This window comes from Podarcis tiliguerta (genome assembly GCF_965153285.1).
Source record: "Podarcis tiliguerta genome assembly, chromosome: 6".
Taxonomy (NCBI): Eukaryota; Metazoa; Chordata; class Lepidosauria; order Squamata; family Lacertidae; genus Podarcis; species Podarcis tiliguerta.
The window spans coordinates 8,383,814-8,917,676 of NC_139539.1; the positions used below are offsets into that span (position 1 = coordinate 8,383,814).

The following is a 533,863-nucleotide window of genomic DNA, read 5'->3' on the forward strand; positions in this document are numbered from 1 at the left end:
ATGTTACTCCTTTGGTTGATAGAGTCTCCCATATCAAAAGCTCTTATCTTACTATTGACCCAAATGAGGGCACAACATCTTCAAACTAGCGTCAATTAGAGAACCCACGGATTTCTGTGATTTTCCATTCTGATTACGAAACCCACACATTTTCCTGTTGCTGACAGGGTTCCCAAATAGACAGTGGCCAGATGTGCAATTAAGCCAATTGCGCAGACCATGTTTATTCAGATTCAGACCTGCATCATAATGCTCACAGCAATTTTGATGCTTTTGAATTGGAAATGTGATGGGCAATGAATCCTGTTCTATAAATAAATAGGCATGTGATACGCAGCTACGATTGGGATCCGCATTGCAGAAAACATCGTATCTGCCTCTCTATTCAGTCCTTGAATTTTGGGGTGCAGGAGCTAAGCACCAACCCACACGCCCCAACTCTCCACCCCACTCCCCCAGATTGAAACACACCATGGTCTCTTTGTAGCGCCGCTATAAAAACAGTAGCTAAGGGGGCAATCGTGAAAGGGAAGTGGACCAGGCTCCCTTTGACCCTACTGGAATTCAAGCAACTGCATCCGTTGCCCAACATGCAAGTTACCGGATTTTTTGCTCTATAAGATGCACCAGACCACAAGACGCACCTAGTTTTTGGAGGAGGAAAACAAGGGGGGGGGGGAAATTCTGAATCTCAGAAGCCAGAACAGCAAGAGGGATCCCTGCGCAGTGAAAGCAGCAATCACTCTTGCTGTTCTGGCTTCTGGGATAGCTGTGCAGCCTGCATTCGCTCCATAGGACGCACACAACATTTCCCCTTACTTTTTAGGAGGGAAAAAGGGAGTCTTATAGAGCAAAAAATATGGTAATCCACAGAAAGGAAAATTTTGCACATCTCTAGCTAGCACCAGCAATCAGCTCATATGTGTGGTGCTTCGAGACAGTGCACACATTCTGATCCACAAGCAAGCAAAGATGCTTTGAAATGTGAGGCCTGTGTCAAGCATACTTGCCACTATAAGTCTTTCGCATTGAAGTCAGGCCCAGCTCACTAGCTTGCAGAACCTGGCTAGTTTGATCAAATCAAAGCTTTTTGCAACACCTCAACTCCCCACCAAGTAAATTAAGAAGACCTTTGCTAAGTCGGAGCTGCGAGATAGTCCTAGGCAGGGCCGGATTTAGGTATAATGAGGCTCTGCTTTTCCTTAAGATATCCCTATTTACACTGGAGAAATGTTGGAAGAAATGGAGTTAAGCGAAATCCTGAACCAAGGAGATAAGTAACAACACAACCTTTAGAAGACATCTGAAGGTAGCCCTGTGTATGGAAGCTTTTTAATGTTTTATTATGTTTTCATTTATGTTGGAAGCCACCCAGAGTGGCTGGGGCAACCCAGTCCGATGGGTGGGGTATAAATAATAAAATTATGATGGTGATGGAATAGGATGTCCCTGTTTTCATTGGAGAAATGTTGGAGGGTATGCTGAAGCACAGGGATGCAGGTGGCGCTGTGGGTTAAACCACAGAGCCTAGGACTTGCCGATCAGAAAGTGGGTAGTTCGAATCCCCATGACGGGGTGAGCTCCCATTGCTCGGTCCCTGTTCCTGCCAACCTAGCAGTTCGAAAGCACGTCAAAGTGCAAGTAGATAAATAGGTACCACTCTGGCAGGACCTAATGGTCAGGGGTCCCTTTACCTTTTTTATGCTGAAGCACGTGCACTGTTTCCCCCCCATGCTCAATTTATTTGTGTGTTTTTTTGAGGGTCCATCAATGTTGCGCTCAATCTTTGCAGGATGGATTTTCAGGTGGACACACATATGCCACGTAAACATGGAAATTTCCCAACCCGGCATCCCAGTTTGGCATGAAGTTCTCCTTTCCCTGCCCCCCCCACCTCCCCATCCAAGGTTCTCTGTGCAAGTCAAAACTTGTACCAAGGCCCGTCTCAGACTTTCTGCAAAAATCACACCGGCAGCCTCGGTATATTTTGACTGCTGACAACTCCAGGCTGCAAGTGAGACAGACACAGACTCGAGCCTTGTGTAGCCGTGCCAGAGGAATGATGCCCAGAGGGGGCTTTGCCAGATAAACCTGAAAGGGGAACATTCATCCAGCGGCAGAGTCCCCACAATGCCTCATGTGAACACCACCCTCTTCTCAATGGCAGGCTTCATCAGGGTGGACTTTGCTGGAGAACCCAAGCCACACCCCTTCTGTCAAGAATGCCGAGCCGCTCTTGGGCAAAGTTCTACCATGAAAATGAAAAAGCCTTCGTGTATTCATGCCCCGCATTCCATCCTTGGTGCATCGCTCACTCCCTTAACTGCTAGAAGACACCAGTTTGCATAGGTGCCAACTCCCTGGGGCCCCCGTGCCCATGCACCCACAAATTTTCCTATGGAGGAGCCAGGCATCCACAAATTTTGGTGCCAACTTGGCTCTGCAACTGTGGGTGCCAGGGGCCGTGGTGCCCTGCAGTGTGCATGGCCCTGGCACAGAAATTTGTGGGTGCCCGGCCCCTTCATGGGGAAATTTGTGGGTGCTCGGGCACCCAGGGAGTTTGCACCTAGGGCCAGGGCCATGCATGCTGCGTGGCACCCATGGCTGTGGGACCAAGCTGGCATTCCTGCCAGCTTGCTACAGTATGCAGTAGTAGATCATCAGCTTATACTGCTGCTGCATCTGTCTCCCTCTTTTATACATAGCAAAAATGAGCAAAGCAATTAAGATGGGGCCCTTAGGAGCTGAAGGTTAGATTACTCTTTCTGCTGAAAATTGTATTGTACATAGCAGCCCTTGAATTTAAAGCTATGAATACTCTGGAACCCAAGCTAATGCATGCTCCAGCGTTCCTCTGTAACCTTCTACTGCACTTTGCTTATCAGGGACTAGTCACTAGTCAATGTGCTAAGCTTTGTGACAATGCATCTGTTAGGAGAATCCATGTGGCAGCGTGTTTAGATTGCTTTTGTAGTATAAACACTAACAACTGGGACACACTGGCCTGCGAGCGCTCCAATTGGAGAACAGCCTTTACTAAAGGTGTCATGGGTTTTGAAGACGCTCGAACTCAGGATGCAAGGGAGGAACATGCTAAGAGGAAGCCACACTTGGCAAATCCACACTGTGATCAACTCCCACTCAGAACCTATGTCCCCACTGTGGAAGGACGTGTGGATCCAGACTTGGCCTCCACAGTCACTTACAGACTCACTGTTAAGACCGTGTTTATGGAAGACAATCTTACTTGGCTACGTGAGAAGAAGAAGAAGAGATTGCTGTACTTAGGGCCAGTAGGGGAGACCTAGTCTCAAATCCCTACTCGTGGAGTTCGCTGAGTTACCATGGATAAGTGTGTACTAGCACTCAACCAACCATTCTACACAGAGTCATTGTGATGATGGGCATATCTAGCTCATAGTCCAAGTAGATCCACTGAAATCAGTCACGATGACTAACTTGACTCCACCACTTTCAATGGGTATGCTCCAAGTATGAAGTCAGCTAGATACTTCCCCATGAGAGGAAGTGGGAGAGCTGTGGAGGCCATCATCAACTTATTGGAGGAAGATAATTGCAGAGAGATGTTCTTGAATCCTCCTCCAAAATGTGTGTGCTGGAAGCCAGCAAAACAGAATCAGCGAAAGAAAGGCTCTCTTGAAGCAATAATCTGTGATCCAAAGGCCAAACGTCTTTGGTCCAAACAATTAGAAAGCCATCGTTCTTCCACTTAAACAGTGGCTTTCGAATTGTTTGGACCAAAGAGGCTTTTGGATCACAGATTATTGGTTCTAGAGATCCTTTCGATGGCAGGTTCCCAAATGGACTTAAAGTTTGTTTAAAGAGTTAACTTGGGCCAGGAATATGAATTCATTTCCACAAGGCAGCTGTTTCAAGGCACCAAATTGAACAGCCACAGGGGAGTGCGCACATGCACTTGAGAAGAGAGTCCTCAAGTGGAATCAGAACTGAGAAGTGCACAAACCGTGATGGATAATATAATGGTCCATGAGCTTCTGCATCAGCCGGATGCCTGTTTCTCGGTCTGGTGCTTCTTTGTGGTCAATCAACCAATCGGTGAGCTCCTTGGCCACAAAGCAATTGGGGTAGGTGCGAAGGTGGTAGCGCCTGTCCTTAATAAGCTTGCCATCGTGGAGTCGAAGCCTGGAAGGGAAACAGAAAACAGGTCAAGAGCTGGATATGGAGAAATGTAAGCTTCTTTGCTTAGTCAGGAATAATCAGATGTGCAAATATAAGATGGGGACACCTGGCTTGACAGCAGGACATATGAAAAGGATCTAGGAGTCTTAGTAGACCACAAACTTAACGTGAGTCAACAGTGTGATGCAACAGCAAACAAAAGCCAATGCTATTCTAGGCTGCATCAACAGAAGTATAGTGTCCATATGAAGGGAAGTAATAATGCCACTGTATTCTGCCTTGGTCAGACAACACCTTGAATACTGTGCCCAGTTTGGGGCATCACAATTTAAGGATATTGACAAGCTGGAACATGTGCAGACGAGGGCAACCTAGGTGATCAAAGAGCTGGAAACCAAGCCTTATGAAGAACAGTTGAGGGAACTGGGTTTTGCCTGGAGAAGACAGATGTGTGATAGCCACCTTCAGATATCTTAAGGGCTATCACATGGAAGAGGGAGTAGGCTTGTTGTATGCTGAGCCAGAGGGTAGGAACCAAATGGATCCCAATCGCAAGAAAGGTGATTCTGACTAAACATTAGGAAGAACTTTCTGATGGTAGGAGCTGTTTGATGGTGGACTGGACTGCTTCAGAAGGTGGTGGGTTTTTAACCCACTGGAGAGTTTTTAAACAGAGGTGGGATGGTGTCAGGCTTCAGGGAATCAACTTCCTCTTCCCTTTGGCAGTAGATGAGCAGAACAAAGAGAAAGGAGTCTTCTTAGCAGTTAGAACTTTAATGATCACAGCGAGAGAACAAAAAATCCATTTCCTAGGAATGAAGGTGCTCCCAATTAAGGGTTCCACCCACTTCCTCCCTAGTCACCCACGTCTCTACCGCATCTTGCAACCTAATCTCGTAACCACTGTGCTTTCTTTGCTGCCACCTTATCTGCTCTTCTTGACCTTGGGCTGAGCAGATGAATGCTTTCCAGAGACAGTGAGTCTTAACTCTCTCTCCCCCAGTGCTTCTTCTCCATCCAGTATTTCCCAGCTTCTGCCTTCTGAACCATGTCCCTCTGCAAACCACCGTTCCAAATCTATACTGTCCTGCTCCTGGGAAGATTCAGGAGGAGGCTCCCACCATTCCTCCTCGGTACAGCCCTCCTCAGCACAGTCCCCGACAGATGGCGACCTGTCTTGGATTCATTAGCTGTGATTCCTTCATTGCAGGGGGTTGGACTAGATGACCCTCAGGACCCCTTCCAACTCTCCAATGCCAGGATTCTACGGTGGAAGTTGGAATATGATGTTTCTGCACTTGAAATCTGAGCGGCAATGTCCTTTTGCTGCTGCTGTGTTAACCCTGGTGGAAACACGTCTGACTGGTCTTTGTTATGATGCCCTCTCCGGGACTCAATTAGTTCTGGCAATCACTAGTGTTGACGGAGGCTTCATATCAAGGTCAACTGTGCTGAAAAAACTATTTTGGCAGTTTCCAAAGGCCGTTCCCCTCCTCCTAACACTTTTCTTGACATTGATCACTGCACTAAACGTTCCTTCCTGACTTGCTCCACTTGCTCAAGGCCTACCCAGCTCTTACTGCCGTTTATTTACTGAGTTTGTTTAGAACACTGGCAGATTGCTTTACTAGTAAATGTTCTCAGACTGATGGAGAAAGGCAACAGGAGGAAGACATTGCAAGGAAATCAAACGCTCACAGTTATAGGGCGGTTTAAAGAAATAGCCGTAAGCCAAGCAGAACCTCAGAGCAGCTCAGAAGACTGAACTATAGAAGAACAATAGGTTTTGACTCTCCCTTCCAAGGATGAGAAAGGGGTCACACATCTCCCCATGGAAGGCTTTTCCAAAGCTCTGGGGATGGAACTGAAAGCTCATGCTCCTTACAGAGGCCAACCTGTTACAAATTACAAGGAAAGAGATCCCAACTAAACATTAGGAAGAAGAACCATTTGGCAGTGGAATAGGCTACAGCGGAAGATGGCAGAATCGCCTTCATGGGAGGTTTTTAAATAATAATAATGATAATAATTTTTTATTTATACCCCGCCCTTCCCGGTTCAGAAAACCGTGCTCAGGGCAGCTAACAATAAACATCACTTAATTGATGCAACAAAAAACAGCATAAAATACAGTATAAAATGTGAATAACAATAAATTCAGAATTCAAAAATCAACTTAGGGGGGAAATCCAGCCAATAAACATTAGATGATCACCAGGGCTAGCTGGCTAAATTAGTCCTATTTGGGCCAGTGAGGAGACCAGGGGAGAATTAGCTGTGGGATCCCAGAGTGGGCAATCTTCATAAAATGGGGAGGGGGAGGGAAGGAAGGGGAATAAAAGATCAGGCTAAGTTCAAATTGAAGGCCAGGCGGAATAGCTCTGTCTTACAGGCCCTGCGGAAGGAAGTTCAATCCTGCAGGGCCCTGGTCTCATGGGACAGAGCATTCCACCAGGTGGGAGCCATCACTGAGAAGGCCCTGACCCCGGTGGAGGATAATCTGACTTCCTTATGGCCCGGGACCTCTAAACTATGATTATTCATGGACCTTAAGGTCCTCTGCGGGACATACCAGGAGAGGCGGTCCCGTAAATGCGAGGGACCTAAGCCACAAATACAGGTTGTATCCAAATACGGGTTGGATGGCACTCTGTTATGGATGCTTTAGTTGAGAGTCCTGCGTTGCAGAGGGTTGGACTAGATGACCCTCAGGGTCCCTTCCAACTATACAGTTCTATTGCTCCCCATCTCAAAATCAAATCAAATCCTTCTTGTAACCCAGATTTGTCCCAAGCCTTTGAGGAGATTTCACCCCTCCCATATCCAAGAATCTCCTGAGGAGTCTGCTGATTCTGCAGAGAGGAGGAGGCGTGTTCTGCTCTCTACTTATTCTGCTCCAGCACCACATCAAAGAGTCGGTCAGTGAGTGAGTCGGTCAGTCAGTCAGTGTGTCGGAGAGAGAGACTGAGTGTTAGAGATCGTGTGTATAGATAAGGTTGCTGCTAAGAGCAGCTGCAGACACTCAGTGCGGTTTAGCATTCATTTATGCTTAAGCTTTTTTAGCTCTGTATATAGTTGTATAATAGTTGTAGATAGAATAAAGAAGATATTCTACAGAGCTGCTCTCCGAGTTGTTTATATACTCTGCTGGACTCTGCTGTCCTCTGCTGTGCAACAACTGTCTACTTGTGGAAGTGAATCCGGTGCTCACAACTCTAAGCTGTGAGTCCACAGCACTTTGACCTGTTCCTGTGCAGAAGGTGGTCTCTGGAAGTGCTACCCAGCTCGCCTAGCCCAGTCGGGGCTGAAGTGGATGAGTCCAGTTAGTGGCACTGGCTCAAGGGCGCTGCTGACAGCCTTAAACTCTTCATTTTCCCTGATGAGTTTTTGAAAACTTGCCACACTTATGTGACATTTTGAGTAGTTCTCCACTGCCTAGCTGTGGATTTTGGAGGGGTTTTTCTTTTCTTTTTACACGTTGCTCCTTTTGCTTTATTGAATCCATCTGCCAGTTGCCAACGCCTTCTTTGCCCTGCTGCAATCCAGTAAGTTTTCCAGGCTTGACGCAAACCCTCAGCTTCAAAAGCACCTCTAAACACATCAGAGCCAAATTTACCTCTCTCTCTGCATGTGTTTATGAAGCCATGACCATGGGAAAGGGGGCACAGAAGTGGAATCTATTAGATACGTCTTGCAGAGCCTCTCAAAACCCCGGAACCTAGATTAAAATAGCGTAAGCAATGGCGTAACGTTGTCAAGGTCACTAGGAGAACAGAACTACCCTTGACAATCTTATTCACAGGCAAAGTCTCAGTGCATTAAACAAATATCACAAGATATCTGATACCAGAAAAACAGCCCGTAGTACTCGTTCAAATATTGTTTTTGTTTAAACAAAGGAAGACTGTGCACCCAGCAAAACACCGCTGTGCTCTCAGAGCAAAGTTTGAGGACAAGTTATTCCTGACAATTTTCTGGGCCTTCACTCCATTTCATGTTCACAGTTCACTGTCTGTGTGCGCACACATACTTGCACATTTGCACATAGGCCCCATCTGCACTACATATTTAAAGCAGTATCATACCACTTCTTGGGAGAAAAGCGATGACAAACCTAGACAGCGTCTTAAAAAGTAGAGACATCACCTTGCCGACAAAGGTCCATATCGTTTTTGAATGTCTTATGTAGATTTTTTCAATTTCGTTGTTCTGTACGGGACAATGACAATAAAGATTATCGTATCGTGTCATAAAGCTATGGCTTTCCCGGTAGTGATGTATGGAAGTGAGAGCTGGACCACAAAGAAGGCTGATGCTTTTGAATTATGGTGCTGGAGGAGACTCTTGAGAGTCCCATGGACAGCAAGAAGATCAAACCTATCCATTCAGAAGGAAATCAGCCCTGAGTGCTCACTGGAAGAACAGATCCTGAAGCTGAGGCTCCAATACTTTGGTCACCTCATGAGAAAAGAAGACTCCCTGGAAAAGACCCTGATGTTGGGAAAGATAGAGGGCACAAGGAGAAGGGGACCACAGAGAATAGAAGATGAGATGGTTGGACAGTGTTCTCGAGGCTACCAGCATGAGTTTGACCAAGCTGCGGGAGGCAGTGGAGGACAAAAGTGCCTGGCGTGCTCTGGTCCAGGGGGCATGAAGAGTTGGACATGACTAAACGACTAAGCAACCACCACCACCACTTTAAATAGTCATGGCTTCCCAAGAAGAATCCTGGGAGGTGTAGTTTGTTAAGGGTGCTGAGATTTTATTGGGGGCAACAGGAAAGCTCCTCCCCACATCACTGATCACATGGTGGGACGCACACACACTATCTGAATGACAATGTCCAACAACTTTCGAAGGCCCAGCCCCCTTGAATATTATATTGCAAGTCCCTAGGAGTCAGATCCCATGATTCCCATCACAGAGCCAAAATTCCCAGAGTTCCCTGGGAAGAGGGATTGATTACTAAACCATATATCAGTTATCCCTCTCCAACATCAGAGAGGCTGATCTGAGTGGCTTCTCTGTCAGTAGAGCCTGAGACTTTTAATCTCAGGGTCGTTGGGCAAAAGATTCTGGCAAGATTGCAAGGGGTTGGACTAGATGACCCTCAGGCTCCCTTCCAACACTACAATTCCATGATGCTATAATCACACATACCCCTGCCACAACAGAAATCTGATGTCACGGCCCAGCCAAAGTTGATAATTAACTGTTGGTGTTCTCTGCTAGCCCTCATATGAGTGTTTAACCTTAATCATGTGATTAAGGTATTCAACTGAAAATCTCCATTTTGAAAGGGAGTTGCCTTGGTTTTTTTGTTCCCAGAAGGTCAGAGAAAAATGTGATAATGATGCCTCTCTAGGAGTACAAGGCCTTAGGCTGGATGCAGGCTTATGCAAGCTATGGGAGAGACTGAGTTTTGCTGTGATGGTAATTATATATTTAAAAAGAAGAACCTATGCTTGAATATGCATATGCTTTATACAATAATTCAAATGTATCATTGATTATTTTTGTATCTGCTTTGAAGTAGTTCTGGTTAGCAAAACTTTGAATAAAATTTATGGGTCTGGACAATTTTCCCCCCAAAAGGAATCAGCTTTTATGCGTCCAGTTGCTTCAAGCTGTGCAATATTCATATCTGCAATAGGTCGATACGATACGATACAATACGATACAATATCTTTATTGTCTTTGGGTTGTGAAGTTTCTACCAACCAGTTTCATTTCCATTTTTATTAGCTTTATTGTGGTATTGCATCTTTGTGTTGTGCAGTGCCTTGGCGTATTTTCATGAAACTGCAGGTTTATTTAAATAAATAAAACAAAAGCCCAAGTGAAAGCAATATGCACATGTATTTTGTCTGCACATTCAGGACTTGGGAAACCCATGCCAACTGGAGGCTCCCTGGTTGCGTAGACTAGAGATGCTGGAAAGTTTTTCCCAAGCAAAGCTCAGATAAGAACTGCAGTGTATATATATATATATATATATATATATATATATATATATATATAGCATAAAATCTATACACCGCTTGACTGTAGAAAAACCTCAAAGCAGTCTGCAAAATTACTGTTATTATTTATTAAATCTATATACCACCCTTCAGCTGAAGATCTCAGAGCAGAACACAGCATAAAAATGCAAATTAAAAATACGTAATAATAAAAGAGCAAAAACAATACCCCCCCCAAAAAAACCCCACATTTAAAAGGACATAGAATGTTAATCAGTCAAAGAGCTGGTTGAAGAGGAACGTTTTCAACTGGTCCCTAAAGATGTATAAAAACAACAACAACAATTTATATGAAGTGTTGAAAGCGGCCTTGCATTTGACTGCCCGGACAGCATCAACAGCACAAATCAGCATGAGTATGTAATAAAATAGTAGGTCTGGTGGGGCCCAAAATTACAAATACAGTGGATGCTCGGGTTGCGAACGTGATCCGTGCGGGAGGCACGTTCGCAACCCGCAGCGTCGTGTCTGCACATGCGTGGGTTGCGATTCGGCGCTTTTGTGCATGCGCAAAGACCATATAACACCGGTCTTGAAAGACCTACATTGGCTCCCAGTACGTTTCCGAGCACAATTCAAAGTGTTGGTGCTGACCTTTAAAGCCCTAAACGGCCTCGGTCCAGTATATCTGAAGGGGCGTCTCCACCCCCATCGTTCTGCCCGGACACTGAGGTCCAGCTCCGAGGGTCTTCTGGCGGTTCCCTCACTGCGAAAGGCCAAGTTACAGGGAACCAGGCAGAGGGCCTTCTCGGTAGTGGCGCCTGCCCTGTGGAACGCCCTCCCATCAGATGTCAAAGCGATAAACAACTACCTGACATTCAGAAGACATCTGAAGGCAGCCCTGCTCAGGGAAGTTTTTAATATGTGACATTTTAGTGTATTTTTCATCTTTGTTGGAAGCCGCCCAGAGTGACTGGGGAAACCCAGCCAGATGGGTGGGGTACAAATAATAAATTATTATTATTTATTATTATAAAGCACAATTTAGCGCTTTTGTGCGTGCGTAACTGCCGAAACTTGGAAGTAACCCGTTCCAGTATTTCCAGGTTCCAGCAGTTCTGTAACCCAAAAAAACGCAACCTGAAGCGTCTGTAACCTGAGGTATGACTGTACCCTTCTTTCATTTCCTTTCCTCGTTCCTACAAAATCTTCCTTCGTAACTACTTAAAAAGAAAGAACGTCAAGCTGAAAGCAGTCTGCAGGATTTTGTTTTGTGTGCAGCACTTAGGTTTCCAGTGGCTCTGTAAACAGTAAATATCATTATTCACCAGAAGAGAGTCTACTGCTATATTTGCTTCCCAATAAAAGCACATGGAATGCGATCTTTCCAAATCCTTTCCCTGCCAACAGCTGGCTTGAGCCAAACCTGGTAAAGATGAGTTTTACATGGGCTGCTTTTGACCCCAACCCAGCACACTCCCTCCCGCCACCTGCCACAAAATTATAGACCAGGACAATCCTCCTCCGTTCTACAGCAGAAGGCAGTCATCACGGCCTGTGTTCACCTTGCCTGCACCTACAAACACCGTCCTCAGGCAGTGGAGTCGCCGTCCTGAAATGCCCTCTATGGTTCAGAAAACCCACAAGCATTCTTCACACTCGACAGCTTCTGGAATTCCAGCCATGATTTCTGTTTGACAGACCTGGTTCGCGGAACGTTTTTGACTTGGCAAGGGTTGACGTCCATCGGGGGCCTGCTCAAAAGAGGCCTTTGCAAAATAATTCTGGCACTGAAGTAGGGCTACCATACATCTGGATTTTCCCGGACATCACTGGGATTTCAAAGGTGTCGTTGACGTCCAGAGGGAATTTCCAAAAGGTGGTGCTTTGTTCTGGATCTTAGAAAATTGAATCAAAAAATCGTGGGGTGTTTTTTTTTGGGGGGGGGGGAGCTCAACAACTTTCAGGGTGTCCTGGTTTTTACTTTTTGAAATATGGCAACCCTACATTGAAATAAATTACCAGGCTTCTAGCCCTCATGAGAATAGCATTATATGTATTTTTATATTTTTGTATTTTATTTTGACAAAGTAATAATCATAAATAAATAAGAATAAACATGTCCACCCCACCACCAAGACCAGGGGTCTGCAACCTTTAAGACAAAAAGAGCCACTTGGACCCATTTCCGAAGAAAAAAAAACCGGGAGCCGCAAAACTCGTCATTATAAAAATAACTTTTTTGTCACTTTTTTAAATTATTTCTTTGTTTGACCCCTCAGAATTACTCCTCCTCATAGAAATAAACGTTAAATTAACAAGTTACCTTTTTGTGTGTGTGTGTTCTTCACTCCCCTTTGAAACAGTGACCAGCGTACATGCCCCCTTTCAATGCAGTGACCAGCGTACATGCCCCTTACAATGTAGCAGGCGGGTGGGTGGGAAGGTGACGTCGGGATGGTGCTTGACTAATGCACGCACCGCCCCCATGTGACATCACAGCCAGTACAGCGCCCGCCACAGTGGGGAGTGTCGGGGCGCACAATGCACCTCCTCCCCTCGCTAGTATCCGCCCCGGAGCCGCGGCAAAGGTGTAAAAGAGCCACATGCGGCTCCGGAGCCACAGGTTGCCTACCCCTGACCAAGACCATTCCATAGGAACTATCCAAGCTCCCAAAATTTCAACACTTCTTGTGATGGTTTGACCAGCGTTGTATTTATAAACCTGCAGATAGTGCCTGTAAAAGTATTATTAGGAAAAACTTCTTTTCCACATGATGCATAATCTTAAACCCTTCCCCTTGCTCACCTTTTTTCTAAATATCCCCAAATTTTGCCACCTTTCTTCTCAATCCCCTTAATCAGTTTTGTGCCTCTTTTCCGAGCCTGTTCCCTTTCTATAATACCCTTTCCATGGTGATGCTGCGAAGTGCAGCTGCATCAAATGTTACTCTAACGGAAGTCTTTATTTTCAGCTCCTTTCCTAATGATCCCTAGCATGCAATTCATATTTTTCACAGTTGCCGCACAGCGGGTCAACATCTCCATCGTCAAGTTTGTTGCTGTTGCTGTTGTATCTGTCTTGTCTCGAGAGGCAATGGAGTGTGCCTCCAGGGGTGAAGTCAAACTGCTGTGTTAGCAGCACCAAAGCGACCTTCCATAGTGTGCAAGCCTGGGCAGGGTGTACAGAGGTCCTGGGCTACCCAGATGACAAGACCCTCCTCTAGGCCTAGCTGGTGTGGTCCAAAGGAAAGCAGAGCAAGACGTTTGGCACCAGCTTGGCTGCAGGAGTCGCCGGAAGGAAGCATACAAGGCACCATCCAAACATCTTAGGGACTACGCTCAGGATTGGTTTAGAGTTTGCTCCGTATCCCATGCCTCTGTCAAAGATATCTCACAAGGTAGCAGAGGTTCAGGACCAGAGTTTTCCTCCTCCTAGATGGGCTACCTTACCAGGTTGATGGAGGATAGGACTTGAACCAGTGGCTTTAAGCTACAAGATTCCGACAAAACATTAGGAAGCACTTTCTGACGGCAAGAGCTGCTTGATAGCAGCATGGTCTCCTTCAGAAGGTGGTGGTCTCTGTTTCGATGGAGGTTTTTAAGCAAAGGCTGGACGGCCACCTCTCAGGGACTCTTTAGCTGTGATTCCGGCATTGCAGGTAGGTGGCCTAGATGACCCTTGGGTGCCATACAATTCTTACAATTCTATGATGATAATAAATTAAGTCAAGTTGCCGCTGTGAGTTAAACCAAAGAGCCTAGGACTTGTCGATCAGAAGGTCGGCGGTTCAAATCCCCACGATGGGGTGAGCTCCCGTTGCTCTGTCCCAGCTTCTGCCAACCTAGCAGTTCAAAAGCATGTCAAAGTGCAAGTAGATAAATAGGTACCACTCCGGCGGGAAGGTAAACGGTGTTTCCGTGCACTGCTCTGGTTCGCCAGAAGCGGCTTAGTCATGCTGGCCGCATGACCCGGAAGCCGGCTCCCTCGGCCAATAAAGCGAGATGAGCGCCGCAACCCCAGAGTTGGCCACGACTGGACCTAATGGTCAGGGGTCCCTTTACCTTTACTTTAACCTTTATTGGCATCACATAAGAACATTCAGAATACATTTAAAATAGATAGGCCAGTGCCTGTCTTTCTTTTATGCTGGCTAAGCATTTGTTTTTCAGCAGACAAAGATACCTTACTTAGTGAAGTTTTGTCTGACTCCTTCCCTTCCCCAGGGCTACAACTGTTTTGCACAAAGATACGGCAACTCAGGCTTTCAGAGGATCTCCTGGGCACTGTGGCTCTCCCAGTCACCAAGACCATGTTAAAAACTAGGCTGTGGGACATAGATCGCCAGGGACTAATCTCAGCTGCAGGGAACAATGCTCCCCTCTTTATTTTCTACTCTCTGGGGTGCGGGAATTTAATCTTAATTATTTTTAAAAAAATTTAATCTGCAAGAAAAAGGGGCCTTTTCTCTGGCTAGGTTCAATTCTAATCCTTCTAACCTCCTTTTGGGTAGGTTTGTGGGTTTGGCAGAAGGAGATAGGATCTGCCCATGCGATGCCCACCTGGTGGAAACTCTAGCTTAACTGTAAAATGTATGATGATCTCTGCCAACAATTTCCATGTATTCCAACCAGAGACGGAGGTTATGTGCTTCTTATTACAGGGGAGAGACCAGGAGCTCACCAAGACAGTAGCTAAGTTCCTCTATTTGATTTTTTGTCGCTGAAGTATGCTACAGGATCCTGCCCTTGCTGGAAACCCTCAGAGATGAGGCAGATTGCTCGCCCCTTCTGCCCTTTGGCGGGTGACTGTGCCATGATGATAATAGATCAGGGACCACCTCGCATTTAGTCAGTGTAATCACCTTGCCGACCAAAGTCCGTATAGTTAAAGCTATGGTTTTCCCAGTAGTGATGTATGGAAGTGAGAGCTGGACCATAAAGAAGGCTGATCGCCAAAGAATTGATGCTTTTGAATTCTGCTTCTGGAGGAGACTCTTGAGAGTCCCATGGACTGCAAGAAGATCAGACCTATCCATTCTGAAGGAAATCAGCCCTGAGTGCTCACTGGAAGGACAGATCCTGAAGCTGAGGCTCCAGTACTTTGGCCACCTCATGAGAAGAGAAGACTCCCAGGAAAAGACCCTGATGTTGGGAAAGATGGAGGACACAAGGAGAAGGGGACGACAGAGGACGAGATTGTTGGACAGTGTTCTCGAAGCTACAAACATGAGTAGCGGGAGGCAGTGGAAGACAGGAGTGCCTGGCGTGCTCTGGTCCAGGGGGTCATGAAGAATTGGACATGACTAAACGACTAAATAACACAACAACAAACCCTCCTTTTGCAATTGTGACTTACATTTGCACAAAGGTTTAAAAGAAATAAAATAACAGAGGCATCTTAAGCCTGGGATCTGTCTCTCTTTGGCTGGCTTGCAACCAAGTACTGGAAAGTGACAGCCAGCCACTTCCAAAAGGGGGAAAAAGCAAACGAATGGGGATGCCTGAAAGAGAGAAGGCTCAAGTGCAAAGAACATACCTCAGTTGCTCCCCTGCGATCATGACCTCAGCTCGGTGATGCTTCTCTGTTGCTTTTTGCTTCAGGATGCTGCCGAGGTTTTCCATCCCGTCCGGTCCTTGAAAGCTGTTTGGGGAAGCCGGGTGGGACGACAGCTCCATCTCGCAGGCTCCTTGGCAGCTAGGGCTGGCTTCCCGCCACCGGTGGCTGCTTCTCTGCCTTTCTGTTTACAGTGGAGTTTCCTGCCAGAGTCCTCTTGTTAGCACTTCATTTGGAAGAGCCAGTTCAGGCTGCTTGAAGTTTCCTGGGAAAGCAGAGAGAGAGAGGGAGAGGGAGAGGCGGGACCGTACTGAAGGAGGTTGAAGGAGGCCTGCCCTCCACTTTCCCACAGATGCTGCTCCACCTTAAGTTGGAAACAGGTAGGTACACAGGAAGTGAAGAACAGATTCCACCCCCCAGAGAAGAAGGGCAACACCTAAGGTCTTTTGGGGGGTGGGATGCGGGTGGCGCTGTGGGTTAAACCACAGAGCCTAGAACTTGCTGGTTAGAAGGTCGGTGGTTCGAGTCCCAGGAACGGGGTGAGCTCCCGTTGCTCGGTCCCTGCTCCTGCCAACCTAGCAGTTCGAAAGCACGTCAAAGCGCAAGTAGATAAATAGGTACCGCTCTGGCGGGAAGGTAAACGGCGTTTCCGTGCACTGCTCTAGTTCGTCAGAAGCGGCTTAGTCATGCTGGCCACATGACCCGGAAGCTGTACGCCAGCTCCCTTGGCCAATAAAGCGAGATGAGCACCGCAGCCCCAGAGTCGGTCATGACTGGACCTAATGGTCAGGGGTCCCTTCACCTTTACCTTTAAGGTCTTATTATTATTATTATTGGTTTTCACATATTACATTACAATACAGATGTACCAAAGCCAACACCATTTCCTCCCCATCCCCCCATACATTTACATTTATATTTCCTCAATCCATCATATTATTCTTTTCTCCCTCCTCCCACTTCCCTCCGCCCCCACACGATTTCCTCCACATTACGCAATTTACAATAATCTTTGCATTCTACAATCGTCTCAAATCATCTATATATTCTTATTATCTTTCCTTACTAATTTTTCTTCCATCCAGTACTTCACATTTTAATCTAGGTATATTAACGTATCTTCTTTTGAGCAATATTTTGCCATATATTCATCAAAACATTTCCACTCCTTTTTTAATTTTTGATTCGACTGATTTCTTATTATAGCAGTTAATTTTGCCAAAGTTAAATGTTCCTTTAGTTTATAAATCCATTCCTCCTTTGTGGGTATAGTTTGTGACTTCAACCTAGCAGCAATCACTATTCTATCAGCTGTACTTGCATATAGGAAAATCCCCGCCCCCGTGGTATCACTTCATCTATCAATCCAAGGAGATATGTCTCTGGATTCTTTGTTCTTAAGAGCAGTCCTACACCAAAGGATCCATCAGCCTCCTTGATGCAGCTGAGAAGGCCTACACAGTGGCGTAGCGTGGGTTGTCAGCACCCGGGGCAAGGCAAGTAATTTACGCCCCCTAACCCATGGATTTGCACCCCCTAACCCTAACCCCCAGATGTTGCGCCCGGTGCGGCCGGCCCCCCCTGCACCCCCCACGCTACGCCACTGGGCCTACAAGAAGTGCATGAAAGACAACAGACCTTCCCCACTGTTGCTCTTCCCCAACAAAGAGGTAAACTGCCCCCGGATATGGAGGTTCCATATAGCCAATCAGTCACTGTGTCTATACCTTCATGTGAGAAAGCAGTGAGGCGTATGGCCATGCCACTCTTACAGGAGGGATCCTAAAGCCATCAATTCTTTTCGTGATGGCTTTGGCTTAACCCCAGAATTCTCTCTCTCCCCCACCCACCCACTTGCTCAAACCAAACCTAAGTACAGTGGTACCTCGGGTTAAGAACTTAATTCGTTCTGGAGGTCCATTCTTAACCTGAAACAGTTCTTAACCTGAGGTACCACTTTAGCTAATGGGGCCTCCTGCTGCCGCCACGCGATTTCTGTTCTCATCCTGAAGCAAAGTTCTTAACCCAAGGTACTATTTCTGGGTTAGCGGAGTCTGTAACCTGAAGCGTCTGTAACCTGAAGTGTCTGTAACCTGAGGTACCACTGTACATTGCTCCTATGCATCCAATCCTTATTTCTCCCTTTGCCGCTGCTGTTACCACCAGCGAAATTTGGATCTTAGGTGCAGGGACCCATATTCTGGCTTATATTCTGGGCTCTCCAAAATGCCAATTACTATTATTTTTTACATCAATTGCACTGTACGGACACAAATTAAGTAAGCGGGAACACGGGTGGGGGGATGGGGACAAGGCATGTGCAGTACGTGATGTTATCTGAGCAAGGTTTTCAATCACCAACCTAATATAGCAGCCCTAATAAACCAGATGCCCAGCTTAATTGCATGAGTAGCTGTGAGAAGTGGTCAACATTTTCCTTGCCAGAGCAGCAGCAATGAGACATGAATAGCCTCCATCAGCAGCGACAAAGAAAGAAGGTTGTTAATCCACATCTGAAAAGCTTTGGGAAATCTGAAAATGATGCATCCTATCTATCTATCTATCTATCTATCTATCTATCTATCTATCATCTATCTATCTATCATCTATCTATCTATCATCTATCATCATAAATTTTTATTTATATCCTGCCCTCCCCAGCCGAAGCCGGGCTCAGAGCGGCTAACAACAATAAAAGTAACACAGCATTCTAAAATCAATTCATTCTAAAATCAATTCAGAATCAAATTAATGGCAACCATTGGGCTAGAGTTCTGTGAGGATTACCAGAGGAGGGGGTCAGACTGTGCCTTGGCCAAAGGCCAGGTGGAACAGCTTGGTCTTGCAGGCCCTGCGGAAAGATGTCAAGTCCTGCAAGGCCCTAGTCTCTTGTGACAGAGCGTTCCACCAGATTGGAGCCACAGCCGAAAAAGCCCTGGCTCGGGTTGAGGCCAGCCTAACCTCCCTGTGGCCTTGGACCTCCAAGATGTTTTTGTTTGAAGACCATAAGGTCCTCCATGGGACATACCAGGAGAGGCGGTCCCGTAGGTACGAGGGTCCTATCTATCATCTATCTATCTATCATCTATCATCTATCTATCTATCTATCTATCTATCTATCTATCTATCTATCTATCATCTATCTATCTATCTATCTATCTATCATCTATCTATCATCTATCTATCTATCTATCATCATCTATCATCTCTTATCTCCTGGCTTTCCTTTCGAATGAAACGAATCAGCTAGACATTCTTGCTGGCCTTAGATTCTGAGTGGCACATATAGAAGATGGTCCTGCCTCAGACCAGGGTGGGGCATGTATTTTGATACTGAACTTGGTGACCAGATCTGATAATACAACTTGCCAGAGCTGCCAGACATCCCACCGTGATGGGGTTCTTGGATTTAATAGCTTATTTGCAACAAATTTATCCTAGAATCCTAGAAGTGTAGTGTTGGATGGGATAACAATGGTCATCTAGCACAATTCAGGAACCACAAGCTAAAAGTGGCCACCCATCTTTAAAACATCCTTTAAAAACCTCCAGTGAAGGAGAGAGAGCCCACTACTTTTCAAGGTAAAGGTAAAGGTATCCCTGACCATTAGGTTCAGTCGCGGATGACTCTGGGATTGCGGCGCTCATCTCGCTTTATTGGCCAAGGGAGCTGGCATACAGCTTCTGGGTCATGTGGCCAGCATGACTAAGCCGCTTCTGGCGAATCAAAGCAGCACACGGAAATGCCATTTACCTTCCTGCCGGAGTGGTACTTATTTATCTACTTGCACTTCATGCTTCCGAACTGCTAGGTTAGCAGGAGCAGGGACCGAACAGGAGCTCACCCCATCGCGGGGATTCGAACTGCCAACCTTCTGATCAGCAAGTCCTAGGCTGTGGTTTAATCCACAGCGCCACCTGCGTCCCTTCACCTTTCAAGGTAGCCCATTCCAATAGCTCTTACCGCCAGACAGTTCTTCCTGATGCTTAGTCAGAATCTCCTTTCTCATAATTTGAATCCACTGGTTCGGACACTACCCTCGGGGGCAGCAGAAAACAAGCTTGTACCCTCTTCCATGTGACAGCCCTTCAGCTATTTGAAGATGGCTATCATATCACCTCTCAGTCTTCTCTTCTCCAGGATAAACACACCCAGCTCCCTCCGCTGTTCCTTGTGATGCTTGGTTTCCAGACTCTCTCTCATTTTGGTTGCTTTCCCCTGCACAAGCTCCTTCCTCCACACACACACACACACACACACACACACACACACTGCTTTCTTGAGCTCCACATGGCCTACCCTCTCACACACCAATTAAAATAACTAAATAAATAAACACCACGCCAAATCTCCTAACACACACCTTCCAAAACTCACCTTTTTCAAAAGGTGGAAAGAGCATCTCTCCAAGTTTGTGACCTACCCCTATACATGGAGCAGATTCTCAACACAAGAGGTTTCAAAGAAAGGAACGCCCGTGTTTAGGACAGTAAGATGAACCAGGAGTGCATTCTATTTCTTCTCTTATTACATCAGAGTTCAACAGGCTGCAAATCTTCCAGAGGAGTAGGCATGCTTGCTGTGTTTGCTGCAATAGACTAACAATAATACGCCATAGATTTCCAGGCACTAGGGTTCGCTTCATCAGAAAGCTTTATGCTGTTCACCTTTAAGGTGCTGCGTGACTTTTAGGTTGCTTTCACTGCTAAAAAACTTTTCAGACTTTCCTCTATTTCCAAACTTAATAAAAGCGCACCCTCTGGTGGGTAGAAAGAAAAACGACAGTTTCAGACAAACCATGATAGTCCCCCGCAAACCATCTCATGCCCTTTCTTCTTCACAAGTTGATGCAGCTCCAGATTCTGCCAGAAATAATTGTTATTCCCATGCAAACTGCCATTTCACTGGAGAGCAGGATAGTAGAAGGCAAAGCAATAAAACCCAGGTTCAGGAGTAGCGAGATGTGATTCTTGTGGTTTCCAACAAGCGGCAAATTCCAGCTGAAGCCTCCCAAACCATGTCCAAAACCAGCTGCAGGAGCTTGAGCCTATTCTAAAAGCCTTTACTCTCGAGGAGCGTCATTATTTGCAAAGAGCCCTTTACTCGGGAGTCACACAGGGAAGTTAAGATTCTCAGGCAGAAACTCCGCTGTCAACCAGCTGTCTGGTGAAAATGCTTTTGAGGTCCAAGGTGACTTCACCTCCCCACAATGTGAAACTGAATTCCTTGATTCACGCACCACTCATTCATTTTTTTTGCTGCAAAACATGCACACGGCAACCAGAACACGCTCAGGAAAACATGCCACACATCCTGTGATCCAATAGGGCTAAAACAGCACACATCTTTACCGCATTTTTCGTTCTATAGGGCACACTGGACCATAGGGCGCACCTAGTTTTTTGGTGAAGAGTGCTTTCCTGTCACACAATCACTGGAATCCAGCAGTGAAAAGTGTGAGGGCAGCACTTCCTAAGGATGCTCACAAAATATTGGTCTAACTATACCTTTCAACATGGGGAAGGGCAGTCAGACCCCTGCTTTTATGGGACAACCCTGCTCCCAATTCTCAATGATGCAATATTACATGAAGTTTTAACAGATGAGCATCATTGCAAGAGAAACACAGGAAATTGAGAGTCCTGGTGAAAAGATGGGGTTGTGGGGTGGATCCAGACAATAGGGCTACATCACATAAGCAGCCTTTTAGGACATATTCATGTTGATCTCCCAGTCAAGTCTCCATCAGCCGTTCAATTACTTGCAATTCTACTCCCCTGCCAATTTTTGTATTATCTTTTCTTTTCAGCCACATTTCAATTGCTTCCTGCTTATTCAACATTTGCACAGTAATTTCTTTCCTAAAACGGAAAAATTGGGAGCTCTCCAAATCATTTAGCAACCTATAGATGGAAGCTCCCAGAGATTTAGCAAACCTCCCTACAAAGCTCAGCAAAACCCATTGCTTCCTGTGCTGCTCTCATGGAGCATGTGAACCATCTTCTGGAATTTTCAAGGCATTTGAAAGCCACCAGCAAATCAGCCTATTTTCAGTGGATGTGCCTTTCAGACTTCTTGTATTCTTTGAAGCCTTTCAACATGGAAACATCTATATTAGGGTCAACCAACACCTGAGCATGTAGAGGAAGCTGTACTTTGTAAAAGTACTTGAGCTTAATGAAGAACATTAGTTAAATGGCTGAATTCCACCAACCCATCAAAAAACAGCCAGGTAGCCATTAACTAACTACAGTGGTACCTTGCGTTAAGTACTTAATTCGTTCCGGAGGTCTGTTCTTAACCTGAAACTGTTCTTAACCTGAAGCACCACTTTAGCTAATGGGGCCTCCTGCTGCCGCTGTCCCGCCGGAGCACAATTTCTGTTCTCATCCTGAAGCAAAGTTCTTAACCCGAGGTACTATTTCTGGGTTAGCGGAGTCTGTAACCTGAAGCGTATGTAACCTGAAGTGTATGTAACCCGAGGTACCACTGTACTGAGAGTCTGGTGCAGTGTGTCAGTGAGGTTTAGTGTTTAGTATGCTGGATGACGAACTGGGAGATTAGGGTTTAATGCCCTAACTCAGCCATGAAGTTTGTTGGGTGACCTTGGACCAATCATCGACTCTTCGCCTAACCTTGAGCTCCTTGGAGGAAAGGTAGAATATATATGCAATGTAACAGAAATAAGTAACACTCAAGTCCCAGCAACACAGTATTAAGAGTGATTGTGCAATTCTATTTAAAAATAAAAGACAGGATGGTGATAGAGCTTCCACAGGGCTCATGGTTCAATCAACCCAGTCAGATGGGCCGCATATACATAATAAAATTATTATTATCATCAAGACAACAGGTATCATTTTTGTCTTTATTTCCAAAGCAAAGTCAGTCTTCAGGCAACGTGAACTGCTTTGTTCCATATCTCTTGCTTTATTGTTTTATTTTGCTTTTAAGATGACACTGTAGGTTCAAGTTCAGTACCACTTTACAGAACAAGGAATAGTGCTCACAGGTCCTGTGAACTTCACAAATACACAGCAGGAAAACTGAAAGGCTTCTCACGTCCCACAACTCCCCACCTCTCTTAAAGAGAGACCCAAAGACCAGTCATTCCAACCTAGAATGCAAAGGAAGGTTAAGAACCCCAGACATGTCTCTCAAAGCCATCCTTCTGTACTCAAAAGCTTTGGGAAGAATCCTTCACTGGTACTTTATTTCTGTCCCATTTAAGTCAAGTGTACAGAGAGGCTTTCTGGATCAAAAGGAGGTTCACCTCACAGTTTTAAAGTTATTGCACAAATTACTACACCAATACATAAAAAATTTCTACCCATGGAATGTTAGACGAGGGTGGGGGGTGCTCGATTCTTGGAGGATATGAAGAGATCCCAGCAAGACTGTACAGAAAGAGGTCTTAAATCGTGAACCCCAGCACTACAGACACCTGGTTGTGTGATTAAAAACGCCCACCTTTACAAATGGCTCTTTATTGCCCCAAAGATGAACCTGGCAATTTTGCTGGGGCGCTGCCCTACTGGCATGCGGAAGGGCTTTTGGTAGCCCACATGGCTTGCTTAATTGTTCCATCTCGCAGATTTCCAAGAGCTGAGGGAACCATTTGGAAAAAGTTAGAACGGAGTGCCAAACCCCCATATTATTAGTTAAATCCCTATAGCCAGACAATGGAGTCTAGCACCCACGTTCACACACGTTTTGTGTATTTTCCACTCTAAATCACATCTTCCAAAGCATTTGCGCAGCGCAGGAATGCAGCATCTGAATTGGCACTGAGAGAGGTCAGCGCAGAGGTGGCTGGACCTCAATTCAGAAAGAAAAGGCAGGATAAAGCAGCTCAGGTGCCATTTAGGACAGGTGAGTAGTCTAGAGACTTGGTTCCATTCATGTAGCCAGCCCAGCCCACGCTACTTAAATGATGCTGTACCATGGGTTTATCTCCTATTGCCAAGCACTGTATTAAACAGAAATCATAAAGCTGGGTTTTTTTCTAGTTCTATTTAAGCTTCTTAGGAATAGGCATGCAGGCCAGGTATCCCCCTGTAGTGTTTCCTCACACATTATTTTTTAAAAAACAGCAACCCATTTGCAACTGCCTCATTCTTGCTTGAGAGATACCATGTGGTTTTTAGGGTTTGGGGGTAGATCAGCATCGAAGGGTGTTGTTTCTTCTCCCTGAAAAAAGCCTTTAAATTCTCATCAACCCCCCAAAGAAGCTAAATAAGCAGCACATGCAGAAAGGAAGCATAGTGTGAAACTCTCTGATTCCTAGTCTAATACATTTGCATTGAATGGCTTTTAAAAACTGATTTCTTATAATGCAATTAAGCTTTTTCAAATAAGCAATGGCTGTGCTGTTTCTGCACACATCTTTCAACCTGCAGTATAGAGAGATTTGAAAGGTAGTTCATAGTCAGAAAAGTGAGCTGAGGGTGGAGGAATCAACCCTTTCAAAAGAAAGAAGTAACACAACAGGAGAGAAGGCCTATATTCAATGCTGCAATCACTATGCCAATTCAGATTTTGCTCACTGGAGCACCATACCCTTTCATTAACCTATATGATTGCCTAGGCCAGATTTGCGGTCAAACGCATTAGCTTAAAAACATATTTCCAAGCCCACCGGCTCATGCATACATGCTAGGCATCAATGACATTTAAAAACAAAACTTTTGATTTAAAAAAAGATTCCCTGCCACAGGCAATCAGTCAAGTGGTCATTCTTAAGGCTACAACAGATACAGCCTTGCTGAGCTTGTGACTAAAGGTGAATCAAAAGCAGCTTCGTCCCTCCCCCAGCAACTGCATGCTACCCTTCTCTGTAAGAATTGATCATGATTTCGGAAGAATAAATAGGGCACCTTGAGCTCTGACATCAAAACCTTTCCTGTGCATTGTTTTACTAAGATGTCAGCACCACCAATGGTGCTTTTAAGAATGTGACTGATGAAATGTTGATCTCGAAGGGTAGATACATCTGAAATGACAAAGTATTACAAGAGCAGAGAAAAATCTGCTAGGTTTGGAGAAAACGGTGAGAACAAGAGAGGAGGTGTATTATTATTTTTTACAAATATAACATTCATTTGTTCATACAGACTAGGAACGTATGAATATTTTGGGGAGTGGCAGAAAATAAGAGTAACAAAGCAATTCAAGATGATGCAGAGGAGTTAATATTAATTCAGGTTGACTATGTCAGCAGCGAGCTCAAACTACATTTTCCCATCCCTGTTACTGTGGTGCTTTAATCAAAAGATTTGCCAGGTCATGGGCACAGCAGATCTGCAGAGCACATGCATTGGCTCTGAGACTCGGGCAGTAAACATGTACTAAAGAGAGCAGATAAAAAGGGTCAGGTATAAATTTACGCCAGCCACTACATGTTCAACATGCAATTAAGTTCCCATGATGTTATCTTTAGAACAGGGAGGGGAGTAAAAAAATACCACTCAATGGGTTACGGTGTTTACAAAAAATGTCAGAACCAACACTAAAGAAAGGCGTTAACTCTCACTGCGCCCTGGCTTTTTCCCTTTTTAAAGGAGCCGTTATACATGGCCAGAGATTTCAGAAGAGGACACAGGAGTCTGTCTGGCACAGGGAAGCACCACGGCTACCACAGACTCACTGAAAGGGCGCTAGACTGTTGAGAGCAGAGGATGGAGGAGCATAAACAATGAAAATACTCGAAGAACATTTCAGTTGGCAGCTTGAAAGGCTAGTGATTAAGTACGGCAGAACAAGCCAACAAGGTCATATTTCTTTACAAAGTAGATACTGACATACTGAACAATACACAAAAATCCTAGGAAACTATTAATACTTAGTGGGTAAGTTCACTGTGTGTGTGTGTGTGTGAACAGTTATATACAGCAGACAACCTTAGCTGACTTCTGGAGGTTTAAGTCTGTGCAAAAGCTTACCAGAAGACCAGGCTCAGGTCCACGGAACCCCAGAAACAGTCCACCTGCCAATGCAGAGGTGTCCTTGGGCAGAGATTCAAACATTTGAAATGTAGGTTTGCAAGCAAAATTTCCACACTGGTATGGGAGGAGCCACCCACCCCACTCTCCTGCGATTCTGGTTTCCACACTGGAATTCAACCAATTACACCATGATCCCAAGTTTTCCAGGAGCTTCTCACAACATTAGCAGTCGTGCTATGCTGTAACACATTACAAAGGGAGACAGATGACAAAGGAAGATCTATTGACCACAAGCATCAATAACATACGTAAGACCTGTAGAAATAAATACCTGAATTCTTCTCAAAAGTCATGCAAAGCAGCCAACATGATGAAACTTACAACCTGACCCCTCTTGATTAGCTTCCTTCTGATTTGTTTGTCTTTGTTTTGGAGGGGGGGGGGGAAGGGAGAGGAATCTATTTTGGAATCTTATATACTGATTTTATCTATAAATGCAGTCAAAGTACCAAACTCATGTTCGGTCGCTCAAGAAATTTGCTTCTGTCATTCACAAGTTCTGTTTAACTATCTTGTCTAATCTTTCCAAACACTTCGTCATTTCTGATATCAGGCAGTTCTGGTAAAAACCAAAAAGAGCAAATGGAACCTTCGAGGGAACAAAAACGATGTGACATTTTTCATTTAATTTTTAAAAAAGAAATGGAAACTACCAAGGGCAGGAAAACGAAGTATCTTCCTCTTGACTCTCCAAGAGTTCATACGGAAGAAGCTCAAGCCTTGTTTCTTCTGCGACAGAGATTTAGCTGAATAAGGTAAAGAGTTATTGTTTTTCCTTTCACACCTTGATAAATCTAAAAACTGCTTCAACAGCGTCTTAATTACCATTTTGTATTGTTTCAAACCCACCCTGGCAACTTCAGTCTCAGTCCACTAATCTGCAATCAGTCCAGTAATCTGCAATCAGTTGAAGATACACTCATATCAGCTTATCCAGAAGTTCTCCAGAACTTCACCTGAAATTCCAATGAGAAGCTGGGCAATCTCGCAAGACTACACATGCAGCATTGTGCTATGAAAGTATGCTTGCATGGGCTTACTTCCTCCAGGCTCTCGCTTTAGGAAGTCGGCATGCTCCGCATACAACAGCAGCATGGTGAGAATATATCTAAGAATGCACAAGGTCATTTCCATGGGAGAGACACGTCTTCATATGGTAATTACAAGAATCTACAAACCAATGTCTTTTTTGTAGTAGTTGTAAACAGGAGTGGAAAGAGAATGGAACAGTAAGCATGAGGTTTAAACAGGCCCAAAAATGACAAGGACGTTAATCCAGTTACATGGGAAACCTTTCCATTAGAAGTATGACTTTTCCCTCTGCCATGATGGACAGGGATACAAGTCCTACCAGTTCTGGTTATCCCAGCCTTCTTCAGCCGCTGAAGAAGATTCTTTTGTCGTCTTCTTAGGGGTCATTTTGGTTTTGCCCTCCCCGGCTGCATTCTCCCAGTTGGTCTCCCAGTTTTCCCAGCTGTCACTGTTACTGTTCTTGTTATTGGAGACTGTCCCCGACCCCCAGACATCCCAGCTATCAGAGCTCTTCTTCTCGGTAGAATTGTCCACATACGTCCAGCTGTCGCTGCTTGGGGACTTGTGGGTTTTGGGCGGATCCGAATTGCCAAAGGTCTCCCAAAAGCTTTGATCCACTGCATTGTTCTGGTAGCCTTCACCACTGCTGTTCTGGTAGCTGTCACCCTCTGGCGGCCTTTAAGGAAGAAAACACAGGAGAACGGAAGACTAGTTCATTTCAGCACAGGATAGATCAGAAGGGCTGCTATCGTGTTCAGTCTCGCATCTTGATCTGCTGTTAAGCTACACTATTCAATCTCCACCTTGGAAGCGAAAGCTCGAAAACGTAGCTGTATGTGCATGTGCTTTTGTGTAAAAAGGTAAAGGTACTCCTGCCCGTACGGGCCAGTCTTGACAGACTCTAGGGTTGTGCGCCCATCTCACTCAAGAGGCCGGGGGCCAGCGCTGTCTGGAGACACTTCCGGGTCACGTGGCCAGCGTGACATCGCTGCTCTGGCGAGCCAGAGCTGCACACGGAAACGCAGTTTACCTTCCCGCTAGTAAGCGGTCCCTATTTATCTACTTGCACCCGAGAGTGCTTTCAAACTGCTAGGTTGGCAGGCGCTGGGACCGAACAGCGGGAGCGCACCCCGCCGCGGGGATTCGAACCACCAACCTTTCGATCAGCAAGCCCTAGGCGCTGAGGCTTTTACCCACAGCGCCACCCGTGTCCCGTGCTTTTGTGTAGGCTCTACCATAGCCCCAGCTAAAGCCAACTTTGGAGTCATTGAAATGTAAATACTGCAGGGAGGCAACACTATGCTATCCATGATGGGATGGGATGGAAATACCCTATAGACAGCAGTGATGAAGTTTAGGAGAGGGATATCACGAGTTGTCTGGTTTATCTAAAAATAAACTGTGCGTTCCATTTCACGTAATAAAAATCTCTGATTAGTTTACATAAAACTACAACAATTACATTCAATAACATCTCCTATTGACTAGATTAAAAACAAAACAAGTGCATATATCACAAATAAAACAGTGCAGCATACAAAACAGGTTTTCTCAACCTCTCAATTTTTAATTCTCTTAAGTTTTAAAGAATGGTGTGAGACCATAAGCAAGCATATTTGAACATAATGGTTTCAGGAGAAAAGGTGCCAGTTGTTTCAAGTCGTGTTCATGTTTTAAAATGCTGTAAACATGTTTCTGAGCATTTGGAAAAGGTCAGAAGAAAATGAATAAGGGACATATAGGACTAATAAAAGGGTTTTACACCCACTGGATTCTAGAAGGATTATCGTTTTGAAAAAATGGAATACAACCATGTCCGTGTTCTTTGGCCATGGCAGCTGCCAGTCAAAACAGATATGAGATATAGAAGCCTGGAGGGTACACATCTAACACAAATACACAAAGAGGGGTACCTTTCAGAAGATTCATCTGATTTTCCAGAAAAGAAAGTGGTAACATCTCGCCATCCCTTACTGCTTGCTCCCTGGACCTGTGAAATAGAGATTGGGGCAAAATGGAGAAGGAAAACCCAAAGGTTGGTGTGGTGGAAGAGCGGCAGAACCAGCGTAATCACCTGCCTCTGAAAGTGGAGCTCTAGAAACTAGAAGACACTCTGCTTTGAGCCACTGAGTCAAAGGGAAAAGACTCTTAGCAAAATAGGCCAAGCCTTAAAACGTTAAGATTAGCTGATAGGGTCAGATGAAGAACCTGAAAAGCTGCCACTTAATGATTTTTCTGCCTGCTGTAACAATTTTAATGCAGTGCGGTAGATGCCATAGGGATTTTAATTTGATTTCAATTTCTTTTATTTATTATATACAGTACTGCATTTCATTGTATTACAATTTGAATTCCAATTTGTAACACAATAAAATAAATAAAAGAAGCAAACAAATGTAATTAGAAGCCAATATAAATGTCTTATCCAACGGATGCGCTGTCTCTCATCTTCAACCACAAATCCTAGGGACCACCTGAGTGAAGTTTGCAGGCCACCAACTCTCCATGGGCCAGAGTTTGGGAACCTTTCATATAAGGGATGAACACAACATGTTCATGAAAGGTGAGCTCACAACTGATACCAGAGCTACGAAAAGTACTAACTTTCCAAGGAAATTTACACACTGCTTTTCTTAAAAAAGCATCAGAGCAATTTTAAAATCAAAGCATTCAAGAGAAAAATAGTTTAAACTAGGAAGCATCAGCACTTACCGGTTTTATTAAGCATTGGCAGCAAAAACAGAAGAAAGGGAGAAGGCACGTATATTAGCAAAATTTAGAAGTCTTTGTATTCAATTTAAGCTGTTTCCATATTCCTTTGCAAACTTTATGGCTGGTTATTGGCCCACCCATTGCTACGTTTCATAATGAGGAAGAGAATTTGTTTTAGAAATGCATCCTGTGAGCTCACAGCAAAGTGTTTTTTGTCACATCAATGGTACACGTACCATTTATGAAATACCCTTTACTAGATATTAAGGGAATCTGTTTTCACACATGAGCGTGGTTCAGAGATTGCTGTAACATTCAATGATTTGTTCAGCCACAGCCTAAATGTCGGCTCCCTGCATGTGAGGTCATAGTCAAACTGATTTCCATGCAAAACAGATGCAACCCAATCACTTTCAGTGACACGTGTGACTTGGGCCTAAATAAACAACAACAGAATAGACAGCTGTTTTGTCAATGCTGTGTTGCTGCAGGAGAAATTGCTTCTAGCGCTGGAGCACAACATGCCTAAGGAATATGGAGACTGGCTTAATTCCTGGCCTCCTATCCGCTAGGAAGGCCACATCGTACCTTGGAAGCCAAATGCGAGACTCCCTGGGAAACATCATCCATAATTTTTCCATCTTTTACCTACATGAATCAAGATGTCCAAAGTTAGGCGCAGAACAAAATGATGCCACAGCTACCTGAGAGAAATGCTACTTGCACCAAAAGTAAACACAAATCTTTCATTCCACAGACAATGAGGTCAGGAGAGTTTGCTACTTTTAAAAGGTTATCTGCTAAGAACTCTGGAATTAATCTTCCTTGGGGGACCCAAAGACTTTGGATGCAGCATACTAAGCAATCAAGAAACCAATGGCACGATGAGCACTTACTTTAAAAAGTGAGGCAATTCTTACAAGTATAATCATATGATTTTTTATATCATAAATGCATTCCTTATTTAGAACTTTACACATTATTCAAAGCCCCTCCTAAGATGTCTGATGACATCTAAAATAATATCTAACTCGGTTCAAAAGTTTGCAATTGATGCAGCACAGATCATAATCCTCAAAACTTAATTATTCTACCTTTAATTTAGCAATATTGTGTCTTTAGAGGAGAACTGCCATTGATGGACCAGGGGCTGAAAAAGTCCCTCGTTCTCAGCCGAGATCACGGTGCCCCAAAACTACGCATTTTTTGACACCGTGCTCTCGCACAGGTTACAAGACTCATGCAGGAGCGTGGCCCCAAAGTTTTGCACTGGGACATGTGGGAGGGTATGGTGGCACCATTCACATAACCAAAACTACCACAGAGATACCAACTTTTTCAAAAGTAGAGGGTGCATGGTTTGGCTTGTGAAAAACAGGGGGTCTGTAGTACTTAGCTAATTGGGAACCACTGGCCTAGAGTAAAAGTGAATAATCTTAGGGGTTCAACAAGATAGAATACCACCAGGGTTCTGAGTTCAACTCTGCACTCGTTGCATAAGCTTTTGCATTTTATTTATTTTACCCCACTTTTTAAAAATTTATTTTAGCCCCACTTCCTTGTCTGCAAAATGGACATAACCTGACAGGTTGCTATTAATAAACAGAGACTATAAAAATCACACTGCAGAGTCTGAAATTCAGAAAGCTGAAACACCCAACTGAATCATATTCATGGGAACAACCAATACTTGATCAAAATGGAATTATTTAACATGATTCTGAAAATATATTTCTCTGTACCATTTTTCCCAGCCTCTCGTCCCTCCAGATGTTTTGGAGTACAGCTACCGTCAGGGCTCTCTAGCATGGGCAAAGATCAGGGATGGCAGGAGCTGCAGTTCTACAACATCCTAAGCACCAGGTTGGGAAAGCCTTCTCTGCACGCCATGAAATATTAACATAGGCTCCTTTTCAGTATTTAGCTCACCTGTGATCTCTGGGAAACGTGAGAACAGCAGCTTGCGGAGGGGCTTTTTAGCAGCTGCCCCAGCCTCAGGGATTAGGATCCCCAGTAACATGGGCTAGTGCCCATGTTAGGGTATTCAATTAAGTGTTCAAACGTGTTCCAAGGCTCAATCATGTCAGGCATTTGTGAAAATTTCTCAGTAATGCCCCATATTATTTATCTATGGCATTTTCTAGCTTTTGGAGGGCTTGATCTGCAGCGAGCTTTGCAACCCTGCCCCCTGTGTTAAACTAGCTGGATCTTAAAATACCACTTGTATTAAGATGAAGGTTTAAAATTGGATTGTTAGGCATAGAAGGTTTCATGGACGTGCATGAATAAATACTAAATAATGAAACCAAGAGGGGGAGTGGAGGGAAGTCAAGCAAGATTATGGTTTTAAAAAAACTAGCTGGATCTTGGGGAACCCTTCAAAGAGGGCCTAGGGAGGTATGCTGTTGGAAGGAGTGGCATGATCTGGCCAAAGAGTGCTGGTGTTTGGGTGTTGTTATTGTGTTGGACTAGGAACAGGAAGACCCAGGTTCAAGTCTTGACTTGGCCAGGATGGGGTGACATTAGACCTGCCATGTTTTCCCTTAAAATACCTTACCACACAGCGTTGTTGTGAGGATGAATCACTTAAGCCACCCTGAGCTCCTTGGAGGAAGGGCGGGATATTATGATAATAAATAAACAAAGCGTTTGAGACAGATGAATTAAACGGCCAAGAAGGATGAGGGGGGAATATCAATGACACATCCTTTTGAACTGGACTCTCAGATCTTTGGCTGCAAATCTCTTGAAGTACAGTGGTGCCTCGCAAGACGAAACGAATCCGTTCCGCGAGTCTCTTCGTCTAGCGGTTTTTTCGTCTTGCGAAGCAACCCCATTAGCGGATTAGCGCTATTAGCGGTTTAGCGGCTATTAAAGGCTTAAGGGATTAGCGGATTAGCTGCTAAAAGGCTATTAGCAGCTTTGTTGTTGTTGTTTAGTCGTTCAGTCGTGTCCGACTCTTCGTGACCCCATGGACCAGAGCACGCCAGGCACTTCTGTCTTCCACTGCCACCCGCAGTTTGGTCAGATTCATGTTTGTAGCAGCTTAGTGCCTTAGAAAAAGGGGGTGGGGAGCGGGGAAAAAATCGCAGGAACTCGCAAGACATTTTCGTCTTGCGAAGCAAGCCCATAGCAAATTCGTTTTGTGAAGCACCTCCAAAACGGAAAACCCTTTCGTCTAGCGGGTTTTCCGTCTTGCGAGGCATTCGTCTTGCGGGGCACCACTGTGTAATGCCAGAACCTGGTTTTGATAACACCAACAGGGAAGTGTTTTTTAGACTACGTCGGGGAGGAATTGTACTGCCACCCTGTGGGCACACAATTTCACACGGGAGAAGCTCATGTTGTGCAAGAAGGAAAATGGTATTCAGTTCCCATCACCAATGTACTCATTTCCAAAGTTACCTTCTCCTGTGCAGGTTTGAGGACATTTTCATTTATACTCTGACCTAACTCTGAAGCCTAGTTAAAAGTAAAACAAACACAAAAGTCAGTTACACTTTTCTTCATAGGAAACATCTAACATGTACTGCCACGGAAAGTAGCCACTAGACTTTCAAAGAAAAGGAAGGAAGGAAGAAAGAAAAGACAAAAGCAGGACAGAGGAGCCCTGAGCTTTGCCTGGTACAAGCGAGAGAGTGAGCTTTAAGCACACAATGCGTATTCACAAAGAGACAGGGAAATACACTGAGATGTACAAGACTACAGGGCTGTTTCAGTATCCTCAAACTGGTTCCTTTAAGCAAGTCCCAACAGACCAAAAGAAAATACCCTTGCTAAACCAAAGGTTACTTTAGGGGTGAATGTGCTGCCACTGCAGAGAGGTCAGTTCCCATGCTGCTCCAGCAACACGCAAGAAAACTTCACTCAAGTGGTTTGGTCACACTGTGCGATTACTCGGATGTAAGAACAAAATATGGCCCATATCATGTAGGCATTAGCTTAAAATTATTGCAGTGGCATGGGAGCTAACCACACTGAAGCTACTGGGTGATCACAACCACTGCACTACGGTAACATGAAGTCAGCAAGTTCTTTTGGAAAGAGAAATGCAACATACTCTGAAGTTACGCAAGCAATGGCAAGCCCATATGAGAAGATTTCCTGTGGCTGGGTAACACAGAAGACCTGCTCTTCCCAATTCCACAGCCTAACTTTCATGCTCTTTGCCAAGATGCGCAAACATAACTTGTAGAAAAAACAGAAAAGAGAAGCAGAAGGCTTTTGAACTAGAAGTGAAATGCAACTGGAAAACTTTGTGTGATTTTGTACTCTGGTGCCTCAGGTGTGGCCTGTTAGTCCAGAAGATGCACTTCCTTTGCCCTGTTCTGCTTCTCTAGACCTATAAAGTGTTACAACTAGAAATACGAAATGGTGCGAAATTGTACCCAGTTAATTGGGGGAAGACGGAGGGGGGAAGGGAGAGAATGAATTATTGGTTAGAGGTTAAAAAGAGAAGGAATACAATTGTGGACCGGTAACATTATGTTTATGACACTCAAGCTGACCCTACAGTAGCTGCTTTGGGGAATATGGATTGGAACAGATGACCCGTAGTCCCTTTAGACCAGGCACCCCCAAACTCGGCCCTCCAGCTGTTTTGGGACTACGGTTCCTATCATCCCTGACCACTGGTCCTGTTAAGCTAGGGATGATGGGAGTTGTAGTCCCAAAACAGCTGGAGGGCCGAGTTTGGGGGTGCCTGCTTTAGACCAAGAACATTCTACTCATCCTTCAGTTGTTTCCCAGAATAATGTTATTTCTTGCTGCTATTTCTGATTGGATGCTAAGTATTATGGAGGAACACAGTTGCACTTCTTCTCCTGAATCTTGTCTTACTCCGCAGAATTACAGGGGGAAATCCCTTCTCATCTTCCTGCCTAATACCACAGTCTCCTCATCTAATCTGTCACCACGTTAAACTGGAAATGAAAACAATTAAAGTATTGGACTAACATGGCTGGCATCTTCTTTACCTTGAAGCTTTGCCCTTTATCTTCTTTGCCCTTGAAGCTGTCCCAGAAACTCAAGCGGGTACAGAATGCTGCAGCGAGGCTCCTCACGGGGTCTCTGCCATGGGAGCATATTCACCCAGTGCTTTTCAAGCTGCACTGGCTCCCGGTGGAGTACAGGGTCAGATTTAAGGTGCTGCTTTTGACCTTTAAAGCCCTTCACAGCCTAGGACCCTCATACCTATGGGACCGCCTCTCCCGGTATGCCCCACGGAGAGCCTCAAGGTCCATAAATAACAACACCCTAGTGGTCCCGGGCCCTAAGGAAGTTAGATTGGCTTCAACCAGAGCCAGGGCCTTTTCAACTCTGGCTCCGGTCTGTTGGAACGCTCTGCCTCATGAGACCAGGGCCCTGCGGGATCTGATTTCTTTCTGCAGGGCCTGTAAGACAGAGTTGTTCCACCTGGCCTTTGGCTTGGAGCCAATTTGATTCCCTCCCTCCCTTTCTTTTTTCTTTTCCTTCTCCTCCTGCGATGAGGCTACATTTTAATATTTTAATGTTCCATTATTTTAATGTTGTATTTTACTTTTGTTTTTAAGTTGTAATCATTCATCTTGTTTTTATTATTGCTTGTAAGCCGCTCTGAGCCTGGCCTTGGCTGGGGAGGGCGGGGTATAAATAAATTATTATTATTATTATTATTATTATTATTATTATTATTATTACCTGTTACCATGCCTGATGATACTAACAGGAGTGTGTGGAAGTTCACAGCCTAAAGTCTGTCTAGTCAATGCCCTTGTTTATTATGAGGGCCAGTGTCTGGTTCAATTCACAGAATATGTACAACTTACTCTCCTGACAATATGCAGCTGATGGAATTGTTAACCCTGTGAAAGAGACAGAGGTTTGACAGATCTGTGACTGAATGCTGAACACCCTTTTCCTCATGAACATCTATTGCTAACTGTGAAGTTACCATGTATAAGAGAGTGCTGGAGGGGAAATAGTTAAATAGGTTGCACAGACAGGGCCCAGGGGGGCAGAGTCAGTGGGTCTATAAAGGAGTTCTGGGATGAGTTCTGGGAGTTAGTTCATTGGGAGTTGTGGGTGGGTAGTTGGTTGGTTTGAGTGGGTTGGCTCGTTGGGAAAGGCAGTTGGTAAGAGAGAGACAGTTAGGGCAGTTGGTCCTTGAGTGTGGGGTGGTAGCAGAGATAGAGAGAGGAACATAAGACTAAGGAAGTAAAGAGGAACACTGTTTGGAATGCTGTAATAGTTTTAAGTCTGAAATAAAATACACTCTTCTTTATGAATTGAAAAGCTGACAGACTGAAGTGATTTTACCAGGGAGGACCTGGTTGGTGGCAGTGGATTAGTGGTGTACGGGTCAATAGTCCGTGAGACGACCGGGGGCTCCGTACTAACACCACGCTAACCTCTTTTCCAAATACTTCCCTAATGTAAATACAGTTCTGGATACACCTCAGCCCTGATTGCTCATCCCATAAACCCACGCGTTGAGCGAGCCTTTGACATCCAACATTTACAAAATAGTATGGATTGGAATATATACTTAGGACTCTTGCTTGATGCAGCCTATTTTAAAACAAGCTGAAGGAGACATTACAGAAAGATGCAGACGACACCGTTCAACAAAAATGACTTGATTTCAAAGTGAGGGGGGTTAAAGTGAAATTATAAAAGACAGCTAGCAGCAAAATGTACAAACTCAGCACAGAAACAAAGCACCCATGCATGAGAATTGAGGGGAGGGCTTTACCGGATCTGCCTGCTGTTTGTGGCCCCAAAACTTTAGACCCAGGCAGCACAAGAGAAGAGAGCAAGGGAGGTAGAAGAAGCAGCTTTTAGCAAAAGATCTAATGTACTCGTTTGTTCCTGGCAAGAAAGCATGATATTTATCCCAACATCAGTGCCTTAACGACAAGCAAAATGTTTAGTTTCTCGATTACCACGCCGAACTAAATTGTCAAAAATAAACAAAAATAAAATTATATAGTCAGGGCTGAGAGTGAGAGTCGGCTTGTAAGCACGAGCTAGGAAGCAACAGCTCCAATTGTTAATTGGGAAAATTTCGCCATCATGTATCGACTGAGAAGGCAGCAATGCTGCTGCGGTGGCTTGTCAGTAGGGCTGGTAAGTTAACTCCAGTGTAGCGTTTTGAATAAATATGCATGTTGATACTAATATGATATTCAACAAGGTTTAAATAAGGATCTATGACTCCCGTAAGAAGGCAGGAAAGGAAAATCAAGTCAATATCAAACGTTATATATTTTACAGAAGGGGAAAATATCTGCAGGCTTTGTGTTCTGCCAACACCTGCAAGGAATACTGATTTAATTTTCCCTTGAAAGACACACCATTTTAGCTTGCAAGGCGGTTTCAGTTAAACAAGAATTAATTTCACTGGGCATGTGAATGCACCCAAGGATATAGTCCTCATAGAATCCAAAGCCTTTGCTTTGCACAACGTGATATAAGTGCAGCCAACGCCTTTCTACAAACTGCTTAGGTTTGTTTTAGTACAAATACGCTGTTGTAGAAGCTGGTTTCTATTAGCGTGTTCCCTTCACCAACAAGGCAAGCACGTCAGGAACATGCAGGATTGCCATTGAGAAGGTAGCTTGTAGATGCTCACACAGATATCATTTGTATAAACCAGCTTCTCTGTGTGGGTATTACACACATGTAAACACCTCAGTTCCTCTAAACAGCACCATCATCTGAGCAACTCTCAGCTGTGACTTTATGGCAGTCCCACAGAGACTCCAGCATAGTATCAACCAGCCCCAAGTTATGATCTATGCAAATTGTGCATTGCTTAGGAGGCAATTCAAGTCTGGAGGCTATTGCTTAATAGAGAGGCAATATCTGAGGTTCTGCAACACTAACTGCAGGCTACATAATTTTACCTGAGGAAGCTGTAATCCGTTTCCACATTACGTACACTGCATAACCTACAATTCCCCTCTCAGTAGATTTATTTACTTCTAATGAATTGCTTTCCGCCGCTCCCTTAGGCGAAATGCTTGACGTGACAAAGGAGTAAATTCTGCAGCCATGGGCTAAAATGTAAAATATGCATAAGCCATAAGTGGAAAGTGAATTAACAGAACCCCTGTTCAATTTAGATGTATGACACAACATTCTCTATTAAAATAAGAAAGGACACATGCCTGATAGCAACAGTATGCTGTCTCGGTTTTTTAAAAAGCAACAGTTGATGGTGCAAAGTGCAAAGATGATGATTGGTTTTATAGGTTTTTAGAGCTAGCCAGTTGTAGATATTCTGCAACTTGGTAGTAAACCACTAAATAAATGTCTGATGAGTCAACAGGTGCAACCTTTGTTTTCTAGTGTGCTTCAAAACATACCTCATCTGCTTCCTAACTTAAGAGTACATGGCGCTTTCATCACAATACCTCTGACACTGGAACCTAATTTGCAGTTTCTCAGAGAAGATCCGGGAGATTGTAAATATTCCAAGAGAATTCAAACTGCTGAGGAAAAGAGAACCAGTGAAGATTTTTAGTGTTGGGTTAGCCACATAACAGAAGGACTTGTGAAAATCACCTTTTGAGTTGCTTGAGATCCAAATTTGGTAGCCTGTTAATAGAAGCAAAAATTATTTGTTTCAATGTTGTTTCAATGCACAGACACTGATGATGTGGACTGCAGCGCCACAAGATTCTTCTGTTGCTTTACTGCAGCAACCTAACATCTTCCCCTCTTGACATTATAATGTTTTTATGTTGCTCAAAATCTTACAAAACGCCTACCACTCTAAGGAAGTTTTAAGAGCCACTAATCTCAAAACTTTGCTTTGTTAGGATCCTTCCATATGGGAGACTTCTAGCATTACCCAAACACTGGTCCCATCCCCCCGCCCCGCCCTCTGCTGTAAGCTATAGGCAGAAAAACAACTGAATTTCCACACTTCAAGGTTATTGTGTGTGTACACATCCTATGTTCTGCCTACGTGTGATAATGGCCATGTGGGTTTTGAGGACCCCATTCGCCAGAGAAATGTTCTCTAAAATCATTTTGCCACTAGAAAGGAAGTCTGCACCTCCAAAAACAATTGTGGAGGGAGATCTTCTCCTTTGCCAGTACAGAAATGCCTCACACCAGCCGAGGAGAAGAAGAGCACTATGCTCCTCTTTTTCCAGCTTCAGCTTGCTCTTATAAGTAAAAAGCAGGTGGGGGGGGGGGACTGGATAAAAATTAGATTTACTATCAAGGACAGCCAAGATGCTCAACCACTTTAAAGCATCAATGCCGTTTCCAAAACATGCCTTTCTGAAAATTCCACAAGTAATTTCTTATAAATATCAATTAGCATGGTTTCTCTTTTTTTAAGGAGACTAGCTGAATCCATAAAAAGTAGCTGTAACAGCAGCTATCAGACCTGAAAGCTAAAACAAATCTCCACCGTAAAAGGCAATATTCTTCTGGGTATGAGAATCTATGAAAACACACACAGAGAGCGAGAGACAAATTAAGGGAAGGCTGTTCCCTTCATGCCCAGATTGCGAGCTTCCAAAGGCATCGGGCTGGCTGTGCTGGAAACAGAATGAACCAGAAGGGTTCTTGTGTTCTTGACAGGATATTGGTTGACAGCCAAGGCTGGCTCTGCCATGCGGCAGGGCAAAGCAGCCTGGTCTATGAGGTGGCTAGATGAAAGCAGGAATTGGTGTATGAATGGTGCAGCAAGACTTGTTTGACCTGATGAGAGGGGTGTCTGAACTCCTCTTCAGACAACACTGTTTGCAGCCTGTAATGAAGATTATTTTACAATGCAGCAGTTTTGAGTTCTCAGGATGGATTCAGTTGACCTGATGTCTCACATGATGATAGCAGTCACCCTCCTGCTAGGATGGCCATTTAAAGCTTTCACCACACAGCAATTCCTCAAAAGCACTTATGTGGGAAGATCAGGTGAATGGGTGGTTAATGAGCATCTGAAGGCATCCTTAGCAGAATGGAGAAAGCAACAAGCCGAGCCCATCGCTGCAGGTGTTTGGTTCCTTTTAGGTTTTTGCCTGTAAAAGGTCAGCTTCCTAAGAGAAACTCCATTACACAGAGCAAGCTGGATAACTTCATTTGCTGGATTATAGTGTTTACTTACACCTTCTTTAGCTGCAGAAGCAAACTTGCTCGCTCCAGATGTAAAACTACTCCACCCCTGAAAGAAGAAGCAGAGAATGGTTAGGCCTGCTCCATTCTTACCAAGGTAAAACAAACAAACAAAATGTTTCTTTCAACAACCAAGGCCAGAGAAAATCTAATAACCTTTCTGTATCAGGTGTGGGGAACCTCTGGGCATTGTTCGCCTCCATCTCCCACCATCCCTAATGACAGACAGTATTGGATGGAGCTGATGGGAGTTGGAGACCAAATGTCTGGAATGCCTCTGGTTCCCCACCTTTGCTCTGCATCGTAACAGCACAGACTCATCCACCTTGTCATATACGCTACCCCAATACCCAGTAAACTCAGCCTCTTTGTTTGAAAGTGCACAGCTCACAAACTTGCACAAAGGCCAAAACTGGTAGCCATAATAAAAACGTGCAACCCTTGCTCGATCCATGGGCGTCACTATAGGAAGGTAGAAAGGTGGGGCAAAATAAGGGAAAGATCATTTTCTTAATTCAGGGGAGTCGATGTAGTTTGGAAAGTTTCCCTGGTTTGGAAAGTCACCAGCTCTTAGCTTCAAGTTCAAGCAAGTTCTACAAATCATGATTCCCACTCTCTTGTTTTCTTCTTCTTCTTCTTCTTTTTCTGGACTAACCATACACAATGACACTGTTGATTTTGTAAAATGGAGCCACAACAAGTAGCTTTTTTCTCCTGCCCGGGAAGCCTCCTGCCAGTTCCATTCTCCCTGTCTGAAGCCTTTATGCAGGTAGAGGAGGCCAGTGACATTTCAGAGTGTACTCTTTTCAAATGCATTGAAAACCATTTTGAAAAAGAACTGGTGAGTTGCTTGTCACTGCAGTGCAAACGAATGTTTTGAGAGGGTAGAGAGAACAAAGGAGAATAATCCCATATTACTTGACTTTAAGATGCTGTGCCAGTATTTCTAGAAAGACCAGCATGAAGGCAAGAAAGGTTAGCACAGCTAAACATTAACGAAATCAACACTAGCAGCATTGTGGCAAGAAAGCAAAGCAAGCGGATAAATTATCATTTTGATTTGATTACTATTCCGATAAGCAATCAAGCACACCATTAGTCAAGTTGTCCACTGTAGTTGTTTTCTATGATGCACGGTTATTCATTTCTTAGCATTATACTCCAAGTGTTGAAGTAATCTGTCTAAAATTGCGCTCTGTCGTCTCTACTTTTTAAATTGTTGTTTCAGACATGATGTAATACGGGGAACCTTGGCTTGCTTAGTGGCAACAGAAGAGTGAAAGAATAAGAATGCATCTTATATCAGCGTATGCACAGGAAAAGCAGCTACTTACTGAATACAAAGAGGACATGGCATTATTGAGAAAGTCATCTTCCTTTTTGGGAGGCGTAACTGTGTTCCCAAACCCCACATAACGATTTTCTTGACCCCTGAATCAAAGCACACAAGAAAATGAGCAAAAGGCATTTATAATCAAAAGACACTACTGTGGAAAAAAAGGAGGGGGGAAGAACATAAGCATTCTATAAACCAAATGAAACATAAAGTTACATGTCTGAGCTCAAATACAGGATATGCCTTAAACCACTACAGTGGTACCTCGGGTTACGTACTTAATTCGCTCCGGAGGTCCGTACGTAACCTGAAGCTGTTCTTAACCTTTAGCTAATGGGGCCTCCTGCTGCTGCCGCGCCGCCAGAGCATGATTTCTGTTCTCATCCTGAAGCAACGTTCTTAACCCGAGGTACTATTTCTGGGTTAGCGGAGTCTGTAACCTGAAGCGTATGTAACCCAAGGTACCACTGTATAAGCAATTGATGCAAGCTTTATCTACAGGGTTGATTTACCTATATTGTTGGAGGAGAGAGAGGAATGTTTATGGGTCTCCCTGGTGAGATGAGGAGGAGGAGGAGAACAATTTATTTATACCCCACCCATCTGGCTGGGTTTCCAACAAATCCTCACAAGTTCTCTTTCATGGGCAAACAACTTAGGAAAGGCCCATCTCTCACTGTTTTTTTATAAAAATTATTATTATTATTATTATTATTATTATTATTATTATTATTATTATTATTATTATTTTCCCCAGAGGGCGTGAGAGAGACTCGTGCTGGCTTTGCAAGAGTTCTCCGTGAAGCAACCATCCTTTCCCCCCAGCATCTTATGGAAAATTCAGTGGAGGGGAGCTTTGTGCAGAGCATCCAGGACAGGGGTGGTCACCACAGGGGAGGGGACAATCACAGTTGGCAACGAAGGAGCCCTATATTTAACGGAGAAGTGATTCTTACCCTTGATAGGAGCCAAAATCATCATTTAACCAATCTTCAAAGGCTTTGTCAGAAGGGGCACCAGCATTCTGGGGTTGTCCAGCAGAGCTCCTGCAAAGAAAACAAACAAACCCATACATCAAACATTATTATGCCATAGTGCATGTGGCATGTAAATTAGCAAACCTTGCTAAGAGAAGGTATAATCCTGCAAACATCTCACCACATTTGTGGAATGCAACTCCTCCCCCTCTTGGTGCAGACACTTACAATTTCAGGATTAAGTAAAAAACTTAATTTTTTTACCCAGCCATTTGTAGGTGACTAGGAACGTTAATGGTCTAAGTGCTGTAGCCCTGCAACCTGGAGTCTTATTAATGTTATTTTGCCTGCCTTTTTGTCATGCTGATTTATACTTTTGATTGTTCTAACTAATTTTTGTATGTAATTTATGCATCATAGTTGTGCTGCATCTCACTCTGAAATAAATTTGAGATGAAGGCCAGGTTAAAAAGACTCTTGATGAATAAACAAAAGAAGTCTGCCTTCCTACATGCAATGCAAGAGTGGAAGAGCATGATCAAAAATAAAATGAAGCACCTTGGTCAGCTTCTTAAAGACTAACATCAGCCCCATTTCTTCTCCTATCTCCCTGGTAACAGGTACAAAAATGTAACAGCATGGCCCATCCCCCTCGATGCGATGTTGCAGGTAACCATAATAAAAGGTAAAGGTACCCCTGCCCGTACGGGCCAGTCTTGACAGACTCTAGGGTTGTGAGCCCATCTCACTCAAGAGGCCGGGGGCCAGCGCTGTCCGGAGACACTTCCGGGTCACGTGGCCAGTGTGACATCGCTGCTCTGGCGAGCCAGAGCCGCACACGGAAACACCATTTACCTTCCCGCTAGTAAGCGGTCCCTATTTATCTACTTGCACCCGGGAGTGCTTTCGAACTGCTAGGTTGGCAGGCGCTGGGACCGAGCAATGGGAGCGCACCCCGCCGCGGGGATTCGAACCGCCGACCTTTCGATCGGCAAGCCCTAGGCACTGAGGCTTTTACCCACAGCGCCACCCGTGTCCCTGGTAACCATAATAGCCACGCGCATTCTCCAGTATTCACCTCCATCATTAGTCTAAGCACCTTCAGATGGTTAACATAATAGCCTTAGAACAACCACACACTGTGCAAGATAAAGAGATCTCTACCGGTGAGCTGAGGACAGAGCAACCTTGGGCTGAGGTGGAGTCCAGTTTCTGGCAGAAGAAGTTTCAACTGACCATTCTTTACCTTCCGCTTCTGCTGCCACCTAAAAAGAATAATACCTTAAAGACACAAAATCTATTCGCTACTGCGCAGAAGACAAAGAGAAAAGGTTTGATGTAGCCTGCTTCTAAGCAGGGGGGAAAGCACCACAGAAAGACTTTCCTGAAGCAGGGAATGGAAGCAGATAGGTTTGTAAGGCCCAAGAAACAAGCTATTCACATCCAAAGTGTAAATAACTTGCTGAAGTCACTACAAGAAATGGCAATAGCCATCTATTTAGAAGACCCTTTAAAAAGGGACTAGGGAAATTTATGGAGAAGATGTCTATCAATAGACATTAGCCACAGAGATAAATGGAACTGCACTGTTCAGCGACTGGATACTAGACACAAGAGATATAACCAGCAGGAAGGGGCTGTTGCCTCCCTATACTGTCTATAAGCTTCCCAGAAGCAGCAGACTGACATGAATGCTGAATGTTCCAAGAATGCTAAAATTATTGTTTAATTACATTTACCTTATCTCTGAAGAGCGCAGCTGCTTTACTATTGTATTTCTCTTGCAGCGACCAGCAAGGATCGTAGTCCTCTTGAGTCTCTAAAAACTCCCGGAATTTACGGTTACCACCAGCCTTCATTTTCTCCAGTTCAATGTCCTTCCACTTGTCCATTGTGACAGAGCGCACAAAACTGAGAACCAGAAAGGCAACCGTCACACCCCATTGTTAATATCATTGTGCATCAGCAGCTTTGTACACCAGCAACAAAAGCTTTCCCGAATAACTTCTGTATCACCAGGGGGGGCAGGGATCAGTTTTAGACTCCTAAGTGAATTATGTGTATGTCGCTACTAGGAGACACCTCTGTTGAAGTTAAAGCTAGAGCATGCACACATGCACATTATATAAATAATCTGATGTTGCTCTGAAATGTAAAACAAAACCCCAAAAATAAAAATCAGACACCAAGCTGGATCCAGACATAGTAATGCCTGGAGCAGACTGCTGTGTCACCTGAAGCAAGGATCATAGTTTATCCCTATGGCTATAGTTTAAGGAAGCCCGTTTCACAACCCAATTTGAAGGTGGCTTGCGTTGAGGATACTGAACTTAGGGATAAACCACAATCCCTGCTCCAGACAAACACAACAGGCCAAGATCCAGGGAGCAAACACTCTCAAAGTCCTTCTCCCAGCTGTGTAGGAGAAACGAAAGCACTGAGCCCAAGGCTCGCTGCAGCCCCTTCCGGCTTGGGCATGGCAAGCTAGCCGTGGTTCCGTGTGGGATGTGAATGCAGCCAATGTGTTCCAATATATACATTTTCATTTACTTGTTTCATCACCAACGAAAACCTATTTGTTATCACCACTGATGACTGACCTGAGATGAACACCCAAGCCTCTATGCTTTCCTGAGCATTCCAGACAGATCCAAATTCCATAGGTCACACTCACCCACTGAGGGTTAAATGCACCACATTCGAAACAAACCTGCAATAAAAAATGGGGGTGGGAGTTATTTCTGTTTTCAGTAGTTACTCCAGGTGAGCAGCTCAGAAATGATATCTAAACGTTATTTAGAAGTAACGAGACAAAGCAAACATTGCTTTTTTCAAAGTGGTATACAGTGGTGCCTCGCAAGACGAAAAGAATCCGTTCCGCGAGTCTTTTCGTCTTGCGGTTTTTTCGTCTTGCGAAGCAAGCCCATTAGCGGATTAGCGCTATTAGCGCTATTGACAGTTTAAGGGCTATTAACGGCTATTAAAGGTTTAAGGGATTAGCGGTTTTGCTGCTAAAAGGCTTTTAGCAGCTTAGCGCTTCAGAAAAAGGGGTTTGGGAGCGGAAAAAAACCTCAAAAATTTTCGCCAATTTTCGTCTTGCAAAGCAAGCCCATAGGGAAATTCGTCTTGCGAAGCGCCTCTGAAAACGGAAAACCCTTTCATCTTGCGGGTTTTCCGTCTTGCGAGGCATTCGTCTTGCGGGGCACCACTGTATTAAGATACCAAGAGTATTAACGTCTGCATTTCTCTTACATCTGTATTTCCCACATAAGTCTGTCTACGCATTAAAATCTTCCTTGGAAACTCTTTTCCAGGTTCCATGAGTTCAAGCAGGTGGTGGCAGGAGATAAGAGCTGCTCTGTGGTGGAATCTCAGCTCTGGAATTCTCTCCCCATAAAGGTTCACACAGCACCAAGTTTACGATGCTTTTGTCACCAGGTAGAAAGGTTGTTTTCATCTTGCCAGCCCTTCAGTTGGCTTTGCTGCTACTATTGCATTTGTATTTTGTTTTAAATGTATTTCTTATTTTTAATTTTCTACTCTCAAGCTCCTCTGGAGATCTTTGAATAGAACGGTATGAAGCAGCTAAAGCAAATAAATAAAACGGTACTCAACATATATAATTAGAGCTTTACAGGCTGCTCTGTCTGCTAACTTATTTGGAGTAGAAGCTGCAGGCTGCCATTCAGTCTAACACATTAATCAAATTATTCATATTAAAGTGCTTCAGTACTACTCACACCAATTAAGACATAACATCCAGCCAGTGGCTTTTGGAATCTGCCCTGCAAGAATATATCTACATAGAAACATTCCAGGACTGCCTGCTGCCAGACCAGCTTGTCCAATTACCAAAATTGCATTCAGATACACCTCTCTGGGTACCCACACCTATTGCTACCCAACTGACTTAAAAAGGGCTTGTCTGCGATACTTTGCCATCTGTGAAACACCCCTATATTTATTTTTGAAAAATACGTGTATACCACAATTCTATTTAAAAAAATCAAAATAAATATATACAATAAAAAATATAAACCTTTTAAATCAGAGATCATCAGCTAGTACATAGGATAGCATAGATGCCATGTTTTTAGTCCCTATGACACCAAAGACCTCAAGTCTTATAATATTTTATTGGTTCTTAGCATTAAATGCTGCTGATCTCATTCTTTTAGCTGGTTGCAGTTTTTTACAGTGCAATTCTGTGCATGTTTCCTCAGAAGCAAGTCTCACTGGTGTACAGTCATACCTTGGAAGTCGAACAGAATCCATTCCGGAAGTCCGTTCGACTTCGAAAACGTCCAGAAACCAAAGCATGGCTTCTGATTGGCTGCAGGAAGCTCCGGCAGCCAATCAGAAGCCCCATTGGACGTTCAGGCTCCAAAGAACATTTGCAAACCGGAACACTCACTTCCAGGTTTGAAGTTCAGGAGCCAAAACATCCAAGTACCAAGGCATACGGGATCCAAGGTACGACTGTAAATTGATCCTACTGATTTCAACAGGACTTACTCAAGAAATAGAGGGGAAAAGTAACACAGCCTAAGTTTCAAACTGTACTTTGACTTTTCTAACCAAATTACAGGACATCATATTATATAAAGAAATAAAATCTGTTGCATGAGGTTTAAGAACAATCTTGCAAACAAGCACGACTGAACCCCATCAATGATGATTTACTTCTTTTATTTCGATAAACTTGCTCCAACATACAGAAGTCACTGTGCGAGCATGAAGTTCTGCTGCAATAGGGCCCAGCTACCCAAAAAGACACTACATGCAGGAATTCTTGAAATATTTATTTTGCACATGCAGATATCATATGGTTTGATCAGGACGACAGGGCATTTTATGACAACTGGTCCAGAAAGAGAGTTCATAAAGGCAAATCTGTACGCTAATATGAGCAGCACACAAAAGGCAAGTGTCTAACATGAGGTGCAGATGACTCACTGCTGCTGAATCATAAGCGGCTAAGGGGATACATGAAACTGCTTACATTGTTCTCATCCTGCACTCTCACTTCTTTAAGGACCTTCCTTGTTCTTGGACTTGCCATGGCCCTGCAACAGAGAGGAAAATAAATTAAGAGATCGGATATAAAACTACATTGCAACCCAGTAGAGATAGCTGTTGCAGAGATGCCCCTAAGATCCATGGTTTGTAGCAAGGAGGCTGCTCGGTGGTGGTGGTTGGGTGGATATTAGCATTAACTACGATTCTCAGCTTCCAAACAAATGATCATGTTAACCAGGTACCATTGAAGCCCATTTGAAATAGGTGTGCCAAAAAATGGTTTTGGGGGAACCATGGTAAAAATATCCATGAGGTACCTGCAACGCCAGACTACAATGAATCATAAGCAGTACTAAGTGCAGATTTCCAAAGCTTGGGTGGCCATTTGCAAGCCATAGTTTAAGGGGACACCAGTATAATGTTTGCACTGTGGAGTCTCTGTGGTGTTAATAATGTTCCATCTCTTTTAAATTATCCTGTACTGGGATTATTGCGGAACTGGGACCAGGAAAAACTAACAACTGGAGAAAACAACTCCAATTAAATGCTTCAAAGTCATAGAAGTTACTGGTAGAATGAATCAGTTTTACACCATACTTCACATTTTCAAAAGAATTAATCTTTTACATAATAAACATTATTCTGAAGTGAGGTATGTTCTCAGCAAAGGAAAGTCAATACAGTTTTAAGCTTCAGGCAGCGCCTTTCTATAATAAAACCTTCCCATTTATATTACTTCTACTGTCAAGTTTTATGCGCTGCTCTAGCTACTACTACCTTTTCCTTGAAAAACCACAGTGACATATAGCATTGCAGCAAAATAACCGGCAAAGCCAGGAACTAATGTTTCCCAGCCAGTTTCCCAGTGTGATTCATGAGGAAAGTTGTACAAATTGAAGGAGCACATTATTACTGAGTGAGGAAAGGTTGTTTCTTTGCAGGCTTGCTTGCCTTTCGTGCAAGATTTGAAGTAGATATTCCCTTTAATTGACTGTCACAGAAAATGCCATGCCATAAGGCACAGGCAGCCCCAACAGTATTTGAAGGCACCCTGTCGGCTCAAGTTGTCATGGTCAATAATCAGGGCTTGCAGAACTGGGGTCTTGCCCCACCCCAAAAAATGCAGGAGGAAGGAGCAGGACAATGAACGAGACCTTACTCTTTTTGCTCCCCATCTCCCTGTCCCTGTAATTTGAGGACCCCTAACTGAAGGAGGGGGACGCGGGTGGTGCTGTGGGTTAAACCACAGAGCCTAGGACTTGCCGATCAGAAGGTCAGCAGTTCGAATCCCCATGACCGGGTGAGCTCCCGTTGCTCGGTCCCTGCTCCTACACACCTAGCAGTTCGAAAGCACGTCAAAGTGCAAGTAGATAAATAGTTACTGCTCCGGTGGGAAGGTAAACGGCGTTTCCATGCGCTGCTCTGGTTCGCCAGAAGCGGCTTAGTCATGCTGGCCACATGGCCCGGAACCTGTACACCGGCTCCCTCGGCCAATTAAGCGAGATGAGCGCTGCAACCCCAGAGTCGGCCACGACTGGACCTAACAGTCAGGGGTCCCTTTACCCTTTACCTTTAACTGAAGAAGGATGGGTTCAAGGAATCAAACCTATAGCAACCGACACAGAGAAGCCACTAACACATCACTTGTGTTCTTTTAAGACATTCCGACTGCTGAGAGCTTTTGTCTCCATTCTATTCTTTGCCAGCATGGATATTCCCTGGTAGTAAGAGGGATGTGCATTTGTGACAATATCTGCCTATAAAGGGGGGCTGGAGGGAGAGCTCTGGTTCCTATTTTTCTGCAGACTGGCTCCCTACCTACTGTGCATAAACTGTAATCGCTGTCTGCAGTACACATAGACCCTAGACGTTATGAATATACGGAATACAGTGCTGGAGGTTCAAAGCTTTTCATTATATTGCTGAAATATTTACAGCATCCCTGGATGGAAAGTCAATATTATTATAGCCCATATTAAAGATGCAGAGAAAGGGCTACCGCTGAGTAAGAACAGTTTGCCTAAACTACCCAGTGGGATTGTGGCATAGGAGAAGTTTCAACCAGGAACTAATTCAACCAGTAGCTAATTTCTTGCATTAGTTCACAAGAGATTAAATTTTTTAAAAAATCTGGGATTTAAAAATGATTAGAAGCTTACTTTTTCCTGCTCTTAAATAAAGTGGGCTGTTCCTGAGCAAAAGGAACTCTGTTTTGCCTTGGAGATTGAGAGGATGCAAAGAGAGTTGCACCGTCTCAGAATGAAAACTGTATTGGCTTTCTCCAATCTCCCCATAAAAGGAAAGTGTCAGGCAGGGAGAAGAGAAAGGAGGGGTGCAGTTTTCCGACAGGTATAGCTTCCAACCAGAGGAATCTGGAATCTGACATGTTTCACTCCCTCGGAAGGAGCACCTATGCCTGCAAATTTCATTCCATGTGGTCAAGATATAAAAGTTATACAGTGGAACCTCGGGTTACGTACCGTCCTCCTTACGAACGCTTCGGGTAATGAGTTCCGCTAACCCGGAAGTAGGTCTCCTGGTAGTGAACTTTGCCCCGGTGGAAGTCGCGCAGCAGAAGTGGGAGGCCCCATTAGCAAAAGCGCGCCTCAGGTTAAGAACTGTTTCGGGTTAAGAACGGACCTCCAAAACAATTTAAGTTCTTACTGGAGGTACCACTGTACCCATTTGGTCATTTCCTTATGTAAGCCAATGGGGGAGACAAATGAAGCCATGGATCTTCAAGGAAAGGCATTGTGGGTTACGCCTGAAGCAGTCCCTAGTTGAATTGGTCTCCTTTCTGAAGTGGAATCCAAACAAAATCTGGTCTTTGATGCACGCTCATAGCTACCTGTCAGGGAACTGCCATCGGAGCCAGAGGGAGAGGTTGGGAGGAGGAGCAGGTTGGGAGGGCTCCAGAGGGATTCCGGAGGGAGAGAAGCAGCACATCTTCTGGGGAAGGAAATCAGCGTAGCACCAGTGGAGGAGGGGGCAGATGGGGGAATCAGCGAGGTGGGTCCTCTGATGCCCACACCCTCCCTGCGCAGAAGGCTTCCGCGCAGGGAGAGTAGGCGGAGACTAAGCGTCAAAGAACTTTTATGCTGGAAGAAGTTCAAGAAACGCCCACTGACGGATTCTGCCAGCGATTGAGACAGCCAGTGGCTGTCCAGACAGAAAGGGTTCACTCAGGCAACCCACCCAGGTGTGGCGCCGATTTACGCACGAGCAACCCCTAGAACCATTACACTACCCTATGCCAATCAATGTTTTTTTTAAAAAAATCCCCATAATGAATAGTGACATCAGGGAATAAAGACAGCTATAAGACACAATTATTGGCTTGCACTGCAACTATTACTTGAGGAACAAAAAAAATCAGATCCCCCTCCCAACCTGCTTATTAAAGTTGTTTTTTAAATACACACACACGGGGGGGGGGGGGGAGAGGGAGAGACAGCTCAATAGACAGAACCACCACCAACTCTCTTTCTTTCATTAAATCAATAATTTGTTCATCTTCTTTTTAACCCACTGCATTTGCCACCCTGATTTTAAAACTAAAGCTCTCTTTTTTTCAAAGGAACATAAGATGTGTGTACAGTTTTTCCTACACTGAGCACACTCCACGAACAATACATAGCACATCTGCAGGATTTTCATGGATCAAAATATCCAATTTTGCCTATGCAAGGAACATCATAGGTTTGTTTTTTTAAAAAAAAAATGTGAGAGAAGTAGCAACTCCACTATTCAACAGATGTTATATTGCGCAATTCGGAATGAGCGAGCAATTAATGAATATGAATGGGACAAAGTATAGCAAGCTGACTGGGTAACAAATCGGAACAGTCCCATCCAACGAAGCAGTCAAAATAACAAATCTGAAAGAAGGGATTATTTGTGGGCACATAACTCTTTTCTATTGGGTAATCGTTAAGACTATAACTCTTCCCTTATCATTTGCCATCCTGGCTGTGGCTGGAGAGCCGCAGGTTTAGGATAACAGAATTCGGAGAGGAGCAGACTTCATGTTGAGTCACAGGGATGTGGAGAATCAGCATAAGAAAAATGATAGCAGATAAAACGGGGCTGTTGCGTGGGAAACTGTCTGTTGTCTGCTGAGGGCTGCAAAGTTGAGGGCTGTTGAGAGGTCACATGCCAACATTGGATAAGACCAGAACCAAGAGTTGGCAGTGCAATATTGGGGGGGACATAATACAAAAGCGGCAGTCAGTTTGCTGTCAAGACTGATTTAACAGCTTGAAGACAAGAATAACTTTAATGATTTTTTAAAACTGCTTTTAATGGTGATTTATGTTTTATTGTATTAAGACAGTTGAATATGGATCTTTTTATAAACAAACATAAATAAATGAGTGCTTCTCTCAAAACCTCTGCTAGCCTAAGAAGACACAAAGCTCTCTTTGATTATTTTAGGGACTTATGTTACCTGGCTTTGGGAGTGGAGGCGTTCTCTCAAAGGTGGGATAAAAATACATTAAATAAATAGTTGGAAGAACTTATCCATCTCTTGTATTAAACTAGGGAGATTTGTTTGGATCTAATTCTAATTATAAGGTATTTTTTTCTGACTTATCCTGTTGACTTGCACTTCTACACATCTTCTTGCGCTCCCTGGGCATCTACAGAACGGTTGTCATAAAAAATGGGACACAATATATATATATATTTTCCTGGAAGGTTAAGCACATTTCAGACTACATTAACTAACATATTAAATTAACAGAACGATTCAAGAATGCTTTACATTAATGTGAATTAAATAAGAGTGTATCCACATCTGGCAGGCTCCGGTTAGATTCTGGATATCTTAATTTACTACACATTAGAATGGTTATTTCCAAATGGTGGTTTGCAGGAGCTTCGTGGGTGGGTTGCTAGGCTGCTCTCAGTGGGCGTCAAGGACAGTGAAGCACAAAAGGAGAAGAGGAATGGAATGTCTCTGCTTGGTGGCGGGGTTAAAAGAAGAGTACTAAACAAAGGCAAAAAAAAAAAAAATTCTTTGGAGGTAGAGTGGGTAAAAATGTTGGGCAACTATATTGTTATAATGCAAACTATGTCTGCCCTCCACCTGCTGTCCCAGAAACCTATTTATCCCATCAGCTTCCAGAAGAATGGGCAGGCATCCTTCTTATAACTAAAGGATAACAGTTAAGATTTGCCTCTGCCATCCCTTTTACCCAAGTGATGGAGATACAGTGGTACCTCGGGTTAGGTACTTAATTCGTTCCAGAGGTCCGTTCTTAACCTGAAGCACCACTTTAGCTAATGGGGCCTTCTGCTGCCGCTGCACCGCTGGTGTGCAATTTCTGTTCTTATCCTGAAGCAAAGTTCTTAACCCGAGGTAATATTTCTGGGTTAGCGGAGTCTGTAACCTGAAGCGTATGTAAGCCGAGGTACCACTGTATGCTTTCTGGACAGTTATGGTGTTTCAAGAAATTAGGAACATAAGAAGTGGCCTTATATAAATTAAGATCATTGGCCCATCTAGGTCAGAAGTGTCTACACTGAGTGGCAGCAGTTCTCCACGGCTCGAGACAGGAGTCTTTCCCAGTCCTACTGGGAGATGCCAGGGATTGAACCCTTTTGCATGCAATGTGTGTGTTCTGTTATTGGGATGCAGACCCTCCTCGTATGAGTTCAGAGCAGGCTGCATCAGAGAATCCCATTAACTCCTTCCCTGAGGATCATTTCACTGTCCACATATTGGAGGGTCATGCTACATATGGTCTCCCCATTGCAGAAGTCATGGTATGGGCAATTCACAGAATCAAAAAGCATCAGTTCATAGAATCATAGAATTGGAAGAGACCACAAGGGCCATCGAGTCCAACCCCCTGCCAAGCAGGAAACACCATCAGAGCACTCCTGACATATGGTTGTCAAGCCTCTGCTTAAAGACCTCCAAAGAAGGAGACTCCACCACACTCCTTGGCAGCAAATTCCACTGTCAAACAGCTCTTACTATCAGGAAGTTCTTCCTAATGTTTAGGTGGAATCTTCTTTCTTGTAGTTTGGATCCATTGCTCCGTGTCCGCTTCTCTGGAGCAGCAGAAAACAACCTTTCTCCCTCCTCTATGTGACATCCTTTTATATATTTGAACATGGCTATCATATCACCCCTTAACCTCCTCTTCTCCAGGCTAAACATGCCCAGCTCCCTTAGCTGTTCCTCATAAGGCATCGTTTCCAGGCCTTTGACCATTTTGGTTGCCCTCCTCAACAATTCATCAACATGATGACACTCATGTGCCCTGGGAACCAGTTTGGAGATCACAGTTCTTTGTATTCAATTAGGCACCATATTTCTCAGTTCATACTTGTTAGATCACAGAATCATCGCATTGTACAGTTGGAAAGGACCATGAGGGTCGTCTATTCCCAGCCCCTGCAATGCAGCAAACTTTTGCCCAAGGTGGGGCTCAAACCCACAACCCTGTAATTATGAGTCTCATGCTCTACTAACTGAGCTATCCCTTTCTAAGAGCTATCCCGACTGAGCTATCCCTTTCTAAGAGCATGTATTGACAGCTGTCGTGGATCACAGGACATACTTTCAATTATACTTCCCACTTCATGAGAGGATTAGGCAGACAGGAATAAGTGACTTCATCCAAGAGCATCTTTAGAATGTGAAAATGGCTCTACACAAAATGTAGACAGTGCAGGTTACCCTAGCAATGTTGTCTGCAGCATTAACAATGCTTGCATAGCATGCTTAAGATGTTCTACTCCTCTTAATTACATGTAGCAAGAGTGTAGCATCTAAAGTATACTGGGATAACACTCTATTTCTTACAAGTTAAGATGCAGTAGATTTTGTCTTCTTACAGGTAATTTGTAAATGTGAAACATGTGAAAGTGAGCCTTCAAGGCAATAGTAGCTATATGCCAATAAAAGAAATGTAAGAATACAAATAAAAGGTCAATTTTAAAACAAAAAAGGAAGACATTTTAAGATGCTGTACTGTCTGCATGGTGTATAAAAGGATTTGCTAGGCTATGCATCTGTTTTAAAAAGAAACTAGACTGACCTATATACCAATTTGAGGCCATGTCCCTTTCTAGCATGCCTTCTTATTTGCCCTCTTGCTAATGGTGATAACCGAAAGTCTAGATCTGTTCCAGAAAGGAAGCTTCACAAAATAAGTGTCTGCACCAGCCCACATATTTCTGACACTTTATCTCCCCTTCTGGAGCCACTTATGATAAGGTTGATTGTCACCAACTCTTATTTTTGAGCAACCAGATCTTCAAAGAATCCAATGCTTTTTGGAATCAAAAGCCAATGACTAGTCAAAGAAGTGTCTTAAACAGCACTTCCACTTGCACAGACAAGCTACTCAAGGTTCTACTAGCTAATCTACCTTCTCCAAACAGAAGATTCATTGAACAACAATGCAAAGGAACATGGGAAATTGGGTAGCAAACTGACTTATTAACACAATCCTATCATACACGAAGCACCAGTTTTGGGGTGCTGCCCCAATGCCTTACTTCAGGTGCTTCGAAGAAACTGGAAGAGTTGCAAATGGCTCACTCCTTCTCTTTCCAAGTTTCCAGCTCTCATTTAGATAGGGGAATGTGCAGGAAACCTAGTGTTCCATTTCAGCACCCAGAATGGCCGTTGGTCATATTCTAGCATGAACACATGGAACCTGGGGGCAGGGAAGGACAACATTGTTCTTACAAGTTTTTGTTGATTTTTAGCAGATAAACTGCATGGATACACCTAGACAGTGAAGAAGAATCCACTGAATAGCCTGAACGCACTAAAACAGAATTAATCCAGAGTGCAGAACTGATCCAAAAATGTCTACACAAGAGCCCCAATAAGTCAATATGAGTTTCCAAAAGGAGCAGCAAGCGTAAGAAGACGGAACTGCTTCTGTTCATATATTTCTAAGTGAGATTTAAAAAATAAAAATAAAACTGGAACACAAATGTTGCAGCCCATCCTCATGCATTTTTACCCCCCTGGGGGTCCCCACTGGGACTTATTTTCAAGATACACATAAGATCATAGAATCATAGAGTTGGAAGAGACCACAAGGGCCATCGAGTCCAACCCCCTGCCAAGCAGGAACCACCATCAGAGCACTCCTGACATATGGTTGTCAAGCCTCTGCTTAAAGACCTCCAAAGAAGGAGACTCCACCACACTCCTTGGCAGCAAACTCCACTGTCAAACAGCTCTTACTGTCAGGAAGTTCTTCCTAATGTTTAGGTGGAATCTTCTTTCTTGTAGTTTGGATCCATTGCTCCGTGTCCACTTCTCTGGAGCAGCAGAAAACAACCTTTCTCCCTCCTCTATGTGATATCCTTTTATATATTTGAACATGGCTATCATATCACCCCTTAACCTGGGCATCCCCAGTTCAGAAGTGAGAGATGAATAAGGAAGAAGAGAGAAAATACTGTATCAATGTTGCCTAGAGGTTAGAGTCATGGCTAATTTTGAGCCAGACACCATCTTCAGCACAACCTAACTTACAGGGCTGAACCATGTGCAATACACTGAGTTTTTTGGAAGAAAGAAGGGATGGGAAAAGGATTACTAAATAATCTTAAGACATTATGGGCATCTGCTCTAATGGAACCAGCCAGTGCAGGTGAGACAAACTCTGCCACCCTTCCCAAGGCTCCTGAACATAGTATCACTGCTTAATCAGACCAAAGGGCCTATGTAGTCTAGCATCCTATTTCCCAGGATGCCAAACCAGATATCTGTGGGGAGTTCACAGGCAGGACAGAGGACAGCAAACAGTACTGAAGCGTCCTGCGTCTAATTCTGGAGATAGCATGCAGCCATCAGGACTAGTAGATATTGACAGCTTTATCCTCCATGAACTTGTCTAATCCCCTTCTTTGGTCATCACTGCATCTTGTGGGAGCAAAGTCCATAGGTTAACCATGAAATGTGTGAAATAACACTTATTTTGGCCTGTCCTGAATCTCCCACCATTCATCTTCACTGAATGATCCTGGGTTTTAGTGCTGTACAAGAGGGAGAAAAACCTCTCTATCCACGTTCTCCACACCATGGATGTCTTCCCTTCCCTGCTCTACTTTCCTCTCCTAACACCACCCCCCCTCTCCAAATGTTGCAAGCTTTCCTTATAGGAGAGCAGTCCTTGGATCATTCTGAATATCCATTTCTGCACCTTCTCTAGGACTGCAATATCTTTTTAGCAGTTCTGCCACCGAAGTGATTGCACCAAATTTCTGCTTAAAGATAATACTGGTAGCCTTGTATTTCATCCCTCCTCCAATTATCAATCCCTTTTTACATGCTTTTTACATCTGCCACACACTTCATTCTTTCCACCACGACCTCAGGATCCTTACTGCTCAGTCAGTCACCTCCATCACCTATCAGTGTTAAGTTAGAAATTTTTGTCCCAATGTGCATACCTACACTTACATATCTTTTATTTCATTTACTTCTTAAAATTTATACACTGCTTGATTGTAAAAACAACAACCCTCAAAGCAGTTTACAAAAGCTAAAACAGTAAAATCAAGGAAAACTTACAACACTACCTTAAAACATGCAGAAGTTTAAATACTGACACTGACTGAAATGACCTCAACTTTCTAATCATCTGGGTAGTCTTGTTTAAACAGGAATGTTTTAGCAGGTGCTGAAAAGAGTACAGTGAAGATGCCTGCTTGATCTCAATAGGAAGGAGGTTTCAAAGTGTAAGCACTTCCACACTAAACAACAGAGTTCTTACAAAAATGGAATGGGCATTATATGGCATCTGTAGCTGTGCCGATTCTGCCAACTGAAGTGGTTGACTGGGCGCATGTAGGGTAAGGAAACCTTGCAAGTAAACTGGTCCCAAATTGTTAAGGGCTTTGTATACTAATAGGAACACCCTGAGCCTGGCCCTGTAGCAAATGAGCAAGCAGTGAAGATCTTGAACATCTTATTGCCCATTCACCCAGTATGGAAAGCTCTTTTCTTCTTACCGCCCCGAGCAACTTGGCAACAGCAGCAAACGTTTCCACCTCACTATTCACCTCAAACTCCAGTTCATTAACGAAGACAATTTCCCAAACTGATCCTTGTGGAAACCCGCATCTTACATCCTGCTTAGAAAAGTCCAATTTAGCCAACTGCCTTAAAGCCATTTTTGGCATTAAGCAGTATATATATTTATACATCACCACCGCCATCATCATCCCTCCATTGTGGGAACTGCCTGTATACATTCCTACTGTCTGCTTCCTGGTTTTTAACTGGTTACCATCCTCTTGCCCCATGACTTTGAAGCTAAACAATGATGATGAACCAGGCCTTTTGGCTGATCAACATCCCATAAACTTGTTTGTGGGATTGGGAGGTGTTGGGCGCTTATTGGTTTGATTTGCTCCTCTTCTTGTCTTTATTACATATTTTGTGCTTTTATCTTGTATTTTTATGCTGTTAACCACCCTGAGATCTTCAGAGAAAGACCGGTCTACAAATTAAATAAATAAAGGAAATGATGATAATGATGAAAGCCAGAGTGGCACAGCGGTTAGATTGTCCGACTAAGACCTGGGAGACCAGGGTTTGAAGCCCATGAAGCTCTTGCTGGGGCGACCTTGGGGGAATCAGTCGATGCCCCTCAACCTACCTCACACAGCTGTTGTTGTTGTTGAGGCTAAATGAGGAGATAACCACGTAAGCCGCCTTGAGCTCCTCAGAGGAAAAGGTGAGGCATCAGTGCAATAAATCAAGATCATAATAAATAAATAAATGATGATGATGATGATGATGAAAGCGGAGCCCTCTATACCCTCAATCTGCAGCGCGTGACTCTTCAGCTCAGGGTAGCGGGTTCGAGTCCCACGTTGGGGGCAAAAGATTCCTGCGTTGCAGGAGGTCGAACTAGATGGCCCTTCGTGGTCCCTATGATCCTATGGAAAGCCAACCCCCTTCACCCACCACCACCCCACACTCTTGGGAGGGGCAGGAAGCGATTCCCTCCAGAACCCCACCAACACCAGAGTTCCTGAGGTAAACCAGAATTCGAACTCAGGGCCAGAGGGGTTTTAAAAATTATTATTATTATGGAGGGGGAGGGGGGATGCCAACCGTCACCCTCGAAGATGAGGATGTGGCCTGAGGTAGAAATGGGGGGGACGCCTCTCTCCCCTCCTTTTCTTCTTCTTTTAAATAATAATAATAATGACGATGATAGCAATAATGATAACTATTTGCTCGGCCCTCGGGTTGTACCTGGCGGGTTTAGTGGCGCGGCGGGTGCAACGCAGTCGCTACCAGTCAGTCAAGCCTCTCTCTCACCCGGCTTCGGCTTCTCTCCCTCAATGAAAAAAATATATATATATATTTTCCCTTCTCTTCTCACAGCGCAGGCGCAGCTTCCGCCATAGCCGGCTACGTTGCCACTTCGCAAGGGATTCTGGGTAGTCCGAGGGAGGGAGGGCGGAAGCGGAGGGATGTGGGCAGGGCGGGCTCCTGAGGGTCCATCCGCGCCTGCGTGCGTACGTGGGCGAGAGACGCTTTGCGCCTGCGCGACTCCGCGCTCAGCCTCTTCTGCCCCACGCCTCCTCCCCCTCGATATGCTAATGAGCAGCTCGACTCGGCTCCTGCTTAGAGTGCTAGAGACGCCCGAAAGCCACGGCACGCTCGTTGATTGACAAACGCGCGCTGAGGAGAGAGAAAGCCGGGAGGAGGAGAAGGAGGAGGAGAAGAAGCGGTCGCTGCTGCTGATTGGTCGCTGAGAGCGAGCCGGGAGAAACGCTCTCATTGGAGGAGGCGCACGCTCGCGCGCTACACGCGTGTTGTTCCAGGAAGGCGGATTCACACGTGGAGTTTTAGGACCGCGATTTAAACAAAACGGGACCCCGTTATATCCACTCCCGTGTGTTTCAGACGACACTCGATGATACTTCAGGAGCTACCTAATGGTCTTTCTGGCCGTTATTATTATTATTATTGTTGTTGTTATTTTTATTATTATTGATTTAATTTCTATACCGTCCTTCATCTGGGGATCACAGGGCGGCTTACAACATGAAAACACAAAAATAATCATAAAGATGATTATAGGACAGAAAACAGAGGAAGATGGAAAGGAATTGCTGAAACAATTGACAGAAGTGGAATACAAAAAGGGAGGTGTGAGGAGGTCGGTGAAATAAGTGAATGAAAGACAAGATATTGAAATTGTTTGAGTGTTTTAAACTGTTTTTGTTTGGTTTTGTTAGTTTAATGTGTTAGTGTTATGTAGTGTCTTTGTATTGTTCTTTTTTGTTTTTGTTTTGTTTTGTAGTGTTTAAATTGTTCAAAAAGTAATAAATATTATTTTTTTAAAAAAAGAAAACACAAAAATACATAACATAGGAACAAACAAAACCATAACGCCTCATACATACAGTTTTTACACAAGGCAATAATTGTTAGGAACAATGAAATATACATTCCTTGCCCTTGCATTAATCATCTTTGCAGTTTTGTCTAGTTTCCACTTCCTTCCCCAGTCTGAATTGCTCCTCTTGTGCTGAGTTTTAGCTTATAAAGGTGGGGATATTATCTCTTTAATTTTGTTGAGCATGGAATGCACTGTTAGTGCTCCCATACATAAGACAATTATACATTGCTGTAAAACAGTTGGATCTTCTGCATTTAGGCTTCAGAATTTGATATAAAGGGGGAAATGAAGAAATAAAAGCAAATGGTCTTGCTTTATTCATGTGAGTAAGGGGGAAAAAACCTTTTTCTTTTCAAAACTGTCAAGATCTGGTATCATCTTTAGAGCAAGCCAAGTAAGCCATGGCTTTGGGCCTCACATCCTTGCATTGATAACAGCAATTGCATTGATTATGCAAACAAAGCTTTTTGCAAGAAGTGCTTTATTTAGTCGTTTTTCATTGCATCTCTTCAAATATAATGGTTTACCAATTATTTTCATTACCCTATGGAAACCAAACCCGGGGTCTGCACTGGCACCCCTGAAATCTCTAACCACTCGGAGATTGGTCTGCACTGGTTCATTGCGGTTTTGAAAATGCATTTCAGTGCATTTTAATGTTCCTTGCAAGCCGCCTTGGAAGGATTTGAACCTGAAAAGTGGGGCTATAAATAATGATAAGAAATAAATACCCGAGAAAGAACATGTGAATGTTCAGGGATTCACCGGAGATAAATGCCAGGAGCATAATCACACATCCGCCGCTAATTTCTTTTTAATTGACAACTTTGAAGTCTGCAGAGGTTTTGCCTAACGGTCACGTCAGCAGCCAACAGGGACAACGCCAAACTGCTCATTTTCAGTGTGTTCCTGTCTTGCATATGCTTAGCTCTGCTGCAGCCTCTTCGTCTTCCTTGGGATACGTGGGAGATTTTACAGTCACTCTCATTCATGCTAATGATGCTTAACATCTGTAGCTGCCTCCTCCTGCCAGCGAGAAGGAAACGGACTCCAAAATATGTGAACACTGGAGGGAGCGGTGAAACATCAGGCACGCGTGAGATGTTCTGCTAAACAGAAAAAAAACGTGCTGCGGTTCCGATATATACATTACATTGGAGTGCTTAATTAGAGTCATGTTTCTGGAACTTTAGGGAGGCAAAGTACTTTGTGTGTGTGTGCAGATGCAGATGCACTTGAAAATGTTTGCTTCTATGGGGCAGAGGAGAAAATAGAGCCCCCCTTTTGTTTCTCATGCCACCACACTGAGTGTGCCTCTTGTTCAGCATAATCATCGAAGGGTTAGATTTGGAGGGACCCAAACTCAGCAGCTGAGTACCATGTCCAGGGGATATGGGTGGCGCTGTGGGTTAAACCACAGAGCCTAAGACTTGCCGATCAGAAGGTCGGCGGTTCGAATCCCCGCAACGGGGTGAGCTCCCGTTGCTCGGTCCCTGCTCCTGCCAACCTAGCAGTTCGAAAGCATGTCAAAGTGCAAGTAGATAAATAGGTACCACTCTGGCGGGAAGGTAAACAGCATTTCCGTGCGCTGCTCTGGTTCGCCAGAAGCAGCTTAGTCATGCTGGCCACATGACCCGGAAGCTGTACGCCGGCTCCATCGGCCAATAAAGCAAGATGAGCGCCACAACCCCAGAGTCGGCCACGACTGGACCCAATGGTCAGGGGTCCCTTTACCTTTACCTTTTACCATGTCCAGTGCTCTCCCCCCCCCCGGGGGGGAACTCAAGTGTACAGAGTGCCAGCCCCATTTGTCTCTCTTAAATGTTAATAGTGTGGCACTTACTGGAATAACTTCATGGTGAGTGCCAGCACCATTTTTTCTATTAAAAAAAAAAGTGCTGGACCACGTCCAATCCTTGGCAAATCGAGTTGTTTTTTTAAAAAATGGATTGGGTAGCAGCAGGCGATGAGATACACCCTCTGCCAGAGACCCTCTGATTTGCTGCGAGTCAGGGTAAGCAACACCGAACTAGATGGATCAATAGCCTCACCTGGGACAGATCTACACTCACGGTTTTTAACGTTAAGTAAGGGTTTTGATAACGTATATGGACACATGACATCCTACTTTTAAGGTTCATAATGCTTTACTAAAATCCAACACCAGGGGGCTCAGCAGAGCAATCAGCAGCAGGGAGACAGTGTTTTGATGGGGGGGCAAGGTAAAAAATGCTTTAATTAAGAAGTAAGCCCTGTGACGGGGCGTGGGTGCTGCTGTGGGTTAAACCACAGAGCCTAGGGCTTGCCGATCAGAAGGTCGGCGGTTCGAATCCCCACGATGGGGTGAGCTCCCGTTGTTCGGTCCCTGCTCCTGCCAACCTAGCAGTTCGAAAGCACGTCAAAGTGCAAGTAGATAAATAGGTACCGCTCCGGCGGGAAGGTAAACGGCGTTTCTGTGCGCTGCTCTGGTTCACCAGAAGCGGCTTAGTCATGCTGGCCACATGACCCAGAAGCTGTACGCCGGCTCCCTCGGCCAATAAAGCGAGATGAGCGCCGCATCCCCAGAGTCGGCCACGACTGTACCTTATGGTCAGGGGTCCCTTTACCTTTACCTAAGCCCTGTGACGTTTTAGCACGAGATATCTATTATCGTTCTAATAACATCAGTGTAGATCCAGCCCCAGTATAAAGCGCTTTCATAGGAACATAGGGTTTCCCCCCCACACTGCAGGAGTGTTGTTCCACTTCAACAAATACCTCTCCCCGCATGACCTCAGTATCTACTCCATATCTATGCAATGATGCTACCCACACATTCAAAGTGCAGAGGTGGGATAGGAATGCCTGACTCCAGGAGTTACGGAAAAGAACCAAAGCGACACAGGGACACAGCTTTCAGCCTCCCCTATGTGGATGGGTGTTTTAGCCTCACCTGAGTGCTGCTGCTGTTAGAGCTTAGGTAGGTGGCAATTGTGGAGAGGGCCTTTTTGGCACTGGCTCCCTACCAATGGAACAACCTCCTTAGACGTGTTAGGCCAGCACTGATGTTTTTATTATGATTTAGGGAGCAGATGGAGAGCTTTTTGTTTTCCTAGGCAGATTGTGGTTCTATCTCTTTGTTATAGTCATTCCGTTTTTGCCTTCTGTTCCCACTGAATGCTTTTATTGAATTGTTTGGTTGCATGCTCGTTTTTTCCACAATTAAACCACTGACTATTCTTTTAAAAAAATATATGAAAAGCAGCATGGAAATATTTTTAATCAAGTTAAAAAATGCCTGGGTGATGCCAGTCAGGTTTAGCTTGGCCCTGAATAACTCTCTTATTGGCATAAGTCCAAATTAGCAATGCTGATTTGGCTGAACATCCCTCTCTCTCAGACTGAACACTTCATACACATAGCCTCAAGGGAGCACTGTTGGACAGCCTTTCTCATTTCTCTCTCTCTCCCCCCCCCCCCCCCAATTGTTTTTCCCTCTCATGCTCTGCCTTGGTTAATTTACCAGCCAAGAATATTCATGCACGGTCTGGACAGCTAAATCAGTGGCCGTGATCAAAATTGCCCCCAGTCAATTGGCAAGCGCTGATGGTGCTTTTCCACAGGAGTTATGATTTACAAATTGTCTGGAAAACACGCAGCTAGTGCTTGGTTAGTATATTTGACAACAATTCTTCAGCAGCTCAAGAGGGAGGAGGAAGCACGTTAAGGAACGGTTGTGGGTGTTCCACCGCGGGGTGCTGAAGCCCCCATAACCAAGGCAATTCATGATGGCTAGGCATGACATGGGGGGCAACTGATGGGTGTTGCACTTTCTCAGATCTCCTGCAGTAAAATATGCCTGGATGGAAAAGGATGAAAGAGGCAGGCTCTGACTACAGAGGGCTGCTTTGTACAAACAGTGTCAAATAATATTTCAGGAGGGCAGATTAAGTCTGCTTCGCTTGCGGCTTCCCATCGCACAAGGAAATCACGTTGGCTATTTTTCATTGGCGTTCCCCACAATAAACAAGCTAAAAATGTGCAGGGACATTTAGAAGAAAAAATATTTAGAAAAGATCGTAAGATAATGTGAGCCCAGAAACCCTGATTGGCTGTTCTATGGCACCTGTACACAGGTGTTTTAAAGAAGCATGCTCCCATTTCCATTTTATATGCTGTAGGATATAAGATTGCTGCATAAATCATGGAGGTACTTTAACGCTAAGAGGTGCTAGTTTTCACTGAGTTTCAAGCGGGATTTGAACTTGGGTCTCTGTGAAGGCCGATGATTTGGCAGGAGGTATAGCAGGGAGAAAAACAGTCTATGAGCAGCATTTGTCCAAAGCATCTGTGTGGGTTGTTTCATGATAATTATTCTTCAGGATCAGGTAGATTTCAAATCTTTTGCCCCACATTGGGCAAAAAAAATCCCACATTGCAGTGGGTTGGGCTGGATGACCCTCGTGGTCTCTTCCAACTCTAAAATTCTATGATTCTATGATCCCAATTCCCAGCAGTCCCTGCCAGCAGGTGCAGGCATCGGGGATGGTGGGATATGCAGTCCAATGAAAGATGAAGGGCCAGAGGTTCTGCCTTATAGGATCCTCGGCTGCATCTGTTTCCCATAAGCCTGAAGTTGGATTGTGGTTGTTTAGTCGTTTAGTCGTGTCTGACTCTTCGTGACCCCATGGACCAGAGCACGCCAGGCCCTCCTGTCTTCCACTGCCTCCCGTAGTTTGGTCAAACTCATGATGGTAGCTTCAAGAACACTGTCCCACCATCTTGTCCTCTGTCGTCCCCTTCTCCTTGTGCTCTCAATCTTTCCCAACATCAGGGTCTTTTCCAGGGAGTCTTCTCTTCTCATGAGGTGGCCAAAATATTGGAGCCTCAGCTTCAGGATCTGTCCTTCCAGTGAGCACTCAGGGCTGATTTCCTTCAGAATGGATAGGTTTGATCTTCTTGCAGCCCATGGGACTCTCAAGAGTCTCCTCCAGCACCATAATTCAAAAGCATCAATTCTTCAGTGATCAGCCTTCTTTATGGTCCAGCTCTCACTTCCATACACCACTACTGGGAAAACCATAGCTTTAACTATAGAGACCTTTGTCGGCAAGGTGATGTCTCTGCTTTTTAAGATGCTGTCTAAGTTTGTCACCACTTTTCTCCCAAGAAGCAGGCGTCTTTTAATTTCGTAAAATCTCTTACTGCCTCCATTTCTTCCCCTTCTATTTGCTAGGAGGTGATGGGACCAGTGGCCATGATCATAGTTTTTTTGATGTTGAGCTTCAGACCATATTTTGCGCTCTCCTCTTTCACCCTCATTAAGAGGTTCTTTAATACCTCCTCACTTTCTGCCATCAAAGTTGAGTCATCTGCATATCGGAGGTTGTTGATATTTCTTCCGGCAATCCTAATTCCGGTTTGGGATTCATCCAGTACAGCCTTTCACATGATGAATTTTGCATATAAGTTAAATAAGCAGGGAGACAATATACAGCCTTGTCGTACTCCTTTCCCAATTTTGAACCAATCAGTTGTTCAGAAGTTGGATGTTGTTGTTGTTGTTGTTTAGTCGTTCAGTCGTGTCCGACTCTTCGTGACCCCATGGACCAGAGCACGCCAGGCACTCCTGTCTTCCACTGCCTCCCGCAGTTTGGTCAGATTCATGTTTGTAGCTTCGAGAACACTGTCTAACCATCTCGTCCTCTGTCGTCCCCTTCTCCTTGTGCCCTCCATCTTTCCCAACATCAGGGTCTTTTCCAGTGAGTCTTCTCTTCTCATGAGGTGGCCAAAGTATTGGAGCCTCAGCTTCACGATCTGTCCCTCCAGTGAGCACTCGGGGCCGATTTCCTTAAGAATGGATGCGTTTGATCTTCTTGCAGTCCATGGGACTCTCAAGAGTCTCCTCCAGCACCATAATTCAAAAGCGTCAATTCTTTGGCGATCAGCCTTCTTTATGGTCCAGCTCTCACTTCCATACATCACTACTGGGAAAACCATAGCTTTTACTATACGGACCTTTGTTGGCAAGGTGATGTCTCTACTTTTTAAAATGCTGTTTAGGTTTGCCATTGCTTTCCTCCCAAGAAGCAGGCGTCTTTTAATTTCGTGGCTGCTGTCACCATCTGCAGTGATCATGGAGCCCAAAAAAGTAAAATCTCTCACTGCCTCCATTTCCTCCCCTTCTATTTGCCAGGAGGTGATGGGACCAGTGGCCATGATCTTCGTTTTTTTGATGTTGAGCTTCAGACCATATTTTGCGCTCTCCTCTTTCACCCTCAATAAAAGGTTCTTTAATTCCTCCTCACTTTCTGCCATCAAGGTTGTGTCATCTGCATATCTGAGGTTGTTGATATTTCTTCCAGCAATCTTAATTCCGGCTAGGGATTCATCCAGCCCAGCCTTTCACATGATGAATTCTGCATATAAGTTAAATAAGCAGGGAGACAAAATACAGCCTTGTCGTACTCCTTTCCCAATTTTGAACCAATCAGTTGTTCCATATCCAGTTCTAACTGTAGCTTCTTGTCCCACATAGAGATTTCTCAGGAGACAGATGAGGTGATCAGGCACTCCCATTTCTTTAAGAACTTGCCATAGTTTGCTGTGATCGACACAGTCAAAGGCTTATTAATGTGATGTGCTTATTGAGCCAACAGATCGCTGCAGAGTAAGTGTTTAAGAGCAGGGGGAAAGCCCTTTGGTTTTGCAGGATTCGCCATGTTCTTCTCCTTAATTTCCCTCGACAGCCCATGCCTGCCATGCCCCGTGGCTTCATTTTTCAGGAGTATTCGCTTGGAAAAGTCTGAGGATTCCATTACAAGGAAATGTCAGAAAACCGTGCCCTTTCCCTTATTATTTTCCTTAGCCTTCTTCGTCTGATTCACAATATCCCACACCCCACAGAGAGATTTCTTGTGTGTGCATCCCACTCGCTGCTCTCGACTCTCACAGGGTTGGAAGGATGCGAGTCAACAAACATCATTTTGTTAGAAACCGGCCGTTCCCATCTTCCAAGACTGATACCTTATAAAAAGAAGAAGTTATTCGCACAAACAGGCCCAACACCTCTCTCTGGGGGCTACTATAAAATGTTTGGGGAAACTGCCAAGCTATCAAACACTCAATTCGTGTTAGTGCTACGTGAAACTCGTTGTCTGTATTGAATTACTAGCTGGTCACACTCTGCAGTGTATCTGCAGTAATGCTCTTGGCTTCTCCTACTGCGTGAGCCTAAGTCTTCCAACACTGGCTGTGACAGCTGGCTTTTACATTCCTTTCTTGTAGGGAGTGGGACTAAATGAACCTCGGGGGGGTCCCCTCCACCTCTACATTTCTATGATTGTATGATCATATACAATCGTAATGAAACCTCAAAGCGGGATAGCAATCGCTTGACACAATATTGGTGGAATCTACACACATATTAAAAAAACGCTGTGGAAATGGTTTTTTTGAAAACGTTTTGAAAAACACATTGCATTTGGCATAGCTCACTATCGCCATCTAGTGTCACATGTGTATATTGCACCTTGCAACACATTTAAAATGTTTTATTGTAAACGTCCATTGTAAAGGTAAAAGGTAAGGTAAAGGACCCCTGGATGGTTAAGTCCAGTCAAAGGCGACTATGGGGTTGTGGTGCACATCTTGCTTTCAGGCTGAGGGAGCCAGCATTTGTTCACAGACAGTTTTCTGGGTCATGTGGCCAGCAGGACTAAACTGCTTTTGGCACAACAGAACACTCTGACAGAAACCAGAGCGCATGGAAACACCATTTACCTTCCCGCCACACTGTACCTATTTATCTACTTGCACTGGCATGCTTTTGAACTGCTAGGTTGGCAGGAGCTGGGACAGAGCAACGGGAGCTCACTCCATATTGGGCATTCGAACCGCCGACCTTCTGATCGGCAAGCCCAAGAGGCTCAGTGGTTTAGACCACAGCACCACCCACTCCCTATGGGGTCCATTGTATACTATCCCTGCAAGCTAACCAGAACAAATCCTCTTTAAATGGCTTTTGGTGTTTCAGTGACCTCCCCGCAAACAAGTCAGGATCAGTGCTCACCCAGAAGGAACCGTAGCCCTACCTGCAATGTGAGCGTGAGGATGATTGTGTGGTTTCAAAGAAGGATAGAACTTTCTTTATGTATGCTACAACAGCAGCAAGAATACTCATCGCAAAGTATTGGAAGACACAAGAACTACCCACTTTGGAAGAATGGCAGATGAAGGTGATGGACTATATGGAATTGGTGGAAATGACCGGCAGAATCTGAAACCAGGGAGGAGAGTGGAGGAAGATTGGAAGAAGTTTAAAGACTATTTACAGAAATATTATAAAATTAATGAATGTTAGAATGATGTTGGATTGAGGTTAAGGGGTTTTTAGTAACAACGGTACGAAGGTATATGTAAAAATGGAATGTTAACAGGTGAAAAATTAAAGGCATAATATATTAAGACTAAGATAAGGATAAGGTAGAGGGAAAGGATTTGCTGAATAAATAAATTGAATTGGAATGCAAAGAGGGGAGGTTTGGGGAGGTCCGTGAAACAAGCAAATGCAAGACATATTATGAAAATTGAATTGTTTTTTAACTGTTTTTCTTTATTATTTTTGTAATTTTTTTCTTTCTTCTTTTTTGTGAAAATCGAGAGTGAGGATGATTGTGATTCCGCCCCTGCAGGGTTGTTGTAAAGATTACCCAAACTACACTTATCCTAGAAGAACCAGTCAAACAGAAAGGAGGGAATGAAAAAAGGAGAAAAGCTCTGTGTGGGTGTGTTGGTCTTCCTGCTAGATTCAAGCAGCTGAGCAGCAATTGGGTTTGTGGGGTTTTATCCATGACTGCGTCTGTCTCATGCGCAAGTCCCCACTTGCCATTGTAATCAAGCCATAAATGTCACTCCTGTGCCAGGTGAGGAGACCTGCACTCTTATGGGCTTCAAATGGGGGGTGGATTTTTTATTCTCCCTGCCACATTGTCTTCTCTTTTATTACTGTTTGCTGATTTTCAATATCCAGCCAGCTTGAATTAATCTTGTTGTGTTAGCCTTTTGGGGAGCCTTTGCTGAAAGGAGGTGTGGAAATCAAATAGCAACACACATGTGAATGGGCTCCTCAGCCCTGTTCCCGTGTCTGTAATTTAACTGTTTTTAATAATGCATTTCAAATTGTTGTATAGAGTGGGGAACAACTCTTGCCTCATGTTTTCATTTCTGCTTTACATTTCTCCTTTGTGTGTTCCGTGTTCCGTTTGTCATTTTGATGGGCAAAGGCATCTGAATTATTTTATTTTTCTGCTCTTTTATACTCCTGCCATTTGATCTACAGGTCTCTCCTTTCTCTGTGTCTATCTCTTCCCTATCTATTCATTTCTCGTAGCCCACTGGGTGAATTGATTCCAGCAAGTGTGTTCAATTTAGTTTGATGTTTTAGTAATCAAATAAAAAGGTATCACCTCCCTTCTTGCTCTTTATTGCTTATCTCTCTCTCTCTAAAAATATATTTATTCAGGAAATGCAAAGGGGTTTACAGCAGAGATGCTATGCTCAGATTCTCTGCCACACCATCAATTTTGCAAAAGGGAAGACTGCTTCATCAGTCATGATTCATGAACGTAAGTAAATTTGACATTTCTATCCCATGAGCTACGGTGTGATCCAAGTACTACTGTAGGTTTCATCGGATCAGGCAATGGAAAGCCCTGGCAATTCAAATCAGAGATTCCGAGAATCACAGAACCACATAATTGTAGAGTTGGAAGGGACACGAGGGTCATCTAGTCCAACCCCCTGCAATGCAAGAGACTCCATCTCCTCCGAATATTGCGAAAGAACAATGTCAATCAACATTTGATGATCTCCTTCTACCGGTCCACAATAGAAAGTGTCCTTTCATACTGCATTATGGTGTGGTATGCTGGTTTGACACCAACTGATAGGAAGTGCCTACAGAGGGTGGTGAGTACAACACAAGATATTATGGGCTGTCCCGTGAATCCGCTGGATGACATTGCAGAAGAACGTTGCCTCAGGAGAGTGAGGAAAGTTCTCAGGGATGATTCACACCCTGGACGGCACTTTCTTGATCTCCTGCCCTTAGGCAGAAGATACAGAAGCATGATTAGTCGCACCAACAGGGTAAAGAACAGCTTCTATCCATGTGCTGTTAGGCTGCTGAATGAAAAGATAACAACAGGGCAACTGACTTTCGGGTTTGGTGTGTGTGTGTCAGTAAACGAGGGGAATTAAGGCTAAAAGAGCTGAGTGGGGGGTGCTTGTGTAATCTCACTGTATAGAAGTTGTACAAGTGACAATAAAGTATTTCAAATTTCAAAGACCACTACCTGGTAAAAGTCATCATGATGACCCTGATGTTGGGAAAGATGGAGGGCACAAGGAGAAGGGGACGACAGAGGATGAGATGGTTGGACAGCGTTCTCGAATCTACCAACATGGGTTTGACCAAACTGCGGGAGGCAGTGGAAGACAGGAGTGCCTGGTGTGCTCTGGTCCATGGGGTCACGACTAAATGACTAAACAACAACAACAATATGCTATATGGTAATTCATGGACCTAATAGGTATCTAAAGCTATTTACACATTGAGAATGTAAGCACCCTATATATAGAAATGAGCAAACTAGGGATATTTTAGGGAGCAGACTAGCAGGCGGGGCCCATTACTTACATCATAGGAGCCTACACAACACAAAACACTGTTGCTGTATGTAGGTTTTTGTTTTTTAACTTATATTTTGGAAATGTACATCCAGATTTTTTCCCTTTAAATTTTTTGGGGGCCCCCAAGAGAGTGGGGCCCTAAGCTATAGCTTGTTTAGCTTATACATAAATCCAGCACTGTGCTGTGGTCCTTCCCAACTCTATGATTCTGTGATTCTATGGTTTATCATGGCTAGTTTCTATTGATATCCTTATCCTTCATGATTTTGTCTCATCCTCTTTTAAAGCCATCTCAGTCGGTGCCTATCGCTGCCTCCTCTGGGAGCATAGCAGCCAAGTCTTGGGGCCAAGATCCCTTCTCCCCCCCCCCATAAAATATTTGCCCCCCATAAAATATTTGCCATAAAATATCACCCCCTCCAAAGTCTATGGGCATTCAAATGATGTGTGTGTGCTGTGTCATGTGACTGATTATGTGGAGTGGGGCTTACACTCCCCCCCCCCAATATTTTTTTCAAGTTGCCCACCCCTCACGTTTGGGAGCAAATTCCATCCTAGTCCAACATTCAAACCCCTACACCACACCAGCTAAAACAAAAGGGCAAAATACATTGCGGCTTACTTGGAAGCTGTCAAACTAGTTGTACAACATTAGTTTGTACAATTAAAATGACAACCATTGCTATTGTAGACACAGTTTCAATTCAGTTTCAATTCACACACACACACACACACACACACACACTGCTTTTTTCTAATAGAAATGTTTACAGGAACTCTCATTTTCCTACTCGTATTTAAATACTGCCCCTCAATGAGGCCAAACTTAAATTCACAAAAAGTTTAGGGGTATGTGTACCCCTGCCTCACCCCAGAAAAAAGCACTGTGTGTGTGTGTACATATACACATATATTTCCATACATATGTTGTTGTTGTTTAGTCGTGTCTGACTCTTCGTGACCAGAGCACGTCAGGCACTCCTGTCTTCCACTGCCTCCCGCAGTTTGGTCAAACTCATGCTGGTAGCTTTGAGAACACTGCCCAACCATCTCGTCCTCTGTCATCCCCTTCTCCTTGTGCCCTCCATCTTTCCCAACATTAGGGTCCTTTCCAGGGAGTCTTCATGAGGTGGCCAAAGTATTGGAGCCTCAGCTTCAGGATCTGTCCTTCCAGTGAGCACTCAGGGCTGATTTCCCTAAGAATGGATAGGTTTGATCTTCTTGCAGTCCATGGGACTCTCAAGAGTCTCCTCCAGCACCATAATTCAAAAGCATCACTTCTTCGGCGATCAGCCTTCTTTTCCATACAAATATATAGCTCTAATTCTGTTTAATTGTTTCTTAACGGTTATTTCCCTCCCTGCCCCACTATGTTTTTAGCTGTTATTATTTTTACCTGTAAGCCGCCTAGAGTCCCTGTCAGGGGGGAAAGGCGTTGTATAAATGTATTATAATAACAGTAGTAGTAGCAGCAGCAATTTAATTGCAATTAAAATGCAAATCAGAAAACAATGGGGGCCACTCTCGTCTCTGCGAGGCAGCTTCGCAACCAATCGCGGGGAAGGTGGCCACCTCCGCGTGGCATGGCCCTTTTAAGAACCCACTCCCCCCCCACCCGCGCTCCCAATCTCCCACCCACTCATCCATCCATCCAAGGTGGAGGTTCCCTGGCGGGGGCTCTTTCACAAAGCGCCAGGAGCACCTCCCTGGCTGCTCGGAGCAGCTGTTAGCTCAGCTCAAGCCCGGCTGCTTCCCAGGGTGGGGGGAAGGAGGAGGGGAAGAAAAGAAGAAGAAGAAGAAAGTCTGGAAGAAGGACTCAGACGCTTTGCGGGCTCTTCCTCTCGCAGTGCAGCGCCGCTGAACTTGGAGATGGTAGCCGGGAGGTCGTGGTGAGGCGCTCCCTTGGATGAGGCGCAGGCGGGGTCCCCCAAGGCTCGGGAAGGATGGCGTGTTGTACGGGGCGCTGCACCCTGATTTTCCTCTGCACTTTACAGCTGGTAAGTGGAAGCGGCTGGCGCGCTGGGGGAGAGGATGCTCCCGGCGAGAACTCCTGCCTCCGGGGTGGTACCCAGGCAGTGGCATAGCGTGGGGGGTGTGTGTGTGCAGGGGGTGCCGGCCGCACCGGGCGCAACATCTGGGGGGGGGGGCGCGCTCGCACTCGCAGCTCTCTGGGGGCGCAAATTACTTGCCTTGCCCCGGGTGCTGACAACCCACGCTACGCCACTGTACCCAGGTCACTGGTACAATCAAGGGTGTCGCTGGCCGAGTTTCGTTCTCCCTTTTGGGGAGCGTCCCATGGAAACAGGTGAAGCGGGCTTCTTCGATGGACCACATAGCTCAGTGCTGTCTACACTGGCTGGCAGCAGCCAGGAAGGGGGCTGAAGGTGGCAGACCTACATTTTTGGAGCTCTGAAGCTTGAACTGCTAAGGTGGTCCCTTTCCCAACCAAGTGTTATCATCTTCGGTGGGGTTGTCCCATGGCAGATCTCCACTTTTTTAAAACTACTAGATCTCAGGTTTGGATTAAAATGGCTGTAGTGGATTGTCTCGCAGGTCCAAGTCACTGGTGTGATTAGTTTCCTAGTAGATCCATCCTCGGGGTGGGGGGGTCCTCCCCCAGCCTTACCAGGAGTTGCTGGGGATCGAACCAACGATTTTCTGCACGCAGTGCATCAGCTCTGCCAATGAGTTGCTTCCCTTCCCGTATGCCTTTTGAGTCAGTTTGTTGAATTTCTAACCTGTCCCACTTCTTGGGCTTAGGGTTGAGTGCAGCCTTCTTATTTTCCCTAAATGAAAGCAATAATATTAAGAACAACAACAATAATAGGATAATTCCTGTCTTCTCAGCTGCCCTCACTTTTCTCTCTAAGTTTGCCTTGTGCAACCAAAGCATGTCAAGTTATCAGGCTGGTGTGCAGCACCTTGCAAAGTGTGAACAGTTCAAATTCCATACAGTTTTAGTGACCTGTGTGCCTTGCAGCCATGGGTGTGATGGTGCAACTCTGACCCCTTCAAAAGGCTGCCTCCAATTAATCCGGACTAACTCTTTCTCGAAGTTGCTCCAAATTTGTTTCTGTGGATTAGGAAACTGGATTCTGACATAGGGAGCCATATCGTTACAATGGCTTCAAGCGGATTAGTTCCCCCTTAACACGCTTTTAAGGCAACTTTTAACATTCCCTCCCATCGTGGTCACTGAAGAGCAGTGAAATAAAAGCAGGTCTCCCTTTTGTAGGGCTGGAGGAGATTCTAATTCCGGTTAGTGATGGTCCAATTTATCACTAAGGTTCATGCTGTTCTGGATTAATTATGCCACAGGTCTCGTGTATATGGCAGGCAGCTAGGCAGGCAGGCAGACAAGCAAGCAATGGATAAATAAATAAATCCAGCCTTGCAGATTCTGTGCACAGTGGTTAAAATGTTGTAAAAGGGCTAGCAAATCCCTGGTAAATCATTTCAGTACACACCACCGAAAGTCAATCCTATAGCCTCTTGCATTTTTCCTCCATCTGCCTTTCTCAGAGACGAAAACTGCACAGCATGAAGAGACATTAAAAATATTCAGGATAACAACAAACCAGAAAGATTGTTGCATGCCAGGTGAGGTCCACACCACCACCGCTGTTGACATGCGCTTAAGCTGGTTGTTGAGTGGCCCTACAGAACTAGTGGCTTTCAGAGACAATTTGGCTTCCTAATTTTGTTGCCTTTTCATCCCACTTCTGTCCTGTTCCAAATTATGGATTGCTACATGGAAAACCCCAAACCTGGTTCATTTTGTGTGTGCACGATAGAGAAAACTTTCCATTGCTTTCAGCTCTGAAAGGAAAGGGAGGTCACACAGACAAAAGACACCTGGCTGCCAAATTCTTTCAAAAACCCTTATCCTTGAAAACTGGGTTTTCAACAGCTCCAGAAATGACTGACTTCGCATCCACCTCGTTTTGGTAATAATGTGCTCATGCTGTTCGCTGTTGTGGCTTACAGATGTTTTTTCCTTCCAAGTTTTAAAATGTAATTTATTTATTTTTTGGATGGAATCTCCCTGTTTCCCTGACTGTTGGGGAATAGGAGCGGTCTTGGCTATTCCGCTTGATCTGAAACTGGAATTGGAACGGCCAGCCTTCCCCCCCCCAACCCCCCCGCTATCTGCTAACTGCTGAAGTTCCACACATAGTCTCTGGAATAGTCATGATGAGCAAAACTGCCAAAGGTCATAATTTATATTGAGTAGCATATAAGGCTCTATTGAGTGTGCTAATTCTTTTTCCCTGCTACAGCATGTGCTTGGCCAGTGAGCTGGGATGTCTGCCAGCCTGAAACAAACAGCTTAAAGCATTCTCAGCGTTACAGATTGCAAAGTACAGTTGGTGGGGGATTTCGTCTCTCTCTCTCTCTCTTCGAGGGCAGGGGGACAAATTCTTGTCTGAGCTGTGCAGGGAGGCCAGCTCTCTGTTGAAATAAGGCTCCCACCCCACCCATTTAGGCATTCCACATACTTGCCCAGCACTGGACAGCGATAAACAAAGGTTTGGCTGTTTTATGATTGTCTGCGGATTGAGCTTGTAGCTGGAAGTTTCCCTACATGTCAATTTCTAATAGGAGACAGGGTCTTTCTCGCCTTAAAAGGGCAACGCGCTCCGTTTGTTTCATTGTGAAGTTGGCACTGCTCCTCCAACGGGCTTCGTTTGAAAAACAGACTCTTTAGGTCTTGCTTGGGAAAAGAGGGACGTTAAACAATCAGGTTGTAAGCTCACGTTGGGAAAGGTTTCAGCTGAAATAAGGGGCTTTCGGGGAATAGAAGCGCAGAGGAAGTTTTAATTGGGACTGAATTTATGCTGATGGGCTTGTGTCTTCCGTTGTTCATCGTCACCAGTGAGCTCAGACGGTTTCTTCTTTTTGAAAACTTTAAATGCTGATATAAAATTTGGGTGCTTGTTCAATGTAATCACTATACTTCTGCAGAAAAGTACACACGTTTGCGTTTCATGCATTAAAATCAATCAAGAACTAGTGCTCACTGTAGTGAATTGTTTATTTATTTGTTTTTAAGTGCATGTTTATCTTGGCTCATCTTGCTGTTTAAATATCATCGTTGTCCTTTAATATGCGCTTTTGCATCATTGGGGCTCCTCTTTAATTCCTTCCCCACCCCCCAGTAATTATTGTTGCTGGCCTTCACTTTTGACAAGCGTGGGAGTTCTCTGGTATCCAAGATACTGAAACAAAGAACCCCAGGCATGTTTTATTTATTTATTTATTTTGAAGAGGGAGAGGGAGGGAGAGACCCTCCCCCTTGAAGAATCAGCTTGCTGAAGCCAGTTTTGGATGCTCCATCGCCTTAGAGACTTCCCACGGCATTTGCCTCGGCGAAAACGGGGAGGTAAAAAAATAATAATGCAAAGTTGGGGGGTTTCTAAAGCACGCTATCTAGCATCCCTGCCCATGACTCCCACCCACCCACCCCCCACCCCACGCTCTCCCCCCGCTTTCTCTCCGAAGTGTGAGATCACAAGTTATTGGCGAAACTCCCAGTGAGTTACTGGGTGAAACGATGAGATTTTGCCTGGTCTGTTTCCAATTGCTCTGGTTATACTGTGTGACATCATGCAGCTGGCCAGCGATGGAACCTAATGGGCGCCATCCAGCACATGTTGATGGACCCTATGAAGCATATAAAAAAAGAAGATGTCCATGCCCATTCATAAAGTATAATGAGATGGACCCTTTTTGTTCATCGCCGTGGCTTTGTTTTTTTAGCTTGCTGCTTTGAATTTGTGGTGTCCCATTGCTCTTCCCGGAGAACAACGCTGTGAAATCACTTGAGCCAGCGGGGAGGTTGGGTGCTGGGCAGCACTGTGTTAATGGTTAACTTCCTTGGCACCCCCCTCCCCCAAAACACAATTCTTTCCACCACCCCTCCTTGCCTTTTTCCTGGCAGGAGACTCTGCAAGTCTTTCTCTCTCTGTCTTTCTCTGAATAGTTTCCCTTCTGCATTTAGGTCTCCTTTGAAGAAGCTTTCTATTAGTATTACAGGAACTAGCACTCTTCAGCCCTCTGGTCCTTAATGGATTTTACTGCTTCGGCAATCAGCTTCACAGCCTCCTCATTGTTGCATTTCCCTTTTAACCCCCCCCCCTCCTAATTCCTGGTCTATACATGTATAAGAATGAATGGGTGCCATGCCTCTTCCGGTAGGGGTGCATCTGGCAAGGCAAGCTCCATGTGAGGTCAAGGAGAGTCCACCAAACTTTTCAAGGTTCAGGAGAAGGCATGCTGTGGTACATGCATCTTTTAATTTGGCAAGGGAAGCTCACTTTGAGGTCAGCGGAAGCCCATCAAACTTCTCCAGGTTCAGGAGAAAGACAAATGGTCTCCCTGTTATCAAGCTGAACCTTTGATGCACTCAAAAAGCAGCAAGATGTCTTTATAGAGCAACATTGGAAAGGACACACCCTGCCCTGCCCCAAGCAGGGTGGGTGGCAAACGCAGATTTCAGAAAGCAACCAAGGCCAATCCAAAATTGGTGGAGCTTTGTATATAACTTTTGCAAGATATACATAGGAAGCTGCCTTCTACGAAACCAAACCATTGGTCCCTCTAGCTCAGAATTGTCTATATCAGGGGTGGGGGGCCTCTTCTGCAAGCTGCCAATCACTTGATGCCATAGTGACATCAGTTGATGCTGTGCTTTGAAGTCCCAACTGCTGGGGCTTCAAAGTGCAGCATGGAGCTGTTTGAAAGTGCTTTTGCAAACAGCCCTGCTTTGCTCATTGACCTTCTGAAAACCGGTATAAGCAACAACACGGTGTTGTTTGCAAAAGGGCTTTCAAAAAGCCTTGCCTTAAGATTTGGGTTTGTGTGTCTGTTCTGAACTTGGGAACAGGTGTGGGCAGCCAAGCTGAGCAGGGTTGCACTTTCCGCTCACCAGCTGGTAAGCAGAGTCTACAAACCTGCCGACTCCAGGGGTTTGTTTCACCAGAACATTCCCCACATTCCATCCAGGCGAAAACACTCAAGGAGGCCGTGAAGCAAGGGATGTTGCCTGGAGGCAGGGAAGTGTGGGCTGGAAGGAATTCCAAGGGTAACATAGAGAGGCCTGGAGGGCTGCATCCAGCCCCTACACCTGAAGTTTCTCAACCTATCTGTACTGCCTGAGATTGCAGGACAAGGCCTGTATGATATGGAGGAGAATTTGAATTCCCTCCACCTAGAAACCTAGATATCAGGGAGAAGGTGTCTAACCTAGTCTTTTCTGGTCACGCCAGATTTTTTTATGAAAAAGGAATTCTGCCCACCCTTACAACACCCCAGTCTCACACTTGAGGTTTCAAAACAGATGAAGCCATGCCGCAGAATATTTCCTGCCTTATTTGCAGGTTTTCTACCTGCATGGAAATGTTGGCATGCAAAGTTCCATTCCAAGGTGGTATAGCCCTACTAGAAGGTTGTACCAGCTCAGAAACCACACACACACACACACACACACACACACACACACACACTTCAAAACCATCACCTTTCCTCTGGGTTGCATCCTGCTGCTCAGCTCTCCAGCTCCATCCCACTTGATGTCTTCTCATTTGAGCCAAGCCATGGATACATTTGCTTCTTAACTGATGCCTGCTAATGGTTTCCTTTGTGCCCCCCCCCAAAAAAAAAGTGGGAGGAGGGAGGAACAAACCCTCTGGATGGTACATAATCCAGACTTAAATGGACTGAGCCTACGGACTGCACTGACTGCATGACCCCCTTTCTCACACAAGGTCCCATCTGCCACCTTCACTCCAGGCTCCCCACCATCCATCTGCTTGGAAACCAGGTGCCTATGAGCACAACAGCATCACGTGGGATGTTTGGAGGAAAAAAACGGGGTGGGAAATCCCTTGCTACTAATTATCAGCACACACAAGCATGGTTTTCAAATAAGTGGCAGCTTTTGCAAATTTGGTTACAGTAACAAAGGAAAGTACACCAGAAGTAGATTTTGTTACACACATATAACTATGGTTGGGAAATGAACAGGTGTATTATCATTGGCAGTTAATTTTGGGTCTTCCTCTAATGGTCAGAGACAAATGTGGTGATGTGTTAATTCCGGGGTGTGGACCATATCCAGCTCCTAATATGCGTGTTGAGTCAGGCTGAGGGTATGTAAACCCCCTACGGGTCTGAAGTGTGGGGTTGTCTCTTCCAACACCCCAGAGAATAGGAGGACATAGGAAGGTGCCACATTCTGAGTCAGATCATTGCTCCATCTAGCTCAATATTGTCTACTTTGACTGGCAGTGGTACCCCAGGGGTTTAAAGCAGAAGTCTTTTCCCAGACCTAACTTGGAGGTGCTGGAATTGAACCTGGGATGTTCTGCATGCAAAACAAAGACTCTTCCACTGAGGATAACATGACTGGGGGGGGGGGGGCACATGTCTCACTTTTGAAGGGATGTCCTGTCCAAGACCAATTTAAAGATAGGTGAGCATAAGATGGACAGCAAATTAAGTAGGCACAAAGGTCACTTCCACCATGGTGAGATGGATTGTTGTTGTTGTTTAGTCGTTTAGTAGTGTCCGACTCTTCGTGACCCCCTGGACCAGAGCACGCCAGGCACTCCTGTCTTACACTGCCTCCCACAGTTTGGTCAGACTCATGTTTGTAGCTTTGACAACACTGTCCAACCATCTCGTCCTCTGTCGTCCCCTTCTCCTTGTGCCCTCAATCTTTCCCAACATCAGGGTCTTTTCCAGGGAGTCTTCTCTTCTCATGAGGTGGCCAAAGTATTGGAGCCTCAGCTCCAATGGATGTATAGCATTTCTATTTAAATTATAGTAATTATTTATGTCTTTGCACCTATACGTATAAACTAGCCCAGACAACGTTTAGGGACACCTGCACCCTCTCTTTCAGCAGCATGCAAAAAAAGAATTGCAAAGATAATTCTGCTTCTTTGCATACATTAGGGTGCTAAAAGAGCAGTGCTCAAGGAAGTTCTTGGTTCATATAGCTCAGGCTCTCATCTACCGTGATGCTCCAGCTAGCAGGACTAGACCAGCCCTGCAGATGGGAATCAAAAACGCATACCTCTTGACGGTATAGAATGTAAAGGCAGAAGAATCCTGGCAGCTGTCCATGAATATTGGGTGCTGATGCCAGGCCTAGGTTTACATTCTGTGCAGCTAAAGAGAAAAATGTGCATTCTCCACAGTGCACAGCAGGGCATTGGTGGTCTAAACCGCTGGGCCTCTTGGACCTGCCGATCAGAAGGTCAACAGTTCAAATCCCCACCACGAAGTGAGCTCCCGTTGCTCTGTCCCAGCTCCTGGCAACCTAGCAGTTCAAAAGCACACCAGCGCAAGTAGATAAATAGGTACCACTGTGGTGGGAAGGTGAATGGCGTTTCTGTGCGCTCTGGTTTCTGTCACGTTGTCCCATTGCGCCATAAGTGGTTTAGTCATGCTGGCCACATGACCCGGAAAGCTGTCTGTGGACAAACACTGGCTCCTTGGGCCTGAAAGTGAGATGAGCGCCGCAATCCCATAGTCACCTTTGACTGGACTTAACCATCCAGGGGTCCTTTACCTTTTATAAAGGGAGAAGTTTCTTTACACCCTATCCTTCATCCGAGTGACTTGAAGTGGCACACACACACATTTGTGTATGTGCATGCCCCTTTCTTTTATCAACACAACAACCCCATGAGTGAGGTTGGACCCAGCTCAGCTCAGCTACTTGGCTGGGGGCGGTTCTGAATGTGTGGCACCACTGTTCTAACTCAGTAGCCACAACATCATGATGACTTTTACCAGGTAGTGGTCTTTGAAATTTGAAATACTTTATTGCCACTTATACAACGTGTATACAGTGAGATTACACAAGCACCCCCCACTCAGCTCTCTTAGTCTTAAATCCCCTTGTTTACTGACGCACACCCACCAAACCTGAAAGTCAGTTGCCTTGTTGTTATCTTTTCATTCAGCAGCCTAACAGCTCACGGATAGAAGCTGTTCTTTACCCTGTTGGTGCGACTAATCATGCTTCTGTATCTTGTGCCTGAGGGCAGGAGATCAAGAAAGTCCCGGCCAGGGTGTGAATCATCCCTGAGAACTTTCCTCACTCTCCTGAGGCAACGTTCTTCTGCTATTTCATCCAGCGGATTCACGAGACAGCCCATAATATCTTGAGCTGTATTCATCACCCTCTGTAGGCACTTCCTATCAGTTGATGTCAAACCCGCGTACCACACCATGATGCAGTATGAAAGGACACTTTCTATTGTGGACCGGTAGAAGGAGATCATCAAATTTTTGTCTCTGGGCAAAAAAAGCACACTCATTAAATAAAAACGAACAGCTTCACCAAGAGCTTGGCCAGAAATAAATCGCTTCTCAGGGAGAATCTCTTTAGGAGCCTTAAAGGGTGGGTGGGGTGGGGGCTTCAGTCCTGTAATGGCTCATTCACACATGAAGGTTACATGAGTGACAGCTCACACAAACAATTTTTTCATTGACGGGGGAATGTGAACCTGTGGATCTTTGTTGATCTCTTGGCTTTCAGTACCATTGACCATGGCATCCTTCTGGAGCAGCTGTCCATGTGGGGAACAAGAGATATTCCTTTGCAGTGGTTCGCTCTTACTTGGGGACCTGACCCCAGAGGTTGGTACTGGGGAAATCTTGTTTGGCCCTTCAGTGTGGGGTTCTGCAGGACTCACCCGCGTGTTATTCATCACCTGCATGAATTCATTTTGAGGAACCACCCAGGGTTTCCGAGGGCGTTTTCAGCAGTGCACTGATCGTCTGCAACCCTATTTCTCATGCTCATCGCAAGCAGTTGTAGCAGTGGATGTGCTGAACCAGTGTCTGGCTGCATAATGGCCCCAGATAAACAGAAGCTCAATCTAGATAAGACACAGAGGCTATTAGTAATAATTAGTAAATTCAATAGGACTTAATCCCAAACAAATGTGTATAGGATTGCAGCCTCATTTCATTGGTCCTGGGGTGTACTTTTTAATTGCAGTGTGAGGAGAATTATAAATGAGGGGTGTGTGTGTGTGTGTGTGTGTGTGTGTGGTGTTTGTGTGTGATGTGAAGCTTGCATAATGCCAACTCTGCCAGCAGAACTCTCACCAGCAGAACAAGAGGCAGATTAAAGGGTCAATTTGAGCGCCCCCCCTCTCTTTCTCTCCCTCCCTCCCTCTCTCCCCCCTCCTTCTACAGTCAGTTAGGGGTTGATATGATGGTGCCTGATGGCTCCTTTCCTCTGACACAGAGCTCCCTCCCCCTCTGTGTTGTCCTCCTCCAATTTTCCTGGTACTTGCTGTGGCTGGACTGTTGATGGGGATGGACTACCATGGCTTCGAACTATAATGCCTTAAATGGCTCAGGACCGCAATACCTCAAGGACTGCCTCTTTCCATATGAACCTACCCGGACCCTGAGATCATCTTCTGAGGCCCTTCTTCGTGTGCCTCCTCCATGAGAGATCCAGAGGGTGACAACACAAGAATTGGCCTTTTCTGCAGTGGCTCCCAATCTGTGGAATGCGCTTCCCAGGGAAGTTTGCCTGGCACCTTCATTATACACCTTTAGGTGCCAGGCAAAAACATTCCTCTTTAACTAGGTCTTTGGTTGATTGAATTGACATCCTATGCCCTTGAGGGAAGGGTTATCGGGTTGTTGCTGTTTTTATTTTGATTTCGTATTTTGTGTTTTTTATATTCTGATTTTATCCTGTGAACCGTCCTGAGACCTGCACATATAAAGGTAAAGGTAAAGGGACCCCTGACCATTAGGTCCAGTCGTGGCCGACTCTGGGGTTGCGGCGCTCATCTCGCTTTACTGGCCAAGGGAGCCGGCGTACAGCTTCCGGGTCACGTGGCCAGCAGAATTAAGCCGCTTCTGGCGAACCACAGCAGCGCACGGAAACGCCGTTTACCTTCCTGCCAGAGTGGTACCTATTTATCTGCTTGCACTTTGACGTGCTTTTGAACTGCTAGGTTGGCAGGAACAGGGACCAAGCAACAGGCGCTCACCCCGTTGCGGGGATTCGAACCACCGACCTTCTGATCGGCAAGCCCTAGGCTCTGTGGTTTAACCCATAGCGCCACCTGCGTCCCCCTGCAGGTCTAGGGTGGTACATAAATTCAGTAAATAGTAATAGTAATAGTAATAATAATAATAATAATAATAATAATACCGTCAGCATATAACTCTGGTGGCCAAAAGCTGGCACTGGCTGCATACCCTCCAACATCTTGAGTCCCAAAACCAGGATGTGTGTCTTCCTGCATCTGATTCTGTGAGAGTCATGTGACCCATGTGAAATCATTGAGCTTCAGTGACACTTTGTTCAGGGCTGTGCTCACACGGCATCCCAAAACACACATTTTGGGGCACCACGCTTTTTAGAAGGTGACATCTCAACACAAGAAAACAGGATGTTCGTTTTTTCCAGGACACTCCCAGGATATGTGGCTGCCCATATATTACTGGGCCAGGTTCAGTGGTTTTGTACTAATTTACAAGGCTAATAATAATAATAATAATAATAATAATTTTATTATTTATTCCCTGCCCATCTGGCTGGCTTTCCCTAGTCACTCTGGGCGGCTCCCAACAGAACATTAAAACAAAATAAAACTTCAAACATTAAAAACTTTCCTAAACAGGGCGGCCTTCAAATGTCTTTTAAAAGTCAGATAGTTGTTTATTTCCTTGACATCTGATGGGAGGGCATTCCACAGGGCGGGCGCCACTATCGAGAAGGCCCTAGCAATTTAGGGTTCAGGTAATGTTACATGTTGGGTTTAAGCCCAACTACTGAGAACTTTGGGGGAGTCCAATGCACAGCTTTTAACCCTAGAAGCCATGCATTCATTGTTGTTCACCTGTGGATCTCCTTTCTGTTCAAGATTAAGTTAAGAACCTATGTCATATAACAAATACTTTCTTATTCCAGGAAGCACTTTAAGTGTTTATTCCAGGAAGTGTTTCCCTTGGTTTCATGTTGACTTTTCACTCTTCCGTCTTCTGTTTGCCTTCTTTCTACATGCCATGGTTATTGTTGTTGTTTAGTCGTTTAGTTGTGTCTGACTCTTTGTGACCCCATGGACCAGAGCACGCCAGGCACTCCTGTCTTCCACTGCCTCCCGCAGTTTGGTCAAACTCATGCTGGTAGCTTCGAGAACACTGTCCAACCATCTCGTCCTCTGTCATCCCCTTCTCCTTGTGCCCTCCATCTTTCCCAGTATCATGGTCTTTTCCAGGGAGTCTTCTCTTCTCATGAGGTGGCCAAAGTACTAGAGCCTCAGCTTCAGGATCTGTCCTTCCAGTGAGCACTCAGGGCTGATTTCCTTCAGAATGGATTGGTTTGATCTTCTTGCGGTCCATTGGACTCTCAAGAGTCTCCTCCAGCACAATAATTCAAAAGCATCAATTCTTCGGCGATCAGCCTTCTTTATGGTCCAGCTCTCACTTCCATACATCACTACTCATGCCATGCTTAAGAAACGCTAATGAGGAAGCAGCCTACAAATAAAGAAATGGGTTGAAAACCACCCCCAAAGAGAAAACATAGGGGTGACAAGTTGCAAGGAAGAGGGACAAGGAAAACCAGCTCAGTCACGATCTCCGGAGCACATGAGGCAACTGACGTGAAGCAGCCTCTTGCTTACCAGTGACTCTTGGAGCAATAAAACGGCAAATCTCCAAGGTGCCGTAAGACCACTTTTACGAATCTAAATAAATAATGATTATAATGATCAGCAGGTCCGGAGGCCTCAGCTGGCGCAGAACAACATATGGTGACTCCCATTAACTTTTGGATCACGCACCCGGTTTCCAAATGGCCTCTTTCAAAGCTGCTCTCCTGTGTTTGGTTACGCTCCTTTGTAATCATAACAGCGGTCTCCCTCGTGAGTTTGCTTCACTGTCTCGATATGTATTGAGTAGCTGCAGATTCACGGCCGGGTGTATTCCCTTAGCGAGGAGAGCCGAATGCAATGTGTGTCAGGAGGCCAAGCTTTGATACGTCTCTGTCCTTGACCTTTCCCCTTTCCCTGGGCATTGTCTGGGGGAGCACGGGGCATGAATTCAGGTGGAGGTCAAGATTCTCTGCTTCCACCGGCTGTCTTCCTTGAACCGCCGTCACACAGCAGCTGTCACTGACTGAATTGCCAGTTTAAGGTGCCCACTCTAGTGTTTAAAGCCCTACATGGCATTGGCCCCAGGTATCTGAAATGCAAGGTCCGGATAGTTAAAGCTATGGTTTTCCCAGTAGTGATGTATGGAAGTGAGAGCTGGACCATAAAGAAGGCTGATCGCCGAAGAATGGATGCTTTTGAATTCTGGTGCTGGAGGAGACTCTTGAGAGTCCCATGGACTGCAAGAAGGCTGATCGCCGAAGAATTGATGCTTTTGAATTCTGGTGCTGGAGGAGACGTAATCAATTGAGTATCATTTACACACTTAATAGCAATTATATTTGCCGCACACAGCACTGTTTCTGTTCTGCCGCAGTTCCACTTCCACCAGGAACCACGTTATTCCTCACACTGTCCACTGTGGCAAAATTACACAACTTACCCAATTTGCATAATTAATTATGCAAATTGGGTAAGTTACATCACCTCTGCATTGTTCCACTCCATTAATTTCAGTGAAAAGGAAATGTCATCCGTAACATATTTGCAGATGGAAAGCAACAACAGTGAATACCGACTGCATTCACTGGACGGATTTCCATTCTGGACGTGGCATGAGTTCGCAAACACCATCAATTTCTGCTCCTATTTCTGTTCTATTTGGAGTTGTCTGGCATCCCATCCAGAGGTGGTGCAGATTGTACCTGTGTCTTTGAACCCTATGCCCAAGGATATGAACGCTGAGCTGTGCCTCCCAAACCACATAAGACACTTCATAGTCCATGCAGAAACCTGCTTGCTGCAGGGCACCAGTTCCTCATAACATTGGGTGTGCATTCTGGATCTAGGCCACTTTAGGAGTGTAAATGGGGCGGTTCAAGTCTCCCCTAAAACCGCACTTGGCTGTGAATTGTGCAACTGATGGCAAGAGAGCAAAGGCGTAGTAACAGAATATGGTTTTCAACAAACGTCTGGGACAAAAAGGGGATTGTATGTCTTTCCAGCAGATGAATAATGTCCCCTTTGTTCCGTTTCCTAGATGACAGTTGACACTACAAGTAGCAGGATCCATTCTGTTGCCAAATATACATTTGCAATCTGTGAACTGGGATGGAGAAAACTCTTGAATGAAAAGCTTGAATAAAGGGAAAAAAGAAGGTGATGGGCCAATAAATCTCAGAATTGGAGTTAATTCACGTGATTAGCACAGCAGCCACTGCCAACTCAGCGCCTTCCCAATATTTTAGACTTTGTTTATTGCAAAGATCGGTCTTTGGCAGAAGTGGGTTTGTGGTGCAAGACATCCCAGCCAACTATTAATTGTGTAACCTGAATTTCCTGGTATGTGATCGAACTGTTATGTACTGAGCTGAATCCTAGAACAATAGGATCCAGAATGCAGCAGTCTGACTGGTCTGCAGGAGCCAACCAATCCAGCTCCAGCTGGAAGTTAATCAGCGACCTGATTGGCCTGCAGGAGCAGCCAATCAGGCTTCTGGAGGAAGTGAATCCGCAACCTGATTAGCCTACAGGAGCAGTCTGGAATTAGCCAATCACGCGGCGCCCATTGTGTAAATAATGTATATATAGCTAGACGCTTTGGGGAAAGCTTCATTCATTGCTACTGTGAGCTGAATAAAAAGCATGAAATTCACACTCAACTCTGAGTATATTTCAGAACCCTTCCCCAAAACAGCAACAGTCTGGAAGTACCTTCTGTCCAACTCATAGCCACTGTATTCCACCCAGCACTGGGGTTCCTTAGGACTGTGGTGACACATGAAACAGATCCTGCAAGCCTGAGGTCTGCCCATCCCTGAAATTACACATAGAGTTGTTTACAGTTCTGCAATAATGGAAGGAGGAAGGCACTCAGGCATAAGATCATAAGAGGCAGCTGCTGGATTAGGCCATTGGCCCATCTAGCCCAGCATCTTGCTCTCAAGGTGGCCAACCTTATGCCTGTGGGAAACCAGCAAGCAGGATTCGACCCTAAGACCACTCTCCTTTTCTGTGGTTTCTAGCAAATGGTATTCAGAAGCGTTACTGCCTCTGGCATCAACAGCCCCCTCCTCCATCAATTTGTCGAATCCTCTCTTAGATCTAAGAGCATAACTTGAGCTATTTGCAGGGCTGTGTGTGAAATAAACCTAGATTCTTTTCCAACAAGCAAAGCTGGCCTTCATTAGCTGTAGCCCAAAGGACATCATAGAGTCCAAAGGACATCATAAGGGACGCAGGTGGCGCTGTGGGCTAAACCACGGAGCCTAGGACTTGCCAATCAGAAGGTCGGCGGTTCGAATCCCCGCGACAGGGTAAGCTCTTGTTGCTCAGTCCCAGCTCCTGCCAACCTAGCAGTTCGACAGCACATCAAAGTGTGCAAGTAGATAAATAGGTATTGCACCGGTGGGAAGGTAAACGACATTTCCGTGCGTTGCTCTGGTTCACCAGTCATGCTGGCCACATGACCCAGAAGCTGTACGCCGGCTCCCTCGGCCAATAAAACGAGATGAGCGCCGCAACCCCAGAGTCAGCCATGACTGGACCTAATGGTCAGGGGTCCCTTTACTTTACCTAAAGGACATAAGAGTTTGCTGGATCAGGCCAATGGCCCATGTAGTCTGGCATCCTGTTCTCACAGTGGCCAACTTGTGAGATGCCATGTATAGCAGGATCCTCCATGAATTTGCCCCATCCTCTTTCAAAGCCCACCCCCCCTTCCTTATTATAATTTCAAATATTCCAAAGTAGAGACCTGGAGTGGAGAGCAGGTTCTAGGAAATAAAGCTGGGATTAAGAATAAAGCCCTTATTATGTTTTTGTCTCCTTTAAGAACCTTACGACAGGTTTGGCCTGCTGCCCACTCGTAAAGAAGTCGATTCGCTTTTGAATAAAACATGAGTCAGCTGATTTGGGGGGGGGGGGGACTGCTAGCCTGGATGACAAACACAGGGAATGGGGCTTGTGAGCGAGCGAGCGAGCGAGGGATGGACACGAGGGACCGTTGTGAACAGAAACTTAATTGGAGTGTTTGTTGGTTAGAGGCCAAAAAAGCATACATAATAATGGACTCGGGAGTCAAGTGTGCTGTTGAGAGATTCAGAGGAACCAAAACAAATTGCATAGCATGACAGGGGAGATAAACGACGCTCTTCACTGAATAAGCAGTGCTTAAACAATGCCACGTAAATGTCCGTAGTTACTAACAGTCCTCCTCTTAGCTTCTCGGAGGAGCTGGCTACATGTTACACCCTGAAGTGTGCAATAGAATCCTAGCTTCTTCTTTTCTTTGTCTTTGAAGGCAAGACTCTTCAGCCAGGGGTTGTCACGGTCCAGTCTATCAAAGTCCCAGCTGAGGACGTCTGGACTGGGGGCAAGGTGGCGGGGTGGGAGCAGGAACAAGAGTCCAGAAGCCAGGGGTCAGGAAGCAGGGAGTCACGAAGTCAAGGGTCTGAGGGCCGAGAAGCAAGGAGGCACGAAGTCAAGGGTCTGAGGGCCGAGAAGCAAGGAGGCACGAAGTCAAGGGTCCGAGGGTCGAGAAGCAAGGAGTCATGAAGTCAAGGGTCCGAGGGTCGAGAAGCAAGGAGTCACGAAGTCAAGGGTCTGAGGGCTGAGAAGCAAGGAGTCCCGAAGTCAAGGGTCCGAGGACCGAGAAGCAAGGAGTTATGAAGTCAAGGGTCCGAGGGTTGAGAAGGAAGGAGCCAAGGTCCGAGGTTCAGGAAGCAAAGAGCCAAATGCAGCAAGGAAGGAAACGTGTTGCTGTGGCGAAGAGCCGAAGGGAAATGCTGACCTTATATCCCTTCCCGGCTCTTGCCACCAGGTGCAGTGAGTTACCAAGCATCCTCACCTGTGCGGCTGCTCCTTGCCTCTCCAGAACAAACTTAGGAAGGCCCCAGTCCTGCGAAGCCCTACTGGTCACAGGGCCTGGCTCCTGCATGCACTCCTGCCAGGGGTGAATGAAAGCAGTGAAGAAGGAATGCAGAAAGCTATCTTTGTACCCAGTAAGAGTACTGGTCTATCTAGAGCAGTGGTTCCCAAACTTTTTGGGGGAGTGGCCACCACATCCTTGGGTTCCATAAACTCATCCTCTGTGCCCCCTACTCTACCCTATATGATGCGTTTTTCAGAACAGTGGTTTGCCATGAAGGAAGATACCTGAAGGAGCGTCTCCACCCCCAACTTTCTGCCTGGACACTGAGGTCCAGCTCCGAGGGCCTTCTAGCGGTACCCTCACTGTGAGAAGTGAGGTTACAGTGAACCAAGCAGAAGGCCTTCTCGGTAGTGGCACCCGCCCTGTGGAATGCCCTCCTGTCATATGTCAAGGAAATAAAACTTTTAGAAGACATTTCTAGACATTTGAAGGCAAGCCTGTTCAGGGAAGTTTTTAATGTTTGATGTTTTATCGTGTTTTGATCATTCTGTTGGAAGAGGCCCAGAGTGTCAGGGAAAACCCAGCCAGATGGGTGGAGTATAAATAAATGATGATGATGATGACAGCATAAAATTTGAAGCACTAATAACGGATTGTGCATTTACTCAAAATCCAATGAAAACTGTTTAGTTTGATTAGTTCAACAAAATGGTGAACTTGGTCCAGTGATACCAGCTTTTCAGCGCCATTTACACCTCAAGCTCCCCAATGCATCTTAGTGCCACCCTAAGCAATCCTACCACCCCCTAGTGGTTGGTATCACCCACTCTGGGAATCTTTTAATGTTTAACAGACCACTGTATTTTAATACTCTGTTTGAAGCCGCCCAGAGTGGCTGGGGAAACCCAGTCAGATGGGCGGGGTATAAATAATAAATTCTATTCTATTCTATTCTATTCATCACTGATCTAGATCAAGGGTGGGGAACCATAGGGACCCCTCTATCTTGTCCTCTGGACTCTGTCTCAGGCCACCCCTGCTCTCTCCAGGCCACACAAAACATACGGTACATGTGTACATATACATTTATTTGTATACTGACTTTCCATAGTTTCATACCCATCAAATGGCCTGGAAAAAATGGGACATTCTGATTTTTCATGCGAGATCACAGTGGCTATTTTGGGTGACACGCTTTCGCCCTGGAAAAAGCGCTTTTGGGGGGCCGCAATCTCGCTGGCATACAGTCCCTGGAAGGTTGTTCAAGAGGGAATGTGTCCCTCATTCTGTTAAATGTTCCCCATCTCTGGTCAAGGCAAGCAGTAGCCTTGCTGCAGTTGTCACTTGTTTTCTGTTGTCACCTGTTGTTTTACCCCCTCCCTCTGGTCAAAAGGACTGAGCAAGTGAATAACATTGAAGTAGAGAATTGCAATGAAGAAGTAGAAAATTGCTGTCACTTGCTTGCCCCACCCATCTTCTGCTTGGTGAGCAAATAGCCAGGAGTGATGGTGTTTCACATCAGATACATCTTGCTCAGGGACCACAAATACTGAAGTTGGCGGTGACCTTTTTCACCTATGTACACCTGTCCTGTGACCTGGTCTGGCTCTTCTCCAGACCAATGAGGTTTTGAAGAACAGCACACAATCTGAGGGCCCCTCCAGAATGTTCTTTATATTATTTCTTGTGTGTGTGTGTGTATTCTGCAACATGCCGTTGATGCAATTATAGTGCATTTGTGGGGGAATTATAGTGGACCACCACCCATCCTTCCTTCCACTTTATTAGTTGTTCTGTGATGCTACAACATTATCAGGCTATTTCCACCTGCAGGGGCACTCTTGCACTAAGGTAAAGGTAAAGGGACTCCCGACCATTAGGTCCAGTCGCGGTCGACTCTGGGGTTGTGGCGCTCATCTCGCTTTATTGGCCAAGGGAGCCGGTGTATACCTTCCGGGTCATGTGGCCAGCATGACTAAGCCGCTTCTGGAGAACCAGAGCAGCGCACAGAAACTCCGTTTACCTTCCCGCTGGAGCGGTACCTATTTATCTATTTGCCCTTTGACGTGCTTTCGAACTGCTAGGTTGGCAGGAGCAGGGACCGAGCAACGGGAGCTCACCCCGTCGTGGGGATTCGAACTGCCGACCTTCTGATCGGCAAGTCGTAAACTCTGTGGTTTAACCCACAGTGCCACCCGCGTCCTACAGAGCAACAAAAGCGGGACAAAATATATATATATAGCAGAATAATTGTGGTATAAAAAGTTACAGGAAGTTTTGGGATATGCACTGATTGGAAGCGAAGCACTGTGACCCCCCCCATAAAACTTTTGCAGGGGCAAACAGTATTGAAAATGGGATTACATAACACCGACTGCCAGTGAAGCAATTCAGTCCAGCTTGCAGCTTTTGGAGGTGCAAAAGGTATTGAAAGTGGGATCACGTATAACCACCCCATACCATCATGAGCACAAATAATTGGGAATGAACAATGAACAGACTGTCTGGAGGTGCCCTGAGTGATGAGGCAGGCAAATAGTTTCTGGAAGCAAATGGCTATGTAGAAGAGAGAAAAGAGAAGTCAAGGATATCCCTGACTCTGAGTTATCAAGGCCCAAACCGGAGACATAGGAGCAGCCCCTGGAGATAGAAGTTAATTGGGGGAAAGGAGTGGAGGAGGGTGAATGCAGTGGTCCTCAACCTGTGGGTCCCCAGATGTTGTTGGACTACAACTCCCATCATCCCTGAGCTCTGGCCTTGCTAGCTAGGGGTGATGGGAGATGTAGTCCAACAACATCTGGGGACCCACAGGTTGAGAAAGGCTGCGAGTGTCTGTGCTGTAATTTGCAGCCAGCTCCTCCTGATATGAAATCTAAAAGCTGTGTGCACTGTCTTCTTGGTACCCTCCACCCCTCATTATTAAATACACTCTCACTTACCTAGAGATTGAAGCCTGTCACCTGGATGAGGCCAGGCAAACATGGAGACTTCAGGTTAGCCCTGGAGATCTGGCAACTCCAGGCTGAAGCAGGATGCAGCAAGGCCAGAGAAGGGAATGTGGCTGTCATAGCGGAGGGAGGCGCATGACCAGAGCATGAACCCAGTGTTTTTGCCAAGGGGATGGAAAGGAAGAGGTCAGGAGCGAGTGAACTCTCTCTTCACGCTGGCTTGTGACTTCCTAAACCAAAGGGAAACCAGCTTGTCACAGCTCAGCATCCCCATCTTGCATTCCCTTCCCCATCCCTTGAGAAAATAAACACTGCTTTGCTGTATGTGGGGTGTTACCTTCCCCACTTGCCAGCAAAAACAGAATCTGGGCCTGCCTGAAATGCATAGCATACATTTATTCGAGGAAATAACAAAACTGTTGCTTCCTCTGTGCGTACTTCTGCCTCTCCAAAAGAAAGCCAGCCAAGCCTTTGTTACAAAATCCTATATCAAAAAAGCTAAGATCTTGTTTTCCCAAATCTGATCCCAATATTTATTCTTCCTGGTCTGAGAATAATTAGAGGCAAGTGACCCCAAATATCCCAATTGTACATGGGGTGGAATTTTGATGCGTGTGTGTGTGTGTGTGTGTGTGTGTCCCCATCCGTCCGCCCATCTGTCCGCCTGTCTGTCTGTCTGTCTGTCTGTCTATAGCTTCATTTGGCATTTAGGTATAATGGGGAGTTCCAGCTGTTAAGGTTAACCCTAACCCACAGAACTACAATTCTCAATGTGGTTTAATGATCAATTCCTCTTCCAGGATCTCTGGGAATTGTAGCACTGTGGGTGGAGTAGGGGGTCTCCTAACAGCGCCACTCACCCACAAAAAACTACACTCCCCAGAATTCTTTGGGGGAAGCCATGACTGTTTAAATGGTATGAGGCTACTTTAAATGTACAATGGTTTCTTGATTTACGAACTTAATCCGTTCCGGAAGTCCGTTCTTAAACCAAAATGGTTCTTAAACCGAGGCACACTTTCCCTAATGAGGCCTCCTGTTGCCGGTGCCCTTTCACTGTTCAGATTCTATTCTTAGACAGAGGTAAAGTTCTCAAACCAAGACACTATTTCCGGTTTTGCAGAGTTTGTAAACCAAATCGTTCTTAAACCGGACTGTTCTTAAACCGAGGTACCACTGTATAAGTCCAGTAAGTATCTTCCTTTTTTGGTGATGCGTTTCCTCTTTGAGGTTGAAGCATTAAGTGTCCACCCAACTCATTATCTAACAATCTCAGCCCACCAGATGAGTTGCATTGCCTCTGTGACTGTATTGCAAACCACTGGCCAGGAAACAGTCATTCTGGGTCTCTTCCATCTCTTCTGTGGCTTCTGTCAAGAATGGATACATGGAGCTTCTCAAGAGAAATTCCAGCTGTGCTATAAAGGACATTTTTCTGTGAAAAATCCCTGAGATTTTTCTTGTCCTTGCCTCTGAAAAATGAAGACCACTTTGCAGAACTCCAAATATATATTGTGTAGTGGAACAATGCTAGGGCCAGGATTGTGTGGATGATACAAAATGGTAGCCAGGCTACCAACACAGCTGTGGCAAAACAAAACGAGACCCTAAGGAAGGAAGAAGCTATGTTGTGCAGATGCCTGATTATCGTCTTCCAAAGCAACTACTCTATTCAGAACTTTAAAATGGAAAGCGTAATGCTGGTGGTCAACAAAAGAGGCTTAAAGACTCTCTCAAGGCAATTTTTTAAAAAATGTAGTATAAACACCGACAACTGGGAAGCACTGGCTTGCGAGCGCTCCAATTGGAGAACAGCCTTTACCAAAGGTGACATGGACTTTGAAGACACTCTAACTCAGTACGAAAGGGAGAAACGTGCTAAGAGGAAGGCATACTTGGCAAACCGTCACCATGATCAACTCCCACCCGGAAACCAAAGTCCCCACTGTGGAAGGATGTGTGGATCCAGAACTGGCCTCCATAGTCATCTATGGACTCATTGTTAAAACCATGTTTGTGAAAGACAATCTTACTCAGCTACGAGTGATCACCAAGGAAGAAGAAGAAGAAGAAGAAGAAGAAGAAGAAGAAGAAGAAGAAGGTGAACCACAGTCTGTGCATTTTCATTCTACCCTGCATGCACCACTGTTTCCATTCAGCTGCAGTTTGTCTTCTCCCCAAAACTCTTTTATCCATCTCTCTGTCTTTAGTGGTAAAATTAAGTAGCTTATGCAATTTTTGTGATTTATTGCACAGCTTGCCTAAGTTACGAAAACTACATTGTCGTTTCGTTATTTCGTCCCATTCATTTTGGTGCAAATGGGAGGCAAAGCGTGATTGATTGCCTACTGCTTGTGGACTGAAAGCAGCAACCTGGGATCCGCTGTGTGCAGAGCAGATGTTCTGCTACTGAGCTCATAGCCTCCAGCATTTCTCCAATGAAAATAGGGACGTCCCATTTCATCACCATCACAATAATTTTATTATTTATACTCCGCGCAGCTGACTAGGCTACCCCAGCCTCTCTGGGTGGCTTCCAACAAATAGAAAAACCATAATAAAACATCAAACATTTTTTAAAGAAACTTCCCTATACTGGGCTGGCTTCAGATGTCTTCTAAAGGTTGTATAGTTATCTCCATGGCTTGGGCATAGCATCGCTGAAGCCCTTCCACAGTTTACTGAATAAGGCAGGTAGCTGCAGACACGAGAATGCAAAAGGTACATTTACGGCCAAACTATGCATTCCGATAAACATGCTCTTTAAAACATGCTTGAACTGGTCACTACAGGCAGCACCTCTGGGGCAATTGGGAGCTGACCTCCTCCCCCCCTTTAAAAACATGTTTTTCATATCTTGCTTTGCCCTTAGGCTGCAATCCTGTGCATTCTTGACCAGGAGTAAGCCCTGCTAAACGTTGCAGGGCTTGCCTGTGTGAGTGTCTGGAGGTGGTTGGAGGATGGATGGCGGCTAACAGACTGAGGTTGAATCCTGACAAGACAGAAGTACTGTTTTGGGGGGACAGGAGGCGGGTGGGTGTGGAGGACTCCCTGGTCCTGAATGGGGTAACTGTGCCTCTGAAGGACCAGGTGCACAGCCTGGGAGTCGTTTTGGACACACAGTTGTCCATGGAGGCACAGGTTAATTTTGTGTCCAGGGCAGCTGTTTACCAGCTCCATCTGGTACGCAGGCTGAAGAAGAAGAGTTTGGATTTATCCCGCTTTATCACTACCCGAAGGAGTCTCAAAGCAACTAACATTCTCCTTTCCCTTCCTTCCTCACAACAAACACTCTGTGAGGTGAGTGGGGCTGAGAGACTTCAGAGAAGTGTGACTAGCCCAGCAGCTGCATGTGGAGGAGTGGAGACGCGAACCCGGTTCCCCAGATTACGAGTCCACTGCTCTTAACCACTACACCACACTGGCTCTCACCACACTACCACTACACCCTACCTGCCCATGGACTTCCTTGCCAGAGTAGTGCATGCTCTGGTTATCTCCCGCTTGGACTACTGCAATGCGCTCTACGTGGGGCTATCTTTGAAGGTGACCCGGAAACTACAACTAATTCAGAATGTGGCAGCTAGACCGGTGGCCGCCGAGATCACATAACACCGATCTTGAAAGACCTACAATGGCTCCCAGTATGTTTCCGAGCACAGTTCAAAGTGTGGGTGCTGACCTTTAAAGCCCTAAATGGCCTCGGTCCGGTATATCTGAAGGAGCATCCACACCCTCATCATTGTACCTGGACACTGAGGTCCAGCGCCAAGGGCCTTCTGGCGGTTCCCTCCTGCGAGAAGTGAGGTCACAGGGAACCAGGCAGAGGGCCTTCTCCGTAGTGGCGCCTGATGCCAAAGAGAACAACAACTACCAGACTTTTAGAAGACATCTGAAGGCAGCCCTGTTTAGGGAAGCTTTTAATGTTAGATGTATTAGTGTATTTTAATATTTGGTTGGAAGCTGCCCAGAGTGGCTGGGGAAGCCCAGCCAGATGGGTGGGGTATAAATAATAAATTATTATTATTATTAGTAGTAGTAGTAGTATTAGTATTAGTATTATTAGTATTATATTGCAGGGCTTGCTTCTGAGTAAACATGCATGGGGTTGCCCTGTTAGTATCCTATGTGGAAACCTCCCTTAGCTCGTATCAAGGGCAGGGCAGAAATGTTTTATTATTATATCAAGGGTAGCAATCTCGTATTGGGTGTGCCCCCCCCCTGCAAATGCACACTTTACTTAGCTAGTCTCTAATGAATTCCCTTCTTTTGCCTGACATCGGTTTGATTTGTAATGCAAATTAGCAGGCCCGGCATAGAGACGAGAGCACTGCAGGGTTCTAATTACAATTTTCATTAAGCTCCCGTCTGCTTCGAACATCCAAGCAGTTCTGGGGCTGCAGCAGGAGCAAGAGGAAATTAAAGTAGCATCATTGCTTAGCTGCAGAGGACAGAAAGGGTCAGCCTTGCCTAGCTGGCTTGGGAGGAAGCAAACCTGAATCTGTCACTCTGCTACCTCCCTGCCTTGTGGACAGAATCCTGGAGGGAAAAAAATCAAATTTCATTGGCTGATACCTTCCCCCAGCCCCCACATGCCCTGAATGCAGAAGGAGATTTATATCAGAAATTGGCCCGCTGGTGTGCTTTTTTAATTTTTATTTTTAAATCGAGCAATCCATTCTTGACCTAATTAGGAGGATTAGGCCTTCCAGTCTTGCCTAAAAGCTGCAAGGGCCAATCTTTGTTCCTGTAAAAGTAATTGACAGGGTTTGGCACCTGCCAGCAATGCACGGCGTGAAAAGAGGATCAGGCCCTTCCTTTTCTGGACTGAAGGTTTGGCAAAAGACGGGAAACTTGTGGCCATTTCCAGAGGGGACGCTCTGGGACAATTTGCCTGTTACTCCCAGCAGCGTGGAGAATGGTTTAAATTGATCCATGTGGCGGCTATCAGCTGTGATCAGCAGTGTGTGCCTTAGTGGCTTGCCACACTGTGTAGATTCCTCTCCTCATTGCTGCAAACACACTCCTCCGTTGTCTCCTGAGACAGGAGGATGCCAACAACAACTGGGAATTAATTGTTGTTGTTGTTGTTGTTGTTGTTGTTATTATTTATACTCTGCCCATCTGTCTGGATTTCCCCAGCCACTCTGGGCAGCTTCCAACAAATATTAAAATACAGTGGTCTGTTAAACATGAGGAGCTTCTCTAAACAGGGCTGCCTTCAGATGTCTTCTAAAAGTCTGGTAGTTGTTTTTCTGTTTGACATCTGGTGGGAGGGCATTCCACAGGGAGCGTGCCACTACTGAGAAGGCCCTGGTTCCCTGTAACTTGGCTTCTCACAGCGAGGGAACTGCCAGAAGGCCCTCGGAGCTGGACCTCAGTGTCCAGGCAGAACGATGGGGGTGGAGACGCTCCTTCAGGTATACTGGACCGAGGCCATTTAGGGTTTTAAAGCTCAGCACCAACACTTTGAATTGTGCTCGGAAACGTACTGGGAGCCAGTGTAGGTCTTTCAGGACCGGTGTTATGTGGTCTCAGCGGCCGCTCCCAGTCACCAGTCTAGCTGCTGTGTTCTGGATTAGTTGTAGTTTCCGGGTCAGCTTCAAAGATAGCCCCACATAGAGTGCATTGCAGTAGTCCAAGCAAGAGATAACTAGAGCATGCAATACTCTGGTGAGACAGTCTGCGGGCAGGTAGGGTCTCAGGGTTTCATACTTATGCTATCCCAGTGAGCCTTGGGTTCAGATGTCTATGGAGCCTCTTGTGTTCTGACGTTGTTCATCTAAAGAAAGCGGGAGGCTGTTGTGTGCTAGGGGAACAAGCTCCTTCTTCTAAGCTGCAGGAGGAGATCCCACTTGTCCAGATCCACAAACTGGTGCCTGCAGCAAAATGGTGCTGTACGCAATCTTACTCTTCAGGATCCCAGCCAGCCAGCTATGCTCTCTAACAAGATGGTCCTTGGCCCATTCTCTTATCCTCTAGGTTTCCTTTTTTGTTACTCAAAAGGCAGTCAGTATCCTGTAGCCAGTGAGCTACTACTCAGTCCTGATGACAGGCACGAGCCAGCAGTAAATCACATGAAGTAAGTGAACTTTGACGTGTAGGTGGGTTCCCACAGTGATAACAGCAAGAACCTTTATTGAACTGCATAACTGGGAAACGGGCAAAGCAACTACTTATATACATTTCTGAAAGCCTGGGCCATGCCCACTCCCAATGTGATTGACTGTCTCAACTTCCAAGCTGCTCTGGTCAGACCTCACCTGGAGTACTGTGTCCAGTTCTGGGCACCACAGTTCAAGAAGGACACTGACAAACTGGAACGTGTCCAGAGGAGGGCAACCAAAATGGTCAAAGGCGTGGAAACGATGCCTTATGAGGAACAGCTAAGGGAGCTGGGCATGTTTAGCCTGGAGAAGAGGAGGTTAAGGGGTGATATGATAGCCATGTTCAAATATATAAAAGGATGTCATATAGATGAGGGAGAAAGGTTGTTTTCTGCTGCTCCAGAGAAGCGGACACGGAGCAATGGATCCAAACTACAAGAAAGAAGATTCCACCTAAACATTAGGAAGAACTTTCTGACAGTAAGAGCTGTTCGACAGTGGAATTTGCTGCCAAGGAGAGTGGTGGAGTCTCCTTCTTTGGAGGTCTTTAAGCAGAGGCTTGACAACCATATGTCAGGAGTGCTCTGATGGTGTTTCCTGCTTGGCAGGGGGTTGGACTCGATGGCCCTTGTGGTCTATTCCAACTCTATGATTCTATGATTCTATTCTATGAATCACGACTCAGAGTTCAACGGCCAATGGCAGAGGCCCAAATCTTGAAGTGTTCTGTGATTGGACATCGTGTATTGAATCAGAACACAGGTGCTCAGAGTCCTTAGTCCAGACTCAAGCTCAGGCAAACACAGGCCACTGACTACATAACAAACTCTTTACAAACACAGCAACTCTTCTTTGCTAGGTCCTAACCCATGGGTAGGCAAAGTAAGGCCCGGGGGCCGGATGTGGCCCACTCGCCTTCTAAATCCAGCCCACGGACGGTCCGGGAATCAGCATGTTTTTACATGAGTAGAATGTGTGCTTTTATTTAAAATGCATCTCTGGGTTATTTGTGGGGCATAGGAATTCATTCATTTCCCCCCATCAAAATATAGTCTGGCCCCCCACAAGGTCTGAGGGACAGTAGACAGGCCCCCTGCTGAAAAAGTTTGCTGACCCCGTGACTTAACCCCTAGGAAGCAGCTGCAGAGACTGAATGTCTCCCCACAGCTGCCTAACTCCCCTATTATCATTATCATTATTAAAATTAAACAGCTTTCTTAATAAATACAGTCTCTCATTCAGAGTGTTTTCTCTCATACAACTCTTTCAGATCTTGCCCAAACTCTCTGGCAGTCTTAACATCTCTTATGTGTAGGTCATTGTCACTCACATAAGTTGAAATTTCTGCCCTCACCTTTCCACACTTTACTTTTTCTGCCTCTTCCGCTGGTGCAGATTTTTCACAAATCCATTTTCACAAGCTCATTCTCCATTCGAAATTTCCATAAAGATAGTTACTTGAAGTGAGAACAGGCACAGCAGGTTCTAGGGCTTTCAGAACATTTATATACCCCTTTCTCTCTCTCTGTGCCAGACTGGGCCCATAACCAACTGTTGAGAGACAATTGACAAAATCAATGCTCCTAGCAAACTGGGAATATCCCATCACCCCATCAAGTTTAGGATATTTCACTGTTCTTCTTGCTTTCAGAAACATAAGTGGCTCACGTAAAAGTAAACTAAGCTTTAATAATAAACAATAATTTAATAATAAAGAAAACTGCAACGAAATAGCATGATGAGAGAAACTCATGAGGAAAGTCTGAGGCAAGAAACAAGAAGAGAGGGGTGTGTTATTGGGTTGTTGTTTTCATTTTGATTATGTATTTTGTGGTTTTATATTTTGTTTTTGTTCTGTGAACCGCCCTGAGACCTCCGGGTATAGGGCGTGGTATATAAATTCAATTAATAATAATAATAATAATAATAATAATAATAATAATAGGCATCCTTAATGGAACTCACACTGATAGGTGGGGCTGATTCCAGAGCACCAGATACCAAGCACGCTACTATTTAAACATGGCCCCAGTGTTTTTCTTACAGCTATGCTTTGCAATCCTTGGGCTTCTGCCAAGCATGTCTTAGCCTTCCGCTAAGGCTTCTGTCACCGTGGTCAGCTCTGATCTTGGGGTGGACCCGAGACATTTTGTAGCTTGAGGCAGAGGACAAGACGGTGCTTCCCTTCCAGGTACTGAGTCCAGCCACACTGGCAGTTCAATGCTGGCAATGGGGCAGCATTTCCCACTGTCCTTGAATGAACCAGGCAGGCAGAAAGGCTTAAAGGGAGGCTCTGTGGTACACACTGCTCAGTGCTGCTGCCTGCCTCCCCACACTTGCCGCCTGAGGCAGCTGCCTCATCTTGCATAATGGTAGGGCCGGCCCTGGTTCAGCTGACACACTGACCTCGGATTGGCAGAGGCACTTTCATCAATATTATTAGGGCTCCGTGCTTGAATTGAAGCACACATACAGCCTTTCCTGACTTGTGGGAGAAAATGTGTTGGTTTTGTTTATGGCATTTATATCCTTTCCCACCCACTCCACTCCCAAGGAGCTTAAGAGGGCAGACATGGTTTCCACCCTTCACATTCAATCCCTACAACCACCCTGTGAGGTTGGTTAGGCTGAGAGGCAGTGACTTGCCCATGGTCCCCTAGGGAGGTTCATGACTAAGCGGGGATTCAAACTATGGCCTCCAAGATCCTAGCCCAAGATTCTAACCCATGCACAGGCAAACTCGGCCCTCCAGCTGTTTTGGGACTACAATTCCCATCATCCCTGACCACTGGTCCTGTTAGCTAGCTAGGGATGATGGGAGTTGTAGTCCCAAAACAGCTGGAGGGCCGACTTTGCCTATGCCTGCTCTAACCACTCCACCACCCTAGCCCCATATGTACGTTAGAGCAGGCATAGGCAAACTCCAGCCCTCCAGATGTTTGGGACTACAACTCCCATCATCCCTGACCACTGGTCCTGTTAGCTAGGGATGATGGGAATTGTAGTCCCAAACATCTGGAGGGCCGGAGTTTGCCTATGCCTGCGTTAGAGCACCTCTATGAGCCTGAGAGCCCACGACTGGGCTGGTTACCTCAAAAATTCCTATTGCCACCTAAAACATGGCATATCATGTTTTATAACAGCATGGGATAAAAATCCAAGCAGATAAACTGCAGCGAAATAGGATACAGGGCGTAACCGTGTTGGCCGTTTGATGAATTTCACTCACTCCCACTGCAAATGATTCTATCCTAAACAAACCGCATGCGCTGAATTTGGCTCCCGCAAGTTGAATCTGTGCCGCCTCCTAATAAAATAAATATTCCAACACTTATCCCAAATTTGTAACACTACCCCCACCAGAAATAACGTCGAAATGCCTGGTAGATTGCCTTGGCTTACGTCCTGGAGTGCCTGATTAAGCAGAGTTATAAAGGGATTATTGTCTTGTCGTCTTGTGTTTAGCCAGGATATGCAAGCTGTGTGAAATTGCTGGCTGAAACAAGTTCAACATCCTATCGCTGTTCAGATGGGTGACTTCCCAGAATGACTCAAGGCTGAGATTTATTGCTCCTTCTTACCAGGTTTTGCAGAAGCTGGAACTATCTGTCTGACAAAAGGGGGGTGCCTGAGAGAGGTTCTCACACCCCTTTCATTGCCCAACTACAGCACAACAGCCCTGCAGCGCTACCAGTGGGTCTTACTCTCCGGTAGTCGCTGCTACTACCCTCCCATTTACTCCTGCAATATCAGATGGGAAGAAACCTGGGATGCACTAAAGCAATCGCTTTTTTAAAGGTTCAGCTGGCACCAGTGGCGTAGCGTGGGGGGTGCAGGGGGGGTTGGCCGCACCGGGCGCAACACCTGGGGGTTAGGGTTAGGGGGCGCAAATCCACGGGTTAGGGGGTGCAAATTACTTGCCTTGCCCCGGGTGCTGACAACCCACGCTACGCCACTGGCTGGCACCTTTGTGGTTTACTCAGAGTGTAGCAGCAGCCCACACTCTCTCCGAATCTCTCCCAGACCTCAGGAAAGCATGCTGGTAACTTATAGCTTCAGTCCTGAACTCCCAGTAGCCCTGAATGCTGAGCGAATAGGCATGTGGGGATTCTTAAACCCCAAAGCTTAAGCAAACACATGCACTCCAGAGGTCAGGTTAAAGAACTTTATTAGGACTCAAAGGTAGAGGGGAAACAAGCAAAGGGGGAAAGCAGAATCAATATAAACCAGAACCCCGTGGCTCTAAAACTGAACTAATCCTGGCCTGTTTGCTGTGCTCATTCATGTTTAACCCCAAAGAATCAGCAAGGCTAGTCAGCTTCATAAGGATCCTGTCTTAGACCCCTAATTTGGGAAAGGGAATTGGTTCCCCTCATGTTGACGAGGGAACAACGGTTGCAAGAAGCAGCTCAGCTTTTTATAAACTCTTCCCCCTTTCATGCTTGGCCCTTTCTGGTCAGGTATCTCACAGCTTCTCAGGTAAATGCGCTGTTTGCCTATGAAAGGGCTTGGCAGGAGATACGTGGCAACTTGACTTAGGACTCCTTCACACTTCCGCTTATCCTGTGCCCAGAAAGCACAGATCCAAGCAATTTTGCCCTTGTGCCACTGCTTTCCTCCTGAAAAACCTGCTCTTTAGTGATAAATTGGAGCAAATGTCAATATGGGAGGACGGGACACCAATTGACGTTTGCTCTGATTCAGCAGTAAAGATCAGGTTTTCCAGGGGAGAACGCAGCAAGGCAAAGACAGATCTGGCTGAATTTGTACATGTGAACATTGAGGGGCAAGGAGAGAATGAAATGTCAACCCTTGTTTTGCATACACGGTTCAGCCCAGTTTTTTGCTTTAGATATGTGTTATCACTTCGGTAAACAGAGACATCACCTTGCCAACAAAGGTCCACATAGTTAAAGCTACGGTTTTACCAGTAGTGATGTATAGAAGTGAGAGCTGGACCATAAAGAAGGCTGATCGCCAAAGAATTGATGCTTTGGAGTTCTGGTGCTGGAGGAGACTCTTGAGAGTCCCATGGACTGCAAGAAGATCAAACCTCTCCATTCTGAAGGAAATCAGCCCTGAGTGCTCACTGGAAGGACAGGTCCTGAAGCTGAGGCTCCAATACTTTAGCCACCTCATGAGAAGAGAAGACTCCTTGGAAAAGACCCTGATGTTGGGAAAGATGGAGGACACAAGGAGAAGGGGATGACAGAGGACAAGATGGTTGGACAATGTTCTCGCAGCTACCAGTATGAGTTTGACCAAACTGCGGGAGGCAGTGGAAGACAGGAGTGCCTGGTGTGCTCTGATCCATGGGGTCACAAAGAGTTGGATACGACTAAACAAGTAAACAACAACAACCACCACTTTGGACATTTTTGGGGAGGTGGACTGAGATCTTAGGGATAAGTGCAATGGAGCCGTTCTGTTCTGTAAACGTTCCAGGATTCCAACATCAGGGCCAGTTCTGCCCTGCTTTAATTCCAACTGGAAATTCAGATTCTGGGATGTGTCTGGTGGGAAATTCAGATTCTGGGATGTGTCTGTCACGGCTAAAATGGCCGCTGTTTCTTTAATGCGAATAAAGCTGGGTCAGCATGACTCAGCGGCTTGCAGCAAGTTGTATATATAAGTGAGAAATGTTAGTTTGTGCTGAGGCTGGTGTTTGGGTTGGTTGGTTGATTGGTGCTGGTGTGTATAGTTATTCAGTTGTGTTTTGCACAAGGACGTTTAAGAATAAAACTCTGCAAGGATATTCTCGTGGACCTTTTTTGTGCCGGCGAGGAGACAAAGGGAGGTCAGAACCCTTTCCTTCTTTTTTTTTGCTTTTTACAAACACTGACAGTGTCCACTGGGATCTCCTGCAGTGGTGGAACTATGCAAATCTTGGTCTGCCTTAGTTGGCGCCTTGCTTCGAACCACTTAATGGAACCGGTTTAAATTAAAGCAGCAATGTAACCCTGCCCTAAATCAGCAAAGAGCAACCCTCCATATTGGGAGTTGTTGATCCAGTAGGCAATCCATGCTTTGGGCACGACTCACTTTGCTGTTGGTTGCAGAAATGGGTCAACAGCCACAGGCAGCCCTTTTTAACAGTTGGGCTGGTAGAAAGCTCATTTCCGTCACCAGGCATGAGAAGATGTCTGCCTGAAGGAACCATCCTGAAGGGACCATCAGCCTCTCTCTGCTTTTATTTCTGTTTTGCAATTTTGAATGTCAACAGCTTCAAGGTTTGAGAGCATCCATCTCCCAGGAAGAAGACAGACCGAACCTAATATGGAACGGTGTTTATTTTATTAAATGGCAGTGCTGACCAAACATATTTTGGAGACGGAGTGGCAAACAGCCCCCTCTTGCTCAATTACTCTTTTGACCTCTCGGAGCTGGAGAGAGATGCTGGGGTGGAAGTTCAGAGCCCCCAAGGTATGTTTCCCTGACAACCGTTGCTGGAAAAGAAGGAGGGGAAGGGAAAAAAGAGAGATTTCATAAACTCAAGCAAGTATTGGGCAAGGAAGCCATGACCTTAGGCTCTGCTGGGTGGCTTTTGAGCTGGGAATGCTTATGGAAATGATGGAGTTGGGGGGAAAGCACTAGACTTTGCCAAGTTTAAACTGGCAAGTGTGGGTCCCATGTACACAGCAGCAACTGAGAAATGGCGACTGGCCTAAGGTCATGTGCCGAGCTCCGTGGCCAAGAGGGGGTTTGAACCCTGGTCTCTCAGGGGCTAGCCCAACACTCTCACAACCAAACCACACTGGATTGCACGGGTGTCTGAGCTGGCTCCAGGTCCCAGCTCACAGAGGACCAACGCTAGCCGGTAGTAATGTACAAAAGTCTTTATTGAAGTACAGTTTCCATTCTCAAGCCGGAGCGCCCCAGCTCTACGTCTAGGGTTTAGACCGGCGAAGCTCCATCTGAATCTCCGCCCCCTGTACACCAGTTTAAGATTCTAGCCTTACTCCACCTCTTCCGTCTCTCCTTTCTCCTCTGGGTCCTGCTACCCCCCGGGGTCCCTTCCTTCCTGGATTCTTCCGACGCAGACGTTGACCCCCCTGACTCCTCCCTCTCTCTTCGGCGGGCTTTGGGACCTGGCTCCCTATCCGGGCTGCCAACTGCGCCGCCCTCCTGTACATTTGAACTTGGCGCGCGCGCCCAGCCTTCAACCTTCCTCTCGACCGTTTCCTCGCTCCCCGATGTAGGCGTGGCCAGTCCTGCCTCCTGTCCTCCTGCTGGCAGCGCGCCGCCTGATTCCGATGCCTGGGACTCCTCCCCCCTACTGCACTCTGGTGTGGACGCTGGTCCTGATTTCCAACTGCTGCTCTCTGAGTCCCCTCTGGCCCCTTCTTCCTGGGGTGTCCCCCTAGGCACCCCCCTTGCCCCTTTCTGTGAATCTTCCGATTCACTGGAAAGACTCAGAGACCTCGGACCGCTGTCATCGCTGCCATTTCCTCCCCCTCGCTCTCCATTTCCTGTGCCTCTGCTCCTGAACCCCTAACAACGGGTAATTTCCCCTCCCTCCAATGCACACCCTCATTTTGACACTTTTAAATGGATTTCTGAATAGTGTTATCATTCCACAGGCAACAGCACATTTTCTGGCATTTTCCCTGTTCTTGCTGAGTTGGCACAGATAACCTAACGTCCCTGGCTGTAATTCATAGTTAGGCTGTACTGCTTTCTCCTTAAGCCTCCCTGCCTTATCCAGGCCCCCCCCCTGCCCCCCAGCATGCAATGCATAAAATGAGGTGTGGGGGAGTGACTAATTGGTGCTAAGTGATCCAGGGGGATGCCTTATGCTGGAGTAAGGAATTGCACGCATCTCAGTTGTGACAGTTGTGTCGAGCTTTGTTCTGGAATGCTGGTGAAAGAAAACCCCTTTATTTATTTATCTTTTTAAAAAAAAATAGAAAAGAAAAATGCAACTTGGCTCCCACGTAATTTGTCAAGCCACTGTTAAATCTTGGCACCTGAACCCCGCAAGCCGCTAGGACTCTGAGTAGCTGCATTTAGGGATCACTTGTCTCAGCATCCTCCATCTTTCAAGAGAGCCGATAAAAGTTATTGATAGATCATCACTGGCCAGGGGAGCAGAGGCCTTTAAATCAACCTTCCCCAACCTGGTGCTCTCCAACTGTTTTGGATGACAACTCCCATTAGCGCATGGGTAGGCAAACTAAGGCCCGGGGGCCGGATCCGGCCCAATCGCCTTCTAAACCTGGCCCTTGGGTGGTCCGGGAATCAGTGTGTTTTTACATGAGTAGAATGTGTCCTTTTATTTCATAGAATCATAGAGTTGGAAGAGACCACAAGGGCCATCGAGTCCAACCCCCTGCCAAGCAGGAAACACCACCAGAGCACTCCTGACATATGGTTGTCAAGCCTCTGCTTAAAGACCTCCAAAGAAGGAGACTCCACCACACTCCTTGGCAGCAAATTCCACTGTCGAACAGATCTTACTGTCAGGAAGAGCAGCTAATCAGCCACAAAGAAACACACACCCTTTTGCTCCTCCTTTAAATGCATCTCTGGGTTATTTGTGGGGCATAGGAATTCGTTCATTTTATTCCCCCAAAATATAGTCCAGCCAAGGTCTGAGGGACTGTGAACCGGCCCCCTGCTGAAAAAGTTTGTTGACCTCTGCATTAGTGCATGGGCTGATAGGAAGCTTCTGTCTAGCTTAGGGAGGGAGGCGCAGAGCTCACGCTGTCGGGACTTCACTCCCCCCAATTGCCCTTGCAAGCTGCCGTCTCTGGCCGTAACTGCCCCCCTACGAAAAACTTCACTGCATGCCACTGGCGACTGTTTTGCCCTCACTAGGCACCTAGTTGAATGGGTGCCACAGCAATGACTTAGAACAGAAGGCAAGAGGCAGGGGGCACCAATTTTGGGTGTCCCATAGGATGCCTCTGAAATTTGAAAGCCCAAATTCCGCCACTGACTGTAGCTTCCAACTGAGTGATTTCCCCCTTCATCTTGGCCCTCCCAGCTACAGTCCCTATTTGAGCTGGGACTTCTGCTTTGGCTCCATGTGTGTTATTATGACGTAGTCCCTGGGTGCCCCCAGGACACTCCTTTTCTGCAGGAGGCGGTCAAGCGCAAGCTGTAAATTTAGGCTTGTGCCGTTAAAAGTGGATTAAAGCTCTGTTGCAACAAATCCACCTTTCAAAAAGCAACAACGGGCTTCTTGTTGTTAGGGGAATGATGGGGAAATGCACTGAGGATTAACGGGAAGGTGTAAGAAAATTAGAAAAGCCCTGATGGGTGAGAAGAAAGGCAGATCTTGTTCAGCATTCTGTTTTCACATTGGCCAGCCAAATGCAAGCAGGACTTTAGTGTAATGATAACTCTTCCCTCCTGTGGTTTCCAGTACCGTGGTACCTTGGAAGTCGAACGGAATCCATTCTGGAAGTCCGTTCGACTTCCAAAACATTCAGAAACGAAGGTGCAGCTTCCGATTGGCTGCAGGAAGTTCCTGCAGCCAATTGGAAGCCACGTCGGACGTTCGGGTTCTAAAGAACACTTGCAAACCGGAACACTCACTTCCGGGTTTGCGGCATTTGAGAGCCAAAGCGTTTGACTCACAAGGCGTTCGGGATCCAAGGTGCGATTGTAACTTGTATTCAGATGCCTACAGTATCCCTTTCAAGACTGGAGATGTATAAAACCCCCCACAAAAGATGAATGCTCAATAATCAGGTCATCTGGATGAACCCTATGACTGAGATCAAGAAGGAAACAGATCCGTTCTTATAGTCCTCCTATCTCTCGAAAAACCAACAAGTTTGGGCCAGTTTTGCCGATGAATTTGCTTAGCTGATCCTGTTGAGCTGTCTTGAGTACACAACTCATTTGAGTCATTCTGTTTGCTATTGCCTGTGGACCTTGAAGAGTCTCTTTGCTTCTTTTTTTAAAAGCCAGATGGTTGCTCTTCCCTGCCACTCCCCCGCATCCCTGTTGCTAATTAATAGAGTTGGAGCATTAAGCACTTTAACAGATTTGTCCCCTTTGCACTAACATCAACCGCAGGCCTCAAGGATCGCTTGCAAAGGATTATCCAGGCTGGGTGTGTTTCCATGCATCGGTGACGTTGCTGTGCAAATATGGAATCTGGAAGGGAGTTTGGGAAACTGTGCCAGATTCTCCTATGGATATTTCTGCACTCACGTTCCAGATGTCTCTGAAGATGCACATCTGTCTCGTTCCTCTCCACTTTCTGAAGTTTCCTTTCCTGACAGTGCAAGGAGAATTGTGGTCAGAGTGGCCTCAGGGAGGGAACGGTAATAGATTGGGGGCCACACAGTCTTTTGCCTGAGAAGTAAATGCCCCATTCCAAACACATCGTACCATTAACTTAGGAACAGTAATGGTCACTTTATGGTCATGGTGGCAAAACTAAGTAGACCAGCCCCCTCCCTCTGTTCTCCTCACTTGCCTAAAACATCTGAGTATTAAAAAATGACATTTCCCACCAGAAGCTACCAAACACTGGCTGCCCAGAGCAGCAATCTTGCCTGGACAGACAGCTCTCTGACTGTGATGGCCTGGGACTCGGACTCGGACTCGGAACCAGAGGAGTCTCAGTCTGCACTGGATCCTTTGCCTCAGGCATGACCTGAACCAAGTCTGGGGCCTGATCCTGAAGAGTCCCAGTCTGCACAGGTTCCCCTGCAACAAGCACCAGCTGGGCCAACTCAGGGGCCGGAGCCTGCCCTGGCTCCAGATGCGGGGATTACCTCGTCGCCTCCAGCTGGGCCATCACTTACAGCTGCTCCACTACCGGTTGGGTCAAGGGAGGCTGAGGCGGCTTCTGGGTCTAGTAACCCACCGACATCTCACGAGCTGCAGAGACTAAGGTCTTAGAGAAGGAGAGACCTGAGTACTCGCAGGAGGAGTGCTCACCTTCGGGTGAGACAGGGAGGTGAGTCGCTGGGGGATCAGGACCGGCCGCTACCCCGAGAAAGATAAAAGGCTGTCGGACCCTGCCCCAGGTTGCAGGAGCAACATTGCTGTATGCTAGATACTGCCTGAGATCCTGTACCTGTCCTTGCCTGGGTTCCTGCCTCATGTTCTGCCTTGGCCCTGTTGGACTGACTCCTTTGGATTCTGGACCAGTCTTGGACCGCGTTTCATGGGTTACCCCCGGGCCCAGCACAGTGACAGAGTAGAGTTAATCTCTCCCTCCCCAAGGCAGGTTAAGTTTTTCTTCCCCAGCTATGACCACCCCCTCTCTGAATACATCCTTCCTCTTCTGGTGATGCATTTAGACTGGGTTGGGGGGAACTCTGGGGAAGAAGAGTCAAATTACACCCCACCTCTCCCCACCTGCATTTTATGTGAAGGCTCACATTTAAATGCATGCTGTTACAATTTGATGTGCATACTGTTGGTAATGTATTAGTTCCTCTAACGAGTTGCTGACTCCCCACAATTTCCGCTTTTTTCATTGAATGCAAAAATCAGCCATGTAATCTCATACTTTCACTGCTGAAAATGTGGATATACTTGTAACAGAGCCAGGTTGCTCATCGGAGCAAGACAGTTTGAGCATATTGCACAGATCCTGGTTCAACTGCACTGGCTACCAATTTGTTTCTGGGCCCAATTCAAAGTGCTGGTTTTGACCTATAAAGCCTTAAATGGCTCAGGACCCCAATACCTCTTTCCATATGAACCTACCCAGACCGTGAGATCATCTTCTGAGGCCCTCCTTTGTGTGCCTCCTCCTCGATAGGTCCAGAGGGTGGCAACATGAGAACAGGGCCTTCTCTGCAGTGGCTCCCTGTCTGTGGAATACTCTCCCCAGGGAAGTTCGCCTGGCACCTTCATTACAAAGCTTTAGGTGCTTGGCAAAAACGTTCCTTTGGTTGATCCAATTTATATCCTATACCCTTTTAAAATATTTTTTTGTGGGGAGGAGTGCTACTGGGTTGTTGCTTTTATTTTTATTATGTATTTTGCGATTTTATATCTTGATTTTATTCTGTGAACTGCCCTGAGACCCCCCTGGTATAGGGCGGTATATAAATTCAAGGAATAAATAAAAATAATAAATAAATAACACACCTAACTTCACTCCAGGGATCTAGGGTTGCCAGGTCAGGAGCATCCCAGACTGAGATTTCAGGGCACAGATCTGAGACCCAGCCCCTGGTGATGTCAAGGGAGGAGAGCCCTGGTAATGTCATGGTCATGGGTCCTGGAGACAGAGGTTAAGTGGGAATAATGATAAGGAATAATAAATAATGATAACGCCTTTTATGACCATAAAAGACCCTCTCATCCATCTGGAGAGTCAAGTCCAGCACCTGCCACCAGGAAGGGGCAAGGCAAACCTGGAGACTTCAGGTCAGACCTGGAGGTCTGGCAACAGCTACATGAATCAGTACTGAACCTTCACCCAGTGGTGTAGCGTGTGTTGTCAGCACCCGGGGCAAGGCAAGTAATTTGCGCCCCCTAACCCGTGGATTTTAGTAGGGGCAGAGAGCTGCGAGTGCGAGCGCCCCCCCAGATGTTGCACCCGGTGCAGCCGGCCCCCCCTGCACCCCCACACTATGCCACTGCCTTCACCCCATCTGCATAATCACAATCATTGTGACAGACTCTGCTCCGCTCTGCCTGCTGCTTTCATTTAGCTTATCAGAGCCTGATCTGCATTCATTTAATCACAAAGAGCATGTTTATGGAGGTAGGATTTTTCCTCCTATTACGGATATGCAGCTAGAAATAACAATAACCACCACAATAATAATAATATTATTTTTTCCCCAGACACTCTGGGCAGCTTCCAGCGAAATGTAAAAAATAATGAAATGTCAGACATTAAAAACTTCTCTGAACAGGGCTGCCTTCAGATGTTTTCTAAAAGTTATGCAATCCTTTTATCTCCCTGACATCTGATGGGAGGGCTTTCCACAGGGAGGGCGCCACTGCCGAGAAGCCTGATTAAATTACAGTAGGTTACAGGAACAGGTCAAAACCTACATTGGCGTTCGCACAGTGGTGCAATGGCTAAAAGTGTTGTGCTAGGACCTGAGAGTTCAGGGTTCAATTCCCCATTCAGATAAAGAGGTTCACTGGCTGAGCTTCGCCTCTGGATGCCGGACCAGATGGGCCAATAGTCTGATCCATCAGGGCTTTAAAAATGCCTCTCTGAAATAAATCTGAGAAATAAATGATATTAGAGTGAGGTCCCAGTAACTAAGGACAGTCACAGTATTTGCAATCTAATGAACTAATAACTTTGCATCTCCTAAATCAGGGGTCAGCAAACTTTTTCAGCAGGGGGCCGGTCACTGTCCCTCAGACCTTGGCTGGACTATATTTTGGAGAGAGAAAATGAACGAATTCCTATGCCCCACAAATAACCCAGAGATGCATTTTAAATAACAGCACACATTCTACTCATGTAAAAACAGTGGCGTAGTGTGGGGGGTGCAGGGGGGGCCGGCCGCACGGGGCGCAACATCTGGGGGGGGGCGCGCTCGCACTCGCAGCTCTCTGCCCCTACCTGGCTCACTCACTCTCTCTCTCACTGCAGTGCTGGCTGTGCGAATCCGATCCGAGCCGCCGGGTCGCCGCCCACTGTGGAGGGGAGGGTGCCAGGCGTGTGGTGCGGTGCGGTGCAGAGAGAGAGCGAGGGACTATCTGGGGGAGGGACAGTGCAGTGGGGGGGGGGGGCGCAAATTACTTGCCTTGCCCCGGGTGCTGACAACCCACGCTACGCCACTGTGTAAAAACACCAGGCGGCCCCCACAAATAACCCAGAGATGCATTTTAAATAAAAGGACACATTCTACTCATGTAAAAACACGCTGATTCCCGGACCGTCTGCGGGCCGGATTTAGAAGGCAATTGGGCCGGATCTGGCCCACGGGCCTTAGTTTGCCTACCCATGTCATAAACCTCTCAGACCTCTGTATGCCAATTTATTCCAGTCAGCAGGTGCAGACTTTGGTCTTTCAAATTTCAGTGGAGCCCTGTGTGAGCCCAAAATTTGGTATCTCCTGCCTCTTGTATTCCATTCTGTGCATGCACTACGTCATAGTTGTGACACCCCACCCCCCCACCCAGTGCAGGGGAACCAGTCACGCTGCCCTAAACCCACCTCTGCAGCCAGCATGGGCACTTATTCCCTGGCCCTTGCCAAGATCAAATCCTGGCATCACAAGCTGCAATGCTGTCTGTGGGCAGGGGACAAAATGAGTAATCAATGCAAGGCAAACCATCTAAGGAATGGCTACATGGCAGAAACAGAAGGGAACTGCCCAGCTGAGTCTGGCAGGTACTGGGCAGTAGTCAGGTAAACCTAAGAAGAGCTCTGCTGGGATCAGACCAAGGTAAAGGTAAAGGACTGCTGGACAGTTAAGTCCAGTCAAAGGCGACTATGGGGTTGCAGCACTCAGCTCGCTTTCAGGCTGAGGGAGGCAGCATTTGTCTGCAGACAGCTTTCTGGGTCATGTGGCTAGCATGACCAAGCCGCTTCTGGCGCAACAGGACACCGTGATGGAAGCCAGAGCGCATGGAAACGCTGTTTACCTTCCCACCGCAGCAGTACCTATTTATCTACTTGTACTGGTGTGCTTTCAAACTGCTGGGTTGGCAGGAGCTGGGACAGAGCAATGAGAGCTCACTCCATTGCGGGGATTCGAACTGCCGACTTTCTAATCGGGAAGCCCAAGAGGCTCAGTGGTTTAGACCACAGCACCACCCGTATCCCTATGATCACACCAACAGTCCATTTAGTTCAGCATTCTGCTTCCTGCAGTGGCCAATCAGGCATCTCCAAGGATATCATAGGCGGGGCTTTGGAGGCAGGAAGCTCCCAACTGAGCAGACTATCTCAGGAACTGGGAGGTTTCCTTATAGCCAAGTGGCTTCCCCTGGTAACCTGCAGCAAAATCCTCATCCCTTCATGCATGCTTTAAAAGTATGGAGCTGTGGTGTTCAATTAGTTAATTTTAATCCATCAGTTAAGAAGTTGCCACCGATTAAACAGACAGCAGACTCTATTTTTTCCATGCAATTAAAAAATGCAATTAAAAATTGCAGATGGCAAGATGTCTAAAGAGGCCTACCTCCCTTTCTCTCGTGTAGGAGGGCATGAATGCCTTCGATGACGGCTACGATGAAACATAAAGAAATAAAGAAAGCCTCCGGCTTCAGAAGCATTGTTTTAGTGCATGCAAATTTATGCACATTTAATTGACAGATTAATTAAGTAAAACTATGCCAAATAATTGATTAAGAAAAAATTCAATCAGGTTTCCGTCTTGTTTAATAGGAGTTGTTCTTTTAGAGGAGCATATGCTCTGATGTTTCTTGTGAGCTAGATAATGATTTGGTTGGGTTGCCCTCCCAACGCACAAGGACAACGACACTTCCTGGAAAGTAAGGAAAAGATCTTCATTCTGGCTGAGAGCAGTACAGGCACAAGGGCAAGCAGAAGGGACAGAAGTCAAGATTCCATGGCACATGAACAAGGCAAAATACTCAGAACCAAATGGAAGCTATGGAAGTGTGCGGTGACAGCTTCCTCATTGATGGCCCAGCGCTGCCAGGCTGTCCCCACCAGGGGACACAACACTTACCCTGTCCTGGCCATCAGCAACCTGCGCTATGCCACTGGGGAGAACACAACCCTTATGACTACTAGTTTTTGATAGCCTTTTATTCCGTGAATCTGTGAGATCCTCTTTTAAAGTCATCTAAGTTGATGGCCACCAGTCCCTTTTGTAAGAATGTTTAACTACATTCTGTGTAGAATCTAGAAATACAGTGGTACCTCAGGTTACATAGGCTTCAGGTTACAGACTCCGCTAACCCAGAAATAGTGCTTCAGGTTAAGAACTTTGCTTCAGGATGAGAACAGAAATCGCGCAGCAGCAGCAGGAGGCCCCATTAGCTAAAGTGGTGCTTCTGGTTAAGAACAGTTTCTGGTTAAGAACAGACCTCTGGAACGAATTAAGTACTTAACCCGAGGTACCACTGTAGTTGCTGCTTTGGATCATGATACTCTTTGGTCCCAGCGATTGCAGGCAGGAAGCAAAGTCAAGCTCACTTCTCGCAAAATCCAGAAGGCATGGGGTTATCTCTCTGTAACATACACCGCTGAAGGGTTTCCTTGCTAAATAGGTAAACTAATATATGGACGGGCTGGTGCTTTATCTACATTTATGGGCTCAAAGTAACAAACAAAGCCAATTAAATGCCCGATTGGATAAACTGATTGTGGTCACGTGTCCTCCAGCCAGCCAGCCAGAATCCGGGACTCCTAAATGTCGCCGCCATTTGTGCTTTGATCCTTCTAATGAAAGATTAAGGGCTTAACACATTGCCGCTGGCTCTGATGATGCAGAGAAAATTGATTTTGAAATGAATAATAACCTTCCAGTGCCACTTTCCCAGGTATGGGACTTGTTCATTCAGTAGCTCGCGTGCTTCCTGCAAGATTGCTGATGGTACCTGTCTGGCTGTTTAATTAAATTGGCTCCCTTGGAGTTGAAGAATGCGGCTTTCAAAGCTGTCAAAAAAGAAGAGCGAGAATGATTGTTAGCTGTATCCCGCAAAGACGAGAGAAGAGGCAGTGGGCATAGATCCCAAAAGTTCTCCTGCATGAGTCTATTAAACAGAAGGGGTGGGTGATACTCAGACAAGACACATGGAAATTAACAGACATGGGTATCTAAGGTGCATTGGGTTGAATTCAACATGGCATAATTCCATTTCTTCCATCTGTGCAAACATCTCTGTACTCTGAATACCACTACTGTTCCTGGCTATTAGGACCTCTTCTCTAGGCATCATGTTGCCTCTTTGTGTGTGTGTAGTGTGTAGTCAATCCCATTTTTTTTTGCAGCAACCTCCCCGCCCAAATCCACCCGGATGCAAATCACCCTCAAATATTTGCAGGTTCGCAATACTGCAGAATGAATGCATTGCACAGGGAATTGGCACGTGTTCATACTGCCCTGCTGAATTTATTGAGAGCATAAAAAATGTTTTAGTTTCTTTGGTACACAGTCAGTCTTGGCGTATGGTGAACTTTCAGAGGATATGGGGGAAAGGAACTAGGCAGAGTTCTCATCCAGAGGTCCTTCCTATGAAGCATTCTTCCCCAGCTGCTGGCAGAAAACTTAAGAGTAATCATTCTGATTTGCTTGCATGCAGCTTCTTCGACATCGCCCAATGTTGCCGTGATCCTGAACTTTCAAGTACATTTCCCCATCTCTTTCCTTATCAAAAAAAGAGCTCTGCTTCTTTGTTGCACAAGAGTGCCCAAATCCACTTCAATTGTATAACCTAAATTTGATGCGTATGATTGTATTGTTTGCACCAAACCATGGCATTCGTTCCAGGGGAATGATTCCAGTTTTTTTGAAAAACAAGCATTTTCAAAGCAAGCCTCCAATTTGCAATTATTCATCACAGGATTGTAGAAATTGTAGATTTGGAAAGGACCCAAAGGGTCATCCGACTCAAGCCCCTTGCAGTGCAGAAATCACAGCCTCCTTCTCTTTCTTTTCCAGCTTGCTGCCTTAGAGAGACAAGTGTTTGATTTCCTGGGATACCAATGGGCTCCAATTCTTGCCAATTTCCTCCACATAATCATTGTCATCCTTGGCCTGTTTGGTACAATCCAGTACAGGCCACGCTACATCGTGGTGGTAAGTAGCAAAGTTCTGTTTGGGGTTGTCGTTTTTAAGATTCCTAAAGATGAATTTAAGACTAGTTCTTAAAAACCAGGGGGTGGTATTTAATGGAACATTGGAGCTAGCACAAGGATTAGGTCTAGTGCAATGAGATTTCCCCACTCTCCTCTCCCGGTGTGTGCCTCATGCCATCTCCAAATCTTTGAAAATATATGGATCCCTGTGACCCATGTATATAGGGTAAATAATAAAAGAATCAGCTGAATGCCTGGATTCAAAAAGCAGGGCTAAACATACACTCCAGCAAGAGAGAGCTACAGCAGCAGAGTTTAAACTCACAAAGTCAAGCAACACAGTGAAGCATTAGGAATCTAGGCTGTTAAGCCTTTTGTACATCCTGTTTAGTTGCATATAGCACTTTCCCCATTTTCTATTCCTCTTGCAATGAACAGATCACACTGTTAAGTAAGTTTAAAATGATTTACTTACTAAATGTAAAGGTCTGGTTTATGCATTATTCCATGTAGCAGCAAGGAAAGCACAGGTAGATTACCCTTGGATGCAAAATATAACCTATAGTTTCAAACATGCGGTCTGAACTTGGAGCAAGTTTAGGCACACCCATCCTGGTAGGTTACTTGGTGCTGAGAAAGTGAGGGAAAGGAAATAGAAACAGCTTCACTTCCTCCCTTACAGACCTAGCTTCCTAAGTGACCTAGCTGAGTCTAGGAAGAGTGCTCTCTGATCTTAACACTTTCATGCACTAACTAGCAGCAGCTTAGCTGGGGGGGGGGCAGGGTGCACTGGGCACCACTTACCCACGGGGCAGCACTTACATCGGGGCCTGCAGCACACCTGAGCCACATGTCTCTCCTGGGAGTGATGCAGTGGCTCGGTAACCTGCGGGCACTGCACCACCCTGCAGCTGAGAAGTAGGTGGCAGGCGGTCTCCATGCAGACTCCACCCAGAGTGCCTTGCCCCCTGGGCATGGGGCACACACGCAGGGTGTAGCTAGCTACCCCAGATGTCTGAGTGGTTAGCTACACCGCTGCTAACTAGCACTCATGAGTAGTTATGTTTGACTGCAATCTCCCACAAAATGTGCTCTGGAGGGTTGGGGGAAACTCCAGAACAGATTTAGGGGAAGGAGACAGGGGGAGTGTTCTGTTGCACAAGGAGAAATCCTTGCGCTGACGGAACCTTGTCCTCAGCGCTACCTTGAATACATCCCAGGGTTCAGCTCCCAGGTCCCTATTTGCCATTAAACTACTACTTGGTTAATTGGGTGATAAATTCCATTCTGTCATATGTCCTGAGGACCGAAGGGCAGCATTCCACAGTGCTGCCAGCAGCGGGGGGCAGGGGGAGAATGAAGGGAAGAAAGAAACTTATTTCTCCCCCATTCCCCACTGTCAATGCATGTACAGAGCGAGCGAGAACAGTTTGGGTGAGCTGCAATGGGTGGGTTGGCAAGGTTAAGGTTAGTGGTGAGTTCGGAGAGGGGGAAGCGGGGTGCTGAAGTGTAAAGGTATGGAGGATGGTGAGGGGTGGGGTGGGGTTGGAGGGGGAAGTGAGCAGGCATGTCATCTTGCAGTGTACACACACACACACACACACGTGTACAGTGGGTTTCTGTGTCACATTAACCTTGTTAGTAGTGCACATAGTTCTCTTCATGGGCCCATAACCAGTTTGGATCTTTCCTAGATACAGTGCGCATATGGATCACAAGACTTTGGCCACCGGCTGACAGCGGGACAGCTCCGATCATCAACAAATCTGCCCTTTCACTTGCTGCTCCTAACAGAGTGTGCATAATTTATTTTAATCAGGCTGCTTCACTTTATTACACAGCCTTTTGGATATAAATTAAATTATTGCACTGTTAATGGGACGAGCAGCCACTGCCCTAATTGCCAGCTTGAAGCGTGCTGCCCTGTGCAAATGTCTTTTATTAAGGCGACCAATCGTGCCTCACCAACGCTGGCTTCTGCATTCTGTGATGGAAGGCTGGCCCTTTGATGCCGTTGCTCAGCTCCAAATAGCTGTGGAGCTAAATGTTCCTGACTTGGCGGGTCAGAGCCAGGCAGTAAGTTCTCCTTGCCCACCCAAATGAAAGGCATCTTCCCCCCAGTTATCTGAGGTGCTCTGTTTCATTTCGGTGGTGTTGAAAACCTCCTTTCTGGAATGGGTCCATGCTATTTACTGTCTTTGAAGCCTCAGGTGCTCCTCGTGGTTTCTGGAAATCTATATCAAGGAGGCTTTTCTGCCTGACAGATGATTTGTATATTTTTAAAACCCTCTCTCCGCCACCCATCTCCCAACCAAGCCTGGGTTTATCACTGCCAGTTATCGAAGAGGGAGATTCCTCATTGACCGGCATCATTGCTCAAGTGGTAAAGTCCACCGTCAATGATCTTGGCAAGCAAGGATTGCCAGTCAATCTATTGCCGCAAGGCTACAAACAAGCACAGAGTTTATCTCTGGACACAATGAGCACATCGGTTGCATCACCCTCTGGTCTGTAGCTGAAGGACAGGCTGCAGTGGATCACCATCAGTATGGGAGGAGGAAGAAAGAGGTCACTATAGTGACCTGATTTGGAATCCAGGGGATTCCACATGTACGCTAGGGATGTTGGAAAATTCTGGCGGAAACAGAAACAGGGGCAGAAATCGCCAGCGTTTCTTGACTTGTCCCAAGTCCAGAATGGAAATCAGTCCAGCAAATATGATCAGTATTCACTGCTGCTGTAACTTTCAGACCTCAAATGATATGTAATTGATTATACCCCCCCCCCCCCGGACACATATTTGCACCGTGCTTCTTTTGCTTTGAAATGGATGGGTTAGAATAACATAATGACATGGCCACTCTAATTAAGAGCTCCTCTCACACCGACTGCTGTGAACTGCCCTTTGCAGCAGCACCCAGGGGGGTCATTGTTGCTACCCAATGCTAAGTCTTTGTTCTTAGTTGAAATCCATCAGGCCACCAGAAGCACAGAGGGCTCTGACTTTGTTGATGTTCAGATCGTGGCGTTGAATGTTCTGCATCCGCGGCACCAGCTTTGGAGAGCTTGTGCTCGTTTTGCTTTTTCCCTCTTCTGCAACTTTGACTTCTTTCTCTTTCTCCACCCAGTATGCCATCTGGACAGCCATCTGGGTCACTTGGAACATCTTCATCATCTGCTTTTATTTGGAGGTTGGCGGACTTTCGAAGGTGAGCAAGGCTGGCGTCCGAACGCAGCCAGAAACTGTCCAAGGGAAGGAGGGGGCAGAGAAGTGCCAAGAGGATTGAGAAGAGGGTGTGGGATGGAGACACACAAACACACGAACAGAGGGGAGGGGAGCATTCACATCAAAGTGTGGCCCGAGAGGGCCTTGTCGGACAAAACGCCGCCTGCACACTTTCAGATTAAGGGTAGAATGGAAAGGGGAGGGCCAGAGGGGATTAGATTACTCTTCCATAAACTGAATCCAATTCAGTGCTTTAATGCCTCTCCAAAAAAGGCTATCAATCATTGCAGGCTCCTAGCACGATTTGGGTGGAAAATTAATTTCCTCAACTCTTTCAATGCAGATATAACGCTCCTATTTGGGTTTCTGTTGCCCTTACATGTCTCTCTACCCCTTTCATTCCCTTTAAGCGCTTGTAAAATCCCAGAAATGGAGGGGAACGTCCCGGTTGCACTTAGAAAGTGCGTTATTCCATCCTGCACAATCCAAGAGCTTAGATTTGTGGTAAATTTGGGCTCAAGGCCTTTGCGAGTTTTCGCTTGTGGTTCCTGCCTTTCTGTGCTGTTGCTTGACATGAGTGAAATGTGTTGTGTTTGGGGCAATGGCCTCAACAGTATGTAGTTGAGCCAAGGCTACTACAGTACCCTGGACAGCTCCAGAGTGCTGTGCTGGAGACTCGGATGTTGTTTCAGCAGCACTCATCTTCAGACTAAGCTTACCTGGGAGGAACAACTCTATCTGATGATGATAAGAATTTACTGTTTAAGGACCTACCAGTATTGGAAAACAACTTGTAGCTAAATTCTAGAGGCATGGTGGGATAGCCCCAGCCACTCTGGGCAGCTTCCAACACATATTAAAACATCAAACATTAATAATAACAATCTGATCCAATATGAGAAGTCACAATAACTTTAAAATAAACAACTTATATCAAATAAAGCAATATTCAATAATTCATTAGAATCTAATAGTAAACAGTAAAATTAAACACCAGACAATAATTTTTTTAACAGTTTACACTTATCTATAATCAATAAAAAATAATGGCAAGTCTCCCTGCATAAAATGTGGTATGTTCCTGTTGTTCAACGGGGTGCGCTCCCGTTGTTCGGTCCCAGCGCCTGCCAACCTAGCAGTTCGAAAGCACTCCTGGTGCAAGTAGATAAATAGGGACCGCTTACTAGCGGGAAGGTAAACGGCGTTTCCGTATGCAGCTCTGGCTCGCCAGAGCAGCGATGTCACGCTGGCCCTGTGACCCGGAAGTGTCTTCGGACAGCGCTGGCCCTTGGCCTCTTTGAGTGAGATGGGCGCACAACCCTAGAGTCTGTCAAGACTGGCCCGTACGGGCAAGGGTACCTTTACCTTTACCTTTTTTCCTGTTGTACATTTAAGCAGTCTCCATGTAGATTTGCACATCAAAAGGCACATGCTTTAGAAACTCTTTTGGGGACAAGCAGAAGGAAGATATTTGGGAATGTCTTTGAGGAGATACACTCAGATACTTGCAGGTCCATCTCCACAATATTGACCTTACCTGTGGAGGAGTGAGAGGCGTAAAAAAGAAATCTGCATAAAACTGATGCCACTGTCATGGCTTCCCCCAAGAACCCTGGGAATTGTAGTTCATTGAGGGTGCTTATGATCCCCAGAAGGGGAAAAGTCTGATGAAGAAGGTTTGCGTCTGGTGCCAACCTGGTGCCCGCCAGATGCCATGCTGGCTGGGGGCTGGTGCAAGTTTTCGTTTAAACCATCTGGAGGAAGGCGGACCTTGGGGTCAATATGCTTCAGTAGGTTTCCCGTTCTTCTTTCTGTCTTTCTTTTTAATGAAATGTGGTGTGCTCCACCTTTCATTCACATGTGACCCAAAAAAACCCCACTCACCCACCTGCTGGAACCCTAAAGGTAAAGGTAATGGGACCCCCATACCGTTATTAAGTCCAGTCGTGACCGACTCTGGGGTTGTGGCGTTCATCTCGCTTTATTGGCCGAGGGAGCCGGCGTACAGCTTCCGTGTCATGTGGCCAGCTTGACAAAGCTGCTTCCAGCGAACCAGAGCAGCGCACGGAAACACCGTTTACCTTCCTGGCAGAGTGGTACCTATTTATCTATTTGCACTTTGACGTGCTTTCGAACTGCTACATTGGCAGGAGCAGGGACCGAGCAACGGGCGCTCACCCCGTTGCGGGGATTCGAACCACCGACCTTCTGATCGGCAAGTCTTAGGCTCTGTGGTTTAACCCACAGCGCCACCCGCGTGCCTGCCGGAACCGTAGTTTGGTCTAAATAGGCAGCTGGTGAACTCTCAACCCCTGGAGAGAGAAAGAGAGAGAGGCTTCCTTTTGCTCCACTCTAAGTCTCTAAAAAGGAAGAATTATCCTATTTTTCTGCCTTCCCTTCTGATCTCCCGGGGATTAGATGTTTAAGGCAAATGCATTCTGAATCCTCCTTGCTCTCCTCCTCACACACACCCTGCTCTTTTACATTTAATTTCTGACAAAGTAGCTTGGCTGTCTCAGCGGCCGGTTAATTTGTAGTGACAGAATGCAAGGAGGTGCAGCGAGGTGGAAAGAATGGAGATAGTCAACTGGCAGCTGGTGGTAACGGCTGCCCATTTGAGTCTGCAGACAGGTGATCAGCCAGGTGGAGAGAAAGGTGTGTGTTTTAGGAGGGGAGGAGCTGGAGTTCAAATTGCTCTAATTGGTTTCATAAATATCTACTGCAAAGCTGGTGGGGGAGAGAAAGCAAACCTCCATAATTGCTTCTTTGAGAGAGCCTCCCCAATGTTTTTTGGGTGTGGCAGTTTTCTGGTTTGTTGTCCATAAAATCACAGTACTGCATACCCTCCAACATTAATAATAATAATAATAATAATAATAATAATAATAATAATAATAATAATAATATATTTATACCCACCCACTCTGGGTGGCTCCCAACAGAATATTAAAAAAACGATAAAACATGAAACATTAAAAACTCCCCTAAACAGGACTGCCTTCAGATGTCTTCTAAAAGTCAGATAGTTGTTTATTTCTTTGACATCTGCTGGGAGGGCGTTCCACAGGGCAGGCGCCACTACCAAGAAGGCCCTCTGCCTGGTTCCCTGTAGCTTCACTTCTCCCAATGAGGGAACTGCCAGAAGGCCCTCGGAGCTGGACTTCATTGTCCAGGCTGCATAATGGAGGTGGAGACGCTCCTTCAGGTATGCAGGGCTGGGGCTGTTTTCTCTGATGAAAACAGGGACGTACTATTCTGTGATGATAATTTTACTATTTATACCCCACACATCTTACTGGGTTGCCCCTGCCACCCTAGGTGTCCTCCAACATATACAAAAACATAATAAAGCATTAAACTTTTTTTTAAAAAAAACCCTTGCCTATACAGGATTGCCTTCAGACTGCTCAGGGGTCGGATACCTCCATACCCTCCAACATTTCTCCAATGAAAATAGGGACATCTTAAGGAAAAGTGGGACATTCCAGGATCAAATCAGAAACCGGGATGACTTCTCTAAATCAGGGATGTTCCTAGAAAATAGGGACACTTGAAGGATTTGGTACTGTAGGGTTAGAAGCATCTAGCCCAATCCCTGCAATGCAAGGAATCACATCTAAAGAATCCTTTGAAAAACCCCCAATAACCTCTTAATTCCTTGATCCAGCAAGGATTAAAATCTAATGGAGGATGCCATTGTTGAATTAGCCAGGTGAGGGTAAGAAAGGATTCTCTTCCTCCCTGTTTTATCTTCACAACATCCCTGTGAGGCAGGTTAGGCTGAAAAGCGGGAACAGTGAACTCCATGGCTGAGTGGGGATTCGAACCCTCATCTCCCAGGTCATAGTCCGACACTCTTAACAATTACAGTGGAACCTTGGGCTATGGCAGGGATCCGCTGCAACCCAAAAATGACACAACCCAAAGTGTCGCTTCTGCGCATGTGCGCACATGATTTAGCCCTTCTGCAAACCCGGAAGTAACCCATTCCAGTACAGTGGTACCTTGGGTTACATACTCTTCAGGTTACAGACTCCGCTAACCCAGAAATAGTACCTCGGGTTAAGAACTTTGCTTCAGGATGAGAACAGAAATCGCACGGCGGTGGTGCGGCGGCAGCGGGAGGCCCCATTAGCTAAAGTGATACCTCAGGTTAAGAACAGTTTCAGGTTTAGAACGGACCTCCGGAATGAATTAAGTACTTAACCCGAGGTACCACTGTACTTCTGGGTTTGTGCTGGTCTCAAGCCAAGGATGACGTAAGCTGGAGGCAACGTAACCTGAGGCTCCACTGTACACCGCATGAGCTCTCTTCTCCAAACTTCTAGTTTATTCAGCATTTCTCCTGATTCGGCTGCAGCCTTCTAAAACCAGGCAAGGTTAAGCCGATTGGCTTTAGCTACTCTCACTCCTACACTCACCTAGTGGAGTTATTTTGGTCCAAGAGTCCTCTCATTGCCTTTCCCCTTTGCTCACATTTTCTACAGGGGGACAGGATGACATTTGAAAACGTTCTTCCTGCGTCCTGTCATCCCTTCTGCAGATGTCATATCTCCAAAGGAGAAGGGAGCGGGGAGCAAAATCTTGTCTGCCAAAACTTTGCTAGGTGGACGGCAGAAGAATGGACAGGTTGGCTGGCATATTAATAGATCCTTTCTTTTTCCTGCCACTGGCATCTCCCCAAAGGTCTTGATGACGTAGGTTTCGAGGGTTTTGAGCAGAGCTCTCTCAAAAACGCAAGTGCATTTCCTCAAACAGCTGCAAACGAGATGGAGGCGAGCACAGCTGTGATTTCCGGACATGCTGTCGATACATAAGACAGTGTTTTGGTTTCCCTCACGGCACCATTAGCATACATTCTGATCTTTCTATTCCATTGATCCCTGCCACGAAGAGACTTCCATGTACATTTTGATGGCAGAAAGACAGCAAAGTAGTACGAATCTTTTTGATGGTTTGCCCAGCCTGGTAGGAAAGAGCAAATAACATAAAAGGTAAGCAGTGAGCTGGTCCTTTTTGCAGAATGGAGCCGAGCATTTTGCTGTTCCCTACTAGATTGCTGCAGACTTATAGACAAGCCATGCAATCTAATTCAGGGTCCTTCTGTGATGCTAGAGTATGGTTACCAGATATTTTTCAATGAATCCAGGACACTTTTTTCTTTTTTTGAAGCTGAGTAGCAACAGGGAGTCAGTAGTGGGGATGCTGAGGCAAAAGACTCTGGGCCCAAGCAGCACACATGCATATTGTATAAAGGTGCAAAGCCCTTCTTTCGCACCCTGTGAAACATAAATGTGCAGTTATTTTATTTTATTTTATTTTTTAAAAAAAGTTTTTATTTATACAACAAGAAAAACAAACAAACAAAAAACACAAATACCAAATTATACACAAATTACAAAAATAACCATAGACACATAATATTCTTAGCAAACAATAAAACATCTATTGGTCTTAACACTAAAGACCCAACCTCCCGTCTATGCCATACTTCAAATTCATATTACTTATTGCCAATACACTTTTTTTTTTTATAATTAAACTTATTCTCATTAAATCTAATTTCTTATATCTACCTTACAACTATTACTGAAGTTCCTCGAATGCTGCAACAGAATTTAAACTACTATATTAATTTTTCAGATATTCTTTAAAAACCTCCCATTTAGAAACAAATTCCTGTTTGGATTTATTCTTTATTTTTTCTGATAAACCATCTAATTCAGCATATTCTGTCAGCTTTTGGATCCAATCTTGAATAGAGGGGATTTCATTACTCTTCCATTTTGCTGCGATCAAAACTCTTGCTGCCGCCGTGGCATATAAAAAGATACCCTTCCTCTTTTGTGGAATATCCAAATCTGTTATTCCCGGGAGGTAGGCCTCTGGTTTTTTATTGAAAGAGATCTTTAGCATTTTTTGCAGTTCTGCATGTATACTCTCCCAGAATACCTGTATTTTCCTACATATCCACCACATATGGAAGAATGTTCCTGAGTCTCCGCATCTCCAACAATTACTTGATACATTTTTATACATTTTTGAAAGCTTCCATGGTGTTAGATACCATCGATGTTGCATTTTTTGAAAGTTCTCTCTAATCGTGTAACAATTTGTGAATTTCCAATTGATCTTCCATAAATTTTCCCATTGGGCCATGGTTATTGAGTGGCCAAAATCCTGGGACCACCTCACCATTGCCACTGTTACCTCCTCCTCCTTGACTGTCCAGTCAGAGTTTTTTTAAAAACTGGGCAATGGCGCGCTGCCCGCCTGTTACTCCCGAGGGCCCCCTATCAGTCAAAACAGAGGGGGAAGGGGGCAGGAGATGTGTACTGCTGGACGTCCCCAGTTCCCCAGTGATAGCCATACAATTGGTCCATATAGTCCTGCGTTGTCAACAATGACTGACAATGGCTCACTCAGGGTTTCAGGCAGGGGTCTCCCCTAGCCCAGCCCAGAGATGGCAGGGATTCAGCCTGGGGCCATTTCATAGCTCTGCCACTGAGCTATGGCCCTAAAACATCAGAACTAGGGGGATGGTGTGTGTGTGTGTGTGTGATGTGCAATTTAAAGCACCAAAGGGATGCTAATCCTTCGCCCCCACCCCCATCAATCTTATCTCCCTAGGCTGTAACTAAAATCACATTCGCACCAAACATTTAAAGCACTCTTATGTCAATTTGACAGTCATGGCTTAAAGAATCATGTGAATTGCAGCTGGTTGAGGGTGCTAGGGACTATAGCTCTGTTACAAACAAACTACAGTATAGCTTCCATGGGAGTCACTGTTTTAAACAGGATATGAGGGTGTCACAGGCCCATGTCACAGCTTTTGCAGTTGCTTACAGACCCTCCAAGTGCCCCTGTTTTCCATAGCCAGTCCCCGATCTGCAGAAGCTGTCCCAGTTGCTGATTTCATCCCAGAATGTCCCACTTTCCCTTAGGACATCCCTATTTTCATCAGAGAAATGTTGGAGGGTATGGAGTTATCTGACCCCTGAGCCATCTGAAGGCAGCCCTCTATAGGGAAGTTTTTAAATGTTTAATGTTTTACTATGTTTTTATATATGTTGGAAGCTGCCCAGAGTGGATGGGGCAACCCAGCCAGATTGGTGGGGTATAAATAGTAAAATCATTATGATGGAGAAGGATGTCCCTATTTTCATCAGAGAAATGTTGGAGGTTATGTGCTCATATGAAGGCTTCATAAAGTACAGATTAGACATATCCTGTTCAAGTAATGGGTTCTTTTGGGGGAAAGCTGAACAGAGACCTCTAGTGTCCTTTTATTCCACGACTCAATAGCAACATCATATCCACAACCACACTCACCCCCTGAACCTGTTTTTTGCCTAAAATCCAGCCCCGGAAACTCATTTGCCCGTGTCTCCATGTTTGCTGTGCCTCCAACACATGCAATCGGTAAGAGCTTCAAGCCAGAATAAAATCTATCCCCTTGCCAGCCCAGCGAGACACAGCCGCTCATGCCACTGGGAGATAAAAAATGACGGTCTCCACTTTTTTAGCTGATAATAAATTTCCTCGCCTTAAAATATGCAAAATTATTCAACCGTCGAGCTCTCCCAGGACTTGCCTGGCTGGACTCAATTCGTCTGGAGGGCTATCAACACGGCTTTCTCTGGTAATTAATGAAAGGGAAGGAAGGAAGGAAGTAGTGAGTACAGGAGTCCAGCTGCTCTTAGACCCACCCAAAAAAGAAACGCAAGGTGTGTGTGTGTGTGTGTGTGTGTTTGGAAAGGGGATTAGGTGTGTGATGCATGGCTAATAGTGTGCATGGGTGACAATAAAGAAAATTGCATATTATTTTCATAATCTTACAGATATGCATTCTTGGTCTGCTTTCCTTTCATCCAACCTTGCCTCTGCATTCAAGACATGAGTCATGTGATCCCCCCACAAACCCCTGTCTGAATGTCAAATGAAGTTGTCGTTGGAGAGGGTGCTGCAAGGCTCTAACTCAGGGGATGGGAGAGGCCCTTAGCCTTGCATACGGTGGGTCCCAGATCAATCCCAGACATCTCCAGGTTGGGATGAGAAAGACTGCTGTCTAAGACCCTAGAAAGCTGTTGCTGGTAGCCATTGCAATGTTCAGGTCCTCTAAATCTGGCCCTGGTGATGGAAAAGGGGAAACCTCCAAGCTGAGGGACAGTGGACCACTGAGTTACACTTACTGGCGAGCAACTGCAAGAGAGACCTATTGCCTTCAAGCCTTGGTTGATGAGAGAGAGAGAGTTTGGATTTGATATCCCGCTTTATCACTACCCACTACTATCAAAGCGGCTAGCATTCTCCTTTCCCTTCCTCCCCCACAACAAACACTCTGTGAGGTGAGTGAGGCTGAGAGACTTCAGAGAAGTGTGACTAGCCCAAGGTCACCCAGCAGCTGCATGTGGAGGAGCAGGGAATTGAACCCAGTTCACCAGACTACAAGTCTACCACTCTTAACCACTACACCACACTGGCTTTACAACATCTAGAAGTCAGATGACTCGTCTAGAAGTCAGACCCATTGATACATCTAGTTCTGTATTGTCTCCACTGAGAGGCAGGTGGGTTTCTGGGTTTTCCATCTTGGAAATGGCTCTCCCGTTCACTTCAGTGGAGGAAGCTGGTGCTTGTAGATGCCTCGTGTGCATGGAAGTTCAGATCTGCTCCCTCCATTGAAATGAATGGGGGAAAGCTTGCTTGCGCAAGAGATCCCCGTGCTAATGAAACTTCAGGTGGGTTGAAGATGGCAGTGTCCAAGCAGGAGAAAAGAAAGCTAAGGTGGGAAGATTGCAAAGGGGAACTTGAGGATGGTCGCTCTAGCCTCCCAGATAATGCTCTCTTTACTGACAGAGGTCAATAAGCTATTTGCCTTGAGTGCTTTCGCCTATTACTCTCCATCAGTGCAGGTGTCCCCCGGAGAGTTGCAGCCAAAGATCCTGGTCAAAAGAGTATATTAGTCTTAGGGCACTGAGAAAACAACTGACTCAAAGCAGGGAAATGCTTGTAATAGTTCATTAAAAGAATTTGGGGCCAGAATGGTTCTGAAGATTGCAGAATCATAGAGCAAATGGAAACAAATTGGGAGGGGGGAGGAAACTCAGGTGTTGTTTATTTATTTAAAACATTTCTGCCCTTCCTACCCTTTAACGGACCTACACCAGTGTGGTGTAGTGGTTAAGAGCGGTAGTCTCATAATCTGGGGAACCGGGTTCGCGTCTCCGCTCCTCCACATGCAGCTGCTGGGTGACCTTGGGCCAGTCACACTTCTTTGAAGTCTCTCAGCCCCACTCACCTCACAGAGTGTTTGTTGTGGGGGAGGAAGGGAAAAGGAGAATGTTAGCCGCTTTGAGACTCCTGAAGGGGAGTGAAAGGCGGGATATCAAATCCAAACTCCTCTTCTTCTTCTTCTTCTTCTTCTTCTTCTTCTTCTTCTTCTTCTTCTTTGGGCTGGGTTCAAGTCCTGTATGTTGGCTTCCCTGAAGCACCGTGGTGGCTGCTGTGGGAACAACATCTATGAAGTTGCTTTAGGCATGTGCAAAATGCAGACAAGTGAGGGCCACTTAGGAGGGGTGGGGAACCCCAGACCCGGATGCCAAAGGCATCCTTCCAGTGGATTCTCCCCACCCCAGGACCCCATTGGGTGTTCCTACCTGGCTGGACTGTGTGCTTAAACTCTGATAATGCCTCTTGCTTGCCTTGGTGGAGGACAGAGATGCATTTATGTGTGTATGTCAGGGCTGGCTCAGCTGCAGGTCAGCATGGAGACTCAGAGATGAGCAGTGAAGTTGGTACTTTCTTCAAGGAAACGGAATACAAACAGAGAAACCTCTGGGCAAGGCTGGTTCCCAGTAAAGTAGTTGCCAGAACTGACGACCTGTGCCTCCCACTTCCCTCTACGTCTCCTCATCGGCCAATGTTTTCCAAGCAGACGTCAGCTCCATTGAGGGGGGGTCTTCTATGCTCTTTGTTCTGCTACATGCAAGGCCCTCCATGCCGTTGGAGATAAGCAAGGAGGGGAGCTGAATACAGCAGGCAGGGCTGTCTTAAGCATAGGTGGCACCGGGGTGCAAAGATCCACCTGGTGCCCCCCCCCCAGGATGCCCAGTCCCAGGTGCACAGGAGGGCGGAGCCATCCGGCCACCTCAGCGTCTCGCTGGCTCGGCCGCCCCCAAACTCGCAGCACAGAGCCACCCACAGCAGAAGAGCCTGTCGCGGCGCTCCAGCCGACGGGCGGGCTTTTCCATGGACTCAACTCTCAGGCCCCGGACTCTTGGCCTGGCGCCCCTGAGAGCCTAGCGCCTGGGTGCCCCGCAGCCCTAGCACCTATGGGTAAGATGGCCCTGACAGCAGGACTACAAGGCTCCTGTGAAGTTGCTGCAGCCTCTGTCCCCTGCTTCTCCTCCTCAGCCGCTTGTCCTGCATCTGCAGGGCTTTCTGCCCCTGCTTCCTCTCTCTCACTCAAGCCTGTTGCTTGTTCAGCATCCAACCATTCTGCATCCTCTGACCTGTCTTTGGTGTCCCACCATCACTTGCCCATAAGTAAATGCATCCCTCAGGTTGTGAAAGGTCCCCTGACCTAGACAAAACAGTAGCCATCCCTTCCCTTTCTCTGTCCCCACTGCAAGGTGTAAGTGAAATTTATTGTTTTTGCTTGGAAACACTTTTTGGAGATGCCAGCCTTTAAATGGATTAAACTCATTGGATTATGGAGAGCATTGAGTCTTGGGCTCGGAGTGATTGATTCAGCTGCCTCTGCCAATTGCAGAGGGACATTCATGAGCGGCACGAGGAAGAGGCAAGACAATTAAATGATCGCAGCTTTATCTGCAATATAAAAGTAATCTGGCCGGGGTGCTTGCAGGGCGCATTATTTATCTGCCGCCCGGAGTGAAAAGGTGTTTGGTTCTTTAAGCTGCGTTGAGTTAAGAGATGTTAACTGTACCTCATTACTCTGGTTAAGAAATCCTTTTGCAAGCTGAGAAATACTGTACTGTAAGCTTTATCTCCTACCAATACTTCCATGCTGGGAAACTGGAGCAAGCACCTGAAATGAGCAGAAACTCTACGTTTGTGATGCTGAAGACAGAGAGGGCCTTTTCAAAGAGCATAGCTGTCAAGCTTCCCTTATTTGGCGGGACAGTCCCTTATCCCAGTGCCATGTTCCGCTGCTGTCCCTTATTGATGATGTCCCTTAAATAAGCTACTGAAGGTAATGGGGCCCTTTCTATGTCCAGCTGTCCTTTGTCAACAACAAATTGTTGCTGTTTTTTTGTGTTGAATATATGCTATATGGTAATTTATGGACCTAATAGGTATCTAGGGACGCGGATGGCGCTGTGGGTAAAAGTCTCAGCGCCTAGGGCTTGCTGATCAAAAGGTTGGCGGTTCGAATCCCCGCGGCGGGGTGCGCTCCCGTCGCTCGGTCCCAGCGCCTGCCAACCTAGCAGTTCGAAAGCACTCTCGGGTGCAAGTAGATAAATAGGGACCGCTTACTAGCGGGAAGGTAAACGGCGTTTCCGTGTGCGGCTCTGGCTCGCCAGAGCAGCGATGTTACGCTGGCCACGTGACCCGGAAGTGTCTTCGGACAGCGCTGGCCCTTGGCCTCTTTGAGTGAGATGGGCGCACAACCCTAGAGTCTGTCAAGACTGGCCCGTACGGGCAGGGGTACCTTTACCTTTAATAGGTATCTAAAGCTATTTGCATGCAACAAAATATGTAATTTATCAAAGTATTGTTGATCCCTTATTTTGGCTGCTGATCCCTTATTTTCGAGGCTGCCGGTCCCTTATTTTCAAATCTGCAAGTTGACAGCTATGGCAAAGAGAGTGCCCAAACTTCCCCAACCTGCTGCCCTCCAGATATTTTGGACTAATGCATCCATCAGCCCCAGCCAGCAGATGAGAGTTGTAGTGCAGAACACCATACCCTCCAACATTTCTCCAAGGAAAATAGGGGCGCCCCAAGGAAAAGCTGGACATTCCAGGATCAAATCAGAAACTGGGATGGCTTCTGTAAATCCGGGACTATCCCTGGAAAATAGGGACACTTGGAGGATCTGGAATATCCTGGTGACACCAGTTTGTTCCTATTAGGAATTGGTGTGTCCTTCCTATTCCTTGCAGATTCCTGAACTGTCCCCAGCATATAAAGGTAAAGGTAAAGGTACCCCTGCCCATACGGGCCAGTCTTGACAGATTCTAGGGTTGTGCGCCCATCTCACTCAAAGAGGCCGGGGGCCAGCGCTGTCCGGAGACACTTCCGGGTCACGTGGCCAGAGTGACATTGCTGCTCTGGCGAGCCAGAGCCGCACACGGAAACGCCGTTTACCTTCCCGCTAGTAAGCGGTCCCTATTTATCTAATTGCACCCGGGAGTGCTTTCGAACTGCTAGGTTGGCAGGCGCTGGGACCGAGCAACGGGAGCGCACCCCGCCGCGGGGATTCGAACTGCCGACCTTTCGATCGGCAAACCCTAGGCACTGAGGCTTTTACCCACAGCGCCACCCGCGTCCCATCCCCAGCATATAGTCAGCTACAAAATCGAGGGAAGCAAACATGGAACCGAGCAGGAAGGTGGGGAAAGTGCAAGGGAACCACATGATAACTGAAGCAGCAGAGGAGAGATGATTTGAAATTCTGCAGGGAGATGTACATTAAGCAGCTATTGATCATGCCAGGGGTCAGTTTCTTGGAGTAATTTGACCCAAGAGGTTAATTGTGACGGAGGTCAATAGAAGACCTGAATGTGCAATGCATCAGAATACCAAAGGGAATTGGCAAGAGAATTTATGGAGGATGCTTAGTGCTCGTGGCGCAGAGGAAATTAAACCAGTCCGTTAGGAAAATATTTCTTATGACTCCAGTTCTGGCTTGTCAGCTCGCACGAATGCAGTTGGTGTGTTTCCCTCTGTGAGTACACAGTATGCTATCTTTGTAGTTGGAGATGGAGGAGAAATTTAGTTTTGTTTGTGTGAGAATCTGTTTAATTTGCACTTCTTGAACCAGCTTGCGAACCATAGCCTTTGAAATTCACACTTTCCTGAATTTTGTGATCCAGCCAAACAAGATGTTTAAAAGTGCATATGTGATGTGCATAAAACATATATTAGGCAGAACTGCATGCCAGGCTGCATTATATACCGTATTTTTTGCTCTATAAGACTCACTTTTTCCCTCCTAAAAAGTAAGGGGAAATGTGTGTGCGTCTTATGGAGCGAATGCAGGCTGTGCAGCTATCCCAGAAAGCCAGAACAGCAAGAGGGATTGCTGCTTTCATTGCACAGCGATCCCTCTTGCTGTTCTGGCTTCTGAGATTCAGAATATTTTTTTTCCTTGTTTTCCTCCTCCAAAAACTAGGTGCATCTTGTGGTCTGGTGCGTCTTACAGAGCGAAAAATACGGTAAATGGAAATCACTGCAAAAATGGGCATATTTGTCAAAACCGAATACAAAAAAAGTGTGCTTTTAAGAGAAATCTGCAATAAAGGGATGGCAAATTTCCAGGAGGATTTTATAAAAAATAAATAAATCGCAAATTGCACAGAAATATGAGGCAGGATTCACCTAACTCGCCCCATCAGCGGAATCTCCATGGAAGGACTTTTGCTTGTGCAGCCTTACCTACTTTGCAGGGTCATTGTGATGATAAAACGGGGAAGGGACAGAACATGTACATCACCTTGAGATCCTTGGATTAAAAGTTGGGACATATATGTAATAATAAATAAATAAAATGGTACATGGTACTTATTTTTATTGTTATATTTTTGTAACCTGTTCAGGACCTTTTGGTGGGCTGCAAGTACAAATAATTAATAAATGAATAATGAATGAATAGCATTTCTAAGGCATTTGCAGAGGGCCTTCTCGGCGGTGGCACCCTCCCTGTGGAACGTCAAGGAAATAAACAACCATCTGACTTTTAGAAGGAATCTGAAGGCAGCCCTGTTTAGGAAAGTTTTTAATGTTTGATGTTTTATCCTGTTTTTAATATTCTGTTGGGAGCTGCCCAACAGAGTGGCTGGGGAAACCTAGCCAGATGGGTGGAGTATAATTAATAAATTATTATTATTATTTATTATAACCCTTTGCTCTCTTTAACTGAAGAAGCCAGGGTGCGGACCTGTGCAAAGTGAAAATCGATTCAGCAACAACAAGAGATTGGAAATGTGAACTCTTTAATTAGATTAGTATTCTGGGTTGTTGTTTTAATTGTGTGCGTTTTCTCCCTCTGCAGGACAGTGAGCTCTTGACTTTCAACATCTCACGGCACCAGTCCTGGTGGAGTGAAAACGGTCCTGGATGTGTAAGGAAGGAGACTCCCATGGCCGGCATCAAGGGCTTGGACAGCCATTCCTACGTCTCCGTGATCGGTTGCGCTTTGGAATATCGCTACATCGAGGTCATGCACAGTGCAATGCAGATTCTGGTGGCGGTGAGTGACGCCCTCAAAGCCCGCAAATCTGAAACTGGGCCTGTTTCAGCAATTCAAAACGGCCACGTTTGGATATTGGATATCCCAGGTGCCAATTTCAATGCAATACTGTCATACCTCTTCTTGCGAACACTTCATGTTGCATTTTTCCGGGTTAAGAACGCGGCAAACCCAGAAGTGTTTACTTCCGGGTTTTGCTGTGCATGCAGAAGCGTTCTGAGCGGTTTGCACTGCACAGAAACGTTCTGCACGGTTTGCACATGCACAGAAGCACTCTATTGCACTTCGCACATGCGCAGAAGTGCTGCTCTGGTTACGGACTTTTCAGGGTGCGAACGGCACCCCGGAACGGGTTGTGTCTGCAACCAGAGGTGCCACTGTATATGGGGGGGGGCAGGTAAGTCCTGCCATTCATAATCGGTCGCAAGATGCAGCTTATGCACAACATTTGAATGGCAATGCCCATTAACTTGTGGCTGGGGGCTGGTCCCCTCAAATATTTCATTGGGGGAGCCAAAGGGACCTCAGCCCCTAAGAGTTGGCTCCTTTGCTAGATATTTAAAAGGCATATTTTGAATTCATGTTTCCAGTGGGTTGTGCCACATGTTCTCTTGTGTGTGAAAGAGAGAGTTGTGGGGAGAGAAAAAGGGAAAGTGAATAAATCAGTTTGTATTGCAAGCTAAGCCAAACCATGGCCCAGTGTAAACCAAGGGTTCAGGTTCCTGGTGTGAAGTTCATGGTTGCTATGCTGCTGCTCCACTTCTGCTGCTGCTGCTGTGTTTCTTAGGGCTATGCCACGGTTTGGGGTAGCATCACATATCAACCCCAGGCTCATAGTTTGTCTCATTGAATCGTAGAATCGTAAAGTTGGAAAGAATCCCAGGGGTCATCTAGTCCAACCCCCTGCAATGCAGGAATCTCAACTAAAGTCTCACTCCAGAAAAACAACCAATGGGTGATCCATGGTTTGTTCTTCATTTACTGCTCATGGTTTGTCTGGGGGAAACAAACCACAAGCCTGAGTTTGGACGTAAGGTAAAGGTAAAAGTAAAAGACCCCTGGATAGCTAAGTCCAATCAAAGGTGACTATGGGGTTGTGGCGCTCATCTCGCTTTCAGGCCAAGGGAGCCAGTGTTTGTCCACAGACAGCTTTCTGGGTCATGCAGCCAGCATGACTAAACCACTTCTGGTGCAACGGAACACCGTGACAGAAACCAGAGCGCACGGAAACACCATTTACCTTCCCACTGCAGTGGTACCTATTTATCTACTTGCACTGGTGTGCTTTTGAACTGCTAGGTTGCCAGGAGCTGGGACAGAGCAACGGGTGCTCACTCCATTGTGGGGATTCAAACCACTGACCTTCCGATTGGCAAGCCCAAGAGGCTCAGTGGTTTAGACCACAGCACCACTCGTGTCCCTTGCCACCGCGTAATGGTAAGCAAAACTGTGGCTGAGTCATGCATTAGTGCAGCAGGACCAAGGGAGGAGACAAGCAACTGTGATCTTTGGTCTGGGAATCCACTCCTTTGCTAGTTCAAGCTAAGCCACTGTTTGGTTCAGCATTACGTGTGAATCGGGATTATAAATTCCATTTGGATATTTCAATCCACGGAGCTTTGGTGGCCAGGGGGAAACAGGACATGACACCAGCACCTTTGATAGTTGTGCAAAAGAGGGAATTTCTGTGGATGTAGCCAGATCTAACCCAAGACATTTCTAAGACGGAAGCTCCTCCGCTTCCATGTTCAGAAGGCAACTGGACTTGGGGTTGACTCAAACATCCATGCTGGCAACAGGACAGCAGCAACCCCCAGCACACCTGAGAGCTGCTGGCTATATTAGCTTAGAGCACTCTTGCTCCTGCCCTCCAGCAGAAGGGAAGAGCCAAGGAGGTGCTGTGGCAAACCAAGGGCAGGAGGACAGTATTGATTTAGAACAGTGGTTTGCAGAGGGGCATAGTCCAGAGGGGGAAAGCTGGGAAATACTGGGTGAGGGACACCTAGAAGAGGGAACACCAGGAGAGAGACAGCTGGCAGATTCAGTGTCCTTGGACAGCATTCCTGATCCCCCTTCACCTAGGACTAGACGGGCTCTGAGAGTGATAGAACAGAAAGCGCAGAGACAACAAGCTCAGATTACCTGACATAGGAGTGACGTAGATTAATGGAGACATTAATCTCTTTGTCTCTCGCTATGATTATTAAAGAAACTATCTGGTAAGAACGCTCCTTTCATTTGTTGTTTTTAGTCATTTAGTTGTGTCCAACTCTTCATGACCTCATGGATCAGAGCATGCCAGGCACTCCTGTCTTCCACTGCCTCCTGCAGTTTCGTCAAACTCATGCTGGTAGCTTCGAGAACACTGTCCAACCATCTCGTCCTCTGTCATCCCCTTCTTCTTGTGCCCTCCATCTTTTCCAACATCAGGGTCTTTTCCAGGGAGTCTTCTCTTCTCATGAGGCGGCCAAAGTATTGGAGCCTCAGCTTCAGGATCTGTCCTTCCAGTGATCACTCAGGGATGATTTCCTTCAGAATGGAGAGGTTTGATCTTTCATTTGATCTGCTTAATTACTGCCACCGGGGGTGGGACCTGATTCCCCAAAGCCCGACACCTGAGGTGGTTGCTTCCCTCTGCCCAATGACCTTGGACGTAGCATGTGTGTGTGGACACAAACTTGATTTTTGACTCCTGTTGATGACAGGAGTCATCGTCAACTTGCTGATTTCAGTACTTGAACACTGTGGCTGAGATCTAAGGTGCTCTTTAGTGGGGACTTTTGACTTTTGAACAGGATTGAGATCACACGGAAAATGCTTCTGAAATTCCCCTTGGTTTCATGGAGAGACTGTGGAGGAGAGACAACAGAAGCATGATGCCAAAGCCCCCTTGGGAACATACAAATAACTTCAAAGTTCTTTGGATCCTGCCCCATCCGAAGCAAACAAACAACAAACCCCTACACTCATTGCCCTAAATCCAACAGTAATTAAAAATTACATAAACTTGATGTGTGTGTGTGCAATAATATGATGGATTTCCCCACTCGTCTCAAATTCTTTTCTTTTTTTTAAAAAAAAATTACTTTTTGAACAATTTAAACACTACAAAACAAAACAAAAACAAAAAACGAAAAAAGAACAATACAATACAATACAACACAAAAATACTATATAACACTAACACATTAAACTAACAAAACCAAACAAAAACAATTTGAAACACTCAAACAGTTTCAATATCTTATCTTCCATTCACTTATTTCACCGACCTCCTCTCACCTCCCTTTTTGTATTCCACTTCTATCAATTATTTCAGCAATTCCTTTCCATCTTCCTCTGTTTTCTGTCCTATAATTATCTTAACACATTCTAACCTTATTTTAGCTATAATATTCTATTAATCTATTTATACTTAAGTCCTTGTAAGATTTCTACTAAAGCCAAATAACTTCATTCCACCATTCTTTTAACATTCATTAATTTTGCAATATTTATGTAAATAATCTTTAAACTTTTTCCAGTCTTCTTCCACCGACTCTTCTCCCTGGTCTCGGATTCTGCCGGTCATTTCCTCCAATTCCTCATCTCAAATTCTTTTCAACCTGTACAAAACAAGCCCTTCAGCCCATTACACCAGGATGTGGCTCTGGTGCTGAGAGAGATTGTTCATTTAAAGTAAACCCAGGAAGAAGAAAAACAAAGAGAAGCAAGGCTCAGGCTGATGTAGAAAGAGCATTTCCTCAGCAATAGGTACATCAAAAACTTTACCAGCCAGCGTGACTGCGATTTAAATATTTATGTGTGAGCGTCGGGGAAGAAGAAGAAGAAGTTGCAGAAAGGGAGAGAATCCAATTAGGCAAAGGCTGTGTGCGTCTCCCCCCAAGGATATAATAATACACCCCGTCAGAAAACAAAGCCATTCTGACGCGCACTCCCCCCCCCCCCGCTTCTGTTCCTGCAGACGCCAGCAGTTTGCACAAAAGTTGCCATCAAATGTCACAGCGCTTATGTTTACCCATACCCTCAATTATTTATTTTTTTCATTAACATGCCACAGTAATTGGTGCCGCCCGGTAATTGATTCTCGTTTGCTGCGGAGTAAACTGAAACAAAAAGTCTATTGTCTTCATAAAATGCCACTAGAGCGCGTGCACATTTTCTAGCATCTCAGCAATGGAAGCCACCGTCTTTTAAAATCTGCTTTGCTTTGTTTTGCATGAATATAGCACTGTATATTTTCACCAAGGGAGCTGATCTTAGTCCTCCCTGTCGCATGACAAATGTCACGTGTGAATCAGAGAACCAGAGCTATGGCAAGGCAGCAATTTTATAAACCAGGATGAATTCATGGTCAAATCTGTGGATGTGAGAGCAGGATGCTAGAATAGATGAGCCACTGGCCTGACCCAGCAGATTCTTCTTACATTTTCTTCCCCTGTATGAATATATTCCTAGGGATGGCCAACGCTGGCTGCATTCAGATATCACAGATCTTTACTTTACCTGATAATTTCTGCACTCTATGTGATCTTTCTCACAATGCAAATGCCGCTTCTGAAAATCTAGTGGCATTCATTTCCAAGTTGTTTCCAGAAAAGAAAAGAAAAAACAGATTGCAACCCGATTAACTCAGAAAATCACGAGAGTTTGGTGCTGCAAATTCACACAACAAAATATGTAGAGGTGTTCTAAAAGGTAAAGGCAAAGGTACTCCTGAGCATTAGGTCCAGCACGCTCATCTCACTTTATTGGCCGAGGGAGCCGGCGTACAGCTTCCGGGTCATGTGGCCAGCATGACTAAGCCGCTTCTGGCGAACCAGAGCAGCGCACGGAAACGCCGATTACCTTCCCGCCGGAGCGGTACCTATTTATCTACTTGCACTTTGACATGCTTTCAAACTGCTAGCAAGGACCGAGCAACAGGAGCTCACCCTGTCGCGGGGATTCAAACCGCCGACCTTCTGATTGGCAAGTCCTAGGCTCTGTGGTTTAACCCACAGCGCCACCTGCGTCCCTATTATTATTATTGACGACAAAAATATGAGGCCTTGCAAGATGTCCCTGAGAGACAGAAACTTGGTTGCTCACTAGGGAGGTCAACTTTAGAGTGTGCACACACAGAGGGGAACATCATGCACACTTGGGGGTGCATTGCGGACACTCGGCGGTTCACCAAAGCACAAATAAGGTTCAGCTTTGGGGCAGATGATGCCATCTGTGGGTGCAATTGGGCTTGCACACGGCCTGCATTTCCTTACCCTTGCTGGCTGAGTGGGGAAAGAGGCCCTTTCCTTTGTGAAAGATGTGGAGGGGAAAAAGCCCTTAGGGAAAACTGGGACTAATCAGATGCTGCTTGGCTATCCAGGGCCTTGCAGCCCTTGTCTCTGAGGGTTAAAGGCAGCCTTGCCTGTCTTCTTAATCTCATTTAAACGCAAATAGGAGCAGAACAGGCTTTACCCTTCCACTCCCCCTCCCTGACCCACTGTGCTACAGACAAGTTGAATGGCTATTTTTCGGTGGCGTTCTTGACCCTGCCTCCCTGGAAAGTACCGTATTTTTTGCTCTATAAGACTCACTTTTCCCCTCCTAAAAAGTAAGGGGAAATGTGTGTGCGTCTTATGGAGCGAATGCAGGCTGCACAGCTATCCCAGAAGCCAGAACAGCAAGAGGGATTGCTGCTTTTACTGCACAGCGATCCCTCTTGCTGTTCTGGCTTCTGAGATTCAGAATTTTTCCCCCTTGTTTTCCTCCTCCAAAAACTAGGTGCGTCTTGTGGTCTGGTGCGTCTTATAGAGCGAAAAATACGGTAAAAGAGAGGGAGAGATAGGAGGGGTTCGCCCTGTTGCACTCCTCATTTGCTGGGTTTTTGCCAGGGTACAGAGACCTGTGCTAATTGAAAGATCTGTGTGTGTGTGTGTGTGTGTGTGTGTGTGTGTGTGTGTTTCTCAAGCCCTTTCTAGTCCTACACATGAAAGTAGCTTTCATATGCTACATCAAGGTGTGGACATCATCTGTGCAGGTTTGCTGCACATCTCCCCTCCCTGTTTGCTGCTTTGTCTTTTCCAAAATATCCATTCCACTTTAATAGTTTTTGAAAAGCAGGAGGCAGGCAGGTGTGGAGGACTCCCTGGTCCTGAATGGGGTAACTGTGCCCCTGAAGGACCAGGTACGCAGCCTGGGGTCATTTTGGACTCACAGCTGTGCATGGAGGAGCAGGTCAATTCTGTGTCCAGGGCAGTTGTTCATCAGCTCCATCTGGTACACAGGATGAGACCCTACCTGCCCGCGGACTGTCTCGCCAGAGTGGTGCATGCTCTGGTTATCTCCCGCTTGGACTACTGCAATGTGCTCTACGTGGGGCTACCTTTGAAGGTGACCCGGAAACTACAACTAATCCAGAACGTGGCAGCTAGACTGGTGACTGGGAGCGGCTGCCGAGACCACATAACACCGGTCTTAAAAGACCTAAATTGGCTCCCAGTACGTGTTGGTGCTGACGTTTAAAGACCTAATGGCCTCTGTCCAATATATCTGAAGGAGAGTCTCCACCCCCATCGTTCAGCCCAGACACTGAGGTCCGGCGCCGAGGGCCTTCTGGCGGTTCCCTCACTGCGAGAAGCCAAGTTACAGGGAACCAGGCAGAGGGCCTTCTCAGTAGTGGCACCCACCTGTGGAATGCCCTCCCACCAGATGTCAAAGAGAAAAACAACTACCAGACTTTTAGAAGACATCTGAAGGCAGCACTGCTTAGGGAAGCTTTTAATGTTTGACGGTCTATTGTATTTTAATACTTTGTTGGAAGCCACCCAGAGTGGCTGGGGAAACCCAGCCAGATGGGCGGGGTATAAATATATTATTATTATTATTATTAATTATTATTATTATTATTATTATTATTATTATTATTATTGCTACAGGCACGCCAATTGGGAGGGGGAGGCAGGGACTAGGCCCCCCCAATTTTTGAATGAAGGGGACAGGCCCCTCAAAGTTCTGTGGCGGCCATGTGCCTCCGCAGCTGCACAGCACAGAGTTGGGACTCAGGATGAGGTCAAAGTGCTTAGAATCATAGAATCATAGAATCATAGAGTTGGAAGAGACCACAAGGGCCATCGAGTCCAACTCCCTGCCAAGCAGTAAACACCATCAGAGCACTCCTGACATATGGTTGTCAAGCCTCTGCTTAAAGACCTCCAAAGAAGGAGACTCCACCACACTCCTTGGCAGCAAATTCCACTGTCGAACAGCTCTTACTGTCAGGAAGTTCTTCCTAATGTTTAGGTGGAATCTTCTTTCTTGTAGTTTGGATCCATTGCTCCGTGTCCGCTTCTCTGGAGCAGCAGAAAACAACCTTTCTCCCTCCTCTATGTGACATCCTTTTATATATTTGAACATGGCTATCATATCACCCCTTAACCTCCTCTTCTCCAGGCTAAACATGCCCAGCTCCCTTAGCCGTTCCTCATAAGGCATCGTTTCCAGGCCTTTGACCATTTTGGTTGCCCTCCTCTGGACACGTTCCAGTTTGTCAGTGTCCTTCTTGAACTGTGGTGCCCAGAACTGGACACATTGCTTGTATGGCAACCCAGGAGGGAGGGAAGATGGATCGTTTAGTTCCAAGATCCCACGTGCCAAAATGGAGTTAGGAAATGTCTCCCCATTTTCATTGCCTGTTGGCTGTTTCCATTTCCAAACGACAGCCTGGAACGCTCCCAGGAAGATGGCAAATGTTGACTTTGACGGCAGATGCTACAGCGAAAGCTAGAATGAGAGCCACCGGCATATGCTACATTTCCACCAGTAATAATTGCCCCCCAGCAAATGAAGGGAGTGTGTGTGGGGGAAAACAAAGGTTGCAGGCTGCCATCTGCACATTGCCGTGATTTCGTCTTCACCAGCTGCTGGTGGGAGCTTGCCTGCAATTCCGAAATGCGGACAAGAGCTTGGGTGTTGCTGGGGCCTGCCCCCCACCTCCAGTATGGCCAAAGAGAATAATTTTGCTCCATTGGATTTCATATGACACATAAAATTAAATATATGGCTGTATGGTGAAAGATTCCTGTTCTGATTATCAATAAATGTTTTAAGGGGTTGCTTTTAAGAGTAGCTTGCAGGATTAAAACATACAACAAAACCCTTTTAAACCAAAGTCAGCAGTAAACAATAAAGAGGCAGTCGGCCCCACAGTAAAAATGGAAAGCGTAATGCTGGTGGTCAACAAAAGAGGTTTAAAGACTCTCTCAAAGCAAATGTAGTATAAACACTGACAACTGGGAAACACTGGCCTGCGAGCACTCCAATTGGAGAACAGCCTTTACCAAAGGTGTCATGGGTTTTGAAGACACTCAAACTCAGGACGCAAGGGAGAAAGGTGCTAAGAGGAAGGCATGCTTGGCAAACCCTCACCATGATCAACTCCTTCCTGGAAACCAATGTCCCCACTGTGGAAGGAAGTGTGGATCCAGAATTGGTCTCCACAGTCACTTACAGACTCACTGCTAAAACGGAGTTTATGGAAGACAATCTGTCTTTGCTACAAGGGATCGCTAAAGAAGAAGAAAGAATACAATTCAGTACAGTGGTATCTTGAGTTACAGACGCTTCAGGTTACAGACTCCACTAACCCAGAAATAGTACCTCGGTTTACGAACTTTGCTTCAGAATGAAAACAGAAATTGTGCGGCGGCAGCACGGCGGCAGGGAAGGCCCCATTAGCTAAAGTGGTACCTCAGGTTAAGAACAGTTTCAGATTAAGAACGGACCTCCAGAATGAATTAAGTTCTTAAGCCGAGGTACCACTGTAATAAAACGCTGCCAATGGCACATCTGCACCATAAGTTTAAAGTGCTGTTATACTAGTTCGCCAGTAGTGACTCTCCGCTCCCCACAAAGAATCCTGGGAACTATAGTTTGCTCAGGGCCTTGAGAGTAGTTATGAGACCCCTATTCACCTCACAGAGCTACAGTTCCCAGAGTGGTTTAACAATCAACCCTTTCCCCCCTGGATCTCTGGTAGCTTTTAGGAGGGGAACTAGGATCTCCTAACAACTCTCAGCACTCTTACCTAATCTGGGACACTGTGATCTAAACCATAGAGCCTCTTCAGCTTCCCTGTCGGAAGGTCTGCAGTTCAAATCCCTGCGACGGAGTGAGCTCCCATTGCTCTGTCCCAGCTCCTGTCAACCTAGCAGTTCGAAAGCACACCAGTACAAGTAGATAAATAGGTACTGCTGCAGCGGGAAGGTATACGGCGTTTCCATGTGCTCTGGCTTCCGTCACGGTGTCCCGTTGCGCCAGAAGCGGTTTAGTCCTTGCTGGCCACATGACCCGGAAAACTGTCTGTGGACAAACGCCAGCTCCCTTGGCCTGAAGTGAGATGAGTGCTGCACCTCATAGTCACCTTTGACTGGACTTAAAAATCCAGGTGTCCTTTACCTTACCTTTTACCTTTACTCAGATCAGATCAGGCGAACCCCTTTTGATATGGTGGATCCTTCTTCCATCGGTAATAATGATAAGGCCTGCCAGACCCAAGACAAAAGGCTTTCCAGAGACAGGGGGCCATCACAAAGAAGGCGCTATCCTAGAACTCAACTATCTAACTGCTATCAGAGGCGGGCAGGAGAGAGTGCCTGTCGCTGACCTTAACATGCAGGCAGGCTAAGATGAGTGCATAAGAAGGTAAGATGAACCTACTGCTCTGAGCTCTAGCAAGAAGAATGCCCAGTGGCCCTGGCATCCTTTCCCAACCTGGTGCCCTCCAAATGCAGTTGGACTCCAGTTCCCATGATTTCCCAAGTTAACAGAATTGCAAATAGATGTGGGGCTTTTAACATGGAAAGGGCCATGCTGATTGGAATCGATCTCTGTGTAACAATGGTGGGCTTTAAGCTTCCCAACCAAGCCTCTATCACTGCACATTTGCGCATTTGCACAAGGGCCCTTCGGGGCTGCCCTAGCCATCTGCCTGAAAATAGAAAGCAAGGGAGGTGGGGTCACATTTGTCCTCAGGGCCGTCTTTACCCGGGGGTGCAAGGGTGCGGGGCACCCGGGCGCTGAATTCTGGGGGGCGCCAAATGTATACCTACTGCATACCAGTCCCTCTGGATCGGTGGCAGTGAAAAGCAATAGAAAGTCCCCTCCTCCATTGCTCTGTTACTCTGTAGTGTCAAATATTCCTGAAGAGTCAGGAAACAAAAGCAGGTTTTTCCACCTGCGTTCTTGTTACAGGTGAGCAATCCCCCCTCAAAAAAGCTCAACAACTTTGAGTTCGGCCCCCTAAAAAAAAAGCTCAATAAAAGTTAATTTGGGGGCAGCTAAACTAAATTTGAGGGACGCCAGTGGCGCTGTGGTCAAAACCACAGAGCCTAGGACTTGCTGATCGGAAGGTCGGTAGTTCGAATCCCCACGACCGGATGAGCTCCTGTTGCTCGGTCCCTGCTCCTGCCAACCTAGCAGTTTGAAAGCACGTCAAAAGTGCAAGTAGATAAATAGGTACCGCTCCGGCGGGAAGGTAAACGGCGTTTCTGTGCGCTGCTCTGGTTTGCCAGAAGCGGCTTAGTCATGCTGGCCACATGACCCGGAAGCTGTATGCCGGCTCCCTCGACCAATAAAGCGAGATGAGCGCCGCAACCCCAGAGTCGGCCATGACTGGACCTAATGGTCAGGGCTTCCCTTTACCCTTAAACTAAATTTGGGGGCACTGGGCGGATCTTTGCATCCTGGCGGCGCATATGCTAAAGAAAGCCCTGTTTGTCCTGCACCAGAGGCGACCCCCAAACCAGCTAGGGAGACAGCTTGCTGTAGCTTTTAGCACCTCCATAAGCAGCGAATGTGGCTGTTGTCAAACCAGTATCTGTTCAGGGCTGCCCTGAGTCGCCAGGCGACTTCCTGTAACAACTTCATGGTGCGTTCTGGCACCTATTTTTCTTGTGGGGGGGCGCTGCCCAGAACTGCAGTGCTGAAGGGCTAAGGATGCTTGATCTCTATTGCCAATCCAGCTCTCTCTTCCTTTCCCTTTAGGCTCCATCTGAAAGCAGAATAATGATGAGTTCTCTGCATAACCGTTTGGTTATCTGTGCAGCTCTTTTAATCTTCTCTGTGAAGTCCGCCCCTCCTACCTCTTTACCATTTCCCCCTCCTTCCAGGTCTCTTCGATTTCTGATTAAAATATTTAAAACTGGGCAAATGGAAAGGAACTTTAATGTAGGTCAGAACTTGACCCTCAAATATTTGAAGAGCATTACTTTTTAAATCTTGGGGGGCGTGCGTGGATGTCTGGAGGACGGGAGAGACATGAGGGAGGGTCTATTATTCATAGCGCCGTTTTTCTTTCAAAGCAACTTTAATTTGAAAAGAAGTCTCCATAGTTCACTTTATTTTATTTAAAGAAGAATAAGGGCCTGATTTCATGAGGTGCGGTATGAACTGTGCCGGTTAGAGTCATGTATAATTCAGGCTCTGAAATTACAAGTTGGAATCTCTTGTCTTTCAAATGGTAGATTTACATTTCCAGACAGTTACACAGATGAAGTTGAGGGAGCAGCGTCAGGCCGCAGAGACTGGCATGGCTCCATTAAAGGCTTCTGGGAAATCGGGTCTTATATTTTAGCGCATTCTGGATATGTCTCCCAGAGGGACGAGAGAGCGGGGGCTGCTTAGCACTTGACGGATTCCTGCCTCCAACAAGAGGAAAAGAGATGGAGGGAAAGAGGCGAATGCGAAATCAAACGCCAAGTGGGATCAAAACCTGAGAGCAACCTCAATTGCCAGGGAACCATAGGAACGGAGGAAGCTGTCTTATACTGAGTCAGACCATTGGTCTGTCAACCTCAGTATTGTCTACACTGGCAGGCAGCAGCCCCACAGGGTTTGAGACAAAAGACCCCATACCCTCCAACATTTCTCTGATGAAAATAGGGACGTCCTATTCAACAACAACAACAACAGGGAATGTCCCAGTCCCTCTAGGTGTCCCTATTTTCCAGGGACAATCTCAGATTTACAGAAGCCGTCCTGGTTTCTGATATGATCCTGGAATGTCCTGTTTTTCCTTAGTATGTCCCTATTTTCACCGGAGAAATGTTGGAAGGTATGGAGTTTTGCCAGCCCCAAGCCAAGGAGATAAGTAACTATACAACCTACAGAAGACATCTGAAGGTAGCCTTTTATGGGGAAGGTTTTTTTTAAAAAAATGTTTAATGTTCTATTATGTTTTTATATATGTTGGTAGCCACCTAGAGTGGCTGGAGCAACCCAGTCAGAACAACAACAACAACAACAACTGAATAGGACATCCCTATTTTCATCAGGGGATGCGGGTGGCGCTGTGGGTTAAACCACAGAGCCTAGGACTTGCCGATCAGAAGGTCAGTGGTTCTAATCCCCGCGACAGGGTGAGCTCCCGTTGCTTGGTCCCTGCTCCTGCCAACATAGCAGTTCAAAAGCATGTCAAAGTGCAAGTAGATAAATAGGTACCACTCCAGCGGGAAGGTAAACGCCGTTTCCGTGCGCTGCTCTGGTTCGCCAGAAGCGGCCTGGTAATTCTGGCCATATGATCCGGAAGCTGTACGCCGGCTCCCTCGGCCAATAAAGCGAGATGAGTGCCACAACCCCAGAGTCGGCCAAGACTGGACCTAATGGTCAGGGGTCCCTTTACCTTTTTTTCATCAGAGAAATGTCGGAGGGTATGAGAGCTGCGTCTTCAGCATAATGAAGCTGGCAGATGTGCCTCTGCGGGGAGTAAATTCCACAACTGAGCGGCTTCCACAGACAACGGCCTTTTCCCAGGAGTTTCCTCTCAGCACCCAGAGTTCATTCAGGAAACCACGATTGTTTAAAGTGGTATGATTGTGCTGTAAATGTGCAATGTAGATGGTGCTTCTTGGGCTCACAGCCTCTCTGTACCCGGGTGCAAGGAAATCTGGCCTATTGCCTCTGGGCAGGAATCTCCTGCTTAATCAGAATTCTGTTTCCAGCCTGCCCAGCTGATGACCCAAGAAACTGAACACAGTCGACCAGCACATCTGCCGTGGTCTCCCAGATGTTTGACAAAGGAGCACAGGAAGCTATCTCATACGGAACCCGTTCATTGGTCCCTGTAGCTCATTATTGCCTACAATAACTTGGCTCTCCAGGGCTAGAGAAAGGCATCTACTTTGAGATGCCAGGAACTGAACATAGCTGTCAAGCGTCCCTTATATGGCGGGACAGTCCCTTATCCCAGTGCCATGTCCCGCTGCTGTCCCTTATTGATGTCCCTTAAATAAGCTACTGAAGGTAATGGGGCCCTTTCTATGTCCAGCTGTCCTTTGTCAACAACAAATTGTTGCTGTTTTTTGTGTGTTGAATATATGCTATATGGTAATTTATGGACCTAATAGGTATCTAAAGCCATTTGGACGCAACAAAATATGTATTTTATCAAAGTAACTGTTGATCCCTTATTTTGGCTACTGATCCCTTATTTTCGAGGCTGCTGGTCCCTTATTTTCAAATCTGTAAGGTGACAGCTATGGAACTGAACCTGGGACCTTCTGCATGCAAAGGAGCTTCCTTACTGCTGAGCTACAGCCCATCCCCCCAGCGCTTGGCATGTTAATGCAGTTGACAGGGAGATGACAGTAGGAAAAGCAGGTTCAGTGACCCTTCAACAGTGGGCTGCCCTACATGCCTGGTGGGCTGCAGTTGGCTCTGTGGGTCAAAAGTTGTAACGCTTATAGGTATTTGTTGGGCTTTAATAGAATTCTAATGGGACCCATCTATCACGGAAAAATGCATTCTCGGTCTATTACAAGCTAGGCTTGTTCAGCACCTTTTGGATCACTGTGGACTCTTCGTCTCTCATGGGTTCTCCCCGCCCCCCCCCCTTCCTTGCTCCCCTCCTTTCCATTGTCCTAATTCTCCTCTTGATAATTTCCTGCCTACGTTGACCTTGAAGCATCTTCTCCTGTGGGCAAACGCCTTGATGGATGGTGCTGTGATACATAGATCAAAAACTCTTTGCCTTCCATGCTGAGACAACGGGGGAAAAGTAATTTCCCTCCCCCGCTGCCACCCGATCCATTTTTGCTATTGCCAGAGGATGCTTGTCTTTAGAAGACTTTGGGGACATTTTAAGGCAATTGACTCTCTTTTCCACAGAACAGATTAACACACACGCACACAAACTCACACAAAAAGAGGTCTGCATGACGTATTTTTTGCAGGTGGGGTGATTGTTTAGGAAATTCATTAGCTCAGTGGTAGCAAGCCGACTTCAATCCCCAGCACATCCGTGAAGGATAAGACTATCAATGGTACTGGTTTTGATGATTACATGTTACCAGGGATCATAACTAGGAGTGTGCTATTTCACTCATGTCTGTGCTGGTCCAGGGGGGAGGTTACCATGGGGCAAGGTCCAGGACCTGAGTCGAGGGTCGGCAGACAGTCCTGCACGGGCGAAGTGGGGTCCACAGCGAGGAGCCGGGCAAGGACAGGAACTCTGGGGGAACAGGACTGGATGCTGGCCGAAACAGCTCTTCAACGACGATGCTCCCGCAACCTGGGACCAGGCTGACTGGCCTTTATCTTCTCTGAGGCCAGGGGCGGTCCCGGCCCCCAGGTGACCCGCCTCTCCTGGCCTTAAGGCGAGCACTCCTCCTGGGAGAAACCAGTTCCCTCCGCCTCTCTGCCCTGAGCCTCTGCAGCTCAGGAGAGGCCGGTGGGTTACTGGACCCAGGGGGAGACTCACTTTCCCCTGACAGGGCTGGGAGAGGCGCACCTGTAGGCACTGTGTCTTCAATCGCCTCCGGAGCCAGAGTGGATTCACCTGGTGCCTGCTCCTGAGGATCCGGCACAGGTGCAGGTGCTTCAGAATCAAGGCCCTGCCCCAGCTCAGCCGGCCCTGGAGGCGGGGACTCCTGTGCAGGGTGGGATTCCTCCGGTTCAGCCTCTGAATCGGATTCCCAGGCCATCACAATGTCCTTCTTGTGGGTTTCCCACACGTCATAGTTTGAATAAAGCTATAACAGGACTTATCAGAGCCAGCATGGTGTAGTGGTTAAGAGCGGTAGTCTTGTAATCTGGTGAACCGGGTTCACGTCTCCGCTCCTCCACATGCAGCTGCTGGGTGACCTTGGGCCAGTCACACTTCTTTGAAGTCTCTCAGCCCCACTCACCTCAGAGTGTTTGTTGTGGGGGGAAAGGGAAAGGAGATTGTTAGCCGCTTTGACACTCCTTAAGGGGAGTGAAAGGCGGGATATCAAGTCCAAACTCCTCCTCCTCCTCCTCCTCTTCTTCTTCTTCATCATCATCATCTTACATTTAGTCAAACTGAGATCACACTTATAACTTCCTGTAATGGGAATTTCCTCATTGTAATAGTGTAGCAAGTGACCCACTGTAGAGTTTGAAGGGACTCCAAGGGTCATCTAGTCCAACCCCCTCCATTGCAGGAATCTCAGCTAAATCATCCAGGACAGAGGGCCATCCAACCTCTGCTTAAAAATCTCAAAGAAAGGAGAGCCCACAGTCTCCCAAGAGAGACCACTCTATTGTCAAACAGCTCTTACTGTCAGAAAGTTCTTGATGTTTAATCACAATCTCCTTCCCTGTAACTTGAAGCCATTGTTTCGAATCCTACCCTCTGAAGAAAGAGAAAACAAACTTGTTCCATCCTCCATGGGACAGGCCTTTAGATAGTTGAAGACAGCTATCATGTCACCTCTCTGTCTCCTCTTTTCCAGGCTAAACATACCCAGCTCCTTCAACCGTTCCTTGTAATGCTTAGTTTCCAGACTCTTGATCATCTTGGTCGCCCTCCTCTGCTCACATTCCAGCTAGTCAACATCCTTCTTAAATTGGGGTGCCCAGAACTGGACACAGTATTCCGAGTGTGGTCTGACAAAGGCAGAATAGAGTGGTACTATTATTTCCCTTGATCTGGACACTATACTTCTGTTGATGCAGCCTAGAATAGCATTAGCTTTTTCTTCTTCTTTTTTGCTGCTGCACCACAGTTGACACATGTTCAGCTTATGATTCACTAAAACCCCCAAAATCCTTTTCACATGTACAACTGGCAAGCCATGTTTTTCCCATGTTATATTTGTGCAGCTGATTATTCTTGCCTAACTGCAGAACCTGACATTTATCCCTACTGAAATTCATTTTGTTAGTTTAGGCCCATTTCTCCAATCTGTTAAGGTCATCTTGAACCCTGTTTTTGTCTTCTTCTTTCTGTCCAAAAACTGAGAGCCCATAACACCCATAACAAATAGTAATATTATAAGGGGAACAGAGTACACATGAAAACATGAGTATATACGCAGTGTCTTCAGACTCATTTGGCAAAGTCATAGGTGCATGACAAAAGAGAGCCAGTGTGGTGTAGTGGTTAAGAGTGGTAGACTCGTAATCTGGTGAACAGGGTTCGCTTCCCCACTCCTCCACATGCAGCTGCTGGGTGACCTTGGGCTAGTCACACTTCTCTGAAGTCTCTCAGCCTCACTCACCTCACAGAGTGTTTGTTGTGGGGGAGGAAGGGAAAGGAGATTGTTAGCAGCTTTGAGACTCCTTAAGCGGAGTGAAAGGTGGGATATCAAATCCAAACTCTTCTTCTTCTTCTTCAACTGTGGCCAGAGAACATAATAGCTGCTTGAAGGAGAAGCAAGGAGGCTGTAGCTAAATGGAAGAACTTTGCATGCAGAAGGTTCCAAGTTCAATGCCTGGCATCTCGAGTTGGGCTGGGAGAGATTCCCTGAGATATTCAGAGAGCTTCTGGTCAGAGTAGACAATGCTGAGCTAGATGAACCAGCCATCTGACTGACAGTAAGGCAGCTTCATATGTTCCTATATGCTCCTATCAATTCCTGTGGAGCAAGAATCAGCAATGAATTCACTTAAACGTTTACATACCTCAATGTTATGCTTCCTTCTTTGCATTGCGCTTTACTGCTGTGACCTTTCAGAGTTTGATTTTTCTCCTGCTATTGGCTTTATACCATTCATATTTCATGCAGAAGGCAAAACGTAGCAGAGCTTCCAGGCGTTTTCTATATCCCCGAGGTGCTGGCTTTCATTACAGCTTAGCATGGAAAGGCAGATCAGGCTCACATGATGTGCTCTTCCCCGAAACCCTCTGCTTGCTCTAGAAACCTCTCTGATCCTGATGAGCTGGGAGGCTGATGTAACCTCTTTGGGTAAAGTAGGAGAAGTGAAACAATTGAATAAACAGTAATTCATTATTGATGAAACCCCATGTTGGAAAGTCGTAGGCAGTGGGGGATGAGGTCAAAGCAGAACAAAGGATTTAATCACTAAGTGGGATGTGTTGGAAACAAAGTCAAAGGAATGGGAGTGAGGAATGAGATGCACAAGGCCAACGAGAGGCCTTGGAAAACTGCAATCTAAGGATGTGTCCTTGGGGACATGTTGAAAGGGTTCAGAAGGGTATTTCATATGCTTCTGGACCTATGCTTTGTTGTTGTTGTTGTTTAGTCGTTTAGTCATGTCCGACTCTTCATGACCCCATGGACCAGAGCACGCCAGGCACTCCTGTCTTCCACTGCCTCCCGCAGTTTGGTCAAACTCATGTTGGTCTCTTTGAGAACACTGTCCAACCATCTCGTCCTCTGCCATCCCCTTCTCCTTGTGCCCTCCATCTTTCCCAACATCAGGGTCTTCTCCAGAGAGTCTTCTCTTCTCATGAGGTGGCCAAAGTATTGGAGCCTCAGCTTCAGGATTTGTCCTTCCAGTGAGCACTCAGGGCTGATTTCCTTCAGAATGGAGAGGCTTGATCTTCTTGCAGCCCATGGGACTCTCAAGAGTCTCCTCCAACACCATAATTCAAAAGCATCCATTATTCAGTGATCAGCCTTCTTTATGGTCCAGCTCTCACTTCCATACATCACTACTGGGAAAACCATAGCTTTAACTATATGGACCTTTGTCGGCAAGGTGATGTCTCTGCTTTTTAAGATGCTCTCTAGGTTTATCATTGCTTTTCTCCCAAGAAGCAGGCGTCTTTTAATTTCGTGACTGCTGTCACCATCTGCAGTGATCATGGAGCCGAAGAAAGTAAAATCTTTCACTGCCTCCATTTCTTCCCCTTCTATTTCGCAGGAGGTGATGGGACCAGTGGCCATGATCTTCGTTGTTTTTTTTGATGTTGAGCTTCAGACCATATTTTGCGCTCTCCTCTTTCACCCTCATTAAAGGGTTCCTTAATTCTGCCTATGCTACAACCCTAGAAAGCTATAGAGCAGCCTTTCTCAACCTGTCGGCCCCCAGATGTTGTTGAACTACAACTCCCATCACCCCTAGCTAGCAAGGCTAGAGCTCAGGGATGATGAGAGTAGTAGTCCAACAACATCTGGGGACCCACAGGCTTAGAACCGCTGCTGTAGAGAAATGCAAAGGACCCCTGAGCACAAGGGGATTCCGGGAGGCAAGCAGGTACAACCAGCAGTCTAGTATCCCATTTCATTGCCCTTCCATTCTGAGAGTGTAAGAAAGGACTTCTTATATTCTCAGAGATGGATATAAGTGACGTGCTAATTAAAAATTTCCTAAAATGCTACTCAAGGCCAGTGAGATCTCAGTGATGCCCACAAAATCCTGGTTTCTGTCTTACTCCATTCAGAGACTTTGGCGTCTATTTCCTATGGACTCGATTATTAGATTCCTAGGCAGAGATTTAAGGTAGCTGGGTTAAATTTCCGTTACCCTAGTCCTGAGCCCATGGGATACAGTCAGCTATAAATAATCTGATCGAATTAATAAATGGAAGGATCCAGTTGCTTATTACCTTTTCAAGGACATAGGAAGTTATAAATGTCAGCAGCCAGGGTTCATATTTCTGGGGCAATGATGAATTTTTAATCCTTTGTCCAATGCTTAATGTATTTTGGTACTTAACTTTCCTACGTGTCATACAGTGGGCAAACAATTACACTGAAGGATATTTGGTTTAAGCTTGCTGATAAAAGGAAGGTAAACGGAGTTTCTGCTTTGGGTCTTTGAAGCTGGGCAGGCTTCCGGCTTCTGATTTTTGGCGAGTTTCCTCATAGAGTTCAGGACACTTTCAGCTAGAGAAAGTGAGGATCTGAGCATTGTGCCACATCTGACAGCACATATATAGAAAGGCATGGGGGAAATTGTAAGAGATATCACGCGAAAGGCTGGGCTGGATGAATCCCTAGCCGGAATTAAGATTGCTGGAAGAAATATCAACAACCTCAGATATGCAGATGACACAACCTTGAAGGCAGAAAGTGAGGAGGAATTTAAAAACCTTTTATTGAGGGTGAAAGAGGAGAGCGCAAAATATGGTCTGAAGCTCAACATCAAAAAAAACGAAGATCATGGCCACTGGTCCCATCACCTCCTGGCAAATAGAAGGGGAAGAAATGGAGGCAGTGAGAGATTTTACTTTTTTGGGCTCCATGATCACTGCAGATGGTGACAGCAGCCACAAAATTAAGAGACGCCTGCTTCTTCGGAGGAAAGCAATGACAAACCTAAACATATGTAATCTGAAGCATATGTAACCCAAGGTACCACTCATTGGCTTTTGGTGGCCCCAGATATAGCGTGATGATGTGAGATGAAGGTGATTTAATTAATGCACTTGGAACTTAATGATTTTAGGTTATTGTTACCTGGGCGTTTGGGATGTGATAAATCAAATAAGTAAATAATGAAACACCACTTGCACAACAAAAAAACATGCTGGATGTTGCTCACAAAAGCAACTACTCTATTCCGAACTTAAAAATGGAAAGCGTAATGCTGGTGGTCAACAAAAGAGGTTTAAAGACTGTCTCAAGGCAAATCCAAAAGAAATGTAGTATAAACACTGACAACTGGGAAACACTGGCCTGCGAGCACTCCAGTTGTAGAACAGCCTTTACCAAAGGTGTCATGGGCTTTGAAGACGCTCGAACTCAGGACGCAAGGGAGAAACGTGCTAAGAGGAAGGCACACTTGGCAAACCCTCACCGTGATCAACTCCTGCCCGGAGACCAATGTCCCCACTGTGGAAGGACGTGTGGATCCAGAATTGGTCTCCACAGTCACTTACGGACTCACTGTTAAAACCATGTTTATGGAAGATAATCTTACTCTGCTATGAGGGATCCCCAAAGAAGGAGAAGATGGCCGTGTGCTTGTCATTGTTTCAGCACCATGGCCAGCTCCAGACCTGCATACCTCTAAAAGCTTTCACCTCCACTATCTCAAAGGGCATGTATGCACTGGGGTAAGCAATCATTAGCCTACTCCAATGGTACCTTGGGTTACAGATGCTTCAGGTTACAGACTCCGCTAACCCAGAAATAGTACCTCGGGTTAAGAACTTTGCTTCAGGATGAGAACAGAAATTGTGCTCCGGCGGTGCAGCGGCAGCGGGAGGCCCCATTAGCTAAAGTGGTGCTTCAGGTTAAGAACAGTTTCAGGTTAACAATGGACCTCCAGAACGAATTAAATTCTTAACCCGAGGTACCACTGTAGTGTCCTAGATGGTGTGCTGTTGTTTTTTTGTCAAATCTTTTAAGTTAAGTTTTACATTACCAGTTAAAATTCAAACATTAAACATCAACATTTAGGATTCCATGAATCCTTCAGCTCCCTCTACCCTTCCATGGTTACCATTATCAATTTTTTTTCAACTGCTTCTCTTATTTTTTTCTTTTTAAAAAATAGTCCATTTTTACCATAGTAAAAAGCCTCAGCGCCTAGGGCTTGCCGATCGAAAGGTCGGCGGTTCGAATCCCCGCGGCGGGGTGTGCTCCCGTCATTCGGTCCCAGTGCCTGCCAACCTAGCAGTTCGAAAGCACCCTCGGGTGCAAGTAGATAAATAGGGACCGCTTACCAGCAGGAAGGTAAACGGCGTTCCGTGTGCTGCGCTGGCTCGCCAGATGCAGCTTGTCACGCTGGCCACATGACCCGGAAGTGTCTTCGGACAGCGCTGGCTCCCGGCCTATAGAGTGAGATGAGCGCACAACCCTAGAGTCTGGCAAGACTGGCCTGTACGGGCAGGGGTACCTTTACCTTTACCTTTACCATAGTCTTTAACACATTACAAGCATTATGCAAATCCTGTTTTTAGTTCTTTACAGTGTTTTCTTAAATACATTGTAGATCTTCCCCATTCCTTCTCAAAGTTCTTCTCTTCCTGGCTTCTGATTTTCCCTGTCAATTTCAACATTTCAGCATAGTCCATCTGTCTCTGGTCGGGACTTTATTTTCTTTCCATCTCTGGGCCAGTAGTACATAGCTGTCAACTTTTCCCTTTTCTTGTGAGGAATCCAATTCGGAATAAGGGAATTTCCCTTAAAAAGGGGGGGAATTGACAGCTATGCAGTAGTATCCGCACTGCTCTCATTGGATACATAAATAATCGTTTCTGCTCCTTCTACATGGTGGGTTTTGCCATGATGACCCCTCCAGATGAATGGACACATCCTGCTTTTCGTTCCTCCTCGCGAGTCATGTTGCTTTTTGTGTGTGTGAAAAACCTCTTACTAAAATTGCACAATGATGTGTTTGCATGGAAACCAGAAAAGCACAGTTGCCTTAGATTTCCGAAAGGTTGCGTTGACCACCTGAAAAGTGCTGGGTCCTCTTCTTGTTCCAGCCACTGAAGGGTTTGAAGACCATCTGGAAACTGCTGCATCCTCTTCTTGTACAGGGGATTAAAGACTTTGCTTCAGCTGCATATTTATTTAGGCAGAATCCCTCATTCAGGACAGAATAGGTAGTCAAGCAGGGAGAGGCTGCCTCTGAGCAGCTTAGCATACACCTGAGCAATGAATGTCTGACACTGCAGTCATGCCAGTCGCAGCAGCTTTTATAGGACCAGGTGGAACTCCAATTGGCCCTTGATGTCACCTGATCTCTTGATAGCTGCAATCCATTGGCGCTGTGTGTGTGTGTATGTGAGAGAGAGAGAGAGAGAGAGAGAGAGAGAGAGAGAGAGAGATGCAGCATTTTCTTCCTCCTGGATGCAGCTACAGCCTTGGAGTGGTGAGTTAGGTGCTCAGGCCCTGCCATTGGAACCCCCTGTAAAAATACTGTATTGCCCCGAATATAAGCCGCACCTGAATATAAGCCACACCTTTAAAATTCGGGGGGTGGGGGTGGGAGAGTCCGCGACCAGAAGGAGGAAGAGTACCAAGAGGAACGGAAGAAATTTAAAGACTATTTAGCTAAATATAATAATAATAATAATAATAATAATAATAATAATAATAATAATAATAATTTATTATTTGTACCCCGACCATCTGGCTGGCTTTCCCCAGCCACTCTGGGCGGCTTCCAACAAAGATGAAAAATACACTAAAATGTCACATATTAAAAACTTCCCTGAACAGGGCTGCCTTCAGATGTCTTCTGAATGTCAGGTAGTTGTTTATCGCTTTGACATCTGATGGGAGGGCGTTCCACAGGGCGGGCGCCACTACCGAGAAGGCCCTCTGCCTGGTTCCCTGTAACTTGGCTTTTCACAGTGAGGGAACCACCAGAAGGCCCTAGGAGCTGGACCTCAGTGTCTGGGCAGAACGATGGGGGTGGAGACGCTCCTTCAGGTATATTTGGCAGAGGCCATTTAGAGCTTTAAAGGTCAGCACCAGCACTTTGAATTGTGCTCGGAAATGTACTGGGAGCCAATGTAGGTCTTTCAAGACTGGTGTTATATGGTCTCGGCGGCTGCTGCCAGTCACCAGTCTAGCTGCCGCACCACATTCTGGATTAGTTGTAGTTTCCGGGTCACCTTCAAAGGTAGCCCTATTTAAGATAACTTAAATAGAATTACTTGCAAGCACCAGATTGGCCTAGGATTTAAATAAGTGATGTTGTAGAATACTATGGTTAAAAAAAATGAAAAGAAAGAAAGATGTTAATTGACTAAGTAAATTTTATGTGAAAATAGTTTTGGAAAACTGCTATAATGATTTATATGGAAATTCAGCCGAGGGATTCAAGGAAGTCACACAATAATATTAACAAAAGTGAAATTATTACAAATAGGATTAATGTTTCTTTGTTTGTTTTTTGGATGTTTTCTTTTTACTTGTCTGTTATAAATTTGGAAAATTAATTTAAAAAATTGAAAAAAATAAAATAAATTTTGGGGGGGGGCAATACCTGAATATAAGACGCTTCCTTAAAATTGGTGACGACCATGTGGTCCGAGCAAAAAATTGTGGCCCTACAGGACCTTCACAGTGCACTGGGAAATGATGGGGGGGCTGCCAAAGAGGCCCCGACACTCCCCCGAAGCACCAGCCCTACACGGTGCAGCTGGGGGGAGGTTTGCATAGGGTGGCGGCAGAGGTGATGGCCTGGCCGGGCAACCACAACCCCCACACCCTAGAATCATAGAGTTGGAAGAGACCACAAGGGCCATCGAGTCCAACCCCCTGCCAAGCAGGAAACACCATCAGAGCACTCCTGACATATGGCTGTCAAGCCTCTGCTTAAAGACCTCCAAAGAAGGAGACTCCACCACACTCCTTGGCAGCAAATTCCACTGTCGAACAGCTCTTACTGTCAGGAAGTTCTTCCTAATGTTTAGGTGGAATCTTCTTTCTTGTAGTTTGGATCCATTGCTCCGTGTCCGCTTCTCTGGAGCAGCAGAAAACAACCTTTCTCCCTCCTCTATGTGACATCCTTTTATATAGGGCTGCAGCAGGAGTTAAAGGCTTGGGCGCAGTGGGCAGCACGCCATTTCCCCGCACTCCTGGGCTGCTCTCTGGGGGGGGGGAGCTGCGCCGCTTCCCCCCTTTGTTCTGATGGCTCAGGGGAGGCTTGGGATCAGTGGGCGGGAGGGGCACCATTGTCTCGCACCCTCAACAGCCCTCATGGTGGCATCTTGGGCCATTTCAGCAGTGATATCGTAAGGTCGCGAATATAAGCCGCACTTTAACTTCTCATGGTCGGAATTTGGAAAAAAAGTGTACCGTATTTTTCACTCTATAAGACGCACCAGACCATAAGACACACCTAGTTTTTGGAGGAGGAAAACAAGAAATTTTTTTTTTCTGAATCTCAGAAGCCAGAACAGCAAGAGGGATCACTGCGCCGTGAAAGCAGCAATTCCTCTTGCTGTTCTGGCTTCTGGGACAGCTGTGCAGCCTGCATTCGCGCTATAAGACGCACACAAATTTCCCCTTACTTTTTAGGAGGGAAAAAGTGAGTCTTATACAGCAAAAAATACGGTAGCTTATATTCGGGCCAATACAGTATGCCACCACGCCAGTGCTCCTTTTTTGGTTTTATGGTCTGCTTAAAATTTGTATAGGACACATCTGCCAATGGCTTGGTCTCCCTACAGGCCTTTTGGCAGCAGGTGAAAGTATCTCCACGACTTTCTTGAAATGCTTACATAGGAGACGTAAGGTAGAGGCTTTTCAGTGCCTTTCCATGAGTCTGTGCAATGTTGCTGGTGCAAGGAGGATCTCAAACTAGGATCCCTGGCTCCTCCGGATCTGCCGGGCACCTCATTTTTAAGGTTATTGTAGGCCTTAATTATTTGTTTTCCACTGTGAACTCAATCCACTTTAACGAGGAATTAGGACCAAACAATTACTCACACCGCAGGAAGGCAGAATGATGTATGAGGGGACTCTGGAAAGTGGAGTCATTCATTTTTAATACAAGAGAAACATACATCACACTGCTGAACAAAAGGCAGGATAATGAGGTTTCCGTGGGAGGGATTATGGAATGCATTTGGGTTTGGCAGGTCTCTTCTGAAAGCCCCGCTCTGAAGAGGTTGAGTAATGTTTTACATTGTTTTGCAAAAAAAAAGCTGCCTCACCAACTCTGAATCTCTTGAGCATCTTATTAAGAGTTGCAAGGATGACGGAATGCTCACTTTATTCTCCTTGGTCTGATGGACACCAGGAAGTTCAAGACAACAATACATGCGGGTGAAGGCATCCATTCTTTGGAAAGGTTGGAATTTGCTTTTGTGCCTGACAGAAGGAGCAAAATGGATTCTATTGAACGATGGCAGGTGATTGTAGGGTTCGGGAAGAGACAATAGCATTAGGCAGGAATTCAGCATCCTGGGAATGTCAACATCTTATTCTTTTACAAAGCAAGTTTCTGCAAAATATAAGCTTGAAAGCTTGGGCAGTGTCTGCAAACATTCAGAAGGTGGCTCACTGAGAAGGCTAGCCAAAACCAGGATAAATTATGGAGGAACCACGACTCAGTGGTGAAGTCTGAGTTTTGCATTGCAGAAGGTCCCAGGCTCAGTTTCTGGAATCTCCAACTCAAAGGATTTAGGAAATGTAGGAAAAAGCGGAGACATCACCTTGCCAACAAAGGTCCGTATAGTTAAAGCTATGGTTTTCCCAGTAGTGATGTATGGAAGTGAGAGCTGGACCATCAAGAAGGCTGATCGCCGAAGAATGGATGCTTTTGAATTATGGTGCTGGTGCTCTTGAGAGTCTCATGGACTGCAAGAAGATCAAACCTATCCATTCTGAAGGAAATCAGCCCTGAGTGCTCACTGGAAGGACAGATCCTGAAGCTGAGGCTCCAATACTTTGGCCACCTCATGAGAAGAGAAGACTCCCTGGAAAAGATGCTGATGTTGGGAAATATTGAGGGCACAAGGAGAAGGGGACAACAGAGGACGAGATGGTTGGACAGTGCTCTCGAAGCTGCTAGCATGAGTTTGACCCAACTGTGGGAGGCATTGGAAGACAGGAGTGCCTGGCGTGCTCTGGTCCATGGGGTCATGAAGAGTTGGACATGACTAAATGACTAAACAACAACACCACCACCACAGGAAACTGTCTTATATCAAGTCAGACCATTGGTCCATCTGGCTCTGTATTGTCTACACAGACAGGCAGTAGCTCTCCTGGGTTTCAGTCAATGGATATTCCCAGCCTTAGTGAAGATGTCTGGGACTGAAGTTGAAACCCTCTGCATGGAAGAGAGATGCTCTGCTGCTGAGCTTTCCCATGGGCCTACGGTTCTTCTCCCAAAGTACCAGCTGATGAGAAAGTTGGCCTGGTAGGCTGTTGTGAGAGTTAACAGTTCCGAACTAAATGAACAAACCATCTGTCCTGAAATAAGAGCACTTCTTAGGTGTCTATGTAAAATCTATAGAGTTGCATCCAATACTAGTCTTACTCAAATTGACCCATTCAGATTTATGAGCTTGACTAACTTTGGTCTGGTAGTTTAGATGTACCGTATTTTTCGCTCTATAGGACGCACTTTCCCACCTCCAAAAATGAAGGGGAAATGTGTGTGCATCCTATGGAGCGAATGCAGGCTCCTTGGCTTCAGCGATAGCAATACCAATCCAGCAGGGAGAGGCTGCGGCTATGGCTTCTTTAGCCCTGTGCAGCCTCTCCCGGCTGGAGAGGTTGCACACAGCTAAAGAGGAAGCCAAGGCACCCAGCGGGATGGATCCCGCTCGCTGTCTTGGCTTCTTTGCTCCTTGGGCTGGGGGGAGGAATCCGGCCTTCCCCTGGCAGCCCCAGCAGCTCTGGGAGAAGCGTGCAGCCTGTCCGCTGCTCTTTGGGGCTGGGGGGGGGGAATAATACTTTTTTCCCTGATTTCCCCCTCTAAAAACTAGGTGCGCCTTATGGTCCGGTGTGCCTCATGGAGCAAAAAATATGGTATATACACTTAGTTTGATACAACCCACACAATGCATTGTAAATTATGCAAAATAAAAGCAAATGTGCTCAATTTCCCCCATTTATATGAGCTGTAGAATTCAGAATATTGATTGCATTGATCTTTTCTTCCTCTTTCCATATTAACTTCAAAAAAAGGGGGTTGGGACCCAGGTAACTACCAGCTGGTGAGCGTGACATTGATACCAGGAAAGGTCTTAAAACAGATAACTCAACAGTTGGTCTGTGAGTTCTTAGATCCAGCATGAGTTTCTCAAAAACAAGCAATGCCAGATGAATCTCATGTCTTTCTTTCTTTTGATGGAATTACAAGCTTGGTGGATGAAGGGAATACATAGTGTATCTTGATTTCAGTAAGGCAAAGGTTTACTGAAAAAGTCCCCCATGATCCTCTTGCAAGATAGCTGGTAAAATGGGGGTTGAACAAGGTAACTGTTAGGTGGATTTGTAGCTGGCTGGCTGGCCGAACCCAAAGAGTACTCATTAATAGTTCTTCAACATCCTGGAAAAGAAGAGACAAGTGGGGTGCCACAGGGTTCTGTCCTGGGCTTGTTGTTGTTCAAAATAATAATAATAATAATAATAATAATAATAATAATAATAATTTATTATGTGTACCCCGCCCATCCGGCTGGCTTTCCCCAGCCACTCTGGGTGGCTTCCAACAAAGACTAAAAATACACTAAAATGTCACACATTAAAAACTTCCCTGAACAGGGCTGCATTCAGATATCTTCTGAATGTCAGGTAGTTGTTTCTCTCTTTGACATCTGATGGGAAGGCGTTCCACAGGGTGGGTGCCACTACCGAGAAAGCCCTCTGCCTGGTTCCCTGTAGCTTTGCTTCTCGCAATGAGGGAACCACCAGGAGGCCCTCGGAGCTGGACCTCAGCGTCCAGGCAGAACGATGGCGGTGCAGATGCTCCTTCAGGTATACTGGGCTGAGGCAGTTTATAAATGACTTTGGAGGAAGGAATTGAGGGGCTGCTCATCAAATTTGCAGATGGCACCAAACCGGGAGGGGTAGCTAATGCAGAATCAGAATTCAAAACAGCTTCAAGTCACAAGAAAGGAGATTCCGACAATACATCAGGAATAACTGTCTGACAGTAATAACTGTTCAACAGTTTCCCTTGGGGAGTTGTGGACTCTCCTTCCTTGGAGGTTTTTAAGCAGAGGTTGGATGGCCATCTGTCATGGATTCTTCAGCTGAGATTTCTGCATTGCAGGGGTTGGACTAGATGACCCTTGGGGTCCCTTCCAACTCTACAGTCCTGCAATACTATGTTGTATGACATGGGTAAGTAGAAGTTGGATCAGAATCTGCTGGCTGATCTCTGGGTGGTCTGTAGCAGATTGGCAAAGTTTCTGTGGTTGGGAAACAATGAAGGAGACCACCATTGGGGTGAAGTCAGATTCCTGGAGAATTACAGTGCCTGCTGTGATTGTAGAGACCGATACAGGAGAGACATGTTTTGTTGCAGCTGGGGCAGAGGAAGGCGTCCGATTGTGCTGATGCAGATGCGCCATGGCATTTCTTCTTTCTGCGCTCCTCCCAGTTGTCTAACAATAGCGATAACTAGTTAGCCAAAGGAGCCCCAAAGCAAAATGTTAAAATAAAAAACAAGTTATAATCAAAGCTCTTCTCCCTCTCGTGTTATTCTGGAGCTCAGGGCTACCCAGTGAAGCTGAATGTAGAAAGATTCATGACAGACTAGAGGAAGAATAAATTCTTCACACCACAAATACCCTCAAGTTCAGACCCTCAAGATGTAGTGAGGGCCACCAACCTGAATAGCTTTAAAAGATTAATAATATAATAATAATTTATTATTTATACCCCGCTCATCTGGCTGGGTTTCCCCAGCCACTGTGGGTGGCTTCCAACTTAATATTAAAAACAATACAGCATCAGACATTAAAAACTTCCCTAAACAGGGCCACCTTCAGTTGTCTTTTAAAAGTAAAATAGTTGTTTATTGCCTTGACATCTGGTGGGAGGGCGTCCACAGGGCAGGCACCACTACTGAGAAGGCCCTCTGCCTGGTTTCCTGTAACCTCACTTCTTGCAGCGAGGGAACTGCCAGAAGGCCCTCGGCGCTGGATCTCAGTGTCCGGGCTGAACAATGGGGGTGGAGACACTCCTTCAGGTATACAGGACCGAGGCCGTTTAGGGCTTTAAAGGTCAGCACCAACACTTTGAATTGTGCTTGGAAACGTACTGGGAGCCAATGTAGGTCTTTCAGGACCGTCCTGGTCACCAGTCTAGCTGCCGCATTCTGGATTAACTCCAGTTTCTGAGTCACCTTCAAAGGTAGCCCCACGTAGAGCGGATTAGACAAATCCATAGGCCATATTGTTATCAATGACTTCTAGCCATGATGGTTACATTCTACCTCCACTGTCTTAAGGCAGCACATTTCTGAATAGCAGTCGCTGGAAACTGCAGAAGGGGAGAGTGTGTGTTCACACTCAGATCCTTCTTGTGAGCTTTGCGCAAGCATCTGGTTGGCTACTATGACAACAGGATGCTGGACTGGGTAGGATATTGGCCTGATCTAGCCAGACTCTCTTTCTATATAGGTCCACTCTTTCTATATAGTTTTGACTGTTGTTTGTTCTATGTGTTGTTGTTTAGTCATTTAGTTGTATCCGATTCTTCGTGACCCCATGGACCAGAGCATGCCAGGCACTCCTGTCTTCCACTGCCTCCCACAGTTGAGTCAAACTCATGTTTGTAGCTTCAAGAACACTGTCCAACCACCTCATCCTCTGTTGTCCCCTTCTCTCTTGCCTAACATCAGGGTCTTTTCCAGGGAGTCTTCTCTTCTCATGAGGTGGCCAAAGTATTGGAGCCTCAGCTTCAGGATCTGTCCTTCCAGTGAGCCCTCAGGGCTGATTTCCTTCAGAATGGATAGGTTTGATCTTCTTGCAGTCCATGGGACTCTCAAGAGTCTCCTCCAGCACCATAATTCAAAAGCATCAATTCTTCGGCGATCAGCCTTCTTCATGGTCCAGCTCTCACTTCCATACATCACTAATGGGAAAACCATAGCTTTAACTATACGGACCTTTGTCGGCAAGGTGATGTCTCTGTTTTTTAAGAAACTATGTGTACAGCGCGTATATTCCTTTATGTAAGCACTAGTCTTGGAGCAAATATTATGATTATGATTCCTTTTATCTTTTCTTCTTCCAGCTGGTGGGCTTCGTTTATGCCTGTTACGTTGTCAGTGTTTTTACAGAAGAAGAAGACAGCTGTAAGTATTTGCCTCAGGACAGATCCCTGGCCGTGGGTCTTAATCTGATGCCCTTCCTCTTAGAATGGAATTAATTTTATTTATTTATTGCATATATATCTCACCAGGGAGCTTGAGGTGGCCTACAAAGTTCTCTGCCTCGCCGTTTTATCCTCACAACAACCCTGTGAAGTAGATTAGGCTGTGAATGAATGCCTGGCCCAAGGTCATGTGACGAGCTTCTTGGCTGAGTAGGGATTTGAATCCTCGTCTCCCATGTTTTAAGTGTCTAACTACCGTCTATCCTCCCTGAACAGTGCTCTACGTACACTTTTGAGTTAAGGTCGCTCATGTTTGCTGTGATTTTTTATATATGCCGTTTAGGCACAATGCTTTAAAAAGCAATGGAAAATATTAAACAGTGACCTTTCACTCCAGCTTCAAGAGGGAGCATTTTGCTGGTTAAACTGTAAGTTATCTCCCGCTTCTTTCTATAATTGCAAACAAGGCAACTGATTCTACAGAGGCTTTGGTTATATGCAAATGTGTTTACTTGATCAAAAAGGCAGGTGATTAGTCAATGAAGAATTCTTTTTTTAATGGTTGTGCATAATTTTATACAATTTAACTGTAACCATTTCAAAGCATTAAAATGAAAAGTTTCTTTCCAACCTTCGGACTTCCCTCCCTCCCTCTATGGGTTCAATTTCCTAAGAAAATATTTTCCCCCTGCATCTTTTCCCCTTATCTATCTGTTATATATTCAGTTTCCAAAGTTCATTTCACACTGCAAATGTCATTGTATCCCTGCCAATGATTTTAACTGTTTACAGTGGTCTTTTAAGTATGTTTAAAAAAATTGCTTTTAGAAATGATTGATCTTCCTGGTTTCTGATCTTTCCCACCAGTCTCACCATCTCTGCATATTCCATTAACTTGGTCTGCCAATCTTCTCTGGTCGGCACTTCTCCCTCCTTCCATCTATGGGCTAGTGTCAGGCTGCCAGTCAAGGCTTACCTTCCCCCTCTCTGTAGATAACAGCACAAAGCAAAAGCAGTCTGTGAGCCAGTGTGGTGTAGTGGTTAAGAGCAGTAGGCCTGTAATCTGGTGAACCAGGTTCGCTTCCCCGCTCCTCCACATGCAGCTGCTGGGTGACCTTGGGCCAGTCACACTTCTCTGAAGTCTCTCAGCCCCACTCACCTCACAGAGTGTTTGTTGTGGGGGAGGAAGGGAAAGGAGATTGTGAGCCGCTTTGAGACTCCTTCAGGTAGTGATAAAGCGGGATATCAAATCCAAACTCTCTTCTTCTTCTTCTTCTTCTTCTTCTTCTTCTTCTTCTTCTTCTTCTTCTTCTGGCAGCAACAGAGAGGTTTATTGAACACAGCACAAACATTCAGCGTCCGTTCACATTGTGTAGGTGCTCCCAGTTGAGTTCCTCCCACTTCCCTCTAGTTACTTCTTTTGGGGATGTTTAGGGATGCGGGGGAGGATATATTGATAGATATCCTGTCTCAACTTGTCCTTACAAGTTCAACAAAATCAGCAGAGTTAACATTCCCATTTTTAAAAACACATGCACAACAGAAAGCTTGCTCAGACTCGTTAGAGTCTCTGTAAATATTTCCTGGTATTTCCCCCGTTTAAATATATTTTCCCTCCTAAAATAAGGCGCTTCACAGTCTTCTGTTGAGTATAAAACGTTTACTCACAAGTAATAATCTGTTCACACAATGGTTCCCAGAAGGCAGACTTCAAAGGTTAGAACATTGTTTAAATGTGGTGACTATCTCCTTATGGCCTTTTCTTCTCTTGGCCTGGAGCCAAAGGTGCATCTCAGTAGTGCTGTTGTTAAGATGGCATTGATAGAGACAAGAGGGACAAGATGGTCACCAGCCTGTGGTTCTTTCTACTTCAGGAGAAGCCATGCCCATCTCAAATTACACATAGGAAGTTTAGTCTCAGTCCTGGGAAGCAGGAAGTTCCGGCTGGAGGACTGAGACAACCTTCATGTCTACTCTAGCAATGTTGTGTTTGACTGCACCTGATTCTTACATCCCACTTTTCCGTCTTCCTGTCTCCTCACCACACGATCCCTCCACCACTGAGCCTTCTGAGAGGTTACCCTATCCAGACGCCTGGCTCTAGGACTCATGCCCTGCACACCTTCTAGTGAGGGAGATCCAACCAGCTCTCTCTTCCTGTTCCTCTCTCTTCGATTGCTCTTCGCCCAGCTGTCAGTTTCCGAACTGTGTCCTTCCTCAAACCATTGCTCTAGGTTGATACTATCCTCCTGCTCCAGAGGAGCTTCAGGATCAGACCCTTGTGCAGAGGGAGAGGGGGCTCCCACCATTTTCCCTCAGAGCAATACCCTTCAGTCTGGTTCCTGACAGCTAGAAGCATTCTCACTGCCGTCGTTGTGTACATGGACAGTCTCTTGTCTTAATAATAATAATAATAATAATAATAATAATAATAATAATTTATACCCCGCCCTCCCCGGCCAGAGCCGGGCTCAGGATGACTAACACCAATAAAATAACAGTAAAAACATAATGGGGGAAAACCAATTTAAAATACAGGTTAAAATGCAATTTAAAATGCAGCTTCATTTTAAAAGTAGTCGATAGATCAAGACCATAAGGGGAGGGAAACATAAGGGTCAGACTGAGTCCAAACCAAAGGCCAGGCAGAACAGCTCTGTCTTGCAGGCCCTGCAGGAAAATGTCTAGTCCCGCAGGGCGCTAGTCTCTTGTGACAGAGCGTTCCACCAAGTTGGGGCCAGTACTGAAAAGGCCCTGGCCCTAGTTGAGACCAATCTAACCACCTTGCGACCTGGGACCTCCAAAATGTTGTCATTTGTGGACCTTAAGGCCTCCGCGGGGTATACCATAGTGGCGGTCCCGTAGGTATGTGGGTCCTAGGCCGCATAGGGCTTTAAAGGTCTAAACCTTCTTTTGGTATCTCTTCACCTATTATACCTAACAAAAAAGATTCTGGTTTCTCAACAAAGGTTTTCTTAAACATTTTCTTTAACTCATTATATATCATCTCCCAGAAGACTTTTACCACTCCACAAGACTACCAGTCAATGACGAATTCTTCAGTCAGATGACAACCCTAACAAGCTGATTTCTCAGTGTGGCAACATTTGGCTACTTATTCTGGCTCTGCAAATCTACCCCAAGGTTTGCTCCGTTGGGGGCTTCCAATGAGCTCATGCGGTGACATCTATTACATTTACTGTGGGGCTCAGTGTATTCTTTATAAAAAAAATATTTATATTGCTATTCATAAAAAAAAACATGAGAATGGTTAACAACAATTGTACATCAAACCATGCAATAAAAGCCACGTGAAAAGTTGAAACCAGAAATCGGCTAACTATTAAGATCTATTCTTAATTGCTTGCATAACGCTGGCAGAATAGAAAAGTTTGAGGCAGGTATTTAAAAGTTGGAACAGAGAGTGCCTGTTGAAAACTAGCAGAGTATTCCACAATACAGGGATGGTGATAGTAAGTCTTGGTTTCTTGTTATTGTCAAATGAGCCTCACCGACTCGCGGAATGACCAGTGATGCTCTTGCACATGATCTCAGGGATCGAGTTGGGATAAAAGGGTTCAGAGGGATCTGCAAAGGCCTGATTTCCACACCATATGGAACGAACCTCCTGAGGAGATGAGTGCAGTGATCAATTGTGTATAAAAGAGATGAGATTATAAGAAAGCAGGCAATTAAGAATACATCCTTCCACCATGGTTAATCAATATCTGCTTTCAACTTTTTGTGGTTTTTCTTGTACGGATTTATGTTTCGTTGCTGGATATATTTTTATGACAGTCTATAAATATTAATATAAATTAACAGAGCGCAGTTCTGGCACACCTCTCAGGTGGGCGCCATCACAGGCTGGCACCCACACACCCCTCTTGCTTTTACGTACTTGCCTTTATGTACATTTTGAGAAGCCCAAAATGAACATTTCAAGTCAAAATGGAAGCTGGCATCGTGTGCAAGTCTACACTTTTTTTTTTTTAGATCTGTGACTCCACCTAGCTCCTTGCCACTCTTCCCAGTGATTGGTCAAGCTACAGGCCAGTTCATATTTTCTTTTCGTCCATCCGTTTCCTGTGTAGCAGCAACAGGCTTTAAACTTTGCAGCCAGGCCTCTCCCATTGCCAGTGGCGTAGCGTGGGTTGTCAGCACCCAGGGCAAGGCAAGTAATTTGCGCACCCCCCCCCCCCCGCTGCACTGTCCCTCCCCCAGATTCCCCAGATAGTCCCTCGCTGTCTCTCCGCACCGCACCGCACGCTTGGCACCACCCCTCCACAGTGGGCGGTGACCCGGCGGCTCGGATCGGATTCGCACAGCCAGCACTGCAGTGAGAGAGAGTGAGTGAGCCAGGTAGGGGCAGAGAGCTGCGAGTGCGAGCGCGCCCACCCCAGATGTTGCGCCCGGTGCGGCCAGCCCCCCCTGCACCCCCCCACGCTACGCCACTGCCCATTGCACATATTTCAAAAAGTAGATGCCAACTTTCAAAAAGTAAAAACCAGGACACCCCAAAAGTTGTTGAGCTTTTTAAAGGAAAACCCCCAAATCACCTGCCTGAATCTAAGAGAAGGGGGGATGAGGGGACACATTTATTTGATCTGCACCAGAACCAGGGAGCGATTCTCAAACCAGCTAGGGAGACAGCTTGCCATAGTTTGTTCACCCCCCCCCCCATTTTTTTTTATTGATTTTCACAAAATTGTGAAAATTGTTTCACAAACAAGCATAAATCATAACTTTATTAAAATTACACTTATTAACATTGCTAAATGACTTCCTCGCTTCCCCTTGGTTGAATTTCAATGCATATCTTTTTAACGGCTCTCCTAATCAAAGTTCTTATAAACTTAACTTAATCATTTAACATCCTTATATCTTTTCAATTCAAAATTTAACTTCACTTAGCTTATATAAATTCCTAAGCCAATCTGTTTTCTGCAAGCTATTTCCCATTAGTTTAACTTAACAAATTTAACTAACTAATCATTAAATTTTGTCCATTCTTCCTGATACTCCTCCTCCTTCTGGTCGCGGACTCTTCCGGTTAGGTCGGCTAGCTCTGAAAAATCCATCATCTTCATCTGCCATTCTTCCACCGTTTGTAATTCTTGGGTTTTCCACTTTTTTGCTAGTAAAATATGAGCAGCAGTTGTGGCATACAAAAATAATTTAACATCTTTCTTGGGTAATTCCAAACCTGTTATTCCAAGAAGAAAGGCCTCTGGTTTCTTTATAAATGTATATTTCAACATTTTTTTCAATTCGTTATAAATCTTTTCCCAGAAGTCTTTCACCTTGGGGCAGATCCACCACATGTGGTAAAAAAGCTTGCCATAGTTTTTAGCACCTCTGCGGGGAGCGAACTCAGCTGCTGTCAAAACAGCATCTGTTCATGGCTGCTCCGAGTTGCCTGGCAACTTACTGTAACAACTTATTGATGAGTTCTGGCACCTATTTTCGGTGGGAGGGGAGGCGGGGGGGAGGTACTGTAAGTAAATAAATAAACATAATAAGAGCCTGTTAGATCAGGCCAATGGCCAGGGCCGGATTTAGGTTTGATGAGGCCCTAAGCTACTGAAGGTAATGGGGCCCTTTATATGTCCAGCTGTCCTTTGTCAACAACAAATTGCCACTGTTTTTTGTGTTGAATATATGCTATATGGTAATTTATGGACCTAATAGGTATCTAAAGCCATTTGCACATAACAAATTACAGTGGTACCTCGGGTTACAGATGCTTCAGGTTACAGATGCTTCAGGTTACAGACTCCGCTAACCCAGAAATAGTACCTCAGGTTAAGAGCTTTGCTTCAGGATGAGAACAGAAATCGCACAATGGCAGCGCAGCAGCGAGAGGCCCCATTAGCTAAAGTGGTGCTTCAGGTTAAGAACAGTTTCAGGTTAAGAACGGACCTCAGGAACAAATTAAGTACATAACCAGAGGTACCACTGTATGTATTTTATCAAAGTAATTGTTACAACCAGTCCATGCAGAATGTAGGCACCCTATATATAGAAATGGGCAAATCAGTGATCTTTTAGGGAGCAGGCTAGCAGAGGGGGCCCATGACTTACATCACAGGAGCCTACACAACACAAAACACTGTTGTTGTATGTAGGTTTTATTTTATTTGTTTTTATCTCATATTTTGGAAATGTACATCCAGAGGGCTTTTTCCTTGAATTTTTTTTTGGGGGGAGGTCAAGAGAGTGGGGCCCTAAGCTATAGCTTGTTTAGCTTATACGCAGTGGCATCTCAATGGGGGGGGGCAGTGTGCCCCGGGTGCCATGTCTGGGAGGTGACAAGAAGGGCCCCCGGGCCACATGTAGGGGATCCTCTGTTTACAGCTGCAGCCACGAGCAGAGGATCCCGGCACCGTCTGTATGGTGCTGGAGCACCGGCGTCGGCAAACCACTATGCACAGCACATGTATAGTGTCACTACATATGGCACATGAGTCGTACGTAGCGACGCCCACCCTGGGTATCACGACGCCTTCGCTTGCCCCTGCTTATACGTAAATCCGGCATTGCCAATGGCTCATTCAGCTTCCTGTCCTCCTGGTGAGCACCTATGAGAAACCCACAAACAGGACCTGAGCTAAACTTTAAGATAGCCTGGTCTTTATTTATTGCGCTTATTCCTGGAGGACTGTGCTTTAGGGTTGCACTGTTTAAAGTGCTTAGCTTGGGCTGCACTGGGCCCTAAGTGTTTATTGGCTGGCTTGACAAGTATTGCGGCCAGGTCACTAATCTCCTGTTAAACAACGCATTAAGTTCAATTGCTGTAAGTGGCTGTATTTATTTCGAGTGGAGTAGTGCGAGTGCTTTTCCAAATTCTGGGGTGGGCGGAAAGAGCACTTACTCCAGCAATCTCTCTTTGAAACTGTCTAAAAGATGTGTTCTTCACGGTGGTTTTATTGATCAGCGTTGCGTCAGAAGCTGGCCTTTAAATTTACAACGCTCTAAAATGCCTGTAACGAACAGCTTGAACCACTTTCATTGCCACCCCCTCTAGTTAGGCTAATATATCTGAGCTTAGGAAGATGCTAAGATACTTTGCACGTTACTGAAGATGTTGACTAGCAGGTAGGAGAGATGTTGTGTTTTTTTCTTGGGGTGGGGTGAGTCTATGCTAGTGGTAGCCAACTTGATACTCTCCAGATGTTGGTGGACTATCTCCCATCAGCCCCAGCCAGTGTGACCAATGATGATGAAAGTTGTAGTCCAATAACATGCCAGCTTCTGAAGGGATTGTCTGGTCCTCCAAATATTTTTAGATTGCAACTCCCATCATCACTGACCATTGACCTTCTTGGCTGGGGATGTTCTTGGAGTCCAGTAGAAGAAGAAGAGGAGTTTAGATTTGATATCCCGCTTTATCACTACCCAAAGAAGTCTCAAAATGGCTAACATTCTCTTTTCCCTTCCTCCCCTACAACAAACACTCTGTGAGGTGAGTGGGGCTGAGAGACTTCAAAGAAGTGTGACTAGCCCAAGGTCACCCAGCAGCTGCATGTGGAGGAGCGGGGAAGCGAACCCGGTTCCCCAGATTACAGGTCTGCTGCTCTTAACCACTACACCACACTGGCTCTCAGTAACATCTAGTTCCCCACTCTGATTATAGACTTAAAATCTATCATTGTTGCTTGAGCATAATAAATAATAATAACAATAATAATAATAATAATAATAATAATAATAATAATAATTTTTTATTTATAGCCCGCCTTTCCCTGTTCAGAAAACTGGGCTCAGGGCAGCTAACAACAAATTTAAAACACTTAATTGATGCAACAAAAAACAGCATGTGCTTAAGACATGAAATCTCCCCAAGGGGGCAACCGTTGAATTGATTTTGTGAAGCAATCTTAGTGGCCAAATCCTATCTATTGCCCCACTGGGAGATTATTTTTAAACAGTTACATATTCTGGCCATGTCCAGCCCATTCATTGGTAACCTCAAGACTTGACTGCTGCAATGCACCCTGTGTGGGGCTGCCCTTGGAGGTGGTTCGGAAGCTGCGGTTACTGCAAAATGCTGCCGTGAGGTTGCTGTCTTGAGCTAACTGTTGTCAACATAGTACACCTTTGTTGAAGCAACTACACTGGCTGCTTATATGCCAGGGTTCAAGGTCTATTTCCTTGCTTACAAAGTCCTAAACAACTCTCCCCTTCAACCTCTTTGCCAAGCTATTGCCTTCTATGGTAGAGAACCATTTGGAGGCACAAAGAAATCCTAACATTTGCCTTCTGGAGCCAAGTAATGGGGCTGTCAGTGTAGGGGGCTCTTTTAACATGAAATTCATTTAAATCTTTGCACCAACCACCTGTAATTTCAGGTGCATGTTTAAGACCTTAGTGTTTACCCATACCTGTTCTGAACGAAATCCCAGAATTAATGGATTGATTAATAATTAAATAAAGACATGATTAAGCCATTAATCATTAATTAACTCTTGCCCGCTGATCATCTTCCGATGTCATACTGTTATTCTAACCATATTATTTTGGGTGTATGTTTTACACTTACTTTTGGTTCTCTGGACACTGCTCTGATACTTTATAACTTAAGCAATATATACCGTATTTTTCGCTCTATAAGACACACCAGACCATAAGACGCACCTAGTTTTTGGAGGAGGAAAATAAGATAAAAAATATTCTGAATCTCAGAAGCCAGAACAGCAAGAGGAATTGCTGCGCAGCGAAAGCAGAGATCCCTCTTGCTGTTCTGGCTTCTGGGATAGCTGCGCAGCCTGCATTCGCGCCATAAGACGCACACACATTTCCCCTTAATTTTTAGGAAGGGAAAAAGTGAGTCTTATAGAGCAAAAAAATACGGTATATAAAGAGAGAGATGGAGAAGAGAAAAGTGGGAAATAACTTGTAATTTGATCAACCAAAACCCCCACTTACTGCTAGAGAGAAAAACTGGATTGTTAATTTTGGCTGTGGTTTGGTTAAAGGATTTTGTGGTTTTAGAATACACACACACACACATATATACATATATATATATATAGTTCATTTTAAAATAACTATGGCTATATATTTGCAATAAAAGGAGTAACTTTGATGGGAGTGGGGAGGAGGTCGATCAGGCTAGGTGAGGGAGGGTGAATCTCAAGAGAAAAGCCAATAAAATAAAAAGAGATGTCACCGAACTGGCGGGGGGAGAGTGATTTATTGAGAAATTCACAGCAGCTAATTTCAGCGCCCCCCTCCCACCATCCCCAGCAAATCCTTTTCCCCTCCCCTCTTCCGGCATTCCAATTCCGAAATGCCAGCCTCAATAATTAACACTGACAAACCATCAATATTTCACACTCTCAGCAGTGGAGCCTTCCAGTGACCTGAGCCAATTTGAGCTGCCTTTTAATTTTCTCTCCCATTTGTGGGTTTCTTTGAAAACACTCCATTGCTCTGGAGCAGGAAGTCATTATAAGCGCAGAGGTGCCTTGCCTGGCCCTAACACAATTTGCGTGCCATTGTGGGGTGGGGGGCGGAAACAATAACGCAACCCGCTATTCACACTTTACTCAGTTTGGGAGTGATAGTTCAACAACTGGGACCTGCATTATAATGTTGCAGCACAGAATTGGCCTGTTCAGGGTTTCAACTGGCCACCCGTCCCCATTCCCAGGATACTTGTTGTTGCCATCTGTCTGCCTCAATAGACAACAGAGTGCGCTTCCGGGGGTGAAGTCAAACTGCTGTTTTAGCAGCACCAAAGTGACCTCTCTGGGGCACAAACCTGGGCAGTGTGTATGGAGGTCCTGGGCTGCCCAGATGACATGACACTCTTCTCGGCCTCACTGATGTGGTCCAAAGAAGAGTAGAGCAATATGATTGGCACCAGCTTAGCAGCAAGAGTTGCCAGAAGGAGGCATACAAGGCACCATCCAACCATCTTAGGAACTCCATTCTGGGTTTGCCCCTTAACCTTTTCTTCTCCCAAAGATATCCCACACGGCAGCAGAGGTTTAGACTCAGAGTTTTTCTTCCCAGGTTCCTTCCCAGGTTGATGGGCCCCATCTGCCCTTCACTTCCCTCTACAGCACATGCAGAAGCAACCTTCTTGACCGTTGGACCCACTATTGCTCTTGCCCGCTCAATCCACCAGAGCCTGTCTTCTCATGCAGGGGAAGTCCCTAAGTCACTGAGAGTTTGAGACCCATCAGCCACCCTCATGTAGCTAGCCAGTCAAAGCCATTTCCTGGGGTGTGACGGCTGTCGCATGTTGGCAGCTTCCAGGAGCCACTGGTGACAGCTAAGTGCAGGATGGGGACTAAACTGTTCCTGAAGCACCATTAGATGTTACCCCACCAGAGGTACTAAAGGTAAAGGTACCCCTGCCCGTACGGGCCAGTCTTGACAGACTCTAGGGTTGTGCGCCCATCTCACTCAAAGAGGCCAAGGGCCAGCGCTGTCCGAAGACACTTCCGGGTCACGTGGCCAGCGTGACATCGCTGCTCTGGCGAGCCAGAGCCGGCCACGGAAACGCCGTTTACCTTCCCGCTCGTAAGCGGTCCCTATTTATCTACTTGCACCCGGGGGTGCTTTCGAACTGCTAGGTTGGCAGGCGCTGGGACTGAACAGCAGGAGCGCACCCCGCCACGGGGATTTGAACCGCCGACCTTTCGATCGGCAAGCCCTAGGCACTGAGGCTTTAACCCACAGCGCCACCCGTGTCCCTTACCAGAGGTACTACCCCTCCTCTAATACCCCATACACCTCACACAAATAATAATGCCTGAGGGAGCATCTCCACCCCCATTATTCAGCCCAGGCACTGAGGTCCAACGCCAAGGGCCTTCTGGTGGTTCCCTCGCTGCATGAAGCCAAGTTGCAGGGAACCCGGTATACCTGAAGGAGCATCTCCACCCCTCTCGTTCAGCCTGGACACTGAGGTGCCTTCTTGGTAGTGGCACCCGCCCTGTGGAACACCCTCCCAGCAGATGTCAAAAAGAAAGCCCTTGGAGCTGAACCTCAGTGTCCGGGCTGAACGATAGGGGTGGAGATGCTCCTTCAGGTATACCGAGCCGAGGCCATTTAGGGCTTTAAAGGTCTGCACCAACACTTTGAATTGTGCCTGAAAACGTATTGGGAGCCAACGTAGGTCTTTTAGGACCAGTGTAATGTGGTCTCAGTGGCCACTCCCAGTCACCAGTCTGGCTGCTGCATTCTGGATTACTTGTAGTTTCTGGGTCACCTTCAAAGGTAGCCCCACATAGAGCACATTGCAGTAGTCCAAGTGGGAGATAAGCAGAGCATGCACCACTCTGGCAAGACAGCCCACGTGCAGGTAGGGTCTCAGCATGTGTACCTGATGGAGCTGGGGATGTGCTTGTGGTGGGCCAGAGGAACAAGGACTTCAAGAGCTGCTCTCAGACTCCAAGGCCTCTCATACCTTCCTGCAGCTCTAACCACTACACCATACTGACTTTCTTGATAGGAGTTTGCAAGGAACCCAGGGAACAAACTAGCTAAAGCTAAGGATGGTTAAAGGTAAAGGTAAAGGGACCCCTGACCATTAGGTCCAGTTGTGGCCGACTCTGGGGTTGCGGCGCTCATCTCGCCGGTGTACAGCTTCCGGGTCATGTGGCCAGCAGGACTAAGCCACTTCTGGCAAACCAGAGCAGCGCACGGAAACGCCGTTTACCTTCCGGCTAGAGCAGTACCTATTTATCTACTTGCACTTTGATGTGCTTTCAAACTGCTAGGTTGGCAGGAGCAGGGACCGAGCAACAGGAGCTCACCCCCCCATGGGGAATCAAACCGCTGACCTTCTGATTGGCAAGTCAGTTTAACACACAGCGCCACCCGTGTCCCTTAAGGATGGTTACATCCATTTAATTTCAGTGGAGGCGAGTGAAGCCTGTCCTTAAGTCTCCCATTGAAATCACCAAGGTGTGCATGTGCTTAAATTTGGCAGGATTCTGCCCTCAGGCTTTGCTGGTGAGCACCTTTGCATTTGGTCTTTTCCGCACACACCCCTCACCCTTTGGTTTACTGTTTGCCATCTTCACCCTCCTTCTGTTTTGTTTCAACCACACCATTGTTTTATGCATGAGTTTTGGATTTTCTTTCTTTCAGTTGATTTCATTGGTGGATTTGACCCATTCCCTCTCTACCATGTCAATGAAAAGCCCTCCAACCTTTTGTTCAAGCAGACATACCTGTAAGTATGGGCCCCTCCAGACGTCTTTCCGGTTGTGCATTTGGGATGATTTGTGCTCAGGATGGTAACCGGGGCAGATATATGTGGACTCTCTGCTTTGTGCCTGCAAAGGTTTCAGGGTGGACATACTGCTCTGTTTCAAATTGGTGCATGGGTTCCCTGCTGGAATCCTGCAACAAATATTCCCAGGTCTGTTTTCATCCTGCTTCTGTTATGCGATAATGCAAGACTGGCCCTCCAAACATCAGTAACGCTGCAACATTGGGAAAACATTCGAGAACAACTTAAAAAGTGGAATGATGTTTGTACACTCCAGTATAAATCCACCACGAATGCCCCATTATGCTTGGAGACTGCTCATAGCAGGGAGGCCAAGGTAAAAAGTTAAAAGGTAAAGGACCACTGGGTGGTTAAGTCCAGTCAAAGGCGACTATGGGGTTGCGGCGCTCATCTCACTTTCAGGCCGAGGAAGCTGGCGTTGGTCCACAGACAGTTTTCCGGGTCATGTGGCAGCATGACTAAACCACTACTGGCGCACGGAGGACTGTGACAAGTGCCAGAGCACATGGAAACACCGTTTACCGTCCCGCTGCAGCAGTACCTATTTATCTAGTTGCACTGGTGTGCTTTTGAACAGCTAGGTTGGCAGGAGCTGGGACAGAGCAACAGGAGCTCACTCCGTCGTGGGGATTTGAACCACCAACCTTCCAATCGGCAAGCCCAAGAGGCTCAGTGGTTTAGAGGCTCCACCTGCGTCCCTACAGGGAGGCCAACAGTAGGTGGAGCCAGAGCTAATTCTGCTTTTGTGTCCCTCCTCTTCCTTGTTGAGTTCTACAATGGCAGTGCTAAGACTTAAGGGCTCTTCCAGACTGCCTCTTGTTGCAAAAACTCCCAAGGCATGGATAGTCTAAGGCCCTCTCCCTTAAATCCTGGGAGAAACATACAGCCATCATGACCACAAGAACCTAAGAAGAGCCCAATGGCGTGTCTAGGCCAGCATCCAGTGCCCATACCCTTTCAAGGATGTCAAAGTTTGTGACTGTCACTACGTCTTGTGGCAGAGAATTCTGTAAGCGAACTGTGCTCAGCGTGAAGAAGTCCTTGCTTTTGTTGCTCCGAAATCTCGTTTTGTGACTGGCGCCAACAGTTTGCAAAAATGGCCTGAGGTCAGCTCTTAAAACGCCAGCACCTTTGGGTTTTGTTTTTGGTCCGGACCTGCATTTCCCCCCATTCTGTCACCGTGTTTAGATTGATGAGGCAAGAGATTAAATATTGATTTCCAGCACTGCGGGTTTTGCAAGGAGGGAATATGCAATGCCTCTGGAGGATCTGAGGCAGCGCCTTAATTTACTAATCCAGCAGAAGGAAGCTTGAAGCTGAAGTAGAACAAAATGTACTTGGTGGGGTTCTCTTTTGTGTGTGTGTGTGGTTGGGTTGGAGGACCCCAAAAAAGGTGCAGTGTAGATTCAAAGGACAATCCTATGAAGGTCTACATGGAGTAGGAGTGTCCAGGGTCCATGTGTCAGTGGACCAGAGACACACAGGGAGGGAGGCTGGGGAGGAGCGTTGTGGCCTGGGGAGATTCCTGAGAGGTAGAACACCACACATTTTTCTAGTAGTATTAGTAATAGGTAGCATTTTCTGAAGATACACCTCTTTACCCTAGCCTGAGATATGTGCTTCAGGACCCCGCCTTATTCTGATTTTAATTCGGAGTTTTAAAATGCTGTAACCTTTCCTGGGACATACCAGTGGAAACCAGATGATACATTTTAAAACGATAATACCACCTGCCTAATTAGTGGTACATGCAGGCATGCAAACGAAGAAATATTATACCTCCTGTGTGTGTGTGTGTGTGTGTTGTGAGAGTCCCACAATCGCACAGAAACATGTTCAGAATTCAGCACCTCAATAACATCGACCTGCACTTGTTTCTCGATTGTTTGCTGCTTAAAAAGCTAATACAGTGGTGCCCCGCAAGACGAATGCCTCGCAAGACGGAAAACCCGCAAGACGAAAGGGTTTTCCGTTTGCAGAGGCGCTTCGCAAGACGAATTTCCCTATGGGCTTGCTTCGCAAGACGAAAATTGACGAAAATTTTTGAGTTTTTTGCGCTCCAAAACCCCTTTTTCTGAAGCGCTAATCCCTTAAGCCTTAAAAAGCCGTTAATAGCCCTTAAACTGCTAATAGCACTAATCCGCTAATGGGCTTGCTTCGCAAGACGAAAAAACCGCAAGACGAAAAGACTCGCGGAACGGATTCTTTTCGTCTTGCAAGGCACCACTGTAGTCCTCAGGACTGCAATTGTAATGTAGAGGGGCCATGCTGGGTGCACTCTCTGAAAATGGTATGGAGGCTGAGCAGGATTTCCAAGGGACGAGAGGAAGGAGTTTCATTGGCCTGCATAGCTCCTTGACTGCCATCTTTGCCCCTCCCCATGCTCATTCAACACACACATGCTGAATTTACATATTGCACATTTCACATATATATGTTTTTGTTTAAAATATATTTTACATAAAAATATTCTTTTTTTAAAAAGTCAAAGGCAGAATTTGGGGTGTTTGAGGGGTGCGGCAGAGAGAGAAAGGCTCTTTCTACAATATACCATGCCCTGTTAATGCCTTACTTTACTCAATTTAGATACTCTTAGTGGGAGGAGGGTATTCGAGGAAAGGCACCCTGACAACTGCCTTTGAGTATGTGCCATATTCTGAGCTCTCATCCGATGTCTTTCTGTCCTTCTTTCCTTCCTTCCTTCCTTCCTTCCTTCCTTCCTTCCTTCCTTCCTTCCTTCCCTCTCACTTTCTGCAGGCCTGCGTAAGTGACAAGGATCCAGACTCTGGACAGACTGAAACCACCCATCCAGATTCCCCAAAAACCAGATGTCCCAGATGCAAAGAGATGGGAAACTACATTCCACTTGAAAGAACACAAAACCACCGACACACATGCAGATACGCACATACACAACAAGATGACTGAACTCCGACAAGTGGGCATTCAGGCCCAAATATCGTTTTGCTGGGCAGCCACTCATGCCAATGTCTCTTCAATGTGCTAGCTCATTCGTGGACTTGCAGGTTTTGCTGTGAATGAATGAATGAATGAATGAATTGGGGAGGAAATACTGTTTCCCTTCCCCACACCACTCCATTGAGAATCAGAAGAAGGTATCTGGAGAATCTTTACTTGACTCTGTAGCACTCGCCTTTCGTAGGAGCGCCCTTGAGTGTGGTTCACTTCCAAGGTATCATTGCTTCCACTTCGTTGTGACAAATGGACTGATCCAGTGGAGATTCAGATAGGTAGGGTGGAAGATAGGGAGGCCAACAGTAGGTGGTGCTAGAGAGCATAGCTGAGCCAATGACAGGCAAGGCCAACTAATTATGCATTTGTCCCCAACCTCTTTCTCTACAGTTCTTCCCACTTCCCCAAACTCCAAACCCACTTTGAACTGTTTCACCTTACCGTTTCCCATAATGGACAACGTGTTGGTTGAAGTTCCTTGGTGGTGGTGGGTTTTTTTAGATGTCATAGGAAAACTATTTAGAACCCAATTCTATGTTATTCTGTCTCTCTGTACCCTCATCCATTAAGGTCTGCAGAGATGTGGAGAACTATGGTGTCCTTCAGCCCAAGCAGGCATGACCAATGGCTAGGGATGATAGGAGCTGTAGTTAAGCTATATCTGGAGGACCAAAGGTTCCATCCATATGGTCTATTGCTTGGGTGGCTACCTGGCAAGCTATTTTTAGCTGGCTTTCAGTGGGCCTACCTCGTTCTAACTGCAATGCTGTACAAAGCTACCCCACAGTTTCAAAAAGGTGGTGAGACATCGAGTTTCTGCACTTGTAACAAGACATCCCACACTTAGTAGATCTCCACAAACATATAGATCGTCCGTGGATATCATGGCCCATGGCAGATTTCTCAAGTCTTTCGTGCTAGAAGGATCCCAAGATTGATCTTTGCCCAAATGTTTTCTCTTGGTCTTATAAAGGGATTAGATAAATTCATGGGTGGCTTGACAGCAGCCGTCAGTCATGTCGGCATTCCTCCAGGCTCAGAGACAGCTTGCTGGCGAGTTCCAGTTGCTGGGGGGCACCAGAGAAGACTATTTCCTTCACGCCATGCTTGGGGGCTTTTCAAAGGCCTCTGATCAGCCAGTGTGAGCAAACAAGATGCTCAACTAGAAGGACTTTTGGACTGACCTAAGCAGAGCTCGGGACGCGGGTGGCGCTGTGGGTAAAACCTCAGCGCCTAGGACTTGCCGATCACATGGTCAGTGGTTCGAATCCCCGCGGCGGGGCGTGCTCCCGTCGTTCGGTCCCAGCGCCTGCCAACCTAGCAGTTCGAAAGCACCCCTGGGTGCAAGTAGATAAATAGGGACCGCTTACCAGCGGGAAGGTAAACGGCGTTCCGTGTGCTGCGCTGGCTCGCCAGATGCAGCTTGTCACGCTGGCCACGTAACCCGGAAGTGTCTGCGGACAGCGCTGGCTCCCGGCCTATAGAGTGAGATGAGCGCACAACCCTAGAGTCTGGCAAGACTGGCCTGAACGGGCAGGGGTACCTTTACCTTTAAGCAGAGCTCATCTTATCCCATTGTCCACAGAAAAAGTCACGTGCCACATATATTGCGGCTAAGAGTTTTCTCCTGTTCTTTCGCTTCCGTATAACAGCCCCCTCCCCAAACCAATGGCTCCATCTCCCACCCTTTCCCACTGTCCCTTCACTACTTCTCTACAATTCACACCTAATCCATGCCATGTCTACCTGCTGCCTTCCATCCTCATCCCAGAACACAATCCCACGCTGAAGCTGCCGTCTGGTCTCCTTCAGCCGTCAATACCACTTTTTAGCTTCCCTCTCTCTCCCCCCTCCCCACAATTATTACTTTTTGGATCCCATGGATGCCGAGCAGAACATTTTCTGGTTAATACACGCATGCGCATTCTCCTACATTCACTCTCTCTCGATTTGAGATCATGCCCACCGACAATGCCCTTTGTGCTAAACGGGGACGGGGAGTCGATTTTATTACACAACTTGACCACTTGCGAAGCTCTGGACTGTTGTCTGCAAAACCAAGTGGCCTTTTGAGAATTCCGATGCATAGCAAGGCGGCAAGTGTTTCAAGCAAATGGGCGCCTCTCTGCAGAATTGTTCCGTCTGCTGCGATGCTAAGACCCTGCATCTGTCATAGGCAACCCACATGTGCCTTTAAAAAATAAAAAAATCATCTGCAACAGTCATATCGCAAGGACTTTCCAGATGCTAAAAAGGAGAAAGGAAGACACTTGTTCTTAACATTCTTCTCTGGGGTTGAGAAGCCAGGTGACTGATGCTCAATATGACATTGTGTGAATTGGATTGTGGGCTACCTAAGAGCCAAGTCAAGTTGTAGGACTCCCTTCTTCCCAGCCTTTCAAGATAGCTATGCCCTGCCTCTGCCACAGCTGGAGGCAGGGATGCTTCTGAATACCAGTTGCTGGAAACCACAAGAGGGTACAGTTACTCATGTTCTCATGTCGTGCTCCCTGGTTTCCCACAGGCATTATGGTTGGACACTGTGAGAACTGGATGCTGGACTAGATGGGCAATTGGCTTGATCCAGCAGGCTCTTCTTATGTTCTTAAGAGCGAAGATCCAAACGTGTGTCCGCAGCCCACATTCACAGGCAGACAGCTACTGCCCTCTCCCCTCTCCATTAAGCCATATAACCTATAGGGTTATGCTAGTGACCATCAGCCACGACTTGCATGCCTGCACCTCTGAAGAGGACCACAACGGTCCAAGGAGAAAGCACGAATGAAACACACAAGCAAATCGTCATAGTGGCACAGGATGCAAGGGTGCCAAGGATCGGGACCACCATTCGGCCCATTGCGTTGGTTTGGTTGAGCAGACATTTCCATGTGATCTGACCTGGTGATCTGTGAAGGGCTCCATGGTGGAGTCCTCTAGAAGACAGTAGGAGGTTTTGGTTCGTTTGTTTTTAATTAGCATGATTCTCTCTGTTCTTTGTTACTGTTCTAATAAATTAATGCTTTAAATACACAAACCCTATTTGACTTGTCCATCACTCAAGCGTATTTTGATCAGACATCACAGATATTGTCTTCTCCTGTTTCCATCGAGGACGGTGACAATCCTGTTCTCCATAGCATGGCTGAGAGGGAATAATTGCTAGAGAGGGGAGGAGGCAGATATTTTGCCATTTGCAATTTTTTCTCTGATTGGAAATAAGGCTAGATTAGGATTCTGGAATCACCTTTCCACACAGCCAAATCATTTCTGCAAACATCCTCAGTTGAGCTCAGTATCTACTAGCTTTCTTGGATAATTCTCAGAGTGGGGACTCACCTTTCCCCCAAGCGCTCTGTTGGCTGATGAGTGATGATGGCACATGTGCATCTCATTACATTGTCCCTTGGAAATTGTAGTTTTCAGTGCACCCTTCAAAAAATAACAACATACCAGGGTACAAAAATTATGTTATCAGTGCTTCTACCCTCCCACCAAAGATCTCAGGGGATCCCTTCCCTTTGGAAAACACCAGGTGAGCTCTTCCCTTGGATGAGTTTAAAACTTTTCTCATCCTCGGAGCCCTTCTGAAATCTGCCAATTAATCAGCCTTGCTTCCCCATTAATCCCTCTATCACAATCCGTGTAGACCAGTGGTGGCCAAACTTGGCCCTCCAGCTGTTTTTGGACTACAACTCCCATCATCCCTAGCTAACAGGACCAGTGGTCAGGGATGATGGGAATTGTAGTCCCAAAACATCTGGAGGGCCAAGTTTGGCCACCACTGGCGTAGACAATACTGAGCTCTGTGGACCATTGGTCCAACTCTATATAAGGCAACTTCCTGCCTTCCTACCTTCAGTTAACCCTTTCCCTCATTGACTCACTGCTGAGGTGGCTACGCCCACAGTTGCATCCTTTTCCTGTGCCCTAAGCTGCTATAGAAGGGACACGGGGGGCGTTGTGGGTTATACCACAGAGCCTAGGACTTGCTGATCAGAAGGTCGGCAGTTCGAATCCCCGCGATGGGGTGAGCTCCTATTGCTTGGTCACTGCTCCTGCCAACCTAGCAGTTCGAAAGTATGTCAAAGTGCAAGTAGATAAATAGATACCGCTCTGGTGGGAAGGTAAACGGCGTTTCCGTGTGCTGCTCTGGTTCTCCAGAAGCGGCTCCCTAGGCCAATAAAGCGAGATGAGCGTCGCAACCCCAGAGTCGGTCATGACAGGACCTAATGGTCAGGGGTCCCTTTACCTTCTTAAAGCTGCTATAGAGCAAAGGTTGCCCACAGTCTAGGTCTTTACTCCTTTCATTTTTTGCTACTCCATCCTTGATCTTTTCCTACTTGGGACCCTCGCTAAATGTGCCACCCACCAAGCCTTGATCCTTCTGGCTTATTGCATGTCTCTCCTCCTCATGAGGGGAGGTCTTCTTGTCTATCTGCCTCTCTCCAAAGCTGACCATTGAGCTGGTAATCAGGGAGCTGTTGCCACCGCCACTCCTGGCAGGGTTCTAAACCCGGTTGAGGAAATAAGAGAATTGGTCCAAATGGAGGACAGACTCGCCAATCAGCAAGCTGTTTCTGATCAGGTGGTCTGGGGATGTTGTTTCTCAACTAGCAAGCCAGAGTCAGGAGCCAATATGAAATACGATTGTGCAGTCATCTACAGAATAGCTTCATGAAGCTGAATGCTGGCTGATGCTTGATGAGCAATGTCTCATTTTGTACTCTAAATATGAATCTCCCTAATTTGCAGTTCCTCAAGCAATGTGCAAACACAGACATGCTTCCAATTTTGCACTTCTAATTTTACTGTATGGTTCTCCAACCCAACAACACACAGAATGATGTGTGCATTAGGGGGAAGCATGCATACAAACATAACAGACTAAGTTGCGGGAAATTGCTTTGGAAAAAGTGTATTAAGGGAAACTGCATACCGTATTTACTCAAATCTAATGCTCTGCTTTTTTGGTCAAATTATGTTGCGAAAATGAAGGTATGCATTAGATTTGGTGGCACATTTACATTCGCCAGCAAATACTTTTTTGGTTTCAAGGTTCTGAAACTGGAGGTACGAATTAGATTCGATGGCGCATTAGACTCAATTAAATACGGCATAAAATTGTGTGTAGCAGGATAAATGTGAATTAAAGTGCTGGGACAGGAGGGCTTTTCTTGAAAATAAATCGCAAAATGAAGCAGAACTGTGGAGGACTGAACATAAACCTTGGCAAAAGGAGAAACTGAGAGAAACCAACATTAGCAGATCAACCCATCCTGAATGTTGAGCCAGGAAATATCTCCCTGGGAAAATGGCACTTGATCTGTAATGCACCCAAGCATTTGAAGCTAGACAAATTCGTATTCTGAACCAGGCAGTAACAAGCCATGAATGAGGCTGCTCAGGTAAAAGCGCTAGTCTTGTTACTTTGGTACCAAAAAGAAATTGTGCTGAATGAATGTTTTTCTGCAGACAGCATCATGAGCACGCTCACACACAAATAAAGTCACAAAATTAAAAATACAAAATTGCTCTATCATTGTGGTAGAGAAGTTGCAAAGTGTTCACTGTAAGCGCATAGGGATGGAGATGGAATTCGATTCTGATCACATTTAAATGCAAATCGATTAAAAAATTGCACTTTCCAAAACATGAGAATTGAAACACAATCATTCTTCTAAATTTGCAGTTGTCTGAATTTTGCGATTCAATTCTCAAGCCAAACAATGATTACAATCATGCATATATTAGATGTGCATAAAAATGATTATATTCATGAAAACAAGATACAAAAACAAATTAGATTAGGAGAAATTGCTTGCAAAAATGTGTATGTTAGTCACATTCCCTAACCAATTCCCCCAACCCTTCTTCGCAAGGCTTGGTTTCTAGACCTCTGCTCATCTTGGTTGCCCTCCTCTGCACATGTTCCAACTTGTCAACATCCTTCTTAAATTGTGGTGCCCAGAATTGGACACAGTATTCCAGATGTGGTCTGACCACTTCCTTGATCTGGACACTAGACTTCTGTTGATGCAGCCTAGAACAGCTGTTGCATCACGCTGTTGACCCCTAGCTCCTATTTCCTCCACCTTCAGGCAGCCTCTATACCCTTGCCTTCTTAATTTAGCTTTGGGGGCATCTTACCAGAATGGAATGCAATTTTGCCCAAGTGGCACGTAGTAATCTGCCTTAACACCAAATCAGAACACTGGCCCATCTATCTCAGTATTATCAACAGTGACCAGGACCAGCTCTCCCAAACTTTCAGACAGGGTGACACTGCCAGTTCTACCTGAAAATGTTAAAGGTCAAACCTGGGACTTCTGCATGCACCTTGGCTGCTCTACCCTGAGCTACATCGTAAAACCAATAGTGGTTTTATCTAAGGCAATGATTATATATACAACCATTTCTTTCTCTCTCTTCTGGACCAAGTTCATCATCTACAGAGGAGGCTTATTACTAGGCTGATGCTGCCCTCTCCTGGAAAAAAGCAGATTGAATGTACTCATGGCTTCCCCCTGTTATAGCAAAGTGCCATGTTTGCAGTCCTGTGCCCCACTGTGGGTTGTAGAAAGTAGAGTGGTGCTGTACATGCAAACACATGCTATGTACAACCCGCACAGGCTCCTTCTCACTGAAGCCTGATCCTGCATCTGCATTATTTAATTCCATGCTTTAGTTTATCCTAGAGCAGTGATTGGCAACTCTTCACCAATACAGGAGAAGTTAAAAGAATGCAGTGGGAATCAGGTTATTTATTTATTCCATTTCTGTCCCACCTTTTCCTCTAAGTCCCCCCCCCCCCCTCCTCCATTTAATCACAACAACCACCCTGTGAGGTAGGTTAGCAGCGACTGGCCCAAAGTAATCCCAGTGTGAGCTTCATGACCAAGTGGCAGTTCTTGAACCCTGGTCTCCCAGGTCTTAGTCTGACACACCAAACTCACTGTGCCTTTCAAAGCAACCCTAAGCCAATACACAACCATCCTTTGAAATTCACACGTCTCCTAATTTTGCTATGCAGTGCCAAGTAATATGTATAAAAGAAAGCCGCAGAAAGCTTTCTCTAGATTGAAGCACAGTGTTTGAGGACCGGGACATTCGCAGGGAAACCCAAATGCTTGTTTACAAAGCTGTTGTACTACCAACCTTACTGCATGCTTGTGAAACATGGACCACTTATCAACGCTATCTCCAACTCCTCAAAGGATTCCATCAACAGTGTCTCCAAAAAATTTGACACATCACTTGGGAAGACAGGCAAACTAATGCCAGTGTATTGGAAGAAGCAAAGATCACCAGTGTTGAAGCAATGATTCTTCAACATCAGCTTCGTAGGACTGGTCATGTTGTGCGGATGCCTGATTGTCATCTTCCAAACCTACTACTCTATTCCGAACTTAAAAATGGAAAGTGTAATGCTGGTGGTCAACAAAAGACTGTCTCAAGGCAAATCTTAAAAAATGTAGTATAAATACCGACAATTGGGAAACACTGGCCTGCAAGCGCTCCATAGAATCATAGAGTTGGAAGAGACCACAAGGGCCATCGAGTCCAACCCCCTGCCAAGCAGGAACCACCATCAGACCACTCCTGACATATGGTTGTCAAGCCTCTGCTTAAAGACCTCCAAAGAAGGAGACTCCACCACACTCCTTGGCAGCAAATTCCACTGTCGAACAGCTCTTACTGTCAGGAAGTTCTTCCTAATGTTTAGGTGGAATCTTCTTTCTTGTAGTTTGGATCCATTGTTCCGTGTCCGCTTCTCTGGAGCAGCAGAAAACAACCTTTCTCCCTCCTCTATGTGACATCCTCTATGTCCCTCTATGTGACATATATTTGAACATGGCTATCATATCACCCCTTAACCTCCTCTTCTTCAGGCTAAACATGCCCAGCTCCCTTAGCCGTTCCTCATAAGGCATCGTTTCCAGGCTTTTGACCATTTTGGTTGCCATCCTCTGGACACGTTCCAATTGGAGAACAACCTTTACCAAAGGTGTCATGGGCTTTGAAGACACTCGAACTCAGGCGCAAGGGAGAAACATGGTAAGAGGAAGGCACACTTGGCAAATCCACACCGTGATCAACTCCCGCCCGGAAACCAATATCCCTACTGTGGAAGGACGTATGGATCCAGACTTGGCCTCCACAACCACTTATAGACTCATTGTTAAAACCGTGTTTATGGAAGACAATCTTATTTAGCTATGTGTGATCCCCAAAGAAGATAAAAAGTGCATACTATGGCTAAGTGTGCACAAAAGATGCATCTTCGTGAAAACAACATATAGAAATGCATTCCTTTAGGGAAAATTGCTATGCAAGCATGCGCATATTTGGAGAAATTTGTATGAAAATGCTGATTAATTTTCCATGAAACTTTGACAAGTGTATCAAGAACGGATGTGGAAAATATGAAGAACTGAACTTAAGGATGGAAAAATGAGAAAGTGAAATTGACAGACTTGCCCATTCCTAGTAGGGATAGCATGAGGTCAAATGCTAACCCCAATTTTGGTGATTCTAGCCAATCAGCATTATACCAGTTGCTAGCTGCGTGGCAAGAGCCTGCATTTTATTCAGCTAAAAAGTAGGTTGTAACAATATTAGGAACTAATTTTAAATAGGCAAAGTTAGGTTAATTTGTTTGTAAGCGGAGGGGTGCATTAATTGGGTGGGGGCACAATGACATTATCATATAATATTTATTTAACTATACTAAGTGTTACAGCTTCTGTATAGGAAAAGCCATAGCATGACTGAAATATTAAATTTATTGCTCAGTGAAAGTGCCTTGCAAGAATTTGTTACAAAGTAGTCCCCAAGGGTTAAAGGTACCTTTATTCAAACAAAATATGTTCCAAGGAAAAAATAAATGGTAAAAAAATAGAAATAAACCACCAAGTTACTAAAGAACTTAGACAAAGTTTTCTGCTCCAAGACATTACATCAGCAAGGAAGGAACCATCTTTCAAATCTGAAGTAATCCCTTAAAAAAAGAGAAAAGTCAATAGTTTCACAGAGCAGAAAGTCCTTGGGGATTATTTTGTCCTTGATCTTTTTTTATACTGCTGTAAGGGAAAATCCCAACAGCCCCAAACAGCACACATGGAGAAGTCCTGCAAGATCATTTCGGCTGGGAAGGAGGTCTCTCGGGGTGCCAGCACCCACTCCAAAGCTCCTTCAGTTGATGTCCCCTCAGGCTGGGTCACTGTGGGCCAAAACGGGTTCATCAAGCAGCAAGTATCTGGCCTCTGAAGATTCTGAAAGAACAGAGGAAGCTATGCTATACAACATGGGTAGGAAAACTAAGGCCTGGGGGCCGGATCCGGCCCGATCGCCTTCTCAATCTGGCCTGCGGATGGTCCGGAAATCAGCGTGTTTTTACATGAGCAGAATTTGTCCTTTTATTTAAAATGCATCTCTGGGTTATTTGTGGGGCATAGGAATTCATTCATTTTTTCCCTTCAAAATATAGTCTGGTCCCCCAAGGAGGTCTGAGGGACAGTGGACCGGCCCCCTGCTGAATAAGTTTGCTGACCCCTGTTATACATTGGTCCATCTAGCTCAATATTGTCTATATTAATGGGTAGCAACTCTCCAGGATTTCAGGCAGCAAGCTCTCCCAACCCTTCCTGCAAATACCAACATTTGAACCTGGGACCTTCATGAAAAAGCAGATGTTGTGCAACTGAGGTACGACCCTTCCTCATGCAAACCATTCAGGAATACTTTCTTCTGGCAACCTTTTCCATAGGAATGGTTACTTGCCAATTCCTCTCATGCATGAATGAGTGGCAGCTTGTCTCCCACCTTGCAGTATTCTTCCCAGTATCAGCTACTGGGGAATCATAAGTGGGGAGAGTGCTCTAACACTCAGGTCCTGCTTGTGGGCTTTGCATGGGCATCTGGCTGGCCGCAGTGAGAACAGGATGCTGGACTAGATGGCCCACTGGCCTCATCCAGCAAGCTCTTACGTTCAGTTGCTATTCTGGCACTGCAGAATGCCAGATCCAGTGCAGATCCATCATGAGGAGATATGACACAATTGGCAATTCTCCCCTTACTGGAGGCCCTGCATACCTCATTACAGTGGTGTCCCGCAAGACGAATGCCTCGCAAGACGGAAAACCCGCTAGACGAAAGGGTTTTCCATTTTGGAGGTGCTTCGCAGGACGAATTTCTCTATGGGCTTGCTTCGCAAGACGAAAATGTCTTGCGATTCCTGGGGGTTTTTTCACTCCCCACCCCCTTTTTCTAAGGCACTAAGCTGCTAATAGCCTTTTAGCAGCTAATCCGCTAATCCCTTAAGCCTTTAATAGCCGCTAATAGCCGCTAAACCGCTAATAGCGCTAATCCGCTAATGGGCTTGCTTCGCAAGACGAAAAAAACGCTAGACGAAGAGACTCACGGAACGGATTCTTTTCGTCTTGTGAGGCACCACTGTATTGGCTACTGAACCTGCTGCCAGCACCCTTGGCTAACCACCAGGCATGCCCATTCTAGAGGACCAAGAGATCTGCAGCCCCTTGAATATTTGTTGGAAGTGGGCTAGGCCCCCTCAATATTGAGGGGAGCTGGCCACGTCGCACGCATGACGTCACACGCATCACATTTTGTGCGTCGCAGCATCAATAGCCGGCTCCTCCAGAACACTCAGCTTCATCCAGACAATGTGATGTCACACACATGACATCATACACGTGCGATACATGCTGAGCTCCCTCAGTCTTGGGGGCAACCTGGCACCTCTTCTGACCACTCAGTGAGTGTTTCTGTCACCCCCTACACACACACACACACACACATTGTCTTGCTTTGAGGAAGGGCGAGGTATTCTGGGCAGGGTGGTTGAGAGCATACCTGAACCTGCCACTATGGTTAGGTATGGCAGACCAAGGCTGTAAAAGTTACTTTGGCTTCTATCGCATGCACCATTAAGTAAGCATAAGGATTATCGCTTGTGCAATGGGGCTTGGACAATGTCCTCAGTTCGGCAATATTTCTTGTAGTCCCCTCTTTACCCACCTTCCCAGTTCAAGAGAGGAATGCCTTCATACTGTCATGGATGACCCCTCTGCAGATGGGGCAGCGTCTTAGATTAGGAGCGCATTCTGTGCATACCACTAAGTGGCCACAAGGCACCAAGACGATGGACACGTCTTTGTCCATGCACACTTTGCACATGCGCTCCTCCCGCAGCCGGCGCAGCTCCTCCTCCGTGCTCACAGGAGACTCTAGCAAGAGGAAGGAGAAAGGTTCAGGAACAGCCCAAAAGAGCCGTTTTGATTGCTTGGTGCCACACGACAATCTTGCAGTCCAGAGCTTCCATGTTGTGGGGAAAAGGGGTTGGGCTGCAACCCAGGAAGTCTGGTGGAAATCCCTGTTCTTCTGAAAGTTTATACTGACTTATTTGTCAAGGGAAATTAGCACCTTCAGTCAACATTCTCCCAAGGTGAAAATTGGTCATATGAACCTAAACACTGGAATATTTTAAGAGCCAACTAACCCTTGACAAATGGACAAAGCCCCCTACTTAAGCAATATACATTCCACAACATGGCTCTTTTGGATGGTGCTCAGTGCACTGTTTTGTGAGTAGTTTTTATTTTGCTGTGTTGCATATAGCGGAATAAATTACATGGGTTTTTTTTAAAAAGAATAGGAACTATGTTGATACCAAGCTAACACCGACAGACTAGACTTGCTTGGCAACAATCCCCCTAAAAAATATGTCACGTCAAGTTGCATCTACTTTGTAGCCATTAGTACTATAACCTCTTAATTCTATCAGCTGAAATTTTTCATACTCTTGAAGTAGTTGGGTCAAGAGTATGAGAAACTCTCAAACCACACAGACTATCCCTGCCACAGCTTTCTACCGAGGTCAGATCCACAAAAACCATGTTAAAGCCACAAACCAGCCATCAAAATAAACTCAGATATTCGGAGTTGTATCCATTGTTAGTCATAATCATTGAAATTAATGGGCAGGGCCATCTGGTTTTCGTGAGTCTACTCAGAGTAGATTTTAGTTTCATGCTGGTAAATCCTAACAGTTGTGTCCGAGCCCTTTTGCATCCAAAAACATTCCCCAACAAATGTGTTATGGGACACATGTTTATAGAGTGCATTCACAACTTCTGTTTACTGTGCCCTCGCTGCATTTCCAGCACTGGGTTCTTAATTTTTGTTCTCACAACATTGCTCCCAAATGCATATGCATCCTGTGCTTTGTTGTGAAATATTGCTATTTGATGCATTGTTTCCCAAACTAACTTCACACTGATTGAAGTCCTTAAGCCACTCCTAATTTGTCTCCAGCCAAGGTGTGGACGTGTTTGCAGGAGGTGAAGAAGACATCCTCACCCTGCCAATCCTCAAAGAGAAATGAATCAGAAACTACTTAAAATGCACTGATGTGAACAGCTGGGGAAGCACTGTGGAAACCACCAGAGAACACAACAAACCTCTTCATTGTGCTCCAAGATGGTAATGTGAAGACACCTTGGTCTCCGAGCGCTTTTGCCAGTCTTTAGATGTGTTACAGAGAAATGAGTTATTTTGCTTAGCCAAGAAATAGGCTACCTGCTCATATCCCACCTGGCCGCTCTGCTTCACTCTCTTCCACCAACCTTACCTGGTTCATTTGGACGTCCTGTTTCTGCCTCTCTCCTCACTCTCTGAGGATCTGCTTGCCTCTGAGCAGGCTCTGCGCATAACACACACACAGAGAGAATATGACATGTATTGGGAGTCCCTGTTCACAAGGTCGGTTTCCCTACTCCAAATATATTTAGAAGCCCAAAATAGATTTTAAGAAGTTCAAGTGTTTACATGAGAACCTATAGCATCTTAACACATATGTGAAGGAGTTATTTTGTACCAAAATGGGGCTTTTGGCATGAGCCTTGCAATAGTTGAAAAAAAGGGCAGAACGATATTGGGTGCCTGGATATAGAAAAGGTGGGAGAGAAGCCTTGGGCTTCACTGTGGCACTGCTGTGGGGAACAAGCCCCTCTTGAGATGACCCTGCTGTAAGATCTGGACTCCCTCCCTCCAAATTCAGGTGTAAATATGTGAATAAATCATATTTCTTAAAGCTAAGGAAGCCTCCACTGTGTCTATAATTATCAAAGGAACACAGACCCTAGAATGAGCACTTGGAACCTCTCCTGGATGCTTGCCACAGCTTGGCAGAGATTGGAGGTGGCATCCAACTTTTGGAACAATATCAACAGAGCCAAGACAGACTTCCTGCTGAGCAAGAGCTCAAAATTACAGAAGTACTTACCTTGGGAGCTGGTGGGATGTTGTTCAGGCCAGTGTAAGTTGTCCTCCTGGAAACAAATGATATGCATCATTTTGGAATAACTGCATTTATGTGCACACTTGCACACACAAACAGACACATGCACAAGCACACACTCACCGGGAGTATAGGATTGATATGCGCTTCTTGAACACTGTTGATGAAGTCACTCCCTCTGGACTGCTGCAAGAATTTACACCTATAGATGTGGGATGGGAGAAGAGAAGATAAAACAGTCCCAATACTGTGACGGCCATGTAGAAAGAATCTAAAATCTAAACTCTCATAGGAATAGCAGTGATACTCGAAGCATCACACATAGCATTTACTTTCATTTCACCATCTGTCATAGCACATCACCAAAGTGGATTTCACTTGCGCTCAGACTGTGACATTTTGGCCTTCTGTCCTCCCTTTGAACTGTTGTCTCAGACTGTATAACAAAATGCTTTGGGAATTCTCATTATTTTCCAGAAGTCACTTGCCACACAGAGGAGGGGAGGGTGTGTGCTGATCAAAGAAAAAAAAACCCAACCATAATAATAATAATATTACAATAATAATAATAATAATAATAATAATAATAGTGTGTTAATCAGGAAGAGGAAAAAATACCTATGTTTGCAGCTGCAAATATGTGAAATGGTTTAGGAACTACATACATTTCTACATAAAAAAGCCAGCCAGCAGTGACCTCTTGCACAGAATGCAAAAAGGATGTAGAATAGCAAGCTGGTGAGTATTCAGTGCGGAACTGCAATGCGCATCCATTCAGTCCAGTGTGTTCACTAGATAGTCAGGGGGTCTGTGCCTTTCTAGCAGAAATCATGTGCAATTAAGCTAGGTCTCTCTGCTTTCAGAGCAGGAAAAGAACGCTAGCATCTGAACGCTTAGGCAAACAATTGGAAAATCCTATCCTTGTAAACACTGAATATCTACTTCTGGGCACAGGTTTCCTGAATATGCAAGGTTATTGTTTAACAAGAGTTTCCAAGTTGAATCTGGGAAAGTTGGCATCGCCGGTTAGGTGGGTCAACTTGCTATTGTCCTATGGGACGTTACTAGCTATACGCAGGAGGTTTGTGAATCCACATATCAATTGTTCTCTGTTCCTGAAAGAGGGGTGTGTGTTTGTGAGTGTGTGAGGGACAAATAGGGATGTGTTACCTTGGAAACCAAACAGCATGCTCCATCCATGGGTCATCTCCACGCTCCCAGTTCCTCAAAGCTCCATCACAGTAGAAACACCGCACAAAATCCCCCTGGCCTGAAAACAGCCATGGCAAGAGGTCTCATGTTAATCACTTAAAAGCTGAAACAGCTGCAGGGGCCCACCAACCTTTGGGGGCCAGGGGACACATTTAAAATTTTGAGAAAGTGACATGGGCACTGGCCGCAAAAGGATTGTCTGGGGGGGGGGGGGAGTGGCACAACACAAAATTGCTGCCATGCCTAAAAGAAAATCAAATAACAGGGGAGCAGAATAAGGCACCACTGCAGCTGCTCAAAGAAAGCAGTTCTTTGCTCTTCTCCTCTGTGGGCATCCAATGTAATGTGGACACATTTAAGGGTGTATGTTCCAAAGTGCAAGAGGTTGACCCAATGCAAACAGAAGCGAAGCAAGAAGACTGGCCTCTCTTGTGGCTTTCCAAGGAGATATTTACAGAGGCTTTTTGTGGGCACCATAGGGGATACTGCTGGGCAAACTGGCACTTGTGGGCACCACATTGGCAACCACCAGCACCACAGAGAATGTGCATACTTCATATTAGCTGCACACTGACACTCCATGATGATGCTGATAACTTACAGCAGGGCAAGGGAACCTTTCTGGCCCCATAGGCCAGATCCTTCTCAAGATCAGCCTTGTTGGCCAAATTTGGCAAGTGGATGGAGTTGACCAACAGTCCATCACATGATGTCACAATGACAACATTTGCAGAGTGCTTTGAAGTCGCACGTGCTGTTAAATGGGAGGTTTGCCGCAAGTGCTGTTAAATGGGAGGTTTGCCCCTCACCCATTTTTGCAGGGGATAAAATGGGGGAGGGAGAATCCAAACTGGCAGCGCTCCCTCGTTGGGACTGGAGACAGGGACAAGAAAGAGGAATAGCCGCTCTGCAGAGATGTTCCTCCACCCAACCCAACCAAAAGCCCCACAGCACCAAAAGCCCCCACATACTCCAGACAGAGACACTCATCCCACCTTCAATGAGGAGCATGGGGTTTCGATCCTGCAGGTGCTGTTTTTGCATTTGGGAAAAGCTCTTGTGAAGCACCACCCCATAGTATCAAAAACTGCACCCATCTCAAACCAGAGCAGCACTTTCGCAAAGGAATTTCAGGCTGCCACCACTCGTTTGAGCCTCCCAAAACTTTTGAAAGTTAAACGCTTTTTCAGCTCTGGTTTTATTTATTCATTTTTCATATAACTTTTTTTAACATTTGGTATCTTTTGTTTGCAAACTGCTTAGGGGGAATGGCTTCATTCTAGCAAGCTGTATATAAATTTCATTATGCCAATAATAATAATATAAAACAGCATAATCCTTCCCCCCCCCCCCAGTTCTTTCGAGCTTACATACCTGTGTAGAAAAATCCTGCTCTGGCAAGCGACTCTGGAGTCACCTGAGCAGAAGCTGGCCAATTTTCAAAAGTCACCAGGCGATCTCCTTCCATCTCCATATCTGGGTATTCTGGTTGAAAGTCTACAGTGGCCTCTTCCATGCTTAAGTTTTGCAACATGCCAAGGAACTGCCCATCCACAGCATCCTGGAGGCCCTCAGCCTGAAGCATCTCTTCGTTTCCTACATCCTTCCCCTGGATGAAAGAGCAGCTTGGGAAGAACTTCTTGTGCTCTGCCTTGGGGTCATCCTCAGCAACCCAGTCAAACAACACCCCACCGCAGCAAAAACATTTCACCCGGTCCTCAGGCCCAATGAAAAAGAAGCCAGCAGCGGCCAGGTCAGCTGGGGAAGTTGGAAAGCTCCCCGGCCAATGCTGGAAAGTCTGTAGGCGCTTCTCCTCAAATTGCATGCTGGACTGGGACAGCCAGGAACGTCTGTTCCTAGATGCTCTTGCAGATGAGCTGTCTTCCATGTCCCTCTTCATTGAAAGGATATTAGCCATTATATTATCGACAAGCTGGTTGATTTCAATGGACGTCTGCCTCCAATAAGTAGCCTGCATCCCTTAGCTCTCTCTGGCTCAGCCTCCTGCGAATTCTGGAAAGCTCTTGAACTCAGAAAAGCCACACAGGCTCCCAAACAGCAGGCAGGCACAAGGTTCCGGTTTTTCTACAGCCTGCTGATTTGGTAGTTGCTGCAGTACAATCGCTGCCCTTCCACCTGGACAGAGAACAAAAAGTTTTAGAGGAAGACAAGGGGGGTGGGCAGACATTTGTGTGTTTTAGTGAAAAAGAGGGACAGAGGAATTCAGCAGTGGCTTAAAGTGGAGGCAAAAAAATTGTGCAATATCTCTTTTTTTAGACTGAAAGCATCCATTAATTCTGGGCATTGTAACAGCAGGACAAAGAGGAGGAGTCAGTGACTTATTTAATGACTAAACAAATGTTAACATTTTGTTCCATTTGCAGAGACAAGAAATGCAAAAGATCAATTTTAAATATCAAAGCCTCCAACTCACTGGTTCCATTTACAAAAACCTCTCTGTTAAAAGTTACATTTGACAGCCAAATTGTCATCTACAGTGCCATTTCCCCTTAAGTATAGCTGATAATTAGGTGGGATGCGTTAATGGACTTGCTCCAGCCAACATCACACAGGGAAGCTAGAGGTGCTTGGGGAGAAAGGCAATCGATTTATAATCTCTTGCACGCAATTGTCAAGGAAGCCAACTCTGTTTGTGGGGGCAGGATGAGATCACCCAATCTGCAGTTCTGAGATTATTTTGTTCCCACGCCCACCCAAAACAGAGGTTCAAGTCCATGATGAAAGTGTTAAGAGGGCTTTCCGCCATCAAATACTGATGATTTGTACAAGAATAATGAGCCAATTAAACCAGAATAAATGTGAATACAAGACAAATCGATAATTCTGAAAGCTCACATGCTTTTTCTTTCTTTAAAGGGCAGGGGGAGATAATCTGTGACCATTCAGATATTGCTGGACCACAGCCCCCATCACCCTTGAACATTAACCAGGCTGTCTCAGGCTGATGGGAGTTGTGGCAACATCTGGAGAGCTAGAGGTTATCCCCCCCCCCAGCTCAAAGGTCTGTAAGTGTACAGTGCAGCAGGTCCTTAAAAGAGGCACCTCCCTAATTTCACATGCCTACACAGGAATGCATTTAGTGCAGTGCATAGTACAGTTATAGTGCCATATCAGACTATGCAGCTTAGCAGCTCAGAGCTCACTCTCTTCACAATCATGCAACCACACAAATCTACACCTTTAAAGCCCTAAACGGCCTCGGTCCAGTATATCTGAAGGAGTGTCTCCACCCCCATCATTCTACTCTGACACTGAGGTCCAGCGCTGAGGGCCTTCTGGCGGTTCCCTCACTGAGAGAAGCCAAGTTTCAGGGAACCAGACAGAGGGCCTTCTTGGTAGTGGCACCCGCCCTGTGGAACGCCCTCCCACCGGATGTCAAAGAGAACAACAACTACCAGACTTTTAGACGACATCTGAAGGCAGCCCTGTTTAGGGAAGCTTTTAATGTTTGATGCATTACTTTATTTTAATATTGTGTTGGAAGCCACTCAGAGTGGCTGGGGAAACCCAGCCAGATGGGCAGGGTATAAATAATAACAATAAATAAATAAATAAATAAATCATTATTTATTATTGTTATTATTATTAATAATAATAATAATATTACAGTTGCAGGTTTTGTAGCCTTATTTATTTATTAGTTATAGTCCACATTCTTCTTCAAGGCAGAGTACATGATTCCCCCGCTGCCTCAATTAATCTCCACAACAATCCTGTGATGCAAGTTAGGCTGGGAGGCAGCGACTGGTTCAGGTCACCCAGTGAGTTTCATGACCAAGTGGGAATTTGAAGCCTGGTCTCCTAGGTCCTAGTGAGACACACTAATCATTGCACCCTACATCTTAAGGGTTCATTGTTGTTTGCAGGTATAGCAATCCTGGTTTATAGACTGTAGAGGATAGGAACAAGATTTTAAGGAGAACTGTATGACCATTCAATAAACCCACATCAAAGAAAATATGTAAACCCCTGCGTTGTAGGGTTTAGTGTTACATAGGTTTTCTGAAAACCGTTTTCATTACCCATTTTGTTTCTGTATATGTGATAAGTAACTGAGTTATGATTCCTTCTTTGCTTTCTAACTCACTTCCTTTTTTTTAAGGGAGGGGATTACAACAAGTAGCCAAGCTTTCCAATGAACATAAGGCAGTGGTTCCCAATTAGATAATTACTGAGGAACCCCCTATTTTAAAAAAGCCAAGCCACTTTTGAAAGTTTTGATAATTCTATGGTAGTTACCTCTACAAAGCATTTTTTTAACAAAATGTGGGGCAGCACTAAAACAGACCAAAAATTTGAGATATTACCTTGCAAAAAAGTAATATATTAGGGGATTATTTGGGGGTTAGCACCCTGTGTAAAATGAGAGAAGCCAGACCAGCACAGCACATCTTCAAGCTCAGTTGCTACCTGAAGAAGACTGCCAGCCATTTCTACCTCTCCTTTTCCCGTTAACATGGTAAAATATATCATGGCATATACTCAAATAGGCAAAACGTATCTACACAATAAATAAGCTCCGTAGAGCTCAAGCAAATAGACCAAACCTCAGGACCAAGTTAATATCCACTACTGTACTTAAAGCCTCTAAATATTCAACAGCATTATTACAACTAGACCTGAATACATTTTGTTCTGTATGCATGCAGGGTACTTACTTAACCAGAACAAACTGGAAGATCACTCAACCACAAAGCAGAGAACAAGTGTCTAACACTAGCTTCTGGGGCCCCTTTACCTTCCAATCTCCACCCAAGCAATTAACCAATTTGTGCTTCGAATCAAACATTTAAAGCTGCAATCAGTTTGTAACCTGACCGAAGCAAAAAACCTGATAAGCCAGTGCGGTGCACAGAAAGACACTGGAGTGTAGAAACCACTGTCCCGTGGAGACGTGGGTTCAGCTCTTCACTCGGGCAAGAAGCTCAGTGAAGTAGCATTGGACACAAAATGGGGAGTGGGAGGCAGAAGGATGCGTGTCATGCTCCAAGCCCCTTGGAGGCAGGGCGGAACAGAAATGTGATAATAAATAAGATGCTCGTTCCCCTTGCTTGCCACTTCAGAGCTCGATCTCTCATTTGTATTTGTCTTATTCTGAATAAGTTTAGTAGCAGTGCCATCCAGATGCCCAAACTTCGAACCTCTGTTGGAGACCAGTTGGAGGGCAGATATATGGATGTAGCAAGAAGTGTGCTTGAGTTGGTTAGAGAATGGGGTGATAATGCCAGGGTTGCAAATTCAATCCCTGTATGGGACAGCTGCATGTTCCTGAATTGCAGGGGGTTAGATGAAATGATCCCCAGGATCCCTTCCAACTCTACAATTCTATGAATGCCCTCCTCGCCCCTCATCAGGGAGGCTCCTTTAACAATTCAAGAACAACTGGGTGTAGTGATTTATTTATTTTAAACCAACCCTGTTACACTCGCACACAGTTTTTTTGTGACAGTACTCACAAGTACAGAGTACCAGCCACACTATGTGCATTCACTATTAGACTTGTTAAATGACCAGGTTTTAAAATGTGCTCCAAAAGCAAGCAATACTCATATGATCAGGAATGCCTTTAAAAGACCCCTATTTTAAACAAAAAAACAAAAAACACATACATATGGATTCACTGGTTTAAGTACTTATTAAACTCTGTATTGGTTGGGATCCAGGTAATTAAAGGAAGGCCTCCTCCCACATCAACCTCCCTAGACATCTATAAAATCAGTTTCAGGCTTCGGGGGCTTGGCTCCCCCCCCCCACACACTTGGTAGTAGATAAGCAGTACAAAGAGAAAGCAGTCTTTTACCAGTAACAGAAATGTTTAATGAATGCAGCAAAAGCACAAGCGGCCATTCTCAGAGTGCAGATGCTCCCAATTAAGGTTCTGCCCACTTCCCTCTAGTCACGTCCGCCCTCTCATCTCCTAGCCACCTGTTCTCTCAACAACTGAGCCTTTTGCGAAGCCACCTTAACTAATCCCCTAGCCGTGGGACTGAGAGGCTGCACATCTTCCAGTGAGAGAATCGGCTAGCTCGCTCTCTTCCCGTTCTTCTTCTTACTGTTCACCTCCCAGTTCTGCCCAACTATCATCTTCCAAACTGTGCCCCTCAGCAAACCATTGTTCCAAATCAACACTACTGCCCTGCTCCTGTGGAGTTGCAGGATCCTGGCCATGAACAGGGGGAGAGGTAGGCTCCCACCATTGCTCATAGTTGTACTCCTCAGCCTGCTCTCTGACAATCAGAAGGTTTGGGCAGAGTGATTTAGAAGCTCGTGCATGGACTGATTGGCCACAGGGCTGTGCAATCTAAGGCTACCGGGGGGAGTCACTTCACCATTCATTGAGGACTTCCAAGTGGCGGATAGAAGTACATAACTGGTATGCATATATTGCTTGGTGCTCAGGAATGAAATCATCTTCTCACTCGTGTTTTGTATTGCTTCTGAATCTTTTTTAAAAGAACCACTTCATATTTGGCAAGACACCCACCACTTGCATTTAGCAAGACACCCCCCCCCAAATGTTGCCCAAAATGGAATGCGATCCTCAGGTTGGAAAAAAAAATCCCAAAATATTCCTCACTCCGTCTTTCCCCAAATAGATTTATCCTTTAGGTTCCAGGCAAAGTCTTGTAGGTATTTTTCAGCACCACCTTCCAGTTATGACATTTATTGGTTTTTTTATGTTGCTGTTTTTATTTGCTATGTTATAAACCTAACCTGGGACCTTTTGGATAAACAGCAGTCTACAACACTGAAACAAACAAGCCTAGTTAAGCCTGTGGAGAAATAGAAGGCCATGCAGTGCTTTTGCGCACGCTTTGGCACTCTGGTCTGTCCCCTAGTGCAGATAGCAGCTCTGAACTCACTGCTTGTGCTTTGAACCATTAGGAGCTCTGCAAAACCTTCACTGAAGCTTTGTGTGTGTCACACATTGACAAGAAAGCCCAGGGTGGGATGCAATGGAATCACCAAGGGGAGGAAAGCTTCCTGAAACTCAGGGAAGTGTAACAAAGCCTGTTGTGAACTGACTGGTGATGGGTGAAGTGAAGGGTCGTCTGTGGCCTCGGCCCAAACACATCATCCTGCCTTATTGCAACTCATGTATACAAAGTACTCTTCATTTAGTTGAATTCGACAGGCCTTTGAAAGTGGGCTTCTTGGAGGTTGATGAGGTTTCTGTGTTACTTCCATTGAGCCCTTTGTGGCAGGAGTCAGCTTGCTTCTACTGTGTGTCTCAGAAGAACCAGTTCTTTTCTATTCATTCAACAACAACAACAAATGATGATAATAATAATAATAATAATAATAATAATAATAATAATAATAATACTTTGCTACCGACATTGGGTCTGTAAATAATCCCTATAGTAAAGAATTTGTTAAAGGTTTGATGCATCACCCATCTATTCCCATGGAGACATTTATTCAGAAGCAAGTCCCATTAAGTTAAATGGAATTTACTCCCAGGTGTGTATAATTGCAATTAATTTGTTGTGACACAGCAGAACCAGATGTTTGGTGCTGTGTCTTTAATTTCCCAGTTAGTGCCAGGAATTGGTTCTTAGGCTTTCTTCAGAGGTCTACTTGAGCAGGAGAGCTTGCAGCCTTCCAGATGCTCTGGGTCTCCAATTCCCATCAGCCCCAAACAGAAGGGCCCAATGGTCAGGGATGATGGGAGTTGTAATCCAGCAAAACCTTAAAGAAGTAGATCTCAAAAAAAATTCTCTGGGCCACGGAATAAAAATTTGATAGCTCCACAACCATTTTTTAAATTGATTATTAATACATTGGTGGGTGGGACACAACAACTCCTAGCAATGCTTGACATGAGTCTAATGCACCAGCGGACCTAATGCAGATCTCCATTTTCAGCACCTTGAAACCAAAAAAAGTATTTGCTGGCAAATGCCAAAGTGCCATTGGATCTAACGCACCCCTTCATTTCTGCAAAGTAATTTGGCAAAAAAAGGGTGAGTGTGAGATTCGAGTAAATGCGGTATTTTGTAGTATGATTGTGGAACACTCAGAAAGTGTAAAGCAACGCAGCTGCTCAAGAACACAAATTGTTCCCAAATATATAATTACAAATGAGCCTTTTACATAGGTACCTTACTTATGTATAGAAACATTCAACAGGAGGGGTGAACTTGCAGCATCAAGTGATGCTCTTGCTCTCATTTTGAAAGTAAAAATGTGTGTGTGTGTGTATAGAGCAGGGCCGGATTTAGGTTTGATGAGGCCTTAAGCTACTGAAGGCAATGGGGCCCTTTATATGTCCAGCTGTCCTTTGTCAACAACAAACTGTCGCTGTTTTTCTGTGTTGAATATATGCTATATGGTAATTTATGGACCTAATAGGTATCCAAAGTCATTTTCACATAACAAATAGGAGCCTACACAACACAAAACACTATTGATGTATGTAGATTTTATTTGTTTTTTATATTATATTTTGGAAATGTGTATGGGGGGGGGTTTCTTTAATTTTTTTTTGGGGGGGGGCCACCAGGAGAGTGGGGCCCTATACAGTGAAACGTTTAAATGCTTTTCTGAGTGCCCTGGAATCTCCCCGCCCCACTTGGCATCCTCTCCTCCTGCCAGAGCCTTGGAGAACCATCTCCAGACCCACCAAGGAGGGACCAGTCGACGTGCATTTACTTCTGCCATTTTGGGTGCGCCAAAACCCCGCTCCCTGCCAGGGAACGTACCCAGAAGTCGGTGGCTGCGTCATGGCTCCCGTTCCTTAAATATCGCCGCCTGCCGTGTCTCGCCCGCCTTTCTTCCCTTCGCGGTGCAACGTGTGAAGAGTCCCTCATTACACGTGAAGCGGGGCGAGGGGGACCGTGAGGCTGCCGCTTCCTCCCCGCCAGAAACTCAACAGGCGAAGCTTCTCGCGCCAACGGCCGCCGCCCGAGCAGCACCTGTTGGATTTCTGCCTGCGGGGAGAGACTGCCCGAGCCATGCCACGGGGCAGTAGCTGCTTACAAAGACTTAAGGGGTCGGCAACCCCCTTGCCCTCTGTGTGTCAAACGAACAACCAGCCATGCCCCGGGCAGGCCGTTCCCGGCCGCCCTCATGAGGTAAATCAACAACCGGCCATCCCGCCTCTCCTCAGCCTTTTCCCTCGTTCTTATTGGCTCCTCGATTACAATAAGGCCCGCCTCCTGTCAATCACGCCCCCCCTGCAATCGGACGACGGCGGGTTGGGCGGGATCTAAAAAAAAAAACGGGGCCCGGGTGAAAAATGGGCGGAGCCTGATCCGCGGAACGGCCGCCGCCACGGTCGCAGCGCATGCGCGGCAGATGATACGTTTGCTCATTTCCCCTCCTCCCCTTCCCTCTCGGGTTAGCGTGAGAGGCTGGGGGCGGTTCTTTTTTTTTCCTTCTCGTCCCCTCCCGGCATGCCCCGCGCGGCAGTGGCGCTGACGTCACCGCCGCCCGGTCCCCGCCGCCATTGGAGTTGGAAGGCTCCTCCGGCAGGCAAATATATATATATAAAATAAATATATAGATACATATCTATATATCTCTCCAGCACCGCTGCCTCTTTCTCTGAGGGAGCCGCGGTCCAGTTGGGGAAGAGGGGATAAGGAAAGAGCGGCCGGAGAAAGGCTTCTCCCGTCTCCCTCAGGCCCAGAGGGAGGCGAGCGGAGGCAACGGCAACAGCGGCTCCCTCAGCCCTGCGCGAGGAGGAGGAGGAGGCGGCCCGCGATGTGAGGGGAGCGGGGAGGAGGAACGGGCGCGCGCACGAACGGGCCGGCGAGGGCGCGCACGCACGAGGGCGGGGGGGCGGCAGCGGCAGCCCTCCTTCCCCCCTCCCCTCCTTCCCTTGACCTCAGACTCCCCCCCCCCTCACCACACACCCCTCTTCGTCTTCCCTGCCACGCGCCTGCGCAGCGGGACCCCGCCCCCACCCCTCTCCCTCCCTGCCTCCCCCCACCTCTGGGAGAAGCGGGAGGGGGGAGCGCACCCACCCACCCACATTCCAGCCATCTCCCTTTCTCTCTGCCTGGGTCTCTGGACACCCACCCTTACCCTCCTACTCCCCTGCCCTCCTCACCCGCGCCTGGCCTCGCCCCCCGCCCCCTCCTTCTTCCTCCTCCTCCCTCCCCTCCCCGGTCCCTCCCCCCCTCCCCTCGCTGCCACCACCACTTCAGGGCGCGCATGAGAGATGTCTGCCACCAGCGTTGACCCCCAGGTAAGCGGATCAAGGGTGGGCGTGGGGAGAGAGAAGAACGGGCGGCGCTCGCCCCCTTTCTCCCCTCCCTGCATTTCCTTCTGTTTGCAATTTAAACCTCGAGCTCCCTTTAATTCTCCTTCCTGGGCCTAAGCAACCCACCCAGCCTGCCTTATCCACACTCGCCCTTGTTTCTCTTTCCCGTTTTATGCAAATCCAGCCCTGTCCTTTTTTTTTTTTGGAGGGGCGGGAGGGATGAGGTTTCTCTTTTATTTCTTCCGCCTCTTCCTTTCCCCCTCCTCCGGGCCTTTGTTTGGTCCCGTAAGAGTTTGGCTGTGTCACACGCACTACTAGGCCCTCGCGGGGGCTGTTACAAGCCTTGTGCATACGAAGGTTGTGTACATTAAGTGCACGCTTAACGTGAGGGCGAGATAAACACATATGTGCCTCGGACAGGAGCTGCAATTGGCCGTGATTTTGTTGAGTATTTGGTGCCAAACCAGGGTTTGCATTTGTGCAATATGTGAACTGGACATCTGCAGTCATTGTATGGGTCCTTTTTGAGGAAAGATAATTGGATGTTGCAATAAAGTCTTGCGACTTAAAGGCTAATAAATGTACTATGGCGTAAGCTTGCATGGACTATGGTCCATGTCATCAGATTCATGAAGTGTTATTCTGAAAGATGTACATGCACACATGCCTTGGGATACACTTCATGTACCAAACGCTTCACATCTCTTCCCCACTCAAGCTGTACAGTGTAGGGTAGTGGTGGGAAGCGTGGTCTTCCAGATGTTGCTGTACTACAGTTTCCATTGCCCCAGCTAGCAAGGTCAGGAATAAGGAGAATTGGAGTCCAACAGCATCTGGACGGCCACAAGCTACCTATTAAAGTGTAGGGCCTGTATTACTTATCTTCAGCTCCCCTTCCACCTTCTGGATCTTTCCTCCTACTTTGAAATACATGCTCCACATCCTTCTCCTGGAGGAATTTTTCTCTTTGCTGTCTTGGATTTTGTGGGGAACTGCTTCTCCCTTTATTCATACATGACAATTCTGTAGGATTTTCAAATGGTCTTCTATTATCTCAGTAATTCTTAACAATAGTACTGTAAAGTAGGTAAATAGTATATATTTGTGTCTCAGTCTGTGGCTGAGAAGTAGTGGCTTGCTTAAGGCTACCTTGTGATACCATAACTGATACAAGGTTTGGACCAGCAACCTCACAGTCATAGCCACAAAACTGTATCAAGGCTATGTATTTTCCAGAGGTGTAACTATGTCTGTTGCAGTAAAAACTGCAAAGAGACTTGTGGCATCTTGAAAGACAAACAAATTGACATCATCAGCTTTGCCTGCAAAAGCTCATGCCATAATAAATTTGATAAGGTACCTAGATAGCCTTTCTGATGCTTACTGTAAGTGCCCTTTGTTATGGTGTTCAATTTTATTTCCCACCACCTATTTCTTGCTTTCTTACCCTGTGTATATGTCATTCTTTGATGTGCTACTTCTTGATTTGTTTCTGAAGGGGGGGGGGTGTTCCTCTAGTTTCCACAAAACTTAACTTTTGTTTTTGTTTTTTTGCTTTACTTATTTCTTAAATTTGGAAATGTGGCTACCTTTCCTTCCACTTTTCTCTTTGTGCTTGGGATGCCCAAAACTTGTTCCTCTTCATATGTCTTTCTTAACAGCCAACATTTCCCACATCTTTCTTTATCAACCTTTTTGGGCTCAATGGCATGTCTGCAAATCACAGAAACTTTCATGAGTGCAAAACACACACAGCAAACTTTTCTGTTGCATGCAATAGGATGTTTCTTTGAAGTCTTAATTTTAGCAGGAGAGTGGGACCCTGTAGGTACCAGGGAAGGCCCTTGTATACATGTGTGCCCACAGTGACCCCTGTGTAAACTGTTGCAGCTACTCTGTCCCCCTGCAGGTTTTTACGTACTCCTGAAGGTCCCGAAGAAGTCAACTGCTCTTTTCTTTGTTATCTCTCCCTAGCAATTCCTCCCTTGGCATTTCATACACATGCTAAAGCTAGGTGCTGTTTCCCTTATCTGTTTCTCTTTGTTTCTGCCTTTGCTCTTGAGTCGGAGTGCTTTTCCAGTGTGTGTCTGCCTTGCAGTCCCCAGCCTTGTCTCATGAGGTGGCGAGGGGTTTCTAAAAACATCAAAGAGCCTTCTGGATCAGGATAATGTCCCACATAGTCCAGCATCCTGTTCTCACATTGGCCTACCATATGCCTCTGGAAATCCTAAATGTAGGACCTGAATGCAACAGGAGTCTCTCCTCTCCCTCTCTTAAAAAATACCATGCTGAATACTTGACTGTCATCGTGCTCTACTACTGAGTGTTCATTTTGTACTAATTTCTTGGGAGTCATTGAATACTGTTCATGCACTGCCCTTGACCATTTCTAGCTGGAACTAACAAATACTTTGAGATGGTTCACTGTACATACTGACTGACTAAACTGGTAACAGATGCAGAAACCAAAGATCAGAAAGAAAGTAGTTGGGAACTGTAGGACTTTGCATGGCTTTGCCCTGTCTGTCGGTGTAGGTCACAATGTTATATGTTCTTTACATATCATGGATTACTATATATATCTAAATTGGAATGATCTTTTGCTTTATTGTGGCTCAGGAAATGACATATTATCTGCTCTATCTCTCTTTATCTGAACATGTGCTTATGACATCACAGAGACCGAAAGGACAAGATAATAAAGGTAAGGAAATTTTTAATTTAAAATAGGTGGTTCAGAAAGTAGATCTAGATTGAATATACTGGATGAAACTTGGCTTTCACTGTTGAAACAGATCTTATTAAAATGCAACAAGATCCTGTGTAGAAGTCTTATTGAATTTCAGTGGCATTTACTCAGGATGTTTGATTAGGATCAATGTGTTAAACTATTTGTATGTTTTCACACAATTGTTTCTGTGCAGACATCTGTCTCAGTTTTTGTTTAAAAACGATGCATACCTATTTATTTTTGCACCAGCATTGTTTTCATTTGTATAAAAGAAAAGATAAAATAGGTAAATTTTCCAAGAATGTATTAATTTTGTATTGCAGTTAGGCCACTTCCTCTTCTGTCACCAGAGTATTATTGGTAGTTATGGGATTATAGGTCATGGGAGTTGACACATCACTGCTCTTTTTTCCACTGAAACTATTTTTGGAGCACTCATCCCAAAGTTCAAACTCCTCTTGACTGCAAGATGCAGAGATTATGTATAAAATAGCAACATTTGACACAGCTGAATGTAGGAGAGCAAATAGTCACCATCACATTTGGATTACGCTGTTACATATTTTATTTAGATTTATAGTCCACCCAATTCTGAAATTTAAAGGCGGACCACAATACATCAAAATCAAAAGTATAATTTGCATGTTCAGATGAGTCGTTCTTGTTTCCACAAGCAATTATGGAATCGTTTAGCATCATCTTCCAGATCTTTTCTTCATACTAGTTTAGTATTTGGAATTTTAAATCTGGCGGGAAGTTATTTAAGCCTATATATTTTCAACAAAATTAAGAGGGGTTTAAAAACAGCTTTAAAAAGTAAGCATGGTAGACAAGGTGGAAAACTTCACCATGAGTATCATTTGCTATGCCGTCAGTTTCCTGTTTTTTGCTGGATCCCTGAGTACAACCCAGAACAGAGTTAGGCATGCTAGAGCCCATAGATTTCAGTAGTCCTTGGCTTTGGCATCTTCTGTCTAGTGTTCTCGAAGTGCCCTTCTATAGCATTTTAATTGTTCGCACTGTGGTTAATCCCTCCCCAACAATTAAGTATAAATGCTTTCTCTTATTTTGTTACACTAAGCCGTTTAAAACTCGTAATTGCCCTAAGCTATCATATTTGTTTCTAGTATGGGGGTTTGTAGTTTCATAAAGGCTTAATTCATTTATTTTTGCATCGCTTAAGGAAGACTTCTGATTTTGTGCACATAAAAGAGGAGAGGGTTTCCACCCTAAAAGTTATCCTTTTGATATCTATCTAAGGTGGTATTTGAACATTTATTATGTTTTACTTATAAAACTCTTCTGGTAACTTAAATACACGTGTTAGCTAGTTAGTGACTTTGAAACCTCCTATCTTCATGGAGTTCGTTTCCTATCATCTGGTCTGCCATCAAATACCTGCACACTGTGAACAGTTCTGGATATGGAGGATTGCTGTAGGCTTCCTGCAGCAGACATGAAGTACTGGCCAGGCTTGTTGGGCTTCAGTGTATCCCTGTGTCAACTGAGTGCACCTAAGACCATGCCTAGCGCTCCCCTGAAGCTGCACATTACAATGGAAATTATAATAACTGTCAATCTGACTTTCAGGAATACTTGTCTGTATTGAAGGTCTTCTCAGTGAGGAACCTGTGATAAGCAAGAATTCCAGGGTTCCTTAGACTGCGGTCTGAAAAGCTGACTTAAAAAAACAAATATTTTTGCTAGTTATTATACACTAATAAAGAGCAATACCTATAATAATCCAGATTGTTATGAGAAAGTATAGAGTCTCCATTCTACATAAAGGATACCAAGACTTGAACTTTAAAGACCATTCAGCTAGCATTTTATTGACCTCTTCCTGGCATGCCATGCTGACTTGGAGGCCTCTCAGATTTCTGCTCTTGCTTGCTAAGCTTCTCTAGTCTTCCTTCTCAGGCAAAGAGTATGTTAGTACATTGTATGAATGTTACTCCTGTTCTTGCCAAAGCTGCGTTGCAGGTTGTTGAAAAACCTGCTTGCAAGCTGCTCAGTAAATGTCATTCAAACTAGTCTTATAGCAACAATGGCATTTAGCGTTCCTGTGAAAGATTTTTTCCCCCATCTTGTTGAAATCTGACCCCTCTGCCTTCTCTGAATTTATAGTGCCATAAGATAAAAACTGCTTTGTTTACATATGCTGTCACTGTGCTTTAGGAAATGGTTCTTACTGAAACTTCAAGAATGTACACGGCTATAACTTCAGCTCTTTTGTTTCAGTGCAAAATGGTTCTCTTCATCAGAAAGATACAGTTCACGACAACGATTTTGAGCCTTACCTTTCTGGACAGTCAAATCAGGTTAGTTAGCACTGCTGAAAATATTATTTGTTTTTGTTTTTTCAAAAAAGGGCTTTTGGAGAGTGAAGATAATCAGAAAGTTGTGTATTTTTTTTTTTTTAAGGAAATCATTCTAACATATGGTAAAGAGAGCCAAACTTTTTCAGGCCGAGGGAGCTGGTGTTTGTCTGCAGACAGCTTTTTCCGGGTCATGTGGCCAGCATGACTAAACTGCTTCTGGCACACAGAACACTGTGACAGAAGCCAGAGTGCATGCAAATGCCGTTTACCTTCCCACTGCAGTGGTACCTATTCATCTACTTGCACTGGTATGCTTTTGAACTGCTAGATTGGCAGGAGGTGGGACAGAGCAATGGGAGCTCACACTGTTGCACGGATTCAAACTGCCAAACTTACGATTGGCAAGCCCAAGGGGTTCAGTGGTTTAGACCACAGCGCCACCCATGCCCCTAATCAGTAGCAGCACCATAAATGAATTTGGGGGCTGTTGGGAGGGTGTTCTGACCCTTTTACCCCCTCATTGATCCTTCAACTTAAGTTATCCTGAAAGCTGCTATTTGATGCAGAGCTTTCCCTCTGGGGATAATGGCAGCTTCAGGGGTGTAAAGGTAAAGGGTTCAACCATTTTCCGTCACGTGTAGTTTGAAAAAAAATCTCATGTAATTTGATCCTCAGTTGCATAGATGAATGGTTATAATGGAAGTATAAAAGCATTTAACTGTCATGATAGCCCTGTGAGTTAAATCTGTATGAGAGGTACTGGCTCCCCAAAGGCCACCCTGTGAAATTAGTTGAACTGATATTTAACTTAGTTGGTACACACTTCAGCCCAGCTGCCTATGTTCAACACATCATGCTAGCCAAACATGTAAAATAGGCAAGTTGTTTGGGGGTTTCTTTTTCATGATGAGAGTTTTATTTTGTTGTAAAGTTGTCTTGAGGTGCTTCTTTCTGTATAAAGCAACTAAAAAAGGGCCAAATAATAACAATAAATTACTTGTATGGCACTGCTGCTGAGCAGTTGCCCATCATCTTAATTAAATAACTAGTTTGTATAGGATTCTAAACACTTTTTTCCTTCTCAGTCGTGGTAGTGACTTTGGAAAATTTTATCTTCCCCAGTAAAGTGATGCTTGACACACTTCTCTTGTCGGCTGAATTTATTCCTTATCTTTTAAGTAGTTTGGGCATACCATGGTTTGCTCCTTTTTGTTAACTACCATGCTATAACTTATGCGATATAGGGTTCTCCCAGAAATAGTTAGATATGGAGAATCATGCTTTATTACAGGGTAATGAACTAGGTTACCTTCAGGGCTTTTACAGCTCTGCCTTTTAAGGATGGTAACTGATGGTAACTAATTGCTGAAAAGAAGTACTGGAACTTATATGGTGCATTTTCTTGATGGCCTGTACAAATTCATTTTTAATAAAAATATCATATTTGTATTAAAGAGTTTTAAAGTCTGAGTTTAAAAATGTATAGGTATTACCTTGAACAAATGACATGCTCAAATTTTAACAGACCACCCAAAGGCAGAATATTTTTATCAGTGGAATATTTTAACAGTGGAATCATCTCAGAAAATAGCTTCCAGTACAATACTTCTCCGTGTAGGCATGTGTATCAATATTGACAGTGCTTTAGTAATTTGATTGAATAATCTGAACTGATCCATCATTTCTTTGGGTAAGAGTAGTCCAGGAAGAAGTCCAGTATGAGCTGGTAGCTATTTGCATGGTCCTTTACTGTGATACGAGGGACGCGGGTGGCGCTGTGGGTAAAAGCCTCAGTGCCTAGGGCTTGCCGATCGAAAGGTCGGCGGTTCGAATCCCCGCAGCGGGGTGCGCTCCCGTTGTTCGGTCCCAGCGCCTGCCAACCTAGCAGTTCGAAAGCACTCCCGGGTGCAAGTAGATAAATAGGGACCGCTTACTGGCGGGAAGGTAAACGGCGTTTCCGTGTGCGGCTCTGGCTCACCAGAGCAGCGATGTCACGCTGGCCACGTGACCCGGAAGTGTCTCCGGACAGCGCTGGCCCCCGGCCTCTTGAGTGAGATAGGCGCACAACCCTAGAGTCTGTCAAGACTGGCCCATACGGGCAGGGATACCTTTACCTTTACCTTACTGTGATACAGTCCTTCTATGTAATTGTACTGGAATTTTCAGCAAAGCTTGATGAGGCAATGCCTGCCGATGAGACCCTGGCCACTTTTTCAGCAGAAGGTATAGGGACCCCTGACTGTTAGGTCCAGTCGCGCACAACTTTGGGGTTGCGGTGCTCATCTCACTTTACTGGCCGAGGGAGCCAGCGTACAGCTTCTGGGTCTTGTGGCCACCATGACAAAGCCGCTTCTGGCGAACCAGAGCAGCGCACGGAAACGCCGTTTACCTTCCCGCCAAAGCGGTACCTATTTATCTATTTGCACTTTGATGTGCTTTCGAACTGCTAGGTTGGCAGGAGCTGGGACCGAGCAACAGGAGCTCACCCTGTCGCGGGGATTCGAACCACTGACCTTCTGATCGGCAAGCCCTAGGCTTTGCGGTTTAGACCACAGCACCACCCGTGTGGTCTAAACCGGGTCTAAAGCCCTGTCTATATGCTGTGTGGCATTCACATAGGTGAAGCTTGTTGCTGGGGTGGACAGGCCATGCTGTTTTGTTAAATAGGTATAATTGTTACTTTTAAAACTTCTTTGTGAAAAGCTTGTAAATAAATATCTTCAATAAAGTTGGTTTGCCATGCTACAATCTTTCATACACTCTTAACTATCAAGCTGCACATTTGTAATACAACATCAGAAACCCGTAACAGGTGAAAAAGGTGAAATTGACCAATTAGGATTTTAATTTCAAGAAGCCCAAAAGTGTGTATAAACAACAGCAACCCAGAAAGTTAAGATGAAATTGGTTGAAATGCAACTTAATAGTCAAACACTTATTAAGGGATCATGTGACAGAGGGCAAGCAAAATACAGTTGTACCTTGGAAGCCAAATGGAATCCGTTCCGGAAGTCTGTTTGACTTCTAAAATGTTCGGAAACCAAAGTGCGGCTCCTGCAGCCAATCATAAGTCATGTCGAATGTTCAGCTTCCAAAAATAGTTTGCAAACCAGAATGTCACTTCTGGGTTTGTGGCATTTGGGAGCCAAAGCATCCCAGTACCAAGGCGTTCAAAAACCAAGGTATGACTTGTAGTGGGGAAATTTACCAAAGATGAGTAAAATGGCTTTATTCCGCTACGGCTGCACATGGAAATGTTAGACTTGGAGTTAGGAGATAGCGTCAGGTCACAAAGTTGTGCTAAAAAGGTTAGGATATCAAAAATACCTGAGGCTGAAGCTATGCTAGGTCACTTGGAATTACAGCTCCTTTTAGCTTGAATGGTGTGTGGTCTTATAAGATAGCTAAAGTCTCCATGGTTAGATGTAGTGCAAAGTTAGGGTGTCAAAGTGCAAAAGCATCACCTGTTAGGTAGGAATCACTGTTTCTTCCTATGAATTATTAATGCTTACCTTTTGCATTTGTTGTATCCAATGGCACTGAATAAAATGCATCTATTTTAGCATAGACGCACCAGTAATATGGAACACTGCTCCTGTTGAAATCAGAGAGGTGCCTACAATCCTGATACTTTTTTGCCTGTTGAAAATGTATTTGTTTTGTCAACTGTGTGTAGAGAGTTAAATTGATTCAGTTTTGGCTTTTCGGTTCTATATTTTACAATTGTAAAGTACAGTAAGCCCACAATAAAGTACATTATGCCCGCAACTTATGTGAATTTTAACTTGTACACATTCAGCTTTACACACTTGGCAAAAAAATGTTTAAAAATGGAACAGAAAGCAGACTGGTGTCTGGGAAAGAAGACTTTGGCAATCACACCTGCCATTGCACCCAATGTGCCCAAGCATAATTTTGGCTTTAAGTGCGATCTCCAGAAAGTAAAAACCCAATCATAAATTGAGAACTTACAGTATCTTTATAATTTCTGAAGTATCAGTCATGGGACTGTAGGAACAGTGTATTTGGTTGGTGCCTGAAAAGGGATTAATCTACTGCAGGGTGAATGGAAGGAAAGGGAAGATAACTTTATAATATTGTTAACTCCAGAAAACTGACTAGGCGGTTGGCTGGACCTTTAGATGACAAGGGAGTCCAAACATGTGCTAAAGGAAGTTGCAGCAAAGCTGATGATTATATCCAGCTAAGGTCCTACTCTGAGTAGGACTTAGTTGGATACACCCCTGAGTGGATTATTTGCACCTGTCTTTGTTGTTGAAGAGGTAGGGCAGATCCTGGTGCCTGAACTAACATGGGAATCCAAGGAACTGAGGCCAGATGTGGTGACAAAGTAAGCTCTAGGCCTTATTGACGAACCGACAAATCACTGGCACTAGAAGGACTAGCTGAGAGCTATTAAATAACTTGGGTGTGAAATTGCTAACCTTCTGACAAGTAAGTTGTCATTAAGATCAGCCTTCATACTTGAGGACAGGAAACTCTGAAACCAATTTTTTAAAAGGGAATTCAGGGGCATCAGATAAATTACAGGCCAGGCAGGTTAACAACTGTTCTAGGATAACTGGTGGAAAACATTATTAAAGGTATAATTATCAAACGTCTAGAATAATAAATCTTGACAAGAAACCAGCATAACTCCTGCAAGGATAAATTCCATCTAATTTTTATAGGGTGCCAACCATCATAGATAATGGTGATCTAGTAGACATTATTTACTTAGATTTTCAAAAAGCTAAAGTCATGGCATAAGAGGGCTGGTTAAGTAACAGAAAACGGGGAGTAGGGATGAATTCACCCTTATCACACTGGACGGATGTAAGAAGTGGGGTTCTTTGGACTAATATTGGCACTTGTCCTTTTAAGCTTGTTAATAAATGGCCTGGAGGAAGCCTTGTTTATGAGAATATGAGAAGAGCTTGGCAAGTTTCAAAGTGTTCAGTTTACAAGTAGGGAATCTGAAAATATTATAATGCAAATTCCCCTGTGTAAATTCTCGATTTCAATATGCTCATATCACTAAGCTGTGCGGTTTGGTACTCCAAGAGTAATGGTCACCAGCTTTGCTTTAAAACATGTTTAGACAAATTCACAGAGAACAGGGTTGTCAATGACTACTAGTCAAGAGGGGAGTGTACTACTTATATTTGTATTTGTATGCCTTTTAACCTCAGTTTCTGAGAAGAACAAGTGATGGCAGTACAGTTATACTCATGCCCTGCTGGGGATCTTCCAGTGGTCACCTTGAGTGGCTGCTGTGAGAATACGATGCTAAACTGGTTGGGCCTTTGATATGGTCCAGCTGGGCTGTTATGACTGGCCTAGGAGAAAAGGAGCTATGTAAAGGCTAAATGAAAAAAGAGTGATAAAAGGTTGCTGTTGCAAAAATGACATGGAGAAAGGTTTTCAAGGTTCAGGAGCAAGGACAACTTAAAGAGTGGGAGAGTCTATTACTGAGGTTGAAAGAAGGTGATTAGTCAGGGCTGTGAGGGAAGGGAATGCAACAGGAAACTGGGCAATGTAGGTAAGGAGACATAATACCTTAGGACTGGAATGGCGAGTTATGGCCCACCACCTGTTCTTCGACTAAAACTCCATAATCCCTGGCTGCTGGCCATGGTGGTTGGGACTGATGGCAACAATATCCAAAGAGACACAGCTTCCCCATCCCCGCCTTGAGAGCAAATTTGTCTTCCTGGGCTCCTTTGGGTGGAAGCGTGGATATAATAATAATAATAATAATAATAATAATAATAATAATAATTTTTTTATTTATATCCCGCCCTCCCCAGCCAAGGCCGGGCCCAGGGTGGCTAACAAGCAATAATAAAAACAAGTTGAATGATTACAACTTAAAACAAAATTAAAATACAACATTAAAATATTGAAACATTAAAATATTAAAATGCCTCATCACAGGAGAAGGAAAAGAAAAAAGAAAGAGAGGGAGGGAGGGAATCAAATTGGCTCCAAGCCAAAGGCCAGGCGGAACAACTCTGTCTTACAGGCCCTGCAGAAAGAAATCAGATCCGGCAGAGCGTTCCACCAGGCTGGAGCCAGAATTGAAAAGGCCCTGGCTCTGGTTGAAGCTAATCTAACTTCCTTAGGGCCCGGGACCACTAGGGTGCTGCTATTTAGGGACATAGAGGCTCTCCGTGGGGCATACCGGGAGAGGCAGTCCTGTAGCTACGAGGGTCCTAGGCCGTGATGAGCTTTAAAGGTCAAAAGCAGCACCTTAAATCTGTCCCTGTACTTCACCGGGAGCCAGTGCAGCTTGAAAAGCACTGGGTGAATATGCTCCCATGGCAGAGACCCCGTGAGGAGCCTCGCTGCAGCATTCTGCACCCGATGGAGTTTCTGGGACAGCTTCAAGGGCAGCCCCACATCGAGCGAATTACAGTAGTCAAGCCTGGAGGTGACCATTGCATGGATCACTGTGGTCAGGTCAGGGCGGGAAAGGTAAGGGACCAATTGCTTGATGCGGCGAAGGTGGGAAAATGTCGCCTTGGCTGTTGCTGTAACCTGCGCCTCCGTGGAAAGGGAGGCGTCAAGGATTACACCCAAACTCTTAACAGAAGGCAATGGCACTAATTGGGCCCCCGCAAGAGAAGGGAGTTGGTCCCTCATCCCCATGCCATCCCGACCTAGCCATAGGACCTCTGTCTTCGAAGGATTTAGTTTCAATCGGCTCCCACGAAACCATCCCCCCACAGCTTCCAAGCATCTGGTCAGTGCGTTTGGGGCTGAGTCAGTGTGGCTATCCATCAGCAGATAGAGCTGAGTGTCATCAGCATATTGGTGACAGCCCAGCCCAAAGCTCCGGATAATCTGGGCAAGGGGGCGCATAAAGATGTTAAAAATAAATAAATTAAAATGAACTGGAGAACTCCCTTGCTAGATCCAATGACGACATTCACTGTAGCCGGCCAGTAGAGTAAAAGGACAATAAGGTTGAGAATGTGAAGTAGAACCAGTGAGTTGTAAAATGTGGTTGAAATAGCTGGCAAGATGAAGAATGATGAGAACAATTCTGAACAGACAAACTGAATTAATCTGAGCGAGAAATGCTAGTGAGATTAATGAGTGTGCAAAATAACCAGAGCCATGGGCGAAAGAGCAACAGAGAAGATTGCAAAGTGCCAGGACTTTTCAGGGAGGCAGAAGTGACATGTTCTAGCAGGTAGTTGAAACAGAGAGAACGAGGAAAGTCAAATACGAGAGTTGTGCATTTGCAATAATTGGGGGTGGAAATGTTATTAGAACTTGCATTTATATTATATTTTCTCTCTACGAATGTTTGTGATCGCTTGCACAGTACAGTGGTACCTCGCAAGACGAATGCCTTGCAAGACGAAAACTCGCAAGACGAAAGAATTTTTCGTTTTTTGAGTTGCTTCGCAAGATGAATTTCCCTATCGGCTTGCTTCACAAGATGAAAACGTCTTGCGCCTTTTTTAAAAAACCGTCAATGCATTCCTATGGGAAACCGTCAATGCACAGTGGTGCTTTGCAAGACGAAAAGATTCACAAGACGAAAAAACTTGCAGAACGAATTAATTTCGTCTTGCGAGGCACCACTGTATCACATTTTTCATACACTTAGATTTCATACAACTAACTTCATGTGCTGAAATACTGCGTTTGAGAGCATTCATAAAAGTCGTTAGGCATAAGTAACCCATTTCTAATATTGTAACATTGGCATCTTATGAAAGTACTTTAGTCACAACTCGCTAGTTGGCTTAACATGCCCACTGAAGCAGAGAAGACAAGGCTTATGGTTTAGGTGTATTGATTTTGTTTTTCAAAATGTTTTGTGTTTCTAAAGTCTCAAAGTGATTTACAAGCAAGTAAAATACAGTAACAGAATTACAAAAGCAGATGAAAAACAGTTTTCTGTGTATAATAAAATGATAGTGGGGCTGCCCGGGAAAACAAAAACCTCTCCATGTCTCCAAGATTCACCCATGAAACTGTTCGTTGTAAAGCTTGTGAACTAATACTAAACCTGTTTTCATCTGAGAGGCTGAAACAGTTGTTACAAAAGGGGACACTTCTAAACATTGAGGGCATTTGATAGCTCTTTCAGTTACAGCAGCACATAAGATTTGTACTTTTCTGAAGCATCTCTTCTGGTTTGAATAACACTGTAAATATCTGAATCTGAAATTACTTTTCTTGTCTTTAACAGAATAACAGTTATCCATCAATGACAGATCCCTACCTGTCCAGTTATTACCCGCATTCTATTAGCTATCCCTACTCTCTCAGTGAAGCACCATGGTCAACTGGAGGAGACCCTCCTATTCCATACCTCACTCCCTATGGACAGCTCAGTAATGGTGATCATCATTTCATGCATGATGCTGTTTTTGGACAGCCTGGTGGACTGGGGAACAACATTTACCCGCACAGATTCAATTTTTTCCCTGAAAACCCACCTTTCTCAGCATGGGGAACAAGTGGATCCCAAGGACAGCAGACTCAGAACTCAGCTTACGGAAGCAGCTACAGCTACCCGCCCAGTTCCCTCGGTGGTACTATGGTGGACGGGCAGACAGGATTTCATAATGATACTCTAAACAAAGCTCCTGGAATGAACAGCATCGAGCAGGGAATGGTTGGACTGAAGATTGGTGGGGACGTCACAGCTTCTGCCGTGAAAACAGTAGGTTCTGTGGTCAACAGTGCTGGAATGACAGGCACTTTGTCTGGCAATGGGGGGTCAAGTATAAACTTGCCAGTATCTAAGCCAACCTCTTGGGCTGCAATTGCTAGCAAACCCGCAAAGCCTCAGCCCAAGATGAAAGCAAAAAGTGGTCCTGTGATAGGAGGGGCTTTACCTCCACCACCTATTAAACATAACATGGACATTGGTACCTGGGACAATAAGGGACCTGTGGCCAAAGTTCCAACTCCTCAGCAGATCCCTTCCCCTCAGTCAGTCCCACAGCCACAAATCATTCAGCCTATTCCTCCCCAGCCACCTCCACTGGCCCAGCTGCCATACCAGAACCCTCAGCCGCCGCCATCTCAAAACCGATGGGTGGCGCCTCGTAACAGAAATGCAGCTTTTGGCCAAAGTGGAGGAACTGGTAATGAGAACAACTCGCCTGGCAATACCCCATCAAACTCCATCCCAGGCAGCGAATCCCACCCTGTCCTTGAAAAACTGAAAGCTGCTCACAGTTATAACCCTAAGGATTTCGAATGGAACCTTAAAAATGGACGCGTGTTCATAATAAAGAGCTATTCTGAGGACGATATTCATCGTTCCATTAAATATTCCATTTGGTGTAGCACAGAACATGGCAACAAGCGTTTGGACAGTGCTTTCCGCTCTATGAATAGTAAGGGTCCAGTCTACTTATTATTCAGTGTCAACGGCAGTGGACATTTCTGTGGAGTGGCGGAAATGAGGTCGCCAGTAGATTACGGCACCAGTGCTGGTGTCTGGTCTCAGGACAAATGGAAGGGGAAGTTTGATGTCAAGTGGCTCTTTGTGAAAGATGTGCCCAACAACCAACTCCGACACATCAGGCTGGAGAACAATGACAACAAACCAGTTACAAACTCCCGTGACACTCAGGAGGTGCCCTTAGAAAAAGCAAAACAAGTGCTTAAAATTATTGCTACGTACAAGCACACAACTTCTATCTTCGATGACTTTTCCCATTACGAAAAGCGCCAGGAGGAGGAAGAGGTGGTGCGGAAGGTAAACTGGCTCTAGAATGTCTTACTGAACTTGTGGAAATATGGGAGGGCAGGGGGAGAGAGACCCAAAGGCTTGAAAGGGGCTTCTGATTTGTTTTAAAAAGCAAATGCCTATGTTTCACGTCTTGTGGGTATTCCAGAGATCCACAGCATCCATACGTAATCTCTGCTAGTTGGTCTAAGACAGTGGTGGCCAAATTTGGCCCACCAGCTGTTTTGGAACTACAAATCCCATCATCCCTAGCTAACAGGACCAGTGGTCAGGGTTGATGGAAATTGTAGTCCCAAAACAGCTGGAGGGCCAGGTTTGGCCACCACTGGTCTAAGATGTCAGATTTGGCTTTCATCCTAGAAGTAGTATGGGTGGAATCCAAGCCCATCCACCACCACTTGCCATGTCTGCTTGTGGGCAGGGGCAGGAATGCATTCTGAAGACAATCTCTTGTGCCTTATGAGATGTCCTTCTGGGGAAGTCTCCCCCCACCCCACAATATTGGAGGTCCAATTTGAGGAAGCTTAAAAGTCTCCCTGTGTGAGTGGAACAAACACAGCTGGATCTTGACCTGTATTCAATAAAATTGGTGTCATTGTTAGTACTCATCAGCTGCACCAAATATTTTGATACCCATTGCAATTGAATTTGTACGCTTCTAATAAAACATTACAGGTCATATGTAAGACTGAAAAGTCAGCCGTTAAGTAACTTGCAAAATTTACAGAGGGATTTTTTTCAACTGAACTCCACGAGGGAAGGCCCAGGAAAGGGGGGTTGAACAGTAAATGAGCTTTAACTTTGAAGTAAATGGTTCTTTACTGGTGTAACCCCTCCTTCCACTTTATGTGCACAGTACAACAATAATACAAGGCAGTAAATTAAAATCTGTTCAAATAATTGCCCTCAAAAATTGCAAAATGCAGTTCATTGGGAATATATTGTACTTTATTGTTGTGAACAGCCCTGAGATCTACGGATAAAGGGCAGTATACTACTACTACTAATAGAAAGAAGATAAGCATAATAGCAGTAATCAACATGGATTTAAAGGAGCCAAGAATGTAGGAGAACTGGAGGGACAACTAGGCCAAAGATCTCGAACTTCCATCAGCCTGGGCAAAAGGGCACATGATTCAGGCATTGGGGATAGTTCCCTCAGCTTCAGTCTGGAGAATGCTCCTTGTACACCTCTACCAAGTATAGGCAGCAAGTTGGCCTCTCAAGTCAGATGTGCTCTTTTCAGCTGCTCCACCTGCTCTTGCTCCTACCTGATGAGGAGGCTGTCTCAGCTGCTGTTTGCTTCAGGTTCCAGGTTTATCCATTTTTTTTTAAAGAGAGCTTCTCGTCCATAAATTGCTGATAAACCTGGGAATGTGTTGTATATGTAATGCTTCCTAGGAAAAAAGTAAGGCTGAATGAGTTTCCCTTGACTTACCCGAAATGCCTCCATTTTACAATTCCCTGGGGGATAAAGTACTGTCTCCCTAAGGAAGTGTGGGATCTGGTTTTATGAGTAGTGCTTTAGAAAATACAGCAGTGGAATTTTTTACGCCACTTAAGTATATCAGAATAATATACAGAACAAATTCTAGCATTGTGGACTTAGCTTAATGCTTGTATTAAAAAATTCTAGTGACTGATAATGCAAAAACAAAATTCTTAGGCCACTTTCCAGAAAGTAATTGGTGTGAGCAAGGTCACTGTTTCTTGCAGCCTTTGTTGTTTTTCTGAGCAGCAACTCCTGTTCCCAAAACAACAAGCTACTGTAAGGTTTAAAATACTACTTCGGGCCATAGTTTTGGAGTTGTTTCTTCATGACATAAAAGTGTTCCTTCAAACTCGGAGAGCAGGCCTGTTTAGGTGATCAGTAAGGTTGCCGTGGTTTCCTTCTAAAGAACAGTAGCAGGCTGGGATCCAGTGAGCCTCTTTCAGAAAGCCTAGGGACTTGCATGGTCCCAGTGTCATGTTGTGGGGTGGACTGTGGTCAAAGAAACACAAGTCCCAAGTCCCCTTCTGCGTACCTGTGAAACTTTGCAATAGTTCATCTGCTGCTTTTCAGCCAAAGGACTCTCAAGAGTGGCTGACAGAGATTTAAAAGTGATAAAAACAACAGTAAAATGAACAGAGCAGCCAAAGCATATCGGTCCCAGACCAGCTTAAAAAAGCAGTTGCAAAATCATAAAAGAAGGTGTCTGATTTCATGACGTTGGCTGCATTCACATTACATGCTAAACTACACCTTGGCTTGGCAAGAACATGCAAAGCCAATTTCTGTTTTTTATGTATCATCTAAACTGGGACTTGAGGTTAAGCTCAGTAGCTCCAAGCTGACTTGAGGTTAAGCTCAGTAGCTCCAATCTGCAGACTTCTTGGAAAGTGCATGGAGTTTCGTGTCGACAAATTAGGGGGCTGGCTCTGTGCCAGTAGCAGCATGGGAAGGGCGGCATTCCTTGCCTGGCTTCTCAAAGATGTGCATTACTGCCAGTTACCAAAACAGTTGGTAAGGCAGTGGGGAAGTGTGCTGGCACAGCAGCAAGGGCGCAGGATTGGGTCCACCATTTTTCTCGCACTGCGCTCCCTACTCCCTCACCCTTCTCTGTCTTGGTGACCAAAAGTGGCGTGCACTTTTGGAAAGACAGAGAAGCTGTGCCACTGGTCACTACTGGGCTGTGCCCAACATAAAAGGTAAGGTACCAGTAGCTGCCAGGAGGGGTGGACTTTTCTTTTTCTACCACTCACTAGCAAGCTAGTGAAAAAAGTGCAGGCCAGTGTCTATTGCGAGGTTCTTTGCAGGGTATTTTCTGTTTAAATTTGCAAGCAAACATTTTCCTCTGTACTGGGAAGTCAGCTGAGAATATAGAAGCCGTTGTCTTGTTTTTGGGTGGCCCAGTTTTGTTTTGAGGCTGATGGGCACACAACCACCGGCGTTTGGCTTTATTTGTTTACTTAGTTCACTGCTTACTGTTTTTTAGCTAGTACAGTGGAGGGGCCTGCTTGATCTCAAGTTCAGGTGCTGCTACACTAAATGCTTGAGTTCATACCCAGAGGTTTATTTATAAGAACACATTGAGTTCTTACCAATTGTCTCCCGAGAGATGGATGCCGACCATTGATCATAGTAAGTTTTTAAAAATGTCCGTGGCATAACAATAGAACCCAAGTTGTGTCCCCTTAATGAGGGAATTTTGTTGTATCCTTGTTCATTGTGCACACAGAACAAAACTCCTGAAATACGGAGAGAATTATATGTCCCGATACTATAAATCTGTGGTCATGGCAGTGTATCTAAGGTACAGGTACAAATAAGTGATCTAATACGATGTTTTTTTCTTTACAGGAACGTCAGAATCGAAATAAACAATAAGAATAAACATATATATGGTTTGCTATAAATATATATATAAATATATATATATATACTAGAACTGATATTAAATTTGATTATGAAAAATTGAATCTTTTTAAAAATTTGCTCTGATGCTGTATTCTGGCATCAGGAGACTGTAAAACTTTCAGCTCCAATATCTTTTTGTGCAGGGGAAATTAAATTGTTGCATCTTTTAAGTACATTGTAGTGTGTGTTTGGTTTTTGGTTTTTTGGTTTTGTTTTTGTTTTTTTTGCCCTAGTGAATATGCATTAATTTGTACCTTTTCTATGTAAAATGCTGTAGAATCCACAAATAAAGGTGTTTTGCTGGGGTTTTTTTAATGGTTAAAGAAGTTCATCTATAATTGAAGTTTCTGATAAATATTAGTATTTCCCAAAGACTTTTTACCTTCAACACAAATTATGTTTCTAATCTGAAAATTCACTATAATTTTATATTTATGTACTGCAGATCCTCTTATTTCAACAGTCTCCAAAATTGTCTTGCTCCTTCATGGCAAGCATACAAAAAAAACCTTGTGTGTGTTTTACTTTTTTGTCATTTATTTGGCGAAATAACATCCAAGTCAAAAGCATTGACAACGCAGCAAGTTCAGATCTCTTTGTATAGTTCACTTTTTATCTGTTTTGTTGATTGGTTTTTTTAAGAAAAAAAATCCTGAAAGCACTTTTCTGTCTTGTAGAAAATGAAAAGGGAACAATTCACAAGTATCACATCTTGCATGGGCTGCATAGATGAAAATTGTACAAATGCAATTTTGCACTTGCATAATTTTCAGTCCTTTTCAGTGAAGTTTGCATGAGAAATGTTCCCCTTGGGTTCTTCCTCATGCAGCCTAAAAACAGCCTTTCATTCATATCTGATGAATTTTGTGTGCACCTGCTATATCATATCCTGCAACAAAAAGATGAAATTTTCTCTGCCATCTTTTTTTTTCTTGTGTTGTAGTTTTTTAATGGTTTAAATGTTTTCAGCATCGCAGGGGCTTGGGGGCAATGTGGCTTTTAAAGGCTTTTTTCAGCTTTCTAATACCCATTAAATCATTTTTAATCTGTCCCCTGTTTTTGTTCTTCACCCACCTTCTCTAAAATGTCATTTAAAATTTTATACCAATAATGGTGAGCTTTAATATAGAATCTTAGTACAGACTCATATGATGGATTATGCTTCAGATGTTTAAAACTGTGTGTATGTGTCTATTTTTTTTCTCCCTGTTGGATGAGTAAAAACAACTGTTTTAAGAAACGGAATTTGCTGTCATGTTTTTGTGGAATGAGGAAGCTATTGAAGAAATGGCCACCAACCGGAGTTTCAAAATTAAGCATGAATTCTTGATGCTCATGCCTGTTGCTCTAGCACACCGAACCTGCACGTGTTTATTGTAGAGGATCTTTTACTTATATTAGAAAGCAAATATCTTCTGAAATCTACTTACTCAAGAGGACCTCCGATTTAAATGAAAGTTTAAGCTGTATCATTTAGACTTGTATTTAGAACATATAGCTTTGTCTCTGGACTGTTGCTTCCGATGTAGGGAGTAATGGGACAGCATCAGATTTAACTTTTTTCCTCTAGGAGAATACAAGCCTTAATAAATAATACCTACTTCGCAAGTGTGATGTCATCTCATTTCTTCCCCCTTAGCACTTGGAAGCTCTGGCTTGTTTGCCCTCTGCTGGTCAAACGCTGCGGGGAGGGAAACATGGTGGAGCCTTGCCATAGAGATCACCTTGAGGGCTTGATAGCTGCTGACATGGCCTTATTGATGGATCACAGCCCACTTTGATGGATCACAAGTGGTGCCTCCAAGGAGGAAGTGGCAATTAATGTGAGCGAGGTTGGTCTTCTTCCCGTGGTGTTGGTACTGCTTACCTGGAGCAAGGAACAGTTTTCCTCTGTTTCATTATGCTGCCACTTGTTGAACATGAGTGCATATGTGGAAAGTAGGCTCGATCCAACTAATAATAGTGTCAACTCACTGAAATCAGTGGGTGTAAGTTTATCCTACCCACTGATTTTGATTAGTCTGCACTGAACTGAGATGACTTAGTTGGATTCAGTCCAGAAGAGTGCTACGGTCCTGGGAAAATAATCATGATGCAATGTGTCGCCTGCTTTTAAACTCTGTATGGCTTTGAGACCAAAAGAGGCCTGCAGCCACAAAGCCTGCACTTACTTAGAAAAACCATAAAGCCTACTTAAATTACATTAAATCATTTACACCACCTCTTTCCTCCAGCGTTGCAACTAGGGTTATTGCTCATAAAGTTTGAGAGGAGCCTTCTTTAACGTCTTTTAAACTTTCTATAATTTGTTGAAACTTCCTTCTGTCTTTAATGGGGTGAGTGTGGGTGTGTGGACTCCAGCAGAATGGGAGAAGAGAGAAGCTCCAGCAATTCTTTCCCATCCCCTGTCTCCCATGACCCCCAAATCTGCTATGGAGGTTATGCCAGCCTGTTGATTAAGTGTTTGCCCAATGAAGACTAGCTTCCAGCAGTTAATTCTTTAGTAGATGGATCCTTCAATTACTTCAATTAAGAATTGCAACTCTGATCCATAATTTTTTATCTTGGTTTCAAAACAAAAGGTTACTCATTTCTTCCTCTGCTTTTGAGTTCAGGTTCAAAAGCCTACCCTTAGGTGCCTGGGTTCACTCTTTCGATATTTTCTTTAATTTTGGCATTTTTCCTGGTAATGCAGATGCCGTAAAAACCTGTCTCTGGGCTGTATGGTTTAAGGTTGCAAGTGTATGTTCATAAGACTGAATGTTCTATATAAAAATTCCACCACATAGAAAACTGGTATATCAAAAGGATTCTAGCCTTTTCTCCCTACCACCCTACTTTTGATTGTGAAGTGATTTGGGGTGAGGTATGTATGGAGAAAAGTTTAATCATGAGCCCCTTCCAGAGGCCTAAAGTGGTACAGTCCTCAAAATTACTGCCTCGGTTATGGCAGAACCCCTGCTTTTATCTTGTCATGTGGCGGCAAAGCATTCCACATACTTAAAAGGATTGCAGTTGATCTTGGTCTCCCACATCTTTTCCAAGAATCTTGACTGCAGCAGCTGTTGCCGTAAGGGCCAAACCGCTCTCTGGTGAAGTTTCAGGCATTAATAGGGAAAAGCAGATGTGTGTGTGAAGCAAGCTTCAAGCTTCGAGATACTCCATAGACCAGGGGTGCCCAAACTTTTTTCAAAGAGGGGGCAGATTTGATGAAGTGAACGTGTGAGGGCTGACCAAGGTTATTGAGCTTTCTTTAGGGTTGAGCTTTTTGGATGTGCCTGCCATAGGCAAAACTCAAGTGTGTGTCTTCCCAGCTCTGTCGTGAATGCTCTGTAATAATAATAATAATAATAATTTATTATTTATACCCCACCCATCTGGCTGGGCTTCCCCAGCCACTCTGGGCGGCTTCCCCCAAAAAATATTAAAATACTGCAATACATCAAACACTAAAAGCTTCCCTAAACAGGGCTGCCTTCAGATGTCTTCTAAAAGTCTGGTGGTAGTTGTTCTCTTTGACATCTGGTGGTCTTGAAAACTGTAGTCTTGAAACACAAACATTTGGCTGAGGGGAAAGCAAGCTTCTGAACCATGGGTGGGAAACCTGTGACTGCCCAGATGTTGATGGACTACATCATCCTCAACCATCATGACCAATGAGTCAGGGAAGATGAGAATTGTACAAAGGTAAAGGACCCCTGGCAGTTAAGTCCAGTCGCAGAAGACGGGTTGCAGCACTCATCTCGCTTTACAGGCCGAGGGAGCCGGCGTTTGTCCACAGACAGATTTTCTGGGTCATGTGGCCAGCGTGACTAAGCCGCTCCTGGTGCAACAGATCACCGAAACCAGAGCAGAGCACGGAAACGCTGTTTACCTCCCCCCCCCCTGAAAAACTTGCAGTTTTTGGGTGTGCTTTAGAACTGCTAGTAGTCCATCAATATCCAGAGGGCAGCAAATTCTCCATCAAGATTCTGGTTGTTGAAAAGCTACAGGAACAATAGTTAAGGGAGCTAAGGGAGCTGGGCATGTTTAGCCTGGAGAAGAGGAGGTTAAGGGGTGATATGATAGCCATGTTCAAATATATAAAAGGATGTCACATAGAGGAGGGAGAAAGGTTGTTTTCTGCTGCTCCAGAGAAGCGGACACAGAGCCATGGATCCAAACTACAAGAAAGAAGATTCCACCTAAACATTAGGAAGAACTTCCTGACAGTAAGAGCTGTTCGACAGTGGAATTTGCTGCCAAGGAGTGTGGTGGAGTCTCCTTCTTTGGAGGTCTTTAAGCAGAGGCTTGACAACCATATGTCAGGAGTGCTCTGATGGTGTTTCCTGCTTGGCAGGGGGTTGGACTCGATGGCCCTTGTGGTCTCTTCCAACTCTATGATTCTATGATTCTAAGTACTACAGCACACATGGCTTTCGTGCTGATCCTGCCACTGCAGTTTCTTCCTCACGCTATCTGTATCAAACCTTTCCTCTGCTTAACCTTTGAAAGTTCATTTCTAGAGCCTAGTCCTTTAAGCTTATACCAAAGTCTGTTGCTGCAGCGCTACCGGTTGCCATCGCTTAAAGGAGTCAACAATAGAGCTGGAATCCATTCCCCCTACAAATAGCTGCAAACATTTGGTCTTCCACCGCAGCATTTGACATAAAGCTGTTTTTATGGTGTCTGACTAGGGCGCACGAAATAGTTGCGGTGAATCGCAAGAGGCGTTTTTGTTTCGTTCTTCTAACATAACATTCGTTCTTGCATACAGTGGAGGTTCAGAGAGACTGGGTCAACTTAAAAGTAATGGCAAGATTGTGGAATGGGAGATGGTCAGTTTAGGTAAAATGGCAATAATGGCATCTTCCCATTTCTGAGCCCAAATGCTATGGTTGGCACCACTGTGCAGGCGAAGAAGAGGTGCCCTATCTTGTCAACTAGTAAGCTGCAGGATGGCACCTTGCTCCTACCCAACCCACATTTGGTGGGAGCAGTGCTTCTGAATACCAGTTCCTGAAAATCCTGGGAAAGGAGAGTTGCTTTTGTATTCTTGTTCATCTGCCTGGTTTTTCTCACAGGCATGTGGTTGGCCCCTGTGAGAACAGGGTGCTGGATTAGATGGGCCAATGGCATCATCCAGCAGCCTCTTCTTGTGTCCTCAACCGTGGAGTTGGCCCTGGGCACCCCAAACTCATTGGTTCCCCTTTGGAAACAAAACAAGACAACTCAGAACTCCCCAACCAATGAGCACTTTCTCTGCCTACAGAAGGTCTCAGAGTCCGTCCTCAACATTACCTGGCAGGGTTGGGACGTTTGCCAATAAATGGTGTGACTCTGAATAAAGCAGCATCCTGTGTTCATCTAAATAAAGGTAAAGGGACCCCTGACCATTAGGTCCAGTCGTGACCGACTCTGGGGTTGCGGCGCTCATCTCGCTTTATTGGCTGAGGGAGCCGCCGCACAGCTTCCGGATCATGTGGCCAGCGTGACTAAGCCGCTTCTGGCGAACCAGCGCATGGGAACACCGTTTACATTCCCGCCGGAGTGGTACCTATTTATCTTCTTGCACTTTGACGTGCTTTCGAACTGTTAGGTTGGCAGGAGCAGGGACTGAACAACGGGACTCACCCCGTCACAGGGATTTGAACCGCCGACCTTCTGATCGGCAAGTCCTAGGCTCTGTGGTTTAACCCACAGCGCCACCCGCATCCCATGTTCATCTAAGTACTTCCTTCAAAAAAAACCTGAAACCCTGCAGTCTGCAGAAAGTTAATGGTTTTTTGTTTCTAAATCTCTCCGTTTCGTCGTTCAGCAAAAGACAGTCTTTAGTTACTAATTCCTGACCTTGCAGTGTGCAGTCAGTGGGCCACACTGGGTTTTGCCACTGTTTGCACTTGGAGATGGAAGGGTGGAGGGGGAGAGAGATGCACACAGTTTTAAGAGGACTTGTTTCATAACCTATCAGAGGGATTTTGTACCTGGAACGTTCCCATGACAACAGATTGCCGCTCCGTTTCTTTTATTTTTATTTAATGCCACAGCCGTGCCCAATTATCACGCAGTAACTGCTAAATCAATAGGGGTCAATAATGCTACATACGACTTTCAGTAATGGAGGCGTCCTCCTTTGGGCGGCAAATATTTGCCTTCCCAGATCTTTCCAAGGCCTCCTGCAGTTCGGATTGTTTTTTACCTGGGAGAAGAATTTTGTGCAGAGCTAGTGCAGCTCAACATAGATACTGAAAGGGGCTTAGGTGGTGAGGTAGTTGGAAAGGTAAGAAAACTGTAGGAAGGAGGGAAACAAAAACAAGAGGAAAACGAAATCATTTCATATTTATTGGAGAAGGGTTTCAGTTCTCCCTCCCAATCAAAGATAGAGGCAGAGCTGTGCAGAGGGTACTTCATGCTAAAGTAAAAACATACCAAGGAAATACAAATTTAGCGCCAAGATATACCTGGTTTTGGAAAGAATTTTGCATATATATATATTTTCCCTTTCTGCATACAGTGGTACCTCAGATTACATACGCTTCAGGTTACAGAATCCGCTAACTCAGAAATAGTGCTTCAGGTTAAGAACTTTGCTTCAGGATGAGAACAGAAATCGTGCAGCGGCGCAGCGGCAGCGGGAGGCCCCATTAGCTAAAGTGGTGCTTCAGGTTAAGAACAGTTTCAGGTTAAGAACAGACCTCCGGAACGAATTAAGTACTTAACCCGAGGTACCACTGTACAGCAAGTGGTTTTTCTACTATGCAGAGACATTCCACCTAGGGTCTGGCCAGATGAAATGGGTACAGTGGTACCTTGGGTTGCATACACTTCAGGTTACATACGCTTCAGGTTACAGACTCTGCTAACCCAGAAATATTACCTCAGGTTAAGAACTTTGCTTCAGGATGAGAACAGAAATTGTGCAACGGCGGCACGGCGGCACAGCGGCAGCAGGAGGCCCCTTTAGCTAAAGTGGTGCTTCAGATTAAGAACAGTTTCAGGTTAAGAACGGACCTCTGGAATGAATTAAGTACTTAACCTGAGGTACCACTGTAATTGGAATCTATTTTAAACGATTAAAATATATGGTATTCTGCCGGAGTGACAACAGACCCATCTGTAGCAACTGGGATTCTCATTCTGCAACCTGTTTGGGGTCTCAGATTTCAGCAGACAACTGCCCACAGTATAGTCAGCTGATTTCCAGATTGGATTACTGGCATGCACTCGATGTGGGGCTTCCCTTGCATTTGACCCAGAAGCTGCAGCTAGCACAGAATGCTGCAGCACAGTTGCTGGCAGGAGTGGGACACAGTCAACCTCTTCACTCCTCTGCTCCGAGATCTGCACAGCCTGTTCCTGCTCCAGTCCTAAGCTCAAGGCGCTGCTGTTAGCATCAGGACCAACCCAAGACCTTTTAGCACCTGAGGCAAACCACAAAATGGCGCCTGCCCCTGGCCAGGGAAGAAGGAGCGAGGGAAGATCTACACCAGGAACAAAGATCTATGTTGGGAACAAGGGTGGGGAGAATCAAATCAACGTTATAGGGTGGTTGAAGTGGGAAGCAAAGCCATCATGGTGGGGGAAAGGATCGTGGCGGGTGAGTGCAGACCCAGGAGACCCCTGAGGGCAGCCCCTGCCATTTCCTCACAAGGAGTGGGAGAAGGCCAACAGCACCTCCTCCCCAAGAGGCAGCTGTAGAGGCGGCATGGGTGCGACTGCCAAGGAGCACACCACAGTTGTTGGCAGCAGTAGCAAGCCATGCACTCCTTAGAAGTTGAACCTGGTTCCCCTGTGGATCCTGCTGCCTAAGGCAGGCTCCTCACATTGCCCTATGGGTGGGCCGGCCCTGGTTAGTAATAATTCTATTAATTATATCCCACCCATCTGGCTGAGTTTCACCAGCCACTGGTTGGTATGCCTTATATTGCACCTTGGGACCAGTTTACCTGGATCGCCTGACTTTATACAGTGGTGCCTCGCAAGACGAAATTAATTCGTTCTGCGAGTTTTTTTGTAGAGCGAGTTTTTTCGTCTTGCGAAGCACCACGGCGGGGAGGAGTAGGGAGAAGCAGGGCAGCTGCCGCAGCCGGTCCTTTGACTCACCCGCGCCTTATGGACACCGCACGACGTGGCTGCTGGAGGGCGGTGGGGCTCAGGAGCGCAACTCCGGCTGCAGTGCTGGCTGCTGGCGGCAACGGCTCCCAAGGGGAGTGCGCGAGGGCGGTGGGCAGCGGCGCGAGGCAGCTGGAAGGTCGGCCGGAAGGTGGGAGGGAGCCGGAGGAGCCATCAGCAGGAAGGTTGGAGGGAGCTGGAGGAGCGGGGAAGCGAGCGAGCGTGCGTGCAGTGACCGTCGGCATGACAGGAGAGGCAGGGCTGTTTCGTCTAGCGAAGCAAGCCCTTTGGAAAATCCGTCTTGCGAAGCACCTCAGAAAATGAAAAACCCTTTCGTCTAGCGGGTTTTTCGTCTTCTGAGGCATTCGTCTTGCGGGGTACCACTGTATATGCCCACGCAGCTGCTCTGATCAGGGTTGCAAGGGCCCTGGAATATTTGCTCCGCGCTTGTAAGTCATTGACCTTTCAGCGTGGCAGTGCTTGTGGATACCTCCCTTTCGCATACGCAGGTGTCCAGCGACCCACATCCAGTGGAGCTGTGGGCACGCTAATGCAGTAGCAAAGAACCAGGAAGAAGTGAGTCTGTGGAGGCATTTGGCATCATGAAAGCTCCTCTATTTTCAGCAAATCAAAACAACGAACATGGCTGAGTGCGAGCAGCAGCTTCACACGTGTCTTCTCCGTCTGAAAGCAGAGAACGAAGGGAAAGAACAAAAGCACATAGAATGGAAGTACAGTGTCTGAGTTCCGTTCCCACATTCCTATCACTATGGAATGAAAACAGTGGATCACGAGATCCAGCACCAATGAGAGAATGAAATTACTAACAGCACTTGCACTTTGGTGGCTTGGTATAAGGCAGGTCCCCCTGTGCCAGTGAGGTACTCAAGTCCCTGCGTTGGGTCTGGAGGAATGGCCTGGGTGGCAGCCTCCTCTGTAAGCATGCAAAGGTCTGTCTAGTCCAGTGGTTCCCAAACTTTTTTGGGCCATCTTGCTTCCCAAAACTCATCCCCCAGAGCTTGGCTGCAGGAGTTGCTGGAAGGAGGAGTACAAGGCTCCATCCATTAGGGGCTCCACTCTGGGTTTGTGGAGGGTTTCCTCCTTAGCCTTTTCTTCTCCCAAAGATGTCCCACAAGGAAGCAGATGTTTAGGATCAGAGTTTTCCTTCTTCCTTCCCAGGTTGATGAGCCCCATATGCCCCTCACTTCCCTCTACAGCACAGGCAGAAGCCTCCTTCTTAACTGTTGGACTCACTCTTGGTCTTGTCCACTCAATCTGTGGGAGCTTGTCTTCGCATGCAGGGGAAGTCCCTAACTCACTGAGGGTTTATGTCAGGCTTTGGGGAAGCGGCTTCCTCCTTCCCTTTGGCCGTGGATAAGCAGAAAAAAGCAAAAATTGTCTCTTACCATTTAAAGAGATTTTAATGATCACAGGGAAAGAACAAAGAGTCCATTCTTGGAGTAAAGGTGCTCCCAATTAAGGTTTTCACCCACTCCCCCCTGAGTCACTTCCTCATCTTGCAACTTGATCTCGCAACCACTTTGCTTTCTCTGCTGCCACCTTATTTGCTTGTCGTGACCTTGGGCTGGGCAGATGTAGGCTTTCCAGCGAGAGAGTGTCTGTTAACTCTCTCTCTCCCAGTTCTTCGTCTCCTAGCTGCTCACCACCCAGTTCTTCCCAACTATTCTCTTCTGAACTGTGCCCCTCTGCGAACCACTGTCCCACTGCTCCTGGGAAGATTCAGGATCCAGATCAGGAGCAGGGGGAGGCTCCCACCATTCATCATCTGTGCAGCCCTCCCCAACACAGTCCCTGGCAGTTTAAGACCCATCAACTACCGTCTCTTGGTTTAGCCAGCCAGTTGAAGCCATTCCCAGAGTGTGGCTGCTGTCTCATGTTGTTAGATTCCAGGAGCCACAAGTGAGAGCTTCTATGGAGTGTGGGGTGGTAATTTATCCTCCTTTGGTTCCCACCCTATACCCAGGGAGGATAGACATGGGTGTGGACATATGAGCAGAAACTAGCCTACTGTAAAAAGGTAAAACATTTACAGTGGTACCTCGCAAGACGAATGCCTCGGAAGACGAAAAACTCGCAAGACGAAAGAGTTTTTCGTTTTCTGAGTTGCTTCGCAAGACGGATTTCCCTATGGGCTTGCTTCGCAAGACGAAACGTCTTGCGCCTTTTTTTAAAAACCGCCAATGCATTCCTATGGGAAACCGTCAATACACATTGGTGCTTCGCAAGATGAAAAAACTCGTAGAACGAAAAAACTCGCAGAACGAATTAATTTCGTCTTGCGAGGCACCACTGTACATCAGTTGCTCTGCCTACTTTTGCTCTGCCTCCCACTGCCATGTGACCCCTGAAAGGTTCTCCAGAAGGCGATGTGGCACTCAAAAAGTTCCCCCACCCCTGCTGTATGTCACTCAATAGACCTTTGATGTAAGTTAATGGGGGGAGGAGTAGAGACCACTGAGATAGCTTCAAAGTGTAAAAGCTCCACCATTAATGCTCCCAAGGGTACCGAATACCCAAGTACCGAGATTTCGCAGATCCCTGGATCTTACACAACTGCTTCAGAATCAATGGCGATGAAAATATGTGGGAGGAGGGAAATAAAAGAGGAGATGGGTGGTAGCGTGCCAGGTGGATTGAAAGTTCATCTAGCAAACATTTCGTGGTGCTAAATTTGAGCAGCGATGTCTAATGAGATCCTAAGGGAGTGTTAGTCTAGCTGTGATGAGGAAAGATGAGTGATGAATGCTGAATCCAGAGCAAGCAATCAAAATATCATCATTCGTAAGCCGGGGAGACATTGTTTCCTCCAGATTCTTTTCCCTTGCCGTTTTGAGGCAACTGGAGGTAGATAAGGCTGGGCCGAGGAGTGCTTTTCCAGTAGCTGCTAGGCTCCTCCTTGGCCATTTGGGCTGCAGAAACGTGTGTGCTGATCTGTCCAAGTCCGTGGAAATTCGAAGGATCACTTCATAGTTCATTTATGGTGGTTTTGCCTGCAGAGAGAACCAGGGAAAATGGTGTGGCCAGTGGGCTGATATTGTAGACTGGTGTTCTGCAACCTTGAGCCTGTAGATATTTCTGGTCTAAGACTCCCATCTTCCCCAGCCAGCTTAGCCCGTTTCCAGGGATGATGGGAATTGGAGTCCAGCAGTATCTGGGGCTCCAAAGCTGAAGGACACTGCTCTACACCTGAGCACCAGGTAAGGATGCTCCAATCTCCCATCCCTGGTGTTTCTGCTGCTGTGACTGTAAATTATGTGTCTGTGGAGACGACAGTGCTTTTCAGTCACTCCTCTCTGGCTGGACTGGGGAAGAATTAACTTTGGATAGGTAGCGAATAGGAGAAGCAATTTGCGGCCTACATATAATCTGCCAGTGGAGTTATGCCCCTCCCTTGGCACTGCAACCCCTCCACGTGGCTTCATTAAACTACAAAACTGCAAAAGTTGGGTGGCCACATGTCAGGGATTATTTAGCTGTGATTCCTATTGCAGAGGGTTGTACCCTCATGGTCCCTTCCAACTCTATACAGTTCTAGAGCGTTGGGAGAGCCATCTCTTAATAATATTTATTATAATATTGCTCATCTGCCTGGGTTTCCCCAGCCACTCTGGGTGGCTCCCAACAGAATATTAAAAACACAACAAAACATCAAATATTTAAACCTTCCCTAAACAGGGCTGCCTTCAGATGTCTTCTAAAAGTCAGATAGTTGTTTATTTCCTTGACATCTGATGGGAGGGCGTTCGACAGGGCGGGCGCCACAGCCGAGGAGACCCTTTGCCTGTACAATGGGTAAAGGGACCCCTGACAATTAAGTCCAGTCACAGACGACTCTGGGGTTGCGGCGCTCATCTTGCTTTACTGGCCGAGGGAGCTGGCATACAGCTTCATGTGGCCAGCATGACTAAACCGCTTCTGGCGAATCAGAGCAGCTCACGGAAACGCCGTTTACCTTCCTGCCGGAGCGTTACCTATTTATCTACTTGCACTTTTGACGTGCTTTCAAACTGCTAGGTTGGCAGGAGCTGGGACTGAGCAACGGGAGCTCACCCCGTTGCAGGGATTCAAACTGACCTTCTGATCAGCAAGTCCTAGGCTCTGTGGTTTAATCCACAGCGCCACCCGTGTCCCTGTACAAGGGGTACAACCCCTCAATTTTGTACTAGTTGTCATTTCCCCCACTTGTTTATCAATTTTCCCAGAGAAGACATCAAACAGCCTTCCCTTAAGGTGCAGATTTTATTCTCTGAAAGCAAACAAAGTTTTGGTACTTGTATGTTCATTTTAAACCTTTGGAATATCTTGAGAAAACCGCAACCAGGGAGGACGGGAAAATATTCTTGTCTTCAGTGAACATTAGCTATCCAGTTCCCTCTCTCGTGTCATGTTCCATGCAAACTGGCAGAAATCTGATGTCAACAGGCGTCATCATCGCAGGCCATGAAACTGGCTCAGCACAAGAGCTTCTGGGGACCAAATCTGTGGTGAAGGAAAAGAGTCAGCACAAGGGTGAGATGGTCAAATAAGTTGTTCCTAAGCAAAGGAACTGCTCCAGAGAAGCGGACACGGAGCAATGGATCCAAAGTACAAGAAAGAAGATTCCACCTAAACATTAGGAAGAACTTCCTGACAGTATGAGCGTTCGACAGTGGAATTTGCTGCCAAGGAGTGTGGTGGAGTCTCCTTCTTTGGAGGTCTTTAAGCAGAGGCTTGACAACCATATGTCAGGAGTGGTCTGATGGTGGTTCCTGCTTGGCAGGGGGTTGGACTCGATGGCCCTTGTGGTCTCTTCCAACTCTATGATTCTATGATTCTATGATTCTATGAAAGGAAGAGTGCTTGATTTTTATGGGAATGGGACTGGATCATGCCAGGCCAGCTTCTGTTGCACCCTGTGCTGAGCAAACCCTGCTAGCATACCATGAGAAATCAGGCAATGAAACAACGGGCTCCCTTGAGCCCAAATCTCCTGGTCCCAGATGCTCTCAGCATTTCTGTACAGCATTATATTGTCCCCTTCCAGTCAGGTAGTTGTTGGGCACAAGCAACCTTGTACACCTCCATCATCATCATCATCATCATCATCATCATCATCATCATTTATTACCGCACTTTTCTGTGTATAAGACGAGGTTTTCTTACTCTAAAATAATGTTCAAAAACGTGCCTTATCTTATACATGGATAGTGAATGGGGGGACGGGTGATTGGCTGCAGCCATGAGCAGGAGATTTGGTGGCTGATGGTTGGCTGTTAGAAAGGCTGCTTTGGATTGGCGGCTGCTGCTCTAATTGGGTTCTGCAGCAAGGAATGCTGTGGATTGGTTGCCGCTGCCGCAATTGGTGGCTGCTGTTCTGGGGAAAGCGCAACAGTCAGCGGACAGCTTTTCTCAGTCAGGTTAGTGATTTTCTGCTTGGGAAGGGTCTGTTGCTGATCAGCTGTTGCTGTGGCAAGTAGGCGGTGGATTGGTGGCTGCCGGGGATCATCAGCGCCGGTGCTGCAGGTGAGCGATTTCCGGCAATCCTCCCCCCCAAAAAAACACCTCAACAACTCTGAGCCATCTTCCCTCGCTTTCTTAAAATTGAGTCCCCCCAAAATAGGGGGCTTCTTATACATGGGAGAGTCTTATACAAGGAAAAATACAGTATTTATACCCCGCCCATCTGGCTGGGTTTCCCCAGCCACTCTGGACAGCTCCCAACAGAATATTAAAAACACAATCAAACATTAAAAACTTCCCTAAACAGGGCTGCCTTCAGATGTCTTCTAAAAGTCAGCTGAGATCCAGCGCTGAGGGCCTTCTGGCGGTTCCCTCATTGCGAGAAGTGAGGTTACAGGGAACCAGACAGAGGGCCTTCTCGGTAGTGGTGCCCACCCTGTGGAACGCCCTCCCTTCAGATGTGAAGGAAATAAGCAGCTCTCTTATCTGTAAAAGACATCTGAAGGCAGCCCTGTTTAGGGAAGTTTTTAATGCTGTATTGTTTTTAACACTTGATTGGAAGCCGCCCAGAGTGGCTGGGGAAAATCAGCCAGATGGGAGGGGTATAAATAATAAATTATTATTATTATTATTATTATTATTATTATTATTATTATTATTTCTTGATATCTGGTGGGAGGGCATTCCACAGGGCGGGCACCACTACTGAGAAGGCCCTCTGCAAATGCCTTAGAAATTTTATTCATTTATTAATTACTTGTTCTTGCAGCCCACCAAAAGGGTGGGATAGCTCAGTTGGTTGAGCACGAGACTCTTAATCCCTGGGTCATGGGTTTGAAACCCACATTGGGTGAAAGATTTCTGCAGTGCTGGGCGTTGGGCCAGATTTCACTTGTGGCCCCTTCCAACTCTACAATTCTATGATTTCTTTGTATACCTTGGAGGATGGAAAGAAAGATACGAGCCCCAGAAACTGGAAAATGGTACCCCACCTATTCTATAAGAAGCGCTTGGTAGTTTGTGAGATTTTAATTAAAACCCCAGTAACTCAAGCCGGCTGTAACAGTAAAGAAAGAAAATGCATCTAGGTGGTTTCTTACTTTTCATTTCTTTCCACCACATGGGGGAGATGTTGCTAAACAATCTGAGCTTCTTCCTCTATATTCCCAAAGCAACACTACATTAAGTGCTTTATAAATACGGATCATCACTGCCATCTAGCATTTTGTCCCTTGCAGAACTTAATGGTTCCTTAGCACATTAATAAATGCAGGGAGGGGAGGACAATGCACAGGATTCATTGTTGACAGGCTGATAAAGCAGGCTGATAAATCGAACCTCTGGGTACTGGGCTGGTTCTGAAATTCACTGGAGCCTCTGGCATGTGGTATGGGGCTTTCCTGCCTTCTTGGGGAAGGAGTGCAGCCCAGTTGGAAGAGCATCTGCCCTGCTTGCCGAAGGTTGCAGATTCAATCCCTGGCATCTCCAGGCAGGTTGGGAATGTTTGCTGCCTGAAACTCTGGAGATTCACTACTCGTCAGCATCAACAGCAGTTTAGGGTGGGTTCCTCAGGACTTTTCTGAGCCTCAGAACTCTCTCCAGGACACACTTCTCCCTGCACACAAATCGATGTGGATACGCGTACCAGCCATTCTCTGTGCTTGTCCTGTCTCAAATGTATCCTATATCTGTGACACTGCTGTGGTCTAAACCACCGAGCCTCTTGGGCTTGCCGAGTGGAAGGTGGGCGGTTCGAATCCCCATGATGGGGTGAGCTCCCATTGCTCTGTCCCAGCTCCTGCCAACCTAGCAGTTCGAAAGCACACCAGTGCAAGTAGATAAATATGTACCACTCTGGCAGGAAGGTAAATGGCATTTCTGTGTGCTCTGGTTTCCGTCATGGTGTTCCATTGCACCAGAAGCGGTTTAGTCCTGCTGGCCACATGACCCAGAAAGCTGTCTGTGGACAAACACCGGCTCCCTTGGCCTGAAACCGAGAAGACATCTGAAGGCAGCCCTGTTTAGGGAAGCTTTTAATGTTTGATGTATTACTGTATTTTAATATTTGGTTGGAAGCCGCCCAGAGTGGCTGGGATCAGGGCACCCAGAGGTCAGTCTTGAAGAACTTCCTGGAACATCCTAGCCATGGTCCAACCTTAGCTTTGCTGCCCTTTTATATTTTGCATGCTGACTGCAGCATCGCGGCTTGGTGATGCGTGTGACCCTCGCCTGTTCCAGGGACTCAGCTACATTAGTAAAGAAAAAGCGTTTCCTATGCGTTATAACACCATGACACCAGATGGCGCTGTGGAGTCCCGTCTTTCACCGACGTGATTTCCCATGATGAAGTTGACAACGTGTTTTCCTGAAATGCCTTTTCAATGTGTCTGGATCCAGCCCAGCTGAGGAATCACACCCCTCCTCCCAGAGCTACACTAGTGGCCAAAATTGTGGAAACCTTTTGAGGAAAGTTTTTTTCCGTGGTGCGATGGCACATAACACCTGATTGGCTCCCTAAACACTCGTGCTCATTGGCTACATTCAAATGAAGGAAAACTACTGCATAGCAAACTAAGCAAGTTGTGCTTCCTTTTTCTGGTTATTTGGCTATAACTTTTGATAGACTACAGGTGATTGAACAAACTTTTGTTGCATTACGTTCTTCATTAAAATATCTTTCCATTGATATATAATTTTATGGTACAGTGGTGCCTCGCAAGACGAAATTAATTCGTTCTGCGAGTTTTTTCGTAGAGCGAGTTTTTTCCTCTTGCGAAGCACCACGGCGGGGAGGAGTGGGGAGAAGCAGGGCAGCTGCCACAGCCGGTCCTTGGACTCACCCGCGCCTTGTGGACACCGCGCGATGCGGCTGCTGGAGGGCGGCGGGGCTCAGGAGCGCAACTCCGGCTGCAACGCTGGCTGCTGGCGGCAACAGCTCCTGAGGGGAGCGCGCGAGGGTGGTGGGCAGTGGCGCGAGGCAGCTGGAAGGTCGGAAGGTCGGCCGGAAGGTGGGAGGGAGCCGGAGGAGCCATCAGCAGGAAGGTGGGAGGGAGACGGAGGAGCGGGGAAGCGAGCGTGCGACCGTCGCCATGACAGGAGAGGCAGGGCTGTTTCGTCTAGCGAAGCTAGCCCTTAGGAAAATCCGTCTTGCGAAGCACCTCAGAAAACGAAAAACCCTTTTGTCTAGCAGGTTTTTCATCTTCCGAGGCATTCGTCTTGCGGGGTACCACTGTATTACTAAAAAAAAAAAGTGGTGTCATGAGCCATCAAATCTCAGAAATACACTTTTCCCAAAAGGTTTCCACAAGTTTGACCACTAGTGTAGCAAGCCCACCTGGCCAGCTAGGGAGCTGGGCTGTGAGCCTTTGTCTACCTTTTGGAGTGTGCCTCCTGCTGCTCCCTACGCCTCAGAGCGCACCATGTTCAGGGAGACAGGAGCACCTCTGGCTCTGCTGATGGGTCCTGCTGCTCTGGTTCCTGTGCACTGACCCCAATCCCCTCGCCATCCTCCACCACCCCTAAATGGCCTTGGTCCAGTATACCTGAAGGAGAGTCTCCACTCCCATCGTTCAGCCCAGACACTGAGATCCAGCGCCAAGGGCCTTCTGGCGGTTCCCGCACTGCGAGAAGTGAGGTTACAGGGAACCAGACAGAGGGCCTTCTCGGTGGTGGCGCCCGCCTTGTGGAACGCCCTCCCTTCAGATGTGAAGGAAATAAGCAGCTATCTTATCTTTAAAAGACATCTGAAGGCAGCCCTGTTTAGGGAAGTTTTTAAGGCCTAAACGGCCTCGGTCCAGTATATCTGAAGTAGCGTCTCCTCCCCCATCATTCTGCCTGGACACTGAGGTCCAGCTCCGAGGGCCTTCTGGTGGTTCCCTCACTGCGAGAGGCCAAGTTACAGGGAACCAGGCAGAGGGCCTTCTCGGTAGTGGCACCCGCCCTGTGTAACGCCCTCCCATCAGATGTCAAAGCGATAAACAACTACCTGACATTCAGAAGACATCTGAAGGCAGCCCTGTTCAGGGAAGTTTTTAATATGTGACATTTTAGTGTATTTTTCATCTTTGTTGGAAGCCGCCCAGAGTGGCTGGGGAAACCCAGCCAGATGGGCGGGGTACAAATAATAAATTATTATTATTATTATTATTATTATTATTATTATTATTATTATTATTATTATTTAATATTTAATGCTGTATTGTTTTTAACACTCGATTGGGAGCCGCCCAGAATGGCTGGGGAAACCCAGCCAGATGGGTGGGGTATAAATAATAAATTAGTAGTAGTAGTAGTCATAGAATCATAGAGTTGGAAGAGACCACAAGGGCCATCGAGTCCAACCCCCTGCCAAGCAGGAAACACCATCAGAGCACTCCTGACATATGGTTGTCAAGCCTCTGCTTAAAGACCTCCAAAGAAGGAGACTCCACCACACTCCTTGGCAGCAAATTCCACCGTCGTAGTAACAGTAGTAGTAGTAGTGCCAACACTAACCACTCCGTCCCCATTCCCTGCCTGTCTTGGTGTGTCCCAGTCCTGGCTACATCCCTCACCAGGATCCTTGTCCTCCTCCCTGTCATTCTGCCAGTTTATGACATCTGCTTCACACCCTCCTTGTTTTGCATTTTTTTTTGCCTGGCTGGACTGTACCCTTCAACTCCGATGGTGTCTCTTGCCTGCCTGGCCAGAGGACAGAGAGGAGTGCTTGAGTGTGTGTGTAGAAACCAGACAATTGTGCAAAGATAAAATTTATATTTATAGCTCCACCCACTTTTGCCTCTGGCCCCACCCACTACTGCCATGTGGCCTCTGCAAGGTTGTGTAGTGGTTAAGCCAGTGTGGTGTAGTGGTTAAGAGCGATAGACTCGTAATCTGGGGAACTGGGTTCGATTCCCCGCTCTTCCGCCATGCAGCTGCTGGGTGACTTTGGGCTGGTCACACTTCTCTGAAGTCTCTCAGCCCCACTCACCTCACAGAGTGTTAGTTGTGGGGGAGGAAGGGAAAGGAGAATGTTAGCCGCTTTGAGGCTCCTTCGGGTAGTGATAAAGCGGGATATCAAATCCAATCTCTTCTTCTCCTTCTTGCCCAGATAGGAATGTGGCGTCTTGGATTGAGCAAAGCCCTCCCACCCTCTGTCCTAAAGTTATGTTTCTCTGGACATACACCTGTCACCAAAGTGCTCTAGAGCACTTGAAAAATTCCCACATCTACAGAAAAAAACCTGATATCAGCATGTATGCAGCCATGCAAGTAGAGGGAATCCCACAATTGCCTGTGAGTGGGACTTCGGGGTAATTCTAGTACAGAGCATGTAATGAGATTATCAGACAGATCAACCAGTCTTTTCTATGGTTTTGCCAATGCAGGCCCAGTTCTTGAGGACCAGGAACTTGAAGTAGTTATGTCTTACAAACAATTTAATTGGGAAAGTGATGTGGGGGTCCTTCTTAACCCGGGATTATATAGCTGGCTTCTGGTTTTATTTTGTTTTGTTTTGTTTGTAACCAGTGATATGAAGAAATTTGCTTGGGTTGAGTGTGTGAAGACCCAGCCTTAAGATAGTCATACAAAATATGTTTCAAGTGACCCGATACTCTGGAGTATATCTTTTTTTCCAGTGATTTTGGCAGTTATGCCAGAGAACAATTATTCGAGGCCCTAAAATTTAATAGGCAGATTTTTACACAACCAACTGTTCAGAACCTGCTGGCGTACAGCGATGATAGAATCACTTTAATAGTGGCTGAATTTTTAAATGCTGTCCATGAAGAAAGAATGGCCCATGATAAAGAGACTTAGTGGTTTTTAATGGTAGGTGTTGTTGTTGTGTTGTATTATACTATCAATGTACATTGATTTATTTTTGGGAGTTAAGATTAGGACTGGGATAAATTGTGTTCACTGAGCCCGTATTTTATACAATCTATATATGATGTTTGTATGTTAATGTGCGGTGTGCTATGCCTAATAAAGGATTTTGAATTGAATTGAATTGACTATGTTTCAAGTGGAAATGTCATAGATTTGGGATCCCAGCAAAATCTCTGCCCCTTTTTTTCCCTAGGCTGAGTGGCACCAGAAGCGACAGTGGCAAAATCTTTTCTTCCTGTGAATTCACATTCAGGTAGACGATGCTTGAGAAGAGGAAATTGACATTGGCATGATTCAGTTGGGAGATGGTTTTGATGGTTGTTTTCTTCTTAACACGTTGTTGGTTGATGGTTGTTTTCTTCTTAAAACACCTGTGCCTCAAATGTAAAGATGCATTTTGTGGGGCATTATTGCAGTCAGACCAACAATTCGTGTTTTGCCAGGCAAGCGACGTAAAGGGGCTGAGGCTCACAGAGCTTTCCTACAAAATTTGCTAGAGAGAACTCTGCGAGGTCACTCCCTTTGTCTGCCTTGGCAGGAAGCTGTAACAGAACATACTTCCTTCCTGCCAGGGCAGCCTCTTCCTTCTTCATCATGCTTCCAAACTGACCACACGTGCATGTCTGTGCTATGCAGCTCAGATATCATTTTTGAACTTAAATTCTGCACTTCTGGAGCTTGGATAGTAGTTATAAACCTGCTTTCATTTTGCTACTGTAATTGCTCCTTCAAGACCTAGGTTATGTAAGTAAATCCTACTTTTATTTCTTCACAAAACAATGTCTGTGTGGTTGTTGTTTTAAAGGGGTAGAAAAGGGGTAATAGTAGGAAAATCCCATCTGCCTTAAAGCAACCTGGATTATTGTTCCCATAAGGCTAAATCAACCTTGTCTTAGCTTCCAAGTTTAGGATGGTACTCTGCTGATCTCACTCATGTGAGCAAGGAAGTTTAACGCCTAAACAATATATCCTCTCCTAGTGTTTAACCCATTCCTACACATTTGACCTTTGGGGAGATGCAAAGGTGGCAGCAAACGACTGGAACTGAGCTAGCCTCTCCCTACACATGGCCATCTACCCCCCTGGGACCCCAAAGCTTTCTGAAATGTATTTGCATCACCCGGACTCACCTGAATTCATCAGCGGATGGTCATTCTCAGCACAAATTGCAGCTGCAAACAAGGCTTTGTGCTCCCCATTCCTGTCATGTTGTTCCAAAAGGTTGAGCTCAGTTTTTTGGAAGGATGGTTAGGATTCCAAACAGACATGCTCAGTGGCAGGTTGACCGGCTGTTGAGTAGAGAGCTGGGAATGGAAAACTGTAATAAGGGAGTGTAGGACGGAATGGAGTGTTGGAGAAGAGGCCATGACTAAACAGGAGCCCGATGACTGGAGTGAGCATTCTCAGTGGTCCATCAATCTGGTTCAGTCATCAAGATTCCTTAATCCTAGAATTGCAGAGTTGGATGGGACCCTGAGGGTCACAGAGTGTTGACTGACTGCTGGGTGGGTGTGTAATAGATGATGATAGGAGAATAGGAATGGAATGGAGTACCCAGAAACCTCTCCATGCAACAACAATTTGCTGCAGCTCCATTTGCATGGAATAAATTATTTGTTTATTTATCACATGCACATCCTGCCTTTCCTCCCACAGGAGCCCAGGGCTGAATTGCAGGAATTTAAGTTGTAAAAAGGGACGCGGATGGCACTGTGGTCTAAACCACTGAGCTTAGGGCTTGCTGATCGGAAGGTCGGCGGTTCGAATCCCCACGACGGGGTGAGCTCCCGTTGTTCGGTCCCTGCTCCTGCCCACCTAGCAGTTCGAAAACATCAAAGTGCAAGTAGATAAATAGGTACCGCTCCGGCGGGAAGGTAAACGGCGTTTCCGTGCGCTGCTCTGGTTCGCCAGAAGCGGCTTAGTCATGCTGGCCACATGATCCGGAAGCTGTCTGCGGACAAACGCCGGCTCCCTCGGCCTATAGAGCGAGATAAGCTCGCAACCCCAGAGTCATTCACGACTGGACAGGGGTCAGGGGTACCTTTACCTTTATCTTTAAGTTGTAAAAAAAGAAAGATAAAGGTGGATCAAAAGCAGGACTGAAATCAGTCCACCACTTTCATACAGAATTTCAGTTTAGCTGAGCCCCTTTTCCATCAATCAAAATGAGCCGGATGAATTGAAACCCCTGTTTCACCTTCACCTTGGATATCCTTGTGTGTTCAGCCAGAGCATACAAGCACCATTAAAAATAGATTGAAAGAGGTGCGCTTGGATATCTTTGTTTCAAAGGGGAATTTGCACTGTTGGGGCTATGCCCCTGAATTAGCTTTGCAGGGGCTGTAGCTCAGTAGCAGAGCAGCTGCCTTGTATGCAGAAAGTCCCAAATTCAATCCCTGGCATCTCTAGGTTGGAATGGGATGTCCAGAACCCCTGGGGAGCTTCTGCCTGTCTGGGTAGACAAAATGCTGAGTTAGATGGACCAATGGCGTTCCTAGATATAAGGTCTGCGCTCCTCTCCCTTTGAAAAGTAACAGTGCTTCCGATTGGCAGCTGAATTTGCAAATGGGCTATTGAGATATTGCAATCAGGACCTTGGCAACAGGGTTTCCCTGGAAGGAGTAAATCCAGGTTAAATTGGGGGAAACTATGGGATGGCATTTTGATGACGATGGTGCCGTGTGGATGCTGGGGAAATACTTGCGCACCTGAGCAGCGCTGATCCCACAACAAACAGCTGTCTGGACACAACCTGTGATATCTTTGGCCAAACCTTGAATAACTGGAACTGTTAAAATCAAGCACCTTTATTTTTCTCTTTGGAGCTGCGCTGTGTTATTTTACTTTTGGCCTTCCAGGCAGTGATGCTTTGTGGTTTAGATTGTTGATCCTCCTCCCCCCCCCCCCCTGTTTGCACTTCTGTTGCACTTGTTAATAAATCAATTTTTTAAAAATTACAAGGTAAAAATTAAACACCTCCTTTATTCCATCTGCATGTCAAGCCTGGGCAATGAGACCTCACAGAGGCGTTATTGGTGCTTCTACAATGCCATTCCTCTCGAGTTATTCCAGGGCCTGAGTATTCCCCACCCCACGAAAACAAGGAAAAGATTAAATCTTCGCATTTTTAGCCAGGCAGAAGCTTTCAAGATCTGCAATTTGGGCATATACCCTGCTCTGAGTCTAGCTATATCTGGTGATGTGCCGCACAATATTTTAAAGTTATCACTCTAACCCCTGAACCCCAAATCTGAAGTGATAGGCATCTTTTAAAATGTCAGAATTAAATATATATACTTTTACTTCTCACAGCTTTGGGCAAAATCCAAAGATAGCAGTGCATGCTTAAATCTGACTGCAACTGGTGGGGATTTAGTGCAATACCATGCGCAACCCAGTCATGCCCTGTCTTGTTACTTATAACTGATTTCATGTTGCTCCATGACCTAGTATCAGGACTGAGGAAAGATGAGATATAAAGCATTAAAAAAAAAAAAGGTGATAGGATTTTTCAACTTAATGTGCATGTGCTGGTTTATCAGGATCGAGCCTATTATGTGAAAGCACTTGACGTCTGTTTTAGTAGCAGCCTTCGGTGCGCACACTTCTGGACAGATGTTCCCAGGTGACCTGCGCAAGGATAGTGCAATGCATTGCTTTGCATTCATCACATATTTGGATGGGTAAGAAGCACGCTCTGATCCTGCACACATTGGCCCCAGGCAAGATGGCTGCGCATATAGCAGCTGGGGAAAGCTATACAGCATACATATAGAAGGTTAGCCTCATAGCTTAGGAAATTGTCCATACCCACCTATCGGCATTTATTTGCCAGCTAGATTAAATGTATTTCCATCAGGAGTTCTAAATCATGGGTAGGCAAACTAAATCATGGGTAGCCAGTGTGGTGTAGTGGTTAAGAGCGGTAGTCCCGTAATCTGGGGAACCGGGTTCGCGTCTCTGCTCCTCCACATGCAGCTGCTGGGTGACCTTGGGCCAGTCACACTTCTCTGAAGTCTCTCAGCCCCACTCACCTCACAGAGTGTTTGTTGTGGGGGAGGAAGGGAAAGGAGAATGTTAGCTGCTTTGAGACTCCTTAAAGGGAGTGAAAGGCGGGATATCAAATCCAAACTCTTCTTCTTCTTCTTCTAAGGCCTGGGGGCTCAATCGCCTTCTAAATCCGGCCCCGGACAGTCCGGGAATCAACGTGTTTTTACATGAGTAGAATGTGTCCTTTTATTTAAAATGCATCTCTGGGTTATTTGTGGGGCATAGGAATTTGTTCATTATTATTTTTTCAAAATATAGTCCGGCCCCCCAGAAGGTCTGAGGAACAGTGGACCGGCCCCCTGCTGAAAACGTTTGCTGACCCCTGTTCTAAATGGTAGGCTGAGAGGCACCCCCTACCAGAATAGGCTTTGTTTATGTTCTCAGGACATCAATTGCATGAACCATATCCTACTGCATTGTGGGCAATATGAGCAAGCTAGAGATCAACTGATCTAACCTCTACTAGCAAATTTGCCGGGAAAATCTGAAGCCTCCCATATTAAATACCTTCTGGAGGATAGGTCAAATGATATTGCACTGACCGCGGCAAAGTTTCTTATCATGCTCTAGACTTAACAAAATGACTACCTCGGTCTCTTTCGCCTGTTGTTTGGTTGTCTTAACTGTATCTTGTTTTGAAACTGTTTTGTGGGTCTATGGTCTGCAATACACACACACATAGAGTCCCCAAACCAATCATTGGTAAGAGCCCTGAGCATCTCTGTAGACTACAGTTTAGAGGAAAGGGACACAGGTAACATCTGAATGCAAGCTCAGCTTCCTCTTCCTGAACAGCTGGTCCATGTTGGGGTGATATGCACGCAACCCCCCATTCCAGCTGCTGGATTGAGCCAGAAACCACATATATGGCATTATTTTATGCTACTCCAGCTAGCGCTGCTGTTTTCCAGAACCTAATCCAGCAAAAGGCAGCGGTAACTAAGTCCCTTTGGTAACCAACACAGAATGGTCTTGCACTGTTAATAAAGACCCATTGGTTTCAATAGGAGTTAGCAGAGTTATGTTTTGCTGCACTGTATTCTCTTGGCTTGAATTCAGAGTTCTGCAGGTGTGCTAAAGGCTCCCCCCATGCATCTCAATGGAAGGTAGAGCTGTCGAAGGCCCACGCCGCATTGCAGCGTCTATTGAAGTGAATGGGGAGTCTGCGCAGATAGGAGCTCCAGATGCACATCAGAGCATCTGCAGAGCTCTGAATTTTATGTACTTATTCCTTATTACATTCCTATCCCGGCGAGCTCAAGATGGCATACATGGGTCTCCATTTCTATTGTCACAACAACCCTGTGAGGTAGGTTAGGCTGAGAGGCAGTGAGCTTCATGGCTAAGTGGGGAGTTGAACCCTGGTACTCCAGGTCCAGGGACGCGGGTGGCACTGTGGGTTAAAGCCTCAGTACCTAGGACTTGCCGATCGAAAGGTCGGCGGTTTGAATTCCCGCGGCGGGGTGCGCTCCCGTCGTTCGGTCCCAGCGCCTGCCATCTAGCAGTTCGAAAGCACCCTCGGGTGCAAGTAGATAAATAGGGACCGCTTACCAGCGGGAAGGTAAACGGCGTTCCGTGTGCTGCGCTGGCTCGCCAGATGCAGCTTGTCACGCTGGTCATGTGACCCGGAAGTGTCTGTGGACAGCGCTGGCTCCCGGCCTATAGAGTGAGATGAGCGCACAACCCTAGAGTCTGGCAAGACTGGCCCGTACGGGCAGGGGTACCTTTACCTTTACTCCAGGTCCTAATAATAATAATAATAATAATAATAATAATTTATTATTTATACCCCGCCATCTGGCCAGTCCTCCCCAGCCACTCTGGGTGGCTTCCAACAAAACCCTAAAATACAATAACCTATTAAACATTAAAAGCTTCCCTAAACAGTGCTGCCTTCAGATGTCTTCTAAAAGATTGGCAGTTATTTTTCTCTTTGACATCTGGTGGGAGGGCGTTCCACAGGGTGGGCACCACTACCGAGAAGGCCCTCTGCCTGGTTCCCTGTAACTTGGCTTCTCGCAGCGAGGGAACCGCCAGAAGGCCCTCGGCGCTGTACCTCAGTGTCCAGGCAGAATGATGGGGGTGAAGACGCTCCTTCAGGTATACTGGACCGAGGCCATTTAGGGCTTTACAGGTCAGCACCAACACTTTGAATTGTGCTCGGAAACGTACTGGGAGCCAGTGTAGGTCTTTCAAGACCGGTGTTATATGGTCTCTAATATGACAGTTCAACCACTGCACCACACTGGCTCTCTGAATTTCACAGTGAGTCAAAACTAGGAATGTATCTTTCTGATTTCTTTGCTTATTGGTATCTGGTGTTACAAATAACCAAGCTGATGTCCTGGATATGAAAAAAGTGCAAGGTATCTTGTTTAAATCTGTGGCCTGAACTGAATGGAGGAAAACCTTTTTTAAAAAAACAACAACACTGATAACCTTGAAATGAAAATGTTCTGGTCTTTCTTTCTTTCTTTCTTTCTTTCTTTCTTTCTTTCTCAAATAATTAAATCAATCCGCCAAAGGAAAAGAAAATGACACCATGGGCAGGACAAGGCCCCCACATAATGTGAATCTTCCCAAAGAGGCCTGTGGAACCTTAAGCGTGAATTTTTATCTGCAAAACCCTCCAATGCAGGCAATTTTGGAAGGTAAAAGGCAGCCCATGCCCTACCAGCAGTGGAGCCAGAAGATGGCGATATTTGACGCAGGAGAGGACCACAAACTTCGAAGGATGCTTCCTTCCCCCTTGGAAAATAAAATAAAAATAAATCAGTATAGCGGTTTGATATCATTAATTAGTGGCTCTGACATTTTAATTTAACTTCAGGAAAAATTAGTTTGCCTGAACAGGGAGGGCGGGGGGGGGGGCAGGCATAGAGATTAGCCACATGAAACAGCATAGGAACGGGCTTGTTGCATGAGGCCAAGCCATTGATTCCACATTCTGCCCATCCTTCTGGGATGAAAGGTTGTTTGCTCCCAGCCTCAGAGATGCACTGCACCTCTTGAAGGACATTCCACCGTCGACATCCACTGACAGACCTCCCGGACCTTGAATTTTTCTAACCTAAACTATTTAAACCGGTTTCCCTCTTCACACCCGGCCCCTGCTAGCAAATTTCAACAAGTAATCATTTGCACCAACTGAAAGGAGGGCTCTCTCCTCTCCCACCCCCATATTGAATATTTATTTATTGTTCATTTATCTCATAAAACGCATGATTGTAAAAACCCTCAAAGCGGTTACGAAAAGAGAAAACAATAAACTTGAGAGAGAAAATGCAAGTCTGCAAAAGTTAAAATACTGAAACGGATTAGAATGACCTCGAGTTTCTAAGCACCAGAGTCAGCTTGTCTGAACGGGAATGTTTTTAGCAGGCTCCAAAAAGAATAAGCGCCTGCTGGATCTCTATAGGCAGGGAGTTCCAACGTTCACTGAACGATCGAGTTCTTACAAACATGAAATGGTTTGGCACCTATAGTGCTGCCAATTCCACCGACTGATGTGGCTGAGTGGGCATGTGACAAAGTGATCTCCTAGGTAAACTGGCCCCGAGTTGTTAAAGGCTAACGGTAACATGTCAAAATTGACCTGGTAGCAAATTGGCAACCAATGCCAATCCCTGGGCCACAGGCATTCTATGCCGACAAGGCCTCACTCCCGTCAGCAATCGTGCTGCAGCCTTCTGCCCCGACTGCAGCTTCCGGATCAAACGCAAAGGAAGGCCCCCCAAACAGCGCATTGCAGTAATCCAGTCTTGAAGATTTGCCGTTCTGGTTTGAGGAGCCCTGCATAATGTATTCCTGCATTTCAGATCTCAGCATCTTGCCCAAGCATTGCGCATTGTTCTGTAACCATCTGTTTTGGAGATGACACAAAAGGACGACTCGGTGCTGGGCTAAGCACATTTGCAGCTCAACCCTATATATGTTTGCTCAGAAGTAATCCCCACTAGGTTCAATGGTGCTTACTGGCAGGTAAGTGTGCATAGGATTACACTGCAAAAAACAAAGCAAAACAAAAAATATGTTGATTTTAATGGGCCAGATCCAGATTTAGTGATGCTTGCAGCAGCCGCAGTGAATGGAAGGAGACTTAAATATGACTAACTTTAAGTCCCACCGATTTCAGGAAATCTACTCACTGGTAAGCCTGGATTCAAGCTAGTGGGTTTAAGACCAGGCTTAACTCTGTGTTGGATTGTATCTGCGGTTCTTTAAATTGCCCCATAGTTTTGGGGTACACAGAAGCACATTGCAATACAAGTACATAGATACACACATAGCATGTACCCTGGTTTTAAAATATATGGGTTGTACCCAGCTAAGCTTTACTCAAGAGTAGACCTACTGGAACAGATGGGCCTAAGTCAGTCTTGTTCATTTATTTAAGTGGGTCTACTTAGATTAGGGCTAGCATTGGCTACACCCCTCTGTATACTTTGTAAGCCGGTTGTACGACGCTGAAAGGGAAACAGAAATCTCGGCAGCGGAGCAGGTGCCTCAAAGCAATAAGGACAGTTGGAGGCTAGCACACTCCTGCGATCAAAATAAATCTGCATTAATTGCAAGTGATCAGAACAAGATGTCAGTAAATCCATCTAAACCACCTGTGAGAAAAACAACAACAACAGATGAGAATTAAAACGTTATAAGTCTTTAACCAGCAGCCTTTATTTATTTGGGGTTGGGGTTTTTTCCAATAGCATGGAAATACGTACTAGGGAAGAAAGGGAATCAGAAGGGTAATTCTGTTCATAACCAATCTTTGCACAAAAGGAAAACCAACAGCCTTAAAAAATAGCAGTAATCCCATACAAGCCAAGCCACCATGAATTAAAGCTGCATAAGAGCAATAAACAATAAACTTTCAAGGGAATAATTATAGATTTCCATTAATAATATAAATAAATGAATAAGAAGCATCTTTTTGGTATTTCAAAGTTTTTCTAGTGTCATCTAATTTAGCTGTCCTCTGGGCGGGGAATACTTAGATGTTATTCAACAGAATCATACGAAAGGCGGACTCAATAATATCATGGCCTTGGCTGTCTTAAGTCTGCCAGTTTCCATTGATATGATGTCGTCAGAGACCATCAGTTTATTTTGTGAAAATTTAAAGAAGCGCTTCTGGAAAAACCCATTGAAGCAGAAGGAAGGGGGGAAATGTTCTGTTCTAAGGATGCATTTGGAAACCAATTTCAGCTAAAGCAGGGCACACACACACACACACACACACACACGATTTGCCCCTAAGACGCTTTGCCTCGATGCAACAGAAGGAATGAGAAATGGCCTGTAGATGGATAGATCCTAGAATCAAATGGATGGATAGATCTGTCTCTGCATCAGTTATGCCCCACACCTCATCCCCCGATTTAAAAAAGCAATTGCTTGAACGTGGGAGAATATTCGCAGCTACAAGCCAGAGTGGCTCTGGATCATCCATCCCAGAACCTGGAGCCCTCCAGTTCTGGCGGACTACGATACCCATAATCCCTGACCACTGGCCAGGTTGGCTGGGGCTGATGGGAGTTGGAGTTCCACCAACATCCCCAGGGTCTGGGAAGGTCGTTTTAGGCTGTGACAGGCCATTGGGAGCCTGTACAGTGGTACCTTGGGTTAAGTACTTAATTCATTCCAGACGTCGGTTCTTAACCTGAAACTGTTCTTAACCTGAAGCACCACTTTAGCTAATGGGGCCTCTTGCTGCTGCCGTGCCACCAGAGCACGATTTCTGTTCTCATCTTGAAGCAAAGTTCTTAACCGAGGTAATATTTCTGGGTTAGCAGAGTCTGTAACCTGAAGCGTCTGTAACCCGAGGTACCACTGTACTTTGGTGCTGGTATTGGAAGAGGTGGGTGGGAAGGTGTAAAAGGCGACCCCTGCTGGAATCTGCCGACATAGCAGCCTGACCTTATATTCGGTGTCCCCGGCCCAAGGGGGACTCTCTGGGTGCGAAGTGGGGAGTGCGGGGAAGGAGGGGGGGCGCTTTCGGCTCAGCCTTTCTCCTCTTCTGCCCTTGTCCTGGTTGCGGCGCTCCCTCTAGTTCTGGGGAGACCCCAGCTGCTCTCCCCGTTGCAAGTCTGGGGTTTGCAAAAGGAAAGAGGGACATTGGGGTTGGGGTGGGGCAAGAGGCAGGGGTTCGTAGTGGCGCCCCCCGATCTCAGCTGGGATGTCACGGGGACCCTGCTCTTGGCATTCACCGCGTGCCTTAATTGTATGGACATTAAATCAAGGTCCGCTGTGAACACGCAGAGAAGGGCCCGGGAGGGAGGGGGCGTGGGGGGGGGGCTTGGGAGGGGAGGGACAAAGCCAAGCAAGGTGGGGGCGAGTTGATAGGGACAGCAAGCCTGGTCCCTCTGCTGGTCCCTCCCCACCACCAACCAACACACCTAACACAACGCGGCCATGCAGACTTCCATAAGAAGCGCATCCGAAGGCACCGGGTCCTGCACACTGGCGCCCCCTACCGTTTCCCAAAAGCAGGCGCAACCTTGCACCGAGACTGCAACGCGCGCGTACTCGCATAAGATGTCCTCACTTCATTTTAAACACAGAGATAGTCCCTTTAGCACACGCATGTCAGTGCACACTCATAACACACGCAGGTCAGTGCGCACACGTAACCCCAGCTCTGTCACACATGCAATCATAGAACGAACCACTTTCTTGCTGTTCCCCAGAAAACCTAGTTTTTACGCGGGCACGCACGCACGCAGGCACACACACACACACACACAGAGAGAGAGAGAGAGAGAGAGAGAGAGAGAGAGAGTCTGTCTGTCTTAATGCAGAGAAAGGACAAATAACCTTCTTTGCGCGCGCCCATACACACACACACACACACTACGCACTCTGGACAACACAGCTCAGGGTCGTAACAGCGACACATCCCTCCTCGCCTGCGCAGGCCGAGGCAACCACACAAGCCAGCCTCCCTCCTGCGCAGGTTGCAGTGACGGCTTGTGCTTAAGCAGGGTATCCAACTGAATAAATCAAAGATACGCAGAGCCAGGCGGATGCATTGCTCACCTTATTCCACAATAAGCAAAAGCGCGTGGGGGAAGGGGGAGGCGCAGAGGTCTCCGAAACACGCGCGGGTACGCGCATCATTGCCCAGCGCGCGCACTTTTGCGCGCACGTCTTCCTCTTCTCCACCTTTCCCAAATCCTCTCCAGTCCAGAGTGCCCTGCTGGACATATACCCCCTCTCTCTCCCATCCCAAGGAAGCCTCCACGAACCCCATCGTGAAATTTTGCAACGAGCCTGTTGTAATATTTTTAAAGGAGCGCAACGCTCTCAGAAATTGCTGCTTAGCTTAGAGAGCGAACCTAGGAAAATGGAGCGTGGCAAACGCACCCACGCGCACAATCACACGCAGGGTGTTTAACTGGGGAAATATATATATATAGTGCCCCCCACAAGAAAATAAAACATTATAAACAGCAGCCACGGGCACCCCGAAACAATCTGCTGCACACTGCAGCAAACGGCTTGAGAGGAGTCCCAATCGCACAGTCAGGAAGCTTTTAGATTTAAGGAGTAGGGAAGATAGGAAGAGAAGATGGGACTTTATCTAAGCGCTCCCCCAGCAACTCAAAGAAGGCCGCAGAGGAGCTGCAAAGCCGGGCAACTTCGCCTGACGCCCCGATCAGCAAGCGCGCCATCCATCTCATCACAGGACACTCAGCAATTGCAGAAATCGACCAAGCCTTTGCCTCGACGGTTAAAAGCCTGCCCCACGCGCCGAATAAAATCCCGAGTAACACTTGCGCTTTCCCGAAAAGCCATAAAACGGAATCTAACAGAAAGAAGCGACTTTAAAAAATAAAAAAGAATATTAGAAATAAATATTATTTTTAAAATCCTTCTATGCAATGGAGTGACTTGCCCCCAGGATCCAGAAAGGTGGGAGACAACAAGGAGGAAATCTACCCTGAGCAGCTCAGGTGGGGCAGACAGACTCAAGGAGAAAATGTCAAAAGTTTTGAGGCAAAGCGTTTGGGGATTTTTTGTTTTGTTTCTCTAAAAAAAAAAAGCAGCAGCTTTGATTTTTCAGATTATCGCCCCACCCCCACCGCCGTCCATCTGCTAATTTGGATAAGAAAGGACGGCTGCACTCAGTCTTACAATTTGCAATACACGGGGGGGGGGGGAGATGTTAGAAAAAAGAATCCGAATTCGTGCCAAATAAATTTGACTGCTCCCCCTCACCCGCCTTCCCAACGCCACTCACCTCCCTCCCCCACAACATTTGCAACCGATATACTAACAGGACTCAAATTAAAGGCGTTGATCTTCCGATGGTGAGGGGGGGACGCCACGTCCTTTCGCCGTCAGCCCCCAGCCTCGGCGTTAGCCGATTCAGCGCAGGCTGTTTTTTTCTTTTTTCTTGGAAAGCCAATTCCGACCGAAGCATCTCCGGGACCCACAAAACGCACCTCTGGTCCAGCGCCTGGGCGCGCGCATCATTGTATTTTTCTCTCGCGCCCAGAGAATTACATTAAACGTATCTCTGAGGTTCTGTTTTGTTTTTAAAGCCCACCAAAATCAAACAAACAAAAAAATCTTGCAAAAAAAAAAATCTGTCGAAAAGACCTCTTTTGGAGAGTCATTTAGCTATTTTTATTTAAAAATGAAAATGAAAAAAATCAGGTGCTATTTCTCTCTCTTAGAACGAAGAAAGCGGCTCTTGTCGGAGGACGCATGGAGAAGCGCCAAAATTGCAAGAATATAAAGATATTTTTTTAAAAAAACACGGCAAAAAACAGATTCCTTTGCCGGCTGATCCGCTTTGCAACGAGGAGCGAACAGGCTCCCTACACGCCGCCGCCGCCCTCCTCCGCCTCTCTTTTCTCTTTCCTCTTTTCCGTCCTCCAGCGCTCTTTTTCAAAAGACGCCCTTTCTCTCTCCACGCCTCCCCCTCTTAGATCTTCCTAGGCTAGCAAAGGAGGGCTTGGGGAGAGAGAGGGAGGCGGTGGATCCTCTCTAGTCCTGGCTGGCTTGTGCTGATCCAAGCTAAAGGGTGAGACCTTCTTCCTCTCTTCCTCCTCTTCTTCCTTTCTCTCTTTCTCTCCCTCCCCCCGTCTCTCTCTCTCTCCATCCATCCCAAGCTCCGGAGCGCATCTGCTGATTGAGGTTCAGCGCAAGAGGATTACATTGGGACGCAATGACGTCATGGACAGGACAGAAGTTCGCTTCCATTAGCCAAATCCTCATCAGCAAAGATGCCCTTGAAACTGCGGGAGGGGGGGGGGAGGGAGAGGGAGATGGGGGGGGGAGGGCGAGTTTGGAGGTTGGCCGGGTGGCTGGGCCTCTGCAGGATTTGGGGAGTGAGGAGGGATGGGGTTGGGGTTCACATCTGCAAGGTGATTTTTTAAAAATAAAAAATATTATCATTTTGCATGGTAGAGGCGGGTGGGTGGGAGGTTACTGAGACAAAAAAGGCTCGCGGAAGGGGTTGCAGATTTAGGTAGGACCCTGATCACCTCCCCCCACTCTCTGTTGCAAAGCTGGGGTTGGCTCTTAAGAGTATGGAGACATCCTGCAAAGGGCCTACGGGCCGGGTTGGAAATTGAAGAGGGCCACTGGCTGTCAGAAATAACCCAAAGACATCCTCCCTCCCCCCCTCAAAAAGAGGGAGAAGAGGAGAGGCAGAGGAAAGAGGGAGGAGGGCGGAAAAGGAGAGCGGTCTAACCCATAGTCATTTTCCTTACCTCAGAAGACACCCGCAAATCTCGCCCAGCCACCCAGCCACCCGCGCGCGCGCCTCCACTCACCGCCCCCCCCCGCCCTCCCCAGCTAGTTGACGTGCATATCATTTGAGAAACAGATCCCAAATCATTGGAAAGCCAGCCAGCCTCGCCCTCCCTCCGGCTTCCAGCCCTCCCCCCAAAAAACACCCCCTCCTCCCCACGAACACACACCTGGAAGGAAGGAAGGAAGGAAGGAAGGAAGGAAGGAAGGAAGGAAGGAAGGAAGGAAGGAAGGGAGAAGTCATGGAAACAAGGCGGAGAGAATCCGAGGACAGAAAGAAATCTCGCAAGGGAGAGAAATCCGGCCTCGGGTTTGGGGAATGGGATCCCTGATCTGCGACATAAAAGATCCCCTTCGTCGCTCGCATTTAGGGTTTGGGATCGAGGGATACACGTTCATTTTTGCTTTCTCGGTCACGCGCGGAGAGAGAGATGGACACGGTATACATTCTTATTTCGTCGTCTCACATTCTGTCTCTCAGCAGCACACATAGACACGTCCTCTTCCGGCCCGATCCCCTGCGCGTTTGCTCGGAAGAAGTTCTACGATGCGCATAAGGGGCCTTAAGCTCGCGTTAAATCACACACACACACACACACACACACACACACACAGGCATACATTAAGATTGCACGCGGAGATGGGAAAATTGGCGCATAAATGCCGGAGGTCTGGATCCTGCCCCAAAGAAGGGTGTTCCCCCACCACTACCCTTATTGGGAGAGCTTTGAGCAAGACCTGAAAGCCCATCTGATTGCCTTCAATCCTTAGGTTAGGCTGCATACGATCCTAACGCAGGATCTTTTTTTTCGGGAGGAGGGGGGGGGGTCAGGAATGGCCACGATCCTCGCCAAGCCAAGCGCTGTCACCAGCGGGGATCCTATGGGCGTCCACTGAGAAGCAGGTCCCTGCGAAGGATGATTCCCAGGGCAGCCTGGGCACAGAGGACGGCGCAGAATGGAAGGTCTATGCTGGATTAGGCCCCATAAACGAGGGCTTTGACCGGCCTTTGCCCAGTGTGAAGGAAGGAGCAGGGATCCCAGCTCACGCAAGCGCGCCGGGAAAGATCGACGGCCTCCGGGTTACATAACCGTCCACTCGCAGGAGATGCAATGACTCCACTCAGTCCGTAGCATTCTTGTTTTTCTCTCCCCTGAACTCGCAATAGCCCTTTCCCTTAAACTAGGTAAGCTAAACCAACCTTCTGCCGTCTGGTTCCAAAACAATAGGTCTCTCTTATCTCGGTGTATATATATTTAAAAGTGTCCCTGACATCCGTCTTTCCAACCAAGGATAGAATAAATGATATTATATTATTAAGAAGCATAACTCTCAGGGAAGAGTATTTTTTAAAAACAGTTCTCATCTTTCGAGATATATACGCACACCACGCAACTGCAAAACGCCAGACGCTCCTGATTTTTCGATATTTATAGCTGTAGAGACGGAAGATAGTGTACACACGAGCACACCTACTGCAAAAGCCAGCTCTGAACACACACACACAAAACCTTCCACTGGTTCAATTGTTTCAAGGCAAGATTTTGGGGTGTTTTGTCATTCATGACTATCTTTTCAAGATAAGAAGAAATATATACATATATTTAAAGGCGGCGACATGGGGGGGGGGGTTTGCAAACAGGAAGGGCTCTCCCTCCCTGAAAAGCACTGGGATGTAACCAATTTTTGTTCTGAACGTGGCACTCCAAGACGCCAGGGGCCAAACAAACGGACGGATTCTTCTTCTATTCCGCCCTTGGAATAGATCGTAAAACCATCCTGCGGTTGTTGGTGGCGAGGCGGGGCCGTATCCTTACCCAGACCGATCCACAAGCCTGTTAAGGCGCAGCACTGAACGGCAAAAGCCGCCCCAGTCCCTATATTTCCCCCGTTTTGAAAAATTGCGCGAGAACTGGCGAGTGGGTGGGTGGGCAGAAATAAAAGGGGGAAATAAGAAAAAAAAATCATAATCCGGGTTTCCAAAGCAGCAGCAGATCTGTTGAGGGCTGCAGATTCTTGCAGCACCACCCGTGAGAAATCTCAGCCTTCAAGGTGTGTAGGGCGTGAGTGGAGGGGGTGGGGAGATAAGCAGCAGCTATGCCCCCCTTTTGTATGTGTGCATCTAAGCCCAACTGTGTGGGCGAAAGCAAAGGGTGGCCCTGTATTTTTACACTCAAAAAATATTGCTTGAAATATTGGGGAGGGGGCGATAGGAAGAGGAGAGCCCAGCCAACGTTGCGCGCTCTCGGGTAAACGAATGCAGTTCCATTCTCTCAGCTCCTCTCTCCTTCTCCTGCTTCCTGCGCAGTCAAGGACGAAGGAGGCTGGGACGCCTCGTAAACCGCTTTAGCCTCCCTCCAGCTACAAGGCCGCGGCCGGCGGAGCCGAAAGCGCATCGTTTACCCGGCATCCACTCCCCATCCTTCAGCTGCGTTGGGTCCTCGGCTGCATCTTTCCTTCCCAGCACAAGTAGAGTCACATCCCAGCTGGGGAGAAGCGAAAGGAAAAGTCCCAAAGCGTTTCCGGCTTGTGCCATGTCCCCGAGATGGCTCTTTAGGAAAATAACAATAAAGAGAAACGGATCTCTGGAAGCCACGGTTCCGGCCACAGTGGAAGCGCTGATCCCACTGGGAAAAGACGCAAAGTTTGTTTTTTTATTTAAAAAAAACACCGCGCTAGTGTCATTGCTGAGAAGGGAGCCTCATTGAAGAGGACTGACTCCGGAGTAAACCTCCCCAATTGAAATATTATTATTATTATTATTATTATTATTATTAAATACAACTTTGGCTAGCTGGTCTTCCCAGTTCCTGTCATCCAGCTAGGCCTTCGAAACGCCTCCAAACTTTCACATTTGAAGAGTTCAAAGTCAGGCTGAATATCTAGGACGGGGCTTCCTTTTTTTTTTTTAACCCTTCCCCTCCACCTCCCGCATGTCTTGGATTCTTTAAATCTCTCCTCCCCCAGTTTCCCTTTTTAAAAGGCACCAAAATGTGGAAAAGGAGGGCTTTTTTTTGGAGAGGGGGTAGTAGCATAGGGCAAGTGTTTATTTTTTTTGGGGGGGGGAGTGAAACCCCCATTCCCTCTGGTGGGCAACCCCCCCAAAGAAAAACCACCAAAACCCCCCCACAAAAACAAAACACCGAGTACCAGTCACCCAATCCAGCCACCCTCTCACCCCTCTTGCCACCCAGGGTCCCCTTATCTCTCCGGGCCCTTGTGCCCGCCCTGCCTCGCCGTTCTCTGCCTGACCTAGCAAAGTTAGACGGGGTGAGGTGCGGTGGACGGCGGCCATGCAGCTGTGCGGTCCAAATGGTGCTGAAGCGCCTCCGCCACCGCAGCCAACGGGCCTGGCTTCTTGCTTCGGCGGCGCAGCTTCGCTGTCCATGGTATTGATGCAACCCGCGCTCGCCTTCCCTGGTCACACTTGCACCCACCTCCATGTAGGCTCCGTTTTGCTGCCTCCTCCGCCTCCCTCCCTTCTGCTCCCCTCGCCCCCACCCGCTTCTCAGTCTTTTCTTTTCTTTAAGCTGCCCCTTGGAACCCCCTTCCCCCATAAATCAAAAGTATCTGTAAGATCAACGTCCTTCCTTCCTTCCTTCCGTTTAGGAATATAAAAAATCCCAGGGATAGATCACCCATTGGGTCCCTCCTAACGCTACAATTCTATTATTCGAAATCCTTCGAAAGGCCGTGGCTTTTCACTGCGGAGCGGGACGTTAAACGGAAAAGGCGTAGTGGTTTTTTATCCGCGGGTGCATATTATCCACACAGCGATCTCAAGGCCACCTGTCTTCTCTCCGGGCGCCCTGCCATTGTCCTTCCTTTTTCTTAATTGCATGTTCTTCGGGGCAGAGAGCCGCCCGCTCTCGCGCTGAAATTGCTCTGCAAAGCGCCCCACTTGACAGGCGCCGGTGGCAAGCAGCAGCAGTCACCCCCTTAAAGCGCCTCCTGGGCTCCCTCAGTGAAGTCAATTGGGCTTTTAAAGGCGCCTTGTAAAGTAGCTAGTCCTCAGTAAAGACCGATCTGCTAAGTCCCATTTAAAGTCTAGCAAACTCGACTGAGGGAACGGAAAAGGCACCACAATACAAACAAGCGAGCAAGCAAGTACACTGAAAAGCAATTAACTAAAAAAAGCAAACGAAACAATTTGCAACACAGCTAAGCTTACAGACACCAGGAACTGTTGGCCTACAACCGCAGAGCCAATGCGTTCACAGTACCATGAATGAGAATTGTTTGGCCTGCATTTCCAGCGTCTCCGGCTTAAGCGGGCTGCGGATCGGGGCAATTAAAGGTGGCGGTGAGAGATCTAGGCCGAGTGTGCATTGCGGCGCGCGCGCGCAAGGGGGGTGGGATGCGGATTAAAGTCCACCTGTCATTGAAATCACCATCGCGGCTCGTCCTAGCAATTTCGCATTTAATTGTTCAGCCTCGTGGCCTTGAAAAAAAAGATGGGAGCTGTTCTGCCCTATCTCTGTGGGACCAGACCAAGAGAAGGGCGCAGGGAGGTGGGGAGAAGAGAAATAAGAACGTTGGGGTTTTGAAAAAGCCGGAGAAGGAAAATCGAAAGGTTTGTGCGCGGAGCGCTGATCTCTATGGGCCATCTGAATACCGTTTCGTTTTATTTTATTGTTCAGTCCCAGGATTCGATTGTTTACAATCGACCTTATAAAGCGCCTCTTCTTTCCTTTTGGAAGCGGGGTGTAGTTGTATCTTATCCATTTCGCTGAACATTTCTCTGTTGGCATTTTCACCCTCTCCGCTTTAAGGCCAATTGCATTTCTTTAAATAATGCTCCCAAATGTGTCCATTTTCTTTCTCTTAATGATCAGAGGAGCCAATTGATTCGAAGACCTTTTCTTCCTTCCTTCCTTCCTTTCTTTCCTTCCCCTCCCCCCAGACCACCACCTACTGTTTCTCAGACAAAGAGATCGTAAACGTGCGAATTTCGCTCCTTCCTTCTCCAGACCTTCCAATACACCCGCAAAGGGGGGAGAGCGCGTTAAAGGGGGGGAACCGCCCCACCACCCCATTCCCCAGTCCATAGGACCAGAAAATCCACCAAGCAAACGATTATCCTTAAAAACCTGCCAGTTCGGCACCTACCCCAAACGCAACACCCCCACACGCAGATCGGTAATAAAATAAAATAAAATGAGAAACACACCAAAACCTCTCCATGCAATTGACTAAGAAAGCCACACTTCTTTCTAAAAGCAAAACCCATCGTTCATTTTGCTGATCTGAGCGATGCTCAACAAATTTCTCCTCTCCGCATCTACAATCTTATTCGGGCTACCGATTTCGGCACCTCCATCGCTTATCCCCCCCTAAATGCTTCCCACTGATTTATAACTGGGAAGATACTATCTATATAGTAAGAAGGTACTATATAGTACTATGCAAGTACACAGAAACATCACACATCAGAGAGAAAGGGAGGGGGCAAAATGATATATTCGCAAGCGGGCACATGTTGTCAGAGTCAGACCACATATTATAGACTCTCTCTCTCTCTCTCTCTCTCTCTCTCTCTCTCTCTCACACACACACACACACACACACACACACACGTCCTGTATACTTTATAAATATTCCCGCTTCACATTCTTATCGAGGCGCACACAAACAGGCGCTCCGTAAACGCAGGTGGATCTTTGTTGCAATGTCCCAAAAAATCTAGATTTGGGGGAGGGGGGAGGGAGAGAGACAGAGAGAGGGGGGAAAAATCCACGTGGAATTTGAAAAACGAGGACAAAACCCGCTTTCTGGTTGGACTTACAAGGGGGCTGCAATCTTCTCTGGTCTTCTTGTCCTTTTCTTCTTCTTGGCCTCCTTAAGAGTTGATATTATTATTATTATTATTATTATTATTATTATTAATAATAATAAAATAAAATAAAAAACATGGTGTGCAGATCTGCAATAAAAATAAATACCCATGTCTCCCTCCCCATCATCACTCACCTTCGACAGCCCCCAATCTACCTCTGTGTGCCCCCCTTTCCTCCTCCTCTGATTTCTCAGTCTTTCTCTAGGTTGTAAAATGAGGGGACGCTGCGAGCTTTTCCCAAGGTACTTCTGAGATCCCGGCCCCTCAGCCCCTTAAGAAAGGAGGTGGGGCCCTTTGAAACGCATCCCCCATTCAATGGCATTCATTCTGCCCGCTCCTAACGGTCTTTGGCCAGCAAATCCACACCAAGGGGAGGGGGGAGGGGGGTCTCGAAGCCCCCCTCCCCCCCCTCTCCTCCTCACCTCCCTGTCTTACGAGCACACAATAGCCACCAGCTCTTTCTCAAACATTCGCCGAGCAGAAGAATGCCTTCTCCTCCCGCCCCCTCGCCTCCACACCCCCCTCACCGCGGCAAACTCCCACTGCCGCTTCCCTCTCTCTCACCCCCCCTCCACCTCAGCCCCACACACTTCCCACCGGCTCCTGAATGTATGCAGAATCGCAAGGAGACCATCGCCTTCAGGGCGCATCGCCCCGTTGGGGCTCCGACCCCCAGTTTCTCCTGCTCCGAGAGAATCCTGGTGCGACTCACAATGACAAGGAAATAGAAACAATTCCCCCAAAAAATGCACCTTTATTAGCAGGAAGGAATAACGATTTCACCAATCCACGCACCCAACACCTTCTTTCCCTTTTGTGAACTAGATAATGGATATATAATGTCATTTTATGCCATTTTCAGGACAGCAAGGATCGAAATGGGGTTTTTGCTGCCCTGCTTTGGGCTGTCTGCACCCAGTGATGTTTTTTGGCTCATTGTGGGATGTCCCACAGCTCTTAAGATCCTTGTAATTGCCACCCCACAAGTTAGGAGAAGATGGAGGAGAGGTTACTTTGCCCCTAGGAATGGTCAAGCAAATTTCCATCTATGCTCAGCCCTCTGATTGCAAGTGTGGGCGATTCCCTTGGGTTTGTGGGGATGATATTTTGGGCTTTCTCTGGCCACGTTGCGGCACATTTCTCAGGAGCCAGTAAACACAGGTGCAGTAGAGAGTCTTGCTGGGGACTCGCTTAGACCAGGCAAGAAAATGAGCACCCTAGATCATATTGATATTGACAGCGATAAAAACATTGTTAAACAATTCCATGGTTTGTCCGCACCCCACGCTGAAGCATGTTTTTAAGATGGCAGTGGCGGAGGAGGGGGTAAAGCAAGATGTCAGTTTGTCCAGAGGCTTGGAAAGGGCAGCAGGTCTGCCGGGCAGAACTCCTGCCACTCTGGTTTGCTTCATGTCTGCAGCCAACACCGTAAGGCACATTCGGCCGCTGAACATTGGTGCTGGGGAAGAGCAAAAAAAGAGGCACATTGTGTCATGTTGCATTGTTGTTGTTGTTTAGTCATTTAGTCGTGTCCAACTCCTCGTGACCCCATGGACCAGAGCACGCCAGGCACTCCTGTCTTCCACTGCCTCCTGCAGTTTGGTCAAACTCATGCTGGTAGCTTCGAGAACACTGTCCAACCATCTCGTCCTCTGTCGTCCCCTTCTCCTTGTGCCCTCCATCTTTCCCAACATCAGGGTCTTTTCCAGGGAGCCTTCTCTTCTCATGAGGTGGCCAAAGTATTGGAGCCTCAGCTTCAGGATCTGTCCTTCCAGTGAGCACTCAGGGCTGATTTCCTTCAGAATGGATAGGCCTGATCTTCTTGCAGTCCATGGGACTCTCAAGAGTCTCCTCCAGCATCATAATTCTTCGGCGATCAGCCTTCTTTATGGTTCAGCTCTCACTTCCATATATCACTACTGGGAAAACCATAGCTTTAACTATACGGACCTTTGTCGGCAAGGTGATGTCTCCTTTTATGTTGCACTGGGGACATTGAAAGGGGCCTTCTGCTGAGTCAGCCAATTGGTCTACCTACTCTGACAGGCAGCAGCACCCCATTGTTTCAGGCAGGGTTCTCTCCCAGCCCTCCCTGGGCCTGGGAGATGTGCCTTCTACATGTGCCTTCTACATGAAAAACTGATGCTCTACCACTGAGATCCAGCTGAGCTTGAACGCAGCAAGCTATTCTGCACAACAGCTTCTGAGAAGGAGCAGCCCATTCAGGTGGCGAGAGATTGGGTTGTTAGAAAGACGCTTGGTTGTTTCCTTATTTTAGCAGTTCCTGTGCAGCTCAAGGTGGCCTCCAATGATAAAGCGAGCTGAATTCATTTTGAACACACTGGACTATAGTGAACTGGTTTGGGGGGAGCAAATTCGAAGCTTAGGCAGGTGCACCTGACAAGTCACATTGTTTTCAACTGGGTAGTTGGAGGGAAGAGAGACTGGAATTTGTAAAAAATACTTAACTTTGGTGGGATTTGGAGGTGGGCAGGTACCACAGGGAGGGAGGAAAAGAAAGACATAAGGCAAGCCATGCCCATATTAAACATTTAAAGCACATAAGCTTACCCCAGTAATCATGGGGACTGTAGTTATTTTAAGGGTACTGGGAATTGCAGTTCGGGGGGTGGGGTGGGATAAAGTACAGACTAACAAGGCCAGAAAATGCTGTTTGGGAGAATGTGGCTCAGTGGTGGAACATCTGCTGGGCATGCAGAAGGTCTCAGGGTTGACCTCCTGGCATCGCTAGGTAGGGCTAGGAAACAGCCTGGCCTGAAAACTTGGAAAGCTGCTGCCAGTCAGTGTGGACAACATTGAACTAGACCAGGGTTTCCCAAACTTGGGTCTCCAGCTGTTTTTGAACTACAGTTCCCATCATCCCTGGCCACTGGTCCTGCGAGCTAGGGATATAATAATAAATAATGATAAATTAATAACTGCCCAGCTTAGTATATGATAGCATCATATAACAAAGGTGAGGTTTTCACTGTCTATCCATTTTTCTTACCTTCCTTTGACCCTGTTTCATGCAAAGGGGGAAGAAAGAGACAAGACAAAGTACTGCATTTTTTGTTCTATAAGACTCACTTTTTCCCTCCTAAAAAGTAAGGGGAAATGTGTGTGCGTCTTATGGAGCGAATGCAGGCTGCGCAGCTATCCCAGAAGCCAGAACAGCAAGAGGGATTGCTGCTTTCACTGCGCAGTTATCCCTCTTGCTGTTCTGGCTTCTGGGATTCAGAATATTTTTTTTCTTGTTTTCCTCCTCCAAAAACTAGGTGCGTCTTGTGGTCTGGTGCGTTTTATAGAGCGAAAAATATGGTGAGTATTTCTGATCGCCAAGCCTATGCCTTTCAGGATCACCTTTACCAGAACAAAACCTGTTTGACTGGAATTAATATTTGCATTCCACTTTCCCAGCAACAATGCTAAGCTCGGAGTGGCTCACAACAATAACCTTAACATCAAAAATTAACAAATGCCACACCCTCTATAATGATGTCAAAAACACAGTTTCATATAAATAGGGCAAAAAGCCCCAGCAAAATTCATCAAACAGTGAATAATACAAGCTCATAGTGATTCAAAGTATCAGAAATGGCTGCTAATAAACACAAAAACCCCTTGCCAGTTGGACACATGGTATTTTGCTAAATTTTGAATCTGCAGCATTTATAAAAGCAATAGATTTCCTTTCGATCTAAAATCTGTCTCTCAAACAGCTGCACATTTTGCAGCATAGTAAACCATTCCAGGCTAGTTATTGCAGTTTCCATACATATGGCATGCCAAGATTTTGATTGCCTCTCTTTTATGTCACCTTAACAGTCATTGCTTCCTGCAAGGGATCCTGGGAATTGTAGTTTAGTGAAGTGCGACAATTTTCCTTTCTGAGACCAGTAACCTTCCCTCGCAGCGTTAATTCCCACGGTGCCCTGTGGAAATAAATGACAAAACTGTGCAATAAATCTGCAGCACAGAGGAGCCCAGGCTGGGCTTTTCAAAACAGAGAAACGCACAGAAGAGGGATGGAGATTGTGGAACGTGTTGCAGTTGTGCATAGGCCTTATTTGCTGCTAAACACATCTCTGCAGTGTGGCGAGTGGAAAAGAGTCTTGTGTGAAGATAATCAGTACTGATGCATTTATGTACTTTGTGCATTTACTTTGTAGGCAAATCTGAACTGCTGGTGCCTTTCCACAGGGTTTCATGCAAAATCTCTCTCTCTCTCTCTCTCTCTCTCTCTCTCTCTCTCTCTCTCTCTCTCTGTATCTCATTGCAATCAGTTCCTGCTTGCAGGCTTCCCACAGGCATCTGGCCGGCAAACGTGAGGGCAGGGAGCAGGATTAAATGGGACTTTGGTCTGGTCCAGCAGGATGCTTCTTAAGTTCCAATGCTCACTAGACATTGACTCCAGAAACAAAATGCCCCTTTGAGGTGACTTGGATTGGTCTGCATGTCCTCTGATTGGCTCAAGCAGCTCAAAAAGATACAAACAAGTGTGGTGTAGTGGTTAAGAGCAGTGGACTCGTAATCTGGTGAACCGGGTTCGATTCCCTGTTCCTCCACATGCAGCTGCTGGGTGACCTTGGGCTAGTCACACTTCTCTGAAGTCTCTCAGCCTCACTCACCTCACAGAGTGTTTGTTGTGGGGGAGGAAGGGAAAGGAGATTGTTAGCCGCTTTGAGACTCCTTTGTTGTTGTTTAGTTGTGTTGGACTCTTTGTGACCCCATGGACCAGTGCACACCAGGCACTCCTGTCTTCCACTGCCTCCCGTAGTTTGGTCAAATTCATGTTGGTAGCTTCGAGAACACTGTCCAACCATCTCATCCTCTGTCACACCCTTCTCCTTGTGCCCTCCATCTTTCCCAACATCAGGGTCTTTTCCAGGGAGTCTTCTCTTCTCATGAGGTGACCAAATTATTGGAGCCTCAGCTTCAGGATCTGTCCTTCCAGTGAGCACTCAGGGCTGATTTCCTTCAGAATGGAGAGGTTTGATCTTCTTGCAGTCCATGGGACTGAGTCTCCTCTGGCACCATAATTCAAAAGCATCAATTCTTTGGCGATCAGCCTTCTTTATGGTCCAGCTCTCACTTCCATAGGGTAGTAATAAAGCGGGATATCAAATCCAGACTCCTCCTCCTCCTCCTCCTCCTCCTCCTCCTCCTCCTCCTCCTCCTCTTCCTCTTCTTCTTCTTCTTCTTCTTCTTCTTCTTCTTCTTCTTCTTCTTCTTCTTCTGTCATGCTGCAGATGCTACAGGGGTGAGAATTGCAGCTTGCTCCCAAAGTAAGTCCAGGTTACTGTCCTCTTGAATGGCCTTTCATCACATTGCAAAGCCTTTTTGGTTAAGTCATGGTTAAGTCCTGCCAGAAGCCGTTTTGATTATTTTATGGAGCACCTTTGGATTATTATTTTAATTGAATGGGATTTTCAGGGCACTTGGTCATCCATAACCTTTAAGTGGCTTGCAGAGTATATTTAAAAATATTGATAAAAGCAAAGATTAAAAGCGATTAAACCTAAAAAGCTGGTTGCAAATTGATCAGCGTTTGTTTAAAATATGCATAGTAAAATGAAATTGTATGTTAAAATTGTATGCCTGGGTAGCGTGTTATTACTATTTCAAGTTCTGCTGCTCCTGTATCTGTTAGCTTTATTTTCATTCGGTTTTCAATTGTTGTTCGCCTTGAAGTCTTATGGGAAGAAAGGCATGATAAAAAACCAGACAAACAAATAAAAAAATAGAATGAATCTGAAACCTGATACAATGCTTGCTTATTCAGCCTGATTCATGCATGTTTACTTAGCAGAACCCTCCACCCCACCCTACCTGGAATTCAATGTATCCTGTTCTTGCAAGAACTTTCTTGCCTCTTGAATCATCAGGGGTGGCTGTGCTCCATGTTTTACCTCCATCTAAACCACAGAGCCTAGGACTTGCCAATCAGAAGGTCGGCGGTTCAAATCCCCACGACGGGGTGAGCTCCCGTTGCTCGGTCCCTGCTCCTGCCAACCTAGCAGTTCGAAGGCACGTCAAAGTGCAAGTAGATAAATAGGTACCGCTCCAGCGGGAAGGTAAACGGCGTTTCTGTGTGCTGCTCTGGTTCACCAGAAGCGGCTTAGTCATGCCGGCCACAGGAGCCAGAAGTTGTACGCCGGCTCCCTCGGCCAATAAAGCGAGATGAGCATCGCAACCCCAGAGTCGTCCGCGACTGGACCTAATGGTCAGGGATCCCTTTACCTAAGGTTAAATTAGTGGGCATGTGGCTGGTGCCAGGTTTACAGGGCTTTGTTATTACTACATTTCTATCCCACTAAAGCAGCTCAGGACGGCAAACGCACAAGCAATAAAACAACTGAAATGTCTGAAAATGGAGGTAGGCTGGGAAAGATCTCTGCTTTAAAAGGCTTGTAGAAGAGGGAGGTCTTCAGCAGGTGCTGAAGAAACCACCGAGATAGCGCCGGTGTAATATTTGGGGAAGGGTGGGGGGATATTCCAAAGCGTAGGTGCCACAAAACAGAAGGCCTGGTTCCTACGTTGTACAGAACACACCTCTTGATAGTAGGCATCTGCCACAGGTCCTTTCCTGAAGAACACAGAGATCAGCTGCACATATAAGAGGTGAGGTTGTCTTTCAGGTATCCTGGCCCCAAAACGTGGGAATGTGCAGGGAGGCAGGAGAGGATATATTATTTATTAATATCCTTCCTAACTTGCGTTGGCAAGTTCCTTTACTTAGTAGAGTTTACATTCCCCTTTTACATGCACAGCAGATAGCTGGTTGCAGGCTTGTGTAAGCTCTCACTATTAGGTTCCTGGTAAGTTCCCTTATATCCCTCTTAAAAGAATAAACACACCGCAATCTTATTTAAAGTCAATGAAAGAAGTTTACTCACATCATCAGTTCACAGTTGGATCCCTGAAGGCAGACTTAGCTACGGATATATACATGTGGATCTATCCCATATGGAGATAATCCCAGTGTCCTCTGTTGGCTGAAAGCAACAACACATTTCTAGCTAAAAAGCTGCTCCAATTATGAATGGAGTCAAAGAGAGAGAGAGTGCTGTGACCTTTTGTGTTACCTGGACAGGTAAGGTCACACCCACCTCTAGTCATAGAATCATAGAATCATAGAACTGTAGAGTTGGAAGGGACCCTGAGGATCATCTAGTCCAACCCCCTGCAATGCAGGAATATTCAGCTGGTCCACACAGGGATCGAACCTGCAACCTTGGTGTTATCAGCACCATGGTCTAACCAACTGAGCTATCCAGGCTCACATGCAAAGGATGGATAGTCACATGCAAAGGATGGATGTTCCAGCCCAGGAGGAAGCAGGAAGTTTTCGACTTGCTGGACCAAACATTCCCCTGCATGTCCACTCTAGGAAAACAAGGAATGTTGTACTTGACTGCTTCTTATGTATCACGTCCCACACAAAGTGCATGCACAGCTGGGGGAGGGGTGTCTTCGGAGTTTGCTCTGCAGCCACCTAGAGAGTCCCCTTTCAACATCTCCACACTGAGCTGAATTTCCCTCTGTCCTCCTATGGTCCTTTGCTAGAGTGACCACTCTGTCCCCTGTCTCATTGACTGTTGCTGGTGAAGGGAAGGAAATACAGTGAAACCACACATGGCAGCATTTAGGACCCTTCCGCTTAGAGGAAAAGCAAGTAAGAGGTGACATGATAGAAGCTTATAAAATAATTATCCGCATGGAGAAAGCAGATGGAAACAAAGTTTTTCTCCTTCTCTCCAAACACTACAACTTATGGGCATCGAATGAAGCTGGGTGTTGGAAAATTTAGGACAGTTAAAAGGAAATATTTCTTCTTGCAGCGCATAGTCAAACTATGATACTGCCCAGGAGGCAGGGATGGCCACCTTACTCGGATGGCTTTAAAAGAGGACAAATTCATGTGGGATATGATCCATGAGAGGCAGTCAAGTACAACATTCCTTGTAATGCTAGAGAAGACATGCGAGGGAATGTTTGGTCCAGCCAGTTGAAACTTCCTGTTTGTCCTGGCTGGAGCATCCTTCCATTTGCATGTGATAGAAGGTGGGCGCAACCTTACCTGTCCAGGTAACAAAAGTACAAGTCATGCAGCAACCTCTCTATTTTTGACTCCCTTCTTCGTTTGACCAGCTTTTAGCTAGGACTGCTCTGCTAGCTCTCAGCTAGCAGAAGCACTGGGATTATTCCCCCCTATGGGGTAGATCCACATGTACATATTTGTAACTAAGTCTGCCTTCAGTAATCCAACTGTTGTGAGGGAACTTATTTTATTGACTTTGAATAAGATTGTGGTGTCTTTATTCTTTCAAGAGGGATTCAATGGAACTTGCCAGGAACATACTATTCAGTTTGAGACAGACCAAATTGTATAATAGTGAGAGGCTCACACGAGTCTGCAACCAGCTATCTGCTGTGCATGTAAAAAGGGGGAATGTAACTCTGCTAAGTAGAGGAACTTGCTAGCACAAGTTAGGAAGGATATCAATAAACAATATATCCTCTCCTACCACCCTAGACATTCCCACAATTCATGGTTGAGGGGGCTATCAATGGCTACTAGCCAGGATGGCTATGTTGCGGCTCCACAACTGGAGGTCATAAGAAGAAGAAGAAGAGTTTGGATTTGATATCCCGCTTTATCACTACCCGAAGGAGTCTCAAAGCGGCTAACATTCTCCTTTCCCTTCCTCCCCCACAACAAACACTCTGTGAGGTGAGTGGGGCTGAGAGATTTCAGAGAAGTGTGACTGGCCCAAGGTCACCCAGCAGCTGCATGTGGAGGAGCAGAGACGCGAACCCGGTTCACCAGATTACGAGTCTACCGCTCTTAACCACTACACCACACTGGTTTCCAAATACCAGTTGCTGGAAACCACAGGAAGGGAGAGGGCTCTTGTGCTCATGTTCTGCTCCCTGGTTTCCCACAGACATCTGGCTGGCCTCTGTGAGAATGGGATGCTGGACTAGATGGGCCATTGGACTGGATCCACCAAGCTATTCTCATGTTCTTATGCGCAGTGGAAAGGGAGAGGATGTAGTACTGGGCTGCCCTGCACAATGACAGTCCCCTCTTTTGATCATCGCATGTGGAGGCAGCCTAACTTCCATGTTTCAGTGTGTAGCAGTGTTTTATATATAGGCGGCGACCATTTTGAGTGTGGGAGAACATTGCCTTGCAGAAAGAGAAATCCTTTCATTGATGGAATGTTCACTTTATGTTACCTTTGCATACAACCAAAAGCAGGTAGCTCAGTAACAGGTCGACCCAGTGCACAGCGGTTTTGAAAAATCAAATGCCATGTTAGATATCACTAGGAAGGGTATCAGAACTAAAACTGTCAACATCATAATGCTGTCATACAAAATTTGTGGGGTGTCCGCACTTGGAATACTGTGTTCAGTTGAGGTCTTGTTCAGCTGTATTTTAGGTGCTGCAAGCCAATAACATCTGCGGGGGCACAGGTTAGCTACTCCTGATGAAAGCACTGGGTGAGGTGAGTTTCATCAGCAGCAGCATTTGTTTTTTATTATTTATACCCCGCCCATCTGTCTGGGTTTCCCCAGCCATTCTGGGCGGCTTCCAACAAAAGATTAAAAATACATTAAAATATCAGTCATTAAAAATTTCCCTAAACAGGGCTGACTTCAGATGTCTTCTAATCGCCAGTTGTTTATTTCTTTGACATCTGATGGGAGGGCATTCCACAGAGCGGGCGCCACTACTGAGAAGGCCCTCTGCCTGGTTCCCTGTAGCTTCACTTCTCACAGGGAGGGAACTGCCAGAAGGCCCTCGGCGCTGGACCTCAGTGTCCGGGCAGAACGATGGGGGTGGAGATGCTCCTTCAGGTATACTGGGCCGAGGCCGTTTAGGGCTTTAAAGGCCAGCAGCAACCCTTTGAATTGTGCTCAGATATGTGCTGGGAGCCAGTGTAGGTCTTTCAAGACCTGTGTTATGTGTTCTTGACAGCCACTCTCAGTCACCAGTCTAGCTGCCACATCACACCTCTCCCTGATAGGCATGATCCACTTTCAGAGACCATAATGGTCTGACATTTATCTTGCTTATTTATTACATGGCCTGGATGGCTCAGTTGGTTAGAGTATGGTGCTGGTAATGCCAAGGCTGCAGGTTTGATCCCCATATGGGACAGCTGAATTGCAAGGGGTTGGACTAGATGATCCTCGGGATCCCTTGCAGCTCTATGATTCCATACCCCAACTTTTGTCCAAGGAGCTCAGATTGATGTACACAACTCCCCTTCTTTCCACTTTATCCTCACAACAGGCCAGTGAGGTAGGTTATGCTGAGAGTGAGGTCACCCAGTGAACTCCATGGCGGAGTGAGGATGTGAACCCTGTTCTCCCAAGCCGTAGCTCTACACTCTAACCACTACACCACGCTGTCTCTCCAGAGAGTGAGAGAGCATCATAGGAACCTGTCTTATGCTGAGCCAGTCATTCAGTTCCTCAAGCTCAGACTGGGTACATCTCCAGCCCAGCTCTACCTGAAAATGGAGAAGATTGAACCTGATAGCCTTCTGCATGAAAAGCAGATGTTCTACCAAGACAACAAAAACATAATAAATAATTTTGGAATGGTGTAGAAATGTAGGGGAGTTCTCTGCACTGTTTGGCAGGACAGAAGCTTGCCAAATGGTTGCATCAGTGATGGACTTAAAGGTAAAGGTAAAGGGACCCCTGACCATTAGGTCCAGTCGTGGCCGACTCTGGGGTTGCGGCGCTCATCTCGCTTCATTGGCTGAGGGAGCAGGCGTACAGCTTCCTTGGTCATGTGGCCAGCATGACTAAACCGCTTCTGGCGAAACAGAGCAGTGCACGGAAATGCTGTTTACCTTCCCGCCGGAGTAGTACCTATTTATCTACTTGCACTTTGACGTGCTTTCGAACTGCTAGGTTGGCAGGAGCAAGGACTGAACAATGGGAGCTCACCCCGTCACGGGGATTCGAACCTCCGACCTTCTGATCGGCAAGTCCTAGGCTCTGTGGTTTAACCCACAGGGCCACCCACATCCAGTGATGGACTTAGGGCTCTCAAATTTCAGCGGCACCCTGAGTGATGCTAAAATTCGGCTCCCACTGCCTCTCATGCTTTGTTCTACAGCATTGTTGATGTGTCCCTTGCAGTGTGGCGCCCAGTGTGACTCAACCAGTTGTGTAGCCCTAAAACTGCCTCTGGTTACATGCACCCAATGACATGCTCTCCCTCAGCAAGTGTGTATGCTATATAAGTTAACACTTGGTACATGAACATCTGCATTCAGCTACCCTTTCCTTAGGAAATGACTTATTCAGGCTTACGATCACAACATCTCAACATAACCCCAAATATGATGGATTCTCCCTATCTTCAAAGGACGCAAAACGGCTTGAGTTCTACTTGCGGGGAGGGGAAGAGGGAGGACTTTGCTGACAGCATTTATTTCACCAATTCGTAGAACCAGCTGTCTCCTTGTCATTCCCGGACTCGGTTCTTAGTTGATTGTGAATCCATAATTTGTAAATCTCTGTATCTTGCATGTGCTTCCTGCGTGGCTTGCTTCAGGATTCAAATGGCGACTTGTGAGTGAGCCCGCCTTCATGCCTAGCCGAGAATCTGCAAATGACAAATTGTGAAATATGGATTAAGCCGATTATCTTGCGCCAGTCAAAGTTTGTCAGAGTTTTTCCGAGGGTGTGAATGTGATTCTGAAGACTTGTCAAGAAGGGGGAAAGATGTGGCTGAATATGATTTGTGGAAGTGAAAAAAAAGCCTCATGCGGTTTATAGGACTCCTTCTACCAATTCAGTCCCGTGAATATTTCCTAGATCAAAGAGAATGATTTCAAAGTCCAACTTGACAAATGTTGGGGCAGGGGAAAGAAGCAAGGCATACGTATTCCACATTTCATATCTATTTATCTGTTTCAATTCAGTCCTATCAGATCCAAAACTCACCTTTAACTGCACTCTGCAAGACGGGAGCCATGTTTTTACTGTTTGTTTGTTTGTTGCTGCTATTGTTGTTGTTAATTTCCTTGAGTTCACATTCTAGCGCTGCAATCTATGATTTAAAACAGAGTCATCAGCACACTCAGCTTTACAAAGCAACCTTAGCATACCAGAAAGAACTCTGCCCCAAGGGGGTTCCAATCCCGAATTCAATGGATGTGTGTGGGGGGTGGGGAGGAAGAGGAGACCAGGAAGGTGGGGAGGGGGAGGGGAGGAGAGACAAAGGAGCAAAACAACTGAGAGGGTGGGACTTCTCTCTTTAGGGGTACCAGATACACAGAGGGACATATCCTTTGTTCATTTTTACAGCTGTATGGAGGAAAGAGCTTGTCAGGGATGAGAAAAGCTCAGTCCCCTGAAATTCCCTGTTCTGCATAAGAACATTTGTTTGTGTCTCCTTTGTTTTCCTCCTCCCAATTCTTCCTTCTTCTCTTTAAACACCCTAAACCTAAAAAATGGTGACTGGTCTAATCAACCACAGGTCAGGATGCAACCTCCTTCTGGGTCTCAGTCCGCTTCGTGTCCTCTTCTTCTTTCTCCACCAGAAAAGCAGTGGGGGAGAGGCAATGAACTCCCACCTTCTCAGCCAAGCTACCTCTACTTTCTTTTCTCCTCCTTGCAAAGGACCACCTCCTGGAGCAGAAAACAGGAAGTGATGCTGCAGCAGCAGCAGCCCAGGAGCTGCCCATGTGCCTGTTTTCTCCCTACGCTTTTGTGACCCGTGATTAAATGCTTTCTATACATTGCCCTCCTCGTCTTGTCAAGGCCAGTTGGCCGATGGCTGCCGCTTTCCCAGGCAAATCACACCAATTTCAGAGTTGATGTTGAAGGTCCATCTTAGCACAGCAGGAGTCCCCGAGAAAGCTCTCATCCATAGAGCAGGGGTCAGATACTGCCTTATTTCCTTAGCAGAGGGTTCTCTCTCCTCCTCCTCCTCCCCCCAACACACTTTGCAAATTCATTGGTTACAATAAATCTCTCTCTCTCTCTCTCTTTCTCTCAAACCTTGGCCTTGCCAGATTAAGAAACTAGGGCTGAAAAGAAAAGGATAGGAATGAATGGATGGATGATACAGAATTCCCCCTCCCAGCAGTTCCTGTGGGTTTAATATCCATTTTCTCAATGGCTTGTGGACTTCATACATGTAAATTTTGAGAAGGTATATAAAAAAGGCTCTAAATTGCAGATAAATGCAAACAAACATAGACACACACGGAAAAGATAGACAGATATATGTGTGTTTGTACACACACACACACACACACACACACACACAATGTATATATCTGACATAAGAGCATCCAATACTTTTCTGAATAATTTAAAGAAACTATTGTCCGCTGATCGCCTTTTGATGTTGTATTGCAATTTTAACTGCTTTATTTCTCCTGAATATTTTACTTATTTTGGTCTCCTGTTCACTGCTCTGATATTTTATAATGTGAACAGCATATAAACATTTTAAAATAAAATAAATACATGCATGCTATATATATGTGTGTGTGTGTGTGTGTGTGTGTGTGTGTATTACACTAGTGAATATATCTACATATATCTGTGTACAATATGTTTATGTGTGCCAGTATTTACATGTTCATATAATATGCAAAAGTTAATACATTTGCACAAACCCATATGTATTTGTTTGCTTGTATGCCTGCACTACATTGTGTGAATGAAATATACATTTTTCTCTGTCTCTGTGTGCAAACACAAACACACATACACACACACAAGAATTGGGAACTTATCTACACATAGGTCTGTGTGCAATATTATGTTGCCATATAAAATTTAGATGTTGCAAAGATGCCACCTGAAACTACCATTTTAGAACTTTCCCCCCTTCCAGATAGCCATAGAGATAAATGGCAATATCAGTAAATAGATGGATAAAGGCTACAGATATTTTGCAATAAAATATATTTAGACACTAAGTCCCCAGACACTAAGAAGAGTGTTGGTTATTCACTGCCCCTCCCATTCATATATTTCTCTCTTCCAATAAAAAAAAAATACTAGTATTTTTTAATTGAATTAAAGCCTCAATAATGTTTTCCTAACTACAGCTCTCTGCTCCCTTTCGGAGTTGCTGGCAGAAAGGTATAATTTTGCAAACACTTTCTTGAAGAGCTGAGACTGAAGGACCCTCAACAATGTGGGCAGAAAGAATGGGAAACACCTCCACAAAGGAAAGGATTCTTAATAGCGGAGAATCTAAAAGGGACCCAGAGCAGGCCTGTCCTTCACAATAAGGACAGAGGGCCATGATTTGAATGGAGGGGCCCCCTACTTTTTAATCTGGACAAAAACAAAATGGTAATTAGGTCTGAAATCCCTGACTGGTCAAAGCTGTGGGGGCAGCAACTGGAATCTTTAGCTCCCTCCACCCCCCCTCCCTCCACCCAGGCCCCAAACAAGAAGAACGCTGTCTGTCTCCTCCTCTTTAACTTTATTTCATCAATTAGCTCTTTAAAAAAAAGCGGCTAAGGAGAGAGAGTCCTAGTCAACTACAGAAACTTTTAAAGGGGTGGGCTTTCAAAAAGAGGGCTCTCTCCTTCTTCTTCTTCTTCTTCTTCAGAACTGAGGGAGGCAAGACTTCCAAAGGGCAGGTAGGTTTTTGGAGATATTTCGAATTTTTAGCAGCACAAAGTGGACTGCTGAGGGAAGTTTCATTTGCATTGAAATTTAGGTTGGCTCTCTTCCCATCTCTCAACATCTCCTTGGCTTTCCCCTTCCTGCTTCTTCTAGATGCACCCAGCTCCTACAGAGGTTACCTAATTTTGTAGATTTCTTTTTGTTTTGTTTTGTTTTAAGTGTGCATATTCAGATTTCAGGACTGTATAGCTTCCTCTCCGCCCAGCCCACCCCCCACCTGTGAACTTATAAACACATTTACTAAGGGGCAGATTCCACAGAACTCAACTGAAGTTACTTTTGAGCAAGCGCACCTTGCTAGCTAGCAGTGCAAATGCACCTTTTTGAAGTTGCAGCCACTCAGTTACCATGGAGGAGGTGGGTGTGAAGTAATTTAAAACGAGCAGGTTGCAGCTGGTTTTGTCTCAGGATTTGGGCAGTTGGCATTTCATATTCCATTCATCCATGGGCCAGGATTTGACTGTGCCACATGTTGGCGTTGTTCTGCAAAGTCGGTATGGTTGGAAACAGACAGTAATTGTTTTGTTTTATTTTGTCCCCAGGGTTTTGGGAAGGGGTAGCTTCATCCTTTCTTGTGGTCTGGGAATTTGCCCCCTGATGGTTTGGAGTCAAACCATATAGCACTAAAAGGAGAAAAACCCTGTAAGAACTATCTGAGCAAAGTTGATAGCAGGATTATTATTATTATTATTATTATTAAAAAAGGAATTAGTTTGTGCAAACACCACAAATGACGTTGTGCCTGTGTCAGACCCGTTTCACCTCTCTGAAAAGCTACTCTCTGCTGTCCAAAGCTATGACTGCTGTCCATAATGCAGTTAAGCTGCAATGTTTGCATCTTTGATGCTGATGCTCATCAGGGCTTAACTCGTTTGTGGATGTGATTATGTCCTACTACATATTTTGGATTCATTCATTCATGTTTAAAAGTAAAAGTCGTGTGGTTTTTCTTGGGGTAGGGGGCGGGAGGCCGGGAGTTTAAACACCGAGATTTCAGCAAATATCCTGACTCTTAATTGATAAACGAAGGCAATTTAAAGAAGGGAGAATGTTCCTTTCCTGTTTCCTAAGATTTGGGGTCGGTTGGGCTGGCATCTGTTCACCCCTTTTGTTTGTTTGGAGGAAAACGAGTTTGGATCTTTCTACAAACTGATGGTCTTGTAAGCAACACAACCAGACTCCGATGTTGAAGGGGGGTTTGTATACACGCGTCTGTGTGCGTTATGGGAATGTAAGACGATTTGCCTCCGCCGTTATGTTTCCCGTGTCTAAAGACCGCATTGTTTCAGCGACACTCTCGGCTCCTGGGTTCTTTTGTCCCACAACTTTTATCCTCCCTTAAACAGAAGTCGTTCCTGTCCTCACGCAGATATATCCACACCTGTCCCCTTCACAAAATAAGCCTTCCTCTGATCCGTATTAGTTAATCCCAAAACCTGCCACGGGATGAATATCAGGCATTTAGAAGCCAGCACAAGGATCTGGACTCGCCGCTCTAGCCTGAAGAGGGTTCAGCGTCTGTGCACGCGCGCGCTCGTGTGAATGGTGATGGAGAGGCAGGGCAGCTAATCCGGAGGCAAAGCGAACTGGGTTGGTTCCTGTAAACGCAGACCAAGTGTTCGTCTGTAGGAGCTGCTGTATACTGAAGAGGTCTAACCTCAGCCAGGTGGTTGCATCTGAATCGTGCAGGGTTAGAATGAACCCCAAGAGTCATCTAGTCCAATTGTGTCTCTGTATGTTTGTGTCTGTATTTCAAAAACTGATGTGCTTCTAAGCAGATAATTCTTCGCGCACTATCAAGCCCTTTCACACACACCCTCCCCCGATTCCTTGCACAGTTGCCCACAGATTTCAAGTCGGAGGTCTTAAGCGCGCTACTGTAACTGCCCCCCCCCCCGGCATAAAATGGACCGCAGTGTGCTTAATTTTGGACCGAATTCTGCCTCCCGCCGTTCCCAAACAGAGATCAACGAAATGGTTCATAATAATTCCTGGTGCGTCGGTGGCAATCTGCCTTTCATTTCGGAGAGCTTAGAGTTGCATCTTTAAATAAAATAAATAAAAAATCCTCGCACAACAACCTTGCGAGGTAGGCGACGCCCGAGACATAAGAGAGCTGCCGGGCCGAGGTCACCAGCCGGTGTGCTGGGTGCGATTTGAACTCAGGCCCCAAAGTTCTGTTCAGCCAGAAAACACCCCGCTCCCCCTTCTTCTGATCAGATTCTGTGGATTCGATCTGAAACCGGTTCTAAGGAAAACCAAGCCCCTGTGATGCGCAGATCATCCTTCCTATCGAAATTTAAGAGACAGGGACACGCACATTCTGTCTGGTGCAGTGAAATATTTAGCTTAGCTTTTGCAAACGAGAGACTCCCCGTTTGGGAAAGCACTGCAGTGTGTGCTTTGGGTGACACGCTCCGAAATGTATCATCTCTGCCCTGACGGGAGTTAATTGCAGGAGCGTTTGGCCACAGTTTTTTTTTTTTACTACGCTCGTTTTTCATTCGTTCCTTCGTCCGTCCGTTCATTCCATTCATTCATTTATTTTTGTTTTTTAAAAAATGAGGCTAGGATGGTGCATAATTTTTCCTCCCTTACAGTCAGCACAGTGATTATTCTACTATAAAACCATTAATGCAAGAATCAAATCAAAATAGTTTATGGGCCAAAGCGCTCGTGCGTTACTGGAAGTAAATCATTTCCCACCCAGCCCCCTTCTCCAAAACGCAAACAGAAACCAGTCAGGGAAGGATCATAATTGTTGCATTAAAAAGAGGAGGGGGCGAGAAAAATACCCCCCCCTCTTTAGACAATGCGAGCCTCAGCCCTTAATGTTTACAATTCCACCCACACCCCAAAAAACCTGGTGAATTTAGATGTGTTAGATTTCAAAGTATTTCGTTTTTCTAGGATGTGTTTACAATTAAATACTTAAGAATCACTGAGCCCTTTGGGATACCATCTTATAAAATGTGTCTTTTAAAACACACACACACACACACACACACACACACAAACGCAAAGAGCCCAAACGCTTCCTAAAACGATACCAATTAAAAGAACCAATTTTTGAAAATAAAAAACCCTATTTTCCTCCTGATGTGAAATTCTATTCTTCCAAGGAAAACGGCTTCCTCTTTAAAAACTTTGCAGACTTTTTTTTTTAATTCTTCTGCTCAGGTTAATATTATTAACTGTGAACAGTTTTTCCGCTTTGCACCCACACCCTTAAATGATGAAAAATCGCGGGGGTCCCCTCCCCTCCCCAATCATCCTCCAACATCCCAAGCCCGAGCATAAAAAAATATTTAATCGCAAACTTTATTGCGTGAATAACGCTGAGAGAAAGAGGCAATCTTTCAGTTTCAGTTTAGTTTTTGTTTTCTCTCTGAGTCATTAAATGTTGCGAGAGTGGGGCCAGAGAAGATGGATTTCTCTCTCCTGTTTTTCCTTTAGCAGGAAGCTGTGCGGCGGGGCGGAGGGGGGGGGGGCGGGGAAGGCAGTTGCCTTTTGTTATTTATTTATTCCTTTCTTCCTTAGATGTCCCAAAACGTTCTGAATTCTAAGGAAACAGCCAGCTGATTGATTCAGAAGAACTGCCTCCCCCCCCAGCCCAAAACGAAACAAAACAAAGCAAAAAAACCCAATAGCACAACATAACCAGATGTAGAGAGCATCTCTTTCTGGTACCCAGAAATGCTGGATGAAAACAAGCTTCCTTCCTTGATTCTGCTTGCAGGATAAGTGTGTGTGTGTGTGTGTTAAACATCAAGGAGAATCCATTGGTGGTTAAAATGGGTGCGCCAGAGATTATTTAAGGGATGGTGTGGGGCGCAGGGGAGGGAGAAAATAGTTCTTGTTGTGCTGTTTTCCTGGGAAACCATCACACAGATGTGATACGTTTAGGTTTCTCTTAAACAAGTAATTGCAAAAGCATTGAGGTGGTGATGGTCAGCCTCTCTCTCTCTCTCTTCCCTGTGTGTGTCTGCATTTTTTGTGTGCTTTTATGCGCCAGTGTGTTGTGAGACCCATCGCCTCTTTGCCTCTCAGCATCAAACTCCCATCTATTTCCAACATGCAGGATGCAGTGTTCCTGTAGCCTCAATTGGCCTAATGATGCACTCCTGCCAATCTTGAGGGGGCAGCTGCCTTGCCACTAGGGCGAAGGGGGTCATGGGGGGGGGGCAAAGCGGGTGGGTGAGAGGAGGCGACCACAAGTCCTTTGCAGGTCTGCAAACTTCTGGGCGCTGCAGAGAGGAGGCAAAACTCTCCATTGGGAAGTTGTTGTTGTTTAGTCATTCAGTTGTGTCCAACTCTTCGTGACCCCATGGACCAGAGCACGCCAGGCTCTCCTGTCTTCCACTGCCTCCCGCAGTTTGGTCAAACTCATGCTGGGAGCTTCGAGAACACTGTCCAGCCATCTCGTCCTCTGTCATCCCCTTCTCCTTGTGCCCTCCATCTTTCCCAACATCTTTTCCAGGGAGTCTTCTCTTCTCGTGAGGTGGCCAAAGTCTTGGAGCCTCAGCTTCAGGATCTGTCCTTCCAGTGAGCACTCAGGGCTGATTTCCTTCAGAATGGACGTTGGGAAGAGGGATGCTTTTAATAGAGGGGAGAGCCTTTGATACTAAGTCAACGGAAGGAGGGGGAAGAGGGGCCAGGGTTGTCCATCTCCCCCACTGCCCCACCCAAATACTTGAGTTCAACTGAAGGGCTACTGGATGCAGCTCATTTGCATGCCCACATGTAAATGAAGTCCTGTATAGTACAATGGATTCTACCTTCAAGGGATGAGGAGAGCTAACCCATAACAAGGTACCGTAGTTTTCGCTCTATAAGACGCACCAGACCACAAGACGCACCTAGTTTTTGGAGGAGGAAAACAAGAAAAAATATATTCTGAATCTCAGAAGCCAGAACAGCAAGAAGGATCACTGCGCAGTGAAAGCAGCAATCCCTCTTGCTGTTCTGGCTTCTGGGATAGCTGCGGAGCCTGCATTCACTCCATAAGACGCACACACATTTCCCCTTACTTTTTAGGAGGGAAAAAGTGAGTCTTATAGAGCAAAAAATACGGTACTTGGGAGACAGTGGGGCTTTCTTCTGAGTAGATGTGTAAGGGGATCGGGCAGGAAGCTGGCAGTAGACTTTGCATGCAGTGGGTTGTGTGTGTGTGCACATATGTGTGGCTTCCATGCCACCATATCACCTTCATTCAAAAAGGGGGAAAAAATGCCACCTGGGTTTCATATCCCCAGAAATTTCATATCCCCAGAAATGGGGATGTTTCATATTCCCAGAAAGGAATCACTGCTCTGCTTTTGCCTCCTGAATCTGGGTCCCATTGCACCTTGTTTTAAAGAAAGTGACAAAGAAATATTTGCAAATGATTATGAGGGAGTTAATGCAGCTGGAGGCATGGAGCAATTCCTCAGCAATTCATGTGTGGAAATGGATTTCTAGCGCAGAAATCGGTCAGAGGAGAAACATTGCTCAGATCACGTCATCACCATCGCTTAATCCTCAGAAGGTCTGATGCACAGAGCGCCGAGCTGAAATCCCCGAAGTCAATAATGTTCTTCCCGAAACCCCATTCATTTCAGAGGGACTTCTAAAAGAGCATCCTTGCATATATCTCATCCATTTCAAGAACGCTTGCACAACTTCTGTGCTGCTCTCCTTCTTTCCCTTCTCCTCCAACCCCAGAACCACTTGGGATGAAATTCAGGGTGTGCCGGGCCAGGCCTGACCGACCTCGTTACTTTAAAGTGGGGGTGGGGAACAGCCTAGTCATTATTATCTTGGGGTCTCATTATTTCCTTGTTGTAGGAAATAATACAAAAGTTTAGAAAGAGTGCTCTCAGTTCAATTCTTTTAAAAAAATCCTTTCAGTCATAGTTGTCTATGTCTCACATCCAGTGTTAGAAATTAGCCAGGCGCATTTTGTCGCTTGCGTAGGTCCAATTGCGACCTATATTTTTATTATTATTATTATAAAGTAAACATAATAAATAAAAATAATACATGGAGATTTCTGGGCATTAGGTTGGCGACCACATTTTAAAAACCGCTGCCATAGTTCATAGTTACCGTATTTTTTGCTCTATGAGACTCACGTATTCCCTCCTAAAAAGTAAGGGGAAATGTGTGTGCGTCTTATGGAGCGAATGCAGGCTGCGCAGCGATCCCTCTCGCTGTTCTGGCTTCTGAGATTCAAAATATTTTTTTTCTTGTTTTCCTCCTCCAAAAACCAGGTGTGTCTTATGGTCTGGTGTGTCTTATAGAGTGAAAAATATGGTAATTTCTACTGTGCATGTTTCTCCTTCTTGCATAGTGGTACAAGTGAATTGTTGTAAGAGCAAGCTACAGTCAAGCAATGTAGTTAAGATCATAGAATCATAGAATTGTAGCATTGGAAGGGGCCCTGAGAGGAGGGTTGCCATATTTCAATAGGTGAAAATCCAGACACAACAGTTCAGCTTTTTTGGGCAAAGTTGTTGAACCTTTCTATTTTTGATGGGGAGGCAAAGTTGTTGAGGTTTATTAGGAAAAATCACACCAAAAATAATAACTGTTGTTGAGCTATTTTTAAGGAAAATCAGCAAAAATGACACTGCCGACATGGGTTGCCATACGTCCAGACATTTTTGTCTGGGAAATTCCAGATGTATGGCAACCTTTCTTGAGTGTCATCTTGCTAAGCTCCCTGGTAAATAGACATTCCGTTGTGGCGACTGCAACCTAGATATAAGTTGCAATTTGGCACCTAGCTTATATTATCTAACACGGCTCACATAACATCCTCAAATGCAGCTTGCTCCAGAACACCTCACACATTTTGTTGTATGCTTGTTTCAGCTCTCCTCTTGGCCTGGATGCTAGCTATGGTATAGGAGCATCATGTCACCCATCGGTGGACTATACATTCTCCTTGAGTTTGAGTCCCACCCCTGATTGCTGCCATTCTCACCACACAACAGCACTAGTCAGAAGTTGAGTCCTATTGTCTTAAGTGGAGTTTTTAGACCCAAAATGCTGGGGATTAGGGTCACACATCTAGAGAATTAGCTGGAAGGAAGAATAAAAAGAGGGACCCAAGACATCACACCACAGCAAAAATTGCTCATTATTTTAATTCTTATTAAATGGATCTTTATATCTCTTCCATTTGCAAGAAAAGAAATGAAATGCCAAACTGGTGTTTGATGCGGCGTGTTACTTTTCATGCATTTTCTACTGCAGCTGTTTCCTTCTCACGTTTTCCTCCCTGGTTTGATTTCTCTGATGCTTAGGTCAGCCAAGCTACACAGGCACAAACTAGTGCATGCAATTTCCAATTTCTCTCCTTTGCTCCCCTCTCCTGGCTGGAATTCTTGCTCCACGTGGCTTTAGCAAAATGCAATTCAGGCCATTCGGAGGACAAGGGGTCCAGATACCACCCAAGCTGGCCTCCAGCACCACATGGCCTCCAAGATTAAAAATCTGTCACAATGGGGAGGTAACATCCACCTTCTCTTAATAGAGTTTCCCGAGGACACGGATTAGCCACGCTGGATCTCAGCTCTCAAACAAATAGGGAGGCTCCTCAGCTCTGTAAATGACCCAAGGAGCAGAGGGATTTTTGATATTATTATTATTAAGTTCTGTCCTTCAGCTCTTTCCATTTTCAGAATACCAGGGATGAGAACAAGCAACACACCAGCCTACTAAGTCCAAAGTCATTGCCAGAAATGCCACCAGAGAAATAATCTGTCAAGAGACTTTCCTACACAAGTTTTGTTTCAATGGACATAAAATATCGGAAGCTGCCTTATGCTTGGTCCATCAAGTTCAATATTGTCCACAATGACTGGCTGTGGCTCTGCAAGGTTTCTGGCAGGGCTCTCTCCCAGCCCTACCTAGAGATGATGGTCTACCACTGATGGTAGAAGATGGTCTACCACTCATGGTTTCCTCTTAAAATAAAGTAAGATTCTAGTCCTCATGGTGGGTCAGAGATCTGACTACTTGGGGTAGCAGTGATGGATGTGTGTTGGGGAGTGAGTACTTTGCCTTGATTTTATTGATTAGATTTGCATCTCGTTGTTGTTTAGTCGTTTAGTCGTGTCCGACTCTTCGTGACCCCATGGACCAGAGCACGCCAGGCACTTCTGTCTTCCACTGTCTCCCACAGTTTGGTCAGACTCATGTTTGTAGCTTTGAGAACACTGTCCAACCATCTCATCCTCTGTCGTCCCCTTCTTCTTGTGCCCTCCATCTTTTGCATCTCACTTAATACTAAAAGAAAGGAGCCTCAAAGCAATTTACAATATAGACCCGGGTAGCCAATGCAGATCCCTGACCATTGAACACACTGGCTGGGGCTGATGGGAGTTGGAGTCTACAATATCTAGAGGGCCACAGATTCCCCCTCCAATTTCACCCACACATCTACCCTATGAAGCATGTTAGGCCGAGAGATGGGGACTGACTTTGCCACCCACTGAGTCTCAGGGCTGAATGGAGGTTTGGATTTCATCTTCCTGACTCTAGTCCAACTGCCACACCACACTGTCTCTGGGTTATACAGGGCTATGCTATCAATATATTCCCATGGCAACATCAAGGGCAGTTTTTGTGCCTGAGGCAGATATGAATGCCCCTCCCCCTGCCTCAATAATCCACACTTGGTTGGGCACCCCAAACCATATCTTTCTGCTGCCATAATTTATTGCTGCTGTAATTCTCTACGATTGCAACTCACCAGCTATGATTTAGTCAGGAGCATGTAGAAGAAGAAGAAGAGTTTGGATTTGATATCCCGCTTTATCACTACCCGAAGGAGTCTCAAAGCGGCTAACGTTCTCCTTTCCCTTCCTCCCCCACAACAAACACTCTGTGAGGTGAGTGGGGCTGAGAGACTTCAGAGAAGTGTGACTGGCCCAAGGTCACCCAGCAGCTGCATGTGGAGGAGTGGAGAGGCAAACCCGGTTCCCCAGATTACGAGTCTATCGCTCTTAACCACTACACCACACTGGTCTTCTAGAGGGTATATGGGTGGTCAAAGTGGGCTCCATGACACCATCGAAGGCATTCGTTGGCACCTCTGGGGCCTTATACCCTGAGCCAGCACACCTACACATTGCAGCCAGGAAGAAAGTTATGGAACAAAATGTGCAGGTACTCTTCCAAGTGATATCTGTGAAATGAGCCCGTCTGGCTGCTCCTACTGTCAGTGTTTTTAGCCAATGAATGAAGTCAGAGTTGTGATTGATAAGTGAGTTGTTTGGACGTCAGACAATAGGAATCTCTGGGATTCCAAAGAGCTTCTGTTTTCCCCTCCCCTTTATTGCACTAATCCTGCTTCCTTATGTTCTAGTAGTTCTCAGAATCTCTGTAGTTTGCCTTTCGATTTGAAGCTTCCATTTTATTTTCAGGGATGCCATCCACAGGCACAAAGGTTTACCTTACTGCACAGTAATAATGGGGCCGGCCATCAGAATTTAAACAGGATGACCAATATCAACCCTCCTCATAAACAATATCTTGAAAAGCTCCATTTGGATGGACAAGGCACCTCCCCCCTTCTCAGCTTTTGCTTCCCCTCCTTGCTCAGTGAACCTATCTTTCTCTCCCATACATTTTAGAAAATGTAGGAAAACATAACTTTATGCAAATGTGCCTGATTTGTATCATTTGTGTGATCCGCTTTAAGTGTCAAAAGCCATTTATCTGCAATATCCCAATGATCCTTGCAATGTTGATAGCTCAGTCAGTACAGCATGGGACTCTTAACCCCAAGGTTGTGGGTTCAAGCCCCACGTTGGGCAAAAAGATTCCTGCATTGCAGGGGGTTGGACTAGATGACCCTTGTGGCCCCTTCCAACTCCAGGATTCTGTGATTTTATGAATCCCTGTAAGTTTGTCAGTATTATTATCCTCATACAGGAGTGTCTCCATCCCCATCGTTCAGCCCGGACACTGAGGTCCAGTACTGAGGGCTGTCTGGCGGTTCCCTCACTTTAAGAAGCGAAGTTACTGGGAACCAGGCAGAGGGCCTTCTTGGTGTTGGCACCCGCCCTGTGGAACGCCCTCCCATCAGATGTCAAGGAAATAAACAACTATCTTACTTTTAAAAGACATCTGAAGGCATCCCTGTTTAGGGACGTTTTTGATGTTTAATGCTGTATTGTGTTTTTAATATTTGGTTGGGAGCTGCCCAGATGGGTGGGTATAAATAAATTATTATTATTATTATTGTTGTTGTTGTTGTTGTTGTTGTTGTTGTCATCATCATCATATCACAAAGGGTATGTACTAAAGCAGTGTGTGTGTGTTTGTGTGTCTTGCCCATGGCCACTGCAAGGGTTTGGGGACTATGGCTAGATTTGAACCAGGGTCTTTAAGGGTCAAATTCCGAAAGAACACAGGAAGCCATAGCCAGCCAGTGTAAAGCATAGCTGTCAAGTGTCCCTTATTTGAAGGGACAGCCCCTTATTCCAGCGCCATGCCCCGCTGCTGTCCCTTATTGATGGATGTCCCTTAAATGATGTCCCTTAAAATTCAAAGGAAGCAGCTCCTCTCCCACCCTCCCTGCCAGCCAGGGAGGAGGGAGGCTCCAACTGTGTTGCTTGGCTGAGTTGCTCACCCAATAAGAAGTCTAAGAAAGACTGGGGGGTGGAGCTTGCATGCCTTGTGTGTGGCTAGTTAATGCTAGCTGAGGGGTTTTTGAATGCTGGACGCCATTTTGTTGCATGTGCTGCTGCAAACTGCAGTGCAAAGCCAGGCCGGGGAGCCATCTTAAGTTGAGGCTGCATAGGCCTTGTGGTGCATGTGATTCAGATTCTATTCAGTTGAACCTCTGGTTACAAAGTTGGTTGGACAGTGTTCTCGAAGCTACCAGCATGAGTTTGACCAGACTGCAGGAGGACAGGAAGACTGGAGTGCCTGGAACAGGTGAGGCTGCAGGTCCCTTATTTTGGATGCTGGTCCCTTATTTTCAAGGCTGCTGGTCCCTTATTTTCAAATCTGTAAGTTGACAGCTATGGTGTAAAGGTAAAATATGGGTTTGACTCACTATAAAGCAGTTTCCTTTGTGGTGTGGACCAGGTTCAGAGGCCAAGCAAATGGGCAGCCCTAACAGCGATGCCCCCTTAGAAACCTATTGCCCAAACTCCTACCCTCAAATTCCTGGAGCGGCCCCCACTCACAGCTCCCACACTACGGCAGCCAGCGCAGAAATTAGAGGTTTTCTAGTAGAAGAATTCAAAACGCCTTTAATGCACGAAAATATACGCAATCCCCCAGCCGCAGGCATCTTTCAGGGATCAGCCCCAAGTTAACAATTTGCTGCAGTAACCAAGCTTTTAAGTCTAAATAATTGCATTTCACAAGCGTTCTGTTGCGAATGCCTCCTCCTATGGTCTCACAAAATGTCACCGTTCCTAAAATACAGATGAGCGCTAACAATAGCACAGTTTCGCGGGCGAAGGTGTCTAACGGCTTATGCCACACAAGATTAGGCAGCGGTGCCTAAATTAGCAATGTGTATCCTCCCCACCCCCATTGTTCGCCTCTGAATGCCTTCCCCCGGGCAACAGTTGAGCGGGATGATGGCTATAATAATTCGAGCACCACCACTCCCTAATCCCATCCGAAACAAACGGGAGTGAGGTTGCATTTGCATCAAACAAGAACCACCTCAGTAACTTCAAATTCTCCTTTATGTTGCCTGCAGGATGCTGAGGAAGGCTGCTAGATAGTTAAGAAGTGGGCTCCCCCTGCAGATTAACAGGCCATTTCTGATATGATTATCATTATTGCGGCTCCCCGGCTTGCAATCCGAAAAAGCACACAGGGAAATGGGTCAAAAAGGAACATGCAGGTGTTCCGCCTTTTTTCCGTGCTGGGACATTCAGAGGTGAGAACACCAGAAATACGACTTATGGGGTAGGGACTATGGAGCATGCGAGAGGTTCATCTCCTTGCCAGCGTGCCCATAAAGAAGACTTGGGAACCCCTTATTTGAGAGGAGAAAGGTTGTGGTATTTTTTGTTTGTTTTTGTTTGCAAAATGTGACAACATAGAGGAGCTGCAAAGAGGAAATAAATATAATTAAACCTAATCAGCTGAATCACCATATAGCCCAGGCGGGGAAGTTCCCTAAGGCTGAAGGGATCAACTGCTCCTCACCTGGGCAAGTTTACAGGCTCATTCTGTGGCAAAGGATTGAAAGGAATTTTTCTTCCTTGCTATGTGAACCTGAAAGGCACACTGTGGCCCTGCCAGCTCAGTGTTCACTTTGGTATAGCATCTAGATCAAGGGAAGTAATAGTGCCACTGTATTCTGCTCTGGTCAGACCTCACCTGGAGTACTGTGTCCAGTTCTGGGCACCACAGTTGAAGAAGGACACTGACAAACTGGAACGTGTCCAGAGGAGGGCAACCAAAATGGTCAAAGGCCTGGAAACGATGCCTTATGAGGAACGGCTAAGGGAGCTGGGCATGTTTAGCCTGGAGAAGAGGAGGTTAAGGGGTGATATGATAGCCATGTTCAAATATATAAAAGGATGTCACATAGAGGAGGGAGAAAGGTTGTTTTCTGCTGCTCCAGAGAAGCGGACACGGAGCAATGGATCCAAACTACAAGAAAGAAGATTCCACCTAAACATTAGGAAGAACTTCCTGACAGTAAGAGCTGTTCGACAGTGGAATTTGCTGCCAAGGAGTGTGGTGGAGTCTCCTTCTTTGGAGGTCTTTAAGCAGAGGCTTGACAACCATATGTCAGGAGTGCTCTGATGGTGTTTCCTGCTTGGCAGGGGGTTGGACTCGATGGCCCTGGTGGTCTCTTCCAACTCTATGATTCTATGATTCTATGTGTGACCTAAGAGTGCCCTTAACCCATCAACACCTCAAATATTTGTCTTATGAGATCTCAAAGTTCCCTTTCCTGTCCAGACCAAAAGCCAATTGAACCAATTAAAAACATGAGTTCCCCAAAGTGTGGAGAAGATTAAAAAGGAGAGTCCCAGGGCCAGAGGTTTTTTTTATATATAAAAAAATGTTGTTGGTATCTTGTTTGTCTTGAGAGACCATGGAGTGAAGTCAAACCGCTGTGGTCGCAGCACCAAGAGGCTGAGCAGTTATCCCTACACCAATCTGGAAGGCGATCGAGATGTTGCCTTGTAAGTCTCCTTGCAACCAAAGAGTGTTTCCCTTCAAAATCCCCCTTCAGACCCTAATGAGTCAACCAGCAAAGCCCCCATTGCACAGGGAAGAAGGGTGTTGCCGTGTGAAGAGGGAGGAGCCTGCTTGCGAAGCCAACTGGATTGGCTCCCCACTCTACATGATCGATTGCCAACTCCTCCCTAGGGACAAGCCATGCCAAGTCTTCTTCTGGGGGTGGAGTTTGGGTGTGGCAAATAGGTGCAATTTAACCCTTAATTGTAATTACACCAGTGTGCTGAAGTTCCCCCACTCCTAATCTACACATATGCCGTGGGATCATCTATTTGAAAATACACCCATTCCAAAAGCTGCAATGCATGGGCCAAGATACATTGACATGGTGAGACCAATTCATCCATTCGTTCTCATAGCTTTCCCCAACACCTTTATGCCAATGGTGCCATCCCAATGGCTTGCAAAAAGACTATTGTAACAAATTATAGTCAAGTGACAAAAAAAAAATGAATTGATAAAGGATAAGATTTCAAAAACCATAGAACCAAATAGCAACATAGTAGGAGGAATTGTCCCTGCCTCCTTACCCCTTAGTCTTAGCATGAGGAAAAAAATCAAGTCTCTACCTGAAAGTTATCCTGCTGTTATTCAAAGGAAATTGGCTCCAGAGTGAGGGTGCCGTATCCAAAAGCACCCTGATCCTAATACACATGAATGTCAATTTTTCTAAAGGCGGATCCTACCATTCATCTAGTCCAACCCCCTGCATTCTACCTTACGTAATAGCTTTCCATAAGCAGGATAATTTTAGCCCAGAGAGGCATCAAAACATGCAGCTCTTTCAACTTCCTGGGTTTAATGTGAGGGACTGTGCCACGTGCCCTTTCTAAGTCATAGGAATCTTAGAGTGGTTATCATAAGCTCACATTCTGGGCCATTTAAAACATTCCCCCCATCCAAAATTCATCACTCACAAATTGTTTTTCCCTCTTGAAACCAGGGAAATTAATTGAATTTTCCTCATGAGATCTAGAACACAAGGGATAGAGTTTTCAGTTCAAAACAAAACAAAACACTGTAGTTCTTTTAAGGTAGAACGTACCAACTTCCAGAATTGAAGTCCCTGTGTAGAATCTGTGCTGTGACTGTCAAAGCTCTGTTAGTCCGTTCAAGCTGTTTGCCTTTAAAATAAATATATAAATAAAATGAATTGAACTGGGCGAGTTTCTCCCAGAAATGGGGGTCACACGAGTGCCTAACCCTGAGAGCCGTCCCCAGAAATAAGCCATCAGTGAAGCTGACATTTTTGAAGGATTTGGTCCAAAGATTGCATGATTCCAAACTGACAGAAAATGGCACATGGCCAGTTATTTACACATTAAATGCCCTTTCCTATCTCGATGATAAAAAAGCTTGGAAAGGTTAGCTAAGAACTGATCGATTGAAGCTGACAAACGGCAAAGGTGGCGGAGAGGTGGGGGGAAGACCCCGATAGTGTGTGTCTGTGTGTGCGTGTGTACGTCAAATAAACTGTTCCTTGGCTTTATTGCTTAGAAGGGCAATATCAGGTCAAACTTGCCTCTCTGTGAGTATGTGTTCTGGCTTTCGAAAAGCAAGCTTTCCCAAAGCTCGAGACCGATAAAAATTGATTGCGTAAAATTAAAACAAAATCCAATGGAAGAGTCAACCCTTTTGACACCTCATTTCCCACATCTCATTGACCCCTTATTTTTTTGGGAAGCCATTCCACATTGTAGGAAGCAGGGAAAATGAAGACATACTTTTCTCTCTCTCCTCCCCCCCCCCCGATACTTCTGGGTTTTGCAAAATACAGCCTCTGCAGTCGAACCATATTTATTTTGACCAAACAGTACTATTCACTATTGACCTCAATGATAACTCAGATGATAAATAATCAAGTGTGTCTTTATTATCTTAATATGGTTTTGCTCCATGTTTCACATCATTCGTTTCCCTTTAAAGGAAAGAGCCATGGAGTCTTGCAATTAAATTTAGAATACTGTTGTGCAAGATGATTGTGAGAGTAGTAGTTACTACCACCATCACTATGAGTAGTAGTACAACTACTGCTATTTGGTCTAGTAGCAGTACCAGACATAACATAAAATTCTGTACCGAACAATCCACATTCTGTGCCAAGAAAAGATTCTTGTGAGCTCAGCTGATGTGACTTGGTATATCTTCCTATATACATAAAAACACAAGTCTGTCAACATGCAATTCCCATTGGAGGAATTGTAGTGCCACACCACAGACTCAGATATGCATGAAGTTAGGTCAAGGGAAGGGAGCAGAAGAGAAAGGAGATTTTTAAATGCCGGTTTTAATCTACAGCAGAGGTGAAAGTAAAGGAGGGATGGAAGGAAGCAGGGGAGTTGTGTGGGTATTGGGGGAAGGCCTTGAAGGAATTGTGGCGATATGGGGATGGAGCATGAAGGAGCTGTGAGGAGATGGGGAGGCTGGCAAGCAGTGTGAGCAGAGGCAACAGTTCTGTGTGTGTTTATAGAGTCAGATAGTGAGTACGTATGTTAGATATTCTATTCTAGTTACAAAAAATGGACCAACAGAGCTAAAATTAAACCTGTCTGACAGTTATCTTGGTAACTGGCTTTTCCCACACTGGACTGAGTCCTTAATTGGGGGGGGGGAGGGAGCATGTGCACACACTGTACATTTGTTTCATTTGCTGACATAAATAAATTATTTTAATGATCAGTTACTATTTCTGGCTTCTGCAGATTTTCCCGTCGGTCCATCTCTGTACCTGTGAAAATCTGTCACGCTGCAGTGTGACCAAGGAAGAGAACCTAGGATGGGGCTGAGCAGACAAGAAGCAGGCTTCTCTCACTTCTTAATGGCTTGTCCGGGGAGGGGGGGTGTCACTAGGAGCAGGGAGCAGGTTTGGCCGCTCCCATCAATGGTCTTCTCCTGAGTGCACCCCTTTCAGTCTCTCTCAAATAAAGGAAAGGCTGCTGTTTGTTGTAGTGGTATGTAGGTGTCATAGCTCAGCTGCAATGCAGGCGGAAGGTCCCAGATCCGATCACTCAGTCATTTCCTTTTTCTTTAGGTATCATAGTAGTGGGAGATCTGTGGCTCTTCAGAAACTATTGGATTCCAAATTCCATAGGTCCAGGCTGCAGGGCCAATGGGATGATGGGGGTTTGATCAATTGTTTCAGAAAATTGATATACCTCTTGATTAAAACAAACAAGCACCACACAACAACAACCCTCCAAGAAGCTTGTTGTTGTTGTTTAGTCGTTTAATTGTTTCCGACTCTTTGTGATCCCATGGACCAGAGAACGCCAGGCCCTCCTGTCTTCCACTGCCTCCCGCAGTTTGGTCAAACTCATGCTGGTAGCTTCGAGAACACTGTCCAACCATCTCGTCCTCTGTCGTCCCCTTCTCCTTGTGCCCTCCATCTTTCCCAACATCAGGGTCTTTTCCAGGGAGTCTTCTCTTCTCATGAGGTGGCCAAAGTATTGGAGTCTCAGCTTCAGGATCTGTCCTTCCAGTGAGCACTCAGGGCTGATTTCCTTCAGAATGGAGAGGTTTGATCTTCTTGCAGTCCATGGGACTCTCAAGAGTCTCCTCCAGCACCATAATTCAAAAGCATCAATTCTTCGGTGATCAGCCTTCTTTATGGTCCAGCTCTCACTTCCATACATCACTACTGGGAAAACCATAGCTTTTACTATACGGACCTTTGTTGGCAAGAAGCTTAGAAATAGAATAAAACAAGAACACTATCAGGAAAAACTGTTAAAGAAAACTATTTACAGCATTTCAAAAAATAAAATCAGCAATAAACTAATACTCTCTCTTTTTCTTTTCTTAATTAATTTTCTGGTTTAAGCAAACAAATACAATATATTTCATCAATCATCCACTCCTTTCCTTATCCACCACTCCACTGAGCAATGACTTCCCTGCCTCCCTCCAACTGGTTTTCCTTTTTCAATCTACTTCCCACAGTTTCTTCTTATTTTCCCAGTCCACATCGGAAAATTTATTTCAGTCCTGCTAGTGTCTTCAGATTCCTACAGTTACTATTTATATAATCCATAAATTGACTCCAATCTCTTTGGAATTTTGCTTCATCCAGGTTTCGGATCCTGCAGGACAGTTTTGCTAGTTCCACATATTCCAACATCTTCGTCTGCCATTCCTCCACTACTGGTAACTCCTGTACTTTCCATTTTTGGGCAAACAAGATTCTCACAGAGCTAATTGCATACATAAATAACCTTTGATCAGCTGTTTCAATTTCCCCTCCCATCAAGCCCCGCAAAAAAAGCTTCCAGCTTTTTGGGAAAGGTATATTTAAACATCTTTTTCACTTTGTTGTAAATCATTTCCCAAAATGATTTTGTTTTTCCACATGCCCACCAAAATCACCAGAGCACGGGAGCCAAAATGGGACGTCTGAGATTGGGATGAATCCAGGATGTCCTGCTTAAAACGGGACAGTTGCACAGTATGTGTTGGATATCTTGTGAGTTTAATAAAACATGCATAGCCTCCTGTATTGTAGGGGGCTAGACTATATGATCCTCACGGCCCCTTTCAATTCCACAATTCTGTGATTCTATGACATGGCAAAAAAACAATTTCAGGACCCTCATCTGGGAACAGCGAAGTCTATGTTTACGATTAAATTCTTATCAAGTACCTGGGTGTAGAGATGGAGGAATGGGACTGGTGAACTCAGAATGGCTTCCTTGAGAAGCCCTCTAAGAAATCTTTTTTTAAAAAAAAACTTGTCATGGAAAAAAAATTGGTTTGCTGCTCAAACATCATTAGAGAAGCCTTCAATTCAGGTCCAGATCTTTCACAAAACAAGGTGACGCTTCCACATGTGAGGCTATATAGCACAGTGCTTTCTGTCATCTCAAAGCCGTTCTTATATGGGGCTACAAAATATTTTTATATATACTTCCTGTCCTCTCTCTCCCCCCCCCCCCGCCACCCCGTCTCCTGCACCTTCCTTCTGCTAGTCATTTAGAGAGCATCAAATAATTCCCAGGTTCCAGCAGAATGCTGTGCTTCAGATAGAAGCAAAACAGAGGAAATGAAAGGGAGAGCCATGGAAAGTTTTGTTGCAATCAGATTGTGTGGGAAGGAAAAAGGCAGAAAGCCTGTGATCAAAAGGGCCTTAAAAAAAAAAAAAGCACAATGCCTTAAAATAAGATTTTAAAAATCAGTTTCCTTTTTTTTTTTTTTTTTGGCAAGGCTTACTTATAAGCCTCACATCTACAGCACAGTTATATAAATACTAGCAAGCTGAGGTTGTTGACATGCCATTTTCTAATAGCGAGGAGCAGACATCCGAGACACACATGCAGGGTGGAAAAAGAGGGGGCCAGCCTAAATGTGGTGCTGAAGAGAACTTCCCTCCACAGACCATTAGTAGTGTTCTGGGGGGGGGGGTTGTGTGTGTCAGGATGGGAAAGGGCTGATTCCTCTCTCCTTGCTATGACCCTGATCCTGTGTGGGCATCATAAAAACCAACAAACAGAAAGAACCGTGAATGCTCAAAAACGCATTCAATGCCACATCGATTTTGGCTCATGCTGAACATTTCTGGAGCGGAAGGGGCAAGCCTGGAGCAGGGGCAAAACTAGGCTTTATTTCACCTGGGTCAAAGACCCAGTTGGGCACCACCACCACCCCATGTGCATTTATGTACACAAACACACACAGGCTGGGAGACTCAGTGGTTTCCTTCTGCAGGCTTCACCTGGGGCATAAAAACCGGCTAGTCCCCCCCCCCCCCCAATAACTACTGCACTGCCCTAGAGCAACCTCTCTTTTCAACCCCAGACCCTCCAAGTGACTCTATTTTCCAGGGAAAGGTCCCATATTTACAGAAGTTGTCCTGATTTCTGATTTGGTCCTGGAATGTCCCGCTTTCCCTTAAGCTGTCCCTATTTTCATTGGAGAAATGTGGGAGGGTATGGAGTTATGCAACCCTTGACCCAAGGAGATAAGTAATTATATAACCTTTAGGACAGGCTCCCTCAACCTCGGCTCTCCAGATGTTTTGAGACTACAGTTCCCATCATCCCTGACCACTGGTCCTAGCTAGGGATCATGGGAGTTGTAGGCCAAAAACATCTGGAGGGCCGAGGTTGAGGAAGCCTGCTTTAGAAGATATCTGAAGGCAGCCCTGTATGGGGAAGTTTTTTAAAAAAAGTGTAATGCTTTATTATGTTTTTATATATGTTGGAAGCCACCCAGAATGGCTGGGGCAACCCCATCAGATCATAGAATTATGATGAGGATGATGGAATAGGACGTCCCTATTTTCTTTGGGGAAAGTTTGCCGGACATGCAATCCAGATACACTTAAGCGGGTCACAGCTGAGGGGCACCACACCTGCTTTTCATGGGCAAAGTCCCAGGTTCAGCCCCTGACACCTCCAGGTAGGGCTGCCCAAAACCCTGGACTGCCACTGCCCATCAGCACATTTTCTACTGACCTAGATGGACCAATAGTCCTCCTTAGAACCATAGCGAAATGGACATTTTGCCTTCTGGATGGAGAGAAGTTAAATCTACTTAGAATCATAGAGTTGGAAGGGACCTTGATGACCATCTAATTCAACCCCTGCAATGCAGGAATATGCAGCTGTCCCATACGGGTATTGAACCTGCAACCTGCAAGGTATAAGACAGCTTCCTATACTCCTCTAGGGTTGAATTCTGTACTACATTTCCCAGGATTCATTGTGGGGAGCCATGGCCATTTCAAGTGGCACAATAGTGCTTTAAATGTGTACTGTGGGCATAACCTTTGTGGAAGCAAACCCGAATCCAACGCTCAGTTTGCATGTCTGTGTCCTTCTTGAGCAGCTCTTGCCCACAGGCTCTGTTGTGCCAAGGAAGGAAGAATGCTAAGCAAGGCGATGGTTTGCCAGCAGTTAACAAATTCACCCAACAGTATTCAGAGTCCCAACCCAACCTATCTAGAAGTTGCATTCAGGGGGTCAGAATTTATGACCCTTGGGATCACCCAGCTCTACAATTCTATGACACTATGATTCTAGGATTCAGAAGAAAAAAGACCTTTTGCTAAATCTAAGGACCAAGAGAGTTGCACATACAGTGGTACCTTGGTTTAAGAACAGCTTAGTTTATGAACAACTTGGATTAAGAACGCTGCAAACCTGGAAGTAGGTGTTTTGGTTTGTGAACTTTGCCTTGGAAGCAGAACATGTTCTGCTTCCTGTTGAGTGTGTTCCATTTGTAAATTGAGTCCCTCGCTACTATGGGAAAGTACGCCTTGGACGCTTTGGTTTAAGAACGGACTTCCGGAACGGATTAAGTTCATAAACCAAGGTACCACTGTACATAACTATCTCCTGAAAGGTCGTTCCAGTATGACTTTGGGGCTACAGCTGAAAAGGCCCTGCCAGCTATCTCTATGGTCCCGACTCAGGACAGGACCCTAATACATAATAGTATTAAGAAACTGTGGACTCAGAAGGCGTAGGGCATGTTGATGATGATTTTATAAATCCATGCGGTTATCCTGCCCCTCCCCAAGCTTTCACACGTGCAGTTTATAAGGCATTTAGAATGGCTTATTAGAGCAAGTGGAATAAATGCCTACAGTTGTGACATGCACTGTGCCAAAAATAGCTACGGAAGGTGGGTCTGGAACACACAGTAAAGACTGAGACACTTTGTAGTGAAGTTGAGAATTTCTTTTTGTTGTCTGAGTTAGCCTAGTAATTATGTTCTCATTGCAATTTTCTTAAGAGTGTTGATATGGAGGCTGTCAGTTCCTGAGACACTTGCCTGTCTTTCTGGGGCTTCGGGGGGGGGGAGGGATTTTGTTGGTGGTGTTTGCATTTTTATGCCACAGACGTTTAAAGAGGATTCTCTCATGGCATGTTTAGATCTGAAATCTTAAAGTCATTGGACAAGATGGAGGCTACTGCATGGGGTGCAAGGAAGCTATGCTTGCATTCATTTTGAAAAAAAAAAAGAATGAAAACATACCCCCCCCCCAAAAAAAAAAGAGAGAGATGGTACAATTTGCAAAAAGGAAGGCTTATGCTAATTTATATGCATAGGTGGAAACATAGAAATTATTGCTGTACTGGAAGTGGAAGTAAAATGGATTTCACGAAAGTAGGGGAGACCCTTCTTAGGGTCCTTGATATTTAAACCAGATAGCTCTTCAAATAGAGGACTCCTTCAAATAGTGCAGGAGTGGGGAAACTCAGGCACAGGGACCAAATGAAGATCTCCTGGTGTCACACTCTGGTCCTCAGAACTCTTCTCTGGCCACCCCCATCACACAGTACACTCTCCTTGGTTGTTGTTTTTTGGACACATTCTTGAACTTGTCTATGGTGCTGTGGTCTAAACCACAAAGCTCCTTGGGCTTGCTGATTGGAAGATCGACAGTTCGAATCCCCATGACAGAGTGAGCTCCCGTTGCTCTGTCCCAACTCCTGCCAACCTTGGAGTTCGAAAGCACACCAGTGCAAGTAGATAAATAGGTACCACAGCGGCAGGAAGCTAAACGGCATTTCCTTGCTCTCTGGCTTCCATGACGGTGTTCCGTTGTGCCAGAAGTGGTTTAGTCATGCTGGCCACATGACCCAGAAAGCTCTCTGTGGACAAACGCTGGCTCTCTCAGCCTGAAAACGAGATGAGCGCCACAACCTCATAGTCACCTTTGACTGGACTGGACTTAACAATCCAGAGGTTCTTTACCTTTTTACTTTTTTACATGGAGGATGTATGTAGAAACCAGCCTATTTTAGAAAGGTAAACATTTACACTTGTTGCTCCACGTACTTTCAGTTCTGGCCACACCCATCACTAGCATATGGTACTGAAAAGGTTGCCCAGAAGGCAATGTGGCTCTCAGGCTGAGAAATGTCCCCTGCAAAATGGAACAACCTCCAAAACTTTGAAGCCAAAATCCAGGATGCCATCTTCTCAATTTTCATTGCAAAAACATGGCAACCATTTTGGTTGCTGTGATCTCGTACTATTGCGCACCATGATTCCACCCCCAACAAAAGCACATTTTCTGGGCATGGCACCCTAAAACGTGCATTTTGGGGTGCTTCATGAGATCATGGGCCCCCCAAAAGTGTTCTTTTTTGGGGTGAGGGAATTGTGGTGTGAAATCCTGTGAGATCACAGCAACCAAAATGGGTGCCATGCTCTTGAGATAAGAAACAGGATGTCCCGTTTTTTCTGGGACACTTGTGGGTTATGCAGTCATAGAAATGACCCAGGTTTGGGGGCCATCTCGGTGGCACTACTGCCACTCAGATCTAGTCCCCAGAGAGTCATAAACCCTTTGGATCTACTTCCTTAACAGTGTCATGTGTACACTATTGTATACTATTGTATGACCAATAGTATAATGTAGCAAACGTAGAATAGCAAACATTGAACCTCTACATTTCCCAGATAGCTAGCTGTTCAATGTCTCTGCTGGAATACATAGGCTTGCACCTTCTCAGAATGCATTCAGAACTGAGCCCTGGCTTTGGTTGTAGGTAGGGTGGTTTGACACTGTCTCTTACTGATGCTGAATTGACATAGCAGTTAATTCCATTTTCCCTTTGCTTCCAGGGGGAAAAAAAACCCCAAACCCATTGGCAAATAACACATAAATAAACACTAAACTTGTGCTATATTCGCTACATTTCTGGAAGCGGTTTTTATGTCGTGCAAAAACCTCAAACATAATACGGAAATTAGCGGTTAAGGAAATGTCAGCGGAATAAAACTGCTCTGTGAATGCAACCTGACTGAGACGTATTGTTGCTTATCTCTTTGGGTTTTGTTCATGATGCACCAACCAGAAATGCTCCACAACTGTGACACACTTGACGGATAGGTGCTGCTGACTTCACTGCACTCTAAAGGTGTCAGGGTTGTAGGTGAGGCACACATGAAACCAAAGGGAAGCAGCTACCTCAATGGCAGATTTCAGGTATCTTCTGAAGGGGGCAAATGGTCCACCTTTTTAGATTTTTTACTCAGGGGCGCTACCTGAACTAATGTCACAATGCCTCGACTCCGAAAGCTGTCTGGCGCACTTAACCTCCTGATTTTATGCCTGCCTGCGTTGCGCCTTCTCTGCAAACCAGCAAAGCATGAAATGTGTTCTAGGTAGTGCGAATTGGAAAGGAGAACGAGGCTGTAGAATTTCTCCATCCACTATATATGTATTTATATACCAGGGGAGGGCGGGATTCTGTGAAGCATGTGGTGTATTCTGGATTTCAGTTTTGAGAACCGGAATGTGGATACAGTTGTCTTTGGTGCTGGGGTTTGGTGCGCTGTTCCTCTCAAAGGTTAACAAATGGTATGCAAATCCTCTTAAGCTGCTGTGTTTACAGCAGGGCTTAGCAACCGCTGATTCTTATTTTTTACCTTTTAAACTTGGTAGCCTCTCACCCATCCCTTAGAGCGATTTGTTCCGAGATCAGGCTCTGTCGAGGGATTGGCGGTTGCTCCTGTGTGTGTGCGCGCGCTTTGGATGAGGAACAAACAAACAAACACCCTCTCCCAGATACAACCTGCCACATCATCCCTCTTTTTATACAAATGATGTTGCTGAATAAGCGGGCTAGGACAGGGGTAGACCTAATGAATGATGAATAAGGAGGAGAAAAGGCCAGTTCAACAGAGTAAATGCTCAATAACAGCTCATTTAATCATTGGCAGAACAGCTGCAACAGCCGCATTAGCATTAACGGAAGGCTGAAATCAGTGCCATCGGTGCCTCCCCAATGGCTGATCTTTCTATTGGACGTATCGGCTTTGAAAATGTCAGGTCCTCGCAGCTAGGTCCTGTAAAGTGCTCTTGTGAGTTTGGGGAGTGGTGGAGGTTAGGCTGTAGGCCCGAGTCCCTCCTGGTTCCTGGATCCAGAAAGGATTCAGTTGTTGGCATGGCCAGGCCAGCTTCTTGGTAATGGCCTAAGTGAGTCATTAAGGTAACAAAGGAAGTGGCTTTGTGCTAGAAAACAAAGGGGCCCCTTCCTCCCTTGGCTGTTGGTAACAAGGGCCAGAGAGAGAGAGCTAGAAGCTTGAGGCAGGTGGGAGGCCAGGAGTGCCGGTTCCTGGTGACCAAGCCCTTTCGGCCCTCCTGTATTTTGGGGGGTAGGGCCCAAGTCCCCCAATCACCCCAAAGCACAGAGACAAAGCATGGAGAACCCTACAAAGCTGGACCAGCTGCTTCCTGGTGCAGTTCCACCCTCTATCCCCCTTGGTGCAGGAGCTCTTTCCCCGCCTTCTCTCTCTCTTCCCCTTCCCTCCTCAGAGGAGAAACTTAGGTGAGCTACAGGAAGCGCCTTCCTTCATGAGCCCAGGACGCATGCAGCAAGTTCCCTGCCTCTAGAGCCTGGAATGGGGAGGTAGGTTTGAGGCAGTGAGGACTACTACAGGTCCTAGGAAGGCCATGCTCAAGAAGGGAGCCTAGACGTCCGGGCCTCTCTTGCATCCTGAGACATGTACCAAGAGAAAAGAGCACACCAAGAACTAAGACCTTCATGTCGAATCTGACTATGGACTAACATGAACTTACTGGTTTCTGATCCTTAATTGGATATCCATATCCATACGAGTTTGAGTTTGTAGTCTCTATTTGAGTTTGTAATCCTTGTCAGAATTTTTGTTGTTTAGTCGTTTAGCTGTGCCCGACTCTTCGTGACCCCATGGACCAGAGCATGCCAGGCACTTCTGTCTTCCACTGCCTCCCGCAGTTTGGTCAAACTCATGTTGGTAGATTCGAGAACGCTGTCCAACCATCTCGTCCTCTGTCATCCCCTTCTCTTTGTGTCCTCCATCCTTCCCAACATCAGGGTCTTTTCCAGGGAGTCTTCTCTTCTCATGAGGTGGCCAAAGTATTGGAGCCTCAGCTTCAGGATCTGTCCTTCCGGTGAGCACTCAGGGCTGATTTCCTTCAGAATGGAGAGGTTTGATCTTCTTGCAGTCCATGGGACTCTCAAGAGTCTTCTCTGGCACCATAATTCAAAAGCATCAATTCTTTGGCGATCAGCCTTCTTTATGGTCCAGCTCTCACTTCCATACATCACTACTGGGAAAACCATAGCTTTAACTATACAGACCTTTGTCGGCAAGGTGGTGTCTCTGCTTTTATGTTGCACTGGGGACATTGAAAGCGGAATAGTTTTTGTTGCTATTGACTATTGATTTGTGAGTAGGGACCACTCCCACTATTGAAACTTATATTGGCCTGAGTTCTTGGTGTGCTCTTTTCTCTTGGTATATTTAATAACAAGAACTCCTAAGACATGTAGACATTCAGTAGCTGCTCCGCATGGCGCAATAGCTTTGGAGGCATTGCATGCTGGGATTTCCATTTCTCATTCTGCGGAACTCGAGTTACAGGCTCAGATCTGTGACTCCGCTGTTGCCAGGGGCTGGACTGAGGAGGAATGGTGGGATTCTCCTGAACCTTCCCAAGAACAGGAGGACAGTATAGATTTAGAACAGTGGTTTGCAGAAGGGCATAGTTCAGAGGCTGTAGAGGGGAGAAGCTGGGAAATATTGGGAGAGCAGCAGGAAGAAGACGCGCCAGGGGAGAGACAGCTGACAGACTCAGTGTCTTTGGAAAGCATTCCTGACCCCACCTCTCCCACAACCAGATGGGTGTTGAGGGTGATAGAACAGAAAGCTCAGAGGCAGAAAACTCATCTTAGGCAGTGGAGGGATGATGTAAAATAGGAGAGATGGAGGAGGTGGGACTTTACTTGGAGCAACTGCCATTATTTAAGGAATACTGCATTCCTTCTTCTTTCTGTGAATGTTAATAAATTGCATGGTAAGGACTGTTATTGTTTCTCTGCTTCTTGGCTGCTACTGTGGGAGGGACTGGATTCCCCCGAACCCTGACAGCTATACAGCTACGAATACTAATACTACTAATACTAATACTAGTACTAATAATATATTTTTATTTCTATCCCACCCTCCCCAGCAGAAGCCGGGCTCAGAGCGGATAACAACAATAAAAGTAACACAGCATTCTAAAATCAATTCAAAATCAAATTAATGGCAACCATTGGGCTAGAGTTTTAAGTGTGTTTAAAGGGCAATATTGGGATGCGGGTGGTGCTGTGGGTAAAAGCCTCAGCGCCTAGGGCTTGCCGATTGAAAGGTCGGCGGTTCGAATCCCCGCGGCGGGGTGCGCTCCCGTTGTTCGGTCCCAGCGCCTGCCAACCTAGCAGTTCGAAAGCACTCTCGGGTGCAAGTAGATAAATAGGGACCGCTTACTAGCGGGAAGGTAAACGGCGTTCCGTGTGCGGCTCTGGCTTGCCAGAGCAGCGATGTCACACTGGCCACGTGACCCGGAAGTGTCTCCGGACAGCGCTGGCCCCCGGCCTCTTGAGTGAGATGGGCGCACAACCCTAGAGTCTGTCAAGACTGGCCCGTACTGGCAGGGGTACCTTTACCTTTACCTTTAAAGGGCAATATGCAATGTGACACTAGATGGCGATGGTGAGCCTTATGGAAAATTCAATGTTGTTGTTTTTTGTTTTTTAAAAAAGCATTTTCAGAGCATTTTTTTATTCCTTTCCCTCCAGCTGTGGAGGGGGAGGAGGGTCAAAGCAGCCTGCCTCCAGTGGCGGCAGCAAGAGGCTGTCAGAGGAGGAGCCATTGGCCATTGAGCTGCTTGGCCACTGCATTCAGCTCTGCTCCTGGCTCTTCCTGACATCGTGTACATTCTTATGAGGAATGGTTGAATGAGCTGGGTATGTTTCACTTGGAAAAGATGAGGCTGAGATGAAATATGATTGTTGTTGTTCAGTTGTTTAGTCGTGTCCGACTCTTCGTGACCCCATGGACCAGAGCACGCCAGGCACTCCTGTCTTCCACTGCCTCCCGCAGTTTGGTCAAACTCATGCTGGTAGCTTCGAGAACACTGTCCCACCATCTCGTCCTCTGTCGTCCCCTTCTCCTTGTGCCCTCCATCTTTCCCAACATCAGGGTCTTTTCCAGGGAGTCTTCTCTTCTCATGAGGTGGCCAAAGTATTGGAGCCTCAGCTTCACGATCTGTCCTTCCGGTGAGCACTCAGGGCTGATTTCCTTCAGAATGGAGAGGTTTGATCTTATTGCAGTCCATGGGATATGATAAGGTACCCCTGCCCATACGGGCCAGTCTTGACAGACTCTAGGGTTGTGTGCCCATCTCACTTAAGAGGCCGAGGGCCAGCGCTGTCCGCAGACACTTCCGGGTCACGTGGCCAGCGTGACAATGCTGCATCTGGCGAGCCAGCACAACACACGGAAACGCCGTTTACCTTCCCGCCAGTAAGCGGTCCCTATTTATCTACTTGCACTTTGACGTGCTTTCAAACTGCTAGGTTGGCAGGCGCTGAGACCAAGCAACGGGAGCGCACCCCACCGCGGGGATTCGAACCGCCGACCTTTCGATCGGCAAGCCCTAGGTGCTGAGGCTTTTACCCACAGCGCCACCCGCGTCCCATGGGATATGATAGCCACCTTCAAATCTCTAAAAGCCTGTCACATGGAAGATGGAGAAAGCTTGTTTTCTCCTGCTCTGGAGAGCAGGACTTGAACCAATGGCTTCAAGTTACGTGAAAGGAGATTTCAGCTAAACATCAGGAAGAACTTTCTGACAGTAAGAGCTGTTTGACAGTGGAATGGTCTCTCTCTCGAGTTGGTGGACTCTCCTTCCTTGGAAGTTTTTAAGCATAAGCTGGATGGTCATCTGTCATGGATGATCTAGTTGAGATTCCTGCATTGCAGGGGGTTGGACTAGATGACTCTTAGAGATCCCTTCCAACTCTTCGATTCTGTGATTCTAGCTCATCTTTTCTAGCCTTGTGGAACCTGCAGCTTCCCTCTTTGTCACTTGAACCTTGATAGCGGTTATTAAACTTGTTATTGTTATTTTATTGTATTTCTTTTAAAAAAAAGAATCAAGTGCCAATGGTTTATTTTATTGTGCTTAATGCTAACGTTTATCAGGTTGATGGGTACCTTTTTCGTCTTCCAAGGCACTACGGTATAACTACGTTTCCCGACAGAATCTATTTTTATCTTCAATGGTTTTCATAACAAGGTCATCATTTTTTTTCCCCCGTCGCGTAATCACTGGCTGATTTACTTTTGTGTTCTGTCTTTGCTTTTACACTCATTTTGATAGCCTGGAGTGACAGGCTTTGGCGCTTGCTTGGCTGATGAAGGGCACTTCAACAATTCTCTGTTGGCACGAGCGTGTTTTCCTTTTTCCTTCTTATGCCCTTCTTTAAAAATCCTGTTGAAAAGACCTATTGTGCGCACATTAAACTCCGCTGATGTTTGTTTTAGAAAGACTTGTTCCTACATTTCACCGAACATCATCACAACAGCAGCAGCAACAATAAAAATGTCTCAAATCATAGTGGCTTGGGTATGCATTTCCAGATGGGAGAGATGATACCAATGTTTTCATGTTATTTCATTCTGATTGCTTTCCGTGAGTTCAGACACCCTGGAAATGTACAGTTTGCAAAAATCGGTGCATTTTGCTTATGGATGGGGGAGAAATTCAGTTTAAAAACATATCTACCCTCCAGGAAATTCACAATCCCTGAAACAATACATGAACCAAAAACACAGCCATCTTCAAAATTTGAGTGGGTATAAGTAATAAAATTGTCATTATTATTTGTCCTTCTCTGGATTTTTTTCTCCAACTAAGTCATGTGTACAAGAATGCATATACAGTAGTAGGGGATGGCATGCAAAAAGATATATTTTAGTGAAAATAACATACAGAATGCATTATATTAGGGAAGATTGCTTGCAGATATCTGTGGTTCATGAAAAACAGCATACAAAAAAAATCGGAGGTATTTGCATGAAAATGTGGGCAGAATTTCAAGGAGGACTTAGAAAAAGAAAGAAAAGGATTTTTGCAGCCTAAAATAGGAGTGTGGAGAACTGAATTTAAGATTGGAAAAATGGGAGATGGAGAGAAACTCACATTGACAGATATGTCCATCCCCCCAATTTTACATTCATATGGCATGAATGAATCAGATGGAGGGGAAGCAGTCAGCTCAGGGTGTCTTAGTCCATGACAGGAGATCTTATAGGTCACAGATGCCAAGATGCTCGGACCACATTAGACTGTTTCTATTTAGCCTCATGCTTAAGCCTGCAGTGAGATAATGGACTGTTCCATTTTAGACTGCAGGTCTAAAATGGCCTGGTCTCAGTGACGGCCATGCAATCTGCACAACTCATTTTTTTTCTGGTCTCGAGACAGGGGTTTAGCATTTCAGGGAAAACCCATTTGTGCAGAAAACTGCCATGTGGCTATCGTCGGCGCAAAGGCCATTTTGTGCAGCGTCTTGCAGGTGGGATCCACGTGAAACAGACTTCACTGGAAGGGCTGAATTGTGTTTGGGATGGTGATGCTAGCATGCTCTTTTGCCTGCCAAGATTTGAGAGAGCGTTGGAAGAAATGTAGCCTTAGAGAATCAGGGCTGTCCGAGGCATTGCATTTGAGAGGAGCACCATGCATGTCATGCCTCGGGTGTAAGTAACACAGTAAAGTGTGAGTGCCAGAAAAGCAGGCATAAGGATACCTCGTGCAATGGTACCATACAGGGGGTCGCTAAGTGAAACCAGGATTTGTTACAGGGTGTGATTACAAGGATTGGTTCCAAGACACAGAATCACAAGAAAGGAGAAACAACAACAACAACAATTTATTTATTATTTATACCCCGCCCATCTGGCTGGGTTTCCCCATGCACTCTGGGCAGCTCCCAACTGAATATTAAAAACACAATACAGTTATAAACATTGAAAACTTCCCTAAACAGGGCTGCCTTCAGATGTTGCTTATTGCCTTGACATCTGAAGGGAGGGCGTTCCACAGGGCGGGCGCCACTACCGAGAAGGCCCTCTGCCTGGTTGCCTGTAACCTCACTTCTTGCAGTGAGGGAACCTCCAGAAGGCCCTTGGCGCTGGACCTCAGTCTCCGGGCTGAACGATGGGGGTGGAGACGCTCCTTCAGGTATACAGGACCGAGGCTGTTTAGGGCTTTAAAGGTCAGCACCAACACTATGAATTGTGCTCAGAAACCTACTGGGAGCCAATGCAGATCTCTCAGGACCAGTGTTATATGGTCTTGGTGGCCACTCCCAGTCACCAGTCTAGCTGCCGCATTCTGGATTAGCTGTAGTTTCCGGGTCACCTTCAAAGGTAGCCCCACATAGAGTGCATTGCAGTAGTGCAAGCGGGAGATGACTACAGCATGCACCACTCTGGCGAGACAGTCTGTGGGCAGGTAGGGTCTCAGCCTGTGTACCAGATGGAGTTGATAAACAGCTGCCCTGGACACAGAATTGACCTTCCTAACTAAACCTTGGGAAGAACTTTCTGATGGTAAGGTCTGTTCAACAGACAACCTTGAAAAGTGGATGGTCATCTGTCAGGGATTCTATACTGTAGCTGTGATCCCTGCACTGCAAAGGGTTGAACTAGATGTTCCTTGGATTCCGTTCCAACTCCACAATTCTACAATTCTATGATTCCTGTCATAGGCGCCAACTCTGTGGGGCTGAGGACACCTCAGCTCCCCCAAAGTAGATTGAGACAGGGGTGAGCGCTCCCAATCTTGAGGGGCTGGAACCCGTCAGACCTCCCTGTGGCTGTGGCAGACCTCATGATGTCATGTGCGTGTTGTAGGTGTGACATCACACGTGCACGACGACCCACAAAAAAGTTGGGTGGAACCTGCTGCCTATGATTCCTGTCGAGCTCAGTTGCAAACCCAGTTGCAAACCCAGGCTTACTGCCATGTACGTATGTAATACATGAAGCAGCCCTATATTGGCAACCTAGGTTCATTCTCCAGGATCCCCCATGATCTCCCCCCCCCTGCTATTTCCCCTCCACCCATCTGTACATGTGCAGAGGCACCGCCTTCTGTTTCCACTGTGAGCATCCTCATTCCAGAACTCCGATCTAGGACATTATGTAGCCTAACATGTTTTCGGCTCCTGCTATTGCTTTTGGGGCTGCGCTGGAACTGCTAGAGTTAACAAACAGAAAAATATTCCTCTCATCTTCCCTCCCTCCCTCCCTCCCTCCATAATAATAATAAAAATAATGGCATGCTATTTTCAGGAAGAGATGGACTGTACTGGCCCGGTGCCAAAGGCAATAGTCTCAGTGCCAGGGAGCCAGATTCAGTAGTCTCATTGCCAGCCTATCTTTGGCAAGGACAGAGAAGCTTCAGCAGGTGTGATTAAAGAGCATACCAGAGCCTCAGTCTGGCATGGAACAACTGCCACCCAGGTGCCACTATGGCTGTTTTGATGCTTGAGGAGCCTGTTCAGCAAGTAAATGAGATGCCCTTACTCTCTCCATCTACTCCTAGGAAAGCGGGTGCCTTGCACGTCATTCTGGTGGGTGCCAAAGCTGCCCCAAGGAGAGGGGGAGAGTGAGCCTCTGGTGACAGATGGTGGTAAAGATCCTGGAGGTATGAAGGCAATTCCCCCGCCCCCACTTAATTGACCCCCTACCCAAAAACAGGAGCCTTGTGTTGATTAACAACAACTAGAGGGTGCAAATGAGCTATGCCGTGCAGGGTCAACCAAGATGGACAGGTCATCTTGGAGAGTTTTGACTAAACGTGATCCACCTGGAGCAGGAACCGGCAAGCCACTCCAGTACCCCTGCCAAGAAAACTCCATGGACAAAAACAAATAAAAGTTATGATGCTGGGAGATCCCTGGAAAAGACCCTGATGTTGGGAAAGAAGGAGGGCACAAGGAGAAGGAGACGACTGAGGACAAGATGGTTGATCAGTGTTCTCGAAGCTACAAACATGAGTTTGACCAAACTGTGGGAGGCAGTGGAAGACAGGAGTGCCTGGCGTGCTCTGGTCCATGGGGTCATGAAGAGTCGGACACGACTATATGACTAAACAACAACAGGGGGTGCAGATGTAGAAGAAGAATCCTGAGGAGCAATGGTGCTTGGGTACAGGCAGGAAGAGCACAAAAATGACCAATGGAGGGGGTCGTTTCATGGAGTATTCCGTTCCAGCACCAAAACTATAGTCCATGCAAGTTGGGGTGTCATTTCATAAGACTTCATAAAATGCTTCCTAAAGAGGAGAGGGTGAGGGGAGGCCAAGAGTGGAGAGAGACAGAGAACATTCTGGGGAGAGGAACCAGTAGTACATATAGGTCAATTTATAAAGACACACACATGTTACTTTCAGGTAGGGGTGGGCAAATCTATCAGATTTTGTTTCTCTCGGTTTCTCATTTTTTCAACCTCACATCCAGTTCTCCACATTTCCACATTCGTTGGCATTACTCATACACACACAAATAAAAGACTTCATGAAAATTCATAAGCATTTTATTGTGACTCTCCTAAATATGCACATTTCCATATATGCAATTCTACATAATATACACTTCTTTTTTTGCAAAGCTGTGTTACCTAATATAATGCATTTTTGTATGTATTTGTATGCCATTTTCACTAATGGCATAGAGATTGCCTGCTTGCAGAAATGCACTGCAAAATTTCAAAATGTGCAAATTTCGGAGGATGCCTGCATTGTTTCAGAAAGTGCAAATTAGGTTGGTTCACCTTTGAATTTACAGAAGCTGTCCTGGTTTCTGATTTGATCCTGGAATGTCCCATTTTTCCTTAGGACATCCCTATTTTCACTGGAGAAATGTTGGAGGCTATGGAATAGGATGTCCCTATTTTCACTGGAGAAATGTTGGAGGGTATGTATTCAGAAACCCTGGAGATTCAGAATAGACAATACTGTGCGAGATGGACCAGTGCAGCTTTGCATATTCTTATGGCCTCCTTCTTCAGTGGTTGGTGCCAACAATTCATCGGCTCACTCACAAGATGTTATTTTGGGGCCATTATGTCAAAACAAGAACAGAAAGTACCACTACCTTGAAAAACTCGTTTAAAAAGAAAATCCCCTGGCTTCTTAAACACAATGTCCCCGTGCTGCTGACAGAAATTTCATTTCAATCTGACTATGCAGAGCGAGGAACAAGCGCCAGGGTAATAAGTTCCCCTCCATCTCCCTGCTCCTGAAATCCTTCCGTACTCCTCAGCAATGTTGCTCGGAGATCAGGGGACTTGCAGTCAGCAGCCTGCTGTGGCAGATGGCTGGTCATAAGCCCTCGTGCTAATCTAATGCCTCTGCAAAGCAAACGAGGCCTTGGGATGTGCGGGGAGGGGGGTGGCCGGGTGGAGGCAGTACCTAGGGCTCAAGGCAGGAGCATGATGGAAATCAGCGCTTCAGGTGACATGCCCTTGAAGGATCGCCTGATCCCCTAGGGGACCATGCATGCATTTTGGCCGTGCATGCATTTGGAAAAAACCAAAACCCCACAGGCTTCTTTTTTTTAAAATCGCAATGGCTTAAGAAACCAGATTATTATTAGCAACCAACATCTGAATCACCACCCTCTCCTCAAGGGTCATAGCTTGGTGTTAGAGCATCCTCCTTTTGTTCAGAAGGTCTCGGGTTCAATCCCTGATGACTCCAGATAGAGCTGGGAGAGGAACTCTGTGTATGAAACAATGGAGAGTGACTGCCATCAGCACAGACAATACCGACCTCAATGGACCGCTGGGTCTGAGTCAGTGCAACGCAGCTTTCCCATATTCATTTTCTGCTGTCTGGGTTTGAAAAGATATCCAGATCTGTTTCTATTCAGTGCAAACATGCATTGTTGGTTTGACTGCATTGCAAATATCCCACAAGCTGCCTTACCTGCAGAAGGTGTCGCGTTCAGTTCCTGGTTTCTCCAGGTGGGATTGGACATGTCCCCAGTCTGATAAGCTGGGGAGCCGTTGCCAGTCAGTGTAGCAATGGTCTGACTCACTATAAGGCAGCGTCCTCTGTTTCCAGTGACACCGACCAAGTGGTTACTGCATAGAAGCTGCAGTTTTTTCCAGCCCTTCTATTTGTTCTGCTTCCTATTAACTTTTTAAAAATAAAATTGCATTTGGAACTTATTTCACTGTTTAGATGCATGACCTGCATGCATGATTTCCTACGCAACTTTGCATGCATGGAATTGCTCGTATGTTCACTGTTTGCTCAATGGGCCCTGGTGTTCTACGTTTCCCCAGGAAGGAAAGGAAAGGAAAAGAAAAGAACATTACTGCAACACTGGCCATGCAGGTCAGCAATGCCAGCTTTACAAATGAAGATGAACTGTCTGTACTGCTTTGCATTCAGCGGTTGAATGGGTACTTAAGTGTAGAGATAGCTCAGAACAGGTGCCCCCCCTCCACCACCAAATCCCAGTGTCCCTGGCAGTTGCTAGGCTCGCCTGCCCCAAATCTAGCCCTGGAAGGCGGAACACACAGATTTCCTCAATGGCAAAATTCACAAGAGCTATGTGCGATGGGCTGAAATGTCCTTTCCCTTCCCTTCCTCTGCAGCCTGCTGTCATAAGCAGAACTCCGCCTGCATTCCATAGCAGGCAGGGAATATGGATAGGTGAGGACAGCTGGAATGATGAGGTAAAAGGCTTGGCTAGGGTTTAATCTTTCATTGCCTCTGAGCTCTTAGTAAATGGCAAAGTGCTGGTTCTAACTGGTGATGCTGCTGAGAGGCATAATTAACCAGTTGGTGCTGTTTGCAATTCTTATACATATATTAAGGCACGGCTCCGATGCACCAAAAATGTAGTATGTTCATAATAATAATAAAAAGAGTTTTATGATGGGCTAATTTCTCCCCTTTGTGCCTGCATGATAGGGGAAGTTGGCATGGCTAAGCAGCCAAAGTCAGGGAGGCAGTGGTATGTTTCTGCATGCTCAGATATGACGCTGTTTAATTCTTTGGTTATTCTTCGTCTATCTAGTAGTTTGTAAATAAACCACTTGCAGTGAGAGTCAATTAGAGAACAGGGCACTGAGCAAACATGACTCTTTGATGCACCAAGACAGAAAAAGAACACACCACATTTCCCGAGTGTATTTTGGTAATGTGCATGTGCTAAAATTCATGCGTGATTAGAGGCTCGGGATTTAGGAGAGCTTTCTACCAAGTTTTCATTTAGCCGTGCCCATAATTCAGAGCCAATTCTGAATTGCAGCAGGATCACTCAGATCTAATGCAGATCCACATCTCTTGATACTAGTATGCATGTACTTTGCATGCTTAACCCTAACCCTAGGCAACTCAGAGTGGGCGGCACCTGCCTGGCTGCCTTACAAACCGTTGTGCTCAAAATGCAGTTGTGGATCTGCAATGCTTCATTTACATGAGTCCAGAGTTGTTGGACGCTGCAGTCATTGAGTGATCAGTGTGAATGTGGAGACCAGCACACAGTCTTCAGGCTAGGAGCCCTACTGGAAGTGGGGAGATAAGGATGATGATTCAGAATGGGCTAAAAGGATCTGGCATCCTGGTCTTGGTTTGGACTTGACAGATGAATCCGGCACAAAGGCGAAACTCCGCTGGCGCATCGTCCTCGTAAGATGCTTGTGAAATGTCGCCTTAATAATAAACAGCTCGGGCTAATGAGATGAGAGAGAATTTCTGTTTATATCCACTTGCACAAACCCTCCCTGGCATCCTGGCGAGGGAGGGCACGTGTTGGGAACGGAATGCGCGGAAAATGAAAGGAAGAACAAAGCCAAAACGAAAGCACAACAACAATAAAAAGGAGAGACTCAGAAGCGTCCCGGCGGAGTGCTTAAAGCAGAGCTGGGTGCTTTATTTTTAGAACCCTTTTGAAAACCAATATGCAAGTCCCCATTGTGCTTAGAAATCCTCACTCCAAATAGGCCACCCAAATGCCTTTCTGGAAAAGAAGGCAGGAGAGATGCTGAATATTAAAGGAGCCAACTCATCATCAAAGATGTCCCAATCTGTCTCCCTCTATCAGCATTTACTAGGATATATATAGAGAGGGAGGGAGGGGGGGGGGAGAGACAGACAGACAGATAGATAGACAGACTTATTCCTTATGGGGAGCTATGCACACTCAAGTGAAAGCAATGGGTTGAATTCAATGTAGTACTAGAGAGAATGTACCATCAGCGCCAGGATTTTTCCTTGCTCAATGGACTGCTCTCCCCCTCCCTCTGTGCACCCCTAAATCTGTTCTGGGTTCCCCCCCCAACCCTCCAGTTGGGGATGGTGTGGGTGTCCATGGGGGGGAGGAGAGAGGTGCAGTGGTGTAGCATTGAGGAGGCCCACATGGGGGCATAAAATTGTTAGGGGCATAAAATTTCAACACCCGGTGCTGTCTCAATAAAGCTGTAAGCTTCCGTTCCTGGGCTCCACTGAAAACAGCTTCTCCATGCAAACCAGGAAGTGGCCTCTCCAGACAACAGAACACCTCTTCTTTTCTTACCTCTGTGGCTGCAATCTCCTGGGTGATGTGGACGCCATTAGGCAGCTGAATGTGCATGTGTACTCCATCTGTTTGCCTCCCACCCACCCATCTGCATGCAGCCTTGGGCCCTGGCAACCCACGCTACACCACTGGAGAGGCAGAAAGTCCCATTGTGCTAGCACTAATCCTTGTGCTACTGCAAATCTTTAGTCAAACACCACCCAATGTTTTTAGCGTTGGTGTGGTGTGACTGTAGCAGGCTTACTGTCAGCCTGGCATTGGAGAGTTCAGTATTTAAATCTCCACTCATCCTCGAAGCTCACTGGGTGACCTTGGGCTTGTCACTATCTCAGAGTCCAACTACCTCACAGGGTTCTTGTGAGGATATGATGGAGGAAAGCAATGTAATAATAAGAATAAACACACAGAAGTTGAGTATAAGATGTACCTGCCGATTGCTTTCAACTGGACACCGAAAACCTACTAGGAGCACCATTTAACTAGCCTGAGTATGCAATGAGAAAAAGCTGGGACAGGGCTAGGAGCGTGAAGACAAACCCTCACTCCAATGTTGCTCTAGATATCTTGTGTGTTGGGCCCCGAGCAGGAAAAGAGTGGGCAAACCTATCTAATTTATACTTCCCAAAACAATGCACTACCTGAAACACAGATATCCTTCAAAATCCACTTCTGTCAATGCAATCTCCAACCAAGTAATGTGTACAAAAGTACATGTGCTAGGGTAAAGTGTACATAAAAGCGCGCACATATGTATTACTGAAAATAACAGTCTAAAGTGCACTGTATTAGGAAACATTGTACACTAAAATGAATATATTATACAACCTTGCAAACAAAAATTTATAAGGAGAGAGAGGAGTTGCTGTCATCTGTCTATCTCGGGAGACAATGGAGGAGTGTGCCTTTGGGTGAGGTCAAGTTGTTGGAAGATTGCAGCGCCTGCTGTGGCTGTAGAGACTGATACGGGAGAGACATGTTTTGATGCAGCTGGGAGAGGGAAGGGGGCACTAAAATGCTGGTGAGTTTTCGTGAAGCCTTTGTCAAAAATTTCAAATGGATAGGGAAATGTGATGAACTGGATTTAGGATTAGAAAAACGATAAACCAAAATGGTCAGATCTCTTTATCTCTATCGCAACATTCTTCTTGCAACACCCTCCTTCTATTCTTATGGGATGTTGTGACCCTTGCGGTTTAGAAGTCTGACTCCATATTTACTAATACAGTAGTACCTCGGGTTAAGTACTTAATTTGTTCCGGAGGTCTGTACTTAACCTGAAACTGTTCTTTACCTGAAGCACCACTTTAGCTAATGGGGCCTCCTGCTGCCACTGCGCTGCTGGAGCACAATTTCTGTTCTCATCCTGAAGCAAAGTTCTTAACCCAAGGTAATATTTCTGGGTTAGCAGAGTCTGTAACCTGAAGTGTATGTAACCTGAAGTGTATGTAACCTGAAGTACCACTGTATATCGTTCTTGCTTCTTCAGCAAAGATTCCCTGGGTGAAAGTTCAAGCATGGTACGCAAAGGCGTTGAGCCCTTTTGGATTAATAAATTCTTTAACTCATCTGAATCTTCCTGTGGAAACTGTGGCTGTTTGGGAACAGCCCCTTGAGCCAGAATACAGCCAGGAGCCTTGCCAACAACCCCACCACCACCCCACCCCTGAAGGGATGAAAACTGGAACCGGGGAGCTACCAATTCACAGACAGCCCCTTTTTGTGCCCATAAACGCGTGCCGAGATCTCTGGGTGAAAGAGGCCTTGTCGAAGCAACGCTGATCCATGCCAAAAGTTGCAGCCGAACAGAAAGACAAGCGCACTCCGGCACAGTGGAACCATCTCCAGGCAGGCGAGTTCAAGCAATTCCCTCAGCTGCGCTTATCTCTCTGTGCCTTTGCTTGGCACATTTGCTTGACAAAGGGGGCTTAGTGCAACTTGGCAAAGCAGCTGGAGTGGCGGGGGGGGGGAGAGGGAGGGGGGAAAGGAACCTGTTTAAAATTTCCAGCAACTGGAACAATTAAGGGAGCTTTAGAAAGATTGTGAATAGGGGCTTTCCCTGAAGGATTCCTATCGCCAAAGGATAACATTTGCCAGCTTTATCCGCGGAGAGATGTTACTTTGTTGAACAGTGGTGCTGACAATGATGATGAGACCAGGATATTGCTTATTCTATCGGGGAGGGTATCATCTCCTACAGTTACTGGAGCTTTTTGGAGGGAGGGGGCCAGGAGAAGGTTTTTCTTGGTGCTGCCGGCAGCAGATCTTTCAAAGCCCGATTTTTGCAAGCGCTAAAAATGAAAGCTGCCATCTTTCAGAAGCAGTGATGTGCGGTCAGTAGACTAAGGAGGCTAGGCTAGTTCCCTGAATATTCCCCAGGCACCCCCTTCCCCAACCGTGGGAAGCTTCTACCCAGCTTAGGGAGGGAGGAACGATGCTCCTATCTGGCTTGGGGAAGGAGGACTCTATAGCATCCTTTCACAGACCTGACACTTCCTTCCCAAAGCCCAGGTAGCTTCTGCCCGGCTTAGGGAGAGAGATGCAATGTTCATGTGTGCATCATTTCACACAGACACACTGCACATCCACCCTCGCAAGCTAGCATTTCTGGCCCTAACTGTTCCCCTGTGAAAAATTTCACCACTCTGCTCTGTTCAGAAGGGAAGCTGATAGCGCAAGTTGAAGCTGGAAACAAGCAGTCATTTTTAAGTGTTGAGAGGCACTGGCGGAGGAAGAGGAGTGCAGCGGGAGCGCACCGCCCCTGGCAGCGTGATCCCAATGGGGTGCCATTGCGGCAGCTCTCCCTGCCCCCGCTGGGCGCCACGACCCCGCAGGCGGCATGCCATGCCCCCAGGATGCGCGCCAGCCCTGCCTCCGCCTGCTCTCCACCCCCCCGGGGCCGGAGCATGAAGCTACACCACTGTTGAGAGGGACTGTGGGAATAACGAGGACAACGGGAGGTTGAATGCAAGTGAGCTGCGCAGAATTACGCTGGTAAGCATGCTCCAAGCAAGCTGCCGACTAGCTCTGCAAAGGCTCCTTTTATTAGCGGAAGTCAACAATTGGAAACAGTAGTCAAACCACTCTGAACATGACGTATTGCCATCTAAGCACATTTCCAGCATTAGCAAATATACGTGTGAGCAAGTGCTTCCCTAAAATGTTCCCCGATACTTGATTATGTCTGCGTCCCCCGTCATGCTCCAGCCAAGCGTTATGTCTAGTACCCAAATCTGTGAGAGGACAAACGGACCGGGTAAAAACCCTGTTTGCTAGCCAAGAAGGCAAAAGGTCAAGGAGCATGGGCGCAACACTCCTTGGCACACTGTTGCATGCCTGGTGCGAGGTTTCATAGAATCATAGAATCATAGAGTTGGAAGAGACCACAAGGGCCATCGAGTCCAAACCCCTGCCAAGCAGGAAACACCATCAGAGCACTCCTGACATATGGTTGTCAAGCCTCTGCTTAAAGACCTCTGAAGAGGTTTGCCTCAGCACAAGCAGAGCATCACCTCCACAAGGGACTTCATTTTCCATGGTGCAACATATACGTTGGTGTGGTTTTGTTTTTTGTTTTAATCCCACCAGTGCCTCTGGACAAAAAGGTCTGGCAGGTTTTTGAAATCTTGCAAAACTTGTTTGTGGAACATGGCATGGGTGTGTTCACCAGCCTTCCCATCAATCCCTGCCAGCACATGCTGCCGGGAAGTTGCAGCTCAAAGCACCTGGGGGCACCTGCTTGGGAAAGGCTGGTGTGCGCCCTCAGCAATGATTCCACTGGGAAATAATAATAATAATAATAATAATAATAATAATAATAATAATAATTTATACCCCGCCCATCTGGCTGGGTTTTCCCAGCCACTCTGGGTGGCTTCCAACAAAGTATTAAAATATTATATTATTATAATAAAATACAACATTCTATTAAACATTAAAAGCTTCCCTAAACAGGGCTGCCTTCAGATGTCTTCTAAAAGTCTGGTAGTTGTTCTTCTCTTTGACATCTGGTGGGAGGGCGTTCCACAGGGTAGGTGCCACTACCAAGAAGGCCCTGTGCTTGGTTCCCTGTAACCTTACTTCTGCCGTGAGGGAACCGCCAGAAGGCCCTCAACGCTGGACCTCAGTGTCCAGGCTGAACGATGGGGGTGGAGACGCTCCTTCAGGTATACTGGACCGAGGCCGTTTAGGGCTTTAAAGGTCAGCACCAACACTTTGAATTGTGCTCGGAAACGTACTGGGAGCCAGTGTAGATCTTTCAAGATCGGTGTTATGTGGTCTCGGCGGCCACTCCCAGTCACCAGTCTAGCTGCTGCATTTTGGATTAATTGCAGTTTCCGAGTCATCTTCAAAGGTAGAGTGCACTGTAGTTGTCCAAGCAGGAGATAACTAGAGCATGCACTACTCTGGCGAGACAGTCTGCGGGCAAGTAGGGTCTCAGCCTGTGTAGCAGATGGAGCTGATAAACAGCTGCCCTGGACACAGAATTGACCTGCACCTCCATGGACAGCTGTGAGTCCAGAATGACTCCCAGGCTGCGCACCTTGATATCCTTGTTGATAGCCTTCCTAAATTGCGGTACCCAGAAGTGGACACTACTCCAGGTTGGGTTTGACCAAGGCAGAATAGAGTGGTACCATTACTTCCCTTGACCTGGACACTATACTTTTCTTGATGGGGTTACACAACCTGTGAAAGATCTGGTTTGTAGCTTGGGAGTAACTCTGGATCTATTGCTGTCACTTGAGGATCAGGTGGCCTCAGTGGCACAGAGTGCTTTCCATCAGCTTCAACTGGTGGCCCAGCTGCACCCCTGTCTTGGACAGGGATTGTCCAACTTCTGTTGTCTATGCTCTGGTAACCTCTAGTTTGGATTACTGCAATGGGCTATATGTAGGGCTGCCTATGAAGACGATTTGGAAACTTCAGCTCATGCACAACTCAGCAGCCCAGTTGCTCGCTGCAGAGATTTAGGGCAACGCTACTGAGCGCCGAACTTAGGGGGCACTACAGGGCTTCACAATTATGATGTAGTGAATTGAGCAGAATGGAAAGCGAGAGGCAGGGGGTGCCGAATTTTGGCCTTGCACAGGGTGCCGCTGAAATGTGAAAATCCACTCCTGCTCACTGAGACAAGGCGGTTTGAGCATATAACACCAATCCTGGCCCAACTTCACCGGCTGCCAATCTCTTTCTGGGCCCAATTCAAATAAATCAAATAAATACATAAGTGAATATTGGGTCATTTTAATTGTTTGTAGGTATCTGGCTTGCAAGGGACGTGGGTGGCGCTGTGGGTTAAAGCCTCAGCACCTAGGGCTTGCCGATCGAAAGGTCGGCGGTTCAAATCCCCGCGGCGGGGTGCGCTCCCGTTGTTCGGTCCCAGCGTCTGCCAACCTAGCAGTTCGAAAGCACTCTCGGGTGTAAGTAGATAAATAGGGACCGCTTACTAGCGGGAAGGTAAACGGTGTTTCTGTGTGCGGCTCTGGCTCGCCAGAGCAGCATTGTCACGCTGGCCACGTGACCCGGAAGTGTCTTCAGACAGCACTGGCCCCCGGCCTCTTTGAGTGAGATGGGCGCATAACCCTAGAGTCTGTCAAGACTGGCCCGTACGGGCAGGGGTACCTTTACCTTTATCTGGCTTGCAATGGCATATCCAGTTTTCAGGACCCAACTTATTTTTTGTAATCTTGTTTTGCATTGTTTTTAATAATAGTATTTAATATTAGTGACGTTTTCAGTTGTAACCCAGGAGTGCCCAAACTTTTTTCAAAGACGGCCAGATTTGATGAAGTGAACATATGTGAGAGCCAACCAGAGTTGTTGTTAACCTGTCCTTGTACCTTATGGTAAATGACAACAACAAATATGTTTTTAGCATGTTCCATCCTGTGATGATTTAAACCAGTGGTTCCCAATTAACTAAGTACTGCACACCCCCTGTTTTTCAAAGACCAAGCTATGGACTTTTGAAAATTTTGATATCTCTGTGGTAGTTTTTGTTATTTGAATGGTGCCACAGATCAGCTGGGTGGGTATATGCAGACTCCCTGTGGCCCACGGACCACCCATTGGGAACCACACAATTGCTTTGCACACTCAGTTTGGGGGAATAGAGGGGTTGTTAAAAGAAGCATTAAGAAATATGTCGTGGAGAAGCTGGAAATTCACCATACGGGCTTCAACCTTGCATATTATTACTGACATGATCCTGCTCTGTATAATCTGTTTCCATCTGTCAGGGAGAGAGGGGAATCTGTTGTCCCTATTTAGTGTCGTTACTGATCTTACATCCACCCTAGGCTCTTTTCCTTCTTTGTGCTTTAAATTTTATATTAAAACATTGCTGGAGAGATGCCATGCCGACACAAAAAAAATGAGGGCGAGCAGCGGGGAGGGCGATCAAGATTTTGGAGAAGGATCTGTAGACAAAAATAAATCCAATTCAGAAATGATTGCATGGTACCGCACAAACAGTTGCTTTATTATCATAAAGGGGAAGGCGGGGGGAGAAAGGGAGAAAGACACTCAAAAAGATTTTAGGATCAAAATATACAAAAGGAAAATGCAAAACAAAATTAAAATGAAGTCAGTTTATTCACTTTGTCAGCAGTTACTTTGTCATGGCAAAACATCTCCTCAGAAGGAAATGCAGGGGCCTGAGCGGAAACCAAAAGGAGGAGACAGACCCTGCATTGCCTGCAAATAAAATAAAATAAAATAGGGGAGGGATACACACTTTCAACTGCTGTAATGAGTCCCTGAGGTTTGTCTGGAGCAAGCAGCTACCAAGAGGGTATTGTAACTTCAAATCAACCATGGGGACACTGAGGTGGGCACCCAGAGGGCACCCAGGCTACCGGGCTAAGATCAAGGTGCTTGTTCTGGGGTATATAGCCCCATAGCTGTGTAATGCAGTGGTCAGTGTGTTGGACTAAGACCTCCAAGACTGGGGTTCAAATCCCCATTCAGCCATGAAGTTCTCTGGATGAACCTGGGCCAGTCACTGTCTCGTGGCGTAACCTTCCTCACTGGGTGTTTGTGAGGTAAAATGTGGAGGGGGAGAACAGTGTGGGACACCCATCAATCACTGTGCTATGCAGGTTAGGGCCACCTTGTCAGGAGGTCCATTCTGCATGTATATTGTTGTAGCACCAACCCTTCGCAATCCCCTCCAATTGAATATTAGACGGGGGCCATCACTGTTGTCTTCTCAGCTTCTACTGAAGACCTTCATCTTTCAACAAGCATTTGAGATCCTCCCCACTCTGCATTTGTATTGGAATGGGTTCGGTGGGGTCCCCTCCCCACCCGATGTTTTTAGATATCTTAATTGTTTCATTGCTTGTGTGTTTTGCTACCCTGAGGTAACCTCCGGGAGAAGGGGTGGGGTGTAAATTGAATACATGAATAAATGAATAAATAGCAAGTCACTAATTGTAGCATGAAAATTGCCTCTGAAATCGAAGGCTGCCTGGTGATGAAAATGTCCCTGTTTTGCTTGCTCCCCCTCACCACAATGCTTGGTGAACAACTCCCATCGATTCATCTTTAAATTCTGGAGCTCAGTATTATGTTTTATATTCTGTTGGAAGCCGCCCAGTGTAGCTGGAGAAACCTAGCCAGATGGGTGGGATATAAGGTATAAATAATACAATTATTATTATTATTATTATTATTATTATTATTATTATGGCAAAAGCTATAGGTGATAATGTGATAATGCGACCAGCCATTTACAAAGCACATATGCTCTTTCCATAAGACAGTCACCAAAATCCCATGCAGATCAGTGATGTAGCATGGGTTGACAGTGCCCGGGGCTGCATAGAGGAGGGTGGGAAGGAGGGAGGGAAAGTAGAGATACACATTCAACTGCCTAATGGTGTCTGCGTCACCCAGGAGATCGTGGTGGTAGAGATAAGAAAAGAAGATTCATTCCATTGTCTGGAGCGGTCACTTCTAGGTTCGCATGGAGAAGCTGTTTTCAAGAGAGCCCAGTGACGGAAGTGTGAAGCTGTATTGAAATTTCGCACCTAACAATTTTCCGTCCTCTATGGGGCACAGAGTTAGTACTTACTGATATAGACACAGGGTTCTTTCCAATCAAGAACAATGAAGGATGAAAGCGTTTGCATGGTGCAAAATATTCTCTCTATTTTGACAAATATGGGAAAGGGCAGCTTCCCTGATCCTGTTACCTGCTAGTTATGCATTGAAAAAAAGATCTAAAAAGGATTTTCATGCTGCAGACTCAAAGTGTTAAAAATGCAGGTGTCAACCAACCCTTAGTGAACAATAATTCTGTTTACTAGTTGAACTACCATTATCTCCTTGCAATGAGAACTGCCTTCCTCTAAGAGCAAAATTGTGAAGAGTCCAGAATTTTCAGCACACATTCGCTAGTTTGGGTATGTGAAAAACACACCTAACCACCCATGTAAGACATTTTATTTCAGAAAACCATTTTAATGACTTGCAGGGGGGGTACCCTATAAGATGCTGGGGGAAATAAATCTTACTCTGTGTGTGTTTAACTGCTGCTTCCATCTTCTTTTCGTAGTGACCTTTTCGCAACAGTTTGACCCTCATTCTGCTTAAATTTCAAGGAGAGTTATTAAGCAATGGATTTGGCAGCCGGCTCACTCTCACGCTGCAAAGGAGGCTGAGGACATGTATCGTGGAAAGTCAGGTTTCAGATTCAGAATTGCAGATTTTGGTCATGCAGATCTCCTGCTCCAATATTTCTGCAGGAAAGTGGCTATTGCTAAAATTCTCCAAAAAAAGAGAATCTGAGGCTGCAGCTTGCCCTCTGATTCAGAAAAGAACCACACCATTCACTTTAAGAAACTAAGCAAATTGCTCACCCCAATTTCCCTTTGTATGCCTGGAAAATTGGCAATGTAAGAAAAACGAAGTTTGTTAAGTAAAATGCTGAGAGTTTAACTTTCTCCCCCTTCCGATAAGCGAACAAACAGGAGGAATTTGTTATTGTTGTTGTTTGTAAAAAGTCAGTGTACCCACTGAAACTAATAGGCATGACAAGAAATATACAAACTATTTGAAGAGCAACTGTAATCGACAAATTACGCTAGTAGGACTACAAGACATTTTGTAAGGAGAAATATATGAAATATTGCAAAGGAGAGAAAGAAGAGAGAAATTAGTTATGATATTTAAATGTAATAGTGAAAGTAAGAAATGTAAATTAAGTGAAAAGATTGGAAAATTTTCAGATGTGGTTGATTGAAGTCAAAAAAATTGTATAAGATATAAAAGTATGTTTAATAATTGTTGAAAATGATATGTGTGTGTGTATATATATGTATGTATGTATACACACACACACAAAATGGTGTGTGTGTGTGTGTATAATGTGGTGGGGAAAGAGCACCGTTGAACATGAAAAAAGAAAGAAATTAATTAATAGGCATGACTAACAGGTTAATTTATTTCAGTGGGTTTATTCAGAGTAGGGCTGGTATCAGATATGCAACTCAATGTCACCATCCGTACATTGAATTGTTGAGGCGAGGCGAAGCAAGTCAAATTGTATCATGCTTACTTGGGCTTGTGGTGCAAAACATTATGGAGTATGCTAGGGGTGGAGGAAGGCTGCTATATCTATGGAAGGAGCATGGTTGGGAGGAGGGGCAAGCCAGGGGAGGAGGGGGATGCAACACAGACAATTTTGTGCTATGCCCTCTCCTGGCTCCTCCAACCAGGAATACAGGATTTGCCCTGTCAGCTAGTCCTCAGGTCTGTGGGTGCTGCTGCTGAATGCATGGTAAAGTTGGTCTCCTTCCAGCTATGCTCACCTGGGGTTCGGATGCAACACCAGTGAAGATGTTATGTCTGGTGTTTGGATCCTTGAATAATAGGCAGGGAGGGTTTTGGAATGTAGCATCTGATTGGCCGTTGGAGCCGTCCAATCCGGCTCCAGAAGGGAAGTTTGAACAAGCCTATCAGGTTTGACCTAGGGTGTGAATAAAGGATATATAGCCTGGGTTTGGGAGTGGCCAGCCAGAGGAGACACACCCAATGACTGACTGTTTTCATCACAACACTGAAATAAACTCCATGAAACCGATGGTTTTTCTGTGAGTATATTTCAGAAGACCTGATGGGATCCTCTCTCTCCCACCTCCCGGGCCTGGTGTGAAGGGGCATTGGATTGCCAAGCCAATGTTTCTTGTGAGCTGCTTTGGCAACCGTGGAAAGCAGCACCTAAACAATAAACCATTGGGTTGTGTTTGCCACCCATAAATCTCAGGCTGCTCAGTGTCAGTCCATTTAATTCAGGGGGGTGGGATGTGCTTAATGCCATCATACCCCTGACATCTCTTTTCCTAGGTCATGTGTGGAAGGGTGACAGGGGGCGGCATAGACCTAGCAGCCCCCAGGTCACCTACAGTGTTAATTACATTGCTCCTGTAACATAATAAACACTAAGAACGAATCCAGGATGGATTATTTATGACGCCACCTGAACTCCAAGTAATTATAACCATGTAATTTAACTCTCCCCCTTTGCCATTTCATATATAATGTAATATTTCAAAACATTCCGGTCTACACCTATCTCTGATTCTATATGCAGCCTAATAAATTGTGATCCTCTTTCACAGGTAATATATCAGCCGGGGTCCCTAAGGGAGGGAGCTGTAGTCTTGTCAAGAAAATCCATAAATTAATTTATATATAAACAGAGACAAGGAAGCTCTTAGCACCGGGGACACCCTTTTTGCAGCCGATGGATCTGCATTTGCCAACATCCAATACATTTTCGCTCTCGTTGTTCTTCAGAGAATGAAGCATTATAGACACGCTATCCGTCTCAGTCCAATAGCTTTCAACAAAACACTTCCCTGTCAGAAATATTAAATCTGCTGAGGTAAGCCGTGGAGGCAAGACGGAGAAGGAATCAGCAGCTAACTCGTGGTGTAAGGAAGTAAAAGCTGCACATTTTAAGGCTGGTAATTATATATTTTTAAAATTACTTGGCGTGCATTCTTATCACATCTGAATCCCATTTACACTCTACCAAGGAGCTAAGGATTGCATACATGATACCCTGTCACAACAACCCTGCAAGGTAAATTTAGCCAATTGGTAAACGTAAAGGGACCCCTGACCATTAGGTCCGGTCGTGGCCGACTCTGGGGTTGCGGCGCTCATCTCGCTTTATTGGCCGAGGGAGCTGGCGTACAGCTTCCGGGTCATGTGGCCAGCATGACTCAGCCACTTCTGGCGAACCAGAGCAGCGCACGGAAACGCCGTTTACCTTCCCGCCAGAGCAGTACCTATTTATCTACTTGCACTTTGACGTGCTTTCGAACTGCTGGGTTGGCAGGAGCTGGGACCGAGCAATGGGAGCTCATCCTGTCGCGGGGATTCAAACCACCGACCTTCTGATCGGCAAGTTCTAGGCTCTGTGGTTTAACCCACAGCGCCACCCACGTCCCATAGCCAATAGGTAGAGACTGCCTAATTTTGCATGACTTGGATACACAGCGAACCTCCCATCAGTTGCTGCCAGCATGGCCAAGGGTCAGGGATTGTGGGAGAGAACCCTGCCTGAAACCCTGGATAGCAGCTGGCAGTCAGAGTAGACAATACTGTGCCAGATGCAACAATGGCCTGACTGCAAGGCAGCTTCCTAAATCCCACTGCGTTTGCCATTCCCATTTGAGCATTTGGTGCGATGACTGAAAGGGGACCCAGTGTACGTAAATCTAGCTGTACTTGTGCAATAGTCTCCCTACATGATCAAAAGCAACTTGGATGACAGGCAAGACTCAGGATGGAAGAGAAATTAGTCTCAGTTCACATTCTTCTTCTTCTTTGGCGATCCCTTGTAGCCGAGTAAGATTGTCTTCCATCAACATGGTTTTAACATTGCATCCATAAGTGACTGTGGAGGCCAATTCTGGATCCACACATCCTTCCACAGTGGGGACATTGGTTTCTGGGCAGGAATTGTTCATGGTGAGAGTTTTCCAAGCGTGCCTTCCTCTTAGCTCGTTTCTCTCTTGCGTCCTGAGTTTGAGTGCCTTCAAAACCCATGACACCTTTGGTAAAGGCTGTTCTCCAATTGGAGTGCTCGCAGGCTAGTGTTTCCCAGTTGTCAGTGTCTATACTACATTTTTTAAAGATCTGCTTTAAGACAGTCTCTAAACCTCTTTTGTTGACCATCAGCATTACGCTTTCCATTTTCAAATTCGGAATAGAGTAGTTGCTTTGGAAGATGATCATCAGGCATCGTACAACATGACCAGTCCAACGAAGTTGATGTTGAAGAATAATCGCTTTGACATTGGTGATCTTTGCTTCGTCCAGTACACTGGTATTAGTTCGCCTGTCTTCCCAAGTGATGTGTCACATTTTTCAGAGACACCGTTGATGGAATCTTTCGAGGAGTTGGAAATGGCGTTTATAAGTGGTCCGTGTTTCACAAGCATACAGTAAGCTTGGTAGTACAATAGCTTTGTAAACACACATTCAGAAACAGCATACATGCTGAAACACAGATATCGTTCCAAATTCACGCTTCTCTGAATTTTGCAGTGGAGTTTTCCAGTCAAGTAAAGTGTATGGAAATGCATATAACTAAAGTAAAGCATGCATTTCCAGTGACTGGTATTCAGGAGCATTTCTGCCTCCAGCTGTGGACGTAGAGCATAGCCAAATTGGCTAGTGGCTGTCAATAACCCTCTCCTCCATGAATTTGTCCCATCCTCGTAATGATTAAATGGGCAAAGGATTTTGGACACTCCATTCAGATGGATGATTAGGAAAAAATATGCAAAATAGATTTAAAATACAGTGGTACCTTGGGTTAAGTACTTAATTCGTTCTGGAGGTCCGTTCTTAACCTGAAACTGTTCTTAACCTGAAGCACCACTTTAGCTAATGGAGCCTCCTGCTACCGCCATGCCGCCGGAGCATGATTTCTGTTCTCATCCTGAAGCAAAGTTCTTAACCTGAAGCACTATTTCTGGGTTAGCGGAGTTTGTAACCTGATGTGCATGTGACCTGAGGTACCGCTGTACACAACTTGCTACACACTAAAGGAAAATTTTATGAAAATTCTCTATAAATGATACGTGACCCCCAGCACATTGGCCAATATACATAAAACAAACTCAAACATATGCTGGAGGAGTAAGCAAATGGAACAATATACCACAAATGGAACAATGTACCACATGTGGTGGGGTTGTGGAAAAAAAGGGGGGGTTATTGTCTATGAAGAGTTAAAAAAAATGTTTAAACAATCATTTGTGAAAAAGCCGGAAGCCTTTCTAGAGGTTTTGACCTCTGATGTACCAAGTGATAAGAAGAGGGTTTTCTTATACACAACAGCAGCAGCTAGAATGCTAATTGCTATAAACTGGAAAGGAGGGAAAACCCCTACAAAGGAAGAATGGCAAATTAAATTATGTGAATACCTAGAACTAGCAAAATTGACAGAGGCAATCAGGAACCAATCAAACCAAAAATTCAAAAATGAGTGGGATTGCTACAGAGTGTGTCTGGAAAAAAAACATCGTTCCCAAACAAAATCCTTAATAAGGATTATTATAAGAAGAAGTAAGGAGCCGCAATGAGGTGGAGGGAAGTCGCCATTAAAGACTTTAAGACTTAATGTAGCAGTACTTTCTGATGTTGAATTATTTTGGTTTTGTGGTGTGTAGCTTATTATGTCTTGAATAACGTATGGATTAACTGTATAAATAATGAAACTCAATAAAGAATATATGGGGGAGAGAATTTGTCCCATCCTCTTTTTAAGCCATCCAAGTTCATGGCCATCATTGCTTCCTGCAGGTGCCGGATTCATAGTTCACCTACATGTTGCACAAAGAAACTTTAATCTGCGCTGAATATTCAGAGATTGCAAATACGTAAATAATTATAGTAAATATAAATGGGGGGAGGAGCGGGGGAACAGTGAGTTTATGCATTTTGGAGTTTGACTCGTATCTGTTGGGTTAGTCAAATCGGAGGAAGGGGTACAGTGCTATATTGACTGCGCTTGCAGTTGGCACTGGAGATGTTGCGCTGAAACATTCCCAGGTTTCCATGACATCATACAGTAAGCTGTGGAGCCCATCAGTTAATTAAATACTATATCCATGTGTTCTAGTTAATTGATGCTTCCTTTATATGGCACATTGTGCTGCAGCTCAGCAATGTTTCTGTCTCACTGAGCAAACACAGAGACAGAGGAAGACATATGCTCCCACATTCACAGCAATGGTGCGTTTCTGCCCAGGGCAGAAATTTTTGGAGGAACTGCTGTCTCCATAGCTCGAATAAGTAGGATTTCCGACGGAAAAGGTCTCCTCCACACACCTTGGTGGTATCGTTCCAAAAGCATTCCTCAAAACATTGAGATTCTTCAGCATCTTTGGGCCATTGAATTGGGCCATTGACCAATGGTAGGCACATACCTTGCAAATGGCATTTCCCATGTCCAGCCTTCAGCATCTCTTGTTAAAAGGGCCACATAGCAGTCCTGGGCCTAGGATCACAGAGCAGAGGTGTGTACCCTCAGGCCCAGGGAACAAATATGGCCCTCCATATTTCTCTGTCTGGCTCTCCCGCCTCTCCCTGGGCCATCGCCCCTTCAGTTCTCTGCCCACTTATTCAGGTGGTCCATAACATGTCGGCCTAAATATTCATATTGATTCTTAATTGCTTCTTTTATTTCTCACATTGTATTTTATTGTATTGCAAATGACTGTGGTATGAATAAGAAGGAGAGTCTTTCTGCATTCAGAAGAACGGGAGGGTTGCATACCATAGGGACAGAATCCTATATAATGGGGAAATTGGATGGGGAGGGTGAAAGCTGAACCACAAGATTTCTCTCTGGGTGCAATAAATTGTTCACCACCTTTATTTGCTGATCCCTCACTTTGCTCAAATACATTGGGAGAGCAAGCTTTTTTTCCACATAGCAGAGAGGGCATGCCACAATCAATTTGAGGCACTGTTTTTCTCTTTGTGCGATGTTAAATATTCTTTACCTTTAAAAAGACCCCTGTCAGCACCACTTGGCACTCACTCATCCAGCCGAGAGAACGTGTGTGTGCTCACTTGGTCCTCAGAGGTCTCTTTGGCTGCAAAAGGCTTGTGCAACATCAGCATCTGTGATTGGCTGGCATACTAAATATCCCCACAGACCATGACCAACTTGAGGGAGCTTTGTTGGATAGGGAAGAGGGTAATCTGGTCCAACTCCCTGCAATACAGGAATCTCAGCTAAAGCATCCATGGCAGATGGCCATCCAACCTCTGCTTAAAAACCTCCAAGGAAGAAGAATCCACAACCTCCTGAGGGATACCATTCCACAGTCAAACAGCTCTTACTGTCAGAAAGTTCTCTGTTCTTGTAACTTGAATCCATTGGTTTGAGCCTACCCTCCGGAGCAGGAGAAAACAAGTTTCCTCCATCTTCCATGTGACAGCCCTTTAGATATTCAAAGATGGCTATCATATCTCCTCTTAGTCTCCTCTTTGTCAGGCTAAACATACCCAATTCCTTCAACTGTTCCTCATAAGACTTGGCTTCCAGACCCTTGATCATCTCGCTCACCATTCTCTACACACCTTCCAACTTGTCAATATCCTTCTTAAACTGTAGTGCCCAGAATTGGACACAGGACTCCAGGTGTGGTCATACCAAGGCAGAATAGAGTGGTACTATTACTTCCCTGTTGTCTTTGTCCATGGAGTTTTCTTGGCAGGGATACTGGAGTGGCTTGCCGGTTCCTGCTCCAGGTGGATCACGTTTGGTCAACTAAATGACTAAACAACATCAATTACTTCCCTTGATCCAGACACTATATTTCTGTTGATCCTTAACCTCCTAGGAGGAAAGACTAGATTTACATATAACAATAAATACCTCTGACCGAAAGCTGCTTCTACCAGCTCCCCAGTTGATCGGAAGGTCGGTGGTTCAAATCCGCTTGATGGGTTGAGCTCCCGTTGCTCTTTCCCAGCTTCTGCCAACCTAGCAATTTGAAAGCACACCAGTGCAAGCAGATAAATAGGCACTGCTGCGGCGGGAAGCTAAACAGCATTTCCATGCACTTTGACTTCCACCACTGTGTTCAGTTGCACCAGAAGTGGTTTAGTCCTGCTGGCCACATGACCCGGAAAGCTGTCTGCCGACAAACGCCGGCTCATTCAGCCTGAAAAGTGAGATGAGCACAGCAACCCCATAGTTGCCTTTGACTGGACTTAACCATCCAGGGGTCCTTTACCTTTTTTTTTTTACCAGTTCTCCAGGGATGGCTGCGCTGTGGGCTATGGTGATCAGGTATCTGCACTCAAACTTTGAGTGGAGAATTTTCCTCCATAGGTGCACTGTTGATTTTTGTGAGTGCTTCTCTCTTTGGGGAACATAAAATTTGTGCAGGTGATTTTATCCTCCTAATCCTGGTGGGAGATATTGTTTCCGAAAAGGAAATGTTTAGTCTTCCTCAATTCTCCTCCTTGGATTTCCCTTTGTAATTTTTAAAAAATTAAATTTTAAAAATCTACTGTTGAGGTGGAGATGATTGAGGTTGGCCCATTGTCTGGTTAACACAGCCATGCATGTGGTGGCCTGCTGTCTTGGCCATGCCTCCATGCGCCACCTTTTAAGGCAGCAAGGATTATAAAGGTGTTGTTCTTGGTCAAAGAGGGATGCCATAATAGGAAAGACAAGTAACCATCTTTTCCCCTGCACCCCTCTGTAGTCAGACACCTCTCACCTCACCACCACTGCCACCAATCTGCCTTCTTTCTTTTCTAATTACTGCACATGGTTATTGCAATGGGAGGGGACAACAGGGATGAGCAAGATGGTGGAGGGAGGGAAATTCTGCGGCAATTTGCATTTAAACCTGGCGTTCAGCATTATATCTCCCTGTTCACCCATTGTCTATAAGCATTTAAGCTCTTCCTTCTGCCTCATCAGAATGAATTCAGCATTTTCACTCCACCTCCAGCCTAATTAGAGTCATTTGCTATGTTGACACAAAGGTGGTTATATCTGAGAAGATCTCAGATTTCCAAATACACAATGGCAATGCTGGGAACCTCTGGTGAAAATGGTAAAGGATGGTTGGTTGAGGGAGTGATATTTTCCTAAGATATCCATGAGAACTAAGGCAAATTCATAGAGGGTTATTTTATAAATGATTACTAGCCATGATGACCATCCCCTCCCCATGGTCTGAAGCATATAGAATTGTAGAATTGCATAGTTGGAAAGGGATCCCAAGGAATCACAGCTAAAGAATCCCTGATAGATGGCCATCCAACCTCTGCTTAAAAACCTCCAAGGAAGGAGAGTCCACCACCTTCTGAGTGAATCCGTCCCACGGTCAAACAGCTCTTGCCACCAGAAAATTCATACTAATGTTTAGTGGGAATCTCCTTCCTTGTAATTTGAATCCAATGGTTCATGTCCTACCCTCTGGAGCAAAAGAAAACAAGCTTGCTCCATCTTCCACGTGGTAGCCCTTTAGATATTTGAAGATGGCTATCTTGTCACCTCTCCATCTTCTCTTCTCCAGGCTAAACATATGCAACTCCCTCAACTGTTCCTCATCAGGCTTGGTTTCCAGCCCCTGAATCATTTTTGTCATTCTTCCTCTGCACACATTCAGGATTCAGAATTACCTGATATGGTAGGGGATAGAACTATCTCTCTTTTTGCTCTCTTTTAGTTAAGTAGTTTGCAAAAAGAAGAAAACCTAAACTGCATATATACCGTATTTTTTGCTCTATAAGACGCACCAGACCATAAGATGCGCCTTGTTTTTGGAGGAGGAAAAGAAGAAAAAAAATATTCTGAATCTCAGAAGCCAGAACAACAAGAGGGATCGCTGTGCAGCGAAAGCAACGATCTCTCTTGCTGTTCTGGCTTCTGTGATAGCTGTGCAGCCTGCATTCACTCCATAAGATGCACACACATTTTCCCTTACTTTTTAGGAGGGAAAAAGTAAGTCTTATAGAGCAAAAAATGCGGTATATATGTTACATTTGGCCATCAAAACCTGCTCAAAGCTTTAAAAAAGTTTTTGCAATGGAATCCTCCTTCATATGGTAGGTTTTTAAAAAACATATTATTTGCTGTCTGGAGTAAAGGGGATGTATGAAAGAATACAATAAACTGATCTAGCAAAGGTATTCCTTTTTGTGTTATGTCTTATTTATTTTATTTATTTCTAATCAATACAGCAAAGTACACATTATGTTAGGTACATAGTTTGGTGGTACCTGCTTTTTTATTTTAAGAAAACCTCTTCTTACTGGGTTTTAAAAACTAACATTGGTTGGTTTGTAGTTTGTATAGCTTGTAGAAGAGTTTAAAGCTGGGAAGCTGGATCTGCTAAGTTCTTCATCTACTTCCCATTCTGTCTCATTCACACATTACTAGCATGGCTTAAAAAGAGTAAACGAAGTACACAGATGTCCCATTGCTATTGAGGGGGGGGGAATGTTTCTCCATATTTGTAAGGCTCGTGGCTTTGGATTCTAAGCCTACACTGTTTCTCTGTAACCAGGCCTTTGGCTGTTTAAGCTATCTATGGTTTCTCCCCCCCCCCCTTTTTAAAAAGAATATAACATCTTTATTGATTTAAAATACTATCATACAAATGCATTACAAATAGTTACAACAGAATTTCACATGAAAATGAAAAAGGAATAACAAGAATAAAAATAAAAAAACAAAGAAGAATTAACATTAAAATAAAAGAATATCGGTTGTATTATCATATCTTGACCAATAAAGTCTTCTAGAACGAAATCTTCCAATCATTCTCGTTGTACTTTTTCTAATATCTTGATTTTATCACACAGTTTATTTTATAGATTTTTCTGCATATTTTTCTAGAATATTTTTCCAATTATTTATTATATACAAGTATCATTCAATTCTGTCAGGATAGTTTCATTTTTACAGTGTGATCTTATATACTCCTTTGGATTCTAAGCCTACATGGTTTCTCTGTAACCAGGCCTTTGGCTGTTTAAGCTATCTACGGTTTCAATCTCCTCTTTTCCAGGCTAAACATACATACCCAGCTCCCTCACATGGAAGGTGGAGGAAGCTTGTTCTCTCCGGCTCCAGATGCTAGGACCCGAACCAATGAATTTAAGTTAGAAGAAAGGAGAATCCAACTCAACATAAGGAATAGCTTTCTGAAGGTAAGAGTGGTTTGACGGTGGAACAGACTCCAATGAGAGGTGGTGGACTTTTCTTCCTTGAAGGTTTCTAAGTAGAGGTTGGATGGCCATCTGTCATGGATGATCCAGTTGAGATTCCTGCATTGTGGGAGTTGGACTAGATGACTGTCCACAAAAGATTTGAAGGATAAAAGGATTTGAGATTCCTGCATTGCAGTGCGTTGGAGTATCATCACCAACATCATCATTTTACTTGTATGCCGCCTTTCCATAGTTGAAACTATGCTCAAGGCGGCTGACAACAAGACAAGATTTACATAATTACAAACAAAACAGAAGTCATAAACAATGAATAAAACACATCAAAAAGTACGCAACCAAATGGAAACAATTTCCACGTAAATCATAAGATCTAAAACTAAAGATACAACAATAATATCAATAACAGCAAGAAGCTCGCTCAACCCCCGGTAAACAATACTCCAGCACAAGAATTTGTTCAACAGTCTCAGCTTTTGTAGCTGGAGTCAGTCCGCACTCCACTCTCCCAGGCCAGATGGGAAAAGGCCAGCAAGGCAGGGTGCAGGTCTTCCAGGGCTCACAGGCAAGATGGTCTCATTAGAAACAACACAGATGGAAATTAAAAACAATTTGAAAGAGGTGCCCTCTCTGCTGAGCAGCAGCCGCAGTCCTCGTGAAGCCTGTCAGGCCCCATCCTAGGCCAGGTGGAGAGAGGCAAGGGCAGGGCCCTTCAGGCCCTCAACAGGACTAGAAGACCCCTGGGTCCCTTCCAACTCAGGTAAAGGTAAAGGGACCCCTGACCATTGGGTCCAGTCGTGAGCAACTCTGGGGTTGCATCTCTCATCTCGCTTTATTGGCCGAGGGAGCCAGCATACAGCTTCTGGGTCATGTGGCCAGCATGACTAAGCCACTTCTGGAGAACGAAAGCAGCGCACAGAAACATCGTTTACCTTCCTGCCAGAGCAGTACCTATTTATCTGCTTGCAATTTGACGTGCTTTCAAACTGCAGGAGCAGGGACCGAGCAACGGGAGCTCACCCCGTCATGGGGATTCGAACTGCTGACCTTCTGATCAGCAAGTCCTAGGCACTGTGGTTTAACCCACTGCGCCATTCTACCATTCTATAAAAGGGGAATCTCATATTCCTAAAGGACTGAAACAAAGGGTTGCCCACAGTAAAGGAAGACAGATGATCACCCTATAACATGTGTACTCCCCTCCCTCACAAATCATGTGTATTAATCGTTGTGCTAGAAGAAGAAACATCAGATTCAGCCTTGAACAGCTGTACAGGTAACTATGGTATTTCTGAAAAATAGAAATCAGTGAAACGACGGAGCTCGCTTTAGAATTCTAAACATACCTTCTGAAGAATCAATGGGACTTTAAAGTGTATTTGAAAGATCCTGGCCACTGAAAGCCACTTTTTAAGAACAATTAAAGGGATTGAATTAAATGTCTGGAAGGAAAGGAATTCGGAATTGAGACTGGATGTGTTTTGCTGACACCGTTGACCTTAATTCACCTTACTGTCTTGAGGGGTGGGGGAAGGAAATGGCTGCAGCTCAGAAACCAGGCTTAGGACCTGAGCTCTGATTTTTTCCTTATATTTCATTAAATTTTTCCAAGAGTTCTCCTGGCTTCAAGAGATGGATTCTGTGCTTGAATATTTCATTGTTGCTTAATGAAATTTGCGCAGGGAAAGAAATTGACTAGCAACTTCTAGCCGATATAAAATGGAAGTGAGGGGGAATCTTTCTCTGGTGCAATAGGTTTTGTAGGTTTCTTGAACAATGAAATAAAACCAGCAGCCTGTCTACCACTCCCCAAAGTGCCAAGTGACCCCCGTTCCAGCTCTTGGGGGGGGGGGGTACCACTCGTCTCTAGCATCTGAGCCGGATAGTATAGTCAGTTGAAAACCTATTCATCTTTTGAAGCTTGGTAGCTGTTGGAGTGCTAGCAGGAGGTATTTATTTATTGGGGGGAGGGATTGAGAGCTGTGTCATTTAGACAAGTCACCTTCCCAGGAAACAGAATGTTTAGGATTTTAAAAACATGCATTGAAGATAAACCCAACCTTCCGCTACAGGAACATTTGATGCTCATGGAACGCAGATATTGAGAAAGCTAGCAGGTGCTGGGAGGGATTCCCTTGCATGAAGTTGTTAATGCGTCTTAATCCTGACCCTGTGTCACCCCTCCATGCTAATACCGTGGCCTCCTATGGCCAAGCGATTCTGAAACCTACCTCTTTGTTGGCTAGAGGGGCGGGTTTTTTTCACCACGGACTGCATAGCATTAAGAAGATCCCCCAAGCTCATTCCGCATGCAGCCTAGATATTCTTTCACTCACAGAGACACTCCCGGTTATGTCAAAAACGGTTCGTGCTTTGCAGTAGACGATGAAGCCATGAAGTCGGAATTTGTCAGCCTGAGGTCTTCCAGATGTGCTGGCCGGGGCTGATGGGAGTTGGAGTCCAAAACATCTGGAGAGCACCAGGTTGGCAAAGGCTGCAACAGGCTTTGAGAACGATTGGCACCACACCCTGTAAGAGTAACCACCGGAGCAAATCCAAGCTTTTGTCTGAATGAGGCAATTTTGGATGAGAAAGCTTGAAAATTGTTGGTTTTTCCTTTTTTCCTTTTCTGTTTTGCTACTCTGCAATTTAAAACTGTTGTGATGTGCCTTCCTGTTTCACTAAACAAAAGCAAGCGTACCCCAAGGGCCAATTCTGCACATGTTCCATCCGCCTGGAGCTGTTGTGGAGAGCTGAAACTCGAACATCTGAAATAATGTGAGGTGATAGGAAACAGACTTGGCTAAGAAACCCAGCGCCCTTCTCATATTTTGCTCCTGGTGGTGCTCGCAGTGATGCTTGGTTTGCACCCCTGTAAAAACGTTGCACAGCCAGGCCTCAGGTCCACTGTTTTTAAAATATCCCGGTGGCAACACAACAAAGATAAGACAATGCGGTTACTGAACACCAACCATCTTGGGTCCTGCAATCAGCAGGGGAGGTCCTGTTGGTGCAGTGGTGGAAGAAGCCGCTTGGGCGCCTGGGGCGAGCTGCTCATAGGGACTGGGTGCACTGTGGGCCTCCAGGGTCTGCCTGCCTCCTCCCACTCAGGCGCCCTAGAGCTGGGGGGGAGGCAGCGGGCGAACCATTTGGGCAGAACGGAGCCTGTGTGTGCCCAAGCCAACCCGTCAACCAGTGTGGTGTAGTGGTTAAGAGCGGTGGACTCGTAATCTGGTGAACCGGGTTCGCTTCCCCGCTCCTCCACATGCAGCTGCTGGGTGACCTTGGGCTAGTCACACTTCTTTGAAGTCTCTCAGCCCCACTCACCTCACAGAGTGTTTGTTGTGGGGGAGGAAGGGAAAGGAGAATGTTAGCCACTTTAAGACTCCTTCGGGTAGTGATAAAGCAGGATATCAAATCCAAAACTCCTCCTCCTCTTCTTCTTCTTCTTCTTCTTCTTCTTCTTCTTCTTCTTCTTCTTCTTCTTCTTCTTCTTCTCCCAGGAGAGACGCATGGCTCGGGCGCATTGCAGGCCCTGTGGTGAGTGCCACCCAGCATTTTGTCACCCCACTCAGTGCTGACACCCAGGGCTACCCGCCCCCACCACACCCCCTTCATCCTATGTTGGTGGTGCCATCCTTGCCTGGCCTGCGCCGACCCATTACAGGGCTTTCTTGGTGGTGGCTCCCTATTTGTGAAAGGACCTCCTTGGTGAGGTGGGTTTGTTTCTTTTATTATTAACTTTCAGGAGGAACTTGGAAACGTTCCTGTTCACCCTGGCACCTGCTGGCTGAAAGATACTGTCCCTGGAAACCTTGAAATTTATTAGCTGCAAGGATATGCGACTGTTTTGCACGCTCTTCAACATTTTAAAAATGTTTCTGCGTTTTAAAATTGCTTTTCAATATTTTAAATGTGCTTTGCTTTGATTTTAATTTCTGTTTGCCAGCTAGACTCCTTTTTTCAGGAAGGGCGGGATAGAAATTTAAGAAATAAAAAAGTAATAAACGCAAACGGTATAGTTTTCATAATACAGGCCTGGTGCTGATATAGTGTAATTTTCATGGGAATGAAAAATATTTTTTTATTGTTATTTTTGTGCGTGTGTTATGCCTCGTAGATTTATTGTATTTGCACGTATGTCGAAATTTGCAGTCTATTTACTCTAGGGTAGTTGTGGGGGGGGGGAAGAGTCTGTAGTTGTGCGTTCGCATTTTATTTGAAGTCAGTCCACAGGAAATAATTATTGCCATAATAATATGTACATGTTATCCTACGTTGCAGTTAATATCCAACATTTGACAAATGACAACATTCACGCATAAACGCTGGCAGTCTCAAACAGAATTTTTGAAGGCCGACAAAACTCAGAAACGGATAAGTTATTGAAACATGATTGCCAGCAATAACACATTTGTGGAATTCGTGATTGTCAGAATTCAAATGTCAATGTCAATATTCCCCAAATTTTGGACATTCGCTATAATTTCAGATTCAGAGGGTAGGGGGAACTAAGCTTGAAGTGGATGGGAGAAAGAGAGAGATATAGATTTGGGCAAAAAGTAATAATGTTAAAACACATAGTGTTAACTTTTTCTACTAACTTTTAAAATATTCCACTGCTAACACTGTACAATATGAAGTTACATGCATTTCTCTCCTCCAAACACAATACCATACAATTTTAGCACCTACATTGATTAAATATCCCAATTCTTTCTCACACCTGCAAATCCACATTTTCCTACTAAACCTTTATGGGTTAAATTTCCTGGTCACTCCTTGCCTCAAATTCACTTGTCTTCAGCCACCCAGAAATCTGAACAAGGGCATTTCGGTAGACAGGAGGAGGGGTCAAAAGTAAACAGGTGTTTGCTTGCTTTTTCATTTTCTAGTTTCTCCAAATTTATAAATGTAGTCATGGAATGGTTGGGAATCCCTTTAAAAATTCATGCTTTGTTGTCAGTTTTGCCAGCTTTCTGAATTGTTTTAATTCACTATTTCCTAAAGACAAAGGGTCAATTATCATGGAAGCTGCTGCTGCTGCTGCTGCTTCTGCTTCTTCTTCTTCTTCTTCTTCTTCTTCTTCTTCTTCTTCTTCTTCTTCTTCTTCTTCTTCTTCTTCTTCCTCCTCCTCCTCCTCCTCCTCCTCCCAGTCTATTGCTTATATTAATTGCACCTATTAATATATCTCACACAGAAGACTCAGAGCAGTGTCTCTCATCGGAGAGTCTCCATTTAGATTATAAATACCACATGAAGAAAAACATTCACATTAAAATTGGAGAATTTGCAAATTAAGATAGGAAAGGTCATAACACACACACACACCATCTATTTTTATATTTGTCTGAATGGTGCTTACAAAACACCAGGAATTATTCATGTTGATAGCAGGGCAAGAAATAGGATTCTACAGAAGTGTAACTTTAATTTCTTGGATGACATGTTTTTGAGAGAATATTTTGGGGAAATAATGTATAATTACAGAAGTGTCTATATGTACTATAATCTCATTTTCCTTTTTAAAAAACAACAACAACAATGTATCTCTAGAAGACTTTGATGTCTTTGAGATATTATTTGATTTACCACAATACTCCTATTTTTAAAAGGTGGCTATCTTGCCATTTTGCCTTGTTTTAACAGATGCTTATTTCAAAGCTATATGGCCCTTGATGTCTGCTGAGATCTCCCCTGTCTTGGAACTCGAGAGAGGTGCCAATTTGTGTGTGTCTGTGTTATTGCAGTATTTTGGTATTTAAATCTCCTTCATGTTTTAAAGGAACTTAAGGCAAACCATGACTGCCTCAGCTTACCAGTAACAGAAGGCAGTAACCCTATAGAAGAGCCGAGTTTGCTGGTGATTTTTTTCTTTATTAAAAAACAAAAAAAGCCCCTGTAAAAACCTGGAATAGGAGGTGTGATTGTCAGTTAAAAAAAAAAAATAAAGCAAGAAATACACATAGCAATCACTAGGAAACAGGGAGGGAGAGAAATAACGGCAAGGAGTATCTCTGGTCCCCAAATGGTGAAAAGCAAGGAAGAATATAATCAAGTTTGGGATGCTTAAAAAAAAAAAAAAAAAAAGAGCAGTCAAGTAGTTAATTGACTTTGCTTTAATCAGCCCAATGAATATTCATTAGTGTGCTGGTCCTAATCACAGGGGCCATGTTGTCCGCATTTAGCAAGCACACGATCAACACCATACAATGCCTCAACAGCTTCCCTTCCTGTCTGCACTGACATTAAATTTAGAGGTTTTACGCCTTCACTAGCTCACAGTTAGCACTGATTGGCCCAGCTGCTCTACTCGAAAATGCCATAGCAACCCCTGGCTGGTTGCCTAGCAACTTTTTTGTGTGTGTGTGCAAAAGCCCAAGCCAGTAATCCATAGGCTCAGCATCGTTGAAAATATGGTTTTGTAGGCGTGGATTTCTGCATGTGTGCTGATTCCGCGGGGAAGAAGGTCAACCTTTTAAGTTACAGTTATATAGAATCCACTCTTGCTTATAGCGTCTCTCCTTAAGGATTGCTCAGATTTTTATAACCTGGCGGTTGCACGGTATCATATTTCTAGCGTGTGGCTCTTATACTATCTGATCCGGTGATCTGGGCTAAGCCAACACAAGGACGGCACACAAACCACATACACAATGTGGATGTAACCCCAAGATCTTCATTGGCAATGACAGGAGCCTTTGCATAAAGCCTATCTGACCCCAGATGAGCAGCTGAGAATCGCTCTCTCGGCCTCTCCCTTTGGCAATGCGGGCTTGAGTTATTCTGTGCTCCGCTATAATCTGTCCTAAATGAAACAAAAATTGCAAGCTGAATTTTGCAAGCTGTGCAATTTTCTAAAAGCTGGAGGATTGTGCGTATGAAGCTCTGACCTGGTCTTGCCCACTGTCTTTGATCTAGAGAGGCTCTTCCGCTAACTGGAACGGGCCTGGGCTCCTCCGGGAGGAAGGGTAGGTATAAATTCAACAAACAACTGTGAGTCTCACTTCTACCTCTACTCCAGAGGAGGGCAACCAAAATGGTCAAAGGCCTGGAAACGATGCCTTATGAGGAACGGCTAAGGGAGCTGGGCATGTTTAGCCCGGGGAAGAGGAGGTTAAGGGGTGATATGATAGCCATGTTCAAATATATAAAAGGATGTCATATAGAGGAGGGAGAAAGGTTGTTTTCTGCTGCTCCAGTGAAGCGGACACGGAGCAATGGATCCAAACTACAAGAAAGAAGATTCCACCTAAACATTAGGAAGAACTTCCTGACAGTAAGAGCTGTTCGACAGTGGAATTTGCTGCCAAGGAGTGTGGTGGAGTCTCCTTCTTTGGAGGTCTTTAAGCAGAGGCTCGACAACCATATGTCAGGAGTGCTCTGATGGTGTTTCCTGCTTGGCAGGGGGTTGGACTCGATGGCCCTTGTGGTCTCTTCCAGCTCTATGATTCTACCTTCAGAAGGACTACAGTGGTACCTTGGTTTTCAAATGCCTTGGTACTCAAACAACTTGGAACCCCAAACACTGCTGTCAGGGGTTCAGGAGCAGAGTCACAGGAGAGGGAAGAAACGGAGAGCGAGGGGGAGGAGTCGGAAGGAAATGTCAGCGGCGACAGTAGTCCGAGGTCTCTGAGTCTCTCCAGTGACTCGGAGGATTCACAGAAAGGGGCCCCCATGGTCAGGGCAAGGGGGACACCTCGGGAAGAAGGGGCCAGAGGGGACTCAGAGAGTAACAGCTGGAAATCCGGACCAGCTTCCCCCCCAGAGTGCAGTAGGGGGGAGGAGTCCAAGGCATCGGGATCAAGGAGCGCGCAGGCAGAGGGAGAGCGTGAAGCAGGAGTGGCCACACCCTCGTCAGGGAGCGAGGAAACGGTCATCAGGAAAGTTAAACGCGCGCGCGCGCCAAGTTCAAATGTACAGGAGGGCGGCAAGGTGGGCAGCCCGGGTAGGGAGCCAGGTCCTAAAGCACGCCGAAGAGAGGGGGAGGAGTCAGAGGGGTCCAGCTCTGCGTCAGAAGAGTCCAGGAGGGAAGAGACCCCGGGGGGTAGTAAGACCCAGAGGAAGAGAGAGAGAAGGAGGAGGTGGAGTAAGATTAGAGTTTTAAGCTGGTGCACAGGGGGCGGAGATCCAGATAGAGCTTCGCCGGTCTAAAGCTCAGACGTAGAGCTGGGACGCTGAGATTTGTAAATGGAGACTATTCTTCAATAAAGACTTTGATACTGTACTACCGGCTAGCGTTGGTCCTTGGTGAGCTGGGACCCGGAGCCAGCTCTGACAGTAAGCTCTATCTCCATTCTTAAAGTTTTGGCACCAAGAACCTCGCCACGTGAGTTGACGCAGCGAGGGCAGAGGAGGGGTGCTTCAAGAGCTCACAGAACTCAGGCAAGATGACGACGGAAGAGCAGATATCCGCCCTGCAAGAAGCTGTGACACGACTCAGCACGGAGGTAATTGCATCCAGAAAAAGAGAGGAGGAAATGAGTAGCGCCTACCGGGATCTCCAAGTAAGATTGGACGTGATTTCCAAACAGGGGCCACCTGGATCCAAAGCAGAGGGCATTGGATTGGGAAAGAGGGGAGGCAGCCTTGTATCCCATTTTGACGGGAGTTTACAGCAGTACCCCAACTTTAGAGCAGACCTGTTGTTTGCGCTGGATCTGCTTGACAAAGACTTTAGAGATGAAAGAGAGAAAGTGGGGTTTATCCTATCCCATTTGCATGGTGAAGCCAAGACGTGGCTGAGAAATTTATGGAGGGACAATGATCCGGCGCTCCAAGACGCGAAGGCTTTCATTAAAGCTATGGACTCGTGTTTTTTATCAAAGATAGACGTTGATATTGCCAGGAGAGACATACATGGACTTAAGCAAGGCAAAGCCAGCGTGCGTCAGTACCATACGCGTTTCTTCGCACTGGTTCATGCACTGGGATGGGACAAAGCTTCTGCGCCAGTGAGAGATCTCTTTTGGGAGGGCTTGAATACAGAAGTAAAAGCCGAGATTGGAAGGGGGGAGAGGCCAAGGAGCACCCAGGAAGTGGTCCAGAGGGCTCTGGAGATCGGGGTGCATCTGGAGGAACGTCCTTGCAACAGAGAAGAAGGACGTTGGGGAAGGGCACCAGCCAGAGCACCTCCCTTCTATCCCAAAGAAGCAGCGCGTGCGCAGTCCACGCCCTCGCAGGGAGGGGGAGAGGAACCGATGGAGCTCGGAGGTGCCAGGGCTCAGTCAGCTACCAGAGCCCTGACGCCGGGAGCAGTCAAGACGAAGCCTCCTAGAGGGAACAGGAAGTGCTACATCTGCGACAGTGCTCAACACATGGCGAAAGAGTGTCCCCAGAGGCTCCACAAGCACACTGCAGCAACAGTGACAGAAGCAACGCAGCAGGGAAACGACAGAGTCTGGCTGGAGGAAGAGGTACTGGGGTCCAGCCAGACAAATCAATGAAACAATCCCCAGGGATTTTGCAGCCCACAGACCCCCTCCCACCCAAACCAGTGGTGCAGCTTACAGCGTCTCTCCAACTGCCCAACGGAAGCACTCTGGAAGTGCCGATCACCATTGACTCCGGCAGCAACGCCGACTTTATAGGACTGGATTTTATTCAGCAGCACAATATACCACTGCTGCCAGCCACACTGCCCCTGAAGGTTGTCACAGTGGATGGCAGGGACTTGCTAGGGGGGCAAGTGGTGCAACAAACGCAACCAATGGTGATGCGGATTGGAAATCACCAAGAGGTCATCAGCTTCAACGTCACCAAACTGTCAGGCACGCCGGTAGTCTTGGGCATGAGTTGGCTGCACAGGCACAGTCCAGCATTGGCGTGGTACCAACGCCAATTGACCTTCGGTTCCTCCTATTGCGCGGAACATTGCATTCTTCGTAGCCAAGAAGAAGGAGGGGAAGACACGCAGCTACAATTGAGCACGCTGCAAGCAGTGCCACGCAAGTACGCAGCGTTTTTGGAGGTTTTCTGCGAGAAGGAAGCAGACAAGCTGCCTCCCCACAGGCCCTATGACTGCCAGATTGACCTCCTGCCAGGGGCGACGCTGCCAGCCGGGAAACTGTATTCCATGTCTGAAGACGAGCTGCAGGAGCTCAAGGAGTTCATAGACCTCAACTTAAAGCGCGGTTTCATCCAGGAGTCGAAAGCAGCGGGGGGCAGTCCTGTATTCTTTGTGAAGAAAAAGGACACGCCCCAAAAAAGACTTGTAGTGGATTTCAGGCTCTTAAATTCAAAGACCAAGCCCACAGCCTTTCCAATGCCCAAAATAGATGACCTGCTTGCAACGGTGAGGAAAGGACGCGTTTTTACAAAGTTGGATCTGAGAGGGGCGTACAACCTGATCCGCATACGGGAGGGGGACGAGTGGAAGACTGCCATGTTCACGCCCCTGGGCACATATGAATATAGAGTTATGCCCTTCGGTTTACAAAATGGCGCCCACTGTTTTCAAGCGTTCATGCATCACGTCCTGGCGGGTCTTCTCTACAAGAAATGCGTCTGCTTCTTGGACGACATCCTGATATTCTCAGAATCTGAGGAGACCCACGAGGGGGACGTCAAGGAGGTTCTGCAGCGACTGCAGGAGCATCGGCTGTACGCAAAGCTGGAGAAGTGCCAGTTCGACAGGAAGGAGGTGGATTTCCTGGGCTACAAGCTATCGGACAAGGGGCTCGCCATGGACAGCGCCAAGGTTCGCGCGGTGTTGGATTGGAAGAGCCCGCGCAATCGGAAGGAGGTCCAGCGGTTTGTGGGGTTCGCCAACTTTTACCGCAAATTCATCAAGGGGTTCGCGATGCAGACAGCGGCCATTACCGACACGCTCAGCTCCAAGAAGAAGAAGTTCATCTGGACGGAGCAAGCGGAGCAGTCCTTCCAGAACCTCAAGCGTCTCTTCTCGTCCGAAGGGCAGCTACTGCATGTGAATCCCAGCAAACCGCTGAGGGTTGAGACGGACGCCTCAGACAGAGCCGTGGGCGCCGTACTGTTGCAGGAGGACCCGCATGGGGACTGGAGACCGTGTGCCTTCTACTCTAGGAAGCTCAGCAAGTCAGAGCAGAACTACACCATCTGGGACAGGGAGTTGCTGGCCATTCATGCAGCATTCAAGGCGTGGCGGCACTTCCTCATCGGGGCCAAACACACTGTGCAGGTTCGCACGGATCATAAGAACTTGGAGTACTGGCGCACGGCAAGGTTCCTGAACCAGCGGCACATCAGATGGGCGGAGTTCTTTGCGGATTTCGACTTCAGGATAGAATACATCCCAGGCGACAACAACATCATGGCAGATGCACTGTCCAGAAAGCCGCAATACCTCGAAGAAGCGGCGCCAGCAGCGGCCAAGCACATTTTCGCCCAGAAAGCGTGGGCGTGCGCTTCCGCAACCGTGGACCTGGAAGCGGTCCGTCGAGCACTGCAGGAGGACTCCTTCGCTCTAGCCAAGATGGAGGAGGTGCGCAAGGGCACGGTGAAAAACGACGAGTTCCAAATAAGGGACGGATTGCTCATCCGCAGAGGAGCACTCTATGTACCGGGAGATGAGCTCCGCGCGAAAGTACTGCAGCAGTTGCACGACGCGCCAACCGCCGGGCACTTCGGCAAGGAGAAGACGGCGGAACTCGTTGCCAGAGATTTCTGGTGGCCCAAGATGAGGGGGGAAGTCGCGGAGTACGTCTCGAGGTGCGACACTTGCCAAAGGGCCAAGTCAGTGCACAAACCTCCGGCAGGACTGCTCGAACCGCTGCAGACCCCGAGCGAACCGTGGGAGAGGGTGGCACTGGACTTTGTCACGGATTTACCCAGCTCGAGGGGTAAAACGGCAGTGCTAGTGGTGGTGGACATGTTCACTAAAATGGCCCACTTCATTCCGTGCGCGAAGGTGGCCACGGCAGAACAGACCGCCAAACTGTTCATAGACCACGTCTTCAGGGTGCACGGACTGCCACGGTCTATCTTGTCCGACAGGGGGCGCCAGTTCATTTCGAGCTTCTGGCAGAAGCTGATGGGTTTCCTGAACGTCAAGATCAACCTAGCGTCGGCGAGACACCCGCAGACCAACGGACAAGCGGAGCGCGTCAACGCCATCATGCAGCAGTACCTGAGATGCTATGCAAATCAACAGCCGACGACATGGGTGGACTACCTGCCACTCGCTGAGTTCGCTTACAACAACACGAAGCACGTGTCCACAGGGGTGACGCCGTTCTTCGCCAACAACGGGAGGCATCCCAGAACCTTCCCGGGATTAGAGAAACTGGGGGAGGGGGAGCCACAGGCAGCGGAAGTCTTGGCGGCGGAATTGCAGGAAGTCCACGATCAGCTTAGGAGGCAATTAGAGCTTGCAAAGCACGCATACAAACTGCAGGCTGACAAGCACAGGAGGGTTGGTGAAGACATACAGGTGGGAGACTGGGTGTGGTTAGCGGCCCACGCAGTGCCGACCAGATCTTTAGCTAAGAAGAAACTCGGACATAAGCAACTAGGACCTTACCGAGTTGAAGCACAGATCAATCCGGTGGCCTTCCGGTTGACACTTCCGGAAGGATCCAGAATGCACCCAGTATTCCATAGGTCGGTGCTCACGCCCTACAAAGCACCTCACCGATTTCAGGCGCAGGGCACGGCACCAGACCCGTATAGGGAGGCCCCCCCAAGGAGGGAGTCGCCAAGAAGAGAACCCATCAACCAGGTCACAGAGATTTTGGACTCGAGATGGGGGGAGGAGGGAGTAGAATATTTTCTCGCAAGGGAAGGTACCCCGGCCAGCGCCAACAGTTGGGTGCCGGACTATGCCCTGGACGAGCCTCTCCTCAAAGAGGAGTTTCATGCCTTGTTCCCACACAGGCCCATGCCAGCCGAGTATTTCGACGACTGGCTTTTCACACCCACGCTTTCTACCAGCACGTTCCAGGGATTCACATCGGACGAAGAACCAGCATTAGAAACACGTTCACCGGAGGGCTCGCCCTCGGGGTTTGCCTCAGACCGCTCGTTTTGGTGGGACAATCGAGGAGAGGAGAGGTGGCTGAGGGGCCCTTGGCAGGGAACGGACCCAGAGGGGAACGAGGGTGAGAGGGACATGGACGTGATGGGGGAGGACGTTGGGTTCGAGCATGGCGGCACGGAGATGGAAGCAGAGGAGAACGAGGTCGGCGAAGACATGGAGGACGAGCCGGATTTCTCTAACTGGATGCACGCCACGGGGGACGAACTGTATCCACCATTCACCCCCACAACGACGGAGCACCCAGCACCCCCGCCGGAGGAAGGGGAGGGGGGAAGGGGGGGCTTCGAGGGGGGGATGGATGTCAGGGGTTCAGGAGCAGAGTCACAGGAGAGGGAAGAAACGGAGAGCGAGGGGGAGGAGTCGGAAGGAAATGTCAGCGGCGACAGTAGTCCGAGGTCTCTGAGTCTCTCCAGTGACTCGGAGGATTCACAGAAAGGGGCCCCCATGGTCAGGGCAAGGGGGACACCTCGGGAAGAAGGGGCCAGAGGGGACTCAGAGAGTAACAGCTGGAAATCCGGACCAGCTTCCCCCCCAGAGTGCAGTAGGGGGGAGGAGTCCAAGGCATCGGGATCAAGGAGCGCGCAGGCAGAGGGAGAGCGTGAAGCAGGAGTGGCCACACCCTCGTCAGGGAGCGAGGAAACGGTCATCAGGAAAGTTAAATGCGCGCGCGCGCCAAGTTCAAATGTACAGGAGGGCGGCAAGGTGGGCAGCCCGGGTAGGGAGCCAGGTCCTAAAGCACGCCGAAGAGAGGGGGAGGAGTCAGAGGGGTCCAGCTCTGCGTCAGAAGAGTCCAGGAGGGAAGAGACCCCGGGGGGTAGTAAGACCCAGAGGAAGAGAGAGAGAAGGAGGAGGTGGAGTAAGATTAGAGTTTTAAGCTGGTGCACAGGGGGCGGAGATCCAGATAGAGCTTCGCCGGTCTAAAGCTCAGACGTAGAGCTGGGACGCTGAGATTTGTAAATGGAGACTATTCTTCAATAAAGACTTTGATACTGTACTACCGGCTAGCGTTGGTCCTTGGTGAGCTGGGACCCGGAGCCAGCTCTGACAACTGCAAACCCAGAAGTAAGTGTTTGGGTTTGCGAACCTTTTTCAGAAGCCAAACGTGCTCCGTTTTGAGTGTTACGCTTCCGTTTTGAGTGCCACACTTCGAATTTGCGTGCCACACTTCCGTTTTGAGAGTTACATTTCCGATTTGAGTGCCATACTTCCAATTTGAGTGTTATGCTGAGGTCTGTTTTTGCTATTTATTTTACGTTTTTATTGCTCTTTTTTGTGTGACTGTGTGGAACCCAGTTCAGCTACTGATTGGTTGATTGTGTGACTGCAGTACATTGTTTATTGCTTTCATTTTGTGGATCAATGGTCTCGTTAGATAGTAAAATTAATGTTAAATTGCTGTTTTAGGGGTTGTTTTTAAAAGTTTGGAACGGATTAATGCATTTTGCTTTATGGATTAATGCATTTTTATGGGAAAGCACACCTTGGTTTTGGAAGGCTTTGGTTTTGGAACAGACTTCCGGAATGAATTAGGTTTGAGAACCAAGATACCACTGTATTTCCAACATAGCAGAAGAATGCTGTGTGAGAAAAGTGATCCAAAATCCATAGTAGTCTTTCCATTTGCACATGGGGTGCTAGGTCCATAATAAGGGAGAGACTACCATATCCCTTAAATACCCAGTAGATCACTGTGGTCTGCAAGAGTCTCTCCCTTGCGATTTTCAAATATCTCAGAAACCTGCTCTGCACTAGCTCAGACCAGAACTTTTAGTGTGGCTGCCCCTCTTCTGTGCATTCATTTTTGAGATATAACAGGCACCCCCTATCTGCACTTTCCAGAAACAGTTGGTTTTCCACTGGTTCCAGCTGCTTCTTCGATGATTTTTTTTTTTTAATGGCCAGCACTGTCAAAATAATATGCATACATTCATGGACTCCATAGTCAGGCACCGTAAATTAACTGGGTGCTGTCCCTTTTAGTACATCCCAGCATCCATATACCCTATGCACTCAAGCCCAATTCCCATTATTCTTTTCCTTTAAGTGATTATAATGTGTTGATGTTGGAGCATGCAGGTCATGGCTGTGAATTCACATCATATGTATGGCTATCTTTTTCACTATTGTTTCTTATGCATGAGGAGGAGGATACGCTCATCGTGCACAAGAAATGTACTACAGATACTGGATCCTGACTCAGGGCCAGTCCACTAGTGGGGTGAGGCCTCAGGCGACAAAAGCCCCCAAGGCACACCACCAATGGTGCCCTGCTTGCCCTGCTGCCTACACCAGCAGCACAGAAGTGGCACTGGCACCAATTTCTGCCAAGATGTTCTGAGATCTTCTGGAGCAAGCAAGAGATTGCATGGTTTCAGGTGAGATCGTGCCCCAGTGAAGCATTTGTGGGGACTGAAGGTCCTTCCCACCGCTCTCCAAAACGACTTCTCCAGGTCCTTTCACAACAACCTGAGTCTCCTTCATCTTGTCTCCCTTTGCTCGGCCCTCATCATTCCACTTTGTGTAATTGGAGACCATGGGGGGCGGGGGAGATGGTCACAGCAGGAGGTGAAGGCTCCCTAGATTCTTCAGCAGCCCACCTCATCTCTGTCTCCTGACCCCATTCCTCCACTCCTGCCTCTGATTCTGGGCTGCTCTCTGCCATAGCCTCTTCTTGCTCACTAAATCCTGTTACCTGCTTGGCTTCCAACACCTCCCTCCCCCCCAGTCTGCTCCCTCTTCTCCCTTTGTCCACTCAAAATCAAGTTAGAATACACACCATCTCTTAATTATTTTAAAGTAAGGAAGAGGAAGAGACAAAAGCTGATCACTGTCTGATTTTGGAGGTTTAGTTTGCCTAAGAAAGGTATCATCCTAATATGGATTATGGAGGAATAGGAACTTCGACCTGCAATTTGGCAGGCTTAATCCATTCTCCCGTGCCTGCAAATTTCATCTGCTTCTGCCAAAAAATGAAACAAAGGTTATAGTCATATTTTGTCTCTCTGTGTGAATGGGTGGGTGGGGTGGGAAGTAGCTCTGAATCTAAATCAGAGATTGAAACAGGGAGAGCACAGAGTGATTCAGATCAGAGGAGTTGTTGTTTTTTAAGCACAAAAACAGATACAAGGGCAACTTGGGGGCCCGTGCACAACCCTAGTATACATACCCCCATGGACATGTTTGTGTCTCTGTGTGTGTTGTATAACAGAATCTGTGGCACATACACTGGGCATTTCATTTAGCTGGTATTTGCTACGTGCTATTAGTTGGGATCAACTGAGGGCATCTCAAGGGATAATCAGACAATCTGTTGTACTCGCAAATGTCCCAATCTTTCCAATCAACCAGGGAGACTTGTAAGAACATTGCAGTTGGGACAGAAGGCACTGATGCTAGGGATTGTTTGGGAAATATCCAAAGCAGCCTAAGACAATTTGCTTTGATTTGCAGTTGGTCCAGGACAGACACAAAGGAAACCCTTCTCCACATACAAAGAAGCAACTCGAGAGACACATACTCACAGGCATCAGGGTAGATAATTAAGATTAATAGAGGATATTAACAGAGAATAAGCATATCCATAACTACTGGGTGATTGCAATGGCAAGGAGAGGAAGTTCTGTTGCAAAAGTGGAAGTTCACCCATTGGTTCCAAGCTAAGCTTTTGCTGCCTAGTGATCTGGAAGGGTCTGGCAGGAGAGAGAGTGGACACAGCTATACAGGTGTTTTGTTGTTGTTGTTGTTTAGTCGTTCAGTCGTGTCCGACTCTTCGTGACCCCATGGACCAGAGCACGCCAGGCACTCCTGCCTTCCACTACCACCCGCAGTTTAGTCAGATTCATGTTTGTAGCTTCGAGAATACTGTCTAACCATCTCGTCCTCTGTCGTCCCCTTCTCCTTGTGCCCTCCATCTTTCCCAACATCAGGGTCTTTTCCAGTGAGTCTTCTCTTCTCATGAGGTGGCCAAAGTATTGGAGCCTCAGCTTCAGGATCTGTCCTTCCAGTGAGCACTCAGGGCTGATTTCCTTCAGAATGGATACGTTTGATCTTCTTGCAGTCCATGGGACTCTCAAGAGTCTCCTCCAGCACCATAATTCAAAAGCGTCAATTCTTCGGCGATCAGCCTTCTTGTTGCTTAAAATCAACCAACTATGACTGTAGGTTTGCTTAGATCTAGTGCAGAAGATATGTGAAATGATTAGCATATCCCACCTTTTGGACACAGGTTTGGCATTGCAGAGGTGAAACGAACCCTAGCAGAAAATGGACTCTTGCTGAAGACACCTTGCTGACATATTAAAAACCATTCCATTATCATGTACAAATGTTCATAAGTAAAGAGAAGCTTCGAGAAGTCTTCCTGCCTGAACTTTGGGCATGGATTAGAGCTGCCATTGGGTCTTTTTGTTTCTGTTTCTGGTAAGAGTTCTGAGTGGTGCTTTTTTTTCTAGGGACACCCAAGGGTACAAAGTACTGGCACCTTCTCTCTAGAAGAAAAACGCTGGTTCTGAGCCTTTAACCAGGAACCTGACAGGTGGACATTCAACCTGTTAAGGAAGCTTTGGGAGTTGACAGTTCTGCAGAGAATCACTAGACTGATCAAATTAACTCTGCATAAGATCTGGGCTGTGAGACAGAAGGCTTTCATTACTTTCCAGAAAGAACATGGGCACGAATATGGTTTTGTTGTTATTGGAGTCGCAGATAGACTTTGTGGATTATTGAGATGATAGCCTTGCTCTCTGATTATTTTCCATGGTCCTTTTGCCTCCTGCAACAGTTTCCCCTTCTCCTTTCTGTCAAAATCTTGATAAAATGTTAATTCAACAAATGAGAAAATGAAAGAACAGGCAGACATTCTCTGGACACAGATGGGATGCTGTGGACATGCCACATCTATTTAATTTCTGCATCTTGGGCAGCCCTTAAAGGCACAAGAACCCAGCCAGGTGAGCAAATGAACTAGCAAACCCAGGAGGCAACTCTCACAAGTGGAATCTTCAAGCACTGCATACAACTAGCAATTTCGGAGCAAATTTACGGAGCTCGGACCCATGTGTCGGAATTGAGTTCATGTCAATTCTCTAAGTTATAGAGCAGGAGTGGGGAAAGCTTTGCTGCTCAAGGGCCGCATGGATGATCTCCTGGGAGCCACGTTCCAGTGGTGGTCAAGGACCAGAGGCAAACGTGGATGGACTCTGGGGAAGATCTAGGTGGAGAAATTGTGGTGATATAGCTACATTTCAGCCACACAAAAGTCAGAGGTTTCTGACAGATCTCTCCAGTCTCCATCCAGGCATGTACAAGGCATGATTATCCCAGTTCAAGGACTCATTCCAAGAAGGCAAAACTACACAAAGGGTGTGGAGAAGAGCTAGGGAAAGGTGTGGCCTGGGAAAAGTCCACAGGGCCAGATACACTGGGAGGGCCACATGTGGCTTTGGATCTCGGGTTCTCCACAGCTGTTATAAAAGCTTATAAACTGTGTTTTGGAGCATGTGAGTGTGTGTGTGTGTGTGTGTGTGTGTGTGTGTATGTGCTAGACATGTCCCTAATGACTCTGTGAGGGCTTGTCCCCACCAACCTTTCATACATTGAGGCCAAATGTTTGAAGGGAGAGTCTAACCACATCCAGCTGAACGCAACTAGTATCTTCCCCTCTTTTGTAAACCCTTCTTATTTGGGTATTGGGGGCAGGAGGCATTACGGGTGGGGAAGCAGCCAGGCCCAGACAGAGGGGGGGGGGCATATGGGCCACTTGGCCAGATTCCAAAGGGGGCCTCGGTCAGCATATTCACAACCTCAGGGGCTGCACTGTGGTGAACACAGAGGCGCAAATGCGGCAGTGGTGGTGGGAGGATTCCCTGGGGCCATGGCTGTCAGCACAAGAGAAAAAAGGGGGGGCACATTATCTACCTGGCCCGGGCCTCTGCCTGGCTCTGGAAGCAGCGGTGGAGCAAATTGATTGGAGGCCTGGGGTGGTGCGCATGCCTTGTGCCCAGGGGTGGGGCCAGCCACCCATGGGGCGGGGTGAACCGGGGCAGGATGCTCAGTGGGGCCTCTGAGGAGTCTGCCTGCCTTTTCCCACTCAGCCACCCTACAGCTGGGGGGGAGGCAGCAGTCAGACCATTTGGGGCAGCGCGGAGCCTGTGGGCGCCCAAGCCACCATGTCACTCCCAGGAAAGGTCCGTGGCTCAGGTGTGCTGCAGGCACCGCGGTGAGTGCCGCCCGGCATTTCGTCACCCCCCTCAGTAGTGACACCCTGGATGGCATGCCCCCACCGTACCCCCTTCCTCCGCCCCTGTGGGGAAGTGCATATGCACCCATGTGTCCACACAGTTTGAATAACTGTGAATAGGGCTTCTGAGACCATTATACAGTGGTGCCTCACAAGACGAAAAGAGTCCGTTCCGTGAGTCTCTTCGTCTTGCGGTTTTTTCGTCTTGCAAAGCAAGCCCATTAGTGGATTAGCGGATTAGAGCTATTAGCGGTTTAGCGGCTATTAGCGGCTATTAAAGGTTTAAGGGATTAGCGGATTAGCTGCTAAAAGGCTATTAGCAGCTTAGTGCCTTAGAAAAAGGGGTGGGGAGCGGAAAGAAACCCCCAGGAATCGTAAGACATTTTCGTCTTGCGAAGCAAGCCCATAGAGAAATTCATCCTGTGAAGCACCTCCAAAACGGAAAACCCTTTCGTCTAGCGGGTTTTCCGTCTTGCGAGGCATTCCTCTTGCGGGGCACCACTGTACTCAATGAATTGGGCCAACCTTGGCTCCGAGGCTTCCATTGTAGGGCCAGGAGGACTCACCTCGCAATCCTGCCTTCCTCAAACTGAACTGTGCACAACTGGATTTAGCTCAGTTGGGAGAGCATGAGAATCTTGATCTCAGGGTTGTGGGTTCAAGCTCCACGTTGGGTGAAAGATTCCTGAATTGCAGGGGGCTGGAACAAATGACCATTGTGGCCCCTTGCAATGCTATGATTCTAATTTGGTTGCCCAGGTTCTTCATTGCTCCTGAAATATGTCCAAAGTTGCCCGCTTTGATTCCAGAGTCGGTGCTCATCTGAATTCACTGCATACCCCTAATTTAAATGCAAAGAGTGAACACACAGATTGCACGGAACAACCTTAACTGTGTGCTATAGAGCTCTCTCTCTCTCTCTAAACCTGCTTGGCCGTCCTTAGACCTTTGTTTCTGATGCCTTCTGCTCCCTCTGGACACTCTCTGAGGCTCTAGCATTAATCACGCAAGTTATTGTTTAATTTCCTGCCTTGCTCTGCAAGGCCTATGACACTGGGCTCTTAGAAGAACAAAGACAGCAGGAAAAAATATTTTGCAGCAATCAACAACTGGGGTCATTACACCTTTGCCCTGGTGTTCCTGTTTGCATTAGGCATGTGTGCCTGTACACAAATTAGGCAGGCTGTACACAAATACTGCCGTCTCGACCACTAACACCTCTAATGAGATGAGAATGAATCGCAAAAGCTCTGTGGCCAGGTGTCTCTGGGATGCTAGGGCAGTTGTGCATCAAATTCCTTAAAAACACGAGATCTCTGCTGGATCAGCTCAAAGGCTTATGCGGTCGAGCATCCTGTTTTCCATAGTTGCCAACCAGTTCAGTGGTGTAGCATGGGGTGGGGGGGGCACAGGGGTGCTTGTTGTTGTTGTTGTTTAGTCCTTTAGTTGTGTCCAACTCTTCATGACCCCATGGACCAGAGTACGCCAGGCACTCCTGTCTTCCACTGCCTCCCGCAGTTTGGTCAAACTCATGCTGGTAGCTTCGAGAACACTCTCCAACCATCTCGTCCTCTGTCATCCCCTTCTCCTTGTGCCCTCCATCTTTCCCAACATCAGGGTCTTTTCCAGGGAGTCTTCTCTTCTCATGAGGTGGCCAAAGTATTGGAGTCTCAGCTTCAGGACCTGTCCTTCCAGGGAGCACTCAGGGCTGATTTCCTTCAGAATGGATAGGTTTGATCTTCTTGCAGTCCATGGGACTCTCAAGGGGTGCTTAGCCAACGGTAAATGGCATTTTCATGTGCTCTGGCACTCGTCACGGTGCCCCATTGCTCCAGAAGCAATTTAGTCATGCTTGCCACATGACCCAGAAGGCTGTCTGCAGACAAACGCCAACTCCCTCGGCCTGAAGCGAGATGAGTGCTGCACCCCACAGTCAAGTTTGACTGGGCTTAACCGCCCAGAGGTCCTTTACCTTTACTTTTACCATGGGAGAGTTCAAGGAATCTACAGCACCTTTCTCATTTTCAGCTCTGAGAAAGAACAGGAGTGAACTGTGGAGCTGACACTTAAAGTTTGCTGTGGATTTAGCCAAGAAACATGATACTGCATGATTTGATGAGAGTCTAAGCCATAGATGACAATACTACAAGAAGAAGGTGTTACAGTGTTCTCTGACTTAATCATGGCAACCGGGATGGGTAAATCTGCCACATGAGGTTTCTCTCAGTTTCTTATTTTTCTAATCTTAAATTCATATCTTCACATTTCCACAGCAGTTTACAGACTCTTTTTTTTTTAGTGTGAATTTCTCAATTTTGCCTAATAAAAACATTTTTTGCAAAGAGTTTCCTTGAACATTATTCATTTGTGCTTATATGTTACTTCCACCAGAATATGCATTTTTATGTACACTTTACCCCCCCCAAATATGCATTTATTTATTTTTTAAAAATTGTACAAATGACCTGGCTGGAGCATTGCATTGCAAAATTCTGAATATTGTGGAAAAAGTGTGAATTTTGAAAAATGGCTGTGCTTTGGCTCACAGATTTGGCAGGTTCATTTTTATATGAAAACCAAATCAAACTTCTCATCCATCACTAATAACAGCAACATAAAAAGTACAAGTGTTTCAATATTATAGCATATATATATATATATATATATATATATATATATATATATATCCTTCAAACACATGTCAAAAACTATACTGAAAATATTCAGATTTGTGTTATTGTCTCTCTCTGCGTGTGCATGAATTCTGAACTGTGGCCAAATTTAACATATGTGCGGAATTTGCTTTGCTGTGGACTTCACATTTATTCTGAAGCCGAAGCTCAGACGTTTCTTCATCGTCTTAACTGAGAAAGAGGCGTATGATCATTTTGAAGCAGTCTGATGCCCCTCGCTGAGTCCATCCACTACTGAATGTTGTCCAAGAGAGCCTCGGATGTAGCTTTATAAGGCTCCCAGCGTCGCTGCAAAGGCTGAAAATTCAAACAGCAGGAGGGGGAGGGATCTTCTAATCCATTGTGCTCTATTTAGCAAGACCAGAATAGTCTACAAGCATTAACGTGAGCATTGGTACTTTGCGATAACTGGCTATTATCTCACCTGAAGCAGCTGCAGGGTGTCCAAAGTATCCAATTACTCAGACAAGAAGGAAATGAACCTTCAGGGTGAATCATTTTGGAAAATATGCTGTATAGCAACGCAACATTGTTCCAAGTTTCTCCCCTTGACCCTGCTAACATTCAACCTTAACACAGAATGTTAGATACATATTAACAACATTACTTTTTTTTTTAAAGGGAAAATATTATATTCTTACGTTTTTGAGAGAAGGAAGGCTATAGCTGGCATGTCCATCTTCTCTCTCTGTCTCTCTCTCTCTCTCCATAGGGTGTGTGTGTGTGTGTGTGTTTTGCCACTTTTGGTCCCCTTGGTTGTGATTGCAAGGACAAAGACACCCCCCAAATTCCACACGCAGCCATTTTGTTTGCAGACGCTCATACTACAAAATTGAAGTAGCATTCAAAATGGCAGTCCATGCTCATAGCGAATCATTCAAACAGCCATGAAATTGCTTGGGTACTAGCAGTGTGTGTGGCAAAGCCACCTGAAAGATAACTTATGCCACATTTATATATTGCCTAGAGCTGCTCCAGGCTCTCTACTCTATTTCCCTCTCATTAAAAAAACAAACATTTGCCTTACACTTTACCCTCAGAAAGCTTCAGTATAGCTTGCAGGTTTCTCTTCCCATGAAACCTTAGAAGGATGGACCTTCTTAGCTTCAGCAGTAAAACTGCTTCATCGTGTCTCTTCAGGCTATTTGATGTCTCAATGCTATGGTGAAGGAGATTGTGTATCACTGATGACACAACCCTTCAGTGGAAGGAGAGTCACCAGAATGCCTCTCCACAGTCTCCCTAATCCCATTGGGTGGAATATGTAGATATTCTATAGAGATGGGTCTGGGTAGGAGCAACCTGGAAGTATTGGAAGCCAGCCATTTCGAATTTCCCACAATGCCCTGGGGTCGCCAGCATGGTGCTGCACTGTGGTAACTTACAATTTTGGATATTCCTCAGGTTCAGCTTCTGCCAACAGGTAAACCCAGGGCTGGACAAGAGAGTGAGGGAGTAGGCGAGGGGGCAACATTATTCTGGAGTTTAGCCCTAATCTGGATAGAGATTCAGAAGTGGTGCCAACACAGAAGGCACTAGACCCAAGTACCACCACTAAACTGGAGAACACCAAGCCCAAGATTTCATAGACTTCTGGAACTTGGGTGCCAGATTTCCCTGAGCTAGGGATTCCTGAGTCTGGTCTAGAGACTGCAGTCTAGTTAAAGACCTGCAGATGTGCTTCAAATGACCTCACACGGAGCCAGCAGTACCAATGCAGATTGTGTGTCCAACATGAGTTTCTGGGGAGATAACTGAGTGGTAGGCTCCAGGCCAGGTCTTTTTCAGCCTGGGGGGGGGGGGTAATCTTCTAGAGGCCACATACCAGTGTTGGGTGAGGCAAGGGACAAATTTGGGCACAAAAGACCTTTTTCTTCCCACATTATGCACAACCCATTCTATCATGGATCCATGAGCATGTTCAAGAACACAGTCTGGGCAGGGTAAAACAATACTGGGCAAGGCAGAAGTATGGCTTGGGGAGAGTGCCACGAGCCAGACAGACCTCAAGGATCTGCATTCAGCCTATAGGTTGGAGGCTCCCCTCTGCTGCTTTAAGGCTTTCCACTTTTCAAAGAGGGGCCAGAAACCAAGGGTGGGTTCTGAATATCAAGGCATGAAAAGCTTCATCTGGTCCCATCTGTCGTCGGACCAAGTTGCTCCCCAAGAAGAACTCTCCTTAGCAATGGGATGACCAGCTTTGCTTGCCTCCACTTTGCTCCAGGGGCACATCTCCAGGCCCAAAACAGGACAGGGAGGGTCATCAGCATAACAAGGGCACTTGGCTGGGGGTGGGCTCTAACCTGGAGCCTGTACTAGTCATGGGAATACCTGGGACCCCAAACTGGAAATTAGAGGGGTTGAGACATGGTACTTCAGACTTCAGATGGGTAGCTCAGTTGGTGAGAGTGTAGTGCTGATAAGTCCAAGGTCGCACATTCAATCCCCGTATAGGACAACTGTATATGCCTGCATTGCAGGACTTGATGATCCTTAGTGTCCCGACAAAGGTCCGTTTAGCTAAAGCTATGGTTTTCCCAGTAGTGATGTATGGAAGTGAGAGCTGGACCATAAAGAAGGCTGATCGCCGAAGAATGGATGCTTTTGAATTCTGGTGCTGGAAGAGACTCTTGAGAGTCCCATGGACTGCAAGAAGATCAAACCTCTCCATTCTGAAGGAAATCAGCCCTGAGTACTCACTGGAAGGACAGATCCTGAAGCTGAGGCTCCAATACTTTGGCCACCTCATGAGAAGAGAAGACTCCCTGGAAAAGACCCTGATGTTGGGAAAGATGGAGGGCACAAGGAGAAGGGGACGACAGAGGACGAGGTGGTTGGACAGTGTTCTCGAAGCTACTAAAATGAGTTTGATCAAACTGCAGGAGGCAGTGTAAGACAGGAGTGCCTGGTGTGCTCTGGTCCATGGGGTCACCAAGAGTCGGACACAACTAAACGACTAAACAACAACAGTGTCCCTTTCAACTCTACAATTCTCTGATTCTATGATGCCAAGTCTACTCCAGCTATCAGGCTCTCCGTACCACTCCTTCCATTGCTGCCAAATTTAATTTATAAAGTAATCTTGAAGAAGACATGCTGTAGTACTTGGAGGGAAGGGCTGGAGGCCTCCCTTCTCCTCCTGTAAATTCAATTCCCTATCCTGATCCACCATTGGTGGAATGCCAGAAGCTGTATCTTCCGGCATACTTGACTGAGCCATCCATTATTTCTGCCACCTCTCTGCTGCTCCTAGTGGCCTTGGCACCGCACTGCATGCATGGTTTAGCCAGCAAAAGAATGGAGTCGCGGTGGGGGCGGGGGGGGGGGGAAGAGAAGCTTACCTCACTTGACCTCCAAATCCTTCCACCGTGTGGTTTATAAAGGGAAAAGCACGAGGCGAAAGACAACAGGAGAAAAGCAAGACCAAGGTAGTGTGTGTGTGTTTGTGTGTTTGGATAAGTAAAACTCATACAGCCGTCTGGTTCACAGACACACACACCCCCTTGCCGTTTTGCTTCTCTTTCATCAGAGAAAGTCTCTGGTAAAGTCTGCAGCGGCATCTCTCAATGGGGCTGGTGGCATTCTGCAGGCGTTCTGCTGACCCTTGGCATCCTCTCTCCCTTTTGGCACGGCGGAGTCAATAAAATCAGATCAAGGCTTAGCAATCCTCAACAAAAGGTGGAGGAGGTGAATTGGCTTTTAAAGCGCTGGCCCCTCTCCAGCTCTCCGAGAAGCCGAGAAGGAGGCTGGAGGTGCCAGGCTTTGAGAAGAGGGCCACTCGTGAGCAAAGTTGTTGGAAAGTCATCCCGCTGGCCTCTGCCTGCCAGCTCCCACTTACGTCGCAATTGCTGTGTGTGTGTTTGGAGGGTGGGGGGAAGGTTGCAGAACAGATTGGCAGGTCCTTGTACCCATGGAAGAGGGAGGGGATGGAGAGAGGAGGAGGTTGGCTTGGAAGGATGCCAAGGCTTCATGGGCATTTTGCCATGAAAGGTTCTTCCGGCAGAGAGAAGCTCTCTGAAAAGGAGCTGACAGTTTGAACAACACTCGATGACTTAGTTCGTTGTGTCCTCTGACTTGTTGCCAGCTGAGCTGGTTGGGTGGTTGGGTGGGAGATGAAAGACTTTATTAGGTGATTAAAGCCACTGACATCGGGTGTTTCTCTTCCTTTTGACCCAGCGTACTTGAGCAGAAATGGAAACAATGTGCAACCTTTCAGGAACACGGAAAGGATGCCCCAACCAAAGAATAGTGTTTACACAGAATCCAGAGTGTGTCCCCTCTTGCCCCTTGCCAAAACAAAAAAACCCCACTTCCTGCAGCAAAATGGAATAGAACATAGAAAGATATCATTCTCGTCAACAATGGGGGAAATAAAAATATGCATGATGTCAGCGAGTCCAGCAAAGAAGCAATCCAATCTGGCTAGTCAAGGGGCATCAAAAAGTTGATTCCAACCACAAGTCATCGCTCATCTACCAGCCAAGCATGTCTTTATGGGGAGAAAGTATTTGGAAAGAACAGGGAAGTCCCCATCTCAGGGGGAAAATCTTTGTGGGGAAATGAAGAGATAAGTCTCAGCTTCTCATATTCTGCGTTCATGGTGAGATATGGGCTCTCACAACCTACAATTAGTTATGAAGAGCAAGATATCTAGCTGCCTGCTGCATATTTAAGTGTATGTGCATGTCTAGATTGGCCCTAAGAACATTTCCCCTAAAGGGCACAAATTATATAAGCAAAAACATTTCATGAATTCAAGGAAATGTCTCGGGGAGGGGGAGTCCATGCATCTCTGTCACCACATGCTTGAGGTGGTAGGCAATTTTGTCTACCTGCGTTCCGCCATAACCATCAACCTCTCCATCAATGCTGAGAATGTGATGCTAGCAAACCAATACCAAGATGAAGGTTTGCCAGGCTTGTGTGTTGAGCGTGCTGCTTTATGGAAGTGAGTCAAGGGCAACTTACAACCATCAGGAGTGATGCCTCAACGGCTTGCACATGCCATCAGGAAGATTTTGGACATCACAGGGCGGGACAGAGTCTCAAAGAAAGATGTGTTCTCCCAAGCTCACATTCCCAGCATGTTCACACTTCTGCCTGTGCTGGCTTGGTCATGTTCACAGAATGGAAGATGGCAGGATCCCGAAGGACGTGTTCTATGGGGAGATGGCTTCTGGCACCAGGCTTATTGGCAGACCAACTCTGTGCTACAAAGATGTCTGCAAAAATGACATGAAGGCTGGTAACCTCAAAGCCACCATGTGGGAATCCCTTGCAGATGACCCTGGTACCTGGAGACAGACGGTCAGGTTGCGTATCCATTGCAGTGACCAGAGCAGGAATGACTGCAGAGAGAAGAAATGCCATGGTGCATCCGCAGCAGCACAAGTGGATGCCTTGATCTGCCCCGGCTGCAACAAAACATGTCTCTCCTGAATCAGTCTCTACAGTCACAGCAGGTGCTGAAACCTCCCAACTGTCCGACTTCAGCTCGCAAAGCTGCACTCTTCCATTGTCTTGGTAGTGGCGCCCTCCCTGTGGAACAAATTTTAGAAGACATCTGAAGGCAGCCCTGTATCAGGCAGTTTTTAATGCTTGATGCTTTTATTATGTTTTTAGATATGCTGTAAGCCGCCCAGAGTGGCTGGGCAAACCCAGTCAGGTGGGCAGGGTATAAATAAAGTTGTTGTTGTTGTTGTTGTTGCTGTTGTTGTTGTTGTCTCCGTCTCCCAAGACAGATGGATGATAGCAGCAACAACAGGGATGCATAGGATTGGACTTTTACGTTTCCCCCACCCCAGATTATATATTTTGCATAGTTTATGTATGTAAATACTGATTCTCCTTCTTGAACTATGGAGATGCTGCTCTTTAGCTTTTAAGATTCCATTATTATTATTATTATTATTATTATTATTATTATTATTATTATTTTTATTTCTATACCGCCCTATACCTGAAGGTCTCAGATTCAACTCACATTGGTTATGTCTTCACATCAATGAGAACCAGGATCATAGTTTTTGCTTTGTTTTAATGAAACTCGGCAGTATTAGGTTCAGCTCATAAAACTTCACAGCACAAACACAGCCATTTCCTTGGGTGGGTCAGAGGCACTATGCTAGCTTCCTGGCAGGTGAGTTGCTACTGTTTTCCAGCAGGGAGAGGCGGGGTGTCAACACAGCAGGAGGTAATTGAGGTGCAAATGCACCAGTAGGAGCACTGGATTGCCTCAGCCCTATCCAGTGAACCACGTCTGCCACACTGCTCCGAACCTGGTGGTACTGTTCTTCAACAAACAAATGAAAAGTGTGCAAGAATGTGTATGTTTAGGGGGGAAGTGTGCTTAGAATACACGTTTCAAAACACACACACACACAAAAATTCATTCTGTTATGGGAAACAGATTGCAAAAATGTGCCCATACAAAACTGCATGCCAAAATGTGTATATTAGGGGAAATGTGCTCTAAAATACTGACAGGTTTTTGTGAGGACTTTAAAAATAATAACAATCGCAGACTGATGTGAAAATGTGGCAAGGTAAACTTAAGACTGGCCAAATAAGAAAGTTGGAGAATCTAGAGTTGACAGATTTTTCCATCCCTAGTCTAAGCCCTCGGGACATCATGTCATTCGTCAGTTATACCCAATAACATTACATTGAAAGCTAACTTGTGCCTAACTCTGATGATTATTTTGATGTATTGTTGACATTATAAAGTCACCACCAGCTTGTTTTTTTGGGGGGATATGGGTAGGGTAGTCTTCCCCGGCCAGGTATTTCTGAGATGTTCTGGACCTCAGTTTTTGTTTCCTGACAACACATCCCATGCTGGACAGAACTGACGGGAACTGTAGCCCAAACCATCTAGAGGACACCAGTCTGGAGAAGGCAGATGTCTGGGGATTGTTGTCAGTCCCTTGATACGAAGGTGCCATCACAACTCACCACCAGAGAGACACCGTTAAACCCAAGGCTTTTCTTAGTCCCCTTTATATGACAACATTTGTTTCCTTGGCAAACCAAGCCTATTTCATTTCTCACATGCTGGAGTTCCTAAAGTGTCATGGACAGTTTTCCTTTACACATGTAATAGTTCTTTGATATACTTTAGATTCCCCTTAGCCAATGTGTGATGTGCCTTAAATAAATGCTGAAAGAATGGGAGTATTCTCAAACACTCCCTGTTGGAGCATCTTTTATCCATATAGAACTACTTTTCTTTTTTAAAGAATAATGAAGGACCCCTGACAGTCTTCCGTCCCTCTCCACAGTCCTTTCAAAGACTTTCTGCATCTCTGAACGGGAACATACCTTCCCTTTAATTTTCTCATAAACCAAAGGCCCCCAATAAAAGTATGCAGCCTGCAATAAGCCAGGAGCTGCTGTGCTCTCCCTCCCCCCATTTTTTTAAAAAAATAACCATCCATTGGATTTTATAAATAAGGATCATACTAATAAATAGACTAAGAATTCTCGTGTCATTTGTACATCCCAAAAATAGCACAATAAATTTTCAGTAGCGTCTACAGCATATGGCTCATTATTCATGGTCAATGTACAAGTTATTGGTTCGTGGAGTGGCTTAAATAAAAAAGCAATAACAATAACAAAGGGGAAACAGGAAAGAACAGATAACATTCACCGTTGCAAAGAGAAAACGCCTAATCAGGAACCCCTGTGGTTGTGCTTAGATTAGGTATGAGTAACAGCCATTTTTCCTCTTATGTTACCAACGAAACAATATAAAGGGTTGGTGTATTGATGAATGTGGGAGTGGGGTTCAAAGTGAAGATAATAATCTGCGTTTCAATTTAAACTCCCCCCCCCCTTTTATGGAATTTACATTGCAGCCTCAATTCTCTTTGCATCTTCACATCAGCGATTTTGCAGTTGTGACAAGATCTCAGACGATAAACATCAGAGGCTCAGTGGCCTCAAAATAGACAACGAGAGCTTTGGAAACAGCGGCTCCACTATCCTGCTCCTTTCCCTAAAGGCACGGCTGTGTAGAGGAAAGAGGGTAGACAAAACCAGAGTGATGAGGACAGGATTTCAATCGGATTCACACAGGATGAAGCCCACTTCTGCCTGGGGGGAAAGTCTCCCACTCTGGATGATGGCCAGACCAGCTCTGTGCCCTCTGGGGCCAAACACAGCCAGGGAAATTATTATTTATTTTATTTCTTAAATGTATACCACCCTTTATCCTGAAGGTCACAGGGCAGTTTACAACACGAAAATACAAAATGAAAATTTGTTTTCTGAAAGGTTGTTTTCTGCTGCTCCAGAGAAGCGGACACGGAGCAATGGATCCAAACTACAAGAAAGAAGATTCCACCTAAACATTAGGAAGAACTTCCTGACAGGAAGAGCTGTTCGACAGTGGAATTTGCTGCCAAGGAGTGTGGTGGAGTCTCCTTCTTTGGAGGTCTTTAAGCAGAGGCTTGACAACCATATGTCAGGTGTGCTCTGATGGTGTTTCCTGCTTGGCAGGGGGTTGGACTCAATGGCCCTTGTGGTCTCTTCCAACTCTATGATTCTATGATTCTATTCTATGATTCTATGATTCTATGAAAATAGAAAATATTTTATCATAATAAGAGCAACAACAAAAACCAAGAAACCCCTCTCACAAACACATTTAAAAGGCCATTTAAAGATATACAGTGGTACCTCGGGTTGCAGACGCTTCAGGTTATGCAATTTCGGGTTGCACACTGCGCCGAACTCGGAAGTACCGGAACGGGCTGCTTCCGGGTTTCGGCGCTCGCGCATGCACAGAAACACTAAATCACAACCCATGCGTGCGCAGATGCGGCGCTGTGGGTTGCGAATGTGTCTCCCGCATGGATCACGTTCACAACCCGAGGTTCCACTGTATAAGGAAGGTGCCGGGCAAGTCTCCCTGGAAAGAGTGTTCCACAAATGGAGAGCCACTGCAGAAAAGGCCCCGTTCTCCCCTCCAGACCTCTCTTGGCAAAAGGCACATGAAGAAGGGCCTCAGATGATGATCACAGGGTTTGGGTTGGTTCATATGGAGAGAGGTCGTCCTTGAGGCATTGCAGTCCTGAGCCATTTAAGGCTTTACACATCAAAACCAGCACTTTACGTTGGGTCCAGAAACTAATTGGCAGCCACTGCGGTGGGACCAGGATTGGTGCCCTATGTTCAAACTATGCTCAAACCTAGTTGCTGAATTCTGCACCAGTTGAAGTTTCCAAACCATCTATTATGGTTCGGAGACTGTTATACCCACCTCTCCCTTCCTGAACCAGTGGGTGGGTGAATAACTCAGCAACTCATATACTCAAGCTTGTGGGTGTTGCTATGGTAACCCAGTGCACCTGGTACCCTACCTTAGAACTTCCAGATACGGAGGATTTCCTCCTCAAGACATGACTCCAAGCACTGTGTAAGTTAGCCTATTGTTCATATTACACCAACAAACATCTCTCCATCCTTCACCCAAGCAAGCAAGAGGTGCTAACACAGTTTAGAGGCACTTTCCAGCTAAGCAAGAAGAAGAAGAAGAAGAAGAGGAGGAGGAGGAGGAGTTTGGATTTGATATCCCGCCTTTCACTCCCTTTAAGGAGTCTCAAAGCGGCTAACATTCTCCTTTCCCTTCCTCCCCCACAACAAACACTCTGTGAGGTGAGTGGGGCTGAGAGACTTCAAAGAAGTGTGACTGGCCCAAGGTCACCCAGCAGCTGCATGTGGAGGAGCGGAGACGCGAACCCGGTTCCCCAGATTATGAGACTACCGCTCTTAACCACTACACCACACTGGCTCCACACTTGAGTGCTCTTCTTTTCTTCTTTTCTTTTTCCTTTTTCCTTTCTCCTCCTGTGACGAGGCTGCATTTTAATATTTTAATGTTTCAATATTTTAATGTTGTATTTTAATCTTGTTTTTAAGTTGTATTTATTCAACTTATTTTTATTATTGCTTGTTAGGTGCCCTGAGCCGGGCCTTGGCTGGGGAGGGCGGGGTATAAATAAAAATAATAATAAAAATTATTATTATTATTATTATTATTATTATTATTATTATTATTATTATTATTTTTATTTTTATTTTTATTATTATTATTATTGAGTGGAGCAGGAACAGTCAGCAATGGTGCCTGGGGAGAAGGGGTGTTGCCTCAGGAGAGTTCAGAGGGCCAAATGGACAGGTGCTAAGGGCCATGTTTGGTCCATGGGCTGGAGGCTCCCTACATCTGATCTAGATACTGTTGTTTTCCCAGGCTAGGGATGGAGGATAAAGTCAACTTGGCATGCATTTAAGGCTGAATCTATCAAATTTGCACTTTCTGAAACAATAAGCGAACTGAAACACAGCCGTGCCTAGAAATTCACCGTTATTTACATGGTTTCAGTGCAGTTCTCCAACCAAACCATGTTCAGCAACAGGGAAGCATAAGCATACCAGTGAAAACCACAGACAAAATTGTGTACACCAGTCAAAACAACGTATAAAAACAAGTTTTATAGGGAGAAATTTGTGCTAAAATGCTGGTGAAATTTCATGTCGGTTGTTGTTGTTGTTATTTTTACTCACAGATGTGGAGAGTGGAATTGTGGCGAGTGGAATTTAAGATTGGGAAAATTAGAAATGGAGAGAGAACTCAAATTGACAGAACCTTCCTTCTTAATTCCAGGCTTACAATTCTATACGATTTCCCCCGGAGTTCTGAAAGGCAGTCAAATCCCATCTCAAAGAGTGACATGAAAAATTAGTCGGGCACATTCTTCTCTGACGGAACCAGGTGACCTCACAACTCTGGAGAGCTATGGCTTTGCTAACATTCGCATGAAATGTCTCTACTGGTTGTCGCACTGGGACGGATCATTAAGGCTAGAGGACACAGATACACACTCTGTCCTCCAATTGTTCACAACAGCACTGGCCTCTTCCCCCCTCCACTTCCTCCCCCTGATTAGGGAAAGGAATCATTTCTGGAAATGAGCATAGTGACCTCCTCTGAATAACTATCCCTTTCACCCAAGGTGCAGGGAGAGTTCTGTCAAGGGCAAACATACTTATCAAGAAAGACAAATAGAACCTTCTTCATTGTTGCCTTGTGTATATTCCATGCTGCGTGTGACTTTTTAAGCGGCAGAATGCTATTCTGCTCAAAAGGACGGTGAAAGGACATGGGTCTGGTCCTCTGTTTTTCCTTGCTGAAGTGGAATCCAGGCCAGAGTCACAGTTTGGCAAACACACTCTACCTTAAGTTTGTTCACATTAGCACCATTTTGTGGTTTGGTTCCACATTGGAACTATTGGACTATTGTCTAAAGGAACTGCACTGTGCCACATATTAGCTGCATGGGAGAACTGTGTGCATTATAACTTGCATGAACTGTAAATCTGATTATGCTGGCAGAGTCTACAATGAGCGAGAAAGTGGGTGGAGCAATGTTAGAAGAAGAAGAAGAAGAGGAGTTTGGATTTGATATCCCGCCTTTCACTCCCTTTAAGGAGTCTCAAAGCGGCTAACATTCTCCTTTCCCTTCCTCCCCCACAACAAACACTCTGTGAGGTGAGTGGGGCTGAGAGACTTCACAGAAGTGTGACTGGCCCAAGGTCACCCAGCAGCTGCATGTGGAGGAGCGGAGACGCGAACCCAATTCCCCAGATTACGAGACTACCACTCTTAACCACTACACCACACTGGCTCTCCAGTTACCATTATCTGGGTGGTTTCCCGGAAATACTTAAAGGATTTGAAGTATTCTCTTTCTTTGCTACCTCACTCTTTGCTTATTTTAGGAGTGTGCATTGCGGGAATAGTAATTTGAAACTGCTTCAGACAGGGGGCCACTTCAGTCTGCTTAGGGCAAAACCCACCTTTCTTTGAACCCAGAGCAGTGTGTCCTCTAGCTTTGGATGTTCTCTGACTGGCAAGTAGGGCCTGTTCTGTAGAATCATCAAAGGGACCACCCTAAAGGGGCCCTTGCTAAAAGAGGCAGACGTTTCCCCTTCAGCTGCCATTCTTTTGGGTGCCATTCTTTGTTTTCCTCTGTGCAGGTTGGTAGAGACAACATTCTCTTAACTGACTTGCGTGGAGGGGGGTTATCAACTGAAGCCCTGAAAACAGCTGGGGGAGGAAAAAATAGCACCCCATCAAGGACCCCTGGGACAAGGGGATTCCACTGGGCTTCACCCACAACCAGTCATTTTCACAGGCACAGTTTTTCATTTCCCCTCTTTGACAGCTACTCGGATCTTCTTCTTCTTCTTCTTCTTCTTCTTCTTCTTCTTCGATCACTCATAGCCAAGTAAGATTGTCTTCCATAAACACGGCTTTAACAGTGAGTCCGTAAGTGACTGTGGAGGCCAATTCTGGATCCACACATCCTTCCACAGCAGGGACATTGGTTTCCAGGTGGGTGTTGATCACGGTGTGGATTTGCCTTCCTCTTAGCACGTTTCTCCCTTGCGTCCTGAGTTTGAGTGTCTTCAAAGCCCATGACACCTTTGCTAAAGGCTGTTCTCCAATTGGAGCGCTCGCAGGCAAGTGTTTCCCAATTGTTGGCATTTATACTACATTTTTTAAGATTTGCCTTAAACCTCTTTTGTTTAAGCATTGCACTTTCCATTTTTAAGTTCGGAATAGAGTAGTTGCTTTGGAATACGAAACAAGGAAGTTTCAGAACCAGACCACTTTGCTTCCATCTGCTTCCGGGGAAGACCAGCCTTGCTGGTCCAAATACTCCTGAAATGATCCACTTCAATTCGAGGTTCATGCAAAGAGGATGGTACACCCCTTAGTTGGTTTAGGTTAAGGTTATGATCCAGTGGGCCAAAGATTTTGGATATAATATCCAATTTGATCAATGGATAAAATTGTGGAAAGAGGGAATGAAATTCACTGCATGCACTACAATAAAAGAAAATGTAATGATGTATAGATGGTACGTAACAGCAGTGAAACTCGGTAAGATGTATAAACTTTGTAATAAATGTTGGAAACGTAAAGAAAAAGAGGGAACATTTTGCCATGTGTGGTGGGAATGTAAGAAAGTGAAATGCTTCTGGGAAATGATTTATAATGAGATGAAGAAAATGTTGAGATATACTTTTATTAAGAAACCAGAAGCATTTCTATTAGGAATAGTAGGGAATGAAATTAGTAGGAATGATGTAAAACTGTTTAGGTATGCAGTGACAGCAGCAAGAATTTTGATGGCCCAGAAATGGAAGCAGGAAGAAATGCCGACCAAGGAAGAATGGAGGAGGAAATTGACGGCATATGCAGAGATGGACAAATTGACTGGGAAATAAGGAACCAACGCGACCAGAGATTTTCCGAGGATTGGAAGAAATTTACAGAATATATCAAAAATTTATGTGAGGAACAATTAACGCTTGTTGGCTTTCAAGAAGCTTTGTGAAAAAGATTGACTGAAATGTTGTTTGAAAAATAGGTCAAAATTAAGAGAGGTGAAGTGCAACACAAAATTTAGAAATGTGAGAAGTAGTGATAATATGGAGAATTGTCAAATAGGCTGAGGGAAGTCCAAAAGATGTTTATGTATAAGGCGAATGTTAAATTGGGATAAATTGTATATTGGAAACTGAATAAAAATTAATTTAAAAAAAATATAGTTGGTTTAGGTTAAATCAGGCATGTCCAAAATCTGTTTTGGGGGCCTAATCCAGCCCACCAGTTGGTTTAATCTGGCCCCTGTGGCAGTTTATTTCCTGGGGCAAAATCCTAAAAAACTTTGGGGTAAAAGCATAAAAAAGCTCAACAGCTTCAACTTTGGTTGGCCCTCACAGCCCTTCACTTCATCAAATCTGGCCCTCTTTGAAAAAAGTTAACCACTGGGTTAATTGGTTTCAACTGTGAAGTTACAGCAGTGATGAATGGTGACTGGTGCTTTCTAGGGACAGTTTCTTGGTGAATTGTCCATGGCTAACATCTTGATGAGTAAGTGGTGCTTCAGCATTTATTCAATGGTGCTATTGCATTGCAGAATTGCTGGTGGACAAGTCTAGGATCTCCAGATCTTTGCGCCACTTGAGATCTGAGATTAGCCTTGAATGAGGAACTGGGTCACTTGAGGAAAGCCACCATCTTGGCCTTAGGGTTCTATTTTCCTGTTGGAATAACAAGAAAAAACAATTCTGGCATAACTTACAAAGGTTTCGAGACCAGTATTCGGGTAATAAATTGAAAGTACTCTCACCATTTAGGAGCTTTACCTCATTCCTTGTTACAACAGCTTTCTAAGTTATGCTACAATGATCACCAACATGATGATGATGATTCTATGATAATGAATAATAATGTTATGCACAGAAAAGGATTCCCTATAGTGAGCTAGGTGCTTAGGGTGTCCTTCTGTGTCTGCACAACATTTTACTAGATCCTGGTCTTGGGTTGGGAACATATTTGTATCTTTAAAAATTAATCTAGCTTTCATCAGGATGAACCACGAAACTTCCCCTTAAATAAAGGCACAGGAGCTTGCAGCAGATGTAATGATGGGGGATATTCCAATCTTAGAGGAACAGAAATTTTGCCCCAATTAAGACACCAATACTTGTTGATTTCCTGCAAAATTTAAATCAGGGAAGAAGAAAGAAAGTTAAAGGCAAAAGCCAGAGGAAGAGGGATGGAAGTGGGTTGATAGAGGTGGCATAGGCGTTAAATACGAGGTAGGCTATTATTAGGGTATGCTGAATTTTTCAACTTTCCAATCGAAAAAACGAGGAGTGCCAGAAAGTTGTGACTTGGGAATTCAAAAGATATTTTGGTTAAATTAATATAATTTAGTTTTGCGAGGAGTGCCAGAAAGTTGTGACTTGGGAATTCAAAAGATATTTTGGTTAAATTAATATAATTTAGTTTTGCTTGGTAAAATGTGTGTAAAATTGCATAGACATCATTAAATATGATTGCCAAGTACTTGCAATTGTGTTATATATTATTATTATTATTTAGCATTACCTGACATTTTCAGAAGGTAAAATTAAAATTCTTTGGTTTTCCAAAAGCAGTTTGTGTGCTTCTTCATCAAATGTAGACTTACCAAGCTAAATGTTGTCTGATCACAAAAGTCACAGCCGAGTCGGATGCTTCACACCCTCAAAATGAAATGTGTCCCTGAATTACGCTGATTATTTGTTTCTTTGTTTTTTTAAAAAACTCTGTATACCACAATTTCATTTTTTTTTTAAAAAAAATTGAATGGGTTCACAATGCAATAAAAAACAATTCATGCAAAAATTGAAACACATCATCTACTGACTCTTACACAAAATGTCATCAGTTGGATAATGCCTTTTGCTTGCCTAGATGACAGTTGAAGAGGAACATTGTAGGTGGGTGTAGAAATTAGCTTCCTGGTCAGAGGTAAACTTTGCAACCATCCAGTAGGGCTTATGTTCTCATGGCTTTTGGAGATGATTAGAAAATTCATGGAGGAATAGCCTCTTAGTCATTCTGGCTGTGTAGAACCACCTTCTTCAGGGACAATCTACCCTCTGAATATTAGATGCTGGGAAACAATAGTAGAAGATTATGGCCCTTGTGTTCTGCTTATGAGCTTCCTAGAGGCAGCTGGTTAGCTACTGTGCAAAAACAGGATTCTAGATTAAGAAGGCTGTTGGTTTGCTCTCAGAGAAGAATTCACACACTTAGCTGCTTAATGGAGATTCTGACTAGATGATCTGTAAAACTGGTGCTTCAATGATACTGCAAAAGTTCTTAAGGATTCCATGTCCATACTCTGAATCCCTTATATTTGCTGCTTGTCAGTTCCAAGATCTCATCAGATGCTACTTGGAGGTAACCATTTTTTTCCATGGGCTTGAGGAGCAGAACAATGGTACCACCCAAAAAAAAACAACCAATGAAAAAGTCCTGGTTTTCTGAGACTAAATGTTGTTCCACTTTTGGGCAGTGAATTTGGAAAGACTAGAGCTCCTGGGCATCATCTGCTGTTGATCAGGTGGGTTGGAATCCTTTCTGGGACCTTTGCCTAAATATAGGTTTGATAATAACACAAAATACATCCAAAATAACTTTTAGAAAACCCCACCGGAGAACTCTAATTACACTAGATGCATTTATCCATACCCCCTCCCCTCCCAAAAATCTAATTAAAATGGAAAGGGAGCCTTCCGTATTACAACAGCCTTATGGCACCCCAGGGTGTGTTTAACTGGGCTATAAATGCATTTCTCAGGTGGTTCAAACGCCTTCGGCCGTCACCCTGTGCCTCTCATGGCCCCACTAATAGGCCCGTACATCATGGCTCTGTCACATTTTTAATCGTACGTTGCACAGCAGGGTTACAGCTGAGATTTTAAAAAAAGAAGAACTCCCCAGTCACTTCATGGGTTGAGATTCCTATTGAGTAGCACAGAAAAAAAAGGCAGAATGTAATGAAGGGGGGAGGAATAAGCAAATACAACCATTATAGGAGTTAGTGTTTGATCTAGGTTGGGCTGATGGGTTGAGGGGAGCCATGGAATGGTGTCTCCTGATGAGCCCCTGCTTCTTGCAGTTGCCAGTTTCCCCATAATGCCGTGGTGTTCTATTGTTCTGGGGTAAAGGTAAAGTAAAGGTAAAGGTACCCCTGCCCGTACGGGCCAGTCTTGCCAGACTCTAGGGTTGTGTGCTCGTCTCACTCTATAGGCCGGGAGCCAGCGCTGTTCGCAGACACTTCCGCATCACGTGGCCAGTGTGACAAGCTGCATCTGGCGAGCCAGCGCAGCACACGGAACGCCGTTTACCTTCCCGCTGGTAAGCAGTCCCTATTTATCTACTTGCACCCGGGGGTGCTTTCGAACTGCTAGGTTGGCAGGCGCTGGGACCGAACGATGGGAGCGCACCCCGCTGCAGGGATTCGAACCGCCAACCATGCGAGCGGTAAGTCCTAGGCGCTGAGGCTTTAACCCACAGCGCCACCCGCGTCCCTCCGCATCCCTCTGGGGTAGTGTGAGTTTAAAAAACGGGGTATTTACCACAAGCCCCTCCCCTCAAGCTATCACTCATGTGTTCACCAACTGCAACGAGGGGTTATCATCTGCGTACCCCTAGAGTCTTGGGAGAAAAGCAATGGCCAACCTAGACAGCATCTTAAAAAGCAGAGACATCCCCTTGCCGACAAAGGTATGTATAGTTAAAGCTATGGTTTTCCCAGTAGTGATGTAAGGAAGTGAGAGCTGGACCATAAAGAAGGCTGATCGCCAAAGAATTGATGCTTTTGAATTATGGTGCTGGAGGAGACTCTTGAGAGTCCCGTGGACTGCAAGAAGAGCAAACCTTTCCATTCTGAAGGAAATCAGCCCTGAGTGCTCACTGGAAGGACAGATCCTGAAGCTGAGGCTCCAATACTTTGGCCACCTCATGAGAAGAGAAGAGTCCCTAGAAAAGACCCTGATGCTGGGAAAGATGGAGGGCACAAGGAGAAGGGGACGACAGAGGATGAGATGGTTGGATAGTGTTCTCAAAGCTACCAGCATGAGTTTGACCAACCTGCGGGAGGCAGTGGAAGACAGGAGTGCCTGGCGTGCTCTGGTCCATGGGGGTCACGAAGAGGTGGACACGACTAAACAACAACAACCCCTATAGTCAAAACTCAGGGTTGCAGGGCTGCCCCCCACCAAGGCAAGGTGAGGGGGCAGCAGGATCTGCAGGGGCAGGGACAGTCCCATCTGCCCCAACCAGTCAGGGATGATGGGAGTTGTAGTCCAACAACATCCAGGGGGGTCGCTGGTTCCCCCACCCCTGCTATACACCTGTCAAAGAAGATAGAATTTACCAGGTAACTCACCACTTCCTTAAACTAATACTATGCTGAATTTCTGGCTAGTATCACCAGGACCAGTGAAACTCACATCTTGAAAAGACAAGGCAACTTCACCAGGAACCAGTTTCACTCATCCTAGGATGAAAGGGGAGTAAGAACAGAAGTCTTCAACGCTAGGAGAGTACCTTTCAGATCTCTCCAAGATCTAACATTTGACATCACCATTCAACAGGAAGGGCTGTAGCTCAGTGGTCGAGCATCTACTCTAGGTAGAGCAGGGGGAGAACTTTGTCCAAAACCATGGAGAGCTGTTGCCAGTCAGTGCAGACAATGCTGCAGTATATGGATAAATGGTCCAAGTCAGTATAAGACAGTTTTCATTGACTCTGCAAACAGACGCCAGCTTTTCCCATCTAGATTTCCGACTCCAGTCAACGTTATCACATTTGGTACATGAGAGAGTTTTTCTTCAAATTGATTGTCTATACAAGTGATTTCAAATTAATTCAGTGTGACTGAGCTGGAGACATTTTACAACAATCTTCTGGGTCCTCAATATGTCCTTGTTTATTTTATTTTATTTTTATTATTTATCTTGCCATTATTATGCTTTGATCTAAAATTCAAGACTCATTAGATACCATAAAAAGAAACATTTACATAATTTTTTCCCCAAGATCTTAGGAGCGTTTTAATAAAAGAACCCACCTTTAAATTGAGTCACATAGTCAAATTGGTATCTTTGAAGGAGTAGATTCTATTCCCAAACACAATAAACAGCCTTCTATTACTATGCTAATTTGAAAAGCAGGTCATGGGAAATTAAATTGCTTAAAATAGGTCACCAATTATAATTCTGCATTCTATTAAAAACATGTGCATCTCTGAAATCTTTATTAGTTTATTTTAATTACAAGCACAAAAATATTCAGCGCTAAACGATGACTGTTCTGTGTGTTTTACACTGGTCTGGATATATCTTTTGTTGCTGTTTGGTTTTCTCCAGTGCTTGAATTTTGCAGATCACACTCTCTTAGGTCGTGTGTATTTTTCTTAATTTATTTACTCATAATTGTAATGTTATGATCGAGTTGCATTTTAAACCAAAATGGAGGACGGGAGAGGAGGGAGAACGCACAGAATATTAAATATTGATGCGCTCTTAATTAGCTCCCCATTGATACGCCAGAAATACAGTGCCTGTTTGAGAACTACCAGTAAGTAACCACTAGTCAACCACCGTAGTGTTATCAACAGCAGCCCAAATTAAATTCTTCAGCAGGCGATTCATTATTTTGAAATTGCTGGAATAAATCCTGTTTCTGAACACCCGCAATCGCATTTCCTCCTACTGGAAGCCAAATGATGACTTTGGCAGTTGTGGCTGCCTCGTCTTTCTTTCCCCAGGGGTGCCACATCAAATTTTAGTTGGGGAGGGAGAAAAAATTAGGAAGGGGTGGGCAGAATGAAAGCTATGTTCTCAACAGCTTGAACTAGGGTATAGTCAAGATGAATTGTTCTCTCCCAAAGCAGGTTGTTTTGCACAGGTGTACAGTGTTTAATGTGTGCATGTATTCAATCAATTTATTGATTTAATTTTAATCGTACCTGATCCAGCTTTACAAATATTCCCTGAATGTTACAAATAGAGATGGGTGAATCTGTCAATTTTGGTTCCTCTCAGTTCCTCATATTTCAGATCTTAAGTTCATTTCTCCATATCAGTTTGCGTTAAAAAGAAAAAGTCCCATTGAAAATTCCTAAGCGTATTTCTTCCAACAGACACATTTTTGCAAAGCCATTTTCTTGATACGTTGCACTTTCGTCTGTTATTTTCACTAATAAATGCATTATTACATGCATTTTTGTACTTGCAACTTGGCTGGAAAACTGCATTGCAAAATTCAGAGAACTGCAAATTAGAAAGGAAGGCTGAGTTTCAGTTTGCCATATTGTTTTGGGAACTGCAAATTAGGTTAAATGTGAACTGGGTCGAAATTCTTCCCCATTCCCAGATAACTAAATGTTTAAGTCACCTTGAGGCTTAACAAGGGATGAAAGTCCCATCAACACATACAGTTTAAAATCTCAGCAGAAATATTGCAACCTCCCAAATTAACCCTCCTTCTCAGAGCTTTGCCAAATCCATTGGCTTCCATCTTGCCCTTGTTATCTCCTCCTGAAGACATGGCTACCTTTGATCAGTGAAGGAAGGGAAAGAATGATGGCTCAGTTGCAGAACATCTGCTTTGCATGTAGAAATTCCCAAAGTTCATGTTGGAGAGAGACATTTGGAAGAAAGCAAGAATATCTCTCTCCCCAACAGTTTAATCCGTGACATCTCCTCCGGCTCACACATTTGTTGGAAATGTAAAGAAAAAGAAGGGACCTTTTATCATATGTGGTGGGAGTGTAGAGAAATTTTAAAAAATTGGGAAATGATATACAATGAATTGAAAAGAGTGTTTTACATGACATTTGTAAAAAAACAAACCCAGAAGCATTTCTGTTAGGGATTGTGGGACAAGACCTGCCAAGGAAAACAAAGAACTTATTTATGTATGCTACAACAGCAGCAAGAGTCTTGATAGCACAAGGATGGGAGAATGAGGAAACCCCGACGAAAGAACAGTGGCAAGAGAAATTGATGAATTACGCAGAACTGGCCTAACTGACTTACAAATTGCGAGACAAGGGCAACTGTGACTTTAAGGAGGAATGGGAACTTTTTACAAACTACTTAAAAAGACAACAAAAGGAATTTGACTCCTTGGCAGGTTTTGAATAAACATCCACAAATTTATTGGTTAATAATATGATGGATGGACATGTAAGGATATGTACAGTTTTATAATATGCAGAGAAAATATGTGAAGAGAAATCAGAGAGAGGAGCTGAGGGAAGTCCCGGGGGGGGGGGATGTATGTGATTATATGGTATGATAATTTGTTATATGGAAATTGAGTAATAAAAATATTTACAAAAAAATAAGTATTCTGGTTCATAATAAGGCAGCTTCCTATGTCAGCTTTGATGCCCAGGAATTCTAAACGTGGCTGATTTTTAAAAAGGAGATAAGGGGGGGTGTAGTTTAACTTGCCATGCTTCTGAACATTGCTGGCATTCATCTGTCTTGAGAGACAATGGCACGCCCCTCCAGGGGTGAAGTCACACCACTGTATTAGCAGCACTGAAGTGTCTTCTCTGTGGCGCAATCCAGGGCAATGTGTATGGAGGTCCTGGTCTGCCCAGACAGCAACACGCCCCCTCTCAGCCTTGTATCACAGTCCGGTTCATGGGCGATCAAAGTCCTGGCTGGGGACGTCGGGACCAGGGGCAAGATGGCAGGGCGAGGGCAGGAACGGGAGTCCAGAAGCCGGGAGTCCAGAAGCCAGGAGTCAGGAAGCAAGGAGTCATGAAGTCAGGGGTCCGAGGATCAAGAAGCAAGGAGTCATGAAGTCAGGGGTCCGAGGATCAAGAAGCAAGGAGTCAAATGCAGCAAGGCAGGGAACGTGTTGCTGTGGCAAAGAGCTGAAGGGAAACGCCGACCTTATATCGCTTCCCTCCTTTTGCCACCAGGTGTTGTGAGTTACCAATCGGCCTCACCTGTGCGGCTGCACCTTGCCTCCCCAGAACAAACTCAGGAAGGCCCCAGTCCTGCAAAGTCCTACTGGTCACAGGGCCTGGCTCCTGCACACACTCCTGACACCTTGCTGCTGTGGTCCAAAGAAAGCAGAGCAAGATGTCTGGCTTCAGCTGGGCTGCAGAAGTTGCTGGAAGGAGGCGTATAAGGCACCATCCAACAGTCTTCGGGGCTCCACTCCAGATTTGTGTAGGGTTTACACCTCATCCTTTCCTTGTCCTGAAGATACCCTGCAAGGAAGTGGAGGTTTAGAATCAGAGTTTCTGAACGTAGGAAGTTGCCTTATAACCACCTGGGACTCTTGGCTGTTTATACCAGGGGTCAGCAAACTTCTTAAGCTGGGGGCCAGTCCACCGTCCCTCAGACCTTGTGGGGGGCCGGACTATATTTTGGAAAATAATAATAATTATGAACAAATTCCTATGCCCTACAAATAACCCAGGGTTGCATTTTAAATAAAAGCACACATTCTGCTCATGCAAAAACACCAGGCAGGCCCCACAAATAACCCAGAGATGCATTTTAAATACAAGGACACATTCTACTCATGGAAAAACATGCTGATTCCTGGACCGTCTGCAGGCCGGATTTAGAAGGCGATTGGGCCAGATCCGGCCCCCGGGCCTTAGTTTGCCTACCGATGGTCTATACTGACTAGCAGAAGCAAGCTCTCTGGGTTTTCAGACAGGTTTGCCTCCAGCCCTACCTGGAGATACCGGGGATCAAACTGGGACTTTTCCATTCCTTACTCGCTTCTCCTCCACAGAGCTCAGAGAGGCTCTGAAGCCGTCTGCCATCCATGCAGGCTGAGACCGGCCTGGTTTTAGCAGCAGAGCTTCCTCATTTCTTTTCAAACTGTTTGCTGGACCAGAGCACAAAGACCTTTCTGTTGTTGCGCATGGGAGGTTGAGGGCAGAAGGCCTTGGAAATGTCTTGGAAGAGCTCTAAGTCTACAGAAGGATAAGCCCATTAGGCAACTAAGAGGCTGCCGATATAGCTCCCGGGGCAGCCCTCCATGAATTATGCAATGGAACATTTCTGTGTGATGTGTTTAGGAACCACGCAGATTATTTACTCAGTGGATTATAATAGCTCTGAAGGAGTTGTTTACGATCAAAGGTAAATATGTGGTTTGGTTCACAGGCAGTCAAGGTGAAAATCCAAGCCCAACACACTCAGTCCTGCTCACAGAGGCTGCATCTCCAACACTGTTTACCCCAAATCGTCCGACTGAAAGAAATAAATTGGGAAAAATGGGTTGTATCCAGCAGTAGTCATACTTAGAGTAGACTCATTGAAATCAGAAGGAGCGTCTCCACCTCCATTGTTCAGCCACCGGAGCCATACAACACTGGTTCTAAAAGACCTACATTGGCTCCCAGTGAGTTTCCACCAACACAATTCAAAGTGTTGGTGTTGACCTATTTAAAGTCCTAAATGGCCTCAGCCCAGTATAGCTGAAGGAGTATCTCCACCCCCATTGTTCAGCCCGGACACTGAGGTCCAGCTCCGAGGGCCTTCTGGTGGTTCCCTCCCTATGAGAAGTGAGGCTACAGGGAACCAGGCAGAGGGCCTTCTTGGTAGTGGTGCCCGCCTTGTGGAACGTCCTCCCTTCAGATGTCAAGGAAATAAACAACTAGCATATTTTTTGCCCCATAGGACGCACCGCCCTATAGGACGCACCTAGTTTTTTACCGTATTTTTCGCCCCATAGGTGCGCACCGACCCCTCTCGCTCTCCAGTCTTCAGCGAAAGCCTGTATTCACCCCATAGGACACACACACATTTCCCCTTCATTTTTGGAGGGGAAAAAGTGTGTCCTATAGGGCGAAAAATATGGTACCTGACTTTTAGAAGACATCTGAAGGCAGCCCTGTTTAGGGAAGTTTTAATGTTTGATGTTTTATCGTGTTTTTAATATTTTGTTGAGAGCCACCTAGAGTGGCTGGGGAAACCCAACCAGATGGGAAGGGTATGAATGAATGAATGAATGAATGAATATTATTATTAATAATTGAAATCATTGGGTACAACTATCTTAGGCCTATTAATTTCAGTGGGTCTAAAATGTTGTTGCAACCACCTAAGGCAGGCTCATTGAAATCCATGAACCTAAGTTAGTCATATTTATTAACTACAATGGGTCTACTCTGAGTACAATTTAGTTGCATGCACTCCCTAAACTCCCAATGCTGATGGCTGCAGGAGAGTTGGAATAGTATTGCCTATGAGATGACCTGGCAGCACGTACACTTATGAACACCCCACCCATTGAGATCAAGCAGGTGCCTTTACATTCTGGTTTAGACAAGCCTACCCAGATGTTTAGAATATTGAAGTAGTTTTAAATCAGGGTTGTAAATATTTTTTGATTTTACTGTTTTACCTTTTGCAAACTGCTTTGGGATTTTTTAACATGCAGGGTATAAATTTTATGAAATAAAATACGTCGTTTATTATGTTGTGAGTTTGAGGGGTAGCTTGCACGATGCCCAAGATCCTTATGATTCTTAGGGTCCTGGATCCAGAAAAGGTTAATATCTGATGATGATGATGATGATGATGATGATATATTTATACGCCGCCCTCACAGCCAGAGCCAGGGTCAGGGCGGCTAACACCAGTAAAATTACAATAGAAACATAATGGGGGGAGAGGCAATTTAAAATACAGGTTAAAAATACAATTTAAAATGCAGCCTTATTTTAATAGTAGCCCATAGATCAAAACCATAAGGGTAGGGAAAAATAAGGGTCAGACTGAGTCCAAACCAAAAGCCAGGTGGAACAGCTCTGTCTTGCAGGCCCTGCGGAAAGATGTCAAGTCCCCCAGGGCCCTAGTCTATTGTGACAGAGCGTTCCACGGGAGCCAGTATTGAAAAGGCCCTGGCCCTAGTTGAGACCAATCTAACCACCTTGCGACTTGGGACCTTCAAAGTGTTGTCATTTGTGGACCTTAAGGTCCTCCGCAGGGGATAGAGGATTCCATTGCTGAATAAGCCAGGCAAGGGACCTTATTGCCACTTAAGTATGGCTTGCCTGGCAAAGGAAGTTGCTCTTCGCCAGAGGGGGAAATGGGTAAGCCCAGCTCTCTCACCGGTGGTGAGAGGGACAATAGAGAGAGCTGAGCTAGAAGCAGGAAGGAGCCAGAGAGTGAGAGCCATGCTTGACTTCTGCTGGAATCCAAGGCTGTGACTATGCGAGAAGCAGGTCTTTCGGTGTGGCCAATGCTGCGGACCCCTCTATTGTAGGCTCAGGTTGTACATATGCGTAAATAAACCATATATCCTAAAGACACTACAGTCTCCACTGTCCCTCATTTCAAGGAAACTGAATCATGGAACCCCTGGATCCACACACCGCTCAGAGATTGGGGTCATGTGCAGGGTTTTGCTCTTTTTTTAGCTGGCACCTCTCAGGTGGGCGCCATTGCCATTATAACAGAACAAGGGAGGCAGGCATTCGTGGTGAGTTCCGGCACTGCTTTTTCTAGAAAAATAGCATGTGCAATAATTACTGTTGTTGTTAATTGCCTGCCTTTCAGCCTAAGGTCCCAGAGCAGGTTACAACATTATATGACAATATTGCAAAGAGTTTGAAACATCTTACAACCATAGAAGTAACTTCAGTCCTAAAAAAATGCACCTCAACTGTCAAAAGTTGGGTGAAGAAGCATGTCTTTAATGTCTCCTGAAAGATCTACAATGAAGGTGTCAGATGCATTTTGTGGGGAGGGTGTTCTGCAACCTAGGGGCAGCCACAGAGAAGGCCCTCTCCCAGGCCACTGTATCCTGAGCTTCTGAAGGTGGAGGAACTACCGAGTGCCCTGCTCTGCAGATCTTAGTGCCCGAGAGAGTCTGTGTCAGACCAACACGGCTACCTACCTGAATCTAGAATGTAGGGAAGGAGGCCATGTTTCAGAAAGGTGAAGCCTGAGTCATTTATGTTTTAAACACTGATATGAGCACCTTGAGGGACGCTAGTGGCGCTGTGGGTTAAACCACAGAGCTTAGGACTTGCCGATCAGAAGGTTGGCGGTTCGAATCCCCGCGACGGGGTGAGCTCCCGTTGCTCAGTCCCTGCTCCTGCCAACCTAGCAGTTCGAAAGCACCTCAAAGTGCAAGTAGATAAATAGGTACCACTCTGGCAGGAAGGTAAACGGTGTTTCCGTGCACTGTTCTGGTTCACCAGAAGCGGCTCAGTCATGCTGGCCACATGACCTGGAAGCTGTCTGTGGACAAACGCCGGCTCCCTTGGCCTATAGAGCGAGATGAGCGCGCAACCCCAGAGTCGGTCACGACTGGACCTAATGGTCAGGGATCCCTTTACCATTACCTTTATGAGCACCATGAACTGGGCCTGGAAATGAACTCACAACCCATGTAGCTGTGTTAAAACTGGGATTTTATGAGATCTAAATGGAACCCCAGCCAGAAATCTGGTGGCTGCATTTTTGACCAATTGAAGCTTCAGATCCAGTCAATAACCAAACAACCAAGGCCATTAATATACTTTGCTATCTTAGCATTTTGGTTCCCATATCCAGAAATCTATTTTCTAGTCTCTAGTTTTATCATTAAAATAAATAAAAATAAAAATATTTAGGACCCTGTTCTCATTTGACCTGTTTTCCCCCCCTGGTTTATCTTTCAGCATGGTCTTCTCCTTTACCAACCTGACTCTCAGTGTCAAGTATCTGAGGATTTTAAGCAGAAAATGGGGGTGCAGAAATAGAGGGTGCAAGGAGAATGAGCAAGTTTCTCTTACGCACAACTGCACAAACAGCATGGCTATATTCTGCATAAAAATGCACACAGAAGACCTGCAGCATTAGCAATTCATTAATATGCAATGAAAAGCTTATTTGTACTTTGTCTAAAAGTAACAGTAATTCTTTTTTTTTTTCAAAAAAAGAATTATTTCCCTTTCATTTGCATAAGTGATGAAGCGCAGAAAGCTCAGCCTTTTTAGCAACGGCCCTTTTCTAGGGGAGTAATAATTTAAAGATTTTATGTATAGGATGGCGAACTGTCCATTTAAGCGCATTTAGGCTAATGTACAACAGAGAACCCGAGTGATTGCGTTAAGGAACATGCTAATTTACTGCATCTCGTTTCCACGAAGCCATTTATTGGGGTCATTTTTCATGGACCGCGGTAGTCACTTAAATCATCATATTTCATAATAAGCATTGAGGGTTACTATACAGTGGGGATTGTAAAAAATAAAGGAGAAATGCCTGGGGGTTTCCACTAATCTCTGCTATAGTTAGGATGTGTGAGCCTAAGATGGTGAGCATCGGCCTTTTGGGCACAGGCTTTGAGCCTAAAACAGGGTTTTGATTTATGCTTTTTATCGATCACATTCATATCATTCTTCTTCCGGGGATGTTAAGGATGTATTCTGGAAAAGCTGCCTGCTCCAGCTTCACAACAGCCTTGGTGAACTGGGGGCAGTGATTGCAGACCTCCAAGTCTCCCTATTTTCCAGGGACAGCCCCAGATTTACAGAAGCCACGCCCGTTTTCTGATTTAATTCCGCAACGTCCAGCTTTTCCTTAAAGGTAAAGGGACCCCTGACTATTAGGTCCAGTCGTGGACGACTCTGGGGTTGCGGTGCTCATCTTGCTTTATTGGCTGAGGGAGCCGGTGTACAGTTTCCAGGTTATGTGGCCAGCATGACTAAGCCACTTCTGGCAAACCAGAGCAGTGCACAGAAATCCCATTTACCTTCCCGCTGGAGTGGTACCTATTTATCTACTTGCACTTTGACGTGCTTTCGAACTGCTAGGTTGGCAGGAGCAGGGACCAAGCAATGGGAGCTCACCTTGTCGCGGGGATTCAAAGCACCAACCTTCTGATCGGCAAGTCCTAGGCTCTATTAGAGGGTATGGTAGGATGTCTCTGTTTTCCTTGGAAAAATATTGGAGGGCATCGAGTTATGAAACCCCCCGAGTCAAAGAGATAAGTAGCTATATGGGTAGCACTGTGGTCTAAACCACTGAGCCTCTTGGTCTGCGGTTCGAATCTGCACAACAGGGTGAGCTCCTGTTGCTCGGTCCCAGCTCCTGCCAACCTAGCAGTTTGAAAGCACGAAGTGCAAGTAGATAAATAGGTACCACTGTGGCGGGAAGGTAAACGGCGTTGCCATGCGCTGTTCGGTGTTCCGTTGCACCAGAAGCGGTTTAGTCATGCTGGCCCCATGACCTGGAAAGCTGTCTGTGGACAAACGCCGGCTCCCTCGGCCTGAAAGCAAGATGAGCGCTGAAACCCCTCATCATGAGTCGCCTTTGACTGGACTTAACCATCCAGGGGTCCTTTACCTTTTAGAAGACACCTGCAGGCAGCCCTGTATAGGGAAGTTTTTTAAAAATGTTTAATGCTTTATTATGCTTTTATATATTTTGGAAGCTGCCCAGAATGGCTGATAATAATAATAATAATAATAATAATAATAATAATAATAATAATAATAATTGAATAGGATGTCCCTATTTTCAACCAAAAAATGTTGGAGGGTATGTGTTTGCTCCTTGCACAAATAAATGAGATAAAATGAACTATAAAGATAAGACTCATGCTGGAACGGACTGAAAAAGTCCATCTTCTCCAGAGGCAAGGAAACCTTTTCAAACTGAGGGCCACATTCTATTCTCAGAAACATCCCAAGTGAACAGGGACAAAGGCAAAAGTGGGCGAAGAAACAAATGAACAGTTTACCTTTGTAAAATAGTCTAGTTTTGACACACACGCCTCTTTATCCTTTAACCTGGCCAGCAACAGGCATTATCAGAGTTCAGGGACCCATGCCAGCCAGCAAGGGCAGACTTTGGTAATGTGGCACCCTGAGCAATGACAAAATTATGCGCCCTCCTAAATATTTCTTATTTTCACAATAACTCCTTATTTACTTCTGATAATTTTGCTCCCCCTCAGTGCGGCACGCTGTACGGAGGAAGCCCCCACGCCATTCTAAACCTGGGACTGCAGCCAGGCATTTGGACATTTATTTTTTGACTTACTTACTTAAAATCTTCTACTGTCTCTCCCTCCCTACTCATTTATCCCCCTACGCCAAGAGGTGGGTTAAGCCGAGAGACAGTGCCTGACCCCAGATGCATCCAGTAAAAGATTGTCTTGCCCCTGGTGTGCCAGACTGATCCCTGCTCTCTGCAGGAGAAGGCTTCCAGCAGATACTATCTCTTCGGAGGTTCGTTCCATACAATATGGGAACTACTCCTCAGGTGTGGTGGCACCTGCCCTGTGGAACTCCCATTGCACATCAGGCAGACACCTTATCTATTGTCTTTTCAGCACCTGTGAGAGAACTTCCCTTTCCACCCATGATTTTAAGTGAAGACCTCTATCCCAGCCTGAAGTTATATATATGTGTGTGTGAAATTGTTTTTACATGTGAAATGGGGATAAGGTGAGGAAGCCTTACCCAATGGATGTGCACTTGGCTGCTCTGATCTGTGGAACTGGCACTGTTGCAAGTGTCATATAATACTTGTTCTGCATTTGTAAAACACACACACAATATTTTAATGTGGAACTTTGGAACTCCCTGCCTGTTGACCTCAGGCAGATGCCTCTACTGTACTCTTTTCAGCAACAACATTTTTGTTTAGGAAAGCCTATCTGGATATGAGGGGGACGCGGGTGGCGCTGTGGGTTAAACCACAGAGCCTAGGACTTGCCAATCAGAAGGTTGGCGGTTCGAATCCCCGTGACGGGGTGAGCTCCCGTTGCTCAGTCCCAGCTCCTGCCCACCTAGCAGTTCAAAAGCACGAAGTGCAAGTAGAAAAATAGGTACCGCTCCGGCGGGAAGGTGAATGGCGTTTTCGTGCGCTGCTCTGGTTCACCAGAAGCGGCTTAGTCATGCTGGCCATATGACCTGGTAGCTGTATGCCAGCTCCCTCAGCCAATAAAGCGAGATGAGCGCCGCAACCCTAGAGTCGGCCACGACTGGACCTAATGGTCAGGGATCTGGATATGAAGAACGTTGACATGTGTTGATCTGGTTTTTAGCTTATTGTTGCTTTTAGCTATTTTTTTGAAGGTTTCAAATTGTTGTTTTTAAATGTTAATTGTGGAATCATAAAATTGTAGCATTAGAAGGGACGGTCATCTAGTCCAACCCCCTGCAATGCAGGATTCTGTTTACTATTCATTGTATCAATTTGACATTCTTACTTTGATAGGTCTGAGAGTTTATTTTTTTATTGAAATATATTGTATTTATTCGCATTATCTAGAGCCTGTTCTTTTTTTTTTTTTTTTATAAATTTTTTTATTGCGTTTCTTTCCATAATTTTATAGGTTTATAAACAAATAAAGTAGTTACAAGAAACAAATTTTCTCTTTTTTAACAACAAAAACAAAATAAAACTTGGACTTCCCCACCCCTTCCGATTCTGCGTTCTTTGCATTAACAATGTCAGCATTTTGTTACCTTATTTCATACCTTGTTGTAACTTTCGAATGTTATGTATCCAAATACAATATATTATATCTCAATTTCAATACCTTTAAAATAAACATAACATATTCAATTTAAATTGTCTCCTTTTCTCTTTTGTCACTAATTTTACCATTTACTTAATCATATTCGCAGAAGCTTAACGTTTCCTAATCATGCACTTTCTTAGGATTCATACAGCTTATAATATTTTTTCAGATAATCTTTAAATTTTCCCCAGTCCTCCTCAATTGTTTCTTTATCCAAATCTCGGATTCTGCCGGTCAGTTCAGCTATCTCCATGTAGTCCATCAACTGCGTCTGCCAGTCCTCCAGCGTGGGCAAATCTTGTGTCTTCCAACTCTTTGCAATGAGTATTCTTGCTGCTGTGCTAGCGTACATAAACAAAGTTCTATCTTTCTTTGACATTTTCTGGTCCACCATGCCCAACAGGAAGGCCTCTGGTTTCTTAGGAAAGGTATACCTAAATACCTTTTTCAATTCATTATAAATCATTTCCCAGAAGGCCTTCACTTTTGGGCAGGTCCACCAGAGATGGAAGAAAGTCCCCTCTGCTTCCTTACACTTCCAACATTTGTTGTCAGACAGGTGATGCATCTTGGCTAGCCTGACTGGGGTCATGTACCACCGGTATATCATTTTCATAATGTTTTCCTTCAAGGCACTAGATGCCGTGAATTTCATTCCGGTGTTCCATAACCTTTCCCAGTCTTCAAACATAATATTATGTCCAACATCCTGTGCCCATTTTATCATAGCAGATTTAACTGTCTCATCCTGTGTGTTCCACATAAGCAGCAAGTTATACATTCTAGATAAAATCTTGGTCTTTGGTTCTAACAATTCTGTCTCTAGTTTCGATTTCCCCTCCTGGAAACCAACCTTTTTATCCATTTTAAAAACCTCTTGAATTTGAGCATAATGTAACCAATCTCGCACCTTGTTTTTTAATTTGTCCTGGCTCTGCAACTTCCAACCGTCTCCAATTTTTTCAATTAATTCCCAATATTTCGGCCAATAGGCCTCCATATTGGGTCTTTTTCGAGCTTTGGCCTCCACCGGTGATAGCCACCTCGGTGTTTTACTCTCTAATAAGTCTTTATATTTCATCCAGACTGCAAAAATCGCTTTTCTGACAATATGGCTTTTAAACAATTTGTGAACTTTAACCTTGTCATACCATAGATATGCATGCCAACCAAATGCATTATCAAAACCTTCCAGATCTAGGACGTCGGTGTTTTCTAGCAAAAACCAATCTTTCAGCCAGCAGAAGGCTGCAGCTTCATAGTACAACCTCAAATCCGGCAGGGCAAACCCCCCTCTTTCTTTTGAATCAGTTAATATTTTATACTTTATTCGGGGCTTTTTGCCCTGCCAGACAAACTTAGATATATCCTTCTGCCATTTTCCAAAACATTCCTCTCTGTCCACGATCTGTAGGGTTTGAAACAAGAATAACATTTTCGGCAATACATTCATTTTAATTGCTGCAATCCTTCCCAACAAGGAAAGTTTCAATCTTGACCAAATTTCTAAATCCTTCTTTACTTCCAACCAGCATTTTTCATAATTGTCCTTAAATAAATTCAAATTTTTGGAAGACAAATAGATCCCTAGGTATTTCACTTTCTTTACCACATTTAATTCTGTTTCTCTCTGAAACCCCTCTGTTTCTGTAAGTGTCAAATTCTTGGTCAAAACCTTGGTTTTTTGTTTGTTCAACTTAAACCCCGCCACCTGACCAAACTCAGATATAAGTTCAAGAACTCTTTTTGTACTGGATTCTGGCTCCTGCAATGTCAAAACTAGGTCATCTGCAAAAGCTTTAAGTTTATATTGTTTCACTCCGACCTCTATCCCTTGTACCAGCCGGTCCTCCCTTATCATGTTCAATAGCACCTCCAGGACTGAAATGAATAAAAGAGGGGATAGAGGGCACCCTTGTCGTGTCCCTTTTTCAATTTTGAACTCCTCCGTCACCACATTGTTCACTATTAATTTGGCCTTTTGCTCTGAATAAATTGCTCGTAACCCATTTTCAAACCCCCGCCCCACTCCCATCCCTTCCAAGTTTTTCTTCATGAACATCCAAGATATATTGTCAAATGCTTTCTCCGCATCAACAAAAATTAACACCGCCCTTGTGTTCCTGTTAGTTTGTAAAAGTTCCAAAATATCGATGATGTTTCTGGTATTCTCATATAAATGTCTACCAGGGAGAAAGCCTGCTTGGTCTTTGTGAATTACTTCAATTAAAACTTTTTTAAGTCTACTTGCCAAAATGTCTGCAAATATTTTGTAATCCACATTCAGGAGTGAGATGGGGCGGTAGTTCTTGAGTTGAGTCTTTTCAGATTCTATCTTAGGTATCAATGTGATGAACGCTTCTTTCCACGTTTCTGGTGCCCTCTTCCCATCCATGATCTGGTTGCATACCTCCAACAAGGGTTGTGTTAAATAGTCTTTCAAAGTCTTGTAGTATTTGGAGGTAAGCCCATCCGGGCCTGGAGATTTGCCTAGTTGCATGTTCTGAATGGCACTTTCAATTTCCTGGGTGGTTATTGTAGAGTTCAAGATTGATCTTTTATCTTGAGTTATTTTTGATAGTCCATTTGTCTTTAAAAAATGATCTATCTCTGATTCTTTCTGAGGCCCCTGTACATAAAGTTCTTTAAAATATCTGTGGAAGCACTTCCTAATTTCCTCTGGTTTCTGCACCGTTCTTCCTTCAATCTCTAGATTTGTAACTGTATTCAACTTTTGTCTTTTTTTCAGCTGCCAAGCTAGCAGCTTTCCACATTTATTTGCTGATTCAAAGGATCTTTGCTTCATCTGTTTTATTTTCCATTCAATCTCCTGATTAATCAATTTTGAATATTCTGCTTGATGGAATTTAATTTCTCTCAACAGATCCTTTGACTTTGGTTTAGTTCTCAATTTTTTCTCTCCTTGATGTATTTTCTCCAGTATTTTATCTTTCTTTCCATTCCAGAGCTTCTTCTTAATTGTATTCTGTTGTATCAGAAACCCCCTCATGACAGCTTTGCTTGCGTCCCAGATCGTTCTTTTTTCTACTGTAGTATTCAAATTTATCTCAAAATAGTCCTTTAATGTTTTTTGGGCCTTTTTCACAATCTCTTGATCTCTTAAAAGAGTGTCATTCATTCTCCATCTGAAGGAACCGGTTTGAGTAAGTCTGAGATCTAATTTCAGAGCGTTGTGGTCGGAGCATGTTTTTGGGCAGATTTCCACCTTTTTAGTCTTGGGTGCCAGCCCCCTGGAGGTCCAGATTTGGTCGATCCTTGACCAGGACAGGTGGGCCTCAGAGAAGAAAGTTCCTTCTTTACCTAGGGGGTTCTTTGTCCTCCATATATCAATCAAATCCAGATTGTCAGTCATTTCAAAAAAAGTTTTAGGCAGTCTGCCGTCTGATGTTAGATTTTGGTTATAAGACTTGTCCATATGTGTAGACACCACTCCATTCATGTCTCCCATCATTATGATGTTAGCATAGTCCAGATAGTCCAGCAGCGTCTCATGCAGCTTCTTGAAAAATTCTGATTTCCCGTCGTTTGGAGCATAAATTCCTAGTATCAATATTTTTTCTCCTTGGGTCTGGATTTCAATTGCCAGAATTCTTCCATATTCATCTTTGAATAAAAATTTAGGTATCAGGCTCTCCTTAGCATAAATCACCACTCCTCTTTTCTTTACCTTGTCTGAGGAAATAAACTCTTGGCCTAGTCTTTTGTTGACCAAAACTTTCCTGTGGAGCCTGGTCACATGAGTTTCTTGTAAACAAATAATATCCAATTGTTCTTTCTTCAATATATGAAACAGTTTCCTTCTTTTCTCCGGGGAGTTTCCGCCATTTATATTCCAACTGAGTAGCTGCAGAGACATCCTGAACTATTCTGTTACACCTAGAGCGGTGTATCTTCTTTTTCCTCTAATTCCGAGGGTTTAGGCGTCCCTCCGCCTGCTGGCAGAGTGGGTCCTGGTTTAAGTATAGGCCAAAGGGCTGCTGCTTCTTTTTGGAGATCTTCTCCGTGGTCGTGCTGGAACTTTTGTAGATCCTCTGGTAATCTTATTTTAACCTTCTTCTGTTTGTAAGTAAATGATAGTCCTTGTGGGAACTCCCACCTATAAGGGATTGAGTTAAGTCTCAACAACTTAGCCAATTCTGAATAGGTGGCTCTCAGATCCAATAGCTGTTTAGGAATATCTCGGTAGATTTCCACCCTTTTCTCTTGTATCTCAATTGAGTTTTTGAAGTGTAGGCCTAATATTTTGTCTCTCTCCTCTCTTGATCTCAAAGCTATTAGACAGTCTCTAGATCTATCTTTTCTTACCAATCTTCCCAGTCGAAAAGCCGATACTATTTTAAAATCACTTTCTTCTTTTAAGCCCCAGAACTTTGAAAATTCTGTTGTCAAAAATCCAATCAAATCTTCTTGTTCGATTTCTGGGACCGCCCTAAGCCTAAGATTAGTCTCCCGGTTTTTCAGTTCCACCAAAGAGAGATAGGTTTGTTGGTCCCCTATCTGTTTATGCAGAGGCTTGACTTCTGCTTTAACTTCCTCAACCTCTTTTTTAGCTGATGTTGCAATTTCAACGGCTTCCCCTGCCAATTTACGGTTCTCTTCCGTTGCTCCTTGCAATTTTTCAATTGCTTGGGTGTGTTGGGAAACCTGATCTGTCAATTTCTGGATCGAGGATGTAGCTTGGTCAATTTTTGTTGATTGGTTATCAATTTTTTGATTTAATGTTGACAATTGTTCCAAAACTTGTTTCAGTGCTGCCTCTGCTCCTCCTGATGCCATATCTTCCTCTTCAGATTTTTCAGGCTTTTCACTTTCTACTTTTTGTGTTGCAAGCACAGCAGGCACTGATAGTCTACGTCCCTGAGTTAAAGTTGTTTGCAAGAGCTGTGCCTGCTTTTTTGCTTTTTCTTTTTCCTTAGCTTCCTTAGCTTTGGCTGCTCTTGTCTTTCCTGTACCACTCATCAGTCAATGTTCAAGGTCAGATGTTGTAATCCCATGGGAAAGACAAGTCCAAATTTATAAACAGTCTGGAGAAAGAAAGTAAGCAAAAAAACTTTTCCCAGGCCTTTGTTATCCAATGTCCTCTAGGGGGAGTGCCACCAAAAGTTAGTAAGAAGAAGGTAACTTTTCCGCCATTAAAGTTTCCGTTTTCAAAAACAATTTTAAAAGCAAGTTAGTTCCAAAACACTAAGAAAAAAGTCCTGCAGAGCACTTTAAAACGTTTAACAATGTTCCAACAAGGTGCCTGCAATTATATCCACTCAAACTAAGTAAGCCCAAAAGTTGCACTTCAGTTACAAAAGTATCTGGAAGTTTGTAACAGTTCCGCAGTCAAGCAACTTCACCCGGCCACCCGAAGATTTGGGGTTAGAGTCTTCCCTCGCCCCATGGGGGACCGCTCCAAGTCCAATTTAAACTGTATTTTTTCTTCCTTTAAGAATAGAATTTCAAGTGTGCACGAAAGTCCCACTTTAAAGCCTTAAAGCTTCCCTGTTCACAGCGCTTTCCGCTCTTTAAACAGTCTGCTTTGATCTTATAAGCAGTGCCGGAAGACGGACTTCCTCTTTCTCGTCTCCCGGTTTCAGCCAAATTTCTTCAAGTTATTGTAACAAATCTTAAGTCCTTACTCACGGGTTTGCTGTTTCAGAGTAGTATTTTTTGGAAGAAAGGTCAGCGCTCATCCGTGACAGCCGCGCGGCTTCGCCTCCGCAGAAAGAGCGATGAACTCACAGCACCGCTCCCCCTCCTTCACTCCGGAGCCCCTTACGGGGTCCCTTCCGCGAATTTGGGGTCGCTCCAGGTGCCCGCCGAGTCCCACGGCCACGGACTCTCTCTGTCCGTGGTTTTTCTTGATGGGTTGCCGCTGCGCCGTAGCGAAACAACCCTTTTCTGCGGTGCCCCTCTTCAGAGCTCGAAGAGGTCCGCCATCACGGTTTCGCGCCGCCTCCGGAAGTCCTAGAGCCTGTTCTACTGATGAAGCCTAGGATGGTGAAACAAGGGTAATATTATGGAAATCCTTGTCTGAGACTGTGAAAGGATTCTGTGGAAGTGTAACAACCCTTCATGTGGATTATTGGACTCTTTGAACAGACAGGTGGAATAGATACTGTCAGGGAACTGCCATCAGTGTCCAAGGGAGAGAGCAAGCTCCAAAGGGATCCCAGAGAGCGTCCCGGGAGTGGGAGGGGCAGCCCATCTTCTGGGGGTGAGAATCAGCGTAGCTCCAGTGGAGAAGGGGGGGAGATGGGGGAATCGGCGAGGGGGTCCCATGACTCCTTGCCGGGGACCAGCGGGGAGAGAAGGGGTCCTCCGCTGCCCACGCCCTCCTTGCGCAGAAGGCTTCCGCGCAGGGAGAGTAGGCGAAGACTGGGTGTCAAAGAACTTCTTTGCTGGAAGAAGTTTAAGAAACGCCCACTGATGGATTCTGCCAGCGATTGAGACGGTCACGGGCGAGTGGCTGCCCGGACAGGAAAGGTTCACTCAGGCAACCCAGCCAGACGTTGGGACAAGCTTACGCACAAGCAACCCCTAGAACCATTACAGATACTTATACATGTATGGACCATATGCATGAACTGACTAGAGAATGAACTGATCCACTGGGTCTTCTGCTTTTTCTGTTGAACTTTATGAGACTTCTGTTGAAATCTACAAATTGATACAATGAATAGTATTCCTTATTTATTCAAAAGTACAGCCGGTTACATTTTGTGTGTTTATTTAGTTTGTATACGTGGAATCGCTTTTACATACGGAACTGGTTTTTCAGTTGTTGATGCTTTTATGCTGAAATTCTTACGGGACATGATACATCAATGGAATCAAAGGAACAGGTTTCTTGGCTTCTCCCAGGTCCTCTTACCACTCTCTGTCTTACATTTGTGTTGGGTAGACCAGCAAAGGAGCAAGCTGCTTTGGGGTGCCGCAGAATTTCATTCCAGATTAATTGCTGGACAGGCATCTGTTAGAGATGGGCAGATGAGCTCAGTGCCTGCCATCGCAGGATAGTCCCTCGCCTATCCTGGGCATGGAATCAAGAGAGCTGAAAGGGACCAAGAGCTCCTTGGTCCAACTCCCACCGCAGGCAGGCAGGCAGGCAGGCGTCCTGCGCGCTGGGCTGCCCACAGATGAAACCACACAATGTGGACCAAAACCGTGCCAGAATCAAGGAGCAGGGGCACCAGATAATGGCGCCAGCTGCTCCAGAAGACTCAAGCCAAGCGAGCCCAAAGTGTGCTGGAAATGAGGGGGGGGGGGGAGGAATAACCAGCCTTTCAACTGCCATCTTTCCTCTCTGGATGCTTGTCACGCTAGCGTAAGGATGGCATTTGGCCACAAAATAGCCTCTGCTGTGTGATTCATGAAATCTGGCAGGTTGTCTGATGTGCTTCCCAGAGGTTCAGGCTGTATATGTAGAGGAATGCTATCACACAGCCCAGCAGCTTGGCACGCCGCTACAACTCTCTCTTCCCCTCCCTCCCTCTCCCTCCATCCTTCCCCGTTTGTGTTTGGGATGCAAACGACGACCAGTATGAATGTCTGCAATTTCAAATCCTTCAATAATTAACTCCAAGACTTGTGCATTCAGGTTCTGCATTAAGTGTGGATTAAGGATGGGGGAAATCTCTCAGTTTTGTTTTCTCTCCTCTTCTCATCTTTTATCCCCAATCTTCAATTCAGTTTTCCACGTTTCCACATCAGTTTGCAGTAAAATAACAATAACAATAAATTAAGTCCTCATGAAAATTCAGTAGCATTTTGGTGTGACTCTCTTCCAGTAGATACCCCTTTTTTTGCCTTCAGGTTTTGTCCAATATACACATTTTCATTTCCCCCTAATATGATGCATTTTTATGTAAGGTTCACCAATAGATGCACTGTACACTAGTGTGTGCATTTTTATCGGGTGCAGAACTGCGCTGCAAAATTTGGAGAAGAGTGGATGTTGAAGGGTGGCTGTGTTTCATAAATCACAGAACTGTAGCGTTGGCAGGGGCTCCAAGGGTCATCTAGTCCAACCCCCTGCAATGCAGGAATCTCAGCTAGATCATACATGACAGGTGGCCATCCAACCTCTGCTTAAAAACCTCCAAGGAAGGAGAGTCCACCACCTTCCGAGGGTACTCTCATTGACAGCAATGTGCATACATTTCTTCAGTCTCATGGGGAAATATTCCCAGAAGGTTGCATCCAGTTCATTCAGCCAGGGATTAGTTAAAGGTAAGTAGCTTTAAGATTACAACCTAAAAAACTGAATTTCCCCAACCTTCTTTGGTTTTAACTCTGCATTCCCAAAAGTCAGAACACGAGTGCAGTGGTGCTCTTTTAATTGGCGATGCCTGGAACTGAATCTTCAACCTTCCATAGCCCCTTGAACTGTGGGCCCATAGAATGGGGTTGACCAAGGATCCTTCCATTCCCCCATAGTGGTGAAAGCAATCCTGAAGGAGCCCTCACTCCTAGGAAACCTGGGTCCACTTTGCACATCTCATTCTGTGACCCAGCTTCAAGCACCTTGCTGATCTGGCAGCACATGAGCATCATTGCTTCCTTTGAAGTTGTGGAGGTGAAAAAGCAGCTCTCACCACGATTCCCCCACATTGCCAGTTTCAGTGTTGCGGAATCCATCCTCCTCCCCGCAGTGAGGCCGATTGCAACTGAGCAGTTTCAGCTGAGTCAGCCAGAAAGGCTTTGTGAATGAATGGGCAGAGTGCAGGATGTCAAGTCGTTCCCACTATGACTCAGGCGGCTCCATTAAAAGACAGCGGGAGAGGGTGGGAGAAGGAAAGGAAGGCATATCTGTTGCGGAAACATTACCAGCAATGTGCCTCCATCAAGAATGGGTCTTGTTATTTTGAGAGTTTCCACCATCTGTGCATATATACACATGTACTAGGCAGAAGTAGATGAAAGACTCACTGTTACACGAGGAAGGTCTGGGTGCAGGTCAGGTGCACATCCTCCAAGCCCAATTACTTCCATCAAATACTTTAAGTAGCATAGAAGCCTTCAAAGCAACCGCTTCCAAACTGGTGCCTTCCAGATGCTCTGGACCAGAGTTCTGACTCTGCTGGCTGATGAGAGTCGATGCCCAAAGCAACATCTTGAAGGCCACAGGGTTGGGGAGTCTGCTCTAAAGAGAAGATGAGCCTCTCAGGATTCACACCTTCAAGTTCTTCTCCCTTTCTCCAGCTTAGCAGAAGGATGAGGAACCTGTGGCCTTTTTGTACTGCTGGACTACAACTCCCATAATCTCCAGCTATCATGGTCAGGGATGATGGGCAGTGGAGACCCAGCAGCATCTAGAAGGCCACAGCTTCCTCTTCCCTGGCTTGGCATAAACCTCCACAAATAGCTTTTGGAGGCTGAAGAGGAGGAAGAACACTCACTGTAGCTTCAATGCCACCACAGAGTGCAGATGCCTGATTATCGTCTTCCAAAGCAACTACCCTATTCCGAACTTAAAAATGGAAAGCGTAATGCTGGTGGTCAACAAAAGAGGTTTAAAGACGCTCTCAAGGCAAATCTAAAAAAAGTAGTATAAATACCAACAATTGGGAAACACTTGCCTGCGAGTGCTCCAATTGGAGAACAGCCTTTGCCAAAGTTGTCCTGGGCTTTGAAGACATTCAAACTCAGGACGCAAGGGAGAAACATGGTAAGACACTTGGCAAACCTTCACCATGATCAACTCCCTCCCGGAAACCAATGTCTCCACTGTGGAAGGACGTGTGGATCCAGAATTAGCCTCCACAGTCACTTATGGACCATGTTTATGTGGGATGCAGCATTCAGGGGTGCAGGAGAGGACATATTGACTAATTATATCCTTATCCAACTTGTGCTAACAAGTTCCCAAAATATCAGCAAAGTTTATAGACATTCCCCTTTAAGTTCGCAACGGTAACGTCTGCACAGGTTCGCTAGAACCTCTATAATAATTACTCTGGTAATTTCCCCTTTGTTCCCTCTTAAAATACAAGACACAACACAGTCTTTATAAAAGAGTTTACTCACGTTCTGTTCACAATATGATCCCAGAAGGCAGACAGCTTAAAAAGGTTACATACACTTAGAATCTATCTTGTAGCAAGATAGTTCTTATCTCCTCTCTTGGCTGGGAGCCAAGAGAGCATCCTTGGATGTTTCCTCATCGAAGGAAGATGGCAGAGAGAGAGAGATGGCTGCCTGCCCTGTGCCTTTATCATTTACCTGCACAGGTGAGGCCACACCCACCTCTGGTCACATGCGGAGGAAGTCCATCCCCAGGAAGTTTACCTGCTTGCTGGACAGACATCCCTCCCCATGTTATAACATGTACACTCTAGGAATGTTGTCATTGACTGCTCCTGTGTTTACATCCCACAGTTTATGGAAGACAATCTCACTCGGCTACGAGTGATCACCAAAGAAGAAGAAGAAGAAGAAGATAAAGACAAAGAAGAAGAAGAAGAAGAAGAAGAAGAAGAAGAAGAAGAAGAGGAGGAGGAGGAGTGTCTTGAACTCAGGGATCTCTATTTGACCAAACTGCGGGAAGCAGTGGAAGACAGAAGTGTCTGGGGTGCTCTGGTCCATGGAGTCACGAAGAGTCAGACACGACTAAACGACTAAACAACAACAACAACTTGTGTAGTTGTTGATGGGCTCCATCTGTCTTGAGACACAATAGAGTGCACCTCCAGGTGGAAACTCAAACTGCTGCATAAGCAGCACCAAAGTGACCACCTTGGAGTGCAAGCCTGGGCAGTGTGTGTGGAGGTCCTGGGCTGCCCAGACAACAAGACCTCCTTCTTGGCCTCACTGATGTGGTCCAAAGGAAAGCAGAGCAAGACATCTGGCACCAGCTTGGCTGCAGGAGTTGCTGGTAGGAGGTTGCAAGGCGCCATCCAACCACCAAAGGGACTCCACTCCAGAATTGCGTAGGGTTTACCCCTTAGTCTTGTCTTCTTCCAAAGATATTCACAAACCAGCAGAGATTTAGGCTCAATGTTTTCCATCTCTTGTATGAGTTCCCTCCCCAGGATGATGAACCCTACCTGCCCCTCACTTCCCTCTACAGCAGCCTTTCTCAACCTGTGGGTCCCCAGATGTTGTTGAACTACAACTCCCATCAGCCCTAGCTAGCAAGGCAAGAGCTCAGGGATGATGGGAATTGTAGTCCAACAGCATCTGGGGACCCACAGGTTGAGAACTGCTGCTCTACAGCATGGGCACGAACCACCTTCTTGACCATTGGACTCACTATCAGTCTTGTCCTCTTAATCCACTGGAGTGTGTCTTCACATGCAGGGGAAGTCCCAAACTCACCAGTGGTTTGAAACGCATCAGCTACCCTCACCTGCTTTAGCCAGTTAGTCAAAGCCATTCCTAGGGTGTTGCCGCTGTCACATGCTGACAGCTTCTGAGTACCCCAGAAGGAGTGCAATGTGGATTGTGGATAAGTCATGACACAAACACCCCAAAAGAAATATTCCTTTGATTTTTATCATGGTGCAACTTCACATGGCAGACTTTCTCCTTTGTGCTGCAAACCGGTAAAAGGAAATTCTCTGCCCAGTTGCTTTCATTTTCTGCATCATGCTAAATCGTTCCAGCGCTGGCCTTTTACAAGACTGTTTTCTCCAGCTATAAAATCTTAATGCACTCGAGTGCCTTCGGTCGTGCTTTCCAGCAGGGAATTGGGGAGGGGGGGGAGAGAGAGAGAGAGAGAAGGTGAGCCCCCAGTAGTAAATGAAATATTAAGTATTATTAAGTATGAACTAGCAAAACCTGTTATCCATTAAAATGAATCTTTCATGCTTTCACGGGCTTTATTTATTTATTTGCTCATTCCCCACGAGGGCATGACACAATCTCGTGAGTTTTGGATATAGCCTTCACTGTATGTAAAACACACGCACACAGGTAATTTATGGTCCTGCTCTGTATTGACCCAAGGAAACAAATCAAGAACACAAACCTTCCCTTTTTAGGGGGAAGGCCAGAGCTCAGAGGTGGAGCATCTTGATTTGAATGCAAAAAATCCCAGGTTCAGTCTACAGCATCTGCATGTAGGGCTGGGATAGGCTCTTATCCTGAAACCTTGCAGAGCCTCAGTCACTCAGTGCAGATGGACCATTGGTCTGTCTGACCCTGTATAGGGCAGTTCACCATGTTTTCTTCAGCTTCATATACCATCGGTGAGCCACTTTGTGATCTATTATCAAAGGTTCACTTAACAGCTCTGGAGCAATGTAAACTGACAGCTGCCACCAATGCGGAAACCTTGCTTCCAGTTACGTTAGCGACTTTCGTTTGTTGCAGTTTTAATCTTTCGCTTATTCTCTCCCCCCCCCCCCTTTACAAACCTTCCTTTGTTAGGCAAGGAGTTTTTTTAAAAAACAAAACAAAACACATTATCGTTGTTTTACTTGTGTTTCCCTGGAGTTGGCATCCAACTGGAAGAAGATAGGGTTGTGCATAGCTGGTACCCTAGCATCCCAGTAGGTGGATTGCTGTTGCTTACTGGGTAAGGGAGGAGAGCGGGCAAGGCACAGTGAAAACACACTGGCAGGAAGGGCGGATTAGTTCATGCCAGCACATTCGCACCACAGCAACCTCTCTGCTTCCTGCCCCTTCTCCTCTCCCTTCTGGTAAGCAACAGTAACCCACCTGACAGGAAGCTAGGGTAGTGGCCCCACCCACTCAGCAAGCTACTTCCTGCAGGAAAGCGCCACCTGCATAATTCATTTCTGCCAGCTGCTATAAAGCCCCCACCCCACCCTGCTACTGGGTAGGACTACTAGGGATAGCGAAAAAGAAGCCAGCAACCCTAGAATTGCCAGTACCACGAACGGGCTTGCTGCCCCCAGAGCTCTTCAAGCGAGAGGCAATAGCCCTGCAAAACCTAAGGAGCTCATCACGTTTTCGTCTCCCTTGCAAGATGCCGCTTTGAGATTGCAGGCCGTCAGAGCTCTGATCCATTTAACGAGAGAAAGAAAAGACAGCTTGGAGCAGACGAAATCACAGAAAATTGGGGGAAATGGAGCAAAATGACTGGCGGGTTGATGCCTGTTGTTTTTTGTTTTTTTGGAAAACATGAAAACAAAAATGAGACAGATAAGCGCAGTCCCGTCCCAAGTTTCTGCTTGCCCTGAGCTTGACGGCAGGTTGAGCTATAAACATAAATCAATACATCTGCTGACACACGATGATGGAACTCTCTCTTTGAAACAAGGTCATTCACAGGTTTTCCAAGTTGGTTGCAATTTTCCCTGAACAATTTGGAATGAAACTTCAAGCTGAGTGTCTGACTGTGATTGCTCTTACCGTAAAGCTCTCTGTCATGGGTAAGGAGTATTTTTCCAAGTGGGGGCCAGATTCTCTTTCTGGGTAACCTCTCAAAGGGCATGGCCAGAGGCCAGAGGCAATACTGGGTATACTTTGTACAGTAAGCTGGTTTCTTCTTCTTCTTCGGCGTCTTCTTCTTCAGCAGTCACTCATGGCCAAATAAGATTGTTTTCCATGAACACTGTCTTAACAGTGAGTCCGTAAGTGACTGTGGAGGCCAGTTCCGGATCTACACGCCCTTCCACAGTGGGGACATAGGTTTCCAGGCAGGAGTTGATCATGATGAGGGTTTGCCAAGCATGCCTTCCTGTTAGCACATTTCTCCCATGCGACCTGAGTTCGAGTGTCTTCAAAACCCATGACACCTTTGGTAAAGGCTGTTCTCCAATTGGAGCGCTTGCAGGCCAGGGTTACCCAACTTTCTGTGCTTATACTGCATTATTTAAAGGTCTGCCCTGAGAGCGTCTTTAAACCCTATTTGTTATGCTCTGGTATTTCGCTTCCCATTCTTAAGTTGGGAATAGTGTAGTTGCTTTGGAAGACAATAATCAGGCATCCAAACAACATGACAGTCCAATGAAGTTTCTACACACGCTCACCCACCCCTCCCTGTTCTCCATCCAAGCAAGCAAGCAAGAGGCATCATCAGAATTCCAGCCAGGCAGAAACACTCAGTATGGTGGTACAAAGCAGGGCAAATGAAGGGTAGGGCCTAGAGCAGCGGTCAGCAACCTTTTTCAGTTCTGGGCCGGTCCACCGTCCCTCAGACTATGTGGTGGGCCAGACTATATTGGGGGGGAATGAATGAATTCCTATGCCCCACAAATAACCCAGAGATGCATTTTAAATAAAAGAACACACTCTACTCATATAAAAACATGCTGATTCCCAGACTGTCCGCGGGCTGGATTGAGAAGGAGATTGGGCTGCATCTGGCCCCTGGGCCTTAGCTTGCCTAACCTTGGCCTAGAGAGAGTCTCCAGGGCAAGATAACAAGAACTGAAGGGCCATGTTCCCACCGTGGATCTACAGCTAGTTTGTTATTAAAGGCACAGGGACCATAAAGAGCTGGATTTGCCCTTAGTCAACCCTCCAGGAACTGCATGATGATGGTGGTGGTGGTGGTGGTGATAATTTATACCCCACTCATCTGGCTGGGTTACTCCAGCCACTCTGGGTGGCTCCCAACAGAATATTAAAAACACGATAAAACACTAAACATTAACCACTTCTCTAAACAGGGCTGCCTTCAGATGTCTTCTAAAAGTCAGGTAGTTGTTCATTTCCTTGACATCTGATGAGAGGGCGTTCCACAGGGTGGGTGCCACCACCGAGAAGGCCCTCTGCCTGGTTCCTTGTAATCTTGCTTCTTGCAGTGATGGAGCTGCTAGAAGACCCTCGGAGCTGGACCTCAGGCTGTACGATGGGGGTGGAGACGCTCCTTCAGGTATACTGGTGTATACTGATAATGGGGTCTGTGGCCACCCCCACACTCTTGCTCTCATGAACACACACACACACTGAGAGAGAGAGAGAGAGAGAGAGAGAGAGAGAGAGATGGAGACACAAAGGGAACCGTCCTTCATCTCAGCTGATCCACACAGATGAACAGAGGATAGGGTTTCTTGCTCACCAAATGATTGAAAGGCCATTTGCATCCCCATCAGGGTGCTGTGTTGGATAGAGCATCCCAGTGCTGTCTGGGGGGTTGCAAGGTAAAGGTTCGAAACCTAGCAGTTCAAAAGCACACCAGAGCAAGTAGATAAATAGGTACTGCTGCAGTGGGAAGGTAAACAGCATTTCTGTGGGCTCTGGTTTCTGTCACGGTGTTCCGTTGCACCAGTAGCAGTTTATTCATGCTGGCCACATGACCCAGAAAGCTGTCTGTGGACAAATGCTGGCTCCCTTAGCCTGAAAGCGAGATGAGCGCCGCAACCCCATAGTCGCCTTTGACTCAACTTACTCATCAAGGGGTCCTTTGCCTTTACCTTTTTAGGGGGGGTTGCATCAGGCCTTTGGGCTGGGTGTTAGCAAATGCCCAGAAGGACAGTTAGTAAAAAGCAAAACGTTGAAGAAGAAGAAGAAGAAGAAGAAGAGGAGGAGGAGGAGGAGGAGTTTGGATTTGATATCCCACTTTATCACTACCCGAAGGAGTCTCAAAGCGGCTAACATTCTCCTTTCCCTTCCTCCCCCACAACAAACACTCTGTGAGGTGAGTGGGGCTGAGAGACTTCAAAGAAGTGTGACTGGCCCAAGGTCACCCAGCAGCTGCATGTGGAGGAGCGGAGACACAAACCCAGTTCCCTAGATTACGAGTCTATCGCTCTAAACCACTACACCACACTGGCTCTGTGGTTGGCAGTGTTAAGCATCTTACTGATCTTGTCCTGGTTCCTTGAATTTATCTTTGTTTTCTTAATTCTTTGAATGGGTCTCATTGTCCTAAAAAACAGGCAATCAGATGCATTTGCCTTACTGTTCCTTCTTCAGTTTCAGGAGATGGAATGACACTCTCACCCTCTACACAACAAACACACACACACACTCCTCCCAAATGCTCAATTTAAATGGCTTACCCTTACTGATTTGCTTGCTCACCGCTGCCTTGGACAGCTTTGCATTCTGCCCTATGATATAAACAGGAGCGTGCCAAATGCCTGATCTACACGAGAAGAGATAGAACTGACATTTAGCGGCCGTATTTCATGAGCTTAAGAAAAGGGGGTGCTGTCACTTTAAGTACATCTCACTCAGGATCCTTGGCATTTTAATATGGACCAAAATAAAGAAAATAAAAGGAGCATTCGAAACACAATGCGACATCCCGACTTGCTTCGCACAGCCAAGTGCAGCTTGCTCCCCAAGAACAGAAGGTTGATGCACTGACAGGACAACAAATTGACATAACAAATTTATGGGATTGAAAATTGGCCACAACTTTATTGCTTAGAGGTGCAGGTAGACTTTGGCTCAGGCACTGGGCATTGGGCGTGTATCCTGAATTTTGTTGTTGTTGTTTAGTCGTTCAGTCGTGTCCGACTCTTCGTGACCCCATGGACCAGAGCACGCCAGGCACTCCTGTCTTCCACTGCCACCCGCAGTTTGGTCAGACTCATGTTTGTAGCTTTGAGAACACTGCCCAACCATCTCGTCCTTTGTCGTCCCCTTCTCCTTGTGCCCTCCATCTTTCCCAGCATCAGGGTCTTTTCCAGGGAGTCTTCTCTTCTCATGAGGTTGCCAAAGTATTGGAGCCTCAGCTTCAGGATCTGTCCTTCCAGTGAGCACTCAGGGCTGATTTCCTTAAGAATGGATGCGTTTGATCTTCTTGCAGTCCATAGGACTCTCAAGAGTCTCCTCCAGCACCATAATTCAAAAGCGTTAATTCTTCGGCGATCAGACTTCTTTATGGTCCAGCTCTCACTTCCATACATCACTACTGGGAAAACCATAGCTTTTAAAAGGTGGAACATTTCAACAGGGTCGTGCCTGGGTTATGGACCATCTCAAGATGCAGGTCAACTAAGCAGAGCTTCCTCAGGCTGCTGTTGGAAGTTCTCCACTCGGCTTTAGGACAGAAACTTCCACCCAGACTCCTTTACTGCTAGTGAAACCAGGCATGGCTTAAATCCTCCCATGGCGGACCTGAGTGAAGACTTGTTCACTCAGCTCCAATGCTCTTGCCCCACCCTCCACGAGGCTACGATTGGCCAATTTAAATGAAAGTATTTTTGGTGGGCAATCCCTTGAGCCCTCACTGCCAGCCAAGGAAGATTCGGCCATAAGGGTAAACTGATTTTCTCCATGCCCCGGTGGAGTCGCGCCAGGCTGCAACTACTGCCCACCAATAATAATAATAATAATAATAATAATAATAATAATAATAATAATAATAATTTATACCCCGCCCATTTGACTGGGTTTCCCCAGCCACTCTGGACGGCTCTCAACAAAATATTAAAATATTAAAAATACAATAAAACATCAAACATTAAAAACGTTCCTAAACAGGAATGCCTTCAGGTGTCTTCTAAAAGTCAGATAGTTGTTTATTTCCTTGACATCTGATGGGAGGTCATTCCCCAGGGCAGGCGCCACTATAGAGAAGGCCCTCTGCCTGGTTCCCTGTAACCTCACTTCTCACAATGAGGGAACCACCAGAAGGGCCTTGGAACTGAACTGAACAATGGGGGTGGTGACACTCCTTCAGGTATAATGGGCCAAGGCTCTAGATTCAGGTAAGTAGCTGTATTGGTCTGACACAGTCGGGGGGGGGGGGTTGTACAGTAGCACCTTTGAGACCAACTAAAGTTTGTTCTGGGTATAAGCTTTCATGTGCATGTACACTTCTTCAGATACACTGAAACAGAAGTCACCAGACCCTTATATATAGTGGGAGGGTGGGGTGGGGTTTTTCTCAGAAGGGTCGTAGGAGATGGGTGATTGACTCAATGGGTGTGGTAAACCTGTTGACAACTGTTAATGACTGCAATTAGTCCTACAGGAAAAAGCATGGGATAGTATACAGATGAGCAAAAATAGCTGTAGCACATGTAATGAGACAAGAATCCAATATCTCTATTCAGACCAGGTCTCTCCATAGTTTTCCATTTAGTAATAAGTTGTATTCAGCAACTTCTCTTTCAAGCCTATTTCTGAAATTCTTTTGTAATAAGACAGCTGCTTTGCTGTTTAGGGCTTTAAATTTGGGTGAGCAACACTTATGCTAATTAAGGGTGTTTCTTGATATCTATGCGTTGTATCCAATGTTAGTCCCACTCAGAGTAGACCCATTGAAGTTAATGACCATGGTTGCCTTAGGTCCATTGCTTTCAGTGGGTCTACTCTGTGTACAACTTGGTTGTGTACAACACTGTATTTCTCTGCAAATGTTTATTGGCATCCCCTTTACAAATAAATGATGTACAGCACCATTGGGATACTGAGCAAGTTTCTTCCTTGTCCCTTCTCACAATCCTCACATCCCGGTGCAGATTTCTGTTGTTTGAGAGGGCAGTCTGAGAAAGGAATGGGTGGAAATTGGAAGGAAGCAGATTTTGGCTAAATGGGAGAAACATCCCAATGGTAGGAGTTTCCTTTGCTGGGGGCATTTAAGTAGAGGCTGCCTGGACATCTCTATCAGACATGCTGAAGCGACAAGATTCCTGTATTGAGCAAACTAGGGCCCCATCTGCACTAAGCACTGTGACATCACTTTAAACAGTCATGGCTTTCCCTGAAGGATCTTGGGAAGTGCTGTTTGTTAAGGATACCAAGAGTTGCTGTTGTTGTTTAGTCCTTTACTCGTGTCTGACTCTTCATGACCCCATGGACCAAAGCAAGCCAGGCACTCCTGTCTTCCACTGCCTCCCGCAGTTTGGTCAAACTCATGCTGGTAGCTTCAAGAACACTGTCCAACCATCTTGTCCTCTGTCGTCCCCTTCTCCTTCTGCCCTCCATCTTTCCCAACATCAGGGTCTTTTCCAGGGAGTCTTCTCTTCTCATGAGGTGACCAACGTATTGGAGCCTCAGCTTCAGGATCTGTCCTTCCAGTGGGCAGTCAGGGCCGATTTCCTTCAGAATGGATAGGTTTGATCTTCTTGCAGTCCATGGGACTCTCAAGAGTCTCCTCCGGCACTATAATTCAAAAGCATCAATTCTTCGGCGATCAGCCTTCTTTATGGTCCAGCTCTCACTTCCATACATCACTACTGGGAAAACCATAGATTTAACTATATGGAGCTTTGTTGGCAAGATGATGTCTCTGCTTTTTAAGATGCTGTCTAGGGGACACCAATTCCTCTCACAGAGCTACAATTTCCAGAGTGGTTTAATGACCAATTCCTCTTCACAGAGAATTCTGGGAATTGTAGCTCTGTGAGGGGAATGGGGGGGGGGGAGTCTACCCTGAACTCTCAGCACCCTTGACAATATTATTTGGGGGAAACCAGGGCTGTTTAAAATGCTGTGAAACTGGTTTGACTATATAGTGGCCTAAGTGACCTCAGAGGTCCCTTTCAACTCTCAAATTCTCTGTTCCTTACCACTAACGAGGAAGGCCATCAATTACTAAGGAATGGGCAGCTTCTGCTGCTGCATAATTACTATATGAAATTCTTTGCAACAAGATATGATAATGTCCACTGGCTTAGTTAGCTATTACAAAGATTTATGGAGGATAGCTCTATTGATATTCAGAGGCTGTATACCTCTGTTTATCCAAATCTGGGGACAAACAATGGCGTAGGGCTGTTTCCCATCCTGAGCAGGGAAATTTGCTCAGCCACTGCTGAAAACCCAGTGCTGGTCTACATAAGTATTCTGATGTAGCAATTGGTTCTTGTGTGTGTGTGATGGGGGGGGGGGTGCTTTTTATATATTATTAGGGATGAAGGCAAATGTCAGATAATCGCAGCTGCAGTTCGTGGTCCTAAATATAGCTCGAGCTTTCCAAATTGTTGTTGTGGATCTGCAGGGGTGGAAAAGATCAGTGCAGGGTGCCAAAGATGTTGTGCTCTCAAGCCCAGCTGTGCGGAATGGGAAAGGATGGGCAATGGCATGCCAGTCAGAGAGGCAGCAGAGGGGTAACTGTGGTGCAGACGACTTAGACTGGAGGGATGTACAATAGCTAGAAGACCTGTGATTTAAATGGGGAGCATGAGGAGGTCCTTTGCCACCATAATTTCTGTTGGGAACCATGCAGTGGCGTAGCGTGGGTTGTCAGCACCCGGGGCAAGGCAAGTAGTTTCGCCCCCTAACCCGTGGATTTGCGCCCCCTAACCTGTGGATTTGCGCCCCCTAACCCTAACCCCCAGATGTTGCGCCCGGTGCGGCCGGCCCCCCCTGCACCCCCCACGCTACGCCACTGGAACCATGGGCAACGAATCCCCATTTCTGTTACTGATAATGATGAGCAGTAATAATAATAATAATAATAATAATAATAATAATAATAATAATTTATACTCCGCCCTCCCCAGCCAAGACCGGGTGGCTCAGGGCGGCTAACAACCAATATTAAAAACAAGGTGATTAAAATACAACTTAAAAAACAAGATTAAAATACAACATTGAAACATTAAGATGCAGCCTCTTCACAGGAGGAGAAAGGAAAAAAGAAAGAGGGGGAGGGAATCAAACTGATTCTAAGCCAAAGGCCAGGCGGAACAACTCTGTCTTACAGGCCATGTGGAAAGTAATCAGATGCCGCAGGACCCTGGTCTCATGAGGCAGAGTGTTCCACCAGGCCGGAGCCAGTGTTGAAAAGGCCCTGGCTCTGGTTGAGACTAATCTAACTTCCTTAGGGCCCGGGACCACTAGGGTGTTGCTATTTATTGACCTTGAGGCTCTCCGTGGGGCATACCAAGAAAGGCGGTCCCGTAGGTACAAGGGTCCTAGGCTGTGAAGGGCTTTAAAGGTCAAAACCGGCACCTTAAATCTGACCCTGTACTCCACCGGGAGCCAGTGCAGCTGGAAAAGCACTGGGTGAATATGCCCCCATGGCAGAGACCCCGTGAGGAGCCTCGCTGCAGCATTCTGCACCCGCTGGAGTTTCTGGGACAGTACAAGTCATACCTCAGGTTACAGACGTTTCAGGTTGCTTTTTTTTGAGTTGCACATCGCCCCAAACCAGGAAGTACCAGAACAGGTTACTTCCGGGTTTCAGTGCTCATGTATGTGCAGGAGCACTGAATCGCAACCTGCACGTGCGCAGACGCGGCGCTGTGGGTTGCGAATGCTGTGGGTTGCGAACGTGCCTCCCGCACGGATCATGTTCACCACCCAAGCGTCCCACTGTACCTCATTCACCCTAATGGTCCAGCTTTCACTGTGCCTAACCCAATCTCTCCCATCTCCTCTCCCCAGCTGATTTTCACCCAGCATGTGCTTATTTTTTATTTCTTGAATTTATATACTACCCTATACCCGGAGGTCTCAGGGCGGTTCACCAAAATAAGATTAAGATCACAATATAGAAAATCAAAATAAAATCAATAACCCTCCCCCCAAAGAGCCGCATTTTAAAAGGGTATAGGATGCCCATCAGGTCAACCAAAGGCCTGGTTAAAAAGGAACGTTTTTGCCTGGCACCTAATGGTGTATAATGAAGGCGCCAGGCGAACTTCCCTGGGGAGAGCATTCCACAGATGGGGAGCCACTGCAGAGAAGGCCCCGTTCTCTCGTTGCCACCCTCCGGACCTTTCATGGAGGAGGCACATGAAGGAGGGCCTCAGAAGATGAACTCAAGGTCCGGGTAGGTTCATATGGAAAGAGGAGGTCCTTGAGGTATTGGGGTCCTGAGCCGTTTAAGGCTTTATAAGAAAAACCAGCACTTTGAATTGGGCCCAGAAACTAATTGGTAGCCAGCGCAGTCAGATCAGGATCTGTGCAATATGTTCAAACAGCCATGTTCCGGTGAGCAACCTGGCTGCTGGATTCTGCACCCATGTTCCATTGCAAACCTCAATTTGAAATCCTGACTTTGGGATGAGCTTAGTTGCAGAGGAAAAAATGTGTGGGGCGAGGAAGGGTTAATTCCCCTGGCCACTTGCCCTTCCTCCTCATTCCAGCTTTCTGGAGAAGTGATGTGTCCTGAGTCTCAAGGCATGAGGTAAAGACGGATTCTTCTGTTCTGCCTGAGAAGGCCTCTGACTCTCGGGGAGAATTTGCAAAGGCAATAGCAGATAACACATGAATCTTAATGTAGTTAGATTTGAAAATATGATGAGGCGCCAACATTTCATTCCTTTGCCGAGTGCCAAGTGTACAGGTCTTGATGATGGATGCGCATATTTATCTGCTTGGTGAGTTCGAGGCCAGGTTTGTCAAATTTCCTTACATTTCTAGTTAAGCCATGTTCTGGGTTATTTGGAGCTCTGTTATCATTGCTCCCAAAGCTTTTGGGCCGTGTGTCCTTTACACACACACACACACACACACACACACACACACACACACTACATTCAAGTTGGAATTTTATCTGCTTCATACATCAAATGTGACAAGAACAAATTCAAAATCAGAGCTCACACCTTGAAGCTGAACTCTGTCAATGATAATGTATGAAGTTCAGAGCTGGCTTTTTTCATACTCTGCAACAACAACAACATGGATAAAACACTGCAAAAAAAATGTGTGAGTGAAATCTGTAGAGAGTTGACACCAGCACTTATGAGGAGCGATGTACACACAGAATGGAATACCGAAGTTTTATTTCCAGCACAACGTGGGCATGTATCTGTGCATGGATAAGTCAGAATACAGTGGTACCTTGGTTCTCAAACTTAATCCATTCCGGAAGTCCGTTCCAGAACCAAAACGTTCCAAAACCAAGGTACGCTTTCCCATAGAAAGTAATGCAAAATGGATCAATCTGTTCCAGACTTTTAAAAACAGCAATTTAACATGGATTTAACTGTCTAACATGACCATTGATCCATAAAATGAAAGCAATAATCAATGTACTGTACTATAAAACAAATAAGACAGTATTGAAGATGATAGGAATTAAAATTTATTTATTTTTATTACATGCTACCTGTAGCTCTGTGAGGGGATTGGGGTGTCTCCTAACTTTTAGCATCCTTAACAAATTACAGCTCCCAGAATTCTTTAGGGGAAACCAGGACTGCTTAAAGTGGTATCATAGTGCTTTAAATTTAAGGTGTGAATGTGGCCTTAAGAAGCTGCTTCCAGAAACCAAATAGCAGGAGCCACCACCAGTGGCGGAGCATATTCCCGCGATGCCCAGGGCAGGCGCACTCCCGAGGGGGGCAGAGGGTGCCCTCCCAGGCGCGGGATAGCTGCTAGGGTGCACATCCTGCAGCCGGGGATGGAGCAAGCCGCTAACAGGGGCAGAGCAAACCGCCGATGGCGGACATTTGGCACGCAGCCTGCTCGCAACTCCCAAGCCTCGCCCAACTTGTTAAAACAAAGGGGGAGGGGGGAATGCCACCGGCAAAGCGGCGCAGCTCCCCCCTTCCCTCAATGGCTCAGGGTAGGCTTGGGAGACATCACTTTGCCAACAAAGGTCCGTATAGTTAAAGCTATGGTTTTCCCAGTAGTGATGTATGGTAGTGAGAGCTGGACCATAAAGAAGGCTGATCGCCAAAGAATTGATGCTTTTGAATTATGGTGCTGGAGGAGACTCTTGAGAGTCCCATGGACTGCAAGAAGATCAAATCTATCCATTCTGAAGGAAATCAGCCCTGAGTGCTCACTGGGAGGACAGATCGTGAAGCTGAGGCTCCAATACTTTGGCCACCTCATGAGAAGAGAAGACTCCCTGGAAAAGACCCTGATGTTGGGAAAGATGGAGGGCACAAGGAGAAGGGGACGACAGAGGAGGAGATGGTGGGACAGTGTTCTCGAAGCTACCAGCATGAGTTTGACGAAACTGCAGGAAGGAGTGGAAGACAGGAGTGCCTGGCCTGCTCTGGTCCATGGGGTCACGAAGAGTCGGACACGACTAAAGGACTAAACAACAACAAGGCTTGGGAGCTGCTGGTGGGCGGTGTACCAAATGTCACCCCCCTCAGCAAGGACACCCAGAGCGGTCCACCACCTCCTTCCTCCGCCCCTGGCCACCACCAGAAATGTTTGCTAAGCAGTGCTCACTGGCCAAGAAGATGCTGCAATCTCCCAACCACACACAACAACAAAAACCTGCTCAACAGATATTTTTTAAGGTTTTCTGGAAGATCCATTGCACATTTATTCCAGAATGTTCTGTGTTCTCCTACAACTTTGCATTATCTGTTTTTTCTCCTTAGGGGCTTTTAATCATCACCTTCCTAAGACAGAAGATCTGACTAGTCCCAAAGCCTTTGGCCAGAAGAGACCGAGCGATTTACAAGGTTCAGGCTGTTCGTGAGTACCCAACTTGTTAAAACGCACAACTTCCCTCCCCCGAGAGTGTTTCATTTTCTGCTGAATCAGGCACCTGGATTTCCACACACACCTACGTTCGACAAAAGCTGTTATTATGCCAGTGCAGTAGTTGACGCTCAGCAAAGAGAGTGAAATTTTCCACCGGCGCTAAGCTGTGATTGAATTTGTTCAGATTAGGCCTGGAGCTGAGCAAACTGGAAATGCATCATTTGAGGGATGCTCTTTCATTTTTATGGAAATGTTCCGCCGTCTTCAGATCTAATTGAAGGTCCTGACATTCCAATTTCCCTATAAGAATGTATTCAAACACCAGCTCAATTCTTATTCTTTATTTTCTTTGCAGAATTGAAACGGCAGTGCGTCAGATGCACGCTCGTTTCAAAGCCTGCAATCTCGGTGATCGTGTTTTCCTTTAAATGGGTACTCGATAACTCCCATTCAAGCCACGTCCTACAGCCTGATCCATGATCCACACAAACCCAGGATAGCTCAGCTGTAGGATTAAGGCCACCCCTCCCACTTCGAACAAACAAACAAACAAACAAACAAACAAACGAGGGCTGTGATAGGATTCTTGCAAGCATGGATTAAAATGCACATAAGAATGTTTGCGTTTGTCATACACAGACAAAAGAAAACTTGACATGTGATAAGAGAGAACGGAGGAGTGATTACTTCCACACCCCTTCTTTTTATACAATACAAACTACTGATAGGTGGTTTTACTTAAAAAAAAAAAAAAGCAAAAGCATGTGAGAAGAACATCGACCTCCTAAAAATAATACTTAGCATTTGTATAGCACTTTCAAATATTCAAAGTGTTTCACTTGCATTATCTAAATGTAATCTTCACCAACAATCCCAAAGACAAAGCTCTGATTTCCCTATTTATTTATTATTATTTTATTTGTATGCCGCCTATCCACAGTTAAAACAATGCTCAAGGTGGCTTACAATATGAAAAGATTTACATGATCACAGTGGAAGCTTGGGTTGCAAACGTGATCTATATGGGAGGCATGTTCGCAACTCAGCAGTGTTCGCATCCCGCAGCGCCGTGTCTGCGCACACGCTGGTCGCGATTCAGCGCTTCTGCGCATGCACAAAGCGCAATTTAGCACTTGTGCGCATGCGTGAGTGCCAAAACCCAGAAGTAAACCGATCCAGTACTTCCGGGTTCGGCGTGGTGCGCAACCCGAAAACACTCAACCTGAAGTGTCTGTAACCCGAGGTATGACTGTACAAACATAGCAAAGTAGTCAAAAATAACTAAAACACATTAAAAACTACATAACCAAATGGAAGAATTTCGACATTAAAATAAAGATACAAAAAGTTAATATCAGTAGAGTGGTACCTTGGGATACATACGCTTCAGGTTACATACGCTTCAGGTTACAGACTCCACTAACCCAGAAATATTGCCTCAGGTTAGGAACTTTACTTCAGGATGAGAACAGAAATCGTGCTCCGGCGGCGCGGCAGCCGCTGGAGGCCCCATTAGCTAAAGTGGTGCATCAGGTTAAGAACAGTTTCATGTTAAGAACGGACCCCCAGAACGAATTAAGTACTTAACCCGAGGTACCACTGTAATATCAGTAATCTCAGTTGATACCAGTAACAACAGCAAAAACTCCAAACAAAACTTCCCCCCAAAATACCCCAATCCTTGCTGGGCAGCAACCACAGCAGCAGCAGTCCTTATGAGGCCTGTCAGGCCCCGCCCTGGGCCAGGTGGAGAGTGGCAGGAGCAGGACCTCAGGCGCTCATCAGGGGAGTCCTCCTGGGTGTCATCGTCCCTCCAGTAGATTGCTTGCCTGTGACCACCAGGGACTTCCTGACTCAGAGCTCAACCTACAGACCGGATCAGCTCTGCACTTACCAGAAGGTGAGTGCTCAGTGGAAGGACAGATCCTGAAGCTGAGGCTCCAATACTTTGGCCACCTCATGAGAAGAGAATCCCTGGAAAAGACCCTGATGTTGGGAAAGATGGAGGGCACAAGGAGAAGGGGACGACAGGATGAGATGGTTGGACAGTGTTCTCGAAGCTACAAACATGAGTCTGACCAAACTGTGGGAGGCAGTGGAAGACAGGAGTGCCTGGCGTGCTCTGGTCCATGGAGTCACGAAGAGTCGGACACGACTAAACGACTAAACAACAACAACAAACAAATACAATACAAAAGAGCCACCCCTCCCCTCTCACAAACACATTTACAAGCATATAGGATATTAATCACCCAAAGACCTAATTGAAGAGGAGCATTTCTGCCTGGCGCCTGGCTGGAAGCAGATTCTGATGCCACCCTTTTAAACACCACTGATTCATCTGCAAACAAACAAGCAAACCATAGGTTTCTCAGTTTACGAGTTGTGCTTCATTATATATCCGTGCTATTAATTGTTTTGCTACTTTTCTTTATCGGGGGTGAAATAATGTGCATGCTTCTTTTGCAGTTTGCGTTGTCGTCTGGGATCCTGCATTTAATTCTTTTAATTCGTGTGAGCTGCCTGGAAAACATATATACATATCTCTATTGCTCAGCCGTACCAGCCTAGTTAATAAACTCACAAATAAACCGTGTGAAAAGTCTGCAGCTGGGTAATTTTTGCATCGTCTTTCTAAAGTAAACCTTAGCACCATATTTCTGCACCAGAAATTATTTTAGACATGTGCCACTATTTATTTATTTATTTTTGAAGCCTGGTCCATTTTTGTTTTGGCTTGGCGACTGTGTGCAAGGCAGGAGTTGCCTCTGCTCCTCCCAGATAGGGCCAAAGGCATTATTCTTGCAGGACGCCTGCAGAAACCGGCCTTTTCCCGTGGCATTCCATCAGATCTGCAAGTAAGGGCAGCGTCTGCGATGACTTCACTCCTCTGCATTGCAACACTGCACTGAACTGTGGCCAACTGCTGGAGTTTGCTCATTTGTGTGTTTCCACTGGAGACCTGCTGATTCAATCATTTCAAAGCTGCCCATTTCTTCCACGTCAGAGATTTTATAGCTCTAAGGATTAGCAGCTTTTATCCCAACAAACCCCGAAGCTCTATATATTCTGATTTTTATGGTAAGCTTCACTAATAAACTGCTTAAAACATATGCTAATTGTGTTTATTGTATCCTTTAATTATCATATGTATCATTAAGGATGTGCCATCCCATTTAGAATCTTAATCCACATTACCCTTTGCTCTTTAGAGTTCCCCTCCTTAACACATTCTGGATCGAAACCCAGAAGGGAAGTGTCACCTTAAAATCCAGTCTTTTAACAACACACACACACACACACACACACACACACACACGGTGTATATTCAGTTCTTGCACATCTGCCACCCATTCTCAGCGGCACTTTTGCAGGATAACTTCCTTATGGATTGTGCCCAAAGGTTATAATATAATATGCAATTCTCTTCTTTTGGAACAGCTGTGGAGCAACCCCATTGACTTCTATGGGACTACTTGGAAGTAAGTGCATTGCAACGATCATGCTTCATTTGGGTTTTCTGTGTTGTGTGCATATGGGTGATAAAAACATGTATAAGTTCCTGTAATTCTTGTTATTTTTATTTAAGAAAGAGACTGGAGCAGATTATTCATTAACGGTCATGAAAATGCACAGCACAGCCAAAGATAAGCACTTTTAAATCTCATTGATTTGAAGAGGGGAGATTTAAGTGCATGTCTGACTTTCCCACTGAAATCAATGGGGCTTAAAAGCACTTATTTTGTCTGGATTGTGTTGAATACTTATTATTCAAGACAGGGGAGAATTCTTCCATATGCCTCGTTCCAAATAGAAGCTTAGAAACGATATTTTGCTGTAGCTGTTGCTCACCTGAGGAATCCCTTAGAGCACACCTTAGAGCCTTATGATTCTTGGAAGACTGGGGTTTGTTCAGGAGAGGGTTAATGGGGCAAGCAGGACTGCTGGACGTAATTCCTCTCTGAAAATGGCTTTGTTTAAAAAAAAATGCCCTTCACATAGGGATAGACAGACCTGTCAATTTTCACTTCTCCCAGTTTCTCATTTTTCCAAATCTAAACTCAGTTCTCCACATTCCTGCAGCAATTTGCTTTTTTTAAAAAAAATCCTTATTATAATTATTGAGCATGTTAGTGCAAATCTGTCCCGACAAACACATTTTGATCGGTTTTGACAAATGCACACATTTTCAATCAGTTTTGACAAATACACATGTTTGCAAGCAATTTCCTTCAATACAAAGCATTCTAGATGTTAGTGTCACTAATATATGCAGTTACATATACACTTCCCCCTAATATATGTCTCTTTGCACTCTTCACTTAGCTGGAGAACTGCATTGCAAAATTCAGAAAAGTGCAAATTTCAAAGAATGGTAGTGTTTTGATTTGTATATCGTTTTGGAAAGCTGCTCAGAGATCCAGGACAATGAACAGAATCCTACACCCTTTGGCTTGTTGTTGATATACATGAGCCTGGAAAACCATATCTCTTTCATTGCTGAATCCAGGCTAGAAACAGAACTGAAATGGATTTGGATAATCTGAATAATCTGTCGCGCTGGTTGATGATCTCCAGCGAGCTAGGGACAAAAGTGAGAGTTGTTTCCTAGTTCTGCTGGATCTCTCAGCGGCCTTTGATACAATCGACCATAACATCCTTCTGGACCGTCTAGAGGGGCTGGGAGCTGGGGGCACTGTTATACAGTGGTTTCGCTCCTTCCTCCTGGGCCGTGTTCAGAAAGTGGTGGTGGGGGATGAGTGTTCAGACCCCTGGGCCCTCACTTGTGGGGTGCCTCAGGGTTCCGTCCTCTCCCCCATGCTTTTTAACATCTATATGAAGCTGCTGGGAGAGATCATCAGGGGGTTTGGGCTGGGTGTCCATCAATATGCAGATGATACCCAGCTCTACCTCTCTTTCAAATCAGAAACAGTGAAGGCGGTGAAGGTCCTGTGTGAGTGCCTGGAGGCGGTTGGAGGATGGATGGCGGCTAATGGATTGAAGTTGAATCCTGACAAGACAGAAGTACTGTTTTGGGGGGACAGGGGGCGGGTGGGTGTGGGGGATTCCCTGGTCCTGAATGGGGTAACTGTACCCCTGAAGGACCAGCTACAGAGCCTGGGAGTCATTTTGGACTCACAGCTGTCCATGGAGGCACAGGTCAATTCTGTATCCAGGGCAGCTGTCTACCAACTCCATCTGGTATGCAGGATGAGACCCTACCTGCCCGCAGACTGTCTCGCCAGAGTGGTGCATGCTCTAGTTATTTCCTGCTTGGATTACTGCAATGCGCTCTACGTGGGGCTACCTTTGAAGGTGACTCGGAAACTACAACTAATCCAGAATGCGGCAGCTAGACTGGTGACTGGGGGCGGCTGCCGAGACCACATAACACCGGTCTTGAAAGACCTACACTGGCTCCCAGTATGTTTCCGAGCACAATTCAAAGTGCTGGTGTTGACCCTAAACGGCCTTGGCCCAGTATACCTGAAGGAGCGTCTCCACCCCAACGTTCTGCCCGGACGCTGAGGTCCAGCGCCGAGGGCCTTCTGGTGGTTCCCTCATTGCGAGAAGCAAAGCTACAGGGAACCAGGCAGAGGGCCTTCTCGGTAGTGGCGCCCGCCTTGTGGAACTCCCTCCCATCAGATGTCAAAGCGATAAACAACTACCTGACATTCAGAAGACATCTTAAGGCAGCCCTGTTCAGGGAAGTTTTAATGTGTGATATTTTAGTGTATTTTTGGTTTCTATGGAAGCCGCCCAGAGTGGCTGGGAAAACACAGCCAGATGGGTGGGGTACAAATAATAAATTATTATTATTATTATTATTATTATTATTATTATTATTATTATTATTATGTGTCTGAAGTTGTATCGTCGCCACCTGCCCAAGTCCCTTGACCAGGAAAGGTTTGTTTGTAATATCAGATCCAGACTGTGTCTTGCAACATGAGTTAGGCCAGGCTTCCTCAACCTCGGCCCTCCAGATGTTTTTGGCCTACAACTCCCATGATCCCTAGCTAGCAGCAGAAGAAGAAGAGTTTGGATTTGATATCCCGCCTTTCACTCCCTTTTAAGGAGTCTCAAAGCGGCTAACATTCTCCTTTCCCTTCCTCCCCCACAACAAACATTCTGTGAGGTGAGTGGGGCTGAGAGACTTCAAAGAAGTGTGACTGGCCCAAGGTCACCCAGCAGCTGCATGTGGAGGAGCAGAGACGCGAACCTGGTTCCCCAGATTACGAAACTACCGCTCTTAACCACTACACCACACTGGCTCTCCCAGGACCAGTGATCAGGGATGCTGGGAATTGTAGTCTCAAAACATCTGAAGGACCGAAGTTGAGGAAGCCTGGATTAGGCCATGGGCATGTGGGGAAAGGCCCATGGTTCATTGCACTCATGAAATCCTGAGGTGCCCTTGAGAAAGCCGTGTCAGAAAAATAAAAAATAAAAATGAGTGTAGAAGGAGTCAAGCCTTTCCATCTGAATTAGAAGTGGGGCGCCAAAGCAGTTCCGGGAACAATTTCCAATCAAAGCATAGCTAAAGTGAAGTTAAATGTACAAGCTAATAATCAAAACGATGCAATGAATACAAAGTGAGCCAGGAGCCAGCTTTCATTCAATCCAAGGGTGTGTGTGGAATGAGCAATTGTAAAAAGACTTTCTGAATAAGATCAGTCAGTTGTGCATGGGACTCTTAATTTCAGGGTCATGGGTTCAAGTCCTGCCCTGGGCAAAAAAGGCTCCTGCATTGCAGGGGGTTGGACTACTAGATGACCCTTGTGGTCCCTTCCAGCCCTACAAGTTTGTGATTCTACAGGATGTCCTCAAAGGGGAAAGGGCCATGCAGGACTCTTACAAGAATGCAAGAAGAGACCTGCTGGTTCAGACCACAAGCTCACATGGAATCCTTTTCCTGGAATTGTCAATCTGACACCTATGTGAAGTCTGCAAACAGGGCATAAGGACAACAGCCCTCTCCCACTGATTTGCCCCAGCAGCTAGGAATTGGAGGTGCCTCTGAATCCAGGAGAGAGGACAGCATTGATGACTAGCAGGCAGTGTCAGTCTTATCCTCTAGGAATATGTCTAATCCACATCGCCACATATTGCGTTGGAAGTTAATTCCATGTTTTAACTATGCATTGTGTGAATATGCGTTGCCTCTTGTATATCCCAAATCCAGAGCACCACCACTGAGAAGGCCCCGCTCCATATACCTGCCAACTATCCTCAGACAAGCAGGCAAATTAGATGAGAGCAAGCATTTCTCCAGATATCCTGGACCCAAACCGCAAAGATAGATGTCTCTGATCTAATGAGGTTCACTCACTCATTTTCTCTCTCTCTCTTTTTACAGGAACTCTTTAAACACTCTCACCAAGAAGCAACACACACACACACACAGTAATGCCATATCCCTTGACAATGAAAATATCTGCAAGGGAAAGTTCCATCTTGGGAATTTGCCAGGCTTTGGGGACGATGGGGAAGAATCAGTGTTACAGCAACAAGGAGAGAGTGCCATTTTTAAGGTGTGCCAGATACTAATCCAATATCATGAACGGAAGAGCTTAAGCAAATTAAATAACACCCCCTGCATCCCTTTTTAGAGGATGAGATTAAAAGCACACACAGAGCTTTGAAACAGGGCTGTTTACGATTTCCAAAAATTAACAAGTGTCCAAACAATGTTCCTGTCTAGATCCAATGTTCCTGTGGAACTTGTTTCCCCTCTTTCTGACATTAGGAGCTGTTCAACAATGAAACGGGCTTCCTTGGAGGTTTTTAAGCAGAGGTTGGATGGCCATGGATGCTTTAGTTGAGATTCCTGCATTGCAGGGGGCTAGACTAGACAATTCTACGACCAACCACAACTCTCTGAGAAGTTCACAAAGCAAGACTTGAATGAATCATAGAATCATAGAAGAGTTGGAATACACCACAAGGGCCATCGAGTCCAACCCCCTGCCAAGCAGGAAACACCATCAGAGCACTCCTGACATATGGTTGTCAAGCCTCTGCTTAAAGACCTCCAAAGAAGGAGACTCCACCACACTCCTTGGCAGCAAATTCCACTGTCGAACAGCTCTTACTGTCAGGAAGTTCTTCCTAATGTTTAGGTGGAATCTTCTTTCTTGTAGTTTGGATCCATTGCTCCGTGTGGCAGGCCTCCACCGCCCTTTCTTGCCAACAACTGATATTCAGAGATACATTGCCTCTGAACATGGAGGTTCCCCATTTCTCGCAACCATTTATTAAAGGAAAGTGTTGTGATGTTAACATATGAGAGTGCTGGAGGCGAAATAGTTAAACAAGTTACCCAATCAGAAGCCAGGGGGTGGAGTCAGAGGGACTATAAAACCAGCTCTGGGAGGGGCGAAGGGGGGAGTTCGTTGGGAGTTGGGTGGTTGGTTGGAGTGGGGGTGAATTGGGATAGAGACTGTGGGGAGGTTGAGTTGGTGTAGCGAAATAAGCTGAGTCAGGAACAGTTAGGGGCTAGGAAGACAATAAAATATCTGAGAGGTGGTTTAGGGAGTGAGAGCAGGGAGCGGAAGTTATAGGTCTGGATAGGCACCCCATGATTGTAATTGACCGATACTGTTTATGAAACCACACGCTTGTTAAACTGCAATAAATAAACAGAAGTTTATGTTCCAATTTAACCCTGACTGTATTGTACCAGCTAGGGCCTGGGTGGTGGCACCAAGAAATAAAGTGGTGGCACAGAGATCAATAGACGGTGAAACATCCAGGGACCCTGTGTAATTGCCACAAGTATCATCTCTTTTTTACAGGTGTGGTCCTTCAGATGTTGGAACATAGGAAGACGCCTTGTACTCAGTAAGTTCATTGGTCCACTTGCTCAGCAATGGCAACACTGGCTGGTAGTGGCTGTCTGAAATTTCAAGACAATCTCTCCCAGTTGATGCTGGGGATTGAACCTGTGACGTTCTGCATGGAAAGCAGTTTGCACTTCCACTGAGCAATGGCCTTCCTCTTGCCTTCCTCATCCCTAACCATTGGGCACACTGGCTGGGGCTCAAGGGAGGTGGGGTTCAACAACATCTGGAAGGCCACAGGTTGCCTACCCCCAGCCCTGTTAAATAACATTGTACACATCCCCCTTGTCCTCTCTTCTACAAAGAAACAATTATGCTGTTTCCGTATTGGAACAGATTTTGAATGTCAGGCTCTTGTAGCCAAATAGAAATGTCAGGACCTCAACACGTCTCCCGTGTGTAGCGGCTAATTTAATCAGCATTCCAAGATGTGATTTCGATTCAATCATTTTGCTGGAGTGGCTGGGCTTATGAGGAGTGTGTCCAGCAAAAAGGAGATCAGTTAGATATTATTAAGGGCCGCATGTTTCTTACCGGAGAGAAAAAGGGGAGAGAGACGGGGGATGGGGAAAGAACATCTTGGATGGGATCTGCACAGTTACGGAAGTTCCTCCTGGGCTTGCTGAATGGGGAAGCTTAATTCTGGACTAAGTTGTTTCCATCAAACTTGGGAAAAAAGGGGGGAAGGATGCGTTTTGTAATGGGAAAGTGGGAAGCAAGGGAGAGGTTCTTAACCTTCCCCTCCATCCGCCATGTGCCTCTGTATTATTTCCCCAGCCATTTGCCCCCCAACTGCACCAGTGAGGTATGAACATTAGAAGAGCTCTGCTGGATCAGGCCAACGGACCATTTAGACCAGCCTCATGCTCTCACAGGTGCCCGTGGGAAGCCCACAAGCATTGTTGTTGTTGTTTAGCCATTTAGTCGTGTCCGACTCTTCGTGACCCCATGGACCAGAGCACGCCAGGCACTCCTGTCTTCCACTGCCTCCCGCAGTCTGGTCAAACTCATGCTGGTAGCTTTGAGAACACTATCCAACCATCTCATCCTCTGTTGTCCCCTTCTTCTTGTGCCCTCCATCTTTCCCAACATCAGGGTCTTTTGCAGGGAGTCTTCTCTTCTCATGAGGTAGCCAAAGTATTGGAGCCTCAGCTTCAGGATCTGTCCTTCCAGTGAGCACTCAGGGCTGATTTCCTTCAGAATGGAGAGGTTTGATCTTCTTGCAGCCCATGGGACTCTCAACAGTCTCCTCCAGCACCATAATTCAAAAGCATCAATTCTTCGGCGATCAGCCTTATTTATGGTCCAGCTCTCACCTCCATACATCACTAAAGCATACTCTCGACAAGCATACTCTCCAACATTTCTCTGATGAAAACAGGAACATATGTGGTGGATTTGTTCTAAAGTGAAAGCCTTCTGGGACATAATATACAACGAGTTAAAAAAGGGTTTGAAATATAATTTTAATAAAAAACCAGAGGCATTTTTATTAGGCTTATTTGGTGAGGAAATACATAAAAGTGATGTAAACATGTTTGTGTATGCCACAACAGCTGCAAGGACACTTCTGGCTCAGAAATGGAAGCAGCAGGAACTTCCAAAACTGGAAGATTGGCAGGTCAAGATGATGGAGTTCGTGGAGATGGCCAAGTTGACAGGGAAGATCCAGAATCAGTGTGACGAACTGTTTCAAAAGGACTGGAACCAATTTCTATTTTATATGAAAGAAAATTTTAAACATCTGAAAACGTTTGTAGGCTTGAATTGAAATGCTTTGTAATGTAAATATAAGGAACTGATTTACCTATAATAAGGTGAAGTATTATAATTTGACAAAGGGTAAATAACTGCTTATAGAAATGCGAATAATATTGAAAGTTATGTGGAAGTCAGAAAGAGGGAGGGAAGGAGGTCGATGCTCTTACAGAGTAATATATTAAGTCATAGAATTATGTAACAAAATCTGAATATGATTTAAGTGGAAAATGCAATAAAAATATTTTTAAAAAGAAAGAAAACAGGAACATCTTATTCTATACCCTCCAACATTTATCTGATGGAAATAGGGATACCTAAGGAAAAGTGGGACATTCTGGGTTCAAATCTAATCAGTAACCGGGATGGCTTCTGTAAATCCGGGACTGTCCCTGGAAAATAGGGACACTTGGAGGGCTGGACCTGAGTACAAGAGCTCTTTCCTTTCCTGTGGTTTCCAGCATCTGGTATGCAGAAGCATATAGCAACTGTGGGAGCAGAGCACAGCCATCAAGGCTAGCTTTATCTTCCAGAAATTTGTCCAAACCTCTCTTAAAGCCACCCAAGCGGGCAGAGATTGGAGCCTCCTGTGGGAGCCAGTTCCATAGGTTAATGATGTGCGGTGTGAAGAAGCACTTTATTTTGTCTCCCAGAATTTCGACCAAAGGCATCTGGCCAGGCAAACATCTCACAGAATCAGCTAGATCTATTCCACACCAGTGGTTTACACAACCAGCTCCTGAATTTTTAAAGGGGCTCTTATTTTTATTTTTATTTTTGCAGTGGAAACATTGCGCTTACAAAAGACTGCGTCAGCAGCATCGCGCTGGCACTTTGACACATTGCCGCAGATGCAATTCCAGGGTGTAAGATGGAGCAAAGGAACATCTGCACAGAGGTGGGGAGGTAGCATCTGATGACGGCCAGGTGTGCTGCAGGGACAACTGACCCCTTTGAGATGGTAAAAGGTTTTGTCTGCCTGGGTTCCGCCCATAAGCAGCAACCTGTCCATCAACCCTGAGCTGGACGGGCACATTGGCAAGGCAGCTATGGTAATGGCTTGCCTCTCCAAAAGGGTATGGGAGAATGTGATGCTAACATCCACTGTCAAGATGAAGGTCTACCAGGTTTGTGTGTTGTGTCTTCCTCCATTGTCTTCCAAGATGCCAACCACAACTGCTACATCATGATTGGGGAACCTCAGACCCAGGAGTTCACTGTGGCCCTCCAGGCCTCTCTCTTTGGCCCTCAGAACTCTCCCTTGGTCACAACCCTTCCGAAGTCACTGGCCATGATCAGCAACCTTCCTGAGTGCTTTTGTCTTGCTGGACTGTGTCCCTAAGCTGAGATAATGTCTCCTGCTCATGTAGATGGAGGGGTGTAGAAACCTCATGACTGCAAGGTAACCTACTATACAGAGAGTCACACCTGGCTGCTCCCATCACTCCAGAAGGCCTCCAGAAGGCTGCTCACAGTGGGATCTGGCCCCTGGTCTGAAAAAGATCCCCCATCCCTGTGCTAGACAAAGGAAGATTCAAAGAACAGGGGAGGGGAGAGAAAGTGGGGCCAGTGGAGACCTAGTTTTCTCTCCACTGAAATCAAACAACTAGGACCAGTGTTGTCGACAATTGCCTGGGTGTACTGGGATGATTAGGGACGCAGGTGGTGCTGTGGGTTAAACCATAGAGCCTTGGACTTGCCGATCAGAAGGTTGGCAGTTTGAATCCCCGTGATGGGGTGAGCTCCCATTGCTCAGTCCCTGCTCCTGCCAACCTAGCAGTTCAAAAGCACATCAAAGTGCAAGTAGATAAATAGGTACTGCTCTGGCGGGAAGGTAAATGGCGTTTCTGTGCGCTGCTCTGGTTCACCAGAAGCAGCTTAGTCATGCTGGCTACGACTGGACCTAATGGTCAGGGGTCCTTTTACCTTTTTACTGGGATGATTCCGCAAGGAACCAAATAAACATCAGGTTTCATATAATGTGGTTTCATGGGCATGGAGGGTATGTGCTTTGTACATTTCCTTTGTACCTGTGCAACAAATCCATGCTGGGAAAGCCATGGCTATTGCTGAAGTAAGAGCTTGTTCTCCCATCCACCCCATGAATTCTCAAAATTGTATTTTTCTTTTTAATTACTATATTTTATTAAATGTCACTCCAAAACATTTTTTTAACTTCCCCTCCCATTTTCCATGGTGTTTTTAATTTCTCCCCTTTGCTGCACCCTATCTTCTCTCTGTTATATCATAGCCACTGTACAATATCTCAAAATTGTAATTATTCATCCAAATGGCTATCATCTCAAACAGAAAAGAAGGAGGCTAATACAGAAAGTGGGGTTGCCCTGTTGCAGTCGAGGAGTAGGGCAGAAAGAACATTTCCTCCCCCCCTTAAAAAAAGTTGTTTTATAATTTACTCAAAATGCAAAGAATTAGAGGGGAAGGTCAATATTGTTCAAACTGAAACGAACATTGTCACAGATCAGTGGCCGGATTGTTTCCAGTTGATTGGCAATTTCACTGCTGGGGCAGGGAAAGGAATAGGGGAGGGGAAGGGTTCAACTTTGCCCATGGAAACGGCAGCAATTTATTCCCGTCTCTTTGTGTCAAATTAACCTATCTTAAAGGCATCCTGAACCTCATCAGCCAGCTTGGGGGGAGGAAAGGATTGGGGTCATTGTGTCTTGTACATGTGCTCACGACGGAAAGGCGTGATAATGTCCGCAAGACTCAAGTGCTTAGAAGCTCACTCTGTGAATGTGCCACTGAGAAGAAGCTTCTGAAAGCCCCTTCTTTGAAGCTAACAAAATTAATAGTTGCAGAACCTTTTCCAGCTCGAAATCCACATTCCTTTCTCGGCAACAATCCAGGGGCTGCATCAGTGGTGGGCGGAGCCAGAGATGAAAGTGGGTGGAGCTATGAACGTGGAATTCATTTTTATAAATACCATATTAGATTAAGCTATGGTTAACTACAATAACAATTTTTCTCCTATTTTGTAATGTACACAGTATCTTTTGTTGCTGTTGTTCTGTTTTGCTTTCTCCATGGGTACTATTTCTTGCTTCTCCTTCTTTTTTATCTTACTCTGTACACTTGCAATTTTACACTTTTTTATTTTTCAATAAAGAATATATAAAGGTAAAGGGACCCCTGACCATTAGGTCCAGTCGTGGCTGAGTCTGGGGTTGCGGTGCTCATCTCGCTTTATTGGTTGAGGGAGCCGGCGTACAGCTTCCGGGTCATGTGGCCAGTATGACTAAGCCGCTTCTGGTGAACCAGAGCAGCACACGGAAAAGCCATTTACCTTCCCACCGGAGCGGTACCTATTTATCTACTTGCACTTTGATGTGCTTTCGAACTGCTAGGTTGGCAGGAGCAGGGACCGAGCAATGGGAGCTCACCCTGGAGCGGGTATTCGAACCGCTGACTTCTTATCGGCAAGCCCCAGGCTCTGTGGTTTAACCCACAGTGCCACCCGCGTCCTGAAATAATATATACAATAAAACAAAAATGAATGTGGATGTCAGTAGGTATGTTTCTAACTGCACTTGGGCACGGCTTCTATCCTGTACCCAGCTGAGCAAGAAGCATCATTATTGTTCAAGGACACATTCTAACCAGCAAAAACACCCAAGGAGATGTGAGTGTGGCTGAGGAGGGGATGATAGCCTGAGGAGAGTCTCAAGGGCCAGATGGAAAGCTCTGGCGGGCCACTTATGACACCCCCGAGCCCTAAGATTATTGCTATTATTTTATTATATATTAAATTTCTATGCCACCCTTCATCTGGAATTTTAAAATATAAAAAACACAAAATACATAGCATAACAAAAAACAAAACCATTTACTTCCATACACTCAGTTTAAAAATATAGATTGTTTAATGAGCCAAAGACCTGGGAGAAGAGGAATGCTTTTGCCTGGTGTGTAAAGATGTAAAATAAATATTTCATGGAAGCCTCAAGCCACAGCTTTGAATCCAGCCCAGAGCAAGACAAGTCTTCTGGCATCAACCAAAATTCACACATAACCCCTCTTTGGTCTATTGTTCTCCATCCTAGGATGATGTGGCGTCTAGCACACCCACTTGTCTCTATGGCAACAGGACAACCTCTTTGGACATGCAAATGGGGGTACTTAACTGGCCAACTAAGGCCACTACCTTACAAAGAAACTGCTCTGACTGTTTCGCTGTCCTCTTCTACTAGATTCTAAGTCTCCTTGAAAAAGAACCACAGGCCTGGAAGGGGCCCACAGATATCATCCAGACTGACCCTCCCAATCTGTTTTGAGGCTTTCAGGAGCAGTTCTACCCCAAGGGGAAAATGCAAGGTTTAGGCATTGCAGATTGGCTGGTGCTCTATTTTTCCTTGCCTAATTTCCAAAACTGCTGCTGTTTCAACAGGACTGGTTCGAGACATTTTGCTGCCTGCAGTGATGTCCTCTGACACCTTGCTGCCTTTCTGTATCCATGGCCCCAAGACTCAGTCTGCCAAATGGTAGGGGCAGTCCTGCAGTTTAATTTTTAAGCTATGGTTTTCCCAGTAGTGATGTATGGAAGTGAGAGCTGGACCATAAAGAAGGCTGATCGCCGAAGAATTGATGCTTTGGAATTCTGGTGCTGGAGGAGACTCTTGAGAGTCCCATGGACTGCAAGAAGATTAAACCTCTCCATTCTGAAGGAAATCAGCCCTGAGTGCTCACTGGAAGGACAGATCCTGAAGTTGAGACTCCAGTACTTTGGCCACCTCATGAGAAGAGAAAACTCCCTGGAAAAGACCCTGATGTTGGGAAAGATGGAGGGCACAAGGAGAAGGGGAAGACAGAGGACGGGATGGTTGGACAGTGTTCTCGAAGCTACCAGCATGAGTCTGACTAAACTGCGGGAGGCAGTGGAAGACAGGAGTGCCTGGTGTGCTCTGGTCCATGGGGTCACGAAGAGTCGGACACGACTAAACGACTAAACAACAAAGAAAAGATGGGTGCATCAACTGCACTCTATATGTCCTAGATATACAGTAAACGAAATCTATCTATTTTATCTTATTATTCTGAAAAAAATGATAACTCAATGTATCAGAATCAAAACGAATTTCGCTCATGTACCTTGGAGAGCTCTGTAATCTTCCAAGGTGCCCCCAAGGCCAACAGAACAGGCCATAATAGATGGATGTGTCGTCCACCCCAATTCATTTTGCTACTGTCTACCAGCATGGGGTGGGAAGGATCAGGGTGGAGGAGGGTTAATTACTCAGAAACAATATATGAAACTGATCTAGTCGAATCAGTTCAAGGAACTGAGTGCGGACAAGCCCCAAAAGACGTGAACAAAGATTTTTCTGCGCTGAAATTATGCTGAAGAGCTTCCCGCTCACCCAGGGCTGTCAGTATCGCCAACAGCTCAAATTCCAGGAACTTGACAAGATAATTAAGTATGAAAGGACACTGGATTTAGTAAGGCCCTCATGAGTCAACAATCTCCGATTGCTTCATCATCCAGGCTTTGTTCTCTTTCTATCTCATCAGATTAGATAATAATCCAGGCTTTCTACATGCTTGAATTGCCACAAGGAAAACCTGCAATGCTAGGTCACCTGAAACACACACACACCAATAGACATTTGAATAATCTCATTTTCAAAAACCTTTAGATGAGAAGTGACCAACCTCTTCAAATCAAAGGAATATCCTCTGGCAAAAGGAAAGAAGAGGAGGAGGAGGAGGAGGAGGAGGAGGAGGAGGAGGAGGAGGAGGAGGGAAAATAAGAAGACTGGTCTGATTGCTTGTTCAGGGATATAAAAGTTATCTCTAATCAAATGCTATCACTAATATAATTCACCCAAGCCCAGAAAAGTGTCATGGCTTCTAATAAAATTATTAAATAACAGGACAGCCCAAATCCATTTAATTGTATATAAATGGGTATAAAAGAACAAAGTCCAGGTGAGATAGGAGATGTTTTTATTTTGAATTCCAGGATGGCTTGAATTCTAATCTGGTCAGGACACTTTGCACCAAGTGACCAGTTGTGATTTTGTAATGTGGGATATGGATGGTTGTGTGGTGTTGAGGACTACTGGATGAATAATATAATGCTATGTACACACACACACACACACACACACACACTATTAATAATATATTGTATTGTATTTCTGTTTTGTATGTCACTTTGAGATTCTTTCAAGCATAAAGCAATTAAGAAGATTTTAAAATAAAATCAATTACTATTTAAGTTGACCAGCCTATGACTAATGTGAATGTTGGGACATATACTGTGCTTAGCTGTCATTTTGCTGGTCGTGTTTTGGAAGGTTATGTGGAACCTCATTTGAATTTTGGCATATTTGGACTGTAAGCAAATTTAAAAGGTTAAAATGAGGTTTCCTCTCTGGCATGCTTAGAGCTCCTTCCTATCTCAGAAATAAGATTCGATAACATAATTATTGAAAACTCTTCTCACTTCTATTTAATAGAGGTAGACACCGGTCTTGACAGGAGTACACATTAACTCCTCCCAGGGTGGCATAAATTGTTCTCCTCACCCCCCATGTTATTTTTACAACAGCCCTGTGAAGTAGGTCAGGCTGAGAGAGAAGGCCTGACGTGTAGACACCCAATGAGTTTTGTTGATGAGTGACAATTTGAATTTGGGTTTCTCCTGTTCTACCAAGTCTGCCACTGTTAACAACTGCACCACAGAGATGTTTCAAAGAAGAAGAAGAAGAAGAAGAAGAAGAAGAAGAAGAAGAAGAAGAAGAAGAAGAAGAAGGAGGAGGAGGAGGAGGAGGAGGAGGAGGAGGAGGAGGAGTTTGGATTTGATATCCCGCCTTTCACTCCCTTTAAGGAGTCTCAAAGCGGCTAACATTCTCCTTTCCATTCCTCCCCCACAACAAGCACTCTGTGAGGTGAGCGGGGCTGAGAGACTTCAGAGAAGTGTGACTGGCCCAAGGTCACCCAGCAGCTGCATGTGGAGGAGTGGGGAAGCGAACCCGGTTCCCCAGTTTACGAGACTACCGCTCTTAACCACTACATCACACTGGAAGAAGAAGAAGAAGAAGAAGAAGAAGAAGAAGAAGAAGAAGAAGAAGAAGAAGAAGAAGAAGAAAGCACCAGTGCCAAGGAGGTAATTTATGAAACAGCAAACAGAGAATGTTTGCCTTTACACAAAAGGATGGAACTGATAGATAAATTGGTGAACCAAACTGACAGGCAACACTTGAGAAAGGAGTAATTGCATCCCTAATAATATTAAACCCGACTCCCGACTTGGCCGATACAATGCAAACCTGACAATTTAGTTATGAATGAGGACACATGAAATGGATGGAGAGGGAGGAAAAGACAGAGAGTGGAGGGGAGAGAAGCAAATTGCCTGTCTGAAGTCACATAGAAAAAAGATCCCCAAATATTGCTGATTGCCCAACAATTAATTGATTAATTCCATTAAGAAGTTATTTTAATGCATTACTATTACTACTATGGTGGTACCTCTGGTTACGTACTTAATTCGTACTTAACCTGAAACTGTTCTTAACCTGAAGCACCACTTTAGCTAATGGGGCCTCCCACTGTGCCACTGCGCCTCTGGAGCACGATTTCTGTTCTCATCCTGAAGCAAGTTCTTAACCCGAAGTACTATTTCTGGGTTAATGGAGTCTGTAACCTGAAGCATCTGTAACCCAAGGTACAACTGTACTACTACTACTACTACTACTACTACTACTACTACTATATTTAGCTGGGATTCCTGCATTGCAGGGGTTAGACCCCTCCCAACTCTACAGTTCTATGATTCTACATTCCTCCAAGCAGCTCAAGGTGGCACCTCTGGTTGTCCCCCTCCCCATTCTATCCTCACAACAGCCCTGTGAGGTAGATTAGGCTGAGAGACTGTGACTGGCCCAAGGTCATAGAATCATAGAATCATAAAGTTGGAAGAGACCACAAGGGCCAAATCGAGTCCAACCCCCTGCCAAGCAGGAACCACCATCAGAGCACTCCTGACATATGGTTGTCAAGCCTCTGCTTAAAGACCTCCAAAGAAGGAAGGAGACTCCACCACACTCCTTGGCAGCAAATTCCACTGTCGAACAGCTCTTACTGTCAGGAAGTTCTTCCTAATGTTTAGGTGAAATCTTCTTTCTTGTAGTTTGGATCCATTGCTCCGTGTCCGCTTCTCTGGAGCAGCAGAAAAGCGGTCAACTAGCCAAGTTCATGGCTGAGTAGGGATTTGAACCCTGGTCTCCCAGGCCCTAGCCCAGCACTGGGATTAACACTGCATTTGTTTCCTGTAACACTAACACCACACACACACAGAGAGAGAGAGAGAGAGAGAAATGGTGTGTATTTTCTGGTGCTGGCACGGAGTTTGTTTTGGAGCAATCAAATGGACCCCGATCACCTCCGTTTTTCATTTGCTGAGAAGTGAATTGTACTCCCCAAATGCCAGCTGTGCCTCTTGTCTATAATGCTTAGGGATTTAACAGGAAAATCCGAGCTTCTTTCCCCCCTTAATTATGCAAGGAGAGTGGCATAATGATACAGGGAATGAAATGGCAAGGGATTTTAAGGACACGAGGACGAGGCTGCTAGCTGACTAGGAACAAGAAATGTCCTGGATGTTTGTTGAGGTTTGGGGTGCACTATTTTCTTTGGACTACTTGCTAGAAATGCAAACGGAAGGCTGACACCCTCCCTCTCTTGCATTCAATCATCATTATTTTTTTCTTAGCAATATAACTTCGGCCTGATGCAGCCAATATGGTCCTCTCTGAATGTTATGGGACTACAGCTCTTGTCATGCTTGGACAACTGTCCATATTGACTAGGGCTCATGGGCATCAGAGTCCATCAATATCTGGAGACCACCACATCAACTTCCCCCGAATTGGTAAAGAGACAGTGAACAGACTTGCAAGAAACCTGTGGATTCCCCACTAGTTTCTTCCGGAGAAACATCAAGAAGTTTTGATTCCAACAAAACATCAAGAAGTTTTGATTCCAACAGTTGACAGCCTCAGCTTCTGCTGAGCCTATTCTGGAATATATAAAATCAATGTCTAGATTGCCAACCAGCCAATACTTGCATTGCCGTGTTGCAGCCTATAAAGGTAATATCATAATCAAACCTTTATTGGCATCCAAATCTTTATTGCGGCAGCTAGACTGGTGACTGGGAGTGGCTGCCGGGACCACATAACCACCGGTTCTGAGAGATCTGCATTCTGAGCACAATTCAAAGTGTTGGTGCTGACCTTTAAAGCCCTAAACGGCCTCGGTCCTGTATACCTGAAGGAGCGTCTCCACCCCCATTGTTCAGCCCAGACACTGAGATTCAGCGCCGAGGGCCTTATGGCGGTTCCCTCATTGCGAGAAGTGAGGCTACAGGGAACCAGACAGAGGGCCTTCTCAGTAGTGGCACCCGCCCTGTGGAATGCCCTACCACCAGATGTCAAAGAGATAAACAACTACCTGACATTCAGAAGACATCTTAAGGCAGCCCTGTTCAGGGAAGTTTTTAATATTTAATGCTGTGCTGTTTTTAATACTTGATTGGGAGCCGCCCAGAGTGGCTGGGGAAACTCAGCCAGATGGGCGGGGTATAAATAATAAATTATTATTATTATTATCACATACAAACATTCAAAATAAATAGGCCAGTGCGATATTTTCGCCATTTCAACAGTACAGTCATTTGCCAAAGGGAAGAAGAGGTGAGCAATCTATTTCATCTCTGTGGGTCTCCAGCAAGGGCAGGATCCTGTAGCATACTTCGGTGACAAAAAATCAAATAGAGGGACTTAGCTACTGTCTTGGTGAGCTCCTGGTCTCTCCCCTGTAAGAAGAAGCGTATACAGTGGTGACTTGCAAGACGAAATGAATCCGTTCCGCGAGTCTCTTCGTCTTGCGGTTTTTTTCATCTTGCGAAGCAAGCCCATTAGCGGCTTAGCGGATTAGCACTATTAGCGCCTTAGCGGGCTTAGCGGATCAGCTGTTAAGCGGCTTAGCGGATCAGCTGTTAAGCGGCTTAGCGGATCAGCTGTTAAGCGGCTTAACGGATCAGCTGTTAAGCGGCTTAGCGGCTTGGGAAAAAGGGGGGGGGAACCCTGCAGGAACTCGCAAGACATTTTCGTCTTGCGAAGCAAGCCCATTGGAAATTCGTTTTGCGAAGCACCTCCAAAACGGAAAACCCTTTCGTCTAGTGGGTTTTCCGTCTTGCGAGGCATTCGTCTTGCGGGTCACCATTGTAACCTCTGTCTCTGATTTCCATGTTGGAATACATAGATGGTCTAGAAATTGTTGGCAGAGATCATCATACATTTTACATTTAAGGGCCATGTTAGCTAGAGTTTCCACCAGGTGGGCCTCACATGGGCAGATCCTATCTCCTTCTGCCATACCCGTGAACCTACCCCAAAGGAGGTTAGAAGGATTAGAATTGAACCTAGCCAGCGAAAAAGCCCTTCTCTCTTGCAGGTTTAACAAAAAATGTGCTGTGGGTTAAACCACGCAGCCTAGGACTTGCCGATCAGAAGGTCAGCGGTTCGAATCCCCACAATGGGGTGAGCTCCCGTTGCTCGGTCCCTGCTTCTGCCAACCTAGCAGTTCGAAAGCACGTCAAAGTGCAAGTAGATAAATAGGTACTGCTCCGACGGGAAGGTAAACGGCGTTTCCGTGTGCTGCTCTGGTTCACCACAAGCGGCTTAGTCATGCTGGCCAATAAAGTGAGATGAGCACCGCAACCCCAGAGTCGTCCACGACTGGACCTAATGGTCAGGGGTCCCTTTACCTTTACCTAAGCTAACACACCCAGGTTACGTCCATTCCAGCTATTTGGTCTGAGAAGGACATAACTGGTTCATTTGATTTTCTGAGATAAATCAGACAACACTGATGCTATGCTGGTTTCCGTGTGCCCATGTTCAGCCCACATCTTCAGCACCTGCATGGGCTTGGTATCGGGAGCACCTTCTTTGACCTTCCAATCGCAGGAACGCAGGAACGGCAGAGCAGCACTCCCGAGGAATAGGTCCTGGTGCTGTGGACTCACATTTGCTCGTGTGAGCACCTCAAATGCAGCAGAGTAACGGAAGCAAAGCTGTGGAGGTTTTGTTGCATACCTACTTTATTTCATCTAATTAAACAAATAAAAGAACATAACAAGCATGTACAACAGAAGCAACTCTCTCATACCACCATCTTCTTTCTAGACAGATCAAAGAAAAAGCACACAGTACTAGGGACGGAAGTCTGGAAGAGTAGCTTCCGCCCTCTCCTTTCTTAGAGATAGAAAGTAAAACAAACATGATCTGGTGATCCTTGCAATGGGAGGGATGAAAATACAGACAGCTGGTGCATTCCACGATGTTCCAATTTGTCTTTTCCACCTTCCCAGACCTGATTTCTGGCACATATACAAAAATATCTTAAGTCACATGTCCAATACAGGCAGGCAAAATGCTTTTCAGTGCTACTGTCTCTTTAGTTAGTAGCTTCCTCCTGGATCTTCTTTTTTTTTTTTTTGAATGGCCAATTGGCAACTTCCTGTTTCATCAAACTTAGTTTTCTTTCCCATAGTCGGCAGCACTGTGTGTGTGTGTGTGTGTGTGTGTGTGTGTGAGTGCGTGCGTGTGCTAGTTATCCGTTTCTCCTTTGCAGCCAAAGCAATAGCTCATTAATTTACAGTGCAATATGAATGATTATAATTCTAAAAAATGATAAAGCAAAATAAAGGAGCAATTGTTCTGACTGCAAACGGGGAATCCAGCTTGTAATTAAACATACAGTCACAGGAACATGTGGTAAAAAGTGGTGGGGCCACCTTTTCAATGGCAAAAGTAGTCCCTATATTCTTCTTCCATGCTATGAGACCTGACATTGCATTGGGCAGTGACCCCCCCCCCACACACACACTACACATATAATGTCTCTAGGTGCAAGACGATGTGATCTAGTAGCAACCTTTCCAGGGATATTTTTCTGGCTTTCTGGGAGAAGGAAATATTTATAGATACTGTACATTTAGATAATGATGAGAAGTAGAGATAGCAATTTAGTTTCTCTGATTTATATATATATTTTCCCACTCTTAAGATCTGGTTGTGGTTCGAGGACCCGACCCCCGCCCTGTGGAAATGAACACACAAGGACACGTGATATATGGTTTATGGGCATGAAAAGGCCACAACTTTATTGGTTACAGCAGTGAAAAGGTATTGGCTTAGGCATTGGATGTCCACCACAGGGGTTGAATCACCAGGGGGGCGGAGCCTGTTGATGATAATACAACTATAGGCTCTCCCCTGACGTCACCAGGGGTCGTGCCATGGCCTCCCGCCAAGCAGGCATCGGACGGAATACACGACCCCCAGATTCCTTTAACGGAATACCCAAAATTGAAGGCTTAGGCCGATGGCCACACCTAGCCTTCCCACACACCATAACGCAATAATCCAATGCCTAACCTACCCACCAATACCACAAAAGTTGTGACGATTGCTACGAGGTAGGCGAAAAAACCTCATGGCCTACTGCCATGCGGAAAAACTCCTACCAGGCCCCCCGACTAACCAGGGCGACCAACCTAAGGTCCATAGCAAGGCCAATACCCTAAGCTAAAGGGAGTGGAGGGTGGGTGACTCTCGGCGAGACGGAGTGGAAAGAGGCTGAGGAGAGGGCTGGCGCTGCAATTTGAACTTGGCTGACCACACCCCCCAGCGGCACCCGATTGGGTGCCGGTTGGTGGGAGGAGCGCCAGCCAGGGAACAGAAAGGCAGGGGGCTGAGCCCCCTGCTGTGGGCGGTGCTCAGGCTCCCGTCCACAACCACTCCCCTCTCTTTCAGGTAGGAGAGTCTTTGTGGTTCGAGGACCCGACCCCCGCCCTGTGGAAATGAACACACAAGGACACGTGATATATGGTTTATGGGCATGAAAAGGCCACAACTTTATTGGTTACAGCAGTGAAAAGGTATTGGCTTAGGCATTGGATGTCCACCACAGGGGTTGAATCACCAGGGGGGCGGAGCCTGTTGATGATAATACAACTATAGGCTCTCCCCTGACGTCACCAGGGGTCGTGCCATGGCCTCCCGCCAAGCAGGCATCGGACGGAATACACGACCCCCAGATTCCTTTAACGGAATACCCAAAATTGAAGGCTTAGGCCGATGGCCACACCTAGCCTTCCCACACACCATAACGCAATAATCCAATGCCTAACCGCCACCCGAGCCAAAGGCTCGCCGCCAATACCCTCACAGCTGCAACCAATCCCTGACGCTACTGATGATGCTGTCAAGCCACAGGTCATTCCCCAGGTCTGAGAGATGAACCCCGTCATCTCTATACAAGTCCATGTTGCCAATCCGAATACGATCATGCACAATAACTTGGCCATTCCGACAGCGCACCCAACGGGACACGGCCCGGTTCAGTCTTTCTGATTTTCTCCACGGCCATACAACACTTCGCCCCTCGCCACACAATTCTTTTCAGGAGGGAGGACCAAAACACGGTAGTCCCGGGACACAAGACAGCAATCTCGCCCAAATCAGTTCTTATACTCCATGACAAGTCCGCCGTACTCCTGGTAACGAGGTCATTCTCGCCTAGCTGGACAATAAGGATGTCGGGGGGGCCGAACAAGGCCACTTTCTCCCGCAACATAGGCATAAGCTCCTGCCAACGCATGCCCCATTTCATGAACCAGAAACAGCGGACTCCCGGATGTAGGCCAAGAATAACAGTGAGGCCGGAACTACACGCCCTTGCACGGGCCCAATGGACGATACTGTGGCCGCAAATCCACACGATCTTTTTGGCAGCAGCTGAGGGTGAAAAGAAGAAAGCGACAGGTAAGTGGGGGGGTTAATGTAATGTAATCTAGCGGATATAGGCTTTATATGCATCAGATTTCCACCGGCCCATCTCCTTAATCCTATCCACCGGCAAGCCCAAATGAGCGGCTGTTGTTGCAGCGCCGATCCGAAAGGAGTGCGCTGCGTAGTCTTGGGCAGGTAACCCACAGGAATCAATGGCTCTGCAGAGCACCCTCGTGAATTGATGCCTTAGAAGCGGGGAACCGTCTAGGTGGACCAGAAGAGGACCTGGGCCGGGAGGCCGGAGGTAGAGAAATCGTCTGGTGTCCTTTACCGGACATGGACCCGACTCCGCAGAAGCTACCAGCTTCACAAACACCCCCCTGCCGGCCTGATCTGTTTTTGACTGGCGTATCCTGAGTGTCATGGACTCCTCTGATAGCTGCACATCGTCCAAAACTCTGCATGCAAACGCATAAACATTTTCATGGTGATTTCCCCCCGTGCATGTATTTCTGCATGCAAATTTGCTTAATATACACATTTTTTTTGCAAGCAATTTTCCCCAGCACAGGCCACTTTGGTGTGCTTCGCTAATATATGAATGCTGGTGTATACCCTTCCAATAGTTTTTTTGTCAAAGAATTGCATCTCAAAATTAGGAGACATGCATGTTTCAAAGGATAGCTTTGTGTTTCAATTCCCTCTTTGGTGTGAATTAGGAACTTTCGCATTAAAATGAGAAGGGGAAGAATTTATCCACCCTCCCTACATATATGCCAGTTTGTTCACCTCTATGGAAAGAGATTAATTTTTCAAAAAAAATCCCTGTGTAACTTACAGTAGAAATGGCTCTTCATATCAGAAAGCATAGTTGTGTTTGGTTCAATCGTTTTAAAAACCCACAGGGCTCGTGTATGTATATTACATTGTGTTGTACATCGAATTTCAGATGCTGTTCTCCTGTAACCTACAGAAGAATTTAAGATCTCTGAAGAATTCATGGCTTTGCTTATTGCATTCGCCTCCCCTTGCCCACTCCTTTAATTCTTGGTCCAAGACTTGGCTCTGTTTCACCTCCTTTAATCCCCTTCCCTCCCCCCTTCCGTCTTATCCTTTCCAGTTGCGCGAGGACATCAGTAAAGTAGCTGGCATGCTATTGCGAATTTTCAAATATAAAAACTCTGACTTTGACCATTTTGCTCCTTTGAATTTGGATCGGTGGCTTTAGCTTTTCCACAGCAGCTCTGAGCGAGGTTCTCTGATATTCCTGGAGGAAAGAGGTGGGGGCATGGGGGCTGAGAATGAATATATATATATATATTCCAGTAGAGTTTATCATGTTAACAAAGGCAGTACTACAGTGCTTTCAGAAGCTGCATAAAAGCACTTTAACATCGAGAGGCATTCCAGCGAAAGAGGGAGTCAGGATAGATAACCAAACACACATCAAAAGATAGCATGGAGAATTAAAGCAACACAACACAAAGGCGCCTACAGAATACCATGGGACTCGTAGGGCCCCGGGAGATGATCTGAGCTCCGCTGCCTGTGATAATCATCTTACAGAATAATGTGCATCTTGGAAAGTGGGTTTTTCTTTTCCTTTTTAAGAAAGTATATACAGGAGAAGAGAGGGAAAATCCCGTGGACCTCTATCCCAGCATCGGTGGAGAAGATCCAGCCCATCTATTGGTCAGATGGGACACTTTGCCCCAGATGTGTCATTGAAGAGGATACTTAGGAATTGGCTGTGTAGAGATGCAAGGAAAACAGGTACGGTGGTATAGAGTATTATTATTATTATTACAGTGGTGTCCCGCAAGACGAATGCCTCGCAAGACGGAAAACCCGCTAGACGAAAGGGTTTTCCGTTTTTCAATGCGCTTCGCAGGACGAATTTCCCTATGGGCTTGCTTCGCAAGACGAAAATGTCTTGCAAGTCTTGAGATTTTTTTCGTTCCCCACCCCCTTTTTCTAAGCCGCTAAACCGCTAATAGCCTTTTAGCAGCTATTCCGCTAATCCCTTAAGCCGCTAATAGCCGCTAATCCGCTAAACCGCTAATAGGGTTGCTTCGCAAGACGAAAAAACCGCTAGACGAAGAGACTCGCGGAACGAATTAATTTTGTCTTGCGAGGCACCACTGTATTATTATTATTATTATTATTATTATTACTTTTATACTGCCCTGTACCTGTAGATCCCAGGGTGGTTCACAACATAAAAGTGCAATACAAAAAACACAAAATACATAATAAAAACAAAGACAGCCCAATAATTCCCCCCTTCCACAACATATTTTACAAGAGCATTAAATATCAGTCAGCCCAAGGCCTGGTTAAAGAGGAATGTTTTCTTCGGGCACCTAAAGGTGTATAATGAAGGTGCCAGCTGAGTCTCCCTGGGGAGAGCATTCCACGAATAGGGAGCAACTGAAGAAAAGACCCGTTCTTGTGTTGCCACCTTCTGGACCTCTCATGGAGGAGGCGCAGGAAGAAGGGCCTCAGAGGATGATCTCAGGGTCTGGGTAGCTTCATATGGAAAGAGTGGTCCTTGAAGTATTATGACCCTGAGCCATTTAAGGCTTTAGAGGTCAAAACCAGCACTTTGAATTGGGCCTGGAAATTAAGTGGTAGCCAGTGGAGTTGGACCAGAATCGGTGCAATATGCTCAAGGTATTTTACCCCAGTGAGCAGGGCCGTCTTACCTATAGGCACTAGGGATGCGGGGCACCCAGGCATCAGGGCTCTCAGGGGCACCAGGCCGAGAGTCTGGGGCCCGAGAGTTGAGGAAGAGCCCGCCCATCGGTCAGAGTGCTGCAATGGGCTCTTGTGCCGCGAGTTCGGGGGCGACTGAGCCAGCGAGACACTGAGCCGGCCGGCCGGCCGGCTCCGCACACCTGTGGATCTGGGACTGGGCAACCAGGAGGGGCACCGGGTGGATCTTTGCACCCCGGTGCCACATATGCTTAAGACAGCCCTGCCAGTGAGCAACCTGACCACTGAATTCTGCACTAGCGGAAGTTTCCTAACTGTCTTCAGAGGCAGCCCTCCATATAACACATTGTAGTAATCTAACCTAGAGGCTACCAAAGCATAAACAAGAGTAGTTAGGCTGTCTCTGTCCAGATAAGGGCACAGCTGGGCCACCAGCTGAACCTGATGGAAGATACTCTGAACCGCAGAGGCCACCTCAGCCTCAAGTGACCTCAGCAAATGATCCCGGAGTACCCTGAAGCTATGTACCCACCCCTTCAGAGGGAATGTCACCCTCTAGGGAACCTCTCATGTATCCAGTCTAGGGAACCACCCACTAACAGTGCCTCAGTCTTAACTGGATTGAGCTTTGGTTTGTTGGTTCTCATCCAATCCATCATCGGGATAATGGACGATAACAGAAGATAACAAGGAAGAGGAGACCACACCCTCTTTGAGTGCTTTTGGCTGGCTGAACTGTGTCCATGAGTGGCGATGCTGCCTCTTGCTTGCTTGGCTGTAGGTAGGAAATATATTATGATGGCATGTGTCTGTAGAAGCTTCTTATGTTTGTGTGGCCAGGATGTAGGAAGATAAATATCAGATCTGTTGTTCTGTCCACCATTCCGCCTCTGGCCTTGCTCACCAATGACATGCAGTGTGCCCTCCCCCACCAGAAGGTTGCTCCCAAGGAAATGTGGCCTCCAGAGATGGGTAACAAATACTTTTGAGAGGTATTTGGGGGTAGGGTGGGGAAAATGTTAAAAAGCCTTCTTCTCTTACAGCCTCTGGGTCAGTAAATTGTGCGTCACAATACCTCCAGAGCAAAAATGTCTGTACTTAACGCGAGGAAAGCTAAGTTGTGGAACCTGTTGCCACGAGGAAAATGCTGTGGGAAATAATTCAGTCATTTCCAACGGTGGATTAGAGGTCAGTAGAAAGCGATGCCAGTAATTGACAGCTGATTCTCTAACAAACTCTGCTTCATCTGCCACCATTTTGTAGTAGTTCAGTTCCCTCCTTCTCCTATTTAAAGATGTCTTTGCTCCAAGCTGGAGGCAGGTCTTGAAATGAGAGCAAAGGATTTAATTCCTCTATTACCTGTGTTAAATACAGGACAAACAACTGGACTGACACAGACGGAAGAGATGGAATGGGGCCATTTCTAAATGCATTTTTTCTTTCGAAGGCAAAAACAGACCTGAAAGGCAACAGACTTATTTCACTGACGGGGGGTGGTGAATGGTGCATTGATATTCTTAGCTAAGGAGATATAATCCTGTTGGAAGCAGGTATTCATTATTATTGATGGATGGTCTCAGGAGAGCCCTTGGAAGTTGCTTAATGGCTTGATCTAATATGCCATCACCGGGAAAGGAAATAGCAAGAGTGAAAGATGTTGTGAACCGCAAAGTGATGAGGTCTGCGGAGCTGCGGTTGGTCCTTTAATTACTCATGTTGGGAGAAGAGAGCATGTAAAGGCCAAGATGGCTTCTCTGACAAGTCCTTGGAGGTTGTCTCCTTCCAGCTTGTTAGTCTCACAGGCCTCAAAGCTTATCAGACATGGCAAAATTGTTTCATGCTTCCTTCCGCCCCAAGTGGTGCTGAAGTCCAGGATCATTTTTACGTGGTTGAGCCTTCTCTTGGAGGAGAGGGAAACTGGAGATATTGGGGCAATGGCAACCAACTAACCCCTTCAAGGCAGCAAAATGTGGCCACTGAGCAGTAGCAGATACTAGCACATGGGAGGGGGACCTCTGGTCCTCCAGATGCTGCAAGACCCCAGTTACCATCAGCTCCAGCTTGGGCTGCCAATTGTCAGGAATGATGGGAGCTGTAATCCAGGAACATCTGAAAGGTCCCAGTTTCCCCAGCCCAACATTTCACTGACAATAGATTTCAAAGAAAATCTGGGAGTTCCTCCTCAGGGGAAACTTCTAGCTTCTAGAATCATAGAATCATAGAGTTGGAAGAGACCACAAGGGCCATCGGGTCCAACCCCCTGCCAAGCAGGAAACACCATCAGAGCACTCCTGACATATGGTTGTCAAGCCTCTGCTTAAAGACCTCCAAAGAAGGAGACTCCACCACACTCCTTGGCAGCAAATTCCACTGTCGAACAGCTCTTACTGTCAGGAAGTTCTTCCTAATGTTTAGGTGGAATGTTTAGGTGGAATTAGAAGGTGGATACTTCATCATGTTCAGCATTCACAAGCAAACATCTCCTAAGACTTCTTCAATTTATGTGCACACACCGTGTAGCAAGTCTCAGGCTCGCAACTGTCACTGGATACAGGACTTTGTTCTGCACGCTAGAGCATGCAGGATCTATCATTTATATGTATTATTTTATTCCTAAGGTGTCCACCTTGGTTTTTTCTAGTGTAGAACTCAAGGCAGGTCAAGTGGGGCTCCCAGGTGGTCTTCCTCATAGGCATAGACCGCGTCCAAACCCCCTTAGCTTCAGCAAGATGGCTGTATCATTATGTGCTCTTAGACCATTGCACTGGGCCCAGACATGGTGGGAAATTTGTGTTCACTAACCCAATCTTTTGCAGGAAAAAACCCTTCTTCTATGTGGCATTTTCCTTAAAAAAGAAGAAAGAAATCCGATGAAGAATGTTTACCATATTTTCTGAAACACCCACCGAAAGTGAAGAGGAGGCCATGTAGAACTTTGTGAAAAGTAGCGGGAAGTTAACACTTTTTTGTGTGGAAAACGGTCGCTATGTTTTCACTTTGCAAAGTAACACCTTAATTGCACTCCATGTTGTGTTGTTCTCCCTCCCTCTCTCTCTCTCCAAAGCAAAATCTCCAAATGAAACTTGGATACACACTGAAAGTGTTATTTCACACTTTGGTTCCCAGCTGGCAAAAAGAAAGGAAGAAACTGAAGAGTAGCAATGGGACAGGAATTCAATTCAGTTCACATTTAAAGGCAAAACTACCTTGTTCACATTTTCCAAAACAATGCCCGAATCAAAACATAGGCATCCTTCAAAATTTGCACATTTCTCTGAATTTTGCAATGCATATTCCCAGTCAGGTAATGTGTACGAAAATGCAAATAGTGGGTTAAAGTGTGCTTGTATCCAGCACTGCACTAAGCAAGCATCCCATAAGCGCAAGGATCTACACTTGTGCAATGGGACTTTATCCCTTTCTCCTTCCCCTGCACACCCCCTAAATCTATTCTGGGTGTTCTCCCAACCCTCTGGAGCAGATTTCAGAAAAGTGTGGGGCACATATGGGGGAGGGAGTCCCATTGTCCAAGTTTCCAAAGTGGTTTAACAGCCAATCCCTCTTCACAGGGAACTCTGGAAATCAAAGCTCTGGGAGGGGAATAGAACTTTCCCAACAACTCTCAGGACCCTTCATGAACTACAGCTCCCAGAATTCTTTGGTGAAAGCCAGGACTATTTAAAGTGAGATTATAGTACTTTAATCTCACTTTAAATAGATCCAACCTCTCCATTCTGAAGGAAATCAGCCCTGAGTGCTCACTGGAAGGACAGATCCTGAAGCTGAGGCTCCAATACTTTGGCCACCTCATAAGAAGAGAAGACTCCCTGGAAAAGACCCTGATGTTGGGAAAGATGGAGGGCACAAGGAGAAGGGGACGACAGAGGACAAGATGGTTGGACAGTGTTCTAGAAGCTACCAGCATGAGTTTGACCAAACTGTGGGAGGCAGTGGAAGACAGGAGTACCTGGCGTGCTCTGGTCCATGGGGTCACGAAGAGTCGAACACGACTAAACGACTAAACAACAAATAGGCCATTCGCATATAAGATAAACAGGTACAGTGCAAAAACCAAGAATATGAAATACTGCATAAAATCACGCTGCCTAGAATCATATTAAAACCCAAATCTTTAAAATATTACATAAATGCATGTAATATATACAAAACTTACATATTGAAAGGGTAAAATTTAATACAGATATTATTATTATTATTATTAAAGATAGGATGGTTACATCAGAGCATCCCCAAAGCAGTCGACTGCAATCTCCTTGATAACTCTTGCCTGGGTTTTCATTGCTGCTAGGGCAAAAAAGAGAGACCTTGTGGGTTACTCTACAATCGGTGTCCGACAGGAGGTAGAAAATCTTCTCTGGAATGGTATTGGGATATAGATGAGGCAGAATAGATCCCAGAAATTTAGTTCTTGGTTCAGAGTACAGTGGTACCTTGGGTTGCATATGCTTCAGGTTACAGACTCCGCTAACCCAGAAATAGTACCTCGGGTTATGAACTTTGCTTCAGGATGAGAACAGAAATTGTGCGGTGGCGGTGGGAGGCCCCATTAGCTAAAGTGGTGCTTCAGGTTAAGAACAGTTTCAGGTTAAGAACGGACCTCCAGAACGAATTAAGTACGTAACCAGAGGTACCTCTGTAAAGTGAACAAAAGAACAAACAGTGAGGCAGATCCTCAATTTCTGGGGCTCCTCAAATACACAAGCAGAGCGCCAAGGGGATATGACAGTACCAGCTGTCAATCATAGCTATGGGCATCGCTTGGAAACGAAGGCATGTAAATGCTTGCCTAAGCTTTGGAAATGCCAGCTTTACAAGGTAGGCTTGGAATCTGATAACCCTACTGCTAACTCGTGTAGCCCACCTAAGCTTAAGGACCTGACCATGTTTGGAACACTCCAGCAGCCTCTTAAAGGGATCTCCATGAACGAGCCGAATGAAACTGAGACACCCATCAATCCTTTCCTCCAGGCATCATCTCTGAAGCTTTCTATGCAGCAGCTTCCCTTTCAAGGTTAGGTTGACGGTTGGGGAGTCACTGCCCTTAGGATCCCTGGAGCAGCCACAGATTCCCAGCAAGCCTCCCACCCACCCACCTGGTGCCAAAACTCAGCATCGTGCCTGGGCCGCGCAAGCACTGACATGCCGGTGAAACAGAGCCTCGCCTCGGTCTTTCCAATCGGAAGCATGGGCCCTGCTCCAGCTGCTCCACCACCTGCCAACAAGCCTCCCCAACCTCCACATACCGATGAAACCTCCTCCCCAGCTGCCGAAAACTGCTGGGGCATCGGCGCGCCAGCTGGCAGGCAGGAAAAGAAAGCAAAAAAGAAACCAGAGCAGGAGTTGGAAGCTGGAACCACAAAGGAGGGGGTGGGAAGACTTCTGGCACTGGGCCTTGTATGTACGTGGTGCCAGTTGTACAGATAACGGTGGGTGGAGGGGAGCAGAGTGGGGAGAGATCTGTAAGCAGCATTTGTTGCAGCTGGAGCTTCTGTCTGCTTTCCTGGAAACAGAAGCTTCCCCGGCTGCCTTCGCTTAAGCTGGGAATGCTGCGTTCCCACTTCGTAACCCCAAAATGGAGGTCATAGTAAAAGACATCACAAGAGGCTTGCTGGACCAGGCCAAAGGACCTTCTAGTTCAGCAGTCTCTTCTCACTGTGGCCAACCAGATGTCTATAAGAAGCAGGGGAACAAGATCTGAGTGTGACAGCATTCTCCCTGCTCGAGATTTCTAGCAGCTGGTATTTGAAGGCACACGTCTGCCCCAAAAACTGGAAGGAGTAACCATCATGGCTGGTAGCCATGGAATTTAAGGACGTAACTAAAGCCCTGCTGGTTCAGTCCGGTATTTGTCTCACCAAGTGGCCGACCAAGATGCCGGTGGAAAACCCTCAAGCGAGATCTGAGCACAAACAGCATTCTTCCTGTTTGCGACCCCCGTCAGCTAATATTCAATGCCTCTGGCAGTTAGAAGCAGAGCGCTGCCCTCTTAGCCACCACGGTTTTGCCTAATCCCCTTTCAAAACCGTCCAAGTTGGGGGCCATTTTGTGGGAGAGAATTCCTCCAAAACTGTCAGATTTGGACTTCTGGAGGTATATGCCGATTCCAGGCTTGAAGGGTTGGATGCTAAAGTGAAATTTTGACAGCAAAACCCCAAATGCTGTTTCTGAACACATATCAAGGCCTGGGGGGGGGGGTAGTTTTAGCTCTCATCAGAACAATTCTGTCATTTTAGCGCTGCATACCCAGCAAGCCAAAGGCACATTCCTGTGGGCTGAGTGTGATACTGGTCCATTGTTCTGAACTGGGCAAAGCCTTACACCACCAGATTCCTGTCTATATGGATCATCTTGTGCTCCCATGGAACTATCCCATTTAATGCTCACAGTATCTCCAGATAGATTAGGCTGAGAGAAAGAGACTGGTGCAAAATCACCACACAAGCTTCGTGGATGACCAGCCATGTCCCCCCAGCCCAAGAAAAAACCCCAATGCTTTGGCTCTCATGAATGAACATGAATGCAGCACGTATTCTGGGGGCTTGGCTTAGCGGTAGAGCACATCTATCTCAGCTTCAATCCCAGGTACCACCACTTAGAGAGCAGAGGAAGGTAGCCTACAGTCCTCCAGATGTTGTTGGACTACAACTCCCATCATCCCTGGTCAATGGATATGCTGGTGGGATTTGGAGTAGGGCAACAGCCAGTGGGTGGGCACCAGTTAGCCACCCCTGACTTATAGCATTTCATACAGCATTTCAAGTAAAGTACAGTGGTGCCTTGGTTTAAGAACAGCTTAGTTTATGAACAACCTGGAAATAGAAGGCTGCAGCAAACCCAGAAGTAGGTGTTCCGGTTTGTGAACTTTGCCTTGGAAGCAGAACATGTTCCGCTTCCTGTTCAGTGTGTTCCGTTTGTAAATTGAGTCCCCTGCTGCTAATCAGAGGTTTCCTATTGAGTCTGTCGGCTGTTGAGTCCCTAGCACCCATGCAACACAGAGGTGATATTTGAAGCTTTTGTTTTTGCTATTTATTTATTTTGCGTTTTTGTTTGTGTGACTTTTTTGTTGTTGTTTTTTACTGTGACTGAGCCAGTGTGGTGTAGTGGTTAAGAGCGGTAGTCTTGTAATCTGGTGAACCGGGTTCGCGTCTCCGCTCCTCCACATGCAGCTGCTGGGTGACCTTGGGCCAGTCACACTTCTTTGAAGTCTCTCAGCCTCACTCACCTCACAGAGTGTTTGTTGTGGGGGAGGAAGGGAAAGGAGATTGTTAGCCACTTTGAGACTCCTGAAGGGGAGTGAAAGGCGGGATATCAAAACCAAACTCTTCTTCTTCTTCTTCTTCTTCTTCTTCTTCTTCTTCTTCTTCTTCTTCTTCTTCTTCTTCTTCTTCATTTTATGGGGCTGACTTGTGACTATGGCTTGTGACTTCGTTTTTGTGACTTGTTTTTGTGACTCTGTGGAACCCAGTTCAGCTACTGATTGATTGATTGTGTGACTGCAGAAATGGATAAAAGCCCCCTATCCAAACAATGACTACCATCAGTGCACATAATAAAAATGAATAAATTTTAATTCCTATCATCTACAATACTGTCTTATATATTTTATAGTATAGTACATTGATTATTGCTTTCATTTTATGGATCAATGGTCTCTCTCGTTAGTTAGCAAAATTCATGTTAAATTGCTGTTTTAAGGGTTGCTTTTAAAAGTCTGGAACGGATTAATCCATTTTGCATTACTTTCTATGGGAAAGTGTGCCTTGGGTTTGGAAAGCTTTTGTTTTGGAACAGACTTCCAGAATGGATTAAGTTTGGGAACCAAGGTACCACTGTAATGAAAGAGCTCCGATACTCTCTGTTGCCTACTGGAAGAGATGGAAGAAGACATAATGGATCAATAGTCCAGAATGACATAGAGCATTTTCTCATAGATGCATACCTGCTCCAGGTTTGAGGGAACTTTTGAGAACTGGTGGATCTTTTCTTATGTCACCCAGCTCACTCTGATGATCTTTTTTGGTAGCAGGTAGATGGCAACAATCCAGTCAGGAATTGACAGCTGGGTCTGACCACCATTTTACTTTCCCACAATGCCTTTCCCCCTCCATTTCAGTTTCACACATTTTTACCAATGGTCATATCCAATCTATTTCCCCCCCATTAAACTGCAAAAATTCATCTCAAAATCCAAATTTAAATACTTTTTTAAAAAAACACACACATTTTTAAATGCATGTCTTCTCTCAAACTGTTCATTTAAAGAACTTTTCTCTTTCAGAAGCTGGTACAGTGTGGTGGCTGAGACTGAAATCATATACCTGGAATTAAGTCCTATTGAAAGTAGTGGAATTTGGTTCTAAGTAGAATTTATTTCTAACACAAAGCATAGGGGTGGTGCAGGGGGAGGAAGAAAAGTCAGTAAACAAACATAAATTCATTTAGGACAAAAAATCACATGCAATCGGTATTACAAAAGAAATAATCCTGACTTAAATGCATAAATTCAGAGCGGCTGGAAAAATTAAAAAAACAATAAAGTTCAACTTGCTAGTGGGGGTCTATTGAAGCCTCAGTACAGGCTTAAATACAGTTCAGATGAGAGGGGTCCTTTTACCAGGCTAGATGGCTTACACTACAACAAACTCCCTCTACTCTATTTGGGGTGTGTGTGTGTGCGTGTGTGTGTGTGTGTAGGAGAGAGGGAGGGAGAATTATGATATGAACTTGCTTGATTCACAACTCCTGAACTCATGCACAGATCAAAACAAAGACCTTGTTTAGATTTCTCCAAATTTTGTGATATAGTTTCCTGGCTCTAAATGCATCTAAAAAGAAGCCTTTTGTACAAAAAACATGTTCAAAAATGCATTCTTTGAGGGGAAATGCATCTAGAAACTTCTCTTCTGTAGCAAAAATATGTTAAAAAATAGGCGATTTAAAAACTGTGGGATGGAAACAGGGTAGAATGACAGAAAGTAACACAAAGTGGAAGTAGACCGGTCCATTCTTAGTGTGTGGATATCCAAGAGCAAGTAAGTCTCTGTCTGCCACTCAATTTATCAGTGTATCTATGCATCTACCTATTGACTTATGTATCTATCAGTTGGTCTATGTATCTATCTAGCGATGAAATTTCAGTCTGCCAGGAAGCCCCTGCTGTTTGCAGAGGTTAATTGACAGCTGGGAAGCAGACACATTTGAGTCCAAACATGGCTTCACATGCAGACTGATACATAAGAAATATTTATACAACAACTTTGCTGGAACAGCTTGAGCTGCTAAGACACAAGGAGGATACTTCAACCGTAGAGGAAGTGTCGGGTTCTCAAGGTCCACCCCCACTCCTCTTTAAAGAGGTTGTTGTATGCAGCCACGGCAGAGTCAAATATTCAGAATAAGCATCATATGATCATAGAACTGTAGAGTTAGAACAGACCCAAAGGTATCGTCCACCTACCTGAAAACCTACCTCACAATCCTAAGGTGGGAGTTTTGTCACCTTGGGACTCCTTTGGGCTGTGTGAAGGATAATGGATTCTAATAAAATAATCTGTGAATTGTGATCCTGAGGGCTAGAAACTTGATTTTAAAAGCAATGAGAGCTGAAGGTCATAGATGGTGGAGGTAGAACTAGTAGCCATTGACAGCTATCAGTAGTCCTATCCTCTATGAATATGTCAGGATTCACAGTCTCCCTTGTGCCAACCACCTCACTGTGTCACAACCAAAGCTGATCCAAAATGGTGCCTCTTGTGATACAATTTTGGTGACTTTCTGGAGGGGTGGGAGGAATTCTAGTAATTTTTCAGAGCTGGGACTTATTGAGGGAAGAGGTGCCAACCTCTTGTCTGTGTATTTATTTCTGCCACAGTTTTCCTGCTACCACAAGTGGCCAGGGAACACCTTTCGGTGGCCCAGCAAAGGGCACCTTTCCGCACAGCGACCCCCCTTTGGAACAATTGTTACAGCATGATTTAATGCAGAAAAAAATGCCGCCCCCCGACACACACAAAGGGAACTGGAAGTGGGGGGGGGGAGAGAAGGTAGTCAAAAGAGATGTTTATAGAGCCAGTGTTTCAGACCCTACTGAAGAAGGGTCAAATTTTGAGCCTTTGTCTATCCAAATTTCCTCAAGGAATGGCTGGTGGGACTTCTCTTTTGACTATCCCATAACTGATTGCAGTGGCGTAGCGTGGGGGGTGCAGGGGGGGCCGGCCGCACCGGGCGCAACATCGGGGGGGGGGCGCGCTCGCACTCGCAGCTCTCTGCCCCTACCTGGCTCACTCACTCTCTCTCTCACTGCAGTGCTGGCTGTGTGAATCCAATCCGAGCCGCCGGGTCGCCGCCCACTGTGGAGGGGAGGGTGCCAGGCGTGTGGTGTGGTGCGGAGCGGAGAGAGAGCGAGGGACTATCTGGGGGAGGGACAGTGCAGCGGGGGGGGGGGGGGGGAGCACAAATTGCTTGCCTTGCCCCGGGTGCTGACAACCCACGCTACGCCACTGGCTGATTGTTCTGACATCATGACATAAACTCGTTCCAAGAGCATTGCATGTGTGTCACACACACACACACTGTTGAGCCCTTTTGAAAAAGGCTATATTATGACATGCCACTGTTCCAATGGGGGCATTGTGGGACTTGTGCACTTGCCACTCAACTTACAGGTAAAGGTAAAGGGACCCCTGACCTAAGGTCCAGTCGCGGATGACTCTAGGGTTGCGGTGCACATCTCGCTTTATTGGCCAAGGGAGCCAGCGTACAGCTTCCGGGTCATGTGGCCAGCATGACTAAGCCGCTTCTGGTGAACCAGAGCAGCACACGGAAACACCATTTACCTTCCCGCCGGAGCGGTACCTATTTATCTACTTGCACTTTGATGTGCTTTCAAACTGCTAGGTTGGCAGGAGCAGGGACCGAGCAACGGGAACTCACCCCGTCACGGGGATTCGAACCGCCGACCTTCCGATCGGCAAGCCCTAGGCTCTGTGGTTTAGACCACAGCACCACCCATGTCCCCAACTTACAGGAGTTCTGCCATTTTCTTGCACCAGGAAAACTTCTTCAAAGAAAAGAAACCATTGCTGCAGCCACCTTCCTTAGTAAGCTCTGCTGAAAATGGTGAGATGTTCTCCACCCATCTGGAAGAAGAAAGGCAAGGATGATTTGCCCACTCTTTCGCTCAGCCTGCCCCCACCCACATGCGTCAAATTTGCACACACATGCAATCAACAGAGATTTTGGAACTCTGTGCTAATCCTATGTTAGAACCACAATTGCCCCCAGCGAACCATTGGGCGCTTTTGAACTGCTTGGAATGCCAAGAGTCTCTTAGCAGAGCCTTCTGCCAGGTGCAGAGCTGAAAGGCATTGACTGCCCCAAGGTCATCTAAAGAGCTTGGGGATTTGAACCCTGATCTCCCAAGTCCTAGTCCAATACTCTAACCACTTGGTTGACCACAAACTTGACATGAGCCAACAGTGTGACGCGGCAGCTAAAAAAGCCAATGCAATTCTGGGCTGCATCAATAGGAGTATAGCATCTAGATCAAGGGAAGTAATAGTGCCACTGTATTCTGCTCTGGTCAGACCTCACCTGGAGTACTGTGTCCAGTTCTGGGCACCACAGTTCAAGAAGGACACTGACAAACTGGAACGGGTCCAGAGGAGGGCAACCAAAATGGTCAAAGGCCTGGAAACGATGCCTTATGAGGAACGGCTAAGGGAGCTGGGCATGTTTAGCCTGGAGAAGAGGAGGTTAAGGGGTGATATGATAGCCATGTTCAAATATATAAAAGGATGTCATATAGAGGAGGGAGAAAGGTTGTTTTCTGCTGCTCCAGAGAAGCGGACACGGAGCAATGGATCCAAACTACAAGAAAGAAGATTCCACCTAAACATTAGGAAGAACTTCCTGACAGTAAGAGCTGTTTGACAGTGGAATTTGCTGCCAAGGAGTGTGGTGGAGTCTCCTTCTTTGGAGGTCTTTAAGCAGAGGCTTGACAACCATATGTCAGGAGTGCTCTGATGGTGTTTCCTGCTTGGCAGGGGGTTGGACTCGATGGCCCTTGTGGTCTCTTCCAACTCTTCTATGATTCTATGATTCTACACTACCAATGGCTTCCTTAGCCTCTGGTCCCCATATGCTGTTGTTCTGCAACCCTAACCAGAGAATCATAGAACTGCAGGATTTTAAGAAACCCCAAGGAGCATCTAGTCCAGCTCCCCGCAATGCAGGAATACGCAGCTCTCCCATATGGGAATTGAACCTGCAGCACTGGCGTTCTCTGGACCACACTCTAACCAACTGAGCTGCCCGGCCATCATGTCTAATATTCGGGGATGATGGGATTTCTGCTTCAGCAACATCTGCTGGGGACCCAACACTGGGGGAGGCTGCCCTACATAATTGCTAGTTCCCTTCCAGCTATTTTTGCCATGCAATGCTGTGAGATCCCTCCTGCTCTCCCTCCTGAGAGTTATACAGAAATCTAGTTGCGCTTTCTTCTCCCCATCAAGACCATTGCTCCCAATCTAAACTGCACGAAAACAACTCCTTCTCCTCCTCCGTCTTCTTTGCAGATTCACCCTCCTGCTACCCGACTATTAATCAGAACAGTGTCCTGCTCTCTGCAATCTGTGGGGCACCCGCTCCACAGGGCTCCTGTTTGAATTTACGATTGTTTCATGTGTTGTAGTTCTTTAAGCAGACCCCAAACAAAAGGGAACCAGATGCCCGGAACTTATTTGCATATGCCAGCCAAAGCAGGCATCTGAGAGACTGTACCCAGCTTCAATAACCACACTCGGCTCCATCTGGTGACACCCCAGCACAACAGCAGTGGGGAATCTGTACTGCCAGAGGCACTGTCCTTTAACAGCTGAATGGTTGAACAGCTGGGAAATCAACCAAGGACACTTTTCATAGACGAATGGGGGCCTCGCCGTCCTCGCTTTCTTCTTTGTCTGCATTGCACATTGCGTGGCAAACGCAGAGGAGTCAGCCACTACACAGAGGCAAAAGTAAAAATAACTGAAGCAATAGCAGACAATAAAGAGCCTTCTCGTTTTATCATACACAGAGAGAGACCCTTCAATTCTCCTTATTTTCCAGATTCAGTTCTGGAGTTACAGAAGCCATCCTGGTTTCTGATTTGAACCTAAAATGTCCCTTTCCCCCCTTTGAATTTCCCTATTTTCATCAGAGAAATGTTGGAGGGTATGGAGTTATGCGACCCCCTAAGCCAAGGAGATGTAACTATACAGTCTTTAGAAGACATTTGAAGGCAGCAGTGTGTGGGGAAGGTTTTTTTAATGTTCAATGTTTCATTATGCTTTTATATATGTTGGAAGCTGCCCAGATGGGTGGGGTATTATTATTATTATTATTATTATTGAATATGATGTTCCTATTTTCATCGGAGAAATGTTGGAGGGTATGGTATATACATAAAAGGTGAACGCTTAAATTATAAACACGGAATGACTCTTGGACTGATGCCTTTGGGGATATGACTGAAGTGAACCAGTTCCCTTATTTTGGAAGATTCAGGAGAAATAAAAGAAAGTACTTCTTCAGGCAGTGTGTTGTTAAACTGTGGAACTCACTCCCACAGGAGACATTGATGGCCACCAATTTGGATAGCTTTGAAAGGTGATAGGACAAATTCATCGAGATTACGGTTATCAGCAGCTACTAACCATAAGGGCTATGTTCTGCTTCCATTGTCAGGACGGGAGAGCGCTCTTGTGTCCAAGTCTTGCTTGTGCGCTTCCCATAGACATCTGGTTGGCTGCACAAGCTTAACATGAGTTAACAATGTGTTGCAGCAGCAAAAATAGCTAATGCTACTCTAGGCTGCATCAACAGAAGTATAGTGTCCAGGTCAAGGGAAGTAATCATACCACTCTGTTCTGCCTTGGTCAGACCACACCTGGAATACTGTGTCCAGTTCTGGGGACCACAATTTAAGAAGGATGTTGACAAGCTGGAATGTGTGCAGAGGAGAGTGACCAAGATGATCAGGGGTCTGGAAACCAAGCCTGATGAGGAACAGTTGAGGGAGCCGGGTATGTTTGACCCGAAAAAGAGGAGACTGAAAGAAGATATGATAGCCATCTTCAAAGATCTAAAGGGCCATCACATGGAAGATGGAGCAAGCTTGTTTTCTCCTGCTCGAGAGGGTAGGACTCGAACCCATGGCTTCAAATGGCAAGAAAGGAAATTCTGACTAAACATAAGGAAGAACTTTCTGACAGTAAGAGCTGTTTGACAGAGGAACGGTCTCCCTTGGGAGGTGGTGGACTCTCCTTCCTTGGAGGTATTTAAGCAGAGGTTGGATGACCATCTGTCCTAGATGGTTTAGCTGAGATTCCTGCATTGCAGCGGGTTGGACTAGATGGCCCTCAGGATCCATTCCAACTTTATGATCCTATGCCTGGATGGATCATTGGCCTGATCCAGTCAGCTTTTCTTACGTTCTCACTAGGACACACTATGGTTGCAATCCTGTGCACATTTACTGGTACTTGAGAGCCAGTGTGAACTCAGTGTTGCCTACTCCTGAGTAGACATGTATATGGTTCCACGGTTAAGTTATCTAAGTCTCATTGTACTTGCGGAAATGAAGCTCCCTGACATTGACTGGATGAGCTGGTTTGGTAGCTCAGGATATTCAGAAGCTCACGGGATTAAGCTGTCCAAATTCCATGAGGGAAGGGGAAGTTGTCAGCTTGGCTGGGTTTAAGACTTCACAAGGGCAGGCTAAGGACTGGGATGGATGTTCAGTGTGTCAGGAAGCTAAGCGGTAAGGAGCCTAGAGGCGAGGAGACTGAACAAAGGGTGCAGAGCAGATGAAAGAGGGGAAAGTGAAGGAAGGGAAAGATGAGGCCTGAGGAAAAGGACAAGGGAGGCATGAAATTGAGGTAGGAAAGATATAATGAGAAAGGGGACTTGAAGCAACTTCACAGCATTTAAGATGAAAGGTGGGCTGTATGAAAGGGGGTGAGAAAGGAGTGACAGGTGTTTAACATTATTTTAATAGCTGCCGACTTGCTGTATGCAATCTTGCGGCCCCATCCAGGTTGTGTTTAGTGTACAATCCCTGTTTCACTATTGGTTAGCATATGAGGCATGAAATATAGACTGGACATAGCCATGCCTACCCCATAAGGAAGTAGGGTATTAGCATATCACATTCCATGGCAAGGCAATAGCTCTCCCAATCTGTGAAAGTTTCCTCTAAGTCGGAGGGTTATGTTCCTTCTGCCTTTAGCAGCTGGCTGGTGTGCCTTCTCCCAAGCAGTTGTGCTTATGAGGAGAGCATTTATCACAGATATCATCAAAGTGTTTTGCTAGGCAGTATGAAAAACAAAGAGCCACTTGAGGCATGCCCAGTGGGATTTTTGGAATCTTTCCCCACTCCCTGAAGGAGTGTCTCCACCCCATCGTTCAGCCCAGACACTGAGGTCCAGATTCGAGGGCCTTCTGGCAGTTCCCTCGCTGTGAGAAGCCAAGTTACAGGGAACCAGGAAGAGGGCCTTCTCGGTAGTGGCGCCTGCCCTTTGGAACACCCTCCCAGCAGACGTCAAAGAGAAAAACAACTACCAGATTTTTAGAAGACATCTGAAGGCAGCCCTGTTTAGGGACGCTTTTAGTGTTTAATTGACTATTGCATTTTAATATTTTGTTGGAAGCCACCCAGAGTGGCTGGGGAAACCCAGCCAGATGGGTGGAGTATAAATAATAAATAATAATAATAATAATAATAATTATTATAACAATAAAGGTAAAGGTAGAAGACCCCTGACAGTTAAGTCGAGTCGTGAACGACTCTGGGGTTGCACCGCTCATCTCGCTTTACTGGCCAAGGGAGCCAAAGTTTGTCTACAGACAGTTTTTCTGGGTCATGCGGCCAGCATGACTAAGCCGCTTCTGGCAAAACCAGAGCAGCGCATGGAAACACCATTTTCCTTCCCGCTGGAGTGGTACCTATTTATCTACTTGCACTTTGACGTGCTTTTGAACTGCTATATTGGCAGGAGCTGGGACCGAGCAACGGGAGCTTACCCCATAGCGGGGATTCAAACTGCCGACCTTCTGATCGGCAAGCCCAAGAGGCTCAGTGGTTTAGACCACACAAATTCCCCTCCATTTCAAAGGCCATTTTCCATGTGCTATTGGAGGGTTGGGGGGACCTGTGGTCCTTCAGATGTTGTTGGACTACAACTCCCATCAGGCCTAGCAAGCACAGGAAATGGTCAGGAATGGTGGGATACGTGGTCCAACAGCTTCTGGAAGAAAACCGCTTCCTCACCCTAGTTGTTAGGGACTGGCTGGATGAGGAAGAGTAGTAGGAGCTGCCCGGCCAAGAACCCCCCAGGAAGGGCACAGAAGATGATGGCGTAGATCCTGGATCCTGGTGGCAGGACACTGAAGAGCAGTCTGCAGAAGGCACAAGCTGGGAGGTGATGAAAGCAGGGGTACGAGCAGTAAAAGGGAGTTATGAGAAGGGGAGCCTTCCAGGACAGGGTTAGAGGCTGAGAGTCCCAGTATGAGCACAGACTCAGACAGAGAAGAGTCAGAGGTTGCCCCTGCTGCACAGCAGCAGGACAGTCCCAATCCTGTGGCTCTCCTCCCCCTCTGACACCTCACTCGAGGAGAGTCTTGCACAGTGCTGAGCAATGGACCAGACATGCCCAGAGGGGGAACCCATCCCGTCGACTTGGTCTGCTTGGGAGGGATAATAATAATAATAATAATAATAATAATAATAATAATAACAATAATAATAATAATAATACAGTGGTACCTCGGGTTAATTCGTTCCAGAGGCCCGTTCTTAAACTGAGACTATTCTTAACCTGAGGTACCACTTTAGCTAATGGGGCCTCCCGCTGCTGCTGCGCCGCGGCCGAGCAATTTCTGTTCTCATCCTGAAGAAAAGTTCTTAACCCGAGGTACTATTTCTGGGTTAGTGGAGTCTGTAACCTGAAGCATATGTAACCTGAAGCTTATGTAACCCGAGGTACCACAGTTATTTGTTTGTTTGTTTGTTTGTTTGTTTGTTTGTTTATACCCCGCCCATCTGGCTGGGTTTCCCCAGCCACTTTGGGCAGCTTCCAACCAAATATTAAAAATACAACACAGCATCAAACATAAAAAAACTTCCCTAAACAGGGCCACCTTCAGATGTCTTTTAAAAGTAAGATACAGTGGTACCTCGGGTTACAGGTGCTTCAGGTTACAGACTCCGCTAACCCAGAAATAGTACCTCAGGTTAAGAACTTTGCTTCAGGATGAGAACAGAAATCGTGTGGCGGTGATGCGGCGGCAGCAGGAGGCCCCATTAGCTAAAGTGGTATCTCAGGTTAAGAACAGTCTCAGGTTAAGAACAGACCTCCACTACGAATTAAGTTCTTAACCCGAGGTACCACTGTAGTTGCTTATTGCCTTGACATCTGCTGGGAGGGCATTCCACAGGGCGGGTGCCACAACCGAGAAGGCCCTCTGCCTGGTTCCCTGTAACCTCAGTTCTCCCAGTGAGGGAACCGCCAGAAGGCCCTTGGCATTGGACCTCAGTGTCTGGGCTGAACGATGGGGGTGGAGACGCTCCTTCAGGTATACAGGGATCCAGAGTGAGAGGGCAAAGGGCAGAGCTAGTGGTCAGTTCCAGCAATGTCTCAGCTGGATTATGGAGAACCAGAGGACTCTGCTGTGTTGCTATTATCAGATAATAAAAAGCTAATTGCATTCCATGCCTCTCATGTGTGTCTGCCCTGTGGTTGACCTGGCTTGCTTGACAGCTCCTTGACACTACTGTTATTGGGCATGGATTGTTCCTTTTTTAAAGAAAAGCAACGCAAGATCGAAAGCCTCCCGATCACTTGAAATTCAGCTGTTGGCTCGGGAAGAGCCATAGCTGAGTGGTAGAGCTATGGTTTGAATAGGGAAGATACCGGGTTCAATCGAGAGCCAGTGTGGTGTAGTGGTTAAGAGCCGTAGACTCGTAATCTGGTGAACCAGGTTCGCGTCTCTGCTCTTCCACATGCAGCTGCTGGGTGACCTTGGGCCAGTCACACTTCTTTGAAGTCTCTCAGCCCCACTCACCTCACAGAGTGTTTGTTGTGCAGGAGGAAGGGAAAGGAGAATGTTAGCCGCTTTGAGACTCTTTCAGGTAGTGATAAAGCGGGATATCAAATCAAAACTCTTCTTCTTCTGGGCATCTCCACACAGTGGCGTAGCGTGGGGGGTGCAGGGGGGGCCGGCCGCACCGGGCACAACATCTGGGGGGGCACGCTCGCACTCGCAGCTCTCTGCCCCTACCTGGCTCACTCACTCTCTCTCACTTCAGTGCTGGCAGTGCGAATCCGATCCGAGCCGCCGGGTCGCCGCCCACTGTGGAGGGGAGGGTGCCAGGCATGCGGTGCGGTGTGGAGAGAGAGCGAGGCACTATCTGGGGGAGGGACAGTGCAGCAGGGGGGCGCAAATTACTTGCCTTGCCCCGGGTTAGGGGGCGCAAATTACTTGCCTTGCCCCGGGTGCTGACAACCCACGCTACGCCACTGTCTCCACGTAGGGTTGGGAGAGAACGAAGCCTGAAACCGTGGAGGTGCCAAGCAAACCCCTTCACCCAGGTCACACCTGGAGACCTGGCAACCCTACCTATCGAGGCCCACAACCACCACAGTCCTGCCCAGGGAGGGTGATCATCAAGTGGGGAGTCTGCCCCAGGTGTATAAGTGAGTAGTTATGACACACAAATACACACACAAACAAACATTTGGGAGCAGTGACAAATAACAATGCCACTAGGATTGTGCCTTCATTCCTCCTTCCCCCACCCAAAAGAAACCTCCCGCCGCCCAAATAATTCTGCGATTCTTATTCAGCTGGTGCTTTTCTTAAAGACCAAAGAGCCTATATGATAAGCATATTTTACAAATTAGGTAGCGATTTATCCTGCTTTTGTTTTAATGATGGAAATGAATGATGTCGTGCCGCTTGCTGCCGCAGCCGCGTTCAGCGCCCGCTGTTCTCCGGAGCCGGAGACAGGCCCGCATTTGCATACTTAATGCCAGGAACTGGCACGGGCTAAATAGCTTCTTTTCTTTTCCTCTGTGTTTGTAGATTTAGTGCTGGGCTTAATCAAAGACTTTTTTAAAAAGCAGGCCGTGTGCCATTTCACAATGCTGAGCTCGCCCGGTGACAAAAGGCTCCTATTTATTACTTATCTGCTTTAGGGGAAAGACCACAGGCCATTCTAATTAAAGGTAGAGGGGGCTCCCGCACCCAGCTGCTGAAAATTGCATTTGTCAGTTTATATTTCTAATCCCTAGTTGAGTCGCGGCAAGGATTTCTATTATATCTTTTTTTTACAAAAAAATAAAATTGCTTAAAATATTTTGTGGAAATATCCAGCCATGAGACTAGGAGAGGAGGCACTGGAGCAAGAAGTTTCTCATAGCCTAGGACAGGGGTCTGCAACCCGCGGCTCCGGAGCCGCATGTGGCTCTTTTACACCTTTGCCGCGGCTCCGGGGCGGATACTAGCGAGGGGAGGAGGCGCATTGTGCGCCCCGACACTCCCCACTGTGGCGGGCGCTGTACTGGCTGTGACGTCGCATGGGGGCGGTGCGTGCGTTAGTCACGCACTGTCCCGACGTCACCTTCCCGCCCGCCCGCCCGCTACATTGTAAGGGGCATGTACACGGGTCACTGTTTTGAAGGGGAGTGAAGAACACACACACAAAAAAAGGTAACTTGTTAATTTAACGTTTATTTCTATGAGGTGGAGTAATTCTGAGGGGTCAAACAAAGAAATAATTTTAAAAAGTGACAAAAAAGTTATTTTTATAATGACGAGTTTTGCGGCTCCCAGTTTTTTTTCCTTCGGAAACGGGTCCAAGTGGCTCTTTTTGTCTTAAAGGTTGCAGACCCCTGGCCTAGGATATGAGGGGTGTTTCCTGGAGCCAAACTGGGGAGATTCCATTTGAGTCCAGGCGAAGGAGCCCATTGGACTCCTTCCTTAACCCTTGTGTTTTTCTCCCATAGTCAAGCAGAGTGCCAACTGAGAAAGGGCTCTCCATTGGCCAATCAGGTCTGGAGGCTACTTGGCATCTTACAGGAAAGGCTTTCGCAAGAGGAGAAGGATCGACTCATGCAATCCGGGCAGGTTAGCTGCAGGGAATTCAGTTGCTGACCAGCCAGAATTTTATCAGCCCAGCCGGAATTGTGTTTCCCTGTCCTGTTGCCAGAAGAGTGAGAGATTTGGGAGTGAGAGAGGGAGATTTGACGTTGTGTGGCTATTTCCCCACTTTAAGGTTTTTTAGACAAAAGATTACACCCTATTGGCACTCTATTGCCAATTGACCACAAATATTGTTGCTGCCTGTGTTATATATGTGTTGTCCTTCTGCATGCAAAGCTCTACCCATCCAGCTGTGGCTCCTGCCACCCTCACAGCAATCTCTGGCCATAAAATGGGCCTTTCATTCCCCTTCACCCCCCCAAAAGACCATGTGAGCAGGACCAGCAATAGGCATCGTGTGGGGGAGCATGACTGCAGCTTTCTTCCAATTGAAGTGCAGAGTGTTTGAGGACCGGGACATTCACAGGGAAACCAAAATGCTTGTTTACAAAGCTATTGTACTACCAACCTTCCTGTAAGCTTGTGAAGCATTGACCACTTATAAACGCCATCTCCAACCCCTCAAAAGATTCCATCAACGGGGTCTCCAAAAAATTTTTACACATCATTTCGGAAGACAGGCGAACTAATGCCAATGTACTGGAAGAAGCAAAGATCACAAGTGTTGAAGCAATGATTCTTCAACATCAACTTTGTTGGATGGGTCATGTTGATCAGATGCCTGATTATCGTCTTCCAAAGCAACTACTCTATTCCAGACTTAAAAATGGAAAGCGTAATGCTGGTGGTCATCAAAAGAGGCTTAAAGACTCTTTCAAGGCAAATCTTAAAAAATGTAGTATAAATGCCAACAATTGGGAAACACTTGCCTGTGAGCGCTCCAGTTGGAGAACAGCCTTTACCAAAGGTGTCATGGGCTTTGAAGAGGCTCGAACTCAGGATTGAAAGGGAGAAACGCGCTAAGAGGAAGGCACACGTGGCAAACCCTCACCATGATCAACTCCCACCCCGAAACCTATGTCCCCACTGTGGAAGGACGTGTGGATCCAGAATCAGCCTCCGCAGTCACTAACGGACTCACTGTTAAGACCGTGTTCATGGAAGACACTCTTACTGGGCTACAAGTGATCGCCAAAGAAAGAAGGATTCATCCAGCCTGGAATCCTGTTTTCAACCATTGACAGTCAGATGTTTCCAGGAAACCCACAAGCAGGACATGACGATAACAGTTATTCTTTTGAAATCAGTCCACCAGGACAGCTACACTTGTTCAGAGGTACACTTCTTCTGGCTGTGGAGGTTCAATTTTGCTAGCCTGGCTAATTGCCACGATTCAGACTTGGATGCTGTAGACTTGCTGGCATTCCTTCGTTGCTTTGATGAGTGCCAACTATGAAATCTCTTAAGCTGTCCCCTGTCCAATACTACCATTGCATGTCATCTATCAAATACACCCAGCTACTCGTAATTACCATTGCATGCCAAGTATCAAACACTATCAGATGCCAAACACCATTGCATGCCAGCTCTCAAATGCTGACACCCACCAAATACTATTGAATGCCAACTCTAAAATATTGTCACATGCGAAACATTACAATCGAGCATCAAAGTCAAATGAAATCATTTGAATCAAATATTGCCGGAAATTGCAGGGCTATCCATTAGTTGGCAAATGCTCGGGAAAGATCTGAAGGACTATTCAGAGAACATCTTGTGAAGTGTACAATCAAAATTCACAGAGGACATTTTGGGGACTGAAGTTAGTTGTTTAAGCTCTAGCTTGGAATCCGTTCTGAGCACAGCTTCCTAGCAAGGCATTTGTTTTTTTTTTAAAAAAAAACTAGCAGCCTTCTGCAAGCAAGGAAAATTTGTTTTTCCTCTTTCCAAAGAACAAGGCTGGCGCACAGCATTCTGGGTAACCATATGCAACCTCCCTTGACACCAATCAGTAAGCAAAATCATTAGCGCAGCCAAAGTGTTGAAAGGGACAGGAGAGGTTCGCATTCCATCCACTGCACTTGTGGCCACATTTACATGCCATAATGGCCTATTTGGGTCTCATAAGGCCGGTGCAGCTGTTACTTCTGCTTGGGCTGCAGTAGCCTAAAGGAGGGAAAGATGCTTAGGTTTGGCTATTGCTGCTGCTTCAGCAGCCTGATTTATAGGCTCTGTTCCATTCATTCGCTTGCTTAAAGCCAAGGTCGTTTCAAAAACCATGCGTTCCCATGCAGGAAAAGGAGGCATCTTAGCTACCTAGCCTGGGTTACTGGGTTCCTCTTTGCTAAACTGTTCAGCAGATTACTGCATTATGCTAAAGGTGGAACTGAATTCAGGGCCGGCCCTATCATTGGACAGAGGGAAGTAGCCATCTTAGGTGGAATGCTGCTGCAGCCCCTGATGATTCCCTCTGATGGGGGCACTGCTTGCTGACTGCTTCACCTAGTCATCTTCTCCCGGTGCATTACAGACGACAGTGCTAAGGGAAGGGTCCCTTGTGGGATGTGATCCATGAGAGGCCGTCAAGTACAACATTCCTTGTAATGCTAGAGAAGACATGCGAGGGAAGCCAGTCCAGCCAGTCGAAACTTCTTGTTCCTCCTGGCTGGAGCATCCTTTCTTTTGCATGTGATAGAAGGTGGGCATTACCTAACCTGTCCAGGTAACCAAAGGACGAGTCACACAGCACACCTTCCTCTTTTTTACTTCCTTCTTCATTTGACCAGCTTTTAGCCAGGACTGCTCTGCTAGCTCTTAGCTAGCAGAAGCACTGGGATTATTCCCCCATATGGGGTAGATGCACATGTACATATTTGTAACTAAGTCTGCCTTCAGGAATGCAACTGTGAACTGATGTGAGTAAAATTCTTTTATTGCCTTTAAATAAGATTGTTGTGTTTTTATTCTTTTAAGAGGGATTAAAGGGAATTTACCAGGAATGTACAATTCATTCTGAGACAGACTGAATTGTATACAGTGGTACCTTGGTTTGCATACGTCTTGGTTTGCATACGTTTTGGATTACAAATACAGCAAACCCAGAAGTGTGTGTTCCAGTTTGCAACCTTTTTTTGGATTACAACGCTTTTCTTTTCTTTTGTGGATTATGAACAATATGGGGGGGAAGACCCCATTGGCGAAAGTGTGCCTTGGGTTACAACCTGTTTTGGTTTACAAACGGACCTCCGGAATGGATTATGGTTGTAAACCAAGGTACCACTGTAATAGTGAGAGGCCCACACGAGCCTGCAACCAGCTATCTGCTGTCATATAAAAAGGAGAATGTAACTCTGCTACATAAAAGAACTTGCTAGTGCAAGTTAGGAAGGATATTAATAAACAATATATCCTCTCCTGCCACCTTGAACATTCCCACATCCCTGAATGAATGAGAAAGCCAAAAGGCAGCTACCCCGTGCTACACATGGCAGCATTCATCACACATGCATGTATGTTGCCCTACTAACATGCTGGTGCACTCTTGTATTTAAGCCTACTGCAAGCAAGTACCAGGCAGAAGAGGAGGCAGTGAAAATGTGCTGGACGACAGAGCTGTGTGTGACACACAGCCTGTCCTGAGCTCCCTAAGCTTAGGACCGCAATACCTCAAGGACCACCTCTTCCCATATAAACTGACCCAGACCCAGCGTTCATCATCCGAGGCCCATTTTTTGGGGTGCCTTCTCCATGTGAGGTCCAAAGGGTGGCAACACAAGAAGGGGCCTTTTCTGCAGTGGCTCCCCGTTTGTGGAATGCTCTCCCCAGGGAGGTACGTCTGGTGCCTTCATTATACATCTTTGGGTGCCAGGCAAAAATATTCCTCTTCAATCAGGCCATTGGCTGATTAATATTCTACAACCTTTTAAATGTGTTTGCAGGCAGCCAGGGGGGTATTCTGTTGTTTGTGTTTTAGCTATTTATTTTGATAAGATGTTTTCACGAGAGGCAATATATAAATCTAATTAGATGGATAGATGATAGATAGATAGATGATAGATAGATAGATAGATAGATAGATAGATAGATGATAGATAGATAGATAGATGATAGATGATAGATAGATAGATGATAGATGATAGATGATAGATAGATAGATAGATAGATAGATGATAGATAGATGATAGATGATAGATAGATAGATATAGATAGATAGATAGATAGATAGATAGATAGATAGATAGATAGATAGATGATAGATAGATGATAGATAGATGATGATAGATAGATAGATAGATAGATAGATAGATAGATAGATAGATAGATGATAGATAAATGATAGATAGATAGATAGATAGATAGATGATAGATGATAGATAGATAGACAGACAGACAGACAGACAGACAGACAGATAGATTCAGTTCACAAGTACAAACCCTACTGAAATGAGAATGGGGTTTATGCAATATGCCTTTGGACAAACTCCATTAATTTCCATGAGACTTGCATGTAAGAATTTCCTGGTGGATTTTATCCAGTGCTAGAATAGTTTACTATACCTGGAAACATTAATAGGGGTTTGGTTTATTTGCTTTGTGTAACTGATTATTGTAGCAGAGTTTCTTTAAAAGCCAACAAATAAATCAATACAGGTTTGAATTTTGGTCCGAATGAGGGGGGAAATGAAACTCTCGTTTTAGGCTGACAAACATAACTTTGCACGTGTGATGTTCTGGACATCAGTGCTTCTACATTTCAAAAATCTGGCCTTTTAAATTTTACAAATGCCAAAGTTTAAAATCGTTTCAGCACTGCAATCCATTTCTCAAAGTTTTTTTTTTTTAAAAAAAATCAAAAATAACATTTACATTTCAAGAGTTCTCGAAACGCATACTTCACATTCCAGATTTGCCAAATCTGAAAGCGACGGCTGTCTCCGTATTTTAAATCCAGCAAATTTAAATCCAGCAAAACTGAAGCTTACTTGGTCAAGTCTCCTGAGCAGGGCTGTGATTGCCTCTGATGTGGATTAGTTCTGTTCTGCTTTGTTGTTGTGTTTTATCCCTACTTGTCAAGGGAGCTTCAATGCCACGCAGCAGCACCCCATGCCCATAAACCACTTTACAGCCCCAGATGTTTCCAGTGTACTGGTGATATGACACCGTGCTCCCTTCCCACCCCTTACGACCCATCAGCCTTTGCTCATCGCTTCTCTATCCATAAGCAAAGGCATTAAAATAATGTCTCCCAAAGAAAAATGTCTCACAGCCTTTTCTCTGAATTGTAGCCCTTCTCTAACTGGAAAAAGGAAGAATCTCCTTAGGAGGATACATTGCTGGCTCTTTGCTGAAGTCTAGAGTACCAAAGCATGCAATCATCAAAGCTGGAAAACTGCACCCACTGGGCGTGACCTCAAGGTGTGCGGACGCATGACTGGACAGACATGCATACACGCATAATGCACAGGCAATACCATAGTGATAAATCCATTTGGCCATGATTTATTTATTGGTATTTATGAGAGGTTTTTCTGCTGAAAGGAACACACAAACAAACACACAAAAACTTACACGCACAAAAAAAAATCTGTCTTGCAGCTTTGTGCAGATAGAAAAGGAGAAGATGTTGTGTCCAACGCTGTTGGAACAGACAGTTCCACTGCACAATGGGAATTCCCCTTTCTCTTCTGTCCATGGGTGGCTTCAAAATCTGCTCCATAGGGTCTTGCAACCCCCCCAGGAACAGATTTCGAGGGTGTACGGGGATTGCAGGACAGAGGAGGCCACTTGCAGACTGTTGGATTCCAAGCCTTTATCAGGAGAAACTGGCAACTCTCCCAGACACCCGGCTTGGTCTCCTGTTGACCTCCCGGTCTGCTCTCCCGGCAGGGACCAGGCAGAGGTCGCGATAGGCGATCCTTCTCAGCGTGAGAAGAACACACCCCTCTTTCCTGCCCCCCCGGCAGGGGAAAGAGATAGACAGAAACGTATTTACATGGCTTTATTTCTGTCTTTGCAGTGTTACAAAAAACATGTCTGCTCTCTTCAAACTCCAGCAGATGACTAACCAAACACTTCCTGTACAGCTCATATTACACTCTGAGCTAATTCCGGTGCCCTCTGTTTCCCACAGACACTCCCAACATCATGTGATGTTGTTTCCAAACAAGCAGCTCGCGGCAGCATTGTTTCTATATCGTAACACAGACACCAAAACAAGACAAAATGGACCATCGGAAGGGAAAAAAGAGGACACCGGTTTGCAGAAAAACATGGCATGTGCTCTTCTGTGTGCGTCAATATTACATTGTTCTAATTTGAACAGAAATCGCAATCAATCTCACCATACAGGGGTAAGACTGTGACTTGCTGATCTGTGTGCTTGCTCAGTCAGCTGTCATGCAGCCCTAGCTGCCATAGGAGCCAACTCTAGGGACCAAGGTGTCTTTGCCCCCCCCCCATAAAATATTTGGGGGGACTGCCCTCCCCCAAGTTGGCAGCCATTGCCATTCAAATGGTGTTTATGTGCCATGCCTCATGATTGAAATTTTATTTTATTTATTTATTTTATTTTAATTATTTATTATTATTTTTATTTATTGACCCCATATTTTATGCAAGTTGGAACCCCTGCCAGGTGTGGATGGGCAAATTCAAGGCCCTTTCTCCTCTCCCTTCTGACTCCCCTTTATCTTACAACTGTAACGATGCCTTGAAATAAGATGACAGTCCTTTGTAAGGCATGTGCAAATATCATGGCTGTCATACTCGCCAACACCAGAGTGTGGCAAATTGAGACACGACCTCGAAGGCAGCCCTGTTCCCTCCCTCCCTCCCTCCTTTTTGCCTTCACCTGCTACTGCCACCACTGCCTCTGCCTCCACAAGCAGGTTAATTATCTACACCTGTCTCATCACATGGTTTTGCTTACTAATGGTGTATTGAGACTCATTGGCCATTACTATTGAGAATGGTCCAAGAATCATTGCTTACATAATCTGTTACACACTTTGATGGTATGTACAACCTCTGTTCACTGCAGATGGTGACAGGAGTCACGAAATTAAAAGACGCCTGCTTCTTGGGAGGAAAGCAATGACAAACCTTAGTAGCATCTTAAAAAGCAGAGACATCACCTTGCCAACAAAGCCCTGTATAGTTAAATCTATGGTTTTCCCAGTAGTGATGTATGGAAGTGAGAGCTGGACCAAAAAGAAGGCTGATCGCCAAAGAATTGATGCTTTTGAATTATGGTGCTGGAGGAGACTCTTGAGAGTCCCATGGACTGCAAGAAGATCAAACCTCTCCATTCTGAAGGAAATCAGCCCTGAGTGCTCACTGGAAGGACAGATCCTGAAGCTGAGGCTCCAATACTTTGGCCACCTTATGAGAAGAGACCCTGATGTTGGGAAAGATGGAGGGCACAAGGAGAAGGGGACGACAGAGGACGAGATGGTTGGACAGTGTTCTCAAAGCTACCAGCATGAGTTTGACCAAACTGTGGGAGGCTGTGGAAGACAGGAGGGCCTGGGGTGCTCTGGTCCCTGGCGTCACGAAGAGTCGGACACGACTAGACAACAACAAAATAAGGTATTGTATTTGTTTTCCCACAACCAGTGCAGCACCACCACCACCACAGCCACGGCCTACATCATAGCCAACGCCATACTTCCCAAAGCCCGTGCTGATTCCTGAGGTGCAGCGCTGGCTTCCAGAAGTACGTTGGCTGGAAGGTGGTTGGTGCATGGGCTCCATTTTTGGGTCCTGCACTCTGGTGTGAAGCAGCTTGGCCCTGAAGGAGCGTCTCCACCCACATCATTTTGCCTGGACACAAGTCCAGCTCCGAGGGCCTTCTGGCGGTTCCCTCACTGCAAGAAGCAAAGTTACAGGGAACCAGGCAGAGGGCCTTCTCGGTAGTGGCACCCACCCTGTGGAACACCCTCCCAGCAGATGTCAAAGAAATAAACAACTACCTGACATTGAGAAGACATCTGAAGGCAGCCCAGTTTAGGGAAGCTTTTAATGTGTGACATTTTAATGTATTTTTAATCTTTGTTGGAAGCCGCCGAGAGTAACTGGGGAAACCCAGCCAGATGGGCGGGATACAAATTATTATTATTATTATTATTATTATTATTATTGATTCATGCCAGAGCACAGGAGCCAAAATGGGACAATCTGGGATTGCAATCAGAAGCTGCGGTGGCTTCTGTAAATCCAGGATGTCCCACCCAAAATGGGACAGTTGTGTGGTATGGGATGTGCATCGGCTTTTTTAGTGATGCATTTCCTTTTTTATGGTTCTTTAGTGTAATTAACATTAGCCCTGTCCCTGAATTTATTCAGAACTGGGTACAGGTCATGTGTTCCCCAGACTGACTTGGGGGCAATTTGAGCTCCTGGATCAGGTTAGTGAGGCTCTGTCAGCCCTAATAAACACTTATTATATCTTGTATCTATATGTTTGATGCCAGCTGCTTTGGAAAGACGTTGCCCTACACAGACTAAAAATCCTTCAATAACTGAGGCAGCCATTCTCACCCCACTTACCTGGGAGTAAGCCCCTGTGAATTCACTAAGGCTTACTTCCGAGTACACGTGGTGAGGCTTCCTCTGCAGCCGACAAAATATGAAATTAAATGGCAATTGCCTGTGAAATTGCTCTTCACCATAGTAGGAGCAAAAGCCTAGCAGAGAGTTATTCCAGATTGCCCTCATTCCCTTTTGCTAGCCGCAGTCCTGAGATGAGAAACTTGGAAATGGAGGGAGCTGCCTTTCCCTGGTAGGCCCTAATCAATATATCTGACAGGCTCGCTTCTGCACTGCTGCCTGTGTCCTTGGACTGAAGCCCACAGTCCATCCTTCTTCCTTGTATGGGAAAGCAGGTGCACATCTGGTTAATGCTGATGAGACAGAGCTTCCATTTTGCCCAGGTTGTCTCGCAGGTCACCCTGTTGAGCCGATTATTAATGGGAGCTGTGAAACACCGGGTGGTTTTATATACACCATATGGGCAAGGAAACAGAAAACGGTTCATCCGGTGGTGTGGCATCTTCAGTTCTCAGTCTTGTTGCTGCTGCCCACTTCATAAGCAATAATGCAATTTGATATCGGGTTGAGAACTTAGCAGACTGAACAGCATTTTCACGATACCTTTGGGTGCAATCCCATAGTCCCTGGGTGTCAGGGCAAGATGCATCTCCCCTCCACCCATGCAGAAGGAGGTCTGCAAGAAGAATAAGAAGAGTTTGGATTTGATATCCCGCTTTATCACTACCCAAAGGAGTCTCAAAGCGGCTAACATTCTCCTTTCCCTTCCTCCCCCACAACAAACACTCTGTGAGGTGAGTGAGGCTGAGAGACTTCAGAGAAGTGTGACTAGCCCAAGGTCACCCAGCAGCTGCATGTGGAGGAGAGGGGAAGCGAACCCGGTTCACCAGACTATGAGTCTACCCCTCTTAACCACTACACCACCAGCCACAATGACCAAAAGAGGGTGCTAGGTGGGACAAACTGGGGCAGGCTCCCATTCCTGCAACATGGTGGGTCAGGGGAAGTCCACCATCTCTGGAGCTGGCATGCTTACTTTCTTGTCAGCTGCCTTTGGCCCACCCTTTGCCCCCGCTGGCATCTTCTTCTTCTTCTTTGGCAGTCACTCGTAGCCAAGTAAGATTGTCTTTCATCAACATGGTTTTAAAAGTGAGTCTGTAAGTGACTGTGGAGGCCAATTCTGGATCCACACGTCCTTCCACAGTGGGGACATAGGTTTCTAGGCAGACGTTGATCATGGTGAAGGTATGCCAAGCGTGTCTTCCTCTTAGTGCATTTCTCCCTTTCAAACCTGAGTTTGAGTGTCTTCAAAGACCATGACACCTTTAGTAAAGGCTGTTTTCCAATTGGAGCACTCGCAAGCCAGTGTTTCCCAGTTGTTGGTGTTTATACTACATTTTTTAAGATTTAAGAGTCTTTCATAGAATCATAGAATCATAGAATCATAGAGTTGGAAGAGACCACAAGGGTCATCGAGTCCAACCCCCTGCCAAGCAGGAAACACCATCAGAGCACTCCTGACATATGGTTGTCAAGCCTCTGCTTAAAGACCTCCAAAGAAGGAGACTCCACCACACTCCTTGGCAGCAAATTCCACTGTCGAACAGCTCTTACTGTCAGGAAGTTCTTCCTAATGTTTAGGTGGAATCTTCTTTCTTGTAGTTTGGATCCATTGCTCCGTGTCCGCTTCTCTGGAGCAGCAGAAAACAACCTTTCTCCCTCCTCTATGTGACATCCTTTTATATATTTGAACATGGCTATCATATCACCCCTTAACCTCCTCTTCTCCAGGCTAAACATGCCCAGCTCCCTTAGCCGATCCTCATAAGGCATTGTTTCCAGGCCTTTGACCATTTTGGTTGCCCTCCTCTGTACACGTTCTAGTTTGTCAGTGTCCTTCTTGAACTGTGGTGCCCAGAACTGGACACAGTACTCCAGGTGAGGTCTGACCAGAGCAGAATACAGTGGCACTATAACTTCCCTTGATCTAGATGCTATACTCCTATTGATGCAGCCCAGAATTGCATTGGCTTTTTTAGCTGCCGCGTCACACTGTTGGCTCATGTTAAGTTTGTGGTCAACCAAGACTCCTAGATCCTTTTCACATGTACTGCTCTCAAGCCAGGTGTCACCCATCTTGTATTTGTGCCTCTCATTTTTTTTGCCCAAGTACAATACTTTACATTTCTCCCTGTTAAAATTCATCTTGTTTGTTTTGGCCCAGTTCTCTAATCTGTCAAGGTCGTTTTGAAGTGTGATCCTGTCTTCTGGGGTGTTAGCCACCCCTCCCAGTTTGGTGTCATCTGCAAATTTGATCAGGATGCCCTTGAGTCCAGAGGTCTTTGAACCTCTTTTGTTGACCCCCAGCATTACACTTTCCATTTTTAAGTTTGGAATAGAGTAGCTGCTTTGGAAGACGATAATCAGGCATCCGCACAACATGACTCATCCATCAAAGTTGATGTTGAAGAATCATTGTGTTATGTACTGAATGAATAGGATCCAAAATGCAGCAGTCTGGTTGGTCCTAGAACAATAAGATTCAGAATGCAGCAGTCTGATTGGTCCTAGAACAATAGGATTGAGGATGCAGCAGTCTGATTGGTCCTAGAACAATAGGATTGAGGATGCAGCAGTCTGATTGGTCCACAGAAGCCACCCAATCCAGCTCCAGGTGGAAGTGAATCCGCAACCTGATTGGCCTACAGGAGAATCCCGGAATTAGGCAATCATGTGGGGCCCATTGTGTAAATAATGTATATAAAGCAGACATTCTGGGGGAACTTCCACTCCTCCTCACCACTATGAGCTGAATAAAGAGCATGAAATCCACTCTCGACTCTGAGTATATTTCACATTGCTTCAACACTTGTGATCTTTGCTTCTCTCAGTACACTGGCATTAGTTTGCCTCTCTCCCCAAGTGAAGTGTATAAATTTTCAGAGACACCATTGATGGAATCTTTTGAGGAGTTGGAGATGGCATTTATAAGTGGTCCCACTAGTGTGAGACAAGGAGGGCACAGGATTGGGCAGATCTTCTGTGATGATTTCTTCTTCCTCAACCCCTGTTGGATTTGTTGGCACAAGCCACTTGATTCTCAGCCCCAAATACAAAACTAAACAAAGCTTGCACATATTAAGAACCCAAGATGAGCTTGCTGGATCAGCCAACGGCCTGTCTAGTCCAGTGTCCTGTTCTCAGAGTGGCTGGCCAAATGCCCATTGGAAGCCTGCAATTAGGAATCAAATACAAGAGACTTTGCCGACTTCAGATGCCCAGCCACCCATATTCAGAAGCATTCCTGCCTTCAACAATGTAGGCCCCTATTCCCCTCCCTAACCTACAATTCCCAAAGTCCTCTGGGAAGAGGGATTGGCTGTGAAACCAGCCTGGAAACTGTGGCTCTGAGAGAGGAGCTCTGTGAACTCTCAGCACCCGTGACAAACTACAGCTCCCAGAATTCCTCGGAGGAAGCCGTGACTCTTTAAACCAGCATCACAGTGCTTTAAAGGTGTGGTGTGAATGTGGCCACACACAAAATTCAGTCTTGAGGTGCCCTTTAGTTCTTAGGTATGAAGATGCAACTCACTGCAGATCAATGGCAGAGCAAAAGAAAGCTGTCAACAGGTTTATTTATATATCTGTTTTAACATGCACCGTAGGTTGGCTTGATGTTGCAGACGATCACATGGCCCAGTGCGGGAGGGGAGGATAATAAATTATATCCCCACTTTATTTTTTGTTACAAGAAACCTTGTGGGATTTTTCAGCAAGCTGGAGCTCTTATCTGCCTTTGGGCAACAGCATTATCAAGCGTTCATTTTTGCTCCCCAGCAGGATAGATGGCCTGCAACATACGATAACCTCTGCTTATGAAACATACTACAGAAATTGCGGATAATAGCTCAGCTTAAAGGGGGAAAGCAGCAAGCAAAGTGCTCAGCTTTTCGGTCTCTGAGGAGGATTAAAGGCACAAGCCCCCTGGGTACACGCGACACAAATACATGCGCTGCAGACTCTATGCAAAGCATAGCCGTGCAACCCATGTGTCCGTCAAACGGCAGCAGTCTTTGAAACATGCAGCAAGGGACTAAACTGTTGTGCAGTGCGCAGTGCTCAGATGGTTTGTGGAGGTGGTGGCAAAGAAAGAAGTCTGGCCTGTGGGCTGCTGATGGGGTCACAGTGGGTAGGATCTATGCATTGGCACTGTTGCAGGAATTTTTGTACCGTATTTTTTGCTCTATAAGACTCATTTTTACCCTCCTAAAAAGTAAGGGGAAATATGTCAGGAGTGCTCTGATGGTGTTCCCTGCTTGGCAGGGGGTTGGACTCGATGGCCCTTGTGGTCTCTTCCAACTCTATGATTCTATGATTCTATGATTCTATGTGTGTGCGTCTTATGGAGCGAATGCAGGCTGCACAGCTATCCCAGAAGCCAGAACAGCAAGAGGGATTGCTGCTTTCACTGCACAGTGATCCCTCTTGCTATTCTGGCTTCCAAGATTTAGAATTTTTTTTCTTGTTTTCCTCCTCCAAAAACTAGGTGCGTCTTGTGGTCTGGTGCGTCTTATAGAGTGAAAAATACGGTGAATGTAGGGGGTGGTTGCTCCTCCAGCAGATACCATACACACACACCCTGACTACCAAAATCAACACGATCACTTCTGCAAATGTCCCCACAAAACACTTCATCACAGTTTTTCTTATCTCTATTCAAAGCGCCTCTGCTGCACATTACAGTTCACTGATAAATGTCTTCTTCTTCTTCTTCAGCAATCACTCATAGCTGACTAAGATTGCCTTCCATCAACACAATTTTAACAATAAGCCCGTAAATGACTGTGGAGGCCAATTCTGGATCCACACGTCCTACCACAGTGGGGAGATTGGTTTCTGGGTGGGAGTTGATCACGGTGCAGATTTCCCAAGAATGTCTTCCTCTTAGCACGTTTCTCCCTTGCGTTCTGAGTTTGAGTGTCTTCAATGTCCATAACACCTTTGGTAAAGGCTGTTCTCCAATTGGAGTGCTCACAGGCCAGTGTATCCAGTTGTCAATGTTTATACTACTTTTTTTTTTTTTTTAGATTTGTCTTGAGACAGTCTTTAAACCTCTTTTGTTGACCCCAGCATTACGCTTTCCATTTTTAAGTTCGGAATAGAGTAGCTGCTTTGGAAGACGATAATCAGGCATCCGCACAACATGACCAGTCCAACGAAGATGATGTTGAAGAATCATTGCTTCAATACTGGTGATATTTGCTTCATCCAGTACACTGATATTAGTTCACCTGTCTACCCAAGTGATGTGTAAGATTTTCGGAGACACTGTTGATGGAATCTTTCAAGAAGTTGGAGATGGTGTTTGTAAGTGGTCCATGTACAATAGCTTTGTAAGCAAGCATTTTGGCTTCCCTGCGAATGTATATATAGAGATATATAGAGAGATATAGAATGTATATAGATAAATGTATCTATGTAATGGCTCACTGAGAAAACTTTAGAAAGCCATATAAAATCATTCCAGTATGGATTTGCACCATTCCAACTTTGTTCTGTTCAGGAAAGTAATGGCTACGGGGGGGGGGGAGTCTGGGATGCAGGCAGCCATAATCCACGAAACCTGGGATCATGTTCACAGCAGCCTCTTGCACAAGAGATAATCACTGGCACCCTGGCAGATGGGTGCCAGACAGCCAGTCATCCCAGGAATGGATTAGGTTCTCAGTCAGGACAAAGGAGTGTGATTACCTGACTGGGAAACCCAGGAACTTGTAAACAACAACAACAAAAGAAATAATAGCGCCCCCTGGAATTCCACCACGGACAGAAGCTAACTAGAAAGGCTCTTGAGTAACAGTTAGGTCTAGGGCATTGTGAAGGATGCAAACTGGTGTCTAGGCTACCCACAAAGTAGCTGTTGGTGCCATTTGCAGCGCAGGAGGGATGGAGGAAAAGAAGGATCGTGAGCTACTGCCAGAAGCAGTTCAGGTAGGGCAAAGCTGCACTGCGCCCCTTACTAGGATGGAGATAATGAGATATGGGGCTGTGTGGTTGCCCCAGCAAGAGTGCTGGATGGACTCCACAGATACGGCCCCACGGCCTCCACCTGCCTCAGGCGCCCCCACCACTCCCTCCCAGTGCACAGCAGCAACACCACTGTCAGGAAGTGAATGCTGTGGCTTCACCCCATTGAATGAGCTGCTTCTGGCTGCAGCCACTGCAAATGATGATTCTCCACCTCCTAGAAACTGTCTGAACGGTGCTTAACTTTGCCTGGCTCTGTGGCACCAAAAGCAAGCAGTTTAGCTTAAGTTATGTTGCACACTCTGCCTAATGCAAGAGCCGGCCCCAACTGCATCACACTGAGACTCAATGGCATTTGTGGAGCAGGAGGTTCTCTCAAGAAGGCCAACAGTTCCCTCATAAAACTCAGCCAGGCCTTGGTGGTTGTTGACGGTCTCTTATAGCACAAGACATCCACCAGGTTTTATTTTACACAACCAGAAACCACCGCCATCGAAACAACTTCTGCTCATGCACACACACCAACCCACGGTGCTCAATTTCCTACCCCTTAATTACTCCTACAGGTCTAATTATTTGCATTTCACACACGCTCCTGTCTTAGGGTGCAGACAGTTGGAAGGAGATAGAATTCACCCTTGTTCTCATCTCCTTGCTAAGAGTAGGTAATTATCTTTGCATTCCTGGAGGAATGTTACAATAAATATGGCTGTCATTTTTCATTACTGCACAGCGAACAAAGAAAGTGAAGAGAACAAAAGAGAATGTGATTATGCTAACCTGTGTATGGGAGCGCGTGTTTGCTGGGGATAGGGATGAAGGGGGCTTTATTGCTATTATTTATTTGGTACACAAAGGACTGGGCAGCTGTGTTGCAAACAATCACTGATACATTGGTTGTTTTTTTAAAAAGAAGAAGTCATCATCATCATTATTCATATATATATATATATATATATATATATATATATATATATATGAGAAACCCTGCGGATTTAAGACCAGAGTTTAGGTTGACTCGAGCTACACAAAACTGAGTAACTGGAAGCTAAGCTGTGTCCTGTATATAAGTAACATTATTGTGTGGTGTCACAAATTGTGCTTGCTCACAACTTACGCAACATACACAGATTTTTTTCTTGGTCTTTAAAGTCAAAAATGGAGATGATGGAGCGTCTGGTGTACTGGTCCTGTCCTGCCTTATGAAGTATCAGAGTCTTACTATGTTTCTAAAGCAGGGATGTCCAACAGGTCAACCGTGGGATCCTGATCCCCCTCAAGGTGTTAGTTTCTGTTTATGCCACTGGTGCAGTGCTTGAAGTCACAAGACTCTGTTTTGCATTCCAGAGATGCCAGGCTATTGGAAGTCTCATGGAAGACAGGAGACGGATGTGATGTTACTGGTTTCCTGCTCCTTTGTTTTCCAGTTGCTCTCTGCTCTCACAGAGAGAAGATGTATTTTCTTTTCTGTCTGCGTAGTTAGGAATAAAACTCTTTGCAATGTAGCTCATATTTTCTCGTCCTTCCCTGCGTGCTGGATACTCTGTGTAATGAGGGAATGTGCCTGGAGGAGGAGCTCAACAATTTTGGCTCCCCCAAAAAATCTTAACAACTTTGGTCAATCCAATGGGTAGATCATTGCCAGATTTGTTAAAGTGGGAGTATATTGCAGTTTCTTGGAAGTTGGACATACCTGTGCTAGAGGAATCTTCCTGGGAGTTTACCCATGCCTTTGCTGGTCACAAATCTGGTTTTAGATCTGAAAGACCAAGGAAAAGTGGAGGTGTAATTCAGCAAAATTTGTGACTTTGCACATTGGGTTAAACCACAGAACCTAGGACTTGCCGATCAGAAGGTCGGCGGTTCAAATCCCCGCGACGGGGTGAGCTCCCATTGCTCAGTCCCTGCTCCTGCCAACCTAGCAGTTTGAAAGCACGTCAAAGTGCAAGTAGATAAATAGGTACCGCTCCGGCGGGAAGGTAAACGGTGTTTTCGTGCCCTGCTCTGGTTTGCCAGAAGCAGCTTAGTCATGTTGGACACATGACCCGGAAGCTGTATGCCAGCTCCCTTGGCCAATAAAGCGAAATGAGCGCCGCAACCCTAGAGTCGGTCACGCATCCCCTCCATCCTAGATTACTTAAACTAAAAGGCTAAAACTAGCCTCTCACAGCTTGACATGTCAGAAGAAGCAGCCAGCTGAACGTATTTCCAGTGTGGAAGTGTGGGAAGAACGCTGGCAGACAGCACTGGGAACGTCTACCACTTCCTGGGTTCACAGTGAACTTGTCTGACACATACTATTCAGTTAGTTTACCTTGGTAGGGTATTACTTTCTTATCTCCTTACATTAATTGATTCTACATCCCTTAATAGCTCAATAGCTTATCAGGCTCTTCCACTCAGTAGACCTGCCGAATGTCTGGAGGCAATTAGAGTGTCATTTTCAGTAATAACAAGTTTCCTTGAGAAGTTCCTGATGAGCCGGCTTTATTGCTCAGATTATAAACTGAAGCTCTGTCCTGTTATGAACACAGGTACAAATTGAAATGACTTCTCGAGAGCAACGGAAATCTCCCTGTTCCAGCACTGGAAAGGGGATTTCAGACTTTTACATCGAGGGCAGCCTCTTGCCTTGCCATTCCCACTGGCCACCAGACTCTCCACTTCATATCATTGCATAGTCCGCTTCCAATTTTCTGTCAGGTGAATGTCATTTACAACCCTGGAGTTTCTGCGACAAAGTCCCTAGCTGTGTTCATTCCGCTCGTTTCTACCTCAAGGGTACCGGGGCTCAACATCACAGTGTAATTATTATCGCCCTTGTTCGTGGTTGCCAATCACATGGTTAAGTGTGAAGTCGAGGATATAAATACCCTGCCTTCAAATTCGTATGTTCAGTTGGCCAGCTGAGAACTAGCAGCTTTAAAAAGGAAATAATTCTAATTATTTACTCTGTGACAGGCTTCGTTCCCACCTCTCCCCCTTTTGCTGGAAGTGATCAGCACCAAGGTATTTGGATCCAATCAGATCTCAGCATGGGCGAGCAAAGAGAGAGGTAGAGAGAAGGTTTACAAGCCTTTTATTGGGATATAGACAAGATTAATGTGTTGGGAAAGCAGAGACACTACCTTGCCAACAAAGGTTCGTATAGTAAAAGCTATGGTTTTCCCAGTAGTGATGTATGGAAGTGAGAGCTGGAGCATAAAGAAGGCTGATCGCCGAACAATTGATGCTTTTGAATTATGGTGTTGGAGGAGACTCTTGAGTGTCCCATAGACTGCAAGAAGATCAAACCTGTCCATACTGAAGGAAATCAGCCCTGAGTGCTCCCTGGAAGGACAGATCCTGAAGCTGAGGCTCCAGTACTTTGGCCACCTCATGAGAAAAGAAGACTCCCTGGAAAAGACCCTGATGTTGGGAAAGATGGAGGGCACAAGGAGAAGGGGACGACAGAGGACGAGATGGTGGGACAGTGTTCTCGAAGCTACCAGCATGAGTTTGACCAACCTGCGGGAGGCAGTGGAAGACTGGCGGGCCTGGCGTGCTCTGGTCCATGGGGTCACGAAGAGTGAGACACAACTAAATGACTAAACAACAACAACAACAAATGTGTTGGGAGGGCAGGCAACAGTGTATTTTAAAATATTTTGTTGCGGTTACTTTTTAATAAAAAGTACAAGTATCGGTGCAGATCAAACATCTTCAACTTCTTCCCACCCCCAAGCAAAGGTGATTTGTGCTTCTGGTATTTGCATATGCATTGACCCACTTAATTGTTTATAACAAGTCACTTAGGTATAGAAGTAATTGAGTTAGGTCAGGAGTTTTGTTGCTGCTGAGGAATAATCACAAGTGGTCTGAAATTGTCTCGGCAAGACTTCTGAAACCTCCTTGAAACCTGAGAAGTTTCGCATCTTCCCTACTAGGTTATATATAGTAAGAAGTTCCTTGTTAGTCTGTGCAGCTGCAAATGAGTGAGAAATTAGAAGGGTAGAGGCCAGCCAAGAGGCAAAACTTCCCCACAGGAAAGACTAAAAGTGAAATAAACAACAAGAATAAGCAACGGTTGCTGAATTTACCCATAGCTTAAAAGGGGAATTGCACAAATTCATAGGGAAGGTTTTAATACCCATGAGAACAACCAGTAGTATAGCTCTGAATATAAGTTGCTGGCAGGTTGGTAGGTAAACAATGGGAAAGGGTTGACCTGGGTGAGAGTTGTTGGGTGATAATTGTTGAAAACAGGATTCTGGACTAAAATTGGGGAGGGTTGCCAACCTTATCGGCCCTATGGGGATCTTGGGGAATTTTAGAAAGTGTTGGAGGCGCCACTCACAAAATGGCTGCCCTTGGGTGTGGCGCAACACAAAATGGCTGCCACATCTAAATGAGCAGAAGGGACAGGGGCACAAATGGTGAAGGCATGCCCCATTAATGGGAAAACGTAGGGCTGCCATATGTCTAGGGTTTCCCGACATGTCTGGGAATCTCTTAAAAATGGTGTCAGGGAGGATTTCTGCTGAACTGGAAAAGCTGGACATATGGCAAGTTGGAGTATTTTTTAAAAAATATTTTTAAAAAATCAAAGGAAACCTCCAAAATGATTTTTTTGGAGAGGAGGTGGAAAAGGGCACCTACACCAGCCACTGCTGTGCTCACCCACAGAGAAAAGAAGCTATTGGATCTCTCCTCTGTTCAGAAGGGAAGGTGGGTAACCAATCCTGGTATCCAAGGTAACTATCTGGTGCCTCCCAGCCCATCTCTGCATCCAGCCAGTCCATGACAACCTACAATGAAGTGCGTCTAACCATTCATTTGGAGTCAGCAGGGCACTGCCACTTATAGAGAGCAATTGGGATCCACCAATGGTGTTGATTCCATTGGCACTGGATTTCAGCCTATACGTTCCCACACATGTCCTTTCCATTCATGTATTTTTAATCTTTTGTTGGAAGCCTCCCAGAGTGGCTGGGGAAACCCAGCCAGATGGGCGGGGTAGAAATAATAAATTATTATTATTATAATATTATTATTATTCACATGAACATGTTAATCAAAAGCCGAGTTCCTTCTTCAGACTAGGAAGGCTGGGCCAACACTCTTTGGGTCTTCACATGCGCACAAAATCTGGTAAAGTATTATCACATGCAAATACCAAATCTGAGGATTTAAAGTGAAATATACTCAGAGTCGCAAAGTGATTTCATGCTCTTTATTCAGCTCATAGGGTTGGGAGGAATGAATGAATGTCCCCTCAAAGTATCTGCTTTATATACATTATTTACACAATGGGCTGCACATGATTGGCTAATTCTGGAATTCTACTGTAAGCCAATCAGGTTGTGGATTCACTTATATATGGAGCATGATTGGGTGGTTCCTGCCAACCAATCATACTGCTGCATTGTTCTAGGACCAATCAGACTGCTGCAGTTTGGATCCTATTCAACTCAGTACATAACATAAAGTAGTCCCCCTCACTTACTAAACCAATTTCACCTTAAGCAATAATTTGCTCCAGCTCTGAAGATAATTGATAGATTGCTTAATAGCGGCCATTTTCCACTGTAATGAGAGAATCATACAGTACAGTGGACGCTTGGGTTGCAAACGTGATCCATGCGGGAGGCATGTTTGCAACCCACAGCAGTCACAACCTGCAGCGCCGCATCTGTGCACACGCAGGTTGCAATTTGGCGCTTCTGCACATGTGCGACTGCTGAAACCCAGAAGTAACCCGTTCCAGTACTTCCGGGTTTCAGCACGTCCGTAACCCGAAAAAAACACAACCTGAAGCATCTGTAACCCGAGGTATGACTGTATTACATCAATAGAAAGTAGCACACACATCAGTTACTACATTATTTTTGTTGGGTTGTTGAAATAGAATACATATATTATTACTCTTTGTTGTAAATTAAAATGTCAGAACTATTTGTGGATGTTACACCCAAAAAAAGATCCATCTGACACCCAGATTATCAGCATACAAGAACCACAAGGGTGTCCATTGGAACCCACCATGAATGATTAACCATAGAATCATAGAATTATAGAGTTGGAAGAGACCACAAGGGCCATCAAGTCCAACCCCCTGCCAAGCAGGAAACACCACCAGAGCACTCCTGACATATGGTTGTCAAGCCTCTGCTTAAAGCCCTCCAAAGAAGGAGACTCCACCACACTCCTTGGCAGCAAATTCCACTGTCAAACAGCTCTTACTGTCAGAAAGTTCTTCCTAATGTTTAGGTGGTATCTTCTTTCTTGTAGTTTGGATCCATTGCTCCGTGACCACTTCTCTGGAGCAGCAGAAAACAACCTTTCTCCCTCCTCTATGTGACATCCTTTTATATATTTGAACATGGCTATCATATCACCCCTTAACCTCCTCTTCTCCAGGCTAAACATGCCCAGCTCCCTTAGCCGTTCCTCATAAGGCATCGTTTCCAGGCCTTTGACCATTTTGGTTGCCCTCCTCTGGACACGTTCCAGTTTGTCAGTGTCCTTCTTGAACTGTGGTGCCCAGAACTGGACACAGTACTCCAGGTGAGGTCTGACCAGAGCAGAATACAGTGGCACTATTACTTCCCTTGATCTAGATGCTATACTCCTATTGATGCAGCCCAGAATTGCATTGGCTTTTTTAGCTGCCGCGTCACACTGTTGGCTCATGTCAAGTTTGTGGTCAACCAAGACTCCTAGATCCTTTTCACATGTACTGCTCTCAAGCCAGGTGTCACCCATCTTGTATTTGTGCCTCTCATTTTTTAATTTTTTTTTGCCCAAGTGCAATACTTTACATTTCTCCCTGTTAAAATTCATCTTGTTTGTTAACCAATGAGTTAAAAAACAAATAAATGCAATTCAGTTAGTATTGAATGCTGCAAAGCTGGTGTCAAAAGCTTGGCTTCTTCACCAATTTGCAAGGTAGTTTCAACACACTGGGTTCTCTCTCCCTTTTTAACGAACAGCTCAAGTTTACTTATTTAATTTCATTGTCACCTTTTCATTCTCAGCTGATTTTCTTACCAAATCTATGCTTTGCATTCATCTCCCCCCCCCCCATAAAAGAGATGTCTTGTTTTCCTATCCTCCCCACCCTTTGATGCAGCTGCTTCTCCTGATGGTGTTACCTTGCGGGCTGCCAGATAAATGTTTCCCATCCATTTTTATTTATTTTATCGATATTTTCCCTCTTCCCATCCATCCATGGGCTTTTAACATTCTGCCAAAGAAAAGACGTAGAAATCAGACTCATATACACCTGCGTGTGCGCATGTGCGTGTGTATCGTGATAATTTACAACATTTAAATAGTTTAATATCTGTCTTGTTCCTGTCGGCACAAATATTAAAATACGAGTCTCAGGAACAGAACATTTTGTGCACAAGAGAACTTCCTTCCTTCCTCTTCCTGTTCATTTTCAACAGAAATGCATATAGACTTCAGAACCAGACTGGAAATTTGGCATAAAGTGAATTAGAGACTTCCTGTCTTAACTGTGGCTAAGCACAAAAAGGATCAAAGGACCTGTATCTTGGCTTATTAAGATGAGATATGATCAATCAGACTGGTCAGAGACGCTATCATAATGGTCTTGTTTTGTTATAATAATAATAATTTTGATATTTACCGTATTTTTTGCTCCATAAGTTGCACCTGACCATAAGACGCACCTAGTTTTTAGAGGGAAACAAGAAAAAATATATTCTGAATGAAACAGTAGATGTATGATTTTTGTTGTTCATGCTGTGGCCACAAACATGTGATTTGATGGTGAGTTTGGAGTAGCCCAGTGCAAAAATCCTGAGGATCCATGTGGATCTGTGCTTTGTAACCACATTTTTGCACCATTGCGGCTCCACAAAACAGTGGATATTTTTTTGGGTGCAGGCTGTAGCCATGGACATGCTATGTGATCTGATGGTGAATTTGGGGTGACCCAATGCAAAAATCTTGAGGATCCATGTGGATCTGTGCTTTGTAGCCACGTTTTTGTGCCATTGCGGCCCCACGCAGCAGTGGGTGCGTAATTTTTTTGATGCAGGCTGAGGATCCATGGACTTTTACCTCCCCAGTCCCAGGCAGCCTCCTTTATTGCTAGCGTCCCTTATCTCTCTCCCCGATCACTTGCCGATCAGCTGCTTCCTTTCAACACCCCCTTCCTTTTTTCAAAAAAAAAAAAAAAAAGCATGATCTGCTTTTCACTCCTGGGCAATTCAGCTCCAGGGGCCTTCACTCCGTAAGACACACAGACATTTCCCCTTACTTTTTAGGAAGAAAAAAGTGCATCTTATGGAGCAAAAAATACGGTATACCCCACCCACCTTGTCAGGCATGCTAGTCAATTTTGGTGCTGAATAGCCCGTTCCCAAGTATAGAAAAGTCCTTGCTACAGCTCCTCTTGTTGAGTGGAAGAGCTATTGCAACAAGACCTTTCTGAGTCACTCTTTGGCCTTTGGCACTGATCCAGTTGGACACTAGTGTCGTGAATTCTTCAGGTACAAGCTCAGCATACACGATAACAGGTGTTAATGAACTCCTCTTAGTCCACAGGCAGTTAGGATACCTGTTCAACCTCTCATAAGGCAAGAATATACATGGATTCCTACTGCAGCTTTACTGTAAAGGACAAATCCACTTCTAAAGGTGGCCTTCTCTCTCTCTCTCTCTCTCTCTCTCTCTCTCTCTCTCTCTCTGTGTGTGTGTGTGTGTTTAAACTGTCCATATAGTTTATCTCATGTTTGCTAAATATTTAAATTGAACTCAAACAGTGTGACCACAATATCCAGCGATTAAAATTGTTTTAGAATGCAGTTAGCTCTTGACTTCTTGTTAAAAGATTAGGAAGCGATGATATATATATTTTTAATTTCAAGAGGGCAGTGGCGGGGGGGGGGGGCGGAGGAGTGAAATGTGTGTATATGTAAGTGCTAATAAATTGCTATTAAACAGTATTAATCCCTCCTGCCTGAACAGAGATAATGTCAGCTATTGGTACTTAACCACACAATTTATTGCAACTGCCTTATCTTGGGTTAGTGCTTTCTCATTCACACATAAACTTGAGATTTTGTTCCGGGCCATTTTTTTAATGGAGTCCTTCAATTTTTTTGAAAAAAATAAATAAATCCAAACCTTAATTTCTTCTTTCCTCATCTCCTGCTGGGCTTTGCATGAAAGTTTAATTTGGCTGAGATTCCTTTTTAAAAAATCATTTCTGTTTAATGCTTTGCAGATTTTCTGTCACCAAACTGCCCTTCCTTTTGCACAAAAGCCTGAGCAGTGGTAATCACCAGCTCTTTCCTGCGCTTGCAGTAAATGTCAGGTTTTCTTCAGCTGGATTTTGGGAGGGGGGGGGGTTGATGGGAAAGGATATACTTGCACTCCTCTAGGCAATACAAATTAATCAGCCTGTCTTTAAGAACTGCTGGCACAAAGAGTTCCAACACTGGCGCTTTCTTGGTGAAAAGGAAACAGGACATGTTGCAATGTGAGGAGTTAGGACCACAGTGGGTACCGCACCTGGGACTACCTGAGCATAGCTGTCAACTTACAGATTTGAAAATAAGGGACCGGCAGCCTCAAAAATAAGGGATCAGCAGCCAAAATAAGGGATTTTCCGAACACTGGTATGTTCAACTTCTGAGCCAAAGGCAGAAAACCCAGCCAGCAGCCAAACGAAGCCTCAACCAGTGGTTCCCACAGCGCAGCAACCCAGCAAAGGGGATGCAGCAAGGAAAACCACCGTCACTTCTCTGCTGGGAAGCGCTGAGCAAAGGCAAGTCCCCAGGCAACGCAGCCGATTTGATCGGCACAAGGCATGCAAACTCAACCCCCCAGTCATTCTTAGACTCATTATTGGGTGAGCAACGCAGCCAAGCAACACAGTTAGAGCCTCCCTCCTCCCTGGCCGGCAGGGAGGGAGGGAGAGGATCTGCTTCCTTTGAAACCCGGGAAATTTAAGGGACATCATCAATAAGGGACAGCGCTGGGATAAGGGACACAGCACTGGGATAAGGGACTTTCCCACCAAATAAGGGGCAGTTGACAGCTATGTACCTGAGGCCTATCTGGCAAAGATTCAGCCATCACCTGGTTCAATAAATTGTCAATAGCTCCAACTACAATCTGGCCCCATGATGGAGCCCTCGCAAGACTTCTTCACCACAAGCAATCAGCACTCTTATTCTTTAAATGGGCTGTTTTATTAAGATATTCCACAGATCCTGTTTGGGTGCAAGATTTGAGGTAGAAATGATTTCATAAACAAATGAATCTAGGTCAGGGTATCTTTGCGGTTTTGCAATTCGGCCTTAAGAGATGCCATCCATATTGAGAAATGGTTTCTCCAGCAGGTCTTAGCAGGCTGTCAATCACACAACTAACTTCCAGCTTTCTCTGTACATGTGAGAGAAAGAAGCTTATTTCCATATCTTAATTAAAATTTCTATTAATCCCATCTGAGGCTTTGTAACTTCAGGATGCATGCACAGAAAATAATAGCATTATTATTTCTGATAAACACTTGAGGCAGATTATTCCATAGGGTTTACCATGTCTTGTGTTGATGAACAGCGGCGACAAATCTGTGTTACAGGACAAGAGTTTAGAAAGCAGAAATTGTGTGTCTGTGTGTGCATTTGCATGTACGCAAGAGTCTGGAAAACTGAACTCACATCCACCAGTTTGGTCAGCACACTGATGTCCACAGTGGTTACATGTTGGCAGCGAGTGTACATCAGAGAAGGAGATAGAAGAGAAATGTATGGTGTTTTCTGTTTGGTTGTCCTCTAGCGTCAAAACGTCCAGAGCCAGCCCTGGATTCTGTGGATGCAGGGACATGCCTGGCATGCCCTGTTTTTGGACCCATTGCCCACAGGGCACAACCAGCAGAAGAGAAACATTCCTGGACTTTGGAAAGAGAATTCTGCAACATTCTATGGCCCTCATCTGCCCTTCCAGGGAACGTAAGTGTGATGGCCTGGGATTCAGACTCAGAGGCTGAACCTGAGGAATCCCAGTCTGCACAGGAGTCCCCGTCTCCAGAACCAGCTGAGCCGGGGTTGGGGCCTGAGCCTGAAGGGTCCTCACCTGTGCTGGATCCTCAGGTGCAGGCACCAGCTGGGTCTGCTCTGGCCCCTCAAGTGATGGTGGACCCATTGCCTGCAGGTGCTCCACTCTCAGCCGCATCAGGGAAAGAGGAGGTTGCCTCTGGGTCCAGTAACCCTCCAGCCTCTCCTGAACTGCAGAGGCTCAAGGCAGAGAGGCGGAGGGAACTAAATTCCTACAGGAGGAGTACTCGCCTCCAGGCCAGGAGAGGCGAGTCACCTGTGGACCGGAGCCGCCCTTTGCTTCGGGGCAGATAAAAGCCAGCCAGCCCCAGTCCCAAGTTGCAGGAGCAATGTTGTTGCTAGCCTGTTCCTGCCTGCACCCTGTCCTGCTCTTCTGCCAGAGTTCCTGACCTCACCCGACTCCCTGCCTTGGACCCAGCTACAGCTTTGACGGACAGCCTCCATACCGCACCATCAACCTCGGACTGGACTCGGACCTCGCCTCTCAGTTAGCCCCAGGACCAGCACAATAAGGTTCCTCCCTCAATCAGGGGAGGAGGAAGGGGGGAATGGGGGCGGTCCACCCTGGGTGTCAACACTGAGGGTGGGTGACAAAATGCCAGGCGGCATTCACTGCGGGGCCAGAAGCGCGACCAAGCCATGCGTCTCTTCTGGGAGTGGCGCAGTGGCTTGGGCGCCCGCAGGCTCTGCGCTGCCCCAAATGGTCCGCCCGCCGCCTCTCCCTCAGCTGTAGGGTGGCTGAGTGGGAAGCGGCAGGCAGACTCCTCGGAGGCCCCACAGAGCATCCTGCCCTGGCTGGCCCAGCCCTGTGGGCAGCTGCTCCCGCCCCCACGGGCAGCTGCCCCCGTCCCTGGGCGCAGGTCACACACGCCACCCCTGGCATCCAATCAGCTTGCTCCACCGCTGCCATCAATGACTGATGGCATAGCCTTGTTTTCTTCAAGATATTTTGGGGGAAAGTCACTCAGACTTTTAAAGGATCAATGTTGAGCTGAGGGTACATGTCTTAAAGGCACTGATGTTCCCCAATTCAAATAGCACAGGTGTCACCAACCTTTTTGGGTCTCTAAGCATATTTACATATTCGATAAAGCATTGTGAGCTTTAAATGAATTATAAAAAGAAGCCCGCCCCCCACTGCAGTCCAGCACACAGGGCAACCTATTCTATTGGATAATTTCAGGACAGGGTACCGGGTGCACCCATAAGTGCTATATTAGCAACCTCTAAAGCAGCATAACAGAAATGAATAAAGATTTATTTATAAACCAAATATTTTATTTTTATGATAGGTGTGTGTGTGTGTGTGTGTGTGTGTGTGTGAATGAATGCATGTATGTATGTCTATGTGTAAGGTACATCTCCAGCTCATAAATGTGAGGAATGTGGGCCATAGAATCCAATGCACAGCAGCAAAGCGACTCCGTTATTAAGTCTGTAATTGCCAATAATTAATTTGCTAATTGCATGCAACTAATCTGTGTCCTTTTTGTTTTATATCAATTAACAGAGTAATTTTTTAAAAAGCAATCTACTTGATAGTTCCTCACTGGCAGACCTAGCCCAGCAGAGCTAATGAAACAGGGCAGCCCCTTTAACTAACCTCATTAGGATCCCTCCTTTTGTTGAACATCCTGGAAGAAATAGTTAATTCTGCTGCAGGAGAGCCTTTGATGTTAAGAGTGCTAATGAGGGGACTGAGTTGCTCTGATGATGTTTGTTTAGAAGGCTGTTTTGCTAGTCGCAGTGGAATCCAGTAGTTTTTCCCCTCTCCTCTCTATTTCTGAAATCTTGGTGCAACCAGATTAATTCCCCCCACCCTCCATCAAGGCATTACAGAGCACTGCATAGCTGACGTGGTCACTAATCCATTATATATCTTCAGGTTTTACGGGGAAAGCAGTTTTGCACCCACCAGCCACCCCCGAGGGGCGTTCCAAATTCCCCCTGCCCCCAACAGTATGTGGAGGGGACAACTCAACTCTTCTTTATGTCCTACAAGTAGTATCATTTTGTTACTGTGGTTGTTAGTTGTTGTTTAGTCATTTAGTCGTGTCCGACTCTTCGTGACCCCATGGACCAGAGCACGCCAGGCACTCCTGTCTTCCACTGCCTCCTGCAGTTTGGTCAAACTCATGCTGGTAGCTTCGACAACACTGTCCCACCATCTCGTCTTCTGCCGTCCCCTTCTCCTTGTGCCCTCCATCTTCCCCAACATCAGGGTCTTTTCCAGGGAGTCTTCTCTTCTCATGAGGTGGCCAAAGTATTGGAGCCTCAGCTTCAGGATCTGTTAGTTACTTGTTACCAAAGGCCTCCAAGTGACTCATTTAAAAACAGTAGAGCTTCACAACTGTCAGCTGGATCAGACCAATGGCCCATTTAGTCCAGCATCCTGTTCTCACAGTAGCCAAGCAGATGCCTGTGAGAAACCAAGGAGCACAAGCACAAAAGCCCTCTCCCCTCCCTGTCGCGAATTCTTCACGGCGCTTTAGCAGAAATGCTCAGAGCTCCAGGTTCTTCAGTGCAGTATATTTATTGTGAGCTATATAGAAGAGAAAAAGAGTGTGGATTTGATATCCCGCTTTATCACTACTCTAAGAAGTCTCAAAGCAGCTAACAATCTCCTTTCCCTTCCTCCCTCACAACAAACACTCTGTGAGGTAAGTGGGGCTGAGAGACTTCAGAGAAATGTGACTAGCCCAAGGTCACCCAGCAGCTGCATGTGGAGGAGCGGGGAAGCGAACCCGGTTCACCAGATTACGAGTCTACTGCTCTTAACCACTACACCACACTGGTTCTCTACAAGCTATAATACACGAACAGCTCATACAGTCAAACAGAGCACCTGGCTGCACCTTAAGGCAAATAGGAAGACCTCTAACTCTCTCTCTCTCTGACCACACTCCTCTACACCACTACCTTTACTGCTGGACAGGTTTCCCTTTTAAACCAATGACAGCCAATCAACTGACAGCACATTACTGGTGAGTCATTCTGACCCAGCACTTGCATAGAAAGTATTGCAGGCTGATTGCATCAGCCAGCTGAATCAGCTAGCAAACTCAAGCCTGCAGACTTACTATCTCACACAGCATTCTGTGATCCCGACACTCCCATGGTTTCAAACAACTAGGAGTCACTGACAGCCCTCTCTTCCTCCATGAATTTGTCCGATCCTCTTTTAAAGCCATCCGAGTTGGTGACCATCACTGTCTCCTGGGGCAGCGAGTTCCATAGTTTAACTACATCCTGTGTGAAGAAGAACTATCTTTTATCTGTCCTAAATCTTCCAACATTCAGCTTCATTAATGTCCGTGAGTTCTTGTGTTATAAGAGGAGAAAAAAATTCTCTCTATCCACTTTCTCCATGCTACGCATAATCTTATAGACGCCTATCCTATTGCTTCTTACTCACCTTTTGCCTAAACTAAAAAGTCCCAAACACTGCAACCTTTCTTTATATGAATGCGATTGCCTAAACAGCATTTCCCTCTCTCTTAAACAGCACCCTTGCTTATTGCCTTGCCTGCCATTTATCATACTGGAGTTGGCGTGGCTGCCTATCAACGGCCATACAAACTGCAGGGTGACGACAGCCTTACATTTTTATGTATATAGGAGGAAAGCAGTTTGAAAGCACAAAGTGCAAGTAGATAAATAGGTACCACTCCAGTGGGAAGGTAAACAGTGTTTCCATGCACTGCTTTGGTTCACCAGAAATGGCTTAGTCATGCTGGCCACATGACCCAGAAGCTGTACACCGGATCCCTCAGCCAGCAAAGCGAGATGAGCGCCGCAACCCCAGAGTCATCCACGACTGGACCTAATGGTCAGGGGTCCCTTTAACTTTACCATCAAAACAAATAAACCTCCATAACAGGAAGCTTTGGCAGCACAATAGTAACATTAGTAACGCTAGTTACTACTTCCACCTGGAGTAATTCTTGCAGACAGGGATGGCCCTAGGACATTCTGCTTCCTGGGAATGAGGGGACGGCTCTCCATGCTCCATATACAAAGAAAAACTAGATGGGCAGTTTAGCCTTACTTCATTGTTGCAAATGGGGCAATGTCCTCTACAGCACGTGCAGGCAGCATCCCAGCTTTGAGGGTACACCACATGGCACACATAGCTCTGTCCTTCAGCTCCTTCTCTGTGCAACCTGCCCCTCAGCATCTGCTGCCTGTGGTAGATACCTCACTCTGCCCAATGCTAGGACTGGTCTTGCGCTGTGATTGTTTGTCAGCTACAGGAGTTCCTCTAGGGCTCATCCGAAGTTGTATCCTGGCAATAGCCTATCCTTCACTTCCAACAATACCTCTTGGTTCTTTGGGTGGAGGGTAGAGAAAGATGTGCAACTGTGCATAGACATCAGCCTAGCATACAAAGGCGAAAATTGCATTCATTGCTCTGCCCAGTTTTGCCTGTGGCTCCACCCTCCACTGGAATATGGCCCCCAGAAAGGAAGGTGGCCTTTGGGCTGGAACAGGTCCCCAGGCCCTGTGTTACAGAGTACAAGAAGAAAGCAGTCCCAAGCAACTTATAATATAAACCTTGGCACAGGGAGGGAGCAGGGGACAGAGGAAGGAGAAGGAAATAGGTGGGGTAAAAATGTGACTGGGAAGCAATGTATGATTCTTTAGGGTGCCTATGCCTAGACTTGGTTACAGGCTGAGGTACAGTCATATGGCCTGACAACGAGGAGGCTGTGCCAATAACAGCTTTCTTAATGACTTTTTAATGAGTTCCATGGTGAGCTGGCAACTTTCTGGCTCATGGCCAATGCTCCTAACCACTACTCCACACATAGCAAATTAGTCAAACCCTCCCAGTGAGAACTGAGACCACATTTGCATGATGATCATTACTACTGGTGGCAATCAAGATCTTTTGTCAATTTCTTGACACCTAGTCTAGTCCCACACCCACCCCTAAAAAGATCTGGTCCTCTAATCAGCAGTGGCTAGCTAAGACTAGAGGTCACACTTTCAATTTCCCATGGGGCCTCTGACACAAGCTATATGTGAGGCATTGTGGGAAAATAAAAATGGCGTCTCCTGGCTTCCTGATACTTATTGGAGCAACTACCACCACTTATTACTACCACTACTGGAAGGGTAGATGGAAAAAGAGGGCAGTGCTCCTATACCTTTAATAGTGAGAAATTATACCTGCTGAAATTCCCTCTTCTACATTATTATTAAAGGTGCAGTAGCTCTGTCCTTTTTCCCCCCTCTTCCTTTTTTTTTTGGGTGAGGGGCATATTACATTGGAAGGGGGCAGAAATGTAGGATAGGAATCACCAGGTGACACTTCGTTGATGATCTCCTCAAACCTGCAACTTGCCATGCTAATTCTCATGGAGAGGTAACTCTGTGACTTAACTGTGTTGCTTCATAGTTTCAAGATACTGTCCCTGAGTCCTTTTTTCATGGGGAGTTATTGAAATCTGCTTGGAAAAATTCCTTCCGTAGAGAAAACGAGCTTGTTAGAGAGTTGCCTAGCCTATGTTTCTGTATGCAGGGAGAAGCATTCATGTGCTGTGTTCCCATGTGCTGGGAGAAGTAACTGCCTGTGTAAAAGGAAAGAACTCAACATGTGCACCTAAACTGCAAGCCCTCCCTCATAACTATTCAAAGCCTCAACTTCCATCTGCAACAGAATCCCGAAAATTGCACATGCGTAGCTGTGAAATGCAGGGGTGACTTTTTGCATCTTTTTGAACCTCCCAGATGCATGCTCCCCGCCCCCCCCCCCCCCGTGCTTTGATGATCTGGCAGCAGATCTTCTTGCAGATGGAATAGCTGCTGCTGCATCCTTTGCACAACATCAAAGTCCTGCTGCCTCTCATCCGCTCCCTGCTAAGCAGCTGATGGGCAGGAGAGGACCCAGAGGACCTGGCAAAACCCTGCTGTCAGCTGGAGTTCCTTACTCCTGATGTACAATGTAAGTGGAATGCTCTTGTTGGAGTGCCTTCAAAAAAATTAAACAGCAATGGTATTTTGTAAACAAGTAACCAGGCACAAAATACAGGGAGAGATAGAAAGGATAACTCACAGGGTTCCCGCTGCATTCAGTATTCAATATATATGTCACATTTGCTGTGACCTCACTTCTTACAAGCTTCTCGTGGCTTTTGTTGTGATGTTCCAGGGGAGGTCTATTCCCGCTGTGTTCTGCAGAAAGTGTGATAAAAGCAAAATAAACTGGGATATCAACCCTCTCTCTTTCTCAGCCTCCCTCCCTCATTCTCTCTTTCTCACGCACACAAAACATACACTTCCAAGATGGAGAGATTAGTCATTTTTTCCTCTGCCAGCAGTTTATCCACTAAGGTTAAATGAACTGAGCTGAGGGTATGGTAGTGACATCACACAAAAAAGAGGAAATGTATCATGGGGGGAGGGGAAAACAAGAGCACAGATCCGCATAAAAACTGCATAGGATAATTTAGTCCATTTTAGAAATAATTGCCCTAATTTAAATCGGACCACAGTAGAGCTTAGCAATGATGAAGAAGAAGAGCTTGGATTTGATATCTCGCTTTATCACTACCCTAAGGAGTCTCAAAGCAGCTAACAATCTCCTTTCCCTTCCTCCCCCACAACAAACACTCTGTGAGGTGAGTGAGGCTGAGAGACTTCAAAGAAGTGTGACTAGCCCAAGGTCACCCAGCAGCTGCATGTGGAGGAGTAGGGAATCGAACCCGGTTCACCAGATTACGAGTCCACCGCTCTTAACCACTACACCACACTGGCTCACTGTGACCAGGTGCTGTTGATGGGCAACATCAAGTTGTACTTTGACCTGTTCCAGCCCTTCCCACCCCAGTCTCCCTTTAGCTTTAAACCAGACATCGGCTGCCCTTCAACAAGAGTACCCTCATCCACGGAGTAGGAGACACAGCAACCCTAGCAGAGGCAGGCTGGTGTGGCCAGACAGGATGGTCATCTGGAAAATCAGAAATAATTTGTCAAGTTGAGAAAAACATGCAAGCGTGTATCCTTCTCTTCTGAAGGAGCGTCTCCACCCCCATCGTTCAACTGAGGTCCAGTTCTGAGGACCTTCTGGCAGTTCCCTCACTGTGAGAAGTGAGGTTACAGGGAACCAGTCAGAGGGCCTTCTCGGTAGTGGCACCCGCCCTGTGGAATGCCCTCCCATCAAATGTCAACTATCTGACTTTTAGAAGACATCTGAAGGCAGCCCTGTTTAGGGAAGCTTTTAATGTTTGATGTTTATCGTGTTTTTAAAATTCTGTTGGGAACCGCCCAGAGTGGCTGGGGAAACCCAGCCAGATGGGTGGGGTATGAATAAATTTTTTATTATTATTATTATTATTATTATTATTATTATCCCGTGGCCACCTCTAGTCAAGCAGATTTCTCAAACAATATGATACCCTGCAAACCATGTTCAATAGAGATGAAAATGGAGTGTAGATCAGAGGTGGAAGAAACTGTTCTCTCGATTTCTCATTTTTCCAGCCTTACGTTCTGTTCTCCACATTTCCACATCTCTTTGTGATGGTGAAAGAATTGAAGTCCTCATGAAAATTCACCAGCACATTAGTGCAAATGACTCCTAACATACACATTCTTTGCTATGTGATATTGCCTAACATGCACATTTTTTGCACATCAATTTCATTTATTTTTACGTCCTCTTCACAAACATTTTTGCATGTTATTTTCACAAACATTTTAATGCATGCTTTATCGCAGTATGTGGTGCTTTCCCCTCCGTGTTACTTGACTGGAGAGCTGCATTGCAAAATTCAGAGGAGTGTGAATTTCGAAGGATAGCTGCGTTTCGGTTTGTGGATTGTTTCTGAAAGTGTGAATGGGGCAGGTTCACCTTTAAATGTGAACTGGATCTGACTTCTCCCCCATTCGTGGCAGAGAGGGTGGGTGGAAGAGTCTGGATTTCCCTAGAAGCAGGTGCAAGGGGCCGAATCGCAGCTCCAGCTCTGAGCGTTGCTTCTCTCCCCCCTCCCCCCTCCTGCCAGGCAGCATGTCGAGGAGCAGCTGAGATAAATTGCAACGCCTCCCACTCTCCTGGCCCATTTCTTTCTTATGAATGTGTAATGTATGCTAATGAATTCCTCAGTTTGGGGGCATATGGTTAAGACATATAGATAGAGCCTAATCTTAGGAGGAAGAAGAAAGGGGCTTCCATGCTACAAGCTGGGGGTGGGCAGGGAAGGAGAGAGGGAGGGGTGTGTACTGGCTGTTGCCAAATAGACATTTGGGCCAGTGGGAGCAACACTGGTTGGTCTCGAGATTTACCGTATTTATTTATTTTGGAGGAAAGGAAGAGGAAAGCGCATGACTGATTTCTCCATGGGGGGGGGTGTGAAATGAGAGAGAGAGAGAGAGAGAGAGAGAGAAATGTATTGCAAAGTTATGGAATAATGGCAAAGATATTGTTAAAGAGAAAAGAGAGGAGGCATAAATTATTTTATTGATTAATTGATTGATTTTTATTGATTAAATATCTATCCCACCCTTCTTCCCAAAGGAGCCCAGGGCAGCAGCAGAAAGTCTCCAAGGTGCCCCACCCCCTAGAAAGCATATTAAACTCCCCTTCCATACCGCCTCTGTCTCTGGAGGTGGTACATGGCCATCATGACTAGTTGCCACTGATAGCCTTCATCTCCCATGAATCTGGTCCAAACTGGTCCACGTTGAAAGCCATCACTACATCTTGTGGCAGCACACATGGACACAGAACAAAAGAACATAGAAATCAAGGGTCATCTCCTGCCCACTGCAACACACGTTGTTCCTGGTTTCTGTGCTGATCAGAGCCACAGCAGAAAAGAACCTAGCAAGCACGTCCCTGATTCTGGAGTTGTTACGCATCTAGACCAAGGAACTTCTCCCACCTTAAAGGTCTTCTTCTCAAAGGAAGGAGTAGTTTTCCACAGGCAAGAACTGGAGGCATGGAGCCACTCTCCTTGCAGTTTGAAATAAAACAGGGAAGCCTACAGACACAAGAACCCCTGGCACATCACAACATCCCCAAAGGTCTTTCCCTCTTGTCCGTTGAGTTTCAAAACAAAAGGCCTGCAGGCATTTGGAGAATACTAAAAAGAAGACTGTATTTCTCTCTCTCTCTCTCTCTCTCTCTGAGTCAGATAAAGCCCAGTGATGGAGCCCCCTTATCCCAGCTGTGGTGCGCTCTGTGGCTGGTACATCATAATGACATGAAAATGAGACTGAGTGACACTGTTATTAACCTTTGTTACCTCAATAAATCACAGCAAACAGCAGCAATTACTCTGGTTTTCTGACAAATACTACTTACACAGCAGATCTTTCCCTTGTTCTCGGCTCTGACGCGCTCTGTCTTTTAACAACTGGAAGTGGAGCCACGCAGCTGCACACATATCAATTTGCTGAAAAGCAATGGCAATAATTGAGTGCTCTTTCATAATGGCCCATAACAGACTTTCGTACGGTTCTTCTCTCGCCGCATAGTCAACGGGTGGGTGGGGACAGGCGATGGAATTCCTGCAGTGCAAAGCACTGGCAGAACAGTTGTAAGATACACCCGTCAGCACCGCTTGATGGGGAAGCGATCTCCACGCAGGTGCCATAGGAATGGGGAGAGCCCTCAGCTCAGCTGTGCATCCCAGTTAAAAGGCTCTCAGGCATTAGGGCATGGGCTTTGGCTAAGCAGTAGGGCACCTGTTTTTGCACACAGAAGGTACCTCATTATCTCCAGGTAGGTCAGGAATGTCCTCTGCCTGAAACCTGGGAGAGCTGTTGCCTGTCTGTATTATTATTATTATTATTATTATTATTATTATTATTATTATTAAAATTTGTATGCTGCCCTATACCTGTAGATCTCAGGGTGGTTCACAACATAAAATCACAATATAAAAGTGAAATATACTCGGAGTCCAGTATGGATTTCACGCTCTTTATTCAGCTCAGAGTAGTGGGGAATGGAAGTTCCCTTGAAATGTCTGCTTTATATACATTATTTACACAATGGGCCCCACGTGATTGGCTAATTCTGGGGTTCCCTTGTAGGCCAATCAGGTTGCGGATTCACTTCCACCCGGAGTTGGATTGGGTGGCTCCTGTGGACCAATCAGACTGCTGCATTCTGGACCCTATTGTTCTAGGATTTATTGTACAGTGGTACCTCGGGTTACAGACACTTCAGGTAAAAGGCGCTTCAGATTACAGACTCCGCTAACCCAGAAATAGTACCTCGGGTTAAGAACTTTGCTTCAGGTTGACAACAGAAATCACGCAGCGGCAGCGGGAGACCCCATTAGCTAAAGTGGTACCTCAGGTTAAGAACAGTTTCAGGTTAAGAAAGGACCTCCAGAATGAATTAAGTTCTTAACCCGAGGTACCACTGTATGCAGTGCTGTTTCCATTTCACTGCAGTTTGCCTTCCAGCAAAAACTACCATATTTTTCGCTCTATAACACGCACCAGACCATAACACGCACATAGTTTTTAGAGGAGGAAAACAAGAAAAGAAAAAAATTCTAAATGAAACAGTGGATGTATGATTTTTGTGGTTCATGCTGTGGCCACAGACATGTGATCTGACAGTGAGTTTGGAGTAGCTCATGTGGATCCATGCTTTGTAACCACGTTTTTGCACCCCAGGCAACTGTGGGTGCGTGATTTTTTTGGTGCAAGATGTAGCCATGGACATGCTATGTGATCTGATGGTGAATTTGGGGTGACCCAGTGCAAAAAATCCTGAGGATCCATTTTAAGTGGGGAGGGAAGGAAAAGCACTCAAGGGACAAGGAGCACGCATGGGGTGTGTGGAGAAGGATGCTGCTAATAATGCAGGAGAGGTGTTTAAGGGGAGAAGAAGCACGCGTGGGGTGTGTGGAGAAGGATGCTGCTAATAATGAAGAAGAGGGGTATAAGGGGAGAAGGCTCCTCTCCTCTCCCACTTTGCTCTTTTAAAGCAAGCAGGCTTTCTGTCCCTCTCTCCTCCCCACTCAGCGGTTCTTCTCCCGCTTTGCTGTTTCAAAGCGAGCCACGGAGGAGGGAAGGAATGGGAACCATGGATCCTCTGCTCACGACTGCAGCAGATCCCCCCCACCACCCATAGGCTTTCACTCCGTAACACGCACAGACATTTCCCCTTACTTTCTAGGAGGAAAAAAATGAGTGTTATGGTGCAAAAAATACGGTATGTTGCTTCTCTCACTGTCCGCTGTGGCAAAATTACATAGCTTACTGAACTGATGTAACTAATCATGTAAATTACCATGAGTATAGCCAGGGGGCAGGGGGGCAACTCTGCCTAAATCGAGTAAATAAATAAATATACTTAACTAAAAGTAGAAATACTTGGAATATTTGAAATTGAAATACTCACCAAGGTCACTTGGATGATTTTGTGGTGCATTCTAGCAACGCAACTGGCAAGACAACTAAGCGATAGACGTGGCTTCTGTGAACTCACCAATCGCCTCACAGGTAGCTCGGTTCTGGAAGAGGACAGGTGGGTGTCCTCCCTGCCCATCATAGATCCTGGCTACGCCCATATAAATTACATTGTCATTAAGTTATTCCACCCCACTCACGTCAATTTAAATGAAATGCCATGCAAATGGGATGGAAATTTAATCAAGTATGGACAATTTGCAAACTGATCGTGTTCACTGGATTGATTTCCATTCTGAACATGGAATTGATAAGCAAGCATTGGCAGTTTCTGTTCCCTACTGGAATTATCTGGCATCCCGACATCCAGACTACCTGTTTATATAGTGTTCATCCCAACTTGCTTCCACAGGGGTTAAACTATGTCCAGGCTTTATTAAGTATTATATTGGATTTGTTTCCAGAGCAATTACAGTGGTACCTCGGGTTAAGAACTTAATTCGTTTTGGAGGTCCATTCTTAACTTGAAACTGTTCTTAACCTGAGGTACCACTTTAGCTAATGGGGCCTCCTGCTGCCACCGTGCGATTTCTGTTCTCATCCGGAAGCAAAGCTCTTAACCCGAGGTACTATTTCTGGGTTAGCGGAGTCTGTAACCTGAAGCGTCTGTAACCTGAAGCATCTGTAACCCAAGGTACTACTGTATATGACCATGAGCATTCATCCTGATTTGATTGTATATGCCTCCCCATTAATCATTCATTCCTCCTGCACTTTTCAATGAATTTATCGTCACTTTCCTAACTGTGAAAAATCATTAAATGGGGGGGGGGGATTTGTTGAGCTTGGGCAAATGAGTACTTAAATTCCCCTGACACCATTTTCTTTCCGCAAACATAAATTCCCAGCCTGTGCTTGAACTTGTAAACCCTCAGAGAGCTACAAATCCCAGAATTCTCTGGGAAGAGAGATTCCTTGTTAAACCACTCTGGAAATTGTAGCTCTGTGGGGTGGGGGGCGGAGAGAGGAGTCTCCTAACAGCTCTCTGCACCCTTAACAAACTACAGTTCCCATGATTCTTTGGGGGAGGCCATGACTGTTCAAAGTGGTATGATACCGCTTTAAATATCTCATGCAGATGGGGCCTAAAACTGTTTATCCTCTTCTCCCTCCCGTATTACTTCAGCAATTTAAGAGTAATTATTCTGAAATGAGAAGCCCCTTCGACACCCTCTCAAAATATCCAGCGTTTGTTTTTAAATTAAGTAACTGCTTGCAGCAGTCGTTGTGTTATTGATGGATGTTGGGAGGAGAAGTGCCCTCTGTTGAAAACCCGCTTGAATCTAATTTGGGAGAGAAAAGCTTTGTCATACTCATCTCCCTGTGACTTATGTGTTCAGAGTTGACTTTATTCCCCCCCAATCTTATTAAGAACCTATTACACAATGAACAGGGCTGCAGAGGATGTAAGGTTAGGGGAGAGCCAAGCTTTATTGCTGACTGAGGAGGTATATACACAAAGGACAGAAAGAGGGAGAAGAAACCAAATGGACATAAATCATCCGGCTTGTCACCAATAAGTCCAAAAACCCTCCGAGAGTTATTTATTTTGCTGTCTCCCTTCAGCACAGAATCCAAATGATCATGGAGCCCAACAGCAGAAATGGAACTGGTGACTCACATGGTCTTGATCTGAGCATGTGCATGACCAAAAGCCAGCAAAAACTTATCTTCTTGCTTACGTTGCTCTAAAAATCATCAGCTACACTGTTGGCGCTGTATAAACCGTAGCAATAACATCATTCGCCAGCCATATTCCTATTAGACTAGACAGGTAAAAGTTAAAGGGACCCGTGACCATTAGGTCATCTCGCTTTATTGGCCAAGGGATCTGGCATACAGCTTCCAGGTCATGTGGCCAGCATGGCTAAGCTGCTTCTGGTGAACCAGAGCAGCACACGGAAACGCCGTTTTCCTTCCCGCCAGAGCGGTACCTATTTATCTACTTGCACTTTGACGTGCTTTCGAACTGCTAGGTTGGCAGGAGCAGGGACCAAGCCACGGGAGCTCACCCCGTTGCGGGGATCCGAACCACCGACCTTCTGATCGGCAAGTCCTAGGCTCTGTGGTTTAACCCACAGCGCCATCCGCGTCCCAAGCCTAGACAGAGATGCAGCCTATTCTAGGCTCGGCTCACCTTGGTTTCCCTTTGTTTTCTTTAATAGCTTTAAAAGGAAAGGAAAGAAATCTGATTGTAAAAGGTGAAAAAACCGGGACAATTTTTTAAAAAAAGAATAAAGAAAACTCTGGATGACCATGGCTTTTCTCAGATGTTAATAATAATAATAATAATAATAATAATAATAATAATAATAATAATACTGAACAGCCAATATGATGTTAATGCTTCTGTCAAAAGCGGAAAGAGTGCCTTCCTGTCAATTACAAGAGGGACAGCTGGAGCCTCTCCTCTCACTGTCAGAATGTGGACATATTGCATGTCAGGGGGAAGGTAACAAATGTGGCAGGGCAGCATCCCCATCTGTCACCAACAGAGACATTGCAGAAACAAAGGTCCAGGCTTTCCCGGGGAAAAGAGGCCTGATCCAGAGTCTGACTTCAGCTCGACTTTTTCAAAACACGGCTCACCTCGTTTGCAGCAACATGGACGTATTCAGGGCTTGCTTCGGAGGGCGATGGGGTCAGGCATTTGCTCACGGCCCTGGGGCCACAAAAGGGCTCCCTGCCCTACCCTGGCTGCCCCTCTAATTTTGCATACAGAATCCAAATCCAGGGGGTCAGCCACTGGTGTTGCCAACTGTTATGTACTGAGTTGAATAGGATCCAAAATGCAGCAGTCTGATTGGTCCTAGAGCAATAGGATTCAGAATGCAGCAGTCTGATTGGTCCTAGAACAATAGGATTCAGAATGTAGCAGTCTGATTGGTCCTAGAAGAATAGGATCCAGAATGCAGCAGTCTGATTGGCCCTAGAACACTAGGATTCAGAATGTAGCAATCTGATTGGTCCTAGAACAATAGGATTCAGAATGCAGCAGTCTGATTGGCCCTAGAACACTAGGATTCAGAATGCAGCAGTCTGTTTGGTCCTAGAAGAATAGGATCCAGTATGCAGCAGTCTGATTGGTCCACAGAAGCCACCCAATCCAGCTCCAGGTGGAAGTGAATCCACAGCCTGATTGGCCTACAGGAGAATTCCGGAATTAGCCAATCACGTGGGGCCCATTGTGTAAATAATGTATATAAAGCAGACATTCTGGGGGAACTTCCATTCCTCCTCACCACTATGAGCTGAATAAAGAGCATGAAATCCACTCTCGACTCCGAGTATATTTCACCAACATTTGTATTTCCTGGCTCCGTACAATGCAAAGTTGGGCAGCTCATAATGTTTGCCACAAATGCAGGGTGAGGATTTGACCCTAAAAGTTGTTCTTTGGTTTGAGGTTCTCCTTCCTTGCCTCCCTTCACCCTGCCTGCCCACCTCCAAATCCCTCTTCCCATATCTTAGAATAGAGGGATATCTCCCTCTTCCCCCATCTGCTGTTGCTTGGCATGCTGCTGCGAATATAAAATGGGAGCAGGGAAGACATTATATTTATTTATTTATTTATTTATTTATTTATACCCCGCCCATCTGGCTGGGTTTCCCCAGCCACTCTGGGCAGCTTCCAACAGAATATTAAAATACAATAGTCTATTAAACATTAAAAGCTTCCCTAAACAGGGCTGCCTTCAGATGTCTTCTAAAAGTCTGGTAGTTGTTTTTCTCTTTGACTTCTGATGGGAGGGTGTTCCCCAGGGCGGGTGCCACTACCGAGAAGGCCCTCTGCCTGGTTCTCTCTAACTTGGTTTCTCGCAGCGAGGGAACAGCCAGAAGGCCCACAGCACTGGACCTCAGAGCTCAGAATAAACCATTTTATGTTATGTTAACATATTTCAGTTTTTCTAAGCCTTCGGTTTTCCTACTTACCACTATGGGGAACATTTGGCCCTACTGATGTTCCTGGAGTCCCAGCCCCATGGCCAAGGTATGGGACATAGGAGCCAACTCCTAGGGGCCAATGGGGCTTCATCCACCCCCCATAAAATATTTGAAGGGGCTGCCAAAGTTGATGGGCATTGCCATTCAAATGGTGTGCATGCACCGCATCATGTGATCAATTATGTAGGACGGGTCTTAGCTGCCCCCCCCATATTGTATTCCAGTTGGCACCCCTGGTATGGTATGATGGGAGATATAGTGCAACAACATCTGGCGGGCCAAAGGTTCCTCACCTCTGGCTAATGTCCATTGACAAAATTTCCCTATATAAATGGTCTAATCCAGAGCTGGGCAGCTTGCAGCCTCCACATTTTGCTCCATAACTTTCTTATGTTGTTGGGCTCCAGCTCCCATCAGCCCCAGCCAGCATGGTGAAGGTGAGGGATTATGGGACTTGTAGTCTACAAAACAACTGGAAGGCCACAGATGCCTCCCACCTTGCCTGACCTCCGGTAACCTCCTTGATTTATGGCTTTCTCCCTCCCTCCATGTGTCTATTTAGTTCAATTTCTTTAATGTCTCTCCTAAAGGCACAAGGCAGGGTACCAAAACTTTAAAAAGAAAACAAAAATAATAATCATTTAAAAATGTTCATGCATTGTTCAAATGAAAGAAGAGCCACGAGACAAATATCTAATTGGTACAATAAAAAAGGAAGGCTACCAAAAGGCACCATTGAGGCTATGACATGCCATGGGCAGAACCCTGAGTGCATGGAAAGGCATTCCTCACTGTGAGTCTATAAGCCCTTCACCTTTCACCATTGACTCTCAGCTGGGTGTGGATTGTGTTTGGAGCGTCACACAGAGATATGCAGAGACCTGCTCCTCTTAGGTATATAACATTGTGCTTGACTCATCTCTGAGTCAAGCTATCCAGCCTCCTGAGATGCTGGTGTCAGCACTGGATTGTTAGGCAGACAAAGTTGATCCAGACTTGTCTCACTGCAGAATCAAGGCCAGGTGTTGCCAGGGAGCTCTGGATGGCTAGATGGAGATGCAAAGCCTGGACCACGCAATCACAAATATATTTTTTGTTTAGTCGTTTAGTCTTGTCTGACTCTTTGTGACCCCATGGACCAGAGCACGCCAGGCACTCCTGTCTTCCACTGCCTCCCACAGGTTGGTCAAACTCATGCTGGTAGCTTCAACAACACTGTCCAACCATCTCATCCTCTGTCGTACCCTTCTCCTTGTGCCCTCCATCTTTCCCAACATCAGGGTCTTTTCCAAGGAGTCTTCTCTTCTCATGATGTGGCCAAAGTATTGGAGCCTCAGCTTCAGGATCTGTCCTTCCAGTGAGCACTCAGGGCTGATTTCCTTCAGAATGGAGAGGTTTGATCTTCTTGCAATCCATGGGACTCTCAAGAGTCTCCTCCAGCACCATAATTCAAAAGCATCAATTTTTCTGCAATCAGCCTTCTTTATGGTCCAGCTCTCACTTCCATACATCACTACTGGGAAAACCATAGCTTTAAATATACAGAGCTTTGTTGGCAAGGTGATGTCTCTGCTTTTTAAGATGCAGTCTAGGTTTGTCATCACTTTTCTCCCAAGAAGAAGGCGTCTTTTAATTTCATGACTTCTGCCACCATCTGCAGTGATCATGGAGCCCAAGAAAGTAAAATCTCTCTGCCTCCATTTCTTCCCCTTCTATTTGCCAGGAGGTGATGGGACCAGTGGCCACAATCTTCATTTTTTTGATGTTGAGTTTCAGACCACATTTTGCGCTCTCTTCTTTCACCATCATTAAAAGGTTGTTTAATTCCTCCTCACTTTCTGCCATCAAGGTTGTGTCACCTGCATATCTGAGGTTGTTGATATTTCTTCCAGCAATCTTAATTCCGGCTTGGGATTCATCCAGCCTAGCGTTTCGCATGATGAAGTAAGCAGCAATTACTTGGCAACAGGGTAGCAGCTGCAATGCCAGGGTTGTTGGGCAGGGCAGGTCATTCTCATTGCCTTCTCCTCTTTGGTGCCTCAATGCAAGCAGCAGGTGACCTTTCTCTCTTTCTTCTATTTATTTTTATCGGGATATTGGGATGGTAGACAAGCCTATCATTACCAGAAGGGGACAGTGACAATGGTAGGGCCCTTCCAAAGAGCAGCCACTGTCACAGTTTCCCATAATGCCCTGCAGCATTGCGCCAGGGGATTGCGGGCAATTCAAATGGCAGTTACCCAGCACTCATTGGAAGAGTCCCAGAAAAGCGAGGTCAGTGCAGTCGTGTCAGCAGCTGTGGGATGATGGTCACTGGCCAAGGATACCACCTGCCAACACTGGGCTTGTCTGTACTGGATGAGTACAGCTGGGGTGGAGGAGACCCCTATGCACACACACACACACACACACACACACACCAAGTACAACTCGCAGACTAGTTTAACAGCCAATCACTCTGCACAGGGAACTCTGAGAACTGTTGCTATGTTAGGAGAATAGGGGTCGCTGAACAACTCTCAGCATCCTTCACAAACTACATCTCCCAGAATTCTTTGGGGAAAGAATCCATGGATGTTTAAAGTAGTATCATAGTGCTTTAAATGTATGGTACAAATGCATAGCCTCCAATATTTCTTAGATGACCCCAACTAAAGAATCGTGGCAAGAAAAATTGATGGATTATGCAGAATTGGCAAAACTGACACATAAGCTACCGGACAAGGATAACTGTGACTTTAAAGATGAATGGGAACCCTTTACAAAGTATTTGAAGATGCAACAAAGTGAACTGGACTCCTTGGCTGGCTTTGAATAAACATTCACGAACTTTTTATTGATAATAATCAGCTAAATAGTTTGAGGATCTATACAACTGTGTAACATGCAGAAAACAGCATTCTTAGAGAAATCAAAGACTGGAACTGAGGGAAGCTGGGGGGGGCGGTTCGTGTGGGAGGGTGGGGGAGGGAGGAAAAATGGGGGGGAATAAGGATGATATGTTTCTGGATAATATGTTTTGTTTTAATTTTGAATTTAAAACGTTTTAAAAAACCATAATATTTCTTCGATGAAAATAGGGATGTCCTATTCCATCATCATCATCATTTTATAATTTATACTCCACACATCTTACTGTGTTGCCCCAGTCACTCTGGATGGCTTCCAACATATATGTAAACATAATAAAACTTCAAGCATTAAAAAACCTCCCTATCCAGGGCTGCCTTCAGATGTCTTCTAAAGGTTGTACTCCTTCGTTCGGGGGGGGGGGTGTCTCCTAACTCCACATCATCCAACATTTCACCAGTGAAAACAGGAAAAGTCGGATATCCCAGGATCAAATCAGAAACTGGGACGACTTCTGAAAATCCAGGACTGCCCATCGAAAATAGGGGCACTTGGAGTGTCTGCAAAGGTGGTCAGAAAGTGGATGAACCCATTTAGCTGCGCATAGTGCTGAGATCCAGCCCCTAACAGATTAATATGGTGGTCAATGGGGGGGTGACCTTGCCCACCTTGATTTATATCATCCTTTAACGGGTGGCGCTGTGGGTTAAAGCCTCAGTGCCTAGGGCTTGCTGATTGAAAGGTCAGCGGTTCGAATCCCCGCGGCGGGGTGCGCTCCCGCTGTTCGGTCCCAGCGCCTGCCAACCTAGCAGTTCGAAAGCACCCCCGGGTGCAAGTAGATAAATAGGGACCGCTTACTAGCGGGAAGGTAAACGGCGTTTCCGTGTGCGGCTCTGGCTCGCCAGAGCAGCAATGTCACGCTGGCCACGTGACCCAGAAGTGTCTTCGGACAGCGCTGGCCCTTGGCCTCTTTGAGTGAGATGGGCGCACAACCCTAGAGTCTGTCAAGACTGGCCCGTACGGGCAGGGGTACCTTTACCTTTTAACCCTGATAGCAAGTGGTGAAGAATTTGCTATTCCCTGAACCCACACCTCAGTCCACAGGCAGGACTGACCGTTGTGTAGCCTTCCGATCTTTTACCATTCCCCATTCAAATCTACAAACTAAATGAACATTTTAAAGGAGAGAAAGATTGGGAACGGTTCCTCTCCCCAACCCCCCGCCGCCCCCTGTTTTCAATTACATCAGCTATCTCATGCTCATTAGGAAGACAGTCCCATATTCATTAAGTGCATAAACTAACTTTCCAGCAAGAAGGGGGATTGGGTGAAGAGGGTTAATGATTTAATTTTCTTCATTTCAGAGAATTACATCTCTTGTCCTGGGGCATTATGCCTGTAAATGCAGACAAAGTGCCATTTCAGACTCCATTTGCGGTGCTAATTTGGCAGAAGCGTGAGGGTGCCTGGGTAAAATGTGGTAGGCCTCTCGGCGCCACCATTTTGTTCAGAAGTTTTCTGCTTCTCCCCACAAACTTTGTACCTTGTTCATGTCACATGACAGAACACTCTTTGTGCTCCACAGAAACACTAGGTGGCCATTATTATTATTATTATTATTATTATTATTATTATTATTATTATTATTATTTGTTATGTACTGAGTTGAATAGGATCCAAACTGCAGCAGTCTGATTGGTCCTAGAACAATAGGATCCAAATTGCAGCAGTCTGATTGGTCCTAGAACAATAGGATTCAGAATGCAGCAGTCGGATTGGTCCTAGTACAATGCAGCAGTATGATTGGTTGGCAGGAACCAACCAATCATGCTCCAGATATAAGTGAATCCACAACCTGATTGGCTTACAGTAGAATTCCAGAATTAGCCAATCATGTGCGGCCCATTGTGTAAATAATGTATATAAAGCAGATATTCATTCATTCCTCCTCACCACTATGAGCTGAATAAAGAGCATGAAATCACTTTGCGACTCTGAGTATATTTCATTATTATTATTATTATTATTATTTTGTTTGTTTATACACCTCCCATCTGACTGGGTTTCCCCAGTCACCCTGGGTGGCTCCCAACAGAATTGATGATGATGATGATGATGATGATGCGATAAAACATCAGACATTAAATATTTCCTAAACAGGGCTGCCTTCAGATGTCTTCAAAAAGTAAGATAGTTGTTTATTTCCTTGACATCGGATGGGAGGGCATTCCACAGGTGGGCACCACTACCAATAACAAGAACAACAACAACAACAATTTATTATTTATACCCCGCCCATCTGGCTGGGGAAACCCAGCCACTCTGGGCAGCTCCCAACAAAATATTAAAATACAGTAATCCAGCAAACATTAAAAGCTTCCCTAAACAGGGCTGCCTTCAGATGTCTTCTAAAAGTCTGATAGTTGTTTTTCTCTTTGACATCTGATGGGAGGGCGTTCCACAGGGCAGGTGCCACTACCAAGAAGGCCCTCTGCCTGATTCCCTGTAACTTGGCCCTTGGCACTAGACCTCAGTGTCTGGGCAGAATGATGGGGGTGTAGACGCTCCTTCAGGTATACTGGACTGAGGCCGTTTAGGTCTTTAAAGGTCAGCACCAACACTTTGAATTGTGCTCAGAAACGTACTGGGAACCAATGTAGGTCTTTCAAGGCCCACTGCTTCAGTTTAAACACTCTTATGAGCATATGTCATACCCTCCAAGGGTCCCTGTTTTCCAGAATTGCAAAAGCCACCCCTGCTTCTGATTTGATCTTGCCATGTCCCTAGGCCTATTTCCCCTGCCAGCCCTGCCAGCACCGAGCTCAGGGAGGAGAATGAGCTGGCGTTTGTCCGGACGATGGCAACAGCGTCTGCAAGAGAGCGTCCTGTTGCCTCTCCATGGCCATCGCAACCAGGTTCCTCCATTCTGGCAGCTTGTAGTGGCTGCTGGAGAGCAAGCAAGGAGGAGGAGGAGGACAGCTTGCCCCCATTTACTCATGGGTTACGTTGTGAGGCCCCATGCACATCAGTGAAATCACATACTTTGGAAACACAATTGGAAAAGCCTACAAATGCCCCACGTCGCCCACTTTCTGTGCTGTTCTTGTGACATTTGCGGTCACTTCCAGGTTCGCCACAATTCACGTGTACGCAGTTGCGCACAAATTGAACGTGTGTTGTTAATGGAGAAATCTGAGGGCTCCCTTGGACAAAAAACAAGGACACCAGCCAGGAATATCAGAGCAAAACAGCAGCCAGTAGGCTTGTCGCGACAGGACTCCCACCTGCCACAAGGTGAAACAAGATGGAAGGCCCGTACAAAAGAGAATCCAAACTTTTATTAGCTGCTAATCCCCATGTTAGGTAAAGGTAAAGGGACCCCTGACCATTAGGTCCAGTCATGACCGACTCTGGGGTTGCAGCGCTCATCTCGCTTTATTGGCCGAGGGAGACGGAGTACAGCTTCCAGGTCATGTGGCCAGCATGACTAAGCCGCTTCTGGGTAACCAGAGCAGCGCATGGAAACGCCGTTTACCTTCCCACCAGAGCGGTACCTATTTATCTACTTGCACTTTGACGTGCTTTGAACTGCTAGGTTGGCAGGAGCAGGAACCGATCAATTGGAGCTCACCCCGTCACGGGGATTCGAACCGCCGACCTTCTGATCGGCAAGTCCTGGGCTCTGTGGTTTAACCCACAGCACCACCTGCGTCCCAATCCCCATGTTACACCCCCCAAACTACATCACTAATACATCATGATTACATCATGAAAGGAGATGTCTGGTGGCAGTAATCTGAACATCCTGGACCCTGCCCCATGCCTCCCCTTGCCCTCCACCGAACACCCATCAAGTGTAACAAAAGAGATATTTACATTTCCCTGTTTCCCAGCCAAGTTAATCACACCCTTTTGGTTTGTTATTTCTGGAATGGCTACCTGTATGGCACTCAGGTATCAGGACGCCAGGGATTATCACTCAGGCAGAGGGGCTGCTGAGTAGCTGAGCTCACATGTCTATATGAATTTCTGAAGTCTTCCTAGTGAGCCAGTACACAGATACATTTATCAGTGAATTGTTACATTTGGTATTCTGCAGCAGAGACCCTTTGAATAGATAGGAAGGAACTGTGATGAAGTGTTTTGTGGGGACAAATCACAAAAGTCACAAAAGTGATTGTGCTGATCATGCATGTGCATGATATCTGCTGGAGGGGCAACCCCCCTCCCAACCAATATATAAATTCCTGCAACAGTATAAATTGGGGGACCAAACTGAGAGAGGCAGTGGAAGACAGGAGTGCCTGGTGTGCTCTGGTCCATGGGGTCACGAAGAGTCGGACACGACTAAACAACAACAAAAATGGGGGGAGGGATTCTTATACTAAAAAAATAGAAAAATGAGAACTGCAATGAACCAAGTATGGGCAATGAGTCCGACAAATCATCACCTGAAATGGTACCCAGAATCGAACAGCATCCCTCCTAGAGACCAAAGTGAGGAAAGACTGTTCAATCTGGAGAGCTGGTTTTTGCAGCAATTAAGTTGCCATACTACAGGTAGCAGTTGGGCCAGAACACTTGCCCTTCTATGTGCAATTACTATAATTAATGTGCATTTTTTAAAAAAACCAGTTACCCTTTCCTTTTTCCATTTCTCTCTTCTAACTGAGTTCTCTTCTTTCAAAAAAAATTGGTTTAGGCTTAGTTGGGGGAAAATATTGATGACAGGCCTTAGCACTAGCAAAGATGTTGCCTTCTTATTAAATTGCTAATAACATTTCAAGTGCTTGTTTCTTCACTTTTCATCATTGTAGAGAAGAAGGAATAGAGCAGCGCAGTGGGCCAAAGTGATATTTGAGTGCTGATCTCTCTCTCTCTCTCTTAATTGCATGTTTTTTCTACTTCCATTTATTTTTGTAATCCCAAAGCTTGATTCTGACCACATAGAACAACTTCAAAGGGCAGTCTTTTAAAGATAGATGCTGCTAGAAGATAGATTTGGGGAAAGGGGAGCTTTTTATTATTATTATTTGATATGTTTGAGTCATTTATGCTAAATCAGTCATGAGCTTTTAATGAAAACTGTATAGTTGCCAAAAAATGGGTGGGCAGCGTAGTGTCTTCCTCGCCCATACAGGCTGTTGTCTTCCCTCGTTTTCCCCCCTCTTCAGGCTGACGCACACTTTATCCCTTAAAAATATAGTTGAAATCCCACCCTTAGAATTAGAGATAGATCATCATCTATCATCTACACGCTTCATTACTCTTAGACCTGTGAATGTTTTCATACAGCAAGACTGGGAAAGGGCCACATTCCATACTGGACAAGTTCCTGAGGTCCACATGCAAATATTGGGCGGGGCCTAAGGAAAAAGTGGGCAGAGCAAAAAATATACATTTACTTTTGTGCAGTAGGCTCATTTCTACACAAGCACGCACAAACCTCTCTATCCTCTATCCTGTCAAGCAAGAGTTGAAGCAGGCATCCCCAGACTCGGCCCTCCAGATATTTTGGGACTACAACTCCCATCATCCATAGCTAACAGGACCAGTGGTCAGGGATGATGGGAATTGTAGCCCCAAAACATCTGGAGGGCTGAGTTTGGGGATGCCTGAGTTGAAGGACACATTCAAGGAGGGAGTGCAACAAGGCTGGGAGGCGATGTGGCTGGGTGTGTTGTGGTCTGGGAAGCGTCCTGAGGACCAGATAGATAAACCTGCGGGGACACATTTGAGTCTCGGGCAAGAGATTCCCTGTCATAAAGACTGCCATCTCCCACCACTGCACACAGAAAAGGTGATATCAAAAAATAACTGAGGTATATGCACCCCAAAACCCAACATTGTCTGATTCACCCCAAACTGGTAAGGCAATCCTTCAATGTCACAAAGGCTTGAAGAGGGATGGTCCTGGGATGGTTTGGAGCAGTGGAGGACCAGGAAAAGGAATGAACCCAAATAATCCATAGCCTTCCCAAATAATAATAATAATAATAATAATAATAATAATAATAATAACAATAATAATAATAATACAGTGGTACCTCAGGTTAAGTACTTAATTCATTCCGGAGGTCCGTTCTTAACCTGAAACTGTTCTTAACCTGAAGCACCATTTTAGCTAATGGGGCCTCCTGCTGCTGCTACCGCACCGCCGGAGCACAATTTCTGTTCTCATCCTGAAGCAGAGTTCTTAACCTGAGGTAATATTTCTGGGTTAGCGGAGTCTGTAACCTGAAGTGCATGTAACCTGAAGCGTATGTAACCCGAGGTACCACTGTAGTAATAATAATACCTTTATTGTTAATGTACAACCTGTGTACAATGAAATTAACCGTGCCTCCCTCCCTCATTGCACTCTGTGTGCTTGTCACACAACACACCAACCCCGAAAGTCAATTGCGCTATATTATTTTCCGTTCAGCAGCCTGGCAGCCCACAGATAGAAACTGTTTCTTAGCCTGTTGGTATGACTGATTATACTTCTATATCTCCTGCCCGAAGGTAGCAGATTAAAGAGGTGCTGGCCAGGGTGTGAATCGTCCCTGAGAATTTTTCTCGCTATCCTAAGGCAACGATCCCTTGCAATGTCATCTAGCGGGCTCAAGGGACAGCTCATGATATCATGTGCTGTGTTCACCACCCTCTGTAAAGACTTTCTGTCCATGGCTGTCAAGCCAACATACCACACTGTGTTACAATATGAGAGGACACTTTCTATCGTGGCCCGGAGAAGGAGGTCATCCATTGTTGTTTAACATAGTTCTTTTGCAAGAACCTGAGAAAATGGAGTTTCTGCTGGGCCTTCCTAACCACCTGAGTTACCGTATTTTTCGCACTACAAGACGCACTTTCCCCCTCCTAAAAAGTAAGGGAAAATGTGTGTGCGTCTTATGGAGTGAGTGCAGGCTGCACGGCTAAGCCAGAACAGGGAGAGGGAGCGCTGCGCAGCGCTCCGTCTCGCTGTTCTAGCTTCAGGGTTAGCGGCGCAAACCTCTGCAGGGCAGTGGGGTGCCTTCATCCCGCTGCCCTGCGGAGGCTTCGCAGGCTGTCCCAGAAGCCTCCGCAGGGCACGGGGATGAAGGCTCCCCGTGCCCTGTGGAGGCTTCGCATGAAGCTAGAACAGCTAGAGGGAGCACTGCGCAGCGCTCCCTTTAGCTATTCTGGCTTTTGGATGGCCCTGCGAAGCCTCCGCAGGGCACGGGGATGAAGGCTCCCCGTGCCCTGCGGAGGCTCCGTGCAAAGCTAGACCAGCTATCCCAGCGGCTATCCCAGAAGCCAGAACAGCAAGAGGCTATCCCAGAAGCCAGATCCCTCTTGCTGTTCTTTTTTTTTTTTCTTGTTTCCTCACCCCCAAAACTAGGTGCGTCCTATCGTCTGGTGCGTCCTATAGAGCAAAAAATACGGTATATTGTTTTTCCAAGTGAGGTCTTCACTAAGGTAAACTCCCAGGAATTTGAAGGAAGAGACTCTGAGCATGCCACCATAACTGGTAGCTGGAAGTGCAGCTCAGTTGCACTTCTTTCCCACCAATTGAAATATATATATATATATTCAATGAAAGCTGCTCACCCCTCCCACCCTGGTATCAAGAGCCTAGCAAGGTATCAAAAGCCTAGAAGAGCCCCCATTGGACTCCCTCCAACCCCCAGCCAAATCAAGTTACTGCAAACATTTTTCTAAATTTCACCACGACTCTGTTGCTATCTATTTCTAACTCCTGCTACATGCCAACTGTTTGATACTGTCAAATATTGACTGCTCCATGTCAGATCCTGTCTGTTGCTGCATGGCAGCTGTCAGAGGCTATCAAGTTGCAACTGCTACTTGTCAGATGCTGTCAAAAACTGATGGCGACTGCAGGTCTGCTGTCAAATATTATCAAATGATGACTGCCACGTGTCAGATCAAATGCAGATACAGGATGCCCAGTGTTCTCCGAAGCGTCTGAGAATATCTGCATGCCCAGAGAATTTTCAGAAAATGTTCACCATCAAAGTTCTCAGTGAAGTCGAGATGTTCTTTGGCCCCTGTTCTTGCTTTGACTCTCCTCGCTTCTCAGCCCTGACTGCGCCTGTGTTGTCTCTCAACCTGCTTATTTGGACTTCCTATAAAGTACTGACCTCTGCTTGTCTCCTTGGCCATAAATCTGGTTACTTCCTTGACAAAATAAAAAATTCCTTCCAGTAGCACCTTAGAGCCCAACTAAGAGAGCCAGTGTGGTGTAGTGGTTAAGAGCGGTAGTCACGTAATCTGGGTAACCGGGTTCGCGTCTCCGCTCCTCCACATGCAGCTGCTGGGTGACCTTGGGCCAGTCACAGTCTCTCAGCCCCACTCACCTCACAGAGTGTTTGTTGTGGGGGAGGAAGGGAAAGGAGAATGTTAGCCGCTTTGAGACTCCTTAAAGGGAGTGAAAGGCGGGATATCAAATCCAAACTCTTCTCTTCTTCTTCTAAGTTTGTTATTGGTATGAGCTTTCGTGTGCATGCACACTTCTTCAGATACACAGTGTGCATGCACACGAAAGCTCATACCAATGACAAACTTAGTTGGGCTCTAAGGTGCTACTGGAAAGAATTTTTTTATTTTGTTTTGACTATGGCAGACCAACACAGCTACCTACCTATATCTACTCCCTTGACAGTATGTCTGCACTTTCTCTGTACCTCTGGGACCCCAAACAGTGTGATTTCATAGTATAGGTTTGGACCACACTCAGTCCTAGGGGCCGAATGCTGCCCTACAGCCCTTGGGATTCTCAGTAGGCCACGCCTGTTCCTTGAGGCACACCCCTCACTGGTCCTACCCTATACCTTGGGGTCCCCCAAGCTGATGTCTATGGGTAACATGGGGCCTGCAAAAGTCTTCACTTGAGACCCCAGGCAGGGCCCCCAGATCCCTACCCTTCTTTCTTTTTTTAAAAAGAAGTCGCTAGCCCTCCTAGAAAGAAAGTTATGAAGCAAAATGTGCGGGCAACCTTCTAAGCGAATTCTGCAAAACAAGCTAATAAGTCAGAGCTATGATTGATAAGCGAGGCAATGGGACTCTCTGGTGTTCTAAAGGGCTTATATTTTCCTTTCCCCTTTTGCGTGCTTCTCCTGCTTTTGTCTTAGTTTCCAGTAGTCCTTGGGATCTTCATAGTTTGCCCTTTCTCATTTCCTAGCACCCTATGCATCTTTCCTATGGTGGGTTTCCCTGAGAGCAGATACTTCCCAGAAGTTATTTTCTGAAAACACTACTATACAGTAAGTATGGGTGGATTTCATAATACCCACACACACAAATGCAAAATGTGAATGCATAGCATGCCTTCTGCTGTGCTAGAGAAGTCCAGGCACTCATTAGGAATTTATTGTATAGTTTGTACAATGGTATACATGTCTCATTAGAAGTTACTCTCTCTGTGCTTAATCGGGTCCTCCCTTAAAGAGGGCATGTGTTGCGGTGAGACCTGGAAACCTAACCCTGTGTTGTAGGTGGGTACGTTTGGATAGCCACAACACCCGATTGATAGGTCCCTTGATGCAGGGTTCAGTCAGGCCAATGGGACACAGGCTAAACGGATCAAGGGACCTATATATACCTATGCACGTGACCCAGAGCTTCCTCCTTCAGTGCGTGCATCGGAACACCCGCCCACCTCTCCCTATATTTAGGGCTTGTGCACTTGACCTTGCTATGCCGTCGTGTGTCGTCTGTTGTTGGGACAGGGGCACAGCAGGAATTTTCCCCACTTGGCTGATTGGCTGATGCCATTTGGGTTTCGCCTGATGTGTAGCAAATCGTCACAACTTGTAAGGTTGCGGATAGGCTCTGGTTCAGGTGATAGGGATGGGAGAACGCTCTCGTCATCCCTATGTGAAGGGTATTCCATTAAAGGAATCCAGGGACTCAATGGTTTGGTCAACCCCTGAGAGGGGGTGCCCGTGCCTGAGTCCAGGGGGGCATTTGGGTGGTGGAGATAACCTGTTCCCAGCTTTCTGCCTATCCAGGTGTTCACCCTAGGCTGACCTATGCTGGTGCCCTGGGTCAGCGCTACTTGCATGGCAGGGAGCTGGTTGAACCAGAGCCTATGCAACCACTCACCTTCTGTAATCAATAAAGTTGTGGCCTAAATTCTGCCAAAAACCAAACCAAAATTTAAGTCAAGTGTGTCTGAATTTATTTAAGGGGGAGGTTTAATGGTCTAAACATGCAAATGGGAAAACCAGGAAGATGGGTACAGAATCACAGAACTGTAGAGTTTCCAAGGGTTATTACAGGTAAAGAGTTCCTGACAGACGGCAATCCAATGTCTGTTCTGAAACCTCCAATGAAGAAGAGTCAGCCACCGTCAGATGGTGGTGTGGTTGCTCGAGAGCAAACAGGCAAGACTCTGACCTGTCTTTTCCAGGGTTAATTCTTACTGCAAAACTACTTACAGTGAAGCGCGTCACAAGAAAGAAGATTCCACCTAAACATTAGGAAGAACTTCCTGACAGTAAGAGCTGTTCGACAGTGGAATTTGCTGCCAAGGAGTGTGGTGGAGTCTCCTTCTTTGGAGGTCTTTAAGCAGAGGCTTGACAACCATATGTCAGGAGTGCTCTGATGGTGTTTCCTGCTTGGCAGGGGGTTGGACTCGATGGCCCTTGTGGTCTCTTCCAACTCTATGATTCTATGATTCTATGATTCTATGATTCTAAGTTCATGTCTGGCTCAGTCACTTTCAGAATCCGGGAGTGGTCGGTCCTTGTACCTGCCCCAGCATAACAGTCGCTTGACCCCCAACCTTCTTCTCCCCTCCCTGCGCAGAAACCTACTGCACAGAGTGGTCGCTGGCAAACGGGTACTTCCCTCCTCTCCAGCTTGCTCAGGGTCAGTGTTGAGGCTCTCCCTAGCATCCCCTGGTCCCACCACCTCCTCCCCACTGGAGGTGGGGCTTTCCTCCTGGCCAGAGGAGGAGCTGCTTCGCAAGACTTTCGGAGGTTCCCTATAACACAACTGCCCTTCCACCTCTCGCCTCTGAGCTGATGGCAGTTCCCTGACAACCACCTTCTGAAATAATCTGTTCCACTGTAGTATTTGGTTTGAGTGGGGAGGAGCGGAAGAGAAAAATGTGCTTTTCTGGCAACTGGCCTAAAATCAAAACATGGAAAGAAGCAGAAGTCCCAAGAAAGGAAGGATACAAAAACTTTTGGAATATGCAGAAACGGCGAAACTTACCTGAAGAATAAGAAATCAAGATAACAAACTTTTTTATATAAAGGAATGGAAATGGTTTATTGAATCTTTTCAGGTAAATTGTAAACAGATAAGAACATTGGCAGGATTATTGTAATAACCTGCAGTTTTATAAGAGTAGATATTTAAAGTATCGTATTTTTCGCTCTATAAGACGCACCAGACCATAAGACGCACCTAGTTTTTGGAGGAGGAAAACAAGAAAAAAAATATTCTGAATCCCAAAAGCCAGAACAGCAAGAGGGATCGCTGTGCAGCGAAAGCAGCGATCCCTTTTGCTGTTCTGGCTTCTGGGATAGCTGCGCAGCCTGCACTCGCTCCATAAGACGCACACACATTTCCCCTTACTTTTTAGGAGGGAAAAAGTGAGTCTTATAGAGCAAAAAATACAGTTGATAAATAAATGAGTAAATTAACTGAATTTGGATATGCAGAAGATGTTAAAAATAATTTTAAGGAACCACAGAAAGAGGGGGAAGGAAGTCAAGTTTTGACTCGTTAAAATGACTGCAAAATTACTGAAATGTATAAAACTGAAAAGCATAAATAAAATTATTAAAAAGCAAAACAAACAAATCTCTAGCCACACCTCCTTTTCTGATGGGCTGGCAATCATACCTTGACTGTATGTATGTATAATTTCCCCTGAAATATATAACAACCCCCCCCCCCTACACACACACAGGCCAATACATGCTTATTAGCTGGGAGTGCATTTTGCTGAATTCAAAGTTGCTTACTGATCGCATAGGGTTCCACTGTTCACATTATACTTAATAGAGAAACTGCCCCCCAAAAAACGATTAATGCCAGGAATCTCATGCATTTCATAGAACTGTACCGTTGGAAAGGACCACGAGGGTCATCTATTCCAACCCCCTGCAATGCAGGAATATTTCACCCAATGTGGGGCTCGAGCCGGCAACCCTGAGATGAAGAAGTCTCGTGCTCTACCGACTGAGCTATCCCAGCTTCACTGGAAGGGGTGCAACCGATTCTGAACCAATTCCCGCTCTTCTTTCTTACCCAGGAAACCTGACCTGAATACACAGCCTTGTGAAACGCAACCTGTCTTTGAATGATGATGGGCTTGATGCGGCAAGATGCAGAGACCTCAAGTCGCAGCGGAGGGTATTCCATGCTTCCCAGAAGCCCTTCAGCTCCTTGCAGGATAGGGCCCTTGTACTTCCCATGTGCTAAATTGGCTGGTGAGTGCCCTAGCAATTAAAATGTCATTGCTCACCCATTATGTGTAAAGACCCCCTTTGCTCACAAGAATTTCTTCAGAGAGGCACAAAAGACTGTTCTCCTGTGTGTCCCCCCCCCCCCCGCTTTCTTTTATTTAGTGCCAGGGAGGGGGGCTGGGGACTGTGGTTCTTTTTATTGTCCTTCATTAACACTTTCCAATTTGGGAGGGGAAGAGGGATGGGGATTATAACTGTTTCAACGCATGACATCATAATAAGTTCCTGTCCCAGGAAACAAAAGTCTCTGGGAGACAGCTACGAGACAAGTCCTATTTATGATGTCACCGAGAAGACAGTAGTGGAAATAAAGAATGGGAGGAGGAGGACTGGGGGGGGGGGATAAGAATAAACATCTGTATATTGAGGATAACAATAACATTTGTTCCATCTTTTGTATTTCCCACCAAATTGTGCGCCTCGCATGAGAGATAAAAACAGATTTTGTGTGTGTGCAGGTGTAATAATAGTAAAAGTAAAGTTTGGGGTTCCTTCTTAAAGTTTCCTTTTTAAAAAAAAATAATATTTATTAAAAGTTTTATAGTTATAAAAAAAGAAAAACAATACATACATTCAACTGACAATACATCAACAATACAATACAACAATACAACAACAACAAAACATTTAAACACACATCCAAATTTCATATCTATATCCTTCATTTGCTTATTTCCTCGACTTCCTCGCACCTCCCTTTTTTGTATTCTAGTTCAAATTAGCTGGTTCAACAAATCCTTTCCCTCTTCTTCAAATTTTTGTTCTATAATTTATCCTAACGCAATTTAACTTTAAATTTTCCACTTTAACACATTAACCATTAATGTTCATATAATTCTTAAAAACACTTCTGCTAGAACCATGTAACTTCATTCCAATATTCTTCTAACATTCATTAATTTTGCAATATTTCTGTAAATATACTTTAAATTTTTCCCAATCTTCCTCCATTGACTCTTCTCCCTGGTCTCGGATTCTGCCAGTCATTTCCGCCATTTCCATATAGTCCATCAGCTTCATCTGCCATTCTTCCCGGGTGGGTAGCTCTTGTGTCTTCCAATACTAGGGGTTCCTTCTTAAAGTTAGCTTCTGTTATGCTGCGTGTGTAAGGAAGGGAGAGAGAAATGCATGTCTTTTTAGGTGTCTGTTGAAGCCACTCCTATATGAAGCACATTTGTACTAAACATATTTATTTAAATAATTTTGATTCCAATCTTTGGCCATACAAGGCTCCCAATGCAGCTTAAGGAACAGTTGGGGGGGGGGGTATATAAAAAAAGAGAGAGTTCTAGCTCATAGGTTTGCAATCTAAAAAGACACAACATGAAAGGAAAATGGATTGGGAGGGAGGAGGAAATAAGCAAGCACAGTTCTTGGTTACATGTTCTGCTAATGTCCAGCCAGGGTAGAAAGGTTCAAGGAGAGGAGGCATCAGAAGTTGCTGATGTTTCAATTCTGTATTAAAGAAAGTTCTGCCAGTAAAAGTTTGAATAATATTCCCATGGCCCTGGACGATGCTTCATTTCCAAAGGTGTCAGTTCTTATGCTTCCAGTCGCTTCAAACTGTGCAATATTTAATATCTGTGACAGCGGCCAGTACTGTTCCGGTACTTCCAGGTTTGGCGCGGTGCACAACCCGAAAATGCACAACCTGAAGCATCTGTAACCTGAGGTATGACTGTATAAGCTTAAAAAGCTATAGCTTAGGGCCCCTGTGAAAAAAACCCGGATGTACATTTCCAAATAAAAAACCAAAAACAAATGCTGTAAAGAAAACCTATATACAGCAACAGTGTTTTGTGTTGTGTAGGCTCCTATGACGTAAGTAATGGGCCCCGACTGCTAACCTGCTCCTTAAGATATCCCTGGTTTGCTCATTTCTATATATAGGGTGCCTACATTCTGCATGGACCGGTTGAATGGCAACACGTGCAAATGGCTTTTGATACCTATTAGGTCCATAAATTACCATATAGCATATATTCAGCACAAAAAACAGTGACAATTTGTTGTTGACAAAAGACAGCTGGACATATAAAGGGCCCCATTACTTTCAGCAGCTTAGGGCCTCATCAAACCTAAATCCAGCCTTGCATACCCCCCCCCCAAAAAAAACACCAACCCTTAACTGTTTTTGAACCAAACACCCCTGAGTTTGTGGATCCATAGTTGAAACAGCTAACATATTGTGCCAGATGGTGCTTATCTAACAAGCATAGCTTTGCTGGGCGGTAGCATTGATCAACAATCTGCCTTGCTAAGGTAGAGTTCTGAGGGTTTTCTTTCCCTCTGAACTTATCGAGGGCAAATGACTGGGCAATTGCTCTGAGCTACGCTGGGGCTACGGATCTTATATGCATCCCTGCAACAGTCTGAAGAGACCGGGAGCTATTTCAATTTCAGATCATTTCGCAGCTGCGAAGTGTAATCGCAGGGATAATAAACTCGAAGCTGTGCCATCCATTAGAAAAGAAGCTCAGAAGCTGCTGACGCCTCTCTGCTTTGCCTTCTGTTCCAGGCATTAGGCAGCAGCTGAAAACGTTCAGACGCGCTCCGTGAAGGCACCTTAGATTGTGCTGCAACAGCACATGTGGAGCTGTAGAATAGCCAGCTTATACAACCAGCGGGGGCAAGGGATAAAACTCCCCCGCCCAGGATTTTACCATTTCACACGGCATGTGGAACATAGGAAGCTTGCATTATACTTATGTCAGACAACTGGTCTATCTAGCTGAATATTGCCTGCACTGACTGGCAGAAGCTCTCTGGGGTTTCAGGCAGAAAATCTTTGCCAGCTTTAACTGGAGATACAAGGGACATGCAAAGGAGATGCTCTGTCACCAAGCTGTTGTTGTTGTTGTTTAGTCGTTTAGTTGTGTCCGACTCTTCGTGACCTCATGGACCAGAGCACGCCAGGCACTCCTGTCTTCCACTGCCTCCCGCAGTTTGGTCAAATTCATGCTGGTAGCTTCGAGAACACTGTCCAACCATCTCGTCCTCTGTCGTCCCCTTCTCCTTGTGCCCTCCATTTTCCCCAACATCAGGGCCTTTTCCAGGGAGTCTTCTCTTCTCATGAGGTGGCCAAAGTATTGGAGCCTCAGCTTCAGGATCTGTCCTTCCAGTGAGCACTCAGGGCTGATTTCCTTCAGAATGGATAGGTTTGATCTTCTTGCAGTCCACGGGACTCTCAAGAGTCTCCTCCAGCACCATAATTAAAAAGCATCAATTCTTCGGCGATCAGCCTTCTTTATGGTCCAGCTTTCACTTCCATACATCACTACTGAAACACCAAGCTATAGCCCTACAAATATCTCAAATTATCAGAGTGGTGCACAGCAATATGTACACAATAATGATTTGGGAGGGGGACACCCCCAAACCTTAGACATTAATAAATGGTAGGATTTTGATGATTTGGGATGTAAAGGGAAAATACCAGCTGCAGAGGAATTCCTGGGCTAGGCTATGGAAAACAACCTGAGACAAGCTAGGGCCATTAAGAAACAATACAGGGCCACTGAGAGCAATGCAGGAAAACTGACCTTCTCTCTGCCCTGTGGTGTGAACAGAGATTGAGGATCTGGAAGCTTGCCAGAGTAACTGGGTGACAGGAAAAGAGAGTCTTTGTTGCTGGGAAGAAGGAGGGAAGAATGAGGGGGATCCATCTTGGGCAGGTTGGCTGCAGGTGGGCTGCAGAAATGCCTTGGATTCCATGTTGTGGGGTACAAGGCCCTCTTGAAAGATCTTCCCATTCTGTAAGATTTGGACTCCCTCCATGCAGGCTGAAGGTATAAATAGGTGATTAAACCATATTTCTTAAAGCTATGACATTCTCCGCTGTGCCAAAGGACCATGGACCCTGGGTGAGTGCCTGGAACCCCAGTTTCGCATCTGAAAAAGTTGGACGGCATGCAATGAAAACGTTGGATAACTGTATAACTACAGTGGAAATAGTGAACTTCGGCAATAAATAAAAGCAAATTTTTATTGGGTTTTATTGTTTCTGCTTCATTCTAACCAACGGCATTGTAATTCTAGCTTTGATATAATTTCATCCTTTTGTTCTAACACAAGTTAGAATGCTATGATTGAATCGACCAAATGGTGTTATCTTATTGGATGTTTACTCATAAGTAACCCCACCGAGTTCAAAGACACTTGCCCCCTAAGGCTACAGTCTTATACAGTGGAACCTCGGTTGTCGAACGTAATCCATTCCAGAAGACCGTTTGACTTCCGAAATGTTCGACAACTGAGGCACAATTGCCGGTCGGCAAAATCCATTGGAAAAACGAAGAAACGTGCCTCAGAAGCCGTTCAATTTCTGAGGCATGTTTGAAAATGGAAACATTCAATTCCAGGTTGTCAGCATTTTGGGTTCTGAATTGTTCGGTTTCTGAAAGTGTTTGACAACAGGTTCCACTGCACACCCTTTCCTATGGGAGTAAGTCCCACTGAAGTCCTTGGGACTTACTCTTGAGTAGACATCCCTAGGATGACACTGTAAACGTTGACACAATAGTTCGAAAAGCTAAGTGAGGGTCAATGGTAATCTCTAAACAGGACAATTTGCACATGGATCTCTCATGTCCGGTTTTCTTTTTGAGCAAAGCAAGAACAGCATTAAAAAAGCATGTTACTAAATTAATGAAAGAGTGTCCTATTAGACAACATAGGGTAAAATAACCTAAAGATATTGCTTCCAAACTAGGGATGGCAGAAAAATTGGATCCAGTTCACATTTAAAAGCAAACCTACCTAATGCAAGCCTTTCTACAAGAATTTTGGAACCTAAACACAGCCGACTCGCAAAATTCACACTTTTCATAATTTTTGCAGTGCGATTCTCCAGCCATGTGTCCAAAAATGCATTCTCAAGGATAAATTTGTGCATAGAAATCTATATATTAGTGAAAAAATAGCACACAGAGATGCATTATACAAGGGGGAAATTGCTTTGCAAAAGTGTGAACTGAATAAAAATGTGTGTATTAGGAGAAAATTTCACTCGAATGCTTTTGAATTTTCATGAGGTCTTCAAAAAAATAGATTCACAAACTAATGTGGACAACTGAACTTAAGACTAGAGAAATGAGAAGCTGAAAGGAACCAGAACTAACCGATTCATCCATACCTACTCAGAAAAGCCATGTGTGGTTTAGCTGGTTTGCTCAAATTATATAGAACTTGAAGTTAAGTTTGTGATTTTAGAAATTAAACAGTTTTTTATTGTTTTTTATTTTTTTAGGAACAAAGCATACACATGCCAGAAACAAGCAACCAAAAAATATTGCCTTTTTAAAGCCTCCACAAAGGGAGAGGCCCTGAAGGTTTATGTGCCTCTGAAGGTTCCGTTTTCTGAGGTAAAACTGCGAGGAACTTTTTCTGAAGCAAGCTATTAATGGACAAAAGATTTCTGAGGTACTTTGGCAGGCCCTGAACAATTTGATACAGGTCACCAGGAAGTAAAAGAAAGGTTATTAGAGTTTTATTTTATGTGTCTCTCTCTGCGTTATTGTATTCTGCCCTGGGTTTTATGATTCTGTGACAGGGTTTGCTTGCTGGCATTCAAAGCAAAGAAAGAGAAATGATTCCCGTACTTTGACTTTTTCTCGCTGCTAACAGTAGTTTACATAACCAAGATATGATTTCCATGGATGATCAAATAAGCCCTTATTCCCCCTATTACAATGTAAAGACACACTTTAATGCTGTTTTGCTTGTGTTTCTTTTACAGCCATACCTCGGTTTACAGACGCTTCAGGTTGCGTTTTTTCAGGTTACGGACTCGCCGCAACCTGGAAGTACCGGAACGGGTTATTTCTGGGTTTCGGCGGCCGCGTATGCGCAGAAGCGCTAAATCACATTTTGCGCATGCGCAGAAGCGCTGAATTGCAACCCGCGCATGCATAGACACGCTGCTGCGGGTTGCGGACGCTGTGGGTTGCGAATGTGCATCCTGCATGGATTGCACTTTGCGCATGCGCAGAAGCACCGAATCGCAACCCATGTGTGCTCAGGCATCTCACAGCATCAACCAGACTTTGGTTAGGGAATATCTCATATATATCAGGGAAGGGGTACAAAGGTGTTCTGTCTCCACTGTCAGGGCCAGTATGCTCTGAATACCAGTTGCTGGAAACTGCGTGCCACATAAGAATGGTCAAATTATTGGGAGAATGCCAAATTATCACAATGCTGGCAACGTTGATTTCTTTCCCTTTTTTGCAACTTCTCAATGGACGTGGAGGCTTGACTCTAGCCAGGCTTAACTTTTTCTAACAGGGAGGGGGCCTAACACTGGTAAATATGTTGTTACTGATTTAAAAATCTATTTGTTCAGTAATTTCGGCTGGAGCCGTCATTATCTTGCCAATGCAGCTGTTGGAATATTAACTAGGCACAGCAGTAACAAGTGGAATATAATTAGCCCTCCTTGTTCCAGTGAATTTTTCAGTTATAACTGGGAACAATTTGCAATGAATCTCCACACGGTTGTAATTAACTTAACGAATGTGCCACGCATACCGTACGGCGCTGCCAAGTGCCACAGGAAATCACAAAGGTTTTCTGCTGATGGGGCAAAGCTATTTCTTAATTTTGACCTGATATCACACACCAGGGATATGATATCTTTCCCTTGTTTTAGCAAAGGCCAGTTCCCGTTAGAGATTTTATAGGTAGCACTTAGGAAATGATGACAGCCAGAACTGTAAAGGTGTTCCTATTATTGGATACCGACACATGGACAACATCTTTCTGGAATAAGTGGGAATGCTCTTGTTCTCTTACAATTAGAGATCTTTCTTTCTTTCTTTCTTTCTTTCTTTCTTTCTTTCTTTCTTTCTTTCTTTCTTTCTTTTTCTCCTTCATTGATTCCCCCCCTCCCAGCCTGCAGCACAAAGACCATGAAAGACATGTGCCTTCCAGGCAAGTTTAAAAGATTGCTTCTGAGCACTGTGCTACAATTTTCAAAAGCAAACAATGAGGGTTAGGCCTGCGGTTGCCAACTGACCAGAAATAAGTCCTCAGAGTATGCTCTTGTGTCTTGCATATCAGATTGATAAACAGTGGTACCTTGGTTCTCAAACGCCTTGGTACTCAAACAACTTGGAACCCAAACACCGCAAACCCAGAAGTAAGTGTTCCAGGTTGCAAACTTTTATTGGTAGCTGAACGTGCTCAGTTTTGAGGGCCACACTTCCATTTTGAGTGTTACGCTGAGGTCTGTCTGTTTTTGCGTTTCTGCAGCTCTTTTTTGTTTTTGTTTTTGTAACTGTGTTGAACCCAGTTCAGCTACTAATTGATTGGTTGGTTGATTGATTGATTGTGTGATGGCAGTACATTGTTTACTGCTTTCATTGTATGGATCAATGGTCTTGTTAGATAGTAAAATCCATGTTAAATTGCTGTTTTAGGGGTTGTTTTTAAAAGTCTGGAACGGATTAATCCATTTTTCATTACTTTCTATGGGAAAGCGCGCCTTGGTTTTGGAACGCTTTGGTTTTGGAACGGACTTCCGGAACGGATTAAGTTTGAGAACCAAGGTACCACTGTATAGGCATTGGCAAATGGTGTTATCACCTGCAAAATGTAAAAAGCAACAACAAAACATTACAGCTGCTTGAGCTGCGGTTAAAGGCAATGATACAGGGGTCATTTGAAAAGCTGGCAGTCACAACCAAGCTAAAAATAGAGATTTCTGTGTGTGAAGGGAGGGATTGTGTCATCAGAAGCATGACTGCTCTCTAAAAGAGGACAGAAATGCAATACCCCTCACTAGTGGGGAAGAATGGTTGATGGGCAACTTTAAGGCCCCTATTCTCCCTTCAACTGGGCTTGAACTGGACAGCCCTTCAAAAATCAACACCTCCAAACAGAGGACTGTCCTCTGTACAGTAGGACACCTGGCCACCCTAGAGCTCAACCATCCTCCTCTCCCCAAAGGTCTCTCTTAATTCAGTCCCTCGGTCATGTGTAAGCTTTGCACGCCAACGAGATCAAAAGGAAAGAAGAAGAAGAAATCAATTGGGCCTGCCTCGTCCTGGAGGCAGAGATAAAATGATGTCAACCAAAAGTGTCATCGAAGCGTAAGATGCCGTCCTGGGGGAGGAGCAGGGAAATTTATGAAGCCGTGCTCTCGAAAGCCCCCGCGCTTGACATGTAATCCCTTGAACGTGAGAGGGAGAGGAGGCAGCGGGGGTGGGATGCCTGTTTCCTTTCCTATTACTTCACGTTCTATCATCCTTTCCCATTAGGAAACAGCACACATGGCCATTCATCCCCCTCAGCACGCTACAGCCAGACTGTTTGCTGTAGTGATAGATGAAAAATTCATTTCGTTTCCCCCCACCCACCGCCCTCCTTCAGAGAACGCTTAAACATTCAAAGCAGGCCTGTGGCTGACTGCCGTGTAACCGGGTTAATAGTCTCGCTCTGGATTGCATGTCTCGGGCCGCAGATTTATTCATTTGTTTATACATATTTATTTCATTTTAATTTTCGAGCCGGTGTCTGTTCAAGAAAATTCTGGGTTGAGAGACTACTCAACAGCCCAGCTTCCCAGGGTCCAAGTCCCCCGTAGGTCCATGCGGTCAGTAAAATAAGGAAATTCCAGCCAAGCAATTTGGAGCAAAACAGCGGTCAGTAGGCTTAGATTCTTTATTGTTGATCAACAGGTTCCAACAGCAGCGAGTAAACCCAGAATGTGGGGTGACATTGACTTTTAAAACTTCCCACCAGATCCCAGAATACAGTTTGTACAGCATCATCACTACATCACTGACATGTCACAAAAGGGGAGGGGTAGACAGGGGTTTACACTAGTTCAACCTTGGCAAACATGTCCAGTCAAGTCTTTGGTACCAGATTAGCATAGGCAAAACATGTCAGGGCAAGACCCAGGTATAAGATTAGCATAGGCAAAAACCTCTGAAGACTAACCACCCAAAATACAATAGAATTTCCTTTGCGTGTCTGAACCGCTAGGCAAGTCTGGTGATGGGATTAGGCCAGGGGTCAGCAAACTTTTTCAGCAGGGGGCCGGTCTACTGTCCCTCAGACCTTGTGGGGGGCCGGACTATATTTGGGGGGGGGGGGAATGAACGAATTCCTATGCCCCACAAATAACCCAAAAATGCATTTTAAATAAAAGGGTACATTCTACTCATATAAAAACATGCTGATTCCTGGACCATCCGCGGGCCAGATTTAGAAGGTGATTGGGCCAGATCCGGCCCCCAGGCCTTAGTTTGCCTACCCATGGATTAAGCTTTCCTTGGCCAACAATCAGCTCAGCAACTGTCACCTCTGGGCACTTCCTGGAGTCCCTATTTCAAGGGCAAAATAGTGCTGGAATGTAGGAAACTGGCAAAGGAGTTGATTTTAGCATTTTATTAAAGGGATTATATGCTGCTTGATGTGACGCCGTGTAAGGGCTGTAGCGGGTCCTGAGCTCAACGTCTTGCCTGTGGGTGTGGGTCAGGTGGGAGGGTGGAACAGAAACAGGCTTCTGCTTATGTGCCGCCCCCCTCCTTTCTGTAACAGCAGCAAAGACAGGATACATGTGGCTATATAAAAACATTTTTAAAAGGAATAAGAAGGACTGTGCTGGACCAGTCCAAAGGCCCATCTATTTTCTTCTGTGAACCACACAGAATTTTTCACTCTATAGGACGCACCGGACCATAGGATGCAAAATTATATTAATAGAACAAAATGGCTGCAGGAGAGCAGCATGGCAGCAAAAGATAGAACAAGACAACGCAATAGAAACTAGACGACCAAGAGACTGACCAAATGGCTGTGTGACTCGGCTCTTTTATGGAGTCAGCCAGGGTCATGCTCATTTTCCAGGTCACATGCGGGGGGGGGGGATGCTCCAGACCAGCGGAACAGGAAGTTACACTGACTGGATGTCCTCCTGCTTGTGCCCTGTGAATCTGATTCAGAGGCTGAACCTGAGGAATCCCAGCCTGCACAGGAGTCCCCGCCTCCAGGGCCAGCTGAGCCGGGGCAGGGGCTTGAACCTGAAGGGCCCTCACCTGTGCCGGATCCTCAGGAGCAGACACCAGCTGAATCCACTCTGGCTCCGGAGGTGATGGAGGACCCATTGCCTGCAGGTGCTCCTCTCTCAGCCCTGTCAGGGGAAGGTGAGGTTGCCTCTGGGTCCAGTAACCCTCCAGCCTCTCCTGAGCAGCAGAGGCTCAGGGCAGAGAGGCAGAGGGAACTAAGTTCTCGCAGGAGGAGTGCTTGCCTCCAGGCCAGGAGAGGCGAGTCACCTGTGGACCGGGGCTGCCCTATGCCACAGAGGAGATAAAGGCCAGCCCACCCAGTCCCAGGTTGCAGGAGCAACATTGTTGGTTACCTGTTCCTGCCGGCACCCTGTCCTGCTTTCTGCCAGAGTTCCTGACCACACCCGACTCCCTGCCTTGGACCCCGCTTCAGCCTTGGACCAGACACGGACCACGCCGCACGGTAACCCCCCCCCCCCAGACCAGCACATGCCCACTCTAGGGAAATAAGGGATTTTGCATTTGACTATACCAGTGGATTACATCCCACAGCATTGTGCATTGTATATTTCTCTTTGCTGCAAGTCACTCAGAGACCTTTGGGTGACGACTAATAAGTCGAATAAATAAAAAATGAATTAGCCATTTAACAAAAGTGTCCTATTCATAGTTTAGGAACATAGGAAGCTGACTTCTACTGAGTTGGACCATTGATCCATCTAGCTCAGTATTGCATACACTGACTGGCAGTGACTCAGCCAGGGTTTTTAGGAAGGGGCTGTTCCATTGAGATGCCAGGGACTGATCCTAGAACTTTATGCATGCCAGGCAAATGATCTGCCACTGCACCACAGCCCTTCCGCTTTTTAATGACACATTTGCATTTTAATGGCAAGTTCGTTAGTACAGCATCTGAGAAGGTGCAGGTTTCATAACTGGGCTCTACCACTGTAATGGTTCTAGAGGTTGCTCGTGCGTAAGCCGGTGCAAACACCTGGCTGGATTCCCTGAGTGAACCTTTTCTGTCCGCACAGCCTCTCACCTGTGGCTGTCTCAATCGCTGGCAGAATCCGTCAGTGGGCGTTTCTTAAACTTCTTCCAGCAAAGAAGCTCTTTGACGCCTAGTCTTCTCCTACTCTCTCTGCGCGAAAGCCTTCTGTGCAAGGAGGGCGTAGGCAGCAGAGGACCTCTACTCTCCCCGCTGGTCCCCGGCAAGGAGTCATGGGACCGCCTCGCCACTTCCCCCATCTGCCCCCCTTCTCCACTGGTGCTACGCTGATTCTCTTCCCCAGAAGATGGGCTGCCTCTCCCAATCCCGGGACGCTCTCCGGAATCCCTCTGGATTTTGCTCTCTCCCTCCGGCACTGATGGCAATTCCCTGACAACCACATAGTGGGTTCCCCCCACCTAGGAAATGAGATATGATACGTGTGTGTATTGCTTCACTTTCTTGATCTTTGTAATGATGCACCATAGACTTGTTTTTATTCCTTGAAAAGCATCACACTCCACACAGAATGCAGCCCGGGTGTGCTTTTTTGCATCAAAGGCAACAAGGGAGATTTCATGTATAAAAACATCGCTCCTGCTCAGACCCATATCTAATAGGGAGGAAAGGTCAGTAACAGAAAGATTCCGCCCCGGTATGGCAGAGGATTCAGAAACTGCCATTAATCACAGGCAGCAGAACAAAGCCTTGCGTCTTCTTAAGCTTGTAAAATTTCAATATGTAATAAAGCTATGATTTTAGCTCGTAAACTCTCAATACGCAATAAATACAAGTAACACCAGCATTTCATTTGCACCGAGTCTTTATTGCCCACCAGATATCCAGCACATTTTTTACAAGGGTATTCTAGTAATAGAATTTAGCAAATTTAGAGAAAGCGCTGACCTTAGCCACATGCCTTTGAACATCTACTAAAACTATGCCTTTTGCAGAGACGCTGCTGATCTTTCATAGCAGGAGCTTTAACTCTGTATTTTTGTTAGTGTTGCCATATTTCGAAGAGCAAAAACGAGGACACGTTTGTCGAACTTCTGCTTCTAGCTATGGATCGCTAGGATGACTCTACCCATGAAAAAGAGGACCTGTCCTGGAAAAAGAGGGCATGTGGTAACCCTAGTTGTCCCAAAACTCTGCATGCTGACCTGGTATCACCTTTGGGGAACCGGACCTCCAACCCCATGCCAACACATTGCAGTCAACACATGGCAACTTAGTTAAACTACCATGTGCAGATACAGAGGCAACCCACCTCTGAATACAGTGGTACCTAGGGTTACAGATGCTTCAGGTTACAGACTCCGCTAACCCAGAAACAGTACCTCGGGTTAAGAACTTTGCTTCAGAATGAGAACAGAAATCGTGCTCCGGTGGCGCGGCAGCAGCAGGAGGCCCCATGAGCTAAAGTGGTGCTTCAGGTTAAGAACAGTTTCAGGTTAAGAATGGACCTCCAGTATGAATTAAGATCTTAATCCGAGGTACCACTGTACTAGACGCAAGGAGAGAGGCCAGAGGAGGCCATCGTTTCTATTCTCTGATTGTGAGCTCCCAGAAGCATCTGGCTAGCTGTTGGTGAAGCAGAATGCTGAGCTAAATAGTTCCTTGAGCTCTTGCATACATATTGTTTTGTTAGACTGCATGCATCTTCTCCCACTTGCAAAGAGACAAACATATGAAGAGCCAGCTGGATGTGGTCAACGACCCATCGAGTCCAGCATCCTGTTCTGACAGTGACCAATCAAAGATGCCTGTGTGACCAACCACAAGAGCCCTCTCTCCTCCTGTGGTTTCCAACAACTGGTATTCAGAAGCATTAGTGCCTCTGAACTTGGATGGCAGAGCACAGCCATCATGGCTAGTGGACATTGATAGCATTATCCTCCATCAGTCTGCCTTAGACCAAACCTTTGGTTTGGACTCAGTCTGACCCTTATGTTTCCCTCCCCTTATGGTCTTGATTTATCAGCTACTTTAAATGAGGCTGTATTTTAAATTGCATTTTAACCTGTATTTTAAATTGTGTTTTTTCCCCCCTATTATGTTTTTACTGTGATTTTATTGGTGTTAGCCACCCTGAGCCCTGCTTTGGCTGGGGAGGGTGGGATATAAATAAAATGTATTATTATTATTATTATTATTATTATTATTATTATTATTATTATTTTAAAGTGCTCTATGTGGGGATACCTTTGAAGGTGACCCATAAACTACAACTAATCCAGAATGCGGCAGCTAGACTGGTGACTGGGAGCGGCCGCCGAGACCATTTAACACCGGTCTTGAAAGACCTACACTGGCTCCCAGTATGTTTCCGAGCACAATTCAAAGTGTTGGTGCTGACCTTTAAAGCCTAAATGGCCTCAGCCCAGTATACCTGAAGGAGCGTCTCCACCCCAATCGTTCTGCCCGGACACTGAGGTCTAGCGCCGAGGGCCTTCTGGCGGTTCCCTCACTGTGAGAAGCCAAGTTACAGGGAACCAGGCAGAGGGCCTTCTCGGTAGTGGCGCCCGCCCTGTGGAACGCCCTTCCACCAGATGTCAAAGAGAAAAATAACTACCAGACTTTTAGAAGACATCTGAAGGCAGCCCTGTTTAGGGAAGCTTTTAATGTTTAATAGGTTATTATATTTTAGTGTTTTGTTGGAAGCTGCCCAGAGTGGCTGGGGAAACCCAGCCAGATGGGCGGGGCATAAATAATATATTATTATTATTATTATTATTATTATTATTATTATTATTATGCCATCCAAGTTGGTAGCTATCACTGCCTCCCGGGGAAGTGAATTCCACAACTGTACTTCACACTGTGTGAAGAAGTACTTTTATTTTATCTGTCCTTAATCTTCATTGGATTTCTGCAAGTGTACACACACACACCCCAAATTTGCTGCAAAATTCATTTGGGTAAATATCGGAAATTTACCGGACCACTTTACAATAAGACCTGCAGCACAACTCTTTCCTTTATGTTAAAGGTTGACCTAACACAGATTCCTTTACTTTTAAAGTAGAAATGTGTGTTTGTGTGTGTTTGTGTGTGTCAGATAATGGCTGGAGGGGAAGAAGGTGCCTGGCAAAATCTAACAATATTGCTCACCGCAGAAGAAAGCAATATGCAAAAACATCTGGATAGAGGTTCTGTGGTTTCCAGGTCACATATGTCAGCACATTCTCCTTGTCTCAGGTTGTTTTCCATAGCCTAGCCCAGGAATTCCTCTGCAGCTGGTATTTTCCCTTTACATCCCAAATCATCAAAATCCTACCATTTATTAATTTCTAAGGTTTAGGGGGTGTCCCCCTCCCAAATCATTATTGCGTACATATTGCTGTGCACCACTCTGATAATTTGAGATATTTGTAGGGCTATAGCTTGGTGTTTCAGTAGTGATGTATGGAAGTGAAAGCTGGACCATAAAGAAGGCTGATCGCCAAAGAATTGATGCTTTTGAATTATGGTGCTGGAGGAGACTCTTGAGAGTCCCATGGACTGCAAGAAGATCAAACCTATCCATTCTGAAGGAAATCAGCACTGAGTGCTCACTGGAAGGACAGATCCTGAAGCTGAGGCTCCAATACTTTGGCCACCTCATGAGAAGAGAAGACTCACTGGAAAAGACCCTGATGTTGGGAAAGATGGAGGGCACAAGGAGAAGAGGACGACAGAGGACGAGATGGTTAGACAGTGTTCTCGAAGCTACAAACATGAATCTGACCAAACTGCGGGTGGCAGTGGAAGACAGAAGTGCCTGGCGTGCTCTGGTCCATGGGGTCACGAAGAGTCGGACACGACTGAACTACCAAACAACAACAACAAGTTGCTTCCAATGTTCCCCACTTCTCTTAGCGTAAAAAAAGACCATATGCTTGATAAGTTAGAAATGGTATACAGTGGTGCCCCGCAAGACGAAATTAATTCATTCTACGAGTTTTTTCGTCTTGTGAAGCACCAATGTGTATTGACGGTTTCCCATAGGAATGCATTGGCGGTTTAAAAAAAAAAGGCGCAATACGTTTCATCTTGCGAAGCAAGCCCATAGGGAAATCCATCTTGCGAAGCAGCTCAGAAAACGAAAAACTCTTTCGTCACCACTGTACTTACAAACTCTTCAAAGGTCAGGTTCATGTGCTTTTTCAAACAGCAGCAAGAAAAGACAGGCAATATAACAGGTTCCAAAATGGCAAGTGTTTCTAACTTATTTGTATAGAAACACAAAGATGGGTTGCTTAAGTCACATGGTCTAAACTTGGAGCATCCATCTTACACCTGCTTAGTGGCAGGGTTCACATGGTGGAAGGGGGACAGTGGGAGAACAGAGAGCTTGATAACCCTTCCTTCCAGGCCTTTCTTTAATTACCGTATTTTTCTCTCTATAACACGCACATTTTTTTCTCCTAAAAAGTAAGGGGAAATGTCTGTGTGTGTTATTGAGCGAATGTGTGGTCCCTGGAGCCGACTGGCCCGAGTGCAGGGGCAAAAATCAGGTCGCGTGTTGCGGAGGAGGGAAGGCTGCAGAGAGGAGGCTGTTGCTTTCCTGCATTCTGCCTCAGGGTCTTACTGCCCACCCTCTACTGTTTTCGGTTGCTGTGTTTGCTCAAACGCAACAAAGAGCAGGGAAATCCCCTGCCCTCCTGGCAAGCAGAGGGGAAAGGAAAGGATCATGTCCTTCCTTCTAATTCCTTCCTAGTCACACTGCGTGCAGGCTCCAGCCCACCTGGCTCAGGTTCCGTCGGCTAGGAGCGCAGCCCACAGCCACCACCTCCTCCTCTCCGTGCTCCGGTGCTGCTGCTGCTGCGTCCAGCATTCTAGGGACTCGCAGGCAGCCGGAAAACATGCAGGTGGGGGAGAAGGGGGGGGCTGGCTTGGGTGGGTGGGGGAAAACCTTTGCCTTCCTTTCCTCCCTCCTGTTAAACCCCTCTCCTGCATTGTTAGCCAGCTGCTTCTCCGCACACCCCTCTCGTGCTCCTTGTCCCTTCTGTGTTTTTCCTTCCCTCCCCACTTAAAACGTGGTTACAAAGCATGGATCCACATGGATCCTCAGGATCTTTGCATTGAGTCACCCCAAATTCACCATCAGATCACATAGCATGTCCATGGCTACAGCCTGCACCAAAAAAATCACACACCCACTGTTGCCTGGGGCTGCAATGGTACAGAAATGTGGTTACAAAGCATGGATCCACATGGTTCCTCAGGATCTTTGCATTGGGTCACCCCAAATTCACCATCAGATCACATAGCATGTCCATGGTTATAGCCTGCACCAAAAAAATCACACACCCACTGTTGCCTGGGGCCACAATGGTGCAAAAACGTGGTTACAAAGCACAGATCCACATGGATTCTCAGGATTCTCAGGCTACCCCAAACTCACCATCAAATCACATGTCTGTGGCCACAGCATGAAGCACAAAAATGATACATCCACTGTTTCATTCAGAATTTTTTTTTTCTTGTGCGTATTTTTTCCTATGTGCGTATTATGGTCAGGTGCGTGTTATAGACGAAAAATAAGGCAATCTATGGTCTTTTAAACTGTGTGTGTGTGTGTGTGCGCGCGTGTGTGTGTATTTGTTGCTATGGTATGTATTTTTGTGTTTTTATATTGTAAACTACCCTGTGATCCTTGGATGAAGGGTGGTATAGAAATTATTATTATTATTATTATTATTATCATCATCATCATTATTGCTTAGGCAATCCTATCCAGCCACAAAGGTATTGTTGAGTCTCACTCTCTTTCACTGTTAATTTTAATTCTTCACAATTGTCTTTAACAGGTTTTATTGATTATTTTAGTATTTGCTATGAGCTTCTTAGAGCTTTTATTGTGATCAAGCGGTATATACATCTTGTCCGATAAGTACAGTCATACCTCGGATTACAGATGCTTCATGTTGCGTTTTTTCGGGTTACGGACCGCCGAAACCCAGAAGTACCGGAATGGGTTACTTCCGGGTTTCAGCAGTCGTGCATGTCAGAAGTGCTACATCGTGCTTTGTGCATGCGCAGAAGCGCCTGATTGCAACCCGTGTGTGCGCAGATGCACCGCTGCGGGTTGCAGATGCTGTGGGTTGCGGATGTGCATCCTGCACGGATCACGTTCACAACCCGAGCGTCCACTGTAAATAAAATGCAAAGCCTTTGCTATACTACTGAGCTATGGCCCTTTAACCACAAAGACAATCACAGTACTCTGGACTCATAGAATCATAGAGTTGGAAGAGACCACAAGGGCCATCGAGTCCAACCCCCTGCCAGGCTGGAAACACCATCAGAGCACTCCTGACATATGGTTGTCAAGCCTCTGCTTAAAGACCTCCAAAGAAGGAGACTCCACCACACTCCTTGGCAGCAAATTCCACTGTCAAACAGCTCTTACTGTCAGGAAGTTCTTCCTAATGTTTAGGTGGAATCTTCTTTCTTGTAGTTTGGATCCATTGCTCCGTGTCCGCTTCTCTGGAGCAGCAGAAAACAACCTTTCTCCCTCCTCTATGTGACATCCTTTTATATATTTGAACATGGCTATCATATCACCCCTTAACCTCCTCTTCTCCAGGCTAAACATGCCCAGCTCCCTTAGCCGTTCCTCATAAGGCATCGTTTCCAGGCCTTTGACCATTTTGGTTGCCCTCCTCTGGACACGTTCCAGTTTGTCAGTGTCCTTCTTGAACTGTGGTGCCCAGAACTGGACACAGTACTCCAGGTGAGGTCTGACCAGAGCAGAATACAGTGGCACTATTACTTCCCTTGATCTAGATGCTATACTCCTATTGATGCAGCTCAGATGGACTGATCTACTGTTTCTCTCTTGAGGTGTACTCAGCAGCAAATAGAATCCATAAACAGCTGGATTGTGGAAATAAAGGACTTGGTTTGTGGTTTCTCACTGTGGGGGTGTTTCACAGTGATCTCCAGCCCATCCTGGCTCTTTGATGTCGCTAGTCTAACCATTAGATTACAGCAAGATAATCCATGCTAAGTGCTGTGATCGTTCAAAGGTGCTATATAAAGGAATGCCGAGTAATATGACTGTGAACAAATAATCAATGTGCCATAACGGTAGCCATGCAATTTATGTGCTGATTGGATGGGGGGGGGGTGGAAAGAGTCTAAGGTTCAAATAAAAGCACACTTAATAATAAACATCTTTCCTCCTCCTCTTCCTTTATTGCTTCCCTTCCTTCCCTTCCCTTCCCTTGTTTTCTTTTTTGCAAAGTTTCTGCCTTTTGGCTGTTGTTGCATTACATCCTGAGCGCGGTGCAGAGGACAAGAACATTACATGGCTTTTCCTGTCTTTGAAAGCAGAGTGCATGTCTCAGAGTAATTACTCTGTAATTACCAGCTGATCTGCAGGCACAAACAGAGCAGAAGTGGCAAGGCTTTGCGATGTGGCACCATTAGCGCCCTATTAGAACCGCACGGCATCATTAGCACTTAGTGCTTTCCCAGCTTCCGTTGTCTTGGGCGTCTGTTGCACCCTCTCTTTCCAGAAAGCTGTGCCCACCAGAAATCCTACAAAGTAAGCCTCTGGTGCATGGGACACAGGTGGCGCTGTGGGTTAAAGCCTCAGCGCCTAGGGCTTGCCGATCGAAAGGTCGGTGGTTCGAATCCCCGCGGCGGGGTGCGCTCCCGTTGTTCGGTCCCAGCGCCTGCCAACGTAGCAGTTCGAAAGCACCCCCGGGGGCAAGTAGATAAATAGGGACCGCTTATTAGCGGGAAGGTAAACGGCGTTTCCGTGTGTGGCTCTGGCTCACCAGAGCAGCGATGTCACGCTGGCCACGTGACCCGGAAGTGTCTCCGGACAGCGCTGGCCCACGGCCTCTTGAGTGAGATGGGCGCACAACCCTAGAGTCTGTCAAGACTGGCCCATACGGGCAGGGGTACCTTTACCTTTACCTTTTAAGCCTCTGGTGCTTGGCATTGCCCACCTACCTGCAAACCTACCTAACAACCCTAAGATAGGGAGGTTATCACCTTGGGACTCCTTTTGGGATATGTGAAGGGATAACGGAATCTAATGAAATAATATTGACCTCCGATCATGAGGGCTAGAAACCTGGCTTTAAAAGCAATAAGCACTGAAGGTCATAGAATCACAGAACTGTAAAGTTGGAAGTTACCTCCAGGGTTATCCAACCCCCTGCAATGCAGGAATCTCAACTAAAAGATTCTTGACAGGTATGGTCATCCAACCTCTGCTTAAAAACCTCCAAGGAAGAGGAGTCCAAAAGTTTCTGAGGGAGTCTTTTCCACTGTCGAACAGCTGTTACTCTCACAAAGTTCTTCCTAATGTTTAGTTGGAATTACCTTTCTTCTAACTTGATCCCTTCTCTGTACATGTTCCATTTTATAAATATCCTTCTCAAACTGGTTACAGGTAGGTAGCCGTCTTGGTCTGCCGTAGTTGAAACAAAATTTTAAAAATTCCTTCCGGTTGCACCTTAGGGACCAACTAAGTTTGTTATTGGTATGAGCTTTCATGTGCCTGCACGATGTATCTGAAGAAGTGTGCAAGCACACGAAAGCTCATACCAATAACAAACTTAGTTGGTCTCCTAGGATTTTTTTTTATTTAGTTTCTTCTCAAACTGGTGTGCCCAGAATTGGATACAGTAATCTAAGTGGGGTTTCACCAAGGCAGAATAAAGGTAAAGGTAAAGGTATCCCTGACCGTTAGGTCCAGTCGCGGACGACTGGGGTTGCGGCGCTCATCTCGCTCTACTGGCCGAGGGAGCCGATGTTTGTCCGCAGACAGTTTTTCCATGTCATGTGGCCAGCATGACTAAGCCGCTTCTGGCGAAACCACCAGAGTGGTACCTATTTATCTACTTGCACTTTGTGGCGTGCTTTCGAACTGCTAGGTTGGCAGGAGCTGGGACCGAACAACAGGAGTTCACCCCATTGTGGGGATTCGAACCACCAACCAGTTGCCCTGTCAGGGCCTGGCTGAACACCAGGAATGGTTGGAGCCTAAAACTCTTATGTAAGCTTTCAGTCTGAGCTGCAACAGCTCCAAGCGTCTCAACCCCAGACGGGGATTTGAGCCACCAACCTTCCGATCGGCAAGCCCTAGGCTCTGTGGTTTAGAAGAGTGGTACTATTACTTACATTTTTCTGTACTTCGTTTTTTTTGCTTTTGCTTTTAATTAGTTTTTATTAAAGATTTTACTGTGTTACAAATCAAGCAAACAGGGGGAAGTACATATAGCGTCTCCACTTTTGATTCAGAGTCTGTTGCAGCCTACTCCCTTGTATTGTTGACCCATGTTAATCTTAGGCAGAGCATTCAGGGTGTGACTGGGCCTTGTGGATCAGGACAGGAAAATAGCATGGAGGGGCGACTCTAATCCTTTGTTCCCAACATGATTCTTATCCTGATCTACACAAACATGTACAGCTGCTATTTGCCCTGGGAGAAAAGCTCCCATTGGTTTTGATGGAGACGTTCTTCCTGATGTAAATAGCAGTTGTATTTCTTTGAGCGTCCAGATCAATGCTGCAGAAGGAAGAAACGGTTACCAAAACCCCTGCCCCCACACTATGGTCCCGATCCAGGACAAGACTCCCTTGGTTGCTGTTTAGTAAAAGAGCTTGTGTCCTAAAGGAAATATCAAATCCAACACCTGTTTCACCTCTGCAGTGTTGGAATAGAGACTGTGCATTACCCAACCAAGCCTTCACCACAGGGAAGTAAAACTAGATTTATAATAGGTCAGATTTCATCAGAATAATTTATCCAGCGAGACTTCCAAACCCTCTTTTTTTTTTTTACACAAACTCCCGCTGCTTGCTTCACAGTTACGATCAGAGCACTTAATCAATCATCCTCCGAGGACTGATATAAGTAACCCCAATTAGAATAAACTGGGGCGCATTTTCCATGGGAACAGCCCAGTTTTGAAAAGAAAAGGCTTTGACGGGGAAATTGTATGAGGCAAAACCTGCCTTATTCTAAAAAAATCTCAGACAATCAAGTGACCTTGGACTAAAACAGAACACATTCTGGTCTCAGATATTGCAGCCCTCTGGCATTCATTTATGTCAGCGCTAGTAGCTGTTAGGGCTGAGCAATAGATTCAGTTGAGGCCTGAGCCAAATCTGACAAATTCAGAGAAACTCAGGCACTGGATGACTCAGGTGCAGAAAGCCATGGATCATTGCAGGTCATGTTGGGTGGCCCAGAGCCATCTGTGGCTCTCAGGGCTGAGGCATCAGGCAGGAAGGAGAGGCAGGCATTGGGCAGAAAATCCTACAAAAAGGCCCAGAGCTTTGCCAAGAGAATCTTCTGCTGCCTGACTCTCCTTGCTGAGAGAATAATAATAATAATAATAAGAAGAAGAAGAAGAAGAAGAAGAAGAATTTTTTCTTTATACCCCGCCCTTCCCGGTTCAGAAAACCGGGCTCAGGGTGGCTAACAACAAATTTAAAACACTTACCATATTTTTCGCCCTATAGGACGCACTTTTTCCCCTCCAAAAATGAAGGGGAAATCTGGGTGCGTCCTATGGGGCGAATGCAGGCTTCGCGGACCTCTCCGCAAACAGCGGGAGCGCTCCCGCTGCTGGCGGAGAGGTGCCTGCATGCCGAAGCCTGCGCGCGCTGAGCTCAGCACGCCCAGGCTTCGCGGACCTCTCCGCTAGCAGCGGGAGCGCTCCCGCTGCTGGCGGAGAGGTGCCTGCATGCCGAAGCCTGCGCGCGCTGAGCTCAGCGCGTCCAGGCTTCGCGGACCTCTCCGCTAGCAGCGGGAGCCAGCACTGGGCTCCCACGGCTTGCAGAGAGCTGCCTGTTTGGGGGCTGGGGTCGGGGGAAGCTCGGGCTTCCCCAACCCCGCGCCTGGGGGGGAAATAATTTTTTTCCTTTATTTCCCCCCCAAAAAACTAGGTGCGCCTTATGGGACGGTGCGTCCTATAGGGCGAAAAATACGGTAATTGATGCAACAAAAAACAGCATAAAATATGGTATAAAACATGAATAACAATAAATTTAGAATTCAAAAATAAATTTAGGGGGAGGGAAAATCCATCCAATAAACATTAGATGATCACCAGGGCTAGCTGGCTAAATTAGTCCTATTTGGGCCAGCAAGGAGACCAGCGGAGAATTAGCTGTGGGATCCCAGAGCGGGTAATCTTCGTAAAAAGGGGAGGGGAAGGGAAGGAAGGGGACTAAAAGATCAGGCTAAGTTCAAATAGAAAGCCAGGCAGAATAGCTCTGTCTTACAGGCCCTGCGGAAGGAAGTTACCGTATTTTTCGCTCTATTGGACGCAGTTTTTCCCCTCCAAAAATTGAGGGGAAATGTGTGTGCGTCCTATGGAGCGAATGCAGGCTTGTGCCATAGCCGCGCACGGGGCTATGGCTTCTTTAGCCCTGCGCAGCGTCTCCCGGCAAGGAGAGGCTGCACGGGGCTAAAGGGGAAGGCAAAACAGCGAGCGGGATCCATCCCGCTCGCTGCCTTGCCTTCTTCCATAGCTGCGCGCAACCCCTCCGGCAAGGAGAGGCTGCACGGGGCTATGGATTCTTTAGCCCCACAGAGCCTCTCCCGGCAAGGAGAGGCTGCACGGGGCTGAAGGGGAAGGCAAAACAGCGAGCGGGATGGATCCCACTCGCTGCCTTGCCTTCTTCCATAGCTGCGCGCAGCCCCTCTGCAAGGAGAGGCTGCACGGGGCTATGGCTTCTTTAGCCCCACGGAGCCTCTCCCGGCAAGGAGAGGCTGCACGGGGGTGAAGGGGAAGGCAAAACAGCGAGCGGGATGGATCCCACTCGCTGCCTTGCCTTCTTCCATAGCTGCGCGCAGCCCCTCTGCAAGGAGAGGCTGCACGGGGCTATGGCTTCTTTAGCCCCACAGAGCCTCTCCCGGCAAGGAGAGGCTGCACGGGGGTGAAGGGGAAGGCAAAACAGCGAGCGGGATGGATCCCACTCGCTGCCTTGCCTTCTTCCATAGCTGCGCGCAGCCCCTCTGCAAGGAGAGGCTGCACGGGGCTATGGATTCTTTAGCCCCACGGAGCCTCTCCCAGGTGGTAGAGGCTGCATGGGGCTAAGGGGGAAGGCAAAACAGTGAGCGGGATCCATCCCGCTCGCTGCTTTGGCTTGTTCCATAGCTGCGTGCAACCCCTCTGTTAGGGAGAGGTTGTGTGCAGCCTGTACGCTGCTCTTTGGGGCTGGGGGGGGGAAATATTTTTTTCTTGATTCCCCCCCCCCTTAAAACTGGGTGCGCCCTATGGTCCGGTGCGCCCAATGGTGCGAAAAATACGGTAAATCCTGCAGGGCCCTAGTCTCATGGGACAGACCATTCCACCAGGTTGGAGCCATCACTGAGAAGACCCTGGCCCTGACTTAGGGAAGCAGCTTGCAAGAAGCAAGATCAATGCCTCTGCAGAGGTGCCAATCCTGCCAGATACAGAGCACTCCCTTTCAAGCAGCTTCCCTGCAAATAAGCCATTTGCAATGAAGCAGGATGAACTTCTTTGCTGTTCAATGGAAGCACCACTCTTGCATGGTTCAGGACACCCCTTAGCAATTGGCTTCCCTGCAGGGAATCATCACCCTGGCATTAATGAACTGTTTCTGAGTGTTGCGGACATTTTAAGCTGTGTTTCATATTTAAAATCCACAAGTTGTATGGGGCATTTTATCTTAGAAGGGACAGGGAAAGGAAAGCATTTAAAAATGAAATTAAAATGCACATGGACAAATAAATTCAAGCAGAGTAGTCTTTGCGCCTTAGACATGATACAAAGCATTCATGTGGAGGGGGCAAGCTGTGGCCCACTGTATGTTGCTAGACTACAATTCCCACAATCCCCAACTATTTGCTAAGTTGGCTGGGGCTGATGGGACTTGGAGTCCAATATCACCTGGAGGGCTGCATTTAATGGCTTGGTTTTGAGCACATTGTGCTTTGTCCAGTGATATATCCAGCATAGTTAAAGGTAAAGGGACCCCTGACCATTAGGTCCAGTCATGGATGACTCTGGGGCTGCGGCGCTCATCTCGCTTTATTGCCCGAGGGAGCCGGCGTACAGCTTCTGGGTCATGTGGGCAGCATGGCAAACCAGAGCAGTGCACAGAAACGCTGTTTACCTTCCCACTGGAGCGGTACCTATTTATCTACTTGCACGTGCTTTTGAACTGCTAGGTGGACAGGAGCA

At 45.8% G+C, this 533,863-nt stretch overlaps 5 protein-coding genes and 3 long non-coding RNA genes across 19 annotated transcripts in view; 3 read left to right on the forward strand and 5 right to left on the reverse strand.

Moving 5' to 3' along the window:
• Window positions 1–16,017, reverse strand: part of LOC310680624 (DEP domain-containing mTOR-interacting protein-like) — a 42,282-nt gene extending 26,265 nt beyond the window's left edge. Inside the window, exons 1-2 of one of the 2 annotated variants that reach the window (XM_083447536.1) lie at window positions 15,664–16,017; window positions 3,986–4,164 (exon numbers count right to left, since the gene is read on the reverse strand). In XM_083447536.1, the coding sequence (XP_083303662.1) occupies window positions 3,986–4,164; window positions 15,664–15,803 (319 nt within the window). In that variant the 5' untranslated portion in view covers window positions 15,804–16,017. The remainder of the gene's footprint in view (window positions 1–3,985; window positions 4,165–15,663) is intronic. The other variant, XM_083447535.1, reaches the window with a different exon arrangement.
• A 6,572-nt stretch (window positions 16,018–22,589) lies between these two features.
• ARFGAP1 (ARF GTPase activating protein 1) lies at window positions 22,590–58,303 on the reverse strand. 6 transcript variants are annotated; one of them, XM_083447524.1, is made up of 14 exons: window positions 58,121–58,297; window positions 46,856–46,919; window positions 44,454–44,563; window positions 43,593–43,764; window positions 43,018–43,118; window positions 41,833–41,922; window positions 40,875–40,971; window positions 39,533–39,589; window positions 37,978–38,010; window positions 36,164–36,193; window positions 32,836–32,892; window positions 30,019–30,078; window positions 28,632–28,708; window positions 22,590–27,394 (listed from the first exon to the last, which is right to left on the reverse strand). In XM_083447524.1, the coding sequence occupies exons 2-14, from the start codon at window positions 46,913–46,915 to the stop codon at window positions 27,034–27,036; spliced, it is 1,305 nt and encodes a 434-aa protein (XP_083303650.1). In that variant the 5' UTR covers window positions 46,916–46,919; window positions 58,121–58,297; the 3' UTR covers window positions 22,590–27,033. The 6 variants fall into 6 exon arrangements, with proteins under 6 accessions (XP_083303650.1, XP_083303651.1, XP_083303652.1 ...); XM_083447525.1 differs by lacking the exon at window positions 36,164–36,193 and having other exon boundaries at window positions 58,121–58,303; XM_083447526.1 differs by lacking the exon at window positions 30,019–30,078 and having other exon boundaries at window positions 28,632–28,702; window positions 58,121–58,296.
• Window positions 58,304–71,588: 13,285 nt separating this feature from the next.
• Window positions 71,589–377,427, forward strand: NKAIN4 (sodium/potassium transporting ATPase interacting 4; the record flags this gene model as incomplete). 4 transcript variants are annotated; one of them, XR_014512873.1, is made up of 8 exons in its annotated part: window positions 71,610–71,944; window positions 114,540–114,677; window positions 117,805–117,885; window positions 132,148–132,345; window positions 162,198–162,258; window positions 174,387–174,471; window positions 177,289–178,710; window positions 377,356–377,421. XR_014512873.1 is itself a non-coding variant. In XM_083447700.1 (7 exons), exons 1-7 carry the CDS (start codon window positions 71,891–71,893, stop codon window positions 177,296–177,298), a joined length of 627 nt encoding a protein of 208 aa, XP_083303826.1. In that variant the 5' UTR covers window positions 71,589–71,890. The 4 variants fall into 4 exon arrangements, 2 of the variants coding, with proteins under 2 accessions (XP_083303826.1, XP_083303827.1); XM_083447700.1 differs by lacking the exon at window positions 377,356–377,421 and having other exon boundaries at window positions 71,589–71,944; window positions 177,289–180,538; XR_014512872.1 differs by lacking the exon at window positions 174,387–174,471 and having other exon boundaries at window positions 71,607–71,944; window positions 377,356–377,427.
• Window positions 186,338–201,389, reverse strand: BIRC7 (baculoviral IAP repeat containing 7). The gene is made up of 8 exons (XM_083447580.1): window positions 200,761–201,389; window positions 193,409–194,170; window positions 191,993–192,092; window positions 190,946–191,024; window positions 190,808–190,853; window positions 190,154–190,225; window positions 188,542–188,750; window positions 186,338–186,776 (listed from the first exon to the last, which is right to left on the reverse strand). The coding sequence occupies exons 2-7, from the start codon at window positions 194,010–194,012 to the stop codon at window positions 188,551–188,553; spliced, it is 1,101 nt and encodes a 366-aa protein (XP_083303706.1). The 5' UTR covers window positions 194,013–194,170; window positions 200,761–201,389; the 3' UTR covers window positions 186,338–186,776; window positions 188,542–188,550.
• On the forward strand, window positions 201,967–222,046 carry YTHDF1 (YTH N6-methyladenosine RNA binding protein F1). Of its 2 annotated transcripts, XM_083447435.1 has the most exons (5): window positions 201,967–202,250; window positions 204,945–204,969; window positions 207,238–207,317; window positions 215,527–217,050; window positions 220,382–222,046. In XM_083447435.1, exons 1-5 carry the CDS (start codon window positions 202,224–202,226, stop codon window positions 220,406–220,408), a joined length of 1,683 nt encoding a protein of 560 aa, XP_083303561.1. In that variant the 5' UTR covers window positions 201,967–202,223; the 3' UTR covers window positions 220,409–222,046. The 2 variants fall into 2 exon arrangements, with proteins under 2 accessions (XP_083303561.1, XP_083303560.1); XM_083447434.1 differs by lacking the exon at window positions 201,967–202,250 and having other exon boundaries at window positions 203,808–204,969.
• Window positions 247,944–323,727, reverse strand: LOC310680761. The gene is made up of 2 exons (XR_014512917.1): window positions 323,604–323,727; window positions 247,944–249,529 (listed from the first exon to the last, which is right to left on the reverse strand). It is a non-coding gene; the product is annotated as an uncharacterized lncRNA (long non-coding RNA).
• Window positions 377,428–405,968: 28,541 nt separating the features above from the next.
• LOC310680776 lies at window positions 405,969–416,050 on the forward strand. The gene is made up of 3 exons (XR_014512934.1): window positions 405,969–406,095; window positions 409,546–409,586; window positions 414,903–416,050. It is a non-coding gene; the product is annotated as an uncharacterized lncRNA (long non-coding RNA).
• Window positions 416,051–467,259: 51,209 nt separating this feature from the next.
• Window positions 467,260–490,444, reverse strand: LOC310680764. 2 transcript variants are annotated; one of them, XR_014512920.1, is made up of 6 exons: window positions 490,367–490,444; window positions 488,309–488,399; window positions 485,883–485,953; window positions 485,060–485,178; window positions 469,620–469,685; window positions 467,260–467,314 (listed from the first exon to the last, which is right to left on the reverse strand). It is a non-coding gene; the product is annotated as an uncharacterized lncRNA (long non-coding RNA). The 2 variants fall into 2 exon arrangements; XR_014512921.1 differs by lacking the exon at window positions 467,260–467,314 and having other exon boundaries at window positions 469,520–469,685.
• Window positions 490,445–533,863: the final 43,419 nt, after the last annotated feature.

Coding starts and splice junctions, on each gene's coding strand:
- ARFGAP1 (XM_083447524.1), bottom strand. CDS start 46,915: ATGGCAAGTCCAAGAACAAGGAAGGTCCTTAAAGAAGTGAGAGTGCAG. Junction 44,564..46,855: donor GAGTGCAGGATGAGAACAAT/GTAAGCAGTTTC, acceptor TTTTTATTGCAG/GTTTGTTTCGAATGTGGTGC. Junction 41,923..43,017: donor GCTCTGTCCTCAGCTCACCG/GTAGAGATCTCT, acceptor TTTTCTTTGCAG/GAGCTCTGCTGGACAACCCC.
- BIRC7 (XM_083447580.1), bottom strand. CDS start 194,012: ATGCAGGCTACTTATTGGAGGCAGACGTCCATTGAAATCAACCAGCTT. Junction 192,093..193,408: donor AGCAGGATTTTTCTACACAG/GTATGTAAGCTC, acceptor GGCTGTTTTCAG/GCCAGGGGGATTTTGTGCGG. Junction 190,854..190,945: donor ATATCAATCCTATACTCCCG/GTGAGTGTGTGC, acceptor ATTTGTTTCCAG/GAGGACAACTTACACTGGCC.
- YTHDF1 (XM_083447434.1), top strand. CDS start 204,858: ATGATCTTTTGCTTTATTGTGGCTCAGGAAATGACATATTATCTGCTC. Junction 204,970..207,237: donor GAAAGGACAAGATAATAAAG/GTAAGGAAATTT, acceptor CTTTTGTTTCAG/TGCAAAATGGTTCTCTTCAT. Junction 207,318..215,526: donor TTTCTGGACAGTCAAATCAG/GTTAGTTAGCAC, acceptor TGTCTTTAACAG/AATAACAGTTATCCATCAAT.